The 547,500-nt window shown below is 43.1% G+C and overlaps 10 protein-coding genes and 1 long non-coding RNA gene across 44 annotated transcripts in view; 9 read left to right on the plus strand and 2 right to left on the minus strand.

The window, feature by feature from the left end:
* The first annotated feature begins 81,617 nt into the window (after positions 1–81,617).
* On the plus strand, positions 81,618–85,844 carry LOC146576930 (high choriolytic enzyme 1-like). Its single transcript, XM_085251222.1, has 10 exons — positions 81,618–81,655; positions 81,872–81,971; positions 82,208–82,235; positions 82,328–82,378; positions 82,687–82,818; positions 83,372–83,489; positions 84,160–84,338; positions 84,655–84,736; positions 84,952–85,076; positions 85,168–85,844. Coding segments are annotated over exons 2-10 (771 nt in total). The 5' UTR covers positions 81,618–81,655; positions 81,872–81,917; the 3' UTR covers positions 85,170–85,844.
* Positions 85,845–111,637: 25,793 nt separating this feature from the next.
* Positions 111,638–115,864, plus strand: LOC146576931 (high choriolytic enzyme 1-like). Its single transcript, XM_085251233.1, has 10 exons — positions 111,638–111,675; positions 111,892–111,991; positions 112,228–112,255; positions 112,348–112,398; positions 112,707–112,838; positions 113,392–113,509; positions 114,180–114,358; positions 114,675–114,756; positions 114,972–115,096; positions 115,188–115,864. Coding segments are annotated over exons 2-10 (771 nt in total). The 5' UTR covers positions 111,638–111,675; positions 111,892–111,937; the 3' UTR covers positions 115,190–115,864.
* A 25,797-nt stretch (positions 115,865–141,661) lies between these two features.
* Positions 141,662–145,896, plus strand: LOC146576932 (hatching enzyme 1.2-like). Its single transcript, XM_085251245.1, has 10 exons — positions 141,662–141,699; positions 141,916–142,015; positions 142,252–142,279; positions 142,372–142,422; positions 142,731–142,862; positions 143,424–143,541; positions 144,212–144,390; positions 144,707–144,788; positions 145,004–145,128; positions 145,220–145,896. Coding segments are annotated over exons 2-10 (771 nt in total). The 5' UTR covers positions 141,662–141,699; positions 141,916–141,961; the 3' UTR covers positions 145,222–145,896.
* A 24,615-nt stretch (positions 145,897–170,511) lies between these two features.
* Positions 170,512–174,758, plus strand: LOC146576933 (hatching enzyme 1.2-like). Its single transcript, XM_085251257.1, has 10 exons — positions 170,512–170,549; positions 170,766–170,865; positions 171,102–171,129; positions 171,222–171,272; positions 171,581–171,712; positions 172,286–172,403; positions 173,074–173,252; positions 173,569–173,650; positions 173,866–173,990; positions 174,082–174,758. Coding segments are annotated over exons 2-10 (771 nt in total). The 5' UTR covers positions 170,512–170,549; positions 170,766–170,811; the 3' UTR covers positions 174,084–174,758.
* Positions 174,759–199,376: 24,618 nt separating this feature from the next.
* LOC146576934 (high choriolytic enzyme 1-like) lies at positions 199,377–203,587 on the plus strand. Its single transcript, XM_085251268.1, has 10 exons — positions 199,377–199,414; positions 199,631–199,730; positions 199,967–199,994; positions 200,087–200,137; positions 200,446–200,577; positions 201,115–201,232; positions 201,903–202,081; positions 202,398–202,479; positions 202,695–202,819; positions 202,911–203,587. Coding segments are annotated over exons 2-10 (771 nt in total). The 5' UTR covers positions 199,377–199,414; positions 199,631–199,676; the 3' UTR covers positions 202,913–203,587.
* Positions 203,588–217,083: 13,496 nt separating this feature from the next.
* On the plus strand, positions 217,084–314,992 carry LOC146576935 (calcium/calmodulin-dependent protein kinase type II delta 1 chain). 18 transcript variants are annotated; one of them, XM_085251306.1, is made up of 21 exons: positions 217,084–217,378; positions 219,516–219,610; positions 275,694–275,753; positions 277,221–277,275; positions 280,140–280,205; positions 286,636–286,708; positions 290,545–290,647; positions 291,289–291,372; positions 291,829–291,923; positions 292,027–292,149; positions 292,228–292,311; positions 292,407–292,449; positions 293,949–293,989; positions 295,176–295,208; positions 302,626–302,670; positions 304,526–304,574; positions 306,827–307,204; positions 310,007–310,082; positions 310,170–310,264; positions 312,641–312,869; positions 313,790–314,992. In XM_085251306.1, exons 1-21 carry the CDS (start codon positions 217,317–217,319, stop codon positions 313,791–313,793), a joined length of 1,893 nt encoding a protein of 630 aa, XP_085107432.1. In that variant the 5' UTR covers positions 217,084–217,316; the 3' UTR covers positions 313,794–314,992. The 18 variants fall into 18 exon arrangements, with proteins under 18 accessions (XP_085107432.1, XP_085107407.1, XP_085107489.1 ...); XM_085251281.1 differs by lacking the exon at positions 295,176–295,208 and adding an exon at positions 300,273–300,332; XM_085251363.1 differs by lacking the exons at positions 295,176–295,208; positions 306,827–307,204 and adding exons at positions 300,273–300,332; positions 309,773–309,793.
* A 2,576-nt stretch (positions 314,993–317,568) lies between these two features.
* On the minus strand, positions 317,569–469,139 carry ank2b (ankyrin 2b, neuronal). 17 transcript variants are annotated; one of them, XM_085251593.1, is made up of 50 exons: positions 429,859–430,466; positions 385,522–385,623; positions 381,190–381,288; positions 380,031–380,129; positions 379,796–379,894; positions 378,065–378,250; positions 375,638–375,661; positions 373,860–373,958; positions 372,240–372,338; positions 371,323–371,421; positions 370,692–370,889; positions 370,492–370,590; positions 368,611–368,709; positions 368,393–368,491; positions 368,095–368,292; positions 365,355–365,453; positions 364,933–365,031; positions 364,301–364,498; positions 363,907–364,005; positions 363,708–363,806; positions 363,539–363,637; positions 363,364–363,462; positions 361,996–362,068; positions 358,399–358,540; positions 356,336–356,423; positions 354,639–354,742; positions 354,384–354,422; positions 352,895–353,119; positions 351,843–351,941; positions 350,729–350,883; positions 350,434–350,645; positions 349,999–350,203; positions 349,819–349,915; positions 349,523–349,751; positions 349,203–349,328; positions 348,959–349,081; positions 345,581–345,613; positions 345,346–345,367; positions 341,854–343,419; positions 338,893–340,887; positions 338,351–338,428; positions 338,086–338,217; positions 337,832–337,969; positions 337,387–337,621; positions 336,972–337,032; positions 321,608–321,691; positions 321,353–321,517; positions 320,613–320,801; positions 320,366–320,457; positions 317,569–319,589 (listed from the first exon to the last, which is right to left on the minus strand). In XM_085251593.1, exons 1-50 carry the CDS (start codon positions 429,943–429,945, stop codon positions 319,394–319,396), a joined length of 9,381 nt encoding a protein of 3,126 aa, XP_085107719.1. In that variant the 5' UTR covers positions 429,946–430,466; the 3' UTR covers positions 317,569–319,393. The 17 variants fall into 17 exon arrangements, with proteins under 17 accessions (XP_085107719.1, XP_085107696.1, XP_085107684.1 ...); XM_085251570.1 differs by lacking the exon at positions 429,859–430,466 and adding an exon at positions 405,183–405,533 and having other exon boundaries at positions 338,893–340,884; positions 341,311–343,419; XM_085251558.1 differs by lacking the exon at positions 429,859–430,466 and adding an exon at positions 405,183–405,533 and having other exon boundaries at positions 341,311–343,419.
* LOC146576937 (uncharacterized) lies at positions 322,372–330,041 on the minus strand. Its single transcript, XM_085251615.1, has 2 exons — positions 324,603–330,041; positions 322,372–324,209 (listed from the first exon to the last, which is right to left on the minus strand). Exons 1-2 carry the CDS (start codon positions 330,024–330,026, stop codon positions 323,277–323,279), a joined length of 6,357 nt encoding a protein of 2,118 aa, XP_085107741.1. The 5' UTR covers positions 330,027–330,041; the 3' UTR covers positions 322,372–323,276.
* On the plus strand, positions 444,305–445,910 carry LOC146576938 (uncharacterized). Its single transcript, XR_014889151.1, has 2 exons — positions 444,305–444,997; positions 445,530–445,910. It is a non-coding gene; the product is annotated as an uncharacterized LOC146576938 (long non-coding RNA).
* Positions 469,140–487,454: 18,315 nt separating the features above from the next.
* Positions 487,455–526,004, plus strand: LOC146576939 (protein NLRC3-like). The gene is made up of 8 exons (XM_085268156.1): positions 487,455–488,078; positions 496,703–496,765; positions 504,822–504,880; positions 505,487–505,539; positions 517,133–517,417; positions 518,247–520,023; positions 524,655–524,828; positions 525,052–526,004. The coding sequence occupies exons 4-8, from the start codon at positions 505,491–505,493 to the stop codon at positions 525,254–525,256; spliced, it is 2,490 nt and encodes an 829-aa protein (XP_085124282.1). The 5' UTR covers positions 487,455–488,078; positions 496,703–496,765; positions 504,822–504,880; positions 505,487–505,490; the 3' UTR covers positions 525,257–526,004.
* A 9,625-nt stretch (positions 526,005–535,629) lies between these two features.
* Positions 535,630–547,500, plus strand: part of LOC146576940 (neoverrucotoxin subunit alpha-like) — a 20,259-nt gene continuing 8,388 nt past the window's right edge. The window contains exon 1 of the mRNA XM_085267600.1: positions 535,630–535,678. Within this exon, the coding sequence (XP_085123726.1) occupies positions 535,630–535,678 (49 nt within the window). The remainder of the gene's footprint in view (positions 535,679–547,500) is intronic.

The following is a 547,500-nucleotide window of genomic DNA, read 5'->3' on the forward strand; positions in this document are numbered from 1 at the left end:
TAAAGACAAAGTACAAAAGGAAAGGATTTACAGGAAGGGGGTGCCATATAAAGAAAAAGATAAATACAGAACAGGACGGGATGTCTAAAAAGAAGGGGGTGCCATTTAAAGAAATATGAGAAGGAATAAAGAAAAGAACACAAGAGAAATAAAGTGAAATGATAAAGAACAACAGAGAGAATAAAGAACAACAGAAATATAAAGAGAAAGATAAAGAATCACAGAAAGAATAAAGAACAAGAATAAAGAAAAACAGAAATACAAAGAGAAAGATAAAGAAAAACAGAAAGAACAAAGAACAACAGAAAAAGATAGAAAAAGGGAGAGCTAAAGCAGAAAAAACTGAGAACAAGAAAAAATAAGAAACAGAAAAAGTTAAGAAAAACAGAAATGAAAAGCAAGAGTATAAAAGGCCCAGAGTGGCGAAATTGAACACAAGAAGCGGGTGGGCCAAGCCTGAAGAAGGCTCAGAGAAGCCGAAACGTCGCGAATGGCCCACCACAGTGCACTACACCCGCTTAGGGTAATTTTTTGATCAGGGGGCACCAATACCAGTCCCATGGATGGACCGTGCACCTAGGTTCCGGCATAGCCGGGCCTATTCTTTCCCCACACCCTAACCAGCCTGTGCCTCCTGGGATTGGTGGTGCCCCTGCCCATTGCCTCTCTCCCTCATTGTGGGGAGCCCCCCACCCACTACCCTGTCCTTACCCTAACCCCATTGCCCCCCTCCCCCCTCCCCTTCTAGCCCTAACTAAGGGAGCCCTAAAAGCCTAAGCTAAGAGAAAAAAGACAAGAAAGGTCAGAAAAAAAGACAAAGTACAAAAGGAAAGGATTTACAGGAAGGGGGTGCCATATAAAGAAAAAGATAAATACAGAACAGGACGGGATGTCTAAAAAGAAGGGGGTGCCATTTAAAGAAATATGAGAAGGAATAAAGAAAAGAACACAAGAGAAATAAAGTGAAATGATAAAGAACAACAGAGAGAATAAAGAACAACAGAAATATAAAGAGAAAGATAAAGAATCACAGAAAGAATAAAGAACAAGAATAAAGAAAAACAGAAATACAAAGAGAAAGATAAAGAAAAACAGAAAGAACAAAGAACAACAGAAAAAGATAGAAAAAGGGAGAGCTAAAGCAGAAAAAACTGAGAACAAGAAAAAATAAGAAACAGAAAAAGTTAAGAAAAACAGAAATGAAAAGCAAGAGTATAAAAGGCCCAGAGTGGCGAAATTGAACACAAGAAGCGGGTGGGCCAAGCCTGAAGAAGGCTCAGAGAAGCCGAAACGTCGCGAATGGCCCACCACAGTGCACTACACCCGCTTAGGGTAATTTTTTGATCAGGGGGCACCAATACCAGTCCCATGGATGGACCGTGCACCTAGGTTCCGGCATAGCCGGGCCTATTCTTTCCCCACACCCTAACCAGCCTGTGCCTCCTGGGATTGGTGGTGCCCCTGCCCATTGCCTCTCTCCCTCATTGTGGGGAGCCCCCCACCCACTACCCTGTCCTTACCCTAACCCCATTGCCCCCCTCCCCCCTCCCCTTCTAGCCCTAACTAAGGGAGCCCTAAAAGCCTAAGCTAAGAGAAAAAAGACAAGAAAGGTCAGAAAAAAAGACAAAGTACAAAAGGAAAGGATTTACAGGAAGGGGGTGCCATATAAAGAAAAAGATAAATACAGAACAGGACGGGATGTCTAAAAAGAAGGGGGTGCCATTTAAAGAAATATGAGAAGGAATAAAGAAAAGAACACAAGAGAAATAAAGTGAAATGATAAAGAACAACAGAGAGAATAAAGAACAACAGAAATATAAAGAGAAAGATAAAGAATCACAGAAAGAATAAAGAACAAGAATAAAGAAAAACAGAAATACAAAGAGAAAGATAAAGAAAAACAGAAAGAACAAAGAACAACAGAAAAAGATAGAAAAAGGGAGAGCTAAAGCAGAAAAAACTGAGAACAAGAAAAAATAAGAAACAGAAAAAGTTAAGAAAAACAGAAATGAAAAGCAAGAGTATAAAAGGCCCAGAGTGGCGAAATTGAACACAAGAAGCGGGTGGGCCAAGCCTGAAGAAGGCTCAGAGAAGCCGAAACGTCGCGAATGGCCCACCACAGTGCACTACACCCGCTTAGGGTAATTTTTTGATCAGGGGGCACCAATACCAGTCCCATGGATGGACCGTGCACCTAGGTTCCGGCATAGCCGGGCCTATTCTTTCCCCACACCCTAACCAGCCTGTGCCTCCTGGGATTGGTGGTGCCCCTGCCCATTGCCTCTCTCCCTCATTGTGGGGAGCCCCCCACCCACTACCCTGTCCTTACCCTAACCCCATTGCCCCCCTCCCCCCTCCCCTTCTAGCCCTAACTAAGGGAGCCCTAAAAGCCTAAGCTAAGAGAAAAAAGACAAGAAAGGTCAGAAAAAAAGACAAAGTACAAAAGGAAAGGATTTACAGGAAGGGGGTGCCATATAAAGAAAAAGATAAATACAGAACAGGACGGGATGTCTAAAAAGAAGGGGGTGCCATTTAAAGAAATATGAGAAGGAATAAAGAAAAGAACACAAGAGAAATAAAGTGAAATGATAAAGAACAACAGAGAGAATAAAGAACAACAGAAATATAAAGAGAAAGATAAAGAATCACAGAAAGAATAAAGAACAAGAATAAAGAAAAACAGAAATACAAAGAGAAAGATAAAGAAAAACAGAAAGAACAAAGAACAACAGAAAAAGATAGAAAAAGGGAGAGCTAAAGCAGAAAAAACTGAGAACAAGAAAAAATAAGAAACAGAAAAAGTTAAGAAAAACAGAAATGAAAAGCAAGAGTATAAAAGGCCCAGAGTGGCGAAATTGAACACAAGAAGCGGGTGGGCCAAGCCTGAAGAAGGCTCAGAGAAGCCGAAACGTCGCGAATGGCCCACCACAGTGCACTACACCCGCTTAGGGTAATTTTTTGATCAGGGGGCACCAATACCAGTCCCATGGATGGACCGTGCACCTAGGTTCCGGCATAGCCGGGCCTATTCTTTCCCCACACCCTAACCAGCCTGTGCCTCCTGGGATTGGTGGTGCCCCTGCCCATTGCCTCTCTCCCTCATTGTGGGGAGCCCCCCACCCACTACCCTGTCCTTACCCTAACCCCATTGCCCCCCTCCCCCCTCCCCTTCTAGCCCTAACTAAGGGAGCCCTAAAAGCCTAAGCTAAGAGAAAAAAGACAAGAAAGGTCAGAAAAAAAGACAAAGTACAAAAGGAAAGGATTTACAGGAAGGGGGTGCCATATAAAGAAAAAGATAAATACAGAACAGGACGGGATGTCTAAAAAGAAGGGGGTGCCATTTAAAGAAATATGAGAAGGAATAAAGAAAAGAACACAAGAGAAATAAAGTGAAATGATAAAGAACAACAGAGAGAATAAAGAACAACAGAAATATAAAGAGAAAGATAAAGAATCACAGAAAGAATAAAGAACAAGAATAAAGAAAAACAGAAATACAAAGAGAAAGATAAAGAAAAACAGAAAGAACAAAGAACAACAGAAAAAGATAGAAAAAGGGAGAGCTAAAGCAGAAAAAACTGAGAACAAGAAAAAATAAGAAACAGAAAAAGTTAAGAAAAACAGAAATGAAAAGCAAGAGTATAAAAGGCCCAGAGTGGCGAAATTGAACACAAGAAGCGGGTGGGCCAAGCCTGAAGAAGGCTCAGAGAAGCCGAAACGTCGCGAATGGCCCACCACAGTGCACTACACCCGCTTAGGGTAATTTTTTGATCAGGGGGCACCAATACCAGTCCCATGGATGGACCGTGCACCTAGGTTCCGGCATAGCCGGGCCTATTCTTTCCCCACACCCTAACCAGCCTGTGCCTCCTGGGATTGGTGGTGCCCCTGCCCATTGCCTCTCTCCCTCATTGTGGGGAGCCCCCCACCCACTACCCTGTCCTTACCCTAACCCCATTGCCCCCCTCCCCCCTCCCCTTCTAGCCCTAACTAAGGGAGCCCTAAAAGCCTAAGCTAAGAGAAAAAAGACAAGAAAGGTCAGAAAAAAAGACAAAGTACAAAAGGAAAGGATTTACAGGAAGGGGGTGCCATATAAAGAAAAAGATAAATACAGAACAGGACGGGATGTCTAAAAAGAAGGGGGTGCCATTTAAAGAAATATGAGAAGGAATAAAGAAAAGAACACAAGAGAAATAAAGTGAAATGATAAAGAACAACAGAGAGAATAAAGAACAACAGAAATATAAAGAGAAAGATAAAGAATCACAGAAAGAATAAAGAACAAGAATAAAGAAAAACAGAAATACAAAGAGAAAGATAAAGAAAAACAGAAAGAACAAAGAACAACAGAAAAAGATAGAAAAAGGGAGAGCTAAAGCAGAAAAAACTGAGAACAAGAAAAAATAAGAAACAGAAAAAGTTAAGAAAAACAGAAATGAAAAGCAAGAGTATAAAAGGCCCAGAGTGGCGAAATTGAACACAAGAAGCGGGTGGGCCAAGCCTGAAGAAGGCTCAGAGAAGCCGAAACGTCGCGAATGGCCCACCACAGTGCACTACACCCGCTTAGGGTAATTTTTTGATCAGGGGGCACCAATACCAGTCCCATGGATGGACCGTGCACCTAGGTTCCGGCATAGCCGGGCCTATTCTTTCCCCACACCCTAACCAGCCTGTGCCTCCTGGGATTGGTGGTGCCCCTGCCCATTGCCTCTCTCCCTCATTGTGGGGAGCCCCCCACCCACTACCCTGTCCTTACCCTAACCCCATTGCCCCCCTCCCCCCTCCCCTTCTAGCCCTAACTAAGGGAGCCCTAAAAGCCTAAGCTAAGAGAAAAAAGACAAGAAAGGTCAGAAAAAAAGACAAAGTACAAAAGGAAAGGATTTACAGGAAGGGGGTGCCATATAAAGAAAAAGATAAATACAGAACAGGACGGGATGTCTAAAAAGAAGGGGGTGCCATTTAAAGAAATATGAGAAGGAATAAAGAAAAGAACACAAGAGAAATAAAGTGAAATGATAAAGAACAACAGAGAGAATAAAGAACAACAGAAATATAAAGAGAAAGATAAAGAATCACAGAAAGAATAAAGAACAAGAATAAAGAAAAACAGAAATACAAAGAGAAAGATAAAGAAAAACAGAAAGAACAAAGAACAACAGAAAAAGATAGAAAAAGGGAGAGCTAAAGCAGAAAAAACTGAGAACAAGAAAAAATAAGAAACAGAAAAAGTTAAGAAAAACAGAAATGAAAAGCAAGAGTATAAAAGGCCCAGAGTGGCGAAATTGAACACAAGAAGCGGGTGGGCCAAGCCTGAAGAAGGCTCAGAGAAGCCGAAACGTCGCGAATGGCCCACCACAGTGCACTACACCCGCTTAGGGTAATTTTTTGATCAGGGGGCACCAATACCAGTCCCATGGATGGACCGTGCACCTAGGTTCCGGCATAGCCGGGCCTATTCTTTCCCCACACCCTAACCAGCCTGTGCCTCCTGGGATTGGTGGTGCCCCTGCCCATTGCCTCTCTCCCTCATTGTGGGGAGCCCCCCACCCACTACCCTGTCCTTACCCTAACCCCATTGCCCCCCTCCCCCCTCCCCTTCTAGCCCTAACTAAGGGAGCCCTAAAAGCCTAAGCTAAGAGAAAAAAGACAAGAAAGGTCAGAAAAAAAGACAAAGTACAAAAGGAAAGGATTTACAGGAAGGGGGTGCCATATAAAGAAAAAGATAAATACAGAACAGGACGGGATGTCTAAAAAGAAGGGGGTGCCATTTAAAGAAATATGAGAAGGAATAAAGAAAAGAACACAAGAGAAATAAAGTGAAATGATAAAGAACAACAGAGAGAATAAAGAACAACAGAAATATAAAGAGAAAGATAAAGAATCACAGAAAGAATAAAGAACAAGAATAAAGAAAAACAGAAATACAAAGAGAAAGATAAAGAAAAACAGAAAGAACAAAGAACAACAGAAAAAGATAGAAAAAGGGAGAGCTAAAGCAGAAAAAACTGAGAACAAGAAAAAATAAGAAACAGAAAAAGTTAAGAAAAACAGAAATGAAAAGCAAGAGTATAAAAGGCCCAGAGTGGCGAAATTGAACACAAGAAGCGGGTGGGCCAAGCCTGAAGAAGGCTCAGAGAAGCCGAAACGTCGCGAATGGCCCACCACAGTGCACTACACCCGCTTAGGGTAATTTTTTGATCAGGGGGCACCAATACCAGTCCCATGGATGGACCGTGCACCTAGGTTCCGGCATAGCCGGGCCTATTCTTTCCCCACACCCTAACCAGCCTGTGCCTCCTGGGATTGGTGGTGCCCCTGCCCATTGCCTCTCTCCCTCATTGTGGGGAGCCCCCCACCCACTACCCTGTCCTTACCCTAACCCCATTGCCCCCCTCCCCCCTCCCCTTCTAGCCCTAACTAAGGGAGCCCTAAAAGCCTAAGCTAAGAGAAAAAAGACAAGAAAGGTCAGAAAAAAAGACAAAGTACAAAAGGAAAGGATTTACAGGAAGGGGGTGCCATATAAAGAAAAAGATAAATACAGAACAGGACGGGATGTCTAAAAAGAAGGGGGTGCCATTTAAAGAAATATGAGAAGGAATAAAGAAAAGAACACAAGAGAAATAAAGTGAAATGATAAAGAACAACAGAGAGAATAAAGAACAACAGAAATATAAAGAGAAAGATAAAGAATCACAGAAAGAATAAAGAACAAGAATAAAGAAAAACAGAAATACAAAGAGAAAGATAAAGAAAAACAGAAAGAACAAAGAACAACAGAAAAAGATAGAAAAAGGGAGAGCTAAAGCAGAAAAAACTGAGAACAAGAAAAAATAAGAAACAGAAAAAGTTAAGAAAAACAGAAATGAAAAGCAAGAGTATAAAAGGCCCAGAGTGGCGAAATTGAACACAAGAAGCGGGTGGGCCAAGCCTGAAGAAGGCTCAGAGAAGCCGAAACGTCGCGAATGGCCCACCACAGTGCACTACACCCGCTTAGGGTAATTTTTTGATCAGGGGGCACCAATACCAGTCCCATGGATGGACCGTGCACCTAGGTTCCGGCATAGCCGGGCCTATTCTTTCCCCACACCCTAACCAGCCTGTGCCTCCTGGGATTGGTGGTGCCCCTGCCCATTGCCTCTCTCCCTCATTGTGGGGAGCCCCCCACCCACTACCCTGTCCTTACCCTAACCCCATTGCCCCCCTCCCCCCTCCCCTTCTAGCCCTAACTAAGGGAGCCCTAAAAGCCTAAGCTAAGAGAAAAAAGACAAGAAAGGTCAGAAAAAAAGACAAAGTACAAAAGGAAAGGATTTACAGGAAGGGGGTGCCATATAAAGAAAAAGATAAATACAGAACAGGACGGGATGTCTAAAAAGAAGGGGGTGCCATTTAAAGAAATATGAGAAGGAATAAAGAAAAGAACACAAGAGAAATAAAGTGAAATGATAAAGAACAACAGAGAGAATAAAGAACAACAGAAATATAAAGAGAAAGATAAAGAATCACAGAAAGAATAAAGAACAAGAATAAAGAAAAACAGAAATACAAAGAGAAAGATAAAGAAAAACAGAAAGAACAAAGAACAACAGAAAAAGATAGAAAAAGGGAGAGCTAAAGCAGAAAAAACTGAGAACAAGAAAAAATAAGAAACAGAAAAAGTTAAGAAAAACAGAAATGAAAAGCAAGAGTATAAAAGGCCCAGAGTGGCGAAATTGAACACAAGAAGCGGGTGGGCCAAGCCTGAAGAAGGCTCAGAGAAGCCGAAACGTCGCGAATGGCCCACCACAGTGCACTACACCCGCTTAGGGTAATTTTTTGATCAGGGGGCACCAATACCAGTCCCATGGATGGACCGTGCACCTAGGTTCCGGCATAGCCGGGCCTATTCTTTCCCCACACCCTAACCAGCCTGTGCCTCCTGGGATTGGTGGTGCCCCTGCCCATTGCCTCTCTCCCTCATTGTGGGGAGCCCCCCACCCACTACCCTGTCCTTACCCTAACCCCATTGCCCCCCTCCCCCCTCCCCTTCTAGCCCTAACTAAGGGAGCCCTAAAAGCCTAAGCTAAGAGAAAAAAGACAAGAAAGGTCAGAAAAAAAGACAAAGTACAAAAGGAAAGGATTTACAGGAAGGGGGTGCCATATAAAGAAAAAGATAAATACAGAACAGGACGGGATGTCTAAAAAGAAGGGGGTGCCATTTAAAGAAATATGAGAAGGAATAAAGAAAAGAACACAAGAGAAATAAAGTGAAATGATAAAGAACAACAGAGAGAATAAAGAACAACAGAAATATAAAGAGAAAGATAAAGAATCACAGAAAGAATAAAGAACAAGAATAAAGAAAAACAGAAATACAAAGAGAAAGATAAAGAAAAACAGAAAGAACAAAGAACAACAGAAAAAGATAGAAAAAGGGAGAGCTAAAGCAGAAAAAACTGAGAACAAGAAAAAATAAGAAACAGAAAAAGTTAAGAAAAACAGAAATGAAAAGCAAGAGTATAAAAGGCCCAGAGTGGCGAAATTGAACACAAGAAGCGGGTGGGCCAAGCCTGAAGAAGGCTCAGAGAAGCCGAAACGTCGCGAATGGCCCACCACAGTGCACTACACCCGCTTAGGGTAATTTTTTGATCAGGGGGCACCAATACCAGTCCCATGGATGGACCGTGCACCTAGGTTCCGGCATAGCCGGGCCTATTCTTTCCCCACACCCTAACCAGCCTGTGCCTCCTGGGATTGGTGGTGCCCCTGCCCATTGCCTCTCTCCCTCATTGTGGGGAGCCCCCCACCCACTACCCTGTCCTTACCCTAACCCCATTGCCCCCCTCCCCCCTCCCCTTCTAGCCCTAACTAAGGGAGCCCTAAAAGCCTAAGCTAAGAGAAAAAAGACAAGAAAGGTCAGAAAAAAAGACAAAGTACAAAAGGAAAGGATTTACAGGAAGGGGGTGCCATATAAAGAAAAAGATAAATACAGAACAGGACGGGATGTCTAAAAAGAAGGGGGTGCCATTTAAAGAAATATGAGAAGGAATAAAGAAAAGAACACAAGAGAAATAAAGTGAAATGATAAAGAACAACAGAGAGAATAAAGAACAACAGAAATATAAAGAGAAAGATAAAGAATCACAGAAAGAATAAAGAACAAGAATAAAGAAAAACAGAAATACAAAGAGAAAGATAAAGAAAAACAGAAAGAACAAAGAACAACAGAAAAAGATAGAAAAAGGGAGAGCTAAAGCAGAAAAAACTGAGAACAAGAAAAAATAAGAAACAGAAAAAGTTAAGAAAAACAGAAATGAAAAGCAAGAGTATAAAAGGCCCAGAGTGGCGAAATTGAACACAAGAAGCGGGTGGGCCAAGCCTGAAGAAGGCTCAGAGAAGCCGAAACGTCGCGAATGGCCCACCACAGTGCACTACACCCGCTTAGGGTAATTTTTTGATCAGGGGGCACCAATACCAGTCCCATGGATGGACCGTGCACCTAGGTTCCGGCATAGCCGGGCCTATTCTTTCCCCACACCCTAACCAGCCTGTGCCTCCTGGGATTGGTGGTGCCCCTGCCCATTGCCTCTCTCCCTCATTGTGGGGAGCCCCCCACCCACTACCCTGTCCTTACCCTAACCCCATTGCCCCCCTCCCCCCTCCCCTTCTAGCCCTAACTAAGGGAGCCCTAAAAGCCTAAGCTAAGAGAAAAAAGACAAGAAAGGTCAGAAAAAAAGACAAAGTACAAAAGGAAAGGATTTACAGGAAGGGGGTGCCATATAAAGAAAAAGATAAATACAGAACAGGACGGGATGTCTAAAAAGAAGGGGGTGCCATTTAAAGAAATATGAGAAGGAATAAAGAAAAGAACACAAGAGAAATAAAGTGAAATGATAAAGAACAACAGAGAGAATAAAGAACAACAGAAATATAAAGAGAAAGATAAAGAATCACAGAAAGAATAAAGAACAAGAATAAAGAAAAACAGAAATACAAAGAGAAAGATAAAGAAAAACAGAAAGAACAAAGAACAACAGAAAAAGATAGAAAAAGGGAGAGCTAAAGCAGAAAAAACTGAGAACAAGAAAAAATAAGAAACAGAAAAAGTTAAGAAAAACAGAAATGAAAAGCAAGAGTATAAAAGGCCCAGAGTGGCGAAATTGAACACAAGAAGCGGGTGGGCCAAGCCTGAAGAAGGCTCAGAGAAGCCGAAACGTCGCGAATGGCCCACCACAGTGCACTACACCCGCTTAGGGTAATTTTTTGATCAGGGGGCACCAATACCAGTCCCATGGATGGACCGTGCACCTAGGTTCCGGCATAGCCGGGCCTATTCTTTCCCCACACCCTAACCAGCCTGTGCCTCCTGGGATTGGTGGTGCCCCTGCCCATTGCCTCTCTCCCTCATTGTGGGGAGCCCCCCACCCACTACCCTGTCCTTACCCTAACCCCATTGCCCCCCTCCCCCCTCCCCTTCTAGCCCTAACTAAGGGAGCCCTAAAAGCCTAAGCTAAGAGAAAAAAGACAAGAAAGGTCAGAAAAAAAGACAAAGTACAAAAGGAAAGGATTTACAGGAAGGGGGTGCCATATAAAGAAAAAGATAAATACAGAACAGGACGGGATGTCTAAAAAGAAGGGGGTGCCATTTAAAGAAATATGAGAAGGAATAAAGAAAAGAACACAAGAGAAATAAAGTGAAATGATAAAGAACAACAGAGAGAATAAAGAACAACAGAAATATAAAGAGAAAGATAAAGAATCACAGAAAGAATAAAGAACAAGAATAAAGAAAAACAGAAATACAAAGAGAAAGATAAAGAAAAACAGAAAGAACAAAGAACAACAGAAAAAGATAGAAAAAGGGAGAGCTAAAGCAGAAAAAACTGAGAACAAGAAAAAATAAGAAACAGAAAAAGTTAAGAAAAACAGAAATGAAAAGCAAGAGTATAAAAGGCCCAGAGTGGCGAAATTGAACACAAGAAGCGGGTGGGCCAAGCCTGAAGAAGGCTCAGAGAAGCCGAAACGTCGCGAATGGCCCACCACAGTGCACTACACCCGCTTAGGGTAATTTTTTGATCAGGGGGCACCAATACCAGTCCCATGGATGGACCGTGCACCTAGGTTCCGGCATAGCCGGGCCTATTCTTTCCCCACACCCTAACCAGCCTGTGCCTCCTGGGATTGGTGGTGCCCCTGCCCATTGCCTCTCTCCCTCATTGTGGGGAGCCCCCCACCCACTACCCTGTCCTTACCCTAACCCCATTGCCCCCCTCCCCCCTCCCCTTCTAGCCCTAACTAAGGGAGCCCTAAAAGCCTAAGCTAAGAGAAAAAAGACAAGAAAGGTCAGAAAAAAAGACAAAGTACAAAAGGAAAGGATTTACAGGAAGGGGGTGCCATATAAAGAAAAAGATAAATACAGAACAGGACGGGATGTCTAAAAAGAAGGGGGTGCCATTTAAAGAAATATGAGAAGGAATAAAGAAAAGAACACAAGAGAAATAAAGTGAAATGATAAAGAACAACAGAGAGAATAAAGAACAACAGAAATATAAAGAGAAAGATAAAGAATCACAGAAAGAATAAAGAACAAGAATAAAGAAAAACAGAAATACAAAGAGAAAGATAAAGAAAAACAGAAAGAACAAAGAACAACAGAAAAAGATAGAAAAAGGGAGAGCTAAAGCAGAAAAAACTGAGAACAAGAAAAAATAAGAAACAGAAAAAGTTAAGAAAAACAGAAATGAAAAGCAAGAGTATAAAAGGCCCAGAGTGGCGAAATTGAACACAAGAAGCGGGTGGGCCAAGCCTGAAGAAGGCTCAGAGAAGCCGAAACGTCGCGAATGGCCCACCACAGTGCACTACACCCGCTTAGGGTAATTTTTTGATCAGGGGGCACCAATACCAGTCCCATGGATGGACCGTGCACCTAGGTTCCGGCATAGCCGGGCCTATTCTTTCCCCACACCCTAACCAGCCTGTGCCTCCTGGGATTGGTGGTGCCCCTGCCCATTGCCTCTCTCCCTCATTGTGGGGAGCCCCCCACCCACTACCCTGTCCTTACCCTAACCCCATTGCCCCCCTCCCCCCTCCCCTTCTAGCCCTAACTAAGGGAGCCCTAAAAGCCTAAGCTAAGAGAAAAAAGACAAGAAAGGTCAGAAAAAAAGACAAAGTACAAAAGGAAAGGATTTACAGGAAGGGGGTGCCATATAAAGAAAAAGATAAATACAGAACAGGACGGGATGTCTAAAAAGAAGGGGGTGCCATTTAAAGAAATATGAGAAGGAATAAAGAAAAGAACACAAGAGAAATAAAGTGAAATGATAAAGAACAACAGAGAGAATAAAGAACAACAGAAATATAAAGAGAAAGATAAAGAATCACAGAAAGAATAAAGAACAAGAATAAAGAAAAACAGAAATACAAAGAGAAAGATAAAGAAAAACAGAAAGAACAAAGAACAACAGAAAAAGATAGAAAAAGGGAGAGCTAAAGCAGAAAAAACTGAGAACAAGAAAAAATAAGAAACAGAAAAAGTTAAGAAAAACAGAAATGAAAAGCAAGAGTATAAAAGGCCCAGAGTGGCGAAATTGAACACAAGAAGCGGGTGGGCCAAGCCTGAAGAAGGCTCAGAGAAGCCGAAACGTCGCGAATGGCCCACCACAGTGCACTACACCCGCTTAGGGTAATTTTTTGATCAGGGGGCACCAATACCAGTCCCATGGATGGACCGTGCACCTAGGTTCCGGCATAGCCGGGCCTATTCTTTCCCCACACCCTAACCAGCCTGTGCCTCCTGGGATTGGTGGTGCCCCTGCCCATTGCCTCTCTCCCTCATTGTGGGGAGCCCCCCACCCACTACCCTGTCCTTACCCTAACCCCATTGCCCCCCTCCCCCCTCCCCTTCTAGCCCTAACTAAGGGAGCCCTAAAAGCCTAAGCTAAGAGAAAAAAGACAAGAAAGGTCAGAAAAAAAGACAAAGTACAAAAGGAAAGGATTTACAGGAAGGGGGTGCCATATAAAGAAAAAGATAAATACAGAACAGGACGGGATGTCTAAAAAGAAGGGGGTGCCATTTAAAGAAATATGAGAAGGAATAAAGAAAAGAACACAAGAGAAATAAAGTGAAATGATAAAGAACAACAGAGAGAATAAAGAACAACAGAAATATAAAGAGAAAGATAAAGAATCACAGAAAGAATAAAGAACAAGAATAAAGAAAAACAGAAATACAAAGAGAAAGATAAAGAAAAACAGAAAGAACAAAGAACAACAGAAAAAGATAGAAAAAGGGAGAGCTAAAGCAGAAAAAACTGAGAACAAGAAAAAATAAGAAACAGAAAAAGTTAAGAAAAACAGAAATGAAAAGCAAGAGTATAAAAGGCCCAGAGTGGCGAAATTGAACACAAGAAGCGGGTGGGCCAAGCCTGAAGAAGGCTCAGAGAAGCCGAAACGTCGCGAATGGCCCACCACAGTGCACTACACCCGCTTAGGGTAATTTTTTGATCAGGGGGCACCAATACCAGTCCCATGGATGGACCGTGCACCTAGGTTCCGGCATAGCCGGGCCTATTCTTTCCCCACACCCTAACCAGCCTGTGCCTCCTGGGATTGGTGGTGCCCCTGCCCATTGCCTCTCTCCCTCATTGTGGGGAGCCCCCCACCCACTACCCTGTCCTTACCCTAACCCCATTGCCCCCCTCCCCCCTCCCCTTCTAGCCCTAACTAAGGGAGCCCTAAAAGCCTAAGCTAAGAGAAAAAAGACAAGAAAGGTCAGAAAAAAAGACAAAGTACAAAAGGAAAGGATTTACAGGAAGGGGGTGCCATATAAAGAAAAAGATAAATACAGAACAGGACGGGATGTCTAAAAAGAAGGGGGTGCCATTTAAAGAAATATGAGAAGGAATAAAGAAAAGAACACAAGAGAAATAAAGTGAAATGATAAAGAACAACAGAGAGAATAAAGAACAACAGAAATATAAAGAGAAAGATAAAGAATCACAGAAAGAATAAAGAACAAGAATAAAGAAAAACAGAAATACAAAGAGAAAGATAAAGAAAAACAGAAAGAACAAAGAACAACAGAAAAAGATAGAAAAAGGGAGAGCTAAAGCAGAAAAAACTGAGAACAAGAAAAAATAAGAAACAGAAAAAGTTAAGAAAAACAGAAATGAAAAGCAAGAGTATAAAAGGCCCAGAGTGGCGAAATTGAACACAAGAAGCGGGTGGGCCAAGCCTGAAGAAGGCTCAGAGAAGCCGAAACGTCGCGAATGGCCCACCACAGTGCACTACACCCGCTTAGGGTAATTTTTTGATCAGGGGGCACCAATACCAGTCCCATGGATGGACCGTGCACCTAGGTTCCGGCATAGCCGGGCCTATTCTTTCCCCACACCCTAACCAGCCTGTGCCTCCTGGGATTGGTGGTGCCCCTGCCCATTGCCTCTCTCCCTCATTGTGGGGAGCCCCCCACCCACTACCCTGTCCTTACCCTAACCCCATTGCCCCCCTCCCCCCTCCCCTTCTAGCCCTAACTAAGGGAGCCCTAAAAGCCTAAGCTAAGAGAAAAAAGACAAGAAAGGTCAGAAAAAAAGACAAAGTACAAAAGGAAAGGATTTACAGGAAGGGGGTGCCATATAAAGAAAAAGATAAATACAGAACAGGACGGGATGTCTAAAAAGAAGGGGGTGCCATTTAAAGAAATATGAGAAGGAATAAAGAAAAGAACACAAGAGAAATAAAGTGAAATGATAAAGAACAACAGAGAGAATAAAGAACAACAGAAATATAAAGAGAAAGATAAAGAATCACAGAAAGAATAAAGAACAAGAATAAAGAAAAACAGAAATACAAAGAGAAAGATAAAGAAAAACAGAAAGAACAAAGAACAACAGAAAAAGATAGAAAAAGGGAGAGCTAAAGCAGAAAAAACTGAGAACAAGAAAAAATAAGAAACAGAAAAAGTTAAGAAAAACAGAAATGAAAAGCAAGAGTATAAAAGGCCCAGAGTGGCGAAATTGAACACAAGAAGCGGGTGGGCCAAGCCTGAAGAAGGCTCAGAGAAGCCGAAACGTCGCGAATGGCCCACCACAGTGCACTACACCCGCTTAGGGTAATTTTTTGATCAGGGGGCACCAATACCAGTCCCATGGATGGACCGTGCACCTAGGTTCCGGCATAGCCGGGCCTATTCTTTCCCCACACCCTAACCAGCCTGTGCCTCCTGGGATTGGTGGTGCCCCTGCCCATTGCCTCTCTCCCTCATTGTGGGGAGCCCCCCACCCACTACCCTGTCCTTACCCTAACCCCATTGCCCCCCTCCCCCCTCCCCTTCTAGCCCTAACTAAGGGAGCCCTAAAAGCCTAAGCTAAGAGAAAAAAGACAAGAAAGGTCAGAAAAAAAGACAAAGTACAAAAGGAAAGGATTTACAGGAAGGGGGTGCCATATAAAGAAAAAGATAAATACAGAACAGGACGGGATGTCTAAAAAGAAGGGGGTGCCATTTAAAGAAATATGAGAAGGAATAAAGAAAAGAACACAAGAGAAATAAAGTGAAATGATAAAGAACAACAGAGAGAATAAAGAACAACAGAAATATAAAGAGAAAGATAAAGAATCACAGAAAGAATAAAGAACAAGAATAAAGAAAAACAGAAATACAAAGAGAAAGATAAAGAAAAACAGAAAGAACAAAGAACAACAGAAAAAGATAGAAAAAGGGAGAGCTAAAGCAGAAAAAACTGAGAACAAGAAAAAATAAGAAACAGAAAAAGTTAAGAAAAACAGAAATGAAAAGCAAGAGTATAAAAGGCCCAGAGTGGCGAAATTGAACACAAGAAGCGGGTGGGCCAAGCCTGAAGAAGGCTCAGAGAAGCCGAAACGTCGCGAATGGCCCACCACAGTGCACTACACCCGCTTAGGGTAATTTTTTGATCAGGGGGCACCAATACCAGTCCCATGGATGGACCGTGCACCTAGGTTCCGGCATAGCCGGGCCTATTCTTTCCCCACACCCTAACCAGCCTGTGCCTCCTGGGATTGGTGGTGCCCCTGCCCATTGCCTCTCTCCCTCATTGTGGGGAGCCCCCCACCCACTACCCTGTCCTTACCCTAACCCCATTGCCCCCCTCCCCCCTCCCCTTCTAGCCCTAACTAAGGGAGCCCTAAAAGCCTAAGCTAAGAGAAAAAAGACAAGAAAGGTCAGAAAAAAAGACAAAGTACAAAAGGAAAGGATTTACAGGAAGGGGGTGCCATATAAAGAAAAAGATAAATACAGAACAGGACGGGATGTCTAAAAAGAAGGGGGTGCCATTTAAAGAAATATGAGAAGGAATAAAGAAAAGAACACAAGAGAAATAAAGTGAAATGATAAAGAACAACAGAGAGAATAAAGAACAACAGAAATATAAAGAGAAAGATAAAGAATCACAGAAAGAATAAAGAACAAGAATAAAGAAAAACAGAAATACAAAGAGAAAGATAAAGAAAAACAGAAAGAACAAAGAACAACAGAAAAAGATAGAAAAAGGGAGAGCTAAAGCAGAAAAAACTGAGAACAAGAAAAAATAAGAAACAGAAAAAGTTAAGAAAAACAGAAATGAAAAGCAAGAGTATAAAAGGCCCAGAGTGGCGAAATTGAACACAAGAAGCGGGTGGGCCAAGCCTGAAGAAGGCTCAGAGAAGCCGAAACGTCGCGAATGGCCCACCACAGTGCACTACACCCGCTTAGGGTAATTTTTTGATCAGGGGGCACCAATACCAGTCCCATGGATGGACCGTGCACCTAGGTTCCGGCATAGCCGGGCCTATTCTTTCCCCACACCCTAACCAGCCTGTGCCTCCTGGGATTGGTGGTGCCCCTGCCCATTGCCTCTCTCCCTCATTGTGGGGAGCCCCCCACCCACTACCCTGTCCTTACCCTAACCCCATTGCCCCCCTCCCCCCTCCCCTTCTAGCCCTAACTAAGGGAGCCCTAAAAGCCTAAGCTAAGAGAAAAAAGACAAGAAAGGTCAGAAAAAAAGACAAAGTACAAAAGGAAAGGATTTACAGGAAGGGGGTGCCATATAAAGAAAAAGATAAATACAGAACAGGACGGGATGTCTAAAAAGAAGGGGGTGCCATTTAAAGAAATATGAGAAGGAATAAAGAAAAGAACACAAGAGAAATAAAGTGAAATGATAAAGAACAACAGAGAGAATAAAGAACAACAGAAATATAAAGAGAAAGATAAAGAATCACAGAAAGAATAAAGAACAAGAATAAAGAAAAACAGAAATACAAAGAGAAAGATAAAGAAAAACAGAAAGAACAAAGAACAACAGAAAAAGATAGAAAAAGGGAGAGCTAAAGCAGAAAAAACTGAGAACAAGAAAAAATAAGAAACAGAAAAAGTTAAGAAAAACAGAAATGAAAAGCAAGAGTATAAAAGGCCCAGAGTGGCGAAATTGAACACAAGAAGCGGGTGGGCCAAGCCTGAAGAAGGCTCAGAGAAGCCGAAACGTCGCGAATGGCCCACCACAGTGCACTACACCCGCTTAGGGTAATTTTTTGATCAGGGGGCACCAATACCAGTCCCATGGATGGACCGTGCACCTAGGTTCCGGCATAGCCGGGCCTATTCTTTCCCCACACCCTAACCAGCCTGTGCCTCCTGGGATTGGTGGTGCCCCTGCCCATTGCCTCTCTCCCTCATTGTGGGGAGCCCCCCACCCACTACCCTGTCCTTACCCTAACCCCATTGCCCCCCTCCCCCCTCCCCTTCTAGCCCTAACTAAGGGAGCCCTAAAAGCCTAAGCTAAGAGAAAAAAGACAAGAAAGGTCAGAAAAAAAGACAAAGTACAAAAGGAAAGGATTTACAGGAAGGGGGTGCCATATAAAGAAAAAGATAAATACAGAACAGGACGGGATGTCTAAAAAGAAGGGGGTGCCATTTAAAGAAATATGAGAAGGAATAAAGAAAAGAACACAAGAGAAATAAAGTGAAATGATAAAGAACAACAGAGAGAATAAAGAACAACAGAAATATAAAGAGAAAGATAAAGAATCACAGAAAGAATAAAGAACAAGAATAAAGAAAAACAGAAATACAAAGAGAAAGATAAAGAAAAACAGAAAGAACAAAGAACAACAGAAAAAGATAGAAAAAGGGAGAGCTAAAGCAGAAAAAACTGAGAACAAGAAAAAATAAGAAACAGAAAAAGTTAAGAAAAACAGAAATGAAAAGCAAGAGTATAAAAGGCCCAGAGTGGCGAAATTGAACACAAGAAGCGGGTGGGCCAAGCCTGAAGAAGGCTCAGAGAAGCCGAAACGTCGCGAATGGCCCACCACAGTGCACTACACCCGCTTAGGGTAATTTTTTGATCAGGGGGCACCAATACCAGTCCCATGGATGGACCGTGCACCTAGGTTCCGGCATAGCCGGGCCTATTCTTTCCCCACACCCTAACCAGCCTGTGCCTCCTGGGATTGGTGGTGCCCCTGCCCATTGCCTCTCTCCCTCATTGTGGGGAGCCCCCCACCCACTACCCTGTCCTTACCCTAACCCCATTGCCCCCCTCCCCCCTCCCCTTCTAGCCCTAACTAAGGGAGCCCTAAAAGCCTAAGCTAAGAGAAAAAAGACAAGAAAGGTCAGAAAAAAAGACAAAGTACAAAAGGAAAGGATTTACAGGAAGGGGGTGCCATATAAAGAAAAAGATAAATACAGAACAGGACGGGATGTCTAAAAAGAAGGGGGTGCCATTTAAAGAAATATGAGAAGGAATAAAGAAAAGAACACAAGAGAAATAAAGTGAAATGATAAAGAACAACAGAGAGAATAAAGAACAACAGAAATATAAAGAGAAAGATAAAGAATCACAGAAAGAATAAAGAACAAGAATAAAGAAAAACAGAAATACAAAGAGAAAGATAAAGAAAAACAGAAAGAACAAAGAACAACAGAAAAAGATAGAAAAAGGGAGAGCTAAAGCAGAAAAAACTGAGAACAAGAAAAAATAAGAAACAGAAAAAGTTAAGAAAAACAGAAATGAAAAGCAAGAGTATAAAAGGCCCAGAGTGGCGAAATTGAACACAAGAAGCGGGTGGGCCAAGCCTGAAGAAGGCTCAGAGAAGCCGAAACGTCGCGAATGGCCCACCACAGTGCACTACACCCGCTTAGGGTAATTTTTTGATCAGGGGGCACCAATACCAGTCCCATGGATGGACCGTGCACCTAGGTTCCGGCATAGCCGGGCCTATTCTTTCCCCACACCCTAACCAGCCTGTGCCTCCTGGGATTGGTGGTGCCCCTGCCCATTGCCTCTCTCCCTCATTGTGGGGAGCCCCCCACCCACTACCCTGTCCTTACCCTAACCCCATTGCCCCCCTCCCCCCTCCCCTTCTAGCCCTAACTAAGGGAGCCCTAAAAGCCTAAGCTAAGAGAAAAAAGACAAGAAAGGTCAGAAAAAAAGACAAAGTACAAAAGGAAAGGATTTACAGGAAGGGGGTGCCATATAAAGAAAAAGATAAATACAGAACAGGACGGGATGTCTAAAAAGAAGGGGGTGCCATTTAAAGAAATATGAGAAGGAATAAAGAAAAGAACACAAGAGAAATAAAGTGAAATGATAAAGAACAACAGAGAGAATAAAGAACAACAGAAATATAAAGAGAAAGATAAAGAATCACAGAAAGAATAAAGAACAAGAATAAAGAAAAACAGAAATACAAAGAGAAAGATAAAGAAAAACAGAAAGAACAAAGAACAACAGAAAAAGATAGAAAAAGGGAGAGCTAAAGCAGAAAAAACTGAGAACAAGAAAAAATAAGAAACAGAAAAAGTTAAGAAAAACAGAAATGAAAAGCAAGAGTATAAAAGGCCCAGAGTGGCGAAATTGAACACAAGAAGCGGGTGGGCCAAGCCTGAAGAAGGCTCAGAGAAGCCGAAACGTCGCGAATGGCCCACCACAGTGCACTACACCCGCTTAGGGTAATTTTTTGATCAGGGGGCACCAATACCAGTCCCATGGATGGACCGTGCACCTAGGTTCCGGCATAGCCGGGCCTATTCTTTCCCCACACCCTAACCAGCCTGTGCCTCCTGGGATTGGTGGTGCCCCTGCCCATTGCCTCTCTCCCTCATTGTGGGGAGCCCCCCACCCACTACCCTGTCCTTACCCTAACCCCATTGCCCCCCTCCCCCCTCCCCTTCTAGCCCTAACTAAGGGAGCCCTAAAAGCCTAAGCTAAGAGAAAAAAGACAAGAAAGGTCAGAAAAAAAGACAAAGTACAAAAGGAAAGGATTTACAGGAAGGGGGTGCCATATAAAGAAAAAGATAAATACAGAACAGGACGGGATGTCTAAAAAGAAGGGGGTGCCATTTAAAGAAATATGAGAAGGAATAAAGAAAAGAACACAAGAGAAATAAAGTGAAATGATAAAGAACAACAGAGAGAATAAAGAACAACAGAAATATAAAGAGAAAGATAAAGAATCACAGAAAGAATAAAGAACAAGAATAAAGAAAAACAGAAATACAAAGAGAAAGATAAAGAAAAACAGAAAGAACAAAGAACAACAGAAAAAGATAGAAAAAGGGAGAGCTAAAGCAGAAAAAACTGAGAACAAGAAAAAATAAGAAACAGAAAAAGTTAAGAAAAACAGAAATGAAAAGCAAGAGTATAAAAGGCCCAGAGTGGCGAAATTGAACACAAGAAGCGGGTGGGCCAAGCCTGAAGAAGGCTCAGAGAAGCCGAAACGTCGCGAATGGCCCACCACAGTGCACTACACCCGCTTAGGGTAATTTTTTGATCAGGGGGCACCAATACCAGTCCCATGGATGGACCGTGCACCTAGGTTCCGGCATAGCCGGGCCTATTCTTTCCCCACACCCTAACCAGCCTGTGCCTCCTGGGATTGGTGGTGCCCCTGCCCATTGCCTCTCTCCCTCATTGTGGGGAGCCCCCCACCCACTACCCTGTCCTTACCCTAACCCCATTGCCCCCCTCCCCCCTCCCCTTCTAGCCCTAACTAAGGGAGCCCTAAAAGCCTAAGCTAAGAGAAAAAAGACAAGAAAGGTCAGAAAAAAAGACAAAGTACAAAAGGAAAGGATTTACAGGAAGGGGGTGCCATATAAAGAAAAAGATAAATACAGAACAGGACGGGATGTCTAAAAAGAAGGGGGTGCCATTTAAAGAAATATGAGAAGGAATAAAGAAAAGAACACAAGAGAAATAAAGTGAAATGATAAAGAACAACAGAGAGAATAAAGAACAACAGAAATATAAAGAGAAAGATAAAGAATCACAGAAAGAATAAAGAACAAGAATAAAGAAAAACAGAAATACAAAGAGAAAGATAAAGAAAAACAGAAAGAACAAAGAACAACAGAAAAAGATAGAAAAAGGGAGAGCTAAAGCAGAAAAAACTGAGAACAAGAAAAAATAAGAAACAGAAAAAGTTAAGAAAAACAGAAATGAAAAGCAAGAGTATAAAAGGCCCAGAGTGGCGAAATTGAACACAAGAAGCGGGTGGGCCAAGCCTGAAGAAGGCTCAGAGAAGCCGAAACGTCGCGAATGGCCCACCACAGTGCACTACACCCGCTTAGGGTAATTTTTTGATCAGGGGGCACCAATACCAGTCCCATGGATGGACCGTGCACCTAGGTTCCGGCATAGCCGGGCCTATTCTTTCCCCACACCCTAACCAGCCTGTGCCTCCTGGGATTGGTGGTGCCCCTGCCCATTGCCTCTCTCCCTCATTGTGGGGAGCCCCCCACCCACTACCCTGTCCTTACCCTAACCCCATTGCCCCCCTCCCCCCTCCCCTTCTAGCCCTAACTAAGGGAGCCCTAAAAGCCTAAGCTAAGAGAAAAAAGACAAGAAAGGTCAGAAAAAAAGACAAAGTACAAAAGGAAAGGATTTACAGGAAGGGGGTGCCATATAAAGAAAAAGATAAATACAGAACAGGACGGGATGTCTAAAAAGAAGGGGGTGCCATTTAAAGAAATATGAGAAGGAATAAAGAAAAGAACACAAGAGAAATAAAGTGAAATGATAAAGAACAACAGAGAGAATAAAGAACAACAGAAATATAAAGAGAAAGATAAAGAATCACAGAAAGAATAAAGAACAAGAATAAAGAAAAACAGAAATACAAAGAGAAAGATAAAGAAAAACAGAAAGAACAAAGAACAACAGAAAAAGATAGAAAAAGGGAGAGCTAAAGCAGAAAAAACTGAGAACAAGAAAAAATAAGAAACAGAAAAAGTTAAGAAAAACAGAAATGAAAAGCAAGAGTATAAAAGGCCCAGAGTGGCGAAATTGAACACAAGAAGCGGGTGGGCCAAGCCTGAAGAAGGCTCAGAGAAGCCGAAACGTCGCGAATGGCCCACCACAGTGCACTACACCCGCTTAGGGTAATTTTTTGATCAGGGGGCACCAATACCAGTCCCATGGATGGACCGTGCACCTAGGTTCCGGCATAGCCGGGCCTATTCTTTCCCCACACCCTAACCCTAACCCCTAACCCCTAACCCCCTAACCCTAACCCTAACCCTAACCCCTAACCCTGATTTCAATTCTAAACCTAACCACATTTAACCCTATATTGGGATAACCCTCAACTCCAAACTCCACCCTCCCTCCCTCTCTCTCTCTCTCTCTCTCTCTCTCTCTCTCTCTCCCTCTCACACTCTTTCTCTTTCTTACCCCTTTCTCCTGCCGCCCCCCCCTTATCTCGGGTTCATCACAATGGAAGTCTCATGCCCAGGATGCCAACACAATCCTTTTTAGGACACCACATTGGAGACATGGTTCCTTGAGCCGGGAGCAGGGATGGCCAGTGCATTGGTGCTCGATCGCCTGCGGCGACCGAGCCCCCATCTTATGTTTCCCTAACCCTAACCCTAACCCCTAACCCCTAACCCCTAACCCCTAACCCTAACCCTAACCCCTACTATCCCCACCCCAGGATCCTATCCTAACCCTAACCAGCCACAATCCTGGCCCTAATCCTAGCCCCATCCATGGTGCAGCCCTAACCTTAACCTCAAGGAACAGAACCCCAAGTAAAATTCAAAATGAAGGCCAAGAGACAAAGAAATAAACAAAAATAACGGCCATGTAGGAAATTAGGAAAGGAGGGTATGTAAACCAAAGGAAAGGAAGCAGGAATTAGGAGTAAAAGGAAACAGAAGGCAAAGCAAGGGTAGGAAAGGAGAAAGGAAAGGAAAAGGATAGGGTTAAGCCAAAGAAAGTAGAGTAAGAAAACTAAACAGAAAACCAAAAAAGGAAAAACACAAAGCACCGTAGGGAGGAGTCAAAAAAGCCTATAAAAGGAGGGGCAGAGAGAAGTCTCCTTTATTTGAATTTGGCCACGGATGCATGAGCACAGCCTGAAGAAGGCACAACATTGCCGAAAGCTAGCGCAAGCCATGCATCACAAATAAAAATGTTTTGTTTGTTATTTTAGTTTGTTATTTTAGTTTGTTATTTTTGGGGGAGGTTTATTTAAATTTTATTCATTTTCATGTTTACTTATGGCCTAAAAAACTAATTTGAAACCTAAAATTTGGAATTCATGAAAAACAACACGGAGACTGAAATTCATTGGAAAAACATAAATTTTATTAAAAGCACAATTAAAAACCAGTTGATTGAAAACTAAAAGCAAGGTAAAAACAATTAAAAACCTGTAAGAAAAGCAAAATTAATACAATTGGATTTAAAACAACAATAATAAAAATACGGTACTTACCTGGAAGCCTAAATTAGGAAGGTACTTACCTGAATTTGGACCTGGAGAGTGACGGACACGGAAGACGGGGTGGCGATAACGTGGTGGGCCGCGGGAAGGGTCACGGTATGGCCCGTGCACCACTCCTGCCCTCCTCGTGCAGGGAGGAGTTTCATTCCCCTTACCTAACCGGCCAGTGCCTGCCATGTACCCGCTGGTTTTCCAGATTGACCGAGGCCTACTGCCGAAGCCACCTACGGGCCCTGCTTGGTTGCCCCCCACCCTCTATTACCTCTGACCCCAAATCTGGACCCAAAATTTAACCCCTATGCCAATTCGGCCCTAATTATACTATCCCCACCCCAGGATCCTATCCTAACCCTAACCAGCCACAATCCTGGCCCTAATCCTAGCCCCATCCATGGTGCAGCCCTAACCTTAACCTCAAGGAACAGAACCCCAAGTAAAATTCAAAATGAAGGCCAAGAGACAAAGAAATAAACAAAAATAACGGCCATGTAGGAAATTAGGAAAGGAGGGTATGTAAACCAAAGGAAAGGAAGCAGGAATTAGGAGTAAAAGGAAACAGAAGGCAAAGCAAGGGTAGGAAAGGAGAAAGGAAAGGAAAAGGATAGGGTTAAGCCAAAGAAAGTAGAGTAAGAAAACTAAACAGAAAACCAAAAAAGGAAAAACACAAAGCACCGTAGGGAGGAGTCAAAAAAGCCTATAAAAGGAGGGGCAGAGAGAAGTCTCCTTTATTTGAATTTGGCCACGGATGCATGAGCACAGCCTGAAGAAGGCACAACATTGCCGAAAGCTAGCGCAAGCCATGCATCACAAATAAAAATGTTTTGTTTGTTATTTTAGTTTGTTATTTTAGTTTGTTATTTTTGGGGGAGGTTTATTTAAATTTTATTCATTTTCATGTTTACTTATGGCCTAAAAAACTAATTTGAAACCTAAAATTTGGAATTCATGAAAAACAACACGGAGACTGAAATTCATTGGAAAAACATAAATTTTATTAAAAGCACAATTAAAAACCAGTTGATTGAAAACTAAAAGCAAGGTAAAAACAATTAAAAACCTGTAAGAAAAGCAAAATTAATACAATTGGATTTAAAACAACAATAATAAAAATACGGTACTTACCTGGAAGCCTAAATTAGGAAGGTACTTACCTGAATTTGGACCTGGAGAGTGACGGACACGGAAGACGGGGTGGCGATAACGTGGTGGGCCGCGGGAAGGGTCACGGTATGGCCCGTGCACCACTCCTGCCCTCCTCGTGCAGGGAGGAGTTTCATTCCCCTTACCTAACCGGCCAGTGCCTGCCATGTACCCGCTGGTTTTCCAGATTGACCGAGGCCTACTGCCGAAGCCACCTACGGGCCCTGCTTGGTTGCCCCCCACCCTCTATTACCTCTGACCCCAAATCTGGACCCAAAATTTAACCCCTATGCCAATTCGGCCCTAATTATACTATCCCCACCCCAGGATCCTATCCTAACCCTAACCAGCCACAATCCTGGCCCTAATCCTAGCCCCATCCATGGTGCAGCCCTAACCTTAACCTCAAGGAACAGAACCCCAAGTAAAATTCAAAATGAAGGCCAAGAGACAAAGAAATAAACAAAAATAACGGCCATGTAGGAAATTAGGAAAGGAGGGTATGTAAACCAAAGGAAAGGAAGCAGGAATTAGGAGTAAAAGGAAACAGAAGGCAAAGCAAGGGTAGGAAAGGAGAAAGGAAAGGAAAAGGATAGGGTTAAGCCAAAGAAAGTAGAGTAAGAAAACTAAACAGAAAACCAAAAAAGGAAAAACACAAAGCACCGTAGGGAGGAGTCAAAAAAGCCTATAAAAGGAGGGGCAGAGAGAAGTCTCCTTTATTTGAATTTGGCCACGGATGCATGAGCACAGCCTGAAGAAGGCACAACATTGCCGAAAGCTAGCGCAAGCCATGCATCACAAATAAAAATGTTTTGTTTGTTATTTTAGTTTGTTATTTTAGTTTGTTATTTTTGGGGGAGGTTTATTTAAATTTTATTCATTTTCATGTTTACTTATGGCCTAAAAAACTAATTTGAAACCTAAAATTTGGAATTCATGAAAAACAACACGGAGACTGAAATTCATTGGAAAAACATAAATTTTATTAAAAGCACAATTAAAAACCAGTTGATTGAAAACTAAAAGCAAGGTAAAAACAATTAAAAACCTGTAAGAAAAGCAAAATTAATACAATTGGATTTAAAACAACAATAATAAAAATACGGTACTTACCTGGAAGCCTAAATTAGGAAGGTACTTACCTGAATTTGGACCTGGAGAGTGACGGACACGGAAGACGGGGTGGCGATAACGTGGTGGGCCGCGGGAAGGGTCACGGTATGGCCCGTGCACCACTCCTGCCCTCCTCGTGCAGGGAGGAGTTTCATTCCCCTTACCTAACCGGCCAGTGCCTGCCATGTACCCGCTGGTTTTCCAGATTGACCGAGGCCTACTGCCGAAGCCACCTACGGGCCCTGCTTGGTTGCCCCCCACCCTCTATTACCTCTGACCCCAAATCTGGACCCAAAATTTAACCCCTATGCCAATTCGGCCCTAATTATACTATCCCCACCCCAGGATCCTATCCTAACCCTAACCAGCCACAATCCTGGCCCTAATCCTAGCCCCATCCATGGTGCAGCCCTAACCTTAACCTCAAGGAACAGAACCCCAAGTAAAATTCAAAATGAAGGCCAAGAGACAAAGAAATAAACAAAAATAACGGCCATGTAGGAAATTAGGAAAGGAGGGTATGTAAACCAAAGGAAAGGAAGCAGGAATTAGGAGTAAAAGGAAACAGAAGGCAAAGCAAGGGTAGGAAAGGAGAAAGGAAAGGAAAAGGATAGGGTTAAGCCAAAGAAAGTAGAGTAAGAAAACTAAACAGAAAACCAAAAAAGGAAAAACACAAAGCACCGTAGGGAGGAGTCAAAAAAGCCTATAAAAGGAGGGGCAGAGAGAAGTCTCCTTTATTTGAATTTGGCCACGGATGCATGAGCACAGCCTGAAGAAGGCACAACATTGCCGAAAGCTAGCGCAAGCCATGCATCACAAATAAAAATGTTTTGTTTGTTATTTTAGTTTGTTATTTTAGTTTGTTATTTTTGGGGGAGGTTTATTTAAATTTTATTCATTTTCATGTTTACTTATGGCCTAAAAAACTAATTTGAAACCTAAAATTTGGAATTCATGAAAAACAACACGGAGACTGAAATTCATTGGAAAAACATAAATTTTATTAAAAGCACAATTAAAAACCAGTTGATTGAAAACTAAAAGCAAGGTAAAAACAATTAAAAACCTGTAAGAAAAGCAAAATTAATACAATTGGATTTAAAACAACAATAATAAAAATACGGTACTTACCTGGAAGCCTAAATTAGGAAGGTACTTACCTGAATTTGGACCTGGAGAGTGACGGACACGGAAGACGGGGTGGCGATAACGTGGTGGGCCGCGGGAAGGGTCACGGTATGGCCCGTGCACCACTCCTGCCCTCCTCGTGCAGGGAGGAGTTTCATTCCCCTTACCTAACCGGCCAGTGCCTGCCATGTACCCGCTGGTTTTCCAGATTGACCGAGGCCTACTGCCGAAGCCACCTACGGGCCCTGCTTGGTTGCCCCCCACCCTCTATTACCTCTGACCCCAAATCTGGACCCAAAATTTAACCCCTATGCCAATTCGGCCCTAATTATACTATCCCCACCCCAGGATCCTATCCTAACCCTAACCAGCCACAATCCTGGCCCTAATCCTAGCCCCATCCATGGTGCAGCCCTAACCTTAACCTCAAGGAACAGAACCCCAAGTAAAATTCAAAATGAAGGCCAAGAGACAAAGAAATAAACAAAAATAACGGCCATGTAGGAAATTAGGAAAGGAGGGTATGTAAACCAAAGGAAAGGAAGCAGGAATTAGGAGTAAAAGGAAACAGAAGGCAAAGCAAGGGTAGGAAAGGAGAAAGGAAAGGAAAAGGATAGGGTTAAGCCAAAGAAAGTAGAGTAAGAAAACTAAACAGAAAACCAAAAAAGGAAAAACACAAAGCACCGTAGGGAGGAGTCAAAAAAGCCTATAAAAGGAGGGGCAGAGAGAAGTCTCCTTTATTTGAATTTGGCCACGGATGCATGAGCACAGCCTGAAGAAGGCACAACATTGCCGAAAGCTAGCGCAAGCCATGCATCACAAATAAAAATGTTTTGTTTGTTATTTTAGTTTGTTATTTTAGTTTGTTATTTTTGGGGGAGGTTTATTTAAATTTTATTCATTTTCATGTTTACTTATGGCCTAAAAAACTAATTTGAAACCTAAAATTTGGAATTCATGAAAAACAACACGGAGACTGAAATTCATTGGAAAAACATAAATTTTATTAAAAGCACAATTAAAAACCAGTTGATTGAAAACTAAAAGCAAGGTAAAAACAATTAAAAACCTGTAAGAAAAGCAAAATTAATACAATTGGATTTAAAACAACAATAATAAAAATACGGTACTTACCTGGAAGCCTAAATTAGGAAGGTACTTACCTGAATTTGGACCTGGAGAGTGACGGACACGGAAGACGGGGTGGCGATAACGTGGTGGGCCGCGGGAAGGGTCACGGTATGGCCCGTGCACCACTCCTGCCCTCCTCGTGCAGGGAGGAGTTTCATTCCCCTTACCTAACCGGCCAGTGCCTGCCATGTACCCGCTGGTTTTCCAGATTGACCGAGGCCTACTGCCGAAGCCACCTACGGGCCCTGCTTGGTTGCCCCCCACCCTCTATTACCTCTGACCCCAAATCTGGACCCAAAATTTAACCCCTATGCCAATTCGGCCCTAATTATACTATCCCCACCCCAGGATCCTATCCTAACCCTAACCAGCCACAATCCTGGCCCTAATCCTAGCCCCATCCATGGTGCAGCCCTAACCTTAACCTCAAGGAACAGAACCCCAAGTAAAATTCAAAATGAAGGCCAAGAGACAAAGAAATAAACAAAAATAACGGCCATGTAGGAAATTAGGAAAGGAGGGTATGTAAACCAAAGGAAAGGAAGCAGGAATTAGGAGTAAAAGGAAACAGAAGGCAAAGCAAGGGTAGGAAAGGAGAAAGGAAAGGAAAAGGATAGGGTTAAGCCAAAGAAAGTAGAGTAAGAAAACTAAACAGAAAACCAAAAAAGGAAAAACACAAAGCACCGTAGGGAGGAGTCAAAAAAGCCTATAAAAGGAGGGGCAGAGAGAAGTCTCCTTTATTTGAATTTGGCCACGGATGCATGAGCACAGCCTGAAGAAGGCACAACATTGCCGAAAGCTAGCGCAAGCCATGCATCACAAATAAAAATGTTTTGTTTGTTATTTTAGTTTGTTATTTTAGTTTGTTATTTTTGGGGGAGGTTTATTTAAATTTTATTCATTTTCATGTTTACTTATGGCCTAAAAAACTAATTTGAAACCTAAAATTTGGAATTCATGAAAAACAACACGGAGACTGAAATTCATTGGAAAAACATAAATTTTATTAAAAGCACAATTAAAAACCAGTTGATTGAAAACTAAAAGCAAGGTAAAAACAATTAAAAACCTGTAAGAAAAGCAAAATTAATACAATTGGATTTAAAACAACAATAATAAAAATACGGTACTTACCTGGAAGCCTAAATTAGGAAGGTACTTACCTGAATTTGGACCTGGAGAGTGACGGACACGGAAGACGGGGTGGCGATAACGTGGTGGGCCGCGGGAAGGGTCACGGTATGGCCCGTGCACCACTCCTGCCCTCCTCGTGCAGGGAGGAGTTTCATTCCCCTTACCTAACCGGCCAGTGCCTGCCATGTACCCGCTGGTTTTCCAGATTGACCGAGGCCTACTGCCGAAGCCACCTACGGGCCCTGCTTGGTTGCCCCCCACCCTCTATTACCTCTGACCCCAAATCTGGACCCAAAATTTAACCCCTATGCCAATTCGGCCCTAATTATACTATCCCCACCCCAGGATCCTATCCTAACCCTAACCAGCCACAATCCTGGCCCTAATCCTAGCCCCATCCATGGTGCAGCCCTAACCTTAACCTCAAGGAACAGAACCCCAAGTAAAATTCAAAATGAAGGCCAAGAGACAAAGAAATAAACAAAAATAACGGCCATGTAGGAAATTAGGAAAGGAGGGTATGTAAACCAAAGGAAAGGAAGCAGGAATTAGGAGTAAAAGGAAACAGAAGGCAAAGCAAGGGTAGGAAAGGAGAAAGGAAAGGAAAAGGATAGGGTTAAGCCAAAGAAAGTAGAGTAAGAAAACTAAACAGAAAACCAAAAAAGGAAAAACACAAAGCACCGTAGGGAGGAGTCAAAAAAGCCTATAAAAGGAGGGGCAGAGAGAAGTCTCCTTTATTTGAATTTGGCCACGGATGCATGAGCACAGCCTGAAGAAGGCACAACATTGCCGAAAGCTAGCGCAAGCCATGCATCACAAATAAAAATGTTTTGTTTGTTATTTTAGTTTGTTATTTTAGTTTGTTATTTTTGGGGGAGGTTTATTTAAATTTTATTCATTTTCATGTTTACTTATGGCCTAAAAAACTAATTTGAAACCTAAAATTTGGAATTCATGAAAAACAACACGGAGACTGAAATTCATTGGAAAAACATAAATTTTATTAAAAGCACAATTAAAAACCAGTTGATTGAAAACTAAAAGCAAGGTAAAAACAATTAAAAACCTGTAAGAAAAGCAAAATTAATACAATTGGATTTAAAACAACAATAATAAAAATACGGTACTTACCTGGAAGCCTAAATTAGGAAGGTACTTACCTGAATTTGGACCTGGAGAGTGACGGACACGGAAGACGGGGTGGCGATAACGTGGTGGGCCGCGGGAAGGGTCACGGTATGGCCCGTGCACCACTCCTGCCCTCCTCGTGCAGGGAGGAGTTTCATTCCCCTTACCTAACCGGCCAGTGCCTGCCATGTACCCGCTGGTTTTCCAGATTGACCGAGGCCTACTGCCGAAGCCACCTACGGGCCCTGCTTGGTTGCCCCCCACCCTCTATTACCTCTGACCCCAAATCTGGACCCAAAATTTAACCCCTATGCCAATTCGGCCCTAATTATACTATCCCCACCCCAGGATCCTATCCTAACCCTAACCAGCCACAATCCTGGCCCTAATCCTAGCCCCATCCATGGTGCAGCCCTAACCTTAACCTCAAGGAACAGAACCCCAAGTAAAATTCAAAATGAAGGCCAAGAGACAAAGAAATAAACAAAAATAACGGCCATGTAGGAAATTAGGAAAGGAGGGTATGTAAACCAAAGGAAAGGAAGCAGGAATTAGGAGTAAAAGGAAACAGAAGGCAAAGCAAGGGTAGGAAAGGAGAAAGGAAAGGAAAAGGATAGGGTTAAGCCAAAGAAAGTAGAGTAAGAAAACTAAACAGAAAACCAAAAAAGGAAAAACACAAAGCACCGTAGGGAGGAGTCAAAAAAGCCTATAAAAGGAGGGGCAGAGAGAAGTCTCCTTTATTTGAATTTGGCCACGGATGCATGAGCACAGCCTGAAGAAGGCACAACATTGCCGAAAGCTAGCGCAAGCCATGCATCACAAATAAAAATGTTTTGTTTGTTATTTTAGTTTGTTATTTTAGTTTGTTATTTTTGGGGGAGGTTTATTTAAATTTTATTCATTTTCATGTTTACTTATGGCCTAAAAAACTAATTTGAAACCTAAAATTTGGAATTCATGAAAAACAACACGGAGACTGAAATTCATTGGAAAAACATAAATTTTATTAAAAGCACAATTAAAAACCAGTTGATTGAAAACTAAAAGCAAGGTAAAAACAATTAAAAACCTGTAAGAAAAGCAAAATTAATACAATTGGATTTAAAACAACAATAATAAAAATACGGTACTTACCTGGAAGCCTAAATTAGGAAGGTACTTACCTGAATTTGGACCTGGAGAGTGACGGACACGGAAGACGGGGTGGCGATAACGTGGTGGGCCGCGGGAAGGGTCACGGTATGGCCCGTGCACCACTCCTGCCCTCCTCGTGCAGGGAGGAGTTTCATTCCCCTTACCTAACCGGCCAGTGCCTGCCATGTACCCGCTGGTTTTCCAGATTGACCGAGGCCTACTGCCGAAGCCACCTACGGGCCCTGCTTGGTTGCCCCCCACCCTCTATTACCTCTGACCCCAAATCTGGACCCAAAATTTAACCCCTATGCCAATTCGGCCCTAATTATACTATCCCCACCCCAGGATCCTATCCTAACCCTAACCAGCCACAATCCTGGCCCTAATCCTAGCCCCATCCATGGTGCAGCCCTAACCTTAACCTCAAGGAACAGAACCCCAAGTAAAATTCAAAATGAAGGCCAAGAGACAAAGAAATAAACAAAAATAACGGCCATGTAGGAAATTAGGAAAGGAGGGTATGTAAACCAAAGGAAAGGAAGCAGGAATTAGGAGTAAAAGGAAACAGAAGGCAAAGCAAGGGTAGGAAAGGAGAAAGGAAAGGAAAAGGATAGGGTTAAGCCAAAGAAAGTAGAGTAAGAAAACTAAACAGAAAACCAAAAAAGGAAAAACACAAAGCACCGTAGGGAGGAGTCAAAAAAGCCTATAAAAGGAGGGGCAGAGAGAAGTCTCCTTTATTTGAATTTGGCCACGGATGCATGAGCACAGCCTGAAGAAGGCACAACATTGCCGAAAGCTAGCGCAAGCCATGCATCACAAATAAAAATGTTTTGTTTGTTATTTTAGTTTGTTATTTTAGTTTGTTATTTTTGGGGGAGGTTTATTTAAATTTTATTCATTTTCATGTTTACTTATGGCCTAAAAAACTAATTTGAAACCTAAAATTTGGAATTCATGAAAAACAACACGGAGACTGAAATTCATTGGAAAAACATAAATTTTATTAAAAGCACAATTAAAAACCAGTTGATTGAAAACTAAAAGCAAGGTAAAAACAATTAAAAACCTGTAAGAAAAGCAAAATTAATACAATTGGATTTAAAACAACAATAATAAAAATACGGTACTTACCTGGAAGCCTAAATTAGGAAGGTACTTACCTGAATTTGGACCTGGAGAGTGACGGACACGGAAGACGGGGTGGCGATAACGTGGTGGGCCGCGGGAAGGGTCACGGTATGGCCCGTGCACCACTCCTGCCCTCCTCGTGCAGGGAGGAGTTTCATTCCCCTTACCTAACCGGCCAGTGCCTGCCATGTACCCGCTGGTTTTCCAGATTGACCGAGGCCTACTGCCGAAGCCACCTACGGGCCCTGCTTGGTTGCCCCCCACCCTCTATTACCTCTGACCCCAAATCTGGACCCAAAATTTAACCCCTATGCCAATTCGGCCCTAATTATACTATCCCCACCCCAGGATCCTATCCTAACCCTAACCAGCCACAATCCTGGCCCTAATCCTAGCCCCATCCATGGTGCAGCCCTAACCTTAACCTCAAGGAACAGAACCCCAAGTAAAATTCAAAATGAAGGCCAAGAGACAAAGAAATAAACAAAAATAACGGCCATGTAGGAAATTAGGAAAGGAGGGTATGTAAACCAAAGGAAAGGAAGCAGGAATTAGGAGTAAAAGGAAACAGAAGGCAAAGCAAGGGTAGGAAAGGAGAAAGGAAAGGAAAAGGATAGGGTTAAGCCAAAGAAAGTAGAGTAAGAAAACTAAACAGAAAACCAAAAAAGGAAAAACACAAAGCACCGTAGGGAGGAGTCAAAAAAGCCTATAAAAGGAGGGGCAGAGAGAAGTCTCCTTTATTTGAATTTGGCCACGGATGCATGAGCACAGCCTGAAGAAGGCACAACATTGCCGAAAGCTAGCGCAAGCCATGCATCACAAATAAAAATGTTTTGTTTGTTATTTTAGTTTGTTATTTTAGTTTGTTATTTTTGGGGGAGGTTTATTTAAATTTTATTCATTTTCATGTTTACTTATGGCCTAAAAAACTAATTTGAAACCTAAAATTTGGAATTCATGAAAAACAACACGGAGACTGAAATTCATTGGAAAAACATAAATTTTATTAAAAGCACAATTAAAAACCAGTTGATTGAAAACTAAAAGCAAGGTAAAAACAATTAAAAACCTGTAAGAAAAGCAAAATTAATACAATTGGATTTAAAACAACAATAATAAAAATACGGTACTTACCTGGAAGCCTAAATTAGGAAGGTACTTACCTGAATTTGGACCTGGAGAGTGACGGACACGGAAGACGGGGTGGCGATAACGTGGTGGGCCGCGGGAAGGGTCACGGTATGGCCCGTGCACCACTCCTGCCCTCCTCGTGCAGGGAGGAGTTTCATTCCCCTTCCCTAACCCTAAGCCTATAAAAGGAGGGGCAGAGAGGAGTCTCCTTTATTTGGATTTGGCCACCGATGCATGAGCATAGCCTGAAGAAGGCACAATATCGCCGAAAGCTAGCGCAAGCCATGCATCACTAAAAATGTTTTGTTTGTTATTTTAGTTTGTTATTTTAGTTTGTTATTTTTGGGGGTGATTTATTTAAATTTTATTCATTTTCATGTTTACTTATGGCCTGAAAAACAAATTTAAAACCTAAAAATTGGAAATTCATGAAAAACAACACGGAGACGAAAATCATTGGACAAATATAAATTTTATTAAAAGCACAATTAAAAACCAGTTGATTGAAAACTAAAAGCAAGGTAAAAACAATTTAAAAACCTGTAAGAAAAGCATATTAATACAATTGGATTAAAAACAACAATAAAAATACGGTACTTACCTGGAAGCCTAAATGAGGAAGGTACTTACCTGAATTTGGACCTGGAGAGTGACGGACACGGAAGACGGAGTGGCGATAACGTGGTGGGCCGCGGGAAGGGTCACGGTATGGCCCGTGCACCACTCCTGCCCTCCTCGTGCAGGGAGGAGTTTCATTCCCCTTACCTAACCGGCCAGTGCCTGCCATGTACCCGCTGGTTTACCAGATTGACCGAGGCCTACTGCCGAAGCCACCTACGGGCCCTGCCTGGTTGCCCCCCACCCTCAATTACCTCTGACCCCAAATCTGGACCCAAAATTTATCCCCTATGCCAATTCGGCCCTAATTAAACTATCCCCACCCCAGGATCCTATCCTAACCCTAACCAGCCACAATCCTGGCCCTAATCCTAGCCCCATCCATGGTGGAGCCCTAACCTCAACCCCAGTGAAAGGAACCCCAAGTTAACGGCCAAAGACACAAAGAAATAAACAAAAATGAAGGCCAGGTGTGTAATTAGGAAAGGAGGGTATGTAAGCCAAAGGAAAGGAAGCAGGAATTAGGAGCAAAAGGAAACAGAAGGCAAAGCAAGGGTAGGAAAGGAGAAAGGAAAGGAAAAGGATAAGGTTAAGCCAAAGAAAGTAGAGTAAAAAAACTAAAAAGAAAACCCAAAAAGGAAAAACACAAAGTACCGTAGGGAGGAGTCAAAAAAAGCCTATAAAAGGAGGGGCAGAGAGGAGTCTCCTTTATTTGGATTTGGCCACCGATGCATGAGCATAGCCTGAAGAAGGCACAATATCGCCGAAAGCTAGCGCAAGCCATGCATCACTAAAAATGTTTTGTTTGTTATTTTAGTTTGTTATTTTAGTTTGTTATTTTTGGGGGTGATTTATTTAAATTTTATTCATTTTCATGTTTACTTATGGCCTGAAAAACAAATTTAAAACCTAAAAATTGGAAATTCATGAAAAACAACACGGAGACGAAAATCATTGGACAAATATAAATTTTATTAAAAGCACAATTAAAAACCAGTTGATTGAAAACTAAAAGCAAGGTAAAAACAATTTAAAAACCTGTAAGAAAAGCATATTAATACAATTGGATTAAAAACAACAATAAAAATACGGTACTTACCTGGAAGCCTAAATGAGGAAGGTACTTACCTGAATTTGGACCTGGAGAGTGACGGACACGGAAGACGGAGTGGCGATAACGTGGTGGGCCGCGGGAAGGGTCACGGTATGGCCCGTGCACCACTCCTGCCCTCCTCGTGCAGGGAGGAGTTTCATTCCCCTTACCTAACCGGCCAGTGCCTGCCATGTACCCGCTGGTTTACCAGATTGACCGAGGCCTACTGCCGAAGCCACCTACGGGCCCTGCCTGGTTGCCCCCCACCCTCAATTACCTCTGACCCCAAATCTGGACCCAAAATTTATCCCCTATGCCAATTCGGCCCTAATTAAACTATCCCCACCCCAGGATCCTATCCTAACCCTAACCAGCCACAATCCTGGCCCTAATCCTAGCCCCATCCATGGTGGAGCCCTAACCTCAACCCCAGTGAAAGGAACCCCAAGTTAACGGCCAAAGACACAAAGAAATAAACAAAAATGAAGGCCAGGTGTGTAATTAGGAAAGGAGGGTATGTAAGCCAAAGGAAAGGAAGCAGGAATTAGGAGCAAAAGGAAACAGAAGGCAAAGCAAGGGTAGGAAAGGAGAAAGGAAAGGAAAAGGATAAGGTTAAGCCAAAGAAAGTAGAGTAAAAAAACTAAAAAGAAAACCCAAAAAGGAAAAACACAAAGTACCGTAGGGAGGAGTCAAAAAAAGCCTATAAAAGGAGGGGCAGAGAGGAGTCTCCTTTATTTGGATTTGGCCACCGATGCATGAGCATAGCCTGAAGAAGGCACAATATCGCCGAAAGCTAGCGCAAGCCATGCATCACTAAAAATGTTTTGTTTGTTATTTTAGTTTGTTATTTTAGTTTGTTATTTTTGGGGGTGATTTATTTAAATTTTATTCATTTTCATGTTTACTTATGGCCTGAAAAACAAATTTAAAACCTAAAAATTGGAAATTCATGAAAAACAACACGGAGACGAAAATCATTGGACAAATATAAATTTTATTAAAAGCACAATTAAAAACCAGTTGATTGAAAACTAAAAGCAAGGTAAAAACAATTTAAAAACCTGTAAGAAAAGCATATTAATACAATTGGATTAAAAACAACAATAAAAATACGGTACTTACCTGGAAGCCTAAATGAGGAAGGTACTTACCTGAATTTGGACCTGGAGAGTGACGGACACGGAAGACGGAGTGGCGATAACGTGGTGGGCCGCGGGAAGGGTCACGGTATGGCCCGTGCACCACTCCTGCCCTCCTCGTGCAGGGAGGAGTTTCATTCCCCTTACCTAACCGGCCAGTGCCTGCCATGTACCCGCTGGTTTACCAGATTGACCGAGGCCTACTGCCGAAGCCACCTACGGGCCCTGCCTGGTTGCCCCCCACCCTCAATTACCTCTGACCCCAAATCTGGACCCAAAATTTATCCCCTATGCCAATTCGGCCCTAATTAAACTATCCCCACCCCAGGATCCTATCCTAACCCTAACCAGCCACAATCCTGGCCCTAATCCTAGCCCCATCCATGGTGGAGCCCTAACCTCAACCCCAGTGAAAGGAACCCCAAGTTAACGGCCAAAGACACAAAGAAATAAACAAAAATGAAGGCCAGGTGTGTAATTAGGAAAGGAGGGTATGTAAGCCAAAGGAAAGGAAGCAGGAATTAGGAGCAAAAGGAAACAGAAGGCAAAGCAAGGGTAGGAAAGGAGAAAGGAAAGGAAAAGGATAAGGTTAAGCCAAAGAAAGTAGAGTAAAAAAACTAAAAAGAAAACCCAAAAAGGAAAAACACAAAGTACCGTAGGGAGGAGTCAAAAAAAGCCTATAAAAGGAGGGGCAGAGAGGAGTCTCCTTTATTTGGATTTGGCCACCGATGCATGAGCATAGCCTGAAGAAGGCACAATATCGCCGAAAGCTAGCGCAAGCCATGCATCACTAAAAATGTTTTGTTTGTTATTTTAGTTTGTTATTTTAGTTTGTTATTTTTGGGGGTGATTTATTTAAATTTTATTCATTTTCATGTTTACTTATGGCCTGAAAAACAAATTTAAAACCTAAAAATTGGAAATTCATGAAAAACAACACGGAGACGAAAATCATTGGACAAATATAAATTTTATTAAAAGCACAATTAAAAACCAGTTGATTGAAAACTAAAAGCAAGGTAAAAACAATTTAAAAACCTGTAAGAAAAGCATATTAATACAATTGGATTAAAAACAACAATAAAAATACGGTACTTACCTGGAAGCCTAAATGAGGAAGGTACTTACCTGAATTTGGACCTGGAGAGTGACGGACACGGAAGACGGAGTGGCGATAACGTGGTGGGCCGCGGGAAGGGTCACGGTATGGCCCGTGCACCACTCCTGCCCTCCTCGTGCAGGGAGGAGTTTCATTCCCCTTACCTAACCGGCCAGTGCCTGCCATGTACCCGCTGGTTTACCAGATTGACCGAGGCCTACTGCCGAAGCCACCTACGGGCCCTGCCTGGTTGCCCCCCACCCTCAATTACCTCTGACCCCAAATCTGGACCCAAAATTTATCCCCTATGCCAATTCGGCCCTAATTAAACTATCCCCACCCCAGGATCCTATCCTAACCCTAACCAGCCACAATCCTGGCCCTAATCCTAGCCCCATCCATGGTGGAGCCCTAACCTCAACCCCAGTGAAAGGAACCCCAAGTTAACGGCCAAAGACACAAAGAAATAAACAAAAATGAAGGCCAGGTGTGTAATTAGGAAAGGAGGGTATGTAAGCCAAAGGAAAGGAAGCAGGAATTAGGAGCAAAAGGAAACAGAAGGCAAAGCAAGGGTAGGAAAGGAGAAAGGAAAGGAAAAGGATAAGGTTAAGCCAAAGAAAGTAGAGTAAAAAAACTAAAAAGAAAACCCAAAAAGGAAAAACACAAAGTACCGTAGGGAGGAGTCAAAAAAAGCCTATAAAAGGAGGGGCAGAGAGGAGTCTCCTTTATTTGGATTTGGCCACCGATGCATGAGCATAGCCTGAAGAAGGCACAATATCGCCGAAAGCTAGCGCAAGCCATGCATCACTAAAAATGTTTTGTTTGTTATTTTAGTTTGTTATTTTAGTTTGTTATTTTTGGGGGTGATTTATTTAAATTTTATTCATTTTCATGTTTACTTATGGCCTGAAAAACAAATTTAAAACCTAAAAATTGGAAATTCATGAAAAACAACACGGAGACGAAAATCATTGGACAAATATAAATTTTATTAAAAGCACAATTAAAAACCAGTTGATTGAAAACTAAAAGCAAGGTAAAAACAATTTAAAAACCTGTAAGAAAAGCATATTAATACAATTGGATTAAAAACAACAATAAAAATACGGTACTTACCTGGAAGCCTAAATGAGGAAGGTACTTACCTGAATTTGGACCTGGAGAGTGACGGACACGGAAGACGGAGTGGCGATAACGTGGTGGGCCGCGGGAAGGGTCACGGTATGGCCCGTGCACCACTCCTGCCCTCCTCGTGCAGGGAGGAGTTTCATTCCCCTTACCTAACCCCCTAACCCTTTTATTTCATGTTTTAATTTATGTTTTATTGGTTTTCCTTAAAAGCTCAAATCAGAGACACGTTAAAACTAAATTAAAAGACCACACAGAAAACAAATTGGGATTAAAAATTCTTTATTAACACCAAACCAAGTAACGGACACGGTGAATCAGGACCTGCAAAAAAAGAAAATACTTACCTTGAACCTGTAAAAAAGAAAATACTTACCTTTCAAATTTAAAAACAATTATGGAGGTAGAGGGATGTGAGGCTGCGGACCATCGGGGTTGATGGCCCGTGCACGCCCTGTTCCTCCTTCGGGAGGGACAGGTTCTTTTCTTCAATCCTAACCAGCCAGTGCCTCGCTCCGGTTGGTCTTTGGGTCTCACTCCTAGTTAACGCTCAATCCAGCATCTATGCCCTACCCCAGTCATTTATCCTAACCCTAACCAATTTGTTTATCTTAAATTACCCACCCTAAATTTGGATTTTGGCCCTATTTTATATACCCCCTGATCTAATCTGGCCCTAAAATCTTTACAATTTTGAATAATCCCATTTCTACTTCATTTTTGGAAATTGAATCTTAAACCTCACCCCAGTACTGGATCTGAAGCCCAAGTAATCCTAATCCCAGCTGAAACCTAAAGCCTAACCCAAAGTCACATCGCCTTTCTAAATTTACTCCCCAAGTCGGGTTGAGTCCTCCCCAAGCAGGGTTGAGAGTTTGTAGTAAAAGCCAAGTCGGCATTAGTAGGAACCCAAAATTCGGAAGAGAAAGAGGACAGATGTAGGCCAAAAGGAAGGGTAAAGGGCAGAGGTCAAGAAAAGGGAAGAAAAGGATGATGAAAAAGGAAAAGTCAAAGGGGAAAGAGGAGAAGACTGGAAAAGAAGAAAGAAGGAAAAAGGGAAAAATGAGAGCCAAAAAGTCTGGCAGAATTGGAAAAAAGCAATGAGCTGAAAAACATACTATAAGAAAGCCACAGAAAGCCAAGGAGGCGGGATCAGAGGGGGAGTATAAATAGGAGGCTCAAACACAGAGCTCTTCAGTATGCCCTCGCCTGAGGAAGAAGCAACACCTTCGAAACGTCGCGACAAGGGCATACTCATTTAATTTTTTCTATTTTACGTTAGTTTGTTGTTTTAGTTTGTTATTTTGGGGGATTTTATTTCATGTTTTAATTTATGTTTTATTGGTTTTCCTTAAAAGCTCAAATCAGAGACACGTTAAAACTAAATTAAAAGACCACACAGAAAACAAATTGGGATTAAAAATTCTTTATTAACACCAAACCAAGTAACGGACACGGTGAATCAGGACCTGCAAAAAAAGAAAATACTTACCTTGAACCTGTAAAAAAGAAAATACTTACCTTTCAAATTTAAAAACAATTATGGAGGTAGAGGGATGTGAGGCTGCGGACCATCGGGGTTGATGGCCCGTGCACGCCCTGTTCCTCCTTCGGGAGGGACAGGTTCTTTTCTTCAATCCTAACCAGCCAGTGCCTCGCTCCGGTTGGTCTTTGGGTCTCACTCCTAGTTAACGCTCAATCCAGCATCTATGCCCTACCCCAGTCATTTATCCTAACCCTAACCAATTTGTTTATCTTAAATTACCCACCCTAAATTTGGATTTTGGCCCTATTTTATATACCCCCTGATCTAATCTGGCCCTAAAATCTTTACAATTTTGAATAATCCCATTTCTACTTCATTTTTGGAAATTGAATCTTAAACCTCACCCCAGTACTGGATCTGAAGCCCAAGTAATCCTAATCCCAGCTGAAACCTAAAGCCTAACCCAAAGTCACATCGCCTTTCTAAATTTACTCCCCAAGTCGGGTTGAGTCCTCCCCAAGCAGGGTTGAGAGTTTGTAGTAAAAGCCAAGTCGGCATTAGTAGGAACCCAAAATTCGGAAGAGAAAGAGGACAGATGTAGGCCAAAAGGAAGGGTAAAGGGCAGAGGTCAAGAAAAGGGAAGAAAAGGATGATGAAAAAGGAAAAGTCAAAGGGGAAAGAGGAGAAGACTGGAAAAGAAGAAAGAAGGAAAAAGGGAAAAATGAGAGCCAAAAAGTCTGGCAGAATTGGAAAAAAGCAATGAGCTGAAAAACATACTATAAGAAAGCCACAGAAAGCCAAGGAGGCGGGATCAGAGGGGGAGTATAAATAGGAGGCTCAAACACAGAGCTCTTCAGTATGCCCTCGCCTGAGGAAGAAGCAACACCTTCGAAACGTCGCGACAAGGGCATACTCATTTAATTTTTTCTATTTTACGTTAGTTTGTTGTTTTAGTTTGTTATTTTGGGGGATTTTATTTCATGTTTTAATTTATGTTTTATTGGTTTTCCTTAAAAGCTCAAATCAGAGACACGTTAAAACTAAATTAAAAGACCACACAGAAAACAAATTGGGATTAAAAATTCTTTATTAACACCAAACCAAGTAACGGACACGGTGAATCAGGACCTGCAAAAAAAGAAAATACTTACCTTGAACCTGTAAAAAAGAAAATACTTACCTTTCAAATTTAAAAACAATTATGGAGGTAGAGGGATGTGAGGCTGCGGACCATCGGGGTTGATGGCCCGTGCACGCCCTGTTCCTCCTTCGGGAGAGACAGGTTCTTTTCTTCAATCCTAACCAGCCAGTGCCTCGCTCCGGTTGGTCTTTGGGTCTCACTCCTAGTTAACGCTCAATCCAGCATCTATGCCCTACCCCAGTCATTTATCCTAACCCTAACCAATTTGTTTATCTTAAATTACCCACCCTAAATTTGGATTTTGGCCCTATTTTATATACCCCCTGATCTAATCTGGCCCTAAAATCTTTACAATTTTGAATAATCCCATTTCTACTTCATTTTTGGAAATTGAATCTTAAACCTCACCCCAGTACTGGATCTGAAGCCCAAGTAATCCTAATCCCAGCTGAAACCTAAAGCCTAACCCAAAGTCACATCGCCTTTCTAAATTTACTCCCCAAGTCGGGTTGAGTCCTCCCCAAGCAGGGTTGAGAGTTTGTAGTAAAAGCCAAGTCGGCATTAGTAGGAACCCAAAATTCGGAAGAGAAAGAGGACAGATGTAGGCCAAAAGGAAGGGTAAAGGGCAGAGGTCAAGAAAAGGGAAGAAAAGGATGATGAAAAAGGAAAAGTCAAAGGGGAAAGAGGAGAAGACTGGAAAAGAAGAAAGAAGGAAAAAGGGAAAAATGAGAGCCAAAAAGTCTGGCAGAATTGGAAAAAAGCAATGAGCTGAAAAACATACTATAAGAAAGCCACAGAAAGCCAAGGAGGCGGGATCAGAGGGGGAGTATAAATAGGAGGCTCAAACACAGAGCTCTTCAGTATGCCCTCGCCTGAGGAAGAAGCAACACCTTCGAAACGTCGCGACAAGGGCATACTCATTTAATTTTTTCTATTTTACGTTAGTTTGTTGTTTTAGTTTGTTATTTTGGGGGATTTTATTTCATGTTTTAATTTATGTTTTATTGGTTTTCCTTAAAAGCTCAAATCAGAGACACGTTAAAACTAAATTAAAAGACCACACAGAAAACAAATTGGGATTAAAAATTCTTTATTAACACCAAACCAAGTAACGGACACGGTGAATCAGGACCTGCAAAAAAAGAAAATACTTACCTTGAACCTGTAAAAAAGAAAATACTTACCTTTCAAATTTAAAAACAATTATGGAGGTAGAGGGATGTGAGGCTGCGGACCATCGGGGTTGATGGCCCGTGCACGCCCTGTTCCTCCTTCGGGAGGGACAGGTTCTTTTCTTCAACCCTAACCCTAACCCTAACCCTAACCCCTAACCCTAACCCTAAATAGAGTGGATACTAAGGATGGGGGTGCCAGAAAAACAAGATGATAGACAGAGTGGACTAAGGAATAGGGGGTGCCATAAAGAAAAAGGATAGAAAGAAAGCTCCCCAAGTAGGGTTGAGAAGAAGAGAAAAAAGAGAGAGAGTAAGAAAGCTCCCCAAGTAGGGTTGAGAGGAAAAGGAAAGTCACGTAAAAACAGAAAAAGTGACGGAGAGAAAAATAGAAAAAACTAAGTACAGAAAAAATTAAAAAGCCAAGAAAAAACCTAAGTAAGAAGAAACAGAAAAAAGTAAGACAAAAAAGTCAGAAAGAAAAGCTAAGAAAAGAAAAAGTATAAATAGAGGACAAACCAGTCCCTACCCTCATTGAGCCCAGCCTGATGAAGGCGAAGTAACGCCGAAACGTCGCGACGGGCTCAATAGAACAACTAATGGCCACTACTACCCAATGATGGGCAATTTTTTGATCCGGGGGCATCAGTGCCTACCCCAGTCGAGTGAGCGTGCACCAGGGGACCCAGACTTCTGCCTGGGACCCCTTTCTTTCCCCAAACCCTTACCAGCCAGGTCCCGGTGGAGTGGGCGATGCCCCTACCCACATCTCCTTCCCTAACCCTAACCTATCCCCCCCTCCCTGTCCCAAACCCCAGAAAAAACAGAAAAAAAGCCTAAAAAAATGGAAAAACAAAAAACAGAAAAAGAAGCCTAAATAGAGTGGATACTAAGGATGGGGGTGCCAGAAAAACAAGATGATAGACAGAGTGGACTAAGGAATAGGGGGTGCCATAAAGAAAAAGGATAGAAAGAAAGCTCCCCAAGTAGGGTTGAGAAGAAGAGAAAAAAGAGAGAGAGTAAGAAAGCTCCCCAAGTAGGGTTGAGAGGAAAAGGAAAGTCACGTAAAAACAGAAAAAGTGACGGAGAGAAAAATAGAAAAAACTAAGTACAGAAAAAATTAAAAAGCCAAGAAAAAACCTAAGTAAGAAGAAACAGAAAAAAGTAAGACAAAAAAGTCAGAAAGAAAAGCTAAGAAAAGAAAAAGTATAAATAGAGGACAAACCAGTCCCTACCCTCATTGAGCCCAGCCTGATGAAGGCGAAGTAACGCCGAAACGTCGCGACGGGCTCAATAGAACAACTAATGGCCACTACTACCCAATGATGGGCAATTTTTTGATCCGGGGGCATCAGTGCCTACCCCAGTCGAGTGAGCGTGCACCAGGGGACCCAGACTTCTGCCTGGGACCCCTTTCTTTCCCCAAACCCTTACCAGCCAGGTCCCGGTGGAGTGGGCGATGCCCCTACCCACATCTCCTTCCCTAACCCTAACCTATCCCCCCCTCCCTGTCCCAAACCCCAGAAAAAACAGAAAAAAAGCCTAAAAAAATGGAAAAACAAAAAACAGAAAAAGAAGCCTAAATAGAGTGGATACTAAGGATGGGGGTGCCAGAAAAACAAGATGATAGACAGAGTGGACTAAGGAATAGGGGGTGCCATAAAGAAAAAGGATAGAAAGAAAGCTCCCCAAGTAGGGTTGAGAAGAAGAGAAAAAAGAGAGAGAGTAAGAAAGCTCCCCAAGTAGGGTTGAGAGGAAAAGGAAAGTCACGTAAAAACAGAAAAAGTGACGGAGAGAAAAATAGAAAAAACTAAGTACAGAAAAAATTAAAAAGCCAAGAAAAAACCTAAGTAAGAAGAAACAGAAAAAAGTAAGACAAAAAAGTCAGAAAGAAAAGCTAAGAAAAGAAAAAGTATAAATAGAGGACAAACCAGTCCCTACCCTCATTGAGCCCAGCCTGATGAAGGCGAAGTAACGCCGAAACGTCGCGACGGGCTCAATAGAACAACTAATGGCCACTACTACCCAATGATGGGCAATTTTTTGATCCGGGGGCATCAGTGCCTACCCCAGTCGAGTGAGCGTGCACCAGGGGACCCAGACTTCTGCCTGGGACCCCTTTCTTTCCCCAAACCCTTACCAGCCAGGTCCCGGTGGAGTGGGCGATGCCCCTACCCACATCTCCTTCCCTAACCCTAACCTATCCCCCCCTCCCTGTCCTAAACCCCAGAAAAAACAGAAAAAAAGCCTAAAAAAATGGAAAAACAAAAAACAGAAAAAGAAGCCTAAATAGAGTGGATACTAAGGATGGGGGTGCCAGAAAAACAAGATGATAGACAGAGTGGACTAAGGAATAGGGGGTGCCATAAAGAAAAAGGATAGAAAGAAAGCTCCCCAAGTAGGGTTGAGAAGAAGAGAAAAAAGAGAGAGAGTAAGAAAGCTCCCCAAGTAGGGTTGAGAGGAAAAGGAAAGTCACGTAAAAACAGAAAAAGTGACGGAGAGAAAAATAGAAAAAACTAAGTACAGAAAAAATTAAAAAGCCAAGAAAAAACCTAAGTAAGAAGAAACAGAAAAAAGTAAGACAAAAAAGTCAGAAAGAAAAGCTAAGAAAAGAAAAAGTATAAATAGAGGACAAACCAGTCCCTACCCTCATTGAGCCCAGCCTGATGAAGGCGAAGTAACGCCGAAACGTCGCGACGGGCTCAATAGAACAACTAATGGCCACTACTACCCAATGATGGGCAATTTTTTGATCCGGGGGCATCAGTGCCTACCCCAGTCGAGTGAGCGTGCACCAGGGGACCCAGACTTCTGCCTGGGACCCCTTTCTTTCCCCAAACCCTTACCAGCCAGGTCCCGGTGGAGTGGGCGATGCCCCTACCCACATCTCCTTCCCTAACCCTAACCTATCCCCCCCTCCCTGTCCCAAACCCCAGAAAAAACAGAAAAAAAGCCTAAAAAAATGGAAAAACAAAAAACAGAAAAAGAAGCCTAAATAGAGTGGATACTAAGGATGGGGGTGCCAGAAAAACAAGATGATAGACAGAGTGGACTAAGGAATAGGGGGTGCCATAAAGAAAAAGGATAGAAAGAAAGCTCCCCAAGTAGGGTTGAGAAGAAGAGAAAAAAGAGAGAGAGTAAGAAAGCTCCCCAAGTAGGGTTGAGAGGAAAAGGAAAGTCACGTAAAAACAGAAAAAGTGACGGAGAGAAAAATAGAAAAAACTAAGTACAGAAAAAATTAAAAAGCCAAGAAAAAACCTAAGTAAGAAGAAACAGAAAAAAGTAAGACAAAAAAGTCAGAAAGAAAAGCTAAGAAAAGAAAAAGTATAAATAGAGGACAAACCAGTCCCTACCCTCATTGAGCCCAGCCTGATGAAGGCGAAGTAACGCCGAAACGTCGCGACGGGCTCAATAGAACAACTAATGGCCACTACTACCCAATGATGGGCAATTTTTTGATCCGGGGGCATCAGTGCCTACCCCAGTCGAGTGAGCGTGCACCAGGGGACCCAGACTTCTGCCTGGGACCCCTTTCTTTCCCCAAACCCTTACCAGCCAGGTCCCGGTGGAGTGGGCGATGCCCCTACCCACATCTCCTTCCCTAACCCTAACCTATCCCCCCCTCCCTGTCCCAAACCCCAGAAAAAACAGAAAAAAAGCCTAAAAAAATGGAAAAACAAAAAACAGAAAAAGAAGCCTAAATAGAGTGGATACTAAGGATGGGGGTGCCAGAAAAACAAGATGATAGACAGAGTGGACTAAGGAATAGGGGGTGCCATAAAGAAAAAGGATAGAAAGAAAGCTCCCCAAGTAGGGTTGAGAAGAAGAGAAAAAAGAGAGAGAGTAAGAAAGCTCCCCAAGTAGGGTTGAGAGGAAAAGGAAAGTCACGTAAAAACAGAAAAAGTGACGGAGAGAAAAATAGAAAAAACTAAGTACAGAAAAAATTAAAAAGCCAAGAAAAAACCTAAGTAAGAAGAAACAGAAAAAAGTAAGACAAAAAAGTCAGAAAGAAAAGCTAAGAAAAGAAAAAGTATAAATAGAGGACAAACCAGTCCCTACCCTCATTGAGCCCAGCCTGATGAAGGCGAAGTAACGCCGAAACGTCGCGACGGGCTCAATAGAACAACTAATGGCCACTACTACCCAATGATGGGCAATTTTTTGATCCGGGGGCATCAGTGCCTACCCCAGTCGAGTGAGCGTGCACCAGGGGACCCAGACTTCTGCCTGGGACCCCTTTCTTTCCCCAAACCCTTACCAGCCAGGTCCCGGTGGAGTGGGCGATGCCCCTACCCACATCTCCTTCCCTAACCCTAACCTATCCCCCCCTCCCTGTCCTAAACCCCAGAAAAAACAGAAAAAAAGCCTAAAAAAATGGAAAAACAAAAAACAGAAAAAGAAGCCTAAATAGAGTGGATACTAAGGATGGGGGTGCCAGAAAAACAAGATGATAGACAGAGTGGACTAAGGAATAGGGGGTGCCATAAAGAAAAAGGATAGAAAGAAAGCTCCCCAAGTAGGGTTGAGAAGAAGAGAAAAAAGAGAGAGAGTAAGAAAGCTCCCCAAGTAGGGTTGAGAGGAAAAGGAAAGTCACGTAAAAACAGAAAAAGTGACGGAGAGAAAAATAGAAAAAACTAAGTACAGAAAAAATTAAAAAGCCAAGAAAAAACCTAAGTAAGAAGAAACAGAAAAAAGTAAGACAAAAAAGTCAGAAAGAAAAGCTAAGAAAAGAAAAAGTATAAATAGAGGACAAACCAGTCCCTACCCTCATTGAGCCCAGCCTGATGAAGGCGAAGTAACGCCGAAACGTCGCGACGGGCTCAATAGAACAACTAATGGCCACTACTACCCAATGATGGGCAATTTTTTGATCCGGGGGCATCAGTGCCTACCCCAGTCGAGTGAGCGTGCACCAGGGGACCCAGACTTCTGCCTGGGACCCCTTTCTTTCCCCAAACCCTTACCAGCCAGGTCCCGGTGGAGTGGGCGATGCCCCTACCCACATCTCCTTCCCTAACCCTAACCTATCCCCCCCTCCCTGTCCCAAACCCCAGAAAAAACAGAAAAAAAGCCTAAAAAAATGGAAAAACAAAAAAACAGAAAAAGAAGCCTAAATAGAGTGGATACTAAGGATGGGGGTGCCAGAAAAACAAGATGATAGACAGAGTGGACTAAGGAATAGGGGGTGCCATAAAGAAAAAGGATAGAAAGAAAGCTCCCCAAGTAGGGTTGAGAAGAGAAAAAAAGAGAGAGAGTAAGAAAGCTCCCCAAGTAGGGTTGAGAGGAAAAGAGAAAAGTCACGTAAAAACAGAAAAGGTGACAGAGAGAAAAATAGAAAAAACTAAGTACAGGAAAAATTGAAAAGCCAAGAAAAAACCTAAGTAAAGAAGAAACAGAAAAAAGTAAGACAAAAAAGTCAGAAAGAAAAGCTAAGAAGAGAAAAAGTATAAATAGAGGACAAACCAGTCCCTACCCTCATTGAGCCCAGCCTGATGAAGGCGAAGTAACGCCGAAACGTCGCGACGGGCTCAATAGAACAACTAATGGCCACTACTACCCAATGATGGGCAATTTTTTGATCCGGGGGCATCAGTGCCTACCCCAGTCGAGTGAGCGTGCACCAGGGGACCCAGACTTCTGCCTGGGACCCCTTTCTTTCCCCAAACCCTTACCAGCCAGGTCCCGGTGGAGTGGGCGATGCCCCTACCCACATCTCCTTCCCTAACCCTAACCTATCCCCCCCTCCCTGTCCCAAACCCCAGAAAAAACAGAAAAAAAGCCTAAAAAAATGGAAAAACAAAAAAACAGAAAAAGAAGCCTAAATAGAGTGGATACTAAGGATGGGGGTGCCAGAAAAACAAGATGATAGACAGAGTGGACTAAGGAATAGGGGGTGCCATAAAGAAAAAGGATAGAAAGAAAGCTCCCCAAGTAGGGTTGAGAAGAGAAAAAAAGAGAGAGAGTAAGAAAGCTCCCCAAGTAGGGTTGAGAGGAAAAGAGAAAAGTCACGTAAAAACAGAAAAGGTGACAGAGAGAAAAATAGAAAAAACTAAGTACAGGAAAAATTGAAAAGCCAAGAAAAAACCTAAGTAAAGAAGAAACAGAAAAAAGTAAGACAAAAAAGTCAGAAAGAAAAGCTAAGAAGAGAAAAAGTATAAATAGAGGACAAACCAGTCCCTACCCTCATTGAGCCCAGCCTGATGAAGGCGAAGTAACGCCGAAACGTCGCGACGGGCTCAATAGAACAACTAATGGCCACTACTACCCAATGATGGGCAATTTTTTGATCCGGGGGCATCAGTGCCTACCCCAGTCGAGTGAGCGTGCACCAGGGGACCCAGACTTCTGCCTGGGACCCCTTTCTTTCCCCAAACCCTTACCAGCCAGGTCCCGGTGGAGTGGGCGATGCCCCTACCCACATCTCCTTCCCTAACCCTAACCTATCCCCCCCTCCCTGTCCCAAACCCCAGAAAAAACAGAAAAAAAGCCTAAAAAAATGGAAAAACAAAAAAACAGAAAAAGAAGCCTAAATAGAGTGGATACTAAGGATGGGGGTGCCAGAAAAACAAGATGATAGACAGAGTGGACTAAGGAATAGGGGGTGCCATAAAGAAAAAGGATAGAAAGAAAGCTCCCCAAGTAGGGTTGAGAAGAGAAAAAAAAAAAAAAAAAAAAAAAAAAAAAAAAAAGAGAGAGAGTAAGAAAGCTCCCCAAGTAGGGTTGAGAGGAAAAGAGAAAAGTCACGTAAAAACAGAAAAGGTGACAGAGAGAAAAATAGAAAAAACTAAGTACAGGAAAAATTGAAAAGCCAAGAAAAAACCTAAGTAAAGAAGAAACAGAAAAAAGTAAGACAAAAAAGTCAGAAAGAAAAGCTAAGAAGAGAAAAAGTATAAATAGAGGACAAACCAGTCCCTACCCTCATTGAGCCCAGCCTGATGAAGGCGAAGTAACGCCGAAACGTCGCGACGGGCTCAATAGAACAACTAATGGCCACTACTACCCAATGATGGGCAATTTTTTGATCCGGGGGCATCAGTGCCTACCCCAGTCGAGTGAGCGTGCACCAGGGGACCCAGACTTCTGCCTGGGACCCCTTTCTTTCCCCAAACCCTTACCAGCCAGGTCCCGGTGGAGTGGGCGATGCCCCTACCCACATCTCCTTCCCTAACCCTAACCTATCCCCCCCTCCCTGTCCCAAACCCCAGAAAAAACAGAAAAAAAGCCTAAAAAAATGGAAAAACAAAAAACAGAAAAAGAAGCCTAAATAGAGTGGATACTAAGGATGGGGGTGCCAGAAAAACAAGATGATAGACAGAGTGGACTAAGGAATAGGGGGTGCCATAAAGAAAAAGGATAGAAAGAAAGCTCCCCAAGTAGGGTTGAGAAGAAGAGAAAAAAGAGAGAGAGTAAGAAAGCTCCCCAAGTAGGGTTGAGAGGAAAAGGAAAGTCACGTAAAAACAGAAAAAGTGACGGAGAGAAAAATAGAAAAAACTAAGTACAGAAAAAATTAAAAAGCCAAGAAAAAACCTAAGTAAGAAGAAACAGAAAAAAGTAAGACAAAAAAGTCAGAAAGAAAAGCTAAGAAAAGAAAAAGTATAAATAGAGGACAAACCAGTCCCTACCCTCATTGAGCCCAGCCTGATGAAGGCGAAGTAACGCCGAAACGTCGCGACGGGCTCAATAGAACAACTAATGGCCACTACTACCCAATGATGGGCAATTTTTTGATCCGGGGGCATCAGTGCCTACCCCAGTCGAGTGAGCGTGCACCAGGGGACCCAGACTTCTGCCTGGGACCCCTTTCTTTCCCCAAACCCTTACCAGCCAGGTCCCGGTGGAGTGGGCGATGCCCCTACCCACATCTCCTTCCCTAACCCTAACCTATCCCCCCCTCCCTGTCCCAAACCCCAGAAAAAACAGAAAAAAAGCCTAAAAAAATGGAAAAACAAAAAACAGAAAAAGAAGCCTAAATAGAGTGGATACTAAGGATGGGGGTGCCAGAAAAACAAGATGATAGACAGAGTGGACTAAGGAATAGGGGGTGCCATAAAGAAAAAGGATAGAAAGAAAGCTCCCCAAGTAGGGTTGAGAAGAAGAGAAAAAAGAGAGAGAGTAAGAAAGCTCCCCAAGTAGGGTTGAGAGGAAAAGGAAAGTCACGTAAAAACAGAAAAAGTGACGGAGAGAAAAATAGAAAAAACTAAGTACAGAAAAAATTAAAAAGCCAAGAAAAAACCTAAGTAAGAAGAAACAGAAAAAAGTAAGACAAAAAAGTCAGAAAGAAAAGCTAAGAAAAGAAAAAGTATAAATAGAGGACAAACCAGTCCCTACCCTCATTGAGCCCAGCCTGATGAAGGCGAAGTAACGCCGAAACGTCGCGACGGGCTCAATAGAACAACTAATGGCCACTACTACCCAATGATGGGCAATTTTTTGATCCGGGGGCATCAGTGCCTACCCCAGTCGAGTGAGCGTGCACCAGGGGACCCAGACTTCTGCCTGGGACCCCTTTCTTTCCCCAAACCCTTACCAGCCAGGTCCCGGTGGAGTGGGCGATGCCCCTACCCACATCTCCTTCCCTAACCCTAACCTATCCCCCCCTCCCTGTCCTAAACCCCAGAAAAAACAGAAAAAAAGCCTAAAAAAATGGAAAAACAAAAAACAGAAAAAGAAGCCTAAATAGAGTGGATACTAAGGATGGGGGTGCCAGAAAAACAAGATGATAGACAGAGTGGACTAAGGAATAGGGGGTGCCATAAAGAAAAAGGATAGAAAGAAAGCTCCCCAAGTAGGGTTGAGAAGAAGAGAAAAAAGAGAGAGAGTAAGAAAGCTCCCCAAGTAGGGTTGAGAGGAAAAGGAAAGTCACGTAAAAACAGAAAAAGTGACGGAGAGAAAAATAGAAAAAACTAAGTACAGAAAAAATTAAAAAGCCAAGAAAAAACCTAAGTAAGAAGAAACAGAAAAAAGTAAGACAAAAAAGTCAGAAAGAAAAGCTAAGAAAAGAAAAAGTATAAATAGAGGACAAACCAGTCCCTACCCTCATTGAGCCCAGCCTGATGAAGGCGAAGTAACGCCGAAACGTCGCGACGGGCTCAATAGAACAACTAATGGCCACTACTACCCAATGATGGGCAATTTTTTGATCCGGGGGCATCAGTGCCTACCCCAGTCGAGTGAGCGTGCACCAGGGGACCCAGACTTCTGCCTGGGACCCCTTTCTTTCCCCAAACCCTTACCAGCCAGGTCCCGGTGGAGTGGGCGATGCCCCTACCCACATCTCCTTCCCTAACCCTAACCTATCCCCCCCTCCCTGTCCCAAACCCCAGAAAAAACAGAAAAAAAGCCTAAAAAAATGGAAAAACAAAAAACAGAAAAAGAAGCCTAAATAGAGTGGATACTAAGGATGGGGGTGCCAGAAAAACAAGATGATAGACAGAGTGGACTAAGGAATAGGGGGTGCCATAAAGAAAAAGGATAGAAAGAAAGCTCCCCAAGTAGGGTTGAGAAGAAGAGAAAAAAGAGAGAGAGTAAGAAAGCTCCCCAAGTAGGGTTGAGAGGAAAAGGAAAGTCACGTAAAAACAGAAAAAGTGACGGAGAGAAAAATAGAAAAAACTAAGTACAGAAAAAATTAAAAAGCCAAGAAAAAACCTAAGTAAGAAGAAACAGAAAAAAGTAAGACAAAAAAGTCAGAAAGAAAAGCTAAGAAAAGAAAAAGTATAAATAGAGGACAAACCAGTCCCTACCCTCATTGAGCCCAGCCTGATGAAGGCGAAGTAACGCCGAAACGTCGCGACGGGCTCAATAGAACAACTAATGGCCACTACTACCCAATGATGGGCAATTTTTTGATCCGGGGGCATCAGTGCCTACCCCAGTCGAGTGAGCGTGCACCAGGGGACCCAGACTTCTGCCTGGGACCCCTTTCTTTCCCCAAACCCTAACCCTAGCCCTAACTAAGGGAGCCCTAAAAGCCTAAGCTAAGAGAAAAAAGACAAGAAAGGTCAGAAAAAAAGACAAAGTACAAAAGGAATGGATTTACAGGAAGGGGGTGCCATATAAAGAAAAAGATAAATACAGAACAGGACGGGATGTCTAAAAAGAAGGGGGTGCCATTTAAAGAAATATGAGAAGGAATAAAGAAAAGAACACAAGAGAAATAAAGTGAAATGATAAAGAACAACAGAGAGAATAAAGAACAACAGAAATATAAAGAGAAAGATAAAAATCACAGAAAGAATAAAGAACAAGAATAAAGAAAAACAGAAATACAAAGAGAAAGATAAAGAAAAACAGAAAGAACAAAGAACAACAGAAAAAGATAGAAAAAGGGAGAGCTAAAGCAGAAAAAACTGAGAACAAGAAAAAATAAGAAACAGAAAAAGTTAAGAAAAACAGAAATGAAAAGCAAGAGTATAAAAGGCCCAGAGTGGCGAAATTGAACACAAGAAGCGGGTGGGCCAAGCCTGAAGAAGGCTCAGAGAAGCCGAAACGTCGCGAATGGCCCACCACAGTGCACTACACCCGCTTAGGGTAATTTTTTGATCAGGGGGCACCAATACCAGTCCCATGGATGGACCGTGCACCTAGGTTCCGGCATAGCCGGGCCTATTCTTTCCCCACACCCTAACCAGCCTGTGCCTCCTGGGATTGGTGGTGCCCCTGCCCATTGCCTCTCTCCCTCATTGTGGGGAGCCCCCCACCCACTACCCTGTCCTTACCCTAACCCCATTGCCCCCCTCCCCCCTCCCCTTCTAGCCCTAACTAAGGGAGCCCTAAAAGCCTAAGCTAAGAGAAAAAAGACAAGAAAGGTCAGAAAAAAAGACAAAGTACAAAAGGAATGGATTTACAGGAAGGGGGTGCCATATAAAGAAAAAGATAAATACAGAACAGGACGGGATGTCTAAAAAGAAGGGGGTGCCATTTAAAGAAATATGAGAAGGAATAAAGAAAAGAACACAAGAGAAATAAAGTGAAATGATAAAGAACAACAGAGAGAATAAAGAACAACAGAAATATAAAGAGAAAGATAAAAATCACAGAAAGAATAAAGAACAAGAATAAAGAAAAACAGAAATACAAAGAGAAAGATAAAGAAAAACAGAAAGAACAAAGAACAACAGAAAAAGATAGAAAAAGGGAGAGCTAAAGCAGAAAAAACTGAGAACAAGAAAAAATAAGAAACAGAAAAAGTTAAGAAAAACAGAAATGAAAAGCAAGAGTATAAAAGGCCCAGAGTGGCGAAATTGAACACAAGAAGCGGGTGGGCCAAGCCTGAAGAAGGCTCAGAGAAGCCGAAACGTCGCGAATGGCCCACCACAGTGCACTACACCCGCTTAGGGTAATTTTTTGATCAGGGGGCACCAATACCAGTCCCATGGATGGACCGTGCACCTAGGTTCCGGCATAGCCGGGCCTATTCTTTCCCCACACCCTAACCAGCCTGTGCCTCCTGGGATTGGTGGTGCCCCTGCCCATTGCCTCTCTCCCTCATTGTGGGGAGCCCCCCACCCACTACCCTGTCCTTACCCTAACCCCATTGCCCCCCTCCCCCCTCCCCTTCTAGCCCTAACTAAGGGAGCCCTAAAAGCCTAAGCTAAGAGAAAAAAGACAAGAAAGGTCAGAAAAAAAGACAAAGTACAAAAGGAATGGATTTACAGGAAGGGGGTGCCATATAAAGAAAAAGATAAATACAGAACAGGACGGGATGTCTAAAAAGAAGGGGGTGCCATTTAAAGAAATATGAGAAGGAATAAAGAAAAGAACACAAGAGAAATAAAGTGAAATGATAAAGAACAACAGAGAGAATAAAGAACAACAGAAATATAAAGAGAAAGATAAAAATCACAGAAAGAATAAAGAACAAGAATAAAGAAAAACAGAAATACAAAGAGAAAGATAAAGAAAAACAGAAAGAACAAAGAACAACAGAAAAAGATAGAAAAAGGGAGAGCTAAAGCAGAAAAAACTGAGAACAAGAAAAAATAAGAAACAGAAAAAGTTAAGAAAAACAGAAATGAAAAGCAAGAGTATAAAAGGCCCAGAGTGGCGAAATTGAACACAAGAAGCGGGTGGGCCAAGCCTGAAGAAGGCTCAGAGAAGCCGAAACGTCGCGAATGGCCCACCACAGTGCACTACACCCGCTTAGGGTAATTTTTTGATCAGGGGGCACCAATACCAGTCCCATGGATGGACCGTGCACCTAGGTTCCGGCATAGCCGGGCCTATTCTTTCCCCACACCCTAACCAGCCTGTGCCTCCTGGGATTGGTGGTGCCCCTGCCCATTGCCTCTCTCCCTCATTGTGGGGAGCCCCCCACCCACTACCCTGTCCTTACCCTAACCCCATTGCCCCCCTCCCCCCTCCCCTTCTAGCCCTAACTAAGGGAGCCCTAAAAGCCTAAGCTAAGAGAAAAAAGACAAGAAAGGTCAGAAAAAAAGACAAAGTACAAAAGGAATGGATTTACAGGAAGGGGGTGCCATATAAAGAAAAAGATAAATACAGAACAGGACGGGATGTCTAAAAAGAAGGGGGTGCCATTTAAAGAAATATGAGAAGGAATAAAGAAAAGAACACAAGAGAAATAAAGTGAAATGATAAAGAACAACAGAGAGAATAAAGAACAACAGAAATATAAAGAGAAAGATAAAAATCACAGAAAGAATAAAGAACAAGAATAAAGAAAAACAGAAATACAAAGAGAAAGATAAAGAAAAACAGAAAGAACAAAGAACAACAGAAAAAGATAGAAAAAGGGAGAGCTAAAGCAGAAAAAACTGAGAACAAGAAAAAATAAGAAACAGAAAAAGTTAAGAAAAACAGAAATGAAAAGCAAGAGTATAAAAGGCCCAGAGTGGCGAAATTGAACACAAGAAGCGGGTGGGCCAAGCCTGAAGAAGGCTCAGAGAAGCCGAAACGTCGCGAATGGCCCACCACAGTGCACTACACCCGCTTAGGGTAATTTTTTGATCAGGGGGCACCAATACCAGTCCCATGGATGGACCGTGCACCTAGGTTCCGGCATAGCCGGGCCTATTCTTTCCCCACACCCTAACCAGCCTGTGCCTCCTGGGATTGGTGGTGCCCCTGCCCATTGCCTCTCTCCCTCATTGTGGGGAGCCCCCCACCCACTACCCTGTCCTTACCCTAACCCCATTGCCCCCCTCCCCCCTCCCCTTCTAGCCCTAACTAAGGGAGCCCTAAAAGCCTAAGCTAAGAGAAAAAAGACAAGAAAGGTCAGAAAAAAAGACAAAGTACAAAAGGAATGGATTTACAGGAAGGGGGTGCCATATAAAGAAAAAGATAAATACAGAACAGGACGGGATGTCTAAAAAGAAGGGGGTGCCATTTAAAGAAATATGAGAAGGAATAAAGAAAAGAACACAAGAGAAATAAAGTGAAATGATAAAGAACAACAGAGAGAATAAAGAACAACAGAAATATAAAGAGAAAGATAAAAATCACAGAAAGAATAAAGAACAAGAATAAAGAAAAACAGAAATACAAAGAGAAAGATAAAGAAAAACAGAAAGAACAAAGAACAACAGAAAAAGATAGAAAAAGGGAGAGCTAAAGCAGAAAAAACTGAGAACAAGAAAAAATAAGAAACAGAAAAAGTTAAGAAAAACAGAAATGAAAAGCAAGAGTATAAAAGGCCCAGAGTGGCGAAATTGAACACAAGAAGCGGGTGGGCCAAGCCTGAAGAAGGCTCAGAGAAGCCGAAACGTCGCGAATGGCCCACCACAGTGCACTACACCCGCTTAGGGTAATTTTTTGATCAGGGGGCACCAATACCAGTCCCATGGATGGACCGTGCACCTAGGTTCCGGCATAGCCGGGCCTATTCTTTCCCCACACCCTAACCAGCCTGTGCCTCCTGGGATTGGTGGTGCCCCTGCCCATTGCCTCTCTCCCTCATTGTGGGGAGCCCCCCACCCACTACCCTGTCCTTACCCTAACCCCATTGCCCCCCTCCCCCCTCCCCTTCTAGCCCTAACTAAGGGAGCCCTAAAAGCCTAAGCTAAGAGAAAAAAGACAAGAAAGGTCAGAAAAAAAGACAAAGTACAAAAGGAATGGATTTACAGGAAGGGGGTGCCATATAAAGAAAAAGATAAATACAGAACAGGACGGGATGTCTAAAAAGAAGGGGGTGCCATTTAAAGAAATATGAGAAGGAATAAAGAAAAGAACACAAGAGAAATAAAGTGAAATGATAAAGAACAACAGAGAGAATAAAGAACAACAGAAATATAAAGAGAAAGATAAAAATCACAGAAAGAATAAAGAACAAGAATAAAGAAAAACAGAAATACAAAGAGAAAGATAAAGAAAAACAGAAAGAACAAAGAACAACAGAAAAAGATAGAAAAAGGGAGAGCTAAAGCAGAAAAAACTGAGAACAAGAAAAAATAAGAAACAGAAAAAGTTAAGAAAAACAGAAATGAAAAGCAAGAGTATAAAAGGCCCAGAGTGGCGAAATTGAACACAAGAAGCGGGTGGGCCAAGCCTGAAGAAGGCTCAGAGAAGCCGAAACGTCGCGAATGGCCCACCACAGTGCACTACACCCGCTTAGGGTAATTTTTTGATCAGGGGGCACCAATACCAGTCCCATGGATGGACCGTGCACCTAGGTTCCGGCATAGCCGGGCCTATTCTTTCCCCACACCCTAACCAGCCTGTGCCTCCTGGGATTGGTGGTGCCCCTGCCCATTGCCTCTCTCCCTCATTGTGGGGAGCCCCCCACCCACTACCCTGTCCTTACCCTAACCCCATTGCCCCCCTCCCCCCTCCCCTTCTAGCCCTAACTAAGGGAGCCCTAAAAGCCTAAGCTAAGAGAAAAAAGACAAGAAAGGTCAGAAAAAAAGACAAAGTACAAAAGGAATGGATTTACAGGAAGGGGGTGCCATATAAAGAAAAAGATAAATACAGAACAGGACGGGATGTCTAAAAAGAAGGGGGTGCCATTTAAAGAAATATGAGAAGGAATAAAGAAAAGAACACAAGAGAAATAAAGTGAAATGATAAAGAACAACAGAGAGAATAAAGAACAACAGAAATATAAAGAGAAAGATAAAAATCACAGAAAGAATAAAGAACAAGAATAAAGAAAAACAGAAATACAAAGAGAAAGATAAAGAAAAACAGAAAGAACAAAGAACAACAGAAAAAGATAGAAAAAGGGAGAGCTAAAGCAGAAAAAACTGAGAACAAGAAAAAATAAGAAACAGAAAAAGTTAAGAAAAACAGAAATGAAAAGCAAGAGTATAAAAGGCCCAGAGTGGCGAAATTGAACACAAGAAGCGGGTGGGCCAAGCCTGAAGAAGGCTCAGAGAAGCCGAAACGTCGCGAATGGCCCACCACAGTGCACTACACCCGCTTAGGGTAATTTTTTGATCAGGGGGCACCAATACCAGTCCCATGGATGGACCGTGCACCTATGTTCCGGCATAGCCGGGCCTATTCTTTCCCCACACCCTAACCCTTTGTGACCTACCTTCACTATGGTTCCTTCATTACATGCCATGTGTGACTCATGTCATATCCATTGTTAGAGATGCCAATCTGTTTTGTGTTGGGGTGTTATATCTGCTCTCAGTTCTAGTGCTCTCTGCTAGTGTGACAGAGGCTTCCCTCTATGAGAGCGAGGACACAAAGAGCTGGTTGCTTTCCTAAACACCTTAGTCCTGTCTAGATACATGCGTAATGCTCCAACAGGACAACGTGAATTAAGCCAACACTGGCTCTTATCAGCAAATGGCTTTGGATCAAAAGCTTCCATGCTTCCAATGCAGCTCACTCAGTTTTGAGTGACAGAGTCTTTAAGTCAATACACTAAGGTCTCAAAAGGCACCTCTGAGAGCCCCTTATAACCTGTGGGAAAATCCCAGGAGGAATCAGCAGGCTAAGAGAAGGCCTCAGTGTGCAAGTCCCTTTCATTAACCTACTAATAAGAGAATGCTGGCAAGTTGGTGGGATGGCAGTCATGTCTTGTTTGATGGTAAATGGTAAATGGACTGGTTCTTATATAGTGTTTTTCTACTCTTCTGAGAACTCAAGCGCTTTATACAACAAAAAAACAAACTAAAAACCAGCAAAACAATGACTTACATATAAAAAATCACAAAGAAAGAACAATACAGTTTCCACATCTGAACCAAAGAGTAAAACAGTGAAATGTGGATTATTATTTTTTTTGTGTGTCCCGTTTGGATCTTTAGCCATCAGAATTGTTGTCTTAAGGCCAAGAAAGATGCCAAGCGGATTTATTTTACCAAGTGGATCATAATGGCCTTGCCATATTGGTCCATTTCATTGACCTTTATTATAATTATGAATTTATTTTATTTTCAGTTGCTACAAACGGGACAGACATGACTGGGGGATAGGACAGGGAGAAAGAATGAAATGTGGATTATTAAATATTAGGTCTCTCTCCTCCAAGTCTCTGTTAGCTCATGACTTAATGATTGATCAACAAATTAATTTACTCTGCCTTATAGAAAAAAAGGCCCTCAGATCAGAAGTACCTGACTCCGTGGTATAATTCTCAAACACGTACCCTAAAGCAGATGACTCGTAAGCTGGAGAGGAAATGGCGTGTCACAAATCTAGAGGATCATCATTTAGCCTGGAGAAATAGTTTGCTGCTTTATAAGAAAGCCCTCCGCAAAGCCAGAACATCTTACTATTCATCACTGATTGAAGAAAATAAGAACAACCCCAGGTTTCTCTTCAGCTCTGTAGCCAGGCTGACAAACAGTCAGAGCTCTGTTGAGCCAACCATCCCTTTAACGTTAACTAGTAATGACTTCATGAGCTTCTTCACAAATAAAATTTTTATCATTAGAGAAAAAATTACAAATAATCATCCCACAGATGTAATATTATCTACAGCTACTCTTAGTACCATTGATGTTAAGTTAGACTCTTTTTCTCCAATTGATCTTTCTGAGTTAACTTCAATAATTACTTCCTCCAAACCATCAACGTGTCTTTTAGACCCCATTCCTACAAAACTGCTCAAAGAAGTCCTGCCATTAATTAATTCTTCGATCTTAAATATGATCAACCTATCTCTAATGATCGGCTATGTACCACAGGCCTTCAAGCTGGCTGTAGTTAAACCTTTACTCAAAAAGCATCTCTAGACCCAGCAGTCTTAGCTAATTATAGGCCAATCTCCAACCTTCCTTTCATATCAAAAATCCTTGAAAGAGTAGTTGTCAAACAGCTAACAGATCATCTGCAGAGGAATGGTTTATTTGAAGAGTTTCAGTCAGGTTTCAGAGCTCATCACAGCACAGAAACAGCTTTAGTGAAGGTTACAAATGATCTTCTTATGGCCTCTGACAGTGGACTCATCTCTGTGCTTGTCCTGCTAGACCTCAGTGCAGCGTTCGATACTGTCGACCATAATATCCTATTAGAGCGATTAGAACATGCTGTAGGTATTACAGGTACTGCGCTGCAGTGGTTTGTATCATATCTACCGTATTTTCACGACCATAAGGCGCACTGTGCTAAAAGGCGCAGTCTCAGTTATGTGTGCCCTTACTGTATTTAACACACACATAAGGCGCACTGGATCATAGGGCGCATACAAGTACCGTATGCGTATTTAAAAATAAAGCGGGAGCAAACCTGAATTCGGTACCTTACTCACATTTTTATTACCAGTAATCGTCATCATCAACAACACACAAGCATACAAGTGTGCATATTTAAAAATAAAGCAGGAGCAAAACAAAGTTTGGTACTCACATTTTTATCATCAATCAAACCCATCGAAGTCCTCATCCTCTGTGTCTGAATTGAACAGCTGCGCTAAATCTCCATCAAACATGCCAGGTTCACTTTCTTCACCGTCAGAGTCACTTTTCGTGCCATGCGGCTCCTCGGAAACGATGCCGGCTTTTGCGAAAGCTCGAACAACAGTGCCAGCAGACATGTTAGCCCAAGCATCTACAATCCATTGGCAAATTGTGGCGTAACTCGCCCGGCGCTGCCTTCCACTCTTAGTGAAACTGTGGTCTCCACCGGTCATCCATCGCTCCCACGCCGCTCGCAGCCTTACTTTGAACGGGCGGTTCACACCGATGTCCAGCGGTTGGAGTTCCTTTGTCAGGCCTCCTCCCGGAATGACAGCAAGCTCACAGTTCATTTGCTTCACAAGTTTTTTCACATCGGCTGTGAGATGGGCACGCATAGAGTCACAGATCAACAGCGATGGTGATGCGTGGAAAAAACCACCTGGTCTCCTTACATACACCTCCCTCAGCCAGTCTTTCATCATTTCTTCATCCATCCAGCCCTTTTCGTTTGCCTTAATGATGATTCCTGCTGGAAACTTCTCTTTAGGCAAAGTCTTTCGCTTAAAAATCACCATAGGCGGCAGCTTCTGTCCATTAGCATGGCAGCCAAGCACAACAGTAAAAGAAGACTTTTCGTGCCCCGTTGTGCGTATCGCTACCGTGCTGGTCCCCTTCTTCTCCACAGTGTGACTCACCGGGATGTCAAAAGTGAGCGGGACCTCGTCCATGTTTGTGATGTGGCTGGGCTGGATGTTTTTGTCGCCGATGTGTTTGCTGCAGTAGGAGAAGATGGCCAGCTTTTCCTTATAATCTGCTGGAAGTTGCTGCGCTACCGTAGTCCTGGTCCGGATGGAAAAATGGCACCGTTTCATAAAACGAAAGCACCAAGACGGACCTCCTTGGAAATGTTCAATGTTCATCTCTTCAGCTAGTGAAACTGCTTTTAGCCGAATGGTGACCGTCGAAACGCTTCTCCCGCTCGCTCTTTGCTCGATGATCCACCGCTCGAGTCTTTCCTCCAACTCGAGCCACCTCGCCTTATGTCCGCGGAAACTCAGCTGCGTTTTCTTGACCTGCCGGAGCTTGTTTTCCAGCTTCCTCCATTTGCGAACCATCGATTCGTTAATCTTAAATTCTCTCGCCGCTGCTCGATTTCCATGTTCCTCCGCGTAGCTGATGGCCTTCAGTTTAAACTGTGCTTCGTAAGCGTGTCTCTTTGCCATTTTCAGGGTTGTTAAAACAACGATGTCCTGCATAATGCACATACCTGTTCTTTTATACAGGTATGTGCGATTGTCCCGGTATATACGATCAACGCCCACACTTCACCCTTTAACGATCTCATGGTGTTCTCTACTACGTCCTCCTTACAACACATAGGGCGCACCGCGCTATAGGGCGCGCCGCACTTTTTGAAGAAAATCTAAGACTTTTAAGTGCGCCTTATGGTCGTGAAAATACGGTATCTAATAGACTCCAATTTGTGCATGTAAATGGAGAGTCCTCTTCACACACTGAGGTTAATTATGGAGTTCCATAGGGTTCAGTGCTAGGACCAATTCTGTTTACACTATACATGCTTCCCTTAGGCAGCATCATTAGAAGACATAGCATACATTTACACTGCTATGCTGATGACACCCAGCTCTATCTGTCCATGAAGCCAGATAACACACACCAATGAGTTAAACTGCAGGAATGTCTTAAAGACATAAAGACCTGGATGGCCGCTAACTTTCTGCTTCTTAATTCAGATCAAACTGAGGTTATTGTACTCGGCCCTGAAAATCTTAGAAATATGGTATCTAACCAGATTCTTACTCTGGATGGCATTACCTTGGCCTCCAGTAACACTGTGAGGAACCTTGGAGTCATTTTTGACCAGGATATGTCCTTCAAAGCACATATTAAACAAATATGTAAGACTGCTTTCTTCCATTTGTGCAACATCTCTAAAGTTAGAAATATCCTGTCTCAGAGTGACGCTGAAAAACTAGTTCATGCATTTATTACTTCCAGGCTGGACGACTGTAATTCATTATTATCAGGATGTCCAAAAAACTCACTGAAAAGCCTTCAGCTAATCCAAAATGCTGCAGCAAGAGTCCTGACAGGGACTAGAAAGAGAGAGCAGATTTCTCCTGTTTTGGCTTCCCTTCATTGGCTTCCTGTTAAGTCCAGAATTCAAAATCCTGCTCCTCACATACAAGGTCTTAAATAATCAGGCCCCATCTTATCTTAATGACCTTGTAGTACCATATCACCCTATTAGAGCACTTCGCTCTCGCTCTGCAGGCCTACTTGTTGTTCCTAGAGTATTTAAAAGTAGAATGGGAGGCAGAGCCTTCAGTTTTCAGGCCCCTCTTCTGTGGAACCAGCTTCCAGTTTGGATTCAGGAGACAGACACTATCTCTACTTTCAAGATTAGGCTTCAAACTTTCCTTTTTGCTAAAGCATATAGTTAGGGCTGGACCAGGTGACCCTGAATCCTCCCGTAGTTATGCTGCAATAGACATAGGCTGCCGGGGATTCCCATGATGCATTGAGTTTTTCCTTTCCAGTCACCTTTCTCACTCACTATGTGTTAACAGACCTCTCTGCATTGAATCATATCTGTTATTAATCTCTGTCTCTCTTCCACAGCATGTCTTTATCCTGTCTTCCTTCTCTCACCCCAATCGGTCGCAGCAGATGGCCCCGCCCCTCCCTGAGCCTGGTTCTGCTAGAGGTTTCTTCCTGTTAAAAGGGAGTTTTTCCTTCCCACTGTTGCCAAAGTGCTTGCTCATAGGGGGTCATATGATTGCTGGGTTTTTCTCTGTATCTATGAAGCGCCTTGAGGGGACTTTTGTTGTGATTTGGTGCTATATAAATAAAATTGAATTGAATTTCATCTGAAAATGTTGAATTTTAGTAAAAACAATGCTCTGTAGTTTGATGCTGTCGTTACAGACAAAGTGGATGTTTAAAGCATTTGAAATGCTGTAAGTCTCCTTATCAGCTGGAAATATTAAAGCCATAAAATGGATAAAAACGGATAAAAACTATTGAACAACATCAATGTTGAGCTTGTTCCAAAATTTGAATGTACATGTGTTGAAGGTGCTGCTCTTGTTGAATTGTTAAACATATTTTTCTTTCATCTGTAGAGCAACAAAACAAAAGTTTCATTTTCTTCAGCTTGAATATCGGCAGGTTCAGCAGGTCCTGAGGAAACTGTTTTCAGGATGTTGTATCCTATCCAAAAGCTTTTTGCAATTTTATATTGAGAAACATTATCCTTAACATATTTGACCGCATAAAGTATCATGGCCGTCACACTGTCATTTATATTTTTTTTAATAACTCGTGTCTTAAGTCATCCCATCATACAGGAAATAAAAAAGCCTGTGGTTCACTTTTACATCACAAAATGTTAGAAATATAAACCGTTCATAACAACCTGATAGGCTGGGAGTTTAAAATGCAAACCAATGGATGCAGAAGACGATAATGTCACAGAGCACACGGTGCCTATTATTGTGTAGACATTTAGAAATAAGAAGTCACATCTGTGGCTAAACCATTGTACACCACAACTTTAAAAATCTATAGTGTGTGAGGCTGTGTAGGTAAACGGGGACTTGCCGTTCTTGAACCTGCTGTTGTGTTGATTTTTGAGTGTTTGAACCCAGCGTGTGTCAAACCATCTGTTGGGGTTGTGGATTTGACACCTCAGCATCGTGAAAGTGGGGAAACATGTTTCTGGCTGAGCGTAAGATTTCTGCTTACAACTTGTAATCTCAGTTCTAAATTAAATTCAAAATGTTCTTTGTAAGTGTGGCTAATGTGTACTTTGACTTCTAAGGCGCACACACACACACACACACACAAGAACAACAACACAGAGAAGAAGAAGAGGGGGTAGTTTTACTACGCATCATAAAAAACGCAATCATTCATCTTCCAGCTGTATCTTTGTGTTCTGACTTCAGAGTCCTTGTTACTGAGCCGTACTTTGGGGGTCAGACTGTTGTGATACTGGGAGGAAAGGGTGAGGTGTGAGAGTTTAAACCATTACACACAAAACTTCAAAGACCTAAAGAGTGTGTGAGACTGCTAGCTGTGTCATTCAGCAATAAACCTATCTACAATGTATTAGTGTAACCCCCCTCAGTCTCTATGTCCGGTGCTGTATGAGTAAAACTCAGGACTCGAGATGGGTAGAGCTCAGGTGTGGTTTATTCCCCTTTTGTGGGTTTCTGCAATAACATGGGACATGAGTAACCATGGGTTTCCAGCAACAGGATTCCACCCAACACAGCAAAAGCTTCATTGCTACTAACGGATAAGCTAATGATCGTATAGTGGAACTCTCAGTTTTCTCAAAATAAATAAAAAACAAATATTGATTGAAAAATAAAATGGCAACAAAATGTATCACGGAAAATAAAATAAAAACATTACTGCATTGTGGTTTAGGTAACGAAAGAGAAATTAATTCACTTAAATGCACATTCATGTGAATATAAATAAACTTCCAGACCAAAGCCAAAATTTCCTTTCATGTACAATAGTAAATGGAACAATGCTGCCATCTACTGGGCAAAACTTAATAAGCAGTATTACAGAATTAGCCTGCAGCTCAACCAAATACATGTTTCAAATACACATACCTGCAATAACATGGGACATGAATAACCATGGGTTTCCAGCAACAGGATCCCGCCCAACTATCAAGAGAAGTTTCAAATTATTAGACTCGACAGTCTCCTCTAGCTGTTAGCCGCTAGCTCAGCGTGTCCATTTTTCCTACCGTCTAACCCATTAATTGCAAAACAAGGTCATAAGACTGAAATCTACTCTGATGCTACTGTATGGGCAGTTCATGCTGTTAATGCACTGTCATGTTAACTTCAATGAGGATTTTCAAATATGTTTTAAACTCATATTCAGTCAGGGCGGACTGAGGAAGAACTTACCACAGCAAAAGCTTCATTGCTACTAACGGATAAGCTTAGGGAAAGCCCGTTTACCAGTAGCAGACTTCCGCTGCGGATTTTCAAAATAAAAGTTTCTAAATAAACCCATGGTTGAGATCCCAAGGTTGACAGGAATTTAACAACAACAAAACCATATTCATTCTTTTACATCGTTACATTAGTAAAGAGCAACTTGGACTTCTGTCCCAATAAGCAACGGTTTAACAAATTTCACTGCAAACTATAAAAGGAATCTGGATTTAAATAGAACATAGTAGTGTTGGATTAAGTGCAGGAAGCACTAGTATAAGGTGGAACAAATCTCCTTCAACATTCACAATGACCAAAGTGAGGACTACAGGCGTTTCTCTCAGTCAGCTGATTGTGTTCAGGGTAAATGCAGCTAAACACACTGAGACTGCTCTGTGATGTTCGTGAGCTGTGGCCTTTGTCGAACTCAAGTTCAAGTTCAAGTTCAACTTTATTGTCACTTCAACCATATACAGTTTAAAAATACACAGTGAGGCGAAACAACGTTCCTCCAGGAACCAAGGTGCTACAAGACAAGTTAGTGCAAAAAAAATAATAATATATAATATATCTAGTAATAATATTGTGCAAAAGAGCATTTACAGGTTGGTGTGTGCGATGGTTTGGTGGTGTAGGTCAGTGTGTTTGCGCTTTGTGTTGGTTAGTCAGTCCAGTCTCAATGTTTTGAGGTATTTGAGTTAAGCTGAGTGATAATGTTAGTGTATGTGTGTGTGTGTGTGTGTTTATCAGTCAGTCCCTTTTTGCTGAGGAGACGGATGGCTTGTGGAAAAAAGCTGTTGCACAGTCTGGATGTGCGTGCCCGAATGCTTCGGTACCTTTTTCCAGATGGCAGGAGTGTAAAGAGTGTGTGAGAGGGGTGTGTCCGATCAGCCACAATGCTGGTGGCTTTGCGAATGCAGCGTGTGGTGTAGATGTCCTCAATAGAGGGTAGAGAGACCCCGATGATCTTCTCTGCTGTTCCCACTATCCGCTGTAGGGTCTTGCGGTCTGATATGGCACAGCTCCCAAACCAGACAGTGATGCAGCCGCTCAGGATGCTCCCGATAGTTCCTCTATAGAAGGTGGTCAGGATCGGTGGTGGAAGCCGGGCCTTTCTCAGTCTTCTCAGAAAGAAGAGACGCTGTTGGGCTTTCTTGTGCAGGGAGCTGGTGTTGAGGGACCAGCCGAGGTCCTTCTCCAGGTGGACGCCCAGGAATTTGGTGCTGTCAACGATCTCCACAGAGGAGCCGTTGATGCTCAGCGGTGAGTGGTCGCCTCGTGTCCTCCTAAAGTCAACAACCATCTCTTTTGTCTTGTCAACATTCAGAGACAGGTTGTTGTCCTTACACCAGTCCGTTAGTCTCTGCACTTCCTCTCTGTACGCTGACTCGTCGTTCTTGCTAATGAGACCCACCACGGTCGTGTCATCAGCGAATTTCAGTAATCCTAACCCCAGCTGAAACCTAAAGCCTAACCCAACGTCACATCTCCTTTCTAAATTTACTCCCCAAGTCGGGTTGAGTCCTCCCCAAGCAGGGTTGAGAGTGTAGTATTAAAGCCAAGTCGGCATTGTAGTAGCCCAAAATTCGGAAGAGAAAGAGGACAGATGTAGACCAAAAGGAAGGGTAAAGGGCAGAGGTCAAGAGAAGGGAAGAAAAGGATGATGAAAAAGGAAAAGTCAAAGGGGAAAGAGGAGAAGACTGGAAAGGAAGAAAGAAAGAAAAAAGGAAAAATGAGAGCCAAAAAGTCTGGCAGAATTGGAAAAAAGCAAACAGCTAAAAAAAGATATTACAAGAAAGCCAAAGAAAGCCAAGGAGGCGGGATCAGAGGGGAGAGTATAAATAGGAGCCTCAAACCCAGTGCTCTTCAGTATGCCCTCGCCTGAGGAAGAAGAAACAACTTCGAAACGTCGCGACAAGGGCATACTCATTTAATTTTTTCAATTTTACGTTAGTTTGTTGTTTTAGTTTGTTATTTTGGGGGATTTTATTTCATGTTTTGATTCATGTTTTATTGATTTTCCTTAAAAACTCAAATCAGAGATACATCAAAACTAAATGAAAAAACCACACAGAAAACAAATTGGGATGGAAAATACTTTATTGGAAACGAACCAAAGTAACGGACACGGACAATGAGAACCTGTAAAAAACAAATACTTACCTTTTGAAATTTAAAACAAAAACCGTACTTACCTGAAAAGAAAAAACCTGTAAAAGAAATACTTACCTTGAAAATAAAAAACAATTATGGAGGTAGAGGGATGTGAGGCTGTGGACCATCGGGGTTGATGGCCCATGCACGCCCTGTTCCTCCTTCGGGAGGGACAGGTTCTTTTTCTTCAACCCTAACCAGCCAGTGCCTCGCTCCGGTTGGTCTTTGGGTCTCACTCCTAGTTAAAGCTCAATCTAGCATCTATGCCCTACCCCAGTCATTTAACCTAACCCTAACCAATTTGTTTATCTCAAATTACCCAACCTAAATTTGGATTTTGGCCCTATTGTATATACCCCCTGATCTAATCTGGCCCTAAATAACCTGAAATTTGGATACTTTAATTCTACTTCTTTCCTGGAAATTAAATCTTAAACCTTACCCCAGTACTGGATCTGAAGCCCGAGTAATCCTAACCCCAGCTGAAACCTAAAGCCTAACCCAACGTCACATCTCCTTTCTAAATTTACTCCCCAAGTCGGGTTGAGTCCTCCCCAAGCAGGGTTGAGAGTGTAGTATTAAAGCCAAGTCGGCATTGTAGTAGCCCAAAATTCGGAAGAGAAAGAGGACAGATGTAGACCAAAAGGAAGGGTAAAGGGCAGAGGTCAAGAGAAGGGAAGAAAAGGATGATGAAAAAGGAAAAGTCAAAGGGGAAAGAGGAGAAGACTGGAAAGGAAGAAAGAAAGAAAAAAGGAAAAATGAGAGCCAAAAAGTCTGGCAGAATTGGAAAAAAGCAAACAGCTAAAAAAAGATATTACAAGAAAGCCAAAGAAAGCCAAGGAGGCGGGATCAGAGGGGAGAGTATAAATAGGAGCCTCAAACCCAGTGCTCTTCAGTATGCCCTCGCCTGAGGAAGAAGAAACAACTTCGAAACGTCGCGACAAGGGCATACTCATTTAATTTTTTCAATTTTACGTTAGTTTGTTGTTTTAGTTTGTTATTTTGGGGGATTTTATTTCATGTTTTGATTCATGTTTTATTGATTTTCCTTAAAAACTCAAATCAGAGATACATCAAAACTAAATGAAAAAACCACACAGAAAACAAATTGGGATGGAAAATACTTTATTGGAAACGAACCAAAGTAACGGACACGGACAATGAGAACCTGTAAAAAACAAATACTTACCTTTTGAAATTTAAAACAAAAACCGTACTTACCTGAAAAGAAAAAACCTGTAAAAGAAATACTTACCTTGAAAATAAAAAACAATTATGGAGGTAGAGGGATGTGAGGCTGTGGACCATCGGGGTTGATGGCCCGTGCACGCCCTGTTCCTCCTTCGGGAGGGACAGGTTCTTTTTCTTCAACCCTAACCCCCTAACCCTAACCCTAACCCGGAAACGGTCTAGCCTCCATTGCGCTGCCCAGGTTGCCTAGCAACCATGATACTAACAGCTAAAAACGTTTCATAAAGCTTTGTTTGACAGAAATGAAGGAGAAAATCTTTTGTTCATTTGTTTGTTTGTTTCTACATGAGCTTTGATCATTCTCTGTAAGATGAAGCTCAGCTATTGAACGGCATATATTTTAAAGTAAAGGCTTTAAAACCAAGTTAGTACAAACGTCGCTAATGTCACATAACTTTCCCGACATGTGGCCAACAGTAATGTTTTAATGTTCTTCGTTATTGAACATTTGCACATAAGTGACATAATATTCAGTACTTACTTAAAGTTTACTCTTCGGGCGCCCCTCAGCCGCAGTTTTTTTCGGCAAAATTATCCACACCCACTGCCGCGCTATGCATTCTGGGATATGTTGGGCCACGAAGTCTACACTGCCACATCCTTAAAATTCAGGGAAATGAAGGACGCATTTGAGGGCCGCATTTCGAGCAGCCTTTGAATTGGGACAGCCTTTGTCGCGTCGCTGTGATGTAATCGGCCTTAAAATACGGCCTTTAAGGCTGCAGACCCTGAATTGGGATACAGCCAGAGACTAAATACACATGAGGGATGATCAGGGGAAGTGGCCACACATGGGAGCACAGCTGACACACATGAACCTAAAGACAGGACAGGAGAAGTGAAACTAAATACACTGGCATTGAATACAGACTTTCAAAGTAAAACAGGAAACATGGAGACCTGAACTAACCATAACCACGCAGACATGATTCATGACAGGTAGACGCACGAACCAGGGAGACTGAGTACAGGGGGAGATGACATAAACAACTAAGAAGCAAAGGACTAAACAGCAATCTAGAAATTAACTAGATGAATTAAACCCTTATGAAAAGGACACTGAGGGAACAGTTTACCCTGCCCGGGATAGGGTTACCGGGGCCCCGCCCTGGAGCCAGGCCCGGGGAGGGTGCCCGAGGGCGAGCGTCTGGTGGCCGGGCCTTAGTCCATGGGGCCCGGCCGGGCACAGCCCGAAGAGGAGACATGGGCCCATCCTCCCGCAGGCCCACCACCCGCAGGAGGCGCCATAGGGGTCGGGTGCATTGTGTGCCGGGTGGCGGCCAGGAGCGGAGGCCCTGGAGGACTGACCCCCGGCTGCCAAGACTAGCAATAGGGACATGGAATGTCACCTCTCTGGTGGGGAAGGAGCCTGAGTTAGTGCGTGAGGTTGAGAGGTACCGGCTAGATATAGTCGCGCTCACCTCTGCACATGGCTTGGGCTCTGGAACCAGTCTCCTGGAGAGGGGCTGGACTCTGTCTCAGTCTGGAGTTGCCCCTGGTGAGAGGCGGCGGGCTGGGGTGGGTATCCTAATATCCCCTCGGCTTGCTGCCGGTACGTTGGGGTTTTTCCCGGTGGACGAGAGGGTTTGTTCCCTGCGCCTTAGGGTCGGGGAACGGGTCCTGACTGTCATCTGCGCTTATGCGCCGAGTGGCAGTTCAGAGTACCCAGCCTTCTTAGAGTCCCTGGGGGGGGGGGGTGCTGGAGGGTGCTCCACCTGGAGACTCTGTTGTCCTGCTGGGAGACTTCAATGCTCACGTGGGTAACGACAGCGAGACCTGGAGGGGCGTGATTGGGAGGAACGGCCTCCCTGATCTGAACCCGAGCGGTGCTCTGTTAATGGACTTCTGTGCTAATCACAGTTTGGCCATAACGAACACCCTGTTCGAACATAAGAGTGTCCATAAGTGCACGTGGCACCAGGACGCTCTAGGCCGTAGGTCGATGATCGATTTTGTAATCGTATCAGCAGATCTGCGACCATATGTTCTGGACACTCGGGTAAAGAGAGGGGCTGAGCTGTCAACTGATCACCACCTGGTGGTGAGTTGGATCAGGTGGCGGGGGAAGACGCTGGACAGACCTGGTGCACCTAAACGCGTAGTGAGGGTGTGCTGGGAACGTCTAGCAGAGGCCCCAGTCCGCGACATCTTCAACGCACACCTCCAGCAGAGCTTCAACAGCATTCCGAGGGAGACTGGGGACATTGAGTCCGAATGGACCATGTTCAGCGTCTCCATTGCCGAAGCTGCTGCATTGAGCTGCGGCCGCAAGGTGGTTGGTGCCTGCCGTGGTGGTAATCCCCGAACCAAATGGTGGACACCAGAGGTGAAGGGAGCCACCAGGCTGAAGAAGGAGTCCTATCGGGCTTGGTTAGCCTGTGGGACTCCGGAGGCAGCCGACAGGTATCGACAGGCCAAGCGGAATGCGGCTCGGGCAGTGGCTGAAGCAAAAACTCGGGTGTGGGAGGAGTTCGGAGAGGCCATGGAAAAAGACTTTCGGACTGCCTCGAAGAGATTCTGGCAAACCGTCAGACGTCTCATGAGGGGAAAGCGGTGCTCTACCTGCACTGTGTATAGTGCTGGCGGAGCGCTGCTGACGTCGACTGAGAAAATTGTCAGGCGGTGGAAGGAATACTTCGAGGACCTCCTTAATCCCACTGACACGTCTTCCGAGGAGGAAGCAGAATCTGGGGATGAGGGGAATGACCCGCCAATTTCCGGGGGCGAGGTCACTGAGGCAGTTAAACAACTCCTTGGTGGCAGAGCCCCTGGTGTTGATGAGGTCCGCCCCGAGTTCCTGAAGGCTCTGGACGTTGTAGGGCTGTCCTGGTTGACACGCCTCTGCAATGTTGCGTGGAGATCAGGGGCAGTACCTGTGGACTGGCAGACCGGGGTGGTGGTCCCCATCTTTAAGAAAGGGGACCGGAGGGTGTGTTCCAACTACAGGGGGATCACACTCCTCAGCCTCCCTGGGAAAGTCTATGCCAGGGTGCTGGAAAGGAGAGTTCGTCCGTTAGTCGAACCTCGGATACAGGAGGAACAATGCGGTTTTCGTCCTGGTTGCGGAACACTAGACCAGCTCTTTATCCTCTCCAGGATACTTGAGGGTGCATGGGAGTTTGCCCAACCAGTCTACATGTGTTTTGTGGACTTGGAGAAGGCATTCGACCGTGTCCCTCGGGGTGTTCTGTGGGAGGTGTTGCGGGAATATGGGGTGTCTGGCCCATTGCTACGGGCCATTCGATCCCTATACAACCGTTGCAAGAGCTTGGTTTGCATTGCCGGCAATAAGTCGGACTCGTTCCCGGTGGGTGATGGGCTCTGCCAGGGCTGCCCTTTGTCTCCGGTTCTGTTCATAATTTTTATGGACAGGATTTCTAGGCGCAGCCAAGTGGCGGAGGGCTTTCGCTTTGGTGGCCTCAGAATCTCATCTCTGATTTTTGCAGATGATGTGGTTCTGTTGGCTTCATCGGGTGAGGGCCTCCAGCTCGCACTGGAACGGTTCGCAGCCGAGTGTGAAGCAGCGGGAATGAGGATCAGCACCTCCAAATCTGAGGCCATGGTTCTCAGCCGGAAAAGGGTGGAGTGCCCACTCCGGGTCGGGGATGAGTTCCTGCCCCAAGTGGAGGAGTTCAAGTATCTCGGGGTCTTGTTCGCGAGTGATGGGAGAAGGGAGCCGGAGATCGACAGACGGATTGGGGCTGCAGCTGCAGTAATGCAGACGCTGCACCGGTCCGTCGTGGTGAAGAGGGAGCTGAGTGTAAAAGCAAAGCTCTCAATTTACCGGTCGATCTACGTCCCTACCCTCACCTATGGCCACGAGCTGTGGGTAGTGACCGAAAGAACGAGATCGCGGATACAAGCGGCAGAAATGAGCTTCCTCCGAAGGGTGGCTTGCCTCTCCCTTAGAGATAGGGTGAGAAGTTCGGCCATCCGGGAGGGGCTCAGAGTAGAGCATCTGCTGCTCCACATCGAAAGGAGCCAGCTGAGGTGGTTCGGGCATCTGACAAGGATGCCCCCTGGGCGCCTCCTGGGCGAGGTGTTCCAGGCATGTCCCACCGGGAGGAGGCCCCGGGGCAGACCCAGGACACGCTGGAGAGATTATATCTCTCGGCTGGCCTGGGAACGCCTTGGTATTCCCCCGGATAAGCTGGAGGAGGTGGCTGGGGAGAGGGAGGTCTGGGCCTCTTTGCTTAGGCTGCTGCCCCCGCGACCCGGCCCCGGACAAAGCGGTTGAAGATGGATGGATTAAACTAGGGCACAAATGGATACCAAAGATATATAAAAAACTCAAACACTGGGTCACACGACCCAGCACCATGACAATTATGTAGTTTGTTGTGTGAAATCCCAGAAATACACCTTAGACAAAGTGAATCTGTGAACTAAGGTGTAGGTCTGTTAGGTTATGTTGTGCTGATCCTCGGGTTGGGGGATTTGTGTTCATACTGGAGTGCAAAATTAAAACCAATTAAAACCAACCAAACAGCGAGAGCATACATTGATGTGACACCACAGCCATGCTATCATTCAAACACTGATAACAGCATAAATCGAATTAAATCGGGACTTGATGAGACCTGAGTATCACTAGAAATATTATAAACAGTCATCTCCGTACCACAGCTTGCTATCAGTAAACACCGACAGCATTCATTGATAGCATAGCACATCCAAGTTAGCAGCAGAGATGGGCAGTAATGCGTAACGCGTTATTACCGTTACTTTCCCGTAGGAACGCTGCGTTACTGCGTTATTAAAACTGTGATTTTTTTTGCGAGAATGTCTCATGACAGTGACGTAAGCGAGTGCGCCGTTGGTGGCAACAGCTGTGTGCAGATCAACAATGGATCACATATCGAGTGCAGAGAGAGTATGAGCGTGCAGCGTTTAAAGCGTGGAAGTACTGACCTTACTTTGAGTTTGATTCCATAAAAAGTGACAAAAACATTAGTGTCCATCGTGCGTGGGAAGAAAACGTCTTTTTACAGGGAAAAAAACCCCTAAACAAGCACCGAGTAGCTACGACGTAATGGGAAACTCACTGAGAAACTCGCGGATTCTTCCACTGACCGCGGCACACCTGCACCAGGGTAACCCTCCGCCTACCGCAGTCCTGCTTTAAAGGTGAAAATAGAGCAACAGGACCGCTGAGTCTTTGACTTTATTTATTTTCTGCTGTGTTTTACTTGCATCTATTTGAAAGACTGAGTGTAAACACAAAAAATATTTTATTTTATGTGCTGGAATGTGTAGAAAATAGGTTTAAATGTTAAACTCATTTCTTCCAGTCAGAGAATGTTGCAGATAATTAAATTTTTGCTTGATGCATAAAGTTAAAAAATTAAAACTAATAAAACAAGTTTTAAAAAGAGACTTTTCCATTTGATTACATTTTGTATGATGGATTATGTAGAAAAAGTAGAATTGGGCTGAAAGATCTATCACTTTATCACCTCTTCAGGTTGTAAATCATGTTTTTAAAAAGTAACTAAGTAACTAAGTAATTAATTACTTTTGAAAATAAGTAATCAGTAAAGTAACAGGATTACTTTTTTGGGGAAGTAGTCAGTAATTAGTTATTGATTACTTTTTTCAAGTAACTTGTCCAACACTGGTTAGCAGTGTATAAATGGATGATTTAGCATATATTAGCACAGGTATCAATAAAGGACTACCGTATTAAATACGTTTACTAACCTCAGGCAGACGGACAGGCGCTCTGCAGGTGGGATTGAGCGCCTGTAATTGGTGTCTAGGCGGGCGATTCTGGGACTGATGCGGGAAAGCAGGTCCTCAAAATGGCCGAGTGAGAGACGGTGATAGCGCTGGAATCGGCCGTCATCCAGGCGCAGCTCCTGGAGCAAATGGTGAAACTCACCAAACTGCTCACACCTCTGGAGGACCTGATGGACCCAGGTACGGCGAGGACGTCTTTTACGCCGCTGCTCTGCTCTCCACAGTAAATAGAGAAGGGAGACTCTCTCTTCAAGCGCTAGCTCGACAGCTGCCATCTTGCAAAGATACCGTCTGGCACAACTTCCTCCCACATTCCTCCCACATTTCCGGTTCACGATATTTTGACGCGCGATGGATTTTTCTTGGACACGCGTAGAGGTGCGAATGTGCACGCGTCACATTAGGGCCGTTTGGAGCGTTTTGTTCGTGTCCATCGCGTTCGGTGTGAACACACCGTTAGGTTTTGTTTTGTGTTTCCCATTATTGCATAATGTGGTAATATACTCCAGACTGTGGTGTATAAAGAGGGACAGTGTTGATATGGGTAGCACTGTGGCCTCACAGCACTTCAAACCCTTGACGTGTCAGGTCAGGCATCCATAGAATAAAACCTGCACACATGCAGCTATGGCACATTCCTAAGTTAAACTATCTCAAAGCCAGCATGACTGCAATGGTGCCCTAAAGCTTCCAGTAAACACTCCTATTTAGATCACACTTCCCAAACTGAAAGTTCATGTTGATGAACCAGTAAGACTAGCAGGTACGGTAATACATGCCTTTGCCTCTATTCCCAGGGACTATCAGGAATTCAAAAATAGACCTCCTTACTAAACTATGCTGTCCTTTGTTATTTGTATTGTCTGGTGAGCCAGCTTAGAGGTGTTTTTTTTTCTTGTTACACATGAGCCTACTTTTGTTGTTGACAGCTTTACTTCCTCATTTTTGAATCATCCACCTGCAACTGTTTTCTGTGTATAAATAAAAATGAGAATTACAAGAAAAAAGTGGATCAATTGTAATGAACAGATAACTAAATAAATAGTTTTTAAGAAATAAAATGAACATTTAAACTCTGTTTCTCCATTTACTGATTTATATCTTATCTTTTATGTAATCATTTTAAGCACAGCTTGTGGTTTTATCAGGTTGCACCCAAGGATGCTTTATTTAGAAAAACTCGTTTAAAAAAAAACAACTGTTTCCTGGTTTGTCTGATGTATCACTGAGTCTTTTGTCACTTGAAATTTCTCATCTATTCATACATAATCTTCTTTCATGCATGTCTTGCTTACTGAGAATTGAACAAGAAAGTTCTCCTTAGTCAGGAGCCAAAGAAATAGACTTTGGTCAAAAAAGCTATTGTTAATAGCAAAACTCTGTGATTGACCCAGCCAGCCTTTTTGTTTTCAGGAGCGAGCCAAGCACCTGAGGAAGACCCCTAGAGGGGTCCAAACATTGTGCAGACGTCACACTATTTTTCGCTTGTAAAAAAAACAAACAAAAGAAAAAAAAGAGAAATGTATGTTTTTTCTGTTTTTTCTTTCCATTCTATAGTATTAGTTTGCATTTGATTATGACATAGTTTGGAGTTATTAGAAATTTTATTGTCATTTATATAACAAAAGCCAAACCAAAAAATAACCCCTATCAAAATACATACAGTTCACAATAACTAAAGAATTAAATAAACAATCACTCACTGAAGGCGAAAAGATAAGATTATAAGTGGGATAGTAACAAAAGTAGCTGGGATAGTAGAAGGAAGGCTTTGGGCAAGTTTCTCCATGAAAGAGCTAAAGGTGCTCTGGTTAGAACTCTGATATCTCCCATTAAAGAAATAGTTGCTCCAACAAGGTTCTTCAAGTTGGAGAAGAGTGTTCTGGAAGATAGCGTAAGCCCCGCTAGCTGTTTCCCAGCAGACCCCAAGCAGCTGTGAAAGAGGGCGGCTGGGTGACGGTGAGGAGGAAGCATAGTCCTAAACAGAAGCCCCAGGTACACCACCAACCCGTTCATGTGTCTAACCGTTTTTCCCCACTCGGCGACACACTCGAGTCAAACTCTGGTAATTGGTGATTCTGTTCTCAGACATGTGAAGCTAGAGACACCGGCAACCATAGTCAAATGTCTTCCAGGGGCCAGAGAAGCCGACATTGAAGGAAATTTAAAACTGCTGGCTATGGGTAAATGTAAATTTAGTAAAATCATAATTAATGTCGGTACACCCGGTTACGCCAATCGGAGGTCACTAAAATCAATATTGAATTGGTGTGTAACTTTGCCAAAACAATGTGGGACTCGGTAGTTTTCTCTGGTCCCCTCCCCAATCAGACCAGGAGTGACATGTTTAGCCGCATGTTCTCCTTAAATTGCTGGCTGTCTGAGTGGTGTCCCAGAAACGATGTGGGCTTCATAGATAATTGGCAAACCTTCTGGAGGAAACCTGGTCTTGTTAGGAGAGACGGCATCCATCCCACTTTGGATGGAGCAGCTCTCATTTCTAGAAACATGGACAAATTTATTAAACCCCCCAAAATATGACTATCCAGAGTTGGGACCAGGAAGCAGAGTTGCAGTCTTACACGCCTCTCTGCAGCTTCTCTCCTCCTGCTACCCCCCCAAAACCCATCTCCATAGAGACTGTGTCAGCTTCCAAAAAGACAAAAAACAAACTAAAAACCAGCAACAAACAACTTAAACATAAACAATCACAAAGAAAGAACAATACAGTATCCACATCTGAACCAAAGAGTAAAACAGTGAAATGTGGATTATTAAACATTAGGTCTCTCTCCTCCAAGTCTCTGTTAGTACATGACTTAATAATTGATCAACAAATTGATTTACTCTGCCTTACAGAAACCTGGTTGCAGCAGGATGATTATGTTAGTTTAAATGAATCAACACCCCGAGTCATTATAACTACCAGAAACCTCGAAGCACAGGCCGAGGGGGCGGTGTGGCAGCAATTTTTCACACCAGCCTATTAATTAATGAAAGACCCAGACAGACTTTAATTCATTTGAAAGTCTGATGCTTAGCCTCGTCCACGCCAGCTGTAATTCAATTCAATTCAATTTTATTTATATAGCGCCAAATCACAATAAAAGTCGCCTCAAGGCGCTTTATATTGTACAGTAGATCGCACAATAATAGATACAGAGAAAAACCCAGCAATCATATGACCCCCTATGAGCAAGCACTTTGGCGACAGTGGGAAGGAAAAACTCCCTTTTAACAGGAAGAAAACTGGGGTGAGAGAAGGAAGACAGGATAAAGACATGCTGTGGAAGAGAGACAGAGATTAATAACAGATATGATTCAATGCAGAGAGGTCTGTTAACACATAGTGAGTGAGAAAGGTGACTGGAAAGGAAAAACTCAATGCATCATGGGAATCCCCCGGCAGCCTACGTCTATTGCAGCATAACTAAGGGAGGATTCAGGCTCACCTGGTCCAGCCCTAACTATATGCTTTAGCAAAAAGGCAAGTTTGAAGCCTAATCTTGAAAGTAAAGATAGTGTCTGTCTCCCGAATCCAAACTGGAAGCTGGTTCGACAGAAGAGGGGCCTGAAAACTGAAGGCTCTGCCTCCCATTCTACTTTTAAATACTCTAGGAACAACAAGTAGGCCTGCAGAGTGAGAGTGAAGTGCTCTAATAGGGTGATATGGTACTACAAGGTCATTAAGATAAGATGGGGCCTGATTATTTAAGACCTTGTATGTGAGGAGCAGGATTTTGAATTCTGGATTTAACAGGAAGCCAATGAAGGGAAGCCAAAACAGGAGAAATCTGCTCTCTCTTTCTAGTCCCTGTCAGGACTCTTGCTGCAGCATTTTGGATTAGCTGAAGGCTTTTCAGTGAGTTTTTTGGACATCCTGATAATAATGAATTACAGTCGTCCAGCCTGGAAGTAATAAATGCATGAACTAGTTTTTCAGCGTCACTCTGAGACAGGATATTTCTAATTTTAGAGATGTTGCACAAATGGAAGAAAGCAGTCTTACATATTTGTTTAATATGTGCATTCAAGGACATATCCTGGTCAAAAATGACTCCAAGGTTCCTCACAGCGTTACTGGAGGCCAAGGTAATGCCATCCAGAGTAAGAATCTGCTTAGATACCATATTTCTAAGATTTTCAGGGCCGAGCACAATAACGTCAGTTTTATCTGAATTAAGAAGCAGAAAGTTAGCGGCCATCCAGGTCTTTATGTCTTTAAGACATTCCTGCAGTTTAACTCATTGGTGTGTGTTATCTGGCTTCATGGACAGATAGAGCTGGGTTTAATCTGCATAGCAGTGAAAATGCATGCTATGTCTTCTAATGATGCTGCCTAAGGGAAGCATGTATAATGTAAACAGAATTGGTCCTAGCACTGAACCCTATGGAACTCCATAATTGACCTCAGTGTCTCCTGAAGTCCTTCTGAATATTTGAACATGACAGTTTCCATGTGAAGTATTCCTAGCTCCTTAGTTCTTTAGTATTTTCTAAGTTCCAGTTCTTAGGTTTTGTTTTGTGTTTCCCATTGTCATGGATCGCTGTGTGGCAGGCAGGATGAGGACCCAATCGCAAAACTCACAGACACAGGGGATGAACTCAAAAAGCAGCTTTATTGCTGACAAAGGAAGACAGGAAATACAAAACTAAACTGGGAAAAACTAACATAAAGCTCACCAAGGAACACAGGGGAATCACACACAGCATGAGGGAGAACGCGACACAGAACTGAGGGAGACGCAGACATAAATACACAGAGGGTTAACGAGGGAAGTGGGAGCACGCGGGGAACACAGGTGACACTGATAATCATAACAAGACACGGCAGGAGTGAACACAACACTAACGGGAGACGGGCAAAGTAAAACAGGAAGTACAGAGGTTCAGACAGGAGGAGAGAGAGCACGGGGAGAACACAGACCTAACGGGCTGGGGAAAACATAGAATGAAACACAAGGAGGGGAGACGAGGGCTCACAGATACATAGAGGGGCACACAGGGAATAAAAGTCACAAGGGGAAAACACATAAGGAACAAAATACAAAAATACATGGAAACTAAGAATACTGGGCCAACATGGCCCAGGACCATGACACCCATTATTGCATAATGTGGTAATATACTCCAGACTGTGGTGTATAAAGATGGACAGTGTTGATATGGGTAGCACTGTGGCCCCACAGCACTTCAAACCCTTGACGTGTCAGGTCAGGCATCCATAGAATAAAACCTGCACACATGCAGCTGTGGCACATTCCTAAGTTAAACTGTGCTGAAAGATCTGATGAGTTCTTTAAGTCCCTATCTCAAAGCCAGCATGACTGCGATGGTGCCCTAAAGCTTCCAGTAAACACTCCCATTTAGATCACACTTCCCAAACTGAAAGTTCATGTTGATGAACCAGTAAGACTAGCAGGTACAGTAACTTGTCCCTTTCCTTCTTTCCTTTCCCAGACACTAGCAGGAATTCAAAAAAACCTCTGTTTCCACATGAAAAGAATCTTCTAAGTGGATCAATTGTGGTTACAAGGGTGGCTGTAGCTCAGGTGGTAGAGCAGATCAGCTATTGATTGGAAGGTTGGTGGTTCGATCCTTGGTTTCCCAAGGATGAACTGCAGTGCAAATATTGTTGGGCCAAACACTAACCCCAAGTTGCCCTACGATGCGTTCATCGGAGTGTAAATGTGTGTGAATATTATTTGTTTACACTTGAGTTTAGAAGTGCTTGTGTGAGTGGGTGAATGTGGCATGTTGTATACAGCGCTTTGAGTACACCAGGAGAGTAGAAAAGCGTTGTATATAAATTAGTCCATCAACCAAAGTGATACAGAGAAAGAAAAAGTTTTTTAATAGATAAAATGAACATTTAAACATTCTTTCTCCATTTATTGATTTATATCTTTTATGAAATTGTTTTAAGCACAGCCTTTTTCAGGTTGCACACAAGGAAGCTGCATTTACAAGAACTAATCTTAAAAACCTGTTTCCTGGTTTCCATTGTTTTAAGCACAGCCTTTTTCAGGTTGCACACAAGGAAGCTGCATTTACAAGAACTAATCTTAAAAACCTGTTTCCTGGTTTCTCACGTAGCACTGAGTCTTTTGTCACTTGAAATTTCTCATCAATTCATACATAATCTTCTTTCATGTGTGTCTTGCTTACTGAGAATTGATAGAGACAGTTCTCCTTACTCAGGAGCCGAGGTATTAAAAATAGTCAAAAAGCTATTTTTAATACCTCGATCTACACAAAATATTAAACTCTAACTATTATATAAGACATCGCAGCAAGCCACAACAAATCACTCATAGTTTGCCATTTGTCTAATGTTACAGGATTTTAAAATGATTATTAATTAATTTATGGCACATTCATCCCAGAAGGTCTGATGAATTGTTTGGTTTTCCTTCTCTAGCGCCTTACTTCATATCTTTGTTCATTCAGACCACATATTCAGTGTTTGCATTTTATGTGAGTATTTCCTTAATGTGATGCTTGACTGAATTTCAGAAGGAAGAACTTTATTTTGTAAGCTAGCAATGAAATGTTTTACAAACTGAGGCAAAGGTGCATATTGAGTACATGTGAGGAAATAAAATGTTGTTGTTATTGACTATTTTGCCCAAAGGTAATTATGTTGTTAAAAGAATTTCATTCCAGTCTGATTGAAATTTAATTTCCATCAGCATTTCTTTGGGCTTTGCAACTTTTAATTGCAATTATTTAATGCTCTGAATGTTTACGTCAGCCTCAAAAAATGTTTGCAATGTCCTTGATTGAAGTTTCCTTCCTGGAAATTTGTTGCTGCTTTAGTGTTTTGGCATCAGCAAAAAGAAACTAATGGATTGATAACTAAAAAGACAGCCCTGAAACCTCAGCCACACCCTGTGTGAGCTATCTATAAAGATGGAGCAGCCGAACACCTGCTGCATCCAGCAAACACCTGGTACAACAGGTAAGCCTCCTCATATCATCTCCCTGCATGCTGAATCCTCTACGTAGGGAAATCCCAGATATCTGATTCCCTTTATGTGGATGTTGTCTGCTCAGCATTTTCATTGGGAGAAAAGTTAACATCCAGATGAACAGAATCAGCTGTTGGGTTGCCCGTATCCCACTTATTTGCCTTTCTATTCCAGCAGTTACATTCATTGAAGTTCTTTTTAAACAGTGCTGTTCAGATTGTGACTGTAGGTTAACTGCAGAGGACCAACATCATGACTCCAGCCTTTTTCTTCTCCGTCTGCCTGTCAATGACAGCCGTTTGTCTGGTAAGCTTGACTCTTCCAGCAAAGGCATTAAATGTTGTTCAACACTGCCGGCTGTTCTGTGAAAGTAATTCTAACCGTGTCTGCTTAACAGACATGGCTGCTTGTTATGAGCGTTTAAGCGTGACACAGTTGAAGTTTTTTCACATAATAGTTTTTGTTTGCCAACAATAACATTTGTCAGTGTGATTTCAAATGTGATTAAGAGTAAGTTGAAAATGTCTTGTTTTTTATTGCAGAGGGCTGCTGTCATTAGAAATATAACTGGTGCGTTCAGTGATGAAATACTTCCAACATATTGAGGTGTTTTTAATATAAGAGCTTAAAGTTAATCTGCTGGTTGCCTCTTGTATCCACAGATGAGTCTCTGGGTGCCCCAGCGATCATTGAAAAAGTCAATGCTAACTCAAGTAAGTGAAGATTTACAAAATAAAACTCTTTTTTGTTAACATATAAATTCTGGATGAAAATGAAAGATCCCTGAGAACTGACATGTTAACATACAGTAAACTCCCAACAGACACAATGATCAATCAGCCTTTTGGTCATTTACTGGCTTGTCTTAGTCAGCTGTTTTATTTGTGTTATTATCAAACATTGTAATTGTGCGATCAATAAAGTAAATGCTGTAAGCATTTACCTCTTTGTTTTGACATAACTGAGCAAATGGCAGCCCAAGTATCGAGCATTTAACCACTCTCTGTTTGTTGTTCTGCAGCACAAGTGTTGGTTCATGGTGACATTGTGCCCACTGCTACCAGGAATGCTGTTCCATGCACAGCCACTGGCTGCAAGTGGCCTAAAACGGGACGCTTTGTCTATGTACCTGTCTCCATTGGCACTGAATACAGTAAGCAGTACAAACTTTAACCATTAAACACAGACTTTATGAAAAGGAGAGATGGATAAAAATAGTTAAATAAAACCCATTATTATATAAATATATATAATATATATTTCAAGTGGTTTCCAAAAATACTGCTTTGTTAACTATGCTGTTTTATTGTGGGATTAACTAAAAAGCATTTAAACTGAAAAGTCATATTTGTATAAGTATGCTGAATTGATATCATACACAGATGCACACAATTTTCAAATTATGTTTTCATTTAATGTCACTTTCTCAATTTTTCTATTTCAAGACAGACAGACAGACAGACAGACAGATAGATAGATAGATAGATAGATAGATAGATAGATAGATAGATAGATAGATAGATAGATAGATAGATAGATAGATAGATAGATTTTGGCGGCCCTGTCATTCCGATGGGAACTCAGAGATCCTCGAAGCAGCACAGATTGTAAATACTGTTTATGCTGCCAAGTTGAAATGGCTGAAACATATTGAAGATCCTGAATACTGAAGAAGCTCCTCATCAGACTCATATTTGAATCTGCAGGCAGCCAAGAGCGCAACGTCATCATCAATGCCCTAGTCACCTTCCACGCTTCCACCTGCATCCGGTTTGTCTGGCGTACAAGCGACAGAGATTTCCTTCACTTCTTCTCTGGACAAGGGTGAGAATGCACTTGCTGTACTTAGACTGTACTTGTATTTATATGGCAGGACAGGACTGATACACCCACACCCTCTAAACCCTTCAAAAATGCAATTCTGAAAATGATTGCATTACAAATATTCTGTATGTGTCATCAAAACAGGTTCTTGAAGGACCATTCTGCATTGACCTTGTACTGTAAAATGTCCAGTTTTATTTTTGTTTGCTACTAGATGAAATGTATACTGTTGCATAGGAGTGTAAAGAGCATTTTATTCATCTGCTCTTAATTATTTCACATACTATTTGGTCCACTAGTTCCAAAACTAGAGACTGGCACCTTGTAAGGCGAGAAGATGAATCTGGTGGGTTATTAGATGATTAAGGGACGACAGATGTTTAAAAAGCTTCTGAGATTGATTGACCGCTATCTGTTTATTTACTTTAGTTGATAATGGATATGTGTGTTTTTTATTTTAAAATATTATTTAAGATATTAAAGTACAAAAGCTAAAGTGTGGTTCGAGCAGTGTCTATAGAGCCACAGTGTCAAAGTCGGTCACATGATTACTGTCATTGCTTTTCTTGGTACTTTAGCCTTAGCATGACTAGCTGAAGGAGGAGGATGCACAGTGCTAGGCTATAGAACAGTCCATCTATTTTTTAAGCGATGTCATTGTGTCTATCAGGTGTTATTCATACCTGGGCCGTCAGAATGGAGGACAGCTAGTCTCCCTGCAGAGAAATGGTTGCTTGTTTCAGTCGACGGTGCAACATGAGGTTCTTCATGCTCTGGGCTTCCACCACGAGCAGGTCCGCTCTGACAGAGATCTGCATGTGAGGATCCTTACCGGGAACATCATCACAGGTCAGCTGAACTACCCAAAACGTTGGTTACAGTTAACTTAGTACACAATGGGACATCCTCCTGTTTCACAGCAGTGTACATATTACAAGTAATCTGTGCTTTTCCAAACTCAGCACATAAAACACTGCAGTTCAAGCGAGCACTGCATAGAAGATTTTGTTTGTATTTCTTTAGTCCCAAGACTATCAAACAAATGACCACAGAAGAGATTAGCTAGCATTTCGATCTATACATCGTCAAAGAGCTGAGACTGAAGACGGATTTTGAAGTGGAAGCATATAAAAACATGTAATATTTTCTGGAAATCTCTGTTTAGGACAAGAGCACAACTTTGTGAAAGTGCAGACCAACAATTTGGGGACTCCCTATGACTTCAACTCTGTCATGCACTATGGCAGGTGAGTTGCTGTGTGAGATGGACTTTGTAAGGTTCTATATTTCCTTACATGTTTTGCATTTTCTGCAAGAAAATGTAATCCAGACTAACAAAAACATGCACACACTCAGTGGGGAATGGATTTTTAATGTTAAATACTTTATGGGCCCATTTTCTCCTCTGTTTTCCTAATATAACCGCGTATGTGTGTTTGTGTGCTGTTGTTTGTTCTTTTAGACTCGCCTTCTCCAAGAATGGGCAGCCAACCATTGTTGCCAGGTCCAATCCTAATCTTAATTTTGGAAATGCTTTCCAAATGAGTGCCAATGACATCGCCCGTGTAAACAGGCTTTATGGATGCTGTGAGTATTAAGACACACCCACAAAAAAGAAATTTGCTATCTTTTTGTTCGAAGCAAGTACTGATCGGAGTTGATTTTTTTTCCTAACCAGAAATTCAGCAAGAACCTTCAACTTTGCATCCAGACTCTTCAGATGCCCAAACACCAGCATTACACCAAGGGATTGGATCCACTATACTTAAAAATGATAAAAGAAACATAAAATGTGCTGCAAATATCACATTTAGAGAGTTGAAGTTCTGGGTCTTTGTTTTACGAGCTAAACGGCAGGCTTATATACCAGAGGGTGATGGTGTTAACTCGCTTTCTGTTGAGGTTTTCTCCCCTTTTGTTAGACTATAAACTATCATTAATGGATTTCTCAATCTGTGCAGTTTGATAATTAACTTTGTAACTGTAAATGATGCAGACATAGAACCAAACCTTGCGACTGCGACATGTCTCAAAACTTTTTGTTTGGCAAAACAGCAAAGTGAAAAAATATGTGAACAAAACAAAAAGTCAAGTCTTTCATGGAATGATCATGACTGTTGTCCTATACATGACCAACATGTATCAACAAGATATAGTGTGTAGATATAGTCCAGTGTCACAAGTGTAAGAAGAAGAATCTTTCTTCTGATATTTTAAAAATTGATTTTTCTGACAATGTCTTCTAATTTTTCTTGCTTTTGTTTTTCGAGGGGTTTTATCTTTGGTTTGTTGTCTCTTTCTGTAAGAAGTGCTATCAAATAAAATTCCATATTTCAAGCAACAGGGGGCAGTATTGTTTCATTATTATATTTTAAGTTATTTTAGAAATATGTGTTTTGCTTAAAGTTGGACAGAATGTTACAGGTGCCTTTTTTAATGTGCAACAAATGTAACAAATGCACAAATACTACTACATAAATACATGTTCTGCATTTAAAATCCTACCAAACATCAGAAAACTGAAACCAGAGAGTGGATCATGTCTCTCAAGATTAGAGTGCTACTTCTTCTTGTGTAGGGTGGAGTCAGTTCAGTGCAAGTGTTTAGATTGAGAAGATTAAAACCCCCACAGACTTGAATATTCCCACCACCATCATGATGCATCACATAGTAATCTGATCAGCCATTTAGTTTCTGCTGATGTGTTTCTTCATAACTGTTGTTAAAAACTGTTATGAAACCTCAGTCATGCACACGCCTGAACAATGATCCGGCATTTGTTGCTGTAATTGTTTGTACTATCATGCTGCCTGTCTGACTAAATAACTATAGACGGAGCAAGCTGTCAAGCATGTTCAAAGGTGATGTTTAAGGAGCTGCTGGCTGCCAGCTTAGCTTTTCTCCCTGTTTGCTGGTCTGATGATAAGTGAGGTAGGGTTGGGCCATATCATACAGTTCACGGTAATACCGGTATAATGTTGGGCAACGATAAGAAAATGAAATATCGTGATAGAATATGGGTCGGAGCATTTCGACTATCGTAGGCGGAGCCTCGCGGAGTGATACGTACTGTGCTTCAACATAATGTTACCGTATTGTATGTGTATGACCTCTTTTTAAGTTTAGTGGATATTATACATGGTTATGCTGAGGATATGTCGGCCAGTTTCCACTGGAAATGCCTTTTGGTTAAACTGTCAGCGAGGAATTTGCACTGTTACGTTTATATATAACTTTAAGCACATAAAAAAGCTGCTTGTTTAAGTGAAAATACATTGATGGGGTTTTTTGCACTAATAAAGTTGTGGAGTTGTAAAGTATTTTGTCTAGTGTCATTTATATCGTCGGTTATATCGTTATTGCAAATTTTCAAATGTATATCGTGCTAAATATTTTTGGCCCTGCTCTAGTGAGAGGCATGGTTTCATCTGGCCTGATGGTTTGACCATAACAAAGGTTTAGACATTGAGGACACTTGGGGAACAAAAAGAATGAGCAGTGATAAATCTTGGAACAACGTTCAGCCGCAGTCTAAAAACATATTGCCAGAGCTTTGGTTCTCCAAGTTGCTTTGTGACCTACCTTCACTATGGTTCCTTCATTACATGCCATGTGTGACTCATGTCATATCCATTGTTAGAGATGCCAATCTGTTTTGTGTTGGGGTGTTATATCTGCTCTCAGTTCTAGTGCTCTCTGCTAGTGTGACAGAGGCTTCCCTCTATGAGAGCGAGGACACAAAGAGCTGGTTGCTTTCCTAAACACCTTAGTCCTGTCTAGATACATGCGTAATGCTCCAACAGGACAACGTGAATTAAGCCAACACTGGCTCTTATCAGCAAATGGCTTTGGATCAAAAGCTTCCATGCTTCCAATGCAGCTCACTCAGTTTTGAGTGACAGAGTCTTTAAGTCAATACACTAAGGTCTCAAAAGGCACCTCTGAGAGCCCCTTATAACCTGTGGGAAAATCCCAGGAGGAATCAGCAGGCTAAGAGAAGGCCTCAGTGTGCAAGTCCCTTTCATTAACCTACTAATAAGAGAATGCTGGCAAGTTGGTGGGATGGCAGTCATGTCTTGTTTGATGGTAAATGGTAAATGGACTGGTTCTTATATAGTGTTTTTCTACTCTTCTGAGAACTCAAGCGCTTTATACAACAAAAAAACAAACTAAAAACCAGCAAAACAATGACTTACATATAAAAAATCACAAAGAAAGAACAATACAGTTTCCACATCTGAACCAAAGAGTAAAACAGTGAAATGTGGATTATTATTTTTTTTGTGTGTCCCGTTTGGATCTTTAGCCATCAGAATTGTTGTCTTAAGGCCAAGAAAGATGCCAAGCGGATTTATTTTACCAAGTGGATCATAATGGCCTTGCCATATTGGTCCATTTCATTGACCTTTATTATAATTATGAATTTATTTTATTTTCAGTTGCTACAAACGGGACAGACATGACTGGGGGATAGGACAGGGAGAAAGAATGAAATGTGGATTATTAAATATTAGGTCTCTCTCCTCCAAGTCTCTGTTAGCTCATGACTTAATGATTGATCAACAAATTAATTTACTCTGCCTTATAGAAAAAAAGGCCCTCAGATCAGAAGTACCTGACTCCGTGGTATAATTCTCAAACACGTACCCTAAAGCAGATGACTCGTAAGCTGGAGAGGAAATGGCGTGTCACAAATCTAGAGGATCATCATTTAGCCTGGAGAAATAGTTTGCTGCTTTATAAGAAAGCCCTCCGCAAAGCCAGAACATCTTACTATTCATCACTGATTGAAGAAAATAAGAACAACCCCAGGTTTTTCTTCAGCTCTGTAGCCAGGCTGACAAACAGTCAGAGCTCTGTTGAGCCAACCATCCCTTTAACGTTAACTAGTAATGACTTCATGAGCTTCTTCACAAATAAAATTTTTATCATTAGAGAAAAAATTACAAATAATCATCCCACAGATGTAATATTATCTACAGCTACTCTTAGTACCATTGATGTTAAGTTAGACTCTTTTTCTCCAATTGATCTTTCTGAGTTAACTTCAATAATTACTTCCTCCAAACCATCAACGTGTCTTTTAGACCCCATTCCTACAAAACTGCTCAAAGAAGTCCTGCCATTAATTAATTCTTCGATCTTAAATATGATCAACCTATCTCTAATGATCGGCTATGTACCACAGGCCTTCAAGCTGGCTGTAGTTAAACCTTTACTCAAAAAGCATCTCTAGACCCAGCAGTCTTAGCTAATTATAGGCCAATCTCCAACCTTCCTTTCATATCAAAAATCCTTGAAAGAGTAGTTGTCAAACAGCTAACAGATCATCTGCAGAGGAATGGTTTATTTGAAGAGTTTCAGTCAGGTTTCAGAGCTCATCACAGCACAGAAACAGCTTTAGTGAAGGTTACAAATGATCTTCTTATGGCCTCTGACAGTGGACTCATCTCTGTGCTTGTCCTGCTAGACCTCAGTGCAGCGTTCGATACTGTCGACCATAATATCCTATTAGAGCGATTAGAACATGCTGTAGGTATTACAGGTACTGCGCTGCAGTGGTTTGTATCATATCTACCGTATTTTCACGACCATAAGGCGCACTGTGCTAAAAGGCGCAGTCTCAGTTATGTGTGCCCTTACTGTATTTAACACACACATAAGGCGCACTGGATCATAGGGCGCATACAAGTACCGTATGCGTATTTAAAAATAAAGCGGGAGCAAACCTGAATTCGGTACCTTACTCACATTTTTATTACCAGTAATCGTCATCATCAACAACACACAAGCATACAAGTGTGCATATTTAAAAATAAAGCAGGAGCAAAACAAAGTTTGGTACTCACATTTTTATCATCAATCAAACCCATCGAAGTCCTCATCCTCTGTGTCTGAATTGAACAGCTGCGCTAAATCTCCATCAAACATGCCAGGTTCACTTTCTTCACCGTCAGAGTCACTTTTCGTGCCATGCGGCTCCTCGGAAACGATGCCGGCTTTTGCGAAAGCTCGAACAACAGTGCCAGCAGACATGTTAGCCCAAGCATCTACAATCCATTGGCAAATTGTGGCGTAACTCGCCCGGCGCTGCCTTCCACTCTTAGTGAAACTGTGGTCTCCACCGGTCATCCATCGCTCCCACGCCGCTCGCAGCCTTACTTTGAACGGGCGGTTCACACCGATGTCCAGCGGTTGGAGTTCCTTTGTCAGGCCTCCTCCCGGAATGACAGCAAGCTCACAGTTCATTTGCTTCACAAGTTTTTTCACATCGGCTGTGAGATGGGCACGCATAGAGTCACAGATCAACAGCGATGGTGATGCGTGGAAAAAACCACCTGGTCTCCTTACATACACCTCCCTCAGCCAGTCTTTCATCATTTCTTCATCCATCCAGCCCTTTTCGTTTGCCTTAATGATGATTCCTGCTGGAAACTTCTCTTTAGGCAAAGTCTTTCGCTTAAAAATCACCATAGGCGGCAGCTTCTGTCCATTAGCATGGCAGCCAAGCACAACAGTAAAAGAAGACTTTTCGTGCCCCGTTGTGCGTATCGCTACCGTGCTGGTCCCCTTCTTCTCCACAGTGTGACTCACCGGGATGTCAAAAGTGAGCGGGACCTCGTCCATGTTTGTGATGTGGCTGGGCTGGATGTTTTTGTCGCCGATGTGTTTGCTGCAGTAGGAGAAGATGGCCAGCTTTTCCTTATAATCTGCTGGAAGTTGCTGCGCTACCGTAGTCCTGGTCCGGATGGAAAAATGGCACCGTTTCATAAAACGAAAGCACCAAGACGGACCTCCTTGGAAATGTTCAATGTTCATCTCTTCAGCTAGTGAAACTGCTTTTAGCCGAATGGTGACCGTCGAAACGCTTCTCCCGCTCGCTCTTTGCTCGATGATCCACCGCTCGAGTCTTTCCTCCAACTCGAGCCACCTCGCCTTATGTCCGCGGAAACTCAGCTGCGTTTTCTTGACCTGCCGGAGCTTGTTTTCCAGCTTCCTCCATTTGCGAACCATCGATTCGTTAATCTTAAATTCTCTCGCCGCTGCTCGATTTCCATGTTCCTCCGCGTAGCTGATGGCCTTCAGTTTAAACTGTGCTTCGTAAGCGTGTCTCTTTGCCATTTTCAGGGTTGTTAAAACAACGATGTCCTGCATAATGCACATACCTGTTCTTTTATACAGGTATGTGCGATTGTCCCGGTATATACGATCAACGCCCACACTTCACCCTTTAACGATCTCATGGTGTTCTCTACTACGTCCTCCTTACAACACATAGGGCGCACCGCGCTATAGGGCGCGCCGCACTTTTTGAAGAAAATCTAAGACTTTTAAGTGCGCCTTATGGTCGTGAAAATACGGTATCTAATAGACTCCAATTTGTGCATGTAAATGGAGAGTCCTCTTCACACACTGAGGTTAATTATGGAGTTCCATAGGGTTCAGTGCTAGGACCAATTCTGTTTACACTATACATGCTTCCCTTAGGCAGCATCATTAGAAGACATAGCATACATTTACACTGCTATGCTGATGACACCCAGCTCTATCTGTCCATGAAGCCAGATAACACACACCAATGAGTTAAACTGCAGGAATGTCTTAAAGACATAAAGACCTGGATGGCCGCTAACTTTCTGCTTCTTAATTCAGATCAAACTGAGGTTATTGTACTCGGCCCTGAAAATCTTAGAAATATGGTATCTAACCAGATTCTTACTCTGGATGGCATTACCTTGGCCTCCAGTAACACTGTGAGGAACCTTGGAGTCATTTTTGACCAGGATATGTCCTTCAAAGCACATATTAAACAAATATGTAAGACTGCTTTCTTCCATTTGTGCAACATCTCTAAAGTTAGAAATATCCTGTCTCAGAGTGACGCTGAAAAACTAGTTCATGCATTTATTACTTCCAGGCTGGACGACTGTAATTCATTATTATCAGGATGTCCAAAAAACTCACTGAAAAGCCTTCAGCTAATCCAAAATGCTGCAGCAAGAGTCCTGACAGGGACTAGAAAGAGAGAGCAGATTTCTCCTGTTTTGGCTTCCCTTCATTGGCTTCCTGTTAAGTCCAGAATTCAAAATCCTGCTCCTCACATACAAGGTCTTAAATAATCAGGCCCCATCTTATCTTAATGACCTTGTAGTACCATATCACCCTATTAGAGCACTTCGCTCTCGCTCTGCAGGCCTACTTGTTGTTCCTAGAGTATTTAAAAGTAGAATGGGAGGCAGAGCCTTCAGTTTTCAGGCCCCTCTTCTGTGGAACCAGCTTCCAGTTTGGATTCAGGAGACAGACACTATCTCTACTTTCAAGATTAGGCTTCAAACTTTCCTTTTTGCTAAAGCATATAGTTAGGGCTGGACCAGGTGACCCTGAATCCTCCCGTAGTTATGCTGCAATAGACATAGGCTGCCGGGGATTCCCATGATGCATTGAGTTTTTCCTTTCCAGTCACCTTTCTCACTCACTATGTGTTAACAGACCTCTCTGCATTGAATCATATCTGTTATTAATCTCTGTCTCTCTTCCACAGCATGTCTTTATCCTGTCTTCCTTCTCTCACCCCAATCGGTCGCAGCAGATGGCCCCGCCCCTCCCTGAGCCTGGTTCTGCTAGAGGTTTCTTCCTGTTAAAAGGGAGTTTTTCCTTCCCACTGTTGCCAAAGTGCTTGCTCATAGGGGGTCATATGATTGCTGGGTTTTTCTCTGTATCTATGAAGCGCCTTGAGGGGACTTTTGTTGTGATTTGGTGCTATATAAATAAAATTGAATTGAATTTCATCTGAAAATGTTGAATTTTAGTAAAAACAATGCTCTGTAGTTTGATGCTGTCGTTACAGACAAAGTGGATGTTTAAAGCATTTGAAATGCTGTAAGTCTCCTTATCAGCTGGAAATATTAAAGCCATAAAATGACATAAAATGGATAAAAACGGATAAAAACTATTGAACAACATCAATGTTGAGCTTGTTCCAAAATTTGAATGTACATGTGTTGAAGGTGCTGCTCTTGTTGAATTGTTAAACATATTTTTCTTTCATCTGTAGAGCAACAAAACAAAAGTTTCATTTTCTTCAGCTTGAATATCGGCAGGTTCAGCAGGTCCTGAGGAAACTGTTTTCAGGATGTTGTATCCTATCCAAAAGCTTTTTGCAATTTTATATTGAGAAACATTATCCTTAACATATTTGACCGCATAAAGTATCATGGCCGTCACACTGTCATTTATATTTTTTTTAATAACTCGTGTCTTAAGTCATCCCATCATACAGGAAATAAAAAAGCCTGTGGTTCACTTTTACATCACAAAATGTTAGAAATATAAACCGTTCATAACAACCTGATAGGCTGGGAGTTTAAAATGCAAACCAATGGATGCAGAAGACGATAATGTCACAGAGCACACGGTGCCTATTATTGTGTAGACATTTAGAAATAAGAAGTCACATCTGTGGCTAAACCATTGTACACCACAACTTTAAAAATCTATAGTGTGTGAGGCTGTGTAGGTAAACGGGGACTTGCCGTTCTTGAACCTGCTGTTGTGTTGATTTTTGAGTGTTTGAACCCAGCGTGTGTCAAACCATCTGTTGGGGTTGTGGATTTGACACCTCAGCATCGTGAAAGTGGGGAAACATGTTTCTGGCTGAGCGTAAGATTTCTGCTTACAACTTGTAATCTCAGTTCTAAATTAAATTCAAAATGTTCTTTGTAAGTGTGGCTAATGTGTACTTTGACTTCTAAGGCGCACACACACACACACACACACAAGAACAACAACACAGAGAAGAAGAAGAGGGGGTAGTTTTACTACGCATCATAAAAAACGCAATCATTCATCTTCCAGCTGTATCTTTGTGTTCTGACTTCAGAGTCCTTGTTACTGAGCCGTACTTTGGGGGTCAGACTGTTGTGATACTGGGAGGAAAGGGTGAGGTGTGAGAGTTTAAACCATTACACACAAAACTTCAAAGACCTAAAGAGTGTGTGAGACTGCTAGCTGTGTCATTCAGCAATAAACCTATCTACAATGTATTAGTGTAACCCCCCTCAGTCTCTATGTCCGGTGCTGTATGAGTAAAACTCAGGACTCGAGATGGGTAGAGCTCAGGTGTGGTTTATTCCCCTTTTGTGGGTTTCTGCAATAACATGGGACATGAGTAACCATGGGTTTCCAGCAACAGGATTCCACCCAACACAGCAAAAGCTTCATTGCTACTAACGGATAAGCTAATGATCGTATAGTGGAACTCTCAGTTTTCTCAAAATAAATAAAAAACAAATATTGATTGAAAAATAAAATGGCAACAAAATGTATCACGGAAAATAAAATAAAAACATTACTGCATTGTGGTTTAGGTAACGAAAGAGAAATTAATTCACTTAAATGCACATTCATGTGAATATAAATAAACTTCCAGACCAAAGCCAAAATTTCCTTTCATGTACAATAGTAAATGGAACAATGCTGCCATCTACTGGGCAAAACTTAATAAGCAGTATTACAGAATTAGCCTGCAGCGCAACCAAATACATGTTTCAAATACACATACCTGCAATAACATGGGACATGAATAACCATGGGTTTCCAGCAACAGGATCCCGCCCAACTATCAAGAGAAGTTTCAAATTATTAGACTCGACAGTCTCCTCTAGCTGTTAGCCGCTAGCTCAGCGTGTCCATTTTTCCTACCGTCTAACCCATTAATTGCAAAACAAGGTCATAAGACTGAAATCTACTCTGATGCTACTGTATGGGCAGTTCATGCTGTTAATGCACTGTCATGTTAACTTCAATGAGGATTTTCAAATATGTTTTAAACTCATATTCAGTCAGGGCGGACTGAGGAAGAACTTACCACAGCAAAAGCTTCATTGCTACTAACGGATAAGCTTAGGGAAAGCCCGTTTACCAGTAGCAGACTTCCGCTGCGGATTTTCAAAATAAAAGTTTCTAAATAAACCCATGGTTGAGATCCCAAGGTTGACAGGAATTTAACAACAACAAAACCATATTCATTCTTTTACATCGTTACATTAGTAAAGAGCAACTTGGACTTCTGTCCCAATAAGCAACGGTTTAACAAATTTCACTGCAAACTATAAAAGGAATCTGGATTTAAATAGAACATAGTAGTGTTGGATTAAGTGCAGGAAGCACTAGTATAAGGTGGAACAAATCTCCTTCAACATTCACAATGACCAAAGTGAGGACTACAGGCGTTTCTCTCAGTCAGCTGATTGTGTTCAGGGTAAATGCAGCTAAACACACTGAGACTGCTCTGTGATGTTCGTGAGCTGTGGCCTTTGTCGAACTCAAGTTCAAGTTCAAGTTCAACTTTATTGTCACTTCAACCATATACAGTTTAAAAATACACAGTGAGGCGAAACAACGTTCCTCCAGGAACCAAGGTGCTACAAGACAAGTTAGTGCAAAAAAAATAATAATATATAATATATCTAGTAATAATATTGTGCAAAAGAGCATTTACAGGTTGGTGTGTGCGATGGTTTGGTGGTGTAGGTCAGTGTGTTTGCGCTTTGTGTTGGTTAGTCAGTCCAGTCTCAATGTTTTGAGGTATTTGAGTTAAGCTGAGTGATAATGTTAGTGTATGTGTGTGTGTGTGTGTGTTTATCAGTCAGTCCCTTTTTGCTGAGGAGACGGATGGCTTGTGGAAAAAAGCTGTTGCACAGTCTGGATGTGCGTGCCCGAATGCTTCGGTACCTTTTTCCAGATGGCAGGAGTGTAAAGAGTGTGTGAGAGGGGTGTGTCCGATCAGCCACAATGCTGGTGGCTTTGCGAATGCAGCGTGTGGTGTAGATGTCCTCAATAGAGGGTAGAGAGACCCCGATGATCTTCTCTGCTGTTCCCACTATCCGCTGTAGGGTCTTGCGGTCTGATATGGCACAGCTCCCAAACCAGACAGTGATGCAGCCGCTCAGGATGCTCCCGATAGTTCCTCTATAGAAGGTGGTCAGGATCGGTGGTGGAAGCCGGGCCTTTCTCAGTCTTCTCAGAAAGAAGAGACGCTGTTGGGCTTTCTTGTGCAGGGAGCTGGTGTTGAGGGACCAGCCGAGGTCCTTCTCCAGGTGGACGCCCAGGAATTTGGTGCTGTCAACGATCTCCACAGAGGAGCCGTTGATGCTCAGCGGTGAGTGGTCGCCTCGTGTCCTCCTAAAGTCAACAACCATCTCTTTTGTCTTGTCAACATTCAGAGACAGGTTGTTGTCCTTACACCAGTCCGTTAGTCTCTGCACTTCCTCTCTGTACGCTGACTCGTCGTTCTTGCTAATGAGACCCACCACGGTCGTGTCATCAGCGAATTTCAGTAATCCTAACCCCAGCTGAAACCTAAAGCCTAACCCAACGTCACATCTCCTTTCTAAATTTACTCCCCAAGTCGGGTTGAGTCCTCCCCAAGCAGGGTTGAGAGTGTAGTATTAAAGCCAAGTCGGCATTGTAGTAGCCCAAAATTCGGAAGAGAAAGAGGACAGATGTAGACCAAAAGGAAGGGTAAAGGGCAGAGGTCAAGAGAAGGGAAGAAAAGGATGATGAAAAAGGAAAAGTCAAAGGGGAAAGAGGAGAAGACTGGAAAGGAAGAAAGAAAGAAAAAAGGAAAAATGAGAGCCAAAAAGTCTGGCAGAATTGGAAAAAAGCAAACAGCTAAAAAAAGATATTACAAGAAAGCCAAAGAAAGCCAAGGAGGCGGGATCAGAGGGGAGAGTATAAATAGGAGCCTCAAACCCAGTGCTCTTCAGTATGCCCTCGCCTGAGGAAGAAGAAACAACTTCGAAACGTCGCGACAAGGGCATACTCATTTAATTTTTTCAATTTTACGTTAGTTTGTTGTTTTAGTTTGTTATTTTGGGGGATTTTATTTCATGTTTTGATTCATGTTTTATTGATTTTCCTTAAAAACTCAAATCAGAGATACATCAAAACTAAATGAAAAAACCACACAGAAAACAAATTGGGATGGAAAATACTTTATTGGAAACGAACCAAAGTAACGGACACGGACAATGAGAACCTGTAAAAAACAAATACTTACCTTTTGAAATTTAAAACAAAAACCGTACTTACCTGAAAAGAAAAAACCTGTAAAAGAAATACTTACCTTGAAAATAAAAAACAATTATGGAGGTAGAGGGATGTGAGGCTGTGGACCATCGGGGTTGATGGCCCGTGCACGCCCTGTTCCTCCTTCGGGAGGGACAGGTTCTTTTTCTTCAACCCTAACCAGCCAGTGCCTCGCTCCGGTTGGTCTTTGGGTCTCACTCCTAGTTAAAGCTCAATCTAGCATCTATGCCCTACCCCAGTCATTTAACCTAACCCTAACCAATTTGTTTATCTCAAATTACCCAACCTAAATTTGGATTTTGGCCCTATTGTATATACCCCCTGATCTAATCTGGCCCTAAATAACCTGAAATTTGGATACTTTAATTCTACTTCTTTCCTGGAAATTAAATCTTAAACCTTACCCCAGTACTGGATCTGAAGCCCGAGTAATCCTAACCCCAGCTGAAACCTAAAGCCTAACCCAACGTCACATCTCCTTTCTAAATTTACTCCCCAAGTCGGGTTGAGTCCTCCCCAAGCAGGGTTGAGAGTGTAGTATTAAAGCCAAGTCGGCATTGTAGTAGCCCAAAATTCGGAAGAGAAAGAGGACAGATGTAGACCAAAAGGAAGGGTAAAGGGCAGAGGTCAAGAGAAGGGAAGAAAAGGATGATGAAAAAGGAAAAGTCAAAGGGGAAAGAGGAGAAGACTGGAAAGGAAGAAAGAAAGAAAAAAGGAAAAATGAGAGCCAAAAAGTCTGGCAGAATTGGAAAAAAGCAAACAGCTAAAAAAAGATATTACAAGAAAGCCAAAGAAAGCCAAGGAGGCGGGATCAGAGGGGAGAGTATAAATAGGAGCCTCAAACCCAGTGCTCTTCAGTATGCCCTCGCCTGAGGAAGAAGAAACAACTTCGAAACGTCGCGACAAGGGCATACTCATTTAATTTTTTCAATTTTACGTTAGTTTGTTGTTTTAGTTTGTTATTTTGGGGGATTTTATTTCATGTTTTGATTCATGTTTTATTGATTTTCCTTAAAAACTCAAATCAGAGATACATCAAAACTAAATGAAAAAACCACACAGAAAACAAATTGGGATGGAAAATACTTTATTGGAAACGAACCAAAGTAACGGACACGGACAATGAGAACCTGTAAAAAACAAATACTTACCTTTTGAAATTTAAAACAAAAACCGTACTTACCTGAAAAGAAAAAACCTGTAAAAGAAATACTTACCTTGAAAATAAAAAACAATTATGGAGGTAGAGGGATGTGAGGCTGTGGACCATCGGGGTTGATGGCCCGTGCACGCCCTGTTCCTCCTTCGGGAGGGACAGGTTCTTTTTCTTCAACCCTAACCAGCCAGTGCCTCGCTCCGGTTGGTCTTTGGGTCTCACTCCTAGTTAAAGCTCAATCTAGCATCTATGCCCTACCCCAGTCATTTAACCTAACCCTAACCAATTTGTTTATCTCAAATTACCCAACCTAAATTTGGATTTTGGCCCTATTGTATATACCCCCTGATCTAATCTGGCCCTAAATAACCTGAAATTTGGATACTTTAATTCTACTTCTTTCCTGGAAATTAAATCTTAAACCTTACCCCAGTACTGGATCTGAAGCCCGAGTAATCCTAACCCCAGCTGAAACCTAAAGCCTAACCCAACGTCACATCTCCTTTCTAAATTTACTCCCCAAGTCGGGTTGAGTCCTCCCCAAGCAGGGTTGAGAGTGTAGTATTAAAGCCAAGTCGGCATTGTAGTAGCCCAAAATTCGGAAGAGAAAGAGGACAGATGTAGACCAAAAGGAAGGGTAAAGGGCAGAGGTCAAGAGAAGGGAAGAAAAGGATGATGAAAAAGGAAAAGTCAAAGGGGAAAGAGGAGAAGACTGGAAAGGAAGAAAGAAAGAAAAAAGGAAAAATGAGAGCCAAAAAGTCTGGCAGAATTGGAAAAAAGCAAACAGCTAAAAAAAGATATTACAAGAAAGCCAAAGAAAGCCAAGGAGGCGGGATCAGAGGGGAGAGTATAAATAGGAGCCTCAAACCCAGTGCTCTTCAGTATGCCCTCGCCTGAGGAAGAAGAAACAACTTCGAAACGTCGCGACAAGGGCATACTCATTTAATTTTTTCAATTTTACGTTAGTTTGTTGTTTTAGTTTGTTATTTTGGGGGATTTTATTTCATGTTTTGATTCATGTTTTATTGATTTTCCTTAAAAACTCAAATCAGAGATACATCAAAACTAAATGAAAAAACCACACAGAAAACAAATTGGGATGGAAAATACTTTATTGGAAACGAACCAAAGTAACGGACACGGACAATGAGAACCTGTAAAAAACAAATACTTACCTTTTGAAATTTAAAACAAAAACCGTACTTACCTGAAAAGAAAAAACCTGTAAAAGAAATACTTACCTTGAAAATAAAAAACAATTATGGAGGTAGAGGGATGTGAGGCTGTGGACCATCGGGGTTGATGGCCCGTGCACGCCCTGTTCCTCCTTCGGGAGGGACAGGTTCTTTTTCTTCAACCCTAACCCCCTAACCCTAACCCTAACCCTGAAACGGTCTAGCCTCCATTGCGCTGCCCAGGTTGCCTAGCAACCATGATACTAACAGCTAAAAACGTTTCATAAAGCTTTGTTTGACAGAAATGAAGGAGAAAATCTTTTGTTCATTTGTTTGTTTGTTTCTACATGAGCTTTGATCATTCTCTGTAAGATGAAGCTCAGCTATTGAACGGCATATATTTTAAAGTAAAGGCTTTAAAACCAAGTTAGTACAAACGTCGCTAATGTCACATAACTTTCCCGACATGTGGCCAACAGTAATGTTTTAATGTTCTTCGTTATTGAACATTTGCACATAAGTGACATAATATTCAGTACTTACTTAAAGTTTACTCTTCGGGCGCCCCTCAGCCGCAGTTTTTTTCGGCAAAATTATCCACACCCACTGCCGCGCTATGCATTCTGGGATATGTTGGGCCACGAAGTCTACACTGCCACATCCTTAAAATTCAGGGAAATGAAGGACGCATTTGAGGGCCGCATTTCGAGCAGCCTTTGAATTGGGACAGCCTTTGTCGCGTCGCTGTGATGTAATCGGCCTTAAAATACGGCCTTTAAGGCTGCAGACCCTGAATTGGGATACAGCCAGAGACTAAATACACATGAGGGATGATCAGGGGAAGTGGCCACACATGGGAGCACAGCTGACACACATGAACCTAAAGACAGGACAGGAGAAGTGAAACTAAATACACTGGCATTGAATACAGACTTTCAAAGTAAAACAGGAAACATGGAGACCTGAACTAACCATAACCACGCAGACATGATTCATGACAGGTAGACGCACGAACCAGGGAGACTGAGTACAGGGGGAGATGACATAAACAACTAAGAAGCAAAGGACTAAACAGCAATCTAGAAATTAACTAGATGAATTAAACCCTTATGAAAAGGACACTGAGGGAACAGTTTACCCTGCCCGGGATAGGGTTACCGGGGCCCCGCCCTGGAGCCAGGCCCGGGGAGGGTGCCCGAGGGCGAGCGTCTGGTGGCCGGGCCTTAGTCCATGGGGCCCGGCCGGGCACAGCCCGAAGAGGAGACATGGGCCCATCCTCCCGCAGGCCCACCACCCGCAGGAGGCGCCATAGGGGTCGGGTGCATTGTGTGCCGGGTGGCGGCCAGGAGCGGAGGCCCTGGAGGACTGACCCCCGGCTGCCAAGACTAGCAATAGGGACATGGAATGTCACCTCTCTGGTGGGGAAGGAGCCTGAGTTAGTGCGTGAGGTTGAGAGGTACCGGCTAGATATAGTCGCGCTCACCTCTGCACATGGCTTGGGCTCTGGAACCAGTCTCCTGGAGAGGGGCTGGACTCTGTCTCAGTCTGGAGTTGCCCCTGGTGAGAGGCGGCGGGCTGGGGTGGGTATCCTAATATCCCCTCGGCTTGCTGCCGGTACGTTGGGGTTTTTCCCGGTGGACGAGAGGGTTTGTTCCCTGCGCCTTAGGGTCGGGGAACGGGTCCTGACTGTCATCTGCGCTTATGCGCCGAGTGGCAGTTCAGAGTACCCAGCCTTCTTAGAGTCCCTGGGGGGGGGGGGGGGGTGCTGGAGGGTGCTCCACCTGGAGACTCTGTTGTCCTGCTGGGAGACTTCAATGCTCACGTGGGTAACGACAGCGAGACCTGGAGGGGCGTGATTGGGAGGAACGGCCTCCCTGATCTGAACCCGAGCGGTGCTCTGTTAATGGACTTCTGTGCTAATCACAGTTTGGCCATAACGAACACCCTGTTCGAACATAAGAGTGTCCATAAGTGCACGTGGCACCAGGACGCTCTAGGCCGTAGGTCGATGATCGATTTTGTAATCGTATCAGCAGATCTGCGACCATATGTTCTGGACACTCGGGTAAAGAGAGGGGCTGAGCTGTCAACTGATCACCACCTGGTGGTGAGTTGGATCAGGTGGCGGGGGAAGACGCTGGACAGACCTGGTGCACCTAAACGCGTAGTGAGGGTGTGCTGGGAACGTCTAGCAGAGGCCCCAGTCCGCGACATCTTCAACGCACACCTCCAGCAGAGCTTCAACAGCATTCCGAGGGAGACTGGGGACATTGAGTCCGAATGGACCATGTTCAGCGTCTCCATTGCCGAAGCTGCTGCATTGAGCTGCGGCCGCAAGGTGGTTGGTGCCTGCCGTGGTGGTAATCCCCGAACCAAATGGTGGACACCAGAGGTGAAGGGAGCCACCAGGCTGAAGAAGGAGTCCTATCGGGCTTGGTTAGCCTGTGGGACTCCGGAGGCAGCCGACAGGTATCGACAGGCCAAGCGGAATGCGGCTCGGGCAGTGGCTGAAGCAAAAACTCGGGTGTGGGAGGAGTTCGGAGAGGCCATGGAAAAAGACTTTCGGACTGCCTCGAAGAGATTCTGGCAAACCGTCAGACGTCTCATGAGGGGAAAGCGGTGCTCTACCTGCACTGTGTATAGTGCTGGCGGAGCGCTGCTGACGTCGACTGAGAAAATTGTCAGGCGGTGGAAGGAATACTTCGAGGACCTCCTTAATCCCACTGACACGTCTTCCGAGGAGGAAGCAGAATCTGGGGATGAGGGGAATGACCCGCCAATTTCCGGGGGCGAGGTCACTGAGGCAGTTAAACAACTCCTTGGTGGCAGAGCCCCTGGTGTTGATGAGGTCCGCCCCGAGTTCCTGAAGGCTCTGGACGTTGTAGGGCTGTCCTGGTTGACACGCCTCTGCAATGTTGCGTGGAGATCAGGGGCAGTACCTGTGGACTGGCAGACCGGGGTGGTGGTCCCCATCTTTAAGAAAGGGGACCGGAGGGTGTGTTCCAACTACAGGGGGATCACACTCCTCAGCCTCCCTGGGAAAGTCTATGCCAGGGTGCTGGAAAGGAGAGTTCGTCCGTTAGTCGAACCTCGGATACAGGAGGAACAATGCGGTTTTCGTCCTGGTTGCGGAACACTAGACCAGCTCTTTATCCTCTCCAGGATACTTGAGGGTGCATGGGAGTTTGCCCAACCAGTCTACATGTGTTTTGTGGACTTGGAGAAGGCATTCGACCGTGTCCCTCGGGGTGTTCTGTGGGAGGTGTTGCGGGAATATGGGGTGTCTGGCCCATTGCTACGGGCCATTCGATCCCTATACAACCGTTGCAAGAGCTTGGTTTGCATTGCCGGCAATAAGTCGGACTCGTTCCCGGTGGGTGATGGGCTCTGCCAGGGCTGCCCTTTGTCTCCGGTTCTGTTCATAATTTTTATGGACAGGATTTCTAGGCGCAGCCAAGTGGCGGAGGGCTTTCGCTTTGGTGGCCTCAGAATCTCATCTCTGATTTTTGCAGATGATGTGGTTCTGTTGGCTTCATCGGGTGAGGGCCTCCAGCTCGCACTGGAACGGTTCGCAGCCGAGTGTGAAGCAGCGGGAATGAGGATCAGCACCTCCAAATCTGAGGCCATGGTTCTCAGCCGGAAAAGGGTGGAGTGCCCACTCCGGGTCGGGGATGAGTTCCTGCCCCAAGTGGAGGAGTTCAAGTATCTCGGGGTCTTGTTCGCGAGTGATGGGAGAAGGGAGCCGGAGATCGACAGACGGATTGGGGCTGCAGCTGCAGTAATGCAGACGCTGCACCGGTCCGTCGTGGTGAAGAGGGAGCTGAGTGTAAAAGCAAAGCTCTCAATTTACCGGTCGATCTACGTCCCTACCCTCACCTATGGCCACGAGCTGTGGGTAGTGACCGAAAGAACGAGATCGCGGATACAAGCGGCAGAAATGAGCTTCCTCCGAAGGGTGGCTTGCCTCTCCCTTAGAGATAGGGTGAGAAGTTCGGCCATCCGGGAGGGGCTCAGAGTAGAGCATCTGCTGCTCCACATCGAAAGGAGCCAGCTGAGGTGGTTCGGGCATCTGACAAGGATGCCCCCTGGGCGCCTCCTGGGCAAGGTGTTCCAGGCATGTCCCACCGGGAGGAGGCCCCGGGGCAGACCCAGGACACGCTGGAGAGATTATATCTCTCGGCTGGCCTGGGAACGCCTTGGTATTCCCCCGGATAAGCTGGAGGAGGTGGCTGGGGAGAGGGAGGTCTGGGCCTCTTTGCTTAGGCTGCTGCCCCCGCGACCCGGCCCCGGACAAAGCGGTTGAAGATGGATGGATTAAACTAGGGCACAAATGGATACCAAAGATATATAAAAAACTCAAACACTGGGTCACACGACCCAGCACCATGACAATTATGTAGTTTGTTGTGTGAAATCCCAGAAATACACCTTAGACAAAGTGAATCTGTGAACTAAGGTGTAGGTCTGTTAGGTTATGTTGTGCTGATCCTCGGGTTGGGGGATTTGTGTTCATACTGGAGTGCAAAATTAAAACCAATTAAAACCAACCAAACAGCGAGAGCATACATTGATGTGACACCACAGCCATGCTATCATTCAAACACTGATAACAGCATAAATCGAATTAAATCGGGACTTGATGAGACCTGAGTATCACTAGAAATATTATAAACAGTCATCTCCGTACCACAGCTTGCTATCAGTAAACACCGACAGCATTCATTGATAGCATAGCACATCCAAGTTAGCAGCAGAGATGGGCAGTAATGCGTAACGCGTTATTACCGTTACTTTCCCGTAGGAACGCTGCGTTACTGCGTTATTAAAACTGTGATTTTTTTTGCGAGAATGTCTCATGACAGTGACGTAAGCGAGTGCGCCGTTGGTGGCAACAGCTGTGTGCAGATCAACAATGGATCACATATCGAGTGCAGAGAGAGTATGAGCGTGCAGCGTTTAAAGCGTGGAAGTACTGACCTTACTTTGAGTTTGATTCCATAAAAAGTGACAAAAACATTAGTGTCCATCGTGCGTGGGAAGAAAACGTCTTTTTACAGGGAAAAAAACCCCTAAACAAGCACCGAGTAGCTACGACGTAATGGGAAACTCACTGAGAAACTCGCGGATTCTTCCACTGACCGCGGCACACCTGCACCAGGGTAACCCTCCGCCTACCGCAGTCCTGCTTTAAAGGTGAAAATAGAGCAACAGGACCGCTGAGTCTTTGACTTTATTTATTTTCTGCTGTGTTTTACTTGCATCTATTTGAAAGACTGAGTGTAAACACAAAAAATATTTTATTTTATGTGCTGGAATGTGTAGAAAATAGGTTTAAATGTTAAACTCATTTCTTCCAGTCAGAGAATGTTGCAGATAATTAAATTTTTGCTTGATGCATAAAGTTAAAAAATTAAAACTAATACAACAAGTTTTAAAAAGAGACTTTTCCATTTGATTACATTTTGTATGATGGATTATGTAGAAAAAGTAGAATTGGGCTGAAAGATCTATCACTTTATCACCTCTTCAGGTTGTAAATCATGTTTTTAAAAAGTAACTAAGTAACTAAGTAATTAATTACTTTTGAAAATAAGTAATCAGTAAAGTAACAGGATTACTTTTTTGGGGAAGTAGTCAGTAATTAGTTATTGATTACTTTTTTCAAGTAACTTGTCCAACACTGGTTAGCAGTGTATAAATGGATGATTTAGCATATATTAGCACAGGTATCAATAAAGGACTACCGTATTAAATACGTTTACTAACCTCAGGCAGACGGACAGGCGCTCTGCAGGTGGGATTGAGCGCCTGTAATTGGTGTCTAGGCGGGCGATTCTGGGACTGATGCGGGAAAGCAGGTCCTCAAAATGGCCGAGTGAGAGACGGTGATAGCGCTGGAATCGGCCGTCATCCAGGCGCAGCTCCTGGAGCAAATGGTGAAACTCACCAAACTGCTCACACCTCTGGAGGACCTGATGGACCCAGGTACGGCGAGGACGTCTTTTACGCCGCTGCTCTGCTCTCCACAGTAAATAGAGAAGGGAGACTCTCTCTTCAAGCGCTAGCTCGACAGCTGCCATCTTGCAAAGATACCGTCTGGCACAACTTCCTCCCACATTCCTCCCACATTTCCGGTTCACGATATTTTGACGCGCGATGGATTTTTCTTGGACACGCGTAGAGGTGCGAATGTGCACGCGTCACATTAGGGCCGTTTGGAGCGTTTTGTTCGTGTCCATCGCGTTCGGTGTGAACACACCGTTAGGTTTTGTTTTGTGTTTCCCATTATTGCATAATGTGGTAATATACTCCAGACTGTGGTGTATAAAGAGGGACAGTGTTGATATGGGTAGCACTGTGGCCTCACAGCACTTCAAACCCTTGACGTGTCAGGTCAGGCATCCATAGAATAAAACCTGCACACATGCAGCTATGGCACATTCCTAAGTTAAACTATCTCAAAGCCAGCATGACTGCAATGGTGCCCTAAAGCTTCCAGTAAACACTCCTATTTAGATCACACTTCCCAAACTGAAAGTTCATGTTGATGAACCAGTAAGACTAGCAGGTACGGTAATACATGCCTTTGCCTCTATTCCCAGGGACTATCAGGAATTCAAAAATAGACCTCCTTACTAAACTATGCTGTCCTTTGTTATTTGTATTGTCTGGTGAGCCAGCTTAGAGGTGTTTTTTTTTCTTGTTACACATGAGCCTACTTTTGTTGTTGACAGCTTTACTTCCTCATTTTTGAATCATCCACCTGCAACTGTTTTCTGTGTATAAATAAAAATGAGAATTACAAGAAAAAAGTGGATCAATTGTAATGAACAGATAACTAAATAAATAGTTTTTAAGAAATAAAATGAACATTTAAACTCTGTTTCTCCATTTACTGATTTATATCTTATCTTTTATGTAATCATTTTAAGCACAGCTTGTGGTTTTATCAGGTTGCACCCAAGGATGCTTTATTTAGAAAAACTCGTTTAAAAAAAAACAACTGTTTCCTGGTTTGTCTGATGTATCACTGAGTCTTTTGTCACTTGAAATTTCTCATCTATTCATACATAATCTTCTTTCATGCATGTCTTGCTTACTGAGAATTGAACAAGAAAGTTCTCCTTAGTCAGGAGCCAAAGAAATAGACTTTGGTCAAAAAAGCTATTGTTAATAGCAAAACTCTGTGATTGACCCAGCCAGCCTTTTTGTTTTCAGGAGCGAGCCAAGCACCTGAGGAAGACCCCTAGAGGGGTCCAAACATTGTGCAGATGTCACACTATTTTTCGCTTGTAAAAAAAACAAACAAAAGAAAAAAAAGAGAAATGTATGTTTTTTCTGTTTTTTCTTTCCATTCTATAGTATTAGTTTGCATTTGATTATGACATAGTTTGGAGTTATTAGAAATTTTATTGTCATTTATATAACAAAAGCCAAACCAAAAAATAACCCCTATCAAAATACATACAGTTCACAATAACTAAAGAATTAAATAAACAATCACTCACTGAAGGCGAAAAGATAAGATTATAAGTGGGATAGTAACAAAAGTAGCTGGGATAGTAGAAGGAAGGCTTTGGGCAAGTTTCTCCATGAAAGAGCTAAAGGTGCTCTGGTTAGAACTCTGATATCTCCCATTAAAGAAATAGTTGCTCCAACAAGGTTCTTCAAGTTGGAGAAGAGTGTTCTGGAAGATAGCGTAAGCCCCGCTAGCTGTTTCCCAGCAGACCCCAAGCAGCTGTGAAAGAGGGCGGCTGGGTGACGGTGAGGAGGAAGCATAGTCCTAAACAGAAGCCCCAGGTACACCACCAACCCGTTCATGTGTCTAACCGTTTTTCCCCACTCGGCGACACACTCGAGTCAAACTCTGGTAATTGGTGATTCTGTTCTCAGACATGTGAAGCTAGAGACACCGGCAACCATAGTCAAATGTCTTCCAGGGGCCAGAGAAGCCGACATTGAAGGAAATTTAAAACTGCTGGCTATGGGTAAATGTAAATTTAGTAAAATCATAATTAATGTCGGTACACCCGGTTACGCCAATCGGAGGTCACTAAAATCAATATTGAATTGGTGTGTAACTTTGCCAAAACAATGTGGGACTCGGTAGTTTTCTCTGGTCCCCTCCCCAATCAGACCAGGAGTGACATGTTTAGCCGCATGTTCTCCTTAAATTGCTGGCTGTCTGAGTGGTGTCCCAGAAACGATGTGGGCTTCATAGATAATTGGCAAACCTTCTGGAGGAAACCTGGTCTTGTTAGGAGAGACGGCATCCATCCCACTTTGGATGGAGCAGCTCTCATTTCTAGAAACATGGACAAATTTATTAAACCCCCCAAAATATGACTATCCAGAGTTGGGACCAGGAAGCAGAGTTGCAGTCTTACACGCCTCTCTGCAGCTTCTCTCCTCCTGCTACCCCCCCAAAACCCATCTCCATAGAGACTGTGTCAGCTTCCAAAAAGACAAAAAACAAACTAAAAACCAGCAACAAACAACTTAAACATAAACAATCACAAAGAAAGAACAATACAGTATCCACATCTGAACCAAAGAGTAAAACAGTGAAATGTGGATTATTAAACATTAGGTCTCTCTCCTCCAAGTCTCTGTTAGTACATGACTTAATAATTGATCAACAAATTGATTTACTCTGCCTTACAGAAACCTGGTTGCAGCAGGATGATTATGTTAGTTTAAATGAATCAACACCCCGAGTCATTATAACTACCAGAAACCTCGAAGCACAGGCCGAGGGGGCGGTGTGGCAGCAATTTTTCACACCAGCCTATTAATTAATGAAAGACCCAGACAGACTTTAATTCATTTGAAAGTCTGATGCTTAGCCTCGTCCACGCCAGCTGTAATTCAATTCAATTCAATTTTATTTATATAGCGCCAAATCACAATAAAAGTCGCCTCAAGGCGCTTTATATTGTACAGTAGATCGCACAATAATAGATACAGAGAAAAACCCAGCAATCATATGACCCCCTATGAGCAAGCACTTTGGCGACAGTGGGAAGGAAAAACTCCCTTTTAACAGGAAGAAAACTGGGGTGAGAGAAGGAAGACAGGATAAAGACATGCTGTGGAAGAGAGACAGAGATTAATAACAGATATGATTCAATGCAGAGAGGTCTGTTAACACATAGTGAGTGAGAAAGGTGACTGGAAAGGAAAAACTCAATGCATCATGGGAATCCCCCGGCAGCCTACGTCTATTGCAGCATAACTAAGGGAGGATTCAGGCTCACCTGGTCCAGCCCTAACTATATGCTTTAGCAAAAAGGCAAGTTTGAAGCCTAATCTTGAAAGTAAAGATAGTGTCTGTCTCCCGAATCCAAACTGGAAGCTGGTTCGACAGAAGAGGGGCCTGAAAACTGAAGGCTCTGCCTCCCATTCTACTTTTAAATACTCTAGGAACAACAAGTAGGCCTGCAGAGTGAGAGTGAAGTGCTCTAATAGGGTGATATGGTACTACAAGGTCATTAAGATAAGATGGGGCCTGATTATTTAAGACCTTGTATGTGAGGAGCAGGATTTTGAATTCTGGATTTAACAGGAAGCCAATGAAGGGAAGCCAAAACAGGAGAAATCTGCTCTCTCTTTCTAGTCCCTGTCAGGACTCTTGCTGCAGCATTTTGGATTAGCTGAAGGCTTTTCAGTGAGTTTTTTGGACATCCTGATAATAATGAATTACAGTCGTCCAGCCTGGAAGTAATAAATGCATGAACTAGTTTTTCAGCGTCACTCTGAGACAGGATATTTCTAATTTTAGAGATGTTGCACAAATGGAAGAAAGCAGTCTTACATATTTGTTTAATATGTGCATTCAAGGACATATCCTGGTCAAAAATGACTCCAAGGTTCCTCACAGCGTTACTGGAGGCCAAGGTAATGCCATCCAGAGTAAGAATCTGCTTAGATACCATATTTCTAAGATTTTCAGGGCCGAGCACAATAACGTCAGTTTTATCTGAATTAAGAAGCAGAAAGTTAGCGGCCATCCAGGTCTTTATGTCTTTAAGACATTCCTGCAGTTTAACTCATTGGTGTGTGTTATCTGGCTTCATGGACAGATAGAGCTGGGTTTAATCTGCATAGCAGTGAAAATGCATGCTATGTCTTCTAATGATGCTGCCTAAGGGAAGCATGTATAATGTAAACAGAATTGGTCCTAGCACTGAACCCTATGGAACTCCATAATTGACCTCAGTGTCTCCTGAAGTCCTTCTGAATATTTGAACATGACAGTTTCCATGTGAAGTATTCCTAGCTCCTTAGTTCTTTAGTATTTTCTAAGTTCCAGTTCTTAGGTTTTGTTTTGTGTTTCCCATTGTCATGGATCGCTGTGTGGCAGGCAGGATGAGGACCCAATCGCAAAACTCACAGACACAGGGGATGAACTCAAAAAGCAGCTTTATTGCTGACAAAGGAAGACAGGAAATACAAAACTAAACTGGGAAAAACTAACATAAAGCTCACCAAGGAACACAGGGGAATCACACACAGCATGAGGGAGAACGCGACACAGAACTGAGGGAGACGCAGACATAAATACACAGAGGGTTAACGAGGGAAGTGGGAGCACGCGGGGAACACAGGTGACACTGATAATCATAACAAGACACGGCAGGAGTGAACACAACACTAACGGGAGACGGGCAAAGTAAAACAGGAAGTACAGAGGTTCAGACAGGAGGAGAGAGAGCACGGGGAGAACACAGACCTAACGGGCTGGGGAAAACATAGAATGAAACACAAGGAGGGGAGACGAGGGCTCACAGATACATAGAGGGGCACACAGGGAATAAAAGTCACAAGGGGAAAACACATAAGGAACAAAATACAAAAATACATGGAAACTAAGAATACTGGGCCAACATGGCCCAGGACCATGACACCCATTATTGCATAATGTGGTAATATACTCCAGACTGTGGTGTATAAAGATGGACAGTGTTGATATGGGTAGCACTGTGGCCCCACAGCACTTCAAACCCTTGACGTGTCAGGTCAGGCATCCATAGAATAAAACCTGCACACATGCAGCTGTGGCACATTCCTAAGTTAAACTGTGCTGAAAGATCTGATGAGTTCTTTAAGTCCCTATCTCAAAGCCAGCATGACTGCGATGGTGCCCTAAAGCTTCCAGTAAACACTCCCATTTAGATCACACTTCCCAAACTGAAAGTTCATGTTGATGAACCAGTAAGACTAGCAGGTACAGTAACTTGTCCCTTTCCTTCTTTCCTTTCCCAGACACTAGCAGGAATTCAAAAAAACCTCTGTTTCCACATGAAAAGAATCTTCTAAGTGGATCAATTGTGGTTACAAGGGTGGCTGTAGCTCAGGTGGTAGAGCAGATCAGCTATTGATTGGAAGGTTGGTGGTTCGATCCTTGGTTTCCCAAGGATGAACTGCAGTGCAAATATTGTTGGGCCAAACACTAACCCCAAGTTGCCCTACGATGCGTTCATCGGAGTGTAAATGTGTGTGAATATTATTTGTTTACACTTGAGTTTAGAAGTGCTTGTGTGAGTGGGTGAATGTGGCATGTTGTATACAGCGCTTTGAGTACACCAGGAGAGTAGAAAAGCGTTGTATATAAATTAGTCCATCAACCAAAGTGATACAGAGAAAGAAAAAGTTTTTTAATAGATAAAATGAACATTTAAACATTCTTTCTCCATTTATTGATTTATATCTTTTATGAAATTGTTTTAAGCACAGCCTTTTTCAGGTTGCACACAAGGAAGCTGCATTTACAAGAACTAATCTTAAAAACCTGTTTCCTGGTTTCCATTGTTTTAAGCACAGCCTTTTTCAGGTTGCACACAAGGAAGCTGCATTTACAAGAACTAATCTTAAAAACCTGTTTCCTGGTTTCTCACGTAGCACTGAGTCTTTTGTCACTTGAAATTTCTCATCAATTCATACATAATCTTCTTTCATGTGTGTCTTGCTTACTGAGAATTGATAGAGACAGTTCTCCTTACTCAGGAGCCGAGGTATTAAAAATAGTCAAAAAGCTATTTTTAATACCTCGATCTACACAAAATATTAAACTCTAACTATTATATAAGACATCGCAGCAAGCCACAACAAATCACTCATAGTTTGCCATTTGTCTAATGTTACAGGATTTTAAAATGATTATTAATTAATTTATGGCACATTCATCCCAGAAGGTCTGATGAATTGTTTGGTTTTCCTTCTCTAGCGCCTTACTTCATATCTTTGTTCATTCAGACCACATATTCAGTGTTTGCATTTTATGTGAGTATTTCCTTAATGTGATGCTTGACTGAATTTCAGAAGGAAGAACTTTATTTTGTAAGCTAGCAATGAAATGTTTTACAAACTGAGGCAAAGGTGCATATTGAGTACATGTGAGGAAATAAAATGTTGTTGTTATTGACTATTTTGCCCAAAGGTAATTATGTTGTTAAAAGAATTTCATTCCAGTCTGATTGAAATTTAATTTCCATCAGCATTTCTTTGGGCTTTGCAACTTTTAATTGCAATTATTTAATGCTCTGAATGTTTACGTCAGCCTCAAAAAATGTTTGCAATGTCCTTGATTGAAGTTTCCTTCCTGGAAATTTGTTGCTGCTTTAGTGTTTTGGCATCAGCAAAAAGAAACTAATGGATTGATAACTAAAAAGACAGCCCTGAAACCTCAGCCACACCCTGTGTGAGCTATCTATAAAGATGGAGCAGCCGAACACCTGCTGCATCCAGCAAACACCTGGTACAACAGGTAAGCCTCCTCATATCATCTCCCTGCATGCTGAATCCTCTACGTAGGGAAATCCCAGATATCTGATTCCCTTTATGTGGATGTTGTCTGCTCAGCATTTTCATTGGGAGAAAAGTTAACATCCAGATGAACAGAATCAGCTGTTGGGTTGCCCGTATCCCACTTATTTGCCTTTCTATTCCAGCAGTTACATTCATTGAAGTTCTTTTTAAACAGTGCTGTTCAGATTGTGACTGTAGGTTAACTGCAGAGGACCAACATCATGACTCCAGCCTTTTTCTTCTCCGTCTGCCTGTCAATGACAGCCGTTTGTCTGGTAAGCTTGACTCTTCCAGCAAAGGCATTAAATGTTGTTCAACACTGCCGGCTGTTCTGTGAAAGTAATTCTAACCGTGTCTGCTTAACAGACATGGCTGCTTGTTATGAGCGTTTAAGCGTGACACAGTTGAAGTTTTTTCACATAATAGTTTTTGTTTGCCAACAATAACATTTGTCAGTGTGATTTCAAATGTGATTAAGAGTAAGTTGAAAATGTCTTGTTTTTTATTGCAGAGGGCTGCTGTCATTAGAAATATAACTGGTGCGTTCAGTGATGAAATACTTCCAACATATTGAGGTGTTTTTAATATAAGAGCTTAAAGTTAATCTGCTGGTTGCCTCTTGTATCCACAGATGAGTCTCTGGGTGCCCCAGCGATCATTGAAAAAGTCAATGCTAACTCAAGTAAGTGAAGATTTACAAAATAAAACTCTTTTTTGTTAACATATAAATTCTGGATGAAAATGAAAGATCCCTGAGAACTGACATGTTAACATACAGTAAACTCCCAACAGACACAATGATCAATCAGCCTTTTGGTCATTTACTGGCTTGTCTTAGTCAGCTGTTTTATTTGTGTTATTATCAAACATTGTAATTGTGCGATCAATAAAGTAAATGCTGTAAGCATTTACCTCTTTGTTTTGACATAACTGAGCAAATGGCAGCCCAAGTATCGAGCATTTAACCACTCTCTGTTTGTTGTTCTGCAGCACAAGTGTTGGTTCATGGTGACATTGTGCCCACTGCTACCAGGAATGCTGTTCCATGCACAGCCACTGGCTGCAAGTGGCCTAAAACGGGACGCTTTGTCTATGTACCTGTCTCCATTGGCACTGAATACAGTAAGCAGTACAAACTTTAACCATTAAACACAGACTTTATGAAAAGGAGAGATGGATAAAAATAGTTAAATAAAACCCATTATTATATAAATATATATAATATATATTTCAAGTGGTTTCCAAAAATACTGCTTTGTTAACTATGCTGTTTTATTGTGGGATTAACTAAAAAGCATTTAAACTGAAAAGTCATATTTGTATAAGTATGCTGAATTGATATCATACACAGATGCACACAATTTTCAAATTATGTTTTCATTTAATGTCACTTTCTCAATTTTTCTATTTCAAGACAGACAGACAGACAGACAGACAGATAGATAGATAGATAGATAGATAGATAGATAGATAGATAGATAGATAGATAGATAGATAGATAGATAGATAGATAGATAGATTTTGGCGGCCCTGTCATTCCGATGGGAACTCAGAGATCCTCGAAGCAGCACAGATTGTAAATACTGTTTATGCTGCCAAGTTGAAATGGCTGAAACATATTGAAGATCCTGAATACTGAAGAAGCTCCTCATCAGACTCATATTTGAATCTGCAGGCAGCCAAGAGCGCAACGTCATCATCAATGCCCTAGTCACCTTCCACGCTTCCACCTGCATCCGGTTTGTCTGGCGTACAAGCGACAGAGATTTCCTTCACTTCTTCTCTGGACAAGGGTGAGAATGCACTTGCTGTACTTAGACTGTACTTGTATTTATATGGCAGGACAGGACTGATACACCCACACCCTCTAAACCCTTCAAAAATGCAATTCTGAAAATGATTGCATTACAAATATTCTGTATGTGTCATCAAAACAGGTTCTTGAAGGACCATTCTGCATTGACCTTGTACTGTAAAATGTCCAGTTTTATTTTTGTTTGCTACTAGATGAAATGTATACTGTTGCATAGGAGTGTAAAGAGCATTTTATTCATCTGCTCTTAATTATTTCACATACTATTTGGTCCACTAGTTCCAAAACTAGAGACTGGCACCTTGTAAGGCGAGAAGATGAATCTGGTGGGTTATTAGATGATTAAGGGACGACAGATGTTTAAAAAGCTTCTGAGATTGATTGACCGCTATCTGTTTATTTACTTTAGTTGATAATGGATATGTGTGTTTTTTATTTTAAAATATTATTTAAGATATTAAAGTACAAAAGCTAAAGTGTGGTTCGAGCAGTGTCTATAGAGCCACAGTGTCAAAGTCGGTCACATGATTACTGTCATTGCTTTTCTTGGTACTTTAGCCTTAGCATGACTAGCTGAAGGAGGAGGATGCACAGTGCTAGGCTATAGAACAGTCCATCTATTTTTTAAGCGATGTCATTGTGTCTATCAGGTGTTATTCATACCTGGGCCGTCAGAATGGAGGACAGCTAGTCTCCCTGCAGAGAAATGGTTGCTTGTTTCAGTCGACGGTGCAACATGAGGTTCTTCATGCTCTGGGCTTCCACCACGAGCAGGTCCGCTCTGACAGAGATCTGCATGTGAGGATCCTTACCGGGAACATCATCACAGGTCAGCTGAACTACCCAAAACGTTGGTTACAGTTAACTTAGTACACAATGGGACATCCTCCTGTTTCACAGCAGTGTACATATTACAAGTAATCTGTGCTTTTCCAAACTCAGCACATAAAACACTGCAGTTCAAGCGAGCACTGCATAGAAGATTTTGTTTGTATTTCTTTAGTCCCAAGACTATCAAACAAATGACCACAGAAGAGATTAGCTAGCATTTCGATCTATACATCGTCAAAGAGCTGAGACTGAAGACGGATTTTGAAGTGGAAGCATATAAAAACATGTAATATTTTCTGGAAATCTCTGTTTAGGACAAGAGCACAACTTTGTGAAAGTGCAGACCAACAATTTGGGGACTCCCTATGACTTCAACTCTGTCATGCACTATGGCAGGTGAGTTGCTGTGTGAGATGGACTTTGTAAGGTTCTATATTTCCTTACATGTTTTGCATTTTCTGCAAGAAAATGTAATCCAGACTAACAAAAACATGCACACACTCAGTGGGGAATGGATTTTTAATGTTAAATACTTTATGGGCCCATTTTCTCCTCTGTTTTCCTAATATAACCGCGTATGTGTGTTTGTGTGCTGTTGTTTGTTCTTTTAGACTCGCCTTCTCCAAGAATGGGCAGCCAACCATTGTTGCCAGGTCCAATCCTAATCTTAATTTTGGAAATGCTTTCCAAATGAGTGCCAATGACATCGCCCGTGTAAACAGGCTTTATGGATGCTGTGAGTATTAAGACACACCCACAAAAAAGAAATTTGCTATCTTTTTGTTCGAAGCAAGTACTGATCGGAGTTGATTTTTTTTCCTAACCAGAAATTCAGCAAGAACCTTCAACTTTGCATCCAGACTCTTCAGATGCCCAAACACCAGCATTACACCAAGGGATTGGATCCACTATACTTAAAAATGATAAAAGAAACATAAAATGTGCTGCAAATATCACATTTAGAGAGTTGAAGTTCTGGGTCTTTGTTTTACGAGCTAAACGGCAGGCTTATATACCAGAGGGTGATGGTGTTAACTCGCTTTCTGTTGAGGTTTTCTCCCCTTTTGTTAGACTATAAACTATCATTAATGGATTTCTCAATCTGTGCAGTTTGATAATTAACTTTGTAACTGTAAATGATGCAGACATAGAACCAAACCTTGCGACTGCGACATGTCTCAAAACTTTTTGTTTGGCAAAACAGCAAAGTGAAAAAATATGTGAACAAAACAAAAAGTCAAGTCTTTCATGGAATGATCATGACTGTTGTCCTATACATGACCAACATGTATCAACAAGATATAGTGTGTAGATATAGTCCAGTGTCACAAGTGTAAGAAGAAGAATCTTTCTTCTGATATTTTAAAAATTGATTTTTCTGACAATGTCTTCTAATTTTTCTTGCTTTTGTTTTTCGAGGGGTTTTATCTTTGGTTTGTTGTCTCTTTCTGTAAGAAGTGCTATCAAATAAAATTCCATATTTCAAGCAACAGGGGGCAGTATTGTTTCATTATTATATTTTAAGTTATTTTAGAAATATGTGTTTTGCTTAAAGTTGGACAGAATGTTACAGGTGCCTTTTTTAATGTGCAACAAATGTAACAAATGCACAAATACTACTACATAAATACATGTTCTGCATTTAAAATCCTACCAAACATCAGAAAACTGAAACCAGAGAGTGGATCATGTCTCTCAAGATTAGAGTGCTACTTCTTCTTGTGTAGGGTGGAGTCAGTTCAGTGCAAGTGTTTAGATTGAGAAGATTAAAACCCCCACAGACTTGAATATTCCCACCACCATCATGATGCATCACATAGTAATCTGATCAGCCATTTAGTTTCTGCTGATGTGTTTCTTCATAACTGTTGTTAAAAACTGTTATGAAACCTCAGTCATGCACACGCCTGAACAATGATCCGGCATTTGTTGCTGTAATTGTTTGTACTATCATGCTGCCTGTCTGACTAAATAACTATAGACGGAGCAAGCTGTCAAGCATGTTCAAAGGTGATGTTTAAGGAGCTGCTGGCTGCCAGCTTAGCTTTTCTCCCTGTTTGCTGGTCTGATGATAAGTGAGGTAGGGTTGGGCCATATCATACAGTTCACGGTAATACCGGTATAATGTTGGGCAACGATAAGAAAATGAAATATCGTGATAGAATATGGGTCGGAGCATTTCGACTATCGTAGGCGGAGCCTCGCGGAGTGATACGTACTGTGCTTCAACATAATGTTACCGTATTGTATGTGTATGACCTCTTTTTAAGTTTAGTGGATATTATACATGGTTATGCTGAGGATATGTCGGCCAGTTTCCACTGGAAATGCCTTTTGGTTAAACTGTCAGCGAGGAATTTGCACTGTTACGTTTATATATAACTTTAAGCACATAAAAAAGCTGCTTGTTTAAGTGAAAATACATTGATGGGGTTTTTTGCACTAATAAAGTTGTGGAGTTGTAAAGTATTTTGTCTAGTGTCATTTATATCGTCGGTTATATCGTTATTGCAAATTTTCAAATGTATATCGTGCTAAATATTTTTGGCCCTGCTCTAGTGAGAGGCATGGTTTCATCTGGCCTGATGGTTTGACCATAACAAAGGTTTAGACATTGAGGACACTTGGGGAACAAAAAGAATGAGCAGTGATAAATCTTGGAACAACGTTCAGCCGCAGTCTAAAAACATATTGCCAGAGCTTTGGTTCTCCAAGTTGCTTTGTGACCTACCTTCACTATGGTTCCTTCATTACATGCCATGTGTGACTCATGTCATATCCATTGTTAGAGATGCCAATCTGTTTTGTGTTGGGGTGTTATATCTGCTCTCAGTTCTAGTGCTCTCTGCTAGTGTGACAGAGGCTTCCCTCTATGAGAGCGAGGACACAAAGAGCTGGTTGCTTTCCTAAACACCTTAGTCCTGTCTAGATACATGCGTAATGCTCCAACAGGACAACGTGAATTAAGCCAACACTGGCTCTTATCAGCAAATGGCTTTGGATCAAAAGCTTCCATGCTTCCAATGCAGCTCACTCAGTTTTGAGTGACAGAGTCTTTAAGTCAATACACTAAGGTCTCAAAAGGCACCTCTGAGAGCCCCTTATAACCTGTGGGAAAATCCCAGGAGGAATCAGCAGGCTAAGAGAAGGCCTCAGTGTGCAAGTCCCTTTCATTAACCTACTAATAAGAGAATGCTGGCAAGTTGGTGGGATGGCAGTCATGTCTTGTTTGATGGTAAATGGTAAATGGACTGGTTCTTATATAGTGTTTTTCTACTCTTCTGAGAACTCAAGCGCTTTATACAACAAAAAAACAAACTAAAAACCAGCAAAACAATGACTTACATATAAAAAATCACAAAGAAAGAACAATACAGTTTCCACATCTGAACCAAAGAGTAAAACAGTGAAATGTGGATTATTATTTTTTTTGTGTGTCCCGTTTGGATCTTTAGCCATCAGAATTGTTGTCTTAAGGCCAAGAAAGATGCCAAGCGGATTTATTTTACCAAGTGGATCATAATGGCCTTGCCATATTGGTCCATTTCATTGACCTTTATTATAATTATGAATTTATTTTATTTTCAGTTGCTACAAACGGGACAGACATGACTGGGGGATAGGACAGGGAGAAAGAATGAAATGTGGATTATTAAATATTAGGTCTCTCTCCTCCAAGTCTCTGTTAGCTCATGACTTAATGATTGATCAACAAATTAATTTACTCTGCCTTATAGAAAAAAAGGCCCTCAGATCAGAAGTACCTGACTCCGTGGTATAATTCTCAAACACGTACCCTAAAGCAGATGACTCGTAAGCTGGAGAGGAAATGGCGTGTCACAAATCTAGAGGATCATCATTTAGCCTGGAGAAATAGTTTGCTGCTTTATAAGAAAGCCCTCCGCAAAGCCAGAACATCTTACTATTCATCACTGATTGAAGAAAATAAGAACAACCCCAGGTTTCTCTTCAGCTCTGTAGCCAGGCTGACAAACAGTCAGAGCTCTGTTGAGCCAACCATCCCTTTAACGTTAACTAGTAATGACTTCATGAGCTTCTTCACAAATAAAATTTTTATCATTAGAGAAAAAATTACAAATAATCATCCCACAGATGTAATATTATCTACAGCTACTCTTAGTACCATTGATGTTAAGTTAGACTCTTTTTCTCCAATTGATCTTTCTGAGTTAACTTCAATAATTACTTCCTCCAAACCATCAACGTGTCTTTTAGACCCCATTCCTACAAAACTGCTCAAAGAAGTCCTGCCATTAATTAATTCTTCGATCTTAAATATGATCAACCTATCTCTAATGATCGGCTATGTACCACAGGCCTTCAAGCTGGCTGTAGTTAAACCTTTACTCAAAAAGCATCTCTAGACCCAGCAGTCTTAGCTAATTATAGGCCAATCTCCAACCTTCCTTTCATATCAAAAATCCTTGAAAGAGTAGTTGTCAAACAGCTAACAGATCATCTGCAGAGGAATGGTTTATTTGAAGAGTTTCAGTCAGGTTTCAGAGCTCATCACAGCACAGAAACAGCTTTAGTGAAGGTTACAAATGATCTTCTTATGGCCTCTGACAGTGGACTCATCTCTGTGCTTGTCCTGCTAGACCTCAGTGCAGCGTTCGATACTGTCGACCATAATATCCTATTAGAGCGATTAGAACATGCTGTAGGTATTACAGGTACTGCGCTGCAGTGGTTTGTATCATATCTACCGTATTTTCACGACCATAAGGCGCACTGTGCTAAAAGGCGCAGTCTCAGTTATGTGTGCCCTTACTGTATTTAACACACACATAAGGCGCACTGGATCATAGGGCGCATACAAGTACCGTATGCGTATTTAAAAATAAAGCGGGAGCAAACCTGAATTCGGTACCTTACTCACATTTTTATTACCAGTAATCGTCATCATCAACAACACACAAGCATACAAGTGTGCATATTTAAAAATAAAGCAGGAGCAAAACAAAGTTTGGTACTCACATTTTTATCATCAATCAAACCCATCGAAGTCCTCATCCTCTGTGTCTGAATTGAACAGCTGCGCTAAATCTCCATCAAACATGCCAGGTTCACTTTCTTCACCGTCAGAGTCACTTTTCGTGCCATGCGGCTCCTCGGAAACGATGCCGGCTTTTGCGAAAGCTCGAACAACAGTGCCAGCAGACATGTTAGCCCAAGCATCTACAATCCATTGGCAAATTGTGGCGTAACTCGCCCGGCGCTGCCTTCCACTCTTAGTGAAACTGTGGTCTCCACCGGTCATCCATCGCTCCCACGCCGCTCGCAGCCTTACTTTGAACGGGCGGTTCACACCGATGTCCAGCGGTTGGAGTTCCTTTGTCAGGCCTCCTCCCGGAATGACAGCAAGCTCACAGTTCATTTGCTTCACAAGTTTTTTCACATCGGCTGTGAGATGGGCACGCATAGAGTCACAGATCAACAGCGATGGTGATGCGTGGAAAAAACCACCTGGTCTCCTTACATACACCTCCCTCAGCCAGTCTTTCATCATTTCTTCATCCATCCAGCCCTTTTCGTTTGCCTTAATGATGATTCCTGCTGGAAACTTCTCTTTAGGCAAAGTCTTTCGCTTAAAAATCACCATAGGCGGCAGCTTCTGTCCATTAGCATGGCAGCCAAGCACAACAGTAAAAGAAGACTTTTCGTGCCCCGTTGTGCGTATCGCTACCGTGCTGGTCCCCTTCTTCTCCACAGTGTGACTCACCGGGATGTCAAAAGTGAGCGGGACCTCGTCCATGTTTGTGATGTGGCTGGGCTGGATGTTTTTGTCGCCGATGTGTTTGCTGCAGTAGGAGAAGATGGCCAGCTTTTCCTTATAATCTGCTGGAAGTTGCTGCGCTACCGTAGTCCTGGTCCGGATGGAAAAATGGCACCGTTTCATAAAACGAAAGCACCAAGACGGACCTCCTTGGAAATGTTCAATGTTCATCTCTTCAGCTAGTGAAACTGCTTTTAGCCGAATGGTGACCGTCGAAACGCTTCTCCCGCTCGCTCTTTGCTCGATGATCCACCGCTCGAGTCTTTCCTCCAACTCGAGCCACCTCGCCTTATGTCCGCGGAAACTCAGCTGCGTTTTCTTGACCTGCCGGAGCTTGTTTTCCAGCTTCCTCCATTTGCGAACCATCGATTCGTTAATCTTAAATTCTCTCGCCGCTGCTCGATTTCCATGTTCCTCCGCGTAGCTGATGGCCTTCAGTTTAAACTGTGCTTCGTAAGCGTGTCTCTTTGCCATTTTCAGGGTTGTTAAAACAACGATGTCCTGCATAATGCACATACCTGTTCTTTTATACAGGTATGTGCGATTGTCCCGGTATATACGATCAACGCCCACACTTCACCCTTTAACGATCTCATGGTGTTCTCTACTACGTCCTCCTTACAACACATAGGGCGCACCGCGCTATAGGGCGCGCCGCACTTTTTGAAGAAAATCTAAGACTTTTAAGTGCGCCTTATGGTCGTGAAAATACGGTATCTAATAGACTCCAATTTGTGCATGTAAATGGAGAGTCCTCTTCACACACTGAGGTTAATTATGGAGTTCCATAGGGTTCAGTGCTAGGACCAATTCTGTTTACACTATACATGCTTCCCTTAGGCAGCATCATTAGAAGACATAGCATACATTTACACTGCTATGCTGATGACACCCAGCTCTATCTGTCCATGAAGCCAGATAACACACACCAATGAGTTAAACTGCAGGAATGTCTTAAAGACATAAAGACCTGGATGGCCGCTAACTTTCTGCTTCTTAATTCAGATCAAACTGAGGTTATTGTACTCGGCCCTGAAAATCTTAGAAATATGGTATCTAACCAGATTCTTACTCTGGATGGCATTACCTTGGCCTCCAGTAACACTGTGAGGAACCTTGGAGTCATTTTTGACCAGGATATGTCCTTCAAAGCACATATTAAACAAATATGTAAGACTGCTTTCTTCCATTTGTGCAACATCTCTAAAGTTAGAAATATCCTGTCTCAGAGTGACGCTGAAAAACTAGTTCATGCATTTATTACTTCCAGGCTGGACGACTGTAATTCATTATTATCAGGATGTCCAAAAAACTCACTGAAAAGCCTTCAGCTAATCCAAAATGCTGCAGCAAGAGTCCTGACAGGGACTAGAAAGAGAGAGCAGATTTCTCCTGTTTTGGCTTCCCTTCATTGGCTTCCTGTTAAGTCCAGAATTCAAAATCCTGCTCCTCACATACAAGGTCTTAAATAATCAGGCCCCATCTTATCTTAATGACCTTGTAGTACCATATCACCCTATTAGAGCACTTCGCTCTCGCTCTGCAGGCCTACTTGTTGTTCCTAGAGTATTTAAAAGTAGAATGGGAGGCAGAGCCTTCAGTTTTCAGGCCCCTCTTCTGTGGAACCAGCTTCCAGTTTGGATTCAGGAGACAGACACTATCTCTACTTTCAAGATTAGGCTTCAAACTTTCCTTTTTGCTAAAGCATATAGTTAGGGCTGGACCAGGTGACCCTGAATCCTCCCGTAGTTATGCTGCAATAGACATAGGCTGCCGGGGATTCCCATGATGCATTGAGTTTTTCCTTTCCAGTCACCTTTCTCACTCACTATGTGTTAACAGACCTCTCTGCATTGAATCATATCTGTTATTAATCTCTGTCTCTCTTCCACAGCATGTCTTTATCCTGTCTTCCTTCTCTCACCCCAATCGGTCGCAGCAGATGGCCCCGCCCCTCCCTGAGCCTGGTTCTGCTAGAGGTTTCTTCCTGTTAAAAGGGAGTTTTTCCTTCCCACTGTTGCCAAAGTGCTTGCTCATAGGGGGTCATATGATTGCTGGGTTTTTCTCTGTATCTATGAAGCGCCTTGAGGGGACTTTTGTTGTGATTTGGTGCTATATAAATAAAATTGAATTGAATTTCATCTGAAAATGTTGAATTTTAGTAAAAACAATGCTCTGTAGTTTGATGCTGTCGTTACAGACAAAGTGGATGTTTAAAGCATTTGAAATGCTGTAAGTCTCCTTATCAGCTGGAAATATTAAAGCCATAAAATGACATAAAATGGATAAAAACGGATAAAAACTATTGAACAACATCAATGTTGAGCTTGTTCCAAAATTTGAATGTACATGTGTTGAAGGTGCTGCTCTTGTTGAATTGTTAAACATATTTTTCTTTCATCTGTAGAGCAACAAAACAAAAGTTTCATTTTCTTCAGCTTGAATATCGGCAGGTTCAGCAGGTCCTGAGGAAACTGTTTTCAGGATGTTGTATCCTATCCAAAAGCTTTTTGCAATTTTATATTGAGAAACATTATCCTTAACATATTTGACCGCATAAAGTATCATGGCCGTCACACTGTCATTTATATTTTTTTTAATAACTCGTGTCTTAAGTCATCCCATCATACAGGAAATAAAAAAGCCTGTGGTTCACTTTTACATCACAAAATGTTAGAAATATAAACCGTTCATAACAACCTGATAGGCTGGGAGTTTAAAATGCAAACCAATGGATGCAGAAGACGATAATGTCACAGAGCACACGGTGCCTATTATTGTGTAGACATTTAGAAATAAGAAGTCACATCTGTGGCTAAACCATTGTACACCACAACTTTAAAAATCTATAGTGTGTGAGGCTGTGTAGGTAAACGGGGACTTGCCGTTCTTGAACCTGCTGTTGTGTTGATTTTTGAGTGTTTGAACCCAGCGTGTGTCAAACCATCTGTTGGGGTTGTGGATTTGACACCTCAGCATCGTGAAAGTGGGGAAACATGTTTCTGGCTGAGCGTAAGATTTCTGCTTACAACTTGTAATCTCAGTTCTAAATTAAATTCAAAATGTTCTTTGTAAGTGTGGCTAATGTGTACTTTGACTTCTAAGGCGCACACACACACACACACACACACACAAGAACAACAACACAGAGAAGAAGAAGAGGGGGTAGTTTTACTACGCATCATAAAAAACGCAATCATTCATCTTCCAGCTGTATCTTTGTGTTCTGACTTCAGAGTCCTTGTTACTGAGCCGTACTTTGGGGGTCAGACTGTTGTGATACTGGGAGGAAAGGGTGAGGTGTGAGAGTTTAAACCATTACACACAAAACTTCAAAGACCTAAAGAGTGTGTGAGACTGCTAGCTGTGTCATTCAGCAATAAACCTATCTACAATGTATTAGTGTAACCCCCCTCAGTCTCTATGTCCGGTGCTGTATGAGTAAAACTCAGGACTCGAGATGGGTAGAGCTCAGGTGTGGTTTATTCCCCTTTTGTGGGTTTCTGCAATAACATGGGACATGAGTAACCATGGGTTTCCAGCAACAGGATTCCACCCAACACAGCAAAAGCTTCATTGCTACTAACGGATAAGCTAATGATCGTATAGTGGAACTCTCAGTTTTCTCAAAATAAATAAAAAACAAATATTGATTGAAAAATAAAATGGCAACAAAATGTATCACGGAAAATAAAATAAAAACATTACTGCATTGTGGTTTAGGTAACGAAAGAGAAATTAATTCACTTAAATGCACATTCATGTGAATATAAATAAACTTCCAGACCAAAGCCAAAATTTCCTTTCATGTACAATAGTAAATGGAACAATGCTGCCATCTACTGGGCAAAACTTAATAAGCAGTATTACAGAATTAGCCTGCAGCGCAACCAAATACATGTTTCAAATACACATACCTGCAATAACATGGGACATGAATAACCATGGGTTTCCAGCAACAGGATCCCGCCCAACTATCAAGAGAAGTTTCAAATTATTAGACTCGACAGTCTCCTCTAGCTGTTAGCCGCTAGCTCAGCGTGTCCATTTTTCCTACCGTCTAACCCATTAATTGCAAAACAAGGTCATAAGACTGAAATCTACTCTGATGCTACTGTATGGGCAGTTCATGCTGTTAATGCACTGTCATGTTAACTTCAATGAGGATTTTCAAATATGTTTTAAACTCATATTCAGTCAGGGCGGACTGAGGAAGAACTTACCACAGCAAAAGCTTCATTGCTACTAACGGATAAGCTTAGGGAAAGCCCGTTTACCAGTAGCAGACTTCCGCTGCGGATTTTCAAAATAAAAGTTTCTAAATAAACCCATGGTTGAGATCCCAAGGTTGACAGGAATTTAACAACAACAAAACCATATTCATTCTTTTACATCGTTACATTAGTAAAGAGCAACTTGGACTTCTGTCCCAATAAGCAACGGTTTAACAAATTTCACTGCAAACTATAAAAGGAATCTGGATTTAAATAGAACATAGTAGTGTTGGATTAAGTGCAGGAAGCACTAGTATAAGGTGGAACAAATCTCCTTCAACATTCACAATGACCAAAGTGAGGACTACAGGCGTTTCTCTCAGTCAGCTGATTGTGTTCAGGGTAAATGCAGCTAAACACACTGAGACTGCTCTGTGATGTTCGTGAGCTGTGGCCTTTGTCGAACTCAAGTTCAAGTTCAAGTTCAACTTTATTGTCACTTCAACCATATACAGTTTAAAAATACACAGTGAGGCGAAACAACGTTCCTCCAGGAACCAAGGTGCTACAAGACAAGTTAGTGCAAAAAAAATAATAATATATAATATATCTAGTAATAATATTGTGCAAAAGAGCATTTACAGGTTGGTGTGTGCGATGGTTTGGTGGTGTAGGTCAGTGTGTTTGCGCTTTGTGTTGGTTAGTCAGTCCAGTCTCAATGTTTTGAGGTATTTGAGTTAAGCTGAGTGATAATGTTAGTGTATGTGTGTGTGTGTGTGTGTTTATCAGTCAGTCCCTTTTTGCTGAGGAGACGGATGGCTTGTGGAAAAAAGCTGTTGCACAGTCTGGATGTGCGTGCCCGAATGCTTCGGTACCTTTTTCCAGATGGCAGGAGTGTAAAGAGTGTGTGAGAGGGGTGTGTCCGATCAGCCACAATGCTGGTGGCTTTGCGAATGCAGCGTGTGGTGTAGATGTCCTCAATAGAGGGTAGAGAGACCCCGATGATCTTCTCTGCTGTTCCCACTATCCGCTGTAGGGTCTTGCGGTCTGATATGGCACAGCTCCCAAACCAGACAGTGATGCAGCCGCTCAGGATGCTCCCGATAGTTCCTCTATAGAAGGTGGTCAGGATCGGTGGTGGAAGCCGGGCCTTTCTCAGTCTTCTCAGAAAGAAGAGACGCTGTTGGGCTTTCTTGTGCAGGGAGCTGGTGTTGAGGGACCAGCCGAGGTCCTTCTCCAGGTGGACGCCCAGGAATTTGGTGCTGTCAACGATCTCCACAGAGGAGCCGTTGATGCTCAGCGGTGAGTGGTCGCCTCGTGTCCTCCTAAAGTCAACAACCATCTCTTTTGTCTTGTCAACATTCAGAGACAGGTTGTTGTCCTTACACCAGTCCGTTAGTCTCTGCACTTCCTCTCTGTACGCTGACTCGTCGTTCTTGCTAATGAGACCCACCACGGTCGTGTCATCAGCGAATTTCAGTAATCCTAACCCCAGCTGAAACCTAAAGCCTAACCCAACGTCACATCTCCTTTCTAAATTTACTCCCCAAGTCGGGTTGAGTCCTCCCCAAGCAGGGTTGAGAGTGTAGTATTAAAGCCAAGTCGGCATTGTAGTAGCCCAAAATTCGGAAGAGAAAGAGGACAGATGTAGACCAAAAGGAAGGGTAAAGGGCAGAGGTCAAGAGAAGGGAAGAAAAGGATGATGAAAAAGGAAAAGTCAAAGGGGAAAGAGGAGAAGACTGGAAAGGAAGAAAGAAAGAAAAAAGGAAAAATGAGAGCCAAAAAGTCTGGCAGAATTGGAAAAAAGCAAACAGCTAAAAAAAGATATTACAAGAAAGCCAAAGAAAGCCAAGGAGGCGGGATCAGAGGGGAGAGTATAAATAGGAGCCTCAAACCCAGTGCTCTTCAGTATGCCCTCGCCTGAGGAAGAAGAAACAACTTCGAAACGTCGCGACAAGGGCATACTCATTTAATTTTTTCAATTTTACGTTAGTTTGTTGTTTTAGTTTGTTATTTTGGGGGATTTTATTTCATGTTTTGATTCATGTTTTATTGATTTTCCTTAAAAACTCAAATCAGAGATACATCAAAACTAAATGAAAAAACCACACAGAAAACAAATTGGGATGGAAAATACTTTATTGGAAACGAACCAAAGTAACGGACACGGACAATGAGAACCTGTAAAAAACAAATACTTACCTTTTGAAATTTAAAACAAAAACCGTACTTACCTGAAAAGAAAAAACCTGTAAAAGAAATACTTACCTTGAAAATAAAAAACAATTATGGAGGTAGAGGGATGTGAGGCTGTGGACCATCGGGGTTGATGGCCCGTGCACGCCCTGTTCCTCCTTCGGGAGGGACAGGTTCTTTTTCTTCAACCCTAACCAGCCAGTGCCTCGCTCCGGTTGGTCTTTGGGTCTCACTCCTAGTTAAAGCTCAATCTAGCATCTATGCCCTACCCCAGTCATTTAACCTAACCCTAACCAATTTGTTTATCTCAAATTACCCAACCTAAATTTGGATTTTGGCCCTATTGTATATACCCCCTGATCTAATCTGGCCCTAAATAACCTGAAATTTGGATACTTTAATTCTACTTCTTTCCTGGAAATTAAATCTTAAACCTTACCCCAGTACTGGATCTGAAGCCCGAGTAATCCTAACCCCAGCTGAAACCTAAAGCCTAACCCAACGTCACATCTCCTTTCTAAATTTACTCCCCAAGTCGGGTTGAGTCCTCCCCAAGCAGGGTTGAGAGTGTAGTATTAAAGCCAAGTCGGCATTGTAGTAGCCCAAAATTCGGAAGAGAAAGAGGACAGATGTAGACCAAAAGGAAGGGTAAAGGGCAGAGGTCAAGAGAAGGGAAGAAAAGGATGATGAAAAAGGAAAAGTCAAAGGGGAAAGAGGAGAAGACTGGAAAGGAAGAAAGAAAGAAAAAAGGAAAAATGAGAGCCAAAAAGTCTGGCAGAATTGGAAAAAAGCAAACAGCTAAAAAAAGATATTACAAGAAAGCCAAAGAAAGCCAAGGAGGCGGGATCAGAGGGGAGAGTATAAATAGGAGCCTCAAACCCAGTGCTCTTCAGTATGCCCTCGCCTGAGGAAGAAGAAACAACTTCGAAACGTCGCGACAAGGGCATACTCATTTAATTTTTTCAATTTTACGTTAGTTTGTTGTTTTAGTTTGTTATTTTGGGGGATTTTATTTCATGTTTTGATTCATGTTTTATTGATTTTCCTTAAAAACTCAAATCAGAGATACATCAAAACTAAATGAAAAAACCACACAGAAAACAAATTGGGATGGAAAATACTTTATTGGAAACGAACCAAAGTAACGGACACGGACAATGAGAACCTGTAAAAAACAAATACTTACCTTTTGAAATTTAAAACAAAAACCGTACTTACCTGAAAAGAAAAAACCTGTAAAAGAAATACTTACCTTGAAAATAAAAAACAATTATGGAGGTAGAGGGATGTGAGGCTGTGGACCATCGGGGTTGATGGCCCGTGCACGCCCTGTTCCTCCTTCGGGAGGGACAGGTTCTTTTTCTTCAACCCTAACCAGCCAGTGCCTCGCTCCGGTTGGTCTTTGGGTCTCACTCCTAGTTAAAGCTCAATCTAGCATCTATGCCCTACCCCAGTCATTTAACCTAACCCTAACCAATTTGTTTATCTCAAATTACCCAACCTAAATTTGGATTTTGGCCCTATTGTATATACCCCCTGATCTAATCTGGCCCTAAATAACCTGAAATTTGGATACTTTAATTCTACTTCTTTCCTGGAAATTAAATCTTAAACCTTACCCCAGTACTGGATCTGAAGCCCGAGTAATCCTAACCCCAGCTGAAACCTAAAGCCTAACCCAACGTCACATCTCCTTTCTAAATTTACTCCCCAAGTCGGGTTGAGTCCTCCCCAAGCAGGGTTGAGAGTGTAGTATTAAAGCCAAGTCGGCATTGTAGTAGCCCAAAATTCGGAAGAGAAAGAGGACAGATGTAGACCAAAAGGAAGGGTAAAGGGCAGAGGTCAAGAGAAGGGAAGAAAAGGATGATGAAAAAGGAAAAGTCAAAGGGGAAAGAGGAGAAGACTGGAAAGGAAGAAAGAAAGAAAAAAGGAAAAATGAGAGCCAAAAAGTCTGGCAGAATTGGAAAAAAGCAAACAGCTAAAAAAAGATATTACAAGAAAGCCAAAGAAAGCCAAGGAGGCGGGATCAGAGGGGAGAGTATAAATAGGAGCCTCAAACCCAGTGCTCTTCAGTATGCCCTCGCCTGAGGAAGAAGAAACAACTTCGAAACGTCGCGACAAGGGCATACTCATTTAATTTTTTCAATTTTACGTTAGTTTGTTGTTTTAGTTTGTTATTTTGGGGGATTTTATTTCATGTTTTGATTCATGTTTTATTGATTTTCCTTAAAAACTCAAATCAGAGATACATCAAAACTAAATGAAAAAACCACACAGAAAACAAATTGGGATGGAAAATACTTTATTGGAAACGAACCAAAGTAACGGACACGGACAATGAGAACCTGTAAAAAACAAATACTTACCTTTTGAAATTTAAAACAAAAACCGTACTTACCTGAAAAGAAAAAACCTGTAAAAGAAATACTTACCTTGAAAATAAAAAACAATTATGGAGGTAGAGGGATGTGAGGCTGTGGACCATCGGGGTTGATGGCCCGTGCACGCCCTGTTCCTCCTTCGGGAGGGACAGGTTCTTTTTCTTCAACCCTAACCCCCTAACCCTAACCCTAACCCTGAAACGGTCTAGCCTCCATTGCGCTGCCCAGGTTGCCTAGCAACCATGATACTAACAGCTAAAAACGTTTCATAAAGCTTTGTTTGACAGAAATGAAGGAGAAAATCTTTTGTTCATTTGTTTGTTTGTTTCTACATGAGCTTTGATCATTCTCTGTAAGATGAAGCTCAGCTATTGAACGGCATATATTTTAAAGTAAAGGCTTTAAAACCAAGTTAGTACAAACGTCGCTAATGTCACATAACTTTCCCGACATGTGGCCAACAGTAATGTTTTAATGTTCTTCGTTATTGAACATTTGCACATAAGTGACATAATATTCAGTACTTACTTAAAGTTTACTCTTCGGGCGCCCCTCAGCCGCAGTTTTTTTCGGCAAAATTATCCACACCCACTGCCGCGCTATGCATTCTGGGATATGTTGGGCCACGAAGTCTACACTGCCACATCCTTAAAATTCAGGGAAATGAAGGACGCATTTGAGGGCCGCATTTCGAGCAGCCTTTGAATTGGGACAGCCTTTGTCGCGTCGCTGTGATGTAATCGGCCTTAAAATACGGCCTTTAAGGCTGCAGACCCTGAATTGGGATACAGCCAGAGACTAAATACACATGAGGGATGATCAGGGGAAGTGGCCACACATGGGAGCACAGCTGACACACATGAACCTAAAGACAGGACAGGAGAAGTGAAACTAAATACACTGGCATTGAATACAGACTTTCAAAGTAAAACAGGAAACATGGAGACCTGAACTAACCATAACCACGCAGACATGATTCATGACAGGTAGACGCACGAACCAGGGAGACTGAGTACAGGGGGAGATGACATAAACAACTAAGAAGCAAAGGACTAAACAGCAATCTAGAAATTAACTAGATGAATTAAACCCTTATGAAAAGGACACTGAGGGAACAGTTTACCCTGCCCGGGATAGGGTTACCGGGGCCCCGCCCTGGAGCCAGGCCCGGGGAGGGTGCCCGAGGGCGAGCGTCTGGTGGCCGGGCCTTAGTCCATGGGGCCCGGCCGGGCACAGCCCGAAGAGGAGACATGGGCCCATCCTCCCGCAGGCCCACCACCCGCAGGAGGCGCCATAGGGGTCGGGTGCATTGTGTGCCGGGTGGCGGCCAGGAGCGGAGGCCCTGGAGGACTGACCCCCGGCTGCCAAGACTAGCAATAGGGACATGGAATGTCACCTCTCTGGTGGGGAAGGAGCCTGAGTTAGTGCGTGAGGTTGAGAGGTACCGGCTAGATATAGTCGCGCTCACCTCTGCACATGGCTTGGGCTCTGGAACCAGTCTCCTGGAGAGGGGCTGGACTCTGTCTCAGTCTGGAGTTGCCCCTGGTGAGAGGCGGCGGGCTGGGGTGGGTATCCTAATATCCCCTCGGCTTGCTGCCGGTACGTTGGGGTTTTTCCCGGTGGACGAGAGGGTTTGTTCCCTGCGCCTTAGGGTCGGGGAACGGGTCCTGACTGTCATCTGCGCTTATGCGCCGAGTGGCAGTTCAGAGTACCCAGCCTTCTTAGAGTCCCTGGGGGGGGGGGGGGGGTGCTGGAGGGTGCTCCACCTGGAGACTCTGTTGTCCTGCTGGGAGACTTCAATGCTCACGTGGGTAACGACAGCGAGACCTGGAGGGGCGTGATTGGGAGGAACGGCCTCCCTGATCTGAACCCGAGCGGTGCTCTGTTAATGGACTTCTGTGCTAATCACAGTTTGGCCATAACGAACACCCTGTTCGAACATAAGAGTGTCCATAAGTGCACGTGGCACCAGGACGCTCTAGGCCGTAGGTCGATGATCGATTTTGTAATCGTATCAGCAGATCTGCGACCATATGTTCTGGACACTCGGGTAAAGAGAGGGGCTGAGCTGTCAACTGATCACCACCTGGTGGTGAGTTGGATCAGGTGGCGGGGGAAGACGCTGGACAGACCTGGTGCACCTAAACGCGTAGTGAGGGTGTGCTGGGAACGTCTAGCAGAGGCCCCAGTCCGCGACATCTTCAACGCACACCTCCAGCAGAGCTTCAACAGCATTCCGAGGGAGACTGGGGACATTGAGTCCGAATGGACCATGTTCAGCGTCTCCATTGCCGAAGCTGCTGCATTGAGCTGCGGCCGCAAGGTGGTTGGTGCCTGCCGTGGTGGTAATCCCCGAACCAAATGGTGGACACCAGAGGTGAAGGGAGCCACCAGGCTGAAGAAGGAGTCCTATCGGGCTTGGTTAGCCTGTGGGACTCCGGAGGCAGCCGACAGGTATCGACAGGCCAAGCGGAATGTGGCTCGGGCAGTGGCTGAAGCAAAAACTCGGGTGTGGGAGGAGTTCGGAGAGGCCATGGAAAAAGACTTTCGGACTGCCTCGAAGAGATTCTGGCAAACCGTCAGACGTCTCATGAGGGGAAAGCGGTGCTCTACCTGCACTGTGTATAGTGCTGGCGGAGCGCTGCTGACGTCGACTGAGAAAATTGTCAGGCGGTGGAAGGAATACTTCGAGGACCTCCTTAATCCCACTGACACGTCTTCCGAGGAGGAAGCAGAATCTGGGGATGAGGGGAATGACCCGCCAATTTCCGGGGGCGAGGTCACTGAGGCAGTTAAACAACTCCTTGGTGGCAGAGCCCCTGGTGTTGATGAGGTCCGCCCCGAGTTCCTGAAGGCTCTGGACGTTGTAGGGCTGTCCTGGTTGACACGCCTCTGCAATGTTGCGTGGAGATCAGGGGCAGTACCTGTGGACTGGCAGACCGGGGTGGTGGTCCCCATCTTTAAGAAAGGGGACCGGAGGGTGTGTTCCAACTACAGGGGGATCACACTCCTCAGCCTCCCTGGGAAAGTCTATGCCAGGGTGCTGGAAAGGAGAGTTCGTCCGTTAGTCGAACCTCGGATACAGGAGGAACAATGCGGTTTTCGTCCTGGTTGCGGAACACTAGACCAGCTCTTTATCCTCTCCAGGATACTTGAGGGTGCATGGGAGTTTGCCCAACCAGTCTACATGTGTTTTGTGGACTTGGAGAAGGCATTCGACCGTGTCCCTCGGGGTGTTCTGTGGGAGGTGTTGTGGGAATATGGGGTGTCTGGCCCATTGCTACGGGCCATTCGATCCCTATACAACCGTTGCAAGAGCTTGGTTTGCATTGCCGGCAATAAGTCGGACTCGTTCCCGGTGGGTGATGGGCTCTGCCAGGGCTGCCCTTTGTCTCCGGTTCTGTTCATAATTTTTATGGACAGGATTTCTAGGCGCAGCCAAGTGGCGGAGGGCTTTCGCTTTGGTGGCCTCAGAATCTCATCTCTGATTTTTGCAGATGATGTGGTTCTGTTGGCTTCATCGGGTGAGGGCCTCCAGCTCGCACTGGAACGGTTCGCAGCCGAGTGTGAAGCAGCGGGAATGAGGATCAGCACCTCCAAATCTGAGGCCATGGTTCTCAGCCGGAAAAGGGTGGAGTGCCCACTCCGGGTCGGGGATGAGTTCCTGCCCCAAGTGGAGGAGTTCAAGTATCTCGGGGTCTTGTTCGCGAGTGATGGGAGAAGGGAGCCGGAGATCGACAGACGGATTGGGGCTGCAGCTGCAGTAATGCAGACGCTGCACCGGTCCGTCGTGGTGAAGAGGGAGCTGAGTGTAAAAGCAAAGCTCTCAATTTACCGGTCGATCTACGTCCCTACCCTCACCTATGGCCACGAGCTGTGGGTAGTGACCGAAAGAACGAGATCGCGGATACAAGCGGCAGAAATGAGCTTCCTCCGAAGGGTGGCTTGCCTCTCCCTTAGAGATAGGGTGAGAAGTTCGGCCATCCGGGAGGGGCTCAGAGTAGAGCATCTGCTGCTCCACATCGAAAGGAGCCAGCTGAGGTGGTTCGGGCATCTGACAAGGATGCCCCCTGGGCGCCTCCTGGGCAAGGTGTTCCAGGCATGTCCCACCGGGAGGAGGCCCCGGGGCAGACCCAGGACACGCTGGAGAGATTATATCTCTCGGCTGGCCTGGGAACGCCTTGGTATTCCCCCGGATAAGCTGGAGGAGGTGGCTGGGGAGAGGGAGGTCTGGGCCTCTTTGCTTAGGCTGCTGCCCCCGCGACCCGGCCCCGGACAAAGCGGTTGAAGATGGATGGATTAAACTAGGGCACAAATGGATACCAAAGATATATAAAAAACTCAAACACTGGGTCACACGACCCAGCACCATGACAATTATGTAGTTTGTTGTGTGAAATCCCAGAAATACACCTTAGACAAAGTGAATCTGTGAACTAAGGTGTAGGTCTGTTAGGTTATGTTGTGCTGATCCTCGGGTTGGGGGATTTGTGTTCATACTGGAGTGCAAAATTAAAACCAATTAAAACCAACCAAACAGCGAGAGCATACATTGATGTGACACCACAGCCATGCTATCATTCAAACACTGATAACAGCATAAATCGAATTAAATCGGGACTTGATGAGACCTGAGTATCACTAGAAATATTATAAACAGTCATCTCCGTACCACAGCTTGCTATCAGTAAACACCGACAGCATTCATTGATAGCATAGCACATCCAAGTTAGCAGCAGAGATGGGCAGTAATGCGTAACGCGTTATTACCGTTACTTTCCCGTAGGAACGCTGCGTTACTGCGTTATTAAAACTGTGATTTTTTTTGCGAGAATGTCTCATGACAGTGACGTAAGCGAGTGCGCCGTTGGTGGCAACAGCTGTGTGCAGATCAACAATGGATCACATATCGAGTGCAGAGAGAGTATGAGCGTGCAGCGTTTAAAGCGTGGAAGTACTGACCTTACTTTGAGTTTGATTCCATAAAAAGTGACAAAAACATTAGTGTCCATCGTGCGTGGGAAGAAAACGTCTTTTTACAGGGAAAAAAACCCCTAAACAAGCACCGAGTAGCTACGACGTAATGGGAAACTCACTGAGAAACTCGCGGATTCTTCCACTGACCGCGGCACACCTGCACCAGGGTAACCCTCCGCCTACCGCAGTCCTGCTTTAAAGGTGAAAATAGAGCAACAGGACCGCTGAGTCTTTGACTTTATTTATTTTCTGCTGTGTTTTACTTGCATCTATTTGAAAGACTGAGTGTAAACACAAAAAATATTTTATTTTATGTGCTGGAATGTGTAGAAAATAGGTTTAAATGTTAAACTCATTTCTTCCAGTCAGAGAATGTTGCAGATAATTAAATTTTTGCTTGATGCATAAAGTTAAAAAATTAAAACTAATACAACAAGTTTTAAAAAGAGACTTTTCCATTTGATTACATTTTGTATGATGGATTATGTAGAAAAAGTAGAATTGGGCTGAAAGATCTATCACTTTATCACCTCTTCAGGTTGTAAATCATGTTTTTAAAAAGTAACTAAGTAACTAAGTAATTAATTACTTTTGAAAATAAGTAATCAGTAAAGTAACAGGATTACTTTTTTGGGGAAGTAGTCAGTAATTAGTTATTGATTACTTTTTTCAAGTAACTTGTCCAACACTGGTTAGCAGTGTATAAATGGATGATTTAGCATATATTAGCACAGGTATCAATAAAGGACTACCGTATTAAATACGTTTACTAACCTCAGGCAGACGGACAGGCGCTCTGCAGGTGGGATTGAGCGCCTGTAATTGGTGTCTAGGCGGGCGATTCTGGGACTGATGCGGGAAAGCAGGTCCTCAAAATGGCCGAGTGAGAGACGGTGATAGCGCTGGAATCGGCCGTCATCCAGGCGCAGCTCCTGGAGCAAATGGTGAAACTCACCAAACTGCTCACACCTCTGGAGGACCTGATGGACCCAGGTACGGCGAGGACGTCTTTTACGCCGCTGCTCTGCTCTCCACAGTAAATAGAGAAGGGAGACTCTCTCTTCAAGCGCTAGCTCGACAGCTGCCATCTTGCAAAGATACCGTCTGGCACAACTTCCTCCCACATTCCTCCCACATTTCCGGTTCACGATATTTTGACGCGCGATGGATTTTTCTTGGACACGCGTAGAGGTGCGAATGTGCACGCGTCACATTAGGGCCGTTTGGAGCGTTTTGTTCGTGTCCATCGCGTTCGGTGTGAACACACCGTTAGGTTTTGTTTTGTGTTTCCCATTATTGCATAATGTGGTAATATACTCCAGACTGTGGTGTATAAAGAGGGACAGTGTTGATATGGGTAGCACTGTGGCCTCACAGCACTTCAAACCCTTGACGTGTCAGGTCAGGCATCCATAGAATAAAACCTGCACACATGCAGCTATGGCACATTCCTAAGTTAAACTATCTCAAAGCCAGCATGACTGCAATGGTGCCCTAAAGCTTCCAGTAAACACTCCTATTTAGATCACACTTCCCAAACTGAAAGTTCATGTTGATGAACCAGTAAGACTAGCAGGTACGGTAATACATGCCTTTGCCTCTATTCCCAGGGACTATCAGGAATTCAAAAATAGACCTCCTTACTAAACTATGCTGTCCTTTGTTATTTGTATTGTCTGGTGAGCCAGCTTAGAGGTGTTTTTTTTTCTTGTTACACATGAGCCTACTTTTGTTGTTGACAGCTTTACTTCCTCATTTTTGAATCATCCACCTGCAACTGTTTTCTGTGTATAAATAAAAATGAGAATTACAAGAAAAAAGTGGATCAATTGTAATGAACAGATAACTAAATAAATAGTTTTTAAGAAATAAAATGAACATTTAAACTCTGTTTCTCCATTTACTGATTTATATCTTATCTTTTATGTAATCATTTTAAGCACAGCTTGTGGTTTTATCAGGTTGCACCCAAGGATGCTTTATTTAGAAAAACTCGTTTAAAAAAAAACAACTGTTTCCTGGTTTGTCTGATGTATCACTGAGTCTTTTGTCACTTGAAATTTCTCATCTATTCATACATAATCTTCTTTCATGCATGTCTTGCTTACTGAGAATTGAACAAGAAAGTTCTCCTTAGTCAGGAGCCAAAGAAATAGACTTTGGTCAAAAAAGCTATTGTTAATAGCAAAACTCTGTGATTGACCCAGCCAGCCTTTTTGTTTTCAGGAGCGAGCCAAGCACCTGAGGAAGACCCCTAGAGGGGTCCAAACATTGTGCAGACGTCACACTATTTTTCGCTTGTAAAAAAAACAAACAAAAGAAAAAAAAGAGAAATGTATGTTTTTTCTGTTTTTTCTTTCCATTCTATAGTATTAGTTTGCATTTGATTATGACATAGTTTGGAGTTATTAGAAATTTTATTGTCATTTATATAACAAAAGCCAAACCAAAAAATAACCCCTATCAAAATACATACAGTTCACAATAACTAAAGAATTAAATAAACAATCACTCACTGAAGGCGAAAAGATAAGATTATAAGTGGGATAGTAACAAAAGTAGCTGGGATAGTAGAAGGAAGGCTTTGGGCAAGTTTCTCCATGAAAGAGCTAAAGGTGCTCTGGTTAGAACTCTGATATCTCCCATTAAAGAAATAGTTGCTCCAACAAGGTTCTTCAAGTTGGAGAAGAGTGTTCTGGAAGATAGCGTAAGCCCCGCTAGCTGTTTCCCAGCAGACCCCAAGCAGCTGTGAAAGAGGGCGGCTGGGTGACGGTGAGGAGGAAGCATAGTCCTAAACAGAAGCCCCAGGTACACCACCAACCCGTTCATGTGTCTAACCGTTTTTCCCCACTCGGCGACACACTCGAGTCAAACTCTGGTAATTGGTGATTCTGTTCTCAGACATGTGAAGCTAGAGACACCGGCAACCATAGTCAAATGTCTTCCAGGGGCCAGAGAAGCCGACATTGAAGGAAATTTAAAACTGCTGGCTATGGGTAAATGTAAATTTAGTAAAATCATAATTAATGTCGGTACACCCGGTTACGCCAATCGGAGGTCACTAAAATCAATATTGAATTGGTGTGTAACTTTGCCAAAACAATGTGGGACTCGGTAGTTTTCTCTGGTCCCCTCCCCAATCAGACCAGGAGTGACATGTTTAGCCGCATGTTCTCCTTAAATTGCTGGCTGTCTGAGTGGTGTCCCAGAAACGATGTGGGCTTCATAGATAATTGGCAAACCTTCTGGAGGAAACCTGGTCTTGTTAGGAGAGACGGCATCCATCCCACTTTGGATGGAGCAGCTCTCATTTCTAGAAACATGGACAAATTTATTAAACCCCCCAAAATATGACTATCCAGAGTTGGGACCAGGAAGCAGAGTTGCAGTCTTACACGCCTCTCTGCAGCTTCTCTCCTCCTGCTACCCCCCCAAAACCCATCTCCATAGAGACTGTGTCAGCTTCCAAAAAGACAAAAAACAAACTAAAAACCAGCAACAAACAACTTAAACATAAACAATCACAAAGAAAGAACAATACAGTATCCACATCTGAACCAAAGAGTAAAACAGTGAAATGTGGATTATTAAACATTAGGTCTCTCTCCTCCAAGTCTCTGTTAGTACATGACTTAATAATTGATCAACAAATTGATTTACTCTGCCTTACAGAAACCTGGTTGCAGCAGGATGATTATGTTAGTTTAAATGAATCAACACCCCGAGTCATTATAACTACCAGAAACCTCGAAGCACAGGCCGAGGGGGCGGTGTGGCAGCAATTTTTCACACCAGCCTATTAATTAATGAAAGACCCAGACAGACTTTAATTCATTTGAAAGTCTGATGCTTAGCCTCGTCCACGCCAGCTGTAATTCAATTCAATTCAATTTTATTTATATAGCGCCAAATCACAATAAAAGTCGCCTCAAGGCGCTTTATATTGTACAGTAGATCGCACAATAATAGATACAGAGAAAAACCCAGCAATCATATGACCCCCTATGAGCAAGCACTTTGGCGACAGTGGGAAGGAAAAACTCCCTTTTAACAGGAAGAAAACTGGGGTGAGAGAAGGAAGACAGGATAAAGACATGCTGTGGAAGAGAGACAGAGATTAATAACAGATATGATTCAATGCAGAGAGGTCTGTTAACACATAGTGAGTGAGAAAGGTGACTGGAAAGGAAAAACTCAATGCATCATGGGAATCCCCCGGCAGCCTACGTCTATTGCAGCATAACTAAGGGAGGATTCAGGCTCACCTGGTCCAGCCCTAACTATATGCTTTAGCAAAAAGGCAAGTTTGAAGCCTAATCTTGAAAGTAAAGATAGTGTCTGTCTCCCGAATCCAAACTGGAAGCTGGTTCGACAGAAGAGGGGCCTGAAAACTGAAGGCTCTGCCTCCCATTCTACTTTTAAATACTCTAGGAACAACAAGTAGGCCTGCAGAGTGAGAGTGAAGTGCTCTAATAGGGTGATATGGTACTACAAGGTCATTAAGATAAGATGGGGCCTGATTATTTAAGACCTTGTATGTGAGGAGCAGGATTTTGAATTCTGGATTTAACAGGAAGCCAATGAAGGGAAGCCAAAACAGGAGAAATCTGCTCTCTCTTTCTAGTCCCTGTCAGGACTCTTGCTGCAGCATTTTGGATTAGCTGAAGGCTTTTCAGTGAGTTTTTTGGACATCCTGATAATAATGAATTACAGTCGTCCAGCCTGGAAGTAATAAATGCATGAACTAGTTTTTCAGCGTCACTCTGAGACAGGATATTTCTAATTTTAGAGATGTTGCACAAATGGAAGAAAGCAGTCTTACATATTTGTTTAATATGTGCATTCAAGGACATATCCTGGTCAAAAATGACTCCAAGGTTCCTCACAGCGTTACTGGAGGCCAAGGTAATGCCATCCAGAGTAAGAATCTGCTTAGATACCATATTTCTAAGATTTTCAGGGCCGAGCACAATAACGTCAGTTTTATCTGAATTAAGAAGCAGAAAGTTAGCGGCCATCCAGGTCTTTATGTCTTTAAGACATTCCTGCAGTTTAACTCATTGGTGTGTGTTATCTGGCTTCATGGACAGATAGAGCTGGGTTTAATCTGCATAGCAGTGAAAATGCATGCTATGTCTTCTAATGATGCTGCCTAAGGGAAGCATGTATAATGTAAACAGAATTGGTCCTAGCACTGAACCCTATGGAACTCCATAATTGACCTCAGTGTCTCCTGAAGTCCTTCTGAATATTTGAACATGACAGTTTCCATGTGAAGTATTCCTAGCTCCTTAGTTCTTTAGTATTTTCTAAGTTCCAGTTCTTAGGTTTTGTTTTGTGTTTCCCATTGTCATGGATCGCTGTGTGGCAGGCAGGATGAGGACCCAATCGCAAAACTCACAGACACAGGGGATGAACTCAAAAAGCAGCTTTATTGCTGACAAAGGAAGACAGGAAATACAAAACTAAACTGGGAAAAACTAACATAAAGCTCACCAAGGAACACAGGGGAATCACACACAGCATGAGGGAGAACGCGACACAGAACTGAGGGAGACGCAGACATAAATACACAGAGGGTTAACGAGGGAAGTGGGAGCACGCGGGGAACACAGGTGACACTGATAATCATAACAAGACACGGCAGGAGTGAACACAACACTAACGGGAGACGGGCAAAGTAAAACAGGAAGTACAGAGGTTCAGACAGGAGGAGAGAGAGCACGGGGAGAACACAGACCTAACGGGCTGGGGAAAACATAGAATGAAACACAAGGAGGGGAGACGAGGGCTCACAGATACATAGAGGGGCACACAGGGAATAAAAGTCACAAGGGGAAAACACATAAGGAACAAAATACAAAAATACATGGAAACTAAGAATACTGGGCCAACATGGCCCAGGACCATGACACCCATTATTGCATAATGTGGTAATATACTCCAGACTGTGGTGTATAAAGATGGACAGTGTTGATATGGGTAGCACTGTGGCCCCACAGCACTTCAAACCCTTGACGTGTCAGGTCAGGCATCCATAGAATAAAACCTGCACACATGCAGCTGTGGCACATTCCTAAGTTAAACTGTGCTGAAAGATCTGATGAGTTCTTTAAGTCCCTATCTCAAAGCCAGCATGACTGCGATGGTGCCCTAAAGCTTCCAGTAAACACTCCCATTTAGATCACACTTCCCAAACTGAAAGTTCATGTTGATGAACCAGTAAGACTAGCAGGTACAGTAACTTGTCCCTTTCCTTCTTTCCTTTCCCAGACACTAGCAGGAATTCAAAAAAACCTCTGTTTCCACATGAAAAGAATCTTCTAAGTGGATCAATTGTGGTTACAAGGGTGGCTGTAGCTCAGGTGGTAGAGCAGATCAGCTATTGATTGGAAGGTTGGTGGTTCGATCCTTGGTTTCCCAAGGATGAACTGCAGTGCAAATATTGTTGGGCCAAACACTAACCCCAAGTTGCCCTACGATGCGTTCATCGGAGTGTAAATGTGTGTGAATATTATTTGTTTACACTTGAGTTTAGAAGTGCTTGTGTGAGTGGGTGAATGTGGCATGTTGTATACAGCGCTTTGAGTACACCAGGAGAGTAGAAAAGCGTTGTATATAAATTAGTCCATCAACCAAAGTGATACAGAGAAAGAAAAAGTTTTTTAATAGATAAAATGAACATTTAAACATTCTTTCTCCATTTATTGATTTATATCTTTTATGAAATTGTTTTAAGCACAGCCTTTTTCAGGTTGCACACAAGGAAGCTGCATTTACAAGAACTAATCTTAAAAACCTGTTTCCTGGTTTCCATTGTTTTAAGCACAGCCTTTTTCAGGTTGCACACAAGGAAGCTGCATTTACAAGAACTAATCTTAAAAACCTGTTTCCTGGTTTCTCACGTAGCACTGAGTCTTTTGTCACTTGAAATTTCTCATCAATTCATACATAATCTTCTTTCATGTGTGTCTTGCTTACTGAGAATTGATAGAGACAGTTCTCCTTACTCAGGAGCCGAGGTATTAAAAATAGTCAAAAAGCTATTTTTAATACCTCGATCTACACAAAATATTAAACTCTAACTATTATATAAGACATCGCAGCAAGCCACAACAAATCACTCATAGTTTGCCATTTGTCTAATGTTACAGGATTTTAAAATGATTATTAATTAATTTATGGCACATTCATCCCAGAAGGTCTGATGAATTGTTTGGTTTTCCTTCTCTAGCGCCTTACTTCATATCTTTGTTCATTCAGACCACATATTCAGTGTTTGCATTTTATGTGAGTATTTCCTTAATGTGATGCTTGACTGAATTTCAGAAGGAAGAACTTTATTTTGTAAGCTAGCAATGAAATGTTTTACAAACTGAGGCAAAGGTGCATATTGAGTACATGTGAGGAAATAAAATGTTGTTGTTATTGACTATTTTGCCCAAAGGTAATTATGTTGTTAAAAGAATTTCATTCCAGTCTGATTGAAATTTAATTTCCATCAGCATTTCTTTGGGCTTTGCAACTTTTAATTGCAATTATTTAATGCTCTGAATGTTTACGTCAGCCTCAAAAAATGTTTGCAATGTCCTTGATTGAAGTTTCCTTCCTGGAAATTTGTTGCTGCTTTAGTGTTTTGGCATCAGCAAAAAGAAACTAATGGATTGATAACTAAAAAGACAGCCCTGAAACCTCAGCCACACCCTGTGTGAGCTATCTATAAAGATGGAGCAGCCGAACACCTGCTGCATCCAGCAAACACCTGGTACAACAGGTAAGCCTCCTCATATCATCTCCCTGCATGCTGAATCCTCTACGTAGGGAAATCCCAGATATCTGATTCCCTTTATGTGGATGTTGTCTGCTCAGCATTTTCATTGGGAGAAAAGTTAACATCCAGATGAACAGAATCAGCTGTTGGGTTGCCCGTATCCCACTTATTTGCCTTTCTATTCCAGCAGTTACATTCATTGAAGTTCTTTTTAAACAGTGCTGTTCAGATTGTGACTGTAGGTTAACTGCAGAGGACCAACATCATGACTCCAGCCTTTTTCTTCTCCGTCTGCCTGTCAATGACAGCCGTTTGTCTGGTAAGCTTGACTCTTCCAGCAAAGGCATTAAATGTTGTTCAACACTGCCGGCTGTTCTGTGAAAGTAATTCTAACCGTGTCTGCTTAACAGACATGGCTGCTTGTTATGAGCGTTTAAGCGTGACACAGTTGAAGTTTTTTCACATAATAGTTTTTGTTTGCCAACAATAACATTTGTCAGTGTGATTTCAAATGTGATTAAGAGTAAGTTGAAAATGTCTTGTTTTTTATTGCAGAGGGCTGCTGTCATTAGAAATATAACTGGTGCGTTCAGTGATGAAATACTTCCAACATATTGAGGTGTTTTTAATATAAGAGCTTAAAGTTAATCTGCTGGTTGCCTCTTGTATCCACAGATGAGTCTCTGGGTGCCCCAGCGATCATTGAAAAAGTCAATGCTAACTCAAGTAAGTGAAGATTTACAAAATAAAACTCTTTTTTGTTAACATATAAATTCTGGATGAAAATGAAAGATCCCTGAGAACTGACATGTTAACATACAGTAAACTCCCAACAGACACAATGATCAATCAGCCTTTTGGTCATTTACTGGCTTGTCTTAGTCAGCAGTTTTATTTGTGTTATTATCAAACATTGTAATTGTGCGATCAATAAAGTAAATGCTGTAAGCATTTACCTCTTTGTTTTGACATAACTGAGCAAATGGCAGCCCAAGTATCGAGCATTTAACCACTCTCTGTTTGTTGTTCTGCAGCAAAAGTGTTGGTTCATGGTGACATTGTGCCCACTGCTACCAGGAATGCTGTTCCATGCACAGCCACTGGCTGCAAGTGGCCTAAAACGGGACGCTTTGTCTATGTACCTGTCTCCATTGGCACTGAATACAGTAAGCAGTACAAACTTTAACCATTAAACACAGACTTTATGAAAAGGAGAGATGGATAAAAATAGTTAAATAAAACCCATTATTATATAAATATATATAATATATATTTCAAGTGGTTTCCAAAAATACTGCTTTGTTAACTATGCTGTTTTATTGTGGGATTAACTAAAAAGCATTTAAACTGAAAAGTCATATTTGTATAAGTATGCTGAATTGATATCATACACAGATGCACACAATTTTCAAATTATGTTTTCATTTAATGTCACTTTCTCAATTTTTCTATTTCAAGACAGACAGACAGACAGACAGACAGATAGATAGATAGATAGATAGATAGATAGATAGATAGATAGATAGATAGATAGATAGATAGATAGATAGATAGATAGATAGATAGATAGATTTTGGCGGCCCTGTCATTCCGATGGGAACTCAGAGATCCTCGAAGCAGCACAGATTGTAAATACTGTTTATGCTGCCAAGTTGAAATGGCTGAAACATATTGAAGATCCTGAATACTGAAGAAGCTCCTCATCAGACTCATATTTGAATCTGCAGGCAGCCAAGAGCGCAACGTCATCATCAATGCCCTAGTCACCTTCCACGCTTCCACCTGCATCCGGTTTGTCTGGCGTACAAGCGACAGAGATTTCCTTCACTTCTTCTCTGGACAAGGGTGAGAATGCACTTGCTGTACTTAGACTGTACTTGTATTTATATGGCAGGACAGGACTGATACACCCACACCCTCTAAACCCTTCAAAAATGCAATTCTGAAAATGATTGCATTACAAATATTCTGTATGTGTCATCAAAACAGGTTCTTGAAGGACCATTCTGCATTGACCTTGTACTGTAAAATGTCCAGTTTTATTTTTGTTTGCTACTAGATGAAATGTATACTGTTGCATAGGAGTGTAAAGAGCATTTTATTCATCTGCTCTTAATTATTTCACATACTATTTGGTCCACTAGTTCCAAAACTAGAGACTGGCACCTTGTAAGGCGAGAAGATGAATCTGGTGGGTTATTAGATGATTAAGGGACGACAGATGTTTAAAAAGCTTCTGAGATTGATTGACCGCTATCTGTTTATTTACTTTAGTTGATAATGGATATGTGTGTTTTTTATTTTAAAATATTATTTAAGATATTAAAGTACAAAAGCTAAAGTGTGGTTCGAGCAGTGTCTATAGAGCCACAGTGTCAAAGTCGGTCACATGATTACTGTCATTGCTTTTCTTGGTACTTTAGCCTTAGCATGACTAGCTGAAGGAGGAGGATGCACAGTGCTAGGCTATAGAACAGTCCATCTATTTTTTAAGCGATGTCATTGTGTCTATCAGGTGTTATTCATACCTGGGCCGTCAGAATGGAGGACAGCTAGTCTCCCTGCAGAGAAATGGTTGCTTGTTTCAGTCGACGGTGCAACATGAGGTTCTTCATGCTCTGGGCTTCCACCACGAGCAGGTCCGCTCTGACAGAGATCTGCATGTGAGGATCCTTACCGGGAACATCATCACAGGTCAGCTGAACTACCCAAAACGTTGGTTACAGTTAACTTAGTACACAATGGGACATCCTCCTGTTTCACAGCAGTGTACATATTACAAGTAATCTGTGCTTTTCCAAACTCAGCACATAAAACACTGCAGTTCAAGCGAGCACTGCATAGAAGATTTTGTTTGTATTTCTTTAGTCCCAAGACTATCAAACAAATGACCACAGAAGAGATTAGCTAGCATTTCGATCTATACATCGTCAAAGAGCTGAGACTGAAGACGGATTTTGAAGTGGAAGCATATAAAAACATGTAATATTTTCTGGAAATCTCTGTTTAGGACAAGAGCACAACTTTGTGAAAGTGCAGACCAACAATTTGGGGACTCCCTATGACTTCAACTCTGTCATGCACTATGGCAGGTGAGTTGCTGTGTGAGATGGACTTTGTAAGGTTCTATATTTCCTTACATGTTTTGCATTTTCTGCAAGAAAATGTAATCCAGACTAACAAAAACATGCACACACTCAGTGGGGAATGGATTTTTAATGTTAAATACTTTATGGGCCCATTTTCTCCTCTGTTTTCCTAATATAACCGCGTATGTGTGTTTGTGTGCTGTTGTTTGTTCTTTTAGACTCGCCTTCTCCAAGAATGGGCAGCCAACCATTGTTGCCAGGTCCAATCCTAATCTTAATTTTGGAAATGCTTTCCAAATGAGTGCCAATGACATCGCCCGTGTAAACAGGCTTTATGGATGCTGTGAGTATTAAGACACACCCACAAAAAAGAAATTTGCTATCTTTTTGTTCGAAGCAAGTACTGATCGGAGTTGATTTTTTTTCCTAACCAGAAATTCAGCAAGAACCTTCAACTTTGCATCCAGACTCTTCAGATGCCCAAACACCAGCATTACACCAAGGGATTGGATCCACTATACTTAAAAATGATAAAAGAAACATAAAATGTGCTGCAAATATCACATTTAGAGAGTTGAAGTTCTGGGTCTTTGTTTTACGAGCTAAACGGCAGGCTTATATACCAGAGGGTGATGGTGTTAACTCGCTTTCTGTTGAGGTTTTCTCCCCTTTTGTTAGACTATAAACTATCATTAATGGATTTCTCAATCTGTGCAGTTTGATAATTAACTTTGTAACTGTAAATGATGCAGACATAGAACCAAACCTTGCGACTGCGACATGTCTCAAAACTTTTTGTTTGGCAAAACAGCAAAGTGAAAAAATATGTGAACAAAACAAAAAGTCAAGTCTTTCATGGAATGATCATGACTGTTGTCCTATACATGACCAACATGTATCAACAAGATATAGTGTGTAGATATAGTCCAGTGTCACAAGTGTAAGAAGAAGAATCTTTCTTCTGATATTTTAAAAATTGATTTTTCTGACAATGTCTTCTAATTTTTCTTGCTTTTGTTTTTCGAGGGGTTTTATCTTTGGTTTGTTGTCTCTTTCTGTAAGAAGTGCTATCAAATAAAATTCCATATTTCAAGCAACAGGGGGCAGTATTGTTTCATTATTATATTTTAAGTTATTTTAGAAATATGTGTTTTGCTTAAAGTTGGACAGAATGTTACAGGTGCCTTTTTTAATGTGCAACAAATGTAACAAATGCACAAATACTACTACATAAATACATGTTCTGCATTTAAAATCCTACCAAACATCAGAAAACTGAAACCAGAGAGTGGATCATGTCTCTCAAGATTAGAGTGCTACTTCTTCTTGTGTAGGGTGGAGTCAGTTCAGTGCAAGTGTTTAGATTGAGAAGATTAAAACCCCCACAGACTTGAATATTCCCACCACCATCATGATGCATCACATAGTAATCTGATCAGCCATTTAGTTTCTGCTGATGTGTTTCTTCATAACTGTTGTTAAAAACTGTTATGAAACCTCAGTCATGCACACGCCTGAACAATGATCCGGCATTTGTTGCTGTAATTGTTTGTACTATCATGCTGCCTGTCTGACTAAATAACTATAGACGGAGCAAGCTGTCAAGCATGTTCAAAGGTGATGTTTAAGGAGCTGCTGGCTGCCAGCTTAGCTTTTCTCCCTGTTTGCTGGTCTGATGATAAGTGAGGTAGGGTTGGGCCATATCATACAGTTCACGGTAATACCGGTATAATGTTGGGCAACGATAAGAAAATGAAATATCGTGATAGAATATGGGTCGGAGCATTTCGACTATCGTAGGCGGAGCCTCGCGGAGTGATACGTACTGTGCTTCAACATAATGTTACCGTATTGTATGTGTATGACCTCTTTTTAAGTTTAGTGGATATTATACATGGTTATGCTGAGGATATGTCGGCCAGTTTCCACTGGAAATGCCTTTTGGTTAAACTGTCAGCGAGGAATTTGCACTGTTACGTTTATATATAACTTTAAGCACATAAAAAAGCTGCTTGTTTAAGTGAAAATACATTGATGGGGTTTTTTGCACTAATAAAGTTGTGGAGTTGTAAAGTATTTTGTCTAGTGTCATTTATATCGTCGGTTATATCGTTATTGCAAATTTTCAAATGTATATCGTGCTAAATATTTTTGGCCCTGCTCTAGTGAGAGGCATGGTTTCATCTGGCCTGATGGTTTGACCATAACAAAGGTTTAGACATTGAGGACACTTGGGGAACAAAAAGAATGAGCAGTGATAAATCTTGGAACAACGTTCAGCCGCAGTCTAAAAACATATTGCCAGAGCTTTGGTTCTCCAAGTTGCTTTGTGACCTACCTTCACTATGGTTCCTTCATTACATGCCATGTGTGACTCATGTCATATCCATTGTTAGAGATGCCAATCTGTTTTGTGTTGGGGTGTTATATCTGCTCTCAGTTCTAGTGCTCTCTGCTAGTGTGACAGAGGCTTCCCTCTATGAGAGCGAGGACACAAAGAGCTGGTTGCTTTCCTAAACACCTTAGTCCTGTCTAGATACATGCGTAATGCTCCAACAGGACAACGTGAATTAAGCCAACACTGGCTCTTATCAGCAAATGGCTTTGGATCAAAAGCTTCCATGCTTCCAATGCAGCTCACTCAGTTTTGAGTGACAGAGTCTTTAAGTCAATACACTAAGGTCTCAAAAGGCACCTCTGAGAGCCCCTTATAACCTGTGGGAAAATCCCAGGAGGAATCAGCAGGCTAAGAGAAGGCCTCAGTGTGCAAGTCCCTTTCATTAACCTACTAATAAGAGAATGCTGGCAAGTTGGTGGGATGGCAGTCATGTCTTGTTTGATGGTAAATGGTAAATGGACTGGTTCTTATATAGTGTTTTTCTACTCTTCTGAGAACTCAAGCGCTTTATACAACAAAAAAACAAACTAAAAACCAGCAAAACAATGACTTACATATAAAAAATCACAAAGAAAGAACAATACAGTTTCCACATCTGAACCAAAGAGTAAAACAGTGAAATGTGGATTATTATTTTTTTTGTGTGTCCCGTTTGGATCTTTAGCCATCAGAATTGTTGTCTTAAGGCCAAGAAAGATGCCAAGCGGATTTATTTTACCAAGTGGATCATAATGGCCTTGCCATATTGGTCCATTTCATTGACCTTTATTATAATTATGAATTTATTTTATTTTCAGTTGCTACAAACGGGACAGACATGACTGGGGGATAGGACAGGGAGAAAGAATGAAATGTGGATTATTAAATATTAGGTCTCTCTCCTCCAAGTCTCTGTTAGCTCATGACTTAATGATTGATCAACAAATTAATTTACTCTGCCTTATAGAAAAAAAGGCCCTCAGATCAGAAGTACCTGACTCCGTGGTATAATTCTCAAACACGTACCCTAAAGCAGATGACTCGTAAGCTGGAGAGGAAATGGCGTGTCACAAATCTAGAGGATCATCATTTAGCCTGGAGAAATAGTTTGCTGCTTTATAAGAAAGCCCTCCGCAAAGCCAGAACATCTTACTATTCATCACTGATTGAAGAAAATAAGAACAACCCCAGGTTTCTCTTCAGCTCTGTAGCCAGGCTGACAAACAGTCAGAGCTCTGTTGAGCCAACCATCCCTTTAACGTTAACTAGTAATGACTTCATGAGCTTCTTCACAAATAAAATTTTTATCATTAGAGAAAAAATTACAAATAATCATCCCACAGATGTAATATTATCTACAGCTACTCTTAGTACCATTGATGTTAAGTTAGACTCTTTTTCTCCAATTGATCTTTCTGAGTTAACTTCAATAATTACTTCCTCCAAACCATCAACGTGTCTTTTAGACCCCATTCCTACAAAACTGCTCAAAGAAGTCCTGCCATTAATTAATTCTTCGATCTTAAATATGATCAACCTATCTCTAATGATCGGCTATGTACCACAGGCCTTCAAGCTGGCTGTAGTTAAACCTTTACTCAAAAAGCATCTCTAGACCCAGCAGTCTTAGCTAATTATAGGCCAATCTCCAACCTTCCTTTCATATCAAAAATCCTTGAAAGAGTAGTTGTCAAACAGCTAACAGATCATCTGCAGAGGAATGGTTTATTTGAAGAGTTTCAGTCAGGTTTCAGAGCTCATCACAGCACAGAAACAGCTTTAGTGAAGGTTACAAATGATCTTCTTATGGCCTCTGACAGTGGACTCATCTCTGTGCTTGTCCTGCTAGACCTCAGTGCAGCGTTCGATACTGTCGACCATAATATCCTATTAGAGCGATTAGAACATGCTGTAGGTATTACAGGTACTGCGCTGCAGTGGTTTGTATCATATCTACCGTATTTTCACGACCATAAGGCGCACTGTGCTAAAAGGCGCAGTCTCAGTTATGTGTGCCCTTACTGTATTTAACACACACATAAGGCGCACTGGATCATAGGGCGCATACAAGTACCGTATGCGTATTTAAAAATAAAGCGGGAGCAAACCTGAATTCGGTACCTTACTCACATTTTTATTACCAGTAATCGTCATCATCAACAACACACAAGCATACAAGTGTGCATATTTAAAAATAAAGCAGGAGCAAAACAAAGTTTGGTACTCACATTTTTATCATCAATCAAACCCATCGAAGTCCTCATCCTCTGTGTCTGAATTGAACAGCTGCGCTAAATCTCCATCAAACATGCCAGGTTCACTTTCTTCACCGTCAGAGTCACTTTTCGTGCCATGCGGCTCCTCGGAAACGATGCCGGCTTTTGCGAAAGCTCGAACAACAGTGCCAGCAGACATGTTAGCCCAAGCATCTACAATCCATTGGCAAATTGTGGCGTAACTCGCCCGGCGCTGCCTTCCACTCTTAGTGAAACTGTGGTCTCCACCGGTCATCCATCGCTCCCACGCCGCTCGCAGCCTTACTTTGAACGGGCGGTTCACACCGATGTCCAGCGGTTGGAGTTCCTTTGTCAGGCCTCCTCCCGGAATGACAGCAAGCTCACAGTTCATTTGCTTCACAAGTTTTTTCACATCGGCTGTGAGATGGGCACGCATAGAGTCACAGATCAACAGCGATGGTGATGCGTGGAAAAAACCACCTGGTCTCCTTACATACACCTCCCTCAGCCAGTCTTTCATCATTTCTTCATCCATCCAGCCCTTTTCGTTTGCCTTAATGATGATTCCTGCTGGAAACTTCTCTTTAGGCAAAGTCTTTCGCTTAAAAATCACCATAGGCGGCAGCTTCTGTCCATTAGCATGGCAGCCAAGCACAACAGTAAAAGAAGACTTTTCGTGCCCCGTTGTGCGTATCGCTACCGTGCTGGTCCCCTTCTTCTCCACAGTGTGACTCACCGGGATGTCAAAAGTGAGCGGGACCTCGTCCATGTTTGTGATGTGGCTGGGCTGGATGTTTTTGTCGCCGATGTGTTTGCTGCAGTAGGAGAAGATGGCCAGCTTTTCCTTATAATCTGCTGGAAGTTGCTGCGCTACCGTAGTCCTGGTCCGGATGGAAAAATGGCACCGTTTCATAAAACGAAAGCACCAAGACGGACCTCCTTGGAAATGTTCAATGTTCATCTCTTCAGCTAGTGAAACTGCTTTTAGCCGAATGGTGACCGTCGAAACGCTTCTCCCGCTCGCTCTTTGCTCGATGATCCACCGCTCGAGTCTTTCCTCCAACTCGAGCCACCTCGCCTTATGTCCGCGGAAACTCAGCTGCGTTTTCTTGACCTGCCGGAGCTTGTTTTCCAGCTTCCTCCATTTGCGAACCATCGATTCGTTAATCTTAAATTCTCTCGCCGCTGCTCGATTTCCATGTTCCTCCGCGTAGCTGATGGCCTTCAGTTTAAACTGTGCTTCGTAAGCGTGTCTCTTTGCCATTTTCAGGGTTGTTAAAACAACGATGTCCTGCATAATGCACATACCTGTTCTTTTATACAGGTATGTGCGATTGTCCCGGTATATACGATCAACGCCCACACTTCACCCTTTAACGATCTCATGGTGTTCTCTACTACGTCCTCCTTACAACACATAGGGCGCACCGCGCTATAGGGCGCGCCGCACTTTTTGAAGAAAATCTAAGACTTTTAAGTGCGCCTTATGGTCGTGAAAATACGGTATCTAATAGACTCCAATTTGTGCATGTAAATGGAGAGTCCTCTTCACACACTGAGGTTAATTATGGAGTTCCATAGGGTTCAGTGCTAGGACCAATTCTGTTTACACTATACATGCTTCCCTTAGGCAGCATCATTAGAAGACATAGCATACATTTACACTGCTATGCTGATGACACCCAGCTCTATCTGTCCATGAAGCCAGATAACACACACCAATGAGTTAAACTGCAGGAATGTCTTAAAGACATAAAGACCTGGATGGCCGCTAACTTTCTGCTTCTTAATTCAGATCAAACTGAGGTTATTGTACTCGGCCCTGAAAATCTTAGAAATATGGTATCTAACCAGATTCTTACTCTGGATGGCATTACCTTGGCCTCCAGTAACACTGTGAGGAACCTTGGAGTCATTTTTGACCAGGATATGTCCTTCAAAGCACATATTAAACAAATATGTAAGACTGCTTTCTTCCATTTGTGCAACATCTCTAAAGTTAGAAATATCCTGTCTCAGAGTGACGCTGAAAAACTAGTTCATGCATTTATTACTTCCAGGCTGGACGACTGTAATTCATTATTATCAGGATGTCCAAAAAACTCACTGAAAAGCCTTCAGCTAATCCAAAATGCTGCAGCAAGAGTCCTGACAGGGACTAGAAAGAGAGAGCAGATTTCTCCTGTTTTGGCTTCCCTTCATTGGCTTCCTGTTAAGTCCAGAATTCAAAATCCTGCTCCTCACATACAAGGTCTTAAATAATCAGGCCCCATCTTATCTTAATGACCTTGTAGTACCATATCACCCTATTAGAGCACTTCGCTCTCGCTCTGCAGGCCTACTTGTTGTTCCTAGAGTATTTAAAAGTAGAATGGGAGGCAGAGCCTTCAGTTTTCAGGCCCCTCTTCTGTGGAACCAGCTTCCAGTTTGGATTCAGGAGACAGACACTATCTCTACTTTCAAGATTAGGCTTCAAACTTTCCTTTTTGCTAAAGCATATAGTTAGGGCTGGACCAGGTGACCCTGAATCCTCCCGTAGTTATGCTGCAATAGACATAGGCTGCCGGGGATTCCCATGATGCATTGAGTTTTTCCTTTCCAGTCACCTTTCTCACTCACTATGTGTTAACAGACCTCTCTGCATTGAATCATATCTGTTATTAATCTCTGTCTCTCTTCCACAGCATGTCTTTATCCTGTCTTCCTTCTCTCACCCCAATCGGTCGCAGCAGATGGCCCCGCCCCTCCCTGAGCCTGGTTCTGCTAGAGGTTTCTTCCTGTTAAAAGGGAGTTTTTCCTTCCCACTGTTGCCAAAGTGCTTGCTCATAGGGGGTCATATGATTGCTGGGTTTTTCTCTGTATCTATGAAGCGCCTTGAGGGGACTTTTGTTGTGATTTGGTGCTATATAAATAAAATTGAATTGAATTTCATCTGAAAATGTTGAATTTTAGTAAAAACAATGCTCTGTAGTTTGATGCTGTCGTTACAGACAAAGTGGATGTTTAAAGCATTTGAAATGCTGTAAGTCTCCTTATCAGCTGGAAATATTAAAGCCATAAAATGACATAAAATGGATAAAAACGGATAAAAACTATTGAACAACATCAATGTTGAGCTTGTTCCAAAATTTGAATGTACATGTGTTGAAGGTGCTGCTCTTGTTGAATTGTTAAACATATTTTTCTTTCATCTGTAGAGCAACAAAACAAAAGTTTCATTTTCTTCAGCTTGAATATCGGCAGGTTCAGCAGGTCCTGAGGAAACTGTTTTCAGGATGTTGTATCCTATCCAAAAGCTTTTTGCAATTTTATATTGAGAAACATTATCCTTAACATATTTGACCGCATAAAGTATCATGGCCGTCACACTGTCATTTATATTTTTTTTAATAACTCGTGTCTTAAGTCATCCCATCATACAGGAAATAAAAAAGCCTGTGGTTCACTTTTACATCACAAAATGTTAGAAATATAAACCGTTCATAACAACCTGATAGGCTGGGAGTTTAAAATGCAAACCAATGGATGCAGAAGACGATAATGTCACAGAGCACACGGTGCCTATTATTGTGTAGACATTTAGAAATAAGAAGTCACATCTGTGGCTAAACCATTGTACACCACAACTTTAAAAATCTATAGTGTGTGAGGCTGTGTAGGTAAACGGGGACTTGCCGTTCTTGAACCTGCTGTTGTGTTGATTTTTGAGTGTTTGAACCCAGCGTGTGTCAAACCATCTGTTGGGGTTGTGGATTTGACACCTCAGCATCGTGAAAGTGGGGAAACATGTTTCTGGCTGAGCGTAAGATTTCTGCTTACAACTTGTAATCTCAGTTCTAAATTAAATTCAAAATGTTCTTTGTAAGTGTGGCTAATGTGTACTTTGACTTCTAAGGCGCACACACACACACACACACACAAGAACAACAACACAGAGAAGAAGAAGAGGGGGTAGTTTTACTACGCATCATAAAAAACGCAATCATTCATCTTCCAGCTGTATCTTTGTGTTCTGACTTCAGAGTCCTTGTTACTGAGCCGTACTTTGGGGGTCAGACTGTTGTGATACTGGGAGGAAAGGGTGAGGTGTGAGAGTTTAAACCATTACACACAAAACTTCAAAGACCTAAAGAGTGTGTGAGACTGCTAGCTGTGTCATTCAGCAATAAACCTATCTACAATGTATTAGTGTAACCCCCCTCAGTCTCTATGTCCGGTGCTGTATGAGTAAAACTCAGGACTCGAGATGGGTAGAGCTCAGGTGTGGTTTATTCCCCTTTTGTGGGTTTCTGCAATAACATGGGACATGAGTAACCATGGGTTTCCAGCAACAGGATTCCACCCAACACAGCAAAAGCTTCATTGCTACTAACGGATAAGCTAATGATCGTATAGTGGAACTCTCAGTTTTCTCAAAATAAATAAAAAACAAATATTGATTGAAAAATAAAATGGCAACAAAATGTATCACGGAAAATAAAATAAAAACATTACTGCATTGTGGTTTAGGTAACGAAAGAGAAATTAATTCACTTAAATGCACATTCATGTGAATATAAATAAACTTCCAGACCAAAGCCAAAATTTCCTTTCATGTACAATAGTAAATGGAACAATGCTGCCATCTACTGGGCAAAACTTAATAAGCAGTATTACAGAATTAGCCTGCAGCGCAACCAAATACATGTTTCAAATACACATACCTGCAATAACATGGGACATGAATAACCATGGGTTTCCAGCAACAGGATCCCGCCCAACTATCAAGAGAAGTTTCAAATTATTAGACTCGACAGTCTCCTCTAGCTGTTAGCCGCTAGCTCAGCGTGTCCATTTTTCCTACCGTCTAACCCATTAATTGCAAAACAAGGTCATAAGACTGAAATCTACTCTGATGCTACTGTATGGGCAGTTCATGCTGTTAATGCACTGTCATGTTAACTTCAATGAGGATTTTCAAATATGTTTTAAACTCATATTCAGTCAGGGCGGACTGAGGAAGAACTTACCACAGCAAAAGCTTCATTGCTACTAACGGATAAGCTTAGGGAAAGCCCGTTTACCAGTAGCAGACTTCCGCTGCGGATTTTCAAAATAAAAGTTTCTAAATAAACCCATGGTTGAGATCCCAAGGTTGACAGGAATTTAACAACAACAAAACCATATTCATTCTTTTACATCGTTACATTAGTAAAGAGCAACTTGGACTTCTGTCCCAATAAGCAACGGTTTAACAAATTTCACTGCAAACTATAAAAGGAATCTGGATTTAAATAGAACATAGTAGTGTTGGATTAAGTGCAGGAAGCACTAGTATAAGGTGGAACAAATCTCCTTCAACATTCACAATGACCAAAGTGAGGACTACAGGCGTTTCTCTCAGTCAGCTGATTGTGTTCAGGGTAAATGCAGCTAAACACACTGAGACTGCTCTGTGATGTTCGTGAGCTGTGGCCTTTGTCGAACTCAAGTTCAAGTTCAAGTTCAACTTTATTGTCACTTCAACCATATACAGTTTAAAAATACACAGTGAGGCGAAACAACGTTCCTCCAGGAACCAAGGTGCTACAAGACAAGTTAGTGCAAAAAAAATAATAATATATAATATATCTAGTAATAATATTGTGCAAAAGAGCATTTACAGGTTGGTGTGTGCGATGGTTTGGTGGTGTAGGTCAGTGTGTTTGCGCTTTGTGTTGGTTAGTCAGTCCAGTCTCAATGTTTTGAGGTATTTGAGTTAAGCTGAGTGATAATGTTAGTGTATGTGTGTGTGTGTGTGTGTTTATCAGTCAGTCCCTTTTTGCTGAGGAGACGGATGGCTTGTGGAAAAAAGCTGTTGCACAGTCTGGATGTGCGTGCCCGAATGCTTCGGTACCTTTTTCCAGATGGCAGGAGTGTAAAGAGTGTGTGAGAGGGGTGTGTCCGATCAGCCACAATGCTGGTGGCTTTGCGAATGCAGCGTGTGGTGTAGATGTCCTCAATAGAGGGTAGAGAGACCCCGATGATCTTCTCTGCTGTTCCCACTATCCGCTGTAGGGTCTTGCGGTCTGATATGGCACAGCTCCCAAACCAGACAGTGATGCAGCCGCTCAGGATGCTCCCGATAGTTCCTCTATAGAAGGTGGTCAGGATCGGTGGTGGAAGCCGGGCCTTTCTCAGTCTTCTCAGAAAGAAGAGACGCTGTTGGGCTTTCTTGTGCAGGGAGCTGGTGTTGAGGGACCAGCCGAGGTCCTTCTCCAGGTGGACGCCCAGGAATTTGGTGCTGTCAACGATCTCCACAGAGGAGCCGTTGATGCTCAGCGGTGAGTGGTCGCCTCGTGTCCTCCTAAAGTCAACAACCATCTCTTTTGTCTTGTCAACATTCAGAGACAGGTTGTTGTCCTTACACCAGTCCGTTAGTCTCTGCACTTCCTCTCTGTACGCTGACTCGTCGTTCTTGCTAATGAGACCCACCACGGTCGTGTCATCAGCGAATTTCAGTAATCCTAACCCCAGCTGAAACCTAAAGCCTAACCCAACGTCACATCTCCTTTCTAAATTTACTCCCCAAGTCGGGTTGAGTCCTCCCCAAGCAGGGTTGAGAGTGTAGTATTAAAGCCAAGTCGGCATTGTAGTAGCCCAAAATTCGGAAGAGAAAGAGGACAGATGTAGACCAAAAGGAAGGGTAAAGGGCAGAGGTCAAGAGAAGGGAAGAAAAGGATGATGAAAAAGGAAAAGTCAAAGGGGAAAGAGGAGAAGACTGGAAAGGAAGAAAGAAAGAAAAAAGGAAAAATGAGAGCCAAAAAGTCTGGCAGAATTGGAAAAAAGCAAACAGCTAAAAAAAGATATTACAAGAAAGCCAAAGAAAGCCAAGGAGGCGGGATCAGAGGGGAGAGTATAAATAGGAGCCTCAAACCCAGTGCTCTTCAGTATGCCCTCGCCTGAGGAAGAAGAAACAACTTCGAAACGTCGCGACAAGGGCATACTCATTTAATTTTTTCAATTTTACGTTAGTTTGTTGTTTTAGTTTGTTATTTTGGGGGATTTTATTTCATGTTTTGATTCATGTTTTATTGATTTTCCTTAAAAACTCAAATCAGAGATACATCAAAACTAAATGAAAAAACCACACAGAAAACAAATTGGGATGGAAAATACTTTATTGGAAACGAACCAAAGTAACGGACACGGACAATGAGAACCTGTAAAAAACAAATACTTACCTTTTGAAATTTAAAACAAAAACCGTACTTACCTGAAAAGAAAAAACCTGTAAAAGAAATACTTACCTTGAAAATAAAAAACAATTATGGAGGTAGAGGGATGTGAGGCTGTGGACCATCGGGGTTGATGGCCCGTGCACGCCCTGTTCCTCCTTCGGGAGGGACAGGTTCTTTTTCTTCAACCCTAACCAGCCAGTGCCTCGCTCCGGTTGGTCTTTGGGTCTCACTCCTAGTTAAAGCTCAATCTAGCATCTATGCCCTACCCCAGTCATTTAACCTAACCCTAACCAATTTGTTTATCTCAAATTACCCAACCTAAATTTGGATTTTGGCCCTATTGTATATACCCCCTGATCTAATCTGGCCCTAAATAACCTGAAATTTGGATACTTTAATTCTACTTCTTTCCTGGAAATTAAATCTTAAACCTTACCCCAGTACTGGATCTGAAGCCCGAGTAATCCTAACCCCAGCTGAAACCTAAAGCCTAACCCAACGTCACATCTCCTTTCTAAATTTACTCCCCAAGTCGGGTTGAGTCCTCCCCAAGCAGGGTTGAGAGTGTAGTATTAAAGCCAAGTCGGCATTGTAGTAGCCCAAAATTCGGAAGAGAAAGAGGACAGATGTAGACCAAAAGGAAGGGTAAAGGGCAGAGGTCAAGAGAAGGGAAGAAAAGGATGATGAAAAAGGAAAAGTCAAAGGGGAAAGAGGAGAAGACTGGAAAGGAAGAAAGAAAGAAAAAAGGAAAAATGAGAGCCAAAAAGTCTGGCAGAATTGGAAAAAAGCAAACAGCTAAAAAAAGATATTACAAGAAAGCCAAAGAAAGCCAAGGAGGCGGGATCAGAGGGGAGAGTATAAATAGGAGCCTCAAACCCAGTGCTCTTCAGTATGCCCTCGCCTGAGGAAGAAGAAACAACTTCGAAACGTCGCGACAAGGGCATACTCATTTAATTTTTTCAATTTTACGTTAGTTTGTTGTTTTAGTTTGTTATTTTGGGGGATTTTATTTCATGTTTTGATTCATGTTTTATTGATTTTCCTTAAAAACTCAAATCAGAGATACATCAAAACTAAATGAAAAAACCACACAGAAAACAAATTGGGATGGAAAATACTTTATTGGAAACGAACCAAAGTAACGGACACGGACAATGAGAACCTGTAAAAAACAAATACTTACCTTTTGAAATTTAAAACAAAAACCGTACTTACCTGAAAAGAAAAAACCTGTAAAAGAAATACTTACCTTGAAAATAAAAAACAATTATGGAGGTAGAGGGATGTGAGGCTGTGGACCATCGGGGTTGATGGCCCGTGCACGCCCTGTTCCTCCTTCGGGAGGGACAGGTTCTTTTTCTTCAACCCTAACCCCCTAACCCTAACCCTAACCCTGAAACGGTCTAGCCTCCATTGCGCTGCCCAGGTTGCCTAGCAACCATGATACTAACAGCTAAAAACGTTTCATAAAGCTTTGTTTGACAGAAATGAAGGAGAAAATCTTTTGTTCATTTGTTTGTTTGTTTCTACATGAGCTTTGATCATTCTCTGTAAGATGAAGCTCAGCTATTGAACGGCATATATTTTAAAGTAAAGGCTTTAAAACCAAGTTAGTACAAACGTCGCTAATGTCACATAACTTTCCCGACATGTGGCCAACAGTAATGTTTTAATGTTCTTCGTTATTGAACATTTGCACATAAGTGACATAATATTCAGTACTTACTTAAAGTTTACTCTTCGGGCGCCCCTCAGCCGCAGTTTTTTTCGGCAAAATTATCCACACCCACTGCCGCGCTATGCATTCTGGGATATGTTGGGCCACGAAGTCTACACTGCCACATCCTTAAAATTCAGGGAAATGAAGGACGCATTTGAGGGCCGCATTTCGAGCAGCCTTTGAATTGGGACAGCCTTTGTCGCGTCGCTGTGATGTAATCGGCCTTAAAATACGGCCTTTAAGGCTGCAGACCCTGAATTGGGATACAGCCAGAGACTAAATACACATGAGGGATGATCAGGGGAAGTGGCCACACATGGGAGCACAGCTGACACACATGAACCTAAAGACAGGACAGGAGAAGTGAAACTAAATACACTGGCATTGAATACAGACTTTCAAAGTAAAACAGGAAACATGGAGACCTGAACTAACCATAACCACGCAGACATGATTCATGACAGGTAGACGCACGAACCAGGGAGACTGAGTACAGGGGGAGATGACATAAACAACTAAGAAGCAAAGGACTAAACAGCAATCTAGAAATTAACTAGATGAATTAAACCCTTATGAAAAGGACACTGAGGGAACAGTTTACCCTGCCCGGGATAGGGTTACCGGGGCCCCGCCCTGGAGCCAGGCCCGGGGAGGGTGCCCGAGGGCGAGCGTCTGGTGGCCGGGCCTTAGTCCATGGGGCCCGGCCGGGCACAGCCCGAAGAGGAGACATGGGCCCATCCTCCCGCAGGCCCACCACCCGCAGGAGGCGCCATAGGGGTCGGGTGCATTGTGTGCCGGGTGGCGGCCAGGAGCGGAGGCCCTGGAGGACTGACCCCCGGCTGCCAAGACTAGCAATAGGGACATGGAATGTCACCTCTCTGGTGGGGAAGGAGCCTGAGTTAGTGCGTGAGGTTGAGAGGTACCGGCTAGATATAGTCGCGCTCACCTCTGCACATGGCTTGGGCTCTGGAACCAGTCTCCTGGAGAGGGGCTGGACTCTGTCTCAGTCTGGAGTTGCCCCTGGTGAGAGGCGGCGGGCTGGGGTGGGTATCCTAATATCCCCTCGGCTTGCTGCCGGTACGTTGGGGTTTTTCCCGGTGGACGAGAGGGTTTGTTCCCTGCGCCTTAGGGTCGGGGAACGGGTCCTGACTGTCATCTGCGCTTATGCGCCGAGTGGCAGTTCAGAGTACCCAGCCTTCTTAGAGTCCCTGGGGGGGGGGGGGGGGGGTGCTGGAGGGTGCTCCACCTGGAGACTCTGTTGTCCTGCTGGGAGACTTCAATGCTCACGTGGGTAACGACAGCGAGACCTGGAGGGGCGTGATTGGGAGGAACGGCCTCCCTGATCTGAACCCGAGCGGTGCTCTGTTAATGGACTTCTGTGCTAATCACAGTTTGGCCATAACGAACACCCTGTTCGAACATAAGAGTGTCCATAAGTGCACGTGGCACCAGGACGCTCTAGGCCGTAGGTCGATGATCGATTTTGTAATCGTATCAGCAGATCTGCGACCATATGTTCTGGACACTCGGGTAAAGAGAGGGGCTGAGCTGTCAACTGATCACCACCTGGTGGTGAGTTGGATCAGGTGGCGGGGGAAGACGCTGGACAGACCTGGTGCACCTAAACGCGTAGTGAGGGTGTGCTGGGAACGTCTAGCAGAGGCCCCAGTCCGCGACATCTTCAACGCACACCTCCAGCAGAGCTTCAACAGCATTCCGAGGGAGACTGGGGACATTGAGTCCGAATGGACCATGTTCAGCGTCTCCATTGCCGAAGCTGCTGCATTGAGCTGCGGCCGCAAGGTGGTTGGTGCCTGCCGTGGTGGTAATCCCCGAACCAAATGGTGGACACCAGAGGTGAAGGGAGCCACCAGGCTGAAGAAGGAGTCCTATCGGGCTTGGTTAGCCTGTGGGACTCCGGAGGCAGCCGACAGGTATCGACAGGCCAAGCGGAATGCGGCTCGGGCAGTGGCTGAAGCAAAAACTCGGGTGTGGGAGGAGTTCGGAGAGGCCATGGAAAAAGACTTTCGGACTGCCTCGAAGAGATTCTGGCAAACCGTCAGACGTCTCATGAGGGGAAAGCGGTGCTCTACCTGCACTGTGTATAGTGCTGGCGGAGCGCTGCTGACGTCGACTGAGAAAATTGTCAGGCGGTGGAAGGAATACTTCGAGGACCTCCTTAATCCCACTGACACGTCTTCCGAGGAGGAAGCAGAATCTGGGGATGAGGGGAATGACCCGCCAATTTCCGGGGGCGAGGTCACTGAGGCAGTTAAACAACTCCTTGGTGGCAGAGCCCCTGGTGTTGATGAGGTCCGCCCCGAGTTCCTGAAGGCTCTGGACGTTGTAGGGCTGTCCTGGTTGACACGCCTCTGCAATGTTGCGTGGAGATCAGGGGCAGTACCTGTGGACTGGCAGACCGGGGTGGTGGTCCCCATCTTTAAGAAAGGGGACCGGAGGGTGTGTTCCAACTACAGGGGGATCACACTCCTCAGCCTCCCTGGGAAAGTCTATGCCAGGGTGCTGGAAAGGAGAGTTCGTCCGTTAGTCGAACCTCGGATACAGGAGGAACAATGCGGTTTTCGTCCTGGTTGCGGAACACTAGACCAGCTCTTTATCCTCTCCAGGATACTTGAGGGTGCATGGGAGTTTGCCCAACCAGTCTACATGTGTTTTGTGGACTTGGAGAAGGCATTCGACCGTGTCCCTCGGGGTGTTCTGTGGGAGGTGTTGCGGGAATATGGGGTGTCTGGCCCATTGCTACGGGCCATTCGATCCCTATACAACCGTTGCAAGAGCTTGGTTTGCATTGCCGGCAATAAGTCGGACTCGTTCCCGGTGGGTGATGGGCTCTGCCAGGGCTGCCCTTTGTCTCCGGTTCTGTTCATAATTTTTATGGACAGGATTTCTAGGCGCAGCCAAGTGGCGGAGGGCTTTCGCTTTGGTGGCCTCAGAATCTCATCTCTGATTTTTGCAGATGATGTGGTTCTGTTGGCTTCATCGGGTGAGGGCCTCCAGCTCGCACTGGAACGGTTCGCAGCCGAGTGTGAAGCAGCGGGAATGAGGATCAGCACCTCCAAATCTGAGGCCATGGTTCTCAGCCGGAAAAGGGTGGAGTGCCCACTCCGGGTCGGGGATGAGTTCCTGCCCCAAGTGGAGGAGTTCAAGTATCTCGGGGTCTTGTTCGCGAGTGATGGGAGAAGGGAGCCGGAGATCGACAGACGGATTGGGGCTGCAGCTGCAGTAATGCAGACGCTGCACCGGTCCGTCGTGGTGAAGAGGGAGCTGAGTGTAAAAGCAAAGCTCTCAATTTACCGGTCGATCTACGTCCCTACCCTCACCTATGGCCACGAGCTGTGGGTAGTGACCGAAAGAACGAGATCGCGGATACAAGCGGCAGAAATGAGCTTCCTCCGAAGGGTGGCTTGCCTCTCCCTTAGAGATAGGGTGAGAAGTTCGGCCATCCGGGAGGGGCTCAGAGTAGAGCATCTGCTGCTCCACATCGAAAGGAGCCAGCTGAGGTGGTTCGGGCATCTGACAAGGATGCCCCCTGGGCGCCTCCTGGGCGAGGTGTTCCAGGCATGTCCCACCGGGAGGAGGCCCCGGGGCAGACCCAGGACACGCTGGAGAGATTATATCTCTCGGCTGGCCTGGGAACGCCTTGGTATTCCCCCGGATAAGCTGGAGGAGGTGGCTGGGGAGAGGGAGGTCTGGGCCTCTTTGCTTAGGCTGCTGCCCCCGCGACCCGGCCCCGGACAAAGCGGTTGAAGATGGATGGATTAAACTAGGGCACAAATGGATACCAAAGATATATAAAAAACTCAAACACTGGGTCACACGACCCAGCACCATGACAATTATGTAGTTTGTTGTGTGAAATCCCAGAAATACACCTTAGACAAAGTGAATCTGTGAACTAAGGTGTAGGTCTGTTAGGTTATGTTGTGCTGATCCTCGGGTTGGGGGATTTGTGTTCATACTGGAGTGCAAAATTAAAACCAATTAAAACCAACCAAACAGCGAGAGCATACATTGATGTGACACCACAGCCATGCTATCATTCAAACACTGATAACAGCATAAATCGAATTAAATCGGGACTTGATGAGACCTGAGTATCACTAGAAATATTATAAACAGTCATCTCCGTACCACAGCTTGCTATCAGTAAACACCGACAGCATTCATTGATAGCATAGCACATCCAAGTTAGCAGCAGAGATGGGCAGTAATGCGTAACGCGTTATTACCGTTACTTTCCCGTAGGAACGCTGCGTTACTGCGTTATTAAAACTGTGATTTTTTTTGCGAGAATGTCTCATGACAGTGACGTAAGCGAGTGCGCCGTTGGTGACAACAGCTGTGTGCAGATCAACAATGGATCACATATCGAGTGCAGAGAGAGTATGAGCGTGCAGCGTTTAAAGCGTGGAAGTACTGACCTTACTTTGAGTTTGATTCCATAAAAAGTGACAAAAACATTAGTGTCCATCGTGCGTGGGAAGAAAACGTCTTTTTACAGGGAAAAAAACCCCTAAACAAGCACCGAGTAGCTACGACGTAATGGGAAACTCACTGAGAAACTCGCGGATTCTTCCACTGACCGCGGCACACCTGCACCAGGGTAACCCTCCGCCTACCGCAGTCCTGCTTTAAAGGTGAAAATAGAGCAACAGGACCGCTGAGTCTTTGACTTTATTTATTTTCTGCTGTGTTTTACTTGCATCTATTTGAAAGACTGAGTGTAAACACAAAAAATATTTTATTTTATGTGCTGGAATGTGCAGAAAATAGGTTTAAATGTTAAACTAATTTCTTCCAGTCAGAGAATGTTGCAGATAATTAAATTTTTGCTTGATGCATAAAGTTAAAAAATTAAAACTAATAAAACAAGTTTTAAAAAGAGACTTTTCCATTTGATTACATTTTGTATGATGGATTATGTAGAAAAAGTAGAATTGGGCTGAAAGATCTATCACTTTATCACCTCTTCAGGTTGTAAATCATGTTTTTAAAAAGTAACTAAGTAACTAAGTAATTAATTACTTTTGAAAATAAGTAATCAGTAAAGTAACAGGATTACTTTTTTGGGGAAGTAGTCAGTAATTAGTTATTGATTACTTTTTTCAAGTAACTTGTCCAACACTGGTTAGCAGTGTATAAATGGATGATTTAGCATATATTAGCACAGGTATCAATAAAGGACTACCGTATTAAATACGTTTACTAACCTCAGGCAGACGGACAGGCGCTCTGCAGGTGGGATTGAGCGCCTGTAATTGGTGTCTAGGCGGGCGATTCTGGGACTGATGCGGGAAAGCAGGTCCTCAAAATGGCCGAGTGAGAGACGGTGATAGCGCTGGAATCGGCCGTCATCCAGGCGCAGCTCCTGGAGCAAATGGTGAAACTCACCAAACTGCTCACACCTCTGGAGGACCTGATGGACCCAGGTACGGCGAGGACGTCTTTTACGCCGCTGCTCTGCTCTCCACAGTAAATAGAGAAGGGAGACTCTCTCTTCAAGCGCTAGCTCGACAGCTGCCATCTTGCAAAGATACCGTCTGGCACAACTTCCTCCCACATTCCTCCCACATTTCCGGTTCACGATATTTTGACGCGCGATGGATTTTTCTTGGACACGCGTAGAGGTGCGAATGTGCACGCGTCACATTAGGGCCGTTTGGAGCGTTTTGTTCGTGTCCATCGCGTTCGGTGTGAACACACCGTTAGGTTTTGTTTTGTGTTTCCCATTATTGCATAATGTGGTAATATACTCCAGACTGTGGTGTATAAAGAGGGACAGTGTTGATATGGGTAGCACTGTGGCCTCACAGCACTTCAAACCCTTGACGTGTCAGGTCAGGCATCCATAGAATAAAACCTGCACACATGCAGCTATGGCACATTCCTAAGTTAAACTATCTCAAAGCCAGCATGACTGCAATGGTGCCCTAAAGCTTCCAGTAAACACTCCTATTTAGATCACACTTCCCAAACTGAAAGTTCATGTTGATGAACCAGTAAGACTAGCAGGTACGGTAATACATGCCTTTGCCTCTATTCCCAGGGACTATCAGGAATTCAAAAATAGACCTCCTTACTAAACTATGCTGTCCTTTGTTATTTGTATTGTCTGGTGAGCCAGCTTAGAGGTGTTTTTTTTTCTTGTTACACATGAGCCTACTTTTGTTGTTGACAGCTTTACTTCCTCATTTTTGAATCATCCACCTGCAACTGTTTTCTGTGTATAAATAAAAATGAGAATTACAAGAAAAAAGTGGATCAATTGTAATGAACAGATAACTAAATAAATAGTTTTTAAGAAATAAAATGAACATTTAAACTCTGTTTCTCCATTTACTGATTTATATCTTATCTTTTATGTAATCATTTTAAGCACAGCTTGTGGTTTTATCAGGTTGCACCCAAGGATGCTTTATTTAGAAAAACTCGTTTAAAAAAAAACAACTGTTTCCTGGTTTGTCTGATGTATCACTGAGTCTTTTGTCACTTGAAATTTCTCATCTATTCATACATAATCTTCTTTCATGCATGTCTTGCTTACTGAGAATTGAACAAGAAAGTTCTCCTTAGTCAGGAGCCAAAGAAATAGACTTTGGTCAAAAAAGCTATTGTTAATAGCAAAACTCTGTGATTGACCCAGCCAGCCTTTTTGTTTTCAGGAGCGAGCCAAGCACCTGAGGAAGACCCCTAGAGGGGTCCAAACATTGTGCAGACGTCACACTATTTTTCGCTTGTAAAAAAAACAAACAAAAGAAAAAAAAGAGAAATGTATGTTTTTTCTGTTTTTTCTTTCCATTCTATAGTATTAGTTTGCATTTGATTATGACATAGTTTGGAGTTATTAGAAATTTTATTGTCATTTATATAACAAAAGCCAAACCAAAAAATAACCCCTATCAAAATACATACAGTTCACAATAACTAAAGAATTAAATAAACAATCACTCACTGAAGGCGAAAAGATAAGATTATAAGTGGGATAGTAACAAAAGTAGCTGGGATAGTAGAAGGAAGGCTTTGGGCAAGTTTCTCCATGAAAGAGCTAAAGGTGCTCTGGTTAGAACTCTGATATCTCCCATTAAAGAAATAGTTGCTCCAACAAGGTTCTTCAAGTTGGAGAAGAGTGTTCTGGAAGATAGCGTAAGCCCCGCTAGCTGTTTCCCAGCAGACCCCAAGCAGCTGTGAAAGAGGGCGGCTGGGTGACGGTGAGGAGGAAGCATAGTCCTAAACAGAAGCCCCAGGTACACCACCAACCCGTTCATGTGTCTAACCGTTTTTCCCCACTCGGCGACACACTCGAGTCAAACTCTGGTAATTGGTGATTCTGTTCTCAGACATGTGAAGCTAGAGACACCGGCAACCATAGTCAAATGTCTTCCAGGGGCCAGAGAAGCCGACATTGAAGGAAATTTAAAACTGCTGGCTATGGGTAAATGTAAATTTAGTAAAATCATAATTAATGTCGGTACACCCGGTTACGCCAATCGGAGGTCACTAAAATCAATATTGAATTGGTGTGTAACTTTGCCAAAACAATGTGGGACTCGGTAGTTTTCTCTGGTCCCCTCCCCAATCAGACCAGGAGTGACATGTTTAGCCGCATGTTCTCCTTAAATTGCTGGCTGTCTGAGTGGTGTCCCAGAAACGATGTGGGCTTCATAGATAATTGGCAAACCTTCTGGAGGAAACCTGGTCTTGTTAGGAGAGACGGCATCCATCCCACTTTGGATGGAGCAGCTCTCATTTCTAGAAACATGGACAAATTTATTAAACCCCCCAAAATATGACTATCCAGAGTTGGGACCAGGAAGCAGAGTTGCAGTCTTACACGCCTCTCTGCAGCTTCTCTCCTCCTGCTACCCCCCCAAAACCCATCTCCATAGAGACTGTGTCAGCTTCCAAAAAGACAAAAAACAAACTAAAAACCAGCAACAAACAACTTAAACATAAACAATCACAAAGAAAGAACAATACAGTATCCACATCTGAACCAAAGAGTAAAACAGTGAAATGTGGATTATTAAACATTAGGTCTCTCTCCTCCAAGTCTCTGTTAGTACATGACTTAATAATTGATCAACAAATTGATTTACTCTGCCTTACAGAAACCTGGTTGCAGCAGGATGATTATGTTAGTTTAAATGAATCAACACCCCGAGTCATTATAACTACCAGAAACCTCGAAGCACAGGCCGAGGGGGCGGTGTGGCAGCAATTTTTCACACCAGCCTATTAATTAATGAAAGACCCAGACAGACTTTAATTCATTTGAAAGTCTGATGCTTAGCCTCGTCCACGCCAGCTGTAATTCAATTCAATTCAATTTTATTTATATAGCGCCAAATCACAATAAAAGTCGCCTCAAGGCGCTTTATATTGTACAGTAGATCGCACAATAATAGATACAGAGAAAAACCCAGCAATCATATGACCCCCTATGAGCAAGCACTTTGGCGACAGTGGGAAGGAAAAACTCCCTTTTAACAGGAAGAAAACTGGGGTGAGAGAAGGAAGACAGGATAAAGACATGCTGTGGAAGAGAGACAGAGATTAATAACAGATATGATTCAATGCAGAGAGGTCTGTTAACACATAGTGAGTGAGAAAGGTGACTGGAAAGGAAAAACTCAATGCATCATGGGAATCCCCCGGCAGCCTACGTCTATTGCAGCATAACTAAGGGAGGATTCAGGCTCACCTGGTCCAGCCCTAACTATATGCTTTAGCAAAAAGGCAAGTTTGAAGCCTAATCTTGAAAGTAAAGATAGTGTCTGTCTCCCGAATCCAAACTGGAAGCTGGTTCGACAGAAGAGGGGCCTGAAAACTGAAGGCTCTGCCTCCCATTCTACTTTTAAATACTCTAGGAACAACAAGTAGGCCTGCAGAGTGAGAGTGAAGTGCTCTAATAGGGTGATATGGTACTACAAGGTCATTAAGATAAGATGGGGCCTGATTATTTAAGACCTTGTATGTGAGGAGCAGGATTTTGAATTCTGGATTTAACAGGAAGCCAATGAAGGGAAGCCAAAACAGGAGAAATCTGCTCTCTCTTTCTAGTCCCTGTCAGGACTCTTGCTGCAGCATTTTGGATTAGCTGAAGGCTTTTCAGTGAGTTTTTTGGACATCCTGATAATAATGAATTACAGTCGTCCAGCCTGGAAGTAATAAATGCATGAACTAGTTTTTCAGCGTCACTCTGAGACAGGATATTTCTAATTTTAGAGATGTTGCACAAATGGAAGAAAGCAGTCTTACATATTTGTTTAATATGTGCATTCAAGGACATATCCTGGTCAAAAATGACTCCAAGGTTCCTCACAGCGTTACTGGAGGCCAAGGTAATGCCATCCAGAGTAAGAATCTGCTTAGATACCATATTTCTAAGATTTTCAGGGCCGAGCACAATAACGTCAGTTTTATCTGAATTAAGAAGCAGAAAGTTAGCGGCCATCCAGGTCTTTATGTCTTTAAGACATTCCTGCAGTTTAACTCATTGGTGTGTGTTATCTGGCTTCATGGACAGATAGAGCTGGGTTTAATCTGCATAGCAGTGAAAATGCATGCTATGTCTTCTAATGATGCTGCCTAAGGGAAGCATGTATAATGTAAACAGAATTGGTCCTAGCACTGAACCCTATGGAACTCCATAATTGACCTCAGTGTCTCCTGAAGTCCTTCTGAATATTTGAACATGACAGTTTCCATGTGAAGTATTCCTAGCTCCTTAGTTCTTTAGTATTTTCTAAGTTCCAGTTCTTAGGTTTTGTTTTGTGTTTCCCATTGTCATGGATCGCTGTGTGGCAGGCAGGATGAGGACCCAATCGCAAAACTCACAGACACAGGGGATGAACTCAAAAAGCAGCTTTATTGCTGACAAAGGAAGACAGGAAATACAAAACTAAACTGGGAAAAACTAACATAAAGCTCACCAAGGAACACAGGGGAATCACACACAGCATGAGGGAGAACGCGACACAGAACTGAGGGAGACGCAGACATAAATACACAGAGGGTTAACGAGGGAAGTGGGAGCACGCGGGGAACACAGGTGACACTGATAATCATAACAAGACACGGCAGGAGTGAACACAACACTAACGGGAGACGGGCAAAGTAAAACAGGAAGTACAGAGGTTCAGACAGGAGGAGAGAGAGCACGGGGAGAACACAGACCTAACGGGCTGGGGAAAACATAGAATGAAACACAAGGAGGGGAGACGAGGGCTCACAGATACATAGAGGGGCACACAGGGAATAAAAGTCACAAGGGGAAAACACATAAGGAACAAAATACAAAAATACATGGAAACTAAGAATACTGGGCCAACATGGCCCAGGACCATGACACCCATTATTGCATAATGTGGTAATATACTCCAGACTGTGGTGTATAAAGATGGACAGTGTTGATATGGGTAGCACTGTGGCCCCACAGCACTTCAAACCCTTGACGTGTCAGGTCAGGCATCCATAGAATAAAACCTGCACACATGCAGCTGTGGCACATTCCTAAGTTAAACTGTGCTGAAAGATCTGATGAGTTCTTTAAGTCCCTATCTCAAAGCCAGCATGACTGCGATGGTGCCCTAAAGCTTCCAGTAAACACTCCCATTTAGATCACACTTCCCAAACTGAAAGTTCATGTTGATGAACCAGTAAGACTAGCAGGTACAGTAACTTGTCCCTTTCCTTCTTTCCTTTCCCAGACACTAGCAGGAATTCAAAAAAACCTCTGTTTCCACATGAAAAGAATCTTCTAAGTGGATCAATTGTGGTTACAAGGGTGGCTGTAGCTCAGGTGGTAGAGCAGATCAGCTATTGATTGGAAGGTTGGTGGTTCGATCCTTGGTTTCCCAAGGATGAACTGCAGTGCAAATATTGTTGGGCCAAACACTAACCCCAAGTTGCCCTACGATGCGTTCATCGGAGTGTAAATGTGTGTGAATATTATTTGTTTACACTTGAGTTTAGAAGTGCTTGTGTGAGTGGGTGAATGTGGCATGTTGTATACAGCGCTTTGAGTACACCAGGAGAGTAGAAAAGCGTTGTATATAAATTAGTCCATCAACCAAAGTGATACAGAGAAAGAAAAAGTTTTTTAATAGATAAAATGAACATTTAAACATTCTTTCTCCATTTATTGATTTATATCTTTTATGAAATTGTTTTAAGCACAGCCTTTTTCAGGTTGCACACAAGGAAGCTGCATTTACAAGAACTAATCTTAAAAACCTGTTTCCTGGTTTCCATTGTTTTAAGCACAGCCTTTTTCAGGTTGCACACAAGGAAGCTGCATTTACAAGAACTAATCTTAAAAACCTGTTTCCTGGTTTCTCACGTAGCACTGAGTCTTTTGTCACTTGAAATTTCTCATCAATTCATACATAATCTTCTTTCATGTGTGTCTTGCTTACTGAGAATTGATAGAGACAGTTCTCCTTACTCAGGAGCCGAGGTATTAAAAATAGTCAAAAAGCTATTTTTAATACCTCGATCTACACAAAATATTAAACTCTAACTATTATATAAGACATCGCAGCAAGCCACAACAAATCACTCATAGTTTGCCATTTGTCTAATGTTACAGGATTTTAAAATGATTATTAATTAATTTATGGCACATTCATCCCAGAAGGTCTGATGAATTGTTTGGTTTTCCTTCTCTAGCGCCTTACTTCATATCTTTGTTCATTCAGACCACATATTCAGTGTTTGCATTTTATGTGAGTATTTCCTTAATGTGATGCTTGACTGAATTTCAGAAGGAAGAACTTTATTTTGTAAGCTAGCAATGAAATGTTTTACAAACTGAGGCAAAGGTGCATATTGAGTACATGTGAGGAAATAAAATGTTGTTGTTATTGACTATTTTGCCCAAAGGTAATTATGTTGTTAAAAGAATTTCATTCCAGTCTGATTGAAATTTAATTTCCATCAGCATTTCTTTGGGCTTTGCAACTTTTAATTGCAATTATTTAATGCTCTGAATGTTTACGTCAGCCTCAAAAAATGTTTGCAATGTCCTTGATTGAAGTTTCCTTCCTGGAAATTTGTTGCTGCTTTAGTGTTTTGGCATCAGCAAAAAGAAACTAATGGATTGATAACTAAAAAGACAGCCCTGAAACCTCAGCCACACCCTGTGTGAGCTATCTATAAAGATGGAGCAGCCGAACACCTGCTGCATCCAGCAAACACCTGGTACAACAGGTAAGCCTCCTCATATCATCTCCCTGCATGCTGAATCCTCTACGTAGGGAAATCCCAGATATCTGATTCCCTTTATGTGGATGTTGTCTGCTCAGCATTTTCATTGGGAGAAAAGTTAACATCCAGATGAACAGAATCAGCTGTTGGGTTGCCCGTATCCCACTTATTTGCCTTTCTATTCCAGCAGTTACATTCATTGAAGTTCTTTTTAAACAGTGCTGTTCAGATTGTGACTGTAGGTTAACTGCAGAGGACCAACATCATGACTCCAGCCTTTTTCTTCTCCGTCTGCCTGTCAATGACAGCCGTTTGTCTGGTAAGCTTGACTCTTCCAGCAAAGGCATTAAATGTTGTTCAACACTGCCGGCTGTTCTGTGAAAGTAATTCTAACCGTGTCTGCTTAACAGACATGGCTGCTTGTTATGAGCGTTTAAGCGTGACACAGTTGAAGTTTTTTCACATAATAGTTTTTGTTTGCCAACAATAACATTTGTCAGTGTGATTTCAAATGTGATTAAGAGTAAGTTGAAAATGTCTTGTTTTTTATTGCAGAGGGCTGCTGTCATTAGAAATATAACTGGTGCGTTCAGTGATGAAATACTTCCAACATATTGAGGTGTTTTTAATATAAGAGCTTAAAGTTAATCTGCTGGTTGCCTCTTGTATCCACAGATGAGTCTCTGGGTGCCCCAGCGATCATTGAAAAAGTCAATGCTAACTCAAGTAAGTGAAGATTTACAAAATAAAACTCTTTTTTGTTAACATATAAATTCTGGATGAAAATGAAAGATCCCTGAGAACTGACATGTTAACATACAGTAAACTCCCAACAGACACAATGATCAATCAGCCTTTTGGTCATTTACTGGCTTGTCTTAGTCAGCAGTTTTATTTGTGTTATTATCAAACATTGTAATTGTGCGATCAATAAAGTAAATGCTGTAAGCATTTACCTCTTTGTTTTGACATAACTGAGCAAATGGCAGCCCAAGTATCGAGCATTTAACCACTCTCTGTTTGTTGTTCTGCAGCAAAAGTGTTGGTTCATGGTGACATTGTGCCCACTGCTACCAGGAATGCTGTTCCATGCACAGCCACTGGCTGCAAGTGGCCTAAAACGGGACGCTTTGTCTATGTACCTGTCTCCATTGGCACTGAATACAGTAAGCAGTACAAACTTTAACCATTAAACACAGACTTTATGAAAAGGAGAGATGGATAAAAATAGTTAAATAAAACCCATTATTATATAAATATATATAATATATATTTCAAGTGGTTTCCAAAAATACTGCTTTGTTAACTATGCTGTTTTATTGTGGGATTAACTAAAAAGCATTTAAACTGAAAAGTCATATTTGTATAAGTATGCTGAATTGATATCATACACAGATGCACACAATTTTCAAATTATGTTTTCATTTAATGTCACTTTCTCAATTTTTCTATTTCAAGACAGACAGACAGACAGACAGACAGATAGATAGATAGATAGATAGATAGATAGATAGATAGATAGATAGATAGATAGATAGATAGATAGATAGATAGATAGATAGATAGATAGATAGATAGATAGATTTTGGCGGCCCTGTCATTCCGATGGGAACTCAGAGATCCTCGAAGCAGCACAGATTGTAAATACTGTTTATGCTGCCAAGTTGAAATGGCTGAAACATATTGAAGATCCTGAATACTGAAGAAGCTCCTCATCAGACTCATATTTGAATCTGCAGGCAGCCAAGAGCGCAACGTCATCATCAATGCCCTAGTCACCTTCCACGCTTCCACCTGCATCCGGTTTGTCTGGCGTACAAGCGACAGAGATTTCCTTCACTTCTTCTCTGGACAAGGGTGAGAATGCACTTGCTGTACTTAGACTGTACTTGTATTTATATGGCAGGACAGGACTGATACACCCACACCCTCTAAACCCTTCAAAAATGCAATTCTGAAAATGATTGCATTACAAATATTCTGTATGTGTCATCAAAACAGGTTCTTGAAGGACCATTCTGCATTGACCTTGTACTGTAAAATGTCCAGTTTTATTTTTGTTTGCTACTAGATGAAATGTATACTGTTGCATAGGAGTGTAAAGAGCATTTTATTCATCTGCTCTTAATTATTTCACATACTATTTGGTCCACTAGTTCCAAAACTAGAGACTGGCACCTTGTAAGGCGAGAAGATGAATCTGGTGGGTTATTAGATGATTAAGGGACGACAGATGTTTAAAAAGCTTCTGAGATTGATTGACCGCTATCTGTTTATTTACTTTAGTTGATAATGGATATGTGTGTTTTTTATTTTAAAATATTATTTAAGATATTAAAGTACAAAAGCTAAAGTGTGGTTCGAGCAGTGTCTATAGAGCCACAGTGTCAAAGTCGGTCACATGATTACTGTCATTGCTTTTCTTGGTACTTTAGCCTTAGCATGACTAGCTGAAGGAGGAGGATGCACAGTGCTAGGCTATAGAACAGTCCATCTATTTTTTAAGCGATGTCATTGTGTCTATCAGGTGTTATTCATACCTGGGCCGTCAGAATGGAGGACAGCTAGTCTCCCTGCAGAGAAATGGTTGCTTGTTTCAGTCGACGGTGCAACATGAGGTTCTTCATGCTCTGGGCTTCCACCACGAGCAGGTCCGCTCTGACAGAGATCTGCATGTGAGGATCCTTACCGGGAACATCATCACAGGTCAGCTGAACTACCCAAAACGTTGGTTACAGTTAACTTAGTACACAATGGGACATCCTCCTGTTTCACAGCAGTGTACATATTACAAGTAATCTGTGCTTTTCCAAACTCAGCACATAAAACACTGCAGTTCAAGCGAGCACTGCATAGAAGATTTTGTTTGTATTTCTTTAGTCCCAAGACTATCAAACAAATGACCACAGAAGAGATTAGCTAGCATTTCGATCTATACATCGTCAAAGAGCTGAGACTGAAGACGGATTTTGAAGTGGAAGCATATAAAAACATGTAATATTTTCTGGAAATCTCTGTTTAGGACAAGAGCACAACTTTGTGAAAGTGCAGACCAACAATTTGGGGACTCCCTATGACTTCAACTCTGTCATGCACTATGGCAGGTGAGTTGCTGTGTGAGATGGACTTTGTAAGGTTCTATATTTCCTTACATGTTTTGCATTTTCTGCAAGAAAATGTAATCCAGACTAACAAAAACATGCACACACTCAGTGGGGAATGGATTTTTAATGTTAAATACTTTATGGGCCCATTTTCTCCTCTGTTTTCCTAATATAACCGCGTATGTGTGTTTGTGTGCTGTTGTTTGTTCTTTTAGACTCGCCTTCTCCAAGAATGGGCAGCCAACCATTGTTGCCAGGTCCAATCCTAATCTTAATTTTGGAAATGCTTTCCAAATGAGTGCCAATGACATCGCCCGTGTAAACAGGCTTTATGGATGCTGTGAGTATTAAGACACACCCACAAAAAAGAAATTTGCTATCTTTTTGTTCGAAGCAAGTACTGATCGGAGTTGATTTTTTTTCCTAACCAGAAATTCAGCAAGAACCTTCAACTTTGCATCCAGACTCTTCAGATGCCCAAACACCAGCATTACACCAAGGGATTGGATCCACTATACTTAAAAATGATAAAAGAAACATAAAATGTGCTGCAAATATCACATTTAGAGAGTTGAAGTTCTGGGTCTTTGTTTTACGAGCTAAACGGCAGGCTTATATACCAGAGGGTGATGGTGTTAACTCGCTTTCTGTTGAGGTTTTCTCCCCTTTTGTTAGACTATAAACTATCATTAATGGATTTCTCAATCTGTGCAGTTTGATAATTAACTTTGTAACTGTAAATGATGCAGACATAGAACCAAACCTTGCGACTGCGACATGTCTCAAAACTTTTTGTTTGGCAAAACAGCAAAGTGAAAAAATATGTGAACAAAACAAAAAGTCAAGTCTTTCATGGAATGATCATGACTGTTGTCCTATACATGACCAACATGTATCAACAAGATATAGTGTGTAGATATAGTCCAGTGTCACAAGTGTAAGAAGAAGAATCTTTCTTCTGATATTTTAAAAATTGATTTTTCTGACAATGTCTTCTAATTTTTCTTGCTTTTGTTTTTCGAGGGGTTTTATCTTTGGTTTGTTGTCTCTTTCTGTAAGAAGTGCTATCAAATAAAATTCCATATTTCAAGCAACAGGGGGCAGTATTGTTTCATTATTATATTTTAAGTTATTTTAGAAATATGTGTTTTGCTTAAAGTTGGACAGAATGTTACAGGTGCCTTTTTTAATGTGCAACAAATGTAACAAATGCACAAATACTACTACATAAATACATGTTCTGCATTTAAAATCCTACCAAACATCAGAAAACTGAAACCAGAGAGTGGATCATGTCTCTCAAGATTAGAGTGCTACTTCTTCTTGTGTAGGGTGGAGTCAGTTCAGTGCAAGTGTTTAGATTGAGAAGATTAAAACCCCCACAGACTTGAATATTCCCACCACCATCATGATGCATCACATAGTAATCTGATCAGCCATTTAGTTTCTGCTGATGTGTTTCTTCATAACTGTTGTTAAAAACTGTTATGAAACCTCAGTCATGCACACGCCTGAACAATGATCCGGCATTTGTTGCTGTAATTGTTTGTACTATCATGCTGCCTGTCTGACTAAATAACTATAGACGGAGCAAGCTGTCAAGCATGTTCAAAGGTGATGTTTAAGGAGCTGCTGGCTGCCAGCTTAGCTTTTCTCCCTGTTTGCTGGTCTGATGATAAGTGAGGTAGGGTTGGGCCATATCATACAGTTCACGGTAATACCGGTATAATGTTGGGCAACGATAAGAAAATGAAATATCGTGATAGAATATGGGTCGGAGCATTTCGACTATCGTAGGCGGAGCCTCGCGGAGTGATACGTACTGTGCTTCAACATAATGTTACCGTATTGTATGTGTATGACCTCTTTTTAAGTTTAGTGGATATTATACATGGTTATGCTGAGGATATGTCGGCCAGTTTCCACTGGAAATGCCTTTTGGTTAAACTGTCAGCGAGGAATTTGCACTGTTACGTTTATATATAACTTTAAGCACATAAAAAAGCTGCTTGTTTAAGTGAAAATACATTGATGGGGTTTTTTGCACTAATAAAGTTGTGGAGTTGTAAAGTATTTTGTCTAGTGTCATTTATATCGTCGGTTATATCGTTATTGCAAATTTTCAAATGTATATCGTGCTAAATATTTTTGGCCCTGCTCTAGTGAGAGGCATGGTTTCATCTGGCCTGATGGTTTGACCATAACAAAGGTTTAGACATTGAGGACACTTGGGGAACAAAAAGAATGAGCAGTGATAAATCTTGGAACAACGTTCAGCCGCAGTCTAAAAACATATTGCCAGAGCTTTGGTTCTCCAAGTTGCTTTGTGACCTACCTTCACTATGGTTCCTTCATTACATGCCATGTGTGACTCATGTCATATCCATTGTTAGAGATGCCAATCTGTTTTGTGTTGGGGTGTTATATCTGCTCTCAGTTCTAGTGCTCTCTGCTAGTGTGACAGAGGCTTCCCTCTATGAGAGCGAGGACACAAAGAGCTGGTTGCTTTCCTAAACACCTTAGTCCTGTCTAGATACATGCGTAATGCTCCAACAGGACAACGTGAATTAAGCCAACACTGGCTCTTATCAGCAAATGGCTTTGGATCAAAAGCTTCCATGCTTCCAATGCAGCTCACTCAGTTTTGAGTGACAGAGTCTTTAAGTCAATACACTAAGGTCTCAAAAGGCACCTCTGAGAGCCCCTTATAACCTGTGGGAAAATCCCAGGAGGAATCAGCAGGCTAAGAGAAGGCCTCAGTGTGCAAGTCCCTTTCATTAACCTACTAATAAGAGAATGCTGGCAAGTTGGTGGGATGGCAGTCATGTCTTGTTTGATGGTAAATGGTAAATGGACTGGTTCTTATATAGTGTTTTTCTACTCTTCTGAGAACTCAAGCGCTTTATACAACAAAAAAACAAACTAAAAACCAGCAAAACAATGACTTACATATAAAAAATCACAAAGAAAGAACAATACAGTTTCCACATCTGAACCAAAGAGTAAAACAGTGAAATGTGGATTTTTTTTTTTTTTGTGTGTCCCGTTTGGATCTTTAGCCATCAGAATTGTTGTCTTAAGGCCAAGAAAGATGCCAAGCGGATTTATTTTACCAAGTGGATCATAATGGCCTTGCCATATTGGTCCATTTCATTGACCTTTATTATAATTATGAATTTATTTTATTTTCAGTTGCTACAAACGGGACAGACATGACTGGGGGATAGGACAGGGAGAAAGAATGAAATGTGGATTATTAAATATTAGGTCTCTCTCCTCCAAGTCTCTGTTAGCTCATGACTTAATGATTGATCAACAAATTAATTTACTCTGCCTTATAGAAAAAAAGGCCCTCAGATCAGAAGTACCTGACTCCGTGGTATAATTCTCAAACACGTACCCTAAAGCAGATGACTCGTAAGCTGGAGAGGAAATGGCGTGTCACAAATCTAGAGGATCATCATTTAGCCTGGAGAAATAGTTTGCTGCTTTATAAGAAAGCCCTCCGCAAAGCCAGAACATCTTACTATTCATCACTGATTGAAGAAAATAAGAACAACCCCAGGTTTCTCTTCAGCTCTGTAGCCAGGCTGACAAACAGTCAGAGCTCTGTTGAGCCAACCATCCCTTTAACGTTAACTAGTAATGACTTCATGAGCTTCTTCACAAATAAAATTTTTATCATTAGAGAAAAAATTACAAATAATCATCCCACAGATGTAATATTATCTACAGCTACTCTTAGTACCATTGATGTTAAGTTACTCTTTTTCTCTAATTGATCTTTCTGAGTTAACTTCAATAATTACTTCCTCCAAACCATCAACGTGTCTTTTAGACCCCATTCCTACAAAACTGCTCAAAGAAGTCCTGCCATTAATTAATTCTTCGATCTTAAATATGATCAACCTATCTCTAATGATCGGCTATGTACCACAGGCCTTCAAGCTGGCTGTAGTTAAACCTTTACTCAAAAAGCATCTCTAGACCCAGCAGTCTTAGCTAATTATAGGCCAATCTCCAACCTTCCTTTCATATCAAAAATCCTTGAAAGAGTAGTTGTCAAACAGCTAACAGATCATCTGCAGAGGAATGGTTTATTTGAAGAGTTTCAGTCAGGTTTCAGAGCTCATCACAGCACAGAAACAGCTTTAGTGAAGGTTACAAATGATCTTCTTATGGCCTCTGACAGTGGACTCATCTCTGTGCTTGTCCTGCTAGACCTCAGTGCAGCGTTCGATACTGTCGACCATAATATCCTATTAGAGCGATTAGAACATGCTGTAGGTATTACAGGTACTGCGCTGCAGTGGTTTGTATCATATCTACCGTATTTTCACGACCATAAGGCGCACTGTGCTAAAAGGCGCAGTCTCAGTTATGTGTGCCCTTACTGTATTTAACACACACATAAGGCGCACTGGATCATAGGGCGCATACAAGTACCGTATGCGTATTTAAAAATAAAGCGGGAGCAAACCTGAATTCGGTACCTTACTCACATTTTTATTACCAGTAATCGTCATCATCAACAACACACAAGCATACAAGTGTGCATATTTAAAAATAAAGCAGGAGCAAAACAAAGTTTGGTACTCACATTTTTATCATCAATCAAACCCATCGAAGTCCTCATCCTCTGTGTCTGAATTGAACAGCTGCGCTAAATCTCCATCAAACATGCCAGGTTCACTTTCTTCACCGTCAGAGTCACTTTTCGTGCCATGCGGCTCCTCGGAAACGATGCCGGCTTTTGCGAAAGCTCGAACAACAGTGCCAGCAGACATGTTAGCCCAAGCATCTACAATCCATTGGCAAATTGTGGCGTAACTCGCCCGGCGCTGCCTTCCACTCTTAGTGAAACTGTGGTCTCCACCGGTCATCCATCGCTCCCACGCCGCTCGCAGCCTTACTTTGAACGGGCGGTTCACACCGATGTCCAGCGGTTGGAGTTCCTTTGTCAGGCCTCCTCCCGGAATGACAGCAAGCTCACAGTTCATTTGCTTCACAAGTTTTTTCACATCGGCTGTGAGATGGGCACGCATAGAGTCACAGATCAACAGCGATGGTGATGCGTGGAAAAAACCACCTGGTCTCCTTACATACACCTCCCTCAGCCAGTCTTTCATCATTTCTTCATCCATCCAGCCCTTTTCGTTTGCCTTAATGATGATTCCTGCTGGAAACTTCTCTTTAGGCAAAGTCTTTCGCTTAAAAATCACCATAGGCGGCAGCTTCTGTCCATTAGCATGGCAGCCAAGCACAACAGTAAAAGAAGACTTTTCGTGCCCCGTTGTGCGTATCGCTACCGTGCTGGTCCCCTTCTTCTCCACAGTGTGACTCACCGGGATGTCAAAAGTGAGCGGGACCTCGTCCATGTTTGTGATGTGGCTGGGCTGGATGTTTTTGTCGCCGATGTGTTTGCTGCAGTAGGAGAAGATGGCCAGCTTTTCCTTATAATCTGCTGGAAGTTGCTGCGCTACCGTAGTCCTGGTCCGGATGGAAAAATGGCACCGTTTCATAAAACGAAAGCACCAAGACGGACCTCCTTGGAAATGTTCAATGTTCATCTCTTCAGCTAGTGAAACTGCTTTTAGCCGAATGGTGACCGTCGAAACGCTTCTCCCGCTCGCTCTTTGCTCGATGATCCACCGCTCGAGTCTTTCCTCCAACTCGAGCCACCTCGCCTTATGTCCGCGGAAACTCAGCTGCGTTTTCTTGACCTGCCGGAGCTTGTTTTCCAGCTTCCTCCATTTGCGAACCATCGATTCGTTAATCTTAAATTCTCTCGCCGCTGCTCGATTTCCATGTTCCTCCGCGTAGCTGATGGCCTTCAGTTTAAACTGTGCTTCGTAAGCGTGTCTCTTTGCCATTTTCAGGGTTGTTAAAACAACGATGTCCTGCATAATGCACATACCTGTTCTTTTATACAGGTATGTGCGATTGTCCCGGTATATACGATCAACGCCCACACTTCACCCTTTAACGATCTCATGGTGTTCTCTACTACGTCCTCCTTACAACACATAGGGCGCACCGCGCTATAGGGCGCGCCGCACTTTTTGAAGAAAATCTAAGACTTTTAAGTGCGCCTTATGGTCGTGAAAATACGGTATCTAATAGACTCCAATTTGTGCATGTAAATGGAGAGTCCTCTTCACACACTGAGGTTAATTATGGAGTTCCATAGGGTTCAGTGCTAGGACCAATTCTGTTTACACTATACATGCTTCCCTTAGGCAGCATCATTAGAAGACATAGCATACATTTACACTGCTATGCTGATGACACCCAGCTCTATCTGTCCATGAAGCCAGATAACACACACCAATGAGTTAAACTGCAGGAATGTCTTAAAGACATAAAGACCTGGATGGCCGCTAACTTTCTGCTTCTTAATTCAGATCAAACTGAGGTTATTGTACTCGGCCCTGAAAATCTTAGAAATATGGTATCTAACCAGATTCTTACTCTGGATGGCATTACCTTGGCCTCCAGTAACACTGTGAGGAACCTTGGAGTCATTTTTGACCAGGATATGTCCTTCAATGCACATATTAAACAAATATGTAAGACTGCTTTCTTCCATTTGTGCAACATCTCTAAAGTTAGAAATATCCTGTCTCAGAGTGACGCTGAAAAACTAGTTCATGCATTTATTACTTCCAGGCTGGACGACTGTAATTCATTATTATCAGGATGTCCAAAAAACTCACTGAAAAGCCTTCAGCTAATCCAAAATGCTGCAGCAAGAGTCCTGACAGGGACTAGAAAGAGAGAGCAGATTTCTCCTGTTTTGGCTTCCCTTCATTGGCTTCCTGTTAAGTCCAGAATTCAAAATCCTGCTCCTCACATACAAGGTCTTAAATAATCAGGCCCCATCTTATCTTAATGACCTTGTAGTACCATATCACCCTATTAGAGCACTTCGCTCTCGCTCTGCAGGCCTACTTGTTGTTCCTAGAGTATTTAAAAGTAGAATGGGAGGCAGAGCCTTCAGTTTTCAGGCCCCTCTTCTGTGGAACCAGCTTCCAGTTTGGATTCAGGAGACAGACACTATCTCTACTTTCAAGATTAGGCTTCAAACTTTCCTTTTTGCTAAAGCATATAGTTAGGGCTGGACCAGGTGACCCTGAATCCTCCCGTAGTTATGCTGCAATAGACATAGGCTGCCGGGGATTCCCATGATGCATTGAGTTTTTCCTTTCCAGTCACCTTTCTCACTCACTATGTGTTAACAGACCTCTCTGCATTGAATCATATCTGTTATTAATCTCTGTCTCTCTTCCACAGCATGTCTTTATCCTGTCTTCCTTCTCTCACCCCAATCGGTCGCAGCAGATGGCCCCGCCCCTCCCTGAGCCTGGTTCTGCTAGAGGTTTCTTCCTGTTAAAAGGGAGTTTTTCCTTCCCACTGTTGCCAAAGTGCTTGCTCATAGGGGGTCATATGATTGCTGGGTTTTTCTCTGTATCTATGAAGCGCCTTGAGGGGACTTTTGTTGTGATTTGGTGCTATATAAATAAAATTGAATTGAATTTCATCTGAAAATGTTGAATTTTAGTAAAAACAATGCTCTGTAGTTTGATGCTGTCGTTACAGACAAAGTGGATGTTTAAAGCATTTGAAATGCTGTAAGTCTCCTTATCAGCTGGAAATATTAAAGCCATAAAATGACATAAAATGGATAAAAACGGATAAAAACTATTGAACAACATCAATGTTGAGCTTGTTCCAAAATTTGAATGTACATGTGTTGAAGGTGCTGCTCTTGTTGAATTGTTAAACATATTTTTCTTTCATCTGTAGAGCAACAAAACAAAAGTTTCATTTTCTTCAGCTTGAATATCGGCAGGTTCAGCAGGTCCTGAGGAAACTGTTTTCAGGATGTTGTATCCTATCCAAAAGCTTTTTGCAATTTTATATTGAGAAACATTATCCTTAACATATTTGACCGCATAAAGTATCATGGCCGTCACACTGTCATTTATATTTTTTTTAATAACTCGTGTCTTAAGTCATCCCATCATACAGGAAATAAAAAAGCCTGTGGTTCACTTTTACATCACAAAATGTTAGAAATATAAACCGTTCATAACAACCTGATAGGCTGGGAGTTTAAAATGCAAACCAATGGATGCAGAAGACGATAATGTCACAGAGCACACGGTGCCTATTATTGTGTAGACATTTAGAAATAAGAAGTCACATCTGTGGCTAAACCATTGTACACCACAACTTTAAAAATCTATAGTGTGTGAGGCTGTGTAGGTAAACGGGGACTTGCCGTTCTTGAACCTGCTGTTGTGTTGATTTTTGAGTGTTTGAACCCAGCGTGTGTCAAACCATCTGTTGGGGTTGTGGATTTGACACCTCAGCATCGTGAAAGTGGGGAAACATGTTTCTGGCTGAGCGTAAGATTTCTGCTTACAACTTGTAATCTCAGTTCTAAATTAAATTCAAAATGTTCTTTGTAAGTGTGGCTAATGTGTACTTTGACTTCTAAGGCGCACACACACACACACACACACACAAGAACAACAACACAGAGAAGAAGAAGAGGGGGTAGTTTTACTACGCATCATAAAAAACGCAATCATTCATCTTCCAGCTGTATCTTTGTGTTCTGACTTCAGAGTCCTTGTTACTGAGCCGTACTTTGGGGGTCAGACTGTTGTGATACTGGGAGGAAAGGGTGAGGTGTGAGAGTTTAAACCATTACACACAAAACTTCAAAGACCTAAAGAGTGTGTGAGACTGCTAGCTGTGTCATTCAGCAATAAACCTATCTACAATGTATTAGTGTAACCCCCCTCAGTCTCTATGTCCGGTGCTGTATGAGTAAAACTCAGGACTCGAGATGGGTAGAGCTCAGGTGTGGTTTATTCCCCTTTTGTGGGTTTCTGCAATAACATGGGACATGAGTAACCATGGGTTTCCAGCAACAGGATTCCACCCAACACAGCAAAAGCTTCATTGCTACTAACGGATAAGCTAATGATCGTATAGTGGAACTCTCAGTTTTCTCAAAATAAATAAAAAACAAATATTGATTGAAAAATAAAATGGCAACAAAATGTATCACGGAAAATAAAATAAAAACATTACTGCATTGTGGTTTAGGTAACGAAAGAGAAATTAATTCACTTAAATGCACATTCATGTGAATATAAATAAACTTCCAGACCAAAGCCAAAATTTCCTTTCATGTACAATAGTAAATGGAACAATGCTGCCATCTACTGGGCAAAACTTAATAAGCAGTATTACAGAATTAGCCTGCAGCTCAACCAAATACATGTTTCAAATACACATACCTGCAATAACATGGGACATGAATAACCATGGGTTTCCAGCAACAGGATCCCGCCCAACTATCAAGAGAAGTTTCAAATTATTAGACTCGACAGTCTCCTCTAGCTGTTAGCCGCTAGCTCAGCGTGTCCATTTTTCCTACCGTCTAACCCATTAATTGCAAAACAAGGTCATAAGACTGAAATCTACTCTGATGCTACTGTATGGGCAGTTCATGCTGTTAATGCACTGTCATGTTAACTTCAATGAGGATTTTCAAATATGTTTTAAACTCATATTCAGTCAGGGCGGACTGAGGAAGAACTTACCACAGCAAAAGCTTCATTGCTACTAACGGATAAGCTTAGGGAAAGCCCGTTTACCAGTAGCAGACTTCCGCTGCGGATTTTCAAAATAAAAGTTTCTAAATAAACCCATGGTTGAGATCCCAAGGTTGACAGGAATTTAACAACAACAAAACCATATTCATTCTTTTACATCGTTACATTAGTAAAGAGCGACTTGGACTTCTGTCCCAATAAGCAACGGTTTAACAAATTTCACTGCAAACTATAAAAGGAATCTGGATTTAAATAGAACATAGTAGTGTTGGATTAAGTGCAGGAAGCACTAGTATAAGGTGGAACAAATCTCCTTCAACATTCACAATGACCAAAGTGAGGACTACAGGCGTTTCTCTCAGTCAGCTGATTGTGTTCAGGGTAAATGCAGCTAAACACACTGAGACTGCTCTGTGATGTTCGTGAGCTGTGGCCTTTGTCGAACTCAAGTTCAAGTTCAAGTTCAACTTTATTGTCACTTCAACCATATACAGTTTAAAAATACACAGTGAGGCGAAACAACGTTCCTCCAGGAACCAAGGTGCTACAAGACAAGTTAGTGCAAAAAAAATAATAATATATAATATATCTAGTAATAATATTGTGCAAAAGAGCATTTACAGGTTGGTGTGTGCGATGGTTTGGTGGTGTAGGTCAGTGTGTTTGCGCTTTGTGTTGGTTAGTCAGTCCAGTCTCAATGTTTTGAGGTATTTGAGTTAAGCTGAGTGATAATGTTAGTGTATGTGTGTGTGTGTGTGTGTTTATCAGTCAGTCCCTTTTTGCTGAGGAGACGGATGGCTTGTGGAAAAAAGCTGTTGCACAGTCTGGATGTGCGTGCCCGAATGCTTCGGTACCTTTTTCCAGATGGCAGGAGTGTAAAGAGTGTGTGAGAGGGGTGTGTCCGATCAGCCACAATGCTGGTGGCTTTGCGAATGCAGCGTGTGGTGTAGATGTCCTCAATAGAGGGTAGAGAGACCCCGATGATCTTCTCTGCTGTTCCCACTATCCGCTGTAGGGTCTTGCGGTCTGATATGGCACAGCTCCCAAACCAGACAGTGATGCAGCCGCTCAGGATGCTCCCGATAGTTCCTCTATAGAAGGTGGTCAGGATCGGTGGTGGAAGCCGGGCCTTTCTCAGTCTTCTCAGAAAGAAGAGACGCTGTTGGGCTTTCTTGTGCAGGGAGCTGGTGTTGAGGGACCAGCCGAGGTCCTTCTCCAGGTGGACGCCCAGGAATTTGGTGCTGTCAACGATCTCCACAGAGGAGCCGTTGATGCTCAGCGGTGAGTGGTCGCCTCGTGTCCTCCTAAAGTCAACAACCATCTCTTTTGTCTTGTCAACATTCAGAGACAGGTTGTTGTCCTTACACCAGTCCGTTAGTCTCTGGACTTCCTCTCTGTACGCTGACTCGTCGTTCTTGCTAATGAGACCCACCACGGTCGTGTCATCAGCGAATTTCAGTAATCCTAACCCCAGCTGAAACCTAAAGCCTAACCCAACGTCACATCTCCTTTCTAAATTTACTCCCCAAGTCGGGTTGAGTCCTCCCCAAGCAGGGTTGAGAGTGTAGTATTAAAGCCAAGTCGGCATTGTAGTAGCCCAAAATTCGGAAGAGAAAGAGGACAGATGTAGACCAAAAGGAAGGGTAAAGGGCAGAGGTCAAGAGAAGGGAAGAAAAGGATGATGATGAAAAAGGAAAAGTCAAAGGGGAAAGAGGAGAAGACTGGAAAGGAAGAAAGAAAGAAAAAAGGAAAAATGAGAGCCAAAAAGTCTGGCAGAATTGGAAAAAAGCAAACAGCTAAAAAAAGATATTACAAGAAAGCCAAAGAAAGCCAAGGAGGCGGGATCAGAGGGGAGAGTATAAATAGGAGCCTCAAACCCAGTGCTCTTCAGTATGCCCTCGCCTGAGGAAGAAGAAACAACTTCGAAACGTCGCGACAAGGGCATACTCATTTAATTTTTTCAATTTTACGTTAGTTTGTTGTTTTAGTTTGTTATTTTGGGGGATTTTATTTCATGTTTTGATTCATGTTTTATTGATTTTCCTTAAAAACTCAAATCAGAGATACATCAAAACTAAATGAAAAAACCACACAGAAAACAAATTGGGATGGAAAATACTTTATTGGAAACGAACCAAAGTAACGGACACGGACAATGAGAACCTGTAAAAAACAAATACTTACCTTTTGAAATTTAAAACAAAAACCGTACTTACCTGAAAAGAAAAAACCTGTAAAAGAAATACTTACCTTGAAAATAAAAAACAATTATGGAGGTAGAGGGATGTGAGGCTGTGGACCATCGGGGTTGATGGCCCGTGCACGCCCTGTTCCTCCTTCGGGAGGGACAGGTTCTTTTTCTTCAACCCTAACCAGCCAGTGCCTCGCTCCGGTTGGTCTTTGGGTCTCACTCCTAGTTAAAGCTCAATCTAGCATCTATGCCCTACCCCAGTCATTTAACCTAACCCTAACCAATTTGTTTATCTCAAATTACCCAACCTAAATTTGGATTTTGGCCCTATTGTATATACCCCCTGATCTAATCTGGCCCTAAATAACCTGAAATTTGGATACTTTAATTCTACTTCTTTCCTGGAAATTAAATCTTAAACCTTACCCCAGTACTGGATCTGAAGCCCGAGTAATCCTAACCCCAGCTGAAACCTAAAGCCTAACCCAACGTCACATCTCCTTTCTAAATTTACTCCCCAAGTCGGGTTGAGTCCTCCCCAAGCAGGGTTGAGAGTGTAGTATTAAAGCCAAGTCGGCATTGTAGTAGCCCAAAATTCGGAAGAGAAAGAGGACAGATGTAGACCAAAAGGAAGGGTAAAGGGCAGAGGTCAAGAGAAGGGAAGAAAAGGATGATGAAAAAGGAAAAGTCAAAGGGGAAAGAGGAGAAGACTGGAAAGGAAGAAAGAAAGAAAAAAGGAAAAATGAGAGCCAAAAAGTCTGGCAGAATTGGAAAAAAGCAAACAGCTAAAAAAAGATATTACAAGAAAGCCAAAGAAAGCCAAGGAGGCGGGATCAGAGGGGAGAGTATAAATAGGAGCCTCAAACCCAGTGCTCTTCAGTATGCCCTCGCCTGAGGAAGAAGAAACAACTTCGAAACGTCGCGACAAGGGCATACTCATTTAATTTTTTCAATTTTACGTTAGTTTGTTGTTTTAGTTTGTTATTTTGGGGGATTTTATTTCATGTTTTGATTCATGTTTTATTGATTTTCCTTAAAAACTCAAATCAGAGATACATCAAAACTAAATGAAAAAACCACACAGAAAACAAATTGGGATGGAAAATACTTTATTGGAAACGAACCAAAGTAACGGACACGGACAATGAGAACCTGTAAAAAACAAATACTTACCTTTTGAAATTTAAAACAAAAACCGTACTTACCTGAAAAGAAAAAACCTGTAAAAGAAATACTTACCTTGAAAATAAAAAACAATTATGGAGGTAGAGGGATGTGAGGCTGTGGACCATCGGGGTTGATGGCCCGTGCACGCCCTGTTCCTCCTTCGGGAGGGACAGGTTCTTTTTCTTCAACCCTAACCCCCTAACCCTAACCCTAACCCTGAAACGGTCTAGCCTCCATTGCGCTGCCCAGGTTGCCTAGCAACCATGATACTAACAGCTAAAAACGTTTCATAAAGCTTTGTTTGACAGAAATGAAGGAGAAAATCTTTTGTTCATTTGTTTGTTTGTTTCTACATGAGCTTTGATCATTCTCTGTAAGATGAAGCTCAGCTATTGAACGGCATATATTTTAAAGTAAAGGCTTTAAAACCAAGTTAGTACAAACGTCGCTAATGTCACATAACTTTCCCGACATGTGGCCAACAGTAATGTTTTAATGTTCTTCGTTATTGAACATTTGCACATAAGTGACATAATATTCAGTACTTACTTAAAGTTTACTCTTCGGGCGCCCCTCAGCCGCAGTTTTTTTCGGCAAAATTATCCACACCCACTGCCGCGCTATGCATTCTGGGATATGTTGGGCCACGAAGTCTACACTGCCACATCCTTAAAATTCAGGGAAATGAAGGACGCATTTGAGGGCCGCATTTCGAGCAGCCTTTGAATTGGGACAGCCTTTGTCGCGTCGCTGTGATGTAATCGGCCTTAAAATACGGCCTTTAAGGCTGCAGACCCTGAATTGGGATACAGCCAGAGACTAAATACACATGAGGGATGATCAGGGGAAGTGGCCACACATGGGAGCACAGCTGACACACATGAACCTAAAGACAGGACAGGAGAAGTGAAACTAAATACACTGGCATTGAATACAGACTTTCAAAGTAAAACAGGAAACATGGAGACCTGAACTAACCATAACCACGCAGACATGATTCATGACAGGTAGACGCACGAACCAGGGAGACTGAGTACAGGGGGAGATGACATAAACAACTAAGAAGCAAAGGACTAAACAGCAATCTAGAAATTAACTAGATGAATTAAACCCTTATGAAAAGGACACTGAGGGAACAGTTTACCCTGCCCGGGATAGGGTTACCGGGGCCCCGCCCTGGAGCCAGGCCCGGGGAGGGTGCCCGAGGGCGAGCGTCTGGTGGCCGGGCCTTAGTCCATGGGGCCCGGCCGGGCACAGCCCGAAGAGGAGACATGGGCCCATCCTCCCGCAGGCCCACCACCCGCAGGAGGCGCCATAGGGGTCGGGTGCATTGTGTGCCGGGTGGCGGCCAGGAGCGGAGGCCCTGGAGGACTGACCCCCGGCTGCCAAGACTAGCAATAGGGACATGGAATGTCACCTCTCTGGTGGGGAAGGAGCCTGAGTTAGTGCGTGAGGTTGAGAGGTACCGGCTAGATATAGTCGCGCTCACCTCTGCACATGGCTTGGGCTCTGGAACCAGTCTCCTGGAGAGGGGCTGGACTCTGTCTCAGTCTGGAGTTGCCCCTGGTGAGAGGCGGCGGGCTGGGGTGGGTATCCTAATATCCCCTCGGCTTGCTGCCGGTACGTTGGGGTTTTTCCCGGTGGACGAGAGGGTTTGTTCCCTGCGCCTTAGGGTCGGGGAACGGGTCCTGACTGTCATCTGCGCTTATGCGCCGAGTGGCAGTTCAGAGTACCCAGCCTTCTTAGAGTCCCTGGGGGGGGGGGGGGGGGGTGCTGGAGGGTGCTCCACCTGGAGACTCTGTTGTCCTGCTGGGAGACTTCAATGCTCACGTGGGTAACGACAGCGAGACCTGGAGGGGCGTGATTGGGAGGAACGGCCTCCCTGATCTGAACCCGAGCGGTGCTCTGTTAATGGACTTCTGTGCTAATCACAGTTTGGCCATAACGAACACCCTGTTCGAACATAAGAGTGTCCATAAGTGCACGTGGCACCAGGACGCTCTAGGCCGTAGGTCGATGATCGATTTTGTAATCGTATCAGCAGATCTGCGACCATATGTTCTGGACACTCGGGTAAAGAGAGGGGCTGAGCTGTCAACTGATCACCACCTGGTGGTGAGTTGGATCAGGTGGCGGGGGAAGACGCTGGACAGACCTGGTGCACCTAAACGCGTAGTGAGGGTGTGCTGGGAACGTCTAGCAGAGGCCCCAGTCCGCGACATCTTCAACGCACACCTCCAGCAGAGCTTCAACAGCATTCCGAGGGAGACTGGGGACATTGAGTCCGAATGGACCATGTTCAGCGTCTCCATTGCCGAAGCTGCTGCATTGAGCTGCGGCCGCAAGGTGGTTGGTGCCTGCCGTGGTGGTAATCCCCGAACCAAATGGTGGACACCAGAGGTGAAGGGAGCCACCAGGCTGAAGAAGGAGTCCTATCGGGCTTGGTTAGCCTGTGGGACTCCGGAGGCAGCCGACAGGTATCGACAGGCCAAGCGGAATGCGGCTCGGGCAGTGGCTGAAGCAAAAACTCGGGTGTGGGAGGAGTTCGGAGAGGCCATGGAAAAAGACTTTCGGACTGCCTCGAAGAGATTCTGGCAAACCGTCAGACGTCTCATGAGGGGAAAGCGGTGCTCTACCTGCACTGTGTATAGTGCTGGCGGAGCGCTGCTGACGTCGACTGAGAAAATTGTCAGGCGGTGGAAGGAATACTTCGAGGACCTCCTTAATCCCACTGACACGTCTTCCGAGGAGGAAGCAGAATCTGGGGATGAGGGGAATGACCCGCCAATTTCCGGGGGCGAGGTCACTGAGGCAGTTAAACAACTCCTTGGTGGCAGAGCCCCTGGTGTTGATGAGGTCCGCCCCGAGTTCCTGAAGGCTCTGGACGTTGTAGGGCTGTCCTGGTTGACACGCCTCTGCAATGTTGCGTGGAGATCAGGGGCAGTACCTGTGGACTGGCAGACCGGGGTGGTGGTCCCCATCTTTAAGAAAGGGGACCGGAGGGTGTGTTCCAACTACAGGGGGATCACACTCCTCAGCCTCCCTGGGAAAGTCTATGCCAGGGTGCTGGAAAGGAGAGTTCGTCCGTTAGTCGAACCTCGGATACAGGAGGAACAATGCGGTTTTCGTCCTGGTTGCGGAACACTAGACCAGCTCTTTATCCTCTCCAGGATACTTGAGGGTGCATGGGAGTTTGCCCAACCAGTCTACATGTGTTTTGTGGACTTGGAGAAGGCATTCGACCGTGTCCCTCGGGGTGTTCTGTGGGAGGTGTTGCGGGAATATGGGGTGTCTGGCCCATTGCTACGGGCCATTCGATCCCTATACAACCGTTGCAAGAGCTTGGTTTGCATTGCCGGCAATAAGTCGGACTCGTTCCCGGTGGGTGATGGGCTCTGCCAGGGCTGCCCTTTGTCTCCGGTTCTGTTCATAATTTTTATGGACAGGATTTCTAGGCGCAGCCAAGTGGCGGAGGGCTTTCGCTTTGGTGGCCTCAGAATCTCATCTCTGATTTTTGCAGATGATGTGGTTCTGTTGGCTTCATCGGGTGAGGGCCTCCAGCTCGCACTGGAACGGTTCGCAGCCGAGTGTGAAGCAGCGGGAATGAGGATCAGCACCTCCAAATCTGAGGCCATGGTTCTCAGCCGGAAAAGGGTGGAGTGCCCACTCCGGGTCGGGGATGAGTTCCTGCCCCAAGTGGAGGAGTTCAAGTATCTCGGGGTCTTGTTCGCGAGTGATGGGAGAAGGGAGCCGGAGATCGACAGACGGATTGGGGCTGCAGCTGCAGTAATGCAGACGCTGCACCGGTCCGTCGTGGTGAAGAGGGAGCTGAGTGTAAAAGCAAAGCTCTCAATTTACCGGTCGATCTACGTCCCTACCCTCACCTATGGCCACGAGCTGTGGGTAGTGACCGAAAGAACGAGATCGCGGATACAAGCGGCAGAAATGAGCTTCCTCCGAAGGGTGGCTTGCCTCTCCCTTAGAGATAGGGTGAGAAGTTCGGCCATCCGGGAGGGGCTCAGAGTAGAGCATCTGCTGCTCCACATCGAAAGGAGCCAGCTGAGGTGGTTCGGGCATCTGACAAGGATGCCCCCTGGGCGCCTCCTGGGCGAGGTGTTCCAGGCATGTCCCACCGGGAGGAGGCCCCGGGGCAGACCCAGGACACGCTGGAGAGATTATATCTCTCGGCTGGCCTGGGAACGCCTTGGTATTCCCCCGGATAAGCTGGAGGAGGTGGCTGGGGAGAGGGAGGTCTGGGCCTCTTTGCTTAGGCTGCTGCCCCCGCGACCCGGCCCCGGACAAAGCGGTTGAAGATGGATGGATTAAACTAGGGCACAAATGGATACCAAAGATATATAAAAAACTCAAACACTGGGTCACACGACCCAGCACCATGACAATTATGTAGTTTGTTGTGTGAAATCCCAGAAATACACCTTAGACAAAGTGAATCTGTGAACTAAGGTGTAGGTCTGTTAGGTTATGTTGTGCTGATCCTCGGGTTGGGGGATTTGTGTTCATACTGGAGTGCAAAATTAAAACCAATTAAAACCAACCAAACAGCGAGAGCATACATTGATGTGACACCACAGCCATGCTATCATTCAAACACTGATAACAGCATAAATCGAATTAAATCGGGACTTGATGAGACCTGAGTATCACTAGAAATATTATAAACAGTCATCTCCGTACCACAGCTTGCTATCAGTAAACACCGACAGCATTCATTGATAGCATAGCACATCCAAGTTAGCAGCAGAGATGGGCAGTAATGCGTAACGCGTTATTACCGTTACTTTCCCGTAGGAACGCTGCGTTACTGCGTTATTAAAACTGTGATTTTTTTTGCGAGAATGTCTCATGACAGTGACGTAAGCGAGTGCGCCGTTGGTGACAACAGCTGTGTGCAGATCAACAATGGATCACATATCGAGTGCAGAGAGAGTATGAGCGTGCAGCGTTTAAAGCGTGGAAGTACTGACCTTACTTTGAGTTTGATTCCATAAAAAGTGACAAAAACATTAGTGTCCATCGTGCGTGGGAAGAAAACGTCTTTTTACAGGGAAAAAAACCCCTAAACAAGCACCGAGTAGCTACGACGTAATGGGAAACTCACTGAGAAACTCGCGGATTCTTCCACTGACCGCGGCACACCTGCACCAGGGTAACCCTCCGCCTACCGCAGTCCTGCTTTAAAGGTGAAAATAGAGCAACAGGACCGCTGAGTCTTTGACTTTATTTATTTTCTGCTGTGTTTTACTTGCATCTATTTGAAAGACTGAGTGTAAACACAAAAAATATTTTATTTTATGTGCTGGAATGTGCAGAAAATAGGTTTAAATGTTAAACTAATTTCTTCCAGTCAGAGAATGTTGCAGATAATTAAATTTTTGCTTGATGCATAAAGTTAAAAAATTAAAACTAATAAAACAAGTTTTAAAAAGAGACTTTTCCATTTGATTACATTTTGTATGATGGATTATGTAGAAAAAGTAGAATTGGGCTGAAAGATCTATCACTTTATCACCTCTTCAGGTTGTAAATCATGTTTTTAAAAAGTAACTAAGTAACTAAGTAATTAATTACTTTTGAAAATAAGTAATCAGTAAAGTAACAGGATTACTTTTTTGGGGAAGTAGTCAGTAATTAGTTATTGATTACTTTTTTCAAGTAACTTGTCCAACACTGGTTAGCAGTGTATAAATGGATGATTTAGCATATATTAGCACAGGTATCAATAAAGGACTACCGTATTAAATACGTTTACTAACCTCAGGCAGACGGACAGGCGCTCTGCAGGTGGGATTGAGCGCCTGTAATTGGTGTCTAGGCGGGCGATTCTGGGACTGATGCGGGAAAGCAGGTCCTCAAAATGGCCGAGTGAGAGACGGTGATAGCGCTGGAATCGGCCGTCATCCAGGCGCAGCTCCTGGAGCAAATGGTGAAACTCACCAAACTGCTCACACCTCTGGAGGACCTGATGGACCCAGGTACGGCGAGGACGTCTTTTACGCCGCTGCTCTGCTCTCCACAGTAAATAGAGAAGGGAGACTCTCTCTTCAAGCGCTAGCTCGACAGCTGCCATCTTGCAAAGATACCGTCTGGCACAACTTCCTCCCACATTCCTCCCACATTTCCGGTTCACGATATTTTGACGCGCGATGGATTTTTCTTGGACACGCGTAGAGGTGCGAATGTGCACGCGTCACATTAGGGCCGTTTGGAGCGTTTTGTTCGTGTCCATCGCGTTCGGTGTGAACACACCGTTAGGTTTTGTTTTGTGTTTCCCATTATTGCATAATGTGGTAATATACTCCAGACTGTGGTGTATAAAGAGGGACAGTGTTGATATGGGTAGCACTGTGGCCTCACAGCACTTCAAACCCTTGACGTGTCAGGTCAGGCATCCATAGAATAAAACCTGCACACATGCAGCTATGGCACATTCCTAAGTTAAACTATCTCAAAGCCAGCATGACTGCAATGGTGCCCTAAAGCTTCCAGTAAACACTCCTATTTAGATCACACTTCCCAAACTGAAAGTTCATGTTGATGAACCAGTAAGACTAGCAGGTACGGTAATACATGCCTTTGCCTCTATTCCCAGGGACTATCAGGAATTCAAAAATAGACCTCCTTACTAAACTATGCTGTCCTTTGTTATTTGTATTGTCTGGTGAGCCAGCTTAGAGGTGTTTTTTTTTCTTGTTACACATGAGCCTACTTTTGTTGTTGACAGCTTTACTTCCTCATTTTTGAATCATCCACCTGCAACTGTTTTCTGTGTATAAATAAAAATGAGAATTACAAGAAAAAAGTGGATCAATTGTAATGAACAGATAACTAAATAAATAGTTTTTAAGAAATAAAATGAACATTTAAACTCTGTTTCTCCATTTACTGATTTATATCTTATCTTTTATGTAATCATTTTAAGCACAGCTTGTGGTTTTATCAGGTTGCACCCAAGGATGCTTTATTTAGAAAAACTCGTTTAAAAAAAAACAACTGTTTCCTGGTTTGTCTGATGTATCACTGAGTCTTTTGTCACTTGAAATTTCTCATCTATTCATACATAATCTTCTTTCATGCATGTCTTGCTTACTGAGAATTGAACAAGAAAGTTCTCCTTAGTCAGGAGCCAAAGAAATAGACTTTGGTCAAAAAAGCTATTGTTAATAGCAAAACTCTGTGATTGACCCAGCCAGCCTTTTTGTTTTCAGGAGCGAGCCAAGCACCTGAGGAAGACCCCTAGAGGGGTCCAAACATTGTGCAGACGTCACACTATTTTTCGCTTGTAAAAAAAACAAACAAAAGAAAAAAAAGAGAAATGTATGTTTTTTCTGTTTTTTCTTTCCATTCTATAGTATTAGTTTGCATTTGATTATGACATAGTTTGGAGTTATTAGAAATTTTATTGTCATTTATATAACAAAAGCCAAACCAAAAAATAACCCCTATCAAAATACATACAGTTCACAATAACTAAAGAATTAAATAAACAATCACTCACTGAAGGCGAAAAGATAAGATTATAAGTGGGATAGTAACAAAAGTAGCTGGGATAGTAGAAGGAAGGCTTTGGGCAAGTTTCTCCATGAAAGAGCTAAAGGTGCTCTGGTTAGAACTCTGATATCTCCCATTAAAGAAATAGTTGCTCCAACAAGGTTCTTCAAGTTGGAGAAGAGTGTTCTGGAAGATAGCGTAAGCCCCGCTAGCTGTTTCCCAGCAGACCCCAAGCAGCTGTGAAAGAGGGCGGCTGGGTGACGGTGAGGAGGAAGCATAGTCCTAAACAGAAGCCCCAGGTACACCACCAACCCGTTCATGTGTCTAACCGTTTTTCCCCACTCGGCGACACACTCGAGTCAAACTCTGGTAATTGGTGATTCTGTTCTCAGACATGTGAAGCTAGAGACACCGGCAACCATAGTCAAATGTCTTCCAGGGGCCAGAGAAGCCGACATTGAAGGAAATTTAAAACTGCTGGCTATGGGTAAATGTAAATTTAGTAAAATCATAATTAATGTCGGTACACCCGGTTACGCCAATCGGAGGTCACTAAAATCAATATTGAATTGGTGTGTAACTTTGCCAAAACAATGTGGGACTCGGTAGTTTTCTCTGGTCCCCTCCCCAATCAGACCAGGAGTGACATGTTTAGCCGCATGTTCTCCTTAAATTGCTGGCTGTCTGAGTGGTGTCCCAGAAACGATGTGGGCTTCATAGATAATTGGCAAACCTTCTGGAGGAAACCTGGTCTTGTTAGGAGAGACGGCATCCATCCCACTTTGGATGGAGCAGCTCTCATTTCTAGAAACATGGACAAATTTATTAAACCCCCCAAAATATGACTATCCAGAGTTGGGACCAGGAAGCAGAGTTGCAGTCTTACACGCCTCTCTGCAGCTTCTCTCCTCCTGCTACCCCCCCAAAACCCATCTCCATAGAGACTGTGTCAGCTTCCAAAAAGACAAAAAACAAACTAAAAACCAGCAACAAACAACTTAAACATAAACAATCACAAAGAAAGAACAATACAGTATCCACATCTGAACCAAAGAGTAAAACAGTGAAATGTGGATTATTAAACATTAGGTCTCTCTCCTCCAAGTCTCTGTTAGTACATGACTTAATAATTGATCAACAAATTGATTTACTCTGCCTTACAGAAACCTGGTTGCAGCAGGATGATTATGTTAGTTTAAATGAATCAACACCCCGAGTCATTATAACTACCAGAAACCTCGAAGCACAGGCCGAGGGGGCGGTGTGGCAGCAATTTTTCACACCAGCCTATTAATTAATGAAAGACCCAGACAGACTTTAATTCATTTGAAAGTCTGATGCTTAGCCTCGTCCACGCCAGCTGTAATTCAATTCAATTCAATTTTATTTATATAGCGCCAAATCACAATAAAAGTCGCCTCAAGGCGCTTTATATTGTACAGTAGATCGCACAATAATAGATACAGAGAAAAACCCAGCAATCATATGACCCCCTATGAGCAAGCACTTTGGCGACAGTGGGAAGGAAAAACTCCCTTTTAACAGGAAGAAAACTGGGGTGAGAGAAGGAAGACAGGATAAAGACATGCTGTGGAAGAGAGACAGAGATTAATAACAGATATGATTCAATGCAGAGAGGTCTGTTAACACATAGTGAGTGAGAAAGGTGACTGGAAAGGAAAAACTCAATGCATCATGGGAATCCCCCGGCAGCCTACGTCTATTGCAGCATAACTAAGGGAGGATTCAGGCTCACCTGGTCCAGCCCTAACTATATGCTTTAGCAAAAAGGCAAGTTTGAAGCCTAATCTTGAAAGTAAAGATAGTGTCTGTCTCCCGAATCCAAACTGGAAGCTGGTTCGACAGAAGAGGGGCCTGAAAACTGAAGGCTCTGCCTCCCATTCTACTTTTAAATACTCTAGGAACAACAAGTAGGCCTGCAGAGTGAGAGTGAAGTGCTCTAATAGGGTGATATGGTACTACAAGGTCATTAAGATAAGATGGGGCCTGATTATTTAAGACCTTGTATGTGAGGAGCAGGATTTTGAATTCTGGATTTAACAGGAAGCCAATGAAGGGAAGCCAAAACAGGAGAAATCTGCTCTCTCTTTCTAGTCCCTGTCAGGACTCTTGCTGCAGCATTTTGGATTAGCTGAAGGCTTTTCAGTGAGTTTTTTGGACATCCTGATAATAATGAATTACAGTCGTCCAGCCTGGAAGTAATAAATGCATGAACTAGTTTTTCAGCGTCACTCTGAGACAGGATATTTCTAATTTTAGAGATGTTGCACAAATGGAAGAAAGCAGTCTTACATATTTGTTTAATATGTGCATTCAAGGACATATCCTGGTCAAAAATGACTCCAAGGTTCCTCACAGCGTTACTGGAGGCCAAGGTAATGCCATCCAGAGTAAGAATCTGCTTAGATACCATATTTCTAAGATTTTCAGGGCCGAGCACAATAACGTCAGTTTTATCTGAATTAAGAAGCAGAAAGTTAGCGGCCATCCAGGTCTTTATGTCTTTAAGACATTCCTGCAGTTTAACTCATTGGTGTGTGTTATCTGGCTTCATGGACAGATAGAGCTGGGTTTAATCTGCATAGCAGTGAAAATGCATGCTATGTCTTCTAATGATGCTGCCTAAGGGAAGCATGTATAATGTAAACAGAATTGGTCCTAGCACTGAACCCTATGGAACTCCATAATTGACCTCAGTGTCTCCTGAAGTCCTTCTGAATATTTGAACATGACAGTTTCCATGTGAAGTATTCCTAGCTCCTTAGTTCTTTAGTATTTTCTAAGTTCCAGTTCTTAGGTTTTGTTTTGTGTTTCCCATTGTCATGGATCGCTGTGTGGCAGGCAGGATGAGGACCCAATCGCAAAACTCACAGACACAGGGGATGAACTCAAAAAGCAGCTTTATTGCTGACAAAGGAAGACAGGAAATACAAAACTAAACTGGGAAAAACTAACATAAAGCTCACCAAGGAACACAGGGGAATCACACACAGCATGAGGGAGAACGCGACACAGAACTGAGGGAGACGCAGACATAAATACACAGAGGGTTAACGAGGGAAGTGGGAGCACGCGGGGAACACAGGTGACACTGATAATCATAACAAGACACGGCAGGAGTGAACACAACACTAACGGGAGACGGGCAAAGTAAAACAGGAAGTACAGAGGTTCAGACAGGAGGAGAGAGAGCACGGGGAGAACACAGACCTAACGGGCTGGGGAAAACATAGAATGAAACACAAGGAGGGGAGACGAGGGCTCACAGATACATAGAGGGGCACACAGGGAATAAAAGTCACAAGGGGAAAACACATAAGGAACAAAATACAAAAATACATGGAAACTAAGAATACTGGGCCAACATGGCCCAGGACCATGACACCCATTATTGCATAATGTGGTAATATACTCCAGACTGTGGTGTATAAAGATGGACAGTGTTGATATGGGTAGCACTGTGGCCCCACAGCACTTCAAACCCTTGACGTGTCAGGTCAGGCATCCATAGAATAAAACCTGCACACATGCAGCTGTGGCACATTCCTAAGTTAAACTGTGCTGAAAGATCTGATGAGTTCTTTAAGTCCCTATCTCAAAGCCAGCATGACTGCGATGGTGCCCTAAAGCTTCCAGTAAACACTCCCATTTAGATCACACTTCCCAAACTGAAAGTTCATGTTGATGAACCAGTAAGACTAGCAGGTACAGTAACTTGTCCCTTTCCTTCTTTCCTTTCCCAGACACTAGCAGGAATTCAAAAAAACCTCTGTTTCCACATGAAAAGAATCTTCTAAGTGGATCAATTGTGGTTACAAGGGTGGCTGTAGCTCAGGTGGTAGAGCAGATCAGCTATTGATTGGAAGGTTGGTGGTTCGATCCTTGGTTTCCCAAGGATGAACTGCAGTGCAAATATTGTTGGGCCAAACACTAACCCCAAGTTGCCCTACGATGCGTTCATCGGAGTGTAAATGTGTGTGAATATTATTTGTTTACACTTGAGTTTAGAAGTGCTTGTGTGAGTGGGTGAATGTGGCATGTTGTATACAGCGCTTTGAGTACACCAGGAGAGTAGAAAAGCGTTGTATATAAATTAGTCCATCAACCAAAGTGATACAGAGAAAGAAAAAGTTTTTTAATAGATAAAATGAACATTTAAACATTCTTTCTCCATTTATTGATTTATATCTTTTATGAAATTGTTTTAAGCACAGCCTTTTTCAGGTTGCACACAAGGAAGCTGCATTTACAAGAACTAATCTTAAAAACCTGTTTCCTGGTTTCCATTGTTTTAAGCACAGCCTTTTTCAGGTTGCACACAAGGAAGCTGCATTTACAAGAACTAATCTTAAAAACCTGTTTCCTGGTTTCTCACGTAGCACTGAGTCTTTTGTCACTTGAAATTTCTCATCAATTCATACATAATCTTCTTTCATGTGTGTCTTGCTTACTGAGAATTGATAGAGACAGTTCTCCTTACTCAGGAGCCGAGGTATTAAAAATAGTCAAAAAGCTATTTTTAATACCTCGATCTACACAAAATATTAAACTCTAACTATTATATAAGACATCGCAGCAAGCCACAACAAATCACTCATAGTTTGCCATTTGTCTAATGTTACAGGATTTTAAAATGATTATTAATTAATTTATGGCACATTCATCCCAGAAGGTCTGATGAATTGTTTGGTTTTCCTTCTCTAGCGCCTTACTTCATATCTTTGTTCATTCAGACCACATATTCAGTGTTTGCATTTTATGTGAGTATTTCCTTAATGTGATGCTTGACTGAATTTCAGAAGGAAGAACTTTATTTTGTAAGCTAGCAATGAAATGTTTTACAAACTGAGGCAAAGGTGCATATTGAGTACATGTGAGGAAATAAAATGTTGTTGTTATTGACTATTTTGCCCAAAGGTAATTATGTTGTTAAAAGAATTTCATTCCAGTCTGATTGAAATTTAATTTCCATCAGCATTTCTTTGGGCTTTGCAACTTTTAATTGCAATTATTTAATGCTCTGAATGTTTACGTCAGCCTCAAAAAATGTTTGCAATGTCCTTGATTGAAGTTTCCTTCCTGGAAATTTGTTGCTGCTTTAGTGTTTTGGCATCAGCAAAAAGAAACTAATGGATTGATAACTAAAAAGACAGCCCTGAAACCTCAGCCACACCCTGTGTGAGCTATCTATAAAGATGGAGCAGCCGAACACCTGCTGCATCCAGCAAACACCTGGTACAACAGGTAAGCCTCCTCATATCATCTCCCTGCATGCTGAATCCTCTACGTAGGGAAATCCCAGATATCTGATTCCCTTTATGTGGATGTTGTCTGCTCAGCATTTTCATTGGGAGAAAAGTTAACATCCAGATGAACAGAATCAGCTGTTGGGTTGCCCGTATCCCACTTATTTGCCTTTCTATTCCAGCAGTTACATTCATTGAAGTTCTTTTTAAACAGTGCTGTTCAGATTGTGACTGTAGGTTAACTGCAGAGGACCAACATCATGACTCCAGCCTTTTTCTTCTCCGTCTGCCTGTCAATGACAGCCGTTTGTCTGGTAAGCTTGACTCTTCCAGCAAAGGCATTAAATGTTGTTCAACACTGCCGGCTGTTCTGTGAAAGTAATTCTAACCGTGTCTGCTTAACAGACATGGCTGCTTGTTATGAGCGTTTAAGCGTGACACAGTTGAAGTTTTTTCACATAATAGTTTTTGTTTGCCAACAATAACATTTGTCAGTGTGATTTCAAATGTGATTAAGAGTAAGTTGAAAATGTCTTGTTTTTTATTGCAGAGGGCTGCTGTCATTAGAAATATAACTGGTGCGTTCAGTGATGAAATACTTCCAACATATTGAGGTGTTTTTAATATAAGAGCTTAAAGTTAATCTGCTGGTTGCCTCTTGTATCCACAGATGAGTCTCTGGGTGCCCCAGCGATCATTGAAAAAGTCAATGCTAACTCAAGTAAGTGAAGATTTACAAAATAAAACTCTTTTTTGTTAACATATAAATTCTGGATGAAAATGAAAGATCCCTGAGAACTGACATGTTAACATACAGTAAACTCCCAACAGACACAATGATCAATCAGCCTTTTGGTCATTTACTGGCTTGTCTTAGTCAGCTGTTTTATTTGTGTTATTATCAAACATTGTAATTGTGCGATCAATAAAGTAAATGCTGTAAGCATTTACCTCTTTGTTTTGACATAACTGAGCAAATGGCAGCCCAAGTATCGAGCATTTAACCACTCTCTGTTTGTTGTTCTGCAGCACAAGTGTTGGTTCATGGTGACATTGTGCCCACTGCTACCAGGAATGCTGTTCCATGCACAGCCACTGGCTGCAAGTGGCCTAAAACGGGACGCTTTGTCTATGTACCTGTCTCCATTGGCACTGAATACAGTAAGCAGTACAAACTTTAACCATTAAACACAGACTTTATGAAAAGGAGAGATGGATAAAAATAGTTAAATAAAACCCATTATTATATAAATATATATAATATATATTTCAAGTGGTTTCCAAAAATACTGCTTTGTTAACTATGCTGTTTTATTGTGGGATTAACTAAAAAGCATTTAAACTGAAAAGTCATATTTGTATAAGTATGCTGAATTGATATCATACACAGATGCACACAATTTTCAAATTATGTTTTCATTTAATGTCACTTTCTCAATTTTTCTATTTCAAGACAGACAGACAGACAGACAGACAGACAGATAGATAGATAGATAGATAGATAGATAGATAGATAGATAGATAGATAGATAGATAGATAGATTTTGGCGGCCCTGTCATTCCGATGGGAACTCAGAGATCCTCGAAGCAGCACAGATTGTAAATACTGTTTATGCTGCCAAGTTGAAATGGCTGAAACATATTGAAGATCCTGAATACTGAAGAAGCTCCTCATCAGACTCATATTTGAATCTGCAGGCAGCCAAGAGCGCAACGTCATCATCAATGCCCTAGTCACCTTCCACGCTTCCACCTGCATCCGGTTTGTCTGGCGTACAAGCGACAGAGATTTCCTTCACTTCTTCTCTGGACAAGGGTGAGAATGCACTTGCTGTACTTAGACTGTACTTGTATTTATATGGCAGGACAGGACTGATACACCCACACCCTCTAAACCCTTCAAAAATGCAATTCTGAAAATGATTGCATTACAAATATTCTGTATGTGTCATCAAAACAGGTTCTTGAAGGACCATTCTGCATTGACCTTGTACTGTAAAATGTCCAGTTTTATTTTTGTTTGCTACTAGATGAAATGTATACTGTTGCATAGGAGTGTAAAGAGCATTTTATTCATCTGCTCTTAATTATTTCACATACTATTTGGTCCACTAGTTCCAAAACTAGAGACTGGCACCTTGTAAGGCGAGAAGATGAATCTGGTGGGTTATTAGATGATTAAGGGACGACAGATGTTTAAAAAGCTTCTGAGATTGATTGACCGCTATCTGTTTATTTACTTTAGTTGATAATGGATATGTGTGTTTTTTATTTTAAAATATTATTTAAGATATTAAAGTACAAAAGCTAAAGTGTGGTTCGAGCAGTGTCTATAGAGCCACAGTGTCAAAGTCGGTCACATGATTACTGTCATTGCTTTTCTTGGTACTTTAGCCTTAGCATGACTAGCTGAAGGAGGAGGATGCACAGTGCTAGGCTATAGAACAGTCCATCTATTTTTTAAGCGATGTCATTGTGTCTATCAGGTGTTATTCATACCTGGGCCGTCAGAATGGAGGACAGCTAGTCTCCCTGCAGAGAAATGGTTGCTTGTTTCAGTCGACGGTGCAACATGAGGTTCTTCATGCTCTGGGCTTCCACCACGAGCAGGTCCGCTCTGACAGAGATCTGCATGTGAGGATCCTTACCGGGAACATCATCACAGGTCAGCTGAACTACCCAAAACGTTGGTTACAGTTAACTTAGTACACAATGGGACATCCTCCTGTTTCACAGCAGTGTACATATTACAAGTAATCTGTGCTTTTCCAAACTCAGCACATAAAACACTGCAGTTCAAGCGAGCACTGCATAGAAGATTTTGTTTGTATTTCTTTAGTCCCAAGACTATCAAACAAATGACCACAGAAGAGATTAGCTAGCATTTCGATCTATACATCGTCAAAGAGCTGAGACTGAAGACGGATTTTGAAGTGGAAGCATATAAAAACATGTAATATTTTCTGGAAATCTCTGTTTAGGACAAGAGCACAACTTTGTGAAAGTGCAGACCAACAATTTGGGGACTCCCTATGACTTCAACTCTGTCATGCACTATGGCAGGTGAGTTGCTGTGTGAGATGGACTTTGTAAGGTTCTATATTTCCTTACATGTTTTGCATTTTCTGCAAGAAAATGTAATCCAGACTAACAAAAACATGCACACACTCAGTGGGGAATGGATTTTTAATGTTAAATACTTTATGGGCCCATTTTCTCCTCTGTTTTCCTAATATAACCGCGTATGTGTGTTTGTGTGCTGTTGTTTGTTCTTTTAGACTCGCCTTCTCCAAGAATGGGCAGCCAACCATTGTTGCCAGGTCCAATCCTAATCTTAATTTTGGAAATGCTTTCCAAATGAGTGCCAATGACATCGCCCGTGTAAACAGGCTTTATGGATGCTGTGAGTATTAAGACACACCCACAAAAAAGAAATTTGCTATCTTTTTGTTCGAAGCAAGTACTGATCGGAGTTGATTTTTTTTCCTAACCAGAAATTCAGCAAGAACCTTCAACTTTGCATCCAGACTCTTCAGATGCCCAAACACCAGCATTACACCAAGGGATTGGATCCACTATACTTAAAAATGATAAAAGAAACATAAAATGTGCTGCAAATATCACATTTAGAGAGTTGAAGTTCTGGGTCTTTGTTTTACGAGCTAAACGGCAGGCTTATATACCAGAGGGTGATGGTGTTAACTCGCTTTCTGTTGAGGTTTTCTCCCCTTTTGTTAGACTATAAACTATCATTAATGGATTTCTCAATCTGTGCAGTTTGATAATTAACTTTGTAACTGTAAATGATGCAGACATAGAACCAAACCTTGCGACTGCGACATGTCTCAAAACTTTTTGTTTGGCAAAACAGCAAAGTGAAAAAATATGTGAACAAAACAAAAAGTCAAGTCTTTCATGGAATGATCATGACTGTTGTCCTATACATGACCAACATGTATCAACAAGATATAGTGTGTAGATATAGTCCAGTGTCACAAGTGTAAGAAGAAGAATCTTTCTTCTGATATTTTAAAAATTGATTTTTCTGACAATGTCTTCTAATTTTTCTTGCTTTTGTTTTTCGAGGGGTTTTATCTTTGGTTTGTTGTCTCTTTCTGTAAGAAGTGCTATCAAATAAAATTCCATATTTCAAGCAACAGGGGGCAGTATTGTTTCATTATTATATTTTAAGTTATTTTAGAAATATGTGTTTTGCTTAAAGTTGGACAGAATGTTACAGGTGCCTTTTTTAATGTGCAACAAATGTAACAAATGCACAAATACTACTACATAAATACATGTTCTGCATTTAAAATCCTACCAAACATCAGAAAACTGAAACCAGAGAGTGGATCATGTCTCTCAAGATTAGAGTGCTACTTCTTCTTGTGTAGGGTGGAGTCAGTTCAGTGCAAGTGTTTAGATTGAGAAGATTAAAACCCCCACAGACTTGAATATTCCCACCACCATCATGATGCATCACATAGTAATCTGATCAGCCATTTAGTTTCTGCTGATGTGTTTCTTCATAACTGTTGTTAAAAACTGTTATGAAACCTCAGTCATGCACACGCCTGAACAATGATCCGGCATTTGTTGCTGTAATTGTTTGTACTATCATGCTGCCTGTCTGACTAAATAACTATAGACGGAGCAAGCTGTCAAGCATGTTCAAAGGTGATGTTTAAGGAGCTGCTGGCTGCCAGCTTAGCTTTTCTCCCTGTTTGCTGGTCTGATGATAAGTGAGGTAGGGTTGGGCCATATCATACAGTTCACGGTAATACCGGTATAATGTTGGGCAACGATAAGAAAATGAAATATCGTGATAGAATATGGGTCGGAGCATTTCGACTATCGTAGGCGGAGCCTCGCGGAGTGATACGTACTGTGCTTCAACATAATGTTACCGTATTGTATGTGTATGACCTCTTTTTAAGTTTAGTGGATATTATACATGGTTATGCTGAGGATATGTCGGCCAGTTTCCACTGGAAATGCCTTTTGGTTAAACTGTCAGCGAGGAATTTGCACTGTTACGTTTATATATAACTTTAAGCACATAAAAAAGCTGCTTGTTTAAGTGAAAATACATTGATGGGGTTTTTTGCACTAATAAAGTTGTGGAGTTGTAAAGTATTTTGTCTAGTGTCATTTATATCGTCGGTTATATCGTTATTGCAAATTTTCAAATGTATATCGTGCTAAATATTTTTGGCCCTGCTCTAGTGAGAGGCATGGTTTCATCTGGCCTGATGGTTTGACCATAACAAAGGTTTAGACATTGAGGACACTTGGGGAACAAAAAGAATGAGCAGTGATAAATCTTGGAACAACGTTCAGCCGCAGTCTAAAAACATATTGCCAGAGCTTTGGTTCTCCAAGTTGCTTTGTGACCTACCTTCACTATGGTTCCTTCATTACATGCCATGTGTGACTCATGTCATATCCATTGTTAGAGATGCCAATCTGTTTTGTGTTGGGGTGTTATATCTGCTCTCAGTTCTAGTGCTCTCTGCTAGTGTGACAGAGGCTTCCCTCTATGAGAGCGAGGACACAAAGAGCTGGTTGCTTTCCTAAACACCTTAGTCCTGTCTAGATACATGCGTAATGCTCCAACAGGACAACGTGAATTAAGCCAACACTGGCTCTTATCAGCAAATGGCTTTGGATCAAAAGCTTCCATGCTTCCAATGCAGCTCACTCAGTTTTGAGTGACAGAGTCTTTAAGTCAATACACTAAGGTCTCAAAAGGCACCTCTGAGAGCCCCTTATAACCTGTGGGAAAATCCCAGGAGGAATCAGCAGGCTAAGAGAAGGCCTCAGTGTGCAAGTCCCTTTCATTAACCTACTAATAAGAGAATGCTGGCAAGTTGGTGGGATGGCAGTCATGTCTTGTTTGATGGTAAATGGTAAATGGACTGGTTCTTATATAGTGTTTTTCTACTCTTCTGAGAACTCAAGCGCTTTATACAACAAAAAAACAAACTAAAAACCAGCAAAACAATGACTTACATATAAAAAATCACAAAGAAAGAACAATACAGTTTCCACATCTGAACCAAAGAGTAAAACAGTGAAATGTGGATTTTTTTTTTTTTTGTGTGTCCCGTTTGGATCTTTAGCCATCAGAATTGTTGTCTTAAGGCCAAGAAAGATGCCAAGCGGATTTATTTTACCAAGTGGATCATAATGGCCTTGCCATATTGGTCCATTTCATTGACCTTTATTATAATTATGAATTTATTTTATTTTCAGTTGCTACAAACGGGACAGACATGACTGGGGGATAGGACAGGGAGAAAGAATGAAATGTGGATTATTAAATATTAGGTCTCTCTCCTCCAAGTCTCTGTTAGCTCATGACTTAATGATTGATCAACAAATTAATTTACTCTGCCTTATAGAAAAAAAGGCCCTCAGATCAGAAGTACCTGACTCCGTGGTATAATTCTCAAACACGTACCCTAAAGCAGATGACTCGTAAGCTGGAGAGGAAATGGCGTGTCACAAATCTAGAGGATCATCATTTAGCCTGGAGAAATAGTTTGCTGCTTTATAAGAAAGCCCTCCGCAAAGCCAGAACATCTTACTATTCATCACTGATTGAAGAAAATAAGAACAACCCCAGGTTTCTCTTCAGCTCTGTAGCCAGGCTGACAAACAGTCAGAGCTCTGTTGAGCCAACCATCCCTTTAACGTTAACTAGTAATGACTTCATGAGCTTCTTCACAAATAAAATTTTTATCATTAGAGAAAAAATTACAAATAATCATCCCACAGATGTAATATTATCTACAGCTACTCTTAGTACCATTGATGTTAAGTTACTCTTTTTCTCTAATTGATCTTTCTGAGTTAACTTCAATAATTACTTCCTCCAAACCATCAACGTGTCTTTTAGACCCCATTCCTACAAAACTGCTCAAAGAAGTCCTGCCATTAATTAATTCTTCGATCTTAAATATGATCAACCTATCTCTAATGATCGGCTATGTACCACAGGCCTTCAAGCTGGCTGTAGTTAAACCTTTACTCAAAAAGCATCTCTAGACCCAGCAGTCTTAGCTAATTATAGGCCAATCTCCAACCTTCCTTTCATATCAAAAATCCTTGAAAGAGTAGTTGTCAAACAGCTAACAGATCATCTGCAGAGGAATGGTTTATTTGAAGAGTTTCAGTCAGGTTTCAGAGCTCATCACAGCACAGAAACAGCTTTAGTGAAGGTTACAAATGATCTTCTTATGGCCTCTGACAGTGGACTCATCTCTGTGCTTGTCCTGCTAGACCTCAGTGCAGCGTTCGATACTGTCGACCATAATATCCTATTAGAGCGATTAGAACATGCTGTAGGTATTACAGGTACTGCGCTGCAGTGGTTTGTATCATATCTACCGTATTTTCACGACCATAAGGCGCACTGTGCTAAAAGGCGCAGTCTCAGTTATGTGTGCCCTTACTGTATTTAACACACACATAAGGCGCACTGGATCATAGGGCGCATACAAGTACCGTATGCGTATTTAAAAATAAAGCGGGAGCAAACCTGAATTCGGTACCTTACTCACATTTTTATTACCAGTAATCGTCATCATCAACAACACACAAGCATACAAGTGTGCATATTTAAAAATAAAGCAGGAGCAAAACAAAGTTTGGTACTCACATTTTTATCATCAATCAAACCCATCGAAGTCCTCATCCTCTGTGTCTGAATTGAACAGCTGCGCTAAATCTCCATCAAACATGCCAGGTTCACTTTCTTCACCGTCAGAGTCACTTTTCGTGCCATGCGGCTCCTCGGAAACGATGCCGGCTTTTGCGAAAGCTCGAACAACAGTGCCAGCAGACATGTTAGCCCAAGCATCTACAATCCATTGGCAAATTGTGGCGTAACTCGCCCGGCGCTGCCTTCCACTCTTAGTGAAACTGTGGTCTCCACCGGTCATCCATCGCTCCCACGCCGCTCGCAGCCTTACTTTGAACGGGCGGTTCACACCGATGTCCAGCGGTTGGAGTTCCTTTGTCAGGCCTCCTCCCGGAATGACAGCAAGCTCACAGTTCATTTGCTTCACAAGTTTTTTCACATCGGCTGTGAGATGGGCACGCATAGAGTCACAGATCAACAGCGATGGTGATGCGTGGAAAAAACCACCTGGTCTCCTTACATACACCTCCCTCAGCCAGTCTTTCATCATTTCTTCATCCATCCAGCCCTTTTCGTTTGCCTTAATGATGATTCCTGCTGGAAACTTCTCTTTAGGCAAAGTCTTTCGCTTAAAAATCACCATAGGCGGCAGCTTCTGTCCATTAGCATGGCAGCCAAGCACAACAGTAAAAGAAGACTTTTCGTGCCCCGTTGTGCGTATCGCTACCGTGCTGGTCCCCTTCTTCTCCACAGTGTGACTCACCGGGATGTCAAAAGTGAGCGGGACCTCGTCCATGTTTGTGATGTGGCTGGGCTGGATGTTTTTGTCGCCGATGTGTTTGCTGCAGTAGGAGAAGATGGCCAGCTTTTCCTTATAATCTGCTGGAAGTTGCTGCGCTACCGTAGTCCTGGTCCGGATGGAAAAATGGCACCGTTTCATAAAACGAAAGCACCAAGACGGACCTCCTTGGAAATGTTCAATGTTCATCTCTTCAGCTAGTGAAACTGCTTTTAGCCGAATGGTGACCGTCGAAACGCTTCTCCCGCTCGCTCTTTGCTCGATGATCCACCGCTCGAGTCTTTCCTCCAACTCGAGCCACCTCGCCTTATGTCCGCGGAAACTCAGCTGCGTTTTCTTGACCTGCCGGAGCTTGTTTTCCAGCTTCCTCCATTTGCGAACCATCGATTCGTTAATCTTAAATTCTCTCGCCGCTGCTCGATTTCCATGTTCCTCCGCGTAGCTGATGGCCTTCAGTTTAAACTGTGCTTCGTAAGCGTGTCTCTTTGCCATTTTCAGGGTTGTTAAAACAACGATGTCCTGCATAATGCACATACCTGTTCTTTTATACAGGTATGTGCGATTGTCCCGGTATATACGATCAACGCCCACACTTCACCCTTTAACGATCTCATGGTGTTCTCTACTACGTCCTCCTTACAACACATAGGGCGCACCGCGCTATAGGGCGCGCCGCACTTTTTGAAGAAAATCTAAGACTTTTAAGTGCGCCTTATGGTCGTGAAAATACGGTATCTAATAGACTCCAATTTGTGCATGTAAATGGAGAGTCCTCTTCACACACTGAGGTTAATTATGGAGTTCCATAGGGTTCAGTGCTAGGACCAATTCTGTTTACACTATACATGCTTCCCTTAGGCAGCATCATTAGAAGACATAGCATACATTTACACTGCTATGCTGATGACACCCAGCTCTATCTGTCCATGAAGCCAGATAACACACACCAATGAGTTAAACTGCAGGAATGTCTTAAAGACATAAAGACCTGGATGGCCGCTAACTTTCTGCTTCTTAATTCAGATCAAACTGAGGTTATTGTACTCGGCCCTGAAAATCTTAGAAATATGGTATCTAACCAGATTCTTACTCTGGATGGCATTACCTTGGCCTCCAGTAACACTGTGAGGAACCTTGGAGTCATTTTTGACCAGGATATGTCCTTCAAAGCACATATTAAACAAATATGTAAGACTGCTTTCTTCCATTTGTGCAACATCTCTAAAGTTAGAAATATCCTGTCTCAGAGTGACGCTGAAAAACTAGTTCATGCATTTATTACTTCCAGGCTGGACGACTGTAATTCATTATTATCAGGATGTCCAAAAAACTCACTGAAAAGCCTTCAGCTAATCCAAAATGCTGCAGCAAGAGTCCTGACAGGGACTAGAAAGAGAGAGCAGATTTCTCCTGTTTTGGCTTCCCTTCATTGGCTTCCTGTTAAGTCCAGAATTCAAAATCCTGCTCCTCACATACAAGGTCTTAAATAATCAGGCCCCATCTTATCTTAATGACCTTGTAGTACCATATCACCCTATTAGAGCACTTCGCTCTCGCTCTGCAGGCCTACTTGTTGTTCCTAGAGTATTTAAAAGTAGAATGGGAGGCAGAGCCTTCAGTTTTCAGGCCCCTCTTCTGTGGAACCAGCTTCCAGTTTGGATTCAGGAGACAGACACTATCTCTACTTTCAAGATTAGGCTTCAAACTTTCCTTTTTGCTAAAGCATATAGTTAGGGCTGGACCAGGTGACCCTGAATCCTCCCGTAGTTATGCTGCAATAGACATAGGCTGCCGGGGATTCCCATGATGCATTGAGTTTTTCCTTTCCAGTCACCTTTCTCACTCACTATGTGTTAACAGACCTCTCTGCATTGAATCATATCTGTTATTAATCTCTGTCTCTCTTCCACAGCATGTCTTTATCCTGTCTTCCTTCTCTCACCCCAATCGGTCGCAGCAGATGGCCCCGCCCCTCCCTGAGCCTGGTTCTGCTAGAGGTTTCTTCCTGTTAAAAGGGAGTTTTTCCTTCCCACTGTTGCCAAAGTGCTTGCTCATAGGGGGTCATATGATTGCTGGGTTTTTCTCTGTATCTATGAAGCGCCTTGAGGGGACTTTTGTTGTGATTTGGTGCTATATAAATAAAATTGAATTGAATTTCATCTGAAAATGTTGAATTTTAGTAAAAACAATGCTCTGTAGTTTGATGCTGTCGTTACAGACAAAGTGGATGTTTAAAGCATTTGAAATGCTGTAAGTCTCCTTATCAGCTGGAAATATTAAAGCCATAAAATGACATAAAATGGATAAAAACGGATAAAAACTATTGAACAACATCAATGTTGAGCTTGTTCCAAAATTTGAATGTACATGTGTTGAAGGTGCTGCTCTTGTTGAATTGTTAAACATATTTTTCTTTCATCTGTAGAGCAACAAAACAAAAGTTTCATTTTCTTCAGCTTGAATATCGGCAGGTTCAGCAGGTCCTGAGGAAACTGTTTTCAGGATGTTGTATCCTATCCAAAAGCTTTTTGCAATTTTATATTGAGAAACATTATCCTTAACATATTTGACCGCATAAAGTATCATGGCCGTCACACTGTCATTTATATTTTTTTTAATAACTCGTGTCTTAAGTCATCCCATCATACAGGAAATAAAAAAGCCTGTGGTTCACTTTTACATCACAAAATGTTAGAAATATAAACCGTTCATAACAACCTGATAGGCTGGGAGTTTAAAATGCAAACCAATGGATGCAGAAGACGATAATGTCACAGAGCACACGGTGCCTATTATTGTGTAGACATTTAGAAATAAGAAGTCACATCTGTGGCTAAACCATTGTACACCACAACTTTAAAAATCTATAGTGTGTGAGGCTGTGTAGGTAAACGGGGACTTGCCGTTCTTGAACCTGCTGTTGTGTTGATTTTTGAGTGTTTGAACCCAGCGTGTGTCAAACCATCTGTTGGGGTTGTGGATTTGACACCTCAGCATCGTGAAAGTGGGGAAACATGTTTCTGGCTGAGCGTAAGATTTCTGCTTACAACTTGTAATCTCAGTTCTAAATTAAATTCAAAATGTTCTTTGTAAGTGTGGCTAATGTGTACTTTGACTTCTAAGGCGCACACACACACACACACACACAAGAACAACAACACAGAGAAGAAGAAGAGGGGGTAGTTTTACTACGCATCATAAAAAACGCAATCATTCATCTTCCAGCTGTATCTTTGTGTTCTGACTTCAGAGTCCTTGTTACTGAGCCGTACTTTGGGGGTCAGACTGTTGTGATACTGGGAGGAAAGGGTGAGGTGTGAGAGTTTAAACCATTACACACAAAACTTCAAAGACCTAAAGAGTGTGTGAGACTGCTAGCTGTGTCATTCAGCAATAAACCTATCTACAATGTATTAGTGTAACCCCCCTCAGTCTCTATGTCCGGTGCTGTATGAGTAAAACTCAGGACTCGAGATGGGTAGAGCTCAGGTGTGGTTTATTCCCCTTTTGTGGGTTTCTGCAATAACATGGGACATGAGTAACCATGGGTTTCCAGCAACAGGATTCCACCCAACACAGCAAAAGCTTCATTGCTACTAACGGATAAGCTAATGATCGTATAGTGGAACTCTCAGTTTTCTCAAAATAAATAAAAAACAAATATTGATTGAAAAATAAAATGGCAACAAAATGTATCACGGAAAATAAAATAAAAACATTACTGCATTGTGGTTTAGGTAACGAAAGAGAAATTAATTCACTTAAATGCACATTCATGTGAATATAAATAAACTTCCAGACCAAAGCCAAAATTTCCTTTCATGTACAATAGTAAATGGAACAATGCTGCCATCTACTGGGCAAAACTTAATAAGCAGTATTACAGAATTAGCCTGCAGCTCAACCAAATACATGTTTCAAATACACATACCTGCAATAACATGGGACATGAATAACCATGGGTTTCCAGCAACAGGATCCCGCCCAACTATCAAGAGAAGTTTCAAATTATTAGACTCGACAGTCTCCTCTAGCTGTTAGCCGCTAGCTCAGCGTGTCCATTTTTCCTACCGTCTAACCCATTAATTGCAAAACAAGGTCATAAGACTGAAATCTACTCTGATGCTACTGTATGGGCAGTTCATGCTGTTAATGCACTGTCATGTTAACTTCAATGAGGATTTTCAAATATGTTTTAAACTCATATTCAGTCAGGGCGGACTGAGGAAGAACTTACCACAGCAAAAGCTTCATTGCTACTAACGGATAAGCTTAGGGAAAGCCCGTTTACCAGTAGCAGACTTCCGCTGCGGATTTTCAAAATAAAAGTTTCTAAATAAACCCATGGTTGAGATCCCAAGGTTGACAGGAATTTAACAACAACAAAACCATATTCATTCTTTTACATCGTTACATTAGTAAAGAGCAACTTGGACTTCTGTCCCAATAAGCAACGGTTTAACAAATTTCACTGCAAACTATAAAAGGAATCTGGATTTAAATAGAACATAGTAGTGTTGGATTAAGTGCAGGAAGCACTAGTATAAGGTGGAACAAATCTCCTTCAACATTCACAATGACCAAAGTGAGGACTACAGGCGTTTCTCTCAGTCAGCTGATTGTGTTCAGGGTAAATGCAGCTAAACACACTGAGACTGCTCTGTGATGTTCGTGAGCTGTGGCCTTTGTCGAACTCAAGTTCAAGTTCAAGTTCAACTTTATTGTCACTTCAACCATATACAGTTTAAAAATACACAGTGAGGCGAAACAACGTTCCTCCAGGAACCAAGGTGCTACAAGACAAGTTAGTGCAAAAAAAATAATAATATATAATATATCTAGTAATAATATTGTGCAAAAGAGCATTTACAGGTTGGTGTGTGCGATGGTTTGGTGGTGTAGGTCAGTGTGTTTGCGCTTTGTGTTGGTTAGTCAGTCCAGTCTCAATGTTTTGAGGTATTTGAGTTAAGCTGAGTGATAATGTTAGTGTATGTGTGTGTGTGTGTGTGTTTATCAGTCAGTCCCTTTTTGCTGAGGAGACGGATGGCTTGTGGAAAAAAGCTGTTGCACAGTCTGGATGTGCGTGCCCGAATGCTTCGGTACCTTTTTCCAGATGGCAGGAGTGTAAAGAGTGTGTGAGAGGGGTGTGTCCGATCAGCCACAATGCTGGTGGCTTTGCGAATGCAGCGTGTGGTGTAGATGTCCTCAATAGAGGGTAGAGAGACCCCGATGATCTTCTCTGCTGTTCCCACTATCCGCTGTAGGGTCTTGCGGTCTGATATGGCACAGCTCCCAAACCAGACAGTGATGCAGCCGCTCAGGATGCTCCCGATAGTTCCTCTATAGAAGGTGGTCAGGATCGGTGGTGGAAGCCGGGCCTTTCTCAGTCTTCTCAGAAAGAAGAGACGCTGTTGGGCTTTCTTGTGCAGGGAGCTGGTGTTGAGGGACCAGCCGAGGTCCTTCTCCAGGTGGACGCCCAGGAATTTGGTGCTGTCAACGATCTCCACAGAGGAGCCGTTGATGCTCAGCGGTGAGTGGTCGCCTCGTGTCCTCCTAAAGTCAACAACCATCTCTTTTGTCTTGTCAACATTCAGAGACAGGTTGTTGTCCTTACACCAGTCCGTTAGTCTCTGCACTTCCTCTCTGTACGCTGACTCGTCGTTCTTGCTAATGAGACCCACCACGGTCGTGTCATCAGCGAATTTAATGATGTGATTTGAACTGTGTGTTGCTACACAGTCATGAGTCAGCAGTGTGAACAGCAGTGGAGTGAACAAAAGCAGAAAAACAGTAAAACATGCAGTCATTGCAATTCTGGTTTATTTCATGAATACAACGAAACCTTTTAGTCCACAGAGCAAAGGAGCGTACATGATAAATGGATACACATAACACGGACAGTGTTATTAAAAACACGAGTCAACACTTCTTTCTCCCTGCAGCGTTACTGTAGTGACACTTTAACAATGCTTCATGGTGACTTCATGATGATAAAACATGTTCTCTCGTTAGCACATGTCTGCGCTGTCACTTGTCATGAAAATGTCCAGAGCCTGGGTTCAAGCTTCCTCTTCAATCACCACTCATCATTATTAGGGCGCACAATAGATTTGGACCACATCTTAACACTAGAGGGCAGCACGGAGCAGGAGATCGCTGCTTTGGAGTCAGTCCTAAAAATAACCCATCGTCATGGTGATGCAAATAGACAGCTTGTGTGTGTGTGTGTGTGTGTGTGTGTGTGTGTGTGTGCATGTCTGACAACATGTAGCCGTGCAGTTGTTCCTCAATGAAAAGGTCTATTCTTAGAAACGAGAGGAGATAATCAGCCCAGTCAGCAAGTCAGGCAGCCAACTGATGATGACGATGCTTTCTGTACAGATAGAGTTGGTTCACACCTGTAAATATCTGGGACTCTTAATTGACGACTCACCTTCAAACCACATGTAGAGAACCTTGTGAAAAACCTGAAGTTGAGTTTATTTTCAAAAGAAGTTGTGTTTCTCCTTTAATACAAAGAAGCAGCTGGTTGCTGCAGCATGTTTGCCTGTGCTGGATTATGGAGATATTCTATATATGAATGCTTCTGCTCAGTGTCTTTGAATGGTTCATACTGTGTATCCTTCTCTGAGGTTCATCACTAACCGTGAATCTCAGTATCTCGTATACTCTCAGGTAGGACGGCCTGCTTTGGTAAGTCGGAGGAACTCAGTTTATATATAAGGAGATACATACAAATATGACTCTATCTATCTATCTGGGCGGGCAGGGCGGTATGGGCAAAAACATTTATCAGGATATATCTTTGATATCGACATGACTGACGATATAATTCATGCTCCGACAATCAAGCGGCTTCATAGCTTACCAAAGTCCTACTAAAACATTTTATGGCAGATTTTCGAGCGCCTGTTCCACATAAAATCCGTTCGAGGTCAGTAAACACAACCAGAATTCATACATAAGGCGCACTGTCGATATTGGGGGAAATGAAAGGCTTGAGAGCGCCTTATAGTCTGAAAAACACGGTAATAACGACGGCCCGCTTGCATGTTCTGCAAAAAATGTTCTTTGTTGTGTATCTGACGGTCGAAAGCCAAACCAGTTCCACACCACTGAAGCTGCAGCATTTTTACAAACCAGTTCAGGTTCATCTGTTTCATTCAAAGATCCGCTTTCGCTCTTCTCGTCCTCCGTCGCCGCCGTGCTTTTTCCACCATGTGCGTATGAAACAAAGGCACTGCGCGTTTTACCCGTATTCAATCGCGACATTTCATTTTCTTATCTTATATTAGTTTATATTTCTTTTATATACATAAGATGCATGTGTATCCCCTGAACTTGAGTCATTTTGAATATATTTGGTTGCTTTTATTTGTAGCCTGAACTCAGTGACTTTTGCACACAAGAGATAAAATCTGTGTCTGAAAACAGGAAGCTGGTTCTAACAGCAGGCTGACCTTCTGGGCCCCACAGGGCTCTTCAGTCCCCTGTACGTGGCTCCATGTCCCTTCAGCTGGTTCGAACAGTAGGGAAGGGCTTTCCAAGGCTCTTTGTGGTATCAAAAAGAACTTCAAAGGTGGTGACTTATTGATCCTGTTGACTGTGAGTCATGGCAGTGTTGACCTGAAACACTCTGCTGCTGCAGATAAAGCAAATAACAGAACGAGGGCTTTTCCTTTTGTGTACACGTAACAGTGCAAACCTTGACAAGTCTTAAATAAAAATGTCTCGAGAAAGCGGTGTCCACACAGCCATTCAGCTGTAACACAACAGAAACATTTACATCAGTCTTTCTAACGGCCTCCTGATTTCAGATTAGACTGGAGATGGTGCCAGTTCAGCTCTTTAAGATCTTACTGCAGCACTTGATTTAAAAGTGTCTTTTAAAGTACCTCAAGGATCAATTTGCCAAAGTACAGACCTTATCCTCAGAGTCCTTTCTGTACAGATAGGAAGCTTCTTTTCCTGTACTAGGTGGCCACTGATTTATCTCAGTTTTGCTTAAATTTTCTGTAAGCATAAAGTCTGCTAACACTTCCAAACTGACAACAGACAAATGTACCATTCTTTTCATGTGCTTACTGTAACTCTGTAGTCATGGCTGGCCTGTGGAAGTGGAACTCTGTGACTGTTTCAAAGTAAAGACAGATTCCTTTTGGTCCTTACAAACCACAGTGAGTAGAAGTATCATTTCAAGCCCGTGGATTGAATCTTGGTATCATTTCTACTCAGGTTGGACATGTTACATGTGTTGAACTGGTTTTTAAAGGTTAAGAACATTAATAAACTCCATCCTTTCCCTCAGTGACACAAAGACTGTTAGCACCACAACAATCTCCTCATGATTAGATTGCTGTAACTCGCTGTACTTGGAAATCGTTCACTCACGTTGTCTCGTCTGCATCTGGTGCAGAAGGTTGCTGCAAGAAAGTGATGGGAGTGCAGACTGTGTGTTTTGGATCAAGCTGTGTTTTAGCACATCACTCTATATTTTATTTCATACCTTTGTCCAGTTTTCATGTGGAAACACAGCTCCTCCACCCTATCAAATATCTCCCATTTATCTTAAGTTAATTCCTGCCTTCAGAACCAGTTGTTGGGACCTTTTCAGTGGAAATAAGGGTGAATTAACCAACCTATAAGCGATAGATATGATTTTTGTGACTTTTATTTACCATCAGAAATAGTTGTTTTGTTCTGTTAAACGAAAGAGAACCGTGTGTTTTGCGGACCAACAGCCTGGATTTCAGCAGGGCAGACTTGCTGCCTGTAGAGGGAGCCCTTGTGCAGGATTCCCAATAAGGAAGCGCTGAGGTGAAATTGTGCTTCATCAGGCCCGCGGAAAAAAGCGGAAGTTGTGCTAGTTTCCTACAAAATAAAACAAAGCAAAAGAAGTAAAACGGTGGTGCTCAAACGTGACGTGAAATAGTTGGAATAATTGAAATATTGAAATAACATCAAATTTATTTTATCAAATATGTATCATGAACCGCGTGAACCTTAGTTTAAGAGTCACAAAATGTAAAAAGAGGAAAAATCACGTTGAGATTAGGATTAGTTGGTGTGACATAAATATCAGATAAACCTCAAATTAAATATTTGCTATTAATTTTGCCAAAAATACCCACGTCACACGAGGACGTGAGAGCGCGGGTCCGAAGTTGGCTTTATTGTGGTTTCACCACCGGAAGTGTGTCCGTGTGCGTGGCCTTGTCTTGACTGTGGTAACTAATCCAAGCGGCAGAGACGAGCGCAGCAGTAGGTCGCGACGTCCAGGACTGAGCCGAGGTTTGCGAGCGGGACCGGGACAGACACGCGGAGGCTGCGCTGCTTGCAGGACTTCCGCCCACAGGACCTCCCGGCTGCGCTTTCATTTCTTTCCCCGGCGCGACAAGTGGCTCTTTGGGACTCGGAGGGATTCGTGGAGACTGTTTACCGAGCGATCACCTCGGCATGGCTTCAACAACCTGCACCAGGTTTACCGACGAGTACCAGCTGTACGAGGAGCTGGGGAAGTGAGTTCGTGACTCTTTGTGTCTCTGAAGTTACTGCTGCTTTCAGTTGCTGCCGTGGAGTCACGGAGCCACCTCCGCCTGCCTGACCCCACCTTGAAGGTGCAGTCGGCGCTGTGGGCACTTCACTGTACCTGTAGTCTTACTGTCAGATACTGTAGGATCCGTGTTCGACTCCACGTCTGTAATACTTCGTGGCTGTTTCGGGACTTTATGAACCCCGCCCGTCAGTACCGAGCGCGTTAAAGGGTCCGAGGGACCGACTGAAATATCTCCGTGTTTTAAGTGTGGCCTCTAAATGCTGCGTGCTGAGGAGAAAACACGGCTGAGGACAACTTCTGTCAAAAACCAGTCAGTGTGTCATAAATGCAGGAAGTTGGTTTCGTTGGGGTCAGTGGGGTCACTCGTAAACAACGACGTGTTTCTGTCCACAGTCCCGCCCCTCTGTGCAGACGCCAACGACGTGTTTCTGTCCACAGTCCCGCCCCATTCGCTTCATCACGCATGCACCTGAACCCGAGCTGGCTTTGGGGAGCTGTGGTTGATCTCGGCCTGATCTGGGGTCAGCCTGAACGGTCATCACGTCACTGTGGTTCATTCAAATGATTGCTTCACTTTGTTATTCTGACCTGAACAAAGACTTGAGTTATTGCGGGCCTTCACTGAAGAACCACTGGATGCAAAGTTGTGTGAATGATGTAAACTGGATGCTTTGCCGCTGCTACGACGAGGCGCTTCTTAGAAAGGCCTGTTTGAAGCCTTCTCCAGTTTACATGCGCAGGAAGCAGGTGTGGCTGCTGATCAGGGATCTGCTGATGCTTCCACGTGTGCTTCAGCTGATGACCTCTGACCCGACCTTTAGTCTGAGCTCCGAGAGGATGTGCATATACTTGCCTGACATCCACCTGATGCTCACCTGTGTGTGGTTTAGTTTGCAACCCGCAGTCACTGAAAGTTCTTCTGGTTAACCTGTATGTTCAGCTGTCATTAGTGTGTCTGTCTGTGTCGACAGCCGTGCAGCACTGAGCTGTGGGTGACGCACAGTAACAGCAGAAGACGTGCTGATAAGAGCCACATGGAAAACTGGGTTACTCTGCAGCATGTGTGCAGGATGCTGGTTCAAACACGGTCGGAGCAGCGTGCTCCGTCCTGCCTGATGCTGTTTTCAGCCTCCTTCATCTCCTCTTACGCAGAGAAACTGGTCACGGGCTTAATGTTCCTGTTGTAAGTTCTCTGTGTCGATGAGCAGAGTGAAACATCGTGTATCTGCGCAGACACGCTCGCGTACAGGCCTCCCAAATACACTATGTGTAGCTAGAGCAGCGATTGGTTGAAAAGAGCGACAGTGAACGTCAGCACAGAGAGGAGAAGAAGAAGCGCGAGAAGGCAAACGAAACAAAGACAAATGATTCAAAAGTTTTTAAAAAGCAGACCCTTTTTCCACTTTGCTACAACAAAGTTCTTCATGGATGAGGACTTTGCATAGTTTCATATGCAAAGTCATCAGTTTTACTACGAATGATGTTCAGCACAGTCGAGCTTTGTTTGTGGCGTTTGGCTCAGTGAAGCCCGTCACAGCGCCGGGTGCTAACCCGGGCTTTCTTCTGTAGGGTCAGGCTGCGCTCACGTAAAGAGGAGCGCTGCCTCGCTCGCTCGTGTTGAAGCGTGATTAAAGTGCACCAGCGATGTCGAGGCGGCGACTTCAGGCAGATGCCAGAGAAGTCCAGCTGTCTGTGTCTGCAGCAGAGCATGAAGCCTGCTTACACGTGGCTGTGGACACGGGCAGCTGCACACTTGCTCATTCGTTGCATGTTTCACCCACTTTACTTCACTTGCTGCTGGTTTAGGAACAGAAACAAGAAGCTGAAAATAAGCTGCTTCACAACGATCACTCTGCACGCTGAAAAGGGACAAGTGGGGAGTTAGACAGCCTCTGACTTGTTGCAGTATCACCGTCGAATGGTGCGTGTTGTAAAATGGCTCTTGAAACTTTGGACTCGTGACACCGAGACTCGACCGGGACTTTCAGATGTAACAGTGCAACAGAAAACACTTTAAATGTCATTTTCACAGCTGTCTTTGCACATTATGAGGAGTCTGGTTGTGCAGAGGCTGATCCCTGCTTCATTGTGTCCTGTAGGGGGGCCTTCTCTGTGGTGAGGCGGTGCATGAAGATCTCCACGGGGCAGGAGTATGCTGCAAAGATAATCAACACCAAGAAGTTGTCTGCTAGAGGTGAGTACATGGTGCTTCAGGCTCTCACTGCAAACATGCAGCGGTGGCTCACTCAGAGGGAATAGCTTCTTTTTAGCCCCGTCACGCCTCAAACCAGCTTCCTCTTTCTTTTTGGCTCTATGGTTTTCATGCCTCTGCCATTGCTGCCCATGTCATCTCAGTAGCAGCCAGATGTGGTCGGGTTTCACTGCCTGCAGCTTCAAATTCACTTTTATTTTCCGTGTTTGTTATTGCATCGTCACAGTGGCCTTTTCACGACTCGTTCTGCTGTGTGCGCCGGTGATTTGTGAGGTCTTCACATTAAAACATGATTATAGAGCGTTGCCTCGTGAACTTCATGTGATGGTGTCTGTCCAACCCAGAAGCTTCTTTTTTGTCTTTAAAGTTTTCATCTTCTTACTAAAAAACAAAAACAACTTCATCAGTGTCCGTGCAGCAGGAGCCCAGGCGTCCGCTGCTGTCCAAGTGCTGATCGGCAGAAGCACGGCGCACAAACGGAAGGAGACGGGCTTGAATAGATGGGCCGTGGTGATGGAGAGTGACTGCAGTGCAGCCTCTCAGGAGGGGAGCAGGGGTTTCCCTGCAGCTAGCAGCTGTGTGGAAAGCAAAGGGTTTGCAAATGTGGTTTTAAAAAGGGAGACTTGCAACAATGAAACAAAAAGAAAAAGACGCATTTAGCTGCTGAGAGATTAGGAACTCATTTTAACCTTGTAGCCTTGGAGGACATCATAACCAATGAGAAGGGAGAGCAGGCACGGTAGATGGTTTGTCCCAGGGCTGAGCGACGATGATCTCACATCCCTGATATCAGACGTTTGTCGTGCTGACAACGATATTCATCACAAAACTTTTGTTTTCTGTAACTTCTGTGAGTCTCGGGCAGCTCGACCTGCATGAAGTGTTTTCAGCTGGGCGTCGTGTAGCTGCAGTCGAGTGGTAGATGAGTTGGAACGGCCGCGATTTTCTTTGTATGCATTACACGGCGTGCTGCGGGGCGGCGCGCTGCGGGGCGGCGCGCTGCGGGGCGGCGCGGGGCGGCGCGCTGCGGGGCGGCGCGCTACGGGCGGCGCGCTGCGGGCGGCGTGCTGCGGGGCGGCGTGCTGACGGCTCTTTTTAGCATCTCGTCCCTAAATACAATTTCACCTGATTCCGTTTATTTTGAAAAATCTCAACAGGATCTTCAGCTTTATTGTGAAAGGTTTATGTGGAAATAAACTAGCGGAGCCGCGCGATGCTCGTCGTTGGCCTCGCTGTTGCTAACGACAACGCATAACAACAGTCACTTGTCCGTAGTGTGGTCATTTTAAATATAAGAGGAGAGAGAAGGCTAAGAAATTCTACATGAAAACGATGTAAATATCAGCGTGAACGGTTTATTTTGAGACACACAGACATGAATATGAAAGATGGACGTTTCACATTCATGTCGCTTATATTGAGCTAGTTTGTCATAAGTCCACGCCGGGCTTATTTAGGCTCAATGAGGAGAAGAAGGTCAGTTGGACAGAGGAGTGTTTATAAAAGAATTGCATATAAATCTAATGGGGCTGTTCACCAGGAGAAAAACATCCGTCCTAGTTTTCCATCATTCAGCGTCATGAGGTGAAAATAATCCTAGCTCTTGAGGCAGAGATGCAGATGAGCCCTTTGGGTTGCGCCTTCAGAATAAGTGAAATCCCAAAGAAAGCCGATATGATGCTGCTGTCTTTTGGCCACATCACCACATTGCTCAAACACAGCTCGCTTACGCGTAAGCACCGCGTTCTGGTTTACAGGTTTATGGGTTGGTTACCTTCTGATAAATCACAACATTCACAGTGACATCTCTTCATTCAAATTGTGAAATCCCTTTAATCTGGCCTGCAGCACTTTAGGATGTCAGCACACAGCCGGAGGACAGACGCTCTGAAAGTCAAACACATGCAGATACGGTGGCGTGCTGATCCGAACTGACGGTCTCGTTCAGGGAGAGGCCAGAGTGCCACCAATGCCACGGCTGCTTTGTGAGGAGAAGTCCTAAACAGAAGCTCCACCTGAGAGTTCTTCTGTGTCTGCAAACATCACATCAGCAGTAGTTCTAGTGAAGGAACACGTGGTTGCAGAGTGCTGCAGCTGAGCTTGGAAGGCTTTCTGATAGATCTCACTGAGAATCTACACGTCTGTGATGGGGACTGTTCTGCATGTTAATCTGCTGTCACAGTGTGGACACTTCATTTACATCATAATGAACAGTAATTATGAAATAGTGTTAAACTGATAGACAATGCTGGGAACGCACTGGCAGCAGTGTCGGCCCTGAGCTGCCAGCACCATCACGTCAGCAGGGTGAAGCAGCCAAGGCAGGAGGACAGTTTTCAACTAGAAAGTGCATTTTCTGAAGAAACTGCAGTGTGAATGCTTGAATCTGAATGTATGCACTGAAATGAATTAATTACTGAATTTAAGTTAAAAATCTTGAATGAGATAAAAAAAAAACCCGAATTTAACCTGAAAACAAAAGTGCTGAACTGCTAAAAGCTGAAGGTTACACAGAAGAAGAAGTTGGAAAAAAGCTGAAAATGTTTTAATTTTAAATTAGAAAAACCTAAGAAATGAGAAAAGAACATTTAGAGTCAGAAAACATCTGAAAGAATATTAAAAGGTCATATTCTTTGAATCACTGAATGACTAAAATGTGATCCCTCCACTTGGACCCACACAGTTTAAAAAGTTTACATCTCTGAGCTTTGAAAGACAAGATGTTGGAAAAAGAACAACGATGGCGACGTTTTGAGGGTAAAATGATGGCTGTGACACTGTGGACACAGCAGCAGTTGAAAGAGAAGTGTTTAATATGAATCTTGGCACAGTGGCAGGCAGAGCTCGTTAAGCAGGCAGGTGTGAGCCTGGTTGCTATAGTGACTGCACCCAATGGCTCCATACACACGTACACAGACATGCGCCTCACTTTTGCTGCTTAAAATGAACAGAAAAGTCAGGCCGAAACAAATCGTTCCCAAATTAAAAGTACAAGTCGTATTGACAAAATTCTTTCACCGTGAGCGACAGCAGCTTCTAGTCTACTGAATTCTCAGTTTTCATGCCTGTGGAGTTTATTATATGGACGTGGTGACAGTGGAAAGACACCATGCTCTTCTGATTTTCAAACCAACCTTCTGAGCCAATTTAACATTAGAGTCTATGGAAGAGTTGGAGGGAGGAGGCTGTGCATTGGTGACATTTATGAAAGAACCATAACACCTAGTACAATAGTAAACACATTGGATGAAAGAGGACAGCGATGGCTACGTTTTGAGGGTAAAATCATACCTGTAGAGCAAACGCTGCGGACACAGCAGCAGTTTTAAAAAAGATTTTAAGATTAATTTTTTTGCTCCTCTCACTCTAGCAGTTGAGCTGCCTCACTCTAGCCCCAACATTCCGTCCCATACACACCCATTATAAACTCTGAAACGGGTGAAAAAACATCATGAAACTTAAACTGGAACTGAAGAAAAAGTATAATAGATATTGAAAAGATAAATACAAGTTGAATAGTTGAATGTCTTGTCTTCGTTTTAAAGTTTGAATGGTGGCTCTATGTCAATGTATGTGGAAGTAGTAAGAGTTTAAAAATGAGTAAGTTGAATGAGAATTTGAAGGGTCTCCCCATTGAAATACATGGGAAATTTTTGTTGAATAAAGTTGAATAAAATTAAAAATATAAATGTTAAAAATGAGAAAAATAGAAGCAGTCATGTCCAAAATAATAGGAATCTAACGATGTTTGAATGGTTTTTCTAAGTTGAACGGTTTTGAAGGAGTAGGCTTTCAAAAAACGTACGGAATAAGAAAATATAATAACTAGAAAGTGCATTTTCTGAAGAAACTGCAGTGTGAATGCTTGAATCTGAATGTATGGACTGAAATGAATTAATTGCTGAATTTTGAGTTAAAAATTTTGAATGAGATAAAAAAAAAAAAAAAACAACCTGAATTTAACCTGAAAACAACAGTGCTGAACTGCTAAAAGCTGAAGGTTACACAGAAGAAGAAGTTGGAAAAAAGCTGAAAATATTTTAATTGTAAATTAGAAAAACCTAAGAAATGAGAAAAGAAAATTTAGAGTCAGAAAACATCTGAAAGAATATTAAAAGGTCATATTCTTTGAATCACTGAATGACTAAAATGTGATCCCTCCACTTGGACCCACACAGTTTAAAAAGTTTACATCTCTGAGCTTTGAAAGACAAGATGTTGGAAAAAGAACAACGATGGCGACGTTTTGAGGGTAAAATGATGGCTTTAACACTGTGGACACAGCAGCAGTTGAAAGAGAAGTGTTTAAGATGAATTTTGGCAGAGTGGCAGAGAGAGCTCGTTAAGCAGGCAGGTGTGAGCCTGGTTGCTATAGTGACCGCACCCAATGGCTCCATACACACGGACACAGACATGCACCTCACTTTTGCTGCTTAAAATGAACAGAAAAGTCAGGCCGAAACAAATCGTTCCCATATGAAAAGTACAAGTCGTATTGACGAAATTCTTTCACCGTGAGCGACAGCAATGTCTAGTCTACTGAATTCTCAGTTTTCATGCCTGTGGAGTTTATTATATGGACGTGGTGACAGTGGAAAGACACCATGCTCTTCTGATTTTCAAAAGAACCTTCTGAGCCATTTTAACATTAGAGTCTATGGAAGAGTTGGAGGGAGGAGGCTGTGCATTGGTGACATTTATGAAAGAACCATAACACCTAGGACAATAGTAAACACATTGGATGAAAGAGGACAGCGATGGCTACGTTTTGAGGGTAAAATGGTGGCTGTAGAGCAAACGCTGTGGACACAGCAGCAGTTTTAAAAAATATTTTAAGATTAATTTTTTTGCTCCTCTCACTCTAGCAGTTGAGCTCTCTCACTCTAGCCCCAACATTCCGTCCCATACACACCCATTATAAACTCTGAAACGGGTGAAAAAACATCATGAAACTTAAACTGGAACTGAAGAAAAAGTATAATAGATATTGAAAAGATAAATACAAGTTGAATAGTTGAATGTCTTGTCTTCGTTTTAAAGTTTGAATGGTGGCTCTATGTGAACGTATGTTGAAGTAGTAAGAGTTTAAAAATGAGTAAGTTGAATGAGAATTTGAAGGGTCTCCCCATTGAAATACATGGGAAATTTTTGTTGAATAAAGTTGAATAAAATTAAAAATATAAATGTTAAAAATGAGAAAAATACAAGCAATCATGTCCAAAATAATAGGAATCTAATGGTGTTTGAATGGTTTTTCTAAGTTGAACGGTTTTGAAGGAGTAGGCTTTCAAAAAACGTACGGAATAGATAAAATATAATAATAAAGATTAGAAGAACAATACTGTGAATGCTTTTCAAGCATTCACACTAACTAGAAAGTGCATTTTCTGAAGAAACTGCAGTGTGAATGCTTGAATCTGAATGTATGCACTGAAATGAATTAATTGCTGAATTTTGAGTTAAAACTTTTTTAATGAGATAAAAAAAAAAACCAAATTTAACCTGAAAACAAAAGTGCTGAACTGCTAAAAGCTGAAGGTTACACAGAAGAAGAAGTTGGAAAAAAGCTGAAAATGTTTTAATTGTAAATTAGAAAACCCTAAGAAATGAGAAAAGAACCTTTAGAGTCGGAAAACATCTGAATGAATATTAAAAGGTCATATTCTTTGAATCACTGAATGACTAAAATGTGATCCCTCCACTTGGATCCACACAGTTTAAAAAGTTTACATCTCTGAGCTTTGAAAGACAAGATGTTGGAAAGAGAACAACGATGGCGATGCTTTGAGGGTAAAATGATGGCTGTAACACTGTGGAGACAGCAGCAGTTGAAAGAGAAGTGTTTAAGTTGAATCTTGGCAGAGTGAGAGAGAGAGCTCGTTAAGCAGGCAGGTGTGAGCCTGGTTGCTATAGTGACTGCACCCAAGGGCTCCATACACACGTACACAGACATGCACCTCACTTTTGCTGCTTAAAATGAACAGAAAAGTCAGGCCGAAACAAATCGCTCCCAAATGAAAAGTAAAAGTCGTATTGACAAAATTCTTTCACCGTGAGCGACAGCAATGTCTAGTCTACTGAATTCTCAGTTTTCATGCCTGTGGAGTTTATTATATGGACGTGGTGACAGTGGAAAGACACCATGCTCTTCTGATTTTCAAACGAACCTTCTGAGCCATTTTAACATTAGAGTCTATGGAAGAGTTGGAGGGAGGAGGCTGTGCATTGGTGACATTTATGAAAGAACCATAACACCTATGACAATAGTAAACACATTGGATGAAAGAGGACAGCGATGGCTACGTTTTGAGGGTAAAATGGCGGCTGTAGAGCAAACGCTGTGGACACAGCAGCAGTTTTAAAAAAGATTTTAAGATTAATTTTTTTGCTCCTCTCACTCTAGCAGTTGAGCTGCCTCACTCTAGCCCCAACATTCCGTCCCATACACACCCATTATAAATTTTGAAACGGGTGAAAAAACATCATGAAACTTAAACTGGAACTGAAGAAAAAGTATAATAGATATTGAAAAGATAAATACAAGTTGAATAGTTGAATGTCTTGTCTTCGTTTTAAAGTTTGAATGGTGGCTCTATGTCAATGTATGTGGAAGTAGTAAGAGTTTAAAAATGAGTAAGTTGAATGAGAATTTGAAGGGTCTCCCCATTGAAATACATGGGAAATTTTTGTTGAATAAAGTTGAATAAAATTAAAAATATAAATGTTAAAAATGAGAAAAATAGAAGCAGTCATGTCCAAAATAATAGGAATCTAACGATGTTTGAATGGTTTTTCTAAGTTGAACGGTTTTGAAGGAGTAGGCTTTCAAAAAACGTACGGAATAAGAAAATATAATAATAATAAAGATTAGAAGAACAATACTGTGAATGCTTTTCAAGCATTCACACTAATAAAGATTAGAAGAACAATACTGTGAATGCTTTTCAAGCATTCACACTAAATAGAATAATAATAAAGATTCGAATAACAATACTGTGAATGCTTTTCAAGCATTCACACTAATAACTAGAAAGTGCATTTTCTGAAGAAACTGCAGTGTGAATGCTTGAATCTGAATGTATGCACTGAAATGAATTAATTGCTGAATTTTGAGTTAAAAATATTGAATGAGATTAAAAAAAAAAGTCCGAATTTATACTGAAAACAAAAGTGCTGAACTGCTAAAAGCTGAAGGTTAGACAGAAGAAGAAGTTGGAAAAAAGCTGAAAATGTTTTAATTGTAAATTAGAAAACCCTAAGAAATGAGAAAAGAACATTTAGAGTCAGAAAACATCTGAAAGAATATTAAAAGTTCATATTCTTTGAATCACTGAATGACTCAAATGTGATCCCTCCACTTTGATCCACACAGTTTAAAAAGTTTAAATGCCTGAGCTTTGAAAGACACGGTGTTGGAAAGAGAACAATAATGGCGACAATTTGAGGGTAAAATTATGGCTGTAACACTGTGGACACAGCAGCAGTTGAAAGAGAAGTGCTTAAGATGAATCTTGGCACAGTGGCAGGCAGAGCTCGTTAAGCAGGCAGGTGTGAGCCTGGTTGCTATAGTGACTGCACCCAATGGCTCCATACACACGTACACAGACATGCACCTCACTTTTGCTGCTTAAAATGAACAGAAAAGTCAGGCCGAAACAAATCGCTCCCAAATGAAAAGTAAAAGTCGTATTGACAAAATTCTTTCACCGTGAGCGACAGCCATGTCTAGTCTACCTAATTCTCAGTTTTCATGCCTGTGGAGTTTATTATATGGACGTGGTGACAGTGTAAAGACACCATGCTCTTCTGATTTTCAAACGAACCTTCTGAGCCATTTTAACATTAGAGTCTATGGAAGAGTTGGAGGGAGGAGGCTGTGCATTGGTGACATTTATGAAAGAACCATAACACCTAGTACAATAGTAAACACATTGGATGAAAGAGGACAACCATGGCTACGTTTTGAGGGTAAAATCATACCTGTAGAGCAAACGCTGTGGACACAGCAGCAGTTTTAAAAAAGATTTTAAGATTAATTTTTTTGCTCCTCTCACTCTAGCAGTTGAGCTGTCTCACTCTAGCCCCAACATTCCGTCCCATACACACCCATTATAAACTCTGAAACGGGTGAAAAAACATCATGAAACTTAAACTGGAACTGAATAAAAAGTATAATAGATATTGAAAAGATAAATACAAGTTGAATAGTTGAATGTCTTGTCTTCGTTTTAAAGTTTGAATGGTGGCTCTATGTCAATGTATGTGGAAGTAGTAAGAGTTTAAAAATGAGTAAGTTGAATGAGGATTTGAAGGGTCTCCCCATTGAAATACATTATAAATTTTTGTTGAATAAAGTTGAATAAAATTAAAAATATAAATGTTAAAAATATGAAAAATAGAAGCAGTGTTGTCCAAAAGAATAGGAATCTAACGGTGTTTGAATGGTTTTTCTAAGTTGAACGGTTTTGAAGTTATAGGATTACAAAAAACGTACGGAATACAGAATAAAATATAATAATAATAACTAGAAAGTGCATTTTCTGAAGAAACTGCAGTGTGAATGCTTGAATCTGAATGTATGCACTGAAATGAATTAATTGCTGAATTTTGAGTTAAAACTTTTTTAATGAGATAAAAAAAAAGACCCGAATTTAACCTGAAAACAAAAGTGCTGAACTGCTAAAAGCTGAAGGTTACACAGAAGAAGAAGTTGGAAAAAAACTGAAAATGTTTTAAATGTAAATTAGAAAACCCTAAGAAATGAGAAAAGAACATTTAGAGTCAGAAAACATCTGAAAGAATATTAAAAGGTCCTATTCTTTGAATCACTGAATGACTAAAATGTGATCCCTCCACTTGGATCCACACAGTTTAAAAAGTTTACATCTCTGAGCTTTGAAAGACAAGATGTTGGAAAGAGAACAACGATGGCGACGTTTTGAGGGTAAAATGATGGCTGTAACACTGTGGACACAGCAGCAGTTGAAAGAGAAGTGTTTAAGATGAATCTTGGCAGAGTGAGAGAGAGAGCTCGTTAAGCAGGCAGGTGTGAGCCTGGTTGCTATAGTGACTGCACCCAAGGGCTCCATACACACGACACAGACATGCACCTCACTTTTGCTGCTTAAAATGAACAGAAAAGTCAGGCCCAAACAAATCGCTCCCAAATGAAAAGTAAAAGTCGTATTGACAAAATTCTTTCACCGTGAGCGACAGCAATGTCTAGTCTACCTAATTCTCAGTTTTCATGCCTGTGGAGCTTATTATATGGACGTGGTGACAGTGGAAAGACACCATGCTCTTCTGATTTTCAAACGAACCTTCTGAGCCATTTTAACATTAGAGTCTATGGAAGAGTTGGAGGGAGGAGGCTGTGCATTGGTGACATTTATGAAAGAACCATAACACCTAGTACAATAGTAAACACATTGGATGAAAGAGGACAGCCATGGCTACGTTTTGAGGGTAAAATCATACCTGTAGAGCAAACGCTGTGGACACAGCAGCAGTTTTAAAAAAGATTTTAAGATTAATTTTTTTGCTCCTCTCACTCTAGCAGTTGAGCTGTCTCACTCTAGCCCCAACATTCCGTCCCATACACACCCATTATAAACTCTGAAACGGGTGAAAAAACATCATGAAACTTAAACTGGAACTGAAGAAAAAGTATAATAGATATTGAAAAGATAAATACAAGTTCAATAGTTGAATGTCTTGTCTTCGTTTTAAAGTTTGAATGGTGGCTCTATGTCAATGTATGTGGAAGTAGTAAGAGTTTAAAAATGAGTAAGTTGAATGAGGATTTGAAGGGTCTCCCCATTGAAATACATTATAAATTTTTGTTGAATAAAGTTGAATAAAATTAAAAATATAAATGTTAAAAATATGAAAAATAGAAGCAGTGTTGTCCAAAAGAATAGGAATCTAACGGTGTTTGAATGGTTTTTCTAAGTTGAACGGTTTTGAAGTTATAGGATTACAAAAAACGTACGGAATACAGAATAAAATATAATAATAACTAGAAAAATTTGCATTTCCTGCGAAAATGCAGTGTGGATGCTTAAAGCTGAATCTGTATGCAAAAACTAGCTGAAAAAGCTGAAAAGTTGCAGAAATTGTAAAAACTTTGCAGAAGCAAAAGAAGTTTGCTAAAATGGAATAACTTAGCAGAACTGCAATATCTTAGAGGAAACATAATACTTGGCAGAAATACAATAGCATAGCAGAATTTAGCAGAAATATTGTAACTTACCAGAAACATGATAACTTCTCAAAAATACAAGAATTTAGGAGAAATAGTATAAGATAACAGAAAGAATATATTTAGCCAAAAATACTTAAACATTACAGAAACACTATGATTTAGAAAAATAGTACAACAGAGCAGAAATATTGTGATTTACCAGAGACACTGTGATGAACTATGAATATTGTAATTTTAAATTAAGACTATGTTTTAGCACAAATATTATAATTTGGCAGAAATACTATAATTTAGCACAAATACTATAAAAAGCAGAAATACTATAATTTAGCAGAAATACTATATTAAGCACAAACCCTATAAAAAGCAGAAATACTGTACTATGATTTGGTAGAAAAAACTATAATTAATCAGAAATACTATATTTGGCAGAAATACGGTATTTGGCACAAATCTTATAAAATAGCAGAAATAGTATGATTTAGCACAATAGTAATAACTTAAACAGAAAAATTGGAAAAGCAAAAATGGACAGCTGAAAAAATGATGAACATGCTGAAGGTCCCTCAACTATACTTGTTAAATGAAAAAAATCAGCAAAAAAATCTATAACAGCCACACAATCACAAATATGTACACATAAGAAAACACACATGCACAGAGAGAGACACACACAAGATCCAATTCAGTCAACCAGTCTAAATATATTGAATTTGAATCTTAGAATGAGATCATCCCATTAAAAGCCTTTCTCTCTCTCTCTCTCTCTCTCTCTGTCACACACACACACACACACACACACACACACACACACACACACACACACAGGGAGAGAAAAGTGAGTTTCTAGGTCAGCCTGGGAGCTGCTGAATTTGAATCCACCAATCAGAGAGCCTGTGCACTCTTTCCCTCCAAAACAGGTGCATCCTTTTTACACACGCAGCACAGAGAGACACAGGATCATTGCAGTCTATTTCTCATAATGACGACTCCCCTCAAACAAATGACCATAATTTCCTAACCGTAGGGGCTAGAGCGGTCATTCTTACACCGTTTTGTTCAGAAGAGATGGGGGAATCTTCAAGTGTTGACAATTTATCATTAAAATATGAATTTTTAGAGATATATGACACGGATGACTTGTTGACTTAGAAGCCACGAATTCCCCAATATGCAAATTTGAATACCTGGAGCCCACATACATGATTGGCTGGCTGGGAAGCTGTACAGGCCCTGATTTGTGGATTTGAATTCCTCAGCCCTCAGATATGATTGGCTGGCTTAGAAGCCATGAAGTCCCCAATATGCAAATTTGAATGCCTCAGGACACATATATGATTGGCTGGGAAACTGTGCAGGCCCTGATTTGAAAATTTGAATGTCTAAGTCCTCACAGAGGATTGGCTGCCTGGGGACCAGGCAGAAATATATAGAAATACTATGATTAAGCATAAATACTACATTTAGTAGAAATACTATGTTTTAGCACAAATACTATAAAAAGCAGAAATACTATAATTTAGCAGAAATACTATATTAAGCACAAATCCTATAAAAAGCAGAAATACTATAATTTAGAACAAATAGTATAAAAAGCAGAAATACTATAATTTAGCAGAAATACTATGTTAGGCACAAATCCTATAAAAAGCAGAAATATTATAATTTAGCAGAAATACTATGTTAGGCACAAATCCTATAAAAAGCAGAAATACTATAATTTAGCAGAAATACTATATTAGGCATAAATCCTATGAAAAGCAGAAATAGTATGATTTAGCAGAAATACTGTATTTAGCACAAGTACCGAAAAGTACCAGAAATACTATGATTTAGCAGAATAGTAATAACTTATTGAAACACAAATGCACAGAGGGACACACAAACACAGGCTCTAATCCAGTCAACCAGTCTAACTATGTTCAATTTAAATCCTACAATGACATGCTGCCAAATAAGGGCAGGGTCCTCTCTCTCCCACTAAACACACACACACACACACACACACACACACACACAGGGAGAGAGGACTAAGTTTCTAGGTCAGCCTGGGAGCTGCTGAATTTGAATCCACCAATCAGAGAGGCTGTTTACGTTTTCCCGCCAAAACAGGTGCATCTTTTTACACACGCAGCACAGAGACATAGACCTGCTTCTTTCAGTTTATTTCACATAGTGAGGATTCCCCTCAAACAAATGACCATAATTTCCTAACCATAGGGGCTAGAGCGGTCATTCTTACACCGTTTTGTTCAGAAGAGATGGGGGAATCTTCAAGTGTTGACAATTTATCATTAAAATATGAATTTTTAGAGATATATGACATGGATGACTTGTTGACTTAGAAGCCACGAATTCCCCAATATGCAAATTTGAATACCTGGAGCCCACATACATGATTGGCTGGCTGGGAAGCTGTGCAGGCCCTGATTTGTGGATTTGAATTCCTCAGCCCTCAGATATGATTGGCTGGCTTAGAAGCCATGAAGGCCCCAATATGCAAATTTGAATGCCTCAGGACACATATATGATTGGCTGGGAAGCCGTGCAGGCCCTGATTTGAAAATTTGAATTTCTCAGTCCTCACAGAGGATTGGCTGCCTGGGGACCTGGCACAAATACTATAAAAAGCAGAAATAGTATGATTAAGCATAAATACTACATTTAGTAGAAATACTATGTTTTAGCACAAATAGTATAAAAAGCAGAAATATTGTAATTTAGCAGAAATACTATATTAGGCACAAATCTTATAAAATAGCAGAAATAGTATTATTTAGCACAATAGTAATAAGTTAAACAGAAAAATTGGAAAAGCAAAATGGACAGCTGAAAAAATGCTGAACATGCTGAGGGTCCCTCAAATATACTTGTTAAATGAAAAAATCAGCAAAAAAATGCACAGGGAGAGAGAAGTAAGTTTCTAGGTCAGCCTGGGAGCTGCTGAATTTGAATCCACCAATCAGAGAGCCTGTGTACTTTTTCCCGCCAAAACATGTGCCTCTTTTTACACACGCAGCACAGAGAGGCACAGGATTATTGCAGCCTATTTCTCATAGTGAGGACTCCCCTCAAACAAATGACCATAATTTCCAAACCGTAGGGGCTAGAGCGGTCATTCTTACACCGTTTTGTTCAGAAGAGATGGGGGAATCTTCCAGTGTTTACAATTTATCATTAAAATATGAATTATTAAAGATATTTGACTTGTAATGCACCATAACTGAGTAGAGCGAAGCAAAAACTGCCTTGACTTGCCCTCAAACAACGCTTTCTAACTCGAAATCTATTTGGAGTATCGATATCATTCTTTCACCGTAAGAGACAGCAGGCTTTGGTGAACAATCATGGAAATTTTCAGGTCTCTGTGGAAATCCAACAAAAAGTTATGACGAGAGAAAAAAGTGGTTCATTTCCACAGTTTGAAATCTGAAGAAATCTGAGCGAAGGACGAATTTCCTACCCTCAAACAAGTCCAACTCATTTCAGAACGGTAATAGGTGAGAAAGAAATTCTTGAATTGTGAGCGTCAGGGGTGTCTGAAGATATTCGGGGACAAGCCTCATGTCTTAACTTTGCTTCGTTAAGGAGATATGACGATTCGAATATGCCTCTCATTACAGAAATCCAGCGGTGATTTTGAACAAGCTCTCCATTCACTTTATATGGAGAGTTTTCTGACCTTGTGTTAGTCTGAGGAGATTTGCAAAAATTCTATAAATCCCACAACAATGATGGTGACATTTTCTGAAAGCCAGCAAAAATACCTACGTTTTGATGTATAATTTGTGGAAGTTGAGTGAAAATTGAGCAAGTAGCAGGAAGTTGTTCGGACATGAAGTGAAAATTGCAAAACCTTCAGTGGCACACTGGAAGCCAAGAGCATAGCAACCATAACAACACATGTATTTTGTGAAAAATCACAATTTTGCAACTCAAAACTTTAAGAGGCATAAAAGTAAAATAGTAAAAGATTTGAAAAAGCTGAATCATACCTGAATAGCCCAATAATTTGTGAACATTTTAAAGTTTGAATGGTTGTTCTAGGTGAAAATATGAGGAAGTAGTTAAGTTTCAAAAACAAGCAAATTTTAGCAGAATTGCTGAAGTTTCCCATTCATTTCAATGGGACAAATTAAAGGAAAAAAGCTTAATATTTTAAAAAGTATAATAGTTAAAAATAGCAAAAATCGTAGCAGGAAAGAGCAAAAATAGCAGAATAGTTTAAAATTTGAACGGTGAAAATCGGCTGAAAATTGTGGAAGTAGTTTAACGGCGAAAAGTGTACGGAAGCAACTAGAATAATAATAATAATAATAATAATAATAAAGAATAAAGAGAAACAGGAACTCAATAGTGTGGATGCTTAAAGCATCCACACAATAATAACTAGAAAGTGCATTTTCTGAAGAAACTGCAGTGTGAATGCTTGAATCTGAATGTATGCACTGAAATGAATTAATTGCTGAATTTTGAGTTAAAACTTTTTTAATGAGATAAAAAAAAAGACCCGAATTTAACCTGAAAACAAAAGTGCTGAACTGCTAAAAGCTGAAGGTTACACAGAAGAAGAAGTTGGAAAAAAACTGAAAATGTTTTAAATGTAAATTAGAAAACCCTAAGAAATGAGAAAAGAACATTTAGAGTCAGAAAACATCTGAAAGAATATTAAAAGGTCCTATTCTTTGAATCACTGAATGACTAAAATGTGATCCCTCCACTTGGATCCACACAGTTTAAAAAGTTTACATCTCTGAGCTTTGAAAGACAAGATGTTGGAAAGAGAACAACGATGGCGACGTTTTGAGGGTAAAATGATCGCTGTAACACTGTGGAGACAGCAGCAGTTGAAAGAGAAGTGTTTAAGATGAATCTTGGCAGAGTGAGAGAGAGAGCTCGTTAAGCAGGCAGGTGTGAGCCTGGTTGCTATAGTGACTGCACCCAAGGGCTCCATACACACGTACACAGACATGCACCTCACTTTTGCTGCTTAAAATGAACAGAAAAGTCAGGCCCAAACAAATCGCTCCCAAATGAAAAGTAAAAGTCGTATTGACAAAATTCTTTCACCGTGAGCGACAGCAATGTCTAGTCTACCTAATTCTCAGTTTTCATGCCTGTGGAGCTTATTATATGGACGTGGTGACAGTGGAAAGACACCATGCTCTTCTGATTTTCAAACGAACCTTCTGAGCCATTTTAACATTAGAGTCTATGGAAGAGTTGGAGGGAGGAGGCTGTGCATTGGTGACATTTATGAAAGAACCATAACACCTAGTACAATAGTAAACACATTGGATGAAAGAGGACAGCCATGGCTACGTTTTGAGGGTAAAATCATACCTGTAGAGCAAACGCTGTGGACACAGCAGCAGTTTTAAAAAAGATTTTAAGATTAATTTTTTTGCTCCTCTCACTCTAGCAGTTGAGCTGTCTCACTCTAGCCCCAACATTCCGTCCCATACACACCCATTATAAACTCTGAAACGGGTGAAAAAACATCATGAAACTTAAACTGGAACTGAAGAAAAAGTATAATAGATATTGAAAAGATAAATACAAGTTGAATAGTTGAATGTCTTGTCTTCGTTTTAAAGTTTGAATGGTGGCTCTATGTCAATGTATGTGGAAGTAGTAAGAGTTTAAAAATGAGTAAGTTGAATGAGGATTTGAAGGGTCTCCCCATTGAAATACATTATAAATTTTTGTTGAATAAAGTTGAATAAAATTAAAAATATAAATGTTAAAAATATGAAAAATAGAAGCAGTGTTGTCCAAAAGAATAGGAATCTAACGGTGTTTGAATGGTTTTTCTAAGTTGAACGGTTTTGAAGTTATAGGATTACAAAAAACGTACGGAATACAGAATAAAATATAATAACTAGAAAGTGCATTTTCTGAAGAAACTGCAGTGTGAATGCTTGAATCTGAATGTATGCACTGAAATGAATTAATTGCTGAATTTTGAGTTAAAAATATTGAATGAGATAAAAAAAAAAAAACAAAAAAAAAAACGAATTTAACCTGAAAACAAAGGTGCTGAACTGCTAAAAGCTGAAGGTTACACAGAAGAAGGAGTTGGAAAAAAACTGAAAATGTTTTAAATGTAAATTAGAAAACCCTAAGAAATGAGAAAAGAACATTTAGAGTCAGAAAACATCTGAATGAATATTAAAAGGTCATATTCTTTGAATCACTGAATGACTCAAATGTGATCCCTCCACTTTGATCCACACAGTTTAAAAAGTTTAAATGCCTGAGCTTTGAAAGATACGGTGTTGGAAAGAGAACAATAATGGCGACAATTTGAGGGTAAAATGATGGCTGTAACACTGTGGACACAGCAGCAGTTGAAAGAGAAGTGCTTAAGATGAATCTTGGTACAGTGGCAGGCAGAGCTCGTTAAGCAGGCAGGTGTGAGCCTGGTTGCTATAGTGACCGCACCCAATGGCTCCATACACACGCACACAGACATGCGCCTCACTTTTGCTGCTTAAAATGAACAGAAAAGTCAGGCCGAAACAAATCGCTCCCAAATGAAAAGTATAGGTCGTATTGACAAAATTCTTTCACCGTGAGCGACAGCAATGTCTAGTCTACCTAATTCTCAGTTTTCATGCCTGTGGAGCTTATTATATGGACGTGGTGACAGTGGAAAGACACCATGCTCTTCTGATTTTCAAACGAACCTTCTGAGCCATTTTAACATTAGAGTCTATGGAAGAGTTGGAGGGAGGAGGCTGTGCATTGATGACATTTATGAAAGAACCATAACATCTAGTACAATAGTAAACACATTGGATGAAAGAGGACAGCCATGGCTACGTTTTGAGGGTAAAATCATACCTGTAGAGCAAACGCTGCGGACACAGCAGCAGTTTTAAAAAAGATTTTAAGATTAATTTTTTTGCTCCTCTCACTCTAGCAGTTGAGCTGCCTCACTCTAGCCCCAACATTCCGTCCCATACACACCCATTATAAACTCTGAAACGGGTGAAAAAACATCATGAAACTTAAACTGGAACTGAAGAAAAAGTATAATAGATATTGAAAAGATAAATACAAGTTGAATAGTTGAATGTCTTGTCTTCGTTTTAAAGTTTGAATGGTGGCTCTATGTCAATGTATGTGGAAGTAGTAAGAGTTTAAAAATGAGTAAGTTGAATGAGGATTTGAAGGGTCTCCCCATTGAAATACATTATAAATTTTTGTTGAATAAAGTTGAATAAAATTAAAAATATAAATGTTAAAAATATGAAATTTAGAAGCAGTGTTGTCCAAAAGAATAGGAATCTAACGGTGTTTGAATGGTTTTTCTAAGTTGAACGGTTTTGAAGTTATAGGATTACAAAAAACGTACGGAATACAGAATAAAATATAATAATAATAACTAGAAAGTGCATTTTCTGAAGAAACTGCAGTGTGAATGCTTGAATCTGAATGTATGCATTGAAATGAAATAATTACTGAATTTAAGTTAAAAATTTTGAATGAGATTAAAAAAAACAAAAAAAAAAACCCGAATTTAACCTGAAAACAAAAGTGCTGAACTGCTAAAAGCTGAAGGTTACACAGAAGAAGGAGTTGGAAAAAAACTGAAAATGTTTTAAATGTAAATTAGCAAACCCTAAGAAATGAGAAAAGAACATTTAGAGTCAGAAAACATCTGAATGAATATTAAAAGGTCATATTCTTTGAATCACTGAATGACTCAAATGTGATCCCTCCACTTTGATCCACACAGTTTAAAAAGTTTAAATGCCTGAGCTTTGAAAGATACGGTGTTGGAAAGAGAACAATAATGGCGACAATTTGAGGGTAAAATGATGGCTGTAACACTGTGGACACAGCAGCAGTTGAAAGAGAAGTGCTTAAGATGGATCTTGGTACAGTGGCAGGCAGAGCTCGTTAAGCAGGCAGGTGTGAGCCTGGTTGCTATAGTGACCGCACCCAATGGCTCCATACACACGTACACAGACATGCGCCTCACTTTTGCTGCTTAAAATGAACAGAAAAGTCAGGCCGAAACAAATCGCTCCCAAATGAAAAGTAAAAGTCGTATTGACAAAATTCTTTCACCGTGAGCGACAGCAATGTCTAGTCTACCTAATTCTCAGTTTTCATGCCTGTGGAGCTTATTATATGGACGTGGTGACAGTGGAAAGACACCATGCTCTTCTGATTTTCAAACGAACCTTCTGAGCCATTTTAACATTAGAGTCTATGGAAGAGTTGGAGGGAGGAGGCTGTGCATTGGTGACATTTATGAAAGAACCATAACACCTAGTACAATAGTAAACACATTGGATGAAAGAGGACAGCCATGGCTACGTTTTGAGGGTAAAATCATACCTGTAGAGCAAACGCTGCGGACACAGCAGCAGTTTTAAAAAAGATTTTAAGATTAATTTTTTTGCTCCTCTCACTCTAGCAGTTAAGCTGCCTCACTCTAGCCCCAACATTCCGTCCCATACACACCCATTATAAACTCTGAAACGGGTGAAAAAACATCATGAAACTTAAACTGGAACTGAAGAAAAAGTATAAAAGATATTGAAAAGATAAATACAAGTTGAATAGTTGAATGTCTTGTCTTCGTTTTAAAGTTTGAATGGTGGCTCTATGTCAATGTATGTGGAAGTAGTAAGAGTTTAAAAATGAGTAAGTTGAATGAGGATTTGAAGGGTCTCCCCATTGAAATACATTATAAATTTTTGTTGAATAAAGTTGAATAAAATTAAAAATATAAATGTTAAAAATATGAAAAATAGAAGCAGTGTTGTCCAAAAGAATAGGAATCTAACGGTGTTTGAATGGTTTTTCTAAGTTGAACGGTTTTGAAGGAGTAGGCTTACAAAAAACGTACGGAAAAATAAAATATAATAATAATAATAATAAAGATTCGAATAACAATACTGTGAATGCTTTTCAAGCATTCACACTAATAACTAGAAAGTGCATTTTCTGAAGAAACTGCAGTGTGAATGCTTGAATCTGAATGTATGGACTGAAATGAATTAATTGCTGAATTTTGAGTTAAAAATATTGAATGAGATTTAAAAAAAACAACAAAAAAAAAACGAATTTAACCTGAAAACAAAGGTGCTGAACTGCTAAAAGCTGAAGGTTACACAGAAGAAGAAGTTGGAAAAAAGCTGAAAATGTTTTAATTGTAAATTAGAAAAACCTAAGAAATGAGAAAAGAACATTTAGAGTCAGAAAACATCTGAAAGAATATTAAAAGGTCATATTCTTTGAATCACTGAATGACTAAAATGTGATCCCTCCACTTGGATCCACACAGTTTAAAAAGTTTACATCTCTGAGCTTTGAAAGACAAGATGTTGGAAAGAGAACAACGATGGCGACGTTTTGAGGGTAAAATGATGGCTGTAACACTGTGGACACAGCAGCAGTTGAAAGAGAAGTGTTTAAGATGAATCTTGGCAGAGTGAGAGAGAGAGCTCGTTAAGCAGGCAGGTGTGAGCCTGGTTGCTATAGTGACCGCACCCAATGGCTCCATACACACGGACACAGACATGCACCTCACTTTTGCTGCTTAAAATGAACAGAAAAGTCAGGCCGAAACAAATCGTTCCCATATGAAAAGTACAAGTCGTATTGACGAAATTCTTTCACCGTGAGCGACAGCAATGTCTAGTCTACTGAATTCTCAGTTTTCATGCCTGTGGAGTTTATTATATGGACGTGGTGACAGTGGAAAGACACCATGCTCTTCTGATTTTCAAAAGAACCTTCTGAGCCAATTTAACATTAGAGTCTATGGAAGAGTTGGAGGGAGGAGGCTGTGCATTGGTGACATTTATGAAAGAACCATAACACCTAGGACAATAGTAAACACATTGGATGAAAGAGGACAGCGATGGCTACGTTTTGAGGGTAAAATGGTGGCTGTAGAGCAAACGCTGTGGACACAGCAGCAGTTTTAAAAAAGATTTTAAGATTAATTTTTTTGCTCCTCTCACTCTAGCAGTTGAGCTGTCTCACTCTAGCCCCAACATTCCGTCCCATACACACCCATTATAAACTCTGAAACGGGTGAAAAAACATCATGAAACTTAAACTGGAACTGAAGAAAAAGTATAATAGATATTGAAAAGATAAATACAAGTTGAATAGTTGAATGTCTTGTCTTCGTTTTAAAGTTTGAATGGTGGCTCTATGTCAATGTATGTGGAAGTAGATACAGTTTAAAGAGGAGGAATTTGAATGAGAATTTGAAGGGTCTCCCCATTGAAATACATTATAAATTTTTGTTAAATAAAGTTGAATAAAATAAAAAATATAAATGTTAAAAATGAGAAAAATAGAAGCAGTGTTGTCCAAAAGAATAGGAATCTAACGGTGTTTGAATGGTTTTTCTAAGTTGAACGGTTTTGAAGGAGATAGATTACAAAAAACGTACGGAATCCATAATAATAAAATACTAGAAAGTGCATTTTCTGAAGAAACTGCAGTGTGAATGCTTGAATCTGAATGTATGCATTGAAATGAAATAATTACTGAATTTAAGTTAAAAATTTTGAATGAGATAAAAAAAAAACCCCGAATTTAACCTGAAAACAAAAGTGCTGAACTGCTAAAAGCTGAAGGTTACACAGAAGAAGAAGTTGGAAAAAAGCTGAAAATGTTTTAATTGTAAATTAGAAAAACCTAAGAAATGAGAAAAGAACATTTAGAGTCAGAAAACATCTGAAAGAATATTAAAAGGTCATATTCTTTGAATCACTGAATGACTCAAATGTGATCCCTCCACTTGGACCCACACAGTTTAAAAAGTTTACATCTCTGAGCTTTGAAAGACAAGATGTTGGAAAAAGAACAACGATGGCGACGTTTTGAGGGTAAAATGATGGCTGTAACACTGTGGACACAGCAGCAGTTGAAAGAGAAGTGTTTAAGATGAATTTTGGCAGAGTGGCAGAGAGAGCTCGTTAAGCAGGCAGGTGTGAGCCTGGTTGCTATAGTGACCGCACCCAATGGCTTCATACACACGTACACAGACATGCGCCTCACTTTTGCTGCTTAAAATGAACAGAAAAGTCAGGCCCAAACAAATCGCTCCCAAATGAAAAGTAAAAGTCGTATTGACAAAATTCTTTCACTGTGAGCGACAGCAATGTCTAGTCTACCAAATTCTCAGTTTTCATGTCTGTGGAGTTTATTATATGGACGTGGTGACAGTGGAAAGACACCATGCTCTTCTGATTTTCAAACGAACCTTCTGAGCCATTTTAACATTAGAGTCTATGGAAGAGTTGGAGGGAGGAGGCTGTGCATTGGTGACATTTATGAAAGAACCATAACACCTAGTACAATAGTAAACACATTGGATGAAAGAGGACAGCCATGGCTACGTTTTGAGGGTAAAATCATACCTGTAGAGCAAACGCTGCGGACACAGCAGCAGTTTTAAAAAAGATTTTAAGATTATTTTTTTTGCTCCTCTCACTCTAGCAGTTGAGCTGCCTCACTCTAGCCCCAACATTCCGTCCCATACACACCCATTATAAACTCTGAAACGGGTGAAAAAACATCATGAAACTTAAACTGGAACTGAAGAAAAAGTATAATAGATATTGAAAAGATAAATGCAAGTTGAATAGTTGAATGTCTTGTCTTCGTTTTAAAGTTTGAATGGTGGCTCTATGTCAATGTATGTGGAAGTAGTAAGAGTTTAAAAATGAGTAAGTTGAATGAGGATTTGAAGGGTCTCCCCATTGAAATACATTATAAATTTTTGTTGAATAAAGTTGAATAAAATTAAAAATATAAATGTTAAAAATATGAAAAATGGAAGCAGTGTTGTCCAAAAGAATAGGAATCTAACGGTGTTGGAATGGTTTTTCTAAGTTGAACGGTTTTGAAGGAGTAGGATTACAAAAAACGTACGGAATACAGAATAAAATATAATAATAATAATAAAGATTACAACAACAATACTGTGAATGCTTTTCAAGCATTCACACTAATAATAAAGATTAGAATAACAATACTGTGAATGCTTTTCAAGCATTCACACTAATAACTAGAAAGTGCATTTTCTGAAGAAACTGCAGTGTGAATGCTTGAATCTGAATGTATGCACTGAAATGAATTAATTGCTGAATTTTGAGTTAAAAATATTAAATGAAATTTTTAAAAAACAAACAAAAAAAACCAAATTTAACCTGAAAACAAAGGTGCTGAACTGCTAAAAGCTGAAGGTTACACAGAAGAAGAAGTTGGAAAAAAGCTGAAAATGTTTTAATTGTAAATGAGAAAACCCTAAGAAATGAGAAAAGAACATTTAGAGTCAGAAAACATCTGAATGAATATTAAAAGGTCATATTCTTTGAATCACTGAATGACTAAAATGTGATCCCTCTGCTTGGATCCACACAGTTTAAAAAATGTAAAAGTCTGAGCTTTGAAAAACAGTGTTGGAAAGAGAACAACGATGGCGACGTTTTGAGGGTAAAATGATGGCTTTAACACTGTGGACACAGCAGCAGTTGAAAGAGAAGTGTTTAAGATGAATCTTGGCAGAGAGAGAGAGAGAGCTCGTTAAGCAGGCAGGTGTGAGCCTGGTTGCTATAGTGACCGCACCCAAGGGCTCCATACACACGTACACAGACATGCACCTCACTTTTGCTGCTTAAAATGAACAGAAAAGTCAGGCCGAAACAAATCGCTCCCAAATGAAAAGTAAAAGTCGTATTGACAAAATTCTTTCACCGTGAGTGACAGCAATGTCTAGTCTACCTAATTCTCAGTTTTCATGCCTGTGGAGCTTATTATATGGACGTGGTGACAGTGGAAAGACACCATGCTCTTCTGATTTTCAAACGAACCTTCTGAGCCATTTTAACATTAGAGTCTATGGAAGAGTTGGAGGGAGGAGGCTGTGCATTGGTGACATTTACGAAAGAACCATAACACCTAGGACAATAGTAAACACATTGGATGAAAGAGGACAGCGATGGCTACGTTTTGAGGGTAAAATCATACCTGTAGAGCAAACGCTGCGGACACAGCAGCAGTTTTAAAAAAGATTTTAAGATTAATTTTTTTGCTCCTCTCACTCTAGCAGTTGAGCTGTCTCACTCTAGCCCCAACATTCCGTCCCATACACACCCATTATAAACTTTGAAACGGGTGAAAAAACATCATGAAACTTAAACTGGAACTGAAGAAAAAGTATAATAGATATTGAAAAGATAAATACAAGTTGAATAGTTGAATGTCTTGTCTTCGTTTTAAAGTTTGAATGGTGGCTCTATGTCAACGTATGTGGAAGTAGTAAGAGTTTAAAAATGAGTAAGTTGAATGAGAATTTGAAGGGTCTCCCCATTGAAATACATTATAAATTTTTGTTGAAAAAAGTTGAATAAAATTAAAAATATAAATGTTAAAAATGAGAAAAATAGAAGCAATGTTGTCCAAAAGAATAGGAATCTAACGGTGTTTGAATGGTTTTTCTAAGTTGAACGGTTTTGAAGGAGTAGGCTTTCAAAAAACGTACGGAAAAATAAAATATAACTAGAAAGTGCATTTTCTGAAGAAACTGCAGTGTGAATGCTTGAATCTGAATGTATGCACTGAAATGAATTAATTGCTGAATTTTGAGTTAAAAATATTGAATGAGATTAAAAAAAAAACAAAAAAAAAAAACGAATTTAACCTGAAAACAAAGGTGCTGAACTGCTAAAAGCTGAAGGTTACACAGAAGAAGAAGTTGGAAAAAAGCTGAAAATGTTTTAAATGTAAATTAGAAAACCCTAAGAAATGAGAAAAGAACATTTAGAGTCAGAAAACATCTGAATGAATATTAAAAGGTCATATTCTTTGAATCACTGAATGAAGAAAATGTGATCCCTGCACTTTGATCCACACAGTTTAAAAAGTTTAAATGCCTGAGCTTTGAAAGATACGGTGTTGGAAAGAGAACAATAATGGCGACAATTTGAGGGTAAAATGATGGCTGTAACACTGTGGACACAGCAGCAGTTGAAAGAGAAGTGCTTAAGATGAATCTTGGTACAGTGGCAGGCAGAGCTCGTTAAGCAGGCAGGTGTGAGCCTGGTTGCTATAGTGACCGCACCCAATGGCTCCATACACACGTACACAGACATGCGCCTCACTTTTGCTGCTTAAAATGAACAGAAAAGTCAGGCCGAAACAAATCGTTCCCAAATGAAAAGTAAAAGTCGTATTGACGAAATTCTTTCACCGTGAGCGACAGCAATGTCTAGTCTACCTAATTCTCAGTTTTCATGCCTGTGGAGCTTATTATATGGACGTGGTGACAGTGGAAAGACACCATGCTCTTCTGATTTTCAAACGAACCTTCTGAGCCATTTTAACATTAGAGTCTATGGAAGAGTTGGAGGGAGGAGGCTGTGCATTGGTGACATTTATGAAAGAACCATAACACCTAGGACAATAGTAAACACATCGGATGAAAGAGGACAGCGATGGCTACGTTTTGAGGGTAAAATCATACCTGTAGAGCAAACGCTGCAGACACAGCAGCAGTTTTAAAAAAGATTTTAAGATTAATTTTTTTGCTCCTCTCACTCTAGCAGTTGAGCTGCCTCACTCTAGCCCCAACATTCCGTCCCATACACACCCATTATAAACTCTGAAACGGGTGAAAAAACATCATGAAACTTAAACTGGAACTGAAGAAAAAGTATAATAGATATTGAAAAGATAAATACAAGTTGAATAGTTGGATGTCTTGTCTTCGTTTTAAAGTTTGAATGGTGGCTCTATGTCAATGTATGTGGAAGTAGATACAGTTTAAAGAGGAGGAAGTTGAATGAGAATTTGAAGGGTCTCCCCATTGAAATACATTATAAATTTTTGTTGAAAAAAGTTGAATAAAATTAAAAATATAAATGTTAAAAATGAGAAAAATAGAAGCAATGTTGTCCAAAAGAATAGGAATCTAACGGTGTTTGAATGGTTTTTCTAAGTTGAACGGTTTTGAAGGAGTAGGCTTTCAAAAAACGTACGGAATAGATAATAATAAAATAGAATAATAATAATAAAGATTCGAATAACAATACTGTGAATGCTTTTCAAGCATTCACACTAATAATAATAAAGATTAGAATAACAATACTGTGAATGCTTTTCAAGCATTCACACTAATAATAATAAAGATTAGAATAACAATACTGTGAATGCTTTTCAAGCATTCACACTAATAATAATAATAATAAAGATTAGAATAACAATACTGTGAATGCTTTTCAAGCATTCACACTAATAATAAAGATTAGAAGAACAATACTGTGAATGCTTTTCAAGCATTCACACTAATTAATGGATTTTAATTTTGATGTTCACACTGGAGATTGTGCAGCTTTGAGTTGCCACCAGACCTGGAGACCCCCCCGGCCTAAACAAGCTGGCACTTGTGAGGCTCAGAGTGCATCGGTTAATTTGAAAAGTCATTACCAGGTTTTGCTAACATGTTAGCAGGTAGCTATTACCAGTAAATGTGTTTGTAGTCTCTAATGACGATCGTGAGTAGTGCAATGATAACAATGCATGTAACCTTTGTGCGGTACTGTCAGATGTTGATGCAACATGCAGTCCCCTCTGGAAATCGTTGGTTCATGTGTCACACTGCCAGCGTAGCAGACACACATGTGGACAGAAAAGCACTGACCTCAACATCACTGAAGCAGTGCATGGACTTTCCTTTCAGGCTCACTGGGGCTTCAGAAACGGTGATCTTACCTGTTACACCGCACCTAGAAAACGAGGTGGTTGGACAGTGCTGGGTCAGGTGCCACTTTTACTGTGCACACAAGCATTGTGTGAGTTATGAAGTAAACTTGCATATGGAACGTTAAAGCGAGGAGTCATTTGTGCTCTGCTGTCGAGCGCTCCTCCCAGGCTTCCTCGTGTCCGCTGTGAAGCAGGTTTGTCGAACTTGGATGAGCTGTGGGCCCTGCTGGCGCCGTCGTCTCTTTGGACACGTTAGTGTTCAAGTGGTACAAAAAACAAAACACCCACAAATGTTTCCTAAAATTTAATTTCAAGTATCGTAGAACAAGACAAGCTGCAAACGTGACCACAGATCTTTCATTGAACCACCAAATAAACACAGCGGTCCTCTGTGTGCACGCGTGGCAGCACGAACTGTGATTGTATTTAACAAAATAAAAGCGCAGTACTGCACTAACACAGCCGATCCCTCAGCATCTTTGCACTCTGCTGTTTCCTCGGTCAGGACCGTGATGAAGGTTGCTCTGGCTAATCCGTCGGGCTCCGTGTTGGGCCCGTAGCCGGTAACTGTCAGAGAGGCGTGGAAAGGCTCCAGCAGAGCTTTAGAGTGTCGGAGGGGAACACGGCGCACAGTCTGGACGGCTTGCTTACAGCCGGGCTCGTCAGGCTGCAGCTGTTGTTATATTTACATGCTTTCATCTTCCGTTTCTTGTCGGTAGAAACTCGTACTTTCTCTCTGCCTCGCGCTCAAACACACACAGTGGGAGGGGCAGTCCCACGCTCTCTGCAGCACAGACTACACTACCCATGAGGCTACATGCCTCAGTCAATGCAGTCAACAACAAACAAATCCTCCCTTCACAGGTCAATTCACAGGTTATAGTTCGTCACGTCAGTGTAAGGGGTCCCCGGGCCGCCAGTTTGACACCCCTGGTTTAAAGTGCATCTGCATTCTAACCGGCTCTTCAAAATAAAAGCATAATACTGGAAGAATCCCGAACATAACTACAACACCCAGATGTAGTGAAGTGGAAGTCTTCACTGACGGCAGTCTTGTATGAAGGACAAAGTCAGACCCAGTGATGCTTGGACTCACCGGAGTGGAAGTGATCACTTGAAGACCCACCGGCTGTGGGAAAGCTCTGGTTCAGGAGCCCTTTGTTGTTGCTTCTGGAAAATACCCGAGGCCCAGCCGCTCGATGTGAACTCTTCATCCCCATGGAAACACAACGAGATGGGAAGCTAAATATAGTCTGCGGGGTCATGTAGGTGTTGAAGTATATTAGAGTGTTTGTGCTGTTGATTGTGATCAGCGCTCAGACACAGCGTAACACAAGCACTCCTAACACACCGAAACCCACGAGCCGTGACCCCTGACCCCTCAGTCCTGGTTTTATAGGGTCGCATCAGTAAAGTGCTCCATCAAAGGTGTGTGTGTGCATTCAATGTCACAGGCTTAACACAGCAGTTACACAGCAGCCTTCCTAAGGCCACACATGAAAGAGGTGGATAAAGAGAGACGTAGTGTGTGTGTGTGCGTTACAAAAGGAAGATGCTGTAACACAAAGCAGAGCCTCGTGCAGCGTGTACAGCTCTACATGACGTGGTCTCATTGTGTCCACGGCTCATCCTTCAGGTCTCGACTGACCCACATGGTCTAGGACTTGAATGACCAGTGAGCTGTTCGTGTGACAGAAGTGATGACTCAGTATCCCTAAGTGCACGTCCTTGTGTGTCTGCCATCACTTAGACAGCTTCTCATGCCGAGGGCGCCCGCCGCCTGCAGACTGCAAGCTGCACTTCATACATCCTACAAACAGGCAACGAGAGACCAGGTTCAGGAGGTTCTGTGTTTACTTGTGAATCTGTGCAGAGCTCAGGCTGCTGGTCTCAGAATCCTGTGTGTGTGTCCATGTATTTAACAGGCGGTGTAGTTGGACTCTGCATGCCCACCAAGCTTTATGGAAGCAAGAACAATCAGATATATGAAGCTGAACATTTGTAAAGTAGGGTCATGTTCACACATTAGTTTATGATGCTTTGCACGTGGATGGAAATGGTCCTGGTATGAGTCGTCCACCAGAACTTAAGTCACATTTTGTAGAAGAACGTTAAACAGTTGAAACCTCGACAAACAATAAAAGGTGAAACGCATAGAAAGCTGTCAACATTCATGTAGGGGTGGGGGGATTCCATATGCAGGCACTAAAGTTCACTAATCTGATTTTATTTAATGTTTTTATTATGTTATTGATGCATCTGCACGTGGAAAGCTGTGTTTAACCCAGGATGGCCTCTAACTCCAGTCTGATCTATCAGTGAGGGAGCCACAGTTTGTGTATCACTGCGAGTGCTGCAGATCAGCTCAAGTGTTTGTGTATATATTAGAATATTGGTGATTTCACCCCAGACTTGCTCTTAAGTGAAGCACAGCTGTGTGCAGCAGGCTAAAAATATCTCATCAGACCTACTCAGGGGAGCATGAAAAACAGAAAGTAGGCTGCCGTGTAACAGAGCAACTGTCAGCGGGCGTGAGGACTCCCCAGTCCGAGGCAAAAGGCTGCCTCAGTTCTCATCCGATCAAACGATGGGGAAGCTAGGCTTTTGTTTGGGTTTTCTTCAGCTAAATGTCATTAATGATATTCCTGTTTTAGCTCTGACTAGCTGCACATAAAACGTGAAAGAAGGGTGTAGCAGAGCAGGCCATCTCCTGGTTGGATAGTTGGTGGTTCGATCCCTCGAATCCTTGGGCAAGATACTAACCACAAGTTCCTGGAGTATGAGTGCAGGTTAATGATGAATACAAAGGAAAAAGTGCTTCTACGAGTGGGTGAGGCGTGCACTTTACACTTGTTTTTCCCAGTAGAAAAGCGCTGTATCAGAACCAGGCCATGTACCATTTACCATTTGGAGAGAAGATAAGAAATCAGAACATCATGAGACGTGGAAGAGATCAACAAGAAAGATGCACAAGCAGTAGAACAACTTCGGTCCGACAGCAAGACGCATTAACAGAGTCCAGGAAACGAGGCCTCAGCTGTTCAGCTGTAGAATATCAGTTTGCATAAGTTACTCTGGTTTCAATTCAATTTTATTTATATAGCGCCAAATCACAACAAAGCCGCCTCAAGGCGCCTCATAGATACAGAGAAAACCCAACAATCATATGACCCCCTGTGAGCAGCACTTTGGCGACAGTGGGAAGGAAAAACTCCCTTTTAACAGGAAGAAACCTCTAGCAGAACCAGGCCCAGTTTTTAAGTGGAGTGGATAAATTCTGCAGGTCGTTCTTGTGTTCGTCTCGCCTCCCTCCGCGAGCCCCGTCATGCCCCTCCCTCCCTGGGACTGCTACAGGTTTCCTCTTGCTTAAAATGCACCTTTAACTTCCCACGGTGACCAAGTGCTTCTGCAGCTTTGTTAGTGTAACAGTCATTTTCACGTTTAAGTTCAGTTGGTTCCTCTTGGGCGTCCGGGTGCCTCAGCCACATACTGAGGGTGAATCCACGTGGAAGGAAGTCCCTCAGACGTCTCAATGTCATGGCTCATGTCTGTGACCTGGTTCATTGCCAAAGGTTGGATTTAAAGCTGTGATTCAGACTGAGGAATTGGAGGCTCAGTTGCCAGTGGTACAGTCATGCATGTGTCCATAAGTTGAGTGACTTCTTGGTGAAAGTTTGGCTGCACCAGCTTTTCCATCATTAAGATGCACATGAGCTTTGCCTCCAAACCTCGAGGCAGGATTACGAGTAATCCTTGAGCTACTCTGCCAGAAGATGATACTTTGGTCTTTTTAGCTTCAAGTTACCCTGGAAAGTGTGCAGCGTTTTCTTTCATTGGTCGTAGCTTTGTTAAGTCGCGAGAACCCTCTTGACCCACAAACACAAACTGGAGTAATTCCTTTGGGCTTCACTCTAAATCCTGATTTAACCAAGTAGGGCAGCCAGCTGAGGGACAGGTGCCTGTTTTAATTAGGCTTCTTTGTCTGTCAGACTGGGTGCTCCTGTGGAGGGACACCGTCTTCCAGTGGTGCGCTCCTGCACCTTAATAAACTGCTGGTTGGCTCAGTGAGCGGAGAGTCGTACTCTGTCCTCTCAGTCATGTCCTTATCTTGGTTTACTTTAGATTTCCTGCAAAGGGAAAGAGGGAGGGCATTGTTGCTCATGACCTCTGATGGTTCAGTCCGTTGTCCATTGGTTGGTTGTGTTCATTGGTTAATGTGTCCGTGACCCATGAAGGACTCCCCCCGTCCACCTACCAAACACCTCCCTGCTTTGTATCGTGTATTCGTGTAATGGCCTACAAGTGCGCCGGTTGTGGGAGGTTCCTCGAGCTCCTTAAAAGGAAAACTGGTTTTCTTGAAGTCGGTGGTTTTGAGGAGTGACAGGAAACAAAACTATAAAGGAAGAGGTAGGGCTGCTCAATTAATCGAATTTTAATCACGATTACAATCTGGGCTTTCAACGATCATTAAAAATGACTGAGCCGATTATTAGCCCCTCCCTCGTTTATCCGCGACACCTTAAAGGCCGGTCCGTGAAAATATTGTCGGGCATAAACCGGTCCGTGGTGCAAAAAAGGTTGGAGACCGCTGATTAAGAGGACCCGAGGGAAGCTCAGAAAGCTAAGCAGAAGTTATTTGGAGAGGAGAGTGACTGCCGTTGGTTGAAAAGAGAGGTAAAAAAACTTCAGTGGTGTTGCACACTATGTTATATTATTTTTTAAAGTCATTGTTAACCCTTTAAAGCCGGTCAGAGCAGCACGCTCCGTTTTGCGTAACTAGTTTTAAATCCCTGTAGAACCTGAACCGTGTAAGCTAGCGCAATAATTTGTTTTGCATATGAAACCGGAGGAGTTGTACTTACATCTGATGCCATCAGCTTGTCCTCGGTCACGGTTTCCTTCCACATATAGCTTTTCAAAAACTGCATAAAAAGCTCTTGCAGGAACAAAAACATAATATTCCAGAAACACGCTTTGCCGTTCCTATCAGCTGTTCGTAACACTTCCCACAGTGAAACAGACGTCAGCGCGAACTGTCGCATGTCCGCCATTTCCTGGCCGAAACCGGAAGTGACGTCATTTTCGCGGAAATGTAGTTTTTTTTACTTGTAGGCCTTAAAGGCCTATACTGGTCATGTTTGACTTTTCTGAATAGTTGCTGGGATGCTTAGAACTCGAATTGCACTGCTGGAAATAGTTTATTTTGATGCACCTGCTGTTTTCTTTGCAAATTTGCATCATAGGATTGTTTTTTGTTTTTCCTGCAGTATATAAAAATTGGTGTATCTCCAAAATAAAACTATGAACACACTCAAAATAAGTTTCCTGTTGTTGTAAACTATTTTTTGCAACTTTTTTGTATTTAAAGTTTTGAGGGATAAACCTCTTAAATTTCTCCAAGTAGAAATACATGTAAAAAACAAACAAAAATGATTTTCAATTTTTTTTTTGTAGTTTATTGTACTTTTTTGCAATTAATGTAGTTACTATGGACTTAATGCATACATATTATTAAAATATGGGCTATAACAGTTGTGTAGCAACTTGAAATGCTCCCATAAATGGCACTACAACATGTAAAAAAATAATATAAGCTCTGGCGGACTTGGTTCTATAGTAGGTCTTAAAGGGTTAAATAAATATCGTCAAATAATCGCGATCTCAATTTCAGTGAAAATAATCGTGATTATCATTTTTGCCATAATCGAGCAGCCCTAGGAAGAGGTGCGCCCGCTGAATACAAGGCTCAGATTTTGAAAGGTGCAAACTGCAACAAGCCATGAAAACATAAAAACTGCAAACAGCTTTGGAGTTTTAACTCTGTCACTTTATACCTTTCAGATGCAAAGAGCTGTAACCTCCTGCTTTACGTTGGGTTTGATGAGTATGTCCCTGCTAAATAGGTTTGCTCCCTGGTGGGGGTAAATCCTACTCCGGGAATCAAAGAATAATTGTTTCAGCTCATCCTTCATCATTCGTGCAATAGAAATGATTCTCTGATAGCTTATAGATGTGCTGCTCAAACTCACCTTCATATATCAAATTGCATCCTTGGTGCCTGAAATACTGAAACACACAACACCAGCATTTAATGATGTCTGACGTGTGTTATCTTCTCCATCACTAACCATGGGGATTGATTAGAGCATCAATAATGAATATTAACAGCGGAGCACACAGTGTGCACAAACAGGCCGACGTAAGAAGCTGTGGCCACGGTAAGAGCTCTTCTTCTGACTCAGAAAGAAGCACTGAGAAGAAGCTGCTTCAGACAGATTCTGCTGCGTTTGTCCTTGCTACCTGTTACTCAGGTGGGATCCTCGTGCTGAGATCATTTTTGCTCTGTTAAGGATAATCTCAGAGACAAACCGTCTGTATGATGGGATCCAAATGATCCGCCCAGTGGGCTGAATAAAAAACACTCAATGCAGTCGGAGCTCATGCACGGCTTGTTCAGTGAGTTCTGGATGGAGGTGGACGTAGCAGCGACCTTCTTTATTCTCCTTGCTTTACATGCACAGAAGAATCGAGCCTCAAGCGTACAGGGAGTGCAGTTCAGGGACGACCGTGTTTCATACATGAGTCATTGCTTGTAGCTTTGCTTCCATGAGTTTGAGAAATAACATGAAGTGAAGTAAAGAAGGTTCAGTATGCAAAGGCAAACTCGGCGTGCACGAGTGGGCAGAGTAACACTTTGTTTCCCACAATGCAACTGTTCATTTCAGATTGGTAGTGAGGGACCACATGTGGTTTCTAAGAGCTCTAACTTTACAGATGGCTCAGTTTTGACTGACAGCAAAAGAGACGGACCTGTTGCCATGTTTGTACAAGCTGACCAGATCGGACCTTAATCCACATCTTCTCCTCACTACTAACTCTTTTGTTGCTGCATGACGTTTCCATGACAATGTGATCATGCAGACTGGGATCATCACTGAAGTGTTGTCGGCTAGAAGAGCAGCAGAGTTTCAGTTGTTTCTGGGCAGCGTTGTGAGCGTCTCTTTAAGACCTTTGAATGCTCAGCTACAGGACAACAGTCCTTTGTTGTACTTTTACAATTTATAGTTGAACAGTCACGACTAATAAATAAGTTAGTTGGATAAACATAATTAAATAAATAAATAAAAACGAGCTGTGAGTCTGTGATCCAAACAAACAGGCTTCCAAACCTGTTTGGTTACTTTTTAGTAACAATCGTTAAAACTGAGGAGTTGCTCTTCGGTTGAAACAAACGCTGTCTTGAAGGAGAATAAAGTAAAAGAATGAGAGGTGATAAAGGAAGGAAGAGCCTCGTAGGCAGGTTAGTGGTGTGATTTCCTTAAGAGCAGTGAGGCTATGACACAGGCTGAGCAGATCTAGAGTGACTGGGAGATTATGGTGTGAAGCTACAGAGCACTTGTGTGCAGAGAAGCAGGGATGTCAGCCAGGAAGCAAAGTGTGTGGGTTCACTTGATGGAAGTAGCACTGATTGAGCTGCGTAGGTGACGTCGCTGTGAGGGGTGACGTCTCTGGTCCACCAAAGATATAATGTTTACTACAGATACCCGAGCAACACACACTTCATCGTTTCTAAGCCAGGTGGGCGTGGCTCTCTGAAGATGGTAATGCCAGTCAGCCACCACTTTATTGCTAAACAGGCAGCCGGTCCCTCACCTGGAACAGTGAGTCACGGCCTCTCCATTGGTCGACCTGGGACCAAGTCATCAGGTCATAATTGATGGTGGATGCGGGGAGTGCATGATCCTGCTGCAGGTTCACCAACGCTGCTTCTTCAGACTGCTTTTGATAACTAACAAATGCAGACCAGGAACAGCCCCAAGAGCTGCGGGTGCTCCAACCCGTTCATCTATCGCCACGATGCGGCCCTCGTCATTGCTCCAGTCCTTTGGCTCTTTTCCCTGCTTGGAACACATTAAAAAGACTTTGAAGTTTCTCAAAGCCCTGAATCAAAGCTAACGGTCTGCATGAATCCCACCGTGACTGCTCTAAAACCCACTGTGCTGATGGACAGAGGCAAAAACCTGTTTGTAACCGTGACAGCATTTTTCTGCAGCACCGCATCAAATGATCGCATGTGATTGTGAGACAAACCTGTTGCCGTGGGAACTCTGTTTGAACGCGTGGCGGCGTCGGCTAGATAACAGAGGACCTGAATGTCTTTGTACTTCACTTTAAACGCTGTGAGTGGGCTGTGCTTGAAGGCCTGTGGGAGTCTCCCCAAACAGACGACGACCCGGGCATAGAAACGCTTCCAGTGAGATCGGGAGTGTTAGGAGTTCCCGATATGATGACTTTGCTCTGGTGGATTAAGTATTTTTATTAAACTGAATGTGTTTTTATGGCAGAACTAGTCAGCTGCTGCACTTGAATGAACTGCTTCAGAGACGACTGCGTTCGATGTATTTGCTGTTTTTATTTCCCGTGATGTCCACTAGATATTAGTTTGCCTCAGTAAAAGCACTCTTCAGAGAAACGTCACAAACAGTTATGGAGCTTTTTCTCTTTCAAAGACTTGTTTGTATTTGTTAAATGAAGGACGCTCTGGAGAGAAGCAGCATCTCAGCGTCTCTACTTCACAGTTGTCCTTTCTGAGAGAACAACCCAGCCGTGATGCTGCTGAAGTGCCAGCAGTCAAAGTGTAGCAAGCTCTGATTCAGCTGAATATTTGGTTCGTTTTTAGTGCATACACAATGACTCACTTCACATTTCTGTGGTTGATTCCAGTTTATTTTCCATCTTTCAGGGAAACGTCAGATTTCTGGAGCAGAGCTAAACAGCCAGTGGTTGTAGCGCCTGGCACGTTTCAGCTGCAGCCTCTCTGAGCGTGCAGCTGCCTCTGAACAAGTCTCTCCCCATCATAGCGCCTCTCTCCAGCTCCCCTCAGGGAAACGGTCTCCGTTCGTCGATGCATTTGTACATGTGTCAGTCTGTGGCGATACTAAACGTATTGTACAGTTGCTAATTGTGAATAATCTTTGAATTCTATCAGGATCTGAAAGGATGAGTCTGAGAAAAAGCACTGAAACAAAATGCCTAATGAGTTAGTCTGTCCTGTAAATCCCTGCTCTGCTGTAAGGCTGCGATATGTAAAGCCTTTCCCCCGGCATTCGTCCGTCCGGTAACTGATGCAGACTCTTCCATGGGTGGAGCGATGTGCTCATGCACCGACTGATTTGTGCATTTAGAATTTCTACGTTTTGTCTGTTTCAGTGTTAATAGTTTTTAGATTATTCATTTGAGACGTGCCAGTCGCACAAAAGACGCTTACAGTGGAAAAAGAAGCCACTGTCTCGTTTTCCCACCGTTGATTTAAAAATAAAGTATTTAGTTTTTTCTGAACATGGGCCACGGCCTGTCCTTCTGTTATGAGTAAATGGACCGACTCTTACGTAGCACTTTTCTGCTGTCCCGCTCCACACAACATTCATGCACTTCTAAACTCAAACTGAGCAACGCTGAGGCCACACTCGGGGTCAGGATCTTGCCCGAGCATATTTGGCAGACTGCGGAAGCCAGGAATCGAACCACCGACCTTCCCGTCGGTAGCTGACCTGCTCTCCCTGCGCCACAGCCAGCCCCTGTATAAGACAATGAGTTTGTGTATCCATTTGTCATGTATGCCACTTTGCTCTGTGGTGTTAAAACATTGCCTGCTTCTCTCAGCTTCAGCCAGCATGTTACAAACTCTTGGGCACATAAATCGGGCGCTCTTATAAAAACGATCGGTGAAAGGCTCGGCCTGTCGTCGGTGGTCAGTGTAATCGCCCAACCCTACTCCGCTGTAAGCACAAAGAACAGCACGACCTCTGCATGAACTTTCCAGACCAGGCTAGCCCCGTTAATCTTTCATGTTGGAGACGACTTTCAGGCGGCGCAGACTGCCAGTGTTTCAGTTCGTTCAGCTGCCCCGTTAACCCCGTGCGCTGTGACAGTAATTTAGATCGTTTGGATCCTCTCCCAGCTGTGGCTCGCTTTGGCGTGGACCGCAGTCCACAAAGAAACGTCTGATTAAATGGAGGGAAATTATGCGTTTGATTGATTTTCCTTTTAAATCAGCGCTGAACAAACCTGTAAAGCTTGTCTGCTGTAACAGCGCTTCAGTGCTGGGACTGTTGGTCATCACCTCGTGTGGGCCTGCAGGTTCAATCAAAGGCTGAACTCATTATCAGTTTCTTTACCCGTTTGGATTTAGTGTGGGAGCCGTCACGGCAGCTGCAGCCTGAGATACTCGAGGTTGTGTCACACCGCTGTTGAGATTAAACGCCTCCACTCGAGGGTGACTCCCTTCTGCAAACTGCCTCCGTGAGCTACAGGAGACGCCCGTGTGTGTTTCAGAGGTTTGGTGTGTGAGAAGCTGCAGTCCAATGCAAATCGATGCACAGACGACTCCCTGCTAAACAAATGAGCTGTTGTGGACGATTCAAGCGTCTGTGTTATTGAGACGTTCTGAAATGAGACTGTCAGGATTAAAGAGAATATTTCTGATCCTGTACGGCACATCCAAACGCACATGTTGTTCCGGCGCTGACTTTTCTCATTGTCGTCATTTTGAGAAACGACAGTGAGACCTGCCACCGGTTTCCTCCCACTCAAGCCTGAGATCCAGCAGCCTGAACAGGCTCTGATGTCACACTTCTCCTCTCATTATGACCGTGAGAGAGTGACGGCCTCATCGCCACGCCGTGGATACGACTGCTCGACGCTGTCTGATATAAAAGCTTGGCCATTTCAGACTCGAGTGATGGTCGTCACAGCTAATCAGCGCTCTGCGCTGTAATTAAAGCAACTGTTTGACCTCAAATAGCCTGTGTGGCTCAGTATAGCCTCATTCCAGATCGTGTGTCAAAAGCAGAACCTGGGCCTGTGGTGGATTTGTGTCTTTGTGTGTAATCCAGGGTTTATAATCCCACTCTCGTGCTGTCGTCACTGCGGCCGGACACACCTCCCCGCTCGCTCCCTTACTTGGGATTATGTCCTCCTGATTGTTTCCTCAGACGGTCCCTGAATCTGCAGGACCGGTTTCAACATGACATCTGTGAGGAGGACGTGGCAGTAGCAACAGCTGTGTCCTATAACGGTCCTGTGCAGGCCGACTACTTTCCTCATGACCTTTAGTCCAACCGTGACCATCAGCAGGAGTCTGGAGAACAACGCGGTGACGCTTTAGGATTATATGATGGATTTCTAGGACTTTCCTCACACACGTCTGTAACACACGTGTGCTGCGGGCTATCAGTAGGACCGGTTTCTTCTTTAATCGCAGGAGATTAGAGTCCTGATCTAATGCGAGTTTGGCGTCAGGCCATGTTTCCTGCAGGAGCCGTGTTTACGTGGACACAAGTAACCGGATTAAAAGCCTAACCAGAATAAAAGTGCTTCATGTAAACACTGACCTCACCCGATCCCTCACATCAAACTCTCCCGGGTTCTGCCGATCGTCCTTACAGCACGTGTCTCCTACGTCAGATATGTCGCTGTGCTGTCCGTGTAGACGTAGCAGGACTGAGCTACGTCTGGAAGATGACAAATATTCACAGACAGAGAGGTGAGGAGGAGAAATCTGTGACGAGCAGTGAGGTCGCAGTAAAGTCCAGATCCAGACACAGTGTTATCACAGGTCGTCACGTGGGATTAAAGTTATACGTCCCATTTTTACCGTCACAGCATTTACGTTGTTATTGCAACGAGTGTAAGTATGTCATCAAAACAATGTGAGTAAAGATGCACTCATGGGAAACACCAGGAGAGCCTGTCACAGCCAACAACCATGAAGGAGGATCATGAACACCGACTCAAACGCAGCTCTTTAAGGTTTCAGCGGCTTCAGGCAAACTGTGAGGAGGCCCATTTGCTCTGCAGGAAGTCTTTGTCACTTTACCTTGATTGTGATTAACGGCGTGGCAAAGTAAAGAGGAGTCTTTCAGTCAGTGGTTAGTGGCGCTGTAACAAAACGGAAATGACAGCAGCTCCTCAGTTATGAAAGGGGCGTGGGGTCAGTGGACCCTGAGGCGTGTGGTTCAGTTGGGTTTATGTCGGGCCAGACGCCTCAGTGCGCAGAGGTCACCGCAGAGGTGCAGACTTTCAAACTGCACGTGGCCTCCAGATGAGCTGATGTGGAGACTCCGCTCAAAGTAACAGGAAACAACTTTATTAAGTGACCAATGTGTTTCGGCTCGTGGCTTCATCAGGGTCGTTAAAAAATGTCATCACTTTTTTTTTATTTAAAAAAAATACTCAATAAATTGAAATGGACCAATCGCACCTTCACAAATAAACCAGCTGACCAGAGCTTTCCAAGACCTTAGCTCTAATTTTTTTACCCCTCTTATCAGGTATCGTTGGTGGTTCTTTAACCCTTTAAGACCTACCATAAAACCAAGTCCGCCAGAGCTTATATTATATGTTTACATGCTGTGGAGCCATTTTTGGGAGCATTTCAAGTTGCTATACATCAATACAACCATTATAGCCCAGATTTTAATAATATGTATTCATTAAGTGCTTAGTAATTACATAAATTGCAAAAAAGTGCAATAAACTACAAAAAAATTGAAAATCGTTTTTGCTTTTTTAACATATATTTGTAGTTAGAGAAATTTAAGAGGCTTATCCCTCAAAACTGTAAATACAAAAAAGTTGCACAAAATAGTTTCCCACCACAGGAAATTTATTTTGAGTGTCTTCATAGTTTTATTTTTGAAATACACCAATTTTTATACACTGCAGGAAAAACGAAAATAAATATTATGATGCAAATTTGCAAAAAAGCAGCATATGCATCAAAATAAACTATTTCCAGCAGTGCAATATGAGTCCTCAGCATCCCAGAAACCACACAGAAAGTCACAAAGTCAAAGATAACTTTTAAAAAGACCAGTATAGGCCCTGAGGCCCTGATAGTAAAAAAAGACTACATTTCTGCGAAAATGACGTCACTTCCGGTTTCGGGCAGGTAATGGCGGACATGCAAAAGTTCGCGCTGACGTCTATTCCAACGTAGGAAGTGTTACGAACAGCTGATCGGATCGGCAAAGCGTGTTTCTGGAATATTATGTTTTTGTTCCTGCAAGTGCTTTTTATGCAGTTTTTGCAAAGCTTTATGTGGAAGGAAACCGTGACCTAGGACAAGATGATGGCATAAGATGTAAGTACAACTCCTCCGGTTTCATATGCAAAAAAAATTATTGCGCTAGCTTACGCGGTTGCAGTGCTACTGGGATTTAAAAATAGTTACGCAAAACAGAGCGTGTCCGCTCCGACCGGCTGTAAAGGGTTAAAGGTCCCTGATACATGTGGATCACTGTGAGGTGGCTTGGGTGGAAACTTCCAGCATGTAGTAATGTATTCAGATCAGTAGGTCTGGAGTGCAGCGAGGGGGCGGAGATTTGTCTTTTTGTTGGTACTTTGGTGTCAAGGGTTAAACTTCCTTCGTCCTTCGCTCCCTTCCAGAGTAAAAGTGCTGCTCCAAAGACACAAGTGGTAGAAAAGGGTCAGTTTGGTGGTTATATCGAATTGCTTCTTCCAGGTGACCAACAAATAGTCAGGCAAAACTGGGCGCCATTTTTGTTGCCATTGCCGTGTCAGATTCGCACAAGAACAGTGTGTAGAGAGCTTCATGGGTTTCCATGGCTGAGCAACTGCATCCAAGCCTCACGTCCCCCTGCACAATGCAAAGCGTTGCATGCACGTAGTTGTGGAAACACGCCACCACTGGACTGTCGAGCCGTGCAGGAGTGACCAGTCACACTTCTCCGTGTGGCAACCCGATGGATGAGTCTGGCTTTGGCTGCGGTTGCCAGGAATACAGTCCTTTGCACGTTTGGTGGACGGGGGATGACGGGGGATGACGGGGGATGACGGGGGGAGGTTCGTTCTCAGGAGTTGGGCTTACTGCTCGTAGTAAGCCCAACTTTTGTGCAGTCATGTTGGAACATGACTGCACAAAAAAGTGATGAGAATTAGCTCCTCCAAATTTGAGACCGTGCTGCTCAGCTGGAAAAAGTTGACGGAGTGCTGACTGGGCGAGGCACGAGTTGAAACATCTGGGGATCTTGTTCACGAGTGAGCGGAAAGGCAAGAGATTGATAAAGGTATCGGTGTGGAATCATTGATGCGAACACTGTGACGGTCCATCGTGGTAAAGGGAGAGTTGAGCACAAAAGCGAAGCAGTCGATTTACACCCTCACGATGGTCAGGAGCTGTGGGTCAAGAACAAGGTTGTGGACGCAGCAGAAGTGAGCAATAGTGGCTGGCCTCTCCTTTATTGGAGCGGAGCTCAGTGGAGAGCCTCTGTGTCAGATACAGCCAGTCGAGGTGCTTCGGCATCTGTTTAAGATGCTGGAGAGATTATATTTCTCAGCAGACCTGGGAATGCCTCAGTGTTCCCCCAGAGAAGCTGGAGGAGGTGGCTATGAAGAGGGTGGTGCTTGGGTTGCTCCCACAACCCTGGATAAGTGGAAGAAGATGGATGGATGGAGTCCACAGCCTTCAGTGAAGTTCACCTTCAAGCAGAGAGAGGACACAGAGACGGCTAGCAGCACATCTGCTGTTGGACGTCTGTTAAAAACCAGATTGATGTCACTGTGCATGCTAGTGAAGCTTTTTGTCTGTGCAGCCTCCACTGCGTGGCATCAGCATGAGGCCAGGCAGGTGGCATCATCAGTGGACGCTGCTGTGGGCACACGGTCCGCTGTTATCAACAGCATCCACCCTAACCCCAGCTCAGGGCGTAGAGTGCCGACACGCTTCAGTGGCTGAGCGGAGGAGGATGTGCTTCAAATGAAAACGCAGAATTTGGCAGTGAATAAAAATAAAAGTGGAGAAAGATGATCCCTGCAGAGTCACTGTTCATGTGGTTCATTCAGCGTCTGTAAGCTGCAAACATTTACACGCTCGTGGCTCCGCCTCTTTATGTGAGGGAGGTGCTGTAAACAGGAAGAGGACAGACCCAGCTGTTAGAGAGGGGGAGGGGGGCTGCACCGACCAGCTGGGTTTCACTGCTGCCCCCCACCCCCTCCCCCCAGGGGCAGCGAACTACACAGAGCTGCTCTTTTTATTTATTTCACTATTTTTAGCCCACGCGGTTCAGTAGGTTTATGTGTTTAAAACATGACGGAGTTTAGATTCTAGCAAAGTGTTTGTCTCCATCCTCAGCTACCCACAGCACTCAAGCTGGGTTTCATGCTTCCACAGCGTGTCAGTGCGTCCTCTTTGCTCATGTTTACTTGCATTTACTATTGTTGGTGTTCAAACATGGGACAGAAGGCTAACCACATCTACACGCGACCACGGTTCCACACTTTGCAGCAGGACTGCAGGAGGGTCGCTTTGAGGCCAGTGACCGGCCCGTGACCTCCCGGTAACCTCTGGTTGCTAGGCAAATATGTGTATCCCCGAATGATTGGTCGGCAGTTGTGGCAGGATGCCAATAAGATAAGATAAGCTTTATTGTGACATTAGGCACAAAGAAGTTGCTCTAAAACTCTGTCAGTGTGTGTTCTTCCCTGTAATAGATGCATGGCCCTGCAGCCTCCTGCACCCCTGACTGCCTCTAACCTCAGTGGGCTGATTGAAACCAGGTGTCACTGTTTCAGCAGCTTTTACCTCACATCCTCAGTCCTCTCTGTACCCACGGTTCGAGCCTTACACAGACAGGGTGAGGAGTACACTCTCTGAACGGTGCATCTCAAAATTGACTCCCGGCAACATTTAGCAGGACACCCATTGGACCGTTGGGGTCTTTATGTAACCAGCAACACTTCAGTTGTTGTTAGCAGCATACGGATGATTGTAGCCACATACTTTCATTCAACTACAGGTGGATGCAGAGCCTATGTTCAAAGTCAGTGAACAGTTTACCCATCAGTTCTCTGCAGCTTCACAGAGTTGCTTTGTTGTTGACATCAGCTGTGACTTGTTGTTTACTTTGTTTTTTCTAACATAAGTTTAAAGTGTTTTGCAGCACCAGGCTCCCCGTCTGTCATTGGGACAAAGAATAGTATCCGGTCTATGCAGCCGTCTCCTCAGTGAGTGAGGAACTGCGTTCTTTGGTTGAATGATCAGAATAAGTCTGCGTTTCGTCTGCGTCACACAGCTACCACCAGGTGAGAGGAGTCGATGTGTAGCTGAGCTTTGATAGAGCTTGTTAGCCCCACACTCAGCTGCGACTCTGGAAAGACTCTGAGTGAGCTGAAGGTTCAACTCCAGCGTGTCTCTGTGAGGAGCTGCATGTCACCGTGAGCAGCACCGATGCAGCCATCACTCACAGGAACAGCAACGTTTCCACTCAGAGGGCCTCAATCAGCTGCACCAGGGCAGCGGTGTGATTGAAATTCACCCCACGAGGCCCAGGCTGCATCACTTAATGACATCGATTTTCTGGACAATATACAAACGTGAGAGGATTGGAGGCTTAAGAGGTCCTTTATTTATCTAACTAAATGCTGTTTCTATTATTTTATTGATGCCATTTTAAGTGTGATCCAACTGATTTAGCCTCCATCCACCATAAATGCTTATCCAGCTTGGGTTGATCCGCAGATTACCACAACACGCTTTGAAGCACTGACAGATAACCATTTGTCCACTACTCTGGATGACTGTGGGACATGAATTGGTAATCAGCCTAGCAGGCGTGTCCTTGGGTCAAAGAAACCCACAGAGACACAGGAGGACATAGAAGCTCCTCACAGCGAGAAGCTGCAGTTTCCAAACCAAACAGCCTCCTGAGATGTTGCTTCCTCTGTTCAGAGGCTGCAGTTCTTCCACTACAAGCTTGTACTTGTGACAGTCTTTCAGCTCGTCCACACTCATTACTTTCACTTTGTGTGGAAAAAGGTGAGCAGGCTGAAAGCTGCAGGGCAAGTTGAGCTGGATGCTGCCTGGCAGCTAAACGTAACAACAGTCGACTGCATGAAAGGAACGACGACATTTTCAGCACTTGATTTCATTCAGACCGTCCTCTGGCTGCATGCCAACCTTTTAAAGTTGCATTTTCACTGAGCACGTGGCAGCAGACTACGAAGGTCCGCTCAGCAGTGCAATCCAGCAGCCTTTGAACCTCCTGAACACAAGCAGGAGGAAAGTGCTCGTCTCCTCCTGCACAAATGCAGTTTCCCTCAGTAGTAGATGATCAAAGATGTGAGAGGGCAGCAGAAAAGATTTAGATTTGTATTTCAGAGGGAGCTGGTGGATAGATCAAGCTGAGAGCAAGCAAAGCAATGCAGCACTTTTTCTTTTTTTCCCCTTGTTGCAATTAGGGCTGCCACGATTAGTCGACTAGTCACGATTACGTCGACTATCAAAACCGTCGACGACTGATTTAATAGTCGACGCGTCGTTTGAAGCTTTGTAAGATCCTGAAAGACGCAGGAATAAGTAGCAGGATTTAAGAGTGTAATAACGGACTGAAACAGAAGATGGCAGCACTGCATGTACAAGGATGCCAGCTGCCGTTAAACCCCGAAGAAGAAGAAGCAGCTCTGTCCCAGAATTCATAGCGCGGCCCAGCTCAGTTTCCAACAATGGCGACAGCTAGTTAGTTTTAATATTACTCTTATTATTCTTTCTGGGTCACAAAATAAACGTTTAACATATTTTCAGGGAGAATGTAGCTGTGTAAACCTCAAATATCTGCTCAGTTTATCAAGACATCACATGTTTGCAAAAGCGCTCCGACGTTTTCGGAGACGTCTGTTACCCACTAGCTCGATAGCTAGCCGGGGGCTAGGCTAACTAGAGCCGTGAGAACACCGGACTCCCCGCAAATCGTTTTCAAACCCACCGCCGTCTTTCATTACTCAGGTAAACATGATATATGAGTCACTTAGATAACTTAAAATGTTATTGTTTGGCTTTTTGTAGTATTTTATTTGTTCCTGAGTAAATCGGTTTGGCTGAGATTAAAGTTTTTACACAGCTGAATAAACGTCAAGCAGACAGCTGATTATCAGAAGTGTGAGATGCTCCAGAATATACTCCGGTGTCCTGTTATAGTTTAGATAGAAGGAGTTTATTAAACTTCACCGAAACAATCTGCAAATTTCATTAAAATTTAATAAACTATCATCTTGTCTTTATTGTTAGTTAGCACCTTAAACACTTAAAGCTGTAAGCTAATGATAGTTATATAAGAGCAGATGCTGCTGGTGCAATAAGCTGTACGTCTAATGGATCTGATTAGTCGACTAATCGCAGAAATAATCGGTGACTAGTCGACTATCAGAATAATCATTTGTGGCAGCCCTTGTTGCAATGAAGAGAACATCTATATGTGCAAGTCTACCCACTGCAGCCACGTCTGATTGGTTGTCCAGCGTGTCTCAGTGTAGAGTCTGCAAAGGACCCTGGCTCTTACTAGGGCTGGGCGATATATCGAGTTTTTTAAAAATATCGAGATATTTTCATATGAGATATAAGATGTGACCATATCCTTTATATCGATATAGTCTATGTTACGTTATAATTATAGTTGTGGAGCCACAGGTTTGCCTCTCTTTCGTCCACTTTTGTCTCTACGCAACGTTACTCCGCCTCTCCTTCACTGAACACAACTCCCCCTCCTCCCCCATCGCTTCACCTGCAGGCAGCGACCAGATGGACACGGCAAATCTCCGTTAGCGAGTTGTGGGGCTTGACGGCGTCAACGCGCTAACGAGCTAACCACGCTAACGCCATGCAGCCCACAGGGGCTGCACGGCCTAAAATCCTTTCATTTTCTCAAATGTTGACAGCGCGCCTTATGTATGTTCTGGTTGTGCTTGATGGCCGCGAACCGATCTTAGGTGGAACACGGCGCTCAGCAATCTGTCAAAAATGTTTTACAACTTTGCTAAGCTACGGAGCTGCACCGCTTGATGGGTTGTCGGAGCATTACGGCTGAGCCTCGCGGAGTGATACGTACTGTGCTTCGACGTAATATTACCCTACTGTGTATAAGGACCATAAATGGCAGCTGTTCAGAGACGTGGTTATGAAGCGGGAACAGAGCAGCTGTGAAATCTTTGTTATTGTGCTCAGCGTCTGTTAGTTTACATTCTGACTGCACAGTTGTGAGCTCTTTGTTATGCACAAAAACAACATTGTTTTCTTTTATTTATGGAGCATTATTTTTAATAAATGCTGATAATTTATTTTTGAGTAATTTCTTCATGTAACTCTATGCTCTATGTTAATAAAAGTGCCTGTGTGACATCTGGGACACAGTGTGACTAGAACTCTCTTTTTGTTCTTAACTTATGGCTTTAAAAAAATATCGAGATATGAATCTTGGGTCATATCGCCGAGTCCTGGCTCTTACTAGTGAAATGTTTCTGCCGCTAAATTGTTCCTGCTGAGATTCAAACTTTTTCCTGAACCGTACGATGTATTTTCATGTATTTTCATTCTTTCCATTGGTATCCATGGTGTCATCATTATTATTAGAGATGATAGTGATGTGAAAAATACATGCGAGTCATTAAACCATCATGTCCAACCAGCCTGTGAAGTCACAACAACAAACCTGACCTGCTTCAGTTGGATCGCTCCAACATAGTTATTCACACGACAAAGAGCCTCGGTTCAAATATGGAGGAGATGCAAATCCGTGGGTTGCATCACGACGGGCATCCAAATCTAATACGTGGGATTTGATTTTATAGACTTTGTGTGAAGGAACCAAACTATTCATGTCGTTAATGGTTGTTGTAGCCAACCGATGACAGGAAGAGAGGATGTCGGGCATTTTTTAAACGTATCGTATAAATAAAGAGATAACTGCAGGATTAGCTCAGAGCTGACTGGCGCCTGGTAAAAGTCTAAATGCACTTTGAGACTTAACATGAATGGCTTCAGCAAAAAGATATTAGTCTCTAAATGTAGAGCTCAACAGAGAAACCAGAGTAATAACAGCTGCTCGTTTAGGTCAAAATGTCCAACCCAGTTATGCCTGTAGCCATGGAAACATCGTGGTACCGTAACAGAGGACTGGACGAGCTACATGTTTACATGTACACAGTCTACACGGTTACATTTGGCCTCATGTGATTGTCACAGCTCATCAAAGGCACAAATGCACAGCTAGTCTTCATTATACATCAAACTTTATTTGCAGCAGTTCATTCTGGACACAAAGTTAAACAGCTTGTTTTTCCTGTACTGGCTTTTAAACAACTCGTGTAACGAACGTGTGAAAGAATACAGAGCTTTGCTTTATAGTAGCATCTATTTTTAGCCGTCTCCTCCTCTGCTGCTCATGCAAATGTGTCCAGATTATGCCCGGCTCATTCAAATAGGAGCCTGTCTATTGCAGCAGCAGCATTAGGTGGTGGTCAGGGAGACGCGTACTTCTGTTCCACTGCAGAAATAAATGTTTGTATTAATCAAAACATGTTTTTAAAAGATGAATGAGATTTCAAAGGAGGGATGTGGACGTGTCAGAGACATGTTTGTGTGGTTGGATCCCAATATCACAGTCACATGCAGGACTGTGGCAGCAGCATATTACTGGACACAGTTTCAGATGAATCGAAGGCAAACGTGTGAACTGAGCACAGAAAGATGGAAAAAATGAAATTGAACGGGAACATTCGACTTTAAAAATGACCATCAAGTGTATTTAGTGTGCTTCTGGCCTCCTGTCACATAATGCTTGAGCAGTGACAGACTTCAGTAGTTTTCACTGCACGACTCACAGGTTTGATGCATAAGAAATCAACGTGGACACATCCTCTACTGTCTGCTCCCAGCCTCTAACAGCAGCTGTACCAGTAGTGCGGTTGTTGCATTATTGCTGTGTTTTCGTAGAAACGCTTTCATTGATTCTCAAAAACTCAAACACAACATTTCTTCTCAGTGTCCTGTTGCTTGGAAAGAAGAGAAGTTATTGAACGGTGACTAAGTACCATGTTGTAAGGTACTGGTTGGCCACAAGCCACCATCAGACTCTGTGTTCAGCTCAGAGCAATCAGCTGTCAGTGTGTTCGTGTTAGCACCACCAGGACTCGCCATGGCAACAGGCAGATAAGTGCAGGGCCTCCTTTTTAATGTTAAAGTTTTAATTCAGTCTGGAGGAATATCTGCGTCTGTCACTGCTGACTGTGATACTGAAAGAAGCGTCGTTTTAGTCGTTTTTTAGCATGAGATCTCTGATGCTCGGCAGTGTAAGCGTTTCTCCTGGGATCTGACATCGGTCTTCACTGATTGGGTGGTTGCTCTTTCACTCAGTTACTGTTAACAGGAAGACTGGCCAATAAAAAACGTCACCTTCAAAGTCTGTGATGAAGATAAGGTTTGTATCAGGCAAACGTGCTATGAGAGATTGCAGAGATGTTGAACATTTTGGTGTCACTTTGGGAGGATGAGCGTGTTTAAAAGTAACTCTGATCAAGTCGGGACAAAGCAAACCCCTATAAATGGATCTGAAACAGACCGAACTGGACCGTGACTGGAGCGCAGCTACATCCAGTCTGAATCCGTGACCCTTATCTGGCGTGGTGGTTTGTCCTGCTTGCCTCCGTAGCCTGGTTACGCTGTGTTTTTGGCCCAAGTGCTGAAACGTTTTCTTGCATTTTGTGCGTAGCAGTGTGTGTATAGCATGTGTTAGAAAAGCTCAGTTTTTGTGACTAAGTTGTCGTTTGACACGGACAGACTGCATTTGCTCTCTGCTTGTGCAGTAGACATGGTGCACAGACTTGCTGTCGTTGTACACAACAGGTCGTGACAGGAACGTTTGTAATGTGACAGCAACCTCCACGAAAAGCTGGGTGGAACAGCTGCCAGCTAGTCGCTGAGCAGCACATTCCTGCACGCTCTGGGAGCCGTGCAAGCCCGTACCTGCTTGGGCACATGTGCAGTAGCTCTAATTGCTCCAGAAAATGCAAACAACTGGGTGTGATGCCAAACCCTTAGAAACTCTTGCAAAACAGAAGGAAAGAAAAGCTGTATGCACACCACACTGTCTCTGCAAATATGAACCTGCAGAGAGATGAAAGCTTGTCACCCTGCGATGAGTGCTTACATCAGCCAGGGTAGAAGACCAGCAGAAGGCTCGAACTAACCGAACCCTGGCCTTTGAAGGTTCGACCCATCATTTTCACGTCTGCATGTGTAACATTGTAAATGCACACGATTCTATTTCGTACTTAATCCTAGTGTAGACAAAAACAAATCAACGCTCCAAGGAATCTCCTGCCTTCTCTGCTGTACGCCGGTCTCTGCAGCCATCCAACACATGCATAACTCGGCACACAGCATAATGTCAGGCAAGCTGGAACAGATCTGTCAAAACGACAAAGTCTATACCAGCGGGGGCATTGAGGGTGGTCGCAGAGCCGTCGCGGGGGGGCCAGCAAAGGAAGTGTGGGAACCACTGCTGTACACCAACATGAGCACACACTTCACTACTGTACTTGAAGCCTTCATGGCAGTAAGCAGGGCAGCATTCCCCAGAGGGGGACGATCCAAACCCTCAGTATGTGACCCTGCGACCAGAGTACCTTTGATAAGCAGGAGCCTGAAACAGAAGGATTCCTGCCGAGTGCCAAACCTGCGCTGGATCCTCAGCTGTAATTATGCAACAGAGCTGCTTTGTGACCTCCGCAGTGAGAAGCCCCTGAATGGTGTCTAAAGACATATTACCTGCATCATCTGCTGGCTTTGAGAGCGATTGTGCAGCTGCTGTGATGAAGCAGCCAAACTGCTGAATAACAAGACTAACAGGCCTCAGGACTGCAGTGGAAGCGGCACCAGGTGGGACTTTAGAGCTTTTGTCGACTGTAGTTTAGGACTGAAGGTAATTTGGGACCTTGTGACAATTATCTCTTCACTTTTACAGACACAAGTGCTGCTTTCTCTGCTGGGGACGTGTTAGCTGTGGAAACAGGTTTGAAATATCCATACAGAGCATTTAGTTCGTCCTTGCCCAGCCTGTACAGCACACTGAAGGCTGTCTATCAGTCCTGCATCGAGTCAGCGGATCTAAGGCAGACTCTATTATTACTGTCAGTTTATCCTCTTTTCATTGTTTTGGTGTGGCGTCACACACAGGATCAGTTTCCCTGGATAGATCTGTTAGTTGGTAGACCATGCTCAGGCACACTTCCCTCTGTCCTGGTCTTTGCTGCTGTAGCTCCCCGACAGGTGGGAAATGTAAAAATATCATTTTTATTGAAAGGTGATTGGAAAGAAATTGAATTCTCAGCTGAAACTGTGTCGAAGCTTCTGACTCTTCCCCCTCGTTAGTGAGACTGAACAGTCACTGTGAATGGCCGAGTGCAGACGAGTGCATTCTGCTGATGGAAACTGACCCTGGATCAGAACAGTGATGTGGGGTGTATATTGTGTTGGATGTTTCTGTCGTACTTGAAACTCTGAGCCTTTGGTCGCACGGTTCTTATTCGTCTCTGATTCCTGACTGATGTTGTTTATCAGTCATTCATGGTCACATGGTCAGAGCTGACTGATGACCAGGTTCACCTGTTTGCAGTCAGACAGACGCAGTGATTGTTCATTCTTCTTCTGTGGTGGATGACCAGCAGCAGTGATGTTTCATCAGAAGATGGGGTCACCGTTATCCGTCCCACGCGTTGTCTGAGGCCTCTGGTGGTGGTTTCCTCTTCTCTTCCCTGAGGCCGAGCTTCCTTTGACCCTCTGGCAGCACTCACCACCTGCTTTGGGCTTTTTGTTGTTGCTGTGCGACTGTAGACAGGATGCTGTTCGTAGTCTACACTTTTTAAAGAAAATTAGACTCGCAGGACGTAAATGTTTACCTCAGAAATATGTGCTCTCCAGTGGACCTGCGACCTTCTTCCACTCTCTCACACTCACCCGACAGTGACTCACTCAAATGTGCGTCACTGTTGGCACAGTAAACAGTTTTTATGAGTCAGTGTGGCGGCTCGTAGAAAGCTGCACAGCGACTCTGTTACAAGCTTCCATTAAGTTAACACGCCCGAGGTGTCCGAGGCTCAGTTGTTCCTGAAAACAGACGCCAGCGCTTTCCTTACCTGGTGCCAGGGGCGCTTCTAGGATCAGAGCTTTGGGGTGCCGAGCACCCAGAGAGCTGCCCAGCCAGGCAAGGTAACCTTTACTCGTCACGATGAGACGTCTTCCCCGTCTTCCCCGTCTCTGTCAGTCCCTGCATCCCTACATGTGTGTCCCGAGTTCCCTCTGACTGTGTCCTCGGTGCATTTAAACCTGTTCCTCTCTGTCCTCGTCGTCTGCTGTCCTCGTCTCCGCTATCAGGCATCATTATTTTACCATCTCTGTGCAAGTCTGCAAATTTCTTTATTAAATCATGAGATTCCTAAATTCATCAAGTCTCTCTGTGCCTGGGTCACAGAACATGACATCACTGTTTTCTACATTTGAACAATTTAATCCCACATGTGTGAAAGAAAAACACTTTTTTAAAGTCTGTAACAAAACCATCAAATCTGATCAAGGTTATTTAAACGCTGCTAAAGAAGAATGGACTGGAATTAAAAATGCATATCCTGACCTTCATTACTGGTTTATTAATAATGAATGATGCTCACAGTGAGGAAGGAGTAAACTGAGTGCAGTTTATGGACAGATTCACTTTTAATGTGTGTGTTTAATATAATACAGACACATAAAAATGATCCTGATGGCTGCAAATCAAAGGTCCCCCTGATTTAAGTGTAGATGTGTGGAGTTCACAGCAGCACGTGTGGGGTGATACTGACACACTGGGGACAGACTGCAGCTGTGGTTGGATGGAAACCTGCAGGTCAGAGGTCACTGTACATGGTCTCGGATTACCTTTCTAAGAACTACAGCTGATTACATCAACTAGCAAAAATCTGCTTTTCCTCAAAATATTTTCACAATAAAAGAAAACAGTAAAGTTTCCCTGAAGTGCTGTAAGTTACAGGATCTCCTGTCAGATAACTGGAGAAGCCCTCTGTGCCAGGAGGGGCTGGATGGCCTCGACCCTCCATGCAGTAATGTGCTGGGTCACTGGGGACCAGTATGGTGACCGGTACTGGCAATGCTGTGTTAGGAACGTCTGAAAGGTTGCATTGTACGTTGAGAAAAGTCATTTTTGCAACCCATAAATATACATATAAGACTTCTAAGAGCTGACTGTGGGAAGCATCAGCCTAAATCTGGCTCTTTAAGGGAAATCCAAACGCTTCATCCCCTCAGCTCGAGCAGGCTCTGTGCAGCACACGGTCTCACTTAGCTAGCTGCATTGTGACAGGTCATGTATTAAACTGCTTCCAATCACACCTGCACACGAGAGCCTGGCAGCGTCTGCAGCTCCACCACGACATGAAGCCACGGTCATCATGAGCGCTGCTAAAGGATCTGCCACTGGAGCAGACTGAGACAGCCGCACGATCGGCTCACTGACGGCGACTGTTTGTATCGCTCACGTTCTCATGGCGAGCCTGTGCGGGCTCCTCGCCGTGCACGCAGGAAATGTGCTGGAAATGCTTTGTGAAGAGGAAGCCTTGTCTTTGTCCCCAAGCCTTCTTTCATTTGCAGCTCCCTCCCCCAGGCTGCTGGGCTCCTCGGGGGTTACTCTCTGTGATACCAGCATGGGGCCTGTTGCTGTTTTGTTCTTTGCTAAATGCATGGGGCAAAGATAAATAATCACGTCTTTTGACGAGATTTAATGAACCACAGGTGTTTCTCTGTGGAGGAAAGGTCAGAGGTCATGGACTGCAACCCGCTCTCTCACTGCAGCGATGCTGCTGTGGCCGGATCGTCTGTTTGGGGACCAGATGTGCTTCACAGAGCTGTGGAGGCGGCTCCTTCCATCCAGTGGACACGTTGAAAATAGCTGTCGGCCTCATTCTGGCGCCTGATGACGCTGTTCAGAGGCTCATCGGGGGTTTGTAAATGGGCCAGTGTCACAGCGCGGCCTCACAACTTTGTTCGTTTCATGAAAAGTGTCACTGTTACAGGACTCCAGGGCTTTATTCTTACAGCTCATGTGGTCTCTTATAACACAGGTACAGAGACAGACAGAGCTGAGGACTGACGTACAGGACGTCCATCTTCATGCTTTGTCACATGTGATTTTGAATGGATGAGTTTGTCTTTGATGGTGGAAGCAGCCGGCAGCTCTTAGAGGAAGCGTGCACCGATGAGGCTTTGGGGTCGGCGTTGCCTCCATGAGCAGCTCCAGCATATCGCTGAGGTTGATGGTGCAACCAGGAGAAAAATGTAAACATGAAGACGCACAAACCTGTTTGTGTCGCCGTGTTTGATTACAGACCCGCAAATACAACTGTTATTTACTCAACACGCGGTGCACTGTTAGCACTGGACATGCCAAGGCATCCTTTTACACTCGTGTGTGTTACGGAGCTGAACTGAGCAGAGTCAGTCTGCTCGTCCAAGCAAACGTGGACGGTGGATGAGGACAAGACAACAACCGTCCCTGTTCTGAGTTTGTTGCTGCTGAGGCTGCTGTGACATCAGTGTCTGCTTCACACTGTGCGTTGTGTTTGTGTGTTTTTAGCTTCACATTTCTTACACGTGGTTCAGCTCGTCGTCACATTTTGATCTCAGACGAACCTGATTGGATCCAAAATGTTCAAATGCTGATTTCATGTATCCAGAGGAGGAGCTGTCCAACCCTGTGTCAACAACATCCTCGCCCCTAAACTGACACCCGGCTGGAGACGGTCACGTCTTAATTCAGTCAGTGTTTCTGAGGATGATGGGCACAAGTCTGATATCTCTGTGATTTTACAGGAAACCTGTCAAATCTCTAAAACCCTGAGAAATGAGGAAGCTGAAGATGCTGTCACAGCACCGTAAGACCTCACATTGTGCTAAATTAATGTTGAACCATTGCACGTTAAACACTTTCAGTCGACTTGGATGTTTTTCTTACTCCAACCTCTCCACGTTGGCTTTGGCGTGACTCAGTGAGGTTGTCCGTCTCTTGGCCATGTGACGGCCTGACCACGGCCGTGTGGCAGCTGGACTCGGTGGCATTGATGGATCGGTGCTAATATTAAAGAGCTGTTTCATATTGGTCCACATAAAAAGAACAGGACTGAGCCTCCAGTGTTCGGAGGTGCTGATGCTCAGCGCAGCACTCATGCTGCTAATCCTGTTACGTCACAGATTAGCGGCGTGCAGCCACACGGAGAGAGTGGGTGATGTCGGGACAAGAACATCCCCCAGTGAGCACCGGTCCCTGCAAAAGCACAGCCCATTGGTCCGATTAGGAGCTGAGGAGACGAGGTGTGATTGGAACATACAGCAGCTGCTACACAACATCTGCACTAGTCTGTGGTCTCTCTAGATTAGGATCAGTGTGGAGTATAGACGACAGCATGTGGTTGCATGTGCAGTTTGCTGCTGGGATGTAGCAGTTACCTCCTCCAGCTGCTCTTTCTTCATTTTTCCATCACAAATACAGCACGATGTGTGTGCAGTGTTTACTCACAGTGACCTCCAAAGGTCACAGTGAGAGACTAAACATGCTGTATGCGAGTCAAAGCTTATGGCCTAATGGGGCCTTTCCACAGTTTAATGGTTTCATCAGAGTAACAATGGCTCATCAGCACAAAGTAAAGATGGTGTCAGACCTGCCAGCGCCCTGCAGACATGTTGCAGCTGAGCCTGATTCCCACTGCCAGTCCAACTTCTTTTTCCATATTTGCACGTGAGGATGATGAGAAGCAAACCAGGTGAGGAGCAGAGAAGGAGATGCATATTCAACAGGATGTGTCATGTCACATGGTTTCATGCTGAGTACAGAGTTTAATCTCAATCAGAATACTTTATTAATCCCAAAGGAAATTACAGCAGGCAGCACGCTGATGCTGCATGTGCACTTACAAAGGAAGCCTCTGACCAACTTTACACAAACATCGACCTGCCTTCTGCATGGAGGGCGTTGGCTGATGATGGCGCTTTGCTCAGGCCTTCATCACACTTAGGACTTAAACTGCTACTGTACCAACTAGGGCTGGGCCATATTATACCGTTCACGGTAATACCGGTATAATGTTAGGCAACGATAGGAAAATGAAATATCGCGATAGAATATGAGTAAAACGCGCATGCGCAGTGCCTTTGTTTTCATACGCACATGGCCGATTGTTGAGTGAAACAGATGAACCAGAATTAGTTTGTACAAATGGTGCAACTTCCGTGATGTGGAACTGGTTTGGTGTTTGTCCGTCAGATACACAACAAAGCACATTTTTTTGCAGAACATGCAAGCGGCCGTCGTTATTGTCGGACTAAGATGTTCTTAAATCTGGGAGTAATCTGGGTCCTAAACTCCGTATGTTCAGGTCAAACAACACTGCAGCATCACTTAGAGTTAAAAACTGTCTAAATTCTTTCATCTTTAATAAAACGATCAGCATTGCTGCTTTACCAGGTGTAACTATAAAGTTTAACTTCCAGGCATCCATGAAAACAAAAGTTATTACATTTAACGGAGTTAGAAGTTAGCAGGAAGCTAGCGGAAGCTAGCGGAAGTTAGCTCGCTAGTTTCCTAAGCATGATATAGCATGTTCTGACTGAGAGATTTCTGAAAAAAATCAAACGTACACCTCTGCTATCACTTCCAACATAAATGAAGACAGGAAACTAAACAGCAGTGACGTTTGTAGGGTTACTGAAGTTGGGCTAGGTGGTATATAATGATGTGCTACGTGATCGCTAGCGACACAGCTATGTTAGCATAACATAAACAGTGAAGCTGGAGGACGAACACTAACACTTTTCCACTTATAAAAGTTAACGTGAAGGTTCCTGATGGTTAGAGACAAATGCAATCGCATGGCAGGATACTGTAAATGGACCAAACTTCAGTCAGGAGAACAACTGAGATAATCCATCCACAATACGAGGTTAGTCATTAATATACTGCAACAACATGGGAATAGAGCAGCTGCAGAGAATTCAACATTAATGAATCAATGGTACAGAAGTGGAGGAAGCAAGAAGAATGAGTTTAATAAAGTTTGATTTATCTGACTGCTTTGTTTCGCTTAATATGTCTTATAATCCCGTGCACCTTATGGTCCGAAAAATACGTACTGCACACTGCAGTTTAATGTTGCAAAGCACCTCTTTTTAACTTCAGTGGATATTATACATGGTTATGCTCAGGATATGTCAGCCCATTTCTACTGGAAATGCCTTTTGGTTAAACTTTCAGCAAGGAATTTGCATTTGCACTGTTACATTTTTATAAAGCTTTAATGTACATAAAAACCAGCTTCTTGTTTAAGTGAAAATAAATGGAAGGTTGTCTTTTTGCGCTAGTAATGTTGTGGAGTTGTATTTTGTCTCGCATCAATTATATCGTCAGTTATATCGTTATCGCAAATTTTCAAATATATATCGTGATAAATATTTTTGGCCATATCGCCCTGCTCTAGTACCAACAACATTAGAAATGCAATAGGGATGCGTAACATCCTGCATGTGGTGCATGTTTCTGTGTGTTATCACACTGATCAGCCTGTGAACCATAAGTGCTTCTAAATTATGACCCGAACTCTAAAACTGCACGTTCTTACAGAAAGCACGGACACGTTAATGTTTCTTTCTGGATTTTCTGCCACAGTCAGAACTGTTGTCTGAAGGTAAGACACGAATGCAATCAGGTAACGTGCTTACACGAAGCTTGTCTTATACAAAAGGCTTCTGGTGTCTAACAGGAAGCAGCTTTGTTGATGCTCCTTCCTGTTGCGCTGTCAGACTGACCCAGTGAAAACATTGAGTCGTGTGGCAGCCTGTGACAGGCTGGTGATCTTTTGGGATGGACCACGGCAACGAGAAGCTTCTGTGCCTAATATTATGGCTGTGATTGACAGCCTTCAAGAAGACGACTGGAATGAAGAACAGGGTAAAAGTGTGAGCGTGGTGGTTAGTTGTCTGGTCCTGAGAACATCTGTAATAACCTTCTTTTCCAGCTGTTTCTGTCAGATGATGCACGTCCGCCTCGTTTAGCGCTGTGAAAGGCGAAGAATAGACTCGCCGCACACGCTCTGCACCAACGGCTGCGTCACGCTTGTGTTTGACGTGCCAGAGCTCACATTTCCTCGTTTCCCAGGAGGGAGGTGCTGTTTGTGTAAACGCCGGTCTGAAAAAGGCTCACACAAATATGGTCTCTCTTTGTTTTTCAGATCACCAGAAGTTGGAGCGCGAGGCCAGGATCTGCCGCCTGCTGAAGCACTCCAACATCGGTAACTAGAGCTCCTGCTTCACTGAGGACATTACAGTTTTATTTATTTCTGTCGACAGTGAACATGAAAGGTCAGCCTTTAAAGGCTGCCCGTGACGTCACATAGCGGCTCTGCCAGGATATTCGCCCGTGCAGCAGCTCTCCTCAATAACTTCATTACTTCAGTCAAATCAGAAGAGCTGAGTCTTAATCTTAGGGTTAGGGCTGCCACAGCTCTCCTGGCTTCTTTGCTCTGTTGAGTCCTCAGAACGAGTGCAAGAGCACACCCCCACTGCCTCATTCCCCAAACTACCCACTGCAGACTCACCCGTCCCTTATTGCAGCACAAGCACAAGGATACTTTCCCTCTGAGCCACAAAGACCTGCAATTATCACCTCAGCAATGACTTTGTGGAAACTGTCATTTGTTTTTCAGTCCTTCTAGTGAAAAAAGAAAGGGACGGGGGAAGTGACAAATGAGGGGATGATGGGGGTTATTTGGTTTGCTGGTCTATTGTGAGCTTGTCTGAATCGGACTAAGCAACACGTGAAATTGGAGGGTTTAGTGTGAAAGTGATGGGGTTTGTGTCCCTGCTCACAGCACGAAACCAAGGCTGACTTCATTCTGCTTTAACGTGGTTTAGTGTCGCACAGACGTGCTGGCTGAACTTACAGGTTACAGAAGAATGCTGCTGTATCTATGTAATGTGCTCTGTTGTGTCAATAACATGAGCTCAGCTCTTAGTCATTTATACGATGTCTAAATCGTGTCTGGACACTAAATATATGTGAACACAGATGAACGGGAATAAAAAGACTAATTTATCTATGAGCAGTTATTTTAGAGATCGTGCTGTTAGATTTACAATGTGTCCATATTTGTTTGATCTTTAGCAAACAAAAGGCAGCTGATTAAGATCAAGTTTGAACAGGTAACCGTACACTTGGCACGCCTCTTACCAGTATCGTCCCAGCAGCATCCAGCTCCACTGCAAGCTCATTGCAGTGACGGATCTCTGATGTCGGCCATGAGAGGAGCTGATGGAAATGCCAAAGATCCCCACAGCGAGAGCGTTCCCTTTGGTCTCTTCATCCACTCGTATGTTGGACTGTCTGAGCTTTCGTGAGCGCTGCTGTTAGAGGAGTCTTTGATAAAGTCCATTATTGGTCACAGCAAACGTGTCTTACATGTGGAGCATGAAACCAGCATGTGACCTGTTGTTTGCCGAGTTCAAGCCCAACATCAATCAGGCAGAATTAGACGTGAAGAGTTCTCGATGTGTTTTCAGAGTAATGAATAAATCGTCTGCAGTTACTTGTAAAGTCTGTTTCCACAGGTCCACAGGTAAAATGAACTGTGTTTAAATTGCTGCTGCAGATCTCTGCACACGTGCAGATCTGAAGTAGAAAAACGCCGTCCTCATCAGCTGCTGGTCACGTGGTGCCGGGGCAACAATGAAAACGTAATTTTCCCCTCCTTCTCCCACAGTGCGGCTGCACGACAGCATATCAGAGGAAGGATTCCACTATCTGGTCTTTGACTTGTAAGTGCTGCCTTTGATTGTTACATGTTCCACTAATGCACCACGAAACACGTGTGACTGCGCAGACCACACCCACATCTCACACAAGACGGGTAACCTCGCCGCTGTCCCATGCACCGCCGCCGAGGCATCTGGGGAGCATAAATGCAGCGTGTTGCTTTACTCTAGGGCTGGGCGATATGACCCACAATTCATATCTCGATATCTTTTAGCTGGATGGCGATATACGATATATATCTCGATATTTTTTAAAGCCATAAAGTAAGAACGAACAGAGAGTTCTTAGTCACACTGTGTCCCAGATGTCACACGGGCACTTTTATTAACATACAGCATAGAGTTACATGAAGAAATTACTCAAAAATAAATTATCAGCATTTATTAAAAATAATGCTCCATAAATAAAAGAAAACAATGTTGTTTTTGTGCATAACAAAGAGCTCACAACTGTGCAGTCAAAATGTAAACTAACAGACGCTGAGCACAATAACAAAGATTTCACAGCTGCTCTGTTCCCAACTTGTACTGCGTGACTGAGCCTGGAGTTTGAAATCCACTTCAGGTGCCATTTATGGTCCTTATACACAGTACGGTAATATTACGTCGAAGCACAGTACGTATCACTCTGCGAGGCTCAGCCGTAATGCTCCGACAACCCATCAAGCGGTTTTTTGACAGATTGCTGAGCGCCGTGTTCCACCTAAGATCGGTTCGCGGCCATCAAGCACAACCAGAACATACATAAGGCGCGCTGTCAACGTTTGAGAGAATGAAAGGATTTTAGGCCGTGCACCACCTCTGGGCTGCATGGCGTTAGCGTGGTTAGCTCGTTAGCGTGGTTAGCTCGTTAACACGTTGACGCCGTCCAGCCCCACGCACGGGGCGATCCACACAGTAACTCGTTAACGGAGATTTGCCGTGTCCATCTGGTCGCTGCCTGCAGGTGAAGCGATGGGGGAGGAGGGGGAGTTGTGTTCAGTGAAGGAGAGGCGGAGTAACGTTGCGTAGAGACAAAAGTGGACGAAAGAGAGGCAAACCTGTGGCTCCACAACTATAATTATAACGTAACATAGACTTTATCGATATAAAGGATATGGTCACATCTTATATCTCGTATGAAAATATATCGATATTTTTAAAAAACTCGATATATCGCCCAGCCCTACTTTACTCCATCTGCTCAGGCACATCCTATACTCCTGCATCCATATAAACATATAAACACGCTGAGATTACTGCTGGCTCACACAGATGGCAGGTATCTGTTCCAGAGTGTTAGGGAAAATATTCTAAAACACTTCTTCAGTAAAGACTCAGAGAAGAGAAACACACAGAGTTCTTGCTAGCAAGGGCAGCTCCCTACTGAGAGACTCCGGTGAGGAACTGCCCTGGTCTTTATTTATACTCCATTGAACGTATGTGTGTGTGTGTGTGCGTGTGTGTGTGTGTGTGTCTGTGTGTGCGTGTGCGTGTGTGTGTGTGCGTGTGTGTGCGTGTGTGCGTGTGTGCGTGTGCGTGTGCGTGTGTGATCAAAGGTGCAGAAAGTCCGTTTTAATTCTGCAACAATCTTGAATTCTCCCAACCAATCACAGCAGATGGCCCCGCCCCTCCCTGAGGTCTCTTCCTGTTAGAAGGGAGTTTCTCCTTCCCACTGTCGCCAAAGTTGTGCGTCCACATTGAAACGGCCGTAAACGCTGACGGCCTGCCTCATTTCTGTCTGCTGCTTGTTTACTCTCCGGCTCTTTGAAGCGTGGCGGCAGAATGACGAGGAAAAGCAGCGAGTTTTTCAAATGGACTCACAATGAGGAGGAGTTGCTGCTGCGAGTAACACAAAAGTACAAAAGCGAGTGAGAGTTAAAGATGTGAAGCACAGCTCTCTGCAGCTTTAACAGAACAATGCTGTGTAACGCCCTCTGCTATCTTTGGTTAATTGGTCACATGACTGCACCACATGACTGACGTGCGTCATCTTTTTCGAAAAGGCTCCGGGTTCGATGTCCACGCTGTGACGCAAAGATGACGTTTTCTAATGTTTCCGCTTTGGAGAAAACGCTGAGTTTTCCTTGACCGGAAACGGCGTCTCAGTGTGGACGGACGCCAAACGGAGAGAAAAAACCTTCGTAGGAGTCAGGATCCTTCCTCCAACGCTGCTCAGTGACTGCCTCCTCCCTGCTGTGTGCCATCAGCTGTTGTTTGCAGTCATATCTGGCAGCCAGAAAGGAAATGGCTTTCTAAACTTGACGAGCAATAATAAGATCAGAGTTGTGTCTCCTTCCTGGCCACGAGCATCTCCTCTTTTCCCTTCATTGAATCATTGCCAGTATGGATGCCGGGAGACTCTCGCAGTGGGTTAAACCACAAACCCTGGATGAGAGAGGGCATGGCTGCAGCACCATCAAGTTGTTAAAGGGCATTTAGCTGATTTACTTGGCTTAACATCGTCTTTGAACATCTCCAGACTCAGCTGCAACCTGATTCAGTTGTTAGTGCCACTTGATTTGATCTGTGTTACTTGGAAAATCTATCTGACTTGAGTCATGGAAATGTTTTCAGCTGGAAGGAATTCCCCTCCAGCTGAAACGGTAATATTGTTGCCTGGCTGCATCTGCTGGGATCAGGGTTTTCCTCCTCGTGTTCCCAGCTGGGCCCAGTCCCTACAGAGGGATGGAGTTTCTGCTCTAACGTGTGAGACACATGTAGCTGTAGCCACTTTAAAGAGCTGACGTCTCTGTGACCAGCAGTAACTTCAACAAACCAGTCTGAATGGGACCAGTGCTGTACGTGTGCTGGAGCCACACATTCCCCCTGCAAATGAAGTGAAACCAGCTTGTTTCTGCTTTTTGTTTCGCTGTGTTCGTTCCCAGAGTCACTGGTGGCGAGCTGTTCGAGGACATCGTTGCCAGGGAGTACTACAGTGAAGCTGATGCCAGGTCAGTGTGAGCTCTTTCCTTTCTGCGTTACTGTAGACGTGTCATGTGACTCGCTCTCCCTCGGCAGCAAAGGCGTATTCATGCAGCCACAGTGAACTAGAGCAGACACACAATGACAGCTGATCACAGTGGATGTTTGCAAAGCTCATCATGCCTCACGTATGCATCTATGCCTTTTGTGCCCCAAACCCTCTGTACCTTTTCTCTGTCCCTTTATGAGGAGGCTCCTTCCTCAGCTTCTGTTCTGCTTATTAAAAATCACCCATAAAGCAAATAATCCAGAGTAGGGATGGGTATCGTTTAGGTTAGGTTAGCAGTGCTTAAACAATGGAAAAAACACAAACTTTGTCCAAAACCTCTCATGTTTAACTGTTTTTTGTAAAAAGATAACAATGTTAGCCTTTTCTGCAGCTATGGGGCATATATGGTATCACTCTTGGCTGGAAGCAGTGCTTAAACAATGAAAAAAACACAAACTTTGTCCAAAAACCTCTCATGTTTAACTGTTTTCCACTTTTTCTTTGGTCATTTTAGCCTTTTTGGCCAGGGTGAAGGGAGTATCTGCCATCAAACAAGAAGACAGCCGCATGTAGCTATGATGGTGTTTGCTAGTTCACCTTACATGCATTAATGTAATAACGTGGTTAGCCTACTCAACGTAAATTACACACAAACAAGATTAAGCTACTCACGCAGAGAAGAACGGCTGCTGCTGCATCATCATCCTCATCATTTCTGCTACACTGGCAGGGCTAGGGGCCAGGACTCTCCTCTTCGGGTTTTTGGGGGATGTTGCTAACTCTGGGTCCGACAGTATCAGCTTAAAGCACTTGTTGCAGGCTGCTGAGTTTGCATCTTTTGCCATCATGGCACCGGACACCGGCACCCATCCCTGATCCAGAGTGACTTTTGTGTAACATGTTAAAGGTTTCCATTGCAGGTTTTATTCCTTCCTGCAGGAGTTATGGACAGTTTCACCTAATTGATGCTGTTTGTGGTGGAGTTTGTGTTTTATATGAAGCAAACTTTGTATTTTCTCTTAACAACTTGAAGGAACAGTTCAGCAGTTCATACGCGTGACTTTATTGAGTGGGTGATGTATTTAGCACACAGATTGGGAGCAGAGGGAAACCCCAGAGTCAAAGAGTACAGCTGCCACCTCAGGCTGAGTGCACGATGGCTGTATGTGATTTTCAGCTTCAGCACTTGTCTGTGGAAGCTTGATGCTTTGGCAGGACTTTACGGTCTGTGCTTGATGTTCTTCAGCCGAGCTCTACGAACGCTTTGGTTAAGCCTCAAACGCTGGTGCAGGTACCTGTGCAGAAATAATTACTGAGGATGCCAAACGTGCAGCAAAAGGTGAGGAACAATGCTGCACGCAGAGAGTGTTAATCGTTTATTCTCAGCAGGCAACAAGACGCAGTGAACAAAATCACATCAGTTTGGTGGCGCCTTCGCCTTCTTCTACGTCCACTTCCACACAGTTTTTGAAGGAAGTCAGCTGGCAAACATCTGGGAGAACTACGCACAGATGTTCTGTGGATGTGGGCGTCCTCAGGTCTCTGATCGCAGACACACTCGATGATGTTGAGATCAGGGGGGCGTCACTTCAGTGCTGCTTGTTCCTCTTTACAGTAACGAGTTCCTGATGAGTTCGGCTGTGTTTGGGCTCCTTAAACAGTCATTCATATTTCTGAAAGCTCTCTTTCTTTACAGCATTTTCCTCACCTGCCTAAGATGTTTGCACAGTGCTGTCCACAGTTTGTCAGACCTGCACAAACGCAGGCTGGTTGTCTAACGGGGCCGAGATAGAGATGGCTCCATGAGCTTGGACAGCAGCAGAAACCTTCGTCAAACACTGTCCCTGGTTCCTGCACCGTAGCTGCTGACAGCTCTGAGTGGCTCTCTCACTGACTTCATACAGCTGGACGCACACGTTTGAATTTATTTAGGATTTTCTCCAATCCTCACAAAGCCAAGAGTCTACATGAAGGCTTAGTTATGTATATACGCCCACAGGAAGTGCTGCAGGAGGCTCTACAGTGACATGCTAATGTGTTGTAGTCATCATGATTGACTACAGCTGGTAGCTTGTCTTTGGATTTGTTTGACAAACTTCAGTGGAGCCTCGCCGTCACCCTCAGAGGAGAGGAAGTTAGGAAGTCCAGGATCAACCTGGGAACCATTAAGACTGTGGTGAAGCGAGTTTTCCACCACCGTGGTTGGAGAGGTTGCCGACCACACAGTGTCCGTATGGATAAATCTTCAAAATGAAGTTTGACGGTGGGACAGGACAAAGAGCTGTTTGGCCCCGATGACAAGAGGCTTATGTTGAGGAGTAAAGCTGAGGTTCCTAAACCTGAGAGCACCGTGCGGACTGTAGGAGCTGTTCTGCTGACAGCGGTGCAGGTAAGAAACACAGCTGGGTTCTCCAGCAGGACAGGACAACATGCTGCTCCGAGCTCCGCCTCCGCTTCAGGGCCCGGACCACGAGCCAACATGTTCAGATCGGTGACGGTGGTCAAATATACCGACAGAATCATCCCCGAATCCTGTTGATGGCTAAAAGCATCATTTTAAGCTGTGTGACTGTAGAGAAATGCCAAATAAATCCAAGCTCGTGCACCGTTGCTTTCAAAGTCCTGCAGGAGAAGAAAACGTGCACTCACATTAGAAATGCAAAGCCCCGTAAAGATGCCCAGGACGAGTGGATGGAAACAGCTGAGCTGTTTACTGTCACCGAGCTTGTGCAGCCATCATGTCCATGCTGCAGTGTATTCATCGCTCATGGTCACCGCTGCGCCTGTGTAGTCTTTGCTCGTGTTTCTAGTCGTGTCTTTGAATGCATCCCTCGTCTCGCCGTTAAACTTCCTGTAGGTTAGTTTAGCGTCCTCGTGTCTCTCGTGCGTCTCACCTGTGTGCTTCTCCTCCTCTGTTATCTGTTCCTGTGTTTATAGTGCGGCCGTAGGATCCAGAATATTTAAAGTTTACCTTTTTAGGTCCTGACAGTGAGCAAAGTTTGTTACCAAGCAGCTGTATTCCTGACACTTTAGCTGTTTCCTGCTTCCGTCTATAGCAAAGACAGACCTGCCTCTGCAGCAGCTCGCACTGCAGAAAGTCTTCACGCCATCGAACACTGAACTGTTCCTTTTCGATGTTCACCTGTCACTGCAGTGCTGCTCCAGGTGTCTGACACTGACCCGTCCTCCCTCTCCTCTCTGCTTCTGGCCTGGTCTGCCTCCACAGTCACTGCATACAGCAGAGTGTAGAAAGTGTAAATCATTGTCACACAAATGGCTTAGTGCACAGAGACCTGAAGGTTAGTAAGGGCCAACCGTTAAGAGACTCGGCCGTGCTGCATCCACTGCCTGATCAGTGCCACGCCCCCTCCACCAGTCACCCTCGCACATCGCCACAGCTGGGCGTTGTGGGCAGGCTGGCTGGAGACGAGGCGGCGGGATGTGTCGTGCAGGCGGGGGCAGGCAGACGCCATCACAGCCTGCCTCTACTGTACGCCACCAAGTGCATGTAGCATCTTTGCTAAGTGGTGCGCTGACACAGCCGCTGTCAGGCTTCGTCAGAGAGAGGAGAAAGATGGTGTGGTTTCATTATGATCATTGTTATGATTCTAAAGGTGGAGCATCATTAGGTTCAATTCAAATTCATTCAGTGTGTTTACACATAAATACAGCAGAGAAAGTTTGAAGCAACGAATTTGCTTTTTAACACTTTTGAATCTATAAAAATGTGTTTAAGAGATGAAAGCAGGAGCAGACCTGAAGCATCCTCACAAACAGGATGTGCTGCACGAGTAACACTTTCAGCACGACACAGTCAGAATACTCTTAGTTATGCAAGCCTGCATCCAGATGTGGCACGCTTGTGTTACATTTCCACAACTGTCTGTCTCTAAGCACCTCCTAGCGTTTGCACACTCCTTCATTGTGTTGGGAGCAACTAAGGGCTGCAGTGTGTTTCTGAAGGATCGATCCACTGTGCAGGCACACACGGACCCGGGCCCTATTTCAGGAAGCCGGTTTAGAAAACTCAGAGTGAAAAACGATACTCAGGGTTGAGTAACCCCGAACTGTCCAACTCGGAATATTCGGTTTCAGAAAGGCTGATAACAATTAGTTCAGTCAACGCGGAGTTGCTTTAACCCCAAGTTAAGCGCGCGCACGAGGATACAGAAAGCCCTGATTAGTGGAGCACAGATTAAGCGAGTCACCATGGAGACGGAGGGAAAGAAGGCGTGGTCAATGTATTTCACAGCGCTTGAGGCCGAAATCCTGATGGCAGCATATGCCGATAACATGCAAATTCTGCGGAAAAAAAGTAACACAGCCTCAGTTGCAAAAGAAAGAGAGCATGCATGGCAAAACATAGCCGACAGAGTCAATGCGTGAGTGTTAATTTAAACATTGATCGAGGGATTTCCACCCATTTAACACGTTATTTTATCATATGTTATTTTCTTTTATATTTTATACATTTTATTTTGTGATGTGATGTGAGCGCAGGTGCAACCCAACAGGCCCCAAACGTTCCTGGCAGCAAGTAAAAATGAAATATAAAAATATAGTCCAAACAGGTGGTGTAATTGTATTATGAGCCATAGTGCTTGGTCTGTTTGTAAATCAATTGCAGTTAGAGGCTACATTAATTTTCTGTCTGTAAGCACTTATTGAAATTATCTGAGCACATTACAAGTACATATTTGCTTACTCTGTATGCTCAAATGTGGCCCGTTATAGCCAACAGAAAAAAAGCGGAGGCCTGAAAAACAGGTGGGGGTCCTCCACCACCACCACTCACAGAGGCTGAGCAGTTGGCTTCCACATTTGTGATAATGTTGGCAGCATCACATATGATCTTCACAGTGCAGAGAACACAAATTAGCATCCATTACTATAATGAAATAATTTGTTAGTTTGAAATGCTACAGGGAACTATGTACCTGTACATTAATGCTGTGGAAAGACTTCCTGTTCACATAGTCTCCTTCATTTACTGAAGGAGCAATGATTGGAATGTGAGTGCCATCTATACAGCCAATCACGCCTGGGAACCATGAGAATAAATGTAAAATTTAAGTAGTAGTTCAAGTGTCACCACATCATGAATTAAGTTTTGTTCATCCTGATACCTGCAATTTTGTGGCATCCCTCTTTGATGAATCTTGTGGGTCTGTGACCGGGGAACACAAACGAGTACAGGAGACGTTTCAGTGCAACTGTAACAACCTGACTGCCAGACAGACGGTAGCCTTGGAAACGTGCTCAGCATCACCAATATTATACAGAAAGCTCCCGTTTGCAAGAAACCGAAGTGCGATACAAATAATATGCACAGAACTGAGAGCATGTCCGCGATGTGTCACATGAGCAATATTAGGCCTGAGGATGTTATTCAAATAAATTATAGATTGTGCTGAAAAACGGTAACGTTCACACAGGAAATCATCAGGAAATGATAAAATGTCCGAACGCGCTCTGATCACTCTCTCCCGGCAGAGAATTTGGGCTTCAACATCTACTGGCTCTTCAAGGAAGGGGCACGCCATGTCTGACACTTCCTACAGTCAGGTTTCTGACAAAGAGGCGGAGAAGGTCAGGGTTAGTTGAAGTAAACCTGCTAGGGGGCAGGTTAGCTTCACGGAGTGTGTCGTCATAGTAACTCACTCAGGATTAATCTAAACCCGCTTTGTGAAACCGAAAACCCAGAGTTTTCGTTAACTCAGGGTATACTTACTCAGAGTTTGCACTAAACCGGCTTCCTGAAACAGGGCCCTGAGCTGGTCACCTGATGTCAAACGCACACGGGTCAACCAGCTCTTCTTCAGCGTTGGTGCGTCTGGACCGTGTAGCTTCAGCCCGAGCGTGTCATTAGACGCTACATGTCTGTAATGCTGCATCCATGTTCCATGTTTAGGAGGAACCATGTAACCTACACAAACATGTAGTGAACCTGCAGCACTATATTTGGTTTGTCAGTCACAGGTTGCTTCAAACTTTAACTGCTTCATTCACATGTTGTCTTCAGTAAAGTTTGTAACATTATCCTGTAAAGGGACACACTGTGTCAGCTCCTGTAATAAACCACACTATTCTGTAGCTCCGCCTCTCTGCCCCGCCTCCAGATCTAACCTCTGCTCTGAGGCTCGGGCAGAGAGCTGTGTGTGAGGATGATGATGAAGTTCCAGGATGTGTTTTAACTGTGGCAGCACAGAAAAAGCCCCGTTGAGTGAACGGCCCGTTTTCAGCCAAATTACCTCAAGTTGCTGCTAATTTTAGCTTCTGGGCGGCGAGTTGCCACATTACTGAGCTCCGCCCACTAACACGCCAGCTCCCCGAGGCTCAAAGCAAGCTCACAGCTACAAATATGAGTGTTAGCTCGTCACTAACCCATGCCCCCTGGTGTTTGCATGCAGTCACTGCATTCAGCAGATCCTAGAGGCTGTGCTGCACTGCCACCAGATGGGTGTGGTCCACCGCGACCTCAAGGTGAGTCGATACAAACGGTCTCTCTCTGTCCTTTTGTCCTGATGCTTTCCAGTTATGCTCTTTCCTTTTCCCTGTCAGTATTCTGAAGTTCTCATCAAAACACTTGGTCTTCACCAGCAAAAGTTGGAACATTTCTCTAAAATACAAGGAACCAACAATGGCTGCGCGCCTGTTTCTTTAAAGAGCAGCGTCTGCTTAGTGTCAAAAGTGTTGTTGGGTAATGATTGTTGTGCTAAGTTCAACTGTTGAGGAAATTCAGTGTGACGCTATAATTTGAATGGTCCTTCCAGGAACGACGCCCTCACGGAGCCATCAGCTCTGCATCTGTAACCAGGTCAAATGCTTTACGTGGAGCCGCTGAGCACATTGTGGTGTCTCATCGTGGGTAATTGCACTAATGCCTCCGCAGCGGTCTCTCTAATGCTGCTCTCCTCCTGTGGTTCGCTCCCGAAGCTCTAATTTGTCAATCAAATGAAGCGGGCGTGTCTGAGGTTTGCTTACCTGCAGCAGTAAGCTGACGTTTTGCATCTGTCGGCTGCCCTCGCCCCGCACTCTGATTGGCTGTTGCCAGGCAGCTGCCACAGTTGACTGCAGAAACACAAAGAAAAGCAAATGCAGCCGAAACAAACGAGCGAGCGGGAGCTGTAGAAACAGCCACGTTTTTGTGTGTGTGCACTCGTGTGATTCGATTCCTGCACATGATGGTCTGTGCAAACACACACATGCTGTGGAGGTCGATGTGTAGGAAAGAGTCCTGGGTTACACATGCCTGCACTGTGACGATGTTTTCTGTTCACATAAATCCAGCGCAGTCATCTTACACTGTGGAGGCTTTCTGTCAGTGTAAAGATTTAACATCCTGAGATGCTTGAATGTAAGAAAAAGGAGTGTGATGATGAAGCAGCGCTGCTGTGGTCAGTGAGAGGCTTAAACTGTGAGAAATAACAGGAAAAGTTCTTTGTGCAGACAGAGTCTGTCCTGTTTGTGTTTCACTGTAAACCCACAGTTAAAACCAAATGTGCACATTTATAAAGCAGGAACTATTACTGCTTTCCTTTGGTGCTGTGTGGTTGGTCACAGGGAGTCATTGCCAGTAGAAGCTGAAGCATTTCTGCCCGTCTCCACGAGGACCAGCTGGACGTTCTTTGGTGGGTTGGCTCTGGGGCGCTGGCCTTATGTTGACACCCCGCTCTAAGACTTGATCTCTGTTGTTTCCGATTATCAGCCTTTGTAATATCCACATTATCCTCCCACATATTCTCCAGAGACACAAGAATAGAAGCCACTCGAACAGCTCCGACAGAGTGTTGGTGATCAGCCAATGTCAGCGCAGCCAATGAGGAAGCGCGGTGTTCAGAGTCACAGGCGGAGAGGATTTTGATGGCTTTCTGGATCTAATCTCGTTTATTTGTCACCTTTCTGAAAGTTTTGTTCTGCGTCTCCCAGAAAATCTCAGTAATTTGTTGCATTTGTGATAAAGCTGTAAAAGATCGCAGCTTTATTTCTAAAGCACTGCAACATAAAGTGCTGCACAGAGTCCAGACTGAGCAGGCTCTGATCCATCAGCTCATTGGATCTGCTCTTTGACTCACTGTGTCAGACACAATCCAATCTATCACAAGAAGGGAGCACAAACCCTGATGTGAACTGTGCACAAATGCAGGACGTGCTGGTGCATTGGTGCATGCTAAAGGCACAAACCTGCATCCTGCACGGCTCCATCACTGTTTGTGTTCTTCGCCCTGCGTTTGACTATCTTTGCATGCGTCTCATCCAGGCCTGAGAGCTGCAGTAGGTCAGTTAGAGACTGTGGCGGCGCTTCAAGGGTTCAGTGACTGGATCCATTATTAGCAGCCCTTAAAGCACACTGGGGGCCTTCCATCCATATGGCCCCATCTGAGAGATCATAAATAGATTATCAAGCACAGTCAGGGTGTGCGACACAATATCCACTAGAAGTGAGTGTCAGAGTTGTCTGTGGACCGAGGAGAAGCTTCTTTTTCCTGTGGGAGATCCTCAGCTCTGAGCATACAGAATCAATAAGGATCCAGTGCAGTCAGATATCAAAGGAGGCACTGGTGTGCTCTAGGTGTGTTTCCTCTGGTAGTGAGATGAAGGTGGAAAGCAGCCCTCATCCTTCTCCACAGGGCGGAGGTTTACGTTTCAGCTAACCAAGAGAAGGAGCTCTCAGTGGCTGAGCGTTAGCCTCCGCGGGCGAGGATGACTGTGAGTACAGAAAAGCAGTGTGCTACAGTTAGTATATACCAGTGGGCACGAGGATGGAGAGAGCTCATGGCTCTGGCATCACAGTGACTCTTATCTCGTGGTTCCAGGATTTGTCCCTCAGAGAGATTTATTGTCATTGCACAGTCGTGCAGTGAACCTGGAGACCTGTCCCACGTCGGCACTACGTACAGCAGGACAGGACAACTTAAGTACTAAAAAAGTGCATGTTTATTGCACCTTGTTATAAATATTGTTGTTGTTACCCCCAGAAAGGTCCAGGGAGGCATCCACTCAGGTCAGCTGTTAGCACTGATTAGGGCCTCAGCAGCCCCAATCTCCTGCCCGACGGCAGCAGCTTAAACACCCGGTGAAAGAGGAGGCCCGCTGACTCTGTACACGGTCCGACAGGAAGTCTCAGGTGGCAGCAGGAAGTCCAGCAGTTTCTATTAGTCTGCCTGTTAGTGGCGTTTTGAAAGCAGAGCTAAGTCAGCGAACAGCAGCCTGGCGTAACGGCCTGTTGTTCCGGTGGGAGATGGCAGCGTTGTAACAACTGACAGCTGATCCGTGACCTCTGGATGGGACCTGGAGCGAGTGTGGGCTTGAAATACTGCAGGTTAGAATATCAGTGATGCACTGATGGCAAATATGTTGACCTGATGTTGCTAAAACCATCTAGTCGACACGTGCAAAGGAAACTGTAGATGCAATCCCACCATTTACTTCCAATCAGCTGGTCCCAACTCCGGCCTGTTAAAAGGTGTCTCATTGCCAAGGTGTCACGTATATAACCAAAACCAGTGAGCTGTCAACACCTTCACCAGTTTCTTACTGGTTGGTTACAGAAGAATTTCCAAACGACTGACGGTTGCAGTCAGCATCCAGAGGTGGAAAGACCAGGGCCAGGCTGACCCGGTGTTTGGAGGTCAAAGACACATCAGCCAACATTAAAGGGGGCGGGGACATCAGGGGGCGGGGCTCAGATACCTGAGAGGAGGATGAACGGGAAAATGAACCTAGGATGTGTGAATGCAGCTGTTGAAGGATGAACCTGTGGCAGACTGATGTCGTCAGCCGGGTGGAGATGAGCATGTTCATGACACAGTGATTGTGATCAGAGTGCAGGTGTTGCTGTCATGTTTCAGCTCAGTGTGGGCGTCGTCCACAAACTCCGTCTGATGAGTGATTGGCTCTCACTGACGCTGAGGTGTGGTTGGACAACAAGCTTGTGTTGTGATCAACAGCAGCTTGTGTTGTTGTTGTGTGCTGCTTTGAATATGTTGACGAGCGCTTCACGTGTCCTCCGCGGCCGCTCTCACGCCCCGCCTGGCTCGCTCGTATTGAAAGAGTCGTGCAGCCGGGCTGAAGCGACCTCAGACTGAGGCTGATTATGATCGGGCTCAGCATGAGTCAGTGCTGAGTTTGTGTGCAGAGGCCTCCAGCCCAGCCATTAGTCTGTCCCGGACGCTCTCTGACATCAGTCCTTGATGATGCTGTGATAGCCCCTCCTACTAGCTGCTAGCAACCAAAGTCTTGATTCATGTTGAGCCTCATTGTAAAGTCCTGTCTTGAGCCGCTGCAGGATGCTGATGTTTCCTGTTCTTCACTCCAAGCCAGAGAATCTGCTTCTAGCCAGCAAGCTGAAGGGCGCTGCAGTCAAGCTGGCAGACTTCGGCCTGGCCATCGAGGTTCAAGGAGATCAGCAGGCGTGGTTCGGTGAGTGACCTCAGTTTGGTCCGTGTTAGCGTGACTTACCTGTGTCAGCGCTGCGACCTTCATGTATCAGCTGACTGTTTTAAAGCCCAACATGAATGTCAAGAAAGATGTCAGTGTGCACTCATCCCATCAAAGTGAATCTGTGATTGTGGGATGTGTCTAAATACTGGTGATAAAACTAATGACATAACACACAGGTTAGCTGTTTTGCACAGGTGCAGTCTATCAATATGTTGTGTAACTACACACGAGCCGGTACATCTGTCAGGCGTTTGCTCTCCAACGATGTCACTGTGTCAGCACACCCTAATACCCCACAGAGACGAGGTGCTCCACTGCTGCCGGCTTGCATCAGGGTGGAGGTCTGGCCTACTTGTCTCCATCTAGTCTCTGTGGAGCTCTGAGATAATTAGTCTGTTCCCCCAGCACCAGCTTCCATCTGGAACCAGTTCATTTTATGCCCTAACTTAAGTACCAGTTGGACGTCCCCCATGAGCGTGTGTGAGCCAAAGCACACGCCTGGTGCAGAGTGCTTTGATTGCAGCTCTTAAACCTTGCTTTACGAGGCCTCTGGTCCTACCTGCTTAGGTAACGAGCTGTGGGTCGTCTGTACAAGCTTCACTTGTGTGTCTGTGTTTCAGGTTTCGCTGGGACACCAGGATACCTGTCTCCAGAGGTGCTGAGGAAAGATCCCTATGGCAAGCCAGTGGACATGTGGGCCTGCGGTAAGAGACGAGCAGCGTGTCATTCTGTCCTGTGTGCTGCTCTGTGGCAGCCTCTTGGATTAATCACTGCTCTCACTAGTGAAAGCAGCACATCTGGCTGCAGCTGTGGGAAACACATGCGTGCAGCACACCTGTCCTGACTCAGACCACAGCAACAAAGGGCGGTGTTGTTTGTGGTCGTAGCGGCAGATACAGGTCCTTTTCATCTTTTGCAGGCAGACGGCCAATTAAAAAGCCCGTCCCTGGTAACACCAGCAAACAGAAGCGCTCAGTGTGTCTGCATTTACACAAACAGCAGCTGTTTGACTTTGTCTGCTGCTCATTTAGAAACAGCTGAATGCAAACAGGTTGTCCTGGTGTGACGTTAGTGAACACAAGCCGGCCTTTTTCCTGAGGCTCGGTTTGCTTTAGTAAAGACGTGAGCTCTCGGTTAACTTTGGTTTCCGCTGCTCGTAGGAGTGATCCTCTACATCTTACTCGTGGGCTATCCTCCCTTCTGGGACGAGGACCAGCACAGGCTGTACCAGCAGATCAAAGCTGGGGCGTATGATGTGAGTTACACCGTGCAGCCACGCACACGTGCAGAGAAATGTGTTCCTTTTAACAATAACAGTTAGCTAAACTCCAAATGGTTTTCACGATGTCGTTGAACAGTTTCCCTCCCCAGAGTGGGACACGGTGACCCCCGAGGCCAAAGACCTGATCAATAAGATGCTGACCATTAACCCAGCCAAGAGAGTGACGGCCACCGACGCACTCAAACACCCCTGGATCTGCGTAGGTGTCGCGCTCCCTAACCCGGGCAGGTTGTGTAGTAGCGTTTAAGCTTGTGACACTGCCTGTGTGTTTCCACAGCAACGCTCCACTGTAGCATCCATGATGCACAGACAGGAGACTGTGGAGTGCCTCAAGAAATTCAACGCCAGGAGGAAACTCAAGGTAGGCGGCGGCAGTGAGCGGTGCATATCTAAAACCCTGAAAACCAGAGCATGCTCATCCTGCTGTGACGCTCCCCTGTCCATCTCTCTCCTCAGGGTGCCATCCTGACAACGATGCTCGCCACTCGAAACTTCTCAGGTACGACCTGGAGTAAAGGCTGACAGCCAGTCATGGCCCGTGTTGTAGCGACTCCCTATAATGCCGTTCACATGTGTGGTTCACATGTTGAGGTGCTGCCTCGGAGTCCTGCTGTGTCCTGATGTTCTGGCCTTTAGAGCCCATTAAGCTCGGTGCTCCCCTTTAAGCTGCCGTTAACAAAAACTGGAGTGAGCGTGCAGATCGATGCCGTCCACGGGTGCCTTTAAAGGGCGAACCATTTCAACTGAACCAGTATTGATTTGTGTTTATGACTAATGACAGGAAAGCTGCTCATTCCACTTCTGTCTCAGCTGTGAGTGCGATCCCTCTGTTTACCTTTGTTTTTCTTTCTTCCTCCTCGTGTGGTAACTCGTGTGTAAGGTAAGAGTCCTCGCTGTAGCTAGCACGTCTCTGCAGCGCTGAGCTACACTGCCAGGTTTGAGTCCGGGCATGTGTGTCTACCAAAACTCCACTGTGGGTCAGTTTGTGCATTAGCGGTCATTGTAGAGGAATCAAAGCTGGTTTACGAGGCCTTTGCCATCCTGCAGACTAAGTGTGAGAAACGGCCTCAGTATTGACTGCAGAGGGGAGCAGACGTCTCTCGCTTCCAGTCAGATGTTGTATCGTTAAATATACATATAAAATATATTAGACCCACTGACAGAGCGGAACTATCACATGTTGGAGTTAATCCTTTCAATGTGTGTAAATATGATGTAATTTCAATAGAAAAACATCACAGGGATATAAAAACAGTTAAGTTTGATGTGTTTTAATTGATCAGAAGGGAAAAGTTTGCTGTGTGCAGACAGAAAGCATTGATTATGTGATGGATCTGTTCCATCTCACAGCAGCAAAGAAAGGATCTGCTGTTGATATAAAGTTCGACACGTATCGATGCAAAGTCATTAAAAACGTATTAAAGTTCCTGCTTTTAAAGCTCAGCTGCTCCTAAATAGACTCGTAATTATATCATCTCCTTTAAATACTGGCCCAGACAGACGTTTCTCTTCAATGGCCGCCAAAAGACAGCTTTGGTCACTGCAAAGCTTCGATCAGTCACTCTACGTGCTGTGATTTAGTCTCACCCTGACAGACGATGCACCAAACTGCTTACCTCTGCCGCTACAATCACCTGCTTCATGTCTCACAGCGTCCTTGCATGTCGACTGTAAAGTTCATTAACCGGCCACAAATACGTGAGGGAAGCTCAGAGTTGCTGCTCGGTGTTCTTGCTGAAAGAGCAGAGTTTCCTCTAAATGTGCTCCGTGTCTCCTGAGGTTTTACCAGCTGAATCTAACCGCATGCTCCCGTCTCCGTTACTGCTTTCTTTGGGCTTTTTTTGTCTCCTGACTTTGCTTTTTCCTCTTCTGCTTCCGATGGTAGGGCCACTCTGAGGCTGCTAGTCATTGGCCGCCTTGAATGGACCTGCTGCATGTGCCTGTGTAGTTGTTCAGCTGGCGTCTGATTTCCTCCCATTGTTGTCTTTGTTTCCACAGCAGCCAAGAGCCTGCTGAATAAAAAACCGGATGGTGTCAAAGTAAGTACCGTCACACTCCAGGTTACAGATGTACCTTATTGTTGACAGCAGGTCGTACTGCACACCCCACTGGACCCCCGTGGGTTTGCTCTCATGTTTGAATACTGTCAACAAAATGGACATTAATGAAGCTTGTCTTCAGACATGCATCCGTCCTACCAGGTGTCACAGGTAGTTCGTCATTTTTCACTGTGTTGACTCAACATGAAGATAAACTCTTCAATTCACGTTTATGACTCTTTTAGGAACATGTGCATCTGAAACAGCACGGTGGCACAGCGGTTAGCGCTGTTGCCTCACAGCTAGAAGGTTCTGAGTTCAACTCCACCATCAGGCTGGTGGAGTTTGCATGTTCTCCGTGTTTGTGTGGGTGCTTTCCGGGTACTCCGGCTTCCTCCAACAGTCCACAGGCAGCGGGGTTAACTGGAAACTCTAACTTGGCGTGCGTGTGAATGTGAGTATGTGTTAGCAGTTAGCTGTCCAGGTGTGCCTTGCACCTCTTGCCCTAAGACAGCTGGGATTGGCTCCAGCTCCTGAGACTCCAGCATTGATGGAGGTCAGTAGTACTTATGTCATCGTACGTATATGGACAGTTGACCGTTTGAGAGTCATCCTCCTTGGTTGCTGCTGGTATGCTAGGCTATGCTGCTTTACCCAGTATCTCAATTAGAGTTTCTATTACATTAGCAGGTTCTGTAGGTGTTGGGGACTGTGGATACGGTTTATAGTAGGGCAAAACAGCCGGGCAAACAGCATGTTTACAAATCCCAGACACAACGATGTTGTCGGTGTGCTCAATAGTGAGAAAGAAAGAGGAAGCAGAGCTCTGCAGAGCTCCGCAGCATTGCTGTTGTTTGATTTGACAGTTCTGTGAAATGTGCTGCATCATCTCTGAGGCTCATTAAATAGCTCTGGTTTCCCTTTAAGCACAGTCCAGCCTGTCAGAGGGACTCGTGTTCCTGCCTGTGGTAGTCCGCTTGTCTTCATGACCTGTTAAAAACGTGTTGCTGGTTTCATGAATTTGACTTGTTGCATTATGTGAAAGGAAGTGCTTTTTGCTAAGTATGCATTTTAGTCACCATCGTGTGGTTTCATTTACTACTTTGGACACAAATGAATATGCAGTGGATTGATGTGAGTTACATTTCACAATGAGACAAAGACGACGTTTCCTGTGTTCACGCAGAAAAGGAAGACGGACAGTGCAGAGCACGTGGGGGTACGTCTGCTGCTTTGGTAGCCAGACCAGCTTTTCAAGTAGTTGGCAATAGAGACCTCGTTGTGTTTCCACCACAATCACAGTGCTGCTTGAGGCTGGGGAGGCACTGCATGACTCACGACACAGAAACACTATAGTTTGGGCTGAATGTGTCAAAGCAGCTTTATCATTGTTATTATTAAAGTCAGAGATGCCTTTGAATCCGTGTTCAACATTTTATTCAGAAAATGTAGGATTTAGGTTTGAAACCTCTGAAATACTAAAAATTAGTGTTTTTATGTAAAACAAAAATAACGTTTTAAAGTTTTCTGTGTGAGGTCCACCTGTTCTGGTGTGCAGGGCTGACCTGAGCTCATAACCACTGCTTGCTGACCAAATAGCCACTTATGTACACAATCTGTAGCTTTCTTCTTCTCCTGCATACAGCAGTGTTGAATAGATTAATGCTTATAGTGATGCTAGTTTCACGCTGAACTCTTTTGTTTGCTTTGTTGCACAGATGGGAACAGATTCCCATTCCTGACCCACGTGGACGTTAAAACCAGGAGTTCCACTGTCAGCATTAAATAAAGTTATGTAGTGTGTCCCCAGCCGAGACTAAACCGCAGACACTGGCACAGTAGATGACACAGCTTAAACCATAGATTCTGAATGTGTGCATAGTTGTGGTTTAGATTCGTTGAATTTTCACGTCGACATGGAGTTGATGTGATCTGATTGTTTCGTTGTCGGGGTTTCTTAAAGTCGGCGTCTCCGTGGTGTGTAAATGTGACGCATGTTCCACATTTCTGAAACAAAAGCACGCACAAGGAAAACAACTTTCCACAGTGACCGTGTGCTGTCAGGCACAACTAATGCCGTTTAAAATTAAATTACCATATTTTGCTCATTTGACACCACTGACGGGTGAAGGCAATAATGCTAAATATCTGAATCATGCTACACTAAATCAATAACTCTGTTATCTCTTCATCACTCCTGTTAGTAGGCGGGGCGTAGTAGGCCGTGACTGAACTGCAAAAAGTGTAACGTTGGACAGAGTATCTCAGAACTGCAGCTCTGGAGTGTTCCCAGTATACAGTGGTCAGTATCTACTAAAAACCAGTGGTGAACAGGGTCAGTGATGCATGTGAGGAGCAAGGCCAGTGTGGTCCAGGGGCTCGGTCATCCATGATAGTTCCTCTTCCTGTTCCTTATCCCATCTGTCTTGGTGTTCTTGGAGCAGCACATGTGTACCCTTGTGTAGATCCTTCACAATCAGCCCCCTGTTTGTCCTGTCAGGTGATCAAGCAGTGCTGTTAGCTTCTTCAGGCTGCAGACGGGGCTCACGTCGGGTCCTGGGGCCGTCCGGCTCTTCGTTCCAGACACTTGTTGTTGGATGTCTGCCTTTGTGATGCTGACTGGCTCTTGTTCTCTGGTCTTATGTCCACCAGCCACTCTGCGTTTGTATTTTTCTCTTTTCTTTTTCTCCCAGATGTTCTTCGAGTGTTCGAGCTCTGGTCTGTCTGCCTCTGATATGATTGCCTTGTAGCCAAGAGTACAATCTGGATATATCTTCAGGCTTCATGACCAAACCTGTGAGCCTCTGGCAGTTTCTACAGCCTCAGTTATTGTTGTATTTTTTCTTCGTCTAATTGTTTTGTGAGAGCCTTCACACCAGCGGCCTGTTGCGGTTGTGCTGTAGGGCGCTGGCAGTGCTCATTCTGTTCCTGCTTGCACAAAGGAGCAGATATTGGTCCAGCTCTGCTAGAGTAACTGCCGTCTCCTAGACTCTCCTACAAGTCTGAGACTGTGATACAAGATACAGCAAACTGTCTGGCACTGGGAGTTGTGCGTTTGTGAAACACCTGTGCAACCTTTGTATGGCCCCGGTATCAGACCACACTGCTGCACTAACTTCAGCCAAACTCCAGCAGGTGAAACTAGCAGCCCACACTGTTACCCACCTGATCAGATCAGGAAGTCTGATTTAAAAAGTTCCTTTGATTCTTTTTAGCTGTGTGTGTGCGTGTAAAATAATTCACACAGTGATGTCTGGTAAAGTCCCCTAACCTGCTGTAGCTTAATCAAAGTAGTCACAGCGCCTGAGAATCTTTCTTTAGGATGAACGATGCATTTTATCAGCTTTGTGTCTGACTGTCTCTGCTGCTGTCTCTGCTTTCGTCTGTGCTGCTGTCTGTGCTGCTGTCTGTGCTGCTGTCTGTGCTGTTGTCTCTGCTGCTGTCTCTGCTGTTGTCTGTGCTGTTGTCTGTGCTGTTTTCTGTGCTGATTCTTTTTAGCTGTGTGTGCGTGTAAAATAATTCACACAGTGATGTCTGGTAAAGTCCCCTAACCTGCTGTAGCTTAATCAAAGTAGTCACAGCGCCTGAGAATCTTTCTTTAGGACGAACGATGCATTTTATCAGCTTTGTGTCTGACTGTCTCTGCTGCTGTCTCTGCTTTCGTCTGTGCTGCTGTCTGTGCTGCTGTCTGTGCTGTTGTCTCTGCTGCTGTCTGTGCTGTTGTCTGTGCTGCTGTCTGTACTGTCGTCTCTGCTGCTGTCGTCTCTGCTGCTGTCTGTGCTGCTGTCTGTGCTGCTGTCTCTGCTGTTGTCTCTGCTGCTGTCTGTACTGTTGTCTGTGCTGCTGTCTCTGCTGTTGTCTGTGCTGCTGTCTGTACTGTTGTCTGTGCTGTTGTCTCTGCTGTTGTCTGTGCTGCTGTCTGTACTGTTGTCTGTGCTGTTGTCTGTGCTGCTGTCTGTGCTGTTGTCTGTGCTGTTGTCTGTGCTGCTGTCTGTGCTGCTGTCTCTGCTGTTGTCTCTGCTGTTGTCTGTGCTGCTGTCTGTACTGTTGTCTGTGCTGTTGTCTGTGCTGCTGTCTGTGCTGCTGTCTCTGCTGTTGTCTCTGCTGTTGTCTGTGCTGCTGTCTGTACTGTTGTCTGTGCTGTTGTCTCTGCTGCTGTCGTCTGTGCTGTTGTCTCTGCTTTCGTCTGTGCTGCTGTCTGTGCTGCTGTCTGTGCTCTTGTCTGTGCTGTCGTCTCTGCTTTCGTCTCTGCTGTCGTCTGTGCTCTTGTCTGTGCTGTCGTCTCTGCTTTCGTCTCTGCTGTCGTCTCTGCTTTCGTCTGTGCTCATGTCTGTGCTCTTGTCTGTGCTGTTTTCTGTGCTGTTGTCTGTGCTGTCGTCTCTGCTCTTGTCTGTGCTGTTGTCTGTGCTGTTTTCTGTGCTGTTGTCTGTGCTGTCGTCTCTGCTCTTGTCTGTGCTGTTGTCTGTGCTGTCGTCTCTGCTCTTGTCTGTGCTGTTGTCTGTGCTGTCGTCTCTGCTGTCGTCTCTGCTCTTGTCTGTGCTGTTGTCTGTGCTGTTGTCTCTGCTGTTGTCTCTGCTGTTGTCTGTGCTGTTGTCTGTGCGGTTGTCTGTGCTGTCGTCTCTGCTCTTGTCTGTGCTGTTGTCTGTGCTGTCGTCTGTGCTGTTGTCTGTGCTGTTTTCTGTGCTGTTGTCTGTGCTGTCGTCTCTGCTCTTGTCTGTGCTGTTGTCTGTGCTGTTTTCTGTGCTGTTGTCTGTGCTGTCGTCTCTGCTCTTGTCTGTGCTGTTGTCTGTGCTGTCGTCTCTGCTCTTGTCTGTGCTGTTGTCTGTGCTGTCGTCTCTGCTGTTGTCTGTGCTGTTTTCTGTGCTGTCGTCTCTGCTCTTGTCTGTGCTGTCCCCTCTGCTGTCGTCTGTGCTGTTGTCTGTGCTGTTTTCTGTGCTGTTGTCTCTGCTCTTGTCTGTGCTGTCGTCTCTGCTGTCGTCTCTGCTCTTGTCTGTGCTTCTGTCTGTGCTGTCGTCTCTGCTCTTGTCTCTGCTCTTGTCTGTGCTGTTGTCTGTGCTGTTTTCTGTGCTGTTGTCTGTGCTGTTGTCTGTGCTGTTGTCTCTGCTCTTGTCTGTGCTGTTTTCTGTGCTGTTGTCTGTGCTGTTGTCTCTGCTCTTGTCTGTGCTGTTGTCTGTGCTGTTTTCTGTGCTGTTTTCTGTGCTGTCGTCTCTGCTGTTGTCTCTGCTCTTGTCTGTGCTGTTGTCTGTGCTGTTTTCTGTGCTGTTGTCTGTGCTGTCGTCTCTGCTCTTGTCTGTGCTGTTGTCTGTGCTGTCGTCTCTGCTGTCGTCTCTGCTCTTGTCTGTGCTGTTTTCTGTGCTGTCGTCTCTGCTCTTGTCTGTGCTGTTGTCTGTGCTGTTTTCTGTGCTGTCGTCTCTGCTGTCGTCTCTGCTCTTGTCTGTGCTGTTGTCTGTGCTGTCGTCTCTGCTCTTGTCTGAGCTGTTGTCTGTGCTGTTTTCTGTGCTGTTGTCTGTGCTGTTGTCTGTGCTGTTTTCTGTGCTGTTTTCTGTGCTGTCGTCTCTGCTCTTGTCTGTGCTGTTTTCTGTGCTGTTTTCTGTGCTGTTTTCTGTGCTGTTTTCTGTGCTGTTGTCTGTGCTGTCGTCTCTGCTGTCGTCTCTGCTCTTGTCTGTGCTGTTGTCTGTGCTGTTTTCTGTGCTGTTGTCTGTGCTGTCGTCTCTGCTGTCGTCTCTGCTGTCGTCTGTGCTGTTGTCTGTGCTGTTTTCTGTGCTGTTGTCTGTGCTGTCAGCCCAGCCAGTGAAGCAAACACACACATTTTAATAATCAGTATCTTGCAGTAGACAAAGAGAAGAAGTATCAACCTGTTGTTGTACCCTGGTGCATGCTGGAATCAGCACACAGACAACTAGTAGAACAAGTGTCATTTACCTTATTAAATTCATGACAGCAACTGGGTCATTTTTTCCTCTCCACTCTCTGTTCGCTGTCTAACTTTGAACTCTGGGGATCTAATACTGTTTGAATATTCCACGGTCTATTAACTCATGTCCTAATAACATTTCTTGATCGGAGGTTTGATCAGAGGAAGTTAATTTGATGAGCCTCTTCGACGGCTGAACTGATGCTGAAACGTTCCCGGTGGGGTGGCACACGTGACAGCGACTCCTGAGCACAATGTCCCACTTTTGCTTCCACAGCAGCTGCTTGAGGAGTGACTGTTTGGACACTAAGCCTTGTCACTTCTGCCCTGTTCCATCTACCTGCCTGTCTGTCCACTCTGTCTCTCCAGATCAACAACAAGGCCAATGTGGTCACCAGTCCTAAAGAGCCTGTCCCCACTCCTTCTCTGGTACACTGTCTGCCTGCCTTGCTGCCTGTGTTTGCATGACTCTGTCTCTAACTGTAGATCTTTCATTACTTCTGCTCTGTGTAATATTTTACTTTCTGTTGTCGATGGTCACTGTTGTTTTCTTGTTCTTTCCATTTGAAACGTCTTTGTTGTAACATGAGGGTTGCTTTGTACATTGCTCCATTGCTACACATGGGCTACATTCTCCTTTGTTGTTGATGCCAGCTGTAATGGTACTGGGACCATTGCAAGCCAGCTGTGGCTAATACACTGTTGGTTGTTATTGCATTGAGACAATTAAGGTATGAAGATGGAGGAGTTCCTCGATGTTAGAGGCCGGCAGGTACAAAGGTCGCTGTTAGCAAAGCAGAAGGGAAACAGATCCGACTCATAAAACCAGATTTATGAAACACGCCAAAGTCAAATCACAAGCTGTAGTTTTCTTACACCCCCAGCTGGATGCCAGTATTCACACTAAAGTTCACCTCCTTCATGACCCTAATATATCCTCACCAGAGTGTCTGCTAGGTGCACCTCTGTACAACTGCTCATCAACACAAGTATCCAATCAGCAAGCTACACAGGAGAAACTCAGTGGGTGGGGTCAAGACGGGCTGCTGAAGTTCAGAGCATCAGAACATCGAAGAAAGACAGTTTTAAAAAGCGTGGGTAGAAAAGCTGGATGGGCTGCAGTGTGTATTTTGGAAACTGCTGATCCACTACGGTTTCCCACCCAACAATCTCCTGGCTTCACAGACAATAGTACCAAAAAGAGAAAATATCCGGTGGGCGGTAGTTCTTTGGGCCAACAATGTCAGAGCAGGATGGCCAAACTGCTTCGAGTTGATAAGAAAGCAACAGTGAGTCAAATAACCACTGATTATGCCCAAAGTATGCAGAAGAACATGAAATGGGGGCTGTTTTCTTTGAGCACTATTTCAACAGCACAGCCGCCCTGAGTGTCCACCCATCTTATGACAGCTGGTTCCAACTGGTTAATGTCTCGTACTGGGATCAGTCCAGACCAGAGCACCACTGGGATGTGGTGCAGCATTATTTGGACCTGCAGCTGCACAATGCTGTTGTGTCAGTGTGGACAGGAAGCTCCAAACCTTGTTGAATATATGCCACAAAAGGCGTACCTAATAAAGTGTCTGGCAGAGGAGAACATAAGTAGATTTTTTATAAACAATAACCTCACGTGGACCTGAAATTGATCTCATCTTCAAGTCTAGAGAACAGTTGTGAGGTATTTTGTTCTGGCACCCGTTCATGTCCAGGCTTTAAGAACAGTCTAGTTTAAATATGTGTTAGTCCCCGTAGTCTCCTCTGCATTTAACCCACCCACACAGTGAGTGGGCAGCACCCACACAGAGTGGGCAGCACCCACACACTGAGTGGGCAGCACACAGTGAGTGGGCAGCACCCACACAGAGTGGGCAGCACCCACACAGTGAGTGGGCAGCACCCACACAGAGAGTGGGCAGCACACAGTGAGTGGGCAGCGCCCGGGGAGCAATGTGTAGGGACAGTACCTCAGGGTAGCTGTTCAGTGGATTCAAACCCCCAGCCTTCTGTCCGTATCTGATTGCAATGATCAGTTCATGAGTTGACAAACCCGTCACATGTGCTGGAATCACAGACGTGATTGGTGATTAAAGCTTGTCTTTAAATGGATATCAGAGCTTCTTGTGTTTTCAACCCCAGGTTCATAAATGAGACAGACGTCAGTCCACTCAACAAATCTGCATCCTTCTCTAAATGTCCCTCACTAAGTCTGATAATGCAAACATGCAGTTCAGATTAATACTTCCAGGTTCCTGCACCAATATAAGAGTGGGGCTCGTGTAGCACAGTGGCAGAGCTCACTCACAGCTTCACCCTGTTGACAGGAGTTGGTCTGCCTCAGGTTCGCAGCTGCTGAGTTTGGAGTTGACATGCAGGGAAACCGTCCTGATCACGTGTCTCTTTATAGAAGTACTTTGATGCTTCAGTGAGCGTTCAGCTCTTTACAAACATTACACCACCATGTGTGTTCCTGTCGTTGTCATCCTGGCACTAAGCAGAACCATCTGTGGGTGTCGTCGCAGCTTTCAGTGCCAAATCATCTCGTGTCTGCAGTCGTAGTCATTGCTGTAGTTGCAGTTTTGTTTGTAGTGATGACCTGTTTTCCCTAAATAGCAGCTGTTAAACTTCCCTTCACTGCTTTCACTTGAGTCCATTTTGCTGAACGCCTGCGTGCCAGTCTTACTAATCGACTTTCACTCAACGTCTCCTCCTCCTCTCAAATCAGGAGCCTCAAACCACTGTTATCCACAACCCAGCTGATGGAAATAAGGTACACGGCTGATCGCCTGCTGATCTGAAGCTGCTGCTGCTGTTCGTCACCATTTAGACTAGAAGTTTAATGCTGCTTCTGATGATGGTGTTTGTGTGCCGTTGCTCTAATTCAACGTCATGCAAGAAAACAGCCGAGAGATCTGTGAAATACTGCACGTTATAAACTGTTGCATGTAATCATTTGGACGTAATCTTGGTCATCTGCTTACTGTGACGAATATCATGTTTAATGTTTAAATTGTGCATCGTGCTGAGGTTGTTTCTTTGGAGAAGCATCATCATGTGCTGTGACCAAGCAGCTGTGCATGTTGTTGGACACAGCAAAGAGACAGCACATGGATACCAGAGCCATCCTCAGTGCTTCTCACAGTGTTGTGCAAACGTATGGATCTACATCAGCGCGTAAATCCATAAGACATAGACAGAAATGCATGCTTGTGTTATTGCTTTGTGGAGTGAGGATATTGTGATAGCTCATATGTTATATGTGCGTAGTCTGCTGTGTAGATGCATATGCAAGCTGGTAGGGCTGCACGATTTTGCATAAAATGAGAATCACGATTTTTTTGGCTTAGAATTGAGATCACGATACTCTCACGCTTCTCTTTTCCAGTATAAATATTTATTGCACTTATTAACTGCACATCAACTTCGTAACAGTTGAGACTGAACATAAAAACAATAAATAAACATAAAACAACAAATGTCTCACGTTTTGTTGTTGCAGCAAAATGTTGTCCTGCTTGAAATTCCGTCTCCACCGTTGCTCGACGCTGCGTGTACAGAGCAGGTAGTGCAACAATAGAAAAATAGTTGCGGGACGGCACTGTGTAGTGTTTGTCTAGGGTGTTGATCGTTTTCCTAAATCCCTCGTTTTGCACAGTGTTGATGGAGCCATATCTTTGGTCAGGTGATAAGTGATAGCCTCCGTAATTTCTTTGTGCCTGCAGGAGTTCGACGTGTATAGGGAAGCGCTGTGTAAGGTTCCCGTTATTGATGTTTGGGTGGTTGACCGGGACGGATTTTCTCCTGTCACTTTCTCGTCATCCCTGACGTGCTCGCCGTTGTTGTTTCCCTGCTAATTTTAGCATCACACGGCAGCTTCTGTATCACGTGGTATAAGGCTCCGCCCTTGTCATTTGTTGAGCAGGAAGAGTGAGCGCTTGTTTTCATGCAGAGTACGTCCCGGATCAAAATGCGGTACAATCGTCGTCTTTTTTAAAAAAAAAATTTTAATCGTTGTCATTTGGAAATGAGATCGCACATAAGTATGAATCGAGATCGCGATTTTCTAACGATTAATCGTGCAGCCCTACAAGCAGTTGTTTCATGTGAACAAGGATACAACATATTAAAGGGTTGAGGATGCTGCTAAAGATAAAACTGCCTTAATGAGACAAAGTATTTCAAACATGTCCACTTTAATCACATTTTGATGCCAAGTCCACTGTTAAGCTTCAAATGATAACACAAAACAACATTTTGGTCCCTGAAAGAAGAAATTATTGAATATATGAAGCTTTGAAAGTAAGAGATTTCACCTTTCGTAAGACTTCAAAAAGGCAAAAAGGGGGAAAACCAACGTTGGTAATGAGTAACAAGTCCTGACAAGGTCATTTTTGTCTCATCTGATTTTAAACTATCGTTTTGAGCTACACAACACTGAGACATGATTTCTGAGAAAGCCAAACAAATGTCTTCAGCATTGGCTTTGGCCATCTGCTCAATCTGCTGATTTAACTCCAAGTTGTAACAGGTGTTCAAGTAGGTGATGGTGAAATGCCTGAACATGGAGCAAACTGATGTCAGTGAAACTGTTATACTCAGGCTTCCTCTGGTTTGTCCTTCTGCAGGAGTCCAGCGAGAGCGCCAACACGACCATCGAGGATGAGGACGTGAGAGGTAGGGCGGTCCAGATGTAAACTACACCTTGTTCACAGGATGACACTGCTTTGTTGTCTGTTTTTACACTAGTTAGTCAGTGAGTTCAATATATGTCTGAGTACTGACAAACACACAATGTGCCATCATCTGAAGAAACACAGGAACAGATGAAAAGCAAAATCTTTATTTATCAGGAAGCATGTATAATGTAAACAGAATTGGTCCTAGCACTGAACCCTGTGGAACTCCATAACTAACCTCAGTGTGTGAAGAGGACTCTCCATTTACATGCACAAACTGGAGTCTATTAGATAGATATGATACAAACCACTGCAGCGCAGTACCTGTAATACCTACAGCATGTTCTAATCGCTCTAATAGGATATTATGGTCGACAGTATCGAACGCTGCACTGAGGTCTAGCAGGACAAGCACAGAGATGAGTCCACTGTCAGAGGCCATAAGAAGATCATTTGTAACCTTCACTAAAGCTGTTTCTGTGCTGTGATGAGCTCTGAAACCTGACTGAAACTCTTCAAATAAACCTCTGCAGATGATCTGTTAGCTGTTTGACAACTACTCTTTCAAGGATGCTTGATATGAAGGATTGATGACAGCTGGCTCACAGATGGCTTTTTCAGTAGCTGTGGTTCAGTGAATTTAATGTCAAATCCAGTGCCGTTAATTTCTCTCCCAGTCTCTTGCATCTCGTGTTTAAAGGAGCTGATGTGTGTCTGTTGTGTGTTCGCTACAATTGTGACCTTTTGATAGAGCAGATTCTCAATCATTCACATAATTCAGATGTATTAATGTGCATGCCAGCCTATACACGGGACCTTTGCTTTACAATGGCCTCCATTGTTGCTCGTCCCTGTTTCTCTGTTGCATAACTGACATTAGTGCTCAGTTCCTCTTCGCTTTCTTCTTATTCAGAGGATCACTTGGTTTAACTGAAATACTCTGGCTGGATCCTTGATGCTTTTAAAATGCAATCAGCCTGTGTCTTTATATACGGTTACCATGCTGTCTTTGCTGCAGAGCAGGAGCATGCAGGTAACCTGCTCACCTGTCTGCTCAGCTTCAGAGCTGCCAGGTGATTTTATATTTTGGTGCTGGAGGATCATTCAGAGGGAGAACCGTCGTTTCCATCTGAACTAAATGTTCGTCACCTCTAACGTTACATCCACACTCCATCAGTGCTGCCGGCCATTAAATGCTTTGTAATTAAAACTTGTCATTGGTGTCTTTTTATTCGTTCACTGGCTGTGAGCTGACTGTTATACGTCCTTCTAACAGCTTTATTTTATGTGGGTGAGTACATCGGTGTGATGCTAACCTTTTGCGCCCAGAAGAAGTTGTAACGATTGACGTCCTGTAGCCTCCACGGACCGTGATCTTCACAGATGACGTTATGATTTGTAGAGAAGAGAAAAGGGAGCCTGGAGAAGTGAAGTTATGCTCTGCAGATGAGAGGAAGTCATTAAAAACACGCGTGTAAATGAAATCAGATGAAGATGCACTTAAATGCCAACACACGGTGAACAAGAAGAACAGGCGGGCTGGAGTGGGCAAAGCTGAGTGTCAGGGATGACTGGTGATCTCAAGAGTGAAAGGGAAGGTGGTGCAGGAGCTGGAGGTGGCAGAGATCACTGGGGGTGACCAGGACGAAGAAGGTCAGAAATGAGCCAATCAGAGCGATGGCTGAGAGTGAGGGTATGCAGATAGAGAGCTGAGGGGGACAAAAGAGGGTGAATATGCAGTTGGCAGGCAAAAGGAGAAGAGGAGGAGCACAGATGAGATTCAGGGATGTGGTACAGCGTGGGCACCGGGGTCACCTTACATCACTGCATCGTTCCTCCATGAACATCGCTGTGCATGCTGTCATTTCCTGCACGCCTTTCATGTTCAGTGTTCTTCATCTTCTGTTTTCTCCATCTCACTCTCCTCTTCATTCCTCCTTCATCTCATTCTCCTCTTCGTTCCTCCTCCATCTCATTCTCCTCTTCGTTCCTCCTCCATCTCATTCTCCTCTTCGTTCCTCCTCCATCTCATTCTCCTCTTCGTTCCTACTTCATCTCAATCTCATTCTCCTCTTCGTTCCTCCTCCATCTCCATCTCATTCTCCTCTTCGTTCCTCCTCCATCTCATTCTCCTCTTCGTTCCTACTTCATCTCAATCTCATTCTCCTCTTCGTTCCTACTTCATCTCAATCTCATTCTCCTCTTCGTTCCTCCTCCATCTCCACCCATCCTCTGATTTCTCCATCTCAGCACCGTCCCCCTGCCCCAGTCTGCAGATCTACCACCTTAAGCACTTGGACCCCTTCACTTCTCACCTGCCTTCATCCAGCTGCCTCTTACCCACCCCTTGCCTTTCGTGCTCTTTGTCTTCATCGTCTTCTGCTTCGTCCTCCTCTTCTTCCGTCTCCTCCTGCTGGTTCTCTCCCAGTGTTTGGCCCAGTGGTGAGGAGTGCTGCCAGTATATCCTGCGGGCACTGGCGGCCGCCTTCGTGCTCCTCTTCTTCACGTCGTCCTTTATGATCCTTTTCACTGACCATCACACCATGTGTCACTGCGGCCCCCAAACAGGCTCACAAGACCCCGGCCCCCAGAGTGGCGTGCCCCTCAGTGACTCCATCGACTCCCAGTGTAAGTCGCCCTCCTTAATGCCTGAAGCTGTGCGCGTCACTTTATTGTTGATATTATCTGAAAATGTCTCTGAGCAGGGATGAAGAACATAATGACTGATGTGATCCAGATCAGGACCTTTGTCTCACGCTCTGTTAGAAAGCTTCCTCACAGCAGTGTGTGCCGTTAGCTCTGCTTCTTTAGACGCCAACTTAGAATCAGCTCCAACAGGTGAAGAGCGAGCGATGGATGTTTGCTGACCAGACTGTTTATGCATTCAACCAAACCAGTTTCCCTGCTGCTGTGGGACAGCGCCACTCACTGGTCACTGTCACCACTACACTTTGTCCTTTTTGCTTTGGCAGCTTTTGGGTTGGAGGTTTTGACTCATCCTGCTCATAAAATGAGTTGTTTCGTTTTCTTTAGAAAGCCTCTGATTAGAGTTTAGATCCTTATTGTCCCTGTGAACATAATGACTGCTGATTGTCTTTGTGCTTTATTACAGACTGTTTTTGTCCTGACTAAATCTGTCATAGGGAAAATGTGACTGATTACCTGTAAACCAACTTTGGATTTATTATTTTGCAAGATTCCAGAAAGAAAAAGCAGAAAAGGAGCGTTTAGGTGATCGTGTTCATAAATGATGTTAAAGACGCTGAGGGTGTGTAGTTCTGTGTCGTTCCTGTGTAGGGCCGCATTAAACATTTGCTTCATTTGTTCATAAAGTTAATAATGATGGTGAGAAACCACAGCAGCCCCTGAGCTGTTGTTTCTTTTTGTGTTGTTGTTAATAATAAGTATTAAATTAGACTTTGTCAGTCACAAGCCTTTAAAGTAAACGGGAGTGACTCAGCATTCTGACTCCTGTTTCACCTCTAGCCGTGTCCAAGTACTTGCCAAATGTTGCCTTTAATTTTCCTGTTATTCAATGAAACCATTTCCTTCATACTATTCTGACTGAGTCATCTCACCCGTCCTACCCGAGTCTCGCCAACACTCGGCGTGTTCTCCGTGACCACATCCTGAATCTCCTCCGTGGTGTGCCTCTGTTCCTCCTGCCTCCATATTCACCATCTGATGTTCACATTTCTAATCGTGTCCATGCCACAGTCACAGCATCTCCAGTTCTGCTCCAGCTTCGTCTCCTTTCTTTGGTGATGTGATCTCCAAAGCGTACATGATAGCAGGTCTCACTTGCATCTTGTAAATCTCGCCTTTTCCTGCTCTCCTTCTGTCATAAGTAGCCCCTGATATCACTGCCTCGTCCTGCCTGCACTCTACCTGCTCCTCCACCTGCTCCACCCCACCCTTTGCAGCTTCAGCCTCATGGCACCTTAAACCCATCTGCCACCCCTGACTTCCTCATGCTCATGTGCTTTCTATAGATGTGCAGAGACACATTGCAGCTCCTTTGATCATCACAATCAGTGTTTTCAAATCAAACAGCACATCTGTAGCGCACAAGAAGCCATACTGCTGCTCGCTGATCGTCACCTCTCCTCCATGGTTATCTCCCATACTGACGAACTTACGAGTGATCAGAAACATTGGAAATAATCAACACCAAATTGAACCCAACCCTGTGTGCTTCTTCTTTGCATGATGGTGAAATATAGTTTCATTGCACGTTGCATGGATGGTTTTAATATCCATGCCATTTTATTAGGGAAGTGTTAGGTACCTTAATACCTAATAGGGTACTTAATAATAGGTACCATAACCTTAATAAGGTAGCAACAAGTGAAGCAACACTGTTGCTCCACATGTGGGAATATCTCATGGTACTTGCACTAGCAACAGAGGGTACAGAAAGAGGTTCCTCAAACACAGTGAGCACCCAGACATGAGGTGTTTCTGTGGAAGACTGTGGGAACGACACAGGAGTGACCAAACAGCCGGTCCATAGCACAAAGTAAGGAAACCATCTCTTCACGGTACGACGGACGGGCGGTTTGAGGGAGGAGCGACACATGTCGAACTGGAACATCACCAGAGGTGCTTACAGCACCAACTGTCAGCCATCTATCACACAGTCCTGAAATCCCTGCTTTGATGGATGAATGGAGCAAACATGAAAACGTCCCGACACATAAACCTGCGCTGACACGATCGCCTCAGAGATGAAGTATCTGGACTCCCATCAGCATGTAGAACTTGGTGCTTCTGGACTGGAGGTGCAAATAGTTCACACAACAGTAGCGTGTTATTAGTCGTGGTCTGGTGTTTGATGGCTATTCAGCCACTCAGTGACCTACACGCTGAGCTCCAAGTAAAGTTCTGGTTGTCGTTTAGGAGCAACGTCGTTGGCAGATCTTAGTCTGACCAGAATGAACCTTGTTATAAAACTCTCGTTAGTAAGAAGAAAACTGTCTGTGAACTGGTCACCCTGGAGTTCAACTGCCAGCCTTTCACAGAAGCAGCCAATGACCCGGTGCAGTTGTTGAAGATGCTGTCTTTGGGTTATGTTGTGCAGTAAGATTCTTGTTACGTCTGCACTGTTTGACTTGATCATGTTGTGTGACTCTCTTTCACTAGTGCTTGCATGCAAAGCCACATCAGTACTTATTGTGTCCATTCATTGTTTCCTAGCTAACCTTCTTAGCACGAAAGGTAATGTTATCGAACCAAGCTGACCACACTGACCTCCCAGCTTTTCCTCCATCTCCATGTAACATTGTGCTATTTAAGGTGGAGCCCACGCTCATGCTGTGACGATGAACTCATGCTGTCTTTGTGTTCCTGTTTTTAACCTTTAACTGTGTTTTCATTATGTCAAAGCTGTCCAGATATCCCAAACTAAAGCGATGTGTCTCTGTCCCTCAGCTCGAAAGCAGGAGATCATCAAGGCCACTGAGCAGCTGATTGAGGCCATTAACAATGGAGACTTTGAAGCCTACACGTTAGTCATTAAAGTACTTGTCAGTAAACTCTCACACGTTCATATGTTTCCATAAAGCTAATGAATGTGTTGCCTGTGTTCTTTCAGGAAGATATGTGATCCTGGTCTCACATCCTTTGAACCTGAAGCCTTGGGTAACCTGGTGGAGGGCACAGACTTCCACCGCTTCTACTTTGAGAACGGTACAGTGTTCCTGCGGGACATGGTCTGATGAAGCATCGTAGCTGTCCCAGTTTAGGCTCACATTTCCTGTAAGAAGTGCATCGCGTGCAGAAGCCACTGTGGAGAGTGACTGCATCCCTTTGTGTTGCACTGCCTCATTCACCACCTGTTGCAGCTCTGACTCATCTATTGTCTTTATTACGTTGGTGTCACGTTGGTGTTACGTTGGTGTCACGTTGGTGTTATGTTGGTATCACGTTGGTGTCACGTTGGTGTCACGTTGGTATCACGTTGGTGTTACGTTGGTGTCACGTTGGTGTCACGTTGGTGTCACGTTGGTATCACGTTGGTGTCACGTTGGTGTCACGTTGGTGTCACGCTGGTATCACGCTGGTGTCACGTTGGTGTCACGCTGGTGTCACGTTGGTGTCACGCTGGTGTCACGCTGGTGTCACGTTGGTGTCACGTTGGTGTCACGTTGGTGTCACGCTGGTGTTACGTTGGTGTCACGCTGGTGTCACGCTGGTGTCACGTTGGTGTCACGTTGGTGTCACGCTGGTGTTACGTTGGTGTTACGTTGGTGTCACGCTGGTGTCACGTTGGTATCACGTTGGTATCACGCTGGTGTTACGTTGGTGTTACGTTGGTGTCACGCTGGTGTCACGTTGGTATCACGTTGGTATCACGCTGGTGTCACGTTGGTGTTACGTTGGTGTCACGCTGGTGTCACGTTGGTGTCACGTTGGTGTCACGCTGGTGTTACGTTGGTGTTACGTTGGTGTCACGTTGGTGTCACGTTGGTGTCACGTTGGTGTCACGCTGGTGTCACGTTGGTGTCACGCTGGTGTCACGTTGGTGTCACGTTGGTGTCACGTTGGTGTCACGTTGGTGTCACGCTGGTGTCACGTTGGTGTCACGTTGGTGTCACGCTGGTGTTACGTTGGTGTCACGTTGGTGTCACGTTGGTGTCACGCTGGTGTTACGTTGGTGTCACGTTGGTATCACGCTGGTGTCACGTTGGTGTCACGTTGGTGTCACGTTGGTGTCACGTTGGTGTCACGTTGGTGTCACGCTGGTGTCACGTTGGTGTCACGTTGGTGTCACGCTGGTGTCACGTTGGTGTCACGTTGGTGTCACGTTGGTGTCACGTTGGTGTTACGTTGGTGTCACGTTGGTGTCACGTTGGTGTTACGTTGGTGTCACGTTGGTGTTACGTTGGTATCACGTTGGTGTCACGTTGGTGTTACGTTGGTGTCACGTTGGTGTCACGTTGGTGTCACGTTGGTGTTACGTTGGTGTTACGTTGGTATTACGTTGGTGTCACGTTGGTGTCACGTTGGTGTCACGTTGGTGTCACGCTGGTGTCACGTTGGTGTCACGTTGGTGTCACGTTGGTGTCACGTTGGTATCACGTTGGTGTCACGTTGGTGTCACGTTGGTATCACGTTGGTGTCACGTTGGTGTCACGTTGGTGTCACGTTGGTGTCACGTTGGTGTTACGTTGGTGTTACGTTGGTATTACGTTGGTGTCACGTTGGTGTTACGTTGGTATTACGTTGGTATTACATTGTCTCGTGAAACAACGTGGAGCGTTGTGGACTTCTCTGCTGTAGCGATGAATCTCCTGAGTCCAAGCCATGAAAATGGTAAAGGGCACACTGGCTTGTGCAGCATGTTTGGACATGAAATGCTGGTTGGGCAGCAAAACCAACATTTACCACAACAGAAAGCAGTTGTTAATCAAGAGCAACAAATTCAACCAGTTCACCTGGTTGCTCTCTGGAGCGGGTTTCCTCGTGCGTCCCAGTGTTTTCCAGCACTGTTGGTTGATGCAGGTCATTTTCTTAGTATCTGAGGCCTGGATATATTCAGTGTATTTCCATGTTTCCGCAAAAGTTCAGCCGTGTTTGTGGTGTTACTTTCCAACACGCTAACACCCTGTCTAAAAAACCAAACTTGTCTTGCATAAATTACTCTGTACAGTCTTGGGTTTTGTCTTCGTTTAAGTCTGAGAAGCAGCTGCATGCTGCTGCCACACCAGCAGGTCGACACCAGAGCTCAGTCAGCTGATGCATCAGCGTTTTATACGTTTTGTTAAGACTTTAAGCCAGATTTGTCGCTCACTTCAGTCATTTAGATGTGACTGATGCTGGATATTGGCTTGGTGCATAGCTAATACCTTCTATGAAATGTAAATGTAATTTAAAAAACTAACTGTTAACAGAGTTAATAGTTAGTTTCTTAAAAAAAATAGAGCCACTGAAGCCTCTTTCAGTTGTTATATGCCGAGCAATTTCACATATTTGTAATTATTAATAATGCATCGGATGCTTTAAAGCTAATATGTGGTCCCTGTCGAGTGTTTGGTTGTGTCACAGTGTTGTTGTCCTCTGCAGCTCTGTCTAAGGGGAAGCAGCCCATCCACACCATCCTGCTCAACCCTCACGTCCACCTCATAGGCGATGACGCCGCCTGCATTGCCTACATTCGCCTCACCCAGTACATCGATAGCAGCGGCATGCCTCGCACCATGCAGTCAGAGGAGACTCGCATCTGGCACCGCCGTGACAGCAAGTGGCAGAATATCCACTTCCACCGCTCCGGCTCTCCCACCGTTCCCACCAAGTAAGATCGCCACCAGATTGCTTATAATGTTTAGACACGTAGGAACAGTTTTAATGAGTGTGTAGCATCAAGTCAGTTAAACCCCAGGGATATTGATCTGATCAGTGTAGTGGGAGAGAGTGGGCTGATGGATCAGGTACAGCTCCTTAACCATAGGTAGGCCAGAGAGCCAGCAGTGAGACAACCCCCCAACAGGAAAGGTTTTAATGGTGACGGCCATTGACGTGTTTCCCTCGTCATCTTTTCTCACTGTTTATTCCCCAGTTTTGCATTTGGCTCGGGTCAGTGTCGCTGCTGTTAGCATGAAACAATATCTAGACCAGGGTCGGCACCTCCGGGCCTCGAGGGCCTGCAGGTTTGAGATGTGTCCTTGATCCAACACAGCTGATTTAAGTTCTCCAGAGGCCTGGTGATGAACTAATCATCTGATCCAGGTGTGTTGACCCAGGGAATTACAGAGGTTGCACAAATAGTCCAGAACATCAACATATGCTGGGAGACACAGAAACCCTCTCAGGTGTTTTAAGCAACCGGCCGACGAGTAAACATGCTCTTCTAACACTCTCGAGACACAAAGCGTTCCAAGTTTTGGTGTCGTAACCAGTAATGTTGGTGCTTTTGTGTAGAGATCATTCTGCATGTGCTGGTGTTGGTTGATCGGACGAACATGTTTGTTTAAATCACCACCCTGCTCGATTTCCAGAATAAAACAGCAGGCTGCTCCTCCGTCACATGGACATCTGACCACAGTCTGGACAAAGTATTCGAGAACAGCGTTAAACATTCAAACGAGACAAAGTTTCCCTTTAACAGCTTGACACGTATTCCACGTCTAACGAGCCGTAATGCCCAGTAACTAGATCAGAGCAGTGGGTGAAGCTGACTGTGTGGGTTTGTGTCTGACTGTGCTCCACTTTCAGCTGAGATGACCTCCACCACCTTCCAGCCTACAGCAGTCAGCTGACTGACTTCTGCCGTCTTTCCATCGGATGCCCAAGCCACGCCTCCCCCTCGTTTGCTAGCGCTCTGCCCTCTCAGTGTGTTGTTTACATTGTCGCTGCTGAACTGAAGTTTATTCTAAATGTAAAGGAGTTCACACTTTGACAACATCACTTTGTAGAGAGAGTGCAGGGTGTTCAACATATCTCTGTTTGCAGCATTTTTATTACTGGTTTCTTGATATATTCTTTTTTAAATAGAAGTGGACTCTAATGGTGCCACTGGTTCCACTTGATTTTAATGGGCTAGTCTGTGAAGCTCCCAGTCAGGATTACACATGTTGTGCTATTGTGATATTTTTACCTTTTGGCACAATGACCGATATCAAACTTTTTAATCACGTTTCTGTTTCCAGACACAAGCCTGCTTTGTTTGGCTGATCCATAGATTTTGGTAATCATGTAATTTGCTCTTTGCTTGATCCATATGAGTTGACTTATCTTACTGATGTATGTTTACTAGGAACTGTAACTACATGTTTAAAAGGGAAACCGTTTGTTTTAGTGAGTTCGGTCATCACGGAGCATCGTGGGAGGAAGTGTAGACATAGATTCTTAAAGCCATTCTGACTCCTGCCAGTCACATTTTCATACAATAATAAGTTAATTATGTGAATCTGTTTGTTTACATTTTACAGTGTGATATTGATGCCTGTCCTTCTCCTCACTTACCTTTAAGAACATCCTCCGTATTTCATCCTCTGCTTAAAGTCGAACCCTGTTTAACCGTGTAAATCAGTTTGCTAAGTTTCATCACTGACCGGGTTACTCATGCTCAACACTCATTATGTTACGCTATAGTTATTTTAGTGCCACCATCTGACTGAAAGGGAAACGGTTGTTGTGGAGATCACAGGGAACAAACTTTAATTCCAGATTGAATTGAGTGCAGAGGAAGCCGTTAAAGACAGTCACAGGTGTGTTTTTCTGTATTAAATAATCACTGAAATATTTAGAGAACTGCTTCGTATTGATTTCTTTGATCACATTTGTCCATTTCAAAGGACACTTTGGGTTTATCTTTGTGATTGAACTGTATGATGGGCTGCTGGTATTTAATGTTGCCATGATGGGCCAAGCCTGATGTTTAAGAAATCTCAAATAAAATGTGATTTATGCCAATGAGCGATTTGTTTTTTCATTCCTTATGTGAACTCTGCATCAGTGATATTTCTGAAGTTTTGCTGCTGATGTTTAGCTTTGATATTTCTTTTTGTGCTTTGATGCTGATTGTGAAAAATCCTGCTGAACCTGCCCGCCCCCGCCCCTTCATCCTCACTCGGTTTCAGCAGATGCCGCCCCTCCCTGACTTATTCCTGTTAAAAAGGGGTTTTTCCTTCCTCCTCCTGTCACCAAGCTCTTGCTCGTTGGGGTTTTCTCTGTTATTGTGGGGTCTTTACAGTATAAAGCAGTAATTTTGTTGTGATTTGGAGCTGTAGAAATAAAACTGAACTAAAACAAAATGTTGAAATAATTTGATGTAAAAATGACCAAGTTACCTTCACATCTTTTAGAGTTTTTCACTCAACTCTTGGTACCCCTACAGCTTCTCGTGTTCCTACTTCCTGATGTTGCTGTCATTCGGAACCGCTACATCGATCACTACGGCCGCCTTCTTCTGTTTGTCTACCACCACTATGTCCGGTTGGTTAGCCACCACCATTTTGTCCGTCTGTATCTGGAAGTCCCACAGGATCTTAGCTCGGTCATTCTCCACCACCCTTGGGGGCGTCTCCCATTTTGACCTCGGGACTTCCAGGTTATACTCGGCACAGATGTTCCTGTACACTATGCCGGCCACTTGGTTATGGCGTTCCATGTATGCCTTGCCTGCTAGCATCTTGCACCCTGCTGTTATGTGCTGGATTGTCTCTGGGGCATCTTTACACAGCCTGCACCTGGGGTCTTGCCTGGTGTGATAGACCCCAGCCTCTATGGATCTTGTACTCAGAGCTTGTTCTTGTGCTGCCATGATTAGTGCCTCTGTGCTTTCAGTCCAGCTTTGTCCAGCCACTGGTAGGATTTCTGGATATCAGCCACCTCCTCTATCTGCCGGTGGTACATACCGTGCAGGGGCCTGTCCTTCCATGATGGTTCCTCGTCTCCCTCCTCTTTCTTGGGTTTCTGCTGCCTGAGGTATTCACTGAGCACTCGGTCAGTTGGGGCCATCTTCCCAATGTATTCTTGGATGTTCGTTGTCTCATCCTGGACTGTGGTGCTGACACTCACCAGTCCTTCCTTCTGCTTAGCGTACAGCCTCAGGGTGCTGGACTTGGGGTGAATGCATGCATCAAGACCATGCATGGTCAGTGGCTTCTATCTCCTCCTTTGGCCAGGTTATTACCCCAGCAGGGTACCTGATCACGGGCAGGGCGTACGTGTTGATGGCCCGGATCTTGTTCTTACCATTCAGCTGACTCCTCAGGACTTGCCTGACCCTCTGCAGGTACTTGGTGGTTGCAGCTTTCCTAGCGGCCTCTTCATGGTTTCCACATATAAGTAAATAAAAACATCTATATATAAACATAAACATAGTGACTACAACCCAAGACTAAAATCTATCCTGTGTATTTGTGTGCGAGTTAGCCAGATTACACAACCAAAGCTTGTGAAGAAGAGTTTACAAAGAGTTCTCAGGCTGTGTCAAAGGAAACACCTACTAACATCACGCACTAACACATACTACCACACAATCCCAATTCAAGAAAGTGGAGACGTGTAAATAAAAGCAGAACTTAATAAGAGAAAATATATCAGGTGTGCAACAGCAGCAACATGTCTCAAACAACGTTGGTCAGCAAGCAGCGTCTTAGAGGTTCACCGATGTGCAAAAGCACTGCTTAGAGTATCTATAATTTCACATTATTACACAGAATTATGTTTATGTCCCTACTTATGTTTGTTGCTCGTTGTGTTTTGCACCTACAAAACCTCGTAGACATCGAATTGACCACAAACTCCTCGAGTTCAATGTTATTACATAGCACCGAATCACAACAGTCTAAAAATGCTTTATATTGTCAGGTAATACAATACCTCATAAACCAAGCTGTTAATGTAAAACCTCTGTGCTAGCTGAGGTCCAACAGCTAAAGCAGGAAGGGGAACTCCAGGCCTCCAGTGTCCTGCAGGTTTTAGATGTGTCAGCTGATTCAGACTGCTGAAGGACCTCCTCTACATGTCTGGAGGTTCTCCAGAGGTAATGAACTGGTGTGTTGCAGGACTGCAGGACACCGGCCCTCGAGGCCCTCCCCACCCCCGAGCTTAAGCCTGGCCAAAATCCCAAACACGTGAGCAGTAATCGAGCTTTTCACATATTTATGACCTCATGTTGTAAAGAACAGAGGACCAAAATACCTCCACAAACTCTGAGACTGATAAATGTGCATTCAAAGCAGCATATCTGACCCTCCTCTGTGTATCTCTGTAACATTCGTAGTATAAAGATTCAGGTTTTATCAGATACACTAAAATTAGCATAAGATAATACGAGTAAGTCTTCCCAAAGCTACAATCATAAAACCGTGTGTACAGTTGGCACTTTCTTCAGCATTAACCGATTTACAGAAAACTCACCTGCTGCAGGCTCAGTTCAGCTTTGACCAGTGTTCTCCCAGAACTCCCAGTGGACAGAAATATCCTTCGTCTTTGCCACAAACTCTTTGAAGTTATATGTGGTGAAAAAATGACAACGGGCATCATTCGAGACATGTACAGTTTTATTGTTGTGCCACAAACACACTGCAGCTCTTTTACCTCATTAGCATTTTTATTTTGATCATCTGATAAAGTCATACATGCCCGCATAAATATTTGCACTGTTAATATGTATATATTGTCATCACCATGGAATTAAGATGCTCCGTTATGAGATTGGTTTTCTCTTTTTGACCTTTATTCTTCCAGTGGATCAAAGTAAATGGCAACATTGTTACATGGAAAATATGTAGATGAACAGCAAACACACGTAATCATGTCTGAATGCGTCGCAGCCGCCTTATAGCAACACAACTGTTTGTCTGCGATGGCAAAGGAACAAACAAAGGTTTACCTGTAGCTTCAAAATACATCCAAACTCTCTCACACACACACACACACACACAGCAATAAATAAAGAAACACAGGTGTCACAAATGAAGCGGGTAAAAGCCTCGGCCTGGGTTTAAAGTGGCTTTAACAGTGATGACAGGAAACAAGCAAATCCACGACTACATTATTTATGTGTTGAAAAACAAAACTAAAGGACAAGTCTGCTGTTACGTGTCTACAAATCTGACGAGAAGCCCAAAACCAACAGAGTGTTACTGGGACCATAACCAGACTCTAAAAGGACCCACTGGTTTCTGTTGGAGCGATCAGTTGATCTACTTAGAGCCTGTGGGCTGTTCATTTTCTCTTTAATCGCTACCAGAGGTCTCTTCCTGTTGATAGTTCTTCCTTCCGACTGTTACCAACTCATATGGTTTTTGCTCCAATGTCTATTTTCCATCCATAATTTGCTAAACGAGCTTGAAGAACACTGAGACCATGAAACCTGTGATGCCATTTTTCCTAATAAATCAAAGGAAAACTGTCCATTTTCTCACAGACTCAACACTTCATTTTATATTAAAGTCAGTGTTGCAGGCTGGAGGAAATGTTGCTGCATGCATGGCCAATGACAGCTGTGTGCAGCAGAGGAGCAAAAGCAGAGCTGGCGTTGGGTTTTCCTGTAGATTTGTTGATAGTAACAGTCAAAGCTGCGCTTTAAAAGGTGTGGAAACGCTACGAGTAGCTGCAGGTAAGGAAAAGCACCAACATGAAGCACGAGGACATGAGTGCTGCACCGAAACATTCATCATCACTACTTTCTTTCTCCGTAGACACGGCACACACAGGTGATAGAAACAATGCTCCACACGTGCAGGAAGGACAGACACGTGGATAAAGTAAGGGCAGATGACAAAAGGTGTGAGCACACAGCCTTTGTGAACAGATGGGCGGGTTGATGTCGGCTGAGTTTCTGATGATACGCATTCACACTTTATCTGGCATTAATCTCATGTGTACTGTGGCCGTTCTGCAGCTGGTGCATGTACAGCAGGTTCAGGTGGGCTAACGTGGTAAATGCTTTGAATTATTTCAGCTTCTTTCCAGTCCCAGCTTGACTTTTTGTCATCAACTCCCCTATGTACAAATGTTTACACGAGTTCTTCAAGAAGAGGCCGGTGCGTGAGGCGAAACATCCGAGACGCGCCTTTTCTTTCTAATCCGCCTTTGGTGCATCGTACCTACATCACATCAAAGCAGCCGCAGGAAGCGAAACACGAACAAAAATCATCAGGACGGTGAGGGGTGGCTATCTTTGGTCACAATCAGAGCGAACATCTATCGTTAAAGCACAAAAATACGGTTCCAATATCTGACAAACCAAAGAAGAAGAAAGAAAAACTCCACTGATGAGCAGGGACAGAGGGCGGTTCGATCTGAGGAAGTGTACGTCACCAAAAGCTTCAGTGGAAAATGTAGATCAGTGGAAGCAGCTGCTCAGCTAAGGTTTTCATCCTCCTCCTCATCCTCGGTGTCCTCACAGTAGCGCTGGAGCAGTCGGTGCAGGTGCTGCTGCAGCGCATCAGGCTGCAGGGCATCTGCGGTGTTGTCCAGGCGCTCTAGGTGCACATGCTTCCCCTGAGCATCCCTCACCACGGTCCTCTTCTGGCTGCGTGAATTACGCATCTGGCTTCTGCAGGAACAGGAAACAGTAGTAGTTCATCCAGGATCACAGTAAGTGGCTGCAGACTGCCAGGCTCCACGTTTGTTTCATAAAGAACAATAAATGCATCACCTTCATTTCCATGTTAATGAATCATATCGCACCACATGATGCATCATGCTTTAACTGTTGTTTAAATATTTGCATCAGGATTTGAAATGTTTTTCTGATATTTCAGATTTCTAGAACCATCTAAACAAACTCAGAATCATTGTGTTGTTTCCTAAATCCCTAATAATTGTAACTGTATTGCATCTATACTCGTGTGGTTACATGGTGTTGTCACATCTAAAAGGATGCTGGTTTGAGTCCAGCTGGAGGCTTTGTTGTTGGATCAAATCAAATGTGGCGACGCCCTTTTAAAAGAATGATGTCACACATCATGTGGACTGAAATGAAAAACAAGTTCACAGCCTGTTCTCTCTCTAGCCCGCTGGAACAAAACGTGGCTGAAACAAGCATCAGAAACCAGCAGAGCATAAGCAAACATTAGCATATTCTGCTGTCACTTTGCTTTATTACTCACTGGTTGTACCAGTAATGGCACCATTGTTTCATACCAGGAATGCCAGTAATGTGAAATATGTGTGTCTGCATCTATTATTGCTACACTGCACATCTCAGGATCTGATGAAAACAACAGAAGTTGTATAAATAATGTGCGCACGTGTCTCTTTTCTCCCTCACAGACAGTAAAGGTTAGGACAGTCACAGTGTGGTCACACAGCACACTCATGCAGTCCAACCTTTTAACCACAGAACCGTCATCCTGTACAATCTCTTTCTCTACTATATGCGGCATTAGCACTTTTCCAAATCCTCCAGCGTAACTCATTGCCTGGAGGGGAAGAATGAGGAAAGACAGATCAAATGCTAGAAAGCTCTCAGGTTTTCTCAGCGCAGTGATAAAATGCCTGCATTACACCACGAGTGTCCTTTCATCCTCGAGGCGTCTAAAAACAAATATTATTCCCGAGCTGAAATCTTACTCACCTTCTCAAAGTCCTCTCTGGCTGAAGGCAGGTCTGCAGCCAGCGACGGGTCTCCTGTGTGCTTCTCCATCCTCTCGCCTCTCACCACAGTTGTCTTGACAACCTTGCTGACCTTTCTGCCCTGCACTGGCTCCACTTCAAACTCTGACGCTGTGGCAGCGCTCAGAGCTGGGGACTCTGAAAAGGTCAGCTGGGAAGGAAATACGATGTCACGGTTACTTTGAATAACAGTGGACTGAAGTACAGCAAAGACGTGCCTGCAGTTAACTGGATTTACAGTTAACTGGCTCACCCAAACACATCGGAGAGAAAGCGAGTCCATCAGAGACGTTAACTTGGGGTGAATTTCTTCCCCGAGGACATCAGGCATGCAGACTGATCTACCTGAGCTGCAGCCAGACCCTCCACTGGAGCCAGCATCCAGTTGGATTCAGGCTTAAAACCGTCACAGCTGCATCAGGAGGCCCTGAATGATCCCTTGGTTGAGTTTGTTAGACTAAGCAGTTTGTCTTCGCTCAGTCTCACAGTGTGTATATGCAGCACTTCTGTATTTAATATTAGCAGCACTCTCTCCCTGCACTTCACCTCTCTGCTCGCTTCTCTTTCCCTTCACCTGCAACAGGTTGCAGCACTTTGAGGCAAAAAATAAATTGACTCTCGACTGCAGCAAAATAACTCTCCTCATTACCGGATATAAAACACAAAGCAACAGTAGGATTAGCAGACGTCAGAGGCTCTCACCTCCTTCTGATCGCCTCCACTATGAAGCACAGTTCTCTTCACCACCTTTGAAACAGCATCTCCCTCCTCTATCTGGACCGACTCCTGGTGAGAGCCTTCGATGGTCACTTCCTGTGTCTCCATGCCGTCTGGAGACACATATTTACGAATGACCTTCCGCGTGACCTGTTGGAGAGGCAAGTCACTGTAAAGGTTTTCTGTATGAAGGACCAGGTTTTAAGTGTAATACAGATTTCAGTGTTGAATCTTCCTCACTTTCTTGACCACCATGTTGCCATCTTCATCGATGTACTTCTCTTCTGTCAGGGTCTGCAGGGGGATGTCTGGCAGGTTATCGGCCTGCAAAAGACACAAAACGCTTGCTGTGGGTTCACACCTTCACTCACATTACGCACAATCTACAGACGTCAAAGAACATTTTGCAATCAATCCAACGGTAATTAATAATAGTCAGCTCCAACAGATCTCTGTATTTCAAGTCCGTCTGAAAACAGTGTTGACGATTGCTGAATACCAGCGTCATTATGGGTCCATTCAGGTTATACACAGTGCAGCTTTCCTGTTTCAATGCACAAGTATCACTTCCAGTAACAAAAGAAAAAAAACCCTAATGGTGACACGACAACATGTGTAGAACAAAGTGTAGAAATACAAATTTATCTTAAAAAACAAGCAAAAAAACCAAAAATGTGAATCTAAAGTCAATGAAATTGTAAAGGACCAAAGTTTCTAGCTGACTCTCTGAAATATGACGTTCTGCATTAGAGGAAAATGAATTTGAGCCGAGTGTATTATACAGGATTAATCTGAAAAGCTCAGGCTGAAAAAGGAGCAGCAAAACTATCCACTAAACCTTCAACAGGCCACAGGCGCACTGCACTGCACGCAGTCATGCTCGTTTACCTGAATGATTACTCTGCGTCGGACCACCCTGGTGGTCAGTACATCCTCCTCTGAGCTATCAGAGGACAGCATCCCTAGCTCCTCAGCTATCTCCTGCACATAACCAGCATGGGTCAACATAGCATGGGTCTAAACAGTGTCTACAGTTAACTTCTGCAGCCACAGGTCTCTGTGCAATGCTGTGAAAAACTGAGTACACTGTTACTGCTTCCACAGGAATCAAGAGGGTAAGTAGCAGTAGCAGGTTCTGCTAATCAAATGCATGTGAGCAGAAGTCTACAGCATTCAGGTGAGCATCAACACAAGCAATGAACTGCCCAGATTGTTGGCCAGAAGTTGTTGCTGTCCATCAATCTGACGTCCAAACAAGTCAAAGTGGAAACATTGTTAGCAGGAGTTAGAGGCGATGAGCTGCACTTGGCCTGGGTACGTGCAGTCAGTGTAGGGAAGTCCTGAATCCCAGAGTCAAATGAAAGGCCACCTGTACCGAAGACGCTACTACTACTGAAGAACAAAGGGGGGTCTGAAGTACTCCCACAAATCTGCAACAGAACGGCTAAAAAATAAAAGACTCGAGCTGGGGTAGTAGTCCAAAGACCAGAACTCAACTCTTTACCTTAAGAGAGCTGTGCATAAACAAAAGCATAACTGCACTGCCCCATATGACTGTATCCTTCATAGCTAAAGGAAATTCTTTTTGCATATATTTAAGGGGGGGATTATCTGTACATGTGAGTGGGATGAACTGCAACAGGCAGAAATCAAAGCAAACAGGTGCAAATGTCTCTGTTAAAGACTCCTTACAGCAGCTCATGCATTTCAGCAACAGTTTGAGATACTGCAAACAAACAAACCCCAAACAGCACACTGGTGTGAGGAAGAAGTGTTTGTGTTATGACATTTGCAATATTTCTAATATTTATGCACACAAAAGCATTTCAGTGTCTTTTAGTCTCCAAAGTACCGACTGCTTGTTTGTCTCTTGATTTAGGAATGCAGATCCACAGCACTGTGCTCATGCTCAACCTCTTACCCGTCCCAGGAAGTCATCATCGTCATAGTATTCTGCCTGATCTCTGGAAGGGAGCTCCTCCAGTACAGGGAGCCCACTGTCTGTCTGATACGCCTCTACATCATAAGCAAATTCAGGAAGACTTTCGCTGCTGGTAGAGAAGAGATTTCTATCTTCTGCCCGCAAGAAGAGCTGGTTTGCTTGAGTAGCACGCTGAAGGCCAGTATCAAGACTACTCCCAGGTACTGGTGAAGGGGGTTCAGAGATATGATAGGTAATCACATCTTCTGGTTCCGAAAAGTCAGAGAAGGCTTGTCTGCAGTCAAAGAACTCCATATCTGAATCAGAGTGCTGTGGAGATTCAGAGCCCTTGAAGTGCTGCTTTACTGGGACATTCGGTTTACCTAATTCAGATTCGGACGCTTGTTTCTCTCTAGTTCCTGTGAGGACCTTCTTAAAGTCTGGTGAAAAGTCTTCGGTGTCTCCAAGGGTTTCAGACTCTTTCTTAGTCAGAGCTTGGCTCTCAAGCTTAGCTGACATAGAGTCGCTGAACACTGACAACAGGAGGCTCCTGTCATTCAAGGACACTTGGCTACAGTCAGGAGCTCTCAGATGTTCTGGAAGCATTGCCTGGTAATCTCGATCAGGAGTTGGCGAGGGTGAAAAGTGCTCACTAGATTGTGCTTCCTTCAGGGACAGCTCCCACTCAGAGCACCTGTGGGATGCAAATGAAGCCTTCTCACGTGAAGGCAGAATTGGAGTAACAGCTCTGTGAGTTGTGTATGTGCTGTGTTCAGGTAGCTGTAGAGGGACTGATGCCATCAGCTTGTCTTCACCAAAGAGCACACCTATGTTACTGCTCTGCTGTGTTATTGTTGTAGCAGACTGAAGCTGTGTGTCATCGTCTGTTTGAAACCGTGTTTCCTTTGGTGTCTCAGGAGCCTGGAAGTGAAATTTCAACATTATCTCAGTAGCTAACTAAGAATACCAGAGGGTGAGCTTTAACCATGCAGACAAAGCCTTTTTTAATCCAGAAAAACAAAGCAAGTTTAGTCTGAGTTTAGGGAAATAGGTTTACTGCTTAGAAATGTGCAACAGACTGCAAAAAGTGCCCCTCAATAAACAACCGTCTGTCGTCAGACAAATGAACTGAAGGGAATAATTAGTAGCTCACGACACATCCCCAGCATTAATGCACTCCATGTTGTTGTTAGTTCAGCAATGTATTTTCCTTTTTTTGTCACACAGTTACACTTTTTTATGTCCAAGTGACATAAAAGGTTACGTTAATGAAAACTAGTTACTCTCTGCTGGATTTCATGCTTTCAGTCTTACCCTTTGAGAGGCTAGCTTGGTCTTTAGATCATCAACACTAACAGGCTGGGTCTTCTTCTGCTTTCCTTCACCATCATTAACATGTGAGTCTTCCTCACAGACGGTGGTTTGTAAAGTTGAGAAGCTTCCAACCTGGGATCCGGGCTCCATCCATTCTTTGTATGACTGAAATTCTGGTTGTAATTCTTTCATTTCTTGCCACTTAGGATGTTCTTCACCAGACTTATCCCCAATTTGAATTACTAACGGTGACATCGCTATTGGGCTTTTGATAAGTAACGATGAAGATGGACCAGAGTCTAATTCCTCCTCTGATTCTGCAGTTTCAGGGCTCAAAGGTCGCGAAATATCATTAATCCAACAATCAACAGGCAAGGCCACAAACTCAGAGTCTGATGCAAAAGAAACCGGAGAAGATGATCTATCTACTGGAGTAGCATTCATAAAATAAGATGACAATATTCTCATAAATTCAGGTACCGGTGAGTCAGGTAACAGTTGTTCAAACTCACCGAGAGACGACACAGATTCAGGTGAGGATGGTCTGTCACTACCAGCAACTTTTGATGATTTGACAATCAACTCGTACTCTGAGTCTGAACTCTGTGATTCAGTTGACGATGACTCACAAATAGTGCTGTAAGCCTCCAACGACTCTGTAAACTGAGGGATGGGAGAGTCTGGAGACAGCGGCCTGTTCTCATTGAACTCTGGCATTGATTCTGGAGATGATGCTCTTTTGTCAGCCATGTGTACGGCAGATTCAAATGACACAGGTATGTATTCAGAGGACTCGGAGGATAGTGGCCTGTCTGTCTCGTTTTGATCATCAAACAGTGGAACTTCCACAGATGATGGTCTGCATTCTACAAAGTCAAAGTCTAAATTCAGTGGCATATGATCTGAACCCAATGCTAAAGGTGACGATGATGATCTGGGAAACATTACACATTCTGACAATGCCACTGTAAATTCTGGTACTGGAGAATCTGGTGAAAGTGGTCTGAACTGACTGACTGATGTCACAGGTCCTGGTGATGGTGCTCTTGCATCTAACACCATGACTGCATTGGGGGACATGGAGGATTCTGGTGAACCTTCATCCTGTGTTTCTGCCTCAGGCAATTCAAATATAGACTTTCCCTGTCTGTATGGAAGTGCTCGTGAAGAGAAAATGTGTTCAGTCATAGGTGGAAGTGACTCTGCCTCCTCTGAATTTTTATCCTTTTCTGTCCGATTTTCGTCATCTGTTTCACTTCTCTCGTAGTCCATTGTGCTGTCAACAAACTGTGTAAACCTTTTTTTACTATGCAAAGTTTCTCTGGCACACTGAAGATGACTTGCTTGAGAACTTGGACTCCATCGCTCAGCATCATCAGCGAGATTATACTCAGTTACCATAATTAGTGATTCTTTAGGGTCAGGTGGGTCTTTTGATTCATTTAAAGATGATCTGGATGCAAGTATTTCCTCCATATCTAATACTAAAGATTCAGGTGATGTTGTTCTTTCTCCCGTACAGAATGGAGCTGAAGCCTGGGATAAACTGTCAGAATCTGAAAAGTCTAATGGTGACATGTTTCTCACACACGTGAAAGTTTCCACAAAACTCTTTGTGAAATCGGGCACTGGTGATTCAGACCCCAGGAGTTCGTCATATGATCTTTCGGACTGCGCTGACAATGCTCTCTTGGTAGTGACTCTTGCGTTAAATGGAGAATATGTCAGATCACAGTCCAGATCTGAAAACAATGATGATAATGATTCAGAGGATGAGCTGCCATAAAGTGTTCCTGCTGCTGGAGCCTCAAAAACATTTTGTGCAAACCAAGGGAGAGGTGAGTCTGGAGAAAGCTTCTTGTGTTCATCAAATGACTGAGTAGATTCTGGAGATGCTGATCTAATGTTTCCAAGTAGCACTAATGTCCCAGGAGACATGGGCCTGTATTCTGGTATAGATTCAACAGAGAGCGGCCTTTCTTCTGTTTCTGATTCTACTGATTCAGGAGAATCTGGTCTGTTCTCAACACAGAAAATTGTGGACATCAAAAAGTCCCTCACAGCGTACTCGACATCTGATTCGATGGATTCAGGAGAGGATGAGCGATACCCAACATTTACAATGACGTGTTCTGGCATTCCTGGTGTGTAATCGGGTATTGGCGAGTCTGGTGACTGCACTTGGTACTCATCTCCAGATGCTACCGAGCCAGGTGAAGAGCATCTCATGTCATGAACTAGTGAGCTTAAACTTATAAAAATATATTCATCGTCCGAACATGTTGACTCATGAGATGCCGATCTTTGTACAAAGACATTTTTGGGTACTCTAAACAGTGTTTTCACAAAGTCAGGTACAGGTGAATCAGGTGAAAGTTTATCTGATGATAGAGATTCAGGAGAAAGTGGTTTACCAAGTGTTGGGAGGTCTATTTTTAGGTCTGAAAGCACTGACTCAGGGGACATGGACCTTAAAGCACTGTGAGACTCACGAGGTAACTGAATGGGTGAGGCAGGTGAAAGGGGTTTACAATGATCTTCTGACTGAGTTGAATCAGGAGATTCTGCCCTGTCCTCAAACATCTGTAAAATCAGAGGAGCATATTCTGTTTCTGAAGCCACTGATTCAAGTGACGATGACCCGTGAGCTTTGAACTCAACATTAGTTTCTGGCAAACCCCGTCTGAAGTCAGGTACAGGGGAATCAGGAGAAAGACTTGTGTATTTGCTCACAGATGGTAAGGATTCTGGAGATGAATGCTGGCCTTCTGGGACCGTAAGAGAATATAACTCTGTTTCAAAATCAGATAACACAGATTGAGGTGAACAAGACCTGAAGTCTGTATATGATATTGATGATTCTAGATCTGGTCTAAATTCAGGAATTGGTGAGTCTAGTAAAAGTTTAAACTCTGATGCAGCTGATTCAGAAGATTCGGCTCTGTCCTTAAAAAGCCCTGTGGCACACAAATCTCTCTCTGAATCTTCATCTGAATATACTGATATGGGTGATAAGGGCCAGTGTTTGACTTCTAACATAGTGGTGTACTGGGGTAGTGGAGAGTCAGGAGACAAACATCTGAGGTCAGACACATCTGACTCTGGTCTGTCCTTAACATCAGACATCTGTGAAATCAAAGGAGCATATTCTATTTCTGAAGTTACCGATTCAGGTGATGACAACCTGTGACCACTGGCATCAACACAAGAAAGAGTGGAATTTGGTAAATGACCTGATTTGTTTAGAGAGCCACTTGATTCAGGAGAAGATGATGTGACATTTGCCATTAGTGATACAGGTGAGGAAATTCTATACTCTGATATAGAGTCAAAGGTCAAAGGTTTCTCTTCAGTTTCTGATTCTAATGATTCTACAACAACTGGCCTATCTTCAGTATCAAGTAAGCGGTTAGCTAAAGATGAATACTTAACATCAGACATAACTGTTGATCTAAACTCAACAAACGATGGGTAACGTTCAGCTACTCCTGACATCACCTGAGGTTCAGATGAATCTGGTGATTGAGTTTGACTTTCGTCTCTAGATACGCCTGAATCAGGCGATGGAAGTCGGCGTTCATCTGTCATTGATAAAAATCTACCCTCTTCAAATTCTAAATCAGAAAAACAAACAGATTCAGTTGAACTGGACCTGCATTCAGCATTCGAAACACTTGGGGGCTGAAATATAAAATGTTTGAATTCAGGTATAGGTGAATCAGGGGAAAGTGTCCTAAATTCATTTTCAGAATCTGGTGTAAGTGATCCCCCCTTCACCTCAAAAAATTGCATGTCCAAAACTTCTAAGTCATTGTCCAGCATGAAAAATGTAGGTGATGATGACCTACTTCCAAAAACTAACACACCTTCTTCTATATCTGGGTTAAATGGTGGTGGTAGAGGAGAGTCTGGAGATAGAGGCCTAAACTCATTAATGGATGCCCTTGAGTCAGGAGACCATCTTCTTATTTCGGTCACTAAGTCTTCAGGTGACATGGGCCTATATTCCATGACTGACTCTGGTGAAAGTGGCCGCAATTCAGTTTCTGAATTGAAAGACCCTGGACTGCCAAGGATGCAGGACTCAGCAGGACTAAATTCTGATGAAACTGAAGGTTCAAAAAATAAAGCAGAAAATTCCTTCTCTTCCACATCTGAATCGAGTTGAATACATTCTACATTGGTCCCAGTATCATCAACTATTTCAGCTCTGTTTACAAAACTTTCTCCTACATAATGAGGATCATACAGCTGACATATCATCTGGTGTGCCCTAAATGTTTCATCAGCTGCTGACATCTTGTCTTCAAGATTGGAAGCTGATTGAGGTGAGTCTGTTCTCTCATTTGTAAAGACCACTGAAGTTGAGAAGCCATAATCAGTATGTGAAAGCAATGACTCTGGTTTGGAGGACCTATATCCAAAGGCAGCTGTGTGCAATTCAGGTACAACAGGTCTGAGGTCTTGTAAGGGGGAATCAGGTAAAAATGGAACGCTTCCATCTGCAGATATTACAGAAACATGTGATAAAGGCCTCCTTTTGTTGTGGTCTAATCCATCAGTTGACACAGCTGATTCTGGTAAAGATGAGTGACACTCTGAAATGTTAGAAAAGTAAGGGAAAATCGGAGGAACTGGGGAATCCGAGCACATGCCTTTCAAAGAATCTGGAGAATCTGTAATTTCCTCCAGCAACAAAGACCTGTTTTCTGACTTAGAATCAGGTGACAATGGTCTGTCCTCTGAATCCTCCAGAACATACTCAGTTTTTGTTCCAGCATACTCAAAAAACCCAGTTTTACTTGTCTCTCCGACATAGTGATGATCATGTATTTGAGAACTTAGCTTCCAAAATTCAGCACCATAAACAAGTTTATCGATGGGCACTTTAACCTTCTTTAAGGACTTACCACTACCAGCAGTCTCTGTAAACTCTGTGATTCCTGATTCAGGAGATTTGGGTGTCTGTTCAGTACAAGTTATGTCTACACTTGATTGTTGAAGTAGTGACTTAGAAAGTAGTAATTTATGATCACTAATTGAAATTGATTCAGTAAGGCCTGTTTCAAATGTCGGCATTGGAAAGTAACCACTGTCTTCTCCAGAAATTTCAGAATAAAGAGATGAAGGTCGAACTGCAGAGCAAAATGATAGAGCTGAGTACTCATTCCTTGACGAAAGCAAAACGGGTGATAAGGGTTTTCCAGGAGTAGCTGTAATGGCACATAGCGGCATGTCTTCATCAACAGAATCTGGAGATGAAGCTCTGTTTTCAGAGAATAATGGTTCCAGAGAATCAGACCCATACTCTAGATCAGAGCAGAGTGAATCAGGTGATGAGGACCTTTCCATTGTAGCTGTAACATAACCTTCTGGCAAAGCTACTTTAAACTCTGGGATGGGTGACTCAGATGTAAGAGCCATGTCACCATCAACAGAATCTGGAGATGAAGCTCTGTTTTCAGAGAATAATGATTCCAGGGACACAGACCCGTATTCTAGATCAGAGCAGAGTGAATCAGGTGACGAGGACCTTTCCATTGTAGCCGTAACATAACCTTCTGACAAAGCTACTTTAAACTCTGGGATGGGTGACTCAGATGTAAGAGCCATGTCTTCATCAACAGAATCTGGAGATGAAGCTCTGTTTTCAGAGAATAATGATTCCAGGGACACAGACCCGTATTCTAGATCAGAGCAGAGTGAATCAGGTGATGAGGACCTTTCCATTGTAGCCGTAACATAACCTTCTGACAAAGCTACTTTAAACTCTGGGATGGGTGACTCAGATGTAAGAGCCATGTCTTCATCAACAGAATCTGGAGATGAAGCTCTGTTTTCAGAGAATAACTGTTCCAGAGACACAGACCCATATTCTAGATCAGAGCAGAGAGAATCAGGAGATGAGGATCTTTCCATTGTAGCTGTAACATAACCTTCTGGCAATGCTAGTTTAAACTCTGGGATGGGTGATTCAGGTGAATGCGGCCTGTCACCATCAACAGAATCTGGAGATGAAGCTCTGTTTTCAGAGAATAATGATTCCAGGGACACAGACCCGTATTCTAGATCAGAGCAGAGTGAATCAGGTGATGAGGACCTTTCCATTGTAGCCGTAACATAACCTTCTGGCAAAGCTACTTTAAACTCTGGGATGGGTGACTCAGATGTAAGAGCCATGTCACCATCAACAGAATCTGGAGATGAAGCTCTGTTTTCAGAGAATAATGATTCCAGGGACACAGACCCGTATTCTAGATCAGAGCAGAGTGAATCAGGTGATGAGGACCTTTCCATTGTAGCCGTAACATAACCTTCTGACAAAGCTACTTTAAACTCTGGGATGGGTGACTCAGGTGAATGCGGCCTGTCATCATCAACAGAATCTGGAGATGAAGCTCTGTTTTCAGAGAATAATGATTCCAGGGACACAGACCCGTATTCTAGATCAGAGCAGAGTGAATCAGGTGATGAGGACCTTTCCATTGTAGCCGTAACATAACCTTCTGACAAAGCTACTTTAAACTCTGGGATGGGTGACTCAGATGTAAGAGCCATGTCTTCATCAACAGAATCTGGAGATGAAGCTCTGTTTTCAGAGAATAACTGTTCCAGAGACACAGACCTGTATTCTAGATCAGAACAGAGAGAATCAGGTGATGAGGACCTTTCCATTGTAGCTGTAACATAACCTTCTGGCAATGCTAGTTTAAACTCTGGGATGGGTGACTCAGATGTAAGAGCCATGTCTTCATCAACAGAATCTGGAGATGAAGCTCTGTTTTCAGAGAATAATGATTCCAGGGACACAGACCTGTATTCTAGATCAGAACAGAGAGAATCAGGTGATGAGGACCTTTCCATTGTAGCTGTAACATAACCTTCTGGCAAAGCTACTTTAAACTCTGGGATGGGTGACTCAGGTGAATGCGGCCTGTCATCATCAACAGAATTTGGAGATGAAGCTCTGTTTTCAGAGAATAATGATTCCAGGGACACAGACCCGTATTCTAGATCAGAGCAGAGTGAATCAGGTGATGAGGACCTTTCCATTGTAGCCGTAACATAACCTTCTGACAAAGCTAGTTTAAACTCTGGGATGGGTGACTCAGATGTAAGAGCCATGTCTTCATCAACAGAATTTGGAGATGAAGCTCTGTTTTCAGAGAATAATGATTCCAGGGACACAGACCCGTATTCTAGATCAGAGCAGAGTGAATCAGGTGATGAGGACCTTTCCATTGTAGCCGTAACATAACCTTCTGACAAAGCTACTTTAAACTCTGGGATGGGTGACTCAGATGTAAGAGCCATGTCTTCATCAACAGAATTTGGAGATGAAGCTCTGTTTTCAGAGAATAATGATTCCAGGGACACAGACCCGTATTCTAGATCAGAGCAGAGTGAATCAGGTGACGAGGACCTTTCCATTGTAGCCGTAACATAACCTTCTGACAAAGCTACTTTAAACTCTGGGATAGGTGACTCAGATGTAAGAGCCATGTCTTCATCAACAGAATCTGGAGATGAAGCTCTGTTTTCAGAGAATAATGATTCCAGGGACACAGACCCGTATTCTAGATCAGAGCAGAGAGAATCAGGAGATGAGGATCTTTCCATTGTAGCTGTAACATAACCTTCTGACAAAGCTAGTTTAAACTCTGGGATGGGTGACTCAGATGTAAGAGCCATGTCTTCATCAACAGAATCTGGAGATGAAGCTCTGTTTTCAGAGAATAATGATTCCAGGGACACAGACCCGTATTCTAGATCAGAGCAGAGTGAATCAGGTGATGAGGACCTTTCCATTGTAGCTGTAACATAACCTTCTGACAAAGCTAGTTTAAACTCTGGGATAGGTGACTCAGATGTAAGAGCCATGTCACCATCAACAGAATCTGGAGATGAAGCTCTGTTTTCAGAGAATAATGATTCCAGGGACACAGACCCGTATTCTAGATCAGAGCAGAGTGAATCAGGTGATGAGGACCTTTCCATTGTAGCCGTAACATAACCTTCTGACAAAGCTACTTTAAACTCTGGGATGGGTGACTCAGATGTAAGAGCCATGTCTTCATCAACAGAATCTGGAGATGAAGCTCTGTTTTCAGAGAATAACTGTTCCAGAGACACAGACCTGTATTCTAGATCAGAACAGAGAGAATCAGGTGATGAGGACCTTTCCATTGTAGCTGTAACATAACCTTCTGGCAATGCTAGTTTAAACTCTGGGATGGGTGACTCAGATGTAAGAGCCATGTCTTCATCAACAGAATCTGGAGATGAAGCTCTGTTTTCAGAGAATAATGATTCCAGGGACACAGACCTGTATTCTAGATCAGAGCAGAGTGAATCAGGTGATGAGGACCTTTCCATTGTAGCCGTAACATAACCTTCTGACAAAGCTACTTTAAACTCTGGGATGGGTGACTCAGGTGAATGCGGCCTGTCATCATCAACAGAATTTGGAGATGAAGCTCTGTTTTCAGAGAATAATGATTCCAGGGACACAGACCCGTATTCTAGATCAGAGCAGAGTGAATCAGGTGATGAGGACCTTTCCATTGTAGCCGTAACATAACCTTCTGACAAAGCTAGTTTAAACTCTGGGATGGGTGACTCAGATGTAAGAGCCATGTCTTCATCAACAGAATTTGGAGATGAAGCTCTGTTTTCAGAGAATAATGATTCCAGGGACACAGACCCGTATTCTAGATCAGAGCAGAGTGAATCAGGTGATGAGGACCTTTCCATTGTAGCCGTAACATAACCTTCTGACAAAGCTACTTTAAACTCTGGGATGGGTGACTCAGATGTAAGAGCCATGTCTTCATCAACAGAATTTGGAGATGAAGCTCTGTTTTCAGAGAATAATGATTCCAGGGACACAGACCCGTATTCTAGATCAGAGCAGAGTGAATCAGGTGACGAGGACCTTTCCATTGTAGCCGTAACATAACCTTCTGACAAAGCTACTTTAAACTCTGGGATGGGTGACTCAGATGTAAGAGCCATGTCTTCATCAACAGAATCTGGAGATGAAGCTCTGTTTTCAGAGAATAATGATTCCAGGGACACAGACCTGTATTCTAGATCAGAACAGAGAGAATCAGGTGATGAGGACCTTTCCATTGTAGCTGTAACATAACCTTCTGGCAAAGCTACTTTAAACTCTGGGATGGGTGATTCAGGTGAATGCGGCCTGTCACCATCAACAGAATCTGGAGATGAAGCTCTGTTTTCAGAGAATAATGATTCCAGGGACACAGACCCGTATTCTAGATCAGAGCAGAGAGAATCAGGAGATGAGGATCTTTCCATTGTAGCTGTAACATAACCTTCTGACAAAGCTACTTTAAACTCTGGGATGGGTGACTCAGGTGAATGCGGCCTGTCATCATCAACAGAATTTGGAGATGAAGCTCTGTTTTCAGAGAATAATGATTCCAGGGACACAGACCCGTATTCTAGATCAGAGCAGAGTGAATCAGGTGATGAGGACCTTTCCATTGTAGCCGTAACATAACCTTCTGGCAAAGCTACTTTAAACTCTGGGATGGGTGACTCAGATGTAAGAGCCATGTCACCATCAACAGAATCTGGAGATGAAGCTCTGTTTTCAGAGAATAATGATTCCAGGGACACAGACCCGTATTCTAGATCAGAGCAGAGTGAATCAGGTGATGAGGACCTTTCCATTGTAGCCGTAACATAACCTTCTGACAAAGCTACTTTAAACTCTGGGATGGGTGACTCAGGTGAATGCGGCCTGTCATCATCAACAGAATCTGGAGATGAAGCTCTGTTTTCAGAGAATAATGATTCCAGGGACACAGACCCGTATTCTAGATCAGAGCAGAGTGAATCAGGTGATGAGGACCTTTCCATTGTAGCCGTAACATAACCTTCTGACAAAGCTACTTTAAACTCTGGGATGGGTGATTCAGGTGAATGCGGCCTGTCACCATCAACAGAATCTGGAGATGAAGCTCTGTTTTCAGAGAATAACTGTTCCAGAGACACAGACCCATATTCTAGATCAGAGCAGAGAGAATCAGGAGATGAGGATCTTTCCATTGTAGCTGTAACATAACCTTCTGGCAATGCTAGTTTAAACTCTGGGATGGGTGACTCAGATGTAAGAGCCATGTCTTCATCAACAGAATCTGGAGATGAAGCTCTGTTTTCAGAGAATAATGATTCCAGGGACACAGACCTGTATTCTAGATCAGAACAGAGAGAATCAGGTGATGAGGACCTTTCCATTGTAGCTGTAACATAACCTTCTGGCAAAGCTACTTTAAACTCTGGGATGGGTGATTCAGGTGAATGCGGCCTGTCACCATCAACAGAATCTGGAGATGAAGCTCTGTTTTCAGAGAATAATGATTCCAGGGACACAGACCCGTATTCTAGATCAGAGCAGAGAGAATCAGGAGATGAGGATCTTTCCATTGTAGCTGTAACATAACCTTCTGACAAAGCTAGTTTAAACTCTGGGATGGGTGACTCAGGTGAATGTGGCTTGTAGTCATCAACAGAATCTGGAGATGAAGCTCTGTTTTCAGAGAATAATGATTCCAGAAACACAGACCCGTATTCTAGATCAGAGCAGATTGAATCAGGTGATGAGGACCTTTCCATTGTAGCTGTAACAGAACTAGCCTGAAAGATCCTCAGTGAGTGGGAGGAATCCGATCTAAACATGTCTTCAAGCAATACCACTTCTGGCGCTACTGGTCTACATTTTGTTTCAGAATGACGTGATAGGGACATGTTGCAAAAATCTGATGGTAAATCAGCAGCTTTATCTTCAACAGGGTCTTCTGAATCAGCTAGAGAAGATTGCGGCCTGGTTCTATAAGAGTGGCAGTTTGCCACCCCTACATACTGTGGGTCACAGATTTGAGACATGAGCTTGCAGTGGTCTGCATCAAAAGCTAAACCACAGACTGGTATAGAATGTTGTGTTAAAGATGAAGATTTGTCCTGACGTGGTGAAAATACCAAAAACTCGTTCTCTACATCAGCACTTTCATAAGCTGCTGTTTCAGGCATTTCAACATTTCCCTCTTCTACACTAACTGCTGTTTGAATTACCAACAGCTGCTCATTATCACTTACAGAGCCAAGAGAATCAGGAGATACTGTTCTTTTCTCAAAAAGCAATGGCATAGCCTCATACTCGGTATCTGACAGCATAGATTCTGATGATGATGATGATGAGTGGTAATGAATGGTAACAGGATGATTCACACATGATACATATTGTGGTATGGGAGAGTCTATGGACAAGTCTTCATTTAATGTCACAGACTCAGGGGAGTACGATCTAATATCTAACATTGCTGAGTCTGGAGACATTGGCCTGTATTCGGTTAGTGACTCTGGAGAAAGCGGTCTTTCCTCAGTACCAGAAAGTGAAATGATAACCCAGTTGCCAACATATTCAGATACTAACTCCATTGGTGTTGCTGGTTTGTTCTCATTTTCAGGTACATTCTGTCCGAGTGACAGCATGTTTTCAAAATTATCCTCATCATCAAGATGACCAGTCTGATTTGTATTTTGGGTTTCATTCATGCTACTCGTGAATTTCACATCAAGACTGCCTGTATAAGGAGTGTGGTGCACATCACTCTGAACCACAAACTCTGAAATGTCTTTATCAGCCTTTGTTTGCCTGTCACCTGCATGAACCTCATTGTTCCTGACTTCTTGCTTTGTGTAATCAGGGGAGTAAGCTGTAGGTAATAAAGACACATCCTCACTATCTGAATCCACAGTCTCAACATTGCCTCCATACAGGACCTTATAAAGTCGGCATGAAACTTCATCCATGTGTTTTGGGGCCATTTGTTTTGCTTGTGTGCTTTCTGTCATCAAATTGAGGGGATAAGAAGGGAGTACAGTAGTAGGTTGAGTGGGAAGCATTTTTTCACCAGCATGTTGTTGTGTAAGGCGTAGTTCTTCATCAGTTTCTGTAAGTTCCATCAACAGTTTCTGAAAGTCTTGCTCCACTTGCTCACACTCGATCAAACTGTCTCCAAAATCAGTCATTGACAACGGTCGACTTTTGCATACACCTGTCTGAGAACTGTCGAATGTCTCTGCCCAAGGCAATGGTGACAAATGATGAGCTTTGTCTCCAGAGTGGGGTCTTTGCAGACACTCTAAGCTCCAATCCTCTCCTCCCTCTGCCCCCTCATCTTCAGCAGCCCCTTCATGGTCACATCGTTCAAAAGTGGGGAAGGTGGACGTTGGGGTAACTTGGGCACATAACTTGGGTGCCCCTTTGTACATGGGGTGTAGCACATGGGATCGGAGATTATAGGGAGAGGTGCAGTACAATGTGAAGAAAGGACTTACTTGTTTAAAACTGCCAGTGTGTACCAAGTCTGTCATTTCCTCATATGTTCTTTGTGATAAGCTGCAAAGAAAAGAAAATGTAGAAATGCAGTGCTGAGACAAATGACCAAAATAACCCAGCATCGGCTCATATTACTGTAAAAGAATATATTTCACAAGTTTAAGGAAATTAAACCGACAATATTTAATGCATAGTAGTAAAAACCGTATTAAGTTTGCAAATCTGTGTCAAAACGATCACTAAAAAGAAGTAATAAAGGAAGCATCTTAGCAAACTGCTTTTAACCTTAGCAATGTGTTCCTTGTTTCTCTCTGTTGATGTGCAGAACAGTTGCAGAACATGTGCACGGCTGTCAATAAACAACTAGATAATGTGGATGGGGTGACATTAAACGAAGCATTCAGAGTAACTCACTGTGTTGTTTCCATCTCTTTTTGTGGCTTGTCTTTGTGAACAGTTCTAAGAAGGCCTGCTGCTGTGGAGTCTGTCACCGGTCGTCCTGTTGTCTCGTGAAGTGATGACAAACTGGATGAAAGGTCTTCTGCTGAAACTATGGGAACCTGTTGTCCTGAGCGTGGACTCTTTTTTGCAGCTTCTGTACGCTTGCTGATCCTGGGGCTGTCCATGTCTTCATGAAGAGCAGCGAAACCTGATCGGGCACACAGGACAGGAAGGGAAATTTTAACCTCTCAACAGCCAACAGCTCACGGTCATATCACTTTGAACAGAAGTTAAATGAAGTTTACTAGATTCTAGTAAACGTCTAGTAACTAGAAGACATCACCTAATCTCGTGCATGAATCTTACAGTTTTCCTGTTTTAGTATTGTATACTCAAAGTATTTGGTTAGCTTGTGCACCTTCACTATGGTCCTGTGCTATGGTCCACTCGATTTCTGCATACGTATGTGAGGTTTCTTCTTCAGACGTCCTGCTTTCAATAAGGTGAACAATATCCATTCGATTGATCTTTGTCAGTCTTTTGATAAGTGTTGCTTCTGTTGAAACAGAATAAAAGTTTCACTTCAAAGCTGACAACAAGATTTCTTTACTTATTAAGTAAAAAGCAATAATTCTGAGAAATGTGTACCAACTACAGGAACTAAACACTGGCCTGTGGCAAGATTTCCCTCCCTCTCTGTCCAGACTTTCAGAAGAGCATGGCTTTGGTCTTGAAGTGAGTTGGGGTTTCCAGTTCTTATCTCATTGATCCTCTCCTCACTGAAGTCAAGCTCCTGTGCTAACTCTGTTGGCGAGAAGATGATACAGTAACAATCGTGAATATTTGAAGATACATTTGAATGTCTGGTGTATCTTGAGGGCCTGCCAACTATGCATTGAGCTTGAGCGCTTCATCGCCGTGATGAGGTGTCACTCACCCGTCCAGCTGAAGCCAAGGTGGTCAGCTATAATGGCCAACCGTTGCTCTTTTCTCTCTGCTTCATCCTGTGGATCTACTGCAAATACCACCAGACAGCCATGAGCGGTCAGAACCGCAATGTGTTCCAAATGATATGTTCACAAATATTAAAAAATAAAACACCTTCACTGGCTTTCTTTTTTGTGTTCTACTAACGATGTCTTTACATAGGATTAATTAAGGATCCAGACCTATACCCTAGAGCATGATGTGTCATTTCAATCAATTGTTGCCATTACACTTAATTGTTCTGGATATTATTAGTCACATTTTAATCTTTAAAGTTGTTTTCACAATAAAGCCTTTAAGTCAATCTTGAGATTTTCAGCACACATACAAGGAAAGTGAGACATCATTACAAACAAAAACACAGCTCAAGCAACATGTTTTCCTTTTTACTTCAAGAAGACATAATCACAAGAGACAGAGAGGCAGCACCTTTAGCTATCGTACTAATGAGGCACAAGAGATAGAGAATAGCCCCTTAAACTGGGGGGATACCTTGACTTTGGACTTTATCGTCTGGGATTCGCTGCATCTGTGTCTCAACAGGTTCGTCCCACAGTGGTCTAATGGGAAAGATGTCTCCTGAGGGAGGGAAATGTTCTCTTTCTATGACTAAAGGATCAATGAGACTGCTCTCGTCATCTGAGATGGTGGCCGCAACCTCTTGCTCTCTGTCTGCCTCTGCCAACCTAGCCACCAGTTTTGCTGCTTCATCACTTATCTCTTCAAAGAACTCAACGGGCTCTTTATAGGGCTCCCTTTTTTCTTTAGTGGGTGTTGTTGAATGTGACGACTGACCGCTTTTGCCTCGGACTGGCAATCTGGACTGAAAACCCTTAGATTTTGCCGCCTCAGCACTCAAAGGACGACCCTGTTCTTTTTTAGATGACCTGGGAGACTCCCCCTCACAGAAACTCTTGGCTTTGGAAGATGGAGTCTTGGTTTTGACATCCACAGAGGGACCTGCATCTGTCTCAGATTTTCTCCTTGTATCCTTTTTCACAGGGACCTTAAGTTTTTTGTCTTGGTTATTTTCAGCACGTTTGACAGTAGAGTCAGGCTTCATCGTGCTAGCTTTAACTGGAATTCTAGATTTAGATTCAGAAGTAGAGATGGCCTCTTTTTTAGGAGTGCTGGAAGGGGAAACTGCATGAGATGGAGAATGAATTGTTGATTTACCGCGGCCTTGAGAAGAAGTAGGCTTAGCTGGTGCTTTGACTGGAGTCTTTTTAACACTACTGGAAGCGCTTTGTTTGGATTTTCCTGTTGTTTTGGGGGCTTCTATTACTGACTGTGGTTCCTCTGGAGAAGAGTCAGAAGACTCTTCCCCTTGCTCAGAGTAAACTGATCTAGTGATAGTAGTATCTGCTGTCTGTACATTTGTTATCATTTGACCAAGGGAACTTGTGTCTAAATCTAAGGATCTTTCAGTTATCTCTGCTTTCATCTCTAGAAGTTCTGGGGATGTCCGATCTTTCTTTGTAGGTTTAGCTGAAGCTGAAATGCCCATTTTGGGGATTTTAGATTTGGAGGCATCAGCTTTGCAGCTTGGCTGTTCATCTTCAGGCGAGGACCGAAGCTGTGAATCAGCTGTTTCTTCGGATTGCTCACTGTTATCAGTCTTAACCTCTAGTGTTAAATTGAGACCAACTTCCGGTTCTGTAGCAGATCTTTGACTCTCTTGTCTGGGCTCTTCTAAGATGGGCTCCTCTAAAGGCTGTTCTCCTATCTGGAAAAAGGCAAAGCCAACAGCCTCTTCCTCGTAGCTTCTCTTTGTCATGTCAATAGCACCACTGCGGGTCATCTCAAAGAGCTTCCCTTCTTGGAAAAGAAAAGGATTGGGCTCACTGGTGGGAGTGCTCTCTTCTGTTGGTGTCCTACCAGGTGTGGTGTCTGGAGACTGACGGTCAACAACCAGATTCAGTATCTTCTGTTCCTCCTCTTTTACGCGAGCTTCAAAAGTGGCATCATCCTCCCGCATTGCAGACCAAGACTCGGTATCTACCCTTGCAGTGACACCTTTGGACTCGGTCCTGGGAGGTTCCAGTGTCTCGTCATCCTCCTCTGTGTCATCGTAGATACAGACCTCTGGTTTAAACGTTTCCTGTGTCTTACTTGTAATAACAGTTTCACAGAGTCCGGCCTGATCTCCTTTAACTTCATCTGTGACATTACTACATCTTTTCAGCACACCTGTCTGTGGCTCACTAATCTCTAACTCTTCACCATGCGTATCATCTCCTCTACTTTCCCTTGATTTCCTTAAGCTTTCTTCCTTTTGCTCATCAGTCCTATTTTTAGTATTTGATGTTGATGCCTTTGTGTTGCTATTGGCTTTATTGGCTTTTCCAGATAATGGGCAACTTTCTTCTTTTTTCATTTGGGATTTTGAATGATGCTGGTCTGAGACAGAGTGAGGTCCCTCTGAGGTGACACTGGTTGATGATGTGCTCTTGGCCTCTTTGCTGTGGCATCCATCATTCAAACCTGCTGAAAAAGGAGAGGGAGGTTGTACTTTAATAAGGGGATCAACAAAAAGAGCTAATTTTGAATCCTCTGTGGGTGTACTGAACCCACATTCACTTTGCGATAGCTTCTCACTTTCACAGCTGTCATCCCCTATTTTGGCATCTGCTGGAGAAAACAAATCTTTTCTAGACTTCGTTTTGCTCTTCACGTCTTGTTCCATTTCATTAAATGTTTTTATTTTGGCTGCCATCTTAAACATCTCTTCCTCAGGAGTGATCTTTCTCCTAGCTTCGTGGCTGTCTGATGCATTATCTTCTTCTGGGTCTTCAGGGATGACAGCCGGTTTTGATAGAGCAAAGAGGAATGAATGATCAGGGGGTTTGGGGTTTACCTCATAACTTACCTCTTCAGAACTAGGGGTGTCAGGGGAGAGGGGGCTCTTACCAGAACTTGTCATCTGAGACGTCTGCTCACAACTGTCATCATCAGCACTAGCCTCATGGTCTCGAAGAAGCCTACTGGGCACAGTTTCCTTGGGGAATTCTGCATCTTTGGGAGGCTCTGGATGGCTATAGGATTTGCTAGGTGGACCTAGTGGGAAGAATGGGCAGCTTTTTAGCTCTACAGGACTGCTCTCTAAGGAGTCATGAGGAGGTGATTCCTTAGTTGGGCTGGGTTCAATAGAGTCTGGGGATTTGTGGGAGGAATTTTCTTCCATGAGAGGACTACCCTCTAACGAGTCTCTGTGGCTTATTGTTAAAGAGTCATCAGCTAACGGACTGAGAGCATCTGGGTCTTGTTTTAAAAGTAAGTCTAAGCTTTCGTGATGCTGAGACGGGGATCTAGGAGCTGACGACCCAACTAAAGACAATACTAGCTGATGATCGGGGCTTTCGTCATCGCTAAGAAAAGTTTCTATAGTCTCTGAAATTCTTTTTGTAAGCTTTTGTGGTTTTGACTCACTCCTCTTAACAGATATAGACTCACTTGTAGTGTGGTCATCTGTAGCCTTGCTGGAAGAGACAAGGAGGGTCAATTCTGTAGAGAGTTGGTCACCAGTGGTCCCTATACCAGAATCCCCACACTTCTCTGTGTCTTTACTCTCTTTCTTTACTGTTGTGGCAGCTGGTGCCAAAGTTGTAGAGGTCTGCTTTACAGTTTTGGGAGAAAGCCCTAGACTTTCAGGGCTTGTGCCCGGAGTGGCTAGACCCTCATGTTTGTAACTGTCCTCAGAGCTCAAATGAGAGGATCCATTTCCAGAACTTAGGGAGTCTGCCACACCCTCATGTTTAAAGCTGCCAGAGCTATCATCAAGGCCACCGTTTCCAAAGTCTACAGTGTCAGTTAGCTCTGAATCAGCAGAGGGTTTTGTGTCTTTGTCTTGCTGACTGATCAGTTTCTTTTGGGGTTTGGAATCCAATGACACTTCTCGCTCTTGAGGGACGTGTGAAGCTGCTGCTTTTGTCGTGGATTTTGTGTGGATAGTTTCAGATTTAGTGCTTTTTTCTGATTTGGATGAAGAGGATGTTTTGAGCTGAAATAGCCCCGACTTTCTCTTTGAGGGGTCTTGACCCGTTTGGAATGCTTGCATCAGCTCTTTAACTGACATGGTCTCTTCAAGTTTTTCAGAATCAGCTTTAGGGGATTTATGCGGGGCCTGCTTTGACTTAGTGGTTTCTTTGGCTTTTGGGGAGGATTTGCTCATAACAGGCAAATGCGTAGGTTTGCTTCCAGTGACCTTTTTGCTCTTTTGCTCTGCCTCCACTTTCTGTTGTAAGGCTTTGACTTTGTCCTTGATTGATCCGATGGGAGTTTCTTCAATCACTGGGGATACAGGGGATGCTGGGGCCTTGGCTGTGGGCACGCTTAGACGACTCCCTGTTTCTGTCGATTCCTCTGTCTTCCCCTGGTCTTTTCCCTTCCGTCTCACTGGCTTTTTAACATCACCAGTGGTGGGTTTGTCATGTACTTTGGTTGGAGTGGTTGGTTTTGTACTTTTGCGTAGCACAACATCAGTGAATCTTTCCTGGAAACTTGTCTCTTTTTTGGCTTTAACTTTAGAGCTTATTGGTACATCCAGCAGGTATTCTTTAAGGTCACCACTGTCCTTGATGGCTTTAGGTCTGGGAGTCCCTCTGTTACCTCTACTTTCCCGTAAGACGAGCTCTTGATTTTCTAAAGCTGCCATCTTTTTGGCTTCTTCTATCTCACTATGTGAGAGGAGAACCCATTCCTCAGCCATTCTAGCTGCTTTCGCTGCCTCCTCTGCCACCTCACCCTCATACGTTCCACTCCTCAGTATTTCACTGACTTTCTCTAGGTCCTCTTTGACTTTCTCTAAGTCTTTTTCCATTGTTTCTAACGCTTCTCCAGAAACTTCCTCGGTCCCTTTCTCTAGACCACACCCTCCTAAGGAAGGGGATTTCTCAGCGGAGTCTGCAGTCAAGATGACAGTCATTTTGATCAAATCTTGTTTCATCTCTGACACGTCGGATAGAAGATCTGGTTCTCGAATCAGCTCTGATTTCAGGACTGACGTCTCCGTCTCTTCATCTTCCATACGGAAGAAGAACAAGTAAGGAGTAAAGAAAATTAAAAATTTAAATGAAAGGAGACAGACATTGGAGAATGTGGTCAGGACAAGATTGGAGCACACCGCAGGGATCATAGGACAACAAACTCACAATGGTTTCTACTGTACACCAGGGAATCAAAGGAATTAGGCTTGTAGTTTCATATGTCTGTGCTGTGGTAAAGCAAATGCTAAACACATACCAATGGGAAAGGATATGAGCAGGAAATAACTTGCTTTTCCACTTGCATCCACACTCACAAGACAAAAATACAGATCAAAACTGGAACTGATAAAAAAACTAGCATGTGACGGAGAAACCAACAAAACAATGAAAACCAAAACAAAACATATGAAACAGAAACAACATCAAAACATCTCAAGATTGCTCAGATGTATGGGAAATGTCACTAACTCTATGAAAGAAAGCCAGTGATAATGTAAATGGCGTATGAGGATTTGCCATGTTTAGCTCTATTGCAAAACTAATATATTTTATTTCAATTCAAGCAGGAATGAAGGAATTCTATTTCACTCCATTCTGCTTTTGACTAAATCAGCATTTGGAAGACAACCGTAATGAAAACTCACAAAAAAAGAAACAGAAGCAAAAAACGGTGACATACAGAGCAAACAAGATGAACTCTCACTAAGAAGACGGTACGTATAATCACACAGACACACAGCACACACATTCATTTGTAAGTATGGCAAGTTATTTCCATGCAAAGTAAAGGGAAATGATGATGGAGAGGTCATAGAGAAGAGTGATGAGAAAGTTGGTACTTAGTTGCTTGTCTTCTTTCAGTAATGTGGTGAGTTCTGGGCCCGTTCATTTAGCAATTCCAGTTTTTAAAATGTCAGTGACACTGATACTGTGTGAAAGTTGAAAATACAGACGGTCCATAGAGTTTTACTCAATAACATATCCTTTAGAAACGTAACGCTAACAAATATGGGTTGATTTGTTAAATGTATCTAATTAACATGTTTTGTGACTTTTTTCCTGAATGTTCACATTACCACGAGACAAGCCATGGTGGAGGGGAGAGGGGGAGGAGCCTGACTACACTAGTAGCCAACTTCAGGAACTTAGAGCATATGATACCAGCACAACATGGCACAAACTGCACCACAAAAACAATACTGGGAAGAAAAAGGAAGTTCAGAATTAGGAAGGTGGAGTCTGGATGTGCTTCACTCATGGCGAATCACATTTTGTCCTTTCTCCTTTTAAAGGTGATTTGTTCTGTTACTGTATAATGGCTACAGTCATTTAACTCACATCCCACAAGCAGCTGTGAATCATGTTACTGTTGAGAGTCTCTTTTTGATCTAACCAGTGCAGAACGAAGTGTGGAAATGCAGAGTAAAAGCCCAAATTATGCACAACACAACAGTAGCTGCACTTCTCCACCCACCTGGCCAATCAGGGCCAAGTGCAACCACATCAGCAACCACGATTATGACAGTGTTAGCGCTACGCTGGCTTTCAGGCTAGCACATAGATAGAAATATATGTATATATAGGCCGTCACATAAACATCACCACAGTATGAATGAAGATCATATTTATGTACATACGTAAGTTGCATTGTTTAACTCTTTCTTCGTATCTCCAATCTCGCATTGTAAAAGAATGAAATTGGATTAAATTGAAACAATGAGGTGTAAATCATTACGAAACAAGAAAAGTAGAGAGAAACATAACTTTGAAAAGATGGACTTCAGGGTGAATGTGTATGAGTCTGGTTATTCCTCTGCATTCTCAGTACTAATGTTAGACTTATTCACACCATTTACACCAATATTATTTTGATTAATAAATATATGCATTTTTATCAAAGAGCAGCAACCACGTTAGTACAAGTTGCAGAGCAAAGTATGTAAGTAAAAGTACGTCTTACATTTCTCGAGCAGTCTGTTGGTCTGAAAAAGATCACATGGAAATACAACAGTTAGGATGTTTTGACCGCTGCACGTGCTAATTATTTTAACTATCACTACACCTATTACTGAGGGAAAGAGCACAGATAAGCTAAGTCACTGCTGAATCACAGTCTAAACTACAGACAGAGGCAAAGACAGATTAGTGGAGCTAATGGGAAGACGAGGGAAATGAGAAGCGCTGGCTGCTTTTACCTCTTCCTCTTGTTCTTGGTCTGAATCAGACTCCTTTGGGGAACAAGAAGCAGCAAGAAGCAGAACGATGTACAAATAGAAACAAGAGCAGTATTAAGGTCAGACAAAGGGCAAACCAACGGTTACCATAGCAACAAAAACAAGAGGTCAGTGTGGATGTCAGTGAAAGTCAAAGTGGTCTTCAGAGACGGACTAGGTAAATATATTACATGTGTGCTACAGCTGTGCTCAGACGTTGGGCATGGATGTTATGGTCATGTTGGGCTTTTTCACTGGGGGAATAATTCTGCAACATAAATCTTTAATTACTTTATTTTGGATTCTTTCTAATCCACACAGGCTCACAGTTATATTGTTTATTGTCCCGTATCTTTGACCAAAAGCATCTGCCATAATTCTGTCTCTCCTTGGCCAAATTGAGTTCATTTAGCGGCTGTCTGGGATCTGGGGTTTGAACCTCACCAGCTTCTGTCATTGTGGCCAGATAACTCTTTGCCTTGTTTGGCCAAAAAACATGTGCAGCTGCAAATTTCAGTCACGATTACAGGTGTCAGTTTTGGAGCAGGGGGTTCGTTCTTGGTGAGTCCACGGTGAGCCCTCCCGTCACTGTGGACAGGGACACTGGAACGTCTGAGCTTTGGTGCTAGATTGTCCCTGATCATTAGATTTCCTGTCATAGTGTCACACTTTGGGTCTTCTAGCAGATCTGGACAAAGTGGTGATAAATCGAAATAACTTGTGCTTACATACAGTTGTTTGAACTGATGATTATGGGAACTGTAGCTGTTAGAAATGTTGGCAGAGACCGCCAACGTGCTAATGCAAAACTCTCCCTGGACTTCCTCGTTGCTCTGAGGATCGGTCTGTCCAGTGAGAGCTGCCAAATAAACCCCTTTCATGCTGGAAAAAGAAACTACCAGTTGTGGAGAATTATAACTACCAGAGTTATTATTAGTCTTAGTTTGTCATTTAGCTTAGTGCGAGTTAGTTTGGAGGGCGGGTTTGTGCCTTTGTTTTGTTTGAAAATGTTTCTTTTTTGTTTATTTAGTTTCCGTGTTAGTCTTTATTACTTATTATTTTATTTATGACAAACACTAGAGGTAAGATTTTATTCAGTTAGTTTTAATTTTGTTAAAGGGTGAGGGGATATTATAACTAAAATCTTTCTTCACATGTAGTATCTGTTTTAGGCTTAGAGCCTACATCACTCTGACTGCAGAGCCTTCAGCAGCACACTCATATATTTCAGTCTGTATGCACAGTTTAGTCTCTCTGTGGATTAAAGAAAAGCTAAAGTAACCTTCTTATTTAAAGCCATTAAACATGTATTTTGTGCCTTGGAACAAGAACATAAAATGACCGTGACATTCACGCCCATGATAAGTCCAGGCACACTGCTGACCACAGCTGTTTATGCAAAAACAAACATATTTCACAGGGCTTTAACATGACACCACACACTATCCACAGTGTTAAAGACAGTTACTATTAATCTTTGAGTGCTTAGAATTATATTTAGGACACCAAATATGAAAATAATTTGGATTTCATTTAAGTTGAGGGAGTTGATCAGTGGGACATTAGCACATAATATGCAACGTTCCCTCAAAGCTGCGCGTGTGCAGTTGTGCACTGCTGGCAGGTCTCTGCACACAGAAAACAATCGAACCTTAAGTTAAAATGAAAACTTTAACAATCCTGTTCTGCAGTGTTAGTCAGTGACTGGCTGCTCCTGTATGGGATCAGAACGAGGCCACCTTATCCCATAGTCCAGCCAATCACGCGATTCACATTCGTATATAGAATAGAATAGAATAGAATTCAACTTTATTGTCATTGCACATGCACAGGTACAGGGCAACGAAATGCAGTTTGCATCCATCCAGAAGTGCTTTAGTGATATAGATATATTACAATATATATTAGCAATAATATAGATATGTGAGTATATTACAGTATACGCAGCTGTAATATATACGCAGATATACGCAGCTAATCAACGTGGCTGACAGGCTATGACAGCGTCCTTATGTGCCGGTGTTTTAGCAAAGCGGCTGATGTGGAGTGAAGCCACGTTAATGACAACGTGTACAACCATTGGAGATGTGAGCAGGACAGACGGAACAACTGACGGACAAAGTGTGGACTTTATACCAGTTTTTAAATTGTGTTGATCGGCCACGTAAAACCAGAGTTATGATAAAATATCTGCAGTGTTTGTTTTCCTTCCTGAATACTGTCGTTGTTTATATTTACTGCAGGAAGAAACGGTAAAGACGGCGTTTTATAAGGAAAACGCTCGAAAGCCTGTGAGCAAAAACAAACCCCCTCCCTCAGCCTTTCCTATTGGTCGAAAAATGTACCATGTCGACCAATCAAAAAATGATATGGCAACATGACATTTAGTTGTTTAGGAAGGGGGAAGTTTTAGGAGTGACGGCGGTGTTTGAGATGCGATTGCCAAGTTTAGCACAAATCTTGTGTAGTTAGTGTGTAGTTAGTGTGTAGTGTAGTCAATAGTGTTGTTGTGTGTGTCAGAACAATGAGGCGACTGCTGAGTGTTACAGGTGTTACAGCAGTGACACATCTGCTGCTGTCAGGCCTGCAGGTATCAGGCTGTTGTTCTCCTTCATCTCATAGTGGACAGGAATTATTTTTTGGAGCGGCACAAATAATTTGTGTGGCATCAGATTTGATGCAGAACAGCTGATTGTTCTGTAAATAGTTTGAAATGTTTATTTAAAAAAAACACCTTGGCTGCATTTTTAGGTAAACAGCTGCAAAAAACTCTGTTTGCAAAACTCAGTTACTTTTTTGAAGAAGTAACTATATAATTAACTGCCCAACATTGGTCATTATTTACTGTATGTTGCAGACAGAGTTACAGACTCTCTCCCAGACCACAGACTCATAATACAGTCAGAGCAAATAAATAAATAAATAAATGAAAATAACTTGAACTCCAATTTTAAAAACATTTTCTTTTTGAGTTCAAGTTATTTTTTACTTCCATTAGTGTTGACATGCTACAGGTCACGAAATAGATTTGTTTAAATTTTCATTGTAAGTGGACTAAAGCAGTTAATTAAAAGTAGTCGAACATAAATGCTGTAATTTGATTACTTTAATAAACATGTAACTTGGATGCTGGCGTGACCACAGTGCACACGTCTGCCGTTGCTCACAGTGCGACGCTCAGGGAGTTTGTGTGTTCAGACACGTGAAACATTAGAGGGAACATTGATAATATGTGTTATTGCAACACGGTCTAGAGTTAAAGCAACCAGAGGACTTTCCATGTTAAACTACTGAAACCAGCACGCAGCTTTTACTCATAAAGACACACGACCGCCAGCAGCATCGGCGCGCCATCCTTACCTTGCAGTATGATGGAAGTGTGATGTTGAGATTGCATATAGCATTTTGTGCAAGTGACCTGTAGTTCCTGGGTTCTTTCATAAATGACAAGCGGCCACACGGCTCCTGAGTGTTGTCTCTGATCTGCCAAAGCCAAGCGGGTCAACGTTAGCCAGCTGCTCATTGCTAAACCGATTCCATGTTATACGAAGAACATTGGCTGACACTTGCAGCACTTGCTCAGAAGAAATAAACGATGACTCACTTTGATGAAGAGTGCTAACCGGTTCTCCTTGAAGGCGTAAAAGCTGAAGAGGTGATGTTGGCCGCTTTTCGTGAGGGGAACAAGGTTACCAAAGCAGTCTGCATAGATAGGTTTGCCTTCCAGGACCTAGTAAAGGTAACACATGCATACATGATGGAATAATCACGCCTGACATCTTACATGTTTACACCCTTCTTTAGATATTTCTTCTTCTTAGACTGGAGTCGACCGCTCAAAGGTTTTTTATTTTATTGGGGTTTCATTTCCGAACTCTGTCTTGTATAACTTGGTGTTAGACTCCCTCCGCTCTCCTTTCTCACCTCTACATCTCGGCTGCGCGCCACCTCGGCGAAGTTCTCCTGCTGTTCCAGTGTTTTATCAATCTTGTCATCAGTCATGCAAAAGCAGCGCAATCGGGCCTCAATCGGGTCGTGGGTCTTGGCGAAGATGACGAACTTGGCCATGTAAGGGACACAGATGATTTCCCGATACACCTGAGTGGAGAAGTTGACCGATTCCTGGACTTGCCGACAGTCTATGAGCCAGAACCTAGAAATCAGAAGAGGGTTAGGAGCGAGCTGGTGTCTGTGGCTGATATTTGGTTCAGCTGGTTTACCTGGCAGACACGTTGGTGGTAAAGGACACGCAGTCATTAATAAAAGTTAACGGAGTAGTTCCTGTTATATCCTCCCACTGGGCTGGCGTTGTTCCACCTGCGTGACATGAAATGTTAGAATGTGGAGACGCGTCTCAGCTTCACCCGTTAAGATTTGAACTTTTCTACGGCTTCTCTAACCCGTGATGCTACAAAGCAATCGTAGGGTGGGTGTGTCCCCTCCAAAGCCGTTGAGGACGGGGTCGGAGTTGCTCTTGGGGACAGGGATTGTCATGGTGATGGGTTTATGAAATTTCCTCCTGCGCGGCTCCAGAGTGACAATGGGACTGAAGCTGGCCTTGTTCCCCAGGAGCTTCCTCACGACATCTATGCTCACTGGCTGGGCCTGCGAGACAAGAGGAAAGCCTGGCTGTGAGGCAACTGTACGCAGACAGCACATGTGCTTTATCCACCTCTTTTGAGTCCATTTAGTAAAGACATCGACATGAATCACAGCAACTTAAGAAGGTTGAGTCTGTTTTGTTTCCATGGTTTAAAACTAAAGCTTTGAATATTAAGAACAACACAATGACAGCAAAACAGAGAACATATAAAAGCTAACCACACTCTGTTTACCTGCAGTCCAACCCTGATCCTCTTGGTCAGCGCCCCCTCAGGAAAAACTGCCTGAACTTGTGGTACAACGGTGCTGCTGAGGATGCCTCCTTCAGGACCAATCAGATTGCTGTCTTGCTTGATGCGTGACACCACAGCAAAGTATTGTGGGAAATCTCTAGTGATGATACGGCAAATGCGTTTCCTCTCCAGCTCTTCGGGAGTTTCCAGTTCTGCAGAAGGTGAGACAGAAAAGACGTGATCAGGCCTTTATCGTTTGACGCCGCGGTGTCGTCAGCCAGTGTCGGAGACTGACCCTCGTCCATGCCGTTGAGTATCTGGTTGAGCTCCTCTTGAGTGTGTTCACAGTGATGCTCCTTCCAGCTCTCTCCTGTTTCGCTCCTCAGAATCACCAGCTCGCGCTCCTTCCCTCGGAGGGCAGCGAAGTGAGGGATCTCCACAATGACAGGACTGGAGGAACAAGATACGCTGGGTAAGTCCAAGTAAAACTAAGCGCGTGGTGTGATGGAATATAACAGGTTAGTGAGGTAAGTCTCCTGTTCTTTGACTGTTCATCTTTGTATCTGGATACGAGCCCGACTGTACCTGTGCTTCAGACACAGCATCGCTCCTCTTGCTCTGGCTTCACTGCTATGTGAATTACAGTTTATTTTTTCTGCAGCTGATGTGTTGACACGTGGTGATAAAGAGCATCTCAGATAAACATGTAGAGCTGTGCTGGATAAAAGCATCTGCACCAGCAAATCTCAGGTGGATTCACTTGAATCACAACATTCAAGTTGATTTATGATCAGTGTGTCGTCCATTTGTAATAGTTAGAAAACGTCACTCTGACACTTACCTGATGAGCACAATCACAAACTAGTTACAACGAGTATCTACAAGAAGCGTCCTGCAGGCCAACATCGGGACAAACACATATTGCTATGTGATATTTATATGGTTACCTGGCCTGTAGTATTTGTTTATGTTTCACTCTAAATACTGTTGATGTTATTTTATGACTTTGACCACTCAGGCAGGAGAAACACATCAATTTAAAATATAGTGAAAAGGCCAAATATTGCCTGGTGACACCATGTGATTTCTTATAAACTCGAAATAAAAACCATACAGAGCCGATCGCTGAAGCGTGCACTCATATTCTCCTGCTTCCCTTCGACTTACAGGCCACACAACCATTTAAATTTCACACATAAGTGAGAGACAAATCTTCCCCCGAGAATGAGAAGAAAGAAAAGGGAAACGGCAAAGCAGGAAGGAGAGAAGTGACAAGCAGTGGCTGGAAGCACGGACACTAAATGAAGTGGATTATGCAGCATTAGCACAAACACGACAGCACAGTAACAAAGAAACTGGCATCCATGGATTGTTTCATATGCAAAACCACAGACTGGTTTCCACCCTACCCAAGAAATCTGGTCCCCGGTGGACCAAGCTGGAGGATTCGGGTAACCAAACTCTCTCCCTCATTTAGAGGTGGGGGGGCACTGGGGAGGTGGAGTTTACTGTGATTGACCGAGCGTCCGTATGCAGCAGTGAGGAAGAAAGAGCACACACAATGTTTGGGTTGAGCGCCGATTTTCTCTTAGCTGCACAGTTAGGACGTCCAATAGAGCATCACGAAGAAATGACAAATAAAAACATACAACATTTACCCCAAAGCTGCGCTTATATTTATACTCAAGTCCTTCTTTTCATAATAAAGAAGACTGACTTTGTAGTTCTTTGCATTTCCATAACACACACTGTGTTGGTCACTGAAGAAGTCCTCTGATAAAGCCAGTTTGAATCTGTTAGACTATTATTCTGCATTTTTATTCAAATTAAATCTGTTTATTTGAAATGAGCTCATCATTGTGGCCGTGTGGGGCTAGTTTCACTGCAGAGCTGCAGAAACATTTCACATCACAGCAAAAACTTCTGTCGTCTGCAGCAAATCTGTAACTGTGACCATCTCAAACGTTACCAGCAGAGGGCAGAGTTTCAGTCCACATATCAAACCAATCATGGTGCGAGACACTGCAGCTGGAGTTAATAAGAAAAGCTGTTTCATCAAGTGTTAGGGAGAAAGGTTAGAAAGAGTCGCGCTGCAGCTGTTATGAAAGTAAACAGGCCATGCTGGCAGACCGCTGGCACTGGGAGGAAGCGAGAGCAAATACAGAGACAGTCTGAGTCAGGCAGAGGCTGGCAAATTAATCTGAAAGAAAAGGGCAGCACTTTGTAACCTTTGCATTTATACGGGATACAAATTAATAACAGGATAGATGTTCAAAGGAAAGAAGCACTTTTCGTCCTGCCTGGAAACTTATTGCCATAAAACATTCAAAGCTACTAGCAAATAATATTATATCATGTGTATGTGTAAGGCGCCTTGAGGCAACTGTTGTTGACATAAATAGACTTTAAGTGTTAACCTCCACACATCCAGAAGCTTCTACAATCACTATTCCTGTCTTACCCAAGGAACTGGGCTCCAGAGGGTCCCACCTCAATGAGCCTGCTGGCCAGACCCTCCCCCTCAACCATCGGGGGCATGGTGGCCAGACGGTGCCTCTTCACCAGTCGGCACGTCACTCTCGTCGGGGCGCTGCACTTCCTCGGCGGGATGATGATGCGGAGGCCGTTGTGTCGACAGCCGCGCATGGCTCCGCCCCTGGCGTCTACCATGAAGCTGACCAGGAAGCTGAGAGGAAGCAGGAGATACATGCACGAATGAGACGCCAATATTGTCCGGTTCAGTCTAATTCAGCTCCATTAAGTGGTGAGAAAGCAGACGGCAAAGCTTTGTTTGGTTTGAACAGTTTGTAAGATGCACACTTACACGAAGGACCACAGCTGTTTACTTGCTCGAGTTTTTGAACACAAGCAACAGTTAAGTCGTTAACTACGTATCTCAAAATCAAGAAGGCCCCGTTAAGACTCAAGAAAGCACGAGATATGAGGACTAAGGAAGATCCTGTCGGCGTGTTGGCCTGGGACACTTTTGTTCATCAAACTTTCCTTCTCTAAAGAAGCAAACACACTTTCTTCATGAACTATATGTATTTATGGTTTTTTCTAAGTGAGCTTATCTATCTTAGACCGTGAAGCAACAACAGCACAACTATAGCATAGTCTTAACTTTAGTGAACTGATTCAGCGAGGTCAGTAATAGTAAACTTAAGCTAGCTCACATCACGTAGCATTAGCCAATCTATGCTCGTGGAAACAGCAGACCAGAACAATGCATTTTCTTTATTATGTTTAATCTTCAAATAGAGATGTTACAAAAAAAGGATAGCTGCACTTTAACATAGACTACTCATTACCATGGACAACTCTATGATTGTAGCATGGTAGCTAACGTTCGCTCAACCTTTGGTTTCTGTTTTCTCAACACTGAATGGACGAGAGCTGCTCTGCATTCAGGTTTGACCTTCGCTCTCCATGCACAGTCACAAGTATGCGTATGGATCACACATCCCAGCGGGGTAAAGACCGACTGTGATGAAATGATGATATGACACTAAAGACGGTTCTTGGCTCAGCTTCAGCCAAACAAACAACCAGGTTAGAAAACCCAACGACAGACTTGAAACAGCTGTTAAATTAATGTTAGAAGACGAGATTAGAGTAAACTGTAAGTTTATTCTAATAGTCTCCACACCACGTGGCATGTTAGTAGAAATGCACAGTTCACGAGACACTGAATGAAGTCGACAAACATGTCCTCAACCTTCAACCTTATCTAAACTTTCCTGAACTTGCAGTGTCATGATGCCAACTTTGGAAAATCATTTAGAGAGTTTATGTTTAATTTACGTTCAGGCTGAGAATACAGGAATATACACGAGATGTTGTCTGTCGAGGACGGTGCAACACATACACCTCTCCATAGGGAGAGCACACTGAGCGGAGAAGGACGGTGATGAAGGGGAATGAGGTGCAACCAAGGTGCAGAAGGTCACCTGCTGTGGTCTCCATGATCATGGCACGGAGAGGAGTGGCTAAAACAACAACCACAACAGACAGAGAGGAATCACAAGTCAGGCAGAAGAAATCAGAGAGGGAGAAATCCCAGCAAGTGTAAAAAACGAGCAGAAGGAAAAGAACAGGGCTCAGCAGGATTTCCATCTACGAAGATCCACAGAAAACAGTTTATTCACAGAACTCTGACAGTGTAAATGCTGTTTACGACTTTCCTTCAGTGCTGCTGTGCTTACCCTGAATGGACAGGGCTGGAGGACAAAGCCACGTTGTCCAGGTTCTCTGTGCCCCAGCTCAACCGGTACGAATCCCTCTCAGTCTCCCTGGCAAGGGATGAAACCTGGAACGAAACAAACCTCTTATCAGAGACCAGTCATCTAGGGCATTGAGAAGATCATGGGATATACTTGCTCCTGAATTTGACAGAAACATAATCCCCATAAAAACAGCAGGACCGTGGGTGGAGGAGTGGGTCGGGTGGGGTTGCAGCCCTTCTAAGGCTGAATCCTGAGAGCTCAGATGTGTTAAGTCTGACAAACAGAAATCAGGCTCGCTCAGCCCTTCTTTCATTGATCCATCCTCGTCTTTATCGTACTCACATACAAACAGTTTAGATTCACCAGTGAAGCCAACCCCACTAACTGCATGTCTTTGGAGTGTGGGAGGAAGCCAGAGTACCCAAGAGAACCCAGGAAGACACAAGAGGAGCATGCAAACTCCACACAGAAAGGGTCAGATGGTTGCTGCAAGGCAACACCGCCTCCAGGCTGGATAAATGGTGCTTACACAGAACTCCTCTGCTCTAACTCTAATTCCTCCAGGTGCTAAACATCCTCACACAACATCTTACTCACAGATTGATGTGCAGACTGAAGTAGCTGAGAATCAAAGCACTTCAGAGTGGTTAACAGTACAGTCCACAGCCACAGCCTGAGCGTCATAATTCCTAACCTTTAGGTTAACATCGTCCCACGGCAGCGTTTTAAGAATGCACAGAATAATTTACTACACTTTTTACACGTATACCACCTACTAACCACATCAAGGACGCTTGGGTTAAGGACTTGGAAGTGGACATATCGGATGCTTTGTGGGCCAATGGGTTGAAAAAGATTAAAGAACACTCTGTTAATGCCAGACTACAACTTATACAGTTCAAGGTCCTTCATCGTCTGCATTTTTCTAAAACAAATCTATGCAGCAGTTTTCCGTCTATTTGGTCTTTGTGTGACAGATGCAAAGCAATGGAGGGAACCCTTGGTCACCTTTTCTGGTCTTGCCCCACACTCGGGAGTTTCTGGGCAGAGATATTTAATATATATTTATGATTTAAAATTAGAGCCGGATGGTGTACTTGCAGTGCTAGGCTCCCTAACCTCATTGGCACTCAGACGTCCTCTTCAGAAAGCCTTAATGTTTGGCATGATTGTAGCTAGAAGACTTGTTCTTAGAGCCTAGAAATCACCATCTCCTCCATTGTTCAGGGTTTGGCTACGTGAGATGATTGAAGAGGTTTGCTATCGTTTGGCTGACACCCATTTTAAGTTTGTCGAAATCTGGGGCCCTTTTCTCGATCATATTAATGGGAATTTAACATAAACTTTAACCCATTTGACTGCACTTTGTGTTTGTGTGAAACCCTGATTCCTTCCTGGACATGTTTCCCACATCTTCTGGACTTGGTGAACTCTCTGTTGCCCTGTCTAACCTCACACAGAAGATCATCTTCTTTGGACACTGGTGTTTCTTTTGAACTTTTGATTTGTACTGGCTAACTGGTGTATTTTTTCTTTTATTTTTTTCCTTTTCTTTCCTGTTTGTGTTTTTGTTGTTGTGTGTTTGGTTTGACGTTATGTAACTTTGAACTTAAAATCTTATCAATAAACATTAAAAAATGCACAGAATTAGTGATCTGTGTGATGATGCGGCGTACCTGGTGACTGGTGAGCATCTCCTCCATCATGCCTTCATGTTTAGAAGAGTAGTAGCTGTGGTGAGTGGGCGTGAAGGACCTGTCTGAACTGAAGCACACAGGAAAAACACAAGCATGAAACCTGTGAAGCCCATGATATCAACCCAGCACGGCAGGAAATTCATAATCTTTAAAGTTCTGTTCTGGTCGGGATCAATGTCCAGCAATTACGTGGTGAACAGCATGTTCAAAAGCTAAAACTGTACCTAAAGTGTTGGTTTAACAGCAGCGCTGCTGGACACACGAACGCAGCAGCCAAAGCATCTGATCTGTTTATTACATACGCTGGAAGGCCGAGCCAAGCTCAGGGAGCACGAACACCATGCGTGCATGTCAACACGTTCCTAACTTTCCACCGCTCCAAGATTCCTGTGGTCGTTAGGGACATGAGATTGTGGTTTACCAGTGTAGTCACCGGTGCTCTCCCAGCTTTATAAAGCACCAACGGGAATACAAAGCTCTTCATGTGCTTAAAGCAACCTGGGTTTGAGCTGTGGGTCCAAAGCTGCAGCAGAGTTACTCTCTATTATCAGTTCTGCTTTTGATAGAGTAGATCCCAGCCTTCATCTCTAGACTGGAACAACACGTTGGAATAAAAGGGATTGTTGTGGAATGGTTTAAATCCTTCTTATCTAATCGAACCTTCTCTGTTAATCTCAGAGACTCATTATCACCAAAGACCGTGCTTTCCTGTGGGGTCCCCCAGGGCTCTGTCCTTTTTTCAATCGACATGCTTCCAATGGGCTCAGTTTTAAATAAATATGGCCTCTCGTTCCATTGCTACACAGATGACTCTCAGATTTACGTTCCCCTGAGATGAAAATCGGTGAATCCTCTGAAGGGTCTGTTTGATTGTCTGGAAGACGTTAAGGCATGGATGGCGCTACATTTTCTCAACCTAAATGAGCAGAAAACTGAGGTCATTGTTTTCGGTGCTTGTGACCCTCTTCACCTCGGCCCTCTCGAGATCTATAAAAAATCCTCTGCAAGAAATTTAGGACAAACATATAAATAACATAATCAAGGCTGGCTTCTTTCATCTCCGCCTCCTTGCAAAAGCCTTTCCTCTGTTTCAGAGATTTTGAGAAAGTGATCCCTGCCTTCATCTCGTCTCGACTTCCGTAATAGCCTCTACTCTGGTATTACCTCTACATCAATTGGCCGACTGCAGCTAGTCCAAAACGCTGCAGCACGGCTCCTAACTGGGATCACACATCTGCCATACTTGCATCAGTACACTGCGTGCCAGTCAGCTTTTGAATTCATTTTAACACTTGTTTTTAAGACGTTACATATATATCTCCCTGATTTCCTAACCCGATATTCTCCCCCAAGATCCCAAGTCCCAAGGTCGAGGTTAAAACACAGAGACCGGGCATTTGCCGTGACCGCTCCTAAGTTATGGAGCTCATTGCTCCTGCATGTCAGGACCTCTCCAACACTGGAGACTGTCAAACCCGTCCAAACACCACTTTTACTCTCTGGCTTTTAAGTCAAGATGAGTCTGTTTCTATTGTTCTTTCCATGATTCTATTTTCTCTTAATCTCTATTCTGTTTTCTCTGGTATGACTGTGTTATTGTGCAGTACTTTGGTCAACAACTGTTGTTTTTGAAAGTGCTATATAAATGAATAAACTTGAAGACTTAGAAGTCCAGATACGTGGATGGAGTCAGCACATACCTTTGCATTCGATTATGTAGGTATGAAAAGGCAGACCGTGAAGTGTGAAGAGGAGAGGTTGCAAACAGACACAAAACATACAGGCTGTTAGCTGTTTGTGCATACACTGAATGGGGCGGAGCCAATGTGAGTAAAGAGGGTGGGAAGGGAAGAAATGCACAAGTAGGTTACATAAAATGTCATAAAAGGGAAAAGAGTGTGTTATTGAAACAGCTGTGTGAGCTGCAGCTTGTAAAGCGGTATAGAGAACATATGCAACAACTGTGCATGAATCATTTCATTCAGGAATATGTTTCACAGCGAGTTTGTCTCTGTCTTTAGCTTTTGCAGAGTTTGATGCACCTGTCGGTTCGTCCTCCCTCCAGGCTGAAGCGCAGGTAGTTCATCCCATCCAGGTACTGTCCTGGCAGGGAGTCATCTCCCAGCTCCCGCAGATCCTCAGGCCTCAGATACTCCCCTCCGTCGCCTGTCATCGTGTCGTCACCTTGAGAAGCAGAAATGAAACTATCAATGAAAAACCACAACTATAACCAACCACTGATGAGAAAACGCAGTGACGCACCTTGATGTTGGGATATTGTTAGAAATATTTTGGACACAAGTCAACAAATCTGTAATTGTGCTTGTTTTGGTTTTGATGTTCACAGGTGGAAACATCACAGCCAGTTACTCTACAAACAGGACATTTGAACATCTGGCTGAAAGTGGAAAACAGACATTGATGTGGCTCATGAACAAGAAACACAGGGCTGCTGTACAGGAAATCTCAACGCGTCGTCACTTTTGTGTCTCTAGTTAAGAAAACCTTTCACAGTTTAGTGGCTGCACTGACGTGCACTTCACAGCTTCTCGCTACAGCATCTCTATATTCTACTGTATTCTCATGCTTCGATTGAGGACTGTGCAAAGCAACTGTAAGGCTTATGCTAACTGCATAACAGTGATTTAGCACTATTACTGTTCCACTACTGCACAGCAGGGCTCAGCATCGCTGTTGGCTGCAGGACGCAGATGTTCAGCATGACTGTGTGCAGGCGATTAGTGGAGTCAACCCTCTGACTGTGTTCATGTATTATAACAGACATACAGATGGATTGGCACTTATAAGTATATTTATACTGAGCATATTTCACCCATGTGCACATTCACAAAGCGCTTTATTTTTACGTTTCGCTGTCTCTGAGCTGCCAGGCTCACTGAAATGCTGAAGCCTTGGTGATAACACGATAACAGCTGGAGGAGCCGGGAATCGAACCGCTGATGTTCCTGTTAGTAATGAGCTACAGCTGTGCAGCGTTACTGTCATGCAAACAGGTTTTAAGTCATACTTTACATTTAGAATAACTCTGGTTTGCAATTTTAAAAAGACAAATCAATAATATTATTATTTTTTAATATGCAACATCTTTCCAAATTCATGCAAGCCACTGGCTAACATTATCCAAGTGTAAAACAATCTTTTTTGCTGACATGTTGGCATGGGATGGGTGCTAACAACAGTCTCTCACTCTCTCCACGTTCCCTTTGTATAGTCACAACTGCCAGAGCAGTGTCAGCTAGGGATGCACCGATACCGATATCGATACCACATTTTCTAAAGTACTCGTACTCGTTAAAAGTCCCCCGATACCGAGGCACAGACGAACAAATTTAAAATTTAATTTTGTTTTTTTATAATTACTTATTCTGTAATTTGTTGCATACAACATGCTTTTCATTTTAAATAAATGTTCTTAATTCCAAACTAGTCCCTTGTTTGTTTGTTTTTTGTTAAATTGTAGGACTAAAGCTGTTACCTGTAAATTTAAATCGCGTTTATATTAAGTACTCAATATCGGGCAGACCGTGTGGAGAGTGTGTTTGGTGGACCCAGGTGCGGACACAGACGCAGGAGGCAAAACTTGTGCTAAGCTCAAAGCAAACCTTTAATCAGGGCTGATACAGAAGGCAAAACAACAAACCATAAACTATGGGAATGACAAAAGTAAAAACCTAAACTGGGAGTAACTAAGGCTATGAACGAAGACCAGGACTGAACTATGACGAAGTACTGCGGACAGACTGTGAACACGACATGAGAAACTGTGAACGAGATCTCGGTACTGGCACATGAAGGTGCAGGCAAACATGACTGGAGAAAGTGACTATGAACATGTCCAATACCGACTCTTGCAGACTAGAATCATGACGTGCAGCTAGAAATAACAGGGCGCATGAACAGACGACGCGACACTGACACGAAGACACACTGGGCTAAAATACACCGAGGAAGTCATCAAGGAATTAGAGACAGAAGGGGACACAGCGAGAAACACTGACATAAGACAGGAACATGAACCTTCAGAGTAAAACAGGAAACAAGACAGCACTAAACAAAGACGCAGACACGACACAGAGACAGAACTAAACCTGCAATAAACACGAGAACACAAAACCTACGAACGAATCCCTGAACAAGAAGAACTGAAACATAGATTCATAATCATCAGCATCATAATAAGGAAAGAATCCAAAATGCAAAAACACACCAAAACATAACTCAAAATCCTGGGTCAGGCTGAGCCAGAACGGTGACACAAGCAGGCACAGCAGCAGGAGAATGAATTAAGGGCTTAAAGGACAGTTAAAGCTTTGAACGGGACTCAGCTGTACTGATGCTGATCCCACCTACATGTGTACACTGTGTTCGTAGCTACAGCTGAATGGAAACGAGCCGAGCTGGAGTCATTGCTGTGCTCCTCATGTTTACAACTGAACATGATACAAGAGTGTTCCCTTGTTTTATATACTGGTCCATGACAATATGACATCATTTAAAACAACATCATAGGCCTGATGGTTGGAGTCGTGGAGCCCAAAGCTTAGTGGAGACCTCGGGAGTATCTAAGCTTAGCGCGATTTCCTCCATGCAAATTCCTATACTGATGTGCCATAACATTAGAACTTCCTAACATCCTCCTGTTGCATCCAGCCATGGACTCTCTGTGCTGTTAGCAGCAGATCCACACCTCAAACTCATTGCTGAAGCCTTTTTGCTTTGTTTCGGTGGTGCACTGAGGTCAGTGGGCACCCTGACTGCTCTGTGCACCCCTGTACACGACAAACTGATGCACTGTGTATTCTGACATAACCAGCAACAACCTTCTTAGCAGCCTGAGCTGCAGTATCATGCACCAGTGAGCCGTCCATGACCCTGCTGGTTCACCACTGTCACTTCCACGGACCAGTTTTGATGGATACTGATCACTACAGCCCGGGAACACCCCAAACAAACGGCAGTTTGGAGATGCTCTGTCCATTCCTGCTCGTAACACATCGCCTCTGAGGTTCACGTTCACATGCTCCCTGGTAAATCTCACCCGCTAACAGGTGCCGTGAAGAAGAAATTATTCATTCATGATGTTATAAAGTACATAATTAGTTGAAGTCTGTAGCCAACACACAGTGAACACTTGTTACTCTTGAACGACTTGATTGGACCTCTGGAAGAGTTAGTACAGTCCAGGCGTATTCACCATGCCTTCACTCCTACAGCAAACCTGCACACACACCCTCATGCTGACTACCTTCCTCATCCATGGAGTCGTCTGACATGACATCATCATCAGTGGTTTCCCATGCTGTAGGTAAACAGCACAGTCACAGGCTGATTGGTAAAAATCATTTGAAGCCACAAAGAGGGACGAACAGAAAGGTCCAACGTTCTCGTCTGATCTCAGTATCATCACTTTATCTGCTACATGTTACAACCAGTACAGTGGCTACAGATGCCAACAAAGAAGCAAATGTGTGCAGGCTATAAAGATTAAATGGAAATGGATTAACTGATGGAGGTTTTCCAACTTAAATGTATGATAAATGAACTCATGGCTGCAGGACCAGAGGTGGCTCTCTTCATTGGGGAGTGGGCTGCAGGCTCACGCTGTAGCTGCAACTTACCCTCTTCATCTGACACATCGAGTACTTCGGTCATGGTCTCTGGCACATTCAGCTTGTGTTTCTCCGTCACCGTCTGCCAGATCAGAGCAAACAGAGCCCGTTAAAAACACGACAGTAAGTTTATTAGGCAAAGCCAGATAGTACAGTTTGATGCAGAGCAGTTAGCTTTGTTGTCTTAATTCAACCGTGTGGTCATTTTGAAAAAACAGAGATTTGTACTGATGTAATGGCACGTATCATTTTTACTGTGTGCTCTCATATATCTCAGCCAGTGTTGTATTATTACGCCAAAGTGATGCGTTATAGTGGACAGATAAAGAAATGCATTGTTTTTATGAAGACTACAAAGTTATGTGAATTTCTAAATGTAAAAGATGTAGGGAGGTGTGTGTCGTGGGTAGCTTGATCTGGTTGTTAAGTCTGACGTCACTAGCCGTGTCTGGGCCTAAACTCCGCTCTAACAGGTGTAACAATTGAGTTTAACATCCAGGCATCCATGAAAACGGAATTTATGACATTTAACGGAGGTAGCAGGAAGTTAGCTCGCTAGCTTCTATCTAAATACAATATAGCATGTCCTGACTGCGGGGTTTTGGAAACAAATTCAAACGTACAGCTCTGTTATCACTTCCAGCATAAATGAAGACAGAAAACTAAACAGCAGTGACGTTTGTAGGGTTACTGAAGTTGGGCTAGCCGGTATATAATGATGTGCTACGTGACCGCTAGCGACACAGCTATGTTAGCATAATTTAAACAAGCTAACTTTTTTTCCACTCGATAAAAGTTAACGTGAGTGTTCTCGGTGGTCAGGAACAAATGTAATCGCATGGCAGGATGCTGTAAAAGGACCAAACTTCAGCCAGGAGAACAACTGAGATAATCCATCCACAATACGAGGTTAGTCATTCATATACTGCTGCATGGGCTGGGCTGTAGTTACATCCTAAGGTTTTAAAAACTGAGCTTAAATAAATGATTAGCGGTAATAAAAGCCGAGGGAGGTCAACAGTGATCACTGACTGTTTTAGGAGCTTTTTGAGATCAAATAGAAGAAAATACAAAACATTAAACATGTTAACAACACAAAAGCCATATTAAACGCAGACTACTTTAGACCCGGAAGTAGGATTTGTCGCGTCATCACTGAACAACCGGATAGGCTCATAAAGGACAGAAGGGTCCTGACCCTGCAGGTCTGTGGAGGTTTCAGGTTTTCTGCATGAATTTCACTCTGGCTGCTCTGTTTTCCTCCAGCAGGTCAAAGCCAAACCTGAGAGTTTTATCTCTCTGCCAGCTGTCCAAGGTGTAGCCGGCCTATCGCAGCTCGGACAGGCTCTAAGAAGTGTGCAGGTGTGTGTGACGTACCGTGGTGGTGGTGATGATCTCTTCAGTCACAACCCTCAGTGTGTCCACCACAGAAATATAACCCAGCCTCCGAGCAATTCCCAGAGCTGTGTTGCCATTCTGCACAGGAAAGCAAAGCATTATACGTGTGTGTGCATGTGTGCGCGTGCGTGTTAGTGTGTGTGTGCTTGCGTACCACAGTGGTAGCGTTGGGTTTGGCACCGTACTGCAGCAGCACATTAATGATGTGCGTGTTTCCTTGCTGCGCTGCCTGATGCAGGGGAGTGTATCCGTTCTGAAAGCACAGCAGAGGTGAGTCCTGTTTGTTCAGCTCTCATTAAAACACTACAGCTGCTTTTCAGTACCTTAGTCTTGGCATTGACACTTGCGCCATTCTGAAGGAGGAAGTTGACCATCTTTGCGTTTCCATAGTGACATGCTACAATCAGCGGTGTGTAGCCCAACTGTGAAGCAAAAACAGATCAGTTACATTTCTTTAAGCCATGAATAACAACACCAGAAGCTGTTACTGTTATTAAAGGGAAGAAAACCCTTTTTTCAGACCTTGGTCTGCTGGTCCAGGTTGGCACCGTTTCTGGCCAAAATCTCAGCAACGGCCACTTTGTCCTCCTGAGCTGCCAAATGAAGGGCAGTCAGGCCGCTCTGCAGGAGCAACACACAGACACGCATTAACGCTGTTAGCTTACAATGCATGATAGTGCCCTATACCAAACTATCTAGCTTTAGCCATTACTCTGCAGGATACAGAAGCAGAGGACAGGAACTGTGCACAGTTTATTATCATTATTCAAATTTATTTCATTCCATTTGTTGTCTGAACCTTTTCTTTTTTACTGTTGACATTTCTAATTGTGGACACATTAGTAGCTTTATTAACAACAGCATCTCTAAACAGGGCAAAGATGCATCACATGCTCTGGGTGAGTTTCCACAGTACCTTGGTGGGAACGTTGATTTGAGCTCCTTTGGTTATTAGCAGAGCGGCCATGTCCGCATGACCCTCCTGGGAGGCCAGATGGAGTGGAGTGACCCCCTGCTTGGTCAGGATGTTAGTCTCTGCTCCGTAACGCAGCAGCACTGTGGCGATCTCCATCTGGTTCTTTTTAGCCGCAATATGCAGAGGAGTGTAGCCGTTCTGATTGGTGCAGGACACACGCGAGAGTTGCTGGTCAGCAAATGTTGAATATCATTTTTACTTTTAAGACGACTGTTTATCAGAGAGTTTGGCAGTGAATGTATGCTGATGCTGTCACTCACTCCTCACATATGAGTCAGTCACACACGCTTTCATTAGTGTGAATGCACAGGCTGTGCTCTATTGTGGCTCAATAACACATAGACTATCCTGCTGCTTCAAATGTAATGGATTCATCAGCAGCTGAAGCAGCAAACACTCTTCCTCCTCCTGAGGGAATTTCAGATATCATTGAGGCTTCAGAGACGTTTTTGAAAGCAGTCTTTAAAAAACAGGACAGAGCCGTCGGCTGTGACGTCCCTCTGGCTCTAGCTTGTAACTAGCTGGCTAAGAACAATCCTATTATATACTACATCTGTGCTCTGTTGAATCACCTTTGCCATTGTGTGTGGTGACGCTCCTTTGTCCAAGAGCAGGAGCGCCACATTCTGGTTATCATAATGTGCTGCGACGTGGAGCGAGGTGAGGCCATTCTGTAAGGTATGGAAGGATTAGACAGAAGCTTTAGAAGGTGAGATGAGTTAAAGTAATATTAGACAGCATCACCAGGCTCTTATTATGAACACAAAAATGTGCATGAAGGAGCAAAAACAAGATCATTGATGTGAACAGGCACCTGTTAGCTTTTTGAGTCAGGGTTAGTCTAAATGAAGGGACAGCTGATGTTATTTTTTAAACTGTACCAGCATTCCTGCAGTGAACTTGTAGTTAACAGGAAATTCAATAAAATAATCACATTGTTTTACAATACTTGCTATGAATTTTAAGGATTGCAAGTTTCTGTTTGGATCCATACCTTCCCAGCAGAGTCAGGAGGGGCGCGACGCTGTAGCAGAAGTTTGGCTACATCCAGGCTTCCATACTTTGCGGCCACATGCAGCGGAGTAAAACCTTTCTGTATTAGGAGACAACCCAAAAAGTGACACTAAGAACTCTGTTATAAGACACCAAGTGCAGGAACTCCGTATTCAGAAATCACAGGATAGGCTTTAATTACAAACTTTGCACAGAAAGTAAGGACATTTGTGTTTGGTGGAGGATTTCTTTGTTGCTACAGTGTTAGCAACACATCTTACTTTTATTTTCCCCTAAAATCATGCCACATTCATAAACAGAGTGCATTTGTGTGTTGAGCAGCAGAGTTGAGTTTGTATGTTGAGCAGCAGAGTTGAGTTTGTGTGTTGAGCAGCAGAGTTGAGTTTGTGTGTTGAGCAGCAGAGTTGAGTTTGTATGTTGAGCAGCAGAGTTGAGTTTGTGTGTTGAGCAGCAGAGTTGAGTTTGTGTGTTGAGCAGCAGAGTTGAGTTTGTATGTTGAGCAGCAGAGTTGAGTTTGTGTGTTGAGCAGCAGAGTTGAGTTTGTATGTTGAGCAGCAGAGTTGAGTTTGTGTGTTGAGCAGCAGAGTTGAGTTTGTGTGTTGAGCAGCAGAGTTGAGTTTGTGTTGAGCAGCAGAGTTGAGTTTGTGTGTTGAGCAGCAGAGTTGAGTTTGTGTTGAGCAGCAGAGTTGAGTTTGTGTGTTGAGCAGCAGAGTTGAGTTTGTGTTGAGCAGCAGAGTTGAGTTTGTATGTTGAGCAGCAGAGTTGAGTTTGTGTGTTGAGCAGCAGAGTTGAGTTTGTATGTTGAGCAGCAGAGTTGAGTTTGTATGTTGAGCAGCAGAGTTGAGTTTGTGTGTTGAGCAGCAGAGTTGAGTTTGTATGTTCACCAGCAGAGTTGAGTTTGTGTGTTGAGCAGCAGAGTTGAGTTTGTGTGTTGAGCAGCAGAGTTGAGTTTGTATGTTGAGCAGCAGAGTTGAGTTTGTATGTTGAGCAGCAGAGTTGAGTTTGTGTGTTGAGCAGCAGAGTTGAGTTTGTATGTTCACCAGCAGAGTTGAGTTTGTGTGTTGAGCAGCAGAGTTGAGTTTGTGTTGAGCAGCAGAGTTGAGTTTGTGGGTTGCACGAATTAAAACCTTGCCAGATGTAAAGTATTACTGTAAATATTGTTAGAACATATTAAGTATTGTGAGTCAACAGAAATTTTCTTACTTTTTGTATTATTTCTTTTTTATTTACTTTGTCATACTAGTACTACTATTGTCGTAGTATTATTTAAGCTTTGTATTTAAGTACAGTATAAAATATAAGAGGAAAAGACCTTCAGTTACTGCCAAAATCTGTGTACTGCTATAAACAGTTCATAGTAGCAAGCTGATGCAACTGCAGGTAACCCACAGGGAACGTCCATTTTATTTAAAGGCCAGCAGAGGGGGCACTTTAGCTGTAAGGACACACTGAACCAGCTTGTTTATGATGCAGGCCTGTTCATGGAGAGAACAGCCTTTTGTCTCTTAAAAGCAGAATTCAATTTAATAGGTACACAAAAAATTTAACTTGTTTACTTACATTGCATTGTGGAAAATACTGATATTATGAGAAAATATGGACAATTATGCACAATTTGATGTTTATAAGGATGGCGCTATAATTGTGTTACACTGTAACAGCGACAGCCACACCCCTCGCTCCCCAGAGAGAAGTCTAGGAGAGAGCAAAAGCACTGAGGCCTGACAAATGCAGCCTCACACAATGCTTTGTCTCTTCTCATTATATGAATAGATTAAGAGGTTGGTCTGTCTGGGATTGGGTACAAAGTAAAGATCCTGACTGCACAGCCTGTTAAACAGTCATGGTGATAAATCACTCAGCTGTGTTCAGACTCCATGAACAATTCAGAGGGACGTAGCAGCTTTACTGCCTCATCAATCATTGATCAGAAGAATCCCACAGACAGACCAGGAGATGCAGTATTATAGTCACCTCTCTATCCCAGCCTTCAGCAGAGGACTACATGGGGTCGAGACATAAGAGTCAACGTTCAGAAATGTAGGCAGGTCGTGTTTACAGGCTACACACTGATAGCTGATGTGTGCATGTACCTGCTGATTTTTAAAGGCTAGATGCAATGGTTTGAAACATTAATGTCAGCTAACATATGTGGTGTGGAGACAGACAATTATGAACCAAATTGTCACGACTTGGTGCCAAACTACATCTCTTTTGATTCAGCTCTTTATTATAAGTGCAATAAAAAAGCTGTATTTGTTTGTCTGATTGTTTCATTGTTTTGTTCTTGGGGATTTTTCAGTGATATATTTGTTTCCATTATTTCATTTATTCTTTTTGTTGACTTCCGAGAGCCTGAGTTGATATTTTAAAGCGCTGCATTTGATTTATTACATTATATAGCTGTTACATACACAGCTCCTTCCAGTAGACTCACACAGCTCATGGTTCTCTGTATTTCTATATATGAATGAGTGATTCACAGTAAAGTGAATCTTATGCATCGACAGGCGTCACACAAACAGCTTACAGAAGGAACAAAGTGAACTTCAGGTGATTTCTGCGGGACAGGAACCCTGAATGTTTTCATGTTTTCACTTTTTGCAGCTGCCATGTTGAAAATTAGAAATTAGAGCTTTACATGAACTGAAAACTGTTCGTTCCACTGCTCTGTGCACTAAATCACACCATGGAGATCCAAAGTCTTCTCCCACACTCACCTTGGTGGCTAGTGAGTGTGAAGCCCCTGCCTCTAGCAGAACCGAGGCAGTCTCCACCTGCCCCTCCCTGGCAGAAATGTGGAGGGGGGTGTAACCATTGGTTGTGGCAGCATCAGGATGGGCCATGTGCTGCAACAGCAGCTGCACAATCTCAGTTTTCCCCAGGCGGGATGCAATGTGAAGGGGCGTCTGCTCCTCCTAAACAGGACACGCAGTAGAAAAAGAGCTCAGTGACCATCAGAATGAAAACGTTAAAGATTCTTTATCACGTGTGCAAATGTGATTGCAGCAGTCTTACACGTGCCCGAGCATCTACCATTGCTCCATTCCTCAGGAGACATCTGACAACCTCCACCTGACCTGCCCGGGCTGCCATGTGTAAGGCCGTTTCTCCACGCTGTGCAAACGACAACATATGGCTCAGACGAGTCAGCGCACATTCTGAAAACCTCACTGTCACGCTGTGTTCATCTGACTTAACAAATTGCTGCATTTGCCCCGTTTCACATCACTCACAATATTGCTGACGTCAGCCGAGGCCCCGTTCTGCAGCAGGAGCAGGACGATGTTCAGGTGACCCATGAAGGCTGCTACGTGGATGGGCGTCAGACCCGACTGAACACGGGAGAAAGCACAACAGAGATGATTGGACAGAATGAAACGCACATCAGATGAATCAGTGAATAATATAGTGCCTTATGTCTGTGTGGTATGCAGCCATTAAATGCTACAACTGCAGGTGGTCATAATGGACAATACATTCTTATCTTTCATTAGAAAAGAAGAGGAAAACTGATACAACAAAACCTTTAATTCTGGTCTTTATGACTAATTTACCATCAATATTTTTCAATTAGAAATCAGCTTATTGCTCTATTTGTAATTATGTCCAGCAGTACTGTCTATAGCAGGCGTTTTAGATCTCACCGTGGGTCAACAGCAGTGTTGGTCAAGTTACTTGAAAAAAGTAATCAGTAACTAATTACTGATTACTTCCCCAAAAAAGTAATCCCGTTACTTTACTGATTACTTATTTTCAAAAGTAATTAATTACTTAGTTACTTTTTAAAAACACGATTTACAACCTGAGTAGGTGATAGAGCGATAGATCTTTCAGCCCAATTCTACTTTTTCTGCATAATCCATCATACAAAATGTAATCAAATGGAAAAGTATCTTTTTAAAACTTGTTTTATTAGATTTAATCTTTTAACTTTATGCATCAAGCAAAAATTTAATTATATGCAACATTCTCTGACTGGAAGAAATTTGTTTAACATTTAAACCTATTTTCTGCAGATTCCAGCACATAAAATAAAATATTTTGTGTGTTTACACTCAGTCTTTCAAATAGATGCAAGTAAAACACAGCAGAAAATAAATAAAGTCAAAGACTCAGCGGTCCTGTTGCTCTATTTTCACCTGTAAAGCAGGAGTGGGGCAGGCGGAGGTTTACCCTGGTGCAGGTGTGCGGCGGTCAGTTGAAGAATCCGTGAGTTTCTCTGTGAGTTTCCCATTACGTCGTAGCTACTCGGTGCTTGTTGGAAGTTTAGGGGTTTTTTTCGCTGTAAAAAGAAGTTTTCTTCCCACGCACAGCGGACGATAATGTTTTTGTCACTTTTTATGGAATCAAACTCAAAGTAAGGTCAGTACTTCCACGCTTTAAACGCTGCACGCTCATACTCTCTCTGCACTCGATATGTGATCCACTGTTGATCTGCACACAGCTGTTGTCACGAACGTCGCACTCGCTTACGTCACTGTCGTGAGACATTCTCGCAAAAAAAATCACGGTTTTAGTAACGCAGTAACGCAGCGTTCCTACGGGAAAGTAACGGTAATCTAATTACTGTTTTTGCAATAGTAATCCCTTACTTTACTTGTTACTTGAAAAAAGTAATCGGATTACAGTAACGCGTTACTGCCCATCTCTGGTCAACAGTCCTGAATCACATGATGAGGTCATTACCAGGCCTCTGGAGAACTTCAACACATGTTGAGGAGGTCATGTAAATCAGCTGGACACGTCTAAACCTGCAGCTCCCCCATCCTGGTCTATAGAGATGTTCATATTTGAAATTGTTCAATAACAATAAGCCTCCTTTAATTCTATTCACTACACCAAGAGGATCTACTCGGCCTGATGTTATTACATTACTATGAGTACTACTGAGTCAGTTTGTCACTTTATGACTCCAGTTATACCCGTGGGATGTTGCTGTTAGCATGCTGCTGTTAGCATGATGTAACTTTAGATTGCTACCTTTGCTACATGTAACCAAATTCAAGTATCATGTATGCAATGTCACAGATTTGTTTCAATAGTAATATTTTAAACGTATAGAGAGCAATAATAAAGGCATTTCTGCAGTCGGATTACTCCGATGTGTAAAGCACCTCTGTAATGGCCTGGATGGAAGCTCCATATTTAACCAGCAGCTCCATCACCTTCACGCGGTTCTTCTTACAGGCGATGTGCAGCGGTGTGAAGCCATTCTGTGGAGCAAACACAGTGAACCTCAGAAGAATTCCAGGTGCATGTGGACAGATTGTGATCCTTTTTCCATTCGTGGATCCATGTTTTCTTCGTGACCTACCAGTGCCCTGGCGTTAGGGTTGGCCCGTTTGTCCAGCAGCAGTTTGGTGACTCTGTAGTGACCGCAGTGAGCCGCCACATGCAGTGCTGTCAGGTAGTCCAATGTGACATCATCAACAGGAGCCTTGTGCTGTAGAAGGTGTTTGACGCATTCAATGTGGTCACCTTGTGCTGCCATGTGCAGAGGGGACAGCCCGTTCTGTGGGAGGGGACAGTTGGTTCAGCAGAGGAGAGCTGCAGGTGAAATGCATTGTTGGTTTGCTGGAAGTGTAAATAAACAGCTGCAGCGTTTCTTTTTATCTCTGATTGATAACACAGCAGTTTGACTCACTGCTGTTTCTGTAACAAACACTGATCTGTAGATCTACTGTTGAGCATTCAGAGTATTTGACAGAGAATCTGTTGAACATGCTCATCGTGTTTTATACAAAATAATCCCTCAAACTCATCATTTTATATGCAGAAAGTGCCAAAACCCTACAACACGTGGGCTTGTTTATCCTTTGACCTCTCCTTCCTCCCACCTCGCAGAAAAAGCTCCTGCTGGTGACCAGCAGACATCACGAGCCCTTAGCTCCACAGTGACACGTTACACAGGACACAACCATGACTTTAGATGGTGAATGTGAGACCTTGGTCCTGGCCAGTAAAGGTGCTCCTCTCTCCAGCAGCAGCTCTACAGCCGTATCGTGTCCGCTCCGAGCAGCACAGTGAAGCGGAGTCAGGCCGTCCTACGAAACCAAGACAGTAAATGTGTATCGACTCTGGATGCTGCAGGACAACGATGGCTTAACTTTTCATAACAGAAACAGTCCTGATCAATTCATCCTGATGTTTATTTAAAAAACATACCAGATATTAGAACATTCAAACTAAGGATCTATTCATTTTACATTTTGAGTCATGTATGAACACAGGCTACAAAGGATGCAAGAAACACAGACAAAAACAAGTCAAGCAGATGTTTTTCTCTAAGGACACACGGGGTGACTGATGGGCAACAACAACAGTAACAGATTAGTTTCAGTGCTTATCATATTCATCATCAAATCATTTAGATAATACAGAGATATCTCTGCATGTGAGGGACAATGTCAGGATCCATTATCCATGAGCTATTAATGTAATATCATTACATTAATGTACAACAAGTCAAAAACTGAAGTGGACTAACACAGTGCTAACATTTTTCTCTGAAAAATGGCATCACATTACTAAAATAAAGTCCTCAGTTCCATCATTTTATTGGTTTGAATATCTGTATTGGAGTAAATACACAATTTAAAGCATTAAGAATATCATAAAATTTAATTTGCACTTTACAGAGCAGCAGTTTATTAAATAACAGATCATGATGCCAGTGGCAGACCTACAGGTCAGAATGAACTAAAAACAACCCCCCATCATATCTGTTGTTAGCAATGCACGCGACCATTAGTTACTACGTGGATGTAACAGTTGCACCACTGTGGGAGTGTGCGAGTGTGGTTTAAAGATAACTAGCTCCAAAGCTCAGGTTACATTAGATGTGTGCGTTTGAGGTACTCACCCTCGTTTTAGCATCAATCTGAGAGCCACGGTCTAACAACAGGCGAACCATGTTTGTGTTGCCACGCTTAGAGGCCACATGCAGTGGAGTGATCCCATTCTGCAGACAAAGACGCACAAAAACAACAACTCGTTAAACACGTCGGCTCAGAATCCAAATGTTGGTATATGTGTGTGTGAGCAACCACGCTGCTTTGGTGATTAAAACAGGAAATGTGACTGTGTTTTGTGGAAGGCGTCGTTTAAACAGGCGTTTGTTGCCTGACGGTGAGGGAGGGTTGTTGTGGTACCCAGTGCAGTCGTAGCTTTTATAGGCTCGTGTCAGGATCCAGGACGACTGACGTTGGTTTGTAAGACTACATTAGCAGGAACATTGATTAAAAAGAACCAAACTCTGTGTTTTGGTCAGTTATATATTAGGGGTGCAACGATACTTGTATCGATATTGAACCGTTCGATGCAGTGCTTTCGGTTCGGTACGCATATGTATCGAACAATACAAAATTTTTAATTTATATGATCAACTTTCCTTCTGACGATGCTGTCTGTGTTGAGCGCTCAGTGGATCTGCGCTCGACAGTGCAGCCTAGGTGGAGTAGTCGAACGCAGATCCACTGAGCGCAGTGCAAGCTAGCAGACAGAAGCTAAGCTCGTTGCAACAGGCAAATTGAACCTCCCCCACCCTCATTCAGATCTGGCCTTTGGAACTATTTTGGTCTTCATGTGACGTATGACCCTGAAGGTAAGCGCGTCATGGACTAAAGTAAAACAGCATGTTGGATGTGCCACGCAATGCTCAATTACATGGGTGGGAACTAGTGTGTTAGCGCAGTTAGCTCGTTAACGTGTTGGCCGTCCAGCCCCACGCACGGGGCGATCCGCGGTCGCTCGTTAACGGAGATTTGCCGTGTTGTGGCGTTAACGTCATTTCAGATTAACGCTGACAGCACTAGTGGGAACACAACGAATATGACTGCACGTTTACTCCGACAGCATCCTAGTGCAAAGACAAGTGGAAGCAGACAAAACAACAAGCACCATGCTACAAACTTTACCCGAGTCATTTAGACAGCTGTTAGCACAGGATTCTCCTTATGGGGACCTGATATGTTTAATATGCTGCTGAGAATATAGCCCAGAAGAAGCGGATAGTAGAGCTTTTATTTTGAAAGAGACATTTCTCTGTAATAAACTCTCTTTTCCAAAGATGGGTGATTCCTCCATCAGATAGATTTATTTATTTTTTATTACTTTGTTGTTTCAGCAACATTAAATTTAAAAACTGTACGTTTGAGTTAAAATATATATTTATAATTTTAATAAATGACAAATTAAAAAGGCATGAACATTTTTTTGTATCGAACCGTGACACCAAAGTATCGAACCGAACCGTGAATTTTGTGTATCGTTGCACCCCTAATATATTTGTATATATGTGGATACAGAACCAACACAACACTGAGCTGAGTCAGTCGTGGACAGTCATCACTGACTGAACTCTGTTGTGGCTGTAGAGTTACCCACTGACATGTTTTCATCCTGTCCACTAAAGCTTGTTTACAGTCTCCAGCTTACACTCATACAGTTCAGACCCAAATAAGTTATTAGGGTTGTTTCGTACCCTCGCTGTGAAGTCAACCGCTGCCCCTCGGTTCAGCAGGAGCGTGGCCACATTCACGTTCCCATAGTGGGCAGCAATGTGCAGGGGGGTGAATCCACTCTGCAGGACAGAAAGATGCAGACACACACACAGCAGGACAGAGCACACACATTAGCTCCACGGTCATGTCAACTTTGACCTTTAGTCTTCCCAGCATGCAAAAGTTGCATCAAGAGTAAAAGAAGTAAATTAAAATCAAGGACGATGAAAATCTGACTTAAAAATAATCATGTATATTCACTGGTACTAATATGAAAGTCAGAGCATCTACACACAACCCCAAACACACATCACGTCCATGCAAACTGTGTAAAGAGACCAACAAATGCTTTTAACACGAGTGAAATGAAAAAAGATCAAAGAAATCAGCACAGAGCAGACGCAGACTGTCATCCAGACGGACACAGACAACACTGTCAGTAAACCACACAGGTCCCCATCAACACCAAAGTGCACTATGTTAGCTGTTGTTAGCAAAAAGGATTTCAGAGTAGGTTGGAGGAGTTCTTGCCTTACCTTTCCATTCTGTTAGTGTTGGTCCGATTTAATGTGAAAAAGGTGTTTACAGAAGCGTGAAGAACACAGTGACTAACGAGATGGTTCAAAAGTTTACAGTCAGAAGCTTAGCTGCAAATTAAGGAAGCATGGATGCAACATGCTCGTCTGTGCTAACATATTAGCTTTATACAGTTATATTATGAGCTTCACAAGCTTCCCATGCTGTTGCTGAGCTGCACTGTTTACAGATTATTTTTGCATCGACTGGAAGGTTCTTTAAAGAAATGCATGCACTCTAAAAGAAATGTTATAGAAGCTGCAAAGTGTGGAAGACCATGGGTGGAAGAAACACAGTGCATGTTTGCCTTTGAGTGCTCATCGTGTGTCCAATAAGAGGAATTATTGTTTTTTATTTGTTTGTTTGTTCCTCCTGCAAGCTGCATTTTTAAAGCTGAACGTGACATTTATCATAACATCAGCGTCTGAATCTTTCTCGGGTTTCTGATGTGACACAGTTTGTTCTTGTGATCGTGGTGATGCATCGTCCGCCCAGTTTAACATGGAAAGCTACTGATGTTGAATCGTCTGTTTCAACCATCACTCGTATGTCCCGGATGTTAAAGACATGAAAAGATGTCAGCGTTGCTCGTCTTCACTGGCCTTCCATACTTAAGCAGCGATGTATTATAGCTTGTCTTACTTCTTGTAGTGCAGTGTGTTATCTTATATGGACGGGCTTTGTAATATTATCAGTTTGTAAACAATACTTTAAGCTGCTGCTCAGAGTGCATTTCTAAAACATGCAACACAAAAAGAGGCAGAATTACAGACTAAGAGACGGTGCACATCACACACATTCATAATCGAAGCTTACAGAAAGTAAACACAGTCATTAAAAAACAACAGTTCAGTTTTTAGAGTCAGTCTGAATGTATTAGGGCCACACGGGGGAGGAAAACCGAAGGGTGATCCTGAGCTGATGATCAAAGAAATCAAACAGACTCGGGTGAAAAATCAAACTAAAACCTCAGAGATAAGCAGCAGTGGTTGGCCATTCCTCTCAGCCATGCACGGTGGCCTCTTATTATTAATATCAAATCAACTGAAACACACAGAATGGACCAAATGATATCATGTACACCAGCTGTGGAAGTGAGAGAAATAAAGGCAGTGATAACAAAGGAAATGACAAAAGGATGGGACTGTGTGAGCCTGTGGAGAGTTAAGGAGTGTGTGTATACCTCAGTAGTCCTATTGACCATCATCTGTAGCAGGATGGGGGAGGGAAAGATCAGTTCAGTTAGGCTGCGTCACAGACATTAGCTCAGCTGTGCAGACTACAGAGGACGTGGCTGGAGCTGCTCAGTCCTGTCAGAACTGACAGCGCTCTCGTTTGTGTCGTGGCTCACTGTAGCGTCAAATAGCTAAATGATCTGTTTCTTCTTTGACTACTTCTTTAATAAAGCACAAATTCTGTGAACCACCTGGAATTAATACGATGTTTTCATAGTTTAAAGACTTTAATGACTGAGGAAAGGGTTGGGAGACAGGAAAGGCACCGTGCTGCCCCCTATCAGGTCGCCCAGTCCGACCCCGGACAAAGTTTCGGGAAGCGTTCTGGGTCAGTAAGTCAATCCTCAGCCTGTTGTTGCCTCTGAACTAACAGGTTTGCTTTCAGCTCGTATTATATTACAATATTACTCTCATCGCTAGCATTGAGCTAGCTTAGCATTGGGCTAGCTTAGCATTAGCATTTTTGCTAACTTTTCTGACGTTCTTCCTGAAGTAAAGGGAAGTGACTTCCTACTGTTTCCTGTGGTGGTAGTTTAGCATTGGGCTAGCTTAGCATTAGCATTTTTGCTAACTTTTCTGACGTGCTTCCTGAAGTAAAGGGAAGTGACTTCCTACTGTTTCCTGTGGTGGTAGCTTAGCATTGGGCTAGCTTAGCATTAGCATTTTTGCTAACTTTTCTGACGTGCTTCCTGAAGTAAAGGGAAGTGACTTCCTACTGTTTCCTGTGGTGGTAGTTTAGCATTGGGCTAGCTTAGCATTAGCATTTTTTACACCTAACCCCATTACAATGTTATATATATAAGACATATAATATTCTATACAAGATCACATTGTTGTATTGCTGCCCAGATCATACAGTTGTGCTGAGATCACAGTAAAAGGCGTTACTGTATAAAAATAATGCACCGCTTTCTGTTATTGAGAACATTTCACTTCGTTTTCATAGCATATTTAGTAATAACTACATACATGATCATCGTGTTGTGTTTTTCAGTATCCGAGTAACTGTAACTACTCGAGCTACTCTCTTCTTTATGACTCATGTTCAACATGGCTGCATCCCAGCAGCAGAAGCACAGTTTAGTAGATGTGTGCGTGGAGCCTAAATAGACTCTATAGTGTTGTTACATAAGAAAATCACTGATGTTTCGCTGATATATGGAAAGATCATTTTCACTCCAGCCACGTCACTTCAAGCTGCCAGCCGGCATCAGAGGAACAGTCGTAACTATGAACTCGAGATCCAGCCACAACAGTGATTCCCATCAATATTAAACGGACACTTTAACCCTTCCAATCTCTCGCTGATGGTCAGACCACCGTGTGCATGCAATCTTAGATACGACCACCGTACAACCTGCAGACAGTGGCACACTCCATGCAGTGGACAGTGCTACGCTTAGACACCGGTGCAGCGAGGAGGAGGGTGACGAGAGGAAGAGTGCGAGAGGCGGTATTTAAACAGAGAGAGGGGAAAAAGGGAGAGAGCCAGTTAGTGACGTGTGAAGCACAGAGACACTGAATGAGACAGAGGACAGAGAGACACACTGATGCAAACACAAACATCTGAGACATATTTATGCAGCTTTACTGCAAATATCACGACAAAGACGCTGTCTGTCAATGGTGGAATAGATATCTGTCCTAGAGTGATCAGTGTGATAATGTGCAGATATTGTTTCTCTGGGCTTTCCTGACCTTTGAATCTAGGTGAAGACGGCTCTGTTACACGACTCAGAGTCACTGAGGACACAATCTGGTCACTAACGTCTCGGTGGTCAAAAACATTTCCCACCTTCAGCCTTGATCTGATCCACTGGTAATATTAACTTTAATAATCACTGTTTAACTTCAGCGTGGATCCTGTTTACACACCAGGCCTCGTACTGGAGGTGAGCACCATCGCACTAACAAGCAGAAACATTTCACAGTTATGGGAAGAATTATCATTGCTGTTGGGAACAAGAAGCACGCTGTGGGTCATCATCAGGACCCCAGGTAGGTAGGAGCATCACTGCCGTGGGTTCAAGCCTGTCTTCAGTTATTCTCTGCAGAAATGCCCGTCGATCCCACACATCACACATCTGCATTATTCCACTCGCCTTGATGAATCTGCCACATTCCCACCTACTCATCTATTTGGGACTATGACAGAAGAAACAGGCCCCTGTGATTATACAGAGAGGATATAATGAGGCGTCTCAGCAGGATAACTGAAGAACAGGTTCAAACCTCGTGTTGGAAAGCTAGAACCACTGTTACACTGTCACCTTCATGGAGCTACAAATAACCACAGATCTGCACAAACACAGATCACCACACTCACTGGACTTCTGCACATGCCAACACTTAGCCAAAATACTGCATGGCCATACCTTCGACTGGACATCGGCGTTGTGGTCGTTCTGGAGGAGCAGGGCTGCTGATTTGGTGTCGTCTTTACGAGCTGCAATGTGCAAGGCAGGCAGGCGCACCTTGCCTTTCGTATCATTTTCTAATAAGACAGACACAACCTGGTTGTGGCCCTGCTGGAGCGCGATGGCCAAAGGGGTGAAGCCATCCTAGAAGAAGGCAGACGGACGACCGGTTACATCTCATTTAAAATAAAAGTTTAAAATACACTGCTCAAGAAAATTAAAGGCATTTAAACTTCAGTCTGTCCAGTTAGGAAGCAGAAGTGATTATGAGTCCGTTTCACCTGCTCCGGTGTAAATGACAAGTCAGTCCTACAAAAGTGAGGGTTGTGCAGGTGGTGACCATTTCGCTAATGTCCTCATCCAGGCACAGGAACACTGACATTACACCTGAATCAAATTTCAGCTGCACAGGTGGACCAGCTCCTCCTGGACGGCGTGACTCCCGGCAGTTGGAATTAAGAAATATCCTGAGATGGGACATGTTCCTCAAAAATGAACTGATGCACATGTCTCCAGCACTATGCACCAGCTGGCAAAGATACGCCTCCTCAGCCATCACTGGCAAACTGTCTTGATGGGTGATGTTGAAGCACGATAACATTTGCTGTCACCAGACTCGCTCGTGTTAGTGTGAACCTGGTCTCATCTTTGAAGACGATGGGACACCAGCAGCCCACCTGCCAGTTCTTGTGTTTTCAGGTAAAATTCACACACAGTGTTTTAAACTAGCTGGATGCAGTGATGTGCTGATTAAGAGTTATGATTCTCATAAATCCAGGAGAGGTGGCATTAACACTGGAATCTGTTACGGCCCGTGGCCATAGCAAATCTGTATTAGCTGCTGTGCTGTGTCTCTTTCCTGTGTTTTAAGAATCTCTGCAGGTCCTTCCTCTAATGAAGAGCAGTGGGCTGCTGATTGGACCATGGAGCACGTGACTGGGTTCAAAAAGCTGCTCTGACAGCTGCCAGGAGAGAGACTCAGACCTGGACCTGGCCTCCAAATTCTTTGTGTTGTGTATGTGTAGGCGTGCTGCTTGAGAGCCGCCAAACGTGTGCAGTCCAGTGCCTGTGCGTGCACAGGCTGAAGCGGTGAGCCGCCTTTTCTTTTGAACTGTTTGCTCCTGTTTCTGGGCTACGACGCGAGGGGTAGCTATTGTCATTGTTTCTTTCTTAGGGTTTAGCTAGTTTTCTGTGGCGGGACTTCGTTGGTTTTGTTTATTATTTTGGCCGGGGTTCACCCCAACCAATCACAGCAGATGGCCCCGCCCCTCCCTGAGCCTGGTTCTTCCTGTTAAAAGGGAGTTTTTCCTTCCCACTGTCACCAAAGTGCTGCTCATAGGGGGTCATATGATTGTTGGGTTTTCTCTGTATGTATTATTGTAGGGTCGACCTTACAGTATAAAGCACCTTGAGGCAACTGTTGTTGTGATTTGGTGCTGTATAAATAAAATTATTTGAAATGATATGACCTGCATTCAAATTCATCTTCCTGAAATGTATTTATCATGTATCAACGCTTGGTTCCACGAACACTTTGAAAGCCTAAGAGGAGACGTATGATTCTCACTGAGAGACTTGAGGTTTCTTTCTTCATGTGGAACAGCAGAAAGTTAAAAAGTGATCAAATCAGTGGAAACATCACATTAATGTTGTTTAGATTACTGCATAATCTAAACACACTCGTCTTACCTCTGTAGCAATGCTCTGGTTGCCTCCATTCTCAAGCAGGTATCTCACCACATCCAGGTGATTTTCTTGGGCAGCCATGTACAAAGGAGTGAATCCATTCTGTTAACACAAAGAACCAAGCATATGACAAAACGGGTAAACACAAGGAACAGTTACACCACAGCTGACTATCTAACAGTGATGAGCGGCAGAGTAACTTTCAGGAGGATTACACGGCCTCAGCGTCGAGGCTCACCTGAGACTGTGCGTTGATATCAGCACCACGTTTGCTCAGGATCTTCACCACGTCAGCCTGGCCAGCCAGAGAGGATATGTGGAGCGCTGTGTTTCCTTTCTGGAATCAAACACAAACCATAACAAGATTATTAGACAAATATCTGCATGTCTTTGTAAAAATAAGCTCAGAGTGCTCCTGACTGAATGCTGTTGTGTCCTTTACAGTTATGTCTAGTCTGTCATGTGCACTGAGATACAAATAAGCACAGTATTTAATTCACTGCTGCTTCAGATCTGATTACTTCATGAATAAATATAAGCAGGTAAAAATCTATGAATATATCTGAGAGTAATCTGATCCTGATAACACAGCATGGACCACGGTGAATGATGACCTCACATCATGTGATCATCAGCTACACTGTAGCACTGACAGAGTTCAGAAACCATGTTTGCACTTTCTCTGCTGTCCAATCAATCACGTTCACGAATCACATGTTCACGAATCACAACTTTACATTCATTTTTCTTTAAAACATTTCTCATTTCAAAAACACAGATTCTCCTTATTTTACCCTCAAACACACACGCTCACACACTCACTGTGGAGCAGAGACGTTACAGCTGTGTACAAAGACTGAAAGCCTGTTCAGTGGGGGGTCTGTGGGCTCAATGCCTTCCAGGCTTAAAGTTTCAGTGCAGGGTGTCAGACCCCAGAGAAAAGTTCAAAGGTCACGAAGCTGTAGGTCGAGGATGGTTGAGGCGCTGTAAATCCTGCATGTGGTGTTCACAACACTTTAACACACGTGGGTCTAGCCCAGGACCCACATGACTCACACTTTCATTGGTTATGTAAAGTTAACTTTGTGTTTACTTCTTTGTTTACTCGAGTCAACCTACTGATTATTTATTATATGACCTTCTCCAAGTAATGTGTTAAGATGTTAGCTTCAAATTCAAATTCAAATTTTATTTGTCACGTACACAGTCATACACAGTACGATATGTAGTGAAATGCTTGGACAACTGCTCGTGACCTAAAGAGAACAAAAAAGGAAAAGGCTATGAATAAGATAGGATAGCTTTACTTATAGCTTTACATACACACGCTGCTAAAAACCCTCCAGCCAACAATACAAACTCCACTGAGACTCTCTGTATGTGTGAAATGAGCTTACCTTTGTGGCTGAGTCCACCGCCGCACCCCTGTCCAGCAACTCCTGGACCAGATCTATGTGCCCCTCCTTGGCTGCCAGGTGCAACGCATTAAGACCATTCTGGAAAAAAGACGTCAGACGTGAAGACCGAGGACAACAAAGAGACACGCTTCCAAAGGGAAACAGAAGGTACTACCTCCTCGTCTAGGTCCCCCACTGAGGGTGCCTGCCTTTCTGTCTCTGCGTCCATCGTTTGAAAGTGTGAAAGGCTTCAGCCTCACATGGACTGGCTGACTCATACAGTTGGATTAGATGTTGAGCCATGTTATGCTGATGTGGATCAGGTCCAGCTCTGGGTACAAAGTTAAAAATAGTTGTGTGTGCGTGTTTTTAAGTTGTAGGTGTTACTGTATTAATACTGGTTTGTGATGGAAACTGTAGATATATATTCTTAGATTATGTTTCACCTTGTAAATCACTTCTGTTAATATCTGGAGTGCACGAGTGGAGCAGCTGTGCAATGACTCAACAAAACTAGTGGGACAAACGTGGGAGACCATCGAAACTAAGGATTAGAAAGTGACACAAGGTTCATTGTGTTCATCATCATGTTCACTTACAGAAATGCTCATGATATAAACACAGCATGTTACACACTCTGACTCTTGCTGAGGAAACTTCCACAGTGTCTTAAACACCAGAGCTTTCTATAAACATAAAGCTCCGACTGCATCGCATCGATGGACCAAACAACCTGCAGCACTTCATAGTTCGAGTCCAGACCTGAGCTGAGCCATACGTGTCTAATGTGAACATGAATACATGGATACAGTTTCTGCAGTTACGTTGGCCTATGTGAGAGCCAATAACCCGAGCATCAGTGATCCTGGTGTCTGCTATTCAAAATGTTTGCCACCACTAAGTGTTAACACAGGGAGGTGCTCAGAGCTGAATCCAAATTCTCTTGAGGGACTTACAGGTAAAGGAAAGCTGGTTTGAGGAGCACCAGAGCAGACTAAACACACCTTTGGAGGGCACTGAAATGTAATGAGGTTGTGTCCCTTCAGTGTGTTGACGATGGTTACAGGGACCAAACAGCTCATACTCCCAAAGCACCCACCACACCGTGGGACATGGTCCAATGCTCTAACTCTACAAAACAAACGCACACGTCATTCCTCAGCACGCTTGAATATCCTCCACAGAGTAAAGAGCTGGTCCACGGTTCCAGGACCAAAACCTCCATGTTCCTCCTGACGCTTTGACCAATGAGCTAACTCCCCTGTCCAAAGCGCTGGGTCAGACCTTCCCAAGGAGGCTGAGGCGTGAGACCCCCCCAACCTCCGCTCCCCCTTTGTTAAAGGTGTCCACAGACACAGATGAAAAACGTATTCCTAAGTATTCCTTCCACCACCAGACGATATCCACCTGAAGTCAGCAGCACCCCGTTACACAGCATGTGACCAGTGCTTTCCCTCCTGATCAGCCTGACAGTTTCCATTGTGAGGAAGTCTGAAAGTCTTCTTCAGTGGCCTCACTGACCTCCTGCTTCAACTTCTGCTCGAGCTGCTTTCGCTTTGCCGGCTGGGACCCACCCGGGCTCTGAACAAGCAGGCCATTCCTCCCAATCACACCCTCCAGGTCACCAGCTCCTCCGGTGTTGCTGCCCATGTGAGGACTGAAGGCTCTCAGTAAGATGGATCATCCTCCCTTGAGCATCCCAACCAGAGGCTATGAAGGCCGGGTACTCTCCCTGACCCAAAGGCACAGGGTCCAACTCTCTAGTCCAGCGGTCTCCAACCTTTTTTGCGCCATGGACCGGTTTATGCCCGACAATATTTTCAGGGACCGGCCTTTAAGGTGTCACGGATAAATACAACAAAATAAAACTAGTACCGGTACTGAAAAAAAGAAGATTTATTCATAACACGTGAAAAGACCCAGGAAAACCGAGTTAACGATAAAAACGATAACAAAATAACGCTGAAAAACCCCTGAAAACCAGACATTTCACACCTGAGCCTCAACTCTCGTTGCCCGGTACCAAACAACTCATGGACCGGTACCGGTCCGAGGCCCGGGAGTTGGGGACCGCTGCTCTAGTCCACCAGGTAAAAACCCCACTGTAAACTTTGTAAACATTTTTTCTGAAAGTCTAACAATAACCACTCCATTTTCACCCCCACTCCTATCATCAGATAGCCCCCTGAAGCTAATGGCCATCTGGGACCCCCTATACAAGGTTATACAGGTTTTCCACAGCTGGTTAAGTCGCAGAGAGAAATATGCATTTCAGCTTTAGTCCTGCTGTTTTTGAATCACTTGTCTCAAACAAATACGAACGTATACAGGTAGACAGCCAACAGCTTTTCCTTTTTTTAAGACGCGTGGCCAATCAGATCGCAGAGATGAAGGGTTTTCGGTTACTTTTGCCCAAAGGACAATAACAAAGTAAAGGATGTCAAATAGAAAACAGTTCTCTGAGTTAATAATCTCCTGTGTACAAACATTTAATTGCATCTGCTCGCTTCTTTTTGCACTTATGTTGAGCATCTGCTGATGTTACAACAGCCCATGTCCTCAGAGAGCCCTTTCTTCCTGTTGCACCCACCCACCCTTTGTCCTGCTCCATGACCGCTCCACCCACTTCTCCATCACTAACATCTCTCGCCTCGTTTTGTCCACAGCAACTGAAATATGCAAAAACTTTTATAACTTTATGTTGGGTGATACTTCATGGAGGGTTTGTTGGAAAATGAAACTGTGCCAAATCCTCTGAATGTTCACATTTGACTGCAGAATTGGCAAAAATCAGCCGTAAACTTTATCGAGGTCCAACCCTGAGCTTCTGCTCATAGTCGGCTAGTCACAGCAGCGAGCGCCCAGAACCTTTCAGTTCATCAAATCCAAGGTTTGTGACGCCAAAAATCACACAATCTACAAGGTTTTACACAGTGACACATCCACAGTGTGAGGAGCAGACAGTGATTCAGCAGCACGGTTCAGTGTTTGATGCTGGATCAATGACTTGTTTGTAGAAAGCAAGAGACGAGCATTTGCTGCATGTCTCTTGACATGGATACAGAGATGTTCACATTTGACTGATGTTTAGTTTTGTGTATTTACTTCAGAACATTGAAGCTGCGTTTGGCCTTTGCCACTCAGTTAAGTTCTTGACAGCAGCAGCAGCACGCGCTACGAGAGAGACACAGTGTAATGTCAAATGTCAAAGTGATCCACGCCAACGTCACGCCAAACATCTTCACACAACATGGACACCAGCCAATCTTCCATTTCGTGTGACTTCTGTTTACTGTGTTGCTCATTATGACCGTTGCCAGGGCAGGACCGTTTACGTCCTATCAGCTTTCAGTGTCTCATCCACGGCTGGAATCCTGATACATGAGAGCAGCTAAATAAAGCACTTCCCTCGGATCAAACTTCTCCCTCGCAGGATTGAAGGGACATTATTTGATTATACAATAACAGAAGAAGGATTATCACAACCTGCTTTGGAACAACCCAAGAAGGATTCATGTGTAGTAAACAATAACAAAAAGCACTGGGCTCATTATTTTTGCTTGTTTGTCCAACGCATCACCAACAGTGCTGAGACGACACAGGCAGCAGGGGGCCTCGTATGTGGGGAAGGCAGCAAACACCTTTAAAACATACGCGTCACCTTTTCAACCTAATGAGCTGCACATGGCAGGTAACACCTGGAACCAGACTATGTATAGAAAGGGGCGTGGCCAGTGGATTTTGAAATGCAAAGATAAGGGACAATATGCTAACTCGCTCCAAGCTTACATAACAACAGTTTCAGGATCACTGTTGTGGGGCGGGGCAGTGGTTGTGAGTCACCACTGACACGGTTTCCTGTGACAGTGGGCCAAATTTACATTGTTTATTTGGTAAACAGGTAAATATGTGTGACCTACGAGCCGCGGCAGAGCAGTCAAATGGGTCTCACCTACAACGACTATGAATCTGTCTCCTGCTCTCTGACGTCAGCGCTGCTGAAATTCTGATTGTGTTTAGAGCCCACAGAAGCTACTTGGTGAAGTTTTGTGCTTAAGCTTACAGACTCTTGCCATTTTTAATTCTTACAGAGAAGCCAAATCGATCAGAAACACCAATTCAGAAGAAACAATCAATATATTAGGGATGCACCGATACCGATACCCGATATCGGTGCATCCCTAATATATTGGCAGTTGGACAAAAAGTAAAAACTACCCAGCATGCACCAAGGCAAAAGCCTGATGGATGTTCTTTTTTGTCCACACTGTGCAGCCATTGGTGTAGATAGACAGCAGATCTGCTTGTGTGGATGTGTCTGCGTTTTCCTACCTGATTGCAGGTACTGATGTCCACGCCCCCTTTCAGGTATTCCAAAACCTTGTCAACGTTCCCCGCTCTGGCTGCTCGCAGGAAACTTGTGTTACTGTCCGACTGGAAGAAACAGAAAAGAAGCACACTTTACAAAGCACATACTTGATTGGCTGCCTGAGAACATCGCACACAGACTCCTGTTCATGTCTAATGACGACACGAGGCCACTGGAACGCCATCCTTCAGTACTTATGTTTGCATTTAAAGAAACACACCTAGTCTGCAAAAGGCTTTTGTGCCTTCATCAATAGCAATGATCTATTTTTACGTTTTCCATAAGAAGTCTAAATTATTAGTGCCAAAAATCACACTGCACAAAGTATCATCGGTGCATTTGCCCCCGATCTCCCTCAGTGCGCAGAAACGTCCCTGCTGTGAAGGACATTCCCTGTTCTTGGATGCTGATGCAGTTGGAAACAGACCAGCACTGTGAGGAGTGATTCAGCATTTTCCTCCACCAAAGTTAAATCAAGCTCTCTGCTCCCGCTGCAGAAAAACACTGCTGATGTGTGCTGCACTCAGATTGTGTTAGAGGAGTTCAGGGGTCAAATGCAGCACCAACACTGCTGTTTCTCTAACACTGCTTGTTTTCAGGAGGAGGATCTATTGTTAGCCATCAAAGTTTGCCGAAGAATTTGAATGACAGCCGTTCATGTGCATAGACAAGTGAAGCACAGAGAGCACTGACACTGCAGCAGTGATACCCGCTTCAGACACAGCCTTGATGTTTCCAGCTCACCTGCAGTCAACTACCACCTGGCTACTGCAGGGAACTGCACTGCATCACTTTTTCTCCCCACGCCGTGCTGGCGTCCGATCTAGAACTAGTCCCGATTTCATCAAATCAAATATTCATTAGTATATACGACCCAGAGATTCTCTCTACCACAGGGAAATTAAAGCAACTTACTATCTATCACTAATAAAATGATATATCACTGTAAAATATATTGTTAACACTTAAATCTGTGTTGCTGTAATATCTCAGATTTCTTCCCCAGTTTAATTTTCTGAATAAAAGCACAGTAAAGAGAAGCTTAGATACGCGTCTTCATGTTCGCACAGTGAAGCCTGATAGCATCCTCATGTCGGGCTGCCGACACACATCATGCCCTAATCATCTCTGCCGCTGGCTGGTTGCTATGGCGACATGAAGACCAACAGGACCTTCAGACGAGCGAGGCTTTAAATGAGAAACGCTGGAGAAAGGTGGGAACTGCAGCAGCCGTCGGACACAAGCTGCAGCTGCATGAAGCTGCTGTCTGTGACAACATCACCGACACCGTGTCTGTTCTCACTGACGCTCGTGTCTTCAAGACATCATGAGGCTGTTCGTGCTCGTGCACCAGCACCTGCAGAGTGCCAGGAGCTCAACAATGCAAACTGTCCCCGACACGAATACTGTGAGCTGCTCGTGCTAAGGCTGGGAGCATCCATACCCCTTCCAGTTACCATGGAGACAAGCATAGTGACGTGGTAACCATAGTGACGAGGCTGTTTCAGATGAAGCCAAAAACACTTGCTTCCTTTTGAACGATTTCTAAATGTTGAACATTACACGACGCTCGCTAACTCATCCTGTTCTCTTAGAAACGTTATTTGTGGTGATTCCTTCAAACTGTGGCTGCACAGCTCGTTTTCCAAGCCCTGCTGATTCACTTTGGACCCTCAAACTAACTAAATGGCAGCTGAAAACTAGACGTTTTTACTACTCTTTAAAAATCCAATAACGAGTTTGGCCTTCATGTGTGAGAACTGATTATGTTAACACTAAAGTTAGGCACTGACAAATAAAACTGTCATGAAACGCTGTGTGGCAGGCAGGGATTGGACCCAAACGCAAACTCACGGGGACAGAACTTGAACTCAAAAGCACAGCTTTATTGCTGGAAAACAGAACACAAGCAATACAAAACTAAACTGGGAAAAGCTAATTATAACACATACCAGAAGACACGGGGAGACTCACACACAGCAAGAGGGACGACACGACACTGACTCAGAGAAACACAGGGTTTAAATACACTGGGGAGTAACGAGGGGAATGAGACACAGAAGGAGGGCACAGCTGGGAGAAATCAGGACTGACGAGACAAGCAAAGCAGGACACATTCACATAAGACACGGACCTTCAAAGTAAAACAGGAAGTATGACACAGAGACGCGAACTTGACACAGTGGAGACAGCAACTAAGAAACACAGACATAAACCATAAGACAGAGGACTCTAAGAACCGAGAGACACAGAGGGGAACTCAAACATGCAGACACAGACTACACAGAACAGAGGGGACACAGAAACATGAAGGGCAAGGGATCGAAACAAGAAACCATAGAATAACTCACACAAGTACAAAAATACAAACATCACAAGGAACTAAAAACGCTGGGTCAGGAGCCCCAGGACCCTGACACAAACAGTTATAAAGAGGTGGAGTCATCTCCTACTAAGCAGCTATTTAACCTAAACTGACCCAACTAACCTCCAGATTGTGATTTTATTAACGAGCACATTTAGCCTGGATTAAAAACAAGGCTTATAAATAAACACAAACATTAGCTTGACATTGAATGAAGGAACAAATTCTATTTCTAGCTGGATGGAACAACAGTATCTGTGTTTATTAGCAACTGCACCTCACCCTGGTGCTGCTCTGTTTGTGCCGCTGACACAACAACACCTGGTGGTGGTCGAGTTAGCACGAACGGACCGGCATTACATCCTGACACAGTCATCAGTCTGATGTTTCATCACTATCATGATTAATGGTGGCTGAACTGAACACGACTGTTTCCAGCCAATCAAATCTTTGCCTACACGTGTTAACATCCGGATCACCAATGTAGGACCTGGAGCATAAACCGCTCTCTGTTAAAGCAGCAGGAGGACGTGGTAGGACCTTTCAAGCACTGGACTGCAACATGGCAGAGTAAGAGGAGGCCAAAGTTCACAGGTCGAGACACCGAGCTGTCCACGTCTAAAAAAAGGATGTGTGTCACAGACACAGGAAAACACATTTATGAGACAAACCGAAAGTAGAGAGCAGCGTCGAAGCCAAACAAACCAAAACAAGGCCCTCAAAGATGCTAAAAGCCTGCAGAGTGGAGGTGTTGACTGGATAGATTCATTATGATTTCCATGGTGGAAAGAGTGTCCATCTCCTTCAGGTGTGGACGAACAGCTGAGTGGTGTTCAGTTGAGTTGGCGCCTGCAGCTGTTTGAGAAACTGACCAGAATTTGCCAAATAAATATAAAAATGACCAAAATGGTTCCACACGAGCATAAAGTTGCTGCTGTAGTTCTGTCAGACAAATATTCCTTTGCTCTGCGACAAACCTGAGGAAAACCGAACCCTCGACCCACACTGAGCAGGACCAGTGGGAATGTTCCACTTGTGCTCCTGGAGGAAAGGGTCAGTGTAAGGTCATACCGGAGTGATGACCTGAATCATAACATGAAACCTGATGCTGAGAACAGCAGGAGGATCGACAGGGGTGAAAATATTAGGAACCGTGTGTTTATAGCAACTCAGCTGATCTCAGTCTGAGGGTTTAGCTTTCAAACAAAGAGCTCCGAGGACTTGTGTAGTCACCTACTCACAGCTGAGCCTTTGATGATTCGATCCAAACTTCCACTGTCAGCAAACACATTAGGAACCAGAGCGCATCCATGTTTCCACCTCTGTGTTAGAGCGCTGCAAAGCCCTTTGAGACGCACTTACTGCACAAGTCACTCAATGAAGACACAAACAAACTGTTTCACTGACACAGCAAACGTTCACGCACTAAAAGTGACCCCAGACTGAAGAAGTGATATTTTCTGGTCTTGTGTTCCCAACAGCTGCTGAAGTGATTACATTGCTTTTCAAATGAGATACATGAGCCCACATGCTGCTGTGCCGGGACACTTTATGAACACAAATGTCACACTGGCCTTTGAAGAGAGCACAAACCATGTGCACACCAACAGAGACACATATCTGTCCATATCTGTTTACATCCAACTCAAAGGCAAACACAGAGTGTGCTTTGAATGTGAGCTCTTACCAGGATCAGAGGACGCTGCACAGGAAAATGCTCCATGCAGTAGAAGTCCAGGTCCAGGTGAGCCGGGCTCCCAGCCGTCCTCAGGCCCTTGTCTGAGCCGCACACCTTACACACGGCTGTGTTGCCCATGGTTCAACTTATATAAGTCTCTTTCATCAGAATGTAAAGGACTCTAAGTGAGTTAATCACTTTGATAATCCCCTCCCCGTCCCTCCTCCCCCTCCCCTAAAAGCTTACAGGCTACCATACAGCAGGGACGAGGTCCTGTCCTGGTTGCACCACTTGACTGGACGCCTGTAAGTGCAGGCAGCAGAGAGCTACTGTTTCCTCATTAAAGCATCCAACTCAATGAGCATTGACTAACAACCCCTCGTACTCCACCCCCTCCAACCCGGCTATTTTTACACCCACCAGCCCAGCTATGCATGACGAGGGAAGAGAGGGTGGTGGTGATTGGGTGGCATGCTAAACAAGGCAGGACCACCGCAGACACAGCAAGCATTGTGAGGCAAACATGGGCCTAATTTCTGTTAATATATACATTTGTTTTCCTCTAAAAGTGATGAAAACGTCTGCAGCTTCCACTTGACTGTGTTTGGAAAGAGCCTAAAACAACAACAACATGTTAACGTGGCGTCACGAGAGCGTCCGAGCTTCGGTGTGCTCCACGAGAGCTACAGGTGTTTATCAGGTGTTCATATTAACTGCTCCTGTGAGCCAGTGTCACTCCTGCTGTCATACACAGATTCTTCTTTGGACATTGTGAGGCATCAAAGAAGCTCCGCCCACTATTCTCTATCACTACATAACAGCGCACAATCAGTTTCAAGGCCATAGTTAGACTGGTTGTGTTGCAGCACAGCCTGATGTGACCTTCTCCTACATACCACCATCATAGTGCAAATTAAACTTTTCCGGTGCATGCTGGGTGGACATGCGCTAAAGTGCTGTCCTGGATCAAAAACTGTTGAGGGCAGCACACTGACCGTTTGTCACTGCTCAGATCGTCGGCCCAGAACACTGTAGTCAGATTAAACCCACACAAACAGAAGCTAAAGCTCACACGAGGGATTTTTACACTCGTCCCTCCCTCTCGGCGACTTTTCTGTGGCACCGTGGTCTCCAACCTTTACTTCAATCACTGTTTAATGGAAGCAGACGCAGTATTGTCCTAATACAGGTCTATGTCAGCCTGTAGCCCAGAGCAGCGACGTATTGATCCTGATGGACTGAATGCAAATTAAAAGCCACACAGACCTTTTCATGGCAGCACAATTAACGGTGTGCTGTCTAACAGAAGCTTCAGACGTGGCCGTGTTGTGTTCTCCGTGTGCATATGTGTGTCCTTGTGTGGGACATCAGGGAGGTAAATGTCTCATTCTCTTTGCACTCCTCTAGGTCACGACTCACACAATAATCTCACTGTTAAACAGATCAGCTAAACCATTTGGTGGAATATGTTAGCGTAGGGAGAAAGACCTCTCATTGTGGAGAGCCAGTGCAAGCCCATGAGAAGGAGCTCTGGGGTTTTCTATGAATGAACGATTAGAAAGTGACTAGAAAGAAATCATTTAAATGAATGGTGAGGAACACGGTCAGTGAAGTGGATCCTTCAAAAAGTGAAAACCAGTCCAATCTGAGCAATTTGGAGCATATCCAGGAAATCCAGTACTATGAGGGACAAACATATTTTCCTGCTGCTTCACACTCGTCACCAAGTATTTCGATGAGCGGCCTTTGAAGAGTTAAGTTCATAAAAAACTGACGAAGCTATATATTATTAGCTACACCTGGGCAATGGAAGAACTGTGATATTTATCAGCACAAGGCCTTTAATTACCGGAGTAACAAAGAGTAAGTCAGAAACCATCTGTGGACCCGAGCACACTCGTGGAAGTGGAAAATGAATCCTGGCCTTATTGAAACATCTGCAGTTAGATCCAAAACACTTCTCAGTTTCACTTCTCCTACTTGTAATTTACTTAATGAGGGTATTTTTTGTTTTACTGTCATTTATTCGTTTAGGAGGACAAAAAATGACTACGTGGGTAAATATGTTACAAAGAAACAAAGCCAGAGTTACAGCTACCTGTTCAAGCACACTTAAACAGGCCACGCAGGAAAGTCACTACTTTTCTTTATCTCTAAGGACTGCAGAATCCCCCACCCCCAGTCTCACACACACTCATACCCCATTAGTGGGCTGGTAATCCAATGGGCAGGGCAGGCACAAACATTTTTAATCTGCCATCCGCCATATGGCTCACTATCTGTGGGAGGGAGGGGGACAGGGAGTAAAGCCACTTGTACTACTTTATGTTACTGCAGTGGGGAAAGATGTAATCTAGATGCTTCTGTGTGTACGTGAAACACAGCAAGTAGCTGAAGGAACACTTGGTCTGCACAAAGTGTAGCCAGTAAAAATCCCCACACACCCCTCTTTAATCCATCCATACATCCAACCATCCATTCAACCATCCAACCATCCATCCATCCATCCATACATCCATCCATCCATTCAACCATCCAACCATCCATCCATTCAACCATCCATTCAACCATCCATCCATCCAACCATTCAACCATTCATCCATTCAACCATCCATCCATCCATCCATACATCCATCCAACCATCCATTCAACCATCCATCCATCCAACCATTCAACCATCCAAACATCCATTCAACCATTCATCCATCCATCCATCCATCCATCCAACCATTCATCCATCCATACATCCATTCATCCATCCATCCATCCATCCATCCATCCAACCATTCATCCATCCATACATCCATCCAACCATCCATTCATTCATCCATCCATCCATCCAACCATTCATCCATCCACCCAACCATACATCCAACCATCCATTCATCCATCCACCCAACTATTCATCCAACCATCCATCCATCCATCCATCCAACCATCCATTCATTCATTCATTCATTCATTCATTCATCCATCCATCCATTCATCCAACCATCTATTCATCCATCCACCCAACTATTCATCCAACCATCCATCCATACATCCAACCATCCATCCATTCAACCATCCATCCATCCATACATCCATCCATTCATCCATTCAACCATCCGTCCATCCATCCATCCAACCATCCAACCATTCATCCATCCACCCAACCATCCATCCATCCAACCATCCATCTATCCATCCATTCACCCATCCATCCATCCATACACCCAACCATCCAACCATCCATACATCCATACATCCATCCAACCAGGGAGAGATGCAACGTCCGGGCAAGAGGTGGATTTACAACCAGGGCTGCCTCTATGATAACAGTGGAAACCACCAAACTGGTCTCAGGTAGAACCAGCATCAGGTATCATCAGTCCGTTGACAAATGAAAACCAACACAAGAGACCCAGCAGCTTAATGTTAGCTCATAAATGAACTGCCGTGCAAAAGCCCATACAGTCTAACAGACGAACGTGATGCAGTATAGGGTGCAGACAGGTACTGAAGCACAGATCTGGGATTAAATATTGAACATATTCAGCTTGTTTCCATCAGTGATAAACAGATCTCAGTTAGAGGTGTGGACGACATTGTGTGTCCATAAAAACAAGCTACACAACTGCTTTCGAAATAAACTATGAACTATAGACACAGGAGGGTTGTGTTGCTATGGAAACAAAGATGTAGATAAGGTTTATGCTTAGATTTTGCTTCAAAATGAGAAACCTGCAGAAAGTCTTCTGCAGTGTCAGACCTTAGTAACACTGACAGATATGGATGTCTCCTTTACCAAAGACGAGTCTGACAGGCTGGACCGACATCTGAATGAAACACAGGTAAATGGTAAATGGCCTGCATTTGTATAGCGCTTTTCTAGTCCCTAAGGACCCCAAAGCGCTTCACACTACATTCAGTCATTCACCCATTCACACACACATTCACACACTGGCGATGGCAAGCTACGTTGTAGCCACAGCTGCCCTGGGGCGCACTGACAGAGGCGAGGCTGCCGGACACTGGCGCCACCGGGCCCTCTGACCGCCACCAGTAGGCAAACACGGGGTGTCACAGCCGATAGAAGCCAGCTTGGTTTACCTACTAATTCCCATCATCTATCAAAATAATGCTGATGGGAAATGTGTTTACCTCCAGATGGTTTGTAGTGTGTGACAAATGTGAGATTTATTTCAGTTGAAGAAGTGGGCCACTGCTGATTCAAATATAAAGTGAGTTCCTGTGAGAGGACACCGTTGAATGACTTTTGACAGTGTGGATGATACTGGTTTCCTTGGCAACTGCAAGTACAAAGCAAAGCGAGGACCAAATTTCCTCCAGCGTAAGCAGCCTTTTAGAGTTAATAGGAAAGTCAGTATAAACTGACATGCAGTGACAACATGAACAAAACAAACAAGTGTTGTTTTATGATACGCTGGAAGAAAACACCAGTGACCCTGAACCTAAAGTAGATCGAGGCCTTGGTCCTGGAGGTGCTGCTGTCACTGTCTGGTCACAACGAGGTGGTTTTATGGCCAGATGTTGTAGTATTAAGCACTGGGCATATTCCTGCAACATCTGTAAAGCCCGTCTGTCCAATCAGGAGTCAGTGTTGGGGAATTCCCGCTGGGTAACAAGAGGACTCAAAAAAGCAGCTCAGACTGTCAATGTTACTGTACGTGCCATATGTCACATTTAGCCAGTAAGAAGTATACACGCTCTTGTATTATTACTATTTTCATATAACACTGTACTCTGACTTCTGTCTTATATCTTACGTTCTGCTACAACCTTTTAATATTACCTTTGCACAAGTACGTCTCCTAATATTTCAAATATAAATATTTCAAAGATGTGTAAAAAATCGACAACTACAGCACCTCAAACTAAACACAGATGTCGTCACAGCTGTCGTCTAATGGATGCCCACTTTCTCACATACAAACACACAGGATTCAAACGTCTCGCCCTGGTTCCTGTGGATCACCTCTGGCGCTCCCAGCCTGTTAAACATCCCCTCCATGTGTTTACAATGGTCTTGGTGTCTACTGGTCTGGCAGGCTGTACATCTCTGGGTGCAATACTGTATATCTGTGAGGACATAGTGGTTTCTTCTCTCTGTGCGACCTGAACCTCAACCCACCCAGTATCTGAGTGGTGCCTCTACTCTTTGCATCCACAGCAACCAGCCCCTGATTGGATGGTTGCTTTTCCAAATGTGCCACAGCGTGTGTCAGGCTGCGATCCGTCTCCTTCCCGACTCTCCTTCCTCTCAGCAGCTCAGCTGAACATGATCCACATGCACGCTGCAGTGTAAGAGTACCTCTGCTTTAAGTAAGTGGCAGTTCTGACACAATAACATTAGAGTTCACTTGTAGTCCAGTCCAGTACAATGTATGTTCACAATGCAAAAGAGAATAGAAACACATTATGTATGATGATAAAGTGCTGCACAATCAGAAAGCAGAGACACCCACACTCACACTAATATATATCCACTTGTATTTGTCAGTGCTGCCGCCTGGCCTGGATCCAGACGGGGGGAGGATTACCTCAGTGGGTTTTGACCCTAGCTCTGTTTACTTAAATATGTGTGAGTACAATTTAATTTCAGCCAGGCATCTCAAAAAAAGCAAAACAGAGAGGAAAATGTTATCGGAGGGAAGGTGAGCTTGCCTAAAATAACAGGCCAAACGCCCACAGCGCTGTTTAAGAGATGAGAAGGAAATGTGTTTGGTGAGGGAAAGAATCTGATGGAGATGCAAAGACAACACCCAGCCTCCAGCTAGTAACACTAATATAACATCTATTGGCACCTCATTGCTTTGTCTGGGGTCCACGTCCTCTAGTTTTTACTTCTTAGTCCTGACAGTGAATTCAAATTATCGCTCAGCTCAGCCGTGACAGAAAAACTCCCACTGCACTGCAGAAAAAGGTGCTAATGTTGAACACAGAGTAATGTTCAGCTAGCATCCAAAACAAACAGACCTAATGGAGACTGAAAACTTTCAAGAAAAATTTATTAAGCTCACTCTTCAAAATCAGCAAAAATGCAGACCTGGAGATATATTTGAAAATATTAATATAAGCCAAACATGGTAAGGCATATGATGGTGATAGTAAAGTTCATGCTACTGCAGCAGTTTGTGTCTCCGTTGGTTGGCTCACTCAGTCTCGCAGCTGTCTGGTAGATTTCTCCGATGATTAACATTAATACGATAAATCTTATGAGTACAAAAGGGGACCAGTTTGCACCAAGACAAGTGGTTCAGCAGTAAAGAAAACATGGTTATTTCTTACGTCTGTAAAGTACTCTGAGTTCTACAGATCAGCTTTCTCATCATCTGGCTCGACAGAGCATCAGAGGGCTGACTTCTACGTCTCCTCCCCGATGTTAAACACAGACTCTCAAAATACAATGAAACAGCACAAACTTCATGGTAAATGTGCAAACAACCATCCCCTGATCACTGCCACACTTCACATCTATAATGATTGTATATCATACAAACACATTTGTGCTTCTAACCCACTTCCTCCTGTGGTGGACTGTGGTCTGTGGTGGTTTGTGGTGGTCTGTGGTGGTCTGTGGACTGTGGTGGTCTGTGGTGGTCTGTGGTGGTGGGTACAGCCAAAGATGATGTAAACATCACTGAGCAGATTCTGAGAAGTGCGACTGCATCATTAAGGACTTCCTGTTGACTCCCGTGAGACGATATGGTGGCAGACAGCTTCGGTCTCAGGGCTGAGCTTCTTTGGGGGATCTTTCCTCCTTGCATAACTAAAGCAAACTAACATCTGCTGTACTCTGGCAAGCTTCCGACTTTGGACCACATCACTGTGACAACACAGCCTGATGTCAGGTTGACCCTTTCATGATTATTTGCCCAGGTCAGGACAATCAGATTTACTCATGAGTACAAACTGCTTTTAATGTGTCCTGTGTCTATTTCTACTGTGTTACTAACCACTGTGTGTCACTGCACGTCCAGAGGAGACCCTGCCACTGATTCCTACAGTGGATTCTCCTGGTTACCATGGTGACAGGATTGGCATCTTTCATGAGCACCCCATAATACCACAGCAACCAGATTATAATGCTCTAATCTAGGATATTAGTAGTCCCAGTTCAGCATCAAACAGCAGTGCTTACTCAACATCAATGTACACTGGGTCAGTACTGGAGCGTCTATACTGGAGCGAGTGGTAATAAAGCTGCATTTTCTTGTTCTGTTTACCAAAGCACCAAAACACCAAACATTTTACTATATCGATTACAGACACTTGACTGGGACAACCAATCAAATGTAACCTTTACTAAAGAGATCAGCTGGGAAAAGAATAATATCAAACCAACTGATTATTAAAAGACCGGCTGTGAAGATGATTACAGTAAAATATCAGAAATGCAGCAGCATACAGTCAGCATGAACACAGAGTGATGCATATAGATGTAGAGCTGGCTGGAGGGGGGACAGATTAACATCAAACAGCTCTCCCTAAACCCCATCAGTTGGGCAGCTGTGGATTGAGATTAAGCATAGGAATAGGAGAGTGGCTTCAAACAATGCAACTCTCTGATGGAGGTGAGAGAGTCGGAGGAACATCCAAACCAGTACAGCCAGACTGTGCTGTGGATTTACTGCAAATGAGAAGTATATGAAAAGCAATGAAGTCTCTCTAACGTTGTTTTATTTGGGATGTCATCTGGGCTGTAATCAGGAACATTATGTGTTTTATCATTATGTGTTTAACTGCATAATAATCGGTTAATTTGGTCATGTTTAACATTCAGGAAGATTAACTAAGTTTACAGACTCATGAAAGACATTTGAAGCATCTATTCAAAGCCTGCCAGCACGCTGCTGAGTGCCAAATCAATTTCCAAGAGAGCCATTGAGTATCAGCCAATATTAGCTTTTTGGCAATCTTCTGGTATTAGAATTTATAATGCCTGATAAATTCAAATTTAAAAGTAAAGAAGAGAAAAGAGAAGCACCTGTCAGCCATGTTTTGGGTGTTAATGTTGGCGAAACGTGGTTGGAACAAGACGGAGCCGAGTAGACACCTACACATCACAAATGTTGGGAAAGTCTATTTATACTCCCCGGCTTAAAGGAAAAAAACACTGATTTTTAAATCACCAACCATCAAAATGAGTACTCCTAAAAACCCTCTATTAGTCAGGATCTGATCTCTAAGATGATTTGGTTTGTTGATCAACACAAATAGTTCTTCTGTCCGTTTGACTCCATGACATCCTTGCACCACTGTGTACTATTGTAGGGTCTCCGTTATTGTAGGGTCTCAGTTATTGTAGGGTCTCCGTTATTGTAGGGTCTCTGTTATTGCAGGGCCTCCGTTATTGTAGGGTCTCAGTTATTGTACGGTCTCCGTTATTGTAGGGTCTCTGTTATTGTAGGGTCTCAGTTATTGTAGGGTCTCCGTTATTGCAGGGCCTCCGTTATTGTAGGGTCTCAGTTATTGTAGGGTCTCCGTTATTGCAGGGCCTCCGTTATTGCAGGGTCTCCGTTATTGTAGGGTCTCTGTTATTGCAGGGTCTCCGTTATTGTAAGGTCTCTGTTATTGCAGGGCCTCCGTTATTGTAGGGTCTCAGTTATTGTACGGTCTCCGTTATTGTAGGGTCTCCGTTATTGTAGGGTCTCTGTTATTGTAGGGTCTCCGTTATTGTAAGGTCTCTGTTATTGCAGGGCCTCCGTTATTGTAGGGTCTCAGTTATTGTACGGTCTCCGTTATTGTAGGGTCTCCGTTATTGCAGGGCCTCCGTTATTGTAGGGTCTCAGTTATTGTACGGTCTCCGTTATTGTAGGATCTCTGTTATTGTAGGGTCTCCGTTATTGTAGGGTCTCCGTTATTGTAGGGTCTCCGTTATTGCAGGGCCTCCGTTATTGTAGGGTCTCTGTTATTGTAGAGTCTCCGTTATTGCAGGGCCTCCGTTATTGTAGGGTCTCTGTTATTGTAGGGTCTCCGTTATTGTAGGGTCTCTGTTATTGCAGGGCCTCCTTTATTGTAGGGTGTCAGTTATTGTAGGGTCTCCGTTACTGTAGAGTCTCCGTTATTGTAGGGTCTCCGTTATTGTAAGGTCTCCGTTATTGCAGGGCCTCCTTTATTGTAGGGTGTCAGTTATTGTAGGGTCTCCGTTATTGTAGGGTCTCTGTTATTGTAGGGTCTCCGTTATTGTAGGGTCTCAGTTATTGTAAGGTCTCCGTTATTGTAGGGTCTCAGTTATTGTAGGGTCTCCGTTATTGCAGGGCCTCCTTTATTGTAGGGTCTCTGTTATTGTAGGGTCTCCGTTATGTGTAGGGTCTCCGTTATTGTAGGGTCTCCGTTATTGCAGGGACTCCGTTATTGTAGGGTCTCAGTTATTGTAGGGTCTCAGTTATTGTAGGGTCTCCGTTATTGTAGGGTCTCAGTTATTGTAGGATCTCTGTTATTGCAGGGTCTCCGTTACTGCAGGGTCTCAGTTATTGTAGGGTCTCTGTTATTGTAGGGTCTCAGTTATTGTAGGGTCTCAGTTATTGTAGGGTCTCAGTTACTGCAGGGTCTCAGTTATTGTAGGGTCTCTGTTATTGCAGGGTCTCCGTTATTGCAGGGACTCCGTTATTGCAGGGACTCCGTTATTGCAGGGTCTCAGTTATTGCAGGGTCTCCGTTACTGCAGGGTCTCCGTTATTGTAGGGTCTCAGTTATTGTAGGGTCTCAGTTATTGTAGGGTGTCAGTTATTGTAGGTCTCCGTTATTGTAGGGTCTCCGTTATTGTAGGGTCTCAGTTATTGTAGGGTCTCCGTTATTGCAGGGTCTCCGTTATTGTAGGGTCTCTGTTATTGCAGGGTCTCCGTTTTTGTAGGGTCTCCGTTATTGCAGGTACTCCGTTATTGTAGGGTCTCAGTTATTGCAGGGTCTCCATTATTGTAGGGTCTCAGTTATTGTAGGGTCTCCGTTATTGCAGTGTCTCCGTTTTTGTAGGGTCTCCGTTATTGCAGGTACTCCATTATTGTAGGGTCTCAGTTATTGCAGGGTCTCAGTTATTGTAGGGTCTCCGTTATTGTAGGGTCTCCGTTATTGCAGGTACTCCGTTATTGTAGGGTCTCAGTTATTGCAGGGTCTCAGTTATTGTAGGGTCTCAGTTATTGTAGGGTCTCAGTTATTGCAGGGTCTCAGTTATTGCAGGGTCTCAGTTATTGTAGGGTCTCCGTTATTGTAGGGTCTCCGTTATTGCAGGTACTCCGTTATTGTAGGGTCTCAGTTATTGCAGGGTCTCAGTTATTGTAGGGTCTCAGTTATTGTAGGGTCTCAGTTATTGCAGGGTCTCAGTTATTGCAGGGTCTCCATTATTGTAGGGTCTTTGCCTTACAATATAAACTGTTGTTGTGATTTGGCACTATATAAATAACACTGAACTGAACGCTCTAGACTGACGCTGCTGTATGAGCCAAAGCTTATCTGTCCATTTGATCCATATGTGTTAACAGTACATGTCTATGGGTTAAGTGGAGTCAAGGGTGCTTGAAAAAGCATCAGTCATTTATCAAACTTAGTTGGAGATTATATTTATTTCAAGTGTTTTAAGACATATATACATGTATATTTGAGTGCGGGCTATTAGGAATTGTTAAACCAATGAAAACAAGCACAGTTCACTGCATGAAATAGCCCTGCCAGTGAACATTTCACATGAATGCTCCTGACAGTTAGTGCTGCCCACATACTAAGGAAAAACCTAGAAAAGTGCATTGAGACAGAGCAGCTACTTGGACAATCACAGGTGTTCTTATGAGTCAGACATCTATAAAGTCCAGGTTATACATGCAGTACAAAGCTCAAGCTCACCGGCCAGTGTTTGTCTCTCTAAAACATCCCTGATAATAAATCCTCTCTGTGTATCACGCTTATATTTATGTCTGATTTATCAACCATATTTCAAACCTCATGACATGAAAGCTCTAAATGACGTTCCAGCAGAATTGCTTTTACTTAACAACTAATACCTTGAAAACGCTAAGACTGAAATGCTCAAAACCAAATGGCCATAAAAATAACCATGACGAGAAGGGCGAATGGATTACTGCTGCAAACAGGGCCCTACTGTGGATTACACCATCAATATCCTGCAATGTTTTAGAGACAGAGGCAGAAAGACCGAGGGGGAAGATTTAGGGGGGACTTATGTCATTGTTCAAATTCATTTCAGTTAGTCTCTGGCAGGAGATTCTTAATAACTCGGCTGGACAAGTCGATCAAGTCATGAAGTTATAAATGTGAGAGCCAAACAAGTTTGTTGATGAGGTTTCAATCACAGAGCTGCACTGTAGTCAACACTCTGTTGGTCGTTAAGCTAAGCTGCACAGCTTTGGATGAAAGATGGCTGCACAATCTATTCATTGCTTCTAGTCTGAATGACTAGAACACGGTTCAAAACTCAGTGAGGTATAATGATGTTGACCTCTCACTGTCATAAATATTCATTAGAAGTCATTGCAGACGTCTAACGATGCTGAAGTTCAAGATTCACGAAATTCAACAATAACCTAGGCTGGCTACAAATGAGGACGTTTAGGTCTGTAAAGAATAATGTCTCATTTAAAGGACATCAAGTGTTGGCCAAAGTGCTGAACAGAGGGACAATATAATCAAATAAAAGAATTAAAATAGATAAGATGAAAAACATTATAAAAACATTGTAAGACATCCATATATATGGAAAAGAGGAGGCATAAGTCTCGGCCTGCCGGGTGGTTTTTCAGGACTTGAAAACATTATTATTTGCAATCTAAAATTAGTGGATTACTGTGAATATATATGGAAGAAGTTGTGCTCCACCATACCTCCAATTCTTGGATGAGGACTTTTTGCTGTTTACTGCTAAATGTTTGCTGGATAATTGAAATCCACTTAACACACAAATACACATACATGTCACAGCTGGCGTGTTTGTGGTGCAAAGCTAAGCGCAGACACAGAATTTAGGTGAAACCAAAAGCGAACAGGGGTGAAAACTAAAACTAACACCTAAACTGGGAAAACTGACAAACAAGACATGGACATGAACGTGACCTGAACACAATCATGAGATATCTGAAATCTGACGTGACACAGAGGAAGAAAGAGGACTTAAATACACAGAAGGGAATGAGCAAAGTGAAAACACCTGGGAAACACAGCTGACACAAATTAACATGACGCTAGAGGGGAAATGAAACTAAACAAAGACTCAAAGACCTTACAAAATAAGGAGGAAACATGGAGAGACGTAGACATGACAATACGAGTTTGACGATGGAAAATGTAGACATAACAGACTGGGAGGCATTTATTATGCATATTAATGACAGCTCTGCAACATCTGCTATATCTCGCTGACCTCCAGTGCACCACATGAAACAATCACAAACACGCTGTGAGGCCGCCAAGTTCATCTTGACCCGCGGGACAGTCTTTACTATTGACAGAAAGATGTTTGAAGTGTGTGTAAGCAGCATGCTATGGATATAAAGTCGCTTTTACTGCACTTTGCACATAGCTTTGTTATGTAACTAGGATGCTAGCACAAATGGTAAATGCAAACAGGCTGTTTCTATGCACAAATACAACGATGTATTCAGGGGAAAATCTTTTTTTTTTTTCTTTCTTTTTTTTGAGTTGTCTTTGCTTTTTACTGTTTCAAAGTCCACTGTGAAGTGCACTTTTTTTCGGGACTTCGTGTGACCCGCTGGTAATTTTTTAAAAACTTTGCAAGAAAGAAAACTGCGACAAAGGCAAAGAGAACAGCGCTTTAACCGTCCCGTATGGACAGGGGACGGTTAAGGGGAAAAATATCTAATTTTGTGAGCTCGTTGTGCTTCTGAGAGCCACTGACCACCGTTAACTGTTAAAGCCAATTTTACAGCAGCATGCACGTGGCTGTGATGTAAATGTCCTTCGGCGTCTGCTGAACAATCCACCAAACTGAATCTACTAATCACTTTTAGGTGTGTGTCCGTGTGTGTGCTGGGAATGAAAGACAGGGCCTGTCAGTAATCCCATGTGATAATCTCCCTTGAACTTGGGTCAATAATGACAGCAGTGAAGGGTGGAGGGGATAGAAACACTAAACAACACGGCTCTAGCTTTGGAAGTTGTTATTTTGATGCCAAGTGATAACCTGCTCCAGAAGCATTAGCCGTCACTCGGAGGAATATGAGTGCAGCGTCTTTTCTTTGGTAAGTAGGGATGGGTACCGGTATAAACGGTAGTAACCAGACCGAAAAGCAGCGCACATTTCTGTGCTTTTTTTTCCTGAGCTGTGATACACTTTAGATTCTAGCCAATCATTTTACGTTTCCGAGGATAGTAGGCGGGTCCAGGTACGTACGTTCTTTTAGAGCAGAGCTACAGATTAAAAATGCCCAAGGCGAAGCGGTCAAAAGTCTGGCTGTACTCCACAGCAAAAGATGCAAACTCAGCAGCAACAAGTGCTTTAAGCTGATACTGTGATACTGTCAAAGGAGGTAACACCTCAAATCTGATGACACACCTGGCGACGCATAGCGTTTTTTTTAAAAGCCGAAAAATGCGCCGTATTTGATAGCTTGCTGCGAGACCTCACACCGAGCACATCTACTGTGGTGTGGTGCCTGTTATCTGACCCGGAGTTAGCAACATCCCCAAGAACCCGAAGAGGAGAGTCCTGGCCCCTAGCCCTGCCAGTGTAGCAGAAATGATGAGGATGATGATGCAGCAGCAGCCGTTCTTCTCTGCATGAGTAGCTTAATGTTGTTCGTGTGTAATTTACGTTGAGTAGGCTAACCACGTTATTACATTAATGCATGTAAGGTGAACTAGCAAACATCATCATAGCTACATGCGGCTGTCTTCTTGTTTGATGGCAGATGCTCCCTTCACCCTGGACAAAAAGGCTAAAATGACCAAAGGAAAAGTGGAAAACAGCTGAACATGAGAGGTTTTTGGACAAAGTTTGTGTTTTTTCCATTGTTTAAGCTTCCAGCCAAGAGTGATACCATATATGCCCCATAGCTGCAGAAAAGGCTAACATTGTTATCTTTTTACAAAAAAACAGCTGAACATGAGAGGTTTTTGGACCAGTTTTGTGTTCTCCATTCTTTAAGCACCGGTTTGAGCACCGTTTAAGCACCGGCACCGTTTCAAAAGCACCGGTTTGGCACCGGTATCAGATAAAACCTAAACGATACCCATCCCTAGTGGTAAGTCATTGAAATTGTATCCACATAACTATGCAAACGTCCCTTATATTTACTATATGAATCAACCTAAAATCAACATGTGCAGTCAAACTGACCTGTGTCCCATCCATCTCCTGTGTACACAGGCTAGGGTTGCTGGTGGGCTGACACTGGGTATGAGGCAGGGTGCATTTGGACCCAGTAGCATTCTGCTGTGAGTGCTAGCCACTGCACTCCAGCAGTAATAATCACAATCGGTTGTTGTTAAATGTAATAAAGATGATCAACAACCAGATAATCAAATACAACGATTATCTACTTTCTTTTTTACCTGCTCGACCGTGTGAGAGGTGGAACTAAACCGTTGCTTTCTGGGCTCAGGCATCTACTTAGTGCAGTGTGTTAAATGTATCATTGCCAGATGTCAGTAACTTTGAGACTTATTAGAAGTGACGCAGCAGTAGTAACAAAAACCCACATGGTTACTTTGTGTCCGTTCAGTGTTCTTATGTCCTCCACTGCTTCCATGTTACACAACGGTAGCATCGAGCGATCCAAACTGACACCTATCTCTTAATCAATATTCAGTACAGACATGTTTGCAGCAGCCTTTCAAGCTACAACACATCAGTGGTTCATTGTGTTTCAAACATTAAATATCACAGGTTACCATTACGAAGGATTTCACTATTAAGACTCTTTGTTTGCACCAGTGCACAGCGGTCCACTGTGTGCTTGCATGTCGTGTCCTGCTTTGTTAAAAGGTACACCTATTGGAATAACACCAACGTAGGAGCATTTTGTCTCTGCCTGAGAGACTGCAGACAGCATCCCTGAGCAAACACACTGCACAGGAATGCAGCCGACACTGCGTAGGTACATCTACACACAGCAGGGCTATTTATGTGTGTGTGTAACCACACAAGGAGGGGAGGTATAAGGACGCATCAGTGCTGACTGCGTACAATCAGTGGTCACATTACTGACGGCAGATTATCAGCGGAGTCAAGGATGGATTGAGGAGGATCCCTCAGCTGGGTTTAAGCCGAGGCGAGTGACAGCAGCGAGGATCAATTTTCCTCTGAAAGCTGGCTTGTGCTTCGTGTGATTTACGTGTGAGGGTGCAGCACGGGCTCCATGTGTCGTAAAGAAAATGCATCTTTTTAAGAAACACGTGTCCTTGGTGGCAGCACTAAAGACAAGTTGATGATGATGATGAAGGTGAAAATGACAGTTTCAATGGGGAACTTCTGCAGTTCGTGTAAAGATACAGTCTTCTTCAGGGCAACAAGCTGAGATGACACCAGACGATGACAATGAAGCAGAGGGGATGGAGTTAACTGGTTACCGACTGGTCACGCGAGAGCGATAAATGGGTCTAGCCTGGTACCTTGCGCTTGCGTTCAGCCCGTTCCCGGGAGCGCCTTCTCTTCTCTCTGGCTTTCTCCAGAGCCTTCAGATCCGGAGGTTGGTCCATTTCAGACCTGGCCTTCTTAATGTGAGCAGCAGCGTGAGCCATGACTGTCCTCTCACTGTTTGCACACGCAGAAATCTACAGCTCTTAGATCACTCAGTGGTCCTCTCAGAACGCTAGCCTCATTAACAGAAGAGACCAGCCGTCCAACGAAACACCCCCCTCTCCAGGTGACAAAAACGGGAAGAATCCTCCACTGTCTCTCTGCAAACACTGTGAGTGGCACTAGCAAGCCTGCCTCCCTGCTGCCTGGATAACTGCATCTGAGCCCAGGATGGAGAGAGAGGAGGGGCTGCCTGGCACACGCCACCAAGAGGTAAGCTGGAAGACCAATAGAGAAGCCGGGAAGAGGCTGCCCCTCCCTCCACCACTCGGGCTGCAGAGGGAGCAGCAGATTCTCTCATTATACGACCCCCCCCTCCCAGTAAACCAGAAGGGGAGGTAAACGCAGGGGGAGGAGCTGGTAACAAGAAATGGGAGGAGATACAGAACACGGAAGTCAGTGTGTGTCCTTTGGAGAAAGAGCAAGGGAGGTACCATTTCAGCAGAGGGGGGGACCTGCCCCTGTCAGCAAATGGTATAGTCTGCTTGAGCAAACACACAGAAAAACAAATGATAAAAATGCAATGCATCCTTTTATACATGTGATGCAATGCAGAGTATTAGCACCACTGACTCATGTGAGGCAGTAATAATAATAATTAATGTGGCAGTACGCACACTTTTCATGTTTAAACGTAAATAATCCTCATTAACACGAAGCATCGCCTCCGTTTCCACCGCGACCTCACCCTTTTTGCTTTTTAACACAATGGCGCCCCCTCATGTTCTGTCCTAACACTGCAGTGAAAAGTGACAGTATGATACTCCACAGACAGTCAAACGTATATTAAAGTTAGAATTAGAGACGACGTGAAACACACGATCTCCTGCCCCCTGTGAAAAGAGTGGCTCCTAACCTGCTCAGCATGTTACTCACAATAATTGTATTAGCAGTGGGCATCCAGCAGTGTGGAGATTCATAGCAGCAGGAAACCTGGAGTAAATCTGCCTGGTTACTAATCTTCTCCAAATCTCCCCCAACAGAGCGGAGGATAATCTGCTGAGGGTCTCATACTGGAGCTGCCTCTCCATGCTGAGAATCCTCATCGTCAAATACACAAAAACACACATTCCTCGATGGACTGCGGGAGCTCGTCAGACTCTGACCCTGACAGAGCTGTGACCTCTGACCTCTGTGAGTGTCAGGAGGCGGCAGGTCGGTGACTGCTTCAGAGAAGCCCAGGCTTTGAAGCTGTGCCACAGCCATGTGTGATTATGAACACCAACATGTGCATCTTACAGTGTTTCAGTTGGAGCTTGTTATCTACTGTGTGTTCACATGTGTGCATTTGTGCATTTGTTGCTGCCTTGCTCAGAGGCTCTGGGGCTTTAATTCATCACCGCTGCTAAAACAGAGGAATGACTTTTGAAATCTCATCTTTAAACACGCCTGTATTCACTGAGAGTTGTTTGGTAACAAAGTTATAGTATTAGTTGTTTTGTAAACAGCACTTTGTGGTAATGAAATGTGTATATGAATAAAGAAATGTGCTGCTGCTGTGCTGTGTGAGCAGTAAATGCTCCAGCTGAAGCTAAAAGACTCTGATAAATCAGACTGAGCAGGTCCAGTTACAGCTCTGAGTTCAACAGCAGTCACTTCATGAAATATTCATTTTCATTGGTTTCCATGTTATTAATTTCATTCCTTTATATACTGTTGCCATTATTAACATATTTGAAGCTAATGTTCTTAGTTTGAACGTCACATTTTCGTGGCGTTGCCTTCACGTGGGCAAGAATTATTATTAACAACTACGCCGTTCTGGAACGAGATATGCTGAGCTGTTGGCATCATACAGGCAGAAAGAACGGACAAAAGAAGAACGTGAAAAACACCAAAATTGGAAGAACAGCGTCCTAATTTTCTACACATTAAAGTGCACGTTCTTGTGCTTGAATAGAAAGACATCTGATTTTCACACAGATGATTTCAGTCTGATCTGTAGATAGGGCTGCTCAATTAATCGAATTTTAATCTCGATTACGATCTGGGCTTTCAACGATCATTAAAAATGACTGAGCCGATTATTAGCCCCTCCCTCGTGCTTCACTCTCGCGCTGCTCCGTGTGGCAAATCGAGCGCACCTCTCTGCATTTCGAACACGTGTCACAACAATTAAGAGCAGCAGTCTCCAACCTTTTTTGCGCCACGGACCAGTTTATGCCCGACAATATTTTCATGGACCGGCCTTTAAGGTGTCGCGGATAAATACAACAAAATAAAACCAGTACCGGTACCGAAAAAAAGAAGATTTATTCATAACACACGTGAAAAGTCCCAGGAAAACCGAGTAAACGATAAAAACAATAACAAAATAACGTGGAAAACCGATAAAAACCCTGAAAAACAGACATTTCACACCTGAGCCTCAACTCTCGCGGCCCGGTACCAAACGACTCACGGACCGGGACCGGTCCGAGGCCCGGGGGTTGGGGACCGCTGATTAAGAGGACCCGAGGGAAGCTTGGAAAGCTAAGCAGAAGTTATTTGGAGAGGAGAGTGACTGCTGCTGGTTGAACAGAGAGGTAAAAAACTTCAGTGGTTGGAAACATTATGGGTTCAGTCAGACGTGGATCAAGTAGACTGTGTGTAAACTTTGCTACGGTGTCGTAGCTGCACCACAGAGCAACACTGCAAAGTTCACTAAACACAGATGTTTACATTTGTCATTAATTTCTTATATTGCAAACATTTGCACTGTTATCAGTATTTGCACTATTTTATATTATTTTTTTAAAGTCATTGTTAACCCTTTAAAGCCGGTCAGAGCAGCACGCTCTGTTTTGCGTAACTATTTTTAAATCCCTGTAGAACCTGAACCGTGTAAGCTAGCGCAATAATCTGTTTTGCGTATGGAACTTACGTCTTGTGCCATCAACTTGTCCTCGGTCACGGTTTCCTTCCACATACAGTTTTGCAAAACCTGCATAAAAAGCGCTTGCAGGAACAAAAACATAATATTCCAGAAACACGCTTTGCCGATCTGATCAGCTGTTCGTAACACTTCCCACATTGAAACAGACGTCAGCGCGAACTATCGCATGTCCGCCATTTCCTGCCCGAAACAGGAAGTGACGTCATTTTTGCGGAAAATGTCGTTTTTTCACTTGTAAGCCTTAAAAGCCTATACTGGTGTTTTTATAAGTCATGTTTGACTTTTTTGAATAGTTTCTGTGATGCTTAGAACTCTAATTGCACAGCTGGAAATAGTTTATTTTGATGCACATGCTGTTTTCTTTGCAAATTTGCATCATAAGATTGTTTTTTGTTTTTTCTGCAGTATATAAAAATTGCTGTATCTCCAAAATAAAACTATGAAGACACTCAAAATAAATTTCCTGTTGTTGTAAACTATTTTTTTTTGCAACTTTTTTGTATTTAAAGTTTTGAGGGATAAAACTCTTAAATTTCTCCAGGTAGAAATATATGTAAAAAATATGTAAAAAACCCAAAAACGATTTTAAATTTTTTTTGTAGTTTATTGCACTTTTTTGCAATTAATGTAATTACTATGCACTTAATGCATACATATTATTAAAATTAGGGCTATAACAGTTGTATTGATGTATAGCAACTTGAAATGCTCCCACAAATGGCTCCACAGCATGTAAACATATACTATAAGCTCTGGCGGACTTGGTTCTATGGTCGGTCTTAAAGGGTTAAATAAATATCGTCAAATAATCGAGATCTCAATTTCAGTGAAAATAATCGTGATTATCATTTGTGCCATAATCGAGCAGCCCTATCTGTAGACACAAACTCATTAACGGTCCCGCCCCTGGCCAGTCACAAGTTCAGGGTGTTGTTTGCAATTTACAAAGTAGAGCACAGAGCTGAACTGAGACGCTCCCGTGTGCATGAAAGGTGACCTATGAGTGCAGTAAATGAAGTGTAACGTGGAGGATTTTAGCTCCATCATTTTCCTCGTGTGGCTGACAACCACGTTGGAGTCACGTGAGTCAGAGGAAATACGTTAACTTATCATTTTTCACATCAGAAACACTCAGAAAACCAGATTATTCCAAACAACAGTGGAAAAGAGGAGGACACAGGAGTGAAGAGGCCGGATTAGGGTTAGGGGTCCAGTCCACACCCACCAGGCCTTCATCCAGGACAGAGCTGACTCCAGCATGCTGTCATTTCTTCATATCTAAGTTTGACTTAGATTGAGGAAAAGAGAGATTACATTTAGGTTGAAACAACCTTTTCTCAAGTCCAAGCTTCCTCAGCTAGCACACAGCACAGAGCTGTCTCACTGAAAGCTTTCAAGAAGAAATCCAGTGTTCATCATCTTTAGATATCACCTCAGTGTCGTCTGTGTCAGTGCTTAATGGAGGCTGCTTAGGAACAATCTCACCACCGAGTACCTTCAAGCCTTCGTTTACAACAAGATTTATTTCAAACTGAGCCTCGGTTTCACAATAGCAATGCAGCGGCTGCTTTCCATCAGTTATTGCCTAGCAACAAGGGTGTGGGGCATCGTCATGGTGACAGTGAAGAAGGGGAAGGTAGGCTCACCATGGGGGGGTCTGGGATAAGCACATCCCTTGAGTTTCATTAACAGACTCTCCTGAGCTCACACGAGCATAATGAGAAGCTGTGTGTGTGGTTAACACGGAGAGTTTCCTGGTTCCTTTGTCTGTGTGGAAGATAATCAGAACAATCAGGAGTCCTCGTCTCACCGCACAGCGGACACAAAAGGACAATCACGAATAAAGAGAGCGAGCGGGTGCGCCGAGGGCGCTCGATTCATCGGTCCCATTGAGCCAAATGAGCCGTCCCACAATTCCCCTGAGGCGGTGATGACATCACCCTCCCTGCTTCACATATACTTCATCTTTACCGTGTCCCACTTTCTGCTCTAACGTGGCATTAGAGAGCTGTGCGAGTAAGAAAACCTAGCTGGAGAACAACCCCGTCCAACATCAGAGCCTCAACATGTTCCACTCGATCGACGGCCCTGAACACAAACGCGCCTCAAAGAACTGAAGTCCAGTTTACACATCGAGAGCTGACGACACACGAGCAGTTAAGCCTTCTGTGTACGTCGTCTCCAGTCTGCTTTCACTCTGGGAACCACCACACTCGCAGGGTTCATTAGGAAGCCACGACTGCTACAACTCTGCCAACCTCAGCTTTATAACAAAGTCTGGTAACATAATTATGTGCATGCTTACACAGGCAAAGCAAAGCATATAGTTTAGCTGGACAGGAAAACGATGAATTTAATTTTTATTCCAACAATAAGCAGCTGTAGGCCGAACCCTGGAGCTCCGTCTGTGAATGAAAACCACAAAACCTTCTGCTTTATCTTTATCAGCATTAGTTTACATTGTTTTTAAGGGTAAATACACAAAGTTTTACTAGAAATTGACTCTGATTTAAGTTGTCCTTCCTGGCCCAACTAAGCTAGTCCGTGCTATTTGAACCAACAGTCAGTGTCACAGGTGAAGAATCCACAGCATTAGATGAAAGACTGCAGGTCTTTGCACTGATTAAAGAAGAATTCAGTTCCAGTTTAGTACCTGTGTCACTGTCCCAGTCCACCCTCAGCGCTTACCTGGCCTGCTGCTCCTACCACCATGCCTGCACTCGTGGGTGCTCCAGAGAGGCCACAGCACGCCGGGGTCAAATATATCCACTGTGTCCCGGCCACTCGGGGTGTCCGAGCCAAGACAGAAGGGGAAACGAGGGGGGGAGGCAGAGCGGTCCTGCGACTCTGTGAGTGGATTAGTGTGTAACACGCTAGAGGTATTAACACACTGCAGCTGACATGCACGCAGACACAAACGCATGCACGCACACTGCAGGGCGTGTGCATTCTTACAGGGGATTACGGGGACAAAAATAGAGGCGACTTCTCTGCTGACCTAGAATCACAATGTTGTGATGAAGACACAATGGAGAAGAGACTAGCCACGCCCACTCCCACCACACACACACTGTGTAAACACAACTTGTTGCAGTATCCCTTGCAGACAGAGAACTGTTATTTAGTTCGTTCACAACTATTTTCTAATCATGTGCCTGAAAAGCAAACCTGCAAATCTTCTTTGGCACTGAAGGTCACTGCAGGGCGTGGCTACAGACACAGCAGAGCCACCTATGGGCCGCAAAGGTTTTAAAAAACCATCACTTACCATGATATTCATGAGAATAAAACCGCCAACATACAGACAACAGATGTAGCTGCACTGCGTGTTGAAAATCAAGAAAGACACGACACCATCCACCACCATCCATCCACGTCTGGGGCCATGGTGTGGAGGAGCAGAGACCTTGCTCTGCCAGCCACCTCCTCCAGCTCATCCAGGTGAAGACAGGCGTTCTTAGGCCAGCTGAGAGATGTCATTTCTCCAGCATGTCCTGACCCTACCACAGGACCTGCTCGTGGTGAAACATGCCAGAACACCTTACTCACTAGGTGCCCAAGATCTGGATTGTGGTGCCCCGGGTACCTGAGCTGGCTCTGGTTCTGCTGCTCCACTGCTCCGAGTTCTTCCAAGTGACTGAACTCCTCACCCTACCTCTGCGAGACCAGTCACTCTCTGCTGCTTGCTTTCTGTCACTACCCAAAGCTTGTGGCCATAGGTTAGGGTAGGGACAGAGACCCATTGGTCTGCACTCAGCTCTCGCTTCACCACCGCAGACTGGTACCGTGTTTGAGCAACCTTCCCTGCACACACAAAGATCCTGGTCCAGATATTTCACAATCACAACATAAACCACACTCTTCACTCTAATCCAGGAAGGCTGAATAATGTGGGTGGAGCATACTGTGCTGCTCTTCTTAACGATGGGAACCAACATCCCCGTCAGCCGATCCACAGGCACCGCCCAGATCTCCACGAGCCACTGCAGAGGCCTAGCAACCAAGACAAACCTACAACATGCATGTATTCCAGGGCCTAGCGGTGGGGTGGGGTCACTCGTTCCCCTCGACCCCAGACTGAGGAGATCCTCCTTCCTTCTATTTAGCAGAACAGTAATATCCTTAGCAGCACACCCTGTTCCACGCCCTCACCTGGTTACTTGGTTCAGCTACTCCCAGAGTCAAACTCTGCTAAATGTCAGCTGCTTCCCTTCACCTCCTGGTGTCCACCAACTTCAACCACTACCACCATCACAGGTACCAACCACCTTCCAGCTCCGTGCCTCAACGATGCAGGTTTACAATATTGTCCGTTCTGACCCCATGTGTCAAAGTCCTCCTGGAGGCAGGAACTGAATATGTTGTGGTCCGGGGCCTTAAAATATGTTTGGGTGTGCCACGTCTGTCCAGCATCCTCCCTCCAGGTCTCAGTGTCAATGTGAGGGCTGAAGCCTGCTTCAGTCAGCCTACATTAGCTTGTTCATACAGCAAATAAACACAAGCAAACTGAGAGCAACAGATAAGAAGAAGAAGAAACATCCTGCGTTTACATACAAAGACACTGGTGAACTTTGCTGCTTTTGCTTTACAACTAATAAGACTGATTACATGATGTGTTGTTGTTAGTGTGCTTCAGATTTTTATATTAAATATTTTGTCTGGCCAGTTATCACCTAGTAAAACGCTCACAGGAAGTTAAACTAAATTGTCTCCCATATCTCAGATATAACAGATTAGTGTTGAGGCCGCCAGTTAATCAAAACCAGAGGATTTACTGGCTTTATGAGGTTTGTTGCATCATTCTGTGCATCTGGGACGTTACTGATGCACTGCAGCCAAATGTTCAGCGATAACATGTAAAACGATGGGTACAGTTTGAGTGTTTTACACAGATACTTTTACCAGGTTTCACACTGAATCTGTCTCTCTGATCAGAGCAGACTAAAACATCTGTAATCAAAGAGTCTATCTGGCTGTTACAGACAGGAAGTTGCTGTTCCACAGGATCCAGCAACTTCCTGCTGGACAGGTGTGATGTTCTGCTTTCTGCTCTGACACGTTTCGCCTTTCTGTTATAGTAACGATGCACAGTCAGCATTTAGGATAAACGAGATGTGCCAAAAGTGCCTCATTCGCATGAAATCGAATCACTTTCTCCAAATTCCTTAAAAATGCAAATATTAATATTAATGTGCACAATCTTTTTAATATTCCAAAACATGTTTAACGATAATACCTAAAGCCATGAATGCTTGACTGCCCCGGTGTGTGCTGCTGGCAGATGAATGTAAGAACACATCTTAGTCACTAGGTGTCGACAAAACTAAAGCAGCGTCACACCACAGTCCAGCGTGTCACTGTGCTGGAGGACTGCAACAACACAAAACAGGCAAAGCAACCACACAAGCCTGCAGAATCCTTCAGTGTATATCAAACAGTCAACACAGGAGCTGCACTGTGGCTCACAGCGTGCATCAGTGCTCAAATAACACATGCATATCACAACGTGCAGCAAACAGCATGTTATACACGTGGTGGTGCCGCTGGTGGAGGGGTGGCTGGGGATGGAGGGGCGTGACCTAAACTGGGGGGGTCAGCTGGTGAACTGGGAATACAGACTGAGCAATGACACATGAGGTCATTTCACTACACGATAACACAACTTATTAGGATTTTGTTGTGACAACCTTCATTTTGCCCAACATACTGTGGTGTGTCAGCACACAGGGGTCAAACTAACTGCTTCACATTAAGACAGGCACAGGTGATGTGTGTCTCAGACCGAGGTCGATGCCTTTGACATGTTTGGAGATGAACGGTGTCCTGACAGAGATTCAGAGATGAGGAAAGGAGTGGACGGGCAATAACCAATGCAGTTACTTCAGAACACACTTCCTGCTGGGTGTTACCTGCAGCGGTTTTGAATGATTGCACTGGAGAAGACAAGAAGAATGCATTGATCATTTCAGCTGGGTCAGAAATCTTCTCCTCGGTTTTAGGAACCAGTAACAACAGTGTGCAAACCAGTCTGCTGTCAAAATGCAGGATTTATATTTGGATCTGAGGAAGTGACATTTAAACATGAACGTATATACCGTCCTTTACACTGCATTATAATAACAAGTGTTTTTGCTGCATGCCGACTCACTTTGCTTTAAGGTACGTATGTACGAGTATGCTGAAATTCTTTCTTGTACAAATATTAGTACAGACTTTTAAGATGGACAAAGTTAAGAGACAAATGAACTGAACGGGCTGTTTATAGATCAGATCCGGAGCTCCTCCACTTTGCATGCTGATCCTTGATCTTTGGGCAAACACTGAACCCTGTTAGAGTAGAAAGGATCTATATAAGTAGCTGTCTAATTCTTAGATAGTTAAAAATGTTAGACAGTCTCTGCAAAAAGCAAATAAACACAATAAAGTAAAATCAAACAATGAAAATTCTATCAAACATGAATGAACTGTGAATCCAGTCAGGGTTATACAGAGTAAAAGAAAGAAGAGCGCAGCCCAGAATATAAATCAAAAGGTTAATGTGGAAAAACGTCTTCAGTCGACGGTCTCAGTCTAACCAATTACACTGTCAATACCAAACCAGAGCCGTTACCCTTCGACCTCTCGAGTGTAACTGATTAAATTATAATGTCATGCCTTCATCTGAACTCTAACAGAGACCAAAGCATCAACAAACATCTCCAAGATAGAGCATTGCCTTGTATTGTGTTCCCATCGGTCACTTCTGGGAAGCGAGTGGAGGAAGAACACGAGGTGCAGTGGAAGGACTGGCGTAACAAGGAGATCTTTCTGTGGCGATGAATGGACCGGCCTTTCTGCCGTCCTGGTTTCAGTGAGCTGGCATGTCTGCAATGCTGCTTCCTTATGTATGATGGGCCTTGTCATTCCAGTTCATCCTACCAGCCACGTCCTCAGTGTAACCCAACGACACACACAGAGTCTAGAAAGTCAACACCCAGCAACACGAGTGAACACACACACACACACACACACACACACACACACACACACACACACACACACACACACACACACACACACACAACTGTTTCTAAGGGATTTTGTTTGCAGGGAAGTAAAAATGTTACCGATCAGCTCAGTGAAGCAGGCTGAAAGCTGTAGTCTAAAGGGCTTTGACTGCGCAGTGAGTCTAGAAATGCAGTCAAAGTATCACAGTGGTGACAAACTGTCATGTTTTCATGTTCATTACTGGTTGATGGTGATGCAACTCAAATTTCATTGTGTTTTTAAATGCAATGAGTGACTTGGTCAGCACAGTGGTAGCACCGTCTCCTACAGCGATCGCTGTCAGCTGATGGGGCGTCAGCCAGGTCGTACAGTGTTGGGGAGTAACAGTAGGGTGACCATATTTTGATTTCCATAAAACAGGACACTTGGCCCAGTCATGGAGTTTCAATAATACTGTTTGTTTAAAGAAAATGTTAACATATTTAAAAGATGCCTCCTCTGTGCGGTTAATGAATGGTGAAATAACAAATGTCATATAGGCTTTTACAAGTCAACAAGTGCAAAATAAAACAACAACTTAAAAACCTCTGGAATTAAATAATGTTACAGAAATAATGCCTCATCTGTATAAGAACAATGACCAGTGAGGTACCAGTGAGGTACCAGTGAGGTACCAGTGAGGTATTGTGCAATGGTTTCTGCTTCTGCTTCTTCCAGTCACAGTATGATTGGGAATATTTTCCCTGTTCCATGGTTACTGAAGTCTGAGAAATGCCACAGTGCTGGATTTCATTAGCTTCAAGAGTGACAACAGCTTCAGTCTTGGTGCACTGCTGAAGTTTTCAGCTGTGTTAAAGTCTAGAAATGCTGCTTATGTTTTTCTGTGTCCATGTAAGCAACAAGATCTCCGGCACCTTTGTTAGACACACAAACGTTACGTTATGTGCCAGCTCTGCACACAGAGCACTGCGCCTCCCATTTATTCCGACCGGGATGGTACGAGGGAAATTTCTTTTGCAGTTTTTCTAAAAAGATGCGCTTTGGCATCTTTTTAGCGCACCGCTCCACGCTCTGTCCCGTCTGTCAGCGCGGAACAACCACTTACAACACAGCAGTTCAGGGATGACGCTGCACATATGGGTCCTCTGTAGGCCTATCCGGTCGTTCAGTGATGACGCGACGAATCCTACTTCCGGGTCTAAAGTAGTCTGCGTTTAATATGGCTTTTGTGTTGTTAACATGTTTAATGTTATGTATTTTCTTCTATTTGATCTCAAAAAGCTCCTAAAACAGTCAGTGATCACTGTTGACCTCCCTCTGCTTTTATTAATGTTGAGAGTCATCTGGGGGGTGGGTTTAGGTGGTAAATTCTTCCCAAGCCTTTTTTTTTATCTTGTTGCTTTACCCAGTCTACCAAGAAAACTGAAAAAGTGACTGACATGTATGTGGCACTTTTTCAGTGACTGCTCCCTTCGAACCCTTTGAACTATAAACTACACTTGATGTGGATTTTAGACACTTTGTCTACCTCGTGTCCATGGCCATTTTAGAATCACTAATTAACCTGCCTATTTAATATGGCGTCTTCAACACTATAGATAAAAAAAGTCATGTACAGCTTGCACGTACTCTACCTTTTATTTTTTGAAGTAAAATTGTGGGGGAAGCACACTTACATTCTCACCTCTGCACCTCAGTCTCAAGCCAACAAGATGAGGCCTTTGAACAGAGCACCTACGGCTTTAGTAGGAAAGAGACCCACAAGTACAAACCCGTCAACACACACAACTGAAAGGTACAGTCAGGGATGTGTGAATCAACTAAATGCAACGAAGTAACAGTAGAAAATAGAAATATATGTGACTGCAATGAAATCAAAACATGACTAAGCAGAACATCTCTTTAAAGGCTGCTGACCCTTATACCTAGACCTTAAAGCAAAGCACCTCAAACTACACATCTTAACAAATCCCCAGAGAACCCAAAGGTCATACTTCAATCAGAAAGTCAGGGGGGAGGCAATCTGCTGCAGAGGTCAGACCCACAAAATGAAAGTCTTTTGAAGTCGGGTGTGGGTTGTGTGTGGTCTTCATGCTTGCTGAGGCTGAGGTCAAACACTCATATCCCCAGACACGGCCAGAGGCCGATTTAGCTTCAGTGGTTACATAACTTACTACAGAGCACTGAGGGATTTGTGCATTCGTAGCGTATTAAGCCCACATTATTATGGAAACTTATATCATGTATGATTAAACACAAGTAAAGTACACTCATGTAAATAAGCTTTTTGTGTTTATTCTTTGACATTATCTTTTGGCCAGAGACGCACTGTGAGAGGAGAGTAACAAGTCACATCGACCTGAGGCCACGCCTCCAACAGTACAACAAGTGGTCCCAGATCCGTTCACACAAACACATGTCTCTAGGTGCTTTATATCGTAACCCTACAAAATCATACAGCCCCCCATTGAGCAAGCACTTGGCAACAATGTGATGGTAAAACACTGTTGCAGGACAAAACTTCAGAATAACCAGGTTCAGGGACGCCAGAGCTGGGAGCAGAGAGACAGGACAAAGGCAAGCTACAGGACAGAGAGCCCGAGTTTAATTACTAAGGATTAGTGAGCACAGAGTTAAAAGAGACGAGTGAAGAAGAACATTCAATGCATCACAGGAAGCCCCCAGCAGCTTTTTATTAAAAGTACCAGATGCTAGTGACTGGGCTAAGAGCTACACTAGCTAATCCTTTGAAAATGTTTTGTGGCTGACTCAACAGGAAGTGACCAATCACACGTAGGTTACAGTATGAAATAAGCTGCTATATAAAAGTTTGTACTTCATCTGTATGGGGTTGATTAAGTAGAGAGAGAGCTAAACAAACACCGCTATAAGTAGCAGCAGGAACAGGAAGTGATGCTATACCGCAGTGAGAGCCAACACAAGGGACCTGCAATTGCAAATTAAAATAGATTTAATATTGATGATGTTCACATTTATGCATCAAAAAGCACTCCAGTAAATACTTCTCAAGCAAGTGCTCAAAACTGCAATATCAGGAAAGTCAAATGTAGTGGCAACAGGCATCTGTAACCGAACGTGGAGGAGGTGCGTCGACAGGAGGAAACAGCCAGACATGCCAGAGCCGTAGCGCTGGCCAAGCAGGGTTGCTGGGTGAATTGGGAGAGTGTGGAAAAGAGGCAACTCTCATGGAGTGAAAACTGGGGCATGGAGTCTAACAGACTAAGTTTCATCATCCGAGCAACGTACGATGTGCTACCTTCCCCAATAAATCTGGATTGAAACCAGGATCCTTTTTTATGTAGCTGACAGCTGGTAACTGTGCAGGGGCGGGTCTAGCAAAGTGTTGCCAGGGGGCCAGGTAGGGCATTAACAGGGAGAGGGGGGCACAAAGAAATACTTTTCTTTCTTATTCTCATTTAAAATATCTAGCTTTTATTAAATAATTATCTGAATCTTGCAAAAAAAGTTTTTATCTGACGTAAAATGTATAGAAATCATCAATATACCAACAAGACTGTACATCACTGTCACCACAGCGTCTGTTTTCATTCAAAGGCTTTATGGCTTTAATACCTGGTGGGCCGGTCTGTAGTGAAAATCCCAGTCCAGCCCTGCAGGTTATACTGGCAGTGTCACCGTGCCAGCTGACTGTATTTCATCATCAGCCAGTGTCGTTCTTTATCAATATTACCAAAGTTTACCATAAGGCAGCATAGAAAGTATTTACTTGCTTTCAGGTTTTATTCAAATGTTAGTCTTTTCAGTTGTTTCTCCACTTTTTTCCTGTTTCAAAATCAAACACCAGTTTGTGAGAAGATTATCTTCTTTTTTTAACAGGCAGATAAAGTTTTACATTGGCTAATTTGTCAATTGTTTGTTAAAAATGTACGTATTTTAATATTCAAAAATGTTTTTGCCCAAAACATATGTGCACTATATGCCAGTAAAAACACTATGCAAATATTGCTGTCCTTGAATGCTGAGTAAACACTGACTGATTGTATCTCTTGTACTTCATCAACGCAGTATGTAAAAACTTTGCACTGTAGTGGTTAAAATCTCATTCTAATAACAGTTAAAAGCACATTCGGTTATTAGGTTTATAGGGTTATTGAATTATGGTGAACTCATCTGCCACCCTTCTTCAAATCTGTGCCCCTACCTGCCCCCCCCAACAAAGATTTTCTAGACACGCCACTGCCTATCGTGTCCCTTTTGTAGAAAACTAAACAGAAGAAAGAAGAGAAATAACAATTTAACACAAACCAGTGACTCCAGGGCCGGATCAACCCTAGCAGGGCCTCCTTGGATGAGGGTGTCTAGTGATAATGGCCGAAACACCCGATGAATCCAAGGTCCACTACTGACGATGTGTCCCAAATTTAAAATGATAATCTAGATCAGACCTGTAATCCCCAAACCTAACCAAGGAAAATGGCAGATTAGTGTCGATAAAAGACCCAAAGTTGAGGCACAACGATGCGTGCTGCTGGTAAAGTGTCTGGGCTTTCCTCATAACAGCCATCCCTCAAGAGTCTCTCCATTTACAGCAATGCATTATCAGGGACTGTAACATCTGGTCCTCTTACTGAATCAGATTTCTAAGTCATACTGCTGAAATCTGCTGAACAGCAGCAAAGACAGTCGCTGGCATCAAGCTCATCTTTGTGCCAAGTAAACTGAGAAAAGTCTCTTTTAGCTGCAGAACAACTTACTGACACTGGACAGCTGTCAGAAAAACAAGCTAGCTCGAGAGATTTTAAGCCAGACGTTCTTCAGTGTGTCATTTTTGAAACGTTTCTCTGGGACACAACAGTGTTATCTAGCTGCAGTCATGCTGTCTTTGACATGTCCAATGAATCTTTGTCCTGACAAGGCCAAGTGTTGTCGGGGCAATGAATCTATCTTTGTTTAAAAATGTGACAGTGTTGCCAGAACTGACAGGATGAAACAGATCAACCAGCACCTGGGATGCCAAAGATGTATCCCAGTCCTCAGAAATAATTCATGTCAATTTTAAGCCTCACGTCTGTGAGAACAAATATAAAATCCACTTAGTCCTTTCAAATACAGTTACCTCACAGCCTTATGAGGGGTCAGTCCAAACCAGAAACAAATTTCATTTTCAAGTCAAAAATCTTTTAGACTCACAATAAAAATATAAGAAAATGTAATAATATTCCAACTTTAGATGTTTACACCGTTGATATGTTTAGGATAAATTTGCCATCTCCCAACATTTTTTTATTTTCTTATGTTTTCATTTCTGGGGGTTTTTCCTTTCTTACTTTTTCAAATTTCACTTTACGCAGGAAACCTACATGAATACAGATATTACAATATGAACAAGCAAGTTTATCAGTGAAGAATGATCATATATCACAGTACTGATATGATTCTAACCAGCACCTTCAACGGCCTTCTTACCCCTTTAAGACCTACCATAGAACCAAGTCTGCCAGAGCTTACTTTATTTTTTTACCTGCTGTGGAGCCATTTTTGGGAGCATTTCAAGTTGCTATACATCAACACAACCATTATAGCCTAAATTTTAATAATATGTATGTATTAAGTGCATAGTAATTACATAAATTGCAAAAAGGTGCAATAAACTACAAAAAAATTGAAAATCGTTTTTGTTTTTTTAACATATATTTCTAGTTAGAGGAATTTAAGAGACTTATCCCTCAAAACTGTAAATACAAAAAAGTTGCACAAAATAGTTTCCCACCACAGGAAATTTATTTTAAGTGTCTTCATAGTTTAATTTAATTTATTTATTTTATTAATGCAAATTTGCAAAAAAGCACCACATGCATCAAAATAAACTATTTCCAGCAGTGCAATATGAGTCCTAAGCATCCCAGAAACGACACAAAGTCATAAAGTCAAACATAACTTTTAAAAACACCAGTATAAGCTCATGAGGCCCTGATGGTAAAATACTACATTTCCGCAAAATGACGCCACTTCCGGTTTCAGGCAGGTGATGGCGGACATGCGATAGTTCGCGCTGATGGACGTAGGAAGTGTTATGAACAGCTGATCGGATCGGCAAAGCGTGTTTCTGGAATATCATGTTTTTGTTCCTGCAAGCGCTTTTTATGCAGTTTTTGCAAAGCTTTATGTGGAAGGAAACTGTGACCGAGGACAAGCTGATGGCATAAGATGTAAGTACAACTCCTCCGGTTTCATATGCAAAACAAATTATTGCGCTAGCTTACGCGGTTGCAGAGCTACCGGGATTTAAAAATAGTTACACAAAACGGAGCGTGTCCGCTCCGACCGGCTTTAAAGGGTTAAGTAAACAAAGAAAGACCGTTATCTTCTTAGAAATGAAAAGTTGAATGAGAGTAATATAAATACTCTCATTAAATATATACAGTGTAATGTATAATATTGCATTGTTCTGATGTGGTTTCCCCATTGGCTATGTCAGCTTCCACACAGTTCAATCCAATGAATTCTAGACTTCAGTCAGTATTAAGCCTAAACTCGTAATGTGGATCAACATGAAACACTCGCCTAACCCTGATGCAGATTCACACAAAATGTATAAAACTGCATTTTTTGTTACAAAGTTCTGTGTTTGTGCTTGAAAGTACCGTGACCACAGCTAATCGAGGTCTCACGGCACACCGGGTTTAATTTACTGCTGCTAAGGGTGATGGAGGAGAACAACGGGGAACAACAGGGGAGCATCTTTCATTAAAGAGTTCATCCAGTTGGTGAGCGTTAGATTCAATATCAGAGAAACAACAATCTATCATCTTATATCCACCATCAGCAGCAGCAGCAAACAACTCTAACCAGGCGAATCCTGTAAAGGTGCACAACGCTGGAGAGTTGTTTGTAGGACATTGGTAAATGTCGTTGGTAGATAACGTAGTGCCTCCTGCATCTTCATCTCTGTGGATACACGAGACAACTGATTCTGAAGTGTGTCTGAAGCCGAGGAGACCACAGCACCATGGAAACAAGCCAGAGGGAAGAATAAGGAGCGCTGGGAAAGGGGTGGGTTCGGGGGTCAAATGCAATGTGGCTTTTTATGGTTGAAATAAAAGCACAACATATACACTCAACAAAAATATAAACGCAACACCTTTGTTACTGCTCCCATTCCCCATGGGATGGACGTAGAGACCTAAAATTCATTCCAGATACACAATATAACCATCCCTCCCAAACAGTGGTCACAAATCAGTCCAAATGTGTGGTAGTGGGCACATCTGCCATATTGAGATAATCCATCCCACCTCACAGGTGTGCCACATCAGGATGCTGATCTGACATCATGAGTAGTGCACAGGTGTACCTCAGACTGCCCACAACAAAAGGCCACCCTGGAATGTGCAGTTTTGTCTCACAGCAAAATGCCACAGATGCCACAAGCAATGAGGGAGCGTGCAATTGGCATGCTGACAGCAGGAATGTCAACCAGATCTGTCGCCCGTGCATTGAATGTTCATTTCTCAACCATAAGCCGTCTCCACAGGCGTTTCAGAGAATATGGCAGCACATCCAACCGGCCTCACAACCGCAGACCTCGTGTAACCACACCAGCCCAGGACCTCCACATCCAGCAGGTTCACCTCCAAGATCGTCTGAGACCAGCCACCCAGACAGCTGCTGGAACAATTGGTTTGCACAACCAAACAATTTCTGCACAAACTGTCAGAAACCGTCTCAGGGACGCTCAACTGCATGCCCGTCGTCCTCATCGGGGTCTTGACCTGACTCCAGCTCGTCGCCGTAACAGACTTGTGTGGGCAAATGCTCACATTCGATGGCGTCTGGCACGTTGGAGAGGTGTGCGCTTCACGGATGAATCATGGTTCACATTGTTCAGGGCAGATGGCAGCTGAGAATGTCCCAGTTCTTGCATGGCCAGCATACTCACCGGACATGTCACCCATTGAGCATGTTCGGGATGTGCTTGACCGGCGTATACGACAGCGTGTACCAGTTCCCACGAATATCCAACAACCTCGCACAGCCATTGAAGTGGAGTGGACCAACATTCCACAGGCCACAATTGACAATCTGATAGACTCCATGCGACGATGTGTTGCACTGCATGAGGCAAATGGTGGTCACACCAGATACTGACCGGTTCTGGGTCCCCAGACCCCCAATAGCGCAAAAAACTGCACATTCCAGGGTGGCCTTTTGTTGTGGGCAGTCTGAGGTACACCTGTGCACTACTCATGATGTCAGATCAGCATCCTGATGTGGCACACCTGTGAGGTGGGATGGATTATCTCAATATAGCAGATGTGCCCACTACCACACATTTGGACTGATTTGTGACCACTGTTTGGGAGGGATGGTTATATTGTGTATCTGGAATGAATTTTAGGTCTCTACGTCCATCCCATGGGGAATGGGAGCAGTAACAAAAGTGTTGCGTTTATATTTTTGTTCAGTGTATGTTCCATGGACCATGAAACAACACAAACCAGGCTGTTTAATTCTGGCATTCTTCAGTATCACTGCCCCCAGTACCCAACGTCTTCTATCCTCTGACCCAGAGACGCCCATTGATCCAGGTGCTCCCTCAAAGTGCGTCATTAACGGATCAATCCTCTCATCGATAGGCTCTGTAATCCTTGGGATTGGTAGCTGGAGCTGTTACATGAGCATCCGTACTCAGCTAAGAGCTTCTGTTGCTGCACCAAGCGTTGGTCAGGTGCCATTAAAAACATGGACACCGAGACGAAGTCAACAAATGGCCTCAGAAATGTGTTGTGACGTGAGCTTCACACACACTACAGCTGATGTGCTAATGCAGCAACCAATGACGCGGCTCGCCATGAAAGACATACCTGCTTCCACGTTTCTGACCTTTGTAGGGTCGAGTTTTGTCAGAAAAAGCCATTTAAAAGCTTGTGTCTTCAAGACATGCCTGTATGTAATACAGACCTGCTGAGTTGTATCACCTGACTTCATTCATAAATAAAGATTTGTTGCTTTCATTATAATGTGTTTGTCTCAGCACAGAACTCCAGACTAACCTTAATAAGACTTCCTGTTTACATGCAGGAATGTCTGTCAAACGATCAGATAATTATTGGACAACAAGAATTATCTTAAATCAAATGAAGGCTACAAATCAACTTCTAATCAGCTGAAACAGCTCAGGGTTTTAGTTCTGCTTTATTACATTAACCCTGTGGTCTGTTAATTAAGACAGATTAGTCTCATTTAAAACTGACTGATGGTGTTTTGTAGACATCTGGTCTAACGGGCACACTAACAGTTTAGAGGAAGACATGTTGAAGTTAAATCCGTACAAAGAGTCTCAATACACTTTGAATTCTACACTCATTGTTCAATAAAGGCTTTTAGCTCATGTCACTGTTAATGAAATGATCAGCTTGCAGACCAGCGCTGGCAGGAAGAGACGATGCTGCCCGGCCTGAGATGTCGTTTCAGATGTTTTCTTTTGGGCAGCGAGGCTCTCGGTTGCCATGGTGATGCCTGGGTGTCAACCTCAAAGACCATCTGTGTTGTTGTTGTCTGCCATCCAAAAGAAGAGGCGGCACGGACGGATCAAACCCATAATCGCACACACTCATTGGAGCATGATTTAAGTTCTCGATATTATTTGCCTGAGAGTGAAAAGTGTGCATGAAGTCCACTGAGACCATCTGCGGCTTCTTCCTCATCCAAAGGAAACAGATGATTAAACAAAGCATCAGCCGGGAGTTAAAATAACTGCCTTAGCACACAGTACGTGCAGCTCACCAACCTTTCTTTGTGACAGACGCTGACAGCATGCTTCGTTGACTGAAACAGCTGATCCTGTGGAGTCTGTCGGGCATTTTTGCACAAACACACGAGCTTAATCTCAATCCTGGCTGTAGCCTAAAACTAATCCTAATTCTCCCCTCAACCCTTGGCTCAGCAATTATGCAAGGCTCAGAATCTAAATGAAGAGTAGAAAAGTTTCTAACATCCCACTGAGACAGTGGGGGGGTCCCCGGATCAGCTGGGCGCAGTGGGCTCTTCCTCTGCATCCTCCGAGTTATTTCCAGACAAATCAGAGCAGACAGGAGAGAATTAACTCAGTGTGTCGAGCTGGTCCACAGCAGCGCCTGTTAGAGTGGAACTTCCCCAGCAGTGACCGCGACCACTCAGAATTATTACTCCAATATCACCACTAACCACACCCACCACAGCCCAGCGTCCTGTTAGTCTGAAAGTGTTGGATGTAAAAGTCAGTCTGAAAGAATATCATCGGTTACATGGACGTCACCTGAACACTGAACAATAGTCCAACGTGTGACTGTGTTTGTGCTGTAAAGACTAACAGGGAGGAGTCTGGGCGCCTGACCTTCATGCTGACACTCAGGTACTGACTGTGCTCATCATGGACTAAAACATCACACACAAGTCAGGAGCCCAAACGTTTAGAGATAACTTAAACTGAACAGTTAACTCGACTATGAAACAATAAGAATAATCGGTGATTAATGGGGGACAGGATGTTGGCAACATCACAACACTGTGAATGTGTGGTGATGTAATCAGACGCCACCTTTGTCCAACCAGAGAAGAGTAAAAATGTTACATAGTCCAAAGCCTTGGTTCAGCAGCTGCTTTGAACTCTGACTGTAACAAACACTTGACTGTTTTCATTAATGAATGAAACTAATTATTGGCCCTGTGTTTGCTGTTTACACTGCAAACTTTCTCAAACACAAAGAAATAAATAATACTATTAAAAAAACATAAGAAAGTTTATTCATGAGTGTGGAAACACAAAACAAGTCTTTGCTTAAATAAAGTTTAGCTCATCGAGTTCAGGAAAACAACATCCTAATGCAGACTCTTTCCTCACAGTCTGGAAACGACGTACGAAACAGATCTTTATGTGTTTAGATGCTTTAGCCTGACGAGGTCAGGGCACCAAACCACCGAACACTGTGACTTACAGTGGAAGGAGCATTTGTGCGCTCCACCCTGGTGGGTAGATCGTCTAGAAGAAGCCCAGGAAGTTGGCTTTAACTGATCAGCGATGAGTCACGGATGCCATTTATAGCCCTGCATCTGAGAGCCAGACCAATCTGAAGCGACTCCAAGAGAAAACATTAATTTAATTAATACGATTTATTGACTTGTTAATTATTAACTGTCGTTAACTCTTTAATCAGTGATCATCATCGCGCACGGTGACTCAGAGGGTTACACGTCGCCGCGTTTTGACATCATGTTATAGACACGAATGAAAAAACAACACGATGTCACCTTCTTCTCACAGCTGTTTTTTAAAGATCTTTGTGTTTTCATTGTGTTTGAATTACACATGTCAGCATTAGTCACAGTGTTTTTGTGTCGCTGTCAAATAAATATTGGGTTTCAGTTACAAACACATTGTTTACAAGATTTCCTTCAACAGTCACGTGCACGGTTACAGCAGCTCTGTGTTTCACACTGACATGTTTAGGCTTTCATAAAAGAACAAACTGTGACAACCAGCAGCTTCTACAGTCAGCTGGAAAAATGATGGAGTGCAGCAGCAAAACACAGCGCTTCAGTTACCCTGCACAGCACAAATCTCAGCTCCCATAGGTCTCCATAAGGGTGTGTCTGTGTGTGTGTGTGTGTGTGTGTGTGTGTGTGTGTGTGTGTGTGTGTGTTGCAGTGGGCCCGTGCTAGCATGGGGGAGGGAGCATATCAATAATTCATCCATTGATTCTAAATGACCCCCCACTGCCAAGTGCTGGCCTCTGCTTCCAGCATCACATTTACACTGGCAGGTTCAGCACTGCTGCCTCGTTCAGACTGAATCCAGCAGCACAAAGACACAAAGACACAAAGACACAAAGACACAAGTTGGAATGAATAAAATCAGCATCTATTCCTTTATCACTGGTTTGTTACAGAGGAGAACAACGTCGGAGCTCCAGTAACGCGTAATCCGATTACTTTTTTCAAATAACGAGTAAAGTAAGGGATTACTATTGCAAAAACGGTAATTAGATTACCGTTACTTTCCCGTAGGAACGCTGCGTTACTGCGTTACTAAAACCGTGATTTTTTTGCGAGAATGTCTCACGACAGTGACGTAAGCGAGTGCGCCGTTAGTGACAACAGCTGTGTGCAGATCAACAATGGATCACATATCGAGTGCAGAGAGAGTATGAGCGTGCAGCGTTTAAAGCGTGGAAGTACTGACCTTACTTTGAGTTTGATTCCATACAAAGTGACAAAAACATTAGTGTCCGCTGTGCGTGGGAAGAAAACTTCTTTTTACAGCGAAAAACCCCCTAAACTTCCAACAAGCACCGAGTAGCTACGACGTAATGGGAAACTCACAGAGAAACTCGCGGATTCTTCCACTGACCGCGGCACACCTGCACCAGGGTAAACCTCCGCCTGCCCCACTCCTGCTTTACAGGTGAAAATAGAGCAACAGGACCGCTGAGTCTGTGACTTTATTTATTTTCTGCTGTGTTTTACTTGCATCTATTTGAAAGACTGAGTGTAAACACAAAAAATATTTTATTTTATGTGCTGGAATGTGCAGAAAATAGGTTTAAATGTTAAACAAACTTCTTCCAGTCAGAGAATGTTGCAGATAATTAAATGTTTGCTTGATGCATAAAGTTAAAAGATTAAATCTAATAAAACAAGTTTTAAAAAGAGACTTTTCCATTTGATTACATTTTGTATGATGGATTATGCAGAAAAAGTAGAATTGGGCTGAAAGATCTATCGCTTTATCACCTCTTCAGGTTGGAAATCGTGTTTTTAAAAAGTAACTAAGTAATTAATTACTTTTGAAAATAAGTAATCAGTAAAGTAACGGGATTACTTTTTGGGGGAAGTAATCAGTAATTAGTTACTGTCCAGTGTTGGGCAAGTTACTTGAAAAAAGTAATCAGTAACTAATTACTGATTACTTTTTTCAAGTAACTTGCCCAACACTGGACAGAGTGTTGGCTTCATCACCGACACACGTCACCACATCAGGAAACAGCTGGTTCAGTGAGTATTTAAGGTTCACTGCAAACAAACTGGAGAAAAACGAATCCCATGAAACATTTGTTACTGGTTTCTGACCTCGTCGTAGAGACTCACATACCTGTGTTCTGCTATCAGTGTGATCACATGTGCTGGTACAGTTTGCCAGGTTGACCCATGTAACCTCCACTATCCTGTAGACGTGGAATATGTTTCACATATGGATCGCTTCATTACTCGACTATGACTGTGTGCTTCACAGGTGCTTACTGAAGTGCTGCTTTACACAAAACCAGACAGTAAAAATAAGAACTGCAGGTCCAGACCACAGGTTTATGTGTTGATAATGATGATGTGCAGTCACTCATTGTCACAGGATACTTCCTGCAATGATGCTACAGGTCACGCAGTTCTGCAGAAGTGGAGGAAACAGATGCTTTTCCTAACAGAGACACTTTAATGACTTAAAGAATCTAACTGACACACAAACCTCAGTTTGTCTGACATTCATGAGAGTAAACTGCTCCTGAATGTTCTGTTAGTTCACTGGATGTTCACCTGACTTCAAATGTAAAGATCCCTGAGACAAACTCTCACGAGTTCAGCGGCGACGCGATCGCACAACCAGCCGCGACGTTAAAGCCCGACGCGCTCACTACCTTTGGTTACAGCGCTCCACTCTCAGCTCACACGACATACACAAAAATAATGACGCTGGATGCTTCTGTGTCCTCAGAAACACCAGATCGCTGTTCACGAGAAAAGGATGGAAACGGAGTGAGACATCACTCCCGGCGGACACACAAACACTGTGCTAAGGTTTGTTTCAAAACGGAGCTCCTGGGTTGTGTAGCTGCTGAGCGAGCAGGTGGCACACAAAGACGCGCTGTCAGGAATCATTACATCGAGACTGACAGGACGTCACTGGTACATAAACACTGATCTGTGGTTTACTGACAATGTTCTCAACAACAGACGCACAACCCTGGTTTGGTCTGGTTATTTGTGTTGTACGGCTTCGTTGGTCTGACGAGCTTTTAGGGATGTCAGCAGAAGGATTTCACGTGCTGAGGTCATATTTATGAATCAACCTGAACAGCTAATACTTTACCTCTTTATTTTATAACACATATGAACACGTTATAGTAGATTTGTGCAATGTGTGTTTCACGTCTTTATGGGCGTATAGATCTGTAAACAGGCTGATGGGTGTGTGTCTGTTTATTGTAGCGGTGCAGAAATGTTAAAAATGATGACAATAACAACACTTCTCACATCAGGCTACAACACAAACCTCCTGATAGCTGCAAACAGCAAAACCCCCAACGACAGGCGCACAAAGAGCGAGCAGGGACCCACCCTGACAGCATGTGAGCCTCCTACTACGACTCACTGTGGAGCAACACAACACCAGGAGACGGAGGATATGAGAGAGGATACAACTGCTGTGGGGGAGCAGCCACACACTCCACAGGAGACGATGGGGTGAGAGATGGTTCGGTGCTCCTAACATCATGTGGACGCTCGTCTGCACATAAACAAACCTCACCTAACCCCACCTCCTTTCTCTTTTTGCAGGGTGGGGTGCTCCATCCTTACACACTTTGCACCACGTGGCGCTCCATCTATTCGTTTACCTTCTTGGGTCTCTTCCTCCTCTGTCCCAGCCCGTTGAGGCGATCGCTGGGGTCCAGCCTGTAGTGGGAGTGGCTGTCCTCGCTCATCCTGTCCCCGTCCACTCCGGGTTATTCCTTTCTTCTTTCTGTCCTCTGAATCGAGCTGACCTCTCTCCTCTCTGGTCCTCGCTCTCTGAGCCGGCGGAGCATGAGAGAGAGGAGTGGTTGGGGAGAGGGAGGGGAGACGAGCGAGGGAGGGAGGGAGGGAGCACAATGGTGTTGCCATGGCAGCAGCTGCCACCAGTGTTTATCTGGAAACGTCGCTGGCAAACCAGAATAGTTGCCACACGTTGCCACACTCGCACACTCGGCAGCCACACGTTTGTGTGCGACCTGCCCGTGGCTTCCTCGTTACAGACACACCGAGAGGAAACGCTCAGACACAAGGCCGAACATGAACGAACACTCGTGTGTGGGAGGAACAGGGCACAGACTCCACGCCGTCGTTAAAGATGGCGTGTGTGCTAAACGGAGCTGTGCGCTGATCGATCAGTCAAGTGAAAAAAACAAAGGAAGCTGTCTGGATGGAGTTTGCTGCTCCCACTAATCAAAGAGATGCATCACAGCTGGAGCTGATTGATGCACGAGCCACCGTTTGCACAATCCCACCGACTCCATGCTTGTGTTTCCTTTCTGCACCATGTTGTTAACACTGACCCCACACTGTGTTCATGAGCTAAAGAAATCACGATGATTGATTGATTTCACTGACTCGTCTGCACAAAGCATTTTGTAGGTTACAGCAAGAAACGACTGTAATCTCCACATTTACACTCACAGTTTCTGTTTTACTCTCAAACTGATCAATAACAGCTTTCCTGTGTAACAAACACACAAAATAAAACAACTGTACCACCAATCAAACACAAGGAAAATAAATGATATTGTGAGTTCAGCAGTGGGTCTGTGACCGGTGTGAAAGAGGACGATAGATGAGTGGGTGTTTGTAGAAACAACCTTTGTGATTTAAATGTGAGACAGCAAAGCATCAGACAGAAGCCTGAGCTGAATATTTCCTGTGATATGAAGTCACCGTGTTTGGGTCGGTCAGTGGACTACTACTCAGTGAGTGTCCCACACACACACACAGACCCACACAGACCCACACACACACACAGACCCACACAGACCCACACACACACACAGACCCACACAGACCCACACAGATCTTAATGATGGCCTCAGGCTTTGAGCTCCCACTAACAGCAGGTCCCAGCAGCATCCCATCAATAGTGATGAAAAATGCAGCTACAGCTGCTTTTCCACTACTGGAAGTTAATCAGGTCAAAGCTGGAGCTTCACCCTGTTCAGACTGAACCATGTGAGCCGGCCTCACTCCACAGAGGACGCCTCCAGGACAAACGTGGGCTCCATCGAGGCCCACAGCTGCTGTGACATCGTGGACGTGTTCTTCAGCTTGTTTTTCAAACAATCTCAGCAAACGTGCCAAAATCATCTTCAGGGAGACTCTGTGGCACACAATCCAAAAACAAAGAAGGCTAAAGGACATGCTCTGTCCTCTGTGTGACCCACAGTCGTGGCTCAAATGTGGGACTGTGGCCTGGTGTGACCTGAACACTGTGGGAACCTGAGGGGCAAATCTGAGGATTTCATTTGGCTTTTTCATTAGAGATAAGATGGATTATGTGAATGAAAAGGCAACACACACACACACGTAGGGTAGCTGTAGCCCGACTGGCTCATCTGCTAATCAGAGGGTTGCTGGTTCGATACCTGGGATCCAAAGTGCAAACTCTTGGGGAACGAGTCTACTTTGTGTGCATCTGAGGTTGAAGCGGAGCTGGTTTCAATAAACTGCTAGTTTCCCTTTCATACTCCTGAAGGACGTTCCTCACAAAGAGCGAGGCAGCAAGTCTGTGCAGGTCCTCAGAGTTTCATCTCTCACCCAGTTCCAAGCCCAGTTTGTGTCCCAGATACATGCCGCCGATGGCCAGGAAGTGACATCACTGGATCAGTTATGAGAGCGAACCCTTCAAGACTCAAACCTGCCTGGCAACGAGGGAAACGGCTACACAGGAAGTCCAGTGACGGGGTGCAGATGTTCCATCACCGGGATGTCATCGCTTGTTGTGTTTGCGTCACGGGACTTCCAGGTTGTGTTGCTGTAACAGCCCCACCCACACCGAGGTGGTGCTCAACTGTAACTGAGAGACAGAGTCGAGTAGAGTCGAGTAGAGTCAAGTAGAGCTGAGGCAGTTATGCTCTACTGGAAAAGAGGCGACTGTGGCTCAGGACGTCAGTCGGTAGTTCGATCCCCGGCTGCTCCAGTCTGCGTGCCAAAGTCACCTTGGGCGGGATACTGGCCCCTGTTGCTGCCAGTGCTTTTATTAGATGCTCTGGAACTGGTTTAGTTCTTAGGGAGGGTAGAAGAGTGCTGTATAAGAACCAGTGCATTTACCATTTACCATTACTCTGGTTGCCAGTTTGCTACGGTCACCGGCGGTTTGTACAGAGGACACAGACCTGTATGTGAACAGACAGGGAGAGTGTTTAACTCCAGAGGAAAAGTTGGTTTAAGGTGCTGCATGTTCCACATGTGCACTGCACATCTGCAGCTAGTAGCTGAGGAGTGGTTTCCACGCACGCGACGTCCATACCCCCTCTGTCCTCCACAGGGGCTGACATCCAGCTCTTTGGGCCCTCACAACCCCAACATCGCTCTCACACACAGCACCTGCTCCGGTCAGCTGATTAGACAGCTCATTGTGTGTGTGCGAGGTGAATTAAGGTTATTATAAAGGACATTCAGATATCATCTCTCATCTGGGAGAGCAGCCAGCAGCTGCAGGAGGTGAGCATCCAACGACATGATGAACCCAAAGACTCCAGCTCAGCCAAACTACAGTTACAGATTACAGTTACACTCCTAACTGTTCCTGCAGTATTTAAGAAAGACGTCAGTGATTCAGACCAAAACTGCTCTGCTAACTTCACATTTACTAAACATTAATGTTCCCAACACAGATTTACATGAGAATGACAGGACATCATAGCCCCCCCTGCCCCCCCTGATATTACATCACTTCAATCCCAAACAGAAGGAAAGGAAAGATCAAATCTGTCTTGAACCTCTGCTTCAAAGTTACAGGAACACTGGAGTCACTCTCACTGTCAGAGACCTCAGTGTGTTGGAAGCTGCTAGAAGAAGCAGATGGGGGAGAGGAAGAGGAGGGCCACGGTGCTGATCTGAGGAAGTCTTCTGATCAAACCACAGCAGACCAACAAGCCCGACGTCGTTCTGATCCAACATGAAGGCTTCCATCTGTCTATTCTGTCACATCGCACACGTCTCAAGTCATCCTGTTCAACCCATCACAACATAATAGTAACAATAAAACAAAGGCAGTGGAGCGTTCACCACGAGCTTCTACAAAAGTGCACGTTCATTTTAATAAAACTGTTTTTACAGCAGTGTGCGAACATTAATATGTTGTAACCAAACGTTTGTTACACCAGCTGCACTGAACCTGTGGAGACTGGAAGTTATTTGCTGCTGGTTTGTTCAGACCTGTTACTGCACACCTTGCATAGTTTGCATAGTTTCCTTCACTGCATGCAAAGAGACGAGGCGGGTGGAAACCTGCGACCCTGATCACATCACCAGTCCATCACAGTCAAACACTCACGGCTGTAATCTATTTCAAATCAAAGTGTTTGCACGGTGAGAAGAAGCTGGCGTCGCTGGGGGAGCGTGCGCCCGGCTGCACTTAAACACAATCTTCATTGGTGCTGTGAAACATCCACGTCTCACTTCATCTGCAAAGAAACCTGATGCATCGCTTTGGAAATATTTGAAATCCCTCATTTGTCACTATGCACGACGAGTCGACCGGCTGACCAACCTCAGGTTATGCAGCGAGTGCTGAGAAGCAGCTAAATGGCTGCAGTGACTTTATTCCCTGAGTGGGTGTGTGTGCATGAAAGCCAAAGGGGGGCTGTGTAAGAAACAAGGGGAGTCTCTGTTGTGCTCACAAAGAGGAAACCAAGATCTGGATTTTATGGCCGAAAGAAGAAAACATCTTTTCAAAGTTTCCCAGGCCCACTGTGGAGACGCCCACAGCTCCAACATGAAGGTCATCACAGTAATGCAGCCGAGTGCTGACAAAGGCCTGGATCAAAGTGCTGCCGTGAAAGAATTGGCTTTGTTTTTGCAGCTGCCTGAGCTGAAAGAAGCTAGATTTGACCACTGCCTTGATTTGACCACTGCAGGTAGAATGAAATGCCAGCATGTTGTTCACACTTCTTACCCGAGCTGTTCTCCAGCGCATCCGTGAGTGTGGCTGTGAACAGAGGAAGCACTCGAGCAGAAAGTGCTCGTGTGAATGAGTTCAGAGTAGAGCAGCTCGATGTGGGAACAACTCGTGGCGTTCATTTAGAGAACGAATATGTTCATGGTTACTGTACATTTCAGAAATGTGCCACTTTAAATGAGAAACACGATTCTGCTTTAATAACAGGGGAGCCTGTTCACTATAAACACCATCCAGCCATAACTCTGCCTGCACCCAGAACACGGAGACAAATATGTCAGCGTTGTAGCGCAGTTCTGTAACAGCCACCACAAATATCTCCTCAGCCGAGCCGCCCTTCGTGCCCCTCCCACAGCCACATGCTCCGTCAGCTGGCCGTCTGCCTGGCAGAGAGGGAGGGGGGCGTCTGGCCTAGTGCCAGGCTCTCTCAATATTTTATGAGAGGGAGGGGAGGGAGGAGGAACACGAGACTTACAGTAACAATAAGAGCTGTACAACATGGAACAGCAGCAGAGTGACGGGCAGGAGCAAAGCCTCACACAAATAAGAAACACGGGACTTACAGTAACAATAAGAGCTGAACAACATGTAACAGCAGCAGAGTGACGGGCAGGAGCAAAGCCTCACACAAATAAGAAACACGGGACTTACAGTAACAATAAGAGCTGTACAACATGGAACAGCAGCAGAGTGACGGGCAGGAGCAAAGCCTCACACAAATAAGAACTACGAGACTTACAGTAACAATAAGAGCTGAACAACATGGAACAGCAGCAGCGATGGAAACAACCTCGTGTTTGTTGGAGCAGGGATGGTTAGAAAGAGACGACGCTGCTTTGTGCACGGACCATATTTATGAGTACGAGTAGTGAGTTTAATGATATTTCAATTATATGACAAATATCCAGTGTTGGGGAGTAACAGAGTACACGTACGAGTAACTGTATTCTGTTACAGTTACCGTTTAAACAGGTGGTATTTAGAATACAGTTACTTTGTTGAAATAAATGGATTACACTGCATGTTGGGGAGTAACAGAATACATGTACGAGTAACTGTATTCTGTTACAGTTACCGTTTAAACAGGTGGTATTTAGAATACAGTTACTTTGTTGAAATAAATGGATTACACTGCATGTTGGGGAGTAACGGAGTACACGTATGAGTAACTGTATTCTGTTACAGTTACCGTTTAAACAGGTGGTATTTAGAATACAGTTACTTTGTTGAAATAAATGGATTACACTGCATGTTGGGGAGTAACGGAGTACACGTACGAGTAACTGTATTCTGTTACAGTTCCCGTTTAAACAGGTGGTATTTAGAATACAGTTACTTTGTTGAAATAAATGGATTACACGGCGGTACTTTCCTGTTTCATATTGTGGCGGGTCAGGACTGTTTGGGTTTGTTTGACATGTTCTGTTGTTCCAGGCGGCAGCGTTGTGGTTGCCATGGTTACAGGGTGACACGCTGCGTGTTTCCTGGGTGAGAGAGGCCTTTTTGTTGTTGTGCTAAGCTAACAGGCAGAATGTAGCATCATGGGCAGTGTAGTCCGTGCTGCAGGGAGGATGGACTGCTGTACCCGTGATGTGTCTGTGAGCGAGGGAGGGAGAGAAAGGAAAAGCACGAGCTGTCACCGAGCAGAAACGGGAGCTGGAAGCATGTAAATATAATAATAACCACTGCAAGAAGAGAGCCTGACGAGCCCAGCTGTAAGTAAGCTGTTAAGACTCGACCGTACACCGTGTTCCTGTTTTCCTCTGAAACAATAAGTTCTGTTGTCTGTGAAGGTTCTCACTAGGGCTGCCACGATTTGTCGACTAGTCACGATTACGTCGACTAGCAAAATCGTCGACGACTGATTTAATAGTCGACGTGTCGTTTGAAGCTTTGTAAGATCGCAAAAGACGCAGGAATAATAGCAGGATTTAAGAGTGTAATAACGGACTGAAACAGAAGATGGCAGCACTGCATGTACAAGGATGCCAGCTGCCGTTAAACCCCGAAGAAGAAGAAGCAGCTGTGTCCCAGAATTCATAGCGCGGCCCAGCTTAGTTTCCAACAATGGCGGTAGCTAGTTAGTTTTAACTTTACTCTTATTATTCTTTCTGGGTCACAAAATAAACGTTTAACATATTTTCAGGGAGAATGTAGCTGTGTAAACCTCAAATATCAGCTCAGTTTATCAGGACACCACATATTTTCAAAAGTGCTCCGACGTTTTCGGAGACGTCTGTTACCCACTAGCTCGATAGCTAGCCGGGGGCAAGGCTAACTAGAGCCGTGAGAACACCGGACTCCCCGCAAATCGTTTTCAAACCCACCGCCGTCTTTCGCGACTCAGGTTAAATATATATGAGTCACTTAGATAACTTAAAATGTTATTGTTTGGCTTTTTTTTTTTGTATTTTATTTGTTCCTGAGTAAATCGGTTTGGCTGAGATTAAAGTTTTTACACAGCTGAATAAACGTCAAGCAGACAGCTGATTATCAGAAGTGTGAGATGCTGGAGAATTTACTCCAGTGTCCTGTTATATTTTAGATAGCAAGGAGTTTATTAAACTTTACCGAAACAATCTGCAAATTTCATTAAAATTTAATAAACTATCATCTTGTCTTTATTTTTAGTTAGCACCTTAAAAGCTTAAAGCTGTAAGCTAATGATAGTTATATAAGACCAGATGCTGCTGGTGCAATAAGCTGTAGTTTTATGTCCAGTGGATGATGATCTGATTAGTCGACTAATCGCATAAATAATCGGTGACTAGTCGACTATCAAAATAATCGTTTGTGGCAACCCCAAGAGAGCCTGACGAGCCCAGCTGTAAGCTGTTAAGACTCGACCGTACACCGTGTTCCTGTTTTCCTCCGAAAACAATAAGTTCCGTTGTCTGTGAAGGTTCTCAGTCATCCAGGTCATCGTAGTCTGAGGAGCTTGCAAAGAAAAGCGTCTGGACTTCTTTAAGTTGCTTGAAGACGTTTCACCTCTCATCCGAGAAGCTTCTTCAGTTCTAAGAACAGAAGGTTTGACTCTGTTCTGCTCCTTTGACAATAAGTTCTGTTGGAGCAGCCTTTCAACGCCTCTCTGTCTCTGCTAGCAAAGTTGACCCAGACAACAAAGTAAAGCTCGTTTTCGGCTACGAGCCCGACACGAACCCGACGTGTTAGCCAGAGGTCCCTTTACTACGGTTCGGAGCCGCGGACCTTCAGTAACAGTAATAAATCACAGCAACAGTACATTCATGTAATTGTAAACAACATGATAATATATTAAGTAATCCAAAGTATTCAGAATACATTACTCTCATTGAGTAACGTTACAGAATACATTTTGTAATCTGTAGTCTGTAGTGGAATACATTTGAAAACACTGCAAATATCCAGCACACTGACAGCTGTGACCTTATACACATGCCCAGTGAAAGGTTGATTGAACACTGTACATGGTATATAGCTGATCTGGGGTCAGATTCTGCCAACCAGGCAGCGCTGCCTCATGACACGGGGCTGGATCAGCCATCTATTGATCCATCCCAGAGAAGATGAAGGACACGTGATGATGACACCACTGTGCAGTAGGGCTGCCACAAACGATTATTTTGATAGTCGACTAATCAGATCATCATCCATTGGACGTACAGCTTATTGCACCAGCAGCATCTGCTCTTATATAACTATCATTAGCTTACAGCTTTAAGTGTTTGTGCTAACTAAAAATAAAGACAAGATGATAGTTTATTAATTTTTAATGAAATTTGCAGATTGTTTCGGTGAAGTTTAATAAACTCCTTGCTTTCTAAAATATAACAGGACACCGGAGTATATTCTCCAGCGTCTCACACTTCTGATAATCAGCTGTCTGCTTGACAGTTTTAGCTGTGCAAAAAACTATAACTTTAATCTCAGCCAAACCGATTTACTCAGGAACAAATAAAATACTAAAGAAAGCCAAACAATAACATTTGAAGTTATCTAAGTGACTTATATATATGTTTAACCTGAGTAGCGAAAGACGGCGGTGGGTTTGAAAACGATTTGCTGGGAGTCCGGTGTTCTCACGGCTCTAGTTAGCCTAGCCCCCGCCTAGCTAACGAGCTAGTGGGTAACAAACGTCTCCGAAAACGTCGGAGCGCTTTTGAAAATATGTGGTGTCTTGATAAACTGAGCAGATATTTGAGGTTTACACAGCTACATTCTCCCTGAAAATATGTTAAACGTTTATTTTGTGACCCAGAAAGAATAATAAGAGTAAAGTTAAAACTAACTAGCTGTCGCCATTGTTGACAGCTGCGCTATGAATTCTGGGACACAGCTTCTTCTTCTTCGGGGTTTAACGGCAGCTGGCATCCTTTGTACATGCAGTGCTGCCATCTTCTGTTTCAGTCCGTTATTACACTCTTAAATCCTGCTACTCATTCCTGCGTCCTTTGTGATCTTACAAAGCTTCAAACGATGCGTCGACTATTAAATTAGTCGTCGACGATTTTAATAGTCGACATAATCGTGACTAGTCGACTAATCGTGGCAGCCCTACTGTGCAGTTCACATTGGAGGGCTTTATTCCATCCACTGAGTCATCAGAGCTGTGGGCCTTCTGTGAGCTCTGCAGTGTGGCTGACAAAGCTGACATTAAGTGTCCAACTTTCAGGATTTTTGCTAAGCTGTCACTCACTGTAGCTATCATCTCACACACTTGGCTACTTTTCTCTGTAAAGGTGTTTGATGACAGAGTCTTAACCCCTGAATATGAAGATAATGTGTTTGATATATCTGTTAATACCTGACACGACTTCTTTCCTTTCAAGTCTGTTTCACATCCAATTGTAGAGACAAGTGTGTCAGAGGATCATGTGGAAGGATGTTCTGTCTTTCTTCAACATACATATCTGTGTCACGTATTTACATAAAGAGGAAATCGTATCGATGGCGAGGCTGGCGAGGAGGGCCCGCCCTCACCGATCCACCGTTTATATGCAGCCTGTGTCTTTCATGTGTCTCCACCTGGATCCCTGCTGAGCCACTTCCTCCCCAGCCCTCAGAAACACTGTTGCTATAGTAATTGTATCTAAGTGAATAACCATAGCAACCACAGAGATGTTTTGGATGGCACAATGGTAGCTGCTGGTTTTAAGTGCTGGAGATCAAAGGGGCCTAACGTTGTTAGGGAAGAGGAGGGGTTTAATCAGTGTCGGGGAAAACGGAGACCAGCGGGGTCGGCAGGAGCAAGCAGGAGGCAAAGGGAGGAGCGAGGAGAACGACGGTTTTCCCTCATGGCACCAACACCCGTCCCATTTCCCTGCGGTCCAATAATTAGCTGTTTGGGGTATACTGCGACAGGAAGACGGCTCCTGCTGTCGAGCTTGCAGTGATGGTTAGTAGCTGTTCCACCCATGCTGTGTGAAACTTAATACACGGCCTCATTAAAGATGAGCCTTTGGCTATAATCTGGCATGTTTACATTCATGTAATTTTTCTTTTTACATTTATGTTCATTAACATGCACGGTCCTAAATAAATAAATAAAATAAAATCGCTTCCTAAGGAGATTTGGTTTCAAGGTCAAATTTATTTCTATAGCACATTTCAAACAGCCGATGCTGCACAAAGTGCTTAACAATATAAAAATGGTATTAAAAAGCAACAATGTAACACAATAATAACAGTAAAAACAATAATAGGACAGTAAAAGAGTTAAAACAATAACTAAACTAATTCAAATAAGACCAGAATGCTTGGGTCATAGTGTGTTAAAAGCCAGGGCATAGAAATGTGTCTTTAGTAAAGATTTAAACTGCTCAAGTGTTTGTGCAGATCTAATATTTAAGGGGAGACTATTCCAGAGTCTGGGACCTGCCACAGAGACGGATCTATCACCACGGGATGTGAGGTCAGTCCGTGGGATGGACAGCATTAGTTTTGGGCTGGACCTCGTGGTTTGTCCTGGAGCATAGGCAGAGAGGAGCTCAGACAGGTGAGGAGGGGCTCGGGCATTAATGACTTAAAAACAAAAAGTAGAAGTTTAAATTGGGTCCTGTAGGAGACAGGAAGCCAGTGTAGAGAAGCTAAAACTGGGGTTATATGCTCTCTCCGTTTGGTACCAGTTAGCAGGCGAGCAGCAGCATTTTGAACCATCTGAAGACGATGGATGGAGGCCTGATCTAGACCATAACACAATGAATTGCAGTAGTCTCATCTGCAAGTAAGGGAAAGGTGAATAACACGCTCAAAGACGTTAGGAGGTCTGGCTTTACCTTGGCCAGCTGTCTTAACTGAAAGAAGCAGGACTGAACACTGCACTCACCTGCTTCTTCACTTTAAAAGAACCATCAATGTAGACACCGAGCTTTTTACACGTGTTTCAAGTAGCGGTGCTTTATCAGGCCAGTACAGGTCAGCCTAATCACTGGTTTCAAACTCCCAGTAATGAAACTGGGGAACACTGGTTGTGCTCAACCTACAAAATATTTCACGTTCCTGCGATATGTGCTGAGCACGCACGACAGACATGAAGCAGACAGGATCACAGCTGATCTTCTCTCGCTCACGAGTGAGCTAGTTAATGTTGGGAGTCACAGAGGGAGCGCTACGATCAACCTTTAAATCAAAACGGTTCACCTCCGACACAAGGCGTCCAGTCGACGCAGAACCCAACGCAAGGCATCGTCTGAGGGTTCTTCCATCCATCACTGAAACAATTCTGTGTAGGTGCAGAGACACCCCAAGAATCCAGGTGTTATGTGGCAGCTTCGTGCACAAATGTTATTAATAAGTAGCTGTTATTAGAGCGACGCTGAGGGTGCTGAGTGGTTGGGATGTCCCCCAGACCATCACTGAAACACCAGAGCAGCCGTGCTGACGAGGTTCCAGCAGCACGATGCTCTGCAGCCTCTTCCACATGTGCTCAGCATGCAGCGGCTCTCATCTGTGAAAAGCACAGTTCTGCTCTTTGATGGGAAATGTTAATCACAGCCGCACGCCTGCATCACTGACGGTCTGCATGACTTATATGTAAAACGAATAATTTGCACCTAAAAGGATGAAAAATAAGCAACATTTTCTAAGAAATGGAAAACTTTAAACTTCAGTAAGGATGCCAGCAAAAGCAGCTTCTTTCCACTGCTGGAAAACTGCAGTGTTTGATGTGAAACAGCAGTAATCACATCAGCGATGGCTTCACGGGGACACTGACAGACGATTTCTGTCCCTGCTCCTCTAACCTGTAGCTCCTTAAATCCAAACCCAGACAAAGCTCGACGTGTCCTGTGAGGTTGGACCGCTCACATCCCCAGGTTTGGCTTTTAAATCACATCTTACACTCTGTGCTACAGTCACAGCGTAGGGAGGCAGGAAACTGCCCCGTCGCCAAGGAAACCTAGGTGTCTGTCTGTTGTCAGGGCAACAGGGCAGAGGGGATGGGGAGCAAAAACACGGATAACGACAGGAAGGCTGGGCAGAGACAACAAAGGCAGGCGGGGCCGTCAGCTGACATCTTTGGATCCACGATTGTGCCGAGCAGGAAACTGAAGCAGTGCATAAACAGATCTGATGCTCACGATCTGTTTACATGTTTTTCTCTTCACGTGGAGTAAAAATGGCGTCATTCACGAGACCTGGTTGTTCCAAATATGTCAGATTCATGTGCTTATCCATCGTATTCCTACTGATTCTCCACACAGACAGTCAGCCTGTCGTCATCTACTTTTCAGTGGCTTGTATGCAACGCTTGGGAACATGCTGGGGAGGGTTACCCATCACCTGCCAGCATTTCAATCAGAGAACTTCCTGAATCTTAGTTTATGACAGCTGGAGCCATTTACATATGTAACACTGCTGTATTAGTCCTATTATATAAAAGCAAACAGTGATGTGTTCTGCTTCCTGCTCATTTCTTTTCTTCTTGTCTCAAACTGACTGAAAACAAACACGAGTCACTGAGAAACATCCGTGTTTCCTCCTTTACTATGAAGAATAATCTGACATTATGCTTTTCTTGCTCATGAGTCACAAATCAAAGGTAAGTTGTTGAAGGGCGCCCCCTTGTGACGGCTTGCCAACAACACATACACTACACGCCACGATCCCTCACACAGGCCACGACTTTTAGGAAAGAGCCCCATTAAACGCTGTTCTTCTGCTCAGTGAACTAGCAGTAAATCAGGAATCCCAGGCTGCTGCGAGGCGGCAGCGGCGTGTGCACTAACAGGGCCTCACCCCCTCTTCAACTTATTTCCAGCAGCAGCTCACATGACCGGCTAATGTGTCCAAGTTTTCTATGAGCGACACTCACAGAGAGAAGAGGGGAGCCTATCAGAAATAGCACGGCTGACTCGTAAAAGCTGCAGTGAAATCAGATAATGGAGGGGGAGGGGCTACTTCAGGCTTCACCTTTGAAGACAGTGACCTTGCAGGTGACGTATGGTGAAGGTGGAGACTGTGAGGGGGTACTAGCAGAAGAAAACGCTCAAAAACACAATAATAAGGTGAGCAGGTTAGTGTGTGACTTCAAACCTCTGAAACATGGTTTGAAGTATGAGGGAAAGAGTCATGGTGGTGTTCAGTGCATCCTCTGAACAGAAGAAAAGAAGACAAGGAAATGTGAACGAGGACGTTCAGGATAATGAAAGTAGACGGGAGAACTGGGCAGTGGCTGCAGGTTTACAGTGACCTGTGTGAGAGAGCACATGCTGAGGAAGCAGAAGAAGACTTGGCTGAGGTTGGAAGGATGTGCAGTAAGAGTAAGGAGGACATGAGGGCAGCTATGAAGGAGAATGATGGTCCTGATAAACATCTGGAGGTATGAAGGGGACTTTTTAACTAGATTGTTTAACACAGTGTTGGGACAGATGCTTGTGTCCTGGTACTGAAGAATCAGGGTGCAGAGCTGCAGCAGCCACAGGGGGATGGAGCTGATGAGCCACACCGTGAGAAAGAGCTACTGAAGTGAGGTTCTACATGTAGATGAGGAAGTGCAGAGAAGGTTAGAAGGAGTTGTATCATATCTGTGTGGATGTGGAAAAAGCACACGACGGGACACCAAGAGACGTACTGTGGTACTGCACATACTGAGCACATACTGAGGCTGTGCAGGAGACAGCAAGGCACAGGTGAGCTGTAGGAGGGACAGATGGATTTAGAGCGGGGGCGCCATGACATCAGGACTCGACTCTGAGGCCCTTCATGTGTGCGATGGTGCAGACAACACTGGGAACTATAGTGAGAACAGGGAGCAGGTGGAGAGCTGGAGTCAGTAAGACTGAATACATGTGTGTGAAGGAGAAGGAGAAAGGTGCCTGAGTGAAGCTGATCCAGAACAACACAGTGCACAGGGCAGGTGCAGAGGAGGTGGGGTGGGTGGAGGTGAGGGTCAGGGGGGTCTGTGAAAGAGGAAACACAAAAACCTGACAGGGAAAATTTAGGAGACGGTAGCTCGTGATGGCGAGCTGTTGTGTGTCGGAGACGGTGGCACTGACAAACCCAGGAGGCGGAGCTGGAGCGGTTAAAGATGGTCGACTCTTCATTGGGAATGACCAGAATGGAAACGTTTAGGTAGAACACAGGGGCGAGGCTGGACACGTGCAGACGACTGATCGTGGATACACAGGGTGTCGAACAGTAACTAACACAGAAATACTGCTGTAAAGGTCCCAGTTAGACATGCTGAAGCACAGGTCAACAAACAATCTCAGCTTCCCTGTGTGATTTCACTTCATGGCTAAATCATCGTTTCAGGTTTCTTTGGGTATTTGTGGGTTTGACGTTTTCACCCTAATTCATAAAAAGCCAATAAACAATCAGGAGAGAGGAGCTCGTCTTTCTAATTACAACTAATACGATTAAAAGACTTATTTATAAACTCCGTTAGCGTCACAGTACAAAGTTAAACAGAGAATCAGGAATCCTCTCTTAATATAAGTGATCACATAGATCTGTCAGCAGCAATTTGTCACGTAAAAACAGCACATCAAAAGGACTCTGCAGTCACAGCGCCCCCTGCTGTTATCACACTAGAAAGGTATTTATTATTATATTAATTATGCAGCATGCAAACATATATAATGTCTCTCTGAGGGCATCTTCCTGAAATATTAATGCATGTGCTAAACAGCTGTACTCAAAGGAAGCACACACACACACACACACACACACACACACACACTCTGTTAAGCATGTGTGCATGTTGGCTGTTCATGATTTATTTATGGATTAGATTAATTCAGATCTTATTGCGCACAGAACTCTGGGGTGTTACCAGTTCATTACCAGTCATGTAACAGTAGCCCAGTTCAGCACAAACCCAAACAGTGATGACATACTGGTCTGAGCTCAGCTGTGTCAGGACAGGTTGGAGTGATCTTGCTTCACTCACATTCAACAGAAGCTTTGTGGAGATGAAATCAGTGTAACACTGCGCCTGCTCAGAGACCACAGACGGTAACAAATGAATCACTTTGTGAGGAAAGCCAGCTGGACTGTCTGAGCTGTCATTGATCGGTTATTAGTTGTTTCCTGGCAGCTTTCTCCGAACAATAACATCAAAAAGCCACCAAACCGAACATGATGTGATTAATCTGCTGCACACAGGACGCTGCTGAACACCTAAATGTAACCACGGTAGCTTCTGACCCCACTTCCGCCAGTCCCTTTATTGTGGCGGGAATGAACCCTGCATAAGTTCCGGGTCATTCAGCTGCATGTCCCTGCTCCTCTGGCTGCTGCTGTCCCTGTGGTTGGCGTACTTGTCAGCTATCGACACATTTTACAGTTGACAGCGTGCAATAACCCGGCCGATTCATTCATCTTTACACTACCTCACAATCGACTCAACGGTGAGTTATTTGTTTGTTTCGTCACAATTAATGAAAATGCGGAGCCGCGATCGCACATCCTAAAACGCCGGTAAGCTAATGCTAGGCTAGCGACAGTAAGTGCAATTACTAGTTTTATTTATTGAATATTGTTGTTTTTGTTTATTCCATTATGGCCGAATGTTGACTTAACGTATCTAGAGTTGGACGAGTGATTTGAATTTTGTAGATTTGTCCGTTTTGGATGTTTTTTGTTACTTTTCTGATGAAATGCCAAAACGGCCTATGAGATTTTGCATTGAGTTAAATTCCATTTAAATTATTGAATCTGTTGCGCAACACCTGTGATTGAATGAGTTTTGTAAATATATTCGATTAACTTTGGATGATATTTATTAGCTTTATGGCTGATATACTTTGATGGGACCCATGAGAATGTTTTTCTATAATAGTATGTTGAATGAAATTCATTATAAGAGATGATGGTTTGTTGATTGTTGTATGAAACATGGCATTAATTGTCTTTGTTATTTATGTATTTATTTTGTCACAGCAGTAGGATGCGGTTTCATTTTCTTCGCTGAAGGATAATTTGTTTTTGACCTTGTTTAGGTCAGGTTTTTTTTTTCTCCCGCGATCAGCCCTGATCAGCGCAGGATGGCGAGCCACCCGACCACCGCTACGTTGCGGTAGGAATCGTGAACCTATGGACTGAATCAAACTGTTGACACATGACCTATCACAGGTCCATGGAACTGAACTAAATCACATACTGGACCACACCTCATCCCACCTCCTTTTGGAACCTAAGAAGCTGTTTTGTATTGTCAACATTATTTTTGTTTGTGATATATTTGCATATTTTTCTTTACTTTTTTGTACATCCGTCTTTACATTTCTCATAACAAACATAATATATATATTTTGAGCTCTACTTTGGTTTCCTGTGTTTGATTCACACACTCAGGCTCCATAGTGGAAACTACTTCTGATAGCTCATTGTCTATGAAGCTGCAGTCAGGCGCCCTGGTCCTGTAACCGCGTTACATAAACCACGGCCTTAGAGGATCTCTGCCCTCTGTTATAATAACCACACATCTACTAACAAATAGCTAATTATGTATCATTTATCTATAATTATTTCTTCATGAAATCACAAAACAACGAAGCTAAGATGCTCAGTAAAGACGGCGCTGGCCTTTCTATCACTGTCCACTGTCAAAGACGGATGTCCCATAACCAGAGTGGCTGCTGCTTCTGCCTCGTGTCTCCACACAGAAAGGTCAACAACTATTTGAGGCATATTTACCTCACTGTCACCAGCCCCACAGCAAACACATACAGAACGACCGTCAGCAGGAGTCAGGTTTCAGTCAGGCTTTGGACTGTACAGCTCCATGTCCACTTACCTGGAAGAGAAAAGACAAATTAAGTAGTTGCTTAAAAAAACAAAATTATTTCTTATAATAGTAACTGGTGAACTAAGTACCTGCTACCATCACAGATCATCAAAAACAAATGCACAGACAGTGGCTGCGATGTACATTTTTAATTGTTTGTAACACTTGGATTCACTTTAGTTCTGTTTGTTACGACAAAAACCAATCCCAGCACAGGCAGCAGCACCCATAGGCGTGTTGTTTGTGTCACTGGCAGCTATAAATAACAGCAACATGTGAATGGAAGTCCGCCGAGCTATTCTTAGGCTCTGCACTAAAGGAAAAGCCATAAACTGCAGTGTTCTTGATATGTTCCCCCAAACATACAAAAAATCTAATCCCATTTTTAAAAAATGATAAAAAGAAAAGAAGATATACAAACATCAAACGCCATAAAATGCTCTGAACAGACGAGCTTCCACATGACATTTTACCTTAATGCAGTCACACGCTCGCTCCCTAAACGGAGACTCACTTGATTCAATTTTAAGAACTCCCTGCAGTGTGACCGATCCTGGAAGCTTCACTACATCTGTCTAAGACAGAGAAATCACTCAAGGACATGGGCCCTGGCCCCCTTTATAAAGGCCCCTGGCCTCAGACTATTCTGTAAGTAGGGGACTGCACTGAGATACCAAACCAGCTTATGAAATGTGACAGTGTGATTGTGTTTAGTGCAACTACAAGATAGCTCTTATTACTAATCGGTTCTAAGTAAACTTTATGCTTTATAAGTGTTTGCAGTGCTATGAGATGTAAAAAAATAAACCGAAATACACTTAAATACAAGTACTGTATTAACTATTATGTAAAATAAACTACAGAGTGCACTCTGCAAAGTGTGTTTGCAGGGCAAGAGATGCAAGAATGCATGACAGAGGAATAGAATAGCTTTTATTGTCACTGTTACAAGAACAATGAAAGGCTGTTTGACATCTCTCCATGTGTGTGAAGTATTTACACAATCACAGACAAATTTACATTTACACAAGAAAGCTATGTACAAGTTATACATGCACCACTTCTGCACTCACTTCCGGTTGAGTGAACGCTGGCGCGACTGGCTGCCGCTACTCACCGGCCGCCACTCACCACTATCGCTAAACGTTAACGCTACTGGACTCTGGACTTCTGTCCTACTCCTGTTTCTAAGGCCCACCGGTGTCCCTACCCAGCTGTTCCTGTCCATGATGTGGCCTTTCAGGATCTATGTACTCTCAGTGTGGGTCTGGATCCTTATGTCATCGATCTACCGACTCGGCACTGGACTTCATCAATATACAGCTGATGAGCTCCTCCGGCTCCGCTTCTCTTTAGCTGCTCCGCCGCTGGCTGCTCTTCATTTCCACACGGACATTGCCTTCCTCCCTCGTCGAAAGTACGTACATCGAGGCTCCCGTCGGTATTTCCATCAGGATAATTCCAAACCAATTCAGTCCTTCTGGTCCACCTCTGGTCGCTCTCAACGGAACCCCTGCAGGTCTATTGACCACAATGTTCTGACTGGTCTGCCTAGGTCGGCTAACACTCTCATCCAGTCCGACAGTATTTCTGTCAACTTCGGCCTGCTTAATATCCATTCGCTTATGAACAAAGGACATCTCATCCAGGATCTCCTAACAGACCGTAAGTTTGACTTTTTCTGCTTGACTGAGACATGGCAACAGCCCAATGACTTTTCGCAACTCAACGACTCCACCCCCCCGGGGTTTGTTTACACCTGCCAACCTCGCGAGTCCGGCCGTGGTGGTGGCCTCGCGATAATCTATCGCGAGAACTGGAAAGTCTCGCCGCTGTCCGCCCCTACGTACAGCTCCTTTGAATCTGTTGTTTGTCAACTTTCAGGACCTACCCCAACTGTAATAGCTGTCATCTACCGCCCCCCAAAATTTAATTCTGTTTTTATCAGTGACTTTGCCGATCTGCTGACCAATCTAGCTACTGTCTCCCCTAATATAATATTGCTGGGTGACTTTAACGTTCATGTGGATAACTGCGACCATCCTCTTACCAAGGACCTTCTATCCTGCCTTGATAGTTTCAGCCTTAAACAATACATAAACTTCCCTACCCACATTAAGGGCCACACTTTGGACCTAGTCTGCTGTTCTGGACTTACCCCCTCCATCTGTACAGCTGACGAACTGCTAATTTCGGATCATCTACTTCTCTCCTTTAATGTTCACATGACCCTCTCTGTAATTAACAATCCCCGTATTATCTCTTTCCGGAATATCAAGAATATAAATCTTGATATCCTTTCCTCTGCTTTTTCTAGCTGCTTGTCTTCTAACAACTTAGCTATTCAAGAGGACCTGGTACTTTTTTATAATCATAGCCTTAGTAGTATTTTAAATTCCCTGGCTCCACAAAAAACCAGAACTGTACTTTTTTCTCGCTCTGCACCCTGGTACACCCCTGAACTCCGGCTACTGAAAGCTAAAGGCCGACAGCTTGAACGTCTCTATAAGAAAACTGGCCTTACTATTCATAAGGATATGTTTAATAACCACGTTCTGTTTTACCAGGAATGTATTAGTCAAACTAAATCTGCTTATTACTCTGCTATTGTCTGCTCAAGTGAGAACTCTACCAAGACCCTTTTCTCACTATTCAACTCTTTTAACAGGCCACCTGATTCTCTGCCTGCTCATCTCTATTCATCTAACTTCTGTGATGCTCTAATGCTATTCTTTATTGATAAAATTCATAAAATACACTTAGACCTGGACCCTAATGCTCAATGTAGCTTCTCTGTCCTAACTTCTCCCCCTTCTCACTTCCTCTCTTTTTTTCAACTTCCATCCTTAGTTGATATTGCTGATCTCATCCATAAATCAAAGCCTTCTACCTGCCAGCTCGATCCTATCCCCACTGTCCTCGTCAAAGCCTGCTTACTCCCTCTCCTTCCCCTCATATCTGCTATTATTCACTCTTCACTCACCACTGGAACTGTTCCTGCTTCCTTCAAAGTTGCTGCTATTACCCCAATTCTGAAAAAAACTGGTCTAGATCCCAACAACTTTAATAATTTTCGTCCTATCTCCAATCTACCATTTCTCTCAAAAATCCTTGAAAAAATAGTTGCTTCACAAGTCCATCTTCACCTAACTGATAATAACCTTTACGAACAGTTCCAGTCTGGCTTTCGTCCTCTACATAGCACTGAAACTGCTCTTATAAAAATAACAAACGACCTTCTTATAGCAGCTGATTCTGGTCTCCTCTCCATCCTTATCCTTCTTGATCTGAGTGCAGCTTTTGACACCATCTCTCATCCCATTCTCCTTAGCAGATTAGCTTCTATTGGTCTCTCTCACACTCCACTAGCCTGGTTTAAATCATACCTATCTGACCGCACTCAGTTCATTCAATTAAAATCCTTCACTTCTCAGCTTTCTCCTTTATCCACTGGGGTGCCCCAGGGATCTGTCCTCGGGCCCCTTCTTTTCATCATCTACCTTCTTCCACTCGGACATATTTTTCGTAAATATAATATTCAGTTCCACTGCTACGCCGATGACACCCAGCTCTATCTCTCTACAAAACCTGACTCTACTCTTCCTCCACCCTCCCTCATCCTCTGTCTAGCTGAACTTAATTCTTGGTTCTCCTCCAACTTTCTTAAACTCAACAGCAATAAATCGGAACTTCTTCTGGTTGGCACTAAACGACTGCTATCCAGAATTAACAATTTCTCTCTCACCATCAATAACTCGCTGGTCCCTATCTCTCCCTCTGTGAAAAGCTTGGGTGTCATTCTCGATAGCACATTATCCTTTAACTCACATATCAATAATATTACACGTGCAGCATATTTCCAACTCCGTAACATTAATCGCCTCCGCCCCTTCCTCACACCTCACGCCACTGCCATTCTCATCCATAATCTTGTTATCTCTAGAATTGACTACTGCAACTCATTATTATTTGGCCTCACACAAAAATCTATCAACAAGCTTCAACGTGTCCAGAACTCTGCTGCCCGTATTATTACTAGGACTTCTTCTACCCACCACATCTCCCCAATCCTGAAGCAACTTCACTGGCTCCCGGTCAAATTTCGCATCCATTTTAAAATAATTCTGTATACATTCAAGGCTATTCATTCTCTCTCTCCACCGTACCTCTCTGACTTATTACAGATGAAGCTCCCATCCCGCTGCCTCAGATCTTCATCTTCTCTTTCTCTCTCTGTTCCCTCTGCTCGTCTGATCACAATGGGAGGGAGGGCCTTTAGCTGCTCTGCCCCTCGACTTTGGAATTCCCTACCCCCGGACCTCAGAAATATTAGTTCATTCTCTCTTTTTAAGTCCACCCTCAAAACTCATCTGTTTAAAATTGCCTATTCTTAAATTTCTGTATGTTTTAACTTTTATCTTCTATTTTTACCATTGTGTATATTTCCAGTTTTTATCTGTTGTACAGTGTCCTTGGGTGCTTTGAAAGGCGCTATTTAAATAAAATGTATTATTATTATTATTATTATTATTATTATTATTATTACCTGCAAACATACGGATACACTAGGGCTGCTCAATCGGATTTTAATCTCGATTACGATCTGAGCTTTCAACGATCATTAAAAATGACTGAGCCGATTATTAGCCCCTCCCTCGTGCTTCACTCTCGCGCTGCTCCGTGTGGCAAATCAAGCGCACCTCTTTCGAACACGTGTCACAACAATTAAGAGCAGCGGTCTCCAACCTTTTTTGCGCCACGGACCGGTTTATGCCCGACAATATTTTCACGGACCGGCCTTTAAGATGTTGGATAAATACAACAAAATAAAACTAGTACCGGTACCGAAAAAAAGAAGAGTTATTCATAACACACGTGAAAAGACCCAGGAAAACCGAGTAAACGATAAAAACGATAACAAAATAACACTGAAAACCGATAAAAACCCTGAAAACCATATATTTCACACCTGAGCCTCAACTCTCGCGGCCCGGTACCAAACGACTCACGGACCGGTACCGGTCCGAGGCCCGGGGGTTGGGGACCGCTGATTAAGAGGACCCGAGGGAAGCTCGGAAAGCTAAGCAGAAGTTATTTGGAGAGGACAGTGACTGCCGTTGGTTGAACAGAGAGGTAAAAAAAACTTCAGTGGTGTGGAAACTTTGCTACGGTGTCGTAGCTGCACCACAGAGCAACACTGCAAAGTTCACTAAACATAGATGTTTACATTTTTCATTTATTTCTTATACTGCAAACATTTGCACTGTTATCAGTATTTGCACTATTTTATATTATTTTTTGACAATATTTAAAGTCATTATTCAACACATTGTTATTGTTAAATAAATATCGTCAAATAATCGAGATCTCAATGTCAGTGAAAATAATCGTGATTATCATTTGTGCCATAATCGAGCAGCCCTAGGATACACCCATACAAACATACACGCACACACATACATGTATGTATAAATACATGTATGCATGCGTACATAGAGACATGTCTCCACATACACATACATGCCATGGCTCGCTGACTGGGAGTGTCGACCTGAGCTCCACAGGAATGAATCCAAAAATGTTACATTTGAATGTTTCAGATCATCAACAAAATGTTAATATTAGACAAAGACAACACAAGTAAACACAACATGCAGGTTGTAAATGTAGCTATTTATTCTTATTAGATTTATAATTCAGCCCATCGGAGGGTTTTCAAGTCTGAACCACCTTTTTAAGCCACAGCATCTCAGCCAGTTTGAATAGACCAAAGTCCCTCAGAGGTGAACTGGCTGATCATTGAACACATGTTGGTGACATTGATGGTCAGGGATGCAGAGCAGATGCAAAGCCACAGCAAACCACAAAGAGAAGCCCAACAAAGAACCTGCTGTCTGTATTTTTAGATTTTAAGGTTTTTTGATGAAGACAAAAACAAGGACAGCTTCCTCCAGGGAGAAGCTAGAAGCTGCCTCCTGCAGCTATAAATAGCAAGGCTTCAGGAAATCTCACTCTATGTCAGGAGTATGGAAACTGATGGGATGGCGTGCACCCTACTTAATATTTTGGAGGACTAATTGCAGCATCTCAGTCATCAATGAGGAAGTAAAGCAGGAAGCCGATCGATGCACTGTGATCGATGATCTAGGTATAAAGTAAACTGCCTTTAATGGTAAATATTATTAATGTATATACAGACCATAAATATTTAAACAGGCACATAGTTTTGTTCTTTAAGGTTAACAAAACCATGATAACGGTGTCTACGTTACAGGACATTTCAATGTGAATAACTGGTAAGTGCTCTATTCTTAGGAAACCGTGGCCTTTCTGTCGGTTTGGATCTGCTGATGAGCCTTTGGTCTATATAAATAGACTGACTATGGCATAATCATGACTTTTGTCATCACAGAAGTGATGGGAACATTCAAAGACTAAAAAATAAAGCTGTGGAAGAGCAAATAGTGTGCACAATTCATCTGATCGCAGAGAAGCAGTGAAAAACCCACAGAAAGTAAAAGATAGACGTCCTAAAAACTGGTGCAATTCAGTATAATATCATTGCATGTTTTGTTGCAATGGAGCAAACAACAACAGTACACTACTTTGCTGGGACTAAAGTATCTCACATATAACATGGATGCTGTAAAATGTGATTGTGACATCCTTGACGTATGCACAGGAGTACAGAAGTAAAACAGCAGGAGTGTTAGCTCTACAGAGGAAAAGACACGCCTGTTACGTCGCTTACTACCTGCTTCTTGTCACCACATCGCCCGGTAGGATGGTTTCGACTCTCTCTGTAAGTGTACATCTCACTCTAGACTCTGGCTAACCCATTCTCTCCTCCCTCCACAGCATTCCTACCAGCCCACCTATGGCTGTGCCACATTATACTGTTCATGGTAATACCAGTATAATGTTGGGCAACGATAAAAAAATGAAATATCGCGATACAATATGCCTTTGTTTTCATGCACGCATGGCCGAAAAAGCATGGTGGCGACAGGGAAGGGGGAAAGTGGATCGTTGAGTGAAACGGATGAACCAGAACTGGTTTGTAAAAATGCTGCAACGTAACTGGTTTGGTGTTTGTCCGTCAGATACACAACAAAGCACTATTTTTTTGTAGAACATGCTAGCGGGCCGTCGTTATTGCCGTATTTGTTGGACTAAGGTGCTCGGAAATCTGGGAGTAATCTGGGTCCTAAACTCCGTCCGCTTCAGGTCCCAAAGTCAAACGCACACTGCAGCACATTGAGAGTTAAAAACTAAATTCTTTCAACTTTAATAAAATGATCAGTGTTGCTGCTTTACCAGATGTAACAATTAAGTTTAACATCCAGGCATCCATGAAAACAGAATTTATTATATTTAATGGAGTTAGAAGTTAGCAGGAACTAGTGCAAGTTAGCTCGCTAGTTTTGCTAGTTACCTAAACATGATATAGCATGTTCTGACAGAGATTTCTGAAAAAGTTCAAACGTACAGCTCTGCTGTCACTTTAGTCAGGAGAACAACTGAGATAATCCATCCACAATACGAGGTTAATCATTAATATACTGCAACAACACAGGAATAGAGCTGCTGTGATAGAATACAGCATTAATGAATCAATGGTACAGAAGTGGAGGAAGCAAGAAGAATGAGTTGAATAGTTTGATTTATCTGACTGCTTTGTTTCTTGTGCCTTATAATCCTGTGCAGCTTATGGTCCGAGAAATACATATTTGACTTTTTTATTTGGCACACTGCAGTTTAATGTTGCAAAGCACCTCTTTTTAACTTCAGTGGATATTATACATGGTTATGCTCAGGATATGTCAGCACATTTCTACTGGAAATGCCTTTTGGTTAAACTTTCAGCAAGGAATTTGCATTTGCACTGTTAAATCTTTACATAGCTTTAATGCACATGAAAAACAGCTGCTTGTTTAAGTGAAAATAAATGGATGGGTTTTTTGCACTAGTAAAGTTGTGGAGTTGTATTTTGTCTCGCATCAATTATATTGTCAGTTATATTGTTATTGCAAATTTTCAAATATATGTCGTGATAAATATTTTTGCCATATCGCCCTGCTCTAAGCCCACCCATTTAATCCAAGCCCATATGTATTTCTCTGTAGTTTGTAAATAAACATTTTCACTGCACCATCTGCTCCTGAATCCAGAATCCTCCTATGCCATGACAGAACATCTAAATCAGCAACATTTTGGACTCTTCTGAAGCACCTTCTATCATGCTGTAAGCACCTGAGAGATGAGTTGGTATCTACGGATGAAACGAAATCATTTGAAGAACTTTACATTAGCCTTGAGAATAGTTAGCTTCATAACTTGGCCAGCTCCAGGCCTCGAGGGCCGGTGTCCTGCAGGTTTTAGATCTCACCCTGGGTCTACACACCTGAATCAAATGATTAGTTCATTACCAGGCGTCTGGAGAACTTCAAGGCATGTTGAGCCATTTAAATCAGCTGGACACGTCTAAAACCTGCAGGATGCTCGTGGCCTGGGTTTGGACACCACTGCCATAACTGAATACTGAAAGAAACTACAAGTCACGATCAGCTTCCTCATCAAGAACAATGTGAGAAGTCAGTGCAGCTGAGCAGACTTACTCAGGAGGAGTGGTAGAGAAGGACTGAAGAATGGCCACATCAATTCTCCCTGTGCGATAACACAGGTGGATCCTGCAAAACGAGTGTGTTGTCTCTAGTACAACACATAACAATTCTGGGTTTATCTCTGGACTCCATCTCTTTTACATCACTCTGTCAGAGGAGAGATTCAATCGGGCATACTGGGCATTTGCCCGGTGGGCCGACGGTGATTCTTCGTTTTTATGGGTCGATGGGTTTTGTTTTGTTTGTTTGTTTTGTAACGGCATGAGCAATGGAAGGTGGCGGATTGGCCAGATGCTGGACGATGTGTAAAAATAACTCTGTTGTTTGGTGGTGGCTATGGCAGAGCTTCCACAGCCCTGCTCACAGCATTCCTGACTCTTTTTCGCCTGCACAAAACAGTCCCCTTTAGATTATACCTTCGGCTACTGGGTATGATGGCTCAGCCATCCTGGTGGTCTGGCTTGGCTGTTTAAGAGGGTTTCAGCGCTGGGTGGTTTCTTCAGGCGCTTCCTACTGTTCTTGTGAGGATTGACAATACCACCATGGGGGCTTATATTAGCCATCGGGGAGGGATGCATTCACGCTAATAGCAGCAAACATTTCCTCTCTCTGAGTGCAACACATCCCAGAGTCAGAATGGGGAATGAATCTGCGAGGCGTTGTGTTATATGGTGATTGGGCTTTGCATCCAGCCACTGTAGAACAGCTTCAGCTGGAGCTTTTAGCCACTACATAGAGCAATAATCTTCCCTAAGCTTGATCTTAGAAACACGTTCCATCTGGTGGATATTGGGGAGGTGACGAATGGAAAACTGTTTTCAACACTTGGACATTTCAAGCGTGCCGGGCTGACAAATGCCTCAGTTGTTTTCCAGGCTTTAATCAATAATGTGCTCTTTGTATGTGCACCTGTTTGACCTACAGATTTTTTTCCAGAGAACAACTAGAACAGGAAGCAAGTCAGAGTTCTTCAATGACTATGAGACACTAAGTCTAGTCTTGGTCTTGGTAGCCGGGGATCCGTCCGCCATGGCCTCTGATCCTGGCTGCCACGTGGCACACATTGCATGCGACCCCTGTGGCGCCCACTGCAGGTGGTGGGCCTGCATAAGAATGGGCCCATGTCCCTTTTTCGGGTTGTGCCCAGCCAGGCCCCATGGACCAGTGCCCGGCCACCAGATGTACAGCTTCTGGCACCCTCCCCGGGCCTGGCTCCAGGGCAGGGCCCTGGTAACACTATCCCAGGCAGGGTGAACTGTTTCCTTGATCTTGCACTCATAGGGGTCTTCTGAATTAAATTGAATTGAGGAGCAGACACAGACTGTTTTATATGAGATCCTTCTCATGCACTTCAACAGTCTTATTCATCATCGAGTCTTAAATGATCCTGTTATGACCAATGACTGCTCGACTGTGTCAAAGAGCTACTTCCACAGTGTGGAGAAGCCATAATTCTGACTCCACGCCAAATAAAAGGGGGAAACCCTCCCAGGGATTGACACCTAACAGTTAAATAGTTAAAGGATTAAACTTGTCTTTCCTTTCTTTAAACAAAAAAATATTTTCAAAAAACTATTCAAAGGTCCCAAATATCTTATTTCACTCAGGGGAGGAAGGCAGACGAGAGGCAGCTGTGTCATTATGGCGTTTGTATCCTGCTGCTACTGGGACCAGTTACAGCTCCTTTCACTAACACACACACACACATTCTAGTTTTGATATCTTAGTGAGGACACCTAGTTGACATGATCCTTTTCCTAGCCGCTCACTGTAACCATCAATAATGGATGGTTAACGCTCAACCTAAACCTAACCATAACCTAACTGTAACCCTGACACTAGAACCACATTGTGAGTCTCAAACCCGTGAGGCACTTTTGTCCTCATAAATGACTGTTGGTCCCCACAAGTATAGTAACATTCCAATTCTTGGTCCCCACAGAGACATCTAAACAGGTACACACACACACTTTCATGTATTTTTGTCCACAGTATAAAAGCTGTTTGGGGCTGGGAGGAATTAAGTCCGTCCATGGCAACTTTCCCCGACTGCCTTCCACATTCTTTGAGTGCTTGCCTTGTCTGCTCGCTCTGGCGCTTTAATGACTTCCTTCAAATGGTACCAACACTTCAGCAACGACTGCAACATCATTTTTTCCATCTTCACAGTCCTGGAAGCATTGGACAGTATCATCTAATACATGGAAAATATTAAAGCAGCTCAGCTCACAAAAGCAGGGAAACCTTGGGTGCAAACATGTGGAGACCACTAATTCATTTACTGCATGTTGCCTCTGCTCAGTGTCTGCTCAGTAGAACATGGATCTACATGTTCACTCCTGCACTGGCCAAAGCTGGTAGTGGTACTGCTTAGACTCTTTGAGTGCTAACATTGGTGCTCCAATCATTTGGTCTGGCTCTAACGGTGTGATTCAGACTGAGCAGACCTGGTGCATTTTGAATCAAAACTGCAGAGTCATTTTACTATTATTTAATAAGGAAGAACAGAGAAGAGTCCATGACCACGTTATATCAGTAAAGATGTTGTGTCTGCATGAGAGTAGACTGTCTCTGCAGGCAGCATCACACCCAAACAGAGCAGACAGCCTGTTCATCCTGAGCTCGCCAAGGTCACCAAAGGTCAGGCGGACAAAAACCTGCAGTCTTAACAAAGCCACAGGCAAAGACACTCTTTATTATCAACTATCTAATAAAACGCAAAACAGCCAAGAAGTGAATCTGCCATGAATTTCACAACTTTACAAGCTAAGAAATAGACACTGAGCTTTATATTGATTAAATATGTTAAATAGATATTAAATTAAATATAGATCCTGATAAATGCCTCATTAATTTTTCATCATAGAATTACTGTTGAAACAACCCCTTATCCATGTTTGATGCCCTGCAATGGACTCACAGCCAACTGTAGAAAGCAGCCCAATCAGAGGCACTTTTTCTTTGACCCAGTTTATTCTAAGTGGAGATATTATCTGAATTTCAGGAGTGGGACCACACCTCATTCTCGCCGCCTCAGTTTATATATGCCCCCTTCACCAATACCCTCTGTTCTCATTTTCATGCCCACCTGGAGCCCAGGAGCCGCTGCCGGTCCTCTTTGAGGCCTTCCCCACATTGCAGCACCAGTACACGCTCCCTCATCCATCATCGTAACTGAGGATGTGGTCCCAGCTAGTAAAAATGTTAATGTGATAAACTCACCAGCTACTGGCTCACTGACATCCAGTACAAGAAGGCCAGGCTTACCAAAACATACAGTTTGATTTGTGCGCTCTGCTGCTGCACACAAATACTGTCCAACACAAGGAATTCAGCCTGGATTTACACTCTTCCCAGTGTCCTATGGCAGGTCAGCTGTATCACAGGCAAGGACAGCTCTGACGCTTCAGAAGTGTTATCAAAATAAATAAATAAATAAATAAAATAGAAATAACATACTAGTTTGGATCAAAAGCCAGACTAAAATAATAAGTTTTAAGACGCAATTTAAAAGACTGCATGGACTCGGAGAGACTAATATAAAGAGGGAGGTTACTCCAGAGTCTGGGAGGTACGACAGCAAAGGCCCGATCCCCTCTGGACTTCAGACGAGACCTCGGTTGCGTCAGGAGCATTTGATTGGAAGATCTAAGTGCCTTATTAGGGATGCACAAATGGAGGCGTTCGCATAGATAGCTGGGAGCTAAATTGTTTAAAATTTTAAAGGTAAGCAAAAGAATTTTGAATATTGGTACGATAATCAACAGGGAGCCAACGTAGGTTGGCTAAAACTGGTGTGATGTGGGCATAATTTCTAGTTCCAGTTAAGAGACGCGCAGCTGCATTTCAAACTAACTGGAGCCGGTGAATAGAGGAAGGTGGGAGGCCCGAGTAGAGAGAATTACAGTAGTCTAATCTGGAAGTGATAAGACCATGAATGAGTTTTTTAAGGTCCTTCAAAGGGAGGTATGGCTTTGCTTTAGATATCTGACGCAGCTGGTAGAAACTGTTTTTACCACAGAGGAGGTCGATTTCTTGAGCTGTCCAGGAAAACACCAAGGTTTCTAACAGTGAGTGAGAGATGGCTACCAAGGGGCCCTAAGGCATCAGTAAGTTGTTCCAGCGGGGTGTGACTATCAAAAACTATAACTTCTGTCTTATCCTCGTTCAGTGTGAGAGACGTGACCACGTTTGGACCTCATTTAGACAGTCAAATAGGGGTTCCAGAGACGTAGAGACATCTGATGTCAAAGGGAAATAAATTTTTATGTCGTCGGCGTAGCAGTGAGAGGAAATGTTATATTTTTTAAGTATTACTCCCAAAGGCAGCATGTACAAGGAAAAAAGAACTGGGCCGAGCACAGATCCTTGAGGCACACCACAATGGGGCAGAGGCCGAGGAGTGTTGCCCGATGGCTACGGAAAACGACCTCTTTGACAGATGAACCAAGATAAAGCTATAACTTTAAGACCAACGACATGTTCTAGAGATGAGAATCTTGTGGTCGACTGTGTCAAAGGCAGCAGTCAGATCTAGTAAAACTAAAACAATGGCCCACAGGTAGAAGAAGATCATTAAAAAGCCTAACTAACGCTGTCTCAGTGCGATGGCGAGGTTTAAAGCCAGACTGACTTTCACTGATACCGTTAGTATCAAGGAAGGACTGAAGTTGTTTTAGAACCACGTTTTCCAGAATTTTGGATATAAGAGGGAGTTTGGAGATCGGTCTGTAGTTAGAGCACTAGGGTCAAGATCCTTTTTCTTTATAATGGGTTGCACGACAGCGCGCTTAAATATTGACGGTGCACAACCTGATGACAGGGATACATTTAGTAAAAGTTGGATACAGGGACCGATAGTGTGCAAAGCTTCCTTAAGAAAACGAGAGGGAACGATATCACGGGGGGAGTTAGAGATGATCACTTATAGCTGTTAAATGAGAATAAGACAGTGGATTGAACTGTTGAAGGACAGTCAAGCATTCAGGGACTGGAACAGAGTCAGAAACTAACAACGACTCAAGATGAGAGAGACGCCCTCAGAACTTAAATTTTGTCAGTGAAATATTTAAAAAAATTATCACGAAGTACAGGAGAGGCATCCCTACAAGTAAAGGGGCAAGGGTTTATCGAGGAATTACAAATACTAAAAAGGGCTCGGGGATTATGGCAGTTAGACCAAATAATACCAGAGAAGGAGGCAGATTTAGCAGCTTTAACAGACTTTTGATACCTAGATAGACATTTACGAAGCATGTCCAGAGAGACATGGAGTTTATCTTTTTTCCATTTTCGCTCAGCGCGCCGACATCCACGCCTAAGGGCGCCGGTAGGGTCATTACGCCAGGGTTGGCGTAACAATTTGGCACTTTTTGTCCTCAGAGGTGCCACCGAATTAAGAATGTCGGCGCATGTAGTATTAAGAAGGTTGGCAAGTTCCTCCGCTGATAAATCTGCAATACCATTAACATCAGAAAGAGGAGAATCAAGAAAAGCAGCAGTGAAATGAGCAAGTGACTGAGAGCTCATCGAGCGCGTTTGCCGTAGAGAACCATCACTATACAAATCAACATTGTTAATAACAGTATTAAACAAAACCGGAAAATGGTCCGAAATCCCGAAGTCCTTAATGTCCGTGATGCAGATATCCAAACCACGGGACAGTACCAAGTCGAGTGTGTGACCTTTTGTGTGAGTTGGATCACTTACGAACTGGGTGAGATTAAACGAATTCATAAGAGCAAGGAAGTCTTTGACTAGTGAGCCATCCTCGCAACAAACGTGGAAGTTAAAATCACAAAGAATTAAAATACGATCATAGCGTAAGACGACACTCCCCAGTAAGTCAGCAAATTCAGAAATAAAATCCGTAACAAATTTCGGGGGGCGATACACCACAGCGCAAAGAAATGAGGTTCAGTTGAGTTCCAATAACTGCACCTCGAAGCTGGGGTACATGATGACAGCGGCCGACATCGAAATTTGTTTTTAAAAACTGAAGCTGGCCCTCCACCTCTGTCAGTGGACCGGGGTGAGCTCAGAAAGGTGAATCGGGTTGGTTCTGAGAAAGAAAAGAACTCACCAGGGCAAAGCCAAGTTCAGTCAAGAATAAGAAGTCCAGCCCGGATGAAAGATTCAGCATACAGAGTCCTGAAGCTGGCAGCATGGTGTTCAGAAAACAGCCTGGGACTGAACACTAAGAAAACCAAAGAGGTCATTGTCAATGTCAGGAGGCACTGACTTGGCCCCCCTCTACATCAACGGGGAGCGTGTGGAGAGGGTCCACACCTCCCGGTTCCTTGGTGTCCTCATCTCTGCTGACATCTCCTGGACAGACAACATCTCAGCGGTCGTCAAGAAGTCCCAACAGCGGCTGCACTTCCTGAGAGTCCTCAGGAAGTACAAGCTGAACTCCAACCTGCTGTTGACCTTCTACCGCTCGTCCATTGAGAGCCTGCTAACCTACTGCATCACAGTATGGCACGGCAGCTGCACCAAGGCGGATAGAGGCTTCAGAGTGTGGTCAAGACAGCACAGAAGATCATCGGCTGTCCCCTCCCCTCCCTGAAGGACATTTATTCCTCCCGCTGCCTCAGCAGAGCAGCAAACATCATCAAGGACAGCTCCCACTCTGGTTTCAATGTGTTCAGCCTGCTTCCCTCAGGGAGGCGCTACAGGTGCATCAGCAAGGAGACCCACAGACCCATAACCAGCCTGAACTCACACATGATAAACACAGTTCCACCCCCCAATCTAGGACCTCTACACACAGACTACACAACTATCATCACCACTGTGCAACACTTAATTTAGGTGCAGTAACCCACACTGTAATATATCGCACTATGTTTTGTTTCTATATTTGTAGATAGTGCTGCAGAACTGTGCAACTCACCCCTCTTTCTTTCCCACGTCTGCACTGAATAGGAGATGCTCTGAAGCTTATTGTGCATGTGTGTAGTGACAATAAAATGCATTCTATTCTGTTTTTGTTCACATGCTAAGTTCAGCATTCAAAATCTTGGCGTTTGAGTCTTCTCTGAGTTTCAACTGTGTAAAATCTTTATCTCACTCCTAACATTTCTAAACATGGTCTCCTCTGCTGCACTGGAAGAAATTATCAATGTGTTTGTGTCATTGCATTTAGATTAATGTACTGGCCTCTGTGCTGGATTAGAGAAACCACCAAGGCTCTGCACCAGTCTACAGCTGACTCTGTCCATTCTTTTAAAAAGCACTTCAAAACCTTTTTGTTTAAACAGATTTTCTGTTAAGAAGTTTTTGAAAATTCGTAGTTATTTATTTTTAAAACTACAGGTTTATGTTATGTTGGCACTTAATGGGTTTTTTGTGATGGTTTGTCTGTGAAAACTTCTTTACAATCACTAAAAACCAAAGAACACCACCCCCACAGTAAAGCGGTGGAAACATGGGTCACTTTTCTGCTAAGAGCACAACATGACCTCCCTGCATGGAGGGCCAATAGACAGGACCGCGTATCGTACTGTGACGAGGAACCTTCGTCCCATGAAGATGGATGTTCAAGCATGACGATGATCCAAAACATCGTGTCGAGGTAACAAAGCAGTGGATGAAAATAAGAGTGGCCTATCGAGTCTTCCACTCATCACCTCCAGCTGGTGACGGCAGATGGCTGCCCCTCACCGAGCCTGGGGTTACTTCTTCTTCTCTGTAATGTTGTAGGGTATTTACCTTATAAATATGAAATATATAAATATGAAACATGTCAAAACAAAGCAGAGACAGCGATCAGTGATAACTGATTCTCAGTGCTGGAGATAAGGATGTACGGTAACCTTCAACATTACACATCCTGTGAACACATACTGTTTGATCTATTGTTAGCATAAAGACGCTGACAGGTGCAGATGAATGAGCCCCTGATTTCTTCAGCCTACAGCAGACAGACTGTCAGGAGTTAGCTGCAGGACTGCAGAGCGTATGCTTGGTTTCATGTTGTGTTGTTGTTTTTAGCCTGACAGATGCCAAATGATCTGTCTGATCAAACGGGCGATTGTGGAAGAACACAAGCGCTTTGTCCTCTGGAGGCTGCTGACCTTCTCTGGCCACACAAACTGCTACACACTCACACTGACATTAACCTGTCAATGTGGTACACCACTCTATACTTCACATATCTTGGTTGTCCTCATTTACACGACAAACACTTAAATAGACACACACAGTGACACTGTACGCCACCCCGAGAGGCCCAGCGTGGCACGCTACTGGTGTGTCACATGCTCAGAGTCCAAACAGCCTCTGTGAACCCACACTGCTGCAAATATGTCGCCAGCACCTCCAGATTCAAATCAGTGTGTCATTGAGCAACAGAGGTTAGCAAAGGTGTCCCAGTCCAAATATGGTGTAACAGCAGGAACATGTGGGACATTCCTTTCTTATGACTTCATAAACTCAGCTACTGGGAGATTAATCCAGCGTGGTGTGGCAGCTTTGATCGTAGACCAAAAATGTGCGCTCCAAAAAGATCCCAGCGTAATCAAAACAGGCCGTCCTTTGGCGTCCACCGGGCAGTGTTTTGTAAATAATGTGTGTTTATCATTTATATGGGAATATAAAGAACTAGATTTAGCTGTTCTACATAAACAGCATATCCCAAATATCATCAAAACAGAAAATTAGAATAAGAGCTTTCAAATCTAATTTATTGGCACAATTATTTCAATTTACTTAAATGTGCTCCGAGGGCTAACAGGCTGTTTAGATCACAGGGACATGTTACATAATGAAGTAATGAATGTCATTTCTAACTGTTTAATTTTAAAAAGTATGTTTGATAAATGTGGGACAAGGACAAGCATGTAATGGGATTAGTGGGGATACATTCATGGAGGAGAGGAGAAGTCCTAAAGCTAGCTAATGAAAGGACAGCAAACTAACACAGAGGAAGAGGTCAAGGCAGAACAACAAAGATTTCTTTGCAGGGTGAGATGAGGAAGGGAGGAGAGTAACCACTGTGATCACCCAGAAGAGAATGACTCAGGTCTGTGTCCAGTCTCCCCAAATCAGCATGACACAGCAAACTAAGCTACATAAATCTCTGAATTACCAGCTGAGCCACTAATCCAGGCGGTATGACACTCGCCAAACTGCTAGTTCTGTGATATTTTACCACCGAGCATAAAAGTGCTTACAGGAAAGGCCAGGAAAGAATAAGCCATGAATACAGAGTTTAAATCATAAGAATATTTTATAACGTTTAACATTACGCAGAAGCATTTCATATTCATGAAACGCTTTCAATTAAAAGAAAACATCGAAACAGGTAATAAGGACACACCCAACATGCTCAACACCCACTTTAGTACTTCCTACTCAGCAGTTTCAATTACTGGTTAAAGCAAATGTGTTAGAAACTTAAAGCACGTAAAGAATCTGCTCAAGTCAAACAAGACATCAGACAACACATCACCAAGAAGGCAAGTTTAAAGCAGTCCTACAGAAAGGTTTCAAAACTCACTCCCACAGCTTGATTCCAAGGATGTTAGATTCCTATCGGGCCTTTTCTACTGTTAATGTTTAAGCTAAATGACAACTTTGTTTGTCCACTGTCAGCATTCGAAACAACTTCTACAGGGTTTAATGGAGCACACAGATTTGACTTTTTACAAAAGCACTCAAAGAGCTGTAGTAATGAAGAATTGTATCACAGTACGTTTTGTCATATCCTGTCTAAGATGTTTTTTCTTGCATGAGCCTAAGCACTCATTTATACTCGTATCCAATACAACTGATTTCGGTTTTATGCTTCCTAAAACCCTTAAAATTCCTTGTCAACGTCTTTTAGTTTAACCAATCCTAAAGAAAATCAAGCTTTGCTGCTCTACTCTATTTCCCGTTCCCTGCAACATGTGTGTGGATGCTGAATGAGACGGGTGGAGGGATGAGCGCTACATGGTTGTGTTTGAGCAGGAGGGCTGGATGATGAATGGGCTTTTATAGACATGCTGTTCGTTTACGGAGGCTTGTAGGTGATGATCTCTTTAGTGTAATATGAAAAGGAAACAGATACATCGTGATATCACAAACACAATCCTACATTTGTGCCAACCTAATAAAATAATATGCAGTACTGTGTGAAACTCATCAAGTGGCCTGAACTAAAAGTTCTCCAGCAAGTTCAGTAGCATTGCTACTTGAGATTGTTCATGTTGCAGCCAAGAACTTCACTGATGACTGCTGCCATGGTGTAAATCAGCTGGTTGGTTCCAGCGATGGTCACACTAGGGACTGTCCACTGCAGTAAAAACTCTGCATTATCACTCCGTTACCTGCTGCAAGCACTGCCACAGTCTGATTTTCTTTCATCACTACCTGAATTGTTTGACTAAAAGGAAAAAGAAATGGCAGATGTCCTTCTCTACAGGGGAGAACTGTTGGCAAACTGTTCACCACCCCCCAACCGCCCTGTCTGTCATCACTCCACTAGCATTGCTGTTTGTAATTATATTCACTCCACTTTTACACACCTGTACATAATATCCTAAAAGCCACAAATCAACTAGAACCCTGCTCTGTTTGGTAATGAACTGTGATAAAACAAATATCCCCTGCCTATGAAAAACCATAGACTTCCCAAGGGAGTCATGAGTTCATAATGTTCATGTTCATAAACACTGAAAGCTGACATGGAGTAGGTCCCAGGCCCTGAACTCCATAAGCAAGAAAATGGATTGATGTATAAATACACACACACATATATATTAGGGGTGCAACGACAAACAAAATTCACGGTTCGGTTCGGTTCGATACTTTGGTGTCACGGTTCGATATTTTTTCGATACAAAAAAAATGTTCGTGCCTTTTTAATTTGTCAGTTATTAAAATTATAAATATATATTTTAACTCAAACGTACAGTTTTTAAATTTAATGTTGCTGAAACACCAAAGTAATAAAAAATAAATAAATCTATCTTATGGAGGAATCGCTCATCTTTGGAAAAGAGAGTTTATTACAGAGAAATGTCTCTTTCAAAATAAAAGCTCTACTATACGCTTCTTCTGGGCTATATTCTCAGCAGCATATTAAACATATCAGGTCCCCATAAGGAGAATCCTGTGCTAACAGCTGTCTAAATGACTCGGGTAAAGTTTGTAGCATGGTGCTTGTTGTTTTGTCTGCTTCCACTTGTCTTTGCACCAGGATGCTGTCGGAGTAAATGTGCAGTCATATTCGTTGTGTTCCCACTAGTGCTGTCAGCGTTAATCTGAAATGACCTTAACGCCACAACACGGCAAATCTCCGTTAACGAGCTACTGCGGATCGCCCCGTGTGTGGGGCTAGACGGCGTCAACACGTTAACGAGCTAACTGCGCTAACACACTAGTTCCCACCCATGTAATTGAGCATTGCGTGGCACATCCAACATACTGTTTTACTTTAGTCCATGACTCGCTTACCTTCAGGGTCATACGTCACATGAAAACCAAAATAGTTCCAAAGGCCAGATCTGAATGAGGGTGGGGGAGGTTCAGTTTGCCATGTTGCAACGAGCTTAACTTCTGTCTCGCTAGCTTGCGCTGCGCTCAGTGGATCTGTGCTCGACAGTGCAGCCTAGGCGGAGTAGTCGAACGCAGATTCACTGAGCTCTCAACACAGACAGCATCGTCAGAAGGAAAGTTGATGAAATAAATTAAAAATATTGTATTGTTCGATACATATGTGTACTGAACCGAAAGCACTGTATCGAACGGTTCAATATCGATACGAGTATCGTTGCACCCCTAATATATGTGTATATATATATATATGTGTGTGTGTGTGTTTCTGTGGTTCAGCATTATGATGCTGAACCACAGAAACACACACACACACACACACACACACACACATATATATGTGTGTGTGTGTGTGTGTTTCTGCTGAAGCACATCATAATGAATAAATGGATAAATTTCCAAAATCCCGGAGCAATGCAAATTAGCCGGTGCGAGGTAAGGAGCTCTGTCATTGGTTAGACAGTCTTAGCTTTGCACCTATACCAAAGGCCATTGAGCCTCTGTGTTTACACTCTGCCTACACAGATGTTGGACATGAGACGACACAGGAAAAGGATTTTTGATGTGAGGTTTTTATTGAGATTTTATTTCTTTTTTTTCTGATTTGAAGTATTTATTAATGGAATAATTATTTATTTTCAAATACTGATTTATAAATTTTTTTATTTTCAATTAAATTACTAGATAATAAATTACTTTTGTATTGAATAAATAAAATAACTTAAAAATGAATTTGTAAATTAATATTTTATCGCACAATTCATTGTTTAAGCAAAGAACTTTTTATTTCGATGCGCTGGATCTTCTGGTCCTCTGCACATAAGTGGATTTCCATTTAGACTTTATATAGACAACAACTCAAAGTGCTTTACAACAAGTCACATTCACCCATACGATCATCTAGTGCTGTACTTTAAACACTTTAAACACAAACACGGATACTGTGGGGAGAGGCCACAGAGGCACAGGGAGAAAACTCACACAGAAATCCAACAATTAAAGAGGAACCTTCTCGATGTAACACTACCATCCTGCAAGATGACCTGGTCCTGGGCCATCTTAATAAGCATGCTGTGCACAGTAGTTTCATATTCCTGCCAGAACAAACACCAGACAGTTTGTACACAAGGCTCAGATTCTCGCTTTGCCAGATACAGACAATAGTTTAAGATCCTAATGTCTCTGCACAGCTCTGTATGTACTGAAATATCCAACCTCAGATATTTCCTGCTCACTCTCTGCACCGCCTTAGACAACAAGTAGTTCATGCTATACATAGCATTGACTTTTCATTCCAGCCATGTGCACTCATCAGGGCATCAGTGCTGCCGTAGTAACCACACTAACACTTCCTTGCACCTGTTGAAATGGCCTCAGTCTGATCGTGCCCTGAACAAACTCACCTTTAACATCCCACACACGGACTAAATATGTGCGTGTCAATAACACGTGACAGGAGAACATGCTGGTTGTCTGTCATGGGGCTGAATTAGAAACAGAGCAGGAACTACAGTTTGTCAGATTAAGACTGATCAGGTCCAACATCCGCTCCCAGCACTGATTTACACGTTTGGTGTCACATTGAAGGAAACGCCTACTGGCACAACCTGCATGTGTTAAACTGCTCCTGCGTGTAAACAGCGTGTCACTTACGGCTTTTTGCATCACAAGGACGCGCACTGGCGTCTCAGGGTGACTCAGATGTTTGCTGAATGAGGTGTAGACCGGACTAGGCGGGACTCATTTCACCAAAACACGAGCTTTTCCACCCACCAGTGTTTATCTGTGTGCTTATTTTAAAGAATTATTCCATCGTTATCAAATACGAAGCATTACACGCACGTCGCGCCGTTTCTGCTGAGTCAGACACCAGTGCTCCCGTGTGCTGATTCTCGGGTCCATCTTAAACTGGTGTGTTTGCGAATGAACTTCGGTAAAACGTTACAACGTTACCGGGCGCGCAGAGGGTCTGGGAGGCGTGTCGTACCTGTCGGGTGGTCGCGGGCTCCTCGTTCCCGGTGGGTGAAGGTGTTTCTCCTTCAAGCGATGCTGGGGTGACCGGAGAAGAAGCCATGTCCCCCCGACATCACCTCTCACTAAGCGCCGCTCCTACTGTGACTTTCCTCGGTGTCCTCCAGCGTGCAATACGCTGCCTGGCGCGGTTTGCACGGACGGTGGACCGGTTGCGTCGCTCGTTTCCTGCGCGATCAAAGTGAGTCTTCGGCTGCACAGTGCAGCCACTGTCCCTCCTCCGGCCGGCGGACTAGTCCAGGCGAGGCGGATGACGTTGTCCCGGGTCTCGCTCGCTCTCGCACATGCAGGACTTGGCCCAGTCTGTCTTCTTCTGCCTCACTCTGCGCTCTGCTTTTCACTTCATGTCTTTTTGTTTTGTAAGGTGGCTAACACGATCACTCCTCTTCTGCCTGCAGGACTCTGTGACTGCTCTGTGCTGTGGCAGCACACTCCAGCCTGATAGTTCATTTTACAGCTTTTGGCACTGCGACGCTCTCCTCGGCTCGACAGACACAATCTCACCATGTCGGCACAATATACTGAGTGCAATCCATAACATGATTTTATCTCACTGTAACTTTTAAATCGACCAAATGTTGCGTAAATGACGTGTCACGTGACTTGAGCACATGCACACCCCCTGTCCTCACAGCAGACATTCATCTTAGCCCCCCCCCCCCCCCCCCCCCTTGTGTTTTGAGATCATTGCTGCAACAAAAGGTTGCCACAGATATTTCTACATGAAACGTACTGATTCAGTTGGCACATATTTAACTATGGTTGGATGAGACCTGCACTCTGTTTTAATATAATGTTGTTTTGTTTGAGTGGCTGAAATAAAGCTAATAAAATAAATGAATACTAAAATAAAGCTGAATCACATCACAGGAACGACACAGCCCTGTTCCTCCAGGCTGTTAACCTGTGAATCAGCAAACATGTATGATTTATTGTCATTCATTTGCTAAACAAACTTACCTCTGAACTTTGACCCTGACAATTCAATTTTATTTATATAGCGCCAAATCACAACAAAAGTCGCCTCAAGGCGCTTCATAGATACAGAGAAGAACCCAACAATCATATGACCCCCTATGAGCAGCACTTTGGCGACAGTGGGAAGGAAAAACTCCCTTTTAACAGGAAGAAACCTCCGACAGAACCAGGCTCAGGGAGGGGCGGGGCCATCTGCTGTGATTGGTTGGGGTGAGAGAAGAAAAACAGGATAAAGACATGCTGTGGAAGAGAGACAGAGGTTAATAACAGGTATGATTCAATGCAGAGAGGTCTGTTAACACAACAAGGGAGATCCAGGTTTCCCAGCTGACGAGCAGAGGGCAGCGGCTTCCACTCGTTTGAGCAGTTTGTTGCGTGACCTCCTGTCTCTCACTGAACTAAAATGCCTCCAAACAACAGCAAAATAGATGGCACTCACTCCAACGTCTTGCAGCAAAAACATTAAGTGATGGGAAGAACAGGTGATGGATGAGCTGCAGATGTAACCGGTGTGATTCTGCGTTGTGTCTGATAAAAAAGGTAAAAGAAAGAAAGACCTCCCAGTAAATAATTTGCCCACTCCAGCTCCTACGACCAAATACAAACAGTGGGGAAGAGGGTTAGTTCAACCCACCACAGCTCCCAAGCTAGCAAGGAGTATATATTCATGCTAGCATTTATGGCGCCTAAAACACATTTATGATACACACATACGACACACTTATAACATCTAACAAAAACAGGCTTAATAATGACAATAATCGAACTAAAATTGCAACCAGAAACATCCAGGTGGCTAAATATGCATTATATGTGTGTTTTAAAGTGTTGGAAAGAAATGACACCCACCTCTCCCACAGGGGGATTGTAGAAAAGGGGAGAGGCAAAAGGGGTACACTGTATTTATAGGATTGCACCGAAGAAGAAGAAAAGAACGAGGAGGGGCTCTAACTGATAATGAACACAACTACAGGCTTGGAGGTCCTAAAAGTCAGGTATAAAAGGAGCAGTTTGGGGGTTTAGAACACATTATAACAATGTGATTTATGACCCTGTTACACAGAGCCAGCAGAATGAGCTGCTGCCACCACCACAATCAATGGTGACGCCAATTTAGAAAGAGCCCCAGTTGATTCCACTCTTGCCAGATGCTGAATACACATCGTCTAAAAGTGTGTGCCATTGACCAAAGGAGGAGTGGGCTGTTCACACATGCCTGTGTTCTTATGGAGCAGTCTTTGAGGATGGCGAGTCCAGAGCTGGAGGTTTAGATCTAAGAGAGTGATCCAAAGTCAGGAGAGGATTACACCCAACCTTCAGAGATCTTCCTATAAGCCAGAACTGGAAGCAGAGCCACCTTTGGCTATGATATCTTTACTGGACCCAGTAAGTCCAGTCAAGGTCAAAAACGTGGTCAGTCCCCCATTTAGTGCCATAGATCTGAAACATAGTAAACAAAATGCTAGTAAAAAGTTACAAACATGTTCAAGTTACATGTCTACAACTCCACAACAGACATACTTTGCTACTGGTGCCAAACAGTACTGCAGTCTGTAGCTTTCCAGCCATCCTTTGAACGTCTTTGAGTTTAATGTAGCCAAAACTGGATTCAGTAATCAGTGTTTATTTACAGAAGCCGTAGAGTATGGCTGCCACATGTGAACATCAGTGACGGCTCATTTAAACTGTAGGAACGATTAACCCAACATCAGAAAAATACTTCATTTTACATTAATGTGACAAATTAACACTGCTGGGACTTTTCTGGTCCTACACTGTTCATGTCCAAGTCAACACATTGTAAGATTTACACGTGGAAGGTCATCTAAGCTGCTTATGTGGAGATTACCTTTCCTTTAACAACGACCAGTTTCTTCTTTTCAGTTTTCAGTTTTATTTGTCATATGCAAGTTAGCACAGGGTCAACATTGCAATGAAATGTGTTTGACGAGCAGCAGTCACTCGGCAGCTTGATACAGTAGGAGAAAATATAATAAAATAAAATAATAAAGAAAATAGAAAAATAGTAGAGAGACATGGTAAAAGAGAAAAGATGACTAAATATATTTGTATCTATAAATATATGTACACTAGTGATTAAATAAGAAAATCTTGAAGAGAAATATGACGGGAGGGCAGATGGGACATTGCACAGGAATGAGCAGCAGAAAATTTCAGTATTGCACTTTTAAATATAAATATCAATGACAATAAAGTGGAGTGACCAGTGCAGATTAAACAGAGTACTTGTGAAGCTGCAGGTAGCTTCTGAGTGCTGTGTTGTGTGTGTTTAAGTGTTGTGGTTGAGGTGTCGTATGGCTTGGTGGTAGAAACAGTTTTTGAGTCTTGTAGTCCGAGCAGACAGACTCCTGTAACGATGGTAACAAGGAGAACAGCTGATGTGCTGGGTGGCTGTGGTCCTTGATGATGCTGTGTGCTTTATGGAGGCACCGCTGGAGATAAATGTCCTGAATGGCAGGAAGCCTCGTGCCAGTGATGTGCTCTGCTGCCTTCACCCTCTGTAGTGATTTACGGCTGCTGGCAGAGCAGCTTCGTACCAAACTGTGATGCAGCTCGTCAGCAAGCTCTCGACTGCACACCTGTAGAAATTTGAGGTGATGTTGGCGTTCATGCCAAACTTCCTCAGCCTCCTCAGGAAGTAAAGCCGCTGGCGAGCTTTCCTGATTGTTCTCACCTCAAACACATTATTTACCCATCCAGGTGGAACATGTAGCTGTGCTCGGTTTGACAGCTTTCATCCTGGCAGCAGCGTCAGCTGAAGCATACAAGGCACACATAGATGTCACTGAGCTGGAGCTCTGGGAGAGACGTCGCCACTTTCAGGCCTTTAAACAAAGCTGTTGGAGCACAAGTCCCAAAGATTTATAGTTTCTCTTCATGTCTTCATTGTTCCTCCATGGAGAGATGTTCCAAGTAGCCTTGGCTCGAGACAGGCGTCCTGCAGGACTACCTACCAACTGTCCACTGTTTGCAGTCGTGGTAGAGTAATGTTGCCCACCAGTGACTGAAAACCATGGATTGGAGAAGAATGACAGAATTCAGTGACCTTGTGGGGCCATAACAGACAAATGACAGCAGTGTAGTGGATCAAATAAAGAGTGATGATGTTATATTTGTGACTGTAGCAGGACCAAGGCTCAAAAGGTTGCAGGCGTTGTTAATTGAGCAGAAGATGGACGGCATCAAGCCCTCTCCTCGACAGCTACAGGATCACAGTCTGCAGGTTCAGTTATGCAACGTTTTAGCATCGATGCGTGAAGTTAAGAGCAGACAGGGAGGTTATTTTTGCACTGGGCTGGAATGACTCAGTTTACCTGTCAAAGGCTATCACGGCTGGGAGAAAACCCTCAGCATTAGTAAAGAAGGACCACGGTGGCCTCTGGGTAGAAACACTGCAGAGTTCATGTGGATACGCTGCTGCATTAGGTCAGATAGAAATATCATAAAGCATCATTAAGTAAAAACGTTTATTAAGAACAAATGTTTAAATATTGTTAACGTGTTTCCCAGAAACATCTGTAGAGACAAAGAGCTTTCTGTTGTTGCTTCGAGGAAACAAGCTCTTCTTTTTAGTTTTGTCCTGGTATTTATTCCAGGACGGACTCATCCACTGAGCAGTGTTTGGGTTTCTTCCTTTTCCTCGTTCTGGATGCAAACTATTACAACTCGGGCTTTATTTCAGTGACAATGGCCTTAAGCTGCAATACAACAGGAAGTTACTCATATATAGTAATTTCCCAGACCATATTAAAAATCCATTAACAGGAAATACAAATGATGGGACAATGCCACAGCATGGACATTAGAACAGTTGGGAAAATTTATCTGGAAAAAGGTGAAAATGAGGCTTCATTGAACTGGAATTACAAAGACCAGGAATGTGAGATCCACCAGCCACGACTGAGGGTTTTTACACGTCATATCCTCAAAGTAGAACTACAGTGATCAAAAGAATCGACTTTAATGTTATTCTTTCTTTATTTATGTCAGATTTAACCCCCCAAAAAGCTTTAATCTTTAACTAGTCTTTGGACGTAGCTACAGTACGGTCAGGTTGACAGTTTATGGGTAACATGTGGCCACCAGGCACTGCGACACACTTCCATGTTATATTACCTTGGCGTCCCGTAGGAATACAGGAGAATCATGTGAGGAATCTAAGAGTTGTTTCTTAATTCAATTCAGTTTTATTTACACAGCACCAAATCACAACAGCAGTCGTCTCAAGGTGCTTTATACTGTAAGGTAGCTCGTACAATAATACATACAGAGAAAAACCCAACAATATGACCCCCTATGAGCAGCACTTTGGCGACAGTGGGAAGGAAAAACTCCCTTTTAACAGGAAGAAACCTCCGGCAGAACCAGGCTCAGGGAGGGGCGGGGCCATGTGCTGTGATTGGTTGGGGTGAGAGAAGGAAGACAGGATAAAGACATGCTGTGGAAGAGAGACAGATGAACCGCTGAGTGTTGTCCCGTCGAGGTGGCTCTTCTATGTTGTGCATTTATGGCACCAAACCACAAATGCAAAGGAAGAAAGGGTCGAGGCACAGCACCCAGCTGCCTGACAATATTCAGGCAACCAGGGCCCTGCAGAGAGGTTTAAAGGGGCGGGTGCTCAAAGTTAGAAAGGGGCACATTGAACCAGGCTGAATAACAACAACACACTTTCATCAAGAATCTAATATGGGCAACAAGGCAAAGCAAACGTAGCCGATGCTTTACCTGATGGGTACAATGTTGCTGTTGAGGGGTTGCTGTGGATAGTGCTGGAGGGCAGGGCTGTGTTGATCTGAGACTGTAGACAGTAAAAAGTCCACAGGAGAGATGGTAGCTGATTAAACAAGTGTCATGAGATAATAACAAAATGCAAAGATTGGTGACAGCGCTTGGAACCATAAGGCAACAAAAACTGTGAGAAATAATTTAAGCTCTGCCTGTGAATCACTCTTTGCTTCTCTTCTTCCTTCCATCCCATCATTTCATATATCACTCTGCACTTGCTGTCTATGTGAGAACAAGGCACAACTTGCTATTGCAATAAACTATAATCTAATTATCCACACCTAACAACTCTTGCACTTAATCTATAATAAAATGATGATAGAAAAATGTTATAGCCCTGCTTTTAGTAGCCTCACACAGCTCCTGCTGTTTCCTCCTCATGTCCTTACCAGCCATGTCTGCACAATGTTATATCATGAGTAAATCCATCTAAATAAAACACACACATGCACACACACACAGTGACATTTTAGACCTTCTTCAGAATACTGTATATACTATGGGCATCCTTACATTATTATTTATTACTAGAGCTACAATAATAAAGCAAAGAGGAGGGGGAAGTAATAAATATGAAATAATGTATTTATGATGATTCCATGTGTTTCACTATCCTCTCTGTGCAGGGCAAAGCTTATTACATGTTTAAACTGTAGAGATACAATCATTTTACTGCTGTAAAATCCAACTTTTGTCTTATTTAAAATATAAATCTAATATAATCTGCTTCTTAATGTATGTTCTTTAAAATACAGCTTGTGTTTTTAATATATTATAATTATAATTATTATTATGTGGACATGCATATTAGATCGTTTTTAGTGAAATATAATCCCTCCAGAAAGGCAGGAAAAGCCCGGAAACTTACTTTAAAACTAAATATGTTCCCTAAAACGGTGACAGAGCTACAGACCCATGACAGCCTTACACAGGTAGCCAGCAGCTGTGACCAGCACTACCTGTGCAGTTAATAAAAGGACAGGTAATGTTTGTCGCGCTGTTGCACACACAGCACGCTCGTTTGTTTCAGTTCGTCAGTAGCAACAAGACAGCTTACCAACGTGTACGTAATAAGCTAATACTCCTGGGTGCTACACACTACAGTGTGCGCTGTACACCTACTTACTGGTTGTGTCGCATCAGTCTGTGTCTCTGAGTTAACTTGTGTTTCTCCTACAGCTCCGGACCGCTAAAAATGCGCGTGCTCTTTGTGAGCTCGTTCCCGGCTCGTAACCAGCGCGTTCTGCCGTCAAGGGCGATCATTGGTTAAATGTGATCATGTGACTGATGCAAGCCAGATCCTTTTATTTAGCAAAACTGTGATTAATAGTTAAATATAATTGTTGAGGGGCACAGACAGGACTCCGCACGCACACACACACATAAAAAAAAAAAAAAAAAAAGTTGCCTCAACAAAAGGGCACCTTGGGCACCCATCAGGAAAGGGGCGGGTGCTCAAGCCCCTCTAGCCCCCCCCTCTGCACGTGCCTGCAGGCAACGTCCAAAGCCCCACAAAGGACCTACCCACACCCCACTGGCCCCGCCCAGATCAAGGAGCTGTCACAGCAGACAAAAATGTGAAGTCCGCACATAGTCGCCATGGCACCCACCAACCCACCACACCATCCCCCATGGAGCTACCAGGAGAGGCATACTGGCCCACTGAGGATCACAGAGGAGCAGACCCAGGGGGGCTGACAGCACAGCCCCCACCCACCAGTCCTGCAGCTTATTTTATCTTGTCAGCGTGAGCCCCACCTAAAGGGGACAGAGGGATTAGTGAGTTGCATTAGTGGGGCAGGAGAGAGTGAAGCAGGGGAGCCAGTGTCACTGCGATACGACTCCTCAACACCATCCAGCCTGCCCCACCACTCATAATGAGTCCTGCTGTGCTCTGTAGCAATGATGCATTTTATGTGTGTGTGCCAGGTTAGTGCTGTGGATTCAAAGGAGCACAGTTCCACTAAACAGGAGATCAGGATAAACCCCAGTAACCAACCCTGCCCCCGCCATCACATATTCTCAATCCCAACAGAGGCCAGCCCCACAATGACATGCCACACGTGATACACAGCCAACATTACTGTTATAATTACATGTTTCCTTTATTACTTTCCTTTCAACCTCTTTATTTTGCACCTTAAACTTTCTTCGGTTGCTACAAGCCACAAAGTCCTTTATGGTTTGTCTCTGTTGTGTGGAGGGCTGTTTTTAAGAGCTCAAAAATGGGTGTATCAGAGTCAAACAGGCAGCACAGTGGAAAAGTGGTTGGCACTGTTTCCTGACAGCAAGAAGGTTCTAGGTTCAAATCCAACATCTAAGCTGTTTGCATGCTCTCCCCATGTCTGGGTCCTCTCTGGGTTCTCTGGCTCCCACAGTCCAAAGACGAGCAGTTATTGGGGTTAGGTTGATTGGTGTATGTGCCCATGAGTATGAGTGTACACGGGTGTTTCTCTGTGTTAGTGACAGTCTGACAGAAGGCTGCATCCCTCAGCCTCATGTGGGCTGTGTAGCCCCTTTACAACTGCAGTGAGAGCTCAGACCTGTTTCTGGTGGGTGGTGGACTCCTCCAGGGCTTCCCCTGATTCCCCTTCTGCCACAGAAGACTGTGGCCTCAGAAACTCATATCTGCTTTTTGCAAATGAAGCGAACCTGTTGGCTTCATCAGCAGGGGCGGATCTAGAAGGGTGGCATGGGGTGGCAAGTGCCACCCTAAAATGATCCCTTGCCACCCCAAGTGCCACCCCAGTTTTGCATATGACAGTGTTGTTTATTAAAATAAGTTTAACAGTTTGAGCGTAGTTACAGGCAGCAGTGAATATAAATGCTAGAACTGGATATATTCCATAGTGTCCCCCCCTGCATCAGTAACAAATGGTTCAGCTCATAGCAGGACGGCTTTCTTCTTGTTTTCAGCAGCAAGCGATGCTTATGATTGTGCCAGAGCACATTTTGAACAACACCATGGGAATTTCTGATTTTACACAGGTGGGTGGATGTTACACTGTGGAAATGAAGGAAGGTGAGTGTTATTAACCCTCTGTGGTCCACGGACACGCTGCACCTCCAGATCACATGACTGATGTGAGCTGACACAGCAACAAGCTGCAGCAACGCTGAGTCTGTTTCAGCCACATTGAAAGTTCGGACTTCAAAGTTTTTACCAAGGGCGTAGATTGTCACGGACGGAAGTGACGTGTCCCCACCAATAATTTGATCTCTTCCAGTAAAGAAAATCAAACCCGATAGAAAGAAAGAAAACCGATCTGTCAGCGTCTCACCAAGCGGTGCCCAAAGAGTTAAATTACTTCTACTGGAGTCCTGGTCATGTGACAAGTATGGCCAATGTGATTGGCTGAGCCTGTCAGGGAGCTCTGTTTAGTTTCAGCAGCGGCAAGCCTGCGCTGCGAGGAGGAGAGGAGGACGGCAGCAAAGAGGAAGAAGCTGGATGTAAGAAAGTGTTTTTCAAAGAAACCTGTGAGTCACTTAGAGCCAAGTTCACTCATAAAATGTGTCACAATAACGTTACAGGTAGTGATGGCTAAATGAAGCTTTCTGAAGCTTGTATTGAAAAACGGTTCATTACTCGAAGCTTTTCAACACAGTCCTCTCTGGTGACATCTGGTGGCCAAAAGTATGAAGAGCAGCTTGAATCCACAAAAGAAAACCAACTGCTTCATAATGACTGCTCACTCTACAGAGTGGAGTTCTGTCTGATATTGGGCCGCCGCTGTGTTGCTTTGAACGTGTATTTTTTGGTGGTTAAAAAATGTGTTTTATTTGTTTAATAAATAGTTTTGACCGGTAAACTCTCCTTGTTTAAACATGCACCATGGTGTGGTCTTTCTTTGCTTGTGACTTCTTGATGTTGGTAAATACAATAATTGAAAAATACCACGTTACATATATATACATGTAATAATGTACAACACATTATGGAGTATGCTTCTGCTGTGAGGTCCTGCCTCCATGCAGGTATGCATTTAATCGCCGGAGGGGTATATTTATAAATAATATTATCCATCCATCCATTCGCTTCCGCTTATCCTTTTCAGGGTCGCGGGGGGCGCTGGAGCCTATCCCAGCTGTCATAGGGCGAGAGGCGGGGTACACCCTGGACAGGTCGCCAGTCTGTCGCAGGGCCAACACACAGGGACAGACAACCATTCACACTCACACCTAGTGGCAATTTGGATTATCCAATTAACCTATCCCCACAAGCTGCATGTCTTTGGACGGTGGGAGGAAGCCGGAGTACCCGGAGAGAACCCACGCAAACACGGGGAGAACATGCAAACTCCACACAGAAAGACCCCGGCCTGATGGTGGAATTGAACTCAGGACCTTCTTGCTGTGCGGCAACAGTGCTAACCACTGTGCCACCGTGTTGGTATAAATATAATAAATAATATTATATTAGGGAAATTTTCCCAGACATATTTTTGACCTGGGGGTAGAATTGATTGTGAAATGGAAAATGCTTATGAACTTGCAAATGAAAAACATGATGCATTGACGGTAACCCTTTTTCATTTTTATTTAAGCAGAGAATTTGTTCTAGTGTGCGATGGCCGAACCTGTTCCTTTTCGTGGAGATCATTTCTCCTGCCTTAAGGAAAATCCCTTCACATGGCACAGAGGAGGCTGGAGTGCAGAGAAACTGGTAGAGATGCAGTTGTACAGTCTACCTGGGCCCCACAAACTATCAGCCAAAGAGAATAAATAAATTCAATTGCTGCACATTTGGCAGACTAACATTTTCAGATGAATTAAACAATAAAATATATATTTTTACAACATTACATGTAAAGAGTCAAGTGGAAGTTTTTCTAAAGTTATTTAATGATATTTATATTATGGAAGCAGATTTTTGACATTTTATCTTTTTCCCGTTTTCAGATATAATAAACACGCACAAAACAAAAGCAAACGGCCAGAACACAAAGCTGGAAAACCCACCGGATCGACCAAAATCAACTCAAAATTCTCCCACACAACAGAACCTCCTCTATTCCTCACTGGCTCCAAATCTCTCAGTGGAATGATCACTGGTTCACTATCTGTCACCACCAAACACTCCACAAATCCCGCGAATGATTCACTTCCTTATAAACCATTGAATCAGACACCGAAGCAGTTAGGTTCTAAATGAAGCTTCGGACGTCACTGATCACTCTGGCCAAACGAATCAAGCTTCGACACAGAGCTTCTGAAGCAGTGTGTTGATTTTTTTTTGTTTTTTGTCCCGTTTGGATCTATAGCCATCAGAATTGTTGTCTTAAGGCCAAGAAAGATGCCAAGCGGATTTATTTTACCAAGTGGATCATCATGGCCTTGCCATATTGGTCCATTTGATTGACCTTTATTATAATTATGAATTTATTTTATTTTCAGTTGCAAACGGGACAGACATGACTGGGGGATAGGACAGGGGGAAAGAATGAAAGAAAGAGAGGGAGAGAAAGAAAGAAAACCAAAGGGGAGAAGAGACGGTGAGAAGGGGGGAAGAGAGAAAAAAACAAATAAAAAAAACAAAACTCCTGGGTCACCTGTATGGAGAAAAAAACCCAGAGGAGACAGCAAACAGCAAAGAGCAACATAATAAAAAAAACAGCACCATCACAATAAACTAGCTAGCAGTAGATATCAGTAGATACTAAATAATAAACGATATTGTGCAGCACGCAAGATAGACAGCGCACAATGTGCTTTGAGGCAGCAGCCAAGAAAGCTGTAGTCCGTGTCTGTGAATACCCATGTGTACACCTGTGTGCATACCTGTGTGGATCAGCATGCTTGCATTCCAAAGGTTTCTCCATGTAACGATCTGCTAGAGGGTGTGGGGGGGCCACAGCCCCGTCCTTTATGGTATCAAGCAGGTATGGAGGAGATCAAAACTCCAGACATCCAGAAGCCCCCAGAACACAAGAGACCAAGGAAGACCCACAGAGGGGCAGCCGCGCCACTGTCCCAGAAAGAGCTGAGGAGAGTCCCAGATGAGGGCTCACTCAGCAGCCGCGGAGCAGAAGCCAGGGGGAGTTGCAGTGACGCGCCCGTGAGCTCCGCCGGCAGCCAGCCGTGCCTGAGTGACCGAGCCCCAGGCCGAGAGGCCGGGGGCACCCCACCTCCGAAGTGGCCCGAGCGAGCCCCAATAAGCGGCCGCCAAGGAGTGAGCCGGTGTGTGTTGATTTTTTTGACACGCACCGGAGCTTCAGCTTCAAGCGGACCATCAGCACTGTTAGTTCTCTCAGTCTCAGAGCAGCGTTTCTAATTTTGATTGAAACTGTCAGAGAAAACGGCAGCCTCGAGCAGCCCGGATATTAGTTTACAGAGGCTGTTAGAATTATATGTCTAATGTTAAAATGTTGGTGACACAATAATTTCATCCTAATGGCACTGACGTATTCATAGGGTTCATTTTTGAGACAATATATCATGAGGTAGTCACGATTTTGCAAATATTCCACCTTGTAGTGCAGTTTGCACAGTTTTAAAATGCACTCAGCCTACAAACATTACTGACGAGTCAGGATCTGCACAAAGTGACAGAAACACTGAAGCAGCTGCACATTTTATTCTTATTGTCATGTTTGTCCTGTTTGTCAGGTGAAGAACCAACACAGAGCTCAGAGAGTAATGGTGACACAAGGTCACAGGTGAAACTGGAGGATGACCTGATGGTTCATGACTGTATTTGAAGCACATGTGTGACTGCATGTATGTGGAGTGTCTCACTGTTATTGATCAGGTGACAGAGGCAGCTCTGCCATGTAGCTCAGAGGTGGAGAGGAGAGCTCACAGGTGACTGTAGATTAACTAGTATTTATCATGACAGTTGTCAGGCTGCTGATGTAAACTGATTCATTAGTGTATGTTTGACAAAGAATCTGAATTGACACGTCTCACTTTTTATATGACACGAATCCATGTGTTATTTTATCAGGTGACAGTATGTCCTAGTGCAGTCAGAGGGGAGGAGCCAGGGCCAAAGGTGAGGCCCATCAAGCACAGAATAATAATTTAATCTGAGGATAAAACGCAGGTACTGAGGCTGAAAGAAGCTTCAGTGCTCTCAGAAGACTAAAAACATGCTAAGGTCAACAATGACTCAAACGAGATGAAACAATGCTGCTGTGTGTCCACCAGCAGAGACTGGACAGTATAGATGGAAACCAACATGCCAGCAGTTTGTCTCTGTTAGTGAGAGGAGCAGGCCTGTGTTTGGCTGCTTCACATAGTGGACACTGAGTTGTTGTGTGGGACACCAGTAGGATTAATGTCTGTTGCTGTAACAGCAGCTCATGTTTAGAATAAAAAGCTCACTGATCTGATCGGGGCAACAGTGCCTAAACTGTTGCATCATTTTGCTGAGAGATCTTTTACTTTGTGGTCATCTGAGATCATCATCAACTTTATTTATAAAGCACTTTAAAACAACCACAGCTGACACAAAGTGCTGTACACTGGAACTGTAAAATAAAATTACATGAGATATAAATAAAACACAAATAAAAGAAGAGTGAAATCATTAATTAAATAACTACTTCAATTAAAAAAGAAACTAAGTCTCACTGAGGTTAAAAGCCAAGGAATAAAAGTGGGTTTTAAGACGTGATTTAAAAGTGGACAGTGAAGGGGCCTCTCTAACATGCATGGGCAAATCATTCCATAACTTTGGAGCCACAATAGAGAAGGCCCCGCCCCCTCTGAGCTTCCTCCTGGATCTCGGTACCTCCAGGAGCAGCTGGTCAGCTGACCTGAGAGACCGACAGGGTGTGTGGGGATGAAGAAGCTCAGAGAGGTAAGGCGGGGCAAGACTGTGAAGGCATTTAAAAACAAACATAAGAATTTTAAAATGAACTCTAAAAGACACAGGCAGCCAGTGCAGAGAGGCCAGCACGGGGGTTATATGCTCTCTTTTTTGAGTTCCTGTTAGGAGTCGTGCAGCCGCATTTTGAACCAGCTGCAGACGTGAGAGCAACGACTGACTGACCCCCACATAAAGTGAGTTACAGTCGTCCAGGCGGGAAGAAATAAAAGCATCGATCACTGTTTCAAGGTGCTGCCTCGAAAGAAAAGATTTTACTCTTGCCAGTCGCCTTAAATGATAAAAACTGGACTTCAACACTGCTCTGATTTGGTTGTCCAATTTAAAATCACTGTCCAACTTAAAACCAAGGTCAGTAGATGAGTAGTTTTATGGACAAAACCCAGCAGGTCATTCAGTGTTCCCTTAGTACACTGAGTTCCCTTGTCTAGTTCGCGTCTATGTGTATCCTAAGTTCCTATATCCCCGTGTTCAGTCAGTGTTTGTGTCTGCCCTGTTCCCACGTCTCTGTTCCCTTTGTTATAGTGCCTGCCCGTGAGTCTGTGTTATGTTTCCTGTTTTACTTTGAAAGTCCATGTCTGATGTTAATGTGTCTGGTTTTGCTTCCTCTTGTCTCGTTAGGCCTGATTTGTCCCAGCTGTGTTTCCCTCCTGTTACCCATTCCCTGATTGCTCCCTCTGTGTATTTAAGCCCTGTGTTTCTCTGTGTCTGTGTCGTGATCTACTGTTTTCACACAGCCACACCTAACAAGTGCTAATGTATCAGAGATGTTGGTGTACTATAACTGAAGTAATGATGTTAAGTCCTTAAAGTCATATTCTTTATTGTCATGACTGTATTTGAAGCTATTTTTATTTTTGTATGATACCTGATTTATATGAAACATGGCTGCAGTAAACTAAAGTCTACAATACTTAGTCAGCCATTTGCTTAATAGTAATTTAACATTATATCATTCACATATAATATAATTCACATCGCACAGAGACTACAAGCCCATTATCATCAATGGAGCTCCAGTGGAGAGGGTGCAGTCCTTCAAGTATCTTGGTGTCCACATCTCCTCAGACCTGACACATTCAGGTCCAGACCAAAAAGGCTAGGCAGCGCCTGTATCACCTACGACAACTGAGGAAGTTCAGGGTCTCTCCAAAGATCCTCAGGATTTTCTATACAGGCGCTGTGGAGAGCATCCTCACACAGAACATGACATCGTGGTTCGGGAACAGCTGTGTGAAGGACCAAAAAGCTCTCCAGAGAGTGCTCCGTACAGCAGAACGCTGCTGCAGGATTGCTCTCCCCCCGCTTCAGGACACCTACACCAGGAGATGCCGGACTAGAGCAGATACTGAAGGACCCGTCCCATCCTGGCAACAAACTGTTCCAACTTCTGCAATCTGGTAGAAGGTTCCGCATCATCCTGGCAAGGACAGAGAGACTCAAGAGGAGCTTCTATCCCCAAGCCATCCGGGCCCTAAACACACACACCCGCCCTCTCACATCATCTATAACTGACTGAGACAGGACTCTTCCAGACACTAAACCAAGGCACAATGTACATTTCAATTCCTTTAATTTTAAATATGTTTATATTGTCTATCCTGTAAAATAGTCAGATGTCTATTCATATTAATGTACAGAATTCACCTGCTTGCTGCTACTACTGCACATTCACCCAGTGTATATGCTATATATATATAATAATATATATATATATATATATAATAATATATATATATATATATATATATATAATACTATATATATATATATATATATATATATATATATAATACTATATATATATATATATATATGTATATGTATATGTATGTATATATATATATATATATATATATATATATATATATATATATATATAATAAACAACAATAAATAAATAATAAATAATAAACTAAATAAATAAATAATAAATAATAAACAACACTGTCAAATGCAAAACTGGGGTGGCAAGGGATCATTTTAGGGTGGCACATGCATGCCACCCTTCTAGATCCGCCCCTGAAGACATCACATGTTTGCAAAAGTGCTCTAATGTTTTCGGAGACAACCCCTTGGCTTCCGTACTTGCGCATCGCTGTTCCACTGATGTATTGTTGTTCTAGTTAGAGTATTGTTGTTAGCCTATAGCCTATCATTCAGCATCGCCTCACTCAAAACGCGCAATGGGTGCTTCGACTTACGAAAATGTTCCACTTACGAAAGACCCTCGGGAACGAATTAATTTGGTAAGTCGGGGTTCCACTGTACCTTACAGTGTAAACAAGTATGACTAGGTGTCTGTTGAGTCTCAAGTAACTTGCCTGCAATGATATTTAAAGTCCAGCAGGTGTCAGTATGGAGCAAAACAGCAACACTGTGTCGACACAGTATCGGTACAGTTTGGGGAAATGTGCTGAAACGCTTCACGAAGCCTCATCTACCCATCACTAAACAAAACTAACCTCAAACCTGAAATCCTTAGAAAGATATGCAGGGAGACGTGAAGGAGACGACACAGACGAACCAGCGACGAACACGAGACAACACACACTATAAATACACAGAGGGGAAACTACACACAGGAGGGAGGCACGGCCGATTCTGATTGACAAGACGAGACAGGGGAAACGCAAACTGAACACTCTGGCATAAGACACAGACCTTCACAATAAAACAGGAAATGCAGAAGGAAGCCACATAACAAGCCCTAAAACTAGAACTCAGGAAACACTAAAAAACTAAGGAACCATGAGAAGGAACCAAAACTCAAAAAACACTGGGCCACCCACCCAGGACCATAACACTTCAGATCTGAGCAAGCACGCTGCCATGGGAACGTGACATTGACAGAGAAACCCCCGGATCCTCCCCCTGACATGACCGCTGTGGGCAGACCTCCACCCGCCCCACTCGGGAGTGGAAACACAAAACATTATTTTATGTCATGTGCTGGAATATACAGGAAATAGGTTTAAATGTTAAACACATTTCATCAAGTCAAAAACAGCTATAATATAATTTAATCTTTTCTTGATGCATAAAATAAAAAGATTAAAAACAATAAAACAATTAAAAGAAAGGCTTTTTAATTTGATTCATTTCTATATGATGGATTATGCAGAAAAAGTCTCGGGCTGAAACGTCTACTTTCTACTTTATTACGTATTCAAGTCGTGTTTTTTTAAAGAGTAAAGTAACCAAATACTTTTGAAAATAAGTAATCAGTAAAGACATGGGATTACTTAGTAACTGAGTGCTTATTTCCAGTAACTTGAGCAGCACAGCTTGTAATGAAGTAAATGTTGTGTATGACGTGAATGAAAGAGAGCCTGGTGAGGTGAGTCAGTCTTTACACAGCTCTGTTAACAACATGTTGTTGCTGCTGCACAAAGATCAGGAATGCTGCAAACTGAATCTCTGCTGCAGGCAGTGACTCGTTTTTCTAGTTTAAACTTCCCTGGAAGATTGTTCAACTTGAAAACAGCCAACATCATTATCAGCACCTCTCACTGTAAACTCAAACCATAAAACCCTTAAGGATCCACGGCCTTATGGTTCTTTAAACTGATGATCTTAAACATGTGAGCTCATCAGAACTGAAAATGAAGACAACCAGTTGGCTCAATTCTACCGAGTGCAGCTACATTTCAAGCTTAAATACATTTCTCCTGTAACTGTGTTTTCTTGGCCTCCATCAATGAAATACTGCACAGTTTATATTTAATAAATATGCAAACATTTTAAAAAGAAAACATGTTTAAGATAGTGTAAGTACTGTTGAATATGTTAATGGCAGGTTTGATGAAATTACAAACGTGGTCAGTCTGATGTATGATCTGATGCAAACTGCAGTTCTGTTAAATACTGTGTTGACATGTTGATGCGTCACAAAGATCAGGTCTGCTCCAAATGAAACTCTGCTGCAGTTACCAGTGTTTCCAGTTTAAACTTCCATGGAGACTGTGTGCTTGGCTGAAAACAGCAGCATCATTGAAACACGTCTGATTGTCATGAATATGATGTGAGAGCGAGCAGAGAGCTGATGCTGACTTCAGTAAAGAGCTCAGCTGTGACTGACTGTGTGGATTATATATGTTATACCTGGAAGTGTCTCTGCATGTCTGTGACTCTGGATTAATGTGATCCGTGAACAACTTTGTGACGTCTGCATGTTAGTGATGGTCTCACAGTAAAGTCTAGAGTATTACATGAAACACAACCTTATTGACGCCACTGATTTGTGTGTTGTTTCCCAGAACACGCGACTCTTAGCAAGACATTCTTGGAGATGCACGTTTACCTCGTAAAGTCTGGTTAGCGTTGCTGAAAGGTTTTAATTCAACCCAAACGATGATGCTGAAATAAAAGTCCGAGACAAAACTGTTTGGTTCCAGTGTGTCCAAACTCTGATCTTGTGTTTCCTATATTAGAGCTGGAAAGCTGCTGAACACGTTTCCATGTTAGTTCCTGCAGCAGCCACTGAAACAGCATTTCTACAGTCCAGCACTGATTCAGCTCATAACAAGGTTCAGGTTGGTTCCTGCTGTAGACTCTAATAAAAAATGTCTATCTATTACAAACCAGACAATTTTTCTTGGATTGACGTTTTGTAAATGTCCACAGCAGTAGGTGGAGGAGGAGGTGGGGCCCTCAGGCAGCAGACTCTCTTTGTAGAACCAGGAAACCAATCAGAAGGAACTCGGGTTAAAGAGAGCCAGGAGGATTCAAATGCAATGATATCCTGCTCAGCTACAGCTGAGAAGTTTCCTTATGAGGAAGTAGGAGAGCCGCTGACCTTGGCTATTAGCTCCTTTTCTCAAACCTCAGCTGTTGCATTCTCCACAACTGTTACTCCACCACGTCCACGTTGGTCAACGATGCATGAAGGGACTCATGCTGTTTAGAGAGGGAGAGTGTAATCTCTGGTTATTTTATTTTAAATGTTACTTTTTGTAGAGCAGTGAGTTTCCCCATGTACCGTGAATGCACCGTAGTGCTGCTCATGGTTTCACTGCATCTGTCTGCATGGAGCAGGGTGAGTTTCTCTGTATATAGAGCCTGTGTTTCTTTAGCTCCATGAAACGAGGCACTGATTTTGTTTTGTAGATGCACAAAGCATTAGCTGTGTTAGCCTGTGAATGGATGCTAGCGTATCCACATGTGCTCCCTGGGCTAACTTGTGTTGTTAGTTTCAGCTAACACACCATGTGAGACACTTTCCATGGTTCCTTTGCACTCAAATGTATTTTGTTATGGCCAATAAGAACTGCACAGATGTAAGATATGTGGAGACAAAGACCACAGCAAAATTAGACTTTTATTGCATTTTGTACAGATGTGATACAGGAACCATCAGTTGATTGAAATATGTGCTTAATTACAAGTGAAGTCACCGGTTTCCTTGGAGGCTGTAGATGCAACGATTCACCTCTAAAAGGATTCAGTTTTTCTAACACCGAGATCTCAGGATGTTGCTACTTTATTTGATCTATTTATTTATTTATAGCACTTAACAAAACTGATGTACTCAGCTGAGACGGACACAGGGTTCATACGGGTGCTTGAAATCCGTGAAAATCCTTGAATGTTGTCTTTTCAAGGTTTGAAAAGTGCTTGAATTTCAGATGTGGTGCTTAAAAGTGTAACTGTATTTCATTCACCACAAATAACTATCTGGTTGAATACTTTTCTTGTCAGATATAAAAATAAAATGAGTCGCAAAATGTAAAAGCAAAATTTCCCCGCCTGGCTGCCTTGCGTCTGTTTCACCGTGTGACCCCGCCCCTCCGTCGGACAGTCGGGGATGAGTGCGCTAACATACCTGTAGGTCGCTGTTTTAATGAGTGTTTGATGGAACAAATGGCGGAGTTTGCGCTCTCCAGTCATGATAGGTGAGTGCTAGTAAATAATTTTCCAGTATGTGTATGTTACACACGCTGTTTTTAAAAAATTATGATTATTATGTTGCTATCAAACTCGCTGGAGCAATGATCGAAATGCACTGAGTGTGATGCAGTATGGCAGCGCTGTTATGGAATATGCTGTGAACATAGCTAACATCACTTAGCAGTGATATGAGTTAATTTACTCAAGTGAAAACTTTAAACATTAGCCCGATACATAACTATCAGTGTGTGAATGTGTGTGTGAATAGGTGGATGATTGTGTAGAGTGTAAAGCGCTATACAAATACAGACCATTTACCATAACTAGCTAACTTAGGCTTTCTGATTAACCCTCTGGGGTCGACGGACCCAGAGTCTCCATTTCAACTTGGGTCGAACGTGCGGACTTCAAACTATGTACCAGCTTTTAAATTGTGTTGATAGGCCTCGTAAAACTGATGTTTTTTCTGAATAAAACTGGCGTTTCCTCCGGGAAGAAACGGTAAAAACGGCGTTTTCTAAGGAGAGCGCTAGCAAACACGCTTCGATTGTGAGTGAAAAAAGAAAAAACACTCCTTCCCTATTGGTGGAAAAATGGACCAATCAAAAAATGATATGGCAACATGTGGCATGTGGTTGTTTGGGAAGAGAGAGAGAGAGAGAGAGAGAGAGAGAGATTTGATAGGTGAGAGGTTTGTGACGTTTACCGTGTTTGGAGTCTCAGGTTAGTGTGTTGTCTTGTGTAGTTAGTGTGTAGTTGTTGTTTTGTGTGTCAGTTCTACTAGTGAACGCCACAGTTGCTGCCTTAAAGCCACCAAAGGCAGGTTGCAGTGTAAACGCTGACACAGCTGCTGTCAGACCTGCAGGTTTATCCCTGTGCTGTTCTCCTCTGTGTCACAGTGACACAAACTATTTTTTGGAGTTGCATAAATCATTCGTGTGTCTTCTTCTTTGATGCAGAACAGCTGATTGTTCTGTACATAGTTTGAAATGGTTATATGAAAAACGTCTGAGCCTCGGCTGCATTTTTAGCTCAACAGTACCAAATAACTTTGTTGTTTGCAAAACTTGTGCATATTTTTTAAAAATGCACAATTTCTATTTGCATTTCAAGTTACGAAAATGATTTGTTAAACATGCTTCTGGTTTTTACAGTCAAAAATATCACTTTCTACTCATGTTTTAAGCACAATATTTACATATTTACAGTTTGTCAAAATGAGAAAATAACAGTTTTAAAGGTGAAATCTAGAGAACAAATCAAAAGTAGTCAGAAACGGCCAATTACAGCCTGGACCCCAGAGGGTTAGAGGCTAAAAGCAAAGTTGTCACCAAGTACTGTTTATATTCGTGTGTACAGCTGCAGCTTCTTTGAGTATTAACTTGGTGCCTTTGGGTGAAATAACGGTAATGTGACCGATCCATATGGTCACAAAGAATAGCCTCTTGTTTCTGTGCTACCAAAGTTTCATTCAAACTGTTTATCATCAGCACCGACACATCAAACTACTTAAAGATTATAAATGTCTTCAAGCTCACACTGAGGCCTGTGGGGCACAATCAGCCACTGCGACAGTACACACATTTATGTGTGTTTGTATATGAATATTTCATACTTACAGGCTGCCTGTTTATTTAAGGGAGATGAACAAAAAAGCTTGAAAAAGGACCTTGAAAGTGCTTAAAAAGTACTTGAATTTCACCCTGAAAAAGGTGTATGAACCCTGTGGACAGCGTGCCTGACACGTATCACTCACACGTTTTATTTTAGTAGGAAAAGTCAGACTTTGAGCTGTGACATTCAATCGTTGCTTTTTCTCGGTGAGAATAGTATTTTACATGATTATAATAGAAAACTAAAATCTTTGTAGATGTTGACAAACATTAAAAACTGAACAGCTGTAAGCAAACAAACACCAGCTAACACGTAGATACCTTTTTATCTCACTGCAGTGAAAATGAACTGCAACATTAATTTGATGACATTAAACTCAATTGATTTTTTCATTTTCTATACTTTAGGTGAGCAACACACGAGTTATTGTGACATTAAAATACAAACGAGTCATTTGGGGATTTTGTTTCCACCTCTCATGATCTTATCTTAGGTTTGACTGGTCTTTATAAACAGCTCCACTCTGCCTGATCTGAACTGTAAGAGTTGATAAAATCATTTTGTATGTTCCTATTTAATGTCAGCATGAACACAAGTTTATGTGTCTGCATGTTTATTCCTGGAGGTGAGCCTGTATATGACAGCACTGTTTAATATTATATCTGCTTTAATACAGATGCTTAAAAAGGTTAAAGTCCTGACTTTGAGTCTCCACTGTGAGAAGCTCAGCAGCTCTGAGAACTCTCTAAAGTCTTCTTCATCCTGATCACCATCTTCACTCTGTTGGAGCGTCCATGAGTGTCACTGAGTGTTCTCAGTAAAGTTTGTTTGAAGGAAAAACACCATCAGTCTGTTAAGTCGTGTGGAAATGCGGAGAGTCTGTGAGCTGCATTCACAAACAGGTTGGATCACTCTGAATGACAACGATTAGAGGAGGGTCTTCCATCAGTACCAAGCTCTGCTGATTTTCATTAATAAAACTTAAACCTGCTCAGTGAAAAACAGAGTGAAATCAGACAAGACTGAGTCCACTTTTAACTTTGTTTCGTCAGATTTAACAGGAACTCATCTGAAGATCAGCCTCCTCCCTGTACGGGGAAAATTCCTATCAAGTCTCCACCTGTCCTGCTTCAGGTGAAGCCCCGCCTCCTTCCAGGAATCACCTGTGTGTCTGTGTTTAGTGTGCAGCTGTGCAGCTTGTTGTTGGTGTGTGAAGAAGCTGTAAGTTTGCTCTGTTTCCTCCTTTAACAGTTTGTCTTTAGGAACTTTATGAGCAGATCAGGAAGTGAGACGTTTGTATTTACATAAAATAAAACCAATGAGATGATTTGATGATTGGCTGAATCCACTCTGGTTATCAGTCAGTAACTCTGCACTCAAACATTTGTCTTTGATAAACAGTTTAAAACGATCTGAATGAAACTTTGGATCCAACATCACTGGTGGAACAATGATCGTCCCTTTAACTGGAAACAGATGAAACCAGTTTGTTCTTCAGAAGCCGACATTCAGGTTTTACTGAGTGACGTCAAAACAACATGAAGCTGCTCCAGCTCAGTTCAGGGTCACTGCAAACAGAGATAATCAGAAGTAAATACAGACTCTCTCACACACCATCAATATTTAAGGATGTTTTCACTGCGGTTTAAATCCTACATATACTTGATGTTGATGCAGGAGTAAAGCCTCTCAGAATCAAACACATTTAAGCCTCTGTGACTCAGGACTGTGTGAAGTGCACAATCGAACACTTTTTAATCTGTTTCAAGTTAAACACAATGAAGTGTTCAAAGGAAAAACATGTTACTATGTGAATCCTGCTTGATGGACCAGAGCAGAGCCTCCCTCTGTGCTCTGTTCATCACTCTGTCAGTCTGAGTTATTCATGAAGCACAAGCAGCTGATGATAAGCTGGTTAATGTTGGCACACACACACACTGTGACACTGTCAGACATGAGGAAGTGTGCAGGTAAACTCTGCTCAGAAATGACAATGAGGAGGTACACAGACTGATGGAGCTCATAGAGTGAGACGTTTATTTTACATGGAGTAAACCTGATGTATGATCTGATCTGTAGATCAAACTGATGTGTTTAATAACCTGTTGTTTAGGGCTGGGCGATATGGCCTCAAATCCATATCACGATATATTCTTCTGTATAACATATTTTCCACACTTAAAATCCTTTAATTTCCTCAAAAATCGAGACTGTGCCTTATGTATGAATTCTGGTTGTGCTTACTGACCTCGAACCGATTTTGGCTGCAGAAATCTGTTAAAAATGTTTTAGTACAACTTTGGTAAGCAGCACTGCTTGATGGATCGTCAGAGCATTACGGCTGCCGTAGTGAGGAGCTTCACGGAGTAATCTGGGTCCTAAACTCCGACAGCTTCAGGTCCCAAAGTCAAACGAACACAAAGAGTTAAAAATGGTCTAAATTCTTTCATCTTTAATTAAATCATCAGCGTTGCTGCTTTACCAGGTGTAACAATTAAGTTTAACATCCAGGTAGGGCTGCTCAATTAATCGAATTTTAATCTCGATTACGATCTGGGCTTTCAACGATCATTAAAAATGACTGAGCCGATTATTAGCCCCTCCCTCGTGCTTTACTCTCGCGCTGCTCCGTGTGGCAAATCGAGCGCACCTCTCTGCATTTCGAACACGTGTCACAACAATTAAGAGCAGCGGCCTCCGACCTTTTTTGCGCCACGGACCAGTTTATGCCGGACAATATTTTCACGGACCGGCCTTTAAGGTGTCGCGGATAAATACAACAAAATAAAACTAGTGCCGGTACCGAAAAAAAGATTTATTCATAACACACGTGAAAAGACCCAGGAAAACCAAGTCAACGATAAAAACGATAACAAAATAACGTAAAAAACCGATAAAAACCCTGAAAACCATACATTTCACACCTGAGCCTCAACTCTCGCGGCCCGGTACCAAACGACTCACCGACCGGGACCGGTCCGAGGCCCGGGGGTTGGGGACCGCTGATTAAGAGGACCCGAGGGAAGCTTGGAAAGCTAAACAGAAGTTATTTGGAGAGGAGAGTGACTGCTGTTGGTTGAAAAGAGGTAAAAAAACTTCAGTGGTTTGGAAACATGGGTTCAGTCAGACGTGGATCAAGTAGACTGTGTGTAAACTTTGTTACGGTGTCGTAGCTGCACCACAGAGCAACACTGCAAAGTTCACTAAACATAGATGTTTACATTTTTCATTTATTTTTTTATATTGCAAACATTTGCACTGTTATCAGTATTTGCACACTATTTAATATTATTTTTTGACAACCTTTAAAGTCATTATTCAACACATTGTTATTGTTAAATAAATATTGTCAAATAATTGAGATCTCAATTTCAATGAAAATAACCGTGATTATCATTTTTGCCATAATCGAGCAGCCCTACATCCAGGCATCCATGAAAACAGAATTTATTCAATTTAACGGAGTTAGAAGTTAACAGGAAGTTAGCTCGCTAGTTTCCACCTAAACATTTCATAGCATATTCTGACTGAGAGATTTTTGAAACTAATTCAAACGTACAGCTCTGCTATCACTTCCAACATAAATGAAGACTAAACAGCAGTGGCGTTTGCAGGGTTACTGAAGTTGGACTACCTGGTATATAATGTTGTGCTACATGACTGCTAGCGACACAGCTATGTTAGCATAACATTAGCACAGTGAAGCTGGAGGATGAATGCTAACTTTTTGGCTTTCGCCATATTTCAATAGTGCTTCATCTCTTTGTTATGACTGTCGCCCGCCATAATTGCAGATGATAATTGTTGTAGCTGCTGCGATGCTTTCGACCAAAACAGGCGCAGCTTGATGACATCATCAACATGCGGTATAGTCACAATCTCTATCGTTGGCCAAATTTATATCGTTTCTATCGTATATCGTTTCTATCGCTCACCCCTACTGTTGTTACTGTTGATCAGCTGAGATCAGCTGTGCTACAAACTGGAACTCTGCTGAACTGGATTTACTCGTTTCGTGAACTTTTAAGAACGAATGCTTCCTTGGCTGAAAGCAGTGAACATAATTTAAAAAACAGCTTTACTTGCACATAAATCTGTCAGTAAAGTCTGGATAATAAATTCTGGTGGTGTTATAGGTTCTCTTGGTCAGCTTGGTGTTGGTTTGGCTCCTGCATAAAACAGTTTGCTCTCATATTTGACACTGACAGGAACAAAGAGTAAAAAACACGACAACCAAACTAAAAAAGAGAGACGAGTTAAAGCAGAAGATATTTTGTGTGTCAGAACATGTGATCCTCACCAAGAGAGAAAAGCTCTGATTATTGTTGCTGAACTGTGATGGTGAACAGTCTCCTCTGTTGATCCCAGTGTGACTGAAGTCCGTGTGATGAGTGAGGACTGAGCCTGTGTTGGTCGATCGTCTCTAAACAGGATGTGAAGCATCAGTTCAGTCGTATTAAAGCCCTGAATAAACAGTCCTTCTGGATCCACTGTCTGTGTTTGGCTCCTCATCTTCAAAGACTCAACACAAGATGTTGGTCACATCAACATAAAACACAGGATTTGCTGCAGATGTTGAAGTGTGTTCTCCATATGAGAGAAGCTGCTGATCGTGTTTGTATGTTAGCACCTGTAGGATCGATGAACAGCTCTGACTCAGTTCACTAACCAGGCTCAGGGGGATAACTGGGATATTTCCCCAACAGAGACGTCCTGCTGGGATCGTTTTCCTGCTCTACACTCTGGTGTTTCTGCTCAAAAAAACAACAAAATGAATTTCCATGAGCCTACAGATCGTGGACTTCTTTGAGAAACTTAAAGAAGATGCTTTTCTTTCCTTAGATTGAACTTAAACAAAGGATTTGAGGAGCAGAAAAGTTTTTAAAGATCAATTAAACATATTAATAAATATTCTGATTATTTTACGTTATTTAGGTGTTTAGGTTATTTTTCTGTTTTCTGTCACACGTCTGCTCTCGAGTCGTTATCAACAGTATATCAATGCATTCCTGTGGGTGGAGACAGAAACACACACCCAAAAAGAGCTCAGAGCAAGAATAAAAGAGGAGGAGACAGGATCAGAGTGGGACAGTGGAGCTTGTTGTTGGTGTCTCTGTGTGAAGAAACTGTAAGTTTGCTTTGTTTCCTCCTTTAACAGTTTGTTTGTTTCTGTGATGTTTGGACCTGATGTTCTCCATCACACCGACACTCTCTCTCCCCTCTGTTCCATATGTGACAGAGGGGAGAGAGTCTCTCACTCAGAGAACCAAGGTTACAATGTAACCACACGTTCCGCTCTTGTGTTTGAATCCTCATGATTATAGATTATTGATTGGCTGGAATCAAACAGTTTGAAGAACATTTATTCGTGTGGTAGTTTCAGCTGCTGCTCACAAATCTGATAACAGGAACAAGTTAGTTCCACGAGGAAGACGTTCGTCTGGGCGCGTTGGCCTCGTCGGTCATGTGACCGTGTTACTGTTCGGGCTCAAACTGATACGAGTGGTTTAGCAGGTGTGACAGGACGATGCTGCACAGCCTCATTGTTCAGGTGTGAGTCAGACTCTGAGTCTTTATACAGTCCTGTTTAACAACATGTTGTTCCTGTTGATGTGTCACAGAGATCAGCTGTGCTAAACTCTGCTGCGTGCAGCTACTAGTTTCTCTAGTTTGGTGATGGAAACGTCGATGAGACTGTTTCCATCACCAAACATCATGAGGAACACCTCTGAGTCTGATTCTGACTCTGTGCATAAAACCACAAATATCCCTTCATGTCTGTTCATCTGATTCTGTAATGTGAGAAACTTTGATGTCTGAGTTTTGAATCATTAATCATTAAAGTCCAGACTCGTAATTCTTAGAGGTTGGACTCAGCAGACGCTCCATAACACAACATCATCACAGTCCTTCAGTTATGATTTCATATGATTGAGTTTTGAGTGTTACAGTGATGTGTTTTCATGTTGTTGCAGGTCTCTGAGTGTCAGTGAAACCTGTCAGTTAAAACGAAGATCTTTCACTTCATTTCCCTCACTGCGTTTCTAGACCTGATTTTCTGATTTACATGCGCTCACTTCCTGTGTTGTGACAAGTTAATTATCCTGAGTGCGCACTGGGCAGGGAGACTCGGCCTCCATTAAAACAAACTAGATGTGGAAGTAGTGACGTTTTAGTTTAGTGCAGACGTGAGAGATGAGTGTCGTTACATTACTGTTCATTTTCTGTTACAGCGTTTATTGTCCACACGTGTGATCAGACAGGATTATTTCAACGATCTCATGTTTATTTTATCCTCCTGTAACTTTATGAAGAGCTAAACTGTCAGCACTGGTTAGTCCTTATAAGAACTGTTTGTGAGCTAAGAATCAACAATGACAAAGACTGTGAGTGTCATGCAGTGACTCCTCAGAATTAGGCTGATTTTTAAGTTTTGTGTCAATCAAAGCTAGAAGCTGGTGTAGCGTTGAGCTTTATTGTTGATTAATTAAAAAAATATATGTAAAAGAAAAAAGGACTAGATGTGTTTTCTGTCTTTAGAAAAAGGTAAAATTGGTTATATTTTGTTGGGCTAATTCTGACCAATCGTGACAGTCCAGAACTTTTCCCTGCTGCTGTATCCTGTAACAATCAGTGTTGGGACTAACGTGTTCGTAAATAACGCGTTAGGTGTGATGATAACGCCAACTGATTTTAGTTTTATGATTCCTGGCTCCCATCTATGAGGTTTCTCATGTTTGTAAAAGTTACCTCATCATCCTCAGAGTCATCCTCCTCAACTGGCTGCTACTTTATGAAAACCATGTGTAACACCTGCACATGTGTTTGAAAAAACAAACGCTTTGATTTTGACACCCCAAGAAAATCTTCCTAGATCTGCACGTGTTCAGAGTAAGAGCAGAATAAACAGCAGCAGAAGCTGATTGATGAACAGCTGAATGACATATCAGCTGTAGCTGCAGCATCTGCACAGAGTTTGATTGGCTAACGCTGATTTGTTTGTTTTTTTAAACAGGACAGCAGAGAGAGAGAGGAGGAGATGAAGAGTGCAGCAGATTGATGAGACAGTGAAGAAGAGGTGAGCATCTGACAGAGCAGAGCCAGTTTAAAGGAGCCTCACAAGCTCACACATGACAGCTTCATCAACATGGAGCTCTGAGTGTTTATTAAAGGATCATTGGACGCTCTGACACAGCTGACTGCAGCCTTTAGCTGTGAGCACACAGTGTCTCCATGAGCCTACAGATCGTGGACTTCTTTGAGAAACTTAAAGAAGACGCTTTTCTTTCCTTAGATTGAACTTAAACAAAGGATTTGAGGAGCAGAAAAGTTTTTAAAGAGAAATTAAACATATTAATAAATATTCTGTTTATTTTACGTTATTTAGGTGTTTAGGTTATTTTTCTGTTTTCTGTCACACGTCTGCTCTCGAGTCGTTATCAACAGTGTATCAATGCATTCCTGTGGGTGGAGACAGAAACACACACCCAAAAAGAGCTCAGAGCAAGAATAAAAGAGGAGGAGACAGGATCAGAGTGGGACAGTGGAGCTTGTTGTTGGTGTCTCTGTGTGAAGAAACTGTAAGTTTGCTTTGTTTCCTCCTTTAACAGTTTGTTTGTTTCTGTGATGTTTGGACCTGATGTTCTCCATCACACCGACACTCTCTCTCCCCTCTGTTCCATATGTGACAGAGGGGAGAGAGTCTCTCACTCAGAGAACCAAGGTTACAATGTAACCACACGTTCAGCTCTTGTGTTTGAATCCTCATGATTATAGATTATTGATTGGCTGGAATCAAACAGTTTGAAGAACATTTATTCATGTGGTAGTTTCAGCTGCTGCTCACAAATCTGATAACAGGAACAAGTTAGTTCCACGAGGAAGACGTTCGTCTGGGCGCGTTGGCCTCGTCGGTCATGTGACCGTGTTACTGTTTGGGCTCAAACTGATACGAGTGGTTTAGCAGGTGTGACAGGACGATGCTGCACAGCCTCATTGTTCAGGTGTGAGTCAGACTCTGAGTCTTTATACAGTCCTGTTTAACAACATGTTGTTCCTGTTGATGTGTCACAGAGATCAGCTGTGCTAAACTCTGCTGCGTGCAGCTACTAGTTTCTCTAGTTTGGTGATGGAAACGTCGATGAGACTGTTTCCATCACCAAACATCACGAGGAACACCTCTGAGTCTGATTCTGACTCTGTGCATAAAACCACAAATATCCCTTCATGTCTGTTCATCTGATTCTGTAATGTGAGAAACTTTGATGTCTGAGTTTTGTTCTATCATTAAAGGATGTTGGCTGCTGTGTTTGCACATGCTCAGTGTGACAGGATGTTGGCTGCTCTATTTGCACATGCTCAGTGTGACAGGATGTTGGCTGCTGTGTTTGCACATGCTCAGTGTGACAGGATGTTGGCTGCTGTGTTTGCACATGCTCAGTGTGACAGGATGTTGGCTGCTGTGTTTGCACATGCTCAGTGTGACAGGATGGTGGCTGCTGTGTTTGCACATGCTCAGTGTGACAGGATGTTGGCTGCTGTGTTTGCACATGCTCAGTGTGACAGGATGTTGGCTGCTGTGAAAGCTGAATGCTCTGTGGTTAGAAGTGATGTCACACATTAGGATGACTGTGCTCGCTCTCTGTCAGAGTAACAGAGAGCGAGCAATTTGACCACATGACCCTCAGTACACAGCATGATGTGCGCTGTAAACAGGAAGTAGAGGAGCAGGACTGAGGTAAACCTCTGAGGGATCAAACTGAGACTGAGCTCCAGATGTTTCCACATGTTTCTGCTCTGCGTGTGTTTGATGATTATTTCAGGTATAGATGATGGAATATGGCCAGTCTGATGTGAGCCTGCTTCTCTGACAGCTCCTCACCTCTCTGTGCTGCCCCCTGCTGGCTCTGATCATTACTGACTGAGTCCTTGCTGCCACTTTATTAGGTACAGCTTGCTAACACAGGCTCAGACCTGCTTTGCCTTCAGAGCTGAGCCTTAAATCTTCATGGCTCAGATTCAGCAAAGTGCTGGAAACATCCCTCAGAGTCATGTGATCAGTGACGTCTGCTTTCAGCACTGACAGATAGACAGGATATATAATAATAATAATCAAATGCTGATTTTTATTTCAGCCCTTTGTCTGAATGCTAATCCAGCTGTGTGTGTTTGTAATGACAGTAAATAAATGTCAGACTTACAGCTCCTGCTTTACTGCATTAAAGTGATCAGATGAGTTCAGCACTTTGACATGGATGGTAGTGAAAGCAGGAAATGACAAATGTAGCACAGCAGCAGCGTTTAACAGAAACTCTGGGATGAACATCATTCATAGAACAGCTTCCAGCTTCTTTTGCTCGGCTACAGTTTGGATGGATTTGCATTTAAAGATGCAACAAGACTAAAATGGTTAGGGTCAGGAGGTCAAAGGTCAGAGCTCCTGTGGGTCTGAGGGCGGCCTCACGCTGGAGAAGGATGAAGGAGTCTGACCTGAGCCAGTGTTTGACATGAACACATCAGCACTTCTGTCAGTGAGCCTAACGACAGCCGTTAGCATCATTTCAGTGTTTCAGTCATAAAAACACTTCCTGTCTCTGTGGTGGTTACAGTGACATCATGCAGTTTGTGCTTTGACCTCCAGAGGGCGACAAATCAGCACAGACAGAGAGCTCCATTCAAACTTTGCTGCCATCAGGAATAATTCTTCAAATATAATCATCAGTGTTTGAGCAGTTATGATATCAGGGACAATCTAGACATGTGTGACAATACTGAACATGTCACATGACACACCTCAAACATCATGTGATCCACTCTCAGTCTGCACTTTCATTCATGACTTCAACAGGTTGAAATGAGCTTTGAAGAAACATTCAGTGAAATAAATCTTTCATGGATTCATGTGAGCAGCAGATGAACTTTGTACCAACAACATCTTCAATAACAGAGTCTGAATGAAGCTCAGGTGTTGATGCTGCTCACTGATTGGACGCTTGCTTTCAGCTCTGCTCTCAGTCTTTACTGCACAGGTGAAGGTAGAAAGTGTGACTGGATCTATAGACTGGAAACAGAGAAACATGCTGAACATTTGAAGCTTTGCAGCAGAAATGTTCATGTTACAAATACAGCAGAGCTGATCTGGGATCAGTGTGTTCACACCTGCAGCTACAACAAGGTTTCATGTCTCCACACGTCAGCATGTGAACTTTACTCTGACTCAGTCTGAGCAGTCAGACGGCATATTTTTAAAGTTAACACATCAGCACACACAGAGCTGAGCCCCTCCCACCTGTGCTGAGTTTCAGGTGGAGCCCCGCCTCCTTCCAGGAAGCAGCTCACCTGTGTGTCCGTGTTTAGTGTCCAGGTGTGGAGTGGAGCTTGTTGTTGGTGTGAAGAAACTGTAAGTTTGCTTTGTTTCCTCCTTTAACAGTTTGTCTTTAGGAACTTTACTGTTTGTTCAGCTCGTGTTTGATTTCTTCACACAACAAACTGTGTGTGTTTGTATTTCCGGTCTCTCCATTAAAGTCAGTGTGTAATGTTTCCTGGCTAACATCAGCTGTGTGCAGCTTAGTTCAGCACAAATCTGCCGCTCCATAGTTCACGGTAACGGACTCACAGCTGGACCAACGAGGCCGAGTGTGTCCGCCACTCTGAGCTACGTTCGTGTTTGTGTACTTGTAGTTTGTACTTTGAGTTCACTCAGAGCCCACAGAGGACGCAGCGTACGTGATGACGTCACAGCCCTTTACCTCCTTTACTGTCACTGTGATTAATATTTACACACGAGACACCTGCAGAGCTCTGACGCTAAGCTAGCACACAGCATGCTAACGCTAAGCTAAAGCTAGGCTAGCCAAGAACCCAGAGTGAGGTTAAAGCTAGTGATGGGCAGATGAAGCCTCATGAAGCACTGAAGCTTTTCATCCAATTGGTTCACCCCAACGCGAAGCTTCTTGAAGCTTCATTTGCTCTAGTAGGACACCTACTGGACGTAAAAATATTAGCTGGCATGAATTTGAAGAGTGTGGCCTTTTTGCACACAGCCTGTAAATGTCAACAACAAAAGGAGTGTGTAAAACATGTATATTGTAGTGATGCAGTGTACTGTGTATATTTATACTGGCAGTATGGAACATGATTATTTGGAAATGCCTAAAATGGAAATGATCATATACTGTGAGGTGAGGTGTGGACAGTGGTTGTGCTTTTGTAACATTGAGGCAAGGACAGTGATTAGTGTTTAGGGGACACATCATTGGTTTTTGTTAAAAAGAAACAGTTTCTCCACTGTGGCAGGTCGTAGGCGATTTTTTTTTTCTAAACTGTCTCTAACTCTCACTAACCGCAACTCTCCATCAAACGCCCACATTTTGTCTGAGGGGTTTATATCGCTGTCATAGCTCGCGGCAAAGTTCGAACCGCTTCCTGAACCAGACACGTGGTACAGCCGGGCAGCGAGGCTTCGGACGTCATCATTTTCAGCTCCTCCCATAAATGAAGCAAGCCTGGATACGCGCTTCGCGGAAACGCCCCCTCCATTACTCGACACACGCTTCGAAGCCTCGATACAGAACGTCACATCACTAGTTAAAGCTGAGTAAACACTGACCCCAGACCAGCACCGTGATAAAGTGAGCTGCTGCTGCTGAACTTGAACAGGTAACAAAGTGATGAGCAGTCAGGCTGCAGGTTTCTACCTGTTCATGTTTCTACAGTAGAATCACTTTGAAGTGTCTTTGTGCTGTTTCATCTTTGATTTGTGTTCATAAACACTCAGAGAAACATCACGTGACCTCATCAGGATCTGTGTTGGTGTGTGGGGCTGTACCTCAGCTTTATGTTGTTACATGCTCATTTGTTCATTTTAACATCAAAGTAATGTTATGAGGAGTAATGAAGTAACGTACTCCATTACTTTTAATCAAAGTGTTCTGTGTAATATGTGTAATAATGACTGTTTTGAGTAATGACCAACACTGATCACAACAAAGAGGAAATGCCTCCAACATGCACAAACATTTGAGCCACAACATGCAGTTAATGTGCACAAATGTCTTTGATATGCTGCTCAGTGATGGTGGTGACTGTCAGAGCAGAGCTACTGAGAATCAATAAGTAATATCAATGATGGGATCAGAATCACTAAATTCTTCTCATCCCTGTCAGTATCATACATGTGCTGTATAATGTGATAAATGTAGAGGTGCTGGCTGTTCTCTCACTCTGCTGTTTAGCTGTAAAGGACGCCTCCCTGCCTTTGTCTCATTCATGACCTTTAATAGTCTCTTCTAACATGCAGAGATCTGTATGATCTGTTTCATAGAGTCTAACCAGCCTGTACAGGTAACAACAACAGTCACTGCATCACTGACACACAAACGTCATCTCTGTCAATAACAACATTCATACATGGAATAAAAACACATCAGTGGATCATTGCTGGAGCTGATGTTTGTGCTCCTGGTGCAAAGGCTCTCAGTTTCCTCCTTGAAATAAGTGTTTACATTGTTGTTATATTGTTGGCCCACCATTGATCATGTGACTCATCACATGATCAATGGTGAGCGTCTCTTTTCCTCTCAGGTTTAAATATCTGGGACTCTCCACCGTTTGGTTTTAGAGCTGAAGAAGCTTCTCTGATGAAACGTCTTCCAGAAACTTAAAGACGTCTCTTTTCTCTCCAAGCTCCTTAGATCACATGACCTGGATGACTGAACCTACAGACACATTGACCTGGTTTCTAGGTAGAGCTGGGCGATAGAACGATAACGATATGTATCGCGATATAACTTTTTCTCGATAGAAAAATTAAACTATTGCGATAGACCTCGCCGCTCTTGTCCTCTTAAAAAAAAAAAAAAAAAAAGGTCAGCCAATCCAAACTAAGTAGCCGCACGTGTGTTTGTTTGGGAAGCAGCCAGCGGGTAATGGAGGAAATGAGTGTACCGACTAGAAAAATCAACCGAGCGTGACCGAAGAGAAAACAGATGATGGTTCCAACGCCGGAGAGATTGTCGAACGGAAGAGCCATAGAAGCTCCGTAGTGTGAAGGTATTTCGGCTATTTCAAGTCTGACAAAAAACAGTAGCGTGCACTGTAAATTGTGCCGAAAGCAAGTCTGGAAATACAATAAACTGGTGCATGCGTCACACTGTGCGCCACGTTATTGTTTCAGTGAAATGAATTTCTACAATACTGTTAATTCTACTCTCTGCAGTGTTTAAATGCTTACATATACACACAGTTACTGTCCCTCCACACATACGACTCGGTTCTGCTTCTATGCCCCAGCTTTGTTTACTTTTTCCCACCGAGGCTTCTAGACTTCTGATTGGCCAACATTTCTGCACGGTTAGGAATCTAGCGCCACCTGCTGCTTTGGCATGTTCATAGCAGCGTTTTCCTTCATTTCTGCCTTTATGTGTGGACGGGATTATTTTTTAAAACGAAAACGGAAAATCTCCGTTTTCAAAAATACCCGTGTACGTGTGGACGTAGCCTCAGTCTCTGACTGGAAGCGCTCATTCGTCATTCGGCTTTTGTCAGACTAAAGTAACTGTTAAAACTGTTTGAAAAGCTAAGCTATACAACAAGGAGAGATTGAGAATTTCCTTTTAGTTCTCAGTTTATTTGATATTGACAAAAGTTAGTCAGTTTTGTCTGTTCTTCTGTAAAACAAACTAAGATTTATTTTTAGAATTAATATTTTGTTTCTAAGTGGAATTGGCAGTTTAGTCTGTTTCGTTTGTTCTATTTTGAAACTTAAACGCTTTAGCGGCTGCCTTTTGTGTAGTTTGCAATATTTGCCTTTATTTATCTGAAAAAGTCTCATGTTCCTTAAGTACATCTACCCTGTTGAACTTATTATGGGAAATAAATATTTAAATAAAAACAAGCTGCTGATTATTTCACATTTTACTTGTGAGCAACGGCACATTTAAATCTTACAAATATAGTTATTTGGCTTATATCGTGATAGATATCGTTATCGCCTGAAATGAAAAAAACATATCGTGATATGAAAAAATCTCATATTGCCCAGCTCTACTTTAAAGGTGATCGTTTAGGACTTCAGCAATAATACAGACAGCAATGTAGTTAGCAGTAAAACAGCTTTATTGGGAATTAACTTAAAAAACAAACAAACATCTGTCTCCTATTTTCTGTCACACAGGAAAGAAGCATCAATATCTGATGAGAAGACTTATTTATTTCTTTTTGGGGGTTTTTTCAACAGGAGAAGAATATCTAACAAGTTGATTTGTTCACATCTTAATTTTTAAGTGACATGTGCATTTTGAGTTTATACACTCTTTATATAAGGCGACAGTTTCCTTTTGCAGTATTTTTGTGTGGAGTGTTTTTCTATTTCTTAACAAAAAGGGAACAAAGGTGTTTAAGTTCACCTAGGATGATTTGTCTTAACTTTCACATGGTCTTACTGAGGTGATGTGAATTGAAACATGCATTTTTTTTTTGGCGGTGAGGGAGGGATGTGCTGGAAAAGTTTGAAAAGGGACCTTGAAAGTGCTTAAGAAGTGCTTGAATTTGACCCTGAAAAAGGCATATGAACCCTGATCATTATCATTAGCCTGTGTAAGTCCTGAGTGTCCTCCAGTTCAGTGTCTTTGTCAGTCCCACATGTGTCGTTTCTGTTCAGCTGGTCTTCCAGTCAGTCATCCATCTCAGACTCTGTCATTCTGTCATAAACACCAGCCTTCACCACCTGTGAGGCCTGCGTTTGGGTCCTCTCTTCTCCACATCCACACTGCGATGCTGTGACATATACAGTACATAAAATCAAAATTCACGTTTTATGCAACTAAAGTGTTTCATTATGTAGGCTACAGAACATAATTCAGTTATAGACGATATATGAAACATGTATACTTACTGCATTTGAATCATTTAAACCATATGTGATATAAACACCTGCACGTGTGTTTGAAAAAACAAACGCTTTGATTTTGACACCCCAAGAAAATCTTCCTAGATCTGCACGTGTTCAGAGTAAGAGCCGAATAAACAGCAGCAGAAGCTGATTGATGAACAGCTGAATGACATATCAGCTGTAGCTGCAGCATCTGCACAGAGTTTGATTGGCTAACGCTGATTTGTTTGTTTTTTTTAAACAGGACAGCAGAGAGAGGAGGAGATGAAGAGTGCAGCAGATTGATGAGACAGTGAAGAAGAGGTGAGCATCTGACAGAGCAGAGCCAGTTTAAAGGAGCCTCACAAGCTCACACATGACAGCTTCATCAACATGGAGCTCTGAGTGTTTATTAAAGGATCATTGGACGCTCTGACACAGCTGACTGCAGCCTTTAGCTGTGAGCACACAGTGTCTCACATTTACATTCACTTCCCTGTCAAACTCAGTAACTTTAAACAGCTGCTGTTATCAGGTGAAGATAGCAAAGCTTTCAGGGCTGAGCCCCAGTGTTTCAGGATAATGGCCCCAGAGACCACAGTCACATATGTGGGGAAGGATTTTAAGTTTAAAACTTCCTGTAAGCACTAACAGCAGAGACGCACAAAGTCGCAGACAGGGAACAAAGTATTTTAGGTTTGTATTGTCAGATTATTTAATCATTATACTGAACAAATATGTGAAAAAGTAAAAACCTCTATTATGATGAGGTTATCACTACATTCACATGTCATCGATGTGTTCTTTCACACAGATCAGTTTCAGTGTGTGTGGCCCGTACACTAAACCATGACACAAATTCATATGATGTGACACCCAGACTGTGTTCACTGTTTCTTTTGGTAAAATCATCTTCTCGTGTTTTTATAGAAAGATGATGGAAGAACCTAAAGAACAGCCAGCCAAAGCAGCTCCATCAGCAGGTAGGAGATCAGTGCTTTGTATGATGAGACGTATGGATGTATAGACTTCAGGCAGATTCTTTTTTTGTAACTGTGACAAGTACATAAAATTCACGAGTTGTAACCTGTCCTAATCTTTGCCTTAATCTTTCTGTGGGACATTAATATAACATGAGAACTTCCAGTCTAAGGAGTTTGGCAGAGAAACAACTGGACTTTTTTGTACTTTGAACCCACATATGAGGTTAAAACGATGCCACCTTAAAATGAAACTGAAGAAATATTGAAACTGAAACAAATGTATTGAAAGTGAAATGATAGTGAAAAAACATAAATATAGAAATTTAAAGAAAAAACTCACTGTTCATGTGGTTTTCACACTTACATCGTCCTTTTTCCACGTACAGTTATTTTTTCAGCTTCAATTAGTTGGCACTGCTTCGGCATCTGAGGGTGCGCTTGAGGGGCGGGGCTTCAGAGCCACATATATGAGCCACATATGTTTGCGCACATTATATTGCTGACCAGTGACTGTAGAAATCATGGACGACCTAATATCTGCAGCAGCCGCAGTCTACACTCCTCCTCCCAGTGACCATGATCCTTTCATTATCAACATTCACCACGTTGGTTACTGCTGTAGTTTTAGGACACTGACATGGTGTAGTCTCTGTTATAGTGTGTACACTGTTATAGTCTGTTCAGAGAGCTACGCTTCCACTACTGTAGATATTTTCATAGCACTCTGTAGATCTGTTTACCTCACAGTGCTTCATCTTTATATATGTATATTTGTTCATAGTATACCTGTATACTTGCCCGTCTGCAGAGGTGGGTAGTAACGAGTTACATTTACTCCGTTATATTTACTTGAGTAAGTTTTTGGAAAAAAAATTTACTTTTAAAGTACCCTTTTTGCACGATACTTTTTACTTTTACTTGAGTACATCTGTGAAGAAGAAACGGTACTTTTACTCTGCTACATTTCCAAAATTTGACTCGTTACTTTTTAAAAAATAATTAGTTTAACACATTAGATAACATGCCGCCAGTGGAGTTTCCGGTAACTTTTTTACCAATCAGATGTGGCCATGCAGTCACATGACCAGCTTGAAACTGTGGCGGGCAGAGCGGCCCAAGCGTTTCAAAGTAGCGGACGCACGGAAAGAAGACACACATGAAAACATGGCAAAGCCAGTTGTCTACGCTAGAGCTGAAGAGGATGAACAGCATTTTCCTCACATACAAAGAATGTTTCGCTTAAAGGCAAGGCAAGGCAAGGCAAATTTATTTGTATAGCACAATTCAACAACAAGGTGATTCAAAGTGCTTTACAGAGACATTAGAAACAAAAACAAATAAAAAGCATGATTTAAAATTGATTAAAACAAGCAAACAAACAAACAAACAAACAAAACAGTAGATAAAATCAAAACAGATAAAATCAGAACAGTAGATAAAATCAGTAGTTAAATGTAAGTTTTGAAATTTAAGCTTAAAAGTGTGGATTTGGTGCTTTATTCAAATGCAGCTGAGAACAGGTGAGTCTTCAACCTGGATTTAAATAAACTGAGTGTTTCAGCTGATCTGAGGCTTTCTGGGAGTTTGTTCCAGATATAAGGAGCATAAAAGCTGAATGCAGCTTCTCCGTGTCTGGTTCTGACTCTGGGAACTGATAGAAGACCGGATTCAGATGACCTGAGGGATCTGGAAGGTTCATACTGGGTCAGGAGGTCACTGATGTATTTTGGTCCTAAACCATTCAGAGCTTTATAGACCAGCATCAGAACTTTAAAGTCTATCCTCTGATGGACAGGCAGCCAGTGTAAAGACCTCAGAGCTGGACTGATGTGGTCCACTTTTTTGGTCTTAGTGAGGACTCAAGCAGCAGAGTTCTGAATGAGCTGTAGTTGTCTGACTGATTTTTTTAGGTAGACCTGTAAAGATGCTGTTACAGTAATCAAGCATACTAAAGATGAATGCATGGACTAGTTTTTCCAGGTCCTGTTGAGACATCAGATCTTTTATCCTTGAAATATTCTTGAGGTGATAGTAAGCTGACTTTGTTATTGTCTTAATGTGTTTTTCTAAGTTTAGGTCTGCATCCATCACTACACCCAAATTTCTCGCCTGGTTTGTGGTTTTTAGATGTATAGATTGAAGTTCTCTGGTGACCTGTAATCGTTTTTCTTTGGCGCCAAAGACTATTACCTCAGTTTTGTTTTTGTTTAGCTGGAGAAAATTGTACGGGGCCTTGGTCTCCTGGTGACATTGTGATATATATTTGTGTGTCATCTGCATAGCTATGATAGTTTATTTTGTTGTTGTTTATAATCTGTGCCAGTGGGAGCATGTAAATGTTAAACAGAAAGGGTCCCAAGATGGAACCTTGGGGAACTCCACATGTGATACTTGTCTGCTCAGATGTGAAGTTACCTATTGATACAAAGTATTTCCTGTTTTCTAAGTATGTTTTGAACCAGTTTAGTACAGTTCCTGAAAGACCTGTCCAGTTCTCCAGTCGTTTGAGTAATATGTTGTGGTCAACTGTATCAAATGCTGCACTGAGATCCAGTAAAACTAGGACTGACATTTTTCCACTGTCTGTATTCAGACATATGTCATTAAACACTTTGGTCAGAGCAGTTTCAGTGCTGTGGTTCTGTCTAAAACCTGACTGGAAGGCATCGTAGTAGTTATTCTGTTTTAAGAAGTAACTGAGCTGTTGAGAAACTGCTTTTTCAATGATCTTACTTAAAAATGAGAGATTTGAGATCGGCCTGTAGTTGTTCATTTGTGTCTTGTCAAGATTGTCCTTTTTCAGTATAGGTTTGATTACAGCAGTTTTTAGTGATTCTGGAAACACACCTGATAATAAAGAAAAGTTGACGATCTGTAACAGGTCTGACTCTAAAGTCTTTGAGACCTTTTTGAAAAAACTTGTTGGCAGGACATCTAAACAGCAGGAGGAGGAGTTCAGTTGACCTAAGATGTCCTCCAGGTCTTTGCTGTTAATCGGTTGAAACTGTTTCATGGTGTTTAAACAGTTTTTTGGTGGAAACAGTACATATCCTGGATCTGCTGTTGATGTACCAATTGCTTGTCTAATTTTTTGGATTTTTTCTGTGAAGAATTTGGCAAAGTCATTGCAGGCCATGGTCGAATGAAGTTCAGCTGCCACTGACACAGTTCAATTCAATTCAATTCAATTTTATTTATATAGCGCCAAATCACAACAAAAGTCGCCTCAAGGCGCTTCATAGATACAGAGAAAAACCCAACAATCATATGACCCCCTATGAGCAAGCACTTTGGCGACAGTGGGAAGGAAAAACTCCCTTTTAACAGGAAGAAACCTCCGGCAGAACCAGGCTCAGGGAGGGGCGGCCATCTGCTGCGACCGGTTGGGGTGAGAGAAGGAAGACAGGATAAAGACATGCTGTGGAAGAGAGACAGAGGTTAATAACAGATATGATTCAATGCAGAGAGGTCTATTAATACATAGTGAGTGAGAAAGGTGACTGGAAAGGAAAAACTCAATGCATCATGGGAATCCCCCGGCAGCCTACATCTATTGCAGCATAACAAAGGGAGGATTCAGGGTCACCTGGTCCAGCCCTAACTATATGCTTTAGAAAAAAGGAAAGTTTTAAGCCTAATCTTAAAAGTAGAGATAGTGTCTGTCTCCCGAATCCAAACTGGAAGCTGGTTCCACAGAAGAGGGGCCTGAAAACTGAAGGCTCTACCTCCCATTCTACTTTTAAATACTCTAGGAACAACAAGTAGGCCTGCAGAGCGAGAGCGGAGCGCTCTAATAGGGTGATATGGTACTACAAGGTCATTAAGATAAGATGGGGCCTGATTATTTAAGACCTTGTATGTGAGGAGCAGGATTTTGAATTCAATTCTGGATTTAACAGGAAGCCAATGAAGGGAAGCCAAAACAGGAGAAATATGCTCTCTCTTTCTAGTCCCTGTCAGGACTCTTGCTGCAGCATTTTGGATTAGCTGAAGGCTTTTCAGTGAGTTTTTTGGACATCCTGATAATAATGAATTACAGTAGTCCAGCCTGGAAGTAATAAATGCATGAACTAGTTTTTCAGCGTCACTCTGAGACAGGATATTTCTAATTTTAGAGATGTTGCGCAAATGGAAGAAAGCAGTCTTACATATTTGTTTAATATGTGCGTTGAAGGACATGTCCTGGTCAAAAATGACTCCAAGGTTCCTCACCGCGTTACTGGAGGCCAAGGTAATGCCATCCAGAGTAAGAATCTGATTAGATATCATATTTCTAAGATTTTCAGGGCCGAGTACAATAACCTCAGTTTTATCTGAATTAAGAAGCAGAAAGTTAGCGGCCATCCAGGTCTTTATGTCTTTAAGACATTCCTGCAGTTTAACTAATTGGTGTGTGTTATCTGGCTTCATGGACAGATAGAGCTGGGTGTCATCTGCATAGCAGTGAAAATGTATGCTATGTCTTCTAATGATACTGCCTAAGGGAAGCATGTATAATGTAAACAGAATTGGTCCTAGCACTGAACCCTGTGGAACTCCATAATTAACCTCAGTGTGTGAAGAGGACTCTCCATTTACATGCACGAATTGGAGTCTATTAGATAGATATGATACAAACCACTGCAGCGCAGTACTTGTAATACCTACAGCATGTTCTAATCGCTCTAATAGGATATTATGATCAACAGTATCGAACGCTGCACTGAGGTCTAGCAGGACAAGCACAGAGATGAGTCCACTGTCAGAGGCCATAAGAAGATCATTTGTAACCTTCACTAAAGCTGTTTCTGTGCTGTGCTGAGCTCTGAAACCTGACTGAAACTCTTCAAATAAACCTCTGCAGATGATCTGTTAGCTGTTTGACAACTACTCTTTCAAGGATTTTTGATATGAAAGGAAGGTTGGAGATTGGCCTATAATTAGCTAAGACTGCTGGGTCTAGAGATGGCTTTTTGAGTAAAGGTTTAACTACAGCCAGCTTGAAGGCCTGTGGTACATAGCCGATTATTAGAGATAGGTTGATCATATTTAAGATCGAAGAATTAATTAATGGCAGGACTTCTTTGAGCAGTTTTGTAGGAATGGGGTCTAAAAGACACGTTGATGGTTTGGAGGAAGTAATTATTGAAGTTAACTCAGAAAGATCAATTGGAGAAAAAGAGTCTAACTTAATATCAATGGTACTAAGAGTAGCTGTAGATAATATTACATCTGTGGGATGATTATTGGTAATTTTTTCTCTAATGATAAAAATTTTATTTGTGAAGAAGTTCATGAAGTCATTACTAGTTAACGTTAAAGGGATGGTTGGCTCAAAAGAGCTCTGACTTTTTGTCAGCCTGGCTACAGTGCTGAAGAGAAACCTAGGGTTGTTCTTATTTTCTTCAATCAGTGATGAATAGTAAGATGTTCTGGCTTTGCGGAGGGCTTTCTTATAAAGCAGCAAACTATTTCTCCAGGCTAAATGATGATCCTCTAGATTTGTGACACGCCATTTCCTCTCCAGATTACGAGTCATCTGCTTTAGGGTACGTGTTTCAGAATTATACCACGGAGTCAGGTACTTCTGATTTGAGGCCTTAGTTTTCACAGGAGCTACAGTATCCAGAGTCGTACGTAGTGAGGAGGTGAAATTATTAACAAGATAATCGACCTCTGTTGGGGTAGCGTTCAGATAGCTGCTTTGCTCTGTGTTGGTACAGGGCATTGGAGATGATAACAGTGGGTGGATTATATTCTTAAACTTAGTTACAGTGCTTTCAGAAAGACATCTACTTTGATAAAGTCTACTCTTCACCGCTGTGTAATCAATTATTGTAAAAGTAAATGTTATCAGGAAATGATCAGACAGGAGAGGGTTTTCAGGAAACACTGTTAAATGTTCAGGTTCGATGCCATATGTTAAAACAAGATCTAGAGTGTGATTAAAGTGGTGGGTGGGTTCTTTTACATTTTGAGAGAAACCAATTGAGTCTAATAACAGATTAAATGCCATGTTGAGGCTGTCATTTTTAGCATCTACATGGATGTTAAAATCACCCACAATAATTATTTTATCTGAGCTCAGAACTAAATCAGATAAAAACTCTGAGAAATCAGACAGAAACTCTGTGTAAGGCCCAGGTGGACGATAGATGATAACAAGTAAGACTGGTTTCTGAGTTTCACAGCTGGGGTGGACAATGTTAAGCATCAGGCTTTCAAATGAATTAAAAGTCTGTCTTGGTCTTTCATTAATTAATAGGCTGGTGTGAAAAATTGCTGCCACACCTCCCCCTCGGCCTGTGCTTCGAGATTTCTGGTAGTTAGAATGACTCGGGGGTGTTGATTCATTTAAACTAACATAATCATCCTGCTGCAACCAGGTTTCTGTAAGGCAGAGTAAATCAATTTGTTGATCAATTATTAAGTCATGTACTAACAGAGACTTGGAGGAGAGAGACCTAATATTTAATAATCCACATTTCACTGTTTTACTCTTTGGTTCAGATGTGGATACTGTATTGTTCTTTCTTTGTGATTGTTTATGTTTAAGTTGTTTGTTGCTGGTTTTTGGTTTGTTTTTTGTCTTTTTGGAAGCTGACACAGTCTCTATGGAGATGGGTTTTTGGGGGGGTAGCAGGAGGAGAGAAGCTGCAGAGAAGCGTGTAAGACTGCAACTCTGCTTCCTGGTCCCAACTCTGGATAGTTATATTTTGGGGGGTTTAATAAATTTGTCCATATTTCTAGAAATGAGAGCTGCTCCATCCACAGGAGGGTTTGTTAGCCTGTCAACTGTAGAAAATAAGACCCGAGCATTATGGCTGTTTTTAGTGATGATGTCAGAGAAGTAGGACCTCCTTGCACTCCTCAGTTGTAAATTAAAATTGTGAAGTTTCTCTTTATAGATGTCATAGTGAACCTGCTCAGCTTTCCTACACTCTCTTTTTTCATTTTTCACCAGTGTGGAGTTTCTCCATGGAGACTCCTTCCTTCCTTCACCTTAATGGGAGCAATGGTGTCCATTACATTTAACATGTTAGCATTGAAGCTATTGACGAGCTCATTGACTGACCCTCTGGACAGGTCAGGTGTTAATGGGAAGACCCGGTTAAAAATTGCACAACTGTGTTCAGTTATACACCGTTTTGTGATCACTGTTGTTGATATATTTATGTGGGCTGAGATTTTACTTTCAAAGAAAACACAGTAATGATCAGACAGGCCCACATCAGACACAGTAACCTTTGAAATGCTCAGGCCTTTGGAGATCAGTAGGTCAAGAGTGTGTCCTCTATTATGTGTGGCCTCTGTTACATGCTGAGTCAGCCCAAAGTTGCCCAGAGTGTTACTCAGGTCTTTAGTCCCTTTGTCCTGAGGGTTGTCCACATGAATGTTAAAATCCCCAGCAATAATTACACAGTCAAAATCAACACAGATCGCAGACAGCAGTTCACTGAGGTCATTAAAAAAGTCTGTGCAGTATTTGGGAGGCCTGTAAACATTAAGAAACACAACTTTGGATGGGGCCTTCAGCTGTAAAGCCACATATTCAAAAGACTGAAAACTTCCAGGAGATAGCTGCTTACATTGAAATGATTCATTAAATAAGACAGCAACCCCTCCTCCTCTCCTGCTCACCCTGGCCTCACTGATAAAACTGTAGTTAGGAGGGGTCGTCTCGATGAGAACAGCTCCACTGTTACTTTGGTCCAACCAAGTTTCAGTTAAAAACATAAAATCAAGGCTGTGCTCAGTGATTAAATCATTAATTAAAAATGTTTTCCCAGCTAAAGATCTAACGTTTAATAAAGCCAACTTAAGTGTTTTAGAGGTATTACTTGTCCCCTCGTGTTTGGGAGCAGTCTGTGGCACACAAGGTATGTTTACTATGTTTAAAGATCTTTTAGAGTGCAGCTCTCTGTGTTTTGACCAGGCCACATGTCTCCTGTCACCTAAAAGTACAGAAATTTTAAAACCTTCTAGTAAACAGGGTCCCAGCTTCTCCTGGGAAAAGTCACCACTGCTATAATCCTCGCAGCCCGGACCCTAAACACATCAGACTGTGGAGACAGAGCGTGAAGGTGGTAAGGAGGAACTAAGGGGGGCGAGGCTGGGCAATGTGACTTCGATTGCTCTGATGAGGGCGGGGCTCGATGGCGAACCTTTGGCCGCTCTGGTGGGGGGTTTATGGGGGACAAAAAGGGATTGGGCCGGGGGGTAGATCTGAGCCCAGCATTGACCCGCTCCATCATCTCCTCAGTGAATTTCAGGTGTGGGGAGGAGGGAGAAAGGGAGGGGGAGGAGGGTGATGGCCTGTCAGGGGTTTGGGGGACTGGGGAAGGTCGTGGTCCCTTGTCCTGGTCGTTGGTGTTGTTGAGAGAGTTGGAGGCAAATAGGGACCCCTCTTCTTGCCTCAGATGTCTCTCCTTTCTGAGGCTCTTCCCGGGTGGGGGCAGATGGAGCTCCTCCTCAAGGTTTCTGCTGGGCTTTGTCTGTTCTTGGAGTACTGTTTGTTCCTCTTTATGAGATAACTCCTCGTTTATCTCAGCCTTGGCACCAAGCACATATGGATGACGTATGGAATAAAACAAGTTGGAGGTGAACAGTTTCACCCCTGACTTGTTAAAATTAAATCCATTTGCTTTAAACAGATGCCTGCGTTCCCAAAAAATATTAAAGTTGTCGATAAAGTGCACTGAGTGGTCAGTACATGCTGATATAAGCCATTTATTCAGTGTAAACAACCTGCTGAATCTCTCGTCTCCTCCTCTGACCGGCGGTACAGGTCCACTGATGAATACAGCTGCATTCAGAGAGTTTACAGTATTTAGTAATCCAGTAAAGTCCCGTTTCAGAACCTCCGACTGTTGTTTGGACACATCGTTTGACCCTGTATGCAGAACAATGTTTGTCACAGTTGGATATTCATCTGCAATTTGAAGAATTCTCTCCTTCAGGTTGTTGACCATATCCTTAGGAAAGCAGAGGACTTTAGTGTTCTTACCGCACATCCTTTGTACATCCTTTACGGCAGAGTCACCCACAATCAGAGTTTCAGGCCTAGCCTTTAGCTTTCCCTGTGGCCTTTCACTTTTCAAAAGATTTTCGGACCTTACTTCGCTGCTTTTAGATGGATGGTTGTCCGATATAGATCCAGGGTCCTTTGATAGTGGAGCAAATCTGTTGTGCAGTTTCACATTCAGTTGTTTTGGAGGTTTGTTGTTAACCTTCCTATTCACTGTTGTCCAGTCCTGTTTCCTCCCGTATACAGGGGTAGAAGAGCTTCTCTGTCTCGTAGGAAGTGAAGGCCAGTCGGTTTCAGAGATTTCAGCTCGCTGTGCTCTGCCCGTGATACGTCCTCCGCCTTCCAGGAGACATGATTTATGTCTTGGTTTTGCACCAAGACAGTCCAAGGGGGGATTATCACTTGAGGATTTATAATAATGCACAGAGTCTACTTTCTTGGTCATGTTATCTGTGCTCCTTAGCTGTGTACTAGCTTGCTCATCGCCATTGTTTTGAATCAAAGGCAAGGTTGTTTCATTTCCACACAGTCCATTTACCTCCACGTTTACTTCTAAGCGATGAATTTTTGTCTCCAGTACTGCAATCTTCTGCAGGAGGCTGTGGTAGTCATCTGTGGATAGGGAAGGCATCTTGTTGCTAGTTAGCCTAGCGGTTAGCACCTTTCCAGGCTATTGGGGCTGTTCGGTGCCCAGACACTGTAATCAGGCTTCAGCTGTGTCTAGGCCACAGACACACGGAGCGCTGAGGATAAGGTAACTATAAAAATGTTGCTGTTTCTGTTAAGAACACTTTAGTCCTAATGATCTATAAGTGTCCAGAAGCTATCGCAGGTAAGCTCATACGGAAAAAAGGGAAAAAATCAGCATAAAAATCAATAAAAGAAGAAAAGCATTTAAGGAGCAAACAGATGACGCGTCCACACTCGCAAAAGATACCATTGGGTAAAAGCAGCACAAAAGAGCAGCTATGTCTTCAGTGAGAGCCAAAACAAACCAACTTTTCAGCGTGAAACAACTCAGTTCATGTAACCTGAGGAAACTGTAAGTTTTCTCTAAATATCTTTTAGCTGTGGTTAGCTGGATGTCAGTCTTATGTTACAGACGCTGTGTCGAGCTTGAGCTGCGAGTCATATTTTCGGCGCTACGTTGTAGTGAGATAAGTTTGTGGGTATTTTGTGCAGCTTCAGCTGTCCTTTTAACTGCTCGCTGGTTAGCTAGCGTGAGCTATAAGCTAACAGCTAGCATGGTTAATGACGCTAGAGTTCCACGCACATGCAAACAGCTCGTCTCTACTGCTTTAACTGTTAAAACAGAAGACAATACTGCAGCTGACAGGGTTTATTATGTGAAACAGCAGCTTGTTTAGTTTAAACAGTCTGCATTAAGCTGGGCAAACACTGTGCGATTTTTTTTTTCCAGTCGCGTTATTCAGCTCCTGCTCAAACTGTACAATTAAATCGCAGAGGTTAGAAGTTCATAGGTCACGATGCAGGGTCTCACACTATATGGCCTGATGCTCTGATGCGACCCGAGTGCTCAAACTGTGCCTTCATAACATGAAGCTTATCATGCAAAATCTGTCCCTCGCTCTCCCTCTCTCTGTCTTACAGACACACACACCATCAACTTTGCTAAATTACTAATGAAAAACATTGACCAGGCAGCTGTGATTGAGTAGCAATGTCCATCCAACTCTTTTCATGGTTGTTGTAGTCATAATAATTTTGTGAGGCCACATTGAAAAGTGTTGGATACAGAAGCGTAGTACGGAAGCGTAGAGCCGCCACCCAGGCAAAAGAAAAATAGAGCTATGTCACATTATAACGTGAAAAGTTTATTATTATAGTATACTATTGTTCTAACAATATTAGATATAGTTCTAACAATATACTTTTCATGTTTGTACAATATACTATCATTTAGGTACAATATACCTATTACAATATACATAATTCTCACGTTCGTACTTGCACTCGTTCTTATTTTAAACTTAATCTGGAATGCAGGATATGAATGACAAGATTTTGTTTTTCATATTTTTCATTATTTTTCAGTTTCAATTTTTTCTTCAGTTTCATTTTAAGCTGGCATCATTTTAACCCTACACACCCTAAAATTTAGTATTTGTTGATGAGATGTTGAAGTGTTAATTGAACAAAGTTAAAATACAGTGGAACCCCGACTTACGAAATTAATCCGTTCCCGAGGGTCTTTCGTAAGTCGAAAATTTTCTTAAGTCGAAACAGCCATTGCACCTTTTGAGTGAGGTGATGCTGAACGATAGGCTAATTGCTAACTAGAACAACAATATGTCGTTCAAGTGGAACAGCGAAGCACGAGTACGGAAGCCAAGGGGTTGTCACATGATTCGGAAGGCCTTGTGGGCATTGTAGGCTCAGCCAATCAGAGCCAGCGGATTTCGTTACACCGGCATTTTGCCGTACCATGGGCAGAAATATTGCCGTTCATTGCCTTCGTAACTTGAATTTTTTGTTAAATGGGGTATTCGTAAGTCGGGGTTCCACTGTATTTTTCACATGATTTCGACTGAGAAGCATGTTTATGTCTCTTTCTTCTTCCTGTAGAGGAGGAGCTTGCCAGGGTACGGTCAGCCTTTGTCTGGAGGGTAACAATAGAAATCCTTAAACTGCTCCTTGAGGCCCTTGTAAGTGATGGTATCTTAAATAAGTTGGAGGAAGAATCGATACTGGAGGGGAACCCACTCAGAGCAGACAAGGCACGCAGCTTGATCGACACAGTGAGGAAAAAAGGAGACAAAGCATGCAAGATAACAATCAAGCATCTTCAGATCAAAGATCCTTTTCTTTTCTCTCAGCTGCGTTTGAACTCTGATCCATCTGCTCTACAAGGTGAGGTCATGCATCAGATACCATGAATAAAAATGGTCACCTTGCAGTTTGTTGAGATGTGAAAGTGAAACCTCAGAATTCACTGTAAGAAAAAGGAGAGGGCAAGAACGTCATTCTACGACGAATGTTTGGATTTGTTACATGCCTGCAAATGTATTTTCTAAACTACATGGAGGATTTTGATGATCGTCATAAACGTGTGAAACTACTTAGATCTAATGTGATCTGTATTTAATTAAACACAAGTGTTCTTTACTTTTAAAAACCATGCAAACTGATTGCCTTAAAAAAGAAAAGTCACAGTGTTTCTCTAACAAGAGGACACTCTTTAAGCATCGGTCATTTGACTTAAATGTTTAATGAAAAAAATGCCACATTTACATATAATAAAGCAAATTGTGGCCAGAAAGGGTTTACATTATCTTTTGCCATTGTAAATTACGAGAAGAATTAAATGTGAATTACTGAATCTCTCTCAGATGCTTCTTTAAATAACATAGCAGTGGGGAACGTTATGACACTTCAATGTTGTTATTTTTGGTTACAAAGTTTGGAGAAGAGGCACAGAAAGCATAAACCTGTTTAGCCTGCACATGTTGGCATCAGGTACATATGAAAAGCTGCAAAGCAATGCAGATGTGGAGGTTCAAAACATTTAACGTGGCTTTTTTCAGGAAATACATTTAGGAATTCCTGAAGCCCCTTTTTTATTTCTGGTAGAATGAGTATATTAAAAACTTGATAGGTTAAATAAAGGCCAAAGTACATCACATAGCTCCTTCAGACCAGATTTGTATTTTTCCTTCTTTTTTTCCTTTTTTTGATTCAGATGCTCTTCAGAAGTGTCAGCCTAAACTCAAGTCTCTCTTAAAGAAGAAGTTCCAGTGTGTGTTTGAGGGCATCGCTAAAGCAGGAAACCCAACCCTTCTGAATCAGATCTACACAGAGCTCTACATCACAGAGGGAGGGACTGCAGAGGTCAATGATGAACATGAGGTCAGACAGATTGAAACAGCATCCAGGAAACCACACAGACCTGAAACAACAATCAGACATGAAGACGTCTTTAAAGACTCACCCAAAAGACAGGACCTGATCAGAACAGTGCTGACAAAGGGAGTGGCTGGCATTGGGAAAACAGTCTTAACACAGAAATACAGCCTGGACTGGGCTGAAGACAAAGCCAACCAGGACATCCAGTTCATATTTCCATTCACTTTCAGAGAGCTGAATGTGCTGAAAGAGGAAAAGTTCAGCTTGGTGGGACTTGTTCATCACTTCTTTACTGAAACCAAAGAAGCAGGAATCTGCAGCTTTGAAGACTTCCAGGTTGTGTTCATCTTTGATGGTCTGGATGAGTGTCGAGGTCCTCTGGACTTCAACAACACTAAGAGTGTGACTGATATTACGATGCCCACCACAGTTGATGTACTTCTCACAAGCCTGATCAGGGGGACGCTTCTTCCCTATGCTCACGTCTGGATAACCACACGACCTGCAGCAGCAGACCAGATCCCCCCTGAGTATGTTCACAGGGTGACAGAGGTCAGGGGGTTCACTGACCCACAGAAGGAGGAGTACTTCAGGAACCGATTCAGAGATGAGGAGCAGGCCAGCAGGATCATCTCCCACATCAAGAAAGCTCGAAGCCTCCACATCATGTGCCACATCCCAGTCTTCTGCTGGATCACTGCTACAGTTCTGGAGGATGTGCTGGAAACCAGAGAGGGAGGACAGCTGCCCAACACCCTGACTGAGATGTACATCCACTTCCTGGTGGTTCAGGCCAAAGTGAAGAAGGTCAAGTATGATGGAGGAGCTGAGACAGATCCACACTGGAGTCCAGAGAGCAGGAAGATTATTGAGTCTCTGGGAAAACTGGCTTTTGATCAGCTGCAGAAAGGAAACCTGATCTTCTATGAATCAGACCTGACAGAGTGTGACATCGATATCAGAGCAGCCTCAGTGTACTCAGGAGTGTTCACACAGATCTTTAAAGAGGAGAGAGGATTGTACCAGGACAAGGTGTTCTGCTTCATCCATCTGAGTGTTCAGGAGTTTCTGGCTGCTCTTCATGTCCATCTGACCTTCATCAACTCTGGACTCAATCTGCTGGAACAACAGCAAACAACCTCCTGGTGGTTTAAACCATCTCTCCACCAGAGTGCTGTGAACAAGGCCTTACAGAGTCCAAATGGACACCTGGACTTGTTCCTCCGCTTCCTCCTGGGTCTTTCCCTGCAGACCAATCAGACTCTCCTACGAGGTCTGCTGACACAGACAGGAAGTAGCTCACAGACCAATAAGAAAACAGTCCAGTACATCAAGGAGAAGCTCAGTAAGAATCTGTCTGCAGAGAAAAGCATCAATCTGTTCCACTGTCTGAATGAACTGAATGATCGTTCTCTGGTGGAGGAGATCCAACAGTCCCTGAGATCAGGAAGTCTCTCCACAGATAAACTGTCTCCTGCTCAGTGGTCAGCTCTGGTCTTCATCTTACTGTCATCAGAAGAAGATCTGGATGTGTTTGACCTGAAGAAATACTCTGCTTCAGAGAAGGCTCTTCGGAGGCTGCTGCCAGTGGTCAAAGCCTCCAACAAAGCTCTGTAAGTAAACATGAACTCATCGCTTCATTCTTAAAATCATGGGAAATAAATCAGAGGTGCTCAGTTCAAAGAACACTACCACTTTAGAAAAATTAAAAAATAGTCACTAAAATAGTCATGATACTTTAAATATTTCTCTCCAGCAGGACATGTCAGCATTTCTGAAATATTTTTGTCTTCAACTCGAATCAAAGCACAATCCAGATCCAGCCTATAAGAACATGAGCTCTGATCCTTCAGCCCCTCTGACAGGTTTATTATCCTCAAGTTGTTCACTTGTCTCCAACAACCAGGAGTCTAGCTCTGTTTTTTAAAGCAAATACTTGAGCTACCAGACTGCACCTACATCGTTTTCAGATGTTCTTATTTTAAGGTCTGGTTTGTGTCTCATCTTTATTGCAATCCCCCATGTCTCTCTGTTTTTCAAATATAAATCTGTTACCTCGGTGTGGCCAGAACAACATGGTGAACCCAAAATACAGACAAAGGTGAAGGAACTGAATATTACTAGACGTGAAGGCTTTATTTACACACAGGAACTTGACACTTGGAATTTTTTAACATGAACTGTGAACTATGGCGGAAGTCAAGCACTTGAAGCTGTGAGCATGAAGTGGGCTCTGTGGTAGGTTTCCGGAAATGGGTCTTGGTTGATGGTAATCTGAGTCACTGTAACAGAGGTAGAGCAGCATCAGAAAGATCACTGGTGGAGGTTACAGTAAGTGAACGAGGTTATCTTCAATGTCTTATTTGGGGTTTCTGTAGCTCAGGAGGTAAAGCTGGTCTGATCTGACCTACTGATCGGAAGGTTGGTGGTTCGATCCCTGGCTCCTCCAGTCTGCATGTCAAGTATCCTTGGGCAAGATACTAACCCCAACTTGCTCTCTGATGCATCCATCAGAGTATGAATGTGCGTGAATGTACTTAGAAAGCACTAAGTTCAGATAAAGTGTTTGTGAGAATGGGTGTGATTGGGTGGATGTGGCATGTTGTATAGAGCGCTTTGAGTACTCCGGGAGAGTAGAAAAATGCTATATAAGAATCAGTCCATTTACCATTTACTTGTCAGCAGTCGGAAAGCAACTTGGGGAAGGCAGGTGGTGAGGTCTGGGTGAGTACTTGTTAGCTTTGAATCCAGGCAAAGTGGTCCAGTAAGTCTAAGAGACGAAAGGCATTAATGTGGCTGTGAGTGAATCAAGAAGACCAGCATCCAGGAAAACGTGACTGAACTGCAAGGGTGAGTAGATGATCCGAGGATTAGGAGGTTAGCAGAGTTATTGGGAGTGCTGATGTTATATTCAGCCTAGTAGATTACTGTCAGGTGTGGACAATGGACAGGCTGACCAGGCTTCACCCAAAGGCAGAAACCAGAGTCTAGTGGGAAACCACCGCCGCTCACACAGACCATGACAGCAGCATGACCCCCCCCCCCCCCCCCCCCCCCCCCCCCCCCAAAGCATTCTCTTTCACTTGGCATCATTTACCTCTCCCTGCTCCAATTTCTGATGTGTCCACCTTTGCAATGATAACTGTGATCAGGGTGAACCAAAAAGGTGCCGTGGTGAACAGATACTTCAGTTTGGTGAATGCAGTTTCAGCTTTGGGGGACCAGATGCATGCTGAGACTTGAGTGGTGCAGCTACCTGACTATAGTTGCAAATGAACCCTCTATAAAAAATTGCTATTCCCAAAACCCATTGGAGATGCTTCTGGAATCTACAATGGGTACAAGGGGTAGGCCACTCTGTTAAAGCTTTCACATTTGCCAGATCCGTCTTCACCTGCCCCCATGCCAAAATGTAACTGAAAAAAGTTATTGATGAGGAATGGAATTCACACTTTTTTGCTTTGACATAAGGTTCATTCTCCAGCAAACGTTGGAAAAATAGCATGGACATGAGACTGATGTTCCTCGCAGGTTTTGGGAAAAATGAGGATATCATCCAGATACACCAATACGAACCTGTCAAGGAATTCCCGGAGGACATCGTTAACTAATCTTGAAACATTGCGGGAGCATTAGTTAACCCAGGCGGCATGACCAAATACTCGTAGTCCCCCAATGGCATGTTTAAAACGGTCTTCCACTTGTCTCCCTGATTGATCTGGAAAAAGTGGTAAGCGTTGCGGATGTGGGGTTTTGTAAACCCAGTGGCACTGTGAAATGGCCTGAAAGCAGAGCTAATGAGGTAATAGGTACTTATTCTTGATGGTAATATCACTGAGGCCCCTGAAGTAAATGCATGGCCAGAGAGAGCCATCCTTTTTCCCCACAAAAAAGAAGTTCCAACTTGAGATGACAATCGTTGGATTATGCCTGCACCGAGGGATTCCTTAATGTACTTTTCCATAGCCGCACACTCAGGTCTAAGCAGGTTATACAGCCAGCTAGAAGGCCGGGTGGAGCCAGAGAGTAGTTCTATGGTGCTGTCCTGTGGTTTGTGAGGTGGCAGTGAAAGCGCTTTACTTTTGCTAAATACTTCCTGAAGATCATGACATTTGGTGGGCACAGAGGAGAGATCTAAAACAGTCTCAGTGTTGGTTGATGGTTCCACAGGTTCCGGTGGACGGGCGGAAACAAGGCAATTTGAATGACAGAACAGACTCTAACTGATTACCCTCTGACCTGACCAGTCTAAGTGGGGGTTATGTAATTCTAGCCAAGGAAACCAGAGTATGAGTGGTTTGTGAGGTGCATGAAAAGCAAAAAAGGTAAGTGTTTTCTTGTGATTGCCAGGGGTGACAGGCTCTGTGCGCTGAGTTATGTGAGGGGACACTCGGTTATTTAATGACTTAGTGGGAATGGGCGGATTAAGGGGGCATAGAGGGATGTTTAACTGTCTCGCTAACTCAGACTCCATGAGGTTCTAATTGAACAAGAGCCTGAAAGGTCTGGTTAACTAGAACAGAGAGTTGGAGTTGCAATCTGGGTTTTTATGTTTGTGTGAGTATCCTCCACCCTTATCCCTGAACTTTCCAGTGGGCAGACCCTGGTGTGGAATCGAAAACAGACAGGTTCATCACGAGAAGCAAGCTGATCTTTCATGGTTTGATTTAATGACTGAAAAACATACAGCGGACGGTGGTTAGCACTGTTGCCGCACAGTGAGAAGGTCCTGAGCAAAAGTCTTTACAAACTCAACCAGGAAATCATCATGCGAGCAGAAAGAAAGAGGATGAGCAGATAGGTAAGCAAGAGAAACCCGCCAGCGTCCCAGGTTTCCAGAGAAGGTTCAGGTTCTAGGTACCTGAAATGGGATGTAATTCAATTCAATTCAATTTTATTTATATAGCGCCAAATCACAACAGTCACCTCAATGCGCTTTATATTGTACAGTAGATCATACAGTAATAGATACAGAGAAAAACCCAACATTCATATGACCCCCTATGAGCAAACACTTTGGCGACAGTGGGAAGGAAAAACTCCCTTTTAACAGGAAGAAATTTTTGGTGTCAAAGTCAAAGCACAGATCCACCCAGTCTCTGTATTTCAGCTTATTTCCTTTATACACACATTTAACAGGAACAGTTTCAGACAGCTAGTGTTTACCTGACATTACCTGCGTACCTCACAGTTTGCAGGTAATGGGCATAATAATTACTGAACAGAGACATCCTGCTGTGAACTTTGTTGCTGTGGATCTAAAATGTAAAAATACATCTGAGAAGATTTCTAATCATGATTTTATGAGCCCCCAAAGTTTGATTCTATTCATCTGGACGTAGCGCTCTCAGCGGGAGAAACATTTTGTCACTCATCAAGATGACTTCTTCAGGCTCAGCTGACTGCAGCTTTCCCCAATCTTATAAAGAGTACATCTGCATAATGACTCAAACCTAATGGTCAAGGAACTGACCTCCCAGCCTTATTGTTCCTTCAGTGGGCTGGTTTCAGTCATTATGCAAATGTACTTTTTATAGGGTTGGAAACCAGAAGTCAGCTGAGACTGACGAAGTCACCTGGATGAGTGACGAAATGTTTCTCCCACTGAAAGCGCTACGTCCAGATGAACAGAATCAACTTTTGGGATTTACTAACCTGGATGATTGAGCATGGATCAAGACGGGTTTTTATGAGGTATACAGTTTCTTATAATTTCTAAACCAGAAGGTTGAGGAGATGGAGCTCATGATAACTGGCTACTGCCCTTCAGCGTGCTTTATGAAATCATCCAATCAAAATAAAGTTGGCCTTTAGGGAGAGCGGGGCTTTAAAGGGGAATGAGCCAAAGCAGCTTTTAGACAGAAAATGAAATGAGAGTCCAGGATGTGATACATTATTTATAACTACATTTACAGTAATCACACATATTAGAATTAATAAAGTGACCAGCAGTACTGCAGTAAGTGTAATACTGCAGTACTCACAGGCCTGTGCCAGCAGACACTGAACTACTGTCACTAAATCAACCTGGTCTTCACTGGTTTCCATTTACATACATTGGAATAATTGTGTTTAATTTGAAATATTTTTCTTCTGTTACACTTAAATTCTTGAACATTTTTTTATTTAATTGTGCATTGTAGTGTACTCATTTGTACACATTTGATTACTTAGATTCAACATATAAAGAGATTTTATTTGATAATAAATATTATTGTCTTGTTGTTCTTGTAATTTTTTTCAGGCTGAGCAGCTGTAACCTGTCAGAGAAAGGCTGTACAGATTTGTTGTCAGTGGTCAGCTCCCAGTCCTGTAGTCTGAGAGAGCTGGACTTGAGTACCGACAGCCTGAAGGCTTCAGCAGTAAAGCTTCTGTCTGCTGCAGTGGAGAGTCCACACGCCAAACTGAATATTCTGAGGTCTGACCGATTTGTATTCTTTTTTCTTTTGTTTGTTTGTTTTGTTTTTAACTGATAAAATAAATCCAGCAATTTAAACAGTAGAGGTAAACTTGATCAATTTACTGTTGTTTCGTACCACATCTGCTCAGCATAAAACAACAAGGATTCTTAAAATATAAGATTAGTTATTGCACCCTGATTACACTTTAACATCAGTCTTTGTTCATGTTTTCATTTTCAGACTCAACGTCTGTGAACTTCTAGCGGAAAACTGTGAAGCTGTGTCCTCAATGCTCAGCTCTCAGTCCTCTACTCTGACAGAGCTGGACCTGAGTATCAAAAATGTGCAGGATTCAGGAGTGAAGATTCTGTCTGCTGGACTACAAAGTTTAAACTGTAAACTAAATACTCTGAGGTCAGATCAATTGACATTTTGTTTTTTTTAAATGAACCAATTAAACATTTTATTCAAGGCTTCCGGTTCCGGCGCTCGTGGGGATGGACACCTAGTACGAGAGCTCTCGACTGAAACTTATTAAAACTGCCCCAAGTAAATTAATATACTATCTAAGTGCACATAAAGAGGAAAAAGGGGTTTAAATGATGTCCAGAAAGAACAAAATAGCTAAGAAGTTAACGTTTGAAAACGTGGAAGATGGCAATGTGCAGCTAACAGAAGGGGCTAACGTTAGCCCCTATAGGGCTAGCCGAGGCCACTCTCCCACTCCTAGCCGCGAGGATTCTGGGACAGAAGATGAGGTTGACCCAGCAAGTTTGACGCTGATACTGAAAGAACTGAGAGGCGTTGGGAAAGAGGTGAAAGAATTTCAAAAAGACACGAAAGCGCAACTGCTGGAAATAAGGGGTGAGTTGGATAAAGCCAATGCGCGGCTTAATGATGTGGAAACCAGGGTTGCAGAACACAAAGATAAGCTCCAGAACACAGACGAGATTTTGTCTGAGATACTAACAATGCAATTCAATGTTATTTATATAGCGCCAAATCACAACAAAAGTCACCTCAAGGCACTTCATAAATACAGAGAAAAACCCAACAATCATATGACCCCCTATGAACAAGCACTTTGGCGACAGTGGGAAGGAAAAACTCCCTTTTAACAGGAAGAAACCTCTGGCAGAACCAGGCTCAGGGAGGGGCGGGGCCATCTGCTGTGATTGGTTGGGGTGAGAGAAGGAAGACAGGATAAAGACATGCTGTGGAAGAGAGACAGAGGTTAATAACACATATGATTCAATGCAGAGAGGTCTGTTAACACATAGTGAGTGAGAAAGGTGACTGGAAAGGAAAAACTCAATGCATCATGGGAATCCCCGGCAGCCTACATCTATTGCAGCATAACTAAGGGAGGATTCAGGGTCACCTGGCCCAGCCCTAACTATATGCTTTAGCAAAAAGGCAAGTTTGAAGCTGATCTTCAAAGTAGAGAGGGTGTCTGTCTCCTGAACTCAAACTGGGAGCTGCTGCCACACCCAGTCCAACATAGCCAGGCTTTCTTTGCTGCTTTGACAAATCCTCAAATCCCAGTCAGAGATGATGAGCATCATCACAGTGATGATCATTTCTCTGTAACCCAGGCTTTCTGCTTCAGGATCTGTGCACGCTCAGAGAACAAGGAGACCTTTAAACATCATTTCACTAAATGGATGGACTGAGCTCAGCCTACAGATGAACTGGTGCCAGAGATCATAAAGAACATCAAACAGTCAAATTCAACACTTTTAATGGAAATATGAGATTAATCTTAAAAGTAGAGATAGTGTCTGTCTCCTGAATCCAAACTGGAAGCTGGTTCCACAGAAGAGGGGCCTGAAAACTGAAGGCTCTACCTCCCATTCTACTTTTAAATACTCTAGGAACAACAAGTAGGCCTGCAGTGTGAGAGCGAAGTGCTCTAATAGGGTGATATGGTACTACAAGGTCATTAAGATAAGATGGGGCCTGATTATTTAAGATCTTGTATGTGAGGAGCAGGATTTTGAATTCAATTCTGGATTTAACAGGAAGCCAATGAAGGGAAGCCAAAACAGGAGAAATCTGCTCTCTCTTTCTAGTCCCTGTCAGGACTCTTGCTGCAGCATTTTGGATTAGCTGAAGGCTTTTCAGGGAGTTTTTTTGGACATCCTGATAATAATGAATTACAATAGTCCAGCCTGGAAGTAATAAATGCATGAACTAGTTTTTCAGTGTCACTCTGAGACAGGATATTTCTAATTTTAGAGATGTTGCGCAAATGGAAGAAAGCATGCAGGAAAAGTTTCAAACAAAACTAACATCACTGGAGGCTTACTCGAGGAGGGAGTCGCTCAGACTGTACAGGGTGCCGGAGGGAGAAGAATCGGGAGCTCCATCTATGGCCCACTTTGTGGAGAAGCTACTCTGGGAGAATCTCGCCATCCCACCATCAACACCGTTACAAATTCAGAGAGCACACAGAGCGTTATCGTTACTCCCTCCGGACGGCTCCCAACCCAGATCGATCCTGGTAAAATTCCTGTGCTTCACGGTTAAAGAAGAAGTGCTGAGGCTCGCTTGGCAAAAGAAAGGTTTTATGCTGAATTCCAGCAAGATCAACCTCGACCACGATTACCCCCCTGAGATCATGGCTATGAGGAAGGAGTATGCAGAGGCACGAAAGGTCCTAAAAGAGAAGAATGTACGGTTTAGGACCCTCTACTCAGCGCGCCTTAAGGTTTTTTTCGAAGGAGGAGTGAAAACCTACAACACGGTGGAGGAGGCAACGGCTGACCTGGCGAGTCGGGGCCTGCCGGTATAGGTGATTACACCACCGGCAACCCCCAGAGAAAAACTACAAAGATGCCCGCTGTGGCGGGGAGTTGGTGGTCGGCGTCCGCGTCAGATCCGAGGAGCTGCGGGATATAGAGAGAAGCTGCAAGTATACAGACGTGAAGAGAACTAATTTAATGTTATGTATTAGCTATGGACAACATGGTGAAATATGGTTACTGTCGAGCTAAAATGGGTGGGGCTTCTCGTGCTGTGAGTGACGTCGCAGTGGAAAGCCCCCTAACTCAGGGGGTAATAAGGGGTTTCCCTTCAAGTTGTGAGGGTGTCAGTGGAAGTGCTCCACTGTCAGAAGCCAGCTTAGGAGCTTTCAAGCTCCAGTTATGTTCAAATGTTTTCAGTTCATTCCTAACTTTTTTCACTTGTTACTGTTTTAAGAGGGGGTTGCCTGCTGCTATTGAGTTTATGCGCTGTGGTAACTTAATATATCTTTATGGGAAGTGAGTCAGTGAAAGTAATCTCTTTTAATGTTAACGGGGTTCTGAACGTGATTAAGATGAATAAGATACTGTCCAAACTAAGGAAGGAGAAGGCCCAGATTGCATTACTTCAGGAGACACACATGAACCAAGTAGATCACTTGAGATTGAAAAGAAAGGGTTTTAAATATGTATTCTCCTCTTCCGTTAAGTCCAAACACAAGAGGGGTGTGGCTACACTTATCTCTGGTACACTTAACTATGAACATATCTAAGAACTCTGTGACGAGGAAGGCAGATTGGTTAGAATAACAGAATGGATAGAGGGGTCTGAAATCACAATTTTAAATGTTTATGCTCCCCCCGGGAGCGATTGGCTATTCTATAGGAATATGTTTGATTTATTGCTGGATTCTCAGGGGATAGTTGTCTGTGGGGGGGTTTTAACTTTAGACTTGACCCTAAACTAGACTCCTCCTCCCCAACCAACCAGGTAACAGCACTTACTAGAAAAGTCAATTCCTATATGGTAGAGATGGGGATAATAGATGTATGGAGGGACCGCTACGCATCTACCAGAAATTTCACTCATTACTCTGGTTCCTTTAAAGTGTATGCAAGGCTGGACTACTTTTTTATGTTTAAAGTTGATAGGTTTAGGGTCAAAGACTGTGACATATTAACAAGAGATCTATCTGACCACAGTCCTATCTCTCTATCTTTGCAGGTGGCTAGGAAAAAACGTACCACACTGTGGAAATTTAACTCGCACCTTAATGATCCTGCCATAGTTTCCAAATTAAAGGTAGACATTAAAGAATTTCTAGATGTTAATGACACAGGAGAGGTATCTCCAGCTATTCTTTGGGATACGCTCAAAGCGGTAATGAGAGGTACATTAATTTCTATCGCCTCCCACTTAAAGAGAATCAAAGGGCAAAAATTAGCAGAACTACAGGCAAATTTAAAGTTGAAAGAATAGGAAGACATAAACACCGCAAATCCTACTCTGAAGCAGGATATCAGGAAAATACAGGATGAAATTAATGATATTTACACCCAGGAGGCCCAAAATAACTTAATTTTTTTGAGGCAAAAATACTATGAGACAGGAGGGAAATCTGCAAAATATCTGGCACATAAATAACGCAAACAACTAGAGGAAAGTACGATATACCAAATCAAGGACCCCAAGACTAATATTCTGGAATCAAAATTAGAAGACATTCAGAAATGTTTTGAGACCTTCTTTAGGGAGCTGTACTCACAGCCCAATGCTACGGAGGAGAATTGTACTGATGCCTTTCTTAGCTCTCTAGAATTACCTTCACTCCCGTCTCTCAAAAATGAGCTTCTAACACATCCCATTTTAGTGGAAGAAATTAATGCAGCTTTTTCCAGATTAAAACCAGGTAAGGCAGTTGGGCCGGACGGGTTCAGTTCTCAGTGGTATCGCACCCTGAGGGCAGATCTAGTCCCCACATTGCTGAAGTCATTTAACTACATCCTACAGGAGGGAGAAATCCCACCCTCCTGGAGGGAGGCAACTATTTCAATTATCCCAAAAGAGGGGAAAGATAAACGAGAATGTGGAAACTATCGACCAATCAGTGTCCTTAACTTGGATTACAAACTATTTACTTCTATTCTTGCTCGTAGACTGGAGAAGTTTTTACCTGACCTCATCGATTTAGATCAGACTGGTTTCATTCACTATAGACAAACAACTGACAACATTAGGAGAATATTACACATCTCTACTCAAATTTACAGTAAATCGGGATAATGAGAAAATTAAGTACCTGGGAATATATTTGACTGCGGACCTCTCGCTGCTCTTTCAGGCAAACTACGAGCCAATATCTGCAAGTATAAAAGCTGATTTGCACAGATGGAATCTGGTCCCCTTTATGCGTCTCAGCTCCCGGGTAACCGCAATCAAGATGGACACGCTCCCCAGACTGCTTTATCTTTTTAGAAACTTGCCAATAGAAGTGAGCGATTACCAATTTGAGTGGGACAAATGGATCTCCAGATTTATCTGGCAGGGCCGAAAGCCAAGGATTAAATATGCTACCCTCCAGCTCCCCAAGGAAAAGAGAGGACTGGGTCTCCCCTGCCTCAGGAATTACTATTATGTCGCTCAAATAACCCCCCTCTTATATTGGTGTAACAACAACAACAACAACAACAACAATCTTTATTTATAGTAGGTAGGTAGGAAAAGCAAGTTCAAACAGATATGTTTTAAGCCGTGATTTAAAAGATTGAATAGAATCAGACGCCCGGATGCCAATCGGGAGATTGTTCCACAGCTCAGGTGCAGCTAGAGCAAACGCTCGATCACCTCTAGACTTCAAGCGAGATCTGGGCTGAACCAACAATAACTGTGAGGAAGATCTTAAGGCCCTCGTAGGAAGATATGAATTTAAGAGTTCCTTAAGATAACTTGGCCCTGTGTTATTAGTAATTTTAAAAGTAAACAACAGAATTTTAAATTGAATACGAAATTTCACAGGCAACCAGTGCAGATCAGCAAGGACGGGAGTGATGTGAGCAAACTTCCTAGTTTTAGTTAGAATGCGTGCAGCGGCATTCTGGACTGTCTGTAATCTATGTAAAAGGGTAGAGTGGAGACCATAATAAAGTGAATTACAGTAATCTAGTCGTGACGTAACAAAGGCATGGATAAGCTTTTCCAAGTCATTGTGCGGGATGTAATGTTTGGCCCTGGAAATAAGGCGAAGTTGGTAGAAACTAGATCTAACGACAGCAGATACTTGTTTGTCAAGTTTAAATGAGCTGTCAAGTAGCACACCCAGATTCCTAACAGTGTCAGGGAAAGAACTGGTGAGAAAACCAAAAGCATCATGAAGTTTGGCACGAAGAGCGTCACTGCCAAAGATCATAATTTCAGTTTTCTTATCGTTAAGGATAAGAAAATTTGCCAGAAGCCATTGCTTGACCTCGCACATGCACTCTCGAAAGTTACTCACGGACATAGCTAGATCATCATTCAGCTCAAAATAGATCTGGATGTCATCAGCATAATAGTGAAAGGCAATGTGGTATTTCTCCAAAATGACACTTAAAGGAAGCATATACAGTGAGAACAGGGTAGGGCCTAGCACAGATCCCTGGGGAACACCACAGCAAACAGGTACAAACAAAACATACACGGCTAGGTGGAAGGAACTGGAGTCCAGCCTGTTGGACCGATTCCCCCTACAAGCTGTAATGGCAGATAAGGGTCTAATGTGCCGGCTGGAAAAGCTGGGGAACCCCTGGTTAACCCACACCCTCCAAGTTTGGCAGAAGGTAATCAACATCTGTGGGATACACAAAATGCTAAAAATCTTCAGGTGGGTTGCTTTCGACTCGGATTTTATTCCAAACAGACACGACTCTAACTTTGAAGCATGGATATCCTATGGCCTTACGACATTCCTCTCTCTTACTCATAGAAATATTGTGCTCAGATTTGAGGCCTTACGGGACGATCACAACCTGACAAAATACAACTTTCATAGAAACTTACAGCTGAGATCATATATTGATCATGAATGCAAACTGTCCGACTTCAATGATGCTGAGTCGCATTTTTTCCTCATCCTGAAAAATGCCACAACCATGACCCCTACTAAATCTATTTCTAAACTATACAAAGCCCTCTCTAGTGCCAGCAAGGATAACACTTTATACACTAAGGATAAATGGGAAAGGGAATCAGGGATTGCTATTTCTGTGGGGGAGTGGGAAAATGTTTTGTACTGCCAGTGGTCCACGTCCAGTTCTATGAGCTGGAAGGAACATGGCTGGAAGAATATTATTAGGTACTTCAAGACTCCATATCAGGAGAGGTACAAAGGGGCTTATATGCAATGCTGGAGACAATGCGGCTCGACTGTTGCTAACCATTTTCATGTCTTTTGGGACTGTCCCAAGTTAAAAAACGTTCAGGTCTCCTTAAGTGCAGTCTTTAACGTTCAAATACCTTTAGATTTTAAGGTTTTATACATGGGTTTGGTCCCCTTTCTGGAATGTAGGAGTGAGATTAAGTTGGTGCAATTACTCTTGGTGGCAAGTAAAAAAACAATTACTAGAAGATGGTTAAGCCCAGCCCAGCCTACCCTAGACGACTGGTTTGGGATCATTTTAGAGATATTTAGGATGGAAAAACTTACATATCTGTTAAGAAATCAAAAAGCCAAATTCTACCAAAGTTGGAACAATTGGATCCAATTCATCACCCCCACGAGGGCTGACTTCACTTGATCTCACTATTAATTGGTTGTTTTTTGTTTGTTTGTTTTTTACATTTACTTCTATTACTATTGCTTGTTTATTTACTTATTTGTTCACAATGATTGCAGCATGGGCACCCCTCCCAGTTTGTGTTTATAGTTCCATGTAATGTGTTCTATATATCTCCTTTGGGAGAGCATGCGAGCAACTGTCCTAGTAATAGCTAGTGGAGGTTAATATGCACCCGCTGATCACTTTGTTTATCATTTGCTCTCCTGGACTTAATCTAAAACCTGGAAGGACTTTGTTCCCATGTTATTCATATACTGCTATGCAGATGGTTTTTTCTTGTCCAATCCAAATAAAAATATAATTAAAAAAAAACATTTTATTCAAGTTCATCCATATGATGTTGTATCTTAGTATGTTAAGGTTTCATCAAAAATAAAAAGATGGCATGTAATATAATAACAAACTTTACATAAGTATTATAGATTATCTTTTGTTTTTCAGACTGGGTGGCTGTAACCTGTCAGAGAGAAGCTGTGAAGCTCTGTGCTCAGTCCTCAGCTCCCAGTCCTCCAGTCTGAGAGAGCTGGACCTGAGTAACTCTGACCTGCAGGATTCAGGAGTGAAGCTTCTGTCTGCTGGACTAAAGAGTTCACAGTGTGCAGTGGAAACTCTCAGGTCAGGATTCAAACGTTAACACATATGATCATTTAAAATGTGAATTATATTATTGATTGACTTATCTATAGAGCTTTTAGCTAAACTTATATTTATATTTGAGTGGATTATTAGACTGAATTACTGTGTAAAATTTGTCACAGTCATACGATTTTGTTTATTTATTTATTTTTTTAATTCATGTACTGGCCATTTTACATAAATTTGGCTAATCTTCTACAATATATACATTTGATTTCGTTAGGAACAAAATGTTCAAATTACATATTTTGCTGGATATTGGGTATTAATGAAATTATTATGTCTTTAATGACACCACATTTCCATATGTAGGAGGTTACTGGTGGTATTGCTTCAGTGTTTGAGTTTTCCTTGCAAAGAAACATCTGGAATTTAACAATACATGTTTTAAAGCTGTTTTCTCCAAAGGGATTTGTATTAGTGATGGTAAATTTGATTCTTTTTACCGAATCGAGTTTAAATGAGTCACTCACCAAAATGAATCGGGTTTTTTAAGTCATTTGAGTCTCTGAGTCAGTTGCCCAGAGAGTGCCAAAAATGTACTTTTTCTCTCAAACTTAATTTGTTTTTATTTTCATGTAAATCCTACTGCTACGATGAGTGACTGAAAAATAAAAACAACTATTTTATAGAGCAAAAAAGAATAAGATTTCTAAATTGGACATTTATTTTTGTTTATGTTATTAGTATTTCCTCTTTATCATCTTTGCACAAAAACAAAGTGTAGACTGAATGTTATATTGCATCAGTCAGACTATCAGGCTTCATCTCAGATGAAGGAGTGACTCTTCCGTGGTAACAAACTGTGAGTTTCAGCAGCTGAGAGGCAGGAGGGAAGGGTGAGTGAGTGGTCTTGATGCATTCTCAGTCTAGACTAGACTAGAAAGAGGGGCGCTGCTCTTGTGGCGACCAGCAGGTTGTCTCTCTCTGTCAGTGTCAGTGTTTTAACTTATTTTATTTCATTCTTTTATTCCTTTATATATATATTTTTTTGCCTGAGGAAATTCTATAGCATCGGCTTGTGCTTTGTGGAACTTCTTTTAACGAAGATGGGTTTTTTATTTCGCATGATTTTATTGGCAATCCTGACGGTTGTTTGGAGTCATTCCTTTACCATCAATAATCCTGGCTAATGTGCAGTCTCTGAGGAGTCAATTGGATGAACTGCATTTGAATGTCGCACACTTGCGTGGCTACAGGGATACATGTCTAATGGCATTCACAGAGACTTGGCTCAAGGACTCTGACCCTGATTGTTCTCTGGAACTAAATGGCTTCGGGTTTCCCATACGTTTGGATCGAGACCCCGGAGCTACCCAGAAATCTCAAGGAGGAGTGTGTTTGTATATAAATCAGAAATGGTGTAAAAATGTGACCGTTCGTAGACAAGTGTGTCTGCCTGACATTGAGCTCCTCTCTGTGTCTTTGAGGCCGTTTTATCTGCCGAGGGAATTCCCACAGATCAACGTCACCATTGTTTACATCCACCCTAAAGCGAATCCTAAGAATGCGACTGACACCATCTCCATTTTTTTCCTAATAACAAACCATGGTCTTCAAAAGGTCTTATGAGGCTGATTCATGAAAGGAAAAAAGCTTTTATTGAAGGGAATATCTTGAAAGTCAGAGAAATTAGGAAGGAGATCAGATCAGAAATTAAAAAAGCCAAAGTAAAATACAAGGATAAGGTAGAGGCGGAGATGGGTAGCAATAACTTAAGGGTGGCCTGGGCAGGCATGAAACACATGACTGGTCACTGTTACAGTGACTGTAATAAGATAAGTCTTCCTGGTTTTAGTTCAGACTCTCAGTTAGCAAGTAGAGAAGCTTATAGACCCTCTACAATTTGCATACAGGCCTCGTAGACGTGTTGATGATGCAGTGGTCACTCTGTTGAACTTCCTTTATCGCCATCTTGATGGCGCCAAAGCTCATGCTCAGCTCTTATTTATTGATTTTTCTTCAGCTTTTAATACTATCCAGCCACATCTTTTAGCTGATAAACTTCTTAACCAGTTTACACTTGATCTTAATCTCGTTGGTTGGGTTTTAAACTTTTTAACTGACAGATCTCAGTGTGTGAGAGTGAACGGCTGTTTTTCCAAACAGCTGAACTCTTCCACTGGCTCACCGCAAGGTTGTTGTCTCTCTCCTCTACTGTATATTTTGTACACTAATGACTGTCGCAGTACACAGGCCAACAGGCATTTCATTAAATACGCAGATGACACAGTCATTGTAAGCCTCCTTCATGGTGAAGAGGATTCCCATGGGCCTGTTGTGGATGAGTTTGTTTCATGGTGTGATCAGTCCTCCTTAATGATCAGCACCTTGAAAACCAAGGACATGGTTATTGACTTCAGGGAGACATCCCCTCATCCTGCGCTAACAGTGGTAAATGTGCAGCCATTGAACTGGTGGACAGTTATAAGTATTTGGGGGTTGTTCTTGATAAAGCTCTGTGCTTTGAGTCACATCTTGCTGCTACAGTGAAAAAGGTTCAACAAAGACTTTTTAAGGAGGTTGAGAGGTTTCAATGTTTCATCTGCAATGATGACTCGTTTTTTATAAAAGTTTTATTGAATCTGTTTTAACTTTCTGTATCATTGCTTGGTACGGTAATATGTCTCTGAATAATAAGACCAGACTTAACAACCTGGTTAAAGTGGCTGGTAAGATTTCAGGGAGGTCTCAGGTCCAGCTTGTGGACTTTTATAACAGGCATGTGCTGAGGAAGGCGACCTCTGTCATGTTGTGTTCAGATCATCCTCTCTTTAATGATTTTCAACTGCTTCCATCAGGTCGTCGTTATAAAGTGCCTGCAGTGAAGACAAAGAGACATAGATTGTCTTTTGTACCTACTGCTATTATCATAGTTAATAACACTGAACCATATGTGTTGTTGCCATTGCACATTGTACTTTTTTGATGAAAAATCTAGGTTGTTTTCTCAGGCTTATATTATATTATATTATTTTGGAGTGTGTATGTGATGTGTTGGTTGCCTGTTTGTTTGTTTGTACGGACATACTGCAAATCAATTTCCCATTAGGGACAATAAAGTTACCAATAACCAATAATCATCCAGGTAAGTAAATCTCCAAAAGTTGATTCTGTTCATCTGGACGTAGCGTTTTGTGGGAGAAATGTTTCATCATCATCCAGGTGACTTCTTCAATCTCGGCTGACTGCAGGTTTCAATCTTATAAACAGTACATTTGCATAATGACTGAAACCAGCCCACTGAAGGAACAATGGGCTGGGAGGTCAGTTCCTTAATCATAATTATGCAAATTCTCATGACCATTGATCAAAGCCCACTGATCAAAGCCCACTGATCAAAGCCCACTGATCAAAGCCCACTGATCAATAGCCATGAGAACCATTCACAGAGAGTTGGGGAATGGCTGCAATCACAGCATTTTAATCATTATTTTAAAGGCTGTAGATTGGAGCCATTGCTCTAACAGTGTACAAATGTAACAGGGCTTGGTGCTGATGCTAACAGTGCTAGCTGCTTCAGCCTTTATTTACACATTATAAGCACATTTCGCTTATTTTAAACAGTACCGTATTTTCACGACCATAAGACGCACTGTACTAAAAGGCGCAGTCTCAGTTATGTGTGCCATTACAGTATTTAACACAGACATAAGGCGCACTGGATCATAGGGCGCATACAAGTACCGTATGCGTATTTAAAAATAAAGCGGGAGCAAACCTGAGTTCGGTACCTTACTCACATTTTTATTACCAGTAATCGTCATCATCAACAACACACAAGCATACAAGTGTGCGTATTTAAAAATAAAGCAGGAGCAAAACAAAGTTTGGTACTCACATTTTTATCATCAATCAAACCCATCGAAGTCCTCATCCTCTGTGTCTGAATTGAACAGCTGCGCTAAATCTCCATCAAACATGCCAGGTTCACTTTCTTCACTGTCAGAGTCACTTTCCGTGCCGTGCGGCTCCTCGGAAACGATGCCGGCTTTTGCGAAAGCTCGAACAACAGTGCCAGCAGACATGTTAGCCCAAGCATCTACAATCCATTGGCAAATTGTGGCGTAACTCGCCCGGCGCTGCCTTCCACTCTTAGTGAAACTGTGGTCTCCACCGGTCATCCATCGCTCCCAGGCCGCTCGCAGCCTTACTTTGAACGGGCGGTTCACACCGATGTCCAGCGGTTGGAGTTCCTTTGTCAGGCCTCCCGGAATGACAGCAAGCTCACAGTTCATTCGTTTCACTTGTTTTTTCACATCGGCTGTGAGATGGGCACGCATAGAGTCACAGATCAACAGCGATGGTGATGCGTGGAAAAAACCACCTGGTCTCCTTACATACACCTCCCTCAGCCAGTCTTTCATCATTTCCTCATCCATCCAGCCCTTTTCGTTTGCCTTAATGATGATTCCTGCTGGAAACTTCTCTTTAGGCAAAGTCTTTCGCTTAAAAATCACCATAGGCGGCAGTTTCTGTCCATTAGCATGGCAGCCAAGCACAACAGTAAAAGAAGACTTTTCATACCCCGTTGTGCGTATCGCTACCGTGCTGGTCCCCTTCTTCTCCACAGTGTGACTCACCGGGATGTCAAAAGTGAGCGGGACCTCGTCCATGTTTGTGATGTGGCTGGGCTGGATGTGTTTGTCGCCGATGTGTTTGCTGCAGTAGGAGCGGAAGATGGCCAGCTTTTCCTTATAATCCGCTGGAAGTTGCTGCGCTACCGTAGTCCTGGTCCGGATGGAAAAATGGCACCGTTTCATAAAACGAAAGCACCAAGACGGACCTCCTCGGAAATGTTCAATGTTCATCTCTTCAGCTAGTGAAACTGCTTTTAGCCGAATGGTGAAGTCGAAAGACTTCTCCCGCTCGTTCTTTGCTCGATGATCCACCGCTCGAGTCTTTCCTCCAACTCGGGCCACCTCGCCTTATGTCCGCGGAAACTCAGCTGCGTCTTCTTGACCTGCCGGAGCTTGTTTTCTAGCTTCCTCCATTTGCGAACCATCGATTCGTTAATCTTAAATTCTCTCGCCGCTGCTCGATTTCCATGTTCCTCCGCGTAGCTGATGGCCTTCAGTTTAAACTGTGCTTCGTAAGCGTGTCTCTTTGCCATTTTCAGGGTTGTTAAAACAACGATGTTCTGCATAACGCAGATACCTGTTCTTTTATACAGGTATGTGCGATTGTCCCGGTATATACGATCAACGCCCACACTTCACCCTTTAACGATCTCATGGTGTTCTCTACTACGTCCTCCTTACAACACATAGGGCGCACCGCGCTATAGGGCGCGCCGCACTTTTTGAAGAAAATCTAAGACTTTTAAGTGCGCCTTATGGTCGTGAAAGTACGGTATATAAAACAGCTAGTACTGCTGGGACGTTATATTTTCACAAGCTAACATGAGCCAATCAGTGAGATGTCTAGCCATGACAGTTGTATGTTGCTGTGAGAAGAGTCGGGCTACATACAGTGATGATAGTGTTAGCCATGTTAGCATTTAGCTTCTATGTTTTTATAGTTTACACTTCTTGTTTATTGCTAGCTGCTCTGTTTAGTTGCTTTAGGGTTTCTTAGTTTACTTTTCCTGCATTATTTTGGTAGTTATCGTGCTTGGTGTCATAAGTTCAGTTTGACTTCCTCCCCTGACATTGTCTACATTAGTTTCAGCTGTGGAAGGATTTATTGAGTGTTTTCTATTTCTTCCATTTGAACAATAGTGGTGCACTCTATGCTTGTAGCTGCTGTGTGCTACGTTCTTCTGTCAAACAAGATGCCGCCTGTGTTTGGCTTTGCCGCCGCTGCAGCTTGCTGGAGGCAACAATGTAGTTTTTCACTGTCGTCAATCATTTTTTGTAATGTCATTTTTGCTCTTTTGAGTTCTGACTTAATTTCTGCTGCTTTAAATTATGATTGGGAGATACTGTTAACCCTTTAAGGCCGGTCAGAGTGGGAACGCTCAGTTTTGCGTAACTATTTTTAAATGCCTGTAGATCGGCAACCACACAAGCTAGTGCAATAATTTTTATTTTTGCATGTGAAACCGGAGTTGTACTTACATCTTATGTATCCAGCTTATCCTAGGTCACCGTTTCCTTCCACACATAGCTTTGCAAAAGTTGCATGAAAAGCACTTGCAGCAACAAAAAAGTAATATTCCAGAAACACGCTTTGCCAATCCGATCAGATGTTCATAGCACTTCCTACGTTGGAATAGATGTCAGCCCAAACTATCGTATGTCCACCATTACCTGCCCGAAACCTGAAGTGACGTCGTTTTTGCGAAAATTCTAGTTGTTTGTTTGTTTGTTTGTTTTACCTTGAAGCCTACACTGGTGTTTTTAAAAGTCATGTTTGAGTTTACCCTTTCAGTATAGTTTCTGGGAGGCTTAGAACTCAAATTACACAGTTGGAAATAGTTTATTTTGATGCACTGAAGTTTTTCTTGCAAATTCACATGGTAGTATTTATTTTAGTTTTTCATGCAGTATATACAATTTGGTGTATCTCAAAAATACAACTATGGATACACTCAAATTACATTTCCTGTGGTTGGAAACTATTTTGTGCAACTTTTTTAGTTCTTCCGTTTTGAGGGATAAACCTCTTAAATTTCTCTAACTACAAATATATGTAAAAATACAAAACAAAACAATTTTCAATTTGTTCTAGTTTATTGCACTTTTTGCTGTATATGTATATATGTATATGTAGTTACTATGGACTGAATGCATACATATTATTAAAATTTGGGCTATAACGGTTGTATTGATGTATAGCAACTTGAACTGCTCCCCAAAATGGCACTACAGCAGTGGTTCCCAAACTTTTTTTGCTGGGCCCCCCTTTGTTTTACACGAAAAACGTTCGCCTCCCCCCCGGCGCGTGAACAGCACGCACACGCACTAACACATCCTCCAACCACACACGCCCATATTTTGCTCCATTGCGGTTTATTTCACACCTCAAACATTTAGTAAACAATTAAGCAAATACAAGTAATCTGCAATAAATTACAGGTAGTAAGAAAATAAACTACTAAATCTTTTACGCTACGTCCGCACCTACACTGGTATTTTTGAAAACGCAGCTGTTTCATCCAAACAGTGTTTCAAATCACCAAAAACTGAGATTTTTTTAAAACTCCTTTTTTGCGGACGAGGAATACAGAGTTCATCTGGCAACGTCAAAGGTTGCGCCTTTTTTCACGTCACGTTATTGTTTATGTGAGATGAATTGCAGAATGGCAGACAGAGACAAAATACTGTTAATCTGAGTATCTGCAGGTTTCACACGCAGTTACTGTCCCTCCATTTACAAAGGCGTCACGGGTAGTTGTTTTTTCTTCTTCTGTAATACTAATCAACATTGCTGTCAATACATTTTCAAAAAATGCCTCTCTGTGCAAAATGGGTTCAAAAACATAAACAGCTGTGGGATCCTGTTTGTCTGTGATTTGAATCGAGGGAACAAATCGTGGCAGGATCAGCCTGATGTTATTTGTATCCCGCTGTAACTTTACTCTATAAAGAGCAAACATCTCCAAAATGTCAGGAGTAGTTAGTCACTACAACAAGTGTTTGTGAACTAAAAATTAAGAATGTGGGATCCTGTTTGTCCATGATTGGAAGAGCCCAGCGCTGCTCCCGACGCAGGGACCTACCTCAGCACCTGTGCAGGTGAAGCCAAAGGGCAGATTTGCTTCACCATATTTTCTAGTCTTTGGCTTAGAATGAAGTTGGTTTGGAAACATATTCAGCGATGCTTCATCTCCTGCTTTGCGTTTCTGTGGGCGCCCCGTGCTAGCAGTGTTCAAGCGTTTTGTTCCCCTCCCTTTTCATACCGCGCCCCCCCTGCCATGGCTCTGCGCCCCCCCTAGGGGGCGGGCACCACAGTTTGGGAAGGTCTGCACTACAGCATGTAAAAATCTAAAGATAAGCTCTGGCAGACTTGGTTCTATGGTAGGTCTTAAAGGGTTTAACATCAAAGATTCAGTGGAGAGCTACTGTAACAGCTGAACAGAAAAACTCTTCCTCCCCTGGTGTGCTACTCTTCACAACCCGCAGGACTTTCACCCTCAAGAGATGGAAAAGGGGAACGAGGGCCGACGTCCAGGTGAAACTGAGAAGCTACCAGAGGCTAGCTTCTTGGCTGTGGGGAGAATCCTGGTGCCTGCGTCCACTTCCTCTCCTGACATTTAGTTAATATGTTACGCCGGTGACTGGGACCTGGGCTCTGTGGCTCAGAAGCAGTTTTTCTCACGGTGTGTCCGTCAAACGTTCATTGTTTTTATTGATAACAGCTATGTCTGCTCATCGATCATTGCTTCCCCCAGCTCTGGAGTCGCTGCCCTGCCCAGCAGGTCCACAGGTCTGCATTGTCTTTATTTCAAGTGCCGCTGCAGTCAGCTGTTGATTTTGCAGATCGACCGTCATCAACTCGGTTGGCCCCGCTTAACGTTCGCTCCATAACAAACAAATCATTTATTCTAAGCGATCTCTTTATTAAAGAGTCTCTAGATTTCATGTGTCTGACTGAGACGTGGCAGCAAAATAAGAATTATGTCCAATGTTCCCTCTAATGTTTCATGTGTCTGAGCGAACACACAAACTCCCTGAGCGGTCCCTTGGATCACTGGATCACGTTGTCATTAACGTGGCTTCACTCTACATCAACCAAAACACCGGTGTCGGCACATGAGGACGCTGTCATAGCCCGTCAGCGACGTTGATTAGCTGCGTATATACGAATGTGAATCATTGGCTGGACTATGGGATAAGGCGGCATCGTTCTAAATACTGGAGCAGCCAGTCACTGACTAACACTGCAAAGCAGAATTGTTAACGTATTTATTTTAATTTCAATTCAGGTTAGTATTTAGTATTTAGTATTTATTTATTTATTGTCATTGTCAAGAACAATGAAATTGCGTTTGGGGCTTCCATACAACCCAAAAAAAAAGAAGAAAATAATAAATACCCCTTAAAACCCAAGTGTACATATTTAACCCAGTGTGACTCCAATGCAATAAGACAATCCTTAGCAACAACATGAGAACATGACAAGTAATGTTCGTAGAAAATCAGACAAAGACCTGAGAAACATGACAAAGTACAACAATGCAACCCATTCAATATTATTGTACTGTGAGATATGATATCAGATATGATAGTTATCTATTTAAGAAGGAGGGGGGGCAGGAGGGGGAAGAGAATAAAGATATGATGCACCAATGCAGACCAGTTCATTGCTATTAAGAAGTTGGATATGGTTATTGTCCGTGAGAGGGGGGCAGAGAGTTCAGGAGCCTCACAGCCTGTTAGATATCTTTTTGTGCGCAATGCAGATACTCTGTGTGCAGAGAGCGTGGCAGCGGATTGCGCCCGTGCGCAGCTTAGAGGGAACATTGATTATGTCCACTTGAATGAAATCTGCCCGGCTGGCTGCTCCGTCATCTGAACTCCGCGTCTTTTAGGACGTGGTGGAGGACTCGCTGTTGTTTACCAGGACAGATTCACATGCAGTCTGATGACCTCGGACTCCTTTTCTGCATTTGAGTCACAGATGATGGTCAGTTCTCTAAAAACCAGTTATTGTATTTTATTCTACCTGATGGGGTCTTTCTAACTGAATTTAATGACCTTCTGACATCCATCATTTCATTGGAGAAGGTTGGGAGATTTGAGCCGTCATATTGATGAAGCATCCTGTAACACTGCTGCTGAGCTCATCACTGTCACTGAGTCTTTTAACTTTAGGCAGCATGTTTCTGGCCCCACACATACAAAGGGTCACACACTGGATCTTGTTTTCTCCCTGGGTTTAAATATACATGATGTATGTGTGGAGGATGTCCATGTGAGTGACCATAGCTGCATATTTTTTAACTTGTTATTTTACTTGGATCCTTCATCTCCTAAACTGATGATCCAAAGGCGGATTATAAACCAAGATGCTGCTGGAAGGTTCTCTGCCATGTTTGACCCTCGCATGGCTCGTAGTGACCTCGACTCACGTATTTTATCCTTTAATGATCAATGCAAGTTGTTGGAAAGCCCACTGATAACATGTTTACATGGCTAAAATGTTATGGCTCATTCATTGATAGTATTTTCGCCATAGAAATTGTTATGTCCTATATTGTTGAACCCACCATGTCTATGCTGATGCTCTTTGAACGCACCACATACGTACTCGAGGCCATGCAGTGGCTGCTAGTCTGTGTTCTCAGTATTTTTATGTGTCACTTCCAGTTTTAGAGCTCTAAAGTGCAGCTATCGTGTTAGGAATATGTTAGGAATAGACAGGAACACTGAGCACACTGAGGTCAAATCTTTATTTAGGGCGACCGTGGCTCAGGGGGTTGGGAATCGCATCTGTAACCGGAAGGTCACCGGTTCGATCCCTGGGCTCTCTGTCCTGGTCGTTGTGTCCTTGGGCTTTACCCTACTTGCCTACTGGTGTTGGCCAGAGGGGCCGATGGCGCGATATGGCAGCCTCGCTTCTGTCAGTCTGCCCCAGGGCAGCTGTGGCTACAACCGTAGCTGCCTCCACCAGTGTATGAATGTGAGAGTGACTGAATAGTGGCATTGTAAAGCGCTTTGGGTGCCTTGAAAAGCGCTATATAAATCCAATCCATTATTATTATTATTATTTTACCACTCGCTGCATTCTTGATGTTCATGTTCTTCTCTTTCCCCTCACCCTGCAACCAGTCATGGTAGATGCTCCTCCTGGAGCCTGTTTTCACTGGGAGGATCTTTGTGTCAAAGGGAGTTCTTCTTCCCACCATCACCAAGTGCTGCTCACAGTGGAGGCGGTTACCTTACACTGTTAAACAGCTTCAGATGACTGTTGTTGTCTGTTGGGTATTGTCACTTATAAATAAAGTTACATTGAATGGATGTATGGATGGATAGATGTTATTGTGACGAAGAGAAAACGATTGTTGACAGATTGATTGTTGTTTTGTGTGTCTGCAGTCTGTCAGGCTGTCTGATCACAGAGGAAGGCTGTACTTCTCTGGCCTCAGGTCTGACCTCCAACCCCTCCCATCTGAGACAGCTGGACCTGAGCTACAATCATCCAGGTCTCTCAGGAATGAAGCTGCTGTCGGCTGGACTGAAGGATCCAGGCTGGAGACTGGACACTCTCAGGTATGGAGAGAATGTCTGATAGAGGAGGAAGAGCTGGAAACATTTCCTGTGTCCTTCACTCACTTCCTGTTTGTTTCCTGCAGATGAGACATGAACAATCACACATGCAGGAATATTTTCAGGGACAGACACACTAGTCTAGCTGGATAGTTCATGGATATTTATGTAGGGGTCTCCAAGGAGTCTGGTTGCAGGAACATTTAGGTCACAGGTGTACCTGAGATAGATACCAGTGTACCTAATAAAGTGTCAGCCATGTGTATGTTTCCCATGCTGTATGTCCACAGTGACAGAAGGATGAAACAAGGCTGTGAATCATTTCAGTCTGTGTTTGTGACAAAGAGGCAGACAGGAGCAGCTAACATTTGGAAATGGAAGCTTAAATAATGACAAACTCTACATTCACAGCTGAATTAACAATAAATTTGTTCTCAAGTGCACATTTAGCAGCTAATGCTATTACTGTTTTCCCTTGCTTTCTACAACTTGAGCAGCTATTGCTAAGTAGGCCACTTTGCTCTGCTAAGGATTTATGTGACCATGATGAAAACTCTGATAAGCTAATGCTGCTAAGCTAATACTGTTTATGGGCCCTGTTAGAATCAATATTTCATTCTCATTCTGTTGTTTGAGAACAATATTAACGTTTCACATCATTATAACACAAGAGAAAAGGGTATTAGCGTTAGCTACTAATGCTTATTCACCTCAAATTAGCTTTAGCTGCTAATGGTAGCCTACTTAGCAATAACTGCTCACTAATATAATGCTAATTCACATCAAATTAGCATTAGCTGCTCAAGTTGTTATAAGGAAAGAGAAAACGGTATTAGCATTAGCTGCTAATAATTGTTCACCCCTAATTAGAGTTAGCCCCTAATGGCAGCCTACTTAGCATTAACTCCTGACGTCGTTGTAATGCAGGGGAAAAGAGTTACCATTATCGGATAATGCTAATTCACATCAAATTAACATTAGTTAACAACGGTAGACTTCGTATCATTAGCTGCTGTCATTCTTACAAAGCAAACAGTATGAGCATTAGCTGTTAATGCTTTCTCATCTAACATTAGAATTGGCCACTAATGGCGTATTGTTAAAAAGTAAAAAAACACATTGTTAGCATAAGCGGATGATGCTAATTCACCTAAATTAGCATTAGCTAATGATGGCTACATACCTAGCATTAGCTACTGATATTGATATAAATCAAGAAAATATGGTATTAGCATTAGCTTTTAATGCTTTTTCATCTAAAATTAGAATTAGCCACTAATGGCGTGCTATTTAGCATTACCTCTTCACATCGCAGGGGAAAAGTTAAAATTAAATTTAAAAAAATGTTCAGATTAGCTACTCATATTGTTAAAAAGTAAGAAAAAACATTGTTAGCATAAGCGGATAATGCTAATTCACCTCAAATTAGTATTAGCTAATAACGGCAACCTACTTAGCATTAGCTGGTCACATTGTTATAATGCAAGGGAAAATATGGTATTAGCATTAGCTGCCAATTCCTATTCACCTAAAATTAGCATTACCTGTAATGGAAGTCTACTTAGCATTAACTCCTCACTAATGTAATGCTAATTCACATCAAATTAGCTTTAGCTTTAGTATTAGCTGCTAGCACCAGCCTACCCAGCACTAGCTGCTCACATTGTTAAAAAGTAAGTGTTAGCATTAGTGCATAATGCTAATTCACATCCAATTAGCATTAGTTAATAACGGCAGCCTATTTAGCATTAGCAGATAATGTTGAATTTGGCCCACTGGAAAAGTTAAGAACTAAAGATTTAGGAGTGTTTCTCGATAGCTCTTTCTCATTTGAGAAACAAATAAATGTTGTTATTAAAACCAGCTGTAAGCTTTATATTGTTGATTGTCATTTCCCATATGGAAAAGATATATAAATCTTATAAAGTTTGTATCTGTCTTGTGTGAAACTTGTATGAAAAGCATACAAGAGTGAAAACAGATATAAGATCCCTTGAAAAATTATATAATGAAACTTGTATGTTTTCGATACTTACTAAAACAATATATGAAAGTAATGAGAAAGTGGCCACTTTCGTGAGTATGACTTTCATCATATAAGTTTTTAGTCTTTTCCATATGGGATATGCTTAAAAATATTTACTCATACATGCTTAGAGTTGTATAATCGATTGGATGATGATAGAGGTTCGATCCTTAGAAGTCTGTAAAGACTCTGTGTGCCTTCCAGAGTGCTCTGGCATGCACACACCACTTGGGGCCATGAGAGAGGTCGTACCCTCTCTTACTGATTTATGGTGTAGGACAGGGGTCTCAAACTCAATTTAGCTGGGGGCCGCTGCAGGCAGAGTCTGGGTGAGGCTGGGCCGCATTAGGTTTTCCACAAGAAAGGCATGGTTAACAAATTCCAATCTTCTCAAATCTCTTTATTTTTATTTTTTAACACAAAATATGAAAAATAAATAAACAAATTAAGAATTAATAAGAAAATAAATCAATCTGTAATACATAAATAAAACAATAATAAGATATTTTTAGTCAGTGAACTTGTGTTTTTCTTTCAGTCTTCTATATCTGCTGTATTTAGATTGAAATGTCTGTATTAACAGTTCTATAACCTTCTTCTGAACATGAATGGAACACTGGAGAAAATGAACTGTTCTTCTGAACATGGCTTCTCTTGCCTACTCCTTGCTGCTAGAGACCTGGCAGCGTTTCCTCTCGCATAGCCGAGCCAGATTTGGCCTGAAGGAGGAAGCAGTTGCGACCCTCAGTATGTCTTGAAGATGATCATCCGTAAGTCTGGACCTGTACTTGGACTTATTGAAGTTCAAAGTGGAGAAGAGCTTTTGGCACAAGTATGTGCTACCAAAAAGGCACATGGTCCGCTTGAACATTCGGGAAAGCCGAGGGAAACTAGGGCTCAAGTCTCTCAAAAATTGTCCAAGCTTGTCTGCTTTTCCACTCACCTCCCTGAACTTTGCTTTGAGTTCAGAGTTGCACTGCAGCTCAATGAGCTCCGCAAAAATGTGAAAGGTGGCTCTGTGTGTCTTGAAGTCAGCAAATCTGTGATCAAATTCCTCCTGTAGCATCAAAATGACATCAACATACTCGTCAGCACTGAATGGTGTGCCTGCATCCACGAGTGCCTTGCATGCTGGGAAATGGCAAAGGTTTGTCTGAGAGAGCTGAGCTTTCCAGAGCGCCAGTTTTGTGGAGAATGCTCTCACGTTGTCATAGGCAGCACTGACAAGTTGCCCCTGGCCTTGTAACGTCTTGTTCAGTACATTAAGCTCATGTGTCATATCAACAAGAAAAGCTGAGTCCATGAGCCATTTGGG

Source organism: Mchenga conophoros, linkage group LG3 (assembly GCF_057382185.1).
Source record: "Mchenga conophoros isolate Kocher_MC1m ecotype Shallow Benthic linkage group LG3, M_conophoros_male_GT1.1, whole genome shotgun sequence".
In the NCBI taxonomy this organism is placed as follows: domain Eukaryota; kingdom Metazoa; phylum Chordata; class Actinopteri; order Cichliformes; family Cichlidae; genus Mchenga; species Mchenga conophoros.

Excerpts from the sequence above, each read along its gene's own strand:
- LOC146576930 (XM_085251222.1), top strand. The coding sequence starts at position 81,918 with ATGACTCCAGCCTTTTTCTTCTCCGTCTGCCTGTCAATGACAGCCGTT. Across the intron at positions 83,490-84,159 it reads CACTTCTTCTCTGGACAAGG|GTGTTATTCATACCTGGGCC; the intron begins GTGAGAATGCAC and ends TGTGTCTATCAG. Across the intron at positions 84,737-84,951 it reads TCTGTCATGCACTATGGCAG|ACTCGCCTTCTCCAAGAATG; the intron begins GTGAGTTGCTGT and ends TTGTTCTTTTAG.
- LOC146576931 (XM_085251233.1), top strand. The coding sequence starts at position 111,938 with ATGACTCCAGCCTTTTTCTTCTCCGTCTGCCTGTCAATGACAGCCGTT. Across the intron at positions 112,399-112,706 it reads AAAAGTCAATGCTAACTCAA|CACAAGTGTTGGTTCATGGT; the intron begins GTAAGTGAAGAT and ends GTTGTTCTGCAG. Across the intron at positions 113,510-114,179 it reads CACTTCTTCTCTGGACAAGG|GTGTTATTCATACCTGGGCC; the intron begins GTGAGAATGCAC and ends TGTGTCTATCAG.
- LOC146576932 (XM_085251245.1), top strand. The coding sequence starts at position 141,962 with ATGACTCCAGCCTTTTTCTTCTCCGTCTGCCTGTCAATGACAGCCGTT. Across the intron at positions 142,016-142,251 it reads CAATGACAGCCGTTTGTCTG|AGGGCTGCTGTCATTAGAAA; the intron begins GTAAGCTTGACT and ends TTTTTATTGCAG. Across the intron at positions 144,789-145,003 it reads TCTGTCATGCACTATGGCAG|ACTCGCCTTCTCCAAGAATG; the intron begins GTGAGTTGCTGT and ends TTGTTCTTTTAG.
- LOC146576933 (XM_085251257.1), top strand. The coding sequence starts at position 170,812 with ATGACTCCAGCCTTTTTCTTCTCCGTCTGCCTGTCAATGACAGCCGTT. Across the intron at positions 171,130-171,221 it reads TGTCATTAGAAATATAACTG|ATGAGTCTCTGGGTGCCCCA; the intron begins GTGCGTTCAGTG and ends TTGTATCCACAG. Across the intron at positions 173,651-173,865 it reads TCTGTCATGCACTATGGCAG|ACTCGCCTTCTCCAAGAATG; the intron begins GTGAGTTGCTGT and ends TTGTTCTTTTAG.
- LOC146576934 (XM_085251268.1), top strand. The coding sequence starts at position 199,677 with ATGACTCCAGCCTTTTTCTTCTCCGTCTGCCTGTCAATGACAGCCGTT. Across the intron at positions 200,138-200,445 it reads AAAAGTCAATGCTAACTCAA|CACAAGTGTTGGTTCATGGT; the intron begins GTAAGTGAAGAT and ends GTTGTTCTGCAG. Across the intron at positions 201,233-201,902 it reads CACTTCTTCTCTGGACAAGG|GTGTTATTCATACCTGGGCC; the intron begins GTGAGAATGCAC and ends TGTGTCTATCAG.
- LOC146576935 (XM_085251281.1), top strand. The coding sequence starts at position 217,317 with ATGGCTTCAACAACCTGCACCAGGTTTACCGACGAGTACCAGCTGTAC. Across the intron at positions 217,379-219,515 it reads CTGTACGAGGAGCTGGGGAA|GGGGGCCTTCTCTGTGGTGA; the intron begins GTGAGTTCGTGA and ends TGTGTCCTGTAG. Across the intron at positions 219,611-275,693 it reads CAAGAAGTTGTCTGCTAGAG|ATCACCAGAAGTTGGAGCGC; the intron begins GTGAGTACATGG and ends TTTGTTTTTCAG.
- LOC146576937 (XM_085251615.1), bottom strand. The coding sequence starts at position 330,026 with ATGGCTCTTACATCTGAGTCACCCATCCCAGAGTTTAAAGTAGCTTTG. Across the intron at positions 324,210-324,602 it reads CCAAGCTAGCCTCTCAAAGG|GCTCCTGAGACACCAAAGGA; the intron begins GTAAGACTGAAA and ends TTTCACTTCCAG.
- ank2b (XM_085251450.1), bottom strand. The coding sequence starts at position 405,311 with ATGGCTCACGCTGCTGCTCACATTAAGAAGGCCAGGTCTGAAATGGAC. Across the intron at positions 370,591-370,691 it reads ACCCTAACGCCAGGGCACTG|AATGGCTTCACACCGCTGCA; the intron begins GTAGGTCACGAA and ends TTTGCTCCACAG. Across the intron at positions 338,218-338,350 it reads CCTTGGCTTCAGCTGGACGG|AGTTAGCACAGGAGCTTGAC; the intron begins GTGAGTGACACC and ends TCTCGCCAACAG.
- LOC146576939 (XM_085268156.1), top strand. The coding sequence starts at position 505,491 with ATGATGGAAGAACCTAAAGAACAGCCAGCCAAAGCAGCTCCATCAGCA. Across the intron at positions 505,540-517,132 it reads CAAAGCAGCTCCATCAGCAG|AGGAGGAGCTTGCCAGGGTA; the intron begins GTAGGAGATCAG and ends TTCTTCCTGTAG. Across the intron at positions 517,418-518,246 it reads TGATCCATCTGCTCTACAAG|ATGCTCTTCAGAAGTGTCAG; the intron begins GTGAGGTCATGC and ends TTTTTGATTCAG.